Below are 576,716 nucleotides of genomic sequence, written 5' to 3'. Positions count from 1 at the left end.
GACACTGTTCTACCTCATTTTTTTTCATGTACCACATCTCTCTATATAGGATAACCATAGTTAATTCAACCATTCTATAGATGAATATTTAGGTTGTTAACAGTTTTTTTGCTATTATAGACAAGGCTACAATAAACATTCTCTGTTTATTTTTGCAAGTATTTCCTTGGGATGAATCTCTAGCAGGGAAATCTTGGGTCAAAGATGGTGTGTTTAAAGCTGATTGGCAGCTGGACTGGGACCGTAGCTTAGTGGTAGAACACTTGCTTAGCATGCAGGATGCTCTGGGTTTCATCCCTACACTGAGAAAACAACAACAGCAAACTTACTGACAGTCACAACTTGACTTCCAAAAAGATAACATCCATATTTGTTTCCACTATAAGTACACAGAAGTTCTGACAAATGTTTGCCAACATCATGTTTTACAAATGTTTCGCTTTGCCCGCCTGATAGATGAAAAAATATGGTATTGCCTTAATTTGATTTTAAGCTCATTTTGAGCAAGGTAGAATATATATGTGTGATAGGCGTTTATTTGCATTTGTTAATAATTTAAAATTAAGGCTCTGCACAGTACTCAATTCAGGGTTACTGGTGCTCAGAGAGAAAATATAGAAAAACATCCTCTCCCTTCTCTAAATTAGCATTCAGTGCTGATACCTACCACCTTTTCAGGTTTATTTTATAAGATTTACACCCTCCTACAACCTGTCTGTAGGCCCCTTTGTACCAATGACTTTGTATACCTCAAGTCTATGAAGATAGCTAAATTTTAATAAATAAATAAAACAGAACTAATAGTAACCTCACACAAGCAAGACTTAAATGCTTGCAATAAAATCCAAAATCCTTTCTAAAGCCTACAAGCCCTTTCATTTGGCCCTCACTAATCTGGCTATCAGGTGCCAATGTGTCCCTCCCTCACCAGGCCCTCTCCTGGTCTCTGTACTATCCCTCCAACACATTGAGACTTCCCTGTCCTGAGGCCTTTGCAGTTTCAGTTCCCTTTGTCAGGAACACAAGCCTCTGAGCTCTTCACTTATACCCCTTAGGCTCCACTTCATTCCCATCTGAACCAGTCTCTCCATCCCTTTCCATGCACACACTCGGTTGCTTAATAATCACTGTCTACTTCATTTAGAGCAATCTGAATGTCAAGGGTCCCCAAGAACACATGGACTCAGTGATTTGCTATAAAGAATCTCAAGTTCAGAAATGCTGTTATGCTCACAGTTGTGGATTATTACAGCAAAGGGATACAGATAAAGATCAGCAAAAGGAAAGGTCCAGGAGCCCCTCCCAGCACAGTCCCATGGCAATGCACTTCATTCTCCTAGTGACACTGTATGACAGTGCATGTCAACTACCGTCACAAGGAAGCTCACCCCAACCACGCTGCACAGTCTTCATGAAGGCGAGTCACAAGAGACCTGCAGTGCCCTGGAGAAAGACTTTTGCTACTCAGTCTCCACTGACCCCTAGAGGTCAAACTGATAACGCACAATGGGCATCTTGGGCATTCAAAGAGTGTTATCAGGAAGGATATTTCAAGAGCCCAGAGGTTAAGAGCTGGTCAAGAGCCAGTCCCCCTATGACAGGACTTTTGGTGCATGGTTTAAAGAAACTGAGCCTGCTAAGTTAACCCTTGACTGTGCAGAATGAAATTACTTTGTTTATTCATTGCTGTTGACTGTCTCTGTCCTTGGAAGATGGTTCCATGAAGGCAAAGACCTAGTGTGTGTCCTCCTGTGCTGCACACCCAGAAACTACCGCAGTGCTTGGCACAGATACATGTTTTATTTATTAACTGAATAAATAATAAGCAAATGGAACTTTGCTTAGGTATTTACCATAAGTCCCTATTGCCACTGCTGCTTATAGGAATTAATCATGCTCACACACCTTGAGAGCTTGGAAGAAAGTTTTAAAACATAAAATTTTAATACAGAAAAAATATTAAATTTTTTCTCCCAAGTTAAATCCTTATTAGCATAAAATTGCAGGCATTCCTTCAAGCAATTTTTAAATTTCATAATTATTTGGCTTGGCATGAAAATTCGATCTAAATATGTCAGAAGTTTGAAAAATAATTTTGGCATCGTAATGAATCTCACTTTATTGCAGAGCCTGCCTTTCTCAAATTATAGCCATAATTCTACTCTAATGTTTCCTAAAACATTTATGAATTCCTTTAACTTACATTTCAGTAGCATCTTAATCTTTTAAACTTCTTGATGTGGAAATATCTTTTTATCTATTGTCATAATTTCTTGCAACATATTCCACTGAGTAAAAAAGTTATTTGATAAATGAAATAAGTCTCCAGTGTAGAACAGTTTTCTCTTAGGGGGTTCAGGGAGTTTTTTATGATCATATTACCTAATTTTTACTTTGTACCATCTGTTCTGGCCACTAATTATAAGTGACGGGTGAACAACTCACAAATATATAACAGATAAAAATGATTTAAAATTCTGTATATGCTTCTTTCATTTAAAAAATGCTCCCAAGAAGACATTATTATACATGATTATAAAGGCACAAATTATAAAGCAAACTGGTCATACACAACAGAACAATTTGTTTCCTGGGCTAAAGATGTCCTAAAGCTACTGTGATGCCAGGTTATGATTGCATTGAAAAGTCAGTAGCATCTTCTGCCTTAGACATAATGGAAAGTGAATTATTTAAGGAATGATACTTATGGTAGGGTTGATAATAGTGGTAAATAGTTTCAAATACACTCATTTTGTGCAAATCCCTGTTTCAAGATGAAAGGGATAGTTAGGAAGAGAGTATGACAGTATGTATAAGCTCTGCAGCTTTGTATTCTCAGAATAATGATATGAAGGTAATGAGTAGTCAAATAAATCCTACTGTGGACAACGAATTTAAGCCCTAACTGAAGCCACAGTCTCATCATAATCATTGTTCCTGTTTAAGCAAGTGACTGTCCCCTAGTTTTGGACAAATCATTTGCCTGGGAACTCAAATTCTGATATAGTAGATTCTGTGCTAACCCTACATTTTGCTAATAATAATAATCACCAGGTTTCTTATTGAATGTAACTCTCTAAGCTCCATGACTGCAGAATGTTTCTGTAGTGGGAGCAGGATGGATAATGTTTAAATCCCACATGGTATGCTGGGACAACAGGAAATGTCTTGGGCAAACCAGGCTGTGTGTTTATTACTAGTAGATCTGGGTGTATATTTACCAAGAACTCCAGGTGCTTCTTGGAGTGAGTGAATGGGAATCTTCCTGAGAGAATTAATCTCTCTGTATCCCTCAGGATCTTCAGCACATCAAAGAAGGGTTTCTACTTGGAGGGAGCCATCTGGTAGGTAACAAGGAAGGACCTTCAGGTATAGTGACCAAATGTCCTAGTCACCTGGAACTGGAAGGATTCCCAGGACATAGGATTTTGGGTGCTGAAATGAAGACAAGTCAGTCACCCCTATCAAGAGAGTCAAGCAAGGTGGCTTCTCCAGAGATTTATGAAATGGAGAAGGTAATGAGAGAGAATTCAGAAAGAGAAATAGAAACTTTCACAGGAGTGGAACATTATTGTTATCCAGTAGCACAAAGCTACCTGGGAACTGTCTCAGGGATTTATCTTACTGAGAAGGGCAAAGTTTGATAAAACATAGGCATTGAAACATTTGATGGTCACGTTTCCCTGAATGGCCACAAAGTTGTCTTCTATTCATTGTTCAAATCACCACATTCTTTGCACAAGTCTCATTGGATCTATTGGTCCCCTGGAGCTGGGTCATCAGGAGTCTGTAAGCAAGACCCAAGTATGTTGGACACATGCTCTCCTTCCTGCTGCTCCTAGCAGAGTGGAACATAAATTATAATGTGAAGCCTCTTCCACACAGTGTGACTCCAAAGTCCCTGCTGTCTGGTACACAGTAGCAGAGGAAGGAAACCTGAGGTCCGAGAAGACTCACAAATATGGATTTGATATTGGGGAAGGGAGGACTAAGATTCTTATCCCCATCACTGTGATGGGGATTCTGAGGTCGGAGGCACAGAGCCTGTGAGCAGACAGGTGAGAATATAGGGTGTAAGGGCCCCAAATCAGACAGGTCACTGGAGGACACTGAGAGGGATATTTAGAACTCCATCAGTGCAAGTGCAGAGTTAGGCGCAGGTCCTCGCTGCATGCACTTGCTGTAGGAAGGTGCTGTCCACAGCTCAGAATTGAGGAGCCACAAAGCTCCTGTGGGTGACTCAGGGATGATGATCAAAATTCCTTTATAGATGGCAGGGAGTTCCACCCCTGATAGCTGTCGAGTAGCAGGAAGTGGTGGCATCACTATCTGAAATGCTAAATCAATGATCTTGACAGTCCTGAGCCTTTAGAGAACATTGCACTTCACATTGTACTGAATGAAGTAGTGTCTACTTTCAGCCTTCCCAGCAAATGGTTCATCAGCTCATTATCCTAGATTGCAAAATATTTTTGGGGGGGGAGGGTGGGTGGGGGACAGGGTCTTGCTAAGTCTCACTAAGTTGTTGAGGCAGGCCTGGAACTTGTGATCCTCCTGCCCGTCCCAGGTCAGTGGGATTAGATATATACCACCATGCCTGGCACACAAAAGATGCTTTTCATATGTATGGAATGAAAATGTTCACTAAATAATAGTAAATTTAATGTCTTATAAGAACATTTTAATAGCTGTCTCATAGGAGATAGATCATTTGAGGATTTTCTAATCTTTTTTCTACAACTAAACTAAGTTGTGGTTTTCAGAATGGAATTTATAAGGATAACTCCTTTCAAACACACATATACATATACATGTACTTTCATAAAGGCTTTACTTTTTTTATTATATGGGGCAATGACATTCCTCCCCAAGTAGTTTTATAAAGGAAGGACAAATAGAGGTAAATTTACATAAACTTTAGGTCCCAAATATATTAAATATTTGAGAGATGACAATAGTAGAGTTGCCCAGGATACCTGGATTTTTCATTCCCATTCTGTAGTAACTAACCATGTAAACTTGGAAACTTCTTTAACATCTTTCTGTCTCATTAATATTTTCTGTAAAACAAGTATATTCAGCTAAGACAGTCATTTTCACAGTGCACCTTCCTGTCCCCAAACAGCTGAATTTTCCTTGACTGTCCCTACTTATTCTTGCTGGAAACTGGAAGAGAGTAACAGCCCTGCTTTCCATCCCTTTTCAAGTTTGGAAATAATCAAGTTGTGGGTGGTGGAATAAGAAGGATCGTTATGGTTTGACATTGTTTTGTCCTCTCTGATACTGCTGGCGAAATTTGATTGTCATTATGGTGGTGCTGAGAGTTGGGACCTTGAAGGGGTGAATGGATTCTTAGGAGGAATTAATGCTTTTCTTTCTGCAGAGGATTTAGTCTTTTGAGAGTGGGTTGTTATAAAGCAAGGCTGCCCTCCTGGTCTCTCTTCCATATGAACCTACTTGTCCTTCCTCTTTTTTGCCCTAAATGGCAGCACTGGGCCCTTGCTGGTGCCTACTCTTGGACTTCCTAGGCTCAAGAACCATAAGCCAAGGAAAAAGTCTATCTTAATAAGTTACTCTGTTGGGAGCCATGTATGTACTATGGACATTGTTTGAGTCATTAAGGCAAGGAAATTGCTTTTTTAGGAACTCCTGGGTGAAATTCCCTGGTTCAAGAATTCTTACAACTCAATAAGAAAGCCCAAACATAGCCATCCGGAGGTGGGCATTACCTGCCAAGAACCAAACAACCTGTTTATCCCCACTCTTATCCTGTTTTCCCTGAAGGAGCTCCCCACAGATCCCTTTTGGTCTGTGCCTCTATAAATAAATCAAGCATGGGTTTTTCTGTTTGTTAGGAGTCAGATCTGTCAGGTCTGTTCGACCCATCACTACTCCTGCTTTTAAAATATATATATTTCTGGTCTTCTGTGTTTATTTTGTAATGCTACTTTCATAGCTTTTATTTTGTGGCCAGCACACACCGCCTACGGTTATCCACTCCCTCCCCGCACAGGGCAAGGGCAGAATTACTCAGTCTCAGGTATTTTGTTATAGCAACAGAAAACAGACTAAGGCATAGGTGGACAGCAAAACACCCATGTGATTACTGGCAGAGCTGGACTAGTGAAGTCACCTCATGTACTGCAGCAGTGGCTCTCTGGTGTCCTCTCAGTCACCGGCCCAGTTGGGCTACCTTGGGCCTCACCCTAAGTCCTTACTGTGTGGAAGAACAGAGAATGCATGTGGCCAGCAGACAGACTGACTTCAAAAGGGAAAAAAGGCCATAAAGGGCTGAGCAAAACACCCAGTCTCTTTTTCTAACTGGCAGCGGCTTAAATCATCCTCTTGATATCAAGAAAAGGGAGGAAGTAGAAAGAAGCTGGACAGGTTCCAGCCATGTTTCCTCCTCTTGGAAAGTGGAGTAAAAATTCCCACTCCTCTGGGGTAACACGAGGAAGTAAGAAGGTATGATTTACCCTTCATACAATTCATTCACTCTTTCATCCAACCAACATATATTTATAAAATACCTACTTTGTGCCAGGTACCAGGATAGACATCAAAAACACAATAGAATGCAAAACAAATACAGGCTGTTGCCTCAAGAAGCTTGTGGCTATTGGGGGGCAAGCATTAATTACGAAAGCAAGTAATTAATTGTAAATTGTAATATAGATCATAAAAGGAAAGCATAAGGGGCTTGAGAAAGAACAATATGAGAACATGACTTATATTGGGGGAGGCAGGTAAGACTTCTTTAGGAAGTGATATTTAGTCTTAAATGGGTGGAGTATTACAAGGACATGCATGTGAAAATCCTTAAGGCCGGGGAAAACTGTAAAGAAGACAGCATGGCCTGAGCAAAGAGAGTGAGAGTAATAAGCAGACCAACACGTAGGCAGGAGCCAGACCAAGAGGACATTAAGTCATACTGAATAATTGGAATTTCACCTGAGCTATCATGGGGAGCAATTTAAAGTTTTTAAGCAAGATATCAAAGGACAAGTGATGCACTCTATCCTGGTAGGAAAGTCCCATGTCCAGGGCAAACTGTGTTCCTCTCCATAAGCCTCCATCTCTGCTCCAGTATTGTCATGTAAATGGATCTGAGGGGACAGGTCAAATTTAGGGAATACCAGCTAGTGGGCAAAGTCATGAAGTTAGGACAATTATTTTAGTGCCTAAAGTCTTCAATTCATTAGTTTCTTGACTATTGACATTGATCTAGAGGAATATGTTTATGATATGTCACAAAGCTTTGTATTATTTACATTTTATTCAATAAATCATATGTAAATGAAGTGTCATTTAAGAAATCTCTGGCTGACATAAAGCTTAGAAAAAGCAAATGTATTGAATGACAAAATTCACTCAAAAGTATGTCAAAATAAAGATACTCTCAATTAAAATCTGTTACATATAATGCCAGAAGAAATTGAAAGTCTTATATTTATGATACAAATCAATTATAACACCAAAGAAAGTGAAAGGAGATCCATGGAATGGGAGAAAATATTTTCAACTCATATACTTGATAGGCAATTTGTATCTGGAATATATAAAGAATTCTTACAACTCAATAAGTAGACAAAGATCCAATATTAAAAATGGGCAGAGACTCTGGATAGACTTTTCTTGAAGATATACAAATGACCCAAACCATAATGAGATGCCATTCTGCAATACTGGGATGACTGTAATCAAGAAGACAGTAAGACATGGTGAGAATGTGGAAAAATTGGATCACACACACATTGTTAGTGGGAGAATGCAAAATGGTGTAGCCACTTTGAGAAACAGTCTGGCAGTTCCTCAAAAGGTTAAATATGGATTTACTGTATGACCCAGCAGTTCCACTATGTGTATACCTAGGTAAATACCCAAGAAAAAAGAAAACATGTATCTACACAAAAACTTGTACACTGTAGCAACATTTTCTAAAATAGCCAAAAGGTGGAAATAACCCAAATGTTCATCAATTGATGATGGGTACATGAAACATAGTGTATCTTTATACTGAAATATTATTTTTCCATAAAAAGCAATGTGGTCTGAGATGGCTACCATGTGAATAAATATTGAAAACCTTAGGCTAGTGAAAGAAATCATCCCAAAAGACCACATATTATAGGATTCCTCTACATGAGATTTCCATGAAAGGCAAATCTATGGAGACAGATTGGTGGGACCCGGAGTTTGTGGGGGGGGGGGGTGCATGGTGATTGCTAAAGCATGCAGGAAGTGCTTAAAAAATTTCTTTTTGAAGTAATAAAAATGCTCAAAATTTATTGCAGTGATGATCGCATAATATACTAAATATATACTGTTAATATACTAAAAACCAATAGATTTTACATTTTAAATAGACAAATTATGTAAATTATATCTCAATAAGGTTTTTATAAAAATTATATAAAGTGTATAAATTGATAAAGATAAAATTTACTCAAAGACAAGTTACCAAAGTTCACTCAAGAATAAATAATCTGGGCCTGAGGATGTGACTTAGTGGTAAAGTGCTTGCCTAGCATGCACAAAGTCCTGGGTTCAATCCCCAGCAACACACACACACACACACACACATACACACACACACAGAAATGATGATTTCAATAGACGCATAAAAAGCATTGGAAGAAATATAATGCCCATTATGAGAGAAAACAGAGGATATTGAAAAGGAAAATTCCTGAGCATGATAAAGGTCATCAGCAAAAATATTTCACTAACATTGTACTTAATGTTAAAAGACTAAACATGCTCCTTTTAAGATAAAGGCAAGCATGCCAGTTCACATTTAGCATTGCACAGAGCACCTCAGCTATTTCAATTATGATAAATAAATAAGTTGTATATAGCTGGAAAAGAAGGAGCAAATTGCCATCTTTAATTGTGAATGACATTTATATACAAAACTGTAAGTAATCTACAAATACTTTTAGAGTTAATAAATGAATGGTACAGAAAAGTAGGATATAAGATCAGTGTATGAAAACCAATTATATTTTTATAAACTAGCAACATACAACTGGAAATACAATTTACAGTAGCATTTAAACAACACGAAATACTTATGTATATGTAACAAATTCTGGACAAGCCCTATATATCGAAAATCACAAAGCATTATTGAAATTAAAGTAGACCAAAACAAAGGGAGAAATACACAATGCTAATGCATCAGAAGACTTAATATTGTTAATGTACTGATTTTCCAGAAATTTTTCTATAAATTCAACAAAAACAGAATCCCAAGAGAAATTTTTAAATTGAAATTGACAAACTGATTCTAAAATTTATGTGAAAATGTAAAGGTGTTAGAGTAGTTAAAATCAACACAGTGCAGTATTAGCGTAAGTAAAAAATGGAGATCAATGAGACACAGGAAAGAGTCTGCAAATAGACTATTTCCAGAGAAACACAACCAATTGTGTGTATGTATGATTATGTGTATGTGTGTGTGATATCTGTGTATTCCACAAACCTCATATATATGAATATAGAGATTTGTTATTAGGATTATTTAATGTAATTACCCAGAAGCCTCTGTCTGAAAATGTTCAAGAAACAGGAAAGCTGGTGGTATAGATAGTTCAGTTCAGGTCTAAAGGCTTAGAACCAGAAGAGCTAACTTACACTCTGAGGTCAAGGCCTGAGAACTCAGTGGGGATGGGGAACACTGGTATAAGTCTTAAAGAATAAACACCCAAGAAAGTGGAGCTCCAGTTTCCAAGAGCAGAAGATGGCCATCCCAGCTCGAGAACAGAGAGAATTCATCCCTCTGGGGTGGGCTGAGAATTCTACTGAGTTCTCACAGATTGGATGACACCCACTCATATTGGAGAAGGTGGATCTTCTACAGATTCAAATTCTGCTTTTTTAAAAACAGCATCAAAGACACAGCCAGAAATAATATTTTATCTGACCATTCATTTTCAAGTTGATACATAAAATTAACTACCACACAGTCTACCACGTATGTGATCATTTGATATCTGACAAAGGAACTAAGGTAATTCAAAAGGAAAAAGAGAATATTTTCAATAGATGATGTGGGACTCAAGGTGGGGAAAGCGGATTCACTTCCTATGAGCATGAGGAAACTTTGGGTGGTGGATCCATTCTGTGTTTTGATTGGGATAATGGCTACATGACTGTATATTCCACAATTTACAGTAATTCCATTATAATCTTTCCACTTTACTGTGGTATAAGAGCAAATTGATGCAGATTAACAGAAGTTATACTTAGAATTTTGAATTTTTATCTTTTTTTCAGGGCAAATGACATATGGTACCACCCCTTGGTGCTAGGCAGTAGCAGGCAGCATTAACTCCTAGTCATGAGGGGAAACAACTGATACTCTATAGCACACTGTGTGGCTTTGCCAAGATGTTGGTAAGTGTAGTAAATGCATTTTCAACTTATGATAGTTTCAACTTACAATGATGTGATCTGTAATAAATTGAGGAGTAACTGTATATACTTGCCAAAACTCATTGTACAATTAAATAGGTGAATTTTATTATATGCAAATTTTGCCTCAATGTAGTTGACCAATATTTTTAATCAGGTCACATGGAGGAAGTTTTACTTGGGAATGGTTTCTATGCAAAAGACTTCTGAATGAGTTTTAACTTACAGTATTTACGATGGGTTTATAATATGCCATGCTTATTTTATGGATCATCACACATCCATACCTGTAATCCCAGCTACTCAGAGAGAGGAGGATGCCGATTTCAAGGACAGCATGGCAATTTAGTGAGATCCTGAATCCATATAAAAATTTAAAAGGCTGGGGATGTAGCTCAAGGGCAAAGCACCCCAGGGCTCAATCCCTAATACTGAAGATGGTGATGATAACAACAGTGACAACAACAGGTAATATAAATTTGGGCAATATTAAATTTTTATGAAACAGTATAATAGCACTTTGCTTCTCTTTTCTAATCAGCTTTTATCTAGAGTACTGTGAGTCTTTCAAGAGGGGCATTAATGACTAGACAGCATGAGCAGGAAGAACTGGATGTGTCTTATTCTGGAAACCCCCAATGAATGAAGACAATTTAGGGAGTTGGGGAGCTTCATTCAATCATAGAGTGAACCTGTAGGGAAAAATTATAATTATCTTAAAGAGCTCATAATTCATTAAGCATTTAAGTCTCTGCTATGCCCCGGGCATTATACTACACATTAATAATGTTAAGGGTAGCAGAAGAATTTCTTGTCATTTTATAAAGATAGATTCTTGTTCCAAAAAAAGAACATTCTAACAGGTACAGTTGCCTACCCCCAAATGGGTCCTTTACAAAAGAAGTCAAACTTCTCAGTGTGTGTAGGTGAAGACTGCAGTCTCAGTTACCAGGAGTAAGAGTGCTTTATTTTGTGAAGGGAGGCAGGTTATCTTTGAGTTTGTTTTCTAAATATAGCTCTGCAGAGTTATATGGGCCAAAAAAAAACCATTTAATGTGCACCTGATAATGAGGAAAGATACATTTTAAAATATTTTTCATTGAAAATATGTATTTTTCTGATTATGAAGGCAAAACTTGAGCATTATATTACAGATAACTATGAAAATTTATTCATAATGTAAACACCTGGAAATTACTATCATTAACATTTTATTAATGTCGTTTCAGGGGTTGAACTCAGGGGCACCACTGAGCTATCCCCAACCCTATTTTGTATTTTATTTAGAGACAGGGTCTCACTGAATTGCTTAGTGCCTCACTTTTGCTGAGGCTGGCTTTGAACTTGGGATCCTCTTGCCTCAGCCTACTGAGCTGCTGGGATTATAGGCATGAGCCACCACACCTGGATTTTTTTTTTTTTTTTTTTTTTTTTGGTACTAAGAATTGAACTCAGGGACACTCAACCACTGAGCCACATTCCAGTCCTTCCTTTCAGATCTTTCCTAAGCATTTATACACCACAGAGAAAGGAACACACACACGCACGCACACACATACTTTTTTATCAAAATGTCATCTATCATCCTATATCTATTTGATTTTCTCACTTGAAGCCTATCATGGAGCTCACTATGTCAACATATATTGACATTTCTTAAATTGGATAGCATCATGCTGTGTGGAGTTACCATAATTTGTTTAACCAGATGTTTCTCTAATGATCTGCTTTAGCAATATTGCTAAAAATGGGATTATGTGTGTGTATAAAGCACAAACTGCCTTTCAGAAAGGAAAGTCGTTATCAGTTTTGCTAATGTTTAATAATCTGAAAGGGAAAAAAAGTTTATACTTTCATTGATTCTATATTCTATGCATATTTATTTGAATCTGGTGCTATTCATTCATCATTTATTGATTTATCCAAAAATATTTCTTATATAATGACAAGTGAAAACAGCTTTGGTCCTGGCCTCATGGAATTTACATTCTAGTTGACAGACTTTAATCAGAAGATCATGAGTAAATGTAAACGTACCACTGTGGTAAGTACTATAATGGTGAATCAGTGCAATGAGTACCTAAACAGAGAACATGATAATTAAGTGGGGATCCTAAGAAGCCAGGGAAAACTTCTCTGAAAGAATGTTGGCTGAGTGATCTACAAATTGCCTAATCAAGGGAGCAGAGATGAGGGCTAGGTTAGGAGTTAAAAGAACTCTATGTAGAGAAACAGTGTATGCAAAGGCACTGTTCATGTTCCAGGAACAGAAGAAATACCAACATGGATGGTATGCAGAAAGCCAGGTACAATTCAGTGCTATGATAGAGCTGGAAAGAAAGGAAGAGCCCAATCACACAGGGAGTTGTAGTTCATGTTAAGCTGGCATTTGAGAAAAATATCATTTATTCATATATTCCACTGGCAATACTTACTTATGGATTTTGGTCTTTATCCAGAAAAGAGTTGGAAGTCATTGAAATATTTTAAGCAAGAGATTCACTTAAGATTTATGTTTTGAAAATAAACAGTTTGGCTTCAGGTTGGAAAATGTTTGAGGGCGACCAGATGGATGTGGGTAGCCTCCTCCAGGAGCAAATACAGTGGTCAGGAAGAGAGATGGCTTAGACCAAGATGGTGTCAATGGAGCTAAAGAGAAGAGAATGGGTTAGGGAACCCTTGGGGATACAGGAGTTGGTGAAAAATTGGTCACTCGAGGCATAAAGACAACAAGATCCCTGGTTCCCGGGAGGCACTGGTGCCTTTCCAGGGATTTCTGCAAAATAACCACTTTTAGGAGGAATCCTACTGTGTTGGTCAGCTTTTAATTTCTATGACCAAAATAACTTTGGTCACGGACATGAACAATTTAGAGGAGGAAAAGGTTATTTGGGGCTTAGGTTTCAGAGATTCAGTCCATGGTCAGCCGACTCCATTTCTTTGGGGCTGAGGTAAGACAGAACATCTTAGTAGAGGACCTGGTGAAGGAAAGGTACTCAGCTTATTGCAGCTGGCAAGTGGAGAAAGAGCAAGGAGCAGAGGACAAGACAGTCCCCAAGGGCACACCTCCAGTGATCTACTTCTAGCCACTTCCCGCCATATGTAGATTAACCCACTCATAAGGTTACAGTTCCCATGATCTAATCATCTCACCTCTGAACATTCCTGCATTGTCTAACACAGAAGCTTCTCAGGGGACTCTTCCTATCCATACTGCAACACTTGTGTTCAGATTTGAATATGTAGTTTGAGCACTTTCCTATGGTATACTGATCATTTGTGTTTCTTCTAACACATACCTGCTATTGTGTGATTTTATCTGGTGTTGCTCTTTTTCTTATTCATGTGACACCTCGTTATTAGGGACATTAAACCTTTGTCATATGTATTGAAATGTTTCTCTCAACTTGTCATATTCGTTGGTTCATTTGCTTTTCATTTTGCTTATCATTGAAAATTTGAAAATTTTAAGAAGTCAATAAATACATCATGAATTTTTGTATTGCCCTTTACTTTTTGAAATCAAGCTGTTGACATCACAGAGGATTTAAATGTAGTTATCAATTATAACTTCCATCCTAGGAATCCATATCTTTTAAATCTTCTGAAGAAGCTGGGTGGTATACCTCCATGGGAGAGTACTTGCTTAGCACACGAGGCCCTGAGTTGGAGTCACCTCAATGAAGATATGGATAACCCTTTCTAAGAAAATAGAGAATTTGAATTTTCACAACAAATGTCAATTTGTCATGTTTTCATGTGGTTGTATATATATATACATACATACATATGTTTGTGTGTGTGTATAATGTGTGTGTGTATGTATGTGTATATATATATATATATATATACACATACATACATATAATTTGTCAATAAACAATTTAGGATATTTCCATTCCTTCAAATCAGGTACTTCCAGGTGATCTGATCCACAACCCCTGTCAACCACTGACATTTGAGAGAAGTGGCATGTATTCCAAAGATGACGCCAGAGTCATCCAGGTCTTCACATCTTTGCATCTCAAAGTCTTAGCACACTATGTGTAGAAAGAATTAACAAAAATACTTCCAATGAAAATACTTAGAACATGATATTTAGAAACTGTTAGTGAATGAACATCCCCTGATTTGTAAATTCTTGACTTAATAAGATTTATGAATAACTTGCCTGCAAAGTCCTCCCTGTCATTTACACCCTCATTTCCAGGAATCTTCTGTCATCAACAACGTGATCCACAAAGCCTTCTCTGTTACTGCTGTGAAGACCACCAGGGGTCAGTGTCTGGCCCCTCTTCACCTCCTTTTCCTGCCTTGTTTTGGGGCCTCTCCAGCCAGTACAACTCCACTTTATTCTTCCTATTGCCAAAAGCTTCAGGGTCCTCAGGCTCAAGAGTCTCAGAGCTTAAGACTTGAAGTGTGAGTGTAAGATTCTCAGGTATCTCTTCCTGGGAACACTAAGAACTACACTCAGGAATATGCAGCCCTATGATGGATTAAATTAGATTTTGTGTTTGCCTGAGAATATTATGACCACTTACAACACTCCCATACAGAGATTTAATAAAATGCTTTTTTTTTTTTTTTTGAGGTTGGGGGTTATCTGTAGAGTGAACATTAATAGCTATAATAATTTGATTTTTGCTTTTCATTTGATGAATATTCAATCAAATGAGCATTTTATCTTTAATATTAAAGGCCAGTTCAATTGTAAGGATGAAAAGGGAACCGTTTCTTTCTGGGCATGCCTGCAGCTAGCTCAAGGGAGCTCTACCATAAAGGCAAGCAGGATTGGTTTTCCCTTCAAACCCATGGACTGTGGATTCCCTTCTACTTTTACTTGTGTATCAAAACCTAAATTTCTGAGGGACATGGTCTTTGCTTGAAAACAATGTTCATATTTTTCTTCCTAAATCAAACTATAACTGAATTACAGAGGGAAACATTCAATCTTTCTCACTTCTAAATTTCCCTAAAAGTCTCTTTGGTGTTTGCTGGAACAATTTTTGCAGAATAAATTTCCATGTGTGACAAAAGTAGGTCAGAGGAGTGTTCCAGAGAAGATAATAGGATAATTTTATGTTTCAATAGAAATTTTCGTTTTCTTCCACTCCTGGGATCAAAAGTCTCTTCTCTGAAAAGCAGGCCCAGCATTAGAATTCTCCACTTTGGGCACCCATCAAAATGTGACTCTGTGTCTAAAAGTACATCCACCCTCAAGAACAGTTTAAATAGCTTATTTTCCCCACAGAAAATGAAAAAAAAATTCAGGGTTAAATACAATGTAGAATAACTAATAAGAATATAAAGATAGAAATATAATTGTTCACTTAATCATTCACATATAGTTTTCAATTGAATAATCACTATGTGCCATGTGGACATGTGGCAAAACATGTTTTCTTCCTTTTTGGCTCCTAAGCTAATTGCACCTGGAAGAGATGCCTGAGATGGAGAGTGATAAGCACAGTGACAATCTCAAAGGCTCTGAAAGTATGTGTGATCACCTATGTAGGTGGAAAGCTGAGACAAGGGTTGGGGGCCCAGGCTAGGATTGAGGTGTCAAGTTACATAATGTTTCAAGTTTGAGCAGAGAGAGTCAGACAACAAAGACTAATAAAGTACAGTTAAAAAAAGAAGAAGAAGAAGAAGAGGAGGAAGAGGAAGAAGAAACAAATAAGGCAAATGTGGTTTAGTAGAATCCAATAAAAGAGTGTGGTTTCAAGAAAACAGCAGTCAATGACATTCATGAATGGTGTGACTCCACTTTGTGGAGAACCAGAGACATGAAAAATGTGTTCTAGATGTATACTGTGAATTGAAATGTGTTCTGCTGTCATGTATAACAAATTAGAAGAAATAAACAAATTTTATAAAAAGAGTTAAAATGTAACATAACCTTTGTCTAATGTATTTGAAGATAAGAGACTTGACCTGAGGAGAAAGGCTGGGACCTAGTGATAAACCAAAGCACATGGCAGAAGAGGCATCATGAGAAGCATAACATAGAGAACCTAGACCTTGGCCTCCCCTCCCATCTCCTGCTCTTTTCCACTCATTCAAATCAAAGCCTGGATATCCCCACATATGGGAAGCTACCTGCACCTCGAGTCTTGGGTAGGGACCCTCCGGTATGCTTCCATTGAAAATATCCTGTTACTTCCCTTCACAGCAATGAGGAAAGGCATTTGTTGGTTCACACAATCTGAATAGAAAGACTGAAAAACTAGACTTGGGAAACTTGTCAAATCCAAAGGGGGTCAAGCAACACAGATACAATCACGGTCACTTCTCCAGGTGGGGCAATAGTTAACCAGGTGCCTCTGGCATCATATTACAGTAGGAATGAACTGCAAACCACCCGTGCTCCTTCACTTTATTAAATTGTGTCCCATAAAATTTATGTACAATTTAAAGATTAAAAAATTAACACCTCTATAGCTACTTCTGAGCCATTATTTTGAAGCCATTGAACACTCTTCTGATTATTTCTCCCTCGTTGCCCTCATCTTGGAGGAACTAAGCTCCTGGATTGAATTTTCCTTAGAGTTTTACCATGTTTGTGTTCCCAGACTACACAAAGCATGTTAATTTTGTCTGTGTTTGAACTTTATGGTAATGATATTACGCTGCATGTGTTCCTCTGTGACATGCTCTTTTCATTGACTCTGTCATTACCTACTGATGTGAAATAGCTCTAGTTTGTTCACTTACACTGATTTATTATATCAATATACTGGCCAGATTTATCTTACTGTTTATGTCTACTTTTGATGAAGTAAAGTGGTTCTTCTTTTTCTCCCCAGTCCACAATGTTGTTAATTGTATGTACATGCCTTCTGGAGCACCTATGAAAGAACTCATTGAAAGTCTGTATCAAAAGCAGAATCTTCTAAGCAAGAGAGAATGAGCATATACAACTTGATTAAGTAATGGAAATTTTTTCCAAAACGACTGTAATTGATATTCCCACCAGCAGGGATGAGCTTTCCCATGGCTCCAGCACTTGATAACAATTTTTGATTTCTAATAGAGCATGTCCCTGCGTAGCATCCAGCTTTATTATTTGGGTCAAGCTAGGGGGTACAACAGAGCAGCTCCGAGGGGCCCTCAGTTGGGTTTCCTTGATTGTTGATACATTTGAGTGTCTTCCTCTGTGTTTACAGGCCACACGTTCTGCTCTTCTGAGATGACCATCCATGCCTTTGACCCATTTTTCTATTGAGCTGTCTTTTCCTGGTTGATTTATAGGAGTTCTTCATGCACACAGGATGCGAGCCCTTGGTCAGGTTGTATTTCCAAATATCCTCTCCCAAGTTGGATTGCCTTTAAACTTCCCATGGTGAACTGAATTTCTTAATTTTAATGCAGCAAATTTCCATTGTGTTTTCTGATTTTTGTGTCTTGCTTAAGAAATCCTTCCTCTGAGATCATAGCAACATTTCATTTTCATTGAAAAGTTTTACAAAACCTTTATATATCTGAGGGTTTTATTTAATTTTATTTCTAGGTGTGAAGTAGGGAGATATATATATTTATATATATTTTGGTGTCATCATTGATTAAAAGATGAGCTGGCATCCTTCCCCCTGATCCACAATGCTAGCTCTGTCCTACATTAATTTCCATTTATGTCAAGGTCTGCCTATGGGTTCTAGATTCTGAGTCGTTGGTCTGCCAGTCTATCCTGTGCCAACCCAACATTGTCTTGACCACTATAGCTTGATAACAATTCTTGATTTCTAATAGGGCATGTCCCTGGCTTGCTATTTTTCCCTCAGGAATGGTCAAGTGCTCTTTGACCTTTGCTCACTCTCTTTTCTTTTCTTTCTTCCTTGCTTTCTTCCTCTGCTTCTTGCTTACTTGATTTCACAACTGGGGATTGAAACCAGGGTGTTCCACGTGCAAGGTAAGTGTTCCACCACTGAGCTACATCCCCAACTCCTTTTATTTTTTAGTTTTGAGGCAAGGTCTTGCTAAATTTCCCAGGCTGGCCTCAAGCCTGTGATCCTCCTGCCTCTGCCTCCTCAGTAGCTGGGATTACAGGTGTGTGACACCATATCCAACTGATCTTTGTTTTTGCAAATGAATTTTAAATTCAGCTTTTTGTGTTCTATGCCCCCCCAACCCCAACCTGTTGCAAAATTCACCAGATACGCTTTTTTTCCCCCACATTCATCTTTCTTTACACAAATGAGGTTATATATCTCCATATACTTAGATTTCCTTGAAGTTCTTCAATAAAGACTGGTAATATTCTGAACAAAGAACTTGCACATATTTTCTTGTATTTATTCTGAGTGATTATTTTACACTACTAATTTTTTTCTGTTAAATAGAAATCCAATTATCTTTTTATATTGATATTACATCTAGAAATCTTGCTAAACTCTTATTAACATTGACAATTTGTCTGTGGATTCTTTTGAATTTTCCATGTAGATAATTACATCATCTGCAAGTGATAATGCTTCATTTATTCCTTTTCTAATTCTTATCCTCTTATTTTTTTCTTGTATCATTGTGCTGAGTAGGATTTTTAGCCTATATGATGTTAAATAGAAGTGTTAATAGGAGTATTGTTGTCCTAGACCTATTTCCTCCCCCTTTGTCTGGCATTTGTTGTAGAATCAGAATCCCAAATGGACACATTTGATTGGCCAAGCTTACATCACAGATCCTTCTAACAGCCAGAGTGGAGGGAAAAAAACACAAAACATATGCACGGTGCTTAGCTTCTGTAACATGAACTCGAGCCCTTTCTCTAACTCTCCAAGGAAGGCCTCCCTACTCGTATGCATAGTCAGATGCTGGAAAATGGGAAGTAACTTATAATTGCCTGTGTATTTTTCTCTATGCACAGTAAGATTCTCCTTAATCAATCCAATCACACTTTTCCTTTCAAATTGAAACTCTGAGAACACATCGGGGATTCTCCAAGTTCCAAGTCATTGGTGGAAGCTCCTGTGGCTTGCTGCAGGGTCTTAAAGAGGTAAAACTTGGGGAAAAGATCAGAAGAAAATACAGAGCTTTCTAAAGAATGGAAATTTCTTGTCAGTATAAAACCCCAGAATTGTGTCCTCAGACTTTTCCTCCCTCTTCCAAGAGTTTCTCTACTTTTGCCCCCACCACTGTCACCCCTGTCTCTCCCCTATATTTTCCTCTTCCTTGCGTGGCTGAGCAGTTTCCCCACTCTCCCTATCCTCTCCAGCTGTGAAGAAGCTACCCAGCGAACACACTGTGTTAGCTTTCCATCATCCTAACACAATACTGGAAATAATCAATTTATAAAGATAAAAGATTTATTTTGGCTCATGGTTATAGAGGTTCCAGTCTGTGACTGGGGTTGACCCCAATTTGAGTGAGGGAACACATCAGGCTGGAGCATGCTGTAGAGCCAAACCACCCTCCATGGTTGAGAAGAAAAGAAAAAAATGAGTGGGAAGGGCAAAGGTTTCTACTATCACTCAAAGGACATGACCCTAATGACTTAGGACACCTCACAGGCCCCACCTCTGAAAGTCTCCACCACCTCCCAATAGCACCATCCCGGGAATCAAGACGTCTCTAGGGAACATCAAAAACCAAACTATAATGCACATGCATGCACACACACGTATTCACACTCACATGTACATACACGCAATTTAAAATTTCTACATAGTCCATCAAAAACAAATTAAAAAACAAATGGCAAACTTAAAAACATAATTGTCATATTTATGACATAAAATTATCATCCCAAATAAATATGAACAACTCTTATAAATTGATAAAAAGAATGTCTTCATTTTTTAAATGGACAACATAAGCAGGCAAGGAAACACTAAAAATAAGATATACAATTTCATTTGTTAAGTGTAATTATAAGCAAAAAGAAAAGTTGTATTAATTATTCCAGCTAAAATTTGGACAAATGAGGAAAAAATTTAATACACTATTATGCTGAAGGAGAAATAAGTTAAAAACCCAAAATAAACCAAAATGACCAGGATTATAAATAATATCTCAATAATAACCCTGAATGTTAATTGCCTAAACTCAGTAATCAAAAGACATAGACTGGCAGAGTGGATTTTAAAAAAAGACCCAACAATATGCCTTCTTCAAGAGACTTACCTCCTAGGAAAAGACATCCACAGACTGAAGGTGAAAGTTTGGGCAAAAATATATCACTCACATGGACTACGTAAAGAAGCAGGGGTTTCCATCTTCATATCAGACAAAGTGGAATTCAAACCAAAGTTAATCAGAAGGGATAAAGAAGGACATTTCATACTGCTTAAGGGAATCATACATCAACAAGACACAACAATTGTAAATATTTATGCCCCAAACAAGGGAGTGTCTATGTACATCAAGCACTTCTCAATTTCAAGAATCAAATAGACCACAAACACAGCTCTCTCACCACTGGATAGATCTTCCAAACAAAACTAAACAAAGAAACTACAGAACTCAATAATATAATCAGTGATTTAGACTTAATGAACATATATAGAATATTTCATCCATCATTGAGCAAATATGCCTTCTTAGCAGCACATGGATCCTTCCCTAAAATACACCACATGCTATGCCACAAAACAACTCTTAGCAAATAAAAAAAATAGAGATACTACCCTGCATTCTATCAGATCATAATGGGATGAAATTAAAAATCAATGATAAAATAAAAAATAGAAGCTACTCTAACACCTGGAGACTAAATAATATGCTACTTAATGAACAATGGATAGCAGAAGACCTCAAGGAGGAGATAAAAAAAATTCTTAGAGGTAAATGAGAGCACCGATATAACATATCAACATCTCTGGGACATTATGAAGGCAGTGCTAAGAGGAAAGTTCATTGCATTAAGCTCATTCATTAAAAGAATAAAATGTCAACAAATAAATGACCTACCATTACATCTCAAAGCCCTAGAAAAAGAAGAACAAATAAACACCAAAAGCAGTAGAAGACAGAAAATAATTAAAATAAACCTGCAATCAATAAAGTTGAAACAGTTAAAAAATTGGCAAAACAAAAAACCGCTTCTTTGAATAAATAAGTAAAATTGATAAACCTTTAGCCACACTAATGAAGAGAATGAGAGAGAAAACTCAAATTACTAAAATTAGTACTGAAAAAGGAAATATCACGACAGACACTATTGAAATACAGAAGATAATTAGAAACTATTTTGAAAATTTATTCTCCAATAAAATAGAAAAATCTCAAAGACATCAACAAATTTCTAGAGACATATGATCTTCCCAAACTGAATTAGGAGGACATACACAATTTAAACAGATCAGTATCAAGCAATGAAATAGAAGACGCCATCAAAAGCCTACCAACTCAAGAAAAGCCCAGGACCAGAGGGATTCTCAGCTGTGTTCTACAAGACCTTCATAGAAGAACTAGTACCAATACTCCTCAAATTATTCCATGAAATAGAAAAGGAGGGAACCCTTCCAAACTCACTCTATGAGGCTAGTATCACCCTGATACCAAAACCAAAGACACATCAAGGAAAGAAAACTTCAAGCCAATATCCCTGATGAAAATAGATACAAAGATTCTCAATAAAATTCTGTCAAATTGCATGCAAACATATCTTAAAAAGATAGTGCACCATGATCAACTCAGAGATGCAAGGTTGGTTCAACATATGAAAATCAATAAACACAGTTCATTATATCAAAAGACTTAAAGACGAGTCTTAAAGACAACTATATATGATCATCTCAATATATGTAGAGAAGTGAAGCATTTGACAAAATACAGCATCTCTTCATGTTCAAAACACTAGAAAAACTATGGATAGTAGGAATATACTCAACATTGAAAAGCTATCTGTGCTAAGCACAAGACCAACATAATTCTAAATGGAGAAAATTGAAAGCATTCCCTCTAAAAACTGGAACAAGACAGGGATGCCCTCTTTCACCACTGTATTCAACATAGTTCTTGAAATTCTAGCCAGAGCAATCAGATGAAAGAAATTAAAGAGATGAATAGGAAAAGAACTCAAACTATCACTATTTGCTGATGACAAGATTCTGTACTTAGAAGATCCAAAAAAATCCACCAGAAAACTTCTAGAACTAATACATGAATTCAGCAAAGTAGCAGACTATAAAATCAATACCCATAAATCAAATGTATTTTAATACATCAGTGATGAATCTTCTGAAATAGAAATTAGGAAAACTACCGCATTCACAATAGCCTCAAAAACAATAAAATACTTGAGAATCAATCTAACAAGAGGTGAAAGACCTCTACAATGAAAACTACAGAATACTAAAGAAAGAAACTGAAGAAGATCTTAGAAGATGAGAAGATCTCCCATGATCTTGGATAAGCAGAATTAATATTATCAAAATGGCCATACTACCAAAACGGCTATACAGATTTAATACAATTCCTATTTAAAAGCCCAATGACATTCTTCATAGAACTAGAAGAAACAATCATGAAATTCATTTGGAAAAATAAGAAACCCAGAATAGCCAAACCAATCCTTAGCAAGAAGAGTGAAGCAGGATGCATCACAATACTAGAGCTTAAACTATACTGCAGATCCATAGTAACAAAAACATTATAGTATTGACACAAATAGACACCTCGACCAGGGGTATAGAATAGAAGACACAGAGAAAAACCCATATAAATACAGTTATCTCACACCAGACAAAGGCACCAAGAACATACATTGGAGAAAAGATAGCCTTTTCAACAAACAGTGCTGGGAAAGCTGGAAATCCATATGTAGTAAAATTAACTAGATCAAAGATTTAGGCACTAGAACAAAGACCTTAGGCCTAATAGAAGAAAAAGTAGGCTCAAGTCTTCATCATGTCCCGTAGGACCTGGTTACCTTAACATGACTCCTAAAGCACGAAAAGTAAAATTAAGAACCAACAAATGGAATGGATTCAAAATAAAAAGTTTCTTCTCAGCAAAGGAAACAATCAATAATGCGAAGAAAGAGCCTACAGGATGGGAAAAAAATCTTTACACACACACTTCAGATAGAGCACTAATCTCCAGGATATATAAAGAACTCAAAAAACTTTAACACCAATAAATAAATAACCCAATCAATAAATGGGTTAAGGAACTGAACAGACACTTCACAAAAGAAAAAATAGAATCTATCAACAAACCTATGGAAAATGTTCATTATCTCTAGTAATAAGAGAAATGAAAATCAAAACTACTCTACTATTTCATTTCACTCCATGGCAATTATCAAGAATACAAGCAATAATAAGTGATGGTGAGGATGTGTAGGAAATGGTACACTCATTCATACATTACTGGTAGGACTGAAAATTGGTGCAATCACTTTGGAAAGCAGTATGAAGATTCCTCAGAAAACTTGTAATGGAACAACCATTTATTTGACCCAGCTATCCCACTCCTCAGTTTATACCCAAAGGACTTAAAATCAGCATACTACAGTGACACATCAATGTTATAGCAGCTCAATTCACAATAGCTAAACTATGAAATCAACCTAGATGCCCTTCAACAGATGAATGGATAAAGAAAATGTGCTACATATACACAATGGGATATTACACAGTCCTAAAGAAAAATGAAATTATGGAATTTGCAGGTAAATGGATGGAACTAGAGAATATCAAGCTAAGTGAAATAAGCCAATCTCAAAAAACCAAAGGCCAGATGTTTTCTCTGATAGGTGGATGCTGATCCATAGTGGAGTGTGGGGTGGGGTTAGGGAAGAATGAAGGAACTTAGGACTGTGCAGAGGGCAGTGAGGAGAGGGGTGGGGCTGTGGGGATGAGAAGGACAGCAGAATGAGACATTATTACCCTATATACAGGTATGGTTACACTATTGGTGTGACTCTGCACCATGTATAGCCAGAGGAATGAGAAGATGTGCTCCATTTGTATACATAATGTATCAAAATGCATTCTACTGTCATGTATAACTAATAGAATAAATTTAAAAAATAGAAGGGAGACCAGTGGAATATAGGAAGGGCATCAAGGGGAAGTACTTGGGAATGAAATTGATCAAATTATACTGTTTTATTCTATGCATATATGAATATATTTTAACAAATTCCACCATTATGTATAATTATAATATGCCAATAAAAAGGAAAACATTTTAAACTATCAAAAAAAATATACTCTTATGCTGAAGGATGTGTACTATGGTAGAAGAACATGCTGATATTCCTTTAGTAGAGACTGGCAATATGTGGTTAAACCCGGGAACTGCATCTGTTTGTTTGTTTGTTTGTTTGTTTTTTTCTTTTTTGGGTACTGGGGATTGAGCTCAAGGACACTCAACCACTGAGCCACATTTCTAACCCTATTTTTAGTATCTTATTTAGAGACAGGGTCTCACAGAGTTGCTTAGTGCCTTGCTTTTGCTGAGACTGGCTTTGAACTCTATATCCTCCTGCCTTAGCCTCCAAGCTGCTGGGATAAAGGCCTGTGCCATTGCACCTGACTTGCATCTGCTTTTTGACTCAGCACTTGTAGGAATGTATTCTAGAAAGATATTCTAATAGGGAAGTAATATAATAACCATTGCAATTCACTGAAGCCGTGCTTATAATAGTACAAACTGGAATCCAACAATATGGACAGATTGAATAGAGTTTGCTAGAGTCATCTGATGGAATGACAAGCAGCCTAACTAAAAAGGAAAAGTTGTCTGTAAAAACCCATTGAGTGAAAAGAAGCAGAATATATGAGAGAATAGTTCCTTAATTCTAATTACGTTAATAACTCTGATCTTCAAGTTTCCTCTTCAGACCTTGAGATTGACATCTCTAGGTGACAATGACATCACATAGGTGACCTCTATGCACTATGAGGCAAATGAGCAAATACTCCAAAAGAAAAAGGAAGTTAAGCGCCCCTGGGTTCTAGAATCTTGGTCCATCAAATACCTGCCACCCTGTTTGTTTGTTTTTCAATATTTATTTTTTAGTTGTAGTTGGGCACAATACCTTTATTTTATTTATTTATCTTTATGTGGTATTGAGGATCAAACCCAGGGCCTCGCATGTGCTAGGTGAGTGTTCTACCGCTGAGCCACTACCCCAGCCCTACCCTGTTTGTTTTGATGCCCTCAAAGCGTTGCTTTTAATTCTTAAGTTTGGTCTTACACTTGCTTTTAACAGTAAGGTTGTTCTGACACAAACTGTTGTACAATAGCCAGAAGCAAACACCAAATTGGATTATATTTAAGTGCATATTAATTATTACTAAAATAGAAAATTGCTTTTAAGTTTTATCTGTTTTGTGGATATTGTTTTTTTTTTAAGTAGGGTTTTATCACCTGAGTGTGTTGGTGCACACCTGTAATCCCAGCTACTCAGGAAGTTAGGTGCCCCTAGATTCAAGCCCTAGTACAAAACAAAGGTGGTGGTGGTGGTGGGGGGGTTGCATCATATTTTATATATTACTTAAAACATTATTTATAATCATTTACTTTTCTAAATGCTCAGTATCATTAATGATTTCATAAACAACCTTCAAGTTAAATGTTTTTTTTATTCTAAATTTAATACAAAACTGAATTTAATCCAAAAGTATGCTTATTGTATTTTCAGATTATACTGGTACATATTTGGGGAAAAAATCACTTCACATTACAAACAAGTTTCTTTAACACACTGTGAATTAGGCATAAAAGTAAGTGAAAAGATCTATTATTTGAGTATCAGGTAGGAAAAAAAAAAGAACTTAAAAGGGAGAGTTAATCTGGATGGACCAAGGTGGCCAATTTCCAAAGCACTAGCGAATCCACTAGTTGTCATCAGATTTAGAAATTCTGAATCAGGACTGCTTCCTAAGTGTTCATAAATAGGGAATTAGTCAAGTCCTCAACACTGAAGAGCAAACTTCTTTGCATCTTATGACACTCCTTTTTCCATTTCCAAATGTGGCAGTTGTCATCTATTCATTTCGTTTACACACAAGGCATGTCTTCATGTTCTATGAGAAAAACAAAAATCACCAGGTGCAGCTGCCACAAATTTCCATTCCCACATCAATAAGGTAAACCAAGTCACAAACCAGCCTTCTACTTTTCCCTCCTCTCTGTAGATTGGCCTTCATGCCTGCCTGGGCAATGACCATCTGTACCTAGATGCCATCTTCTCGTCTTCATAGGACACTTATTTCACCATTAGGCTGCTTCCTCCCACTTCTTCAGCCTCTGCTTTCTTGTCTCTCTCTCCCCTTTTTTTTTTCCTCGCTGGACATACTCCCCATCAAGAGACTCTTTAGACTCAAATCTCCCTGTAATCTGATGCTTTTCAAATTTCATGCCTCTATTAGTGTATTGTAAAATAATTGAATGTTCACCAAAATATATATTTAGATATAATAGTATGAAACCTACAAATACGTGCAACATATATATTCTAAACAAGAACTTTCTAGGTTGTGGAAAATACTCCAGACAATTAAGTTGAGTGACAGCTAGTGGCAAGGGTGTAATGAGGGTCTGTGTTGACTGGGAACTAGCCAGCCATTTACTCTCCTGCTCACTGGTGGCCCATCTGATGTTTAAGATGGGATCATAATTGTATCAGGAAAGTTCATATTTTATGGTTTAATTTTATGTCATTATACTTTACAGTTAATTGGGAAATGAAGTTTAAAAGAAATTTATCCTCTGTTGGCAAAGGCAGCAAGACTTTCCACCAAGATTTGGCTATGAGTTAACAACTTTCAATGTGGGTTTTGTTTTGTTTTGGATGAGGTACAATTTTTACAAGTGTTTAACTGTGATAATTGTACACATTAATCAAATTTATACAAAGTGTTCTTAAGAAGAATTCATTATTAGAAGAAATAAAGATGTAGAAATCACAGAAACCTGTTCTGTTTGAATTGCCAGATCTGGACGTGTATACAGTGACAACACAAGAAAAAAAATGTTTCTTCTAATATTCTTTCATATGAAAACTTGAGATCTCCCCAATTCCCCCCTGCCAAAAAAAAAAAAAAAATCTTGGAACTACAGCAAGCAAAACTTGTTGATAAGGCCCTCAAATATTTTCAAAGAAAGGAAAAAAAAAGATATAACTTCATCAAAACAAAATTTCATATTGGTTAATGAAAGCATCATTTCATATTCTAATTGCATATGTGTGTGTTGTGAAAGAGAAAATTGCTTAAGTACTTGCTGAAAAAATTATTCTCTGCACACATGGATGAGATGAATATGATTCTTGATAAATCAGCTATGAAATTTACAACTAGACTTCTAGTGATAACGTAGTCTTAACAGATTTATAGTTCTACAGGACATATAGAAGTGAATTAATACTTATTAGGCAGACAGATGGTGTGAGGCCACTTCAGAGCACTAATATTGTGCTTGCTTCAGCAGCACATGTACTAAAACTGGAACAATAAAGAGAAAATTAGCATGGCCCCTGCGCAAGGATGTCATGCAAATTTGTGAAACATTGCATATTAAAAAAGAGCACTAACATTTCAAGTGATTAACATGTTCACTTTATGCAAAATATATAGGACATGATGACTTTTATAAAGTGTTTTTGTGTTGTTCATATTTAATCTAGCACATAATTGGTTAAGTAATTTAATAGAATTGGAAAACACATTATATGAAAAACAGATTCAGCTGGAAAATTGTAATAGAATTGCAAATTTGTTAAGAAGTAAACATAACCATAAAACATAGTAGGGTAATTAAAAGTATTCTTAGAAACTACTATTGATATTATTATTCAGAACCCATATTTCATACGTTCTAAAGATTTTGGTGTTCTAAGGATTCTACCAATCCTCCTAAACTTGAAAATGAGAGTAATGATAATTAAACAATTTAAGGAAATTTTCACTTTTCTGTACGTCTTGTTCCAACATTGGAGCTATGGCTGCGATTGGTAGTGTCTGACCAAGCCCTCCTCCCTTTGCCATAGAAACAGAACTGTGGCTGGACTCTGGGAGACTGGGATAGATTGTCATACACAGGCAGATTTCTGCAACTCTGTCTTCAACAGAAGACGATGGAAGAAGGAATTTATGTGACTTGGGCTCTGAGGCATGGATTTCTCTATGTGCCTAGGGCCCATTCAGGTCACACAGATGAGAATAACTCCTTGTGGGATGGCGAAGCAGTAACATGCAAGCAGCACATTCCTGGAATGAGCTCCTGGACCTCTGCACCAACCTACACCACTTGGGCCTTAGTTTAAGTTAGAAATCAGTGTAACCCACTGTCTTGTTGGGTCTTTGTTAGAGCAGCTAAGCATTTCCATTTCACTAACTTACATATACATGATATCATAGTGAAGGTCGGGCTTCTACAAGCAAAGTACTAAGTTATATGAGCTCAGGAATGGGAGCCACACTTTTCTGTTGCAAAAGCAATCTCATTTGATTCACATTTGGAAGATATTTCAGCAAAAGTTAGCACAAGAACTCCTATTGTTGACATTGTTAATGAACTGAATTTGGATTTATAGGGATAAAATAATATATACTGCAAGGTATTAGATATATGTAAAAGTTACAAAATACATTTAAAATAATCACCACAGTCACTATGTATCATCAACATTTTGCAACACATGAAGAAAACAGTATTAAATAGTGGCGTATAATTAAAGAGAATAATCATACTACAAGTCTCTACTTCAAAGTTTAATCATTTCCAAAAAATAAAAATGAAATATTATATGTAAAAATGTGGATGTGTAACCGATGTGATTCTGCAATCTGTATACGGGGTAAAAATGGGAGTTCATAACCCACTTGAATCTAAAGTATGTCAAGAGCTATGTAATGTTTTGAACAACCAATAAAAAAAGAAATATTATGGAAGGCATTTTGATAAATGATCCATTTGTTTTCCAAAATCCTGAAAAATCTATAGTTGAGTTAAAGTCAACTTCCAGGCTGGGGATGTAGCTCAGGGGTAGAGCATTTGCCTAGCATGCACCAGGCCCTGTGTTCAAGCCCCAACATCACCCACACATACACACTGATGCCGAAAGAAGAAAGCTAATAACTGCTACTTTCTTTGAATACATTGAAATGTGATTATAAATTTATCATCATTTTGGATTAAGATTAGAGAATTCTTATTGATGAATAGTTTATTGTCATTAATAATATCCACAAAAATTTAAATGTGTTAGCCAGAATTTTTAAGCAACAAAACTAAAAACATGGAAAAGAATAGGCATTAAATATAAATCGCCGTGAATATACATGTAACATTGTCCTCATACCCCAGCCTGGAATGATTTTAGGAATAGGCAAATGTGACTGCTGTAATAGTAATCCTTATGATACATAGTAACTATTGCTTTATAAATAAAACTTTTATTTCAGTTTTTAACCTATATATGTACACATGTGTATACTGGATAGCAATACAAAGCATGTTTTCCGCTGTGAGTTGTAGGGAAAATGTTCGAAGGTGTTCACTTTCCTTTACAGTCAACTTTAGGAGTGGGATATTTATTCACGTGATTCCACCTGCTCTTTGTCCTCTGCAGCCGGGCTCTTGCCCCAGGAACCTAACCCATCTCTCAAATCCATTCCATCCTTCCTTGTGTCTACCTTTGTCCTTTCTGTGACCGTTCATGTGTTTGCTGACTTTGAATCTCATTTTTATACCACCTTTTAAAAAAGTAACATTTTTGTAATTATAAAAGTAAAACTTTTTAATGAAAAATAAACTTACCCATAGCTTCACTGGAGATCATCACTGTTAATATTTTTATGTATTTCAGCTTTATATAGATTATGTATTTTAAATTTGTGTGTATATCTATATCAAATATTTAAATATAAAATTGGGGTGGTTTAGTGTACAGAAGTACATAGCAATTCACAATTTGCTTATTACTGCATATAGTAGAAACTGTTTTTTATATCATTCAGTATCTCTCTGTCCCATTATCCTAAAGCTACATAGTATCCTGCTCAGTGGATACCTCACAAGTTATCTCTCCATTTCCCTGTTGATGGACATGCGGGTAGTTTTCATTTGTTTGTAATTAAAAGAAGCATTGAAATGCTTGTACAAAAATCTTCATTCATTTCAATAATCACTTCCTTAGGATGAATTCTCATACGAGGGAATAACTGGGCCAGCACCATCCAGAGTCCCTCTAGGAATGTGACTGACTACAGTCCCACCAGCACCCAAGACATGAGAGGACCTTATTGACAGCTCCTTACTAACAATGGCATGAAAAATAACAGTTTCAAAGCACCAATTAAAAATAAAGCAATAAGGGCTGGGGCTGTAGCTCAGTGGTAGAGCGCCTGCCTCATCCGTGTGAGGCACTGGGTTCAATCCTCAGCACCACATAAAAATAAATAAATAAAGATATTGGGTCCACTATAACTAAAAGAATATTTTTTAAAAGTTTTTTTTTTAAAAAAATAAAGCAATGAATGGAAGGAAGGACGAGTAGAGCAGAGGAAGGGAAGCTGGGAGAAGAAGAGGATGGCAAAGAGGAAGCACTGGGAACTGAGGTGGAACAAATTATATCCCATGCATGAATGATGATGCCAAAACGAACCCCATATTACACAGAACTATAATGTACTAATAAAATCATTTTAAAAATAAATCTAACTTTTTAATAGATTTGTAATATATTTTGATATATGATATAGTTGCGATGGATGTGTTTTTCTGAATAGTCAAATTGACTAATAAAAATAGCAGCTTACTTAAAAATTTGTGCTCTTGGGGCTGGGGCTCTAGCTTAGTGGTAAAGCACTTGCCTCACATGTATGAGGCACTGGGTTTGATCCTCTGCACCACATAAAAATAAAGACATTGTGTGTCCATCTACAACTAAAAATTTTTTTTAAGTTGGTGTTCTTTTGAGAAGCAGCTGCTTGTACAGTTTTTTTTTTTTGTAGGTTAATCATTTTATTTCTTCATTGATTTTTTTCCTTTCTTCCTTTTTTTTTTTTAAAGTCAGAGATTGAACCCAGGGGTACTTAATCACTGAGTCACATCCCAGCCTTTTTTATATATATTTTATTTTGTGACAGGGCCTTGCTAAGTTGCTGAGGCTGGTTTTAAACTTGCAGTCCTCCTGCCTCAGCCTCCTAAACCACTGGGATTACAGACATTAGCATGGTGTTCGGCATTTTTTTTTTTTTAATAGCAGTTTAGAAAAGTTATTTAAACCTTTATCTCTGACATTATCATAAATATTTCCTGGTTTGTAGGTTAAGTAAACTTGTGATTTTAATTATAAAAATAATAAATAATTTTAAATGGACTCAAAAATGTAAGTCTATATAAAATTAAAAGAATTTTCCTCTTTCTTCCTTTAATTTGTTTATTAATTTTGTATGAAACTTTTGGCTTAAAGTCTTTAACTTGCCAAATCTATTGAAATTTCTTTTTTCTTTTCTCTCCCTTTTCCTCCATACCCCTTCCCTGCTCCCCACCCCAACCCTCTTCAGTTTCTGCCCTAGCTGGTTTGATAGAAATCTTAATGCACTAAGATAAGTGTATTCACTTACATTTTCTTCTAAACCTTTTGTGGCTTAGCATTTAAATCTAACTTTTTAATAGATTTGTAATGTATTTTGATATATGATATAGTTGTGATGGATGTGTTTTTCTGAATAGTTAATATGCAATTTTTAAAAAATTTTTTTAGTTGTCAATGGACCTTTATCTTACTTATTTATATGCAGTGCTGAGAATCGAACCCAGTACCTCACACATCCTAGGCAAGAGCTCTACCACTGAGCCACACCCCAGTCCCCCAAAATGTGATTTAACATTAATATACTATGTGCTATAGTGTTTGACTTTTTATTTATTTATTTATTTTCACTGCAAACCTTTCTTCAAATGATGGCTTCATTGGCTGTGTGGGTGATAGTTAGAGGGATTTGGGGGAACTGTGAATTTGCAAGTTTTGCCTCCTCAGTTCCCAGGACTTACAGTATCCCCTGCCTGCTGGACACCCTGCTTTGGCACTTTGGCACTCCTTTCCCTGGCTACCCTCCCAGTCCTTGGATTTCTGACTTCCTTCTAGCCTCCTCAGGTATTTACTCCTCTGCCCGTCACTTGACGGCTAGGGCCCTCCTACTCACAGCAACCAAACCCTAGGCATCAACAATGCTATATGCTTAATGACTTTAAATTCCTCCTTTCCATCATAGACCCCCATCCTGAGTTCCTATCCATAAGTAAAATGAGATACCCAAGAGGTATCTCATTTTCATTTCAACCTGACCATGTTTAAAACTGAACTCAATAACTCCTCCATTCCAAACTCTTCTTTTCCTTCTCTCTTCTTTAACTAGAGAATGAGGCAACTGTGGCCCCAATGTCCTACACAAGGAAACTGGAAATTGTCTCTTATGCTACCACCACTCCTCCATTAAATGCTATCTATTGCTTCTATGCTCTAAATGTCTCTTATATTTTCTTCCCACTTATAAAAGGTCTTATTTTTTTTCCCCTAGATTGCTGCAAACGTTCCTTCTGTTCTCCCAGGTGCTAGTCTACCTCTTCTCTGCAGTCCATCATCCTCACTACCACTACAGTTACATTTCTTTCTTTTTTTAAAAAAAAAAAAAAAAAAAAAACTTTTTTAGTAGTTGATGGACCTTTACTTTATTTGCTCATTTATATGTGGTGCTGAGACTCCAACCCAGTGCCTCACATGTAGGAGGCAAGTGCTCTACCGCTGAGCTACAACTCCAGCCCCCACTACAGTTACATTTCTAAGGAAAATCATATCTCACTCCAGTCAGAATGGCAATTATCAAGAATACAAGTAACAATAAATGGTGGTGAGGAGGAGGGGGAAAGGTACACCCATACATTGCTGGTGGGACTGCAAATTGGTGCAACCACTCTGGAAAGCAGGATGGAAAACTTGGAATGGAACCACCACTCCTCATATATACTGGAAGAACTTAAAAATCAGCATCCTACAGTGACGAGGCCACATCAATGTTTGTAGCAGTTCAATTCACAATGGCTAAACTGTGGAATCAACCTAAGTGCCCTTCAACAGATGAATGGATAAAGAAGAATTACACAGGGTACTTTCAAAATTTGAGGCCCCGACTCATTCAAGCTAAATGGCTTCAATGAAAAGGTGCTGGTGCGCCCCCTTTCTCAGAGGAAAAAATTTCAGTGCAAGAGTGGTAGGGAAGAGGAGGAAAGAAATTTTTAAAAGGCCTTTGCATTCAGGACGTGTTTGGGTGCAGCTCTTGTTGGCTGGAAGTCACCTGCCTCCCTGGGCCTGGTTTCATGTCCACACACTGGGCATTAGACTGTAACACCACACACAGCCGCTCACGTCTTGGCCCTATGCTCCCTGAGGCAGGAGCACACAGCCTGTTCACGGTGGCATCCCCCAGCGTGACACAGGTAGTGGCCCAGAGGGCTGTTCACCACTGAGTGAATGCATATATTTTCTGGTGAGGACTCAGGGATGCAGCAGGCGCGGCGCCTGCACGGCGTTGCGGAGTCGGGGGTCGGGGCTGGGCCACCCCAGCTCAGCCCAAAGCAGCGGTCGGCGCGTGTGGGAGGCCAGGACCGAGGCCCCTCCCTGTCTGCTGCCCGCAGCCCACTAGGAGCTCCCAGGGGCTGAGCCCGGCTCCCGCCCGGCGGGCGAGCCAGCTCCGGACGTCCGCCTCCACCTTTCCGCGAAGCCTCGGTGTCCCTGCCCGCCTACACCGCAGGGTCAGCGGCCGCGGCCTCCAGCCTCCGGCCCCGGCCCCGGCCCGCCGCAGCCGCCACCATCGCCACCACCGCCACCGCCGCCGCGGCGCGGAGCCGAGCGCACCTGACCCTGGCGGGCGGGCGGGGCGCCGGGGCGGGGCGGTGGGACTGACGTGGCCCGCGGCATGGAGCGGGCGTGATTCATCAGCGGGCTGGGGACGAGCGCAGTGGCCGCCTAGGCGCCCAGGACCAGGCAGCGGCGGCTGCGTCCCCGGCCCGGCTGGCCAACGCTCTCTCCCTGTCGGCGGCCCGGCCCCGGGAAGGTCAAGATGGAAGAGATCCTGAGGAAGCTGCAGAGGGAAGCGTCCGGGAGCAAGTACAAAGCCATCAAGGAGAGCTGCACCTGGGCCCTGGGTAAGCGCGCCGAGCCGCGGGCAGGGAGAGCGCCCGGCACCTGCTCCCGCCGCGGGAGGGCCGCGCTAGCACTGCCCAAAGGGCCCCTGGGCTTGCGGGGCTGTTCGCCGTGCGTGGGTTATGGATGCTTGTCGCGCAATAGCGAGAGTTGCCTCGGTGAAATGATGTGGGATAGGAGAAGCTTGGCTGGGGCGTGGGCATCCCAGCTGCCTCCCATCTAGTCTTTATCTTCTCCCAAACCTTAACCGGGAGCCGCTGTCCTTCCCGGGTCCCCAGCACCCTGGACAACTGTCACCCCTTGCCGAGAGTTAGGACCCCAAGCCGGTGCGAATGTAAGGCCCTGATTTCGAAGCGCCTGTAGGGAAGAAGGAAGTTAAACCAACAACCCAGATCTCAAACATTGGCGTGTGGAACCAGGAAGGAAAGATTAAGCTTTAATTTGCTTTTCCTGAGAGACGCCAGCTTGCTAAGTATTAGCTTTCGTGGTTATGGTGGATGGAAAATTACATATGGGAAGAATTGCCCGTTACCTCTGCAATTCTGTTGTGATCTGCCTTTCAGACAGGTGGGATTTTAGATTTGTTAGCTGTGCTAGCATTGAAATAAGTTCCAGGTAGCAAATTGGCGTTTTCCATCTCTGGTTGCAGAACTCAGCAGCAGAAAGAAACGGAATGACATACCAGTTGTCAAGAATTTGGGTAATCAGAATGGTAATAGAGATCAGGAGCATAATTTGAGTGATACTGATGCTTCTTAAATAGAAAAGCCTGAGAAGAAACCAAGAACAGCTCTGTGGGCCCCTCGCCTTGCCTTGCCCATGCTTGTATGTGATGCTTCAGTAACCACTATATTAAAAAATAGAATTCCTTTCCTTGGGAATCAAGAGACAGTCCATGCTTGTCATGACACTGTGTTGTGTGATAGACCAAAAAGAGAAAAGAGAAGTGCCATCAGCCTTTCCACTAAACGTAGAATTCTGATAGCATTTCAGGGCACTCTGTTAGTGTTTAGAAGGTCTTAATTCACATTATGTTTGGGTGTGTGTACAATCATAGCAGCATCAGTTTTTGCTTAACCTGTGCATATTGTCACAGAATGGTCTGGAGTATTGTCTAGGAAGTTTATCTTGTACATAGAGCCAGCACTTGACCATTGTAGTTTACCATTAAAGAAAAATGGATTCAATATCTGAGAGCAGCAAGGCTCTTAAAGCCACAGGACTATTTTTTGCATTGCTATTGTCATTCAGCAGTGATTCAGAGCTAGATTCCCAAATGCCTCTAATGAAGGGTCACAGATGGCTGGGTAACATAATAAAGCAGGGCCTGACTGTGCACTAAACATGTCATTCCTAGTATTCATTATTATTTTGCTATAAATTAAGCAGATTTAGATAAACAAGGTAAAGAGAGTGATCTAGTATGTTTAATAAGTTTGACATTTGATGCTCAACATCTTGCTAAGTTAAATTACAATGTTGTAGCACTTAGGCCCTAAAAGTCACAGATGAAGCATAGAGCTAAGACAGGTATATTTCTGTGTCAACCCCAAATCCAGCCTGACTGTAAGGGTAGACATAGTTCCTTTCTCAGTGATTTTTCTGAAATAAACAACACAACAGGGAATTGCATGAAATAGTTAAGTAACAGTGCAGAGCACTCATATGTACCTTGGAATGAGCAAATCGGGAAAGCAGGCCAAAGAAGGGGGGATGAATATAAGGTCAGGATGTGAGGGGGATTGATGTGAGCTGGAGGGCTTTTGAAGTAGGTTTCACTTGAAGAATAGGTAGGCTGTTCTTTTTTCCTCGCTTATTTATTTAGCAAACATTATTGAGACCTCTACTGTATGAGCATGAGATATAAGGATGAATGAAATGCTTCCTGGAAAGAGTTAGTTAGAAGGGCCGGTGCAGGGAAAATGAAGCGTAAACAAAGGCAAGGGAGATGGTTTCCCACTCCAGTCCCTTTCTGTTGCCCCATCAATGTTTCCACCACAAAACGCTCATCACTACTCAACCCCATGATTTCTTTATAGATTCACATGTAAACATCTTAGAATGCATTTCAGAATCTATCCCCAGAGTCATTCCCTTTTAATCATTCCCTTGCCAAGAGCTCAAGGACCCAGGGGCAGTCAGCAGCGGCATTTGTTGGACACGCTGCAAAACATACTTCTCTACCTTTGCCTATGCTAGTCCTTCTGCCAAGAATTCCCTTCCCTGACTCTCCAAGGCCCAGCTCACACACAAAGCATTTCCTGTGCTCCTCAGTTGCTCTGCTGGGTTCAGAGTCCTGCCCTCACAATTCTCTTAGAGAACAGTTACGACTTTGGATCATAGAGTTGGTGTACGTACAAATACTCTGTTAGGGAAGAAGAATTGAGAAATATGCTGCGTGCAAGAAATCAAACAAATTAAAGTCAACTTAAGCTAAACACAGTTTACTTGTTCCATCCATTAAAGAACAGAAGAACAGCTGTGGGTTCAGTTTGATTCAGAAATTCTCAAGGTTTTGTCTTGCTCTTTATGGATTGATCAACATGCTCTGCATGGATATCCACTATTGTGCTCATGAGTCACCACGCTTAGATCATCTCATGAAAAAGGGTCATCATCCACTTAGGCCATTGTGGGAGATGATGGAGCTCCCTCCCTCACCTAGACCATCATGGGAGAGAGAGGTCCTCTCCTACCTAGGCCATCTTGGGAGAGAAAGATGCTCCCTTACCAAGGCCATCATGAGACAGACAGGCCCTCCCCTACCTAGAACATCATGAGACAGAGGGGCCCTCCCCCACGTAGGCCATCTCAAGATGGAGGGCCTCTTCCAGTCACTCCTGCCTGGTCCTTAGCGTTTTCTTATTCTCCCCTTGTCCTGATGGGTCACAGGCAGTCCTCCAGCCAAGGAATGCAGTGGCTGACTGGCTAAACCCACGCCGTGAGTCTGACTGAAATCCAGGGTCAGCGAAAGACGGTTTCCTCAAAGCAAAATTAGAGTGCTGCTGAGAGGCGGGAGAGTGGATGCTGGTCAGTCAGGCCAACACGTCCATGGGGCAGCCAACTCTGGGCACCAGCACTGTTGCTTCTGCTTTCCTGGTGGCTTCTGCATGTACAGCATGAGAGGCAGATGTTCAAAAAATTCTTTAGTGACTAGTTTGGACTTCAGTGGTATTCATCTTTATTTATTTATGAGAGCTCTATGTGTTCATTTCAGAATATTGGAAAATATTAGAATAATATAAAGAAAAAATAAAAATCACCTGTATTCTCAGCACCCAGAGATAATGCTGTAGACAGTTTAAGAGCTTTCCCTTTTGCAAAGGGTCAGGACACAGCTAGTGAATTGTCATTTGTTTTTCAACTCCAGCATTTTCTTTGTTATTTTTTTCTTTAATGCATTTTTAACTTGAGCATTTTCTTCTACTTTGTCATAACACTTCTCTGAAAATCAATGTTCTTAACGGTTGTGGAATAAGTAGCAAGGGATATGTGTGCAGCACCTCTTTATTTAGTGCCATCTGGATTCTCTCTTGTCAGTGGGGAATGGCCTAACCAGAGAGTTGCAAAGAATGAGTAGGTTGGGAGTAAGCTCCGGCAGAGCCTCAGAGAATGGTTTTTTCCTTCAGGAACCTGCAGTTCTAGAGGCCTATGCACTGGGACATAGTGGAGGAAATAGAATGGTAGAGAGTTGTTTCTGGAAGGGACTATGCCCTTGTTTTAGAAGTACTTCTAATATTTTACAGGTATCAGGAGACTTATGTGGAATGAATTTGGAAAATAAAGGAGAGGGGAGAGAAAATTAGAGGCAGGAACCCCAGCTAGGAGAAGGAGGATCATCTATCCAACCACTTCCATCCACCTACCCACCTCCTTTTCCTTCCCACCACAGGTTCTATTACCCTCACAGACAGACTCCTTAACAGGTGCCTCACTTTCTACTCACCCTTGGTCTTGCTCTGGTCAGCCTTTCCCCTCATTAATAAGACTGGATGCTGCTGGGTGCTCACATTACCTGAGGTTACCCAGATTATTACAGCCTCGAGCTGCTATTTCCACTGGTCGAACACTTCCATGCCCATGGCTTTGGCCCAGTCTCTGAGAATATGAAGCCTGCACTTCTACAATTAGTGCACACCTGTGCTTTGACATCCGGCCCCAGCGCAGCCACCTACTCAACATCTCTACTTGAGTGGCCAAAGGCACTTGAGCTTAACAAAGTTCAAAGGGGCATGTGCTCTTCCCCACTCCCACCCCCTCCCCAAATCCCATTTATTCCTGATTCTCCTAACTGCCTGCCCAGTTGTTTAAACCTAAAACTTAAAATCATCCTTGATCCATTTTTGTACCTTGCTATTACAGTTTAGATATGAGGTGTCCTCCCAAAACTCCTGTATTACTGTGGGAATACTCAGAGGTAAAATGATTGGGTTTTGAGGACAGCAACCTAATCAGTTCATCCTGTTTTGAAAGGGATGGGTAGTAACTATAGGCAGGTGGGCTGTGACAGAAGGAGGGGGTCACTGGGGGTGTGCCCTGGAAGGGCTATTTTCCCCTGCAGTCCTTTTCTCTTCCCCTCTTCTCTCTCTCTCTCTCTCTCTCTCTCTCTCTCTCTCTCTCTCTCTCTCTCTCTCTCTCTCTCTCCTTCCTGGCTACCATGAAAGGAACTGTACTCCTCCTCCACACCCTTGTGCCATGATATTCTGTCTCACTGTGGGCATAGAGCAATGAAGAGAGAGCCTCTCCCCCACCTAGGCCATCATGGGAGAGAGGGGCCCTCCCCCTTTTAAACCATCATGGGAGAGAGGGGCCAACCATGGACTAAACTGCTAAACCTGTGAGCCAAAATAATCTTTCCTTCCTTTAAGTTATTCTTGTCAGGTGTTTTGGTCACAGTGATACAAAGCTGACCAACACATTTGCCATCACACCTGCTCATTTTTAGCTCCTAACTACACCCCAAGCCCATCTACACTATTTCTAGCTCTTTACCTCTATTCTAGCTCTCCAATCCAAACTGCTTTCCTTCCTTCAAATTATATCAAGGTTTAAAAATAAAACAAGAAAATACACTGAGAATCCCAACCACCAGCTGGAGCTGCTACTCTGACCAAGCTGCCATCTTGTCTCACCTGGATGACTCCTCCGCCTCCTTCCTGGGCTGCCTCCCTGCACTTACAATCTCAGGAGCCTGAGAGATCTGTCAAGATCCAGTCTCTTAACTGTTCTTCCTCCTCTACCCTAGTCTTTTTCAGGCTATTTTCCAAACACTATCTACCTTAGAAACCTCCGTTCTATCATGACATGCCATGTGAAAATTCTGACTGGCTACCCATTAGGATAAAATCCTAAGTCCTTAATGTGTCAGTCAAGGCCTGCATGGTCTCCTTTCTACCTGCACCATTCTCCTCCTTACACTCTAACACACTGACCTTCTTTCAGTAACACACATACACTGTGCTGCTTCTTCTCAGCTCATTAATTCAGCAAGTATTTAATGAGCGCCTCCTATGTGCCTGCTGCTATTCTAGGTGCTGATGCCTCAGTGAGCAAAATAGGCAAAAAGATCCTGTCCTGCCTTCAGGGAGTTTGCAGACTCTTGGAGGGATGACAGCCAGTCATCAAGAGAAATAAAAACATAAACAGCTCAGATAGTGATACTACCTAAAGGAAACCATAAAGCAGTAGAGGGAGATGGGAGGTGCTTGGAGGGTAAAGGGAGTTGTCACTTAAATCGGGCATCTAGAGAACACCTTACAGAAAGAGAGGCTGTGAGGTGGCTTCCGGAAGGAGCAGAGAGGCCAGGTGGCTGGAGCAACTGAACAGGAGAAAAGGAGGAGGTGAGAGGCCAGATTGCCGAGGGCCTTGTGTGACTTTTATTTAAATGGCATGTGGGTCATCTGCTGTGGAAGAAGGAAGTGTCTCCAGTTGAGTCTTGACAGATCTCTCAGGCTCCTGAGATTGTAAGTGCAGGGAGGCAGCCCAGGAAGGAGGCGGAGGAGTCATCCAGGTAAGACAAGATGGCAGCTTGGTCAGAGTAGCAGCTCCAGCTGGTGGTTGGGATTCTCAGTGTATTTTCTTGTTTTGTTTTTAAACCTTGATATAATTTGAATTTATTATTCCCTCTGCCTGAAAATGCCCCCACCTCACCCAATTTGTAGTCATTTTTTTCAGTCTCGCCACTCCCTGCAGAAAGTCCTGGCTCCACGTCCATAATCCCATCCCACCTTTCCCTAATTCCCTGTATTTTCCTTCACGGCAATTAACCCAGTTCGAAACCAAAATGTTTACTCCACAAATCCCTCCACCATATTATTCCTCACTGTTGGGTCCCTACTCTGGCCCAGTATTTAGTCAGTGAATCAAGGAAGGGAGACAGAAACTGTCCCTGACATCTAAGGACAAAGTCAGGCACTCTGCCATCATTATTTCTATAGCTATTCACAAGAATCCCATGAGGTGGTGTTGTCCTCCTTTTGGAGATGGGAGAACTGAAGCTTGGAGAGGACAAGTGACTTGCCTCATCACAGTGCCACAGGCTGGTGTGGAGCCAGAAATAGAAGCTAGTTTTCTGCCATCTCTATTGGTGCATCCGTGGTGCTGTCTCCCCAAACTCTGTCTGTCCTGGGTGATGGAAGGCCAACCTGCAGGCCTTCCCCTTATTGCTCACTGGGCTCTCTGCCTTGGCTTCTACCCTTACCCCACATACCTGGAAGAAGGCTCTGAGACTACTTGGGCTCATCATGGCTGCCATGTGGCTGCCCTTTGCTCCTCTCCCTTTTTTCTGGCTTACTCAGCATTTGTAGAACTGGGCACTGTTACACATTCTGAGTTGGCTATCAACCCCTCTCTCTGCAGGGGAGAACCATGTTGATAGGGTGGTTCCATGTTATTCCCTCTCCTTAGAAAACAGCATCAACTTTCCCCGGGGCAGTGGTCCATGTTGTGCTAACTGCTGGACCATGCTTACTCACTCATGTGGCCTTTGAGCTACATTTCGGGTCTTTGCTTTCTTGTCCTGCTTCTCAGGGTTTTGCTTTCTTGTCCTTTCATCTCCTACCTCGCCTCATGGCACCACCGATCCTCCTGTTTTGCTGATTAGTTTTCTTTCTCAAATCCACTGTTTCATTGGCTAAATCAGGCCTAGATCCTCTTATACTTTGGCCTGTTAGTCCTGAGTCTCAAGGGTTCATCTGGTCTCTCTTTTCCCCTCTGATCTCTTAGCAACATGGGAAGAGTATTTATCCTTCTCCAAGGAAATAGGTCAAACAGATGGAGGTCGTTGACTCCAAGCAGAGAAGAGAAGAATTGACACAATTTGAACTGGTCACCTGGAGACATTGAAGGGATTAAACAGAACAGTTTCTGGGAGAAGAGAATAATGAGCTGCTCATTGTCTCTACCATAGGAGGCAGCAGTAGTGTCTAATAATCCACAAACAATGACAAAGTATTAAACATCCAGGTTGGATTAATAAGATTTGGGGATGAGTCTCCCAATCAGGGTCCCCCACTACAGTGGGATTTTTAAAAGGGTTTAATTTACCATGTCACAAGTGTGTGTGAGAATAATGTGATGCTGCCCCAAAGCGCTTTGTGAACTTGAAAGTCTTTCTCAAGTATGTGTTATTATTAAAGGATATTGAAATGGTATTCTCAAGGAAACAGCTTTAGTTTCTCTGTTTTGATTGCAAGATATACTATCTTGGTCAGTGACAAGCAGATGAAGTTGAAATTCTGGTTCAAGTTAGGAAGTTAACTATTCGTTCTTTGTCTCTAGAGGGAAATGTGTGCTGAATTTTAACCTCCCCCCACCCCCCACAATGGTGAGGCAAGGTCCAGGGAAGCCTCGGGGGCTATCAGGACTTTAAAATAAGGAAGACTTGCATGCAGATAATTAAAAATTGACTAATTTATAATTGTAGGAATATCCAAGGAAAAGAGAAGTGAACAATGATATTCATGTACAATATAGATTCTCAGTCTTTAAACACCTAGTTGTAACTGTGTAAATTTTTCTTTTGCAGAAACCTTGGGTGGTGTGGACACCATTGTCAAGATCCCTCCCCATTTGCTGAGGTAAGAGATGGAGACTGTATAATAAGCAGATGTGAATAATGCCCACCATGTTTTCCTGAAGGCCAGATAATGTTGTTAGTTTATAGCACTTTGTGGGCTCACTGGCGACTTTTTGCACCCCTGAACTAGAATATTTCATGAGGTCAGCACCTTAGAAATCTGACTGCATTAATCTCACTGGTAAAGAAGATCAAGTTTATTAAGAAGAAACATGATTCAAATTTAGGTGAGGGCTTGGTCAAAGAATACTATATTCCACTGCAAATGAGAAAATGGTGCCGACTCTGGGGATGTAGCCCTAAACCACATTGGGTGGATTTAAACTCTCACTCTCACTGGCATCCATGGCTGGATTCCATCTTGCTGGTGGCAACTGTACAGCCCCATGCAGCAGCCCTGAGCTGCAAACCTATTTCCCCACCTTCTTTATCTATGCTACAACTTTATCCTGCTCATCATGAGAGAAATACATGTCCATAATGAAAACTCTGGGAAGCACAGGAGGATAACGAAGCAGTTGTTTATAATTAACACTACTTTAGAATAAACAGTGAAGAGAGTTTAATAGGTTTTCACAAATCTTTTTCCATGCACATATAGTTTTACAAATTAATATGAAATTTTATTTACAACTTTGTTTTATGCCTGTTTTTATTTACTCATGACCATATAAAGAATGTTTTGTAATGCCAATGTGTGTTCTTCAAATTAAAGTATTAGATATACTTCCATCAACTGGCTATAGCATAATTTAAATTAGAACCTTTCCTACTATTAAGCATATATCCAACTTTTTCTTTAAGGTTATAAAAATATTGAATTTACAGCCTTTTTTGAGTATGGTGTCTATATTTTCAGAACAGGATGGTTTATTAAGTATTTCCTCTATTTTCAAGTAGATTAAACAAGAATTATGTTTCTTTCTTTTTTAAAAAATTCACTACTTCTCCTATAATATCTGAATCAAAGTGAGTGTAAGTTAATGTGTGTAAAACTTGCAAAGGGACAGAATGTGTGGCAACAACACATCTGTCTCAGAGCTGTTTCTGTCGGGGCATCCAAGAAGATTAAGAACTACGAAGGCGTCAGTAGTTTTAGGGAGTCAATTTTTTTTGATACCTCACTAGTATAAGTAGTACTTTTTTTTTTTTTTTAATCTGGATCCTTCTTTGAATTGGTGCATGTTCATTACATGGAATAGTGGGCTTCATTGTGACAATTCATATGTGCACATCAAGTACCACTTCTTAAGACTGATTTGCTTCAAACTGATTTTGTCACATTTCCCTTCCCATCTCACCTTTACTGTCCCTCTCTCTTGCTTGTCAAAGTTACCATCCAGGTTCTTCTGTGATGCATTGTCCTGGGGTGTAGCAATCCCATCCTACCAGCAAAGAACCATGAAAATACAGAGTCCACGTCAGGAAAGGGAATGATTATAAGAGCAGGGAACATCTTTTAGCATGTTCGGTAGTTTTCCTTGGCTTTCAGCAAAATTAAAGGAGGATCTAATTAGCTATGATAGACAAAAATATTTTTTGACAACGCCTCCTTCATTTTATGTAAGCATGTATAAACAAGGTTTCTTCATCAATAGCAGTGAAAAAGGAAAATATATGGAATTGATGCTAAGTCCTGTCTTATGAATTATTAATACTACTAATAATGAGTTATTATTGGCTTGTACTCATTTGTAGGAGATATGAACTCATTGAAGGAAAAAATAAATTCTGTCCATTTCTCTAAAAATGCATTTGTAAAAAAATGTATTTTCAATGTTAACTATATAAGCATTTAATAAATAATTGTTGGTTGGGGATGTGGCTCAAGTGGTGACGCGCTCTCCTTGCATGCGTGGGGCACTGGGTTCAATCTTCAGCACCATATAAAAATAAAGATATTGTGTCCACCTAAAAAAATAAAACTAAAAACAATAAATATTTAAAAAATAATAATTGTTAATGTTCTTTGGATCAATTGTGTGCATTAATAATGATGGCTCAAATTAAGAATAATCAAACACTTTGAAGCCTTAGGTTTATAGGAAATTTTCTAAAAATCACTATAAATATAATTTATTACAGAGAAATATCAAAAGAGATATTTAACAAAAGCCTTTCAAGCATTAAAATATATTGAGAGGACTGAGGCTATAGCTCAGTGATAGAGCACCTGCTTCGCATGTGTGAGGCACTGGGTTCAATCCTCAGCACCACATAAAAATAAATAAATATATTGTGTTCATCTACAACTAAAAAAATATTAAGAAAAATCATATTGAGAGAAAATTCTCTAGGGGAAGTGAAAAGGAAATATGAATTCAAAGAGAAAGAGAATAATGCAGTACTTTTTGCTGATAAGGATGAGTTTGTTCATTTATTTTTGATGGAAAAAAGTCATTTTCAAATTTCTGTGGTATTTAAATTTCATGAGATGCATTTATAGAGTGATATGTTTTAATTTAAAAATTTTAATAATCCCATAGGGCCATAATTACAGCATTGCAATTAAAACTATAAAGAAGAAAATCTAAATGTGAACTTAAAATATGTGAAAAATGGTGAAGCCTTCCTAATGATTCTGTGTGTAAAAAATTTAATGGCCACTGCTTTGAAGGTTGTTTCCCAGTCCAAAATGTGGATTAACCTGTCCATGAGGCTTTCTGTGGTCCTGGGTTTATGATAGAAAGTCTTTCTTCAGTGTGAGGGCTACAGATAATGATGGAACGAGAAAAGGATTCCTCAAGGGAATGTTCATCAAAAGGCAACGGGGAGGGGGGAAAATACAAAGGGATTTTTTCATTATGTGTTGGGGAGGAGGAGCAAGGGGAGATGGGTTGGGAGGAATGTAGTTTTAAAGGGACCAAGGATGTGTGTTGGGTCCTCCTCTTAACCATTTAGCTTTACATCATTCAGTGGTATGGACTTTACCTCAGAGCTAGATAACCATCTTGCATACTCAGAGGAGATGGTCACAAAATTGGTGTGAAGCTGATGAGGGATTATGGATATCATGACATGTTGTCACCATTATTGGTAATATAATTCAGAGTGCTTATTCTAATGACAAAGAGCTGGTGACGTCATCCTTGTCCACAGAAGTGTGCATTATTGGATTTCAGGTGCACAATGAGATCCGTCAAGCATACTCGTACAGGGAACTGAACCCTATGAATGAGACATAGCAGATGTCTCATCTCAAACCCCTTTTATTCTGAAGAAGGAGAATGAAGACATACAAAAATGGAAAATACTGATATGTAGCAGCAAGGGTTAATTTACCATAGACTTTTTTTTATGCATAAGGAGGTTTGGGTTTGAGTATAATCCACAATAGTAGAATTCTCTCAGAGCTCTTCTAGGATATAGGAAGAAGCCATAACTAGAGCGTAAAGGAGCTTGGGATCAATAATAGTGTGATTTTCTATTTCATGTCATTATTCAGGAGGTGACATAATGAGGAGATGTACAGTCATGGGCTTCCCCCCCTTTGTTGTGAGTCAGCCCTCCTCTAATCCATTGATTCATCTGCCAGGCTCTCAAGCCCAGAGAGCACTTACTCTATTAAGTCATTATGCTTAATGTGGCACCCTTCTCTAGGAGCATCTGCTCAAAAACATCTAGGCACTAAATATTGGTCTGCTCACAAGAGACAATTTGGACATGTTAATTATTTTTCTTTAATTATACTTATATTTAATATATGGGAAAGAAACCAAGTTCATAAAATCTCTCTTGCCTTATCCTAATTTTGTACTTAGATTCAGTTTCCATTTCTCTTGAATAAATTGCCTGGAAATGATTATTTGCAGGTGTTAAAAAATATTGTTTGTTTTGTAAAAGGATATAGGAAATCATTCAAAATCCTGAATACTTTTTCTGTGCTTTAATTTTTTTTCTTTTGCCATTGACTACTTTCAATATATGACCACTTTAATAAATAATTACTAGTGTTGCTTTTATCAGTGGTGTATGTTAGCAATGGTAGCTCAAATCCGAAGAATGTTGAACTCTTGAGAATACCTGTGTTGTATTGTCTTTCCTTTTTTCCTTTTGCTGTTGACTGTTTATAGTGCTTTTTGTACAAAACTAAGTTCAAATGTCATGTGAATGATTTAAGTGATTGGTGAATGCATAGTGGATTCTAGGGGAGAATTCCATCATAAAGCTTATTAGATGGAATTAAGGAGTGATAAAGAGATATTGATTGTTTGTGTACAAGACTCTTTCACTGGGTAAAGGCTCACCCTTATTGTTGATGTGGTGAGCAGTATTAGGGAATCTGTCCTATGGACTGTTTCCTAAATCTGGTAGCAGATAGTCATGTGAAAAATCTTTCCACCTGCCTTCCCTTGGTCTTGCCCTTGGGTGAGTTTTAAGAGTCCTTATCTTCCTCACTCTTTGCTCCTCATTTCTCTCTTCCTAAACTACAAGATCTCACATGCATCTTTGCAGGGTTAAATACAGTCTATCAATTAGGGAGCTATTGCAGTTTCCTTGCACTGGGGAGTTCATTAATAGCTCAGGCTGTGCCCTAGATTAGAGTCGCCATCTCTATGCTGTGCTTATTTTACAAGCAAAAGTCACTCAGGATGTTCCCTAAGAGTCACAGACTTGGTAAAATACTTTGGATCATGCCAAGTTGCTGCTCATAGTCATTGACACCATTGTGATTAGCCATTATTAATTATTATTATTATTATTATTATTTTACCAAGTCATTAAAAAGACCTGAAAGCTAATCCAAAACAATTAGCAGTTATCTTAGTCTGGCCAGGTTTCTTAACAAAATACCATAGACTGGATAGTTTTTAAACAATAGAAATTTATTTCTCCCCATTTGGGGGCCTGGAAATCCAAGACCTGGGGGCCAGCATGGTCACTTCTGGTGAGAGCCTTCTAGAGGGTTGCACACTGCCAACTTATCCCAGTGTCCTCACATAATAGAAGAGAAAGTGAGCTCCCTCAGGACTCTTTTAAGGGCACTAGTCCCATTCAAGACAGCCTCCCATTTGTGACCTAATCAATTCTCAAAGGCTCCACCTCTTAAAACCATCACCTTGGGGTTTAGGGTTTCAATGTAAGAATTTGGGGAGGACACAAACATTGGACCTTAGCAGTAGTTAACAGCATTCAATGTTTTCTGTCTTCTGACAGCTCTTTATTTTACCCTTTTACTTTCTATCCCTCCCTGATTTTTCTCTTTGGCTTTGGGAATCACCAAAATAACATGGTAATTTTATGGGATTTTCAGGACCATTGTGGCTTTGCATTTTTAGGGCTGATAGCTGTGTTCTGTGAGGCTGTCACCAGTCTTACCTGGCAGAGAGCACCTGGTTTAAGCCCTGTTGGAATATTACAATGTTTAGATTTTTGCAAGTTAGTACATTGCCCATTTCTTGCCCCCTGGTTCTTATTGCTGTGGGGCAAGTCACTCAGAAAACATACCAAGTCCCAGTTTTGTCCAAGTTAAGAGTCTTTATTTAGTTGTCTGGCCAGCGATTGCTCCCTACGGGACCCATAACTGTCTCTGCAAGGAACAGCCTTGAGCCTCAATATTTTAGGATGTTTAAAGGCAAGAACCACAAAAACCACATCTGGGTTGACATAGCTGTTAGCAAGCAGGTACAGAAGCTGAATTGGGCAGTTAGCGAGACAAGGCAATGGGTACATTGGTATTTCCCGTAGGACTTTCCAGGTTGGCATAGCAGCAAGCAGTCAGAAGGGAAGTGGGGTCAAAATGACCCTAGTTCAGTACAAGTTAGATCATGGTTACTAGTGTCTAGACAGTCTATCTCTGACAAGGTACACTGTCCAAGAAAAATGGAAACTAAAGAGAACAATTTTATATTGTATAAGAATTGCTATTTTGTGTTGCCAAGTATGTTATGCTAGATAAATATTAATGGGTACAGAGACGAGGCTTTCCCATGGGAGAAGCATTTCTTACGTGCTATGGAGTCTCAAGGTAAAATGGAGTCTCTTTGGTCATTGCCTATATAGCCTGCCCCATAACATTATGATGGCCTGGTTATGCTGATACCTAGATCCATCTGATCATTATTTCCTCTGAAAATTTGAAGAGCTGTGACTTTGTCCCTCGCTATTTGTTAAAAGGAAAAGGGCTTATGCTTCTAATGGGGACCTTTTAGCATCACTGTTATTTGTAATCATTGCTCCTTCTAGATCATTCTTGACTTGCTAGTCCATTCTCTAGAGTGCTCTTCTTTGTCCAGTGGAATCTTGCAATTTTCTCTGCCCCAGGAGTGCTCCGTCTCTCTGCTGGCCCAGCTCCGTCCTTTCCAATGGATTGGAAACTCCAAATTCAGGTAGCTCTAGGTCTGGACACCCTAACGTATTTTTGTGTAAATCTGCCAGAGGGGTCTTCTCCCTCCGTGCAAACAAAGCTGGGAGACCTCAGGCCTCCATCACCTGGGAAGCCATGGAGGTGCTGGCTAGCTCACTGATGTACAACCCTATCTTTTCTATCAGATTTCCAAAGAGGTCAGAACTCGAGTGAGGCGAATGAGGCTGAGCTATCCAATCAAAGAATTGGATCCTGTCTTTATTTAAATATTATATATTTTGTTTGTCATAGCTTATTTGCATTTTTAAATTTTTGAATGTGACATTAAATATTATTTATCTAGTTACTGAGTTTTTTAGTGCTTGCTTAGGCCACACTCAAGGCCAGTGACAAGGGGTTCACCCTGAGCTGTATTCCCAATCTGGCAAGAAGATCTCACAGCTGCTGAGGCCATCCACGTTCCCAGGCAAGCTTTGGCTTTGTTTAAAAAATCCCTCCTTATTCTTTCCCACTGGTAGGGTGTTACTGTGGGCACTTCCCAGTCCCCATCTCTCTTATGTCCTGGGCCCACCCCCTAAATTGAAATACAGCATATTTATCATGGTCCTCTTTCTTCCACAAGCCAAAACTGAGGCCAAAATGAAAGCTGTCCAAGGATTGGGTTAGTAATCCAATGCTTCCCCTTTACATGAGCTGCTCAGCTATTAGCAGTACATGTTATAGGCTGTCCTCTTCCCTGAGCCTGTCCACTGTGTGGCTTGGGCAGCATTTCTCACTTCCTAAACCTGCTGTCCTTATAGTCTCTCCTGAGGTCCTTCTCTCTGTGTCCTCAGTAGACTCTGTAATTCTGTCATGGATCTTATCTACTGGGTTGGCAGTTATTTAAGGGTTCAGTTCTCAGGTCCCACCCCTAGGGAGCTCATCTGCATACGTTATTCATCTTTGTGTCCCCATCCCAGCACCCTACACATATTTATGGGATGAAACCATCTCTTCAGACTTCACGTCATGCTTCCCAGGAACCCTGCGTTCTCATCTCCTAGATTCTTGGAAAACATAGTATTTGGGGGAAACTGTGCCAGAATGGAACCTCAGTGTTGGCAATAAAACTTCTAATATCTTACTGACTGAGGTTCCAAAGGTCCCAAAGAGTACACCCAGAAGCTCAATTCATTGACCTCAGCTAGTGTAGTATTAAATCCCTTGCCTTCCACTTGACCAAAGCCCAGACTTGCACAATGTGTATTAATCTTAGATCATGGGTGAGTGTGGTAGTTATCAGGACTCCCATCAATGTTCTGTACAAAGTGATGCTGATTATACAAAGACTCCAGTTCTCATTAATTTCCCGTGAAAAATCCTTGGCCCACCTGGAAGAGGCATGCTGCCTACCTTACCCCCATCCCCACCATCTGACTTGATGAATCTGACTTGAATTGTTTCTGTTCTAAAGAATAAAGAACATCCACTCCCATTCTGCTGAAATCTGGGATTCTTCCTTCCTTCTAACCTCGGTTCCTTACAGCAGGACTGGTCCAGAGGAGATAAAACTGTCAAGGGAATCCTCGGGTTATCTTGTTCAAAGACATCCACTGGCAGCCGGCCTTTGGTGACATTGTTCACTGAGCATCCCCTTGGGAACAGTCCTGCAGTTCCTAGGCAGTACTTCAGCTACCATTTTGCTTATCTTCTCCGTGATTTTTCAAAGCCAACCTCAGCTTCATTACTTTCTTCTGCCAGTTTTATTTCCAGAAAGATTCCAAAGCCCCCTTTCCCAGTTGTCCTGCGTGTATTCCCCATCAGCATGTCTCCTCCTTTCAGCCCACATTCTCAAGTTTCTCCTTGTCTTGGCTTGGGGACCTACTGGCCTTTCACACAAGTGACAGCACATTCATCAGCATTTGTACCTGGAAAGAACCATAGTAATAGTTTCCCGTTCCTCACATGGTTTCTATTTTCATTGCTTCTGTGCTGCATTGATCTATTTTAGTGCTTTAATTCTATACTTTGAACCCTGGAGCCACCTCTGCAGAAGATGGAAGTGTTTTCATTTTGTAAACACTTTTTTTCCCCCTCCTCCCACCTTCCTTCCCTGGCTACTACAGCTGACTTTTCTTTGCGGAGTCACACACGTGCTAATAAGTTTGGGCTGTGTGGAGCCAGCTCTCATGACTCTTGCTGGTTCTTCACAAAAAAAAGAAAACAAAAACAGGAGCTTTACGACACTTTGCTTGGTCTAAACCTGGATCACTTTCAATTTTAGAGAATTCTTGAGCAAGTATAAGCAGTAACATGGGGGAGACAAGGTCAGCTTTCTGGGGCTCTGGGAGAACCTTTTCCATGAGAAAGACTTGTCCTAGATGGGAACTATTCTAGCTTCCTGAGAGCAGTTGTCCCTAAACAGGTGAGTAGAAGGACATTCCAGGGTTGGCATGTCATTCATGCCAACACGAAACACCCACCTGTGAAGAGAAAGTGGCAGATGGCATGGCCACTGAAATCTATGTAAGAAATTGGGGTGCCCTGAAGATCTGGTTCTGTCTTCTCCCTCCCCTGCTGCTTTGGAAGAGAGTGTCCCTGTTACCTTTGAACATGGTGTTAAGTGACAATTCTACACTATTCCTAATGTACAGTTTCTTGTATGCGTTATCTGTCAGCCTGTAAACTAAGCCTAATGATTTTCCTCTTTCATTCCCTTTGATAAGGGAGACCTCCAATTAGCTCTTAATTATAAAACGTCTCTTGTTAATAGCCCCGACCTAAAAGCACTTTTTAAGTCCTCACTGAGAGAAGAAGCTAGGATGGAGGGGCATTTGCCTTGAGGGAGATTTCAGAATGGGAGGAGGGTAGATATTAATTCAGAACCCAGCCAAGGGTACTTTTCCTTCCTTTATGACAGTCTATGTCTTTGTAACACATAGCTTCATAGAAAAGTATTAGAAGGAAGCATAACTCCATTTTGAAGAAGTATAACATGCCCATCATGGGTTTTGTTTCTAGGCCTTTTCCTTCCTTTTGAAAGGAATAAGGATAGAATTTTTGCCTTGTGGGTTATTCTATATGTCATTCTCAGAATGTAACTGACTCCTTTAGGCAATGTAGGTCCAAATTCTTGCTTTAATTTGGAAGTACACCTCTGAGAAGTTGTTGACATTGAATGCTTATAGCAGTGGTTTCCAAACTACGGCTTCATTGATTTCAGTGATGTCAGTAGCCCAGTGGGTATTTGTATCTCTCTTTTTAAATTTTTTTTTTTTTTTTTGCAGGGGAGGTATGAGGGATTGAACTCAGGGGCACTTGGCCCCTGAGTCATATCCCCGATCCTAGTTTGTATTTTATTTAGATACAGGGTCTCACTGAGTTGCTTAGTGCCTCATTTTTGCTGAGGCTGGCTTTAAACTTGCAATCCTCCTGCCTCAGCCTCCCAAGCTGCTGGGCTTACAGGTGTGCACCACTGTGCTCTTCTTCACCCTCCAGAAATTTTCTTCTGCAGAAATCCTGGTGCAATGACTAGAATTATATTTATTTTCTCGGGAAGACTGTATTAAATATTGCATATTTTATTTTCTTGTATTTTTGTTGTACTGCATATTTAGGTCTAGCTGAACTCTGTGTGAATCAGTAGGATTATGTAATTACTCAGTGCCCCAATGCATCTTTTTCAAGTCCAATACATTTGCTACAGATCTCCCTTTACCTAGAGTCCAGAACTCTTAATATCATGGTCTTTAATATGCTTCATAGCCTTATGATTCACATTTTCCCATATAAAGTTGGGACACATCAGAACACAAGTTAACATTTTCCAAACCTTTTTTATGTGTCAGGTGCTGTATATGCTGGTTGTATGTAACCCTGACAGCTGCCCTCTGAGGAGGGGAGGTCCTGAGGCTTGAAGGGGCTCTGGAGCTGGCCTGGCTCCTTGAGCCAGCCTAGGGCACAACCAAGGGAGCTGGGATCCAAAATTCACCTTCTTAACCCTCTAGGGGACATTCCTTCTCCCATTATTTGATTTAACACACAGGTTTGTTTTTTCTCATTTGCAATTTATGAGAAGAGCTGAGATCTACTAAATTCATTTCATACAGTACATTATTTGATGAAGCATTGTTATTAAAAAAAACTCTTGGAAAATCTGCTCTATTTCTCTACTGCTCAAGAGCAACTTACTAACATAGAAATATGCATTATACTGTGTGACTCCTGAGGGGCCAGGACTTTTAAAAGAGGGGGTGTCCTACATTCAGACTGAGGGGCGAGTCATGAATTATTAGAGCTATTGAGATTAGTATGTATACAAGGCATTGCCAGGAAATGACCTAAATTGACTTTTCCTCTTTGTAAGGCAGAGGAAACCATAGGATAAAAGAGACTCTGGTATGGAATTAATGTGAATACCCACTGGGAAAGCCTGAGTAATTATGCAATTAAAGAACCAACCCTTACCTCTCCAAGCTTCTGCAGACTTGACTGAGGGAAGAGGCTAGGTAGCAATTAATATTGCTTCTTCAGGAGGGTCAAGATGAGCAACTCTGCAGATTTACAGGAGAAGATTTAAGGTCAGCTCATTTTTAGGCCACAGTTAAAGGAATGCATCTAGTATAGATTAGATTTTGAGCTGGAGCAGACTTCGTGTTTCAATTACGTGAAATTCAGAGGGAACTGGATTATTTAAAAGATTCTTTTTTTCAGCCAGGTATGGTGGCACACATCTGTAATTCCAGTGACTCAGGAGACTGAGGCAGGAGGATCACCAGCTTGGCCAATTAAGCAAGACCCTGTCTCAAAATAGAAAGGGATGGGGGTATATATAGCTCAGTAGTAGGGTGCTTGCCTAGCATATGTGAGGCCCTGAGTTCAATCCTCTGTACAAAAACAAACAAACAAAAAAAAAAAACTTTTTTAAAGAATTTTTTCCCTCCACAAAACTGTAACTTCAGAGGAAACAGTGGCATGGGGAATATAATCCCAGAGGCTCAGGAGGCTGAGGAAGGAGGATTGCAATTTTGAGGCCAGCCTCAGTAATTTAGCAAGGGCCTGTCTCAAATTAAAAAGGGCTGAGATGTAACTCAGTGGTTATGCACCCTCCATTGCTTGCTTTCTGATGTAAACCCCACTTTGTTTTTCTACTTACCAGATGGGAGAAAATGTTTCAAACACAAAAGGGGTTTTGTTTGCAGATTCCAGAGGCTGTTGATGGGGAAGAAGCCAGGAAGCTGTGTCCACTGTGCCTAGTTGTGGCAAGAGTGGAGCTGGGACAGGAAGGGGCAGAGGGAGGAGACTAAGCACAGAGAACCCCCTGGACTGAGCACATGAGGGAAGGCTTATAGATTTACCCTCCTCCAGCATTTTAACTCCAGCTCTAGAATAAAGCTTGGCATGCAAGACAAGGCCAATAACATGACATTTGCTGAAAATGGAGAGGGAAGGTTTTGTGTGTTTCAGAGATAGTAAAAATGTAGATGTGATTTAAAGCCAACAGGCTACTTGATTAAGAAAGCAAAGGATAGTTAGTATAAGGTAAGCATGCCCAGGATACTGGGTCGGTGTTTGTTCAAGATGATTGCCTGTCCTCTGTCTTTGTGGATGACTCTATTGAGGAGTCTGGAGAGTGGGGTTGGTAGTGGGAGGATGGGAGTAGGATCTAGTCTCTGATGGGACAGTCGGCAGGTAGGGATGGGTGTCCTGGGCTTGGAGTCAGAGCCCAACAAGCAATGACATTCTGTGTGCCAGGAGCACAATGAGGGACAGGACATAACCTGTCCCCTCAAGGAGCAAGCCACTTGCTGAAGAGAAAGTAAACAGGTCATTGTAGTACACCAAGTCCTGGGTGCAAGTCCTGGTTCTTCTGCGAAAGACCAAAGAGGCCTTATGTGAAGTCATTTTCCCTGTCAACTTCTATAAATAGAGATGGAAATTGAAAGGTCTGGGAGCTACCTGTTTCCCCATTGTGACCAGTCTGGAAAGGCCCATAGCAGGCCAAAGAGGTGGTCTCAGCCTCCCTGGGAAGGCTCAGAATACAGCCAGACCTTTGTATCTCCTCCATACTGGGGAGGGGAGCAGCTTCCACCTGCAGGGCCCACTCTCAGGCCTCCTTGTTGCTGCCAGTGATCAACAGGACACTTCTGAAAGCTTTTGTTCCCAAGACCCTGTACACTTTTTTACATTACTGAGACTCCAAAGAGCCTTTTTAAAAAAATGGATATGTAATACATTGTTTTAAATGTATATACCATTTAACATACTAGAAATTGTAAAAAAATTTACTCATTAAAAACATCAATGGGAAACCTATTACATTACGCGTTCATATAAATTATTTTTTAATGAAAAATAGCTACATTTATTCTGTTTGAGCCATTTTCATAGCTATGGAAGACTGTGAATATTACATAAACTGTTGGGCAAGACCGTGGATTTTGCAGAATGTGCAACCCAGAAGTGAATCCTGGTAAACAGGCTTGCTGTATCTGGCAGTTTACACTGTGATTAAACTTTTATTTTTTTCTCTTCCAGTGCTGAGTTTGAAAGAGTGATTTTAGATAAGAAAACATGGGTAATTAAAACAAAGGGGCAGATAAGAATCTGGATTTAAATTGTATTTGTTCCTGTTCCTAAGGATGCAAATTGGTCCTTGGGAATTTTAAACAAATGGCTTGAGCAGGCAAGGTCTGGCAAACTTGACTGTGGCAGTCTTAAATGTTTGTTAGAATAACTTCTGGTGGTTGAAATAAGGGAACTGCAAGCCTATAATCCCAGTGGTTCAGGAGGCTGAGACAGGAGGATCACAAGTTCAAAGCTAACCTCAGCAACTTAGCAAGACCCTGTCTCAAAATAAAAAATAAAAAGGGCAGAGGATATGGCTTAGTGGTTAAGCACTCCTGGGTTCGATCCCTAGTAGCAAAAGAAAAATAAATAAACAACCAAACAGGGATCTAAGGCTATTCTGGCTATTTCTATCAACGTGTTCTTCTTTCAGTTTTGCTTATAGATGCAGGAGATTTTGGGATGGTCTCTCATGGCAGTCTGTGATGAGGTTGCTGTTGATAGTCACTAGAGAGCACCCCACATTTCCACATACCTGTTGAAAGAGAGTTGTTCAACCAGGTGCAGTGGCACACACCTATAAACCCAGCGACTTGGCAGGGTGATACAGAGGGATCACAAATTCCAGGCCAGCCTTGGCAACTTAGTGATAAGAATAGACATATCTTCTGGGATGTTCTTCAGGGGTTTTCTTAAAACCCCTCTTATGAGACAGTTGTGGGCATTTGTAAGTTCTCTGGGCCTTCCATCATTTTCCTCTGAAATAGAAACCATTGCTTGCCTACTGGACATTCTACTGACCCTGTTCTCCAACAGAACCCCCCGGGGTATAAGGTCTCCCATTATTTTTATCCACCTGTGCTCTCAAGGATGCTGCCCTGCAGCTGGCCTGGTTATTTGGTCTGGCTACAGGTTTGGCCTGCTTCAGGAGGCAAAAGGGATGCTGTCTCAACCTTGATGAAGAATGACGGTCATTCTTTCTCTAAAAATTACCACATTCAAATGGGATGCTTGGAGTCACTGCAGCTGTTTTGCAGCTATGAGGGAGCCAACATGGAGATAAAACTGACATGTCTGGAGTGGCTTAGCAGAAAGATGGAAAAAGCTGGGTTCTTTGCTCTGTCATGAAGACACAGAAATACTTAAACCCAGAGCCAACTGCCTACTTGTTGGATTGGTGGGGGTTGGATTTCCTGTTATTTGCAGCCAAAGTTTCCCTCATTGATACACCTCCCCTCATGGAATCCATGTGATTCTGAGGCCCCAGAGAAGAGAGTCCAGGCCTGTGCAGCAGCTATCACCAGTCTGACCTGTCAAGACTGTAGGATCCTTTTTCTCTTATCTGGCTACCTTAGGCCATTTTATTGTGTTTATACCTTTTCTGTAGGATAAGGAGTTGAGATTCTAAATTAAATGTTTGATACCATTGGTAAAACAGGAAGGAGCGCTCAGATATCTGTGGCGTTTACGAAGTGTAGGGCTTAGAGATGGCAACTCGGCATCCTCTCCCACACCCTGTATGTGCAGCTACATCTGTATTATAGCCCTGTTCTGCCTCTATAAATGACTGACTTGTGTTCTCTCCCAGCTAGACCCTCAACTCCACCATCTTATACCTGTGGCCTCTGGAGCAATGTGCCTGACCCCCAATATTGAGGGCCTTTCGGGCTACAACTATTCTGGGAATTTTACCAGCAACTTCACATGCACTGTATTATTAAATTTTATAATTTCAATGAGTAGAATCTGTATTTTGATAAGAACAGTGAAGCTTGAGTGATAAAATCATTTGCTATGAGGCCCCACAATTAACACATGATTAACAGGGGGTCAAATACAAGTGTAACTAAAAAAGATTCTTTTAACTAATATGTTCTGGGTTTTCAATGCATATTCAATATCTATTGTTTAGCTATCTCAGTATAGGAATTATTGTTCCTTTTTCTGCATTTCATCTTTCACTCCTGGGAAATGTTTCATGACAGGCATATAAATGATTACCTGAATTTTGGATCTTATTAGAGTATATTAGTTATGAACACATTCAGTTGTAGGTGATGGAAAACCCAACAGTGGTTTCAATGAAATAGGGCTTATTTTCCTTGTATGACAAGCAGTCTTGAGGTAGGTAGGCTTTCAGGACGGGTATTTCCAGGATTCTCATGGGGTCCATTATATTTGATTTTGCATGCCACACATCACATTCCCATCCAAGAGAAGAAGAAAGCAAAAAGACAGAAAAGAAGTGTCAACAAAACAGATCTGGTCCTTTCAGGAAAACGAACACTTGCGGATGAGACATCTAAGACTTAAAGTGTGCGAGTCAGGACATGAGATGAGGACTCCTTCCAGAGCCTCTTCCCACTGTGTATTCCTTGTATTCTGTAAAGAATTTGCTTTCAGAGCTCTATCTCCTGCTCAGTAGAGAAGCTGAGCTCCAGGGAAAGCTGAGGAACCTGCCAGGATTAGGCTGCAGGTTTGTTGGCCAAAACCAAACCACCATCGTCTCCTGGAGTCGGGCAGTTCCTTAACAGACCCCGTTGCCTCTCATGGTACTAATGGCCTCCCTTAGTGCTGTCCTACTTAAACCAGAGCAGGGGGCTCCCTGCTCAGATACTCCTCTTTCAGTGGCACCAGCAGGGGAAGCTCTGGCTCTCTTCTGGGACCAACAGCTGGAATCCAGACTGCATAAGGCTGTGGGGTCCCTCTGGTCCCTGAGGAGAGGGAATGCCACCTGGTGTGGCTGTATAGAGTGGCAGTGAGTGAATGCCCCAAAACTTGAGCAGGAATGTTTATTTCCCAGCACATCCTGCTGGGTATGTTCTTGCTCTCTGAGGCTGGAGCAAAGTGTGCCTGCTCGGTGCCTCTGACACAGTGGGAAGAACACTGTGGACCAGCTCAGCTTACCCTGATGCCAGTCGTGTGTCAGGTTACCCTGGTAACAAGGCAGCTGCACGGCAGGCAGGATGATTCGGAGACAGAGCCATTTACTCTTAGTTTTCCTCCCATTAGTATTAGAAAAGAAAATGGGTAAGGATACGTTTTTTTTTTCCTCCTCTTGTGGAAGGAGATGCACCTTTCCTTAACTGGAAGTGTCTTCACTATAGGATTTGGTCAAGAAGACAATTATTACAGAATAATGTTTATGGTGTTCAACGTTCTTGAACACCACATAAATTTATTGGCAAATTCCACTTTTCTCCAGGTGAACATCTTCATCCCCTTCAGGATCTTGGCTTGTTTTTCTCTGATTTTGTGGGCACCCTGAGTGTACTTAGCAAACTCACTGAGTCTCTGGATGTAGGCTCTTCAGGCAAGCTTGTGTGAATGGCTGTGCTACATTTGCTCTTGTGAACTCTGGCAGGTCTGAATGGCCAGGTGACTTACATCCCCCACGATAAGGAGGGTCACACCCCATCAGCCTCTGCAGCTCCGTTTTCGAACCCTGGCTTGAGATTGTTGTCAGGCACCTCTCACTGTGTGTGTTTTACTGTCTTTGGTCTTTAATCGTTGCACTGAGAGAATAATCTGCTACTGTTTTTTTTTTTTCTTTTTCTCCAATGTGTAAAGAAAAAATACTGGACATATTTGTTTTCCTTGCAGCACATGTCTTATTTAGAGAGGTCACACAGCCCCACAGTAGGTTGGATACTACCCTAGGGGAGAAAAGCAGGCATCACTACCAATATGGTGGCCTTTGGGTGAGTGTGTGTGAGGCAGCTTCAAACAGGCAGAGGAGAAGTGTCCAAACAAGCCCTCCAACCCTTAGAACTAAGTTTGTCCTGAGAAATACAGTCTTGTCTTTGCATCAGACAGTGCCAGACCCGAGGCTACCTTTTTGGCAGGTGCATAGAGATCTTAGGTAGCTGATAGTGCAGGTTGGGGGTGGTGTGGAGTGTGTGATATGTTTAAAGTAGGAAGCTAATGAGGAAGCAAATCAACCTCTCTGTCTCTGGCTCTCGCCCAAGGCCTATTTTTGAAAAGTGCTTGCTGTGCAGAATCTGGGATAGTCAATAGCTGAAACACCACACATATACTTCTGCTGGGAAAAGTTGCCACTTATTGGAAAATAAAATTTTACAACGTTGTTCTCTGTCTGATGTTTCTTGCCAAGATGAATTACTTAGTGGGAGTTCTTTCTATAAGTAGATGGCTGAAAAGGACTTTTGAGGTCTATGGAGGAAGAACTGTAGACCTCGTCACAGATGACAGAAACTATAGCTCACCATGTAATGAGTTTCAGTTTGGCCTGTGGTATGAAGCACAATGGTTTAAAATTATTTAGATATTAAGACACGCCCCCCCACACACAAATGACATGCTTGTGAAAAGAATAATGTCAGGTTGTGTACTGAGAATGTTCTCACCACAGAAAGCCTAAAAAGCACAATGTCTTGTCACTTGAACTATGCCATAGGTCTCATTACCTCCCACATTATAGATGAGGAGATGTAGGCTTTGAGAAGATGGCTTGCCCCTGGCTAACTGGTACAATCTAACAACTCACCTTTGACTATTGAATACCAAAGTTACATCACCCAGACATAACGAATCTGACATTTGGTTTGTTTTCTTCTGTGTGTGTCTAATGGAAATTGGGACACATGCTAATATTTTTTAACTTGCTACTTTCCCTCAGTTTTATATTAAAAATGTTTTCTAAAGTTATCAAAGTTTTTTTTTCTTTTTTGTTTTTTGTTATCGAGGATCGAACCCCATAGGGCCACATTCCCAGCCCTTTTTAAAATTTTTATTTTAGAGACAGGATCTTGCTGAGTTGCTTAGGTCCTCACTAAGTTGCTGAGGCTGGCTTTAAATTTGTGATCCTCCTTCCTCAGCCTCCAGAGCCACTGGGATTACAGACATGCCCCACCACACCCAGCCTCATTAAGGATTCTTTAAGGACTATTAAAATTCAACCAATTAACTTGGGAAAAGTTATTTTAATTTTTTTTTTGTTTTAATTGTTTTGACAATGGGTCAAAAATTGGCTTAAAATATTAAAGAGCTCCTCCTCCTTGAAGATATGGCATAAGATTTTAAATTTAGTATACCATTGAGATATGAACTTGAAAGGCCATTCACTTGCTTAGTGGATTTCACAAGGATGTTTAGTCAATTAACCAAGGAGGGTTAATATGCCCCTCCACACACACATAGTAAGTTCACACTGTTGCTAACCCCCTGTATAACCAGCCACCATATCCGGTGCCATGGAGTTAGGGAGACACCAACTCTCCCAGGAGGGGCTCTGGGAATACCAGTAGGGATGAGCAGAAGGAAGAAGGATGTAGCATTTGTAAGGATGGACAGATGGGTGTGTAAATGAGAGAAGGTGAGGCTTAAAAGCACCAAGTGTGTGTTTGGTGAATGATTGACTGGTGCAGTTGATCCCAGCACCAGAGATGAAGCCTTGAGGTACTGCCCTTGGCTTTCCCACGTATTCAAACTGGCCTGATACTTAGCTTTGACATCTGAGGCTGAATTTAATGATTTGATGATGAGCATTTTATTGCTGTAGATGAAGGATCCAGATTCTTCTATGTTTTGGACACATGGGCCAGATATAGGTAGTTCCTAATTGTCCTGACCCTTGGAGAAAAATGGGGATTATTGCATTGGCTGTTATACATTAGCTGGTCTGGAGGGGAGAGCATAAATAATCTGAATGAGTAAAATTTTTTATTACATTGGTGAATGTCCAGGGATGCCTGTGCTTATTTCCACGTTGGGGATGCCTTTGCCTTTCAGGTTAGCCTTTGTTCTCTTGGGGGACAGGATGTGTTGCTAGGGAAACGGTGTAGGCTTTAGTGTCATATAGCTCTACATTTGAGTATGGATGCACCCCATTTACCTGCTCTGTCATGGGTACAAGACTCTGGGAGCTTCCATGTCTTGGGCTGTGAAATTGACATTGCAATGCCCACTGCCCCAGTGAGGATCAAATGAGATAACACAATGGGACAATTTCTGGCTCACAGCTGCCTCTGATGGAAAGGCATATCCCCTCTCTTCCACTCCACGCCTCTTCCCCCAGAGCAGTGACCAGAATGTTCTCAGTTTTTCCTGATTTTTAGCATCAGTGTTACAAATCTTCCAGCAGTACCTGATGCTTTCTCGTAGGTAGACAGTCAACTGTCTCTGAGCTGGTTAGCTCATTGGTAACATAGAAGGAGTCACCTATCATGTAGTGTTGTAAGGACTAAATTACATGAGATCATGTATGGGTAGTCCAAATGCCTGCACAGAGTGGGCACTCAATGACTGGTGAGTACCAGCACCAAGTGAGGGTATCTCAGGACAGCCTTCTTCCTGAGCACCACAACCTCCTCTCACTTCTTTGCTGACATCCTTTCCTCTGCACTCTCATTTGCACAGAGCTCCATCTTTTACCCTCTACCTTGTTCTTTCCCTTGGTAGTTTCATTCACTTTCTAGGCTTCAGCTACCATTTTTGGATGGACAACTTCCAAATCTATCCTGAGCTCCTGACCAATGCATCCAGTTGTTTACCCCTTATACTTGGATGCCTAAAGGAATTTAAACTCTAAATGTACAAAAATAGAGTCATTAATTGTCCCTGTTAACTTCCTCCAGTCTGTTCTTCCACGAGGTCATCTCTACCCTGTCTCATGTTGTCTCTGGGTTCTGTCTCCTCCTTTCCATTTTTGAATGCAGGCACCAAAATGTATCACACCTTCAGTGCTGTGTCCATCTAGCAGAATGGAGTCCTTCCTCCAGCTTCCCTGCCTTTGGTTAATAACAATGACAACAACAAAACTCTAATAGCAAGATAATTGTGACAGTATGTGAAAGTACTGCGGTGATCCTTTGTTGTGTATGTACAATGTGCTGAGTGTTAGTGCTACCTTAAGACCTAAGTGAGGTGGGGCCCTGCCCTGGGCCCATGTTGTGGGGTCATCATCCTCACTCTCCTGAAGGCCAAGGAAGTGTTTCCACCCAAGGTCTTCCCTACTCCCAGATCACACTGAGGTGCTTGAGACCTCAGAACTCCTTGTTCATGCTATGCAGGGTCTCTGACACTGCTTTTTCAGGAGGTAGATGGTACCACAGGTTTGTGGTTCACTGGGCCTGAGGTCTCGGCCTGAGCAGCTGTCTGCAGGGGTTATGACTGACATTGGCCTGCAGGCTGAGGTGTCCTTGTCTGTGCCCAGGAGACACCTGGTGGAGCAAGTGTGGTTAGAAAAGGGAGTGGGCCAGGGGCCTTCAGGAGTGCTATAAATATTATATTTAACTAATATAGTTGCTTATCTAGTCTTTGCAACACTTCCTGAGGTAGGTAATATTTGTTCCATATTTTTAGGTGGAGAAAATAAGGACTGAACAGGTGAAACACTTAGGGCATAGATTGTAAATGGCAGAGCCTAAATTTGAATTGGATTTCTTCCCAAATTTTTTTTCTGTCCTATTCTACTTTTCTGTTCATTCTCTACATTGTAGTAACAGGTACATTTTGTAAAAAAATGTCGGAGATCACCTTATTCCCTTGATTAAAAATCTCCCATTAGCTCCTAATTGTTAACTGGCTCCCAGCCAGTCTCTCTGGGGTGACACACAAGACCCTTCACACTCTGGCTCATGTCTACCTTGTCAAACTTGGTTCTCGTCAAGCTTCCCACCATGACTTCCCCATCTGGTCACAGTAGGACGTGGGCTGTTCCACAGACCCACTCTGTACCTTTCACTTGCAATCTCAGCCAGGAATGTCCTTTTTCTCTTCTCACAGCTGAGTGAATCTCATTCTGTCCCCTTTATCTCAAGGCCAAATGAATAACACCTTGTCTGTGAAGATACTTTCATTTTTCCAGGATCTGCCTCACCTTCATTCTACTCTTCTAGTTGGTTCTGTCTACCAACCACCCAAGTGCTCTTGACCTTGTTCTTGTGTTTGCACATTATATTTGCTGTCACCTCCCATAGGGTCCATGTGGACAGGAGCTGGGTGTCATATTCATTGTTATAGTCTAACATTACACTGCCCGGACAAATAGCAGGCAAAATAAATATTATTAAAGAATGAGCTATTTATTACTAAAATTCTTTCCACAGATGGATTTTTAGTCATTTAGGAATAGCATTTTGGTTTGGACAGTTGTGTTGATATGATAACAGATGGGACTGGATTATAAGGCATTTTGATACAACTTTAAATTTTTATGTTTTTGGTCCTACTGCTGGAGATGGAACCCACGGCCTAGGACATGCTAAGCATGAATTCTATCACTGACTTACACCCCAAACCTTGGCAATTTGAACTTCACAGAAAAATGTTCCTTTACATTTAGCCTACCATTTTGCTGTCATAATTTTTAATGCATAAGATACTCTAATAAATGTGTACATGTATTATTTGTGAGCTTTAGTAAGCTAGTCATGAATTGGACATGAAATCACATTTTTTAAAAATCAAAGCAGTTAGTATTATTCTTTGTTTTAAAGTTAAACCTGTCTTTGATTGCATAGACTTTTCTGAAAGATATGTATGCCACAGAGTTGCCGTTTTTCAAGAAGCAGCTCCACATTTTGTAGAAGGTTACCAGCACGTGAAAAAAGATGGTTGTTTGTGTCCAGTTGATTTGCTTTTCTTTGCTAAGATTGCAGTATGAGAGTGAGAAGTCTTGCTGTTTGTTTCTGCTTGCACTCCATAGCAGAGGTACTGCCCTCCTGCTGGAGATTCTGGGCAGAGCCTGACTCTCGCTTGCCAGCTGGAGTGTTTTCATCATGAACAATCATTAAGAAACAAAATGCATGTGGTTTCATGATCCACGGGCCGGGCAAAGCAATTTGCATAGGCGTGTGCCATGCTGCTATGATTTTCCCACCCGAGCCCGCAGGCCTGCTTGTAGGAAAACATGTCATAGAAATGGAAGCAAGGTTAAATTAAGCCTACTGACTTTAAATTATATATGTGACTAAGATAACTGTACTTTAGGATCATAAGCAAGCCCAGTTTGGGTGAGGAAGACTTTAGGGAAAAAAAAGAGAATTCAGTAAGTATCGGAAAGATGGTAAGGAAATTTTTCTAGAGGAAAGAGAGAGCGAAGATATTCCAGGAATGGGGCCCCTTTTTCAATAAAGTGGGAAGAGTGGTGACAACAGAAAAGATGAAGTGAGCCAGGAGGAAGTTCAGGAGGGTTTAGGGGAGACTAAGGCCAGAATGGGAAACTCAGCGCTTGGGGTTCCAGGCCGAGAGCCTTGAATGAGAGGTGGAGCGCGTGAATGCAGGATAGGGCTAACTTCCCTTTTCCCTCTTTCTTTCTTTTCTTTTCCTTTCCTTATTTCTTTTTTCTTCTACTAAACACTTTTTGGGTTTTTTTGCTTTGTGTTTTTTTTTTGTTTGTTTATTTGTTTTGTTTGTGGGGCACGCACTAAGCCTTTTCTTTTTTATTAGAGCATTCTAATTATGCATGGTAGTTAGATTAATTTTAACAAAATTATACATGCATGGAATTTGATTTTATTTCAATCCCTTTTCTTCCCTCACTTCCCTTCACTCCTCCCTCCTATTTTCCTTCTATTCTGATTTTCCTTTTACTTATTAATTTATTCTTGATTTCTAAAAAAAAAAAAAAATAGTCCTCTATGTGAATTCTGCATCTGTGGATCTAACCAATCTTTTTTTCTAATTTTTTTTTAGTTGTCCATAGGCATTTATTTAATTTATTTATTTATATGTGGTGCTGAGAATCAAACCCAGGGCCTCACACATGCTAGGCAAATGCTCCAGCACTGAGCCAAAACCCCATCCCAAACTCAAAATAGTTTTAAAAATTGCATCTGTACTTTACATGTACAACAGACTTTTTTCTCCTGTTATTATTCCCTAAGTGATGCAATTTTTATTGCGTATTATTCCATTCTACAAATGTACCATAATTTATCTAACCTTATGAATAAAACTGAAATAAAAATCTTTGTATAAAACTTTGCAGCCTCTCTATTTCCTTAGAGAATTTTCCTAGTTAAAAAAAAAAACTCATTTCAGAGCATATTAATGTTTTTAAGCTCTTGATAGATATTGATAAAGTGTTTTTTATAAAAATCTTAACAAAAATTTTCCATGGTGCCATGGGAGTTGATTCTCTGATGAATTGTTGGGTGTGTTGATGGAGGGGAGGAACAGGTTACTGTGCATCACAGTGGGAAATGGGAAAGTTGGTGAGAATATGACTAGTTTGGACCTTAGGTGAGGAAATGGAAGGATGGATGGAAAGAAAGGAGTTTATTGATCAAAGATCTTTCCCCTGCTTGCTATGTATAAACAGCTTAACCCATCTTTGGAACACCATTTAGACTGACAAATGGTGAGCATCATGGCTGCGTACTGGGGGAGTATGGCCTTGGGGCTCAGTGCACGCTCTGCTTCTTGTGCAGAGGTAAATCTTCTTCCTCTCAATTCCCTCATCAATAAATGCTGATAATATTTGTTCCTTTTCATTGGATTGTTGGGAGAGTTATTAAATGGGATTATATGACTAAGCCCTTAGTGTAACACCCACACACTGGAGGTTTTGATAAATGGTACTTCTATCACTACCTTCCCTTATACCAGGAATCCTTTGGTGGAAAGGGGCAGATTCTTGACCAAGAGGAAAAGGCCAATATGTGTCCAACACAAAGTGAATGTCCACTTGCTTTGAAATTTTTAATGCATTTGCTCCTCTTTACAAGCTCAGCCAACCTTTAAATGGTCTTACTGTTAATGCTTCTCAGGAATTTTTACCTTTTGTTTGTTTTTAAAAGGTGAATTTATATTTGTCTCTATCTTGGACAGGAATGGTACCTGGTTTTCCTTTGTTCTATACTCAGTGCTAAACTCAGTGTCTGGCACTTCATACGTGCTCAATATTTGTAAAAAAAATAAATTCTAGAACAACTTCTGTTAGGGTTAATAAAGATGTCATATCACCTTCTCCCTCTCAAGTTTAAAAAATTAGTTTTTTTCTCCATGATTATATAGAATGTATATCTTATGATAAAATATCAATATCGATAATACTAGATTGCAGATGAAAATACCAACCCTTAACCCATCATTAGATTTTTAAAAATGAACAGAAATTTGTTTTTCCTTTCAAATTATCTTGTTGACCTGTAGTGTTTTACATTTTTAAGTATTGTAAGAATATCAGATGAAAAAATTAAATCCATTGTCCTTTCATGACAATATAATAATATTTTGGTATTTATTCTGCAGATTTTTTGCAGCTATTTAAAAAATAGATATATCAAATAGTAGAGATAAAAATCTAGTATTGAAAATTCTTCAGATGATTGATAAGCATTCTTCTTGCAGCCGTCCTCTTATTACAAAACCAAATCAATTAGCATAGTGAGACCTGTAATGTGAACAGAACTTTCCAGACAGATCAACAGGTCTATTTGTTATAAAGAATATGTAAACTGTTGATGTAAGTTTCAGAAAGAAGTGGAAGAAAATGAGTTTTTACATAGTATTTTGTGTCTATAAAGGTGAATTCACTTACTTTTTTGAGCTGAGCAGGAAAAGGAAATGCTGTGGTGGTTTTGTGAGAAGTCCAGTCTTAGTGGCTTTAAGAAAATATTTTCTTCAGATTATGCAAGTATACTCTAGAGTTATTATGTAAAGCTTATACATATATATTCTATTTGTATCAAAGAAATATATATATATATATATATATATATATATATATATATATATATATATATATATATATAAAATATATAAAAGATTCCTATCTAGAAAAATCCACTGTCAACATTTAGCTAAGCTCCATCTGAGTAATACCCTAATGATTTCCATTGTTGTTATATCCTCTTGTACTCTTTGGATTTCTTTAAAGAATATTTCAGCCTTTTATAAGAAAATGGTAGATAATAAAAGTTTATTTCCTAAGCTACATAGGAACCTAACCATATTATATTTTTAGGTTTCTCTTTACTAGATTGAATCACTTAAAATTGCCAATGTTCCAACTTACAAAAATGATGCTCAACTTAATAACTGCAATAGGTTGGCTGAGGAATCTTGAAAGCTTGCAGGAGGAAACGGATTTTAGGTTGTTCCCAGCTATATCCCTAAGGCCTAAAATAGTTCCTTGTAGGTGAATCAAATCTTTGTTTTGAAATATGAAAGAAAAGGATTGACTCTGATAAAAATAATTTCATGAGAATAGAAATAAAATGGAAATATTTTAACTGCACTCTAGAGAAAATTAAAGAACAATTTAGTTCCAATTGGCTCAATGGAATCAAATTTTTAAAAGCTTAATCAATAAAGTTTACTAATGTTGGTACAAGCTGTTTACACCATCCATATTCGTAAACATGAATGATAGCATCCTGAGAGTCACAATGGCAGCAGGGGTGAAAACCCTTCTGTTCTCAAACTGGGAAAGGTCATGAGGACTGGGAATAGGATGGTTGAGGCTTGAACCCACCACAGCGAAAATTTTTCCACTCATCCAAATATCCTATAACTTCTCTTAATGCCACACTGTCAAATATAACACACATTGGTTCACGAATTTTCCCTCTAAATAAGATGATTTACATTACCTGTTTGATGCCTGTCTCCATTTCTGACCTAGCAGATGTTTATAGTAGTGTGATATACACCATCATTGATAGAGCCCTCTGTTGGCATAAGCATGTGATGTAGCCTTGAGGACACAAGTTTGATAAACGTAAGAGCTACATCTAGATCATGGCTTTGTCACTTACAGATATGTGACCTTGGGCAAGAAATCTAATTTCTCTTAGTTTCAGTTTTGTTGACAGTTAAACCTTGTCTTAGTCTGTTTTCTGTTTATACAACAGAATGCCTGAGACTAGGTAATTTATAAAGCAATGAGGTGTATTTCATCTCATGTCTCTAGTAGTAGGGAAGTCCATAAGGACAAGTGGGCACCTGCAGATGGAAGGGCATGAGGTTGAACTTGCTTTATCACTACCCTCTCTTACAGTAGCTCACCCAGTCCCTAGAGAGCAGAACTCACTCCTGAAAGATGGCATAAATCCATACAGGAGGGCCCCATCACCATGATCCACACACTTCTCACCAGGTCCCATCTCCCAATACCACTGCTTTGAAGACCAAACCTCAACATGAGTTTTGGTGAGAACAAAAAATGTTCAAACCACAGCAAATCTCTACCTTTAAAAGTTATAATCAGATAAAATGATAACTACAAATGTGTGTGGCTGGGTACATTTTACGTATAAGCCACTGATGTCAATCAGAACCATGGTTATGCGTTAGCATCAGACAGTGATTAATAAACGACTTAGCTCATAGAATCCTAGAATTATAGAGTGTAAGCAGCCCTTGCAAACGTGTGATACCTTCCAGCTCCTTCCTACCCCATGCATCAAAAAAGAATCAGACAAACATTCAGAAATATCTTTGGTTTTACTTGCAGTTTTTGTTTGTGCTCATATTAATAGGTAATAATTGGTAAATCCTAACTCTTCCTCTGTTCTCCTATTTTAATTTTCCTTTGTCCTTTGCTATTTTCCAATCTAATAAAGATGGTCCGTGAACTGTGACAGTGAAGCTAAGGAAACAGGTTCAGTCTCCTTGACACGATGAGACACAGTGTCACAGGATAATGTCTTTCTCGTGAATATGCAGCCTGCTAATTATTCTTCTTTAAGAGATAAAGGCATGTCAGAACACGAAACCCCGGGGCCACTGCCTTTATTTAATTAGGCAAGAGTGAATTTGCACATGCCTCTGCATAAAAAAATCACTAGATGTAATTGACTGTTGGTTTTCCGCGTGCCCTTTTCCCAATGAGGGAGCATCCAGAAAGATCAAAAGATGATTTATTCCATACAGTATGTGCAAGGGGGACTGAGGGCCTTGTTGCATCTTTATTATAAATCCCATCCTGAGACCCAATTAACAGGCCTGTTATTCTCCTTCATTAAAATCACTTTTAAGAAGTGAAGGCAGGAGGGCTTTTATGATATCACAGGGCAGATGAGGAGATCCGTTACGCCCTCGTGAGTTTTATTTATTTCTACATGTGTTACTTCCCAGTTGAAGTCCATATCTGAGGCTGATGACCCTACTTTGGGGGATGGGGAGGGATGAGAGGCCTTGGCTACTGAGGAGAGTCAGTCATTTCCCCTCCACTCTGTGCACTCACAAGAGGAATGCAGGAAGCTACCTTTCTGCCCAGGGCCCAGTATAAAACCACTTCAAAGGCCATCTTAGCAGAGTCCAGACAGGCCAAGGAACACAGCCCTCCACTCGCTACAGACCCTGCACTTTCCACCATGTTGGGCAAAGTCCTTTCCCCTAAGGATGGGGGGACTCTTAACTTGGGATCCATGTGGAATTGGTGTTTGGAGGCCCCTTAGTCCCCTGGAAATGATATATGCCCTCCTCTAGACAGAAGGTCTTTTGCCAGGTATTTTGGTGTCCATGATCTAAAGAAAGGTCAGACACGTTTATTTTAGTTGGGCTCTGAAATTTTGAGGTTCAGAGGAACTTGGTTTGGGATGTCAGATAGATTTAGATTTGAATTGCCGCTAATGCATGTTATCTGTGTGACCTTGGGCAGCCTCCAAAACTTCTCTGAACTCACACTTTTCTCAAATGTGAAACAAGGGTAGGAATGAATGCTTTGGGATTGTAGTGATAATAATACTAAACACAAAAAGTAATACATGCTAGTTTTCTCTTTCATTCCATGAATACAAATGAAAGCAAGTACCTGTTCTATCTTAATCTTATCTAGATCTTCCTCAGTACCCAATGTGGTGCTTGGTACTCAGTAAGCACTCAAAAGTTAGTTGAATGGATGGCCAATGGATGCAGTGCCTTTGTTTAGTACCCCAAAGAAATCTGTTTATAGTGATAATTCTTCAAAGCATTTGTTTTCTAAGAGAAATCTTGGAGCTCTAATTGGCTTTGCTAAACCCTCCAAAGACAGTTAACCCCATGTCCTGTGCAGAAGCTTTCTGCATACATGAAATGATTTGATCGGCTCATCCTATGCTGAAAATCATGATCTGTGTTGGGCATGTTGTCTGTGTGAGGGCTGGACAGCCTGTAGACCTTTGCCCATTTTCTAGTTATTTTGGAACATAGCCATGCTGTTGCTTTATTTATTGTCCATGACTGCTTCTGTGCCTCAGCAGAGCTGAGTAGTTGGGTCAGAGACCATATGAATTACCCAGTCTAAACATGTAGTCTAGAGCTATAACAGTCATTACCTGGCTTTTTACAGAAAAATTTGCCATCCCTGGGATGTGCTCTGTGCACTCCTCACTCTAAGGAATGAGGGTTGATCTTAAGATTCCTTTTCTAGGGTTAAGAAGGATTAAGACACACCAGCATTTTAAGTGTCTTGATGAGATTGCACACCCTCTAAATGGTTCAGATGATTCCAGGTCTGGATGATTCCACAGCCCATTGTCTTTCCACTGAACACAGATACCTTTCAACTTATCCAAAATCTAGTTGAACAAACTCCACCTGGCCTTCATGATGACCATTCCTGGAATGGTGAGCAGCTCGGTGGCATCCCCTGAAGGCATGGTGCAACTTGGCCGTCCTGGCATTTGTCAGCAACCTGGCCTCAGGTCAGCAACATCAATCACCTGATAACAAAGTGGAATGAGGGTCTCCAGGGCTACTAATGCCAATGGCAGGATAATATGGATGTTCAGTTGTTCCTATACAAACCCCGGGCTGCTTTCCAAGGGTCAAGAGGTTGCATATTTCCAACCGGATCCTGTTGCTGCCAAATGTGGCATCCACTCTTGCTGGGTACCCTTGGTGATTACTATGTAAAACTTGTATATTTTTAGCCTATAGCTACCTAATGGATTTCTCCTGCTCCAGGCTAATAAACTGTGAGAGTTTAGGGCCTCTGGGCCTCCTCCTTGTTACTCTTCTGTCATTGGCAGATCTGACTCCAAATTAAGGGTGAAAGTTCTTTCACAGTGGATTAATCCTGTTAGAAATTTGATTTCCCCCCCACCAGGGGTTTTCAGGTGAACCTCGATGCTGTTTCCGCTATGCCCATTATTCCTACTTCTCACTGAGCATTTAACCTCCCAGTTAACTTCTCCAGGCTAATAAATTGGTTACGATAGAACAAGAGACCAATTTGGAAAAATCATCTTTTCCTTCTCTAACTGGACAGCAGCATTTGCCTTGTAACTGTGACAAGTTGACAATACTAGCAGTGACAAAGTCATGGTCACCCAACTTGGAAGTAACAGAGTTGGGTGATTTATCCATCTGTCAGAGGACGTGTCCAATGAAAAGTAGCTGTGGTGTTGACCAGTTTCATATAAAAATGGACATTGTGACACTGAGCTGGGGAGGGGAGACGGGAGAAGGACTCGGAAGGGGAGTGTTCTTCTATGTGCTGTCAGGTCAGTCTTTGTGGCCGGCATCAGGGAGTGTCTGTCTCTCACTTCATCTGTTGGGAGCTACTGATGGAAGATTCCACAGAAAAGCAGCTGAGCAGCGGGGTGGACAGGGAGGAATCAGAGCTATAATTAACTTTCTGTCTCATTGTGTTCTGCAGCAATGACCCTTATTTCTCCAAAGATGAAATCTCACAGTCTAACTCTGTGGCTCTTACACTCCTGAAAGTCAATGAATTTTTTAAGTTTCTGCTGAAAATATAAACAGAAAAAAAAAATGGGTCCATAATAGTTTATTGTGGGTGGAAGGACTTGATAAACAGAAGTAACATTTCATTTGTTATGCCAGTGTAACTCCATGGAGAAATAAAGAGTTGATTAAAATTCTTAGTCTATTGTTTAATTATTTAGAGTGACTGCTTCTAAAAGATATTTTTGTATTTGCAGCACTTTTGGCTTACTCCTGATATTTTAATCCCTTTCTTCTTTTTTTAAGCTTTAAAGTAGCCAAGTAGCTCTCCATGTTTTGGTGTTTATTCGGTTTTTTGCTTATCAAATGTATTTCTGTCATGGAAATGTGTTGATTATGAACCTGTCACAAAATATATATCTACCTCTTGGTGGAGACTGCAGATAATATTTTTAAATGATTATACAGTTGAATACTTTGAGTTAGGGAGGAATTGACAAATTATCGTTGATGAGGCAGAGGGTTGGTGATGACGCAGATAGGAAGGGGTTATGAGCAAGTCACAGAAATCTATATATGTGATGCTCCTAGGGTTGTTCACCTTGGGTGTAGCAGGTGAGCAATTCAATTGTCTGGGGAAGACAGAGAAAAGCATGTTCATGGATGGTGTATTGATTAATGTTCCATATGCTAACTAGTGGAAGTAATTCTATTCACTCTTCCTGTAAGCCCTACTAAGAAGGCCAGCTGTAGATATGCTGTCCTTTCTACACAGCTTTTTTTTCCCCCTGGTATTTTAAAGTGCATGTGCATTTTCATTATTGGTTATACTTTTTGTGCATGTGTGTGGCAGTGTTTGGGGGCGGGGGTACATAAGGCTTATATCACTTGACTGCCAGCTTTACTAAGCTCACATGTTGTCCTTATCTCTGTGTTTGCCAGGGAGAAGTGCCTGCTGCCTCTCCAGCTGGCTTTGGAATCCAAGAATGTGAAACTGGCCCAACATGCTTTGGCAGGGATGCAGGTATGGCTTTGACAGAATGCAGTGGAGCAACAGAAAATGACAGGCCACTTTGACAAAGAAAGAGTAAATAGCTAACATTTTAAACACAGGTTGCTTAAAAATTTCTGTAAAAATTTGAAATAGCCCTGGAAAATAATTGGATTTTCTTCACCAGAATTTCTTAGTGCTCAGAATTATTCGGTTGAGTCTTTGTAGTCAAACATTGATTCATGGAAACCCAGCTAACCTACAAAGACATGAATTGGTTTTTGTGTGGTTCAACCTTTAGGAGACTAAGAGATCCCAAGAAAAAGAGACCCCAATTCATACCAACTCAAATCTCACGTACATTCAACATGTGGTTCTGTGTAATGAGAATTGATGGTAAACTGGAAAAATTTTGTTTTGTTCTTTATTCTACTGTAGATTGGTGAATGAATTAATTCATCTTGTTTCTAGACTAAGACTGGGAAGAAAAGAGAAATTTGGTTTAATAAGAAAAGTCAGATGGCTTAAACACATTGCTCCCTCTAAGCATTTGTTTTTACACCAAACGTGATGTGAGAAGGTGATGACTGTATAAACCCACTGAGTATTTAAAGTAGTTTGATTTCTAGAGACAAAGACTGTGACATCCAGGCCAGCAAGGATTCATGGCTATGTATTGGTGGCACTTGTCAATGTCTTTTCATGTCGGTAAGGACAATTTTGTAGTTAGCTTTCCAAGTTCACAGAGCCCCTTAATACCTCATAAGAGTTAATACATATGAAAGAGAGGACAGCTCTTTTTACTCCCAGTGGTTTGGAATTAGATGATGTATACTTTAACATGCAGCAGCAGTTGAGATTTTTGAATTGTCAATAAGATTATTAAAAATCTTTTGCTTTCCAGCAATGACTGGGCCATCTGTAAAAATAATGAGTTTGTTTTACCTGCTGATTTTTGTTCCCTTTTCTCTTGTATTTTATCAATTTGGGATTTTCCATTTTTTTTAATTTTTTTTTTTAACCCTGGAACATTGTTAGCTGCAGTACCATGCTTTCACAGGCTTGTGTTAACTTCGATGACTTGATGACTTAGTGGGTTGAGAATCTTCCTGTTACTATCTATGCCCTGCTCCCCACCACCTGGTAACTTTAGGCACATTTCAGAGCTCCCTAGTCTTTATTTTTTTATATAAAAACAACTTTGTATGTAAAATTTAACTCTGAGCTGCCCTAGGTATATGACATCATCCTTTTGAAAGAATTGGGCACAACATCAGGGAGTCTTGAGTAGGAAGCCAGGGTGCTTGCTGTCCCCCTCTGCAGTGGCATGAAGGTGAAAGGAAGAGTCTTCATGCTGGATTGATCTGAATTCCCAAAGTTCCTTACAAGCAGTGACTCTAAGCTGCATCAGGAAAGAATAAATTAGACAGGGATAAATATAAAGTTCTATATTGGGGTTTCAAGAAACCCACCATACCAGTTCAGAATGGGGGAGAACAGCTTAATTGCAACCTTGTGAGAATTAGGGGTTTCAGGGTGAGTCAGTGTGAAATATGCCATGACTACCAGCTAAACTCTTTTGACCTGAGAGTGTGACTCAAGTTATGAGTCACATTTAATATCAGGTCACCTAGAAGTACTGCAGTCACTCCTGGGGCCACATTCTGAGCAGGAGAGCACAGCGAGACCTTCTCATGTGGAGAACCCTTGAAGGAAGTTGAGGAAACATCCTGGAGAAGAAAAGGCCTTGGGAAACTTGATGGCTGACTTCACATGTCCTAGACACTTAATTCACATGCCTCTGGGGAAAGATAAAAAGTAGGGTGTTAGGTTGGTGGGCTACACACAGCCAAAGGAAGCATTTGATAAAAAAATGTAAGCTGTCCTGAAGTAGCAGAGGGCTGTCCTAGGAGCAGGACTCCTGGGAGTCCTCATTGCAAAAACTCCCTTCTCATTTAGGTCCTATGAGATCATTTTCTAATGGGATATATACTAAGATTTGTGCATCCTAGAGTAACTTCTAGACAAATGACAGCTTGCATTAGGGAATAAAAATTTAAATATCAGACAGATGAACTTGTGGTATATGAAACCTTTTCCTTTCGTGACAGAGCTACATTGAGAAAGGGTATATGTGTGAAAGACTACTGTGTGGCACTAGGTTGTCATGGCCAGGTTCATCCTTTATCCCCACCACTGGATAACCTAGATGGCCAGCACATTAGCATTTCACTTGCTGACATTTAGAGTGAATTATCTAGTGTCAGGAAAAAGTCTTTGCCAAAACCCATTTATCCCATGTTGGATGCATTTCTCTTTTTAATGGCATGTAGCATTTCTTTCCTTCCTAATGGCCTCCAGCTACGCACCTCCTGAGTAAGAAAAACGATCATCGATACATAATAAGATACAAAAGAATAGGCTGTCCCCTGCTGCCTTATCTGTGATCACTACCTTGTGCCTCTTTACAGAAGCTGCTGTCAGAAGAGAGGTTTGTATCCATGGAAACAGACTCTGATGAGAAGCAGCTGCTCAATCAGATCCTGAATGCCGTGAAAGTGACGCCTTCGCTTAATGAAGACCTGCAGGTGGAAGTGATGAAGGTTGGTTTGACGTGGCCACCAGTGTGCGTCACTGGGACAGGAACACATTCTGACCTAGCACTTGTTGCTACCTTGGAACTGCCTCCGCTTTGTGGTCATTTTTCATTTGGAATAGATGGTTATTATCCCTGCGTGTGGTCCTCCCAAATTACCTTGACTGTTGAATGGCAAAAAGGTGCAATTTCAACAAATCTGTAAGATATTTGACCTGATCCTGCATATCAAATGCGGTTTGGAGGTGTGTCACTTTTTAAGAGAATATATGTGAGCAGTTATTTTCAGCTTGAGGTCAGTCTAATTCTGGGTATTCTGCCTGCCTGTGTATGTCACAACAAAGCAAAGACTTAATCCAAGATGTGACATGTACTGAGATTGTAGCAATGGCTGGTTAGGGGGCCGAAGACCATCGTTCTGTGGAATATCAGAATCAAATCATTTTTTTCCCTCAACAATGTCAATCTTATCGCCTTCATTTCAACTACCAGTTCCGTTTTAGGAATGGAAAGAGTCCCTCTCCTCTCCCCTAACTTTCCCTTGAAAATCACCATGACTGGGACTCCCTCACTGCTGTTGGAAGTGGGTCATGTTCTGTGAGTAAATGCTGAGTTTGGCAGAAAAAGATGGAATGTTCCCCAGGACAGCACCTTGGTCACAGTAACACAGCAGGAAGATGGTTTTTCAAACTGTCATCTGTCCTCTTCCTCCCTAGAGAAACAGTACAGAGGAATATTCGAGAATAGTTGATATCATATAGTGGTTTATTTATTCCTAGAAATACACTGATGGATTTTGTCTTAGATGAAAGGCTCTGCTTCTTTGGATTTCAGTTTCCATTCAGAAGTGAAAAAGTTGAATTCTGTCACTTTGTTTCCCGAAGGCCTATGCTTACCCCTAGTGCAGTTGGAAGGTAGTTTGGGGTGGTGATGGAGGGCTCAGACTCTGAAGGTGGCCTGTCTGGTTTGAACCCTCTTTCCTCCATTCTTAGCAGGTTGTCCTTGGCAAATTTCTTAACTTTGTGTCTTGATTTCTTCACCCATAAAAATGGGGGGAAACAGGAGCACCTACACAATAGGGCTGTTTTGAGGATGAAGTGAGATGACATTCATAAAGACCTCAGCACAGTGTCTGGCACAAAGCAAGTGCTTTGGAAGTGTTTCAGCCGATACCAATGTGGCCTGATGCTCTGAGTCAGAGTCTCCGTGAGTCGGACTAGGAATATGCAGTTGTATATCTGGAGTCCTGAGTGAGTCTTAGACACATTGATTCCCTGAGCAAGCTGGTTTTCAAGATCTCACCTACCTTTCACTCTCCTTTGATGCTGAAATGTGCAGTTCCGCCTTGTCCTTTGCTGAAGGCCTCTGTGCCATGCACTCACAAAAAACCTCGAATAACTGCCTCCAGCTGTGGTTTCCTCATCCACTTCCTTCCTGACACTTGAGGAAAAGCAGGACCAGCTGCCTCACCAGTCTGTCTTCCTCTGTTAGGTCCCCACATACTGAAGGGTGGGCTTTGAAGTCATATAGAGAGCATACCTCACAGATTCTATATTATTCTGGAAATTCTCCTAGGAATGATTTTTGTTTGTTTGTGTGTAGAATACAGAAATTTATATTGAAAATGACAAAGTGTGGGGTTTTTTAGGAGCTACAAAGAGTTAGGATGTTGGATGACTCTGTCAGTAGGAACACCTGGGCTGAGACTTGAGCATGGTCTGTAACTCCTGTCCTGCAGTGCCTTCTGCTCGCCTTGCTGAGGGCAGGAGGTGCCACATGTTAACTCCACTGGAAATTGTGGGGAGCCCATTTTAATGGTCTTCCTAATGACCCCCTAATAGACCCTGGTGCTTATAATTAATGCCTGGAAGGAAAATCAGACATTGTCAGAAAAAAAAAAAAAGAAAAAGAAAAACAATAATGTGGACCATCATTCTTTACAATTAGATTTGCCAAGCCCAGTTCAAAGGCCCTTAAAATGATAAGGGCTTTGCTATGTGCTATTAGTTTTAACTATTTAAATATTGGAACTGGGAAAAAATAATTTACAACAAACCTAGAATTCAGCTATTTTTGGTAGTGTATTTTTAAATTTTGAACAAAAATTTAGTTAATGATGATGTAAGTATATTTTGGGTAATATTAGCATGAAATACAATTTTGGAGAAAGTCATTTATCTGTGATAGGTTACAGGGGAAGGCTTCCTCATCATTTCTTATATCTCAGACTTAAAATACTCATTTATGTGTAAATATTGACCTAAATTATAGACTCTCTGGCTTAGAATAAAAAATTTTATCTCCTTACTCTCTGCATAAGGAATTCTATATTTATAGTGATCTCCAGAGACTCACACCCCTTTATCTTGTAGTTCTGCAATCCTGGTAATGATCTGAGTAAAAACTCTTAAGTAAGTTCTTGTTTTATTAATACCATGTCTACATCAAAAATGTTCTTACTACCTATTCTATTATATTAAAAAGAGGAGAGGGAATTGGAAAAAAAAATGGATTCCCATCACATAGGAAGGATATGTTCCTTTAGTCTTGGTATTCACATAACTTATTCTGGTGATAAATTATTTAAAATTTCCTGTATAAATCCTCCAGTCATTTTATATGACTATTTTTAGGCACATAAAATCTTTTAAAATAAGATATGGTTGACATTTTCAAATATTAGTCTGGGAAAACAGTTCAGGAGGGATTAAGCCACATTATGCATTTTCTATTTGTGTATGTCTGACCACAGCTATGGTACATTTTTATAACAGATCCTAAGTGTTATTTTTAAAAACCTATATCATATATCTTATTTACATATTGCTATCTTCTAGTGTTTGTAAACATGAGAAATCCAAGCAGGTCACATTCTTGTGAGTATACTGCAATTGTATCTATTCCTGCAGAGAAATGGTTTCCTCTTTTAGAGATTTCTCCAAGATGAAACAGAAACTAGCTAACAATGAAACCCAAGATTCTAGCAGCACTGCTCTCATTTAGAAAGAAGGTCCTGGACTTTTAATCAGAGGGTTAAAAACAAATCAGTGACGCTTGCTTCTAACAAACTTAGTGGGAATGAGGTTTGAGCGCATGATCTAGAAACTATTTGATACATTTTACCAATAAACAGGAGGTGGGGAGAAAGGTAATTTTTGGTTTATCCAAATGGCTATGTAATCCAGATAAAAATTTTATAGCTTGGAGCAAACAATGTGTCAGAACTGTAGAGAAACAGAAGATTTGTCTGAAGATAGATTACCTATGAAATGGATTCATAGATGGCAGAGAGCTATTTAATATTTAGGTCAAATACTTATATGATTTGGTGACATTTCCCCTGCTATGTGCCATTTCCTTAAGGCCATGGAGACTTTATGGGAGCCATGGACATAATGGCATCTCTGACTGGAGTAATTAGGACTTGCTTTCCTTCTTTCTAATGGTAACCTTTTGTGAGGTTATTAACTGATACAGCTGGCTGAGTCTTCAAAACTGAGAGGAATTATGGCTGACCTTCTTCCTCTGTCAGCACGTGAGAGGGCTAAGCATCCTATCTCAGGAAGGCAGGCTTGCTTTGGTGATAAGGAAGGATATGATACTGGAGCCTGGGGAAGCATTTGGTGAGTGTTCTATTATGGGATATCTTATTTTATGTACATCTTTAGATAATAGAAGTGGATGTTGGTGGAATGTGTTATAATTTTCAAAGGAGAAATGATAGGGTCTGATTATTTAACATTTATATGCGTCAGACACTCTAGCAAGTACTTTATATTCATACCAAGGTCACATAGCTAGTGAAATGACAAGGCCAGTATTTGAACCATGATTCAGCCCAAGAGAAAACCTGTGCTCTTAAACAGTGGGTTCCCTTGCCTGTTAAGACTGTCTTGAAAGACCTGTTAGGAGGTAGACATTACTTACTATTCCTGTTGTATATAGATGGTCAATTGGAAAATGTAAGTGGTAGGCTAATGAGGGGCAAAGCTAGGTGGCTCAGAGTGCTGTGTTTTTTCTATGTCTTTCCAGGATAAAAATATCCCCTAATTCTATGAGCAAGATTAAACATGAAGTAAGAAGCAAATAGTCTCTGTCCCACAAAATCAGCTAATGGCTCTGGGTATGTGCCATAGAATTGGGAAAAGGGAAAGACGATGTCATCTGCTATTGAGGGCTTTTGTTGTTGTTGTTCTTTTTAGATATACATGACAGTAAAGTGCATTTTGACATACTATACATACATGGGGTATAACTTCCCATCCTTGTGGCGTCCATGATGTGGAGTTAACACTGATTGTGTATTCATATATGAATACAGGAAAGTGAGGTCTGATTCATTCTACTGCCCTTCCTATTCCCTGTTGAGGTTTTTGTTTTGTTTTGTTTTTAATATTACAAGACTCTAGCAAACATCTCCAGAAATACAAAGGAGAAAGAATTGTGGACAAGGAATTTACTATCCAGGTGTGACTGGCAGTCCTTAACCTCAGGGTGTCCACTTGGAACTCTGGTGTTGCAAATTGTAGAGCAGAGTGCTTCCAAACTGTGCACCAGCACTGCCAGTCTTTGGTCTTGAAGTAAGGAAGAGGCCACATGGAAGGATCATTTGTATTTTCTATTTTATTTTGTTCTTTGTAGCAGTGGGTATTGAACCCAGGGACTTGTGCATGCTGGGCAGGCACTCTATAACTGAACTATAACCCCCTAGCCCAGAAGGAACATTTTTAAGACTTTTTTCAGTAATGTTTTAATGGAAGTCTTACACTGGGAAATTTATCCAAATGGTTAGTTTTAGTGTTCTTAACTCTGGCCTTAAGGAAAAAATGATCATTAGTGAAGTTTGAGGGTGAAATGGCTAATTTGTCTTGCCTTCTCCTATAAGAGAAATGAAATCCCTCTTAGCCTAAAGCTGCTGAGACACTTTAGAAGATTTTCAGCAGTCTCTACCATTAAGGAAAAATCCAATGTTTGATGAAAAACGTATAACTCCTTAATGCACCATTGTTGGAAGTCAGTTGAACAACTTACAAACCTATTATTTGTGCAGTAAATTCAGTGATGTATCCAAATATGTGGCTCCCCTAAGTCATTTGTTCTTAGACAGCTCTCCTCCTTCCTGCTGCTGAGGTTGAATGAGATAATCATTTTCTGCTTTGCACACATATCAAAATAATTCTTACTAAGTTGTTCTCCCTTTGAATGACTGCCTAAAGTAGGTGAAAAGATGTACAAAAAAAAAAAAAAAAAAAAAAACGAGGAACAAACATTAAAAACTATTTTCTTTAAATAATCTATACATTATTTTCTAGGTAAGATTTTCATGTTATTTACTTTTTTTTTTTTAAAGCACCACTGTTTCCAGGTTTTTACCATTTGAACACATTTAGGAGTCACTCTGTCAACTGTTTTAAAACTTTCCTGCTGGGTGTGGTGAGATCCCAGCAGCTTAGGAGGCTGAAGCAGGAAGATGGCAAGTTCAAAGTTAGCCTCAGCAATTTAGCAAGACCCTAAGCAACTTAGTAAGACCCTGTCTCGAAATTTTTTTTAAAAGGGGTTGGGGATGTAGTTCATTGGTTAAGGACTGCTGGGTTCAATCCCTGGTACCAGAAAAACAAAACAAACAAAAACAAAAAAAATTTCTCCCCACAATCATGAGTTAATGAAGCATAAATGCAGAGGTATTTACTGTGAATGTTCTCGAGTTCCTAGAGTGGAAAGATCCTTTCTTCAATCATTTATGCAGCAAATATTTGATGGCTTCATGTGTGCCAGGCACTGTGCTGGACATAGATGATCCTGTAGTAAGGAAAATGAGAACCAAAACCAAACAAAAATGAAAGCTTTGTTTGGAGACTAGGATGAAGACAGAAATCAGTGAAATATGTAAATATACCTTAACTATAATAAATGCAATGTCAAAATAATCTAGAGACTAGAAGAGTATTTTCGATAGGGTCTGTTGGAGAGTAGTTTTAAGAGTAGGACAAATGAGGCTATTCTGAAGAAGTGATTCTTAAAGTGAAAAAGATCTAAATCATAAGTCAGAAGCAAAGAGGCAAGGAGGGTTGCCGCAGTCTGACTGGGCACAAATGCCGCAGTCTGGCTGGGCACACAATCACGAGCCACCACACAGCTTGTAGATTCAAACAGCAACTCTTTATTCCCGAACTCACACCAGTCGTCTACAATCACGTTCTGGGGAAATCCACATTCTCTGCCCAAATTCACGTTCTCTGCCCAAATCCACCTTCTCTGGGCTTCTATCTCCAAAATCTACTGTCTGAATCCCGTGAGAACTCAAGGGGAACTCAGGCAGCAGGATACGCCCTATTCCCAGCAGGAATAATCTTAAACCTTAAACCTGGAACCTAAACTGGGAACGCCCTAAACACGACTATCTTAAACCGGGAACACCCTAATCTGCCTTGGTCCTTGAGCAAGGTCACCTACATTCAATGTCGCTGCAACATGTCAGCAACATGGGGTACGCTGGCAAGGAAATTGTCATACCTACTTGGCTAATGGCTCCCAGCATCTCCCCCCTTCTGATTAATTAAACAACAAGCAATGTGGCTTAAGGACCGTGCCTGGTAGGTTGTCCAATTCAACATATGGTTCTTACCCGTCATCGGAAAACTGACCTTTAGGCGTCAGCCTCCTGTCTTAGGTTGATACCACTGCAATTGAATCATACCCGTCACTGACTACCGGTCCAGCATACAGCCATACTTGTGGATAGGTCTATGCACCAGTGGGGGGGTGAGGTTCTTTGCCTCACCTCTGTTGGCCCCCAAATTTGGCCTTGGTGCCAGTGGGGGAGTGAGGTTAATGTGGCTTATGGACCGTGCCTGGTAGGTTGTCCAATTCAACATATGGTTCTTACCCGTCATCGGAAAACTGACCTTTAGGCGTCAGCCTCCTGTCTTAGGTTGATACCACTGCAATTGGATCATACCCGTCACTGACTACCGGTCCAGCATAAGCCATTGGCCCCCAAATTTTAGACCATCACTAGCAGAAGGGAGGAGGATACAGAAATGCCACGACACCAAGCCAATTGACGGCTCTTTGGGAAAAAATTGCATCACTGGTGACACCATCAGCAAGGATATGTCAGCACTACCACAATTAACATGGGGTGTGCTGGCAAGGAAATAAAAATTGCATCACTAGTGACACCATCAGCAAAGATATGCCAGCATTACCACAATCGCTGCACCAAACGATAGTTACATAGTCCAGGCAAGTTCTGCAAGCAGTTCAAAGCAGAGGAATCTATCAATATGTCCATTTCCTCCCAAAATCCGTTTCCTCCCAAAGTAAGTTGACTCTTTGATTGAGCATTACTTGTTGAGTTCTTCACCGGCACTGGGATGGAGATAGGAATTCTGGCAATGATGCTAAAGAGACATTATCCTGAAAAGAATTATTAAATATAATGAAAAGGAAAGGTGAAAGTAAACAAACAGATCTGTTAACCTACTTTAAAAACAATCCTTAACAGCTGTTTACCTAATTTAAATTAAACCATTTAAATCACGTGAATAAAAAAAATAATAATAATTCGGATCCATTTTTTCATGAGCGCTCCTCATATAAGAAATATGGACATACGCACATACAGACATACAACACAAAACACAAGAGTGTACATAAACGTACAACACATAAGAAAATAGTAAAGGCCTTGTAGCTTTACCTAGGTGAAATCTCCATTGCAATGTTTAAAAACTCCACAGTCAAAAAATAAAACTGATCAGAAAAACATTAACCTAGGTTTGTATGAGCTCAAAAAATAAAAATAGAACCTTATGATGTGGAAAAATGCAATAATAAAATAGCTATTGAAAAAAGCATCCTGGTTAATCACTGTCGCAGATGTAAGAATGGCCAAGCTGGAGTTCTGGATATCAGCTGTTATGGATTTGAGTCAAATCATCTTCTTTTTGATCTGTAGAGACTGTTTTAGTTAATCTCTCTGGAATCCAAATGGGCTGCTGTTCTCCCTGTGGAAAAACACAAACAGACCCCCGACTCCAGACAATCACTGGGTCAGGACCTTTCCATTGTCCTGTTAGAATATCTTTCCAAAGTACTTTAGGCTTATGTACATTTTTTGGATACATATGTCTTTCTGCAGCACTAAGTCCTGATGAATCCAAATTTAAAAAGTTTAGAGTAAAAAGCGTTATTTTAAGTTTATCTTTGGGGGATATATACCCCTTTCCAATTCCCTCTTTTTGCTTTAATAAGTACGTTTTAATAGTTTGATGAGCTCTTTCAACTATGCCTTGTCCCTGTGGATTGTATGGGATTCCTGTTATATGAGTAATACCAAATGATGAGCAAAATTGTTTAAAAGAGGTAGAGGTATAGCCAGGACCATTATCGGTTTTTAACTGTTTAGGAACGCCCACAGTGGCAAAATTTTGTAAGCAATGAGCTATAACATCTTTAGTTTTTTCTCCGGCATGAAGGGAGCCCATCAAAAATCCAGAAGAAGTATCGACTGTAACGTGTAAATATTTTAATTTTCCAAATTCTGGCAAGTGTGTGACGTCCATCTGCCAAATATGGTTAGGTATCAGTCCTCTAGGATTGACTCCAAGATTAACTTGTGGTAAAAATGTCACACAATTTTGACATTGTTTTATTATATGTCTGGCTTGTTCCTTAGTTATTTTAAAACGCTTTTGTAAAGTATTAGCATTAACATGAAACCTTTTATGAAAATTTGTAGCTTCTTCAAATGTAGAGAAAATATGTATGTCATGTGTAGTTTTATCTGCTAAATCATTGCCTAAACTAAGGGCTCCAGGCAATCCTGTATGTGCCCTAATATGTCCTATGAAGAATGGATCTTTTCTGTCCCAGATTAGACTTTGTATAGTGGAAAACAAAGAGAAAACAGTAGAAGAAGGGGAAATCCTACCAGCATCTTCAAGAGATACTATAGCATTAACTACATACTGACTATCAGAAAATAAATTAAATACAGAATCTTTAAACATCAAAAAAGCTTCTAAAACTGCATTAAGCTCTACCTTTTGAGCTGATTGTTTGGGTACTAAAAATGTAAAAGTTTGATCAGGGGTAACTACTGCTGCTGTACCATTATTTGACCCATCAGTGAAAATATTTGGAGCATTCATGATAGGTGTTTTTCTTGTCATTTTAGGAAAAACTACAGGATGTTTAGACCAAAAAGACAACAAAGGATTAGATGGTAAATGATTATCAAATGTAACATTAGATTTACACATGATTATTGCCCAAGTATTTAACTCATTAGCTAACTCATCAATTTGATCCATAGTATATGGAGTAATAATTTTATTGGGAGAAATTCCAAACACTCCCTTCGCTGCTTTTATTCCTTTGAGTATTAATTGTCCTACAGCCTCAGGATACCTAGTAAGAATAGTGTTAGGAGAATAAGATAAATGTATCCACAATAATGGACCTTCTTGCCAAAATACTCCTGTAGGGATATTTTTTGTTGGTAGTACAATAAATAATAAAGGCAAACTTATATCAATTCTATCCAAATGCATATTTTCCATATATGTTTCAATAATTTTTAATGCCTTTCTTGCTTTAGGAGTTAACATGCGGGGTGAATTTGGATCTGATGGACCTTTTAGAATATCAAATAAAGGTCCCAACTCTCCTGTTGGTATACCTAGATAAGGCCTTATCCAATTTATGTCTCCCAATAACTTTTGAAAGTCGTTAAGTGATTTGAGTTGATCTACTCGTATTTGAATTTTTGGTGGACGGACCATGGTTGAGGATAATAGAACTCCTAAATAATTAATTGGAAAATTTAATTGTACTTTATCTATTGCTATCTCTAGATTATAATTTTTCAATAAGTTTGTAAGTGTGGCATAACATTCCAGCAATATGTTTTTATCTTTATGTGCCAATAATACATCATCCATATAGTGAAATATTTGTAGTTCAGGATTTTGATTTCTAAGTGGCTGGATTGCTTTGTTAACATATATTTGACACATAGTTGGACTGTTAGCCATCCCTTGAGGGAGTACTTTCCATTCATATCTCTGATCAGGACCTTCATGATTTAATGCAGGGATAGTAAATGCAAAACGTGGACTATCCTCGGGATGAATTGGAATTGAAAAAAAGCAATCTTTAATATCTATAGCTAAAACATGCCAGGTTTTTGGCAAAGCAGACAATTGAGGAATCCCTGATTGAGCAGGTCCCATAATAACCATCTCATTATTAATGGCTCTTAAATCTTGCAATAATCTCCATTTACCAGACTTCTTTTTGATGACAAAAATGGGAGTATTATGGGGAGATATGGAAGGTTGTATATGTCCTTCCGCTAATTGTTGTTTGACCAGATCATGGGCTACTTGTGTCTTTTCTTTAGTCAGGGGCCACTGAGGAACCCACACTGGTCTTTCTGATTTCCAAGTAATTTTGATTGTCTCAGTGGCCCTTTCTGAAAATCCAACCCATGTCTGTCTGTTCCTTGATCTATTTGTACTGGTGCTGCTATACCTTGCCCTTGTTTTCCTAATCTTTTTTCTTTCCTAAAGCCTTGTCTAGCCCTAGTAGTGGGCGAATTAGGATTGATGTTATTTGTTAATGTCAAACCTAATTGATCTAGGACATCTCGTCCCCATAAATTTATAGGAAGATGATCCAATACATATGGCTGTATAGTTCCTTCACATCCTTCAGGATCCTTCCAATCTAATATCATAGAACTTCTATGGGGATTAGTCGCCACTCCTAGGCCTCGAAGCGTTTGAGTGGCTTGTTGTAATGGCCAATGTTTTGGCCATTCTTGACGAGAGATAATGCTAAGGTCAGCTCCTGTGTCCAGTAGCCCATTAAACTCATGACCTTGAATATTTAGTTTTAGCATTGGGCGAGAATCTAAATTTAAAGACAACATAGCCCAATCTACACCTGTGGAGCCTAATCCCCTGGAACCTCTTTCTACACTATGACTAGGAAATTTATTATGTAGGCTGGGTATTATTAACAACTGTGCTATTCTATCTCCAGGTGAAATTACTGATATACCTCTTGGAGAACTAGCTATAATTTTTATTTCACCTACATAATCGGGATCAATTACCCCAGGACTTATCATAAGTCCTTTTAATGTAGATGAACTACGTCCCAGTAATAAGCCTACTGTTCCTTGGGGAAGAGGTCCTTTTACTCCTGTGGGAATGATTTGAACTCCCATCTCTGGAGTTAATACTGCTCTGGCAGAGGCGCAGATGTCCAACCCTGCGCTCCCTCGGGTTTGTCTGATGAGGGATTTAATGGACAATGTGTCCTGGGCACTACCCTGATGGTGTTGCTGGGATCCTCCACTGCCCCGTATATTTGTGGTTGTGGGCCCCGGAGCATTGGGCCCCCCTGTCCGTTTTTTGGCAATGGAGCCTGATGCCTTTCTCCATGATATCTTGGATAAATACCTGGTCTTTGTCCGTTTTTTGATAAGGGAGTACCTTCTATGGTGGTTTGAGAACGGCATTCATTAGCCCAATGTCTCCCTCTACGGCATCGTGGGCAAATACCCAGTATTCTATTCCTTTGATACCTACTTTTGTTAAACCCTCCTCCTATGGGGCAATTCCTTTTAAAATGTCCTGTTTGTTCACAATCATAGCATGTTTTTGGCCTGGCATCTAAAGCCTGTTGTACTGCAGCTGCCAAGACTTGCCCTTGTTCATTAATATCTCTACATAATTTAATATATGTGTTTAAATCTTCATGTCTCCATGGTCTAATAACGTCTCTGCAGCAACGATTTGCTTGGTCATAAGCCAGTTGTTTTATTAATGGCATTGCTTGTTCTGTATCCCCAAAAATTTTGGCAGCCGTTTGAATTAGCCTATCTACAAAGTCAGCGTAAGGTTCATTAGCTCTCTGTATTACCTTAGATAGCTGACCTTGTAAATCTCCATGTCCTTGTAAAGTCTTCCATGCCCTAACTGCGTCTGCAGCAATTTGTGCATATATAGCAGGATCATATTCAATTTGTTGCCGTTGACCCTCATAAGGTCCTTTTCCTAACAACATATCTAGATTTCTTTGAGGGTAACCGGCTGCTGCATTTCGCCTAGCTGTCTCCGTGCAAAATTCCTCATTGGCAACCTTCCATAACAAATATTGTCCTCCATTTAGTACAGATTTACACATGCTAGCCCAATCTGCTGGCGTCATGTCCAAGTTAGTAATGGACTCGACCATGCTTACCGTGAAGGGAGCTTGGGGGCCATAGGTTGTTACAGCCTCCTTTAACTGCTTCACTGTTTTAAAATCTAATGCACGGTGAATTCGCTGCCCTCCAGCCTGTTCAAGTACAGGGCATGCTAATCTTTGAGGTCCTGTCTCAGGATCCCATTTATCAACTACGGGGTTTGAGGGCCACTCAGCTGTCTCCATCGGTGGGGCTGTTGGTTGAATTACGCCCTCTTGTGATAAAACGGAGTTAGTAACAGCCTCCTGTTGTGGCCTTTTTCCTAACAACCCCTTTTCCTTTAAATTTTCTTCCTCTGTCTGACTAGCTCGAGAGACCTTCTCTTTTGCTTGATCTAAAATGTCTTTCTCCATGGTCTGAACCTCTAACAATTTACTTAACATCTTTTCGGTTTGTTTTTTACTAATTTCTAATCTACTATAAAGATAACGCAACCCAATAAGATAGCACAAAACAAAGCCGAAACTGAATGAAACAAAAACGGAATAAAAAATCGTTGTATCAATTTTCTCTTCCTCAGGGCCGACAAACTTCAAACCTTTAGTCAACCATTTTTTCCAGTTTGCCTGAGAAATTTCTAGCGATAGGCAGCTTGAAACAAAAACAAGATAAATCAAAACAATAACACATTGTTTTTTGAATTGGTCACCCATTCTTTCGCTCTTCCTCAGGGGCGAGCAATTTCACTTACCTCTAAACTTCAGAAGTTCCCCGTAGGGGCCACCAAATGCCGCAGTCTGACTGGGCACAAATGCCGCAGTCTGGCTGGGCACACAATCACGAGCCACCACACAGCTTGTAGATTCAAACAGCAACTCTTTATTCCCGAACTCACACCAGTCGTCTACAATCACGTTCTGGGGAAATCCACATTCTCTGCCCAAATTCACGTTCTCTGCCCAAATCCACCTTCTCTGGGCTTCTATCTCCAAAATCTACTGTCTGAATCCCGTGAGAACTCAAGGGGAACTCAGGCAGCAGGATACGCCCTATTCCCAGCAGGAATAATCTTAAACCTTAAACCTGGAACCTAAACTGGGAACGCCCTAAACACGACTATCTTAAACCGGGAACACCCTAATCTGCCTTGGTCCTTGAGCAAGGTCACCTACATTCAATGTCGCTGCAACATGTCAGCAACATGGGGTACGCTGGCAAGGAAATTGTCATACCTACTTGGCTAATGGCTCCCAGCAGAGGGTGATGGTTGGAGAGAGGGAGAGAGGATTGCAGTATTAGGATTCATCTTAGCAGAAACAAGGCAGAGTTTTATCTTTCTTTCATATCAATTTAGGTCAGTACTAGCTAAACCACATTATTAGACCTTCATTTTTTGGCTATTTTTCTTCCACCTGATAGTCCACAGTGGCTTCACATACTCAGCCAACACATCTGCCTTCTAGGCAACCAATAAAAGGAACAGGAAAGGGGAGGACATTTTTGCTTATCTTCAATTGGCAGAACTTGGTCACATGGCAAACTCAGTTGCAGGGAAGTCTGGGAAATGTAGTCTTTACTTTAGGCAACCATGTGCCCAGATTTCTGATCCTGAAACAGGAGGCAACAGTGATGAAAAGACAACTGGCTATCTGCCATGGCACTTATCACATGAGAATCATAGTCTGGCTTATTTCCCCGCAGCCAGAGGCAGCTGGCACATTATCCCTTCTGCCGCCTCCTGCTCTGTTCTCATTGTACTTTTCTCAGAGGGAAGCAATGAAGTTGTGTTCAGGTGGTTATGAGGTTAGCCCAGGCCTAATAGATTCCCTTGCAGTGGCCCATTCAGGGAAACCACACATTGTTATTCCTAAACCACAACTAGTTATTCCTAAACTTTTAACTCAGGCATGACTGGAAAATGTCAGTAGTTAGTAAGTAAAACTAATGATATACTATTACTGCTGTTTTTCTCCCTTTGGTGCCTAGCAGAGTAGTTGGCACATGGTGTACTAATTACTTGCTAATTTAGTTATTGACTAATGGAGAGGAGAAGGGAACACATGGTAGTTTTTAGTGGCCCACCAGGAAAAACAACAAACAACAGAAAATAAATTATGATTACAGATAATAACCTATATGAGTTCAGAAATGAGAAAGATCAATACAGATTTTATTTTAGAATTGAAATAACCTCCTAAATCCTTTTTGTAAGTAAATTGAAGTTGGGGTGGTTTAATTTGAGAACAGGCTTAAAATCTCTGGAGCAGAATTGCTTTTACAGCCACTTAGATTTTTCTGGAAAGGCTTTGTAGAGGGCTGGGAATTGATCTGGCCTTCAAATATGCAGTTTGGGATGAGAAGATAACTTTCCAGGCTTAGGGGTCTGAACTAGTGACAAGACCAGGGCAAGCTTTACAGCTTCTGAAGAATGACAAAACATACCGAGAGAATAGACATCTCCCCCAGTTGATCAGTATTCGTTGAGGAATTTCATAGGGCCAGCAGGTCTGCTAGAGAGGGAGAGGCCACAGTGTGCCTGTCCTGTGAGACAGTCCTTGAACTCCATCACCTTTTTAGATTTCTTGTTCCTTTTTCCTCTTTTCAAAATGTTTGGTAGCAAAGTGGTAGGAGCACAGCTTCTGCATCTAGAAGGCCTGGTGGTCTTGGGAACTTACTCTCTGTGTTGTAGCCTGAATGTTCTGATCTGCAAAATGTGAATAATATTGGTGCATACCTCTTGGGGTTGCCATGAGTCTTAAAGGAGCTAAAAATAAAAGAAGTGCTTAGAACTGTGCATGGTACAGGGTCATCACTAGCTTTCATTTTGGTTCTAGTTAATAGAAAATAGTATGTGTAGCTTAATGAGAAAATGAACACCTCTGAACTCACTCAAATTATGAACAAGAGCATTAGAGATATCATGAGTTTCTTCTAAATCTCTCTCTTTTTTTCCATTTATAGATCCTCTCTGTATAACTTAAGCTAGGATAATTGCTGTCTTTAGTAACAGAAGAGTGTATCATCATATATATTGCTGGTTTCTAAAGAAGGATCTCATATTTAATACTGTTGAATTACAGCTCTCTATCTTAACAGAAGATTTTTTAAAAATTATTACATATCAGTTATCCACTTAGTTATATTTAAGGCCCTAACCATTAGCTCTGATCCCACAGTCTATAGAAAGTACCTTACTATTTAGCTGAATTGATAAGTTATCTTCTGTCCTAATAGATGGAGTTTATGATTTGGATATTTTAGAAACCCATTATAATTATTAAATTTTTACATATAGAGAATCAAGTTGACTCTAGCTCTTTAAAAACTCTGTCTTTACAAACTTGATTGATCATGTTCATAAGCATCAATTCTAAAATCACCCAGAATTGCATGGTTATATGGATAGAGATTATTTGAGATGACACTCCCATTCTGGAAGGGAAAAGAAGAGGGAAGATTATGCATATTAATGCAATTTGATTTCTTAAAAGTCTGAGAGATTCCATGTAAAGGAGCTTGTTATATGTTAAATTAGGGGGAAGAAAATCCAACTCATTGAACATTTTTTTTTAGACTTTATTTTCATTAACTTGATTACTGCTAGTCAGCTTTCCATTGCTGTGACAAAATGCCTGAGAAAATCCACTTACAAAAAGAAGAGATTTATTTTGACTCTCAGTTTCAGAGGTTTCAGTCTGTGGTCAGCCAGATCTGTCACTTTTGGGCATGTGATGAGGTGGATGCCTATGGTATGTGATGGTGGGAGCCTATGGTAGAACAAAACTGTCATTCCATGGCTGCTGGGAAATAGGAAAAGGCCATGTCCTCAATATTCTTTTTTTTCAAGGACATGTCACCAGTGATTTAAGTTTCTTGCAACTAGGCCCTACCTCCTAAAGTTTCTACCATTTCCCAGTAGTTCCTAAGACTGGTGACCAAGCCTTCAACTCAAGAGCCTTTTGGGTGCGTTTAAGATTCAAGCCCTAATGCTCAGTAGATATATTTTTGTTACCAACAGTGTATCATAAACTATGTGTAGGATTAAAATAAAAACATTCAAAGACAAGGGTTTATAATTTAATAGGAAAGAGACAAAGAGGTGCACAATTACCATACTTCAACTTTAATATCTGCAGATTCAACCAGTTGAAAATGTTCAGAAAAAAAAATTGTATCTGTGCTTAACATGAACATATTTTTTTTCTTGTCATTGTTACCCAAACATCTATTTATATAGCTACATTGTATTAGGCATTGTAAGTCATCTAGAAATTATATGAAGTATTTGAGAGAATATGGATAGGTCATGTGCAAATACTACACCATCTTATATAGGGGATTTGAGCATCCAGTGATTTTGATGTCTGTTTGAGGTCCTGGAACTAATCCCCTTGGATACCAAGGGACAATTATATTAATTTGTGATGTTTATAAACTGAAGGATTGAAATGTGAGGACACATTGACTTAAAAAATGGATTTTCCATGCCTCTAGTTAGGAGTAAGAGCTATGACAGCTTGTTAAGGGAGAAGTGAGAAGAGAAGAAAATAGGATTAGAAACAGTTTAAGTAACAAAGCTACACTCTCAGCCAGAGCCAGGGCTGGGATTGGAAATGTGCACGGCATTATCATCTCCAAGCACAAGGAGAGTTCAAGGCTTTCTGTGGCCTGCACTCACATTCGTAGCTAATTTCCTTTGCTCTAGTAGTTTATTTTGTTTGGTTTAACTTACAAATGACGTCTGGTATTGTGAAAAATGAAACCACAATCACTCCAAGAAGCACTTGTGAATAAATTAAGATAATTTTAATAGTTCAAGAAAGAGGAGAAAAACTATTTTTTACTCCTTCAATATGCCTCTGTGTCCGTCATGTGCCTTAGGCATAGATTACGTCCCCAGAAGCTCATTTTTTGGCAGTACCTTTGCCTTCTTTCCTGGGTTTAATTAATTTATTTTATGTGTTACCACAGCGTTACAACTTGTGTATTACACGTTAGGCCCCAATATACCTTTTCAGAGTACATTGTGTTTTCCCAAGCAGTTGTTCATCACAACTTATTATAGTCACTTATTTTAAGACTATCTTCACACGAGATGTTTGCTCTGTAAGACTAGGAATTGTGTCTTTTGGCTCACCACTGTATGCCTATGTTAATTTTTCCTCACTATGACAAAACACCTGAGAAAAATAAATGATTTATTTGGGCTAACATTTTCAGAGGTTTTAGTCCATGGTCAAGTGTTTCCGTTGCTCAAGCCTGAGGTAAAGCAGAACATCATGGTGGAAGGGTGTGGTAGAGGAAAGATGCTCACCTCACGGCAGACAGGGAGCGGAGAAAAAGGGGCAAGGGACAAGAGATCCTTCCAAGACATGACCTCAATGCCGTACTTACTCCAACTGGGTCCCACCTCCTATAGTTTCTACTACTTCCCAATAATGCCATCACATTATGAATCCATCAATGGACTGATCTATTAATGATGTAGAGCCCTCACAACCCAGTCACCTTCCTGAGGGCCCCATCTCTGAACACTGTAGCACTGGGGACCAAGTCTTCAATACATGAGCCTTTGAGTGACATTCCAGATCCAAACCGTTAACAATGCCCAACACCTAGTACTGGATCTAACTTCTAGTCCCACCTCAATAAATACATGTTGAATGAATCAAGAATGCCTGAACAATGGAGACCACAGGTAGATGGTAAGTGGACATGCAGTTGCTACCTAGTAACTTCATGTATCACATCTTTACTCCTGAATATCGTGTAAATGGTCTTGTGGAGGATGCATTTGGAATCTTAACAGAGATTAGTTTTTTGACTCATCAATGTCATACAAGTTCCCCTTCATGATGGTGTGTGCAAAAGACAGATCTTCAGCAGATCTTAACAGGAAAAGTTAGGTGGGGAAATGTTCCATAGCCTTCATTGAAGATGTTCTGTGGCTCACCGCTGTATGCTTGTGTTAATTTTTCTCCCCATTCAGAATGAAGTCCTGCTAGCTTGCTGAGCATTCTGAATGGGGGGCTTACCAGATCAGAATTGCCCCAACCAGGTCACCTGAAACTCCCTTATTACAGGTTGAAGATCCCTTATCCAAAACATTTGGAACCAGAAGTATTTCAGATTTCCAAGTTTTTTCAGAGTTTGAAATATTTATGTGGACTTTACCAGTTGAGAATCCCTAATCTGAAATGCTCCGAAAACTTTTGAGTGCTGCACTCAAAAAGTTTTGGATTTGGGAGCATTTCAGATTTCTAGGCTATAGATGATCAACCTGTATTACCTTATATGATTGCAGGAACTGCCTTTAGCCAATCACACAACCTGTATCTGACATTCAGATTTCCAGAACAGTTTTCTTGATTCATGGAAAAACCCTGGTCATGACCATGACATGCCCTTGGGAGAGGATTAATCCAGGATGTTCCCACTCAGAAGAGCACAACTGTGATCTTACACTCCTCACCATTATCCTCATCCCTCTGTTCCTAAAATGACCATGTTTTCTAGATTCTTATCATTGCTCCCCGTTCTTGCAATAAGTCCAGTTCACTTTTTTCCTTTATAGTTTAATTCTAATCCTTTTTTGTTTTTACTCAGGGTTTCTAGACACATCTTTAATCAAAGGATGCTTCTTGCACATAATAACTATTCAATGATTGGGTTTTTAAAAATGATTTGGAACTTTTTGTAATCATAATAATCCTTCCCTTTTCGTGGAAAGCTTTGCCCCTGTTTTCTCTATTCTCCTCTAAGCTCATTTATGAAGGTGGTGCCAGTAAGCCCAGTTGCAAGATGCTGTCACTCAAGTTTCTGCTGCTCAGCAATAACTTTGTCAATATGCTTTAATGACCCTAGGAAACATATTTTTAATGGAATTTCCCTCAGTATTTAGGTGCATCAGTTTTCTTTGGAGCCAACATGCTCAGAATATTAATTTAAACTTTTTGCCCACACATTAGACAGTGAAAGTCAGATTTTAAATTAATTTTTTGTTATCCTATGTTTCCAACACCCCATCTGTGTTTTAATCCAGTGGATTAATGCTTGCTAGGCATTGGGAGCATTAACAGTATCTCTATTTATCATTTTTGATAAGTTGTTGCTATCTGCTGCATTATCCTGGCCAGACACTGTGCCTTTTATGTATCTTGTGAGTCATGGGGGGCCACAGACACCATCAGCTCTGTAATTAAAACATGCTGTGCTTTCCCCACCATAAACCACTCCAGCTTAAGACTTCATTAATGTGTTTCACTTCCTTTTGTTATTTTCTGGTTTTAGTTTTTTTCCACATAGCTCAGTGAGTCTTGGAATATTGGTAGTTGAACACTCAGAGTGCAAAATCTTTCTTCAACCTTGGTCACTGTTGGCTGGCGGGTAAATGAGGGACCTGCAGCTTCATGTGCACTGTGTCTGGAGCCCCTCCTTCTACACTCACTGGGCTTCCCTGCCACCCAAAGAGTAGGGCTTCCTATGTTCCTTTGAGGTTCTTTGATCCCTTGATTACTGAATACTGCCAACATGGCCTCCTCATGAAGACTTAAAACTATAGGCCCTGTTCCTATGTCTCTAGCCACCATTGCCAAAATGCAGCTCTTGATCACAGAAAACTGGGTCACACTTTGAAAATGTCTTTCTGAAATTACTTTCTGTACCCCTTGTATGAGCACATGGGAGATAAAAGGCAGAAAGCCCATCTGTGTCCCATAAGTGACGTTAATAATTAGCCAGTTCAGAAAAATATTTGCCGTCGTTGTCTTCTTATTGTAAAGTGTCTCCAGTTGCCAGGCTCTGTCACCAGCGCTTTACAAATCAAGAGACCAGATGGACCAAGTGACCTCCATAAACCACCACGGCCATTCTTTCATGCCTTCCCACCCCCTGGCATAAATATGGCATTCAAAGAATAAAAAAAGGGAAACTATGCAATGTAGCAAAAAAATTGAAATAAGAAAGCATCCGATGAGAGAATCCCGAGGGCCTTCCCCAGGCCCAGCAAATGTGCAAGTCCAACAGGAAGTTTGTGCTTAGTAAATGAACAAGCAATTTATGAGTCTGAGGCACACCCTGAAGCAAATGAAACAAGGAGGTGTGACAGGCCACTTTAGGAGGGTTGATCAGCGAAGGCTCTCTGAGGGGATGGCATCTGGGTTGAAGCCTGAAAGAAGCCATCACATGAGCCCCAGAGGAGCTAGCACAGGAAGAGACCAAGAGGGGGGTTTAAGCAAAGGCACTGTCCCTTCATACTACAGAGACATAGAAGGTGGAGCCTTCCTCCAAGCCTAGATTAGGTCTTGGTGACCCTTTGATCCCCACTTTCATCCCTCCTGTCTGCCAAATCCCAGCTCCCAAAGATTGTTACTGGACAAAAGAAATTCATTTCTCATGAGTCTAAAGGGCAGCTGTTCCCACAGTACCTGTCTCTTGGCCACTGAGCTGATTTTCATCTGGGCCAGCTCTTGAATATACAGCACCTTAAGAATCAAAAAAACTGAGGGATGGACCTACTATTAAGTTATCTATCCTAGGGACTCACACCAGCAAAAAATATCTTTTTTCCTTCTTTAGTTATATCTATTTGTGACTGTTCCCTAGGGCTGGCTAGCTTATGGCTAAGACTAAGAGATATTTTTTCTACATCAGACAGTTGCTTGCTGGCATACTGATTAAGTGTATATCTTGTATTAGGTAATTTGTGAGGCTTCTGTGCTCTTTCTTGAGTTAAACCAGAGGAAAAGAATCCTGGGAAGGCTGCCCACCCCCTCCCAGGGCTAAGCTGCAGGCAGGGCATGGTGTTGATGGAGGCGTGGTTCAGATGAAGGAGCAGACACCAGCATCCCATGTTGATTCCTTCAACAAGAGAAGTCAGGAGCCAAATGGAGGGTGGTAGGGGTGGGGAGAGTCTGGATTTGTACCTACAAAATCAGAAGCAATCCTTAAATGCCATGGGTTTTATTGATCTGTTCCTTAATAGCTCTGTAAGTTGAAGGCAATATTTTCAATGTTCTTTCAAGATCTTGCAAATATCATCAATTATTGTCTATGTATTCTGGGGACTAAGGAAAAACTGGACTGGGAAATCAGAAAACCCCATGCAGCGTTCTAGAGGTAATTATAGAAGAGAAGAGAGGCATAAAAGACGTACTAATCCCATGGAATTTGGAAAGGGGACAGAACGGAAAAATTATAGTAATATTTGAGTCTAGGGAAAGGTAGAGAGAGTGTTGCCTAGTGGCTCAGCACAGTCAGATGTTTTGAGTTCAAATCTCGGTTCCATGGTTTGTTACCTGTATGATCTTGGGCAAATTCTTTAATCATTTTGAGTTTCCATTTTCTTCTTAGTAAGATAGAAACAATCATAATAACATTTATTAAAAATGTCAATGAAGGTCTGAGGGTGTGGCTCAGTGGAAGAGCTCTCACCCAGCACTGGATTCAATCCTCAGCACCACATAAAAATAAATAAATAAAATAAAGATATCCACAATATATATATATATATATATCAATGGAGACAAGTCATGTGACAGCCTAGCAGTGGGCCTGGTTATTTTTTTCCTGATCGCTCTGATCTTTTTTTTTACTTTGATTGCTATTGGACAGACGCTTGGCTGCCTGTTTCTGGCCAGTCTTACAGGATTCATTCCTGGGGTGAGAGGCTTACAGCTTTTATGCTGGAAGTCTCATCTTTCTTTTATTAGACGCGAAGTGACCACTGGTTGGAGAGCAGTGGGTAGGTTAGAAAGAAGCATTAGACAGAGCAGACGAATCATCAAGCTGGGACTGCAAATGGCCTGTGAAACAACATTCCCTTCTCTGTTTTGACCCCATGTCTTCCTTCTTCCCTCACCTCCTGTGAGTTGCAGGTGTTACTGTGCATCACCTACACCCCGACCTTTGACCTGAATGGGAGCGCTGTGCTGAAGATCGCGGAGGTGAGTGCCACTTGTGTTTGTAATGCCTGCTCATGGCTGCTTTATCTCTCATTGGGCTAAACATTGGGATGGGGCTGAGCCCCAGAAATGGGGCGAGCCCTGCTCTGATCACTGTGGGGAATTTCTAGGAAGGAATTGCTCTGCAGACTGCATGCTCTGTGGCCCACTGTGCTTTCTCATAAACGTGCGCTTGAGTTTGCTTAACTTGAAGCTTTAACCATGGAAATAACACTACTGGGTCCTCCAAATCTGCTACAGCCAAGCTTATTGCTTTCTTGGTCTATTTTTCCTAAGATGAATTACAAAGCATTTGCTTTTTTTTTTTTAAAGACACTAAGTATGAGATTTATAGAGATGTTCATTGATTGAATCCCACTACTGTCTCCTAACCCCTGATGGATGCCTTTTGTAGCTGACATCAAAAAGCCTTCTTCTCAGTCCGCTGTAGAATAGGGTTGCACATGTCTTCCACCATGCCCAAGAACATGTCCAACAGGAAACTTGGCTTCTGGGATGTCTGGCAAATGCCTGTGGCTTTTGGAAACATCATCATTTCAAAGCTGAATTTTACTAGGCTTAGAATAATTTTCCTTCCACTTCTTGAAAAGATTGTCTTCGGGACTTGTTTTTTCTGGCGACAGTACATAGTCAGATCACAAAGAGGCAATCATTCTCTGAATTCTGAAATCATGGAGAAAAGGAAAGTCCAATGACCAACACACATGAGTAGTATTTTTATGAGCAGATATATGTGCTTTTTACGTTATCCTATCGTATTAAAAAGTGAAATTACATGAAAATTACTCTTGAGCATGTGGAAATTTATGTGTCTATCAAAAGAGAAGCAGCAGCCAATTGGCTGCTGGTTTCCAACTATATATATCTATAAAGACACATTTTCCTTAGCACATGTATATTTTACTCCATAAAAAGCAATGAATAAAATAGTTATCAGTAATTGTTTTCAGTTGAATTTTAAGAGATACTGAGAGTGTTCTTATTTGCTTGTCACAGGACAATGTAGTTTCCAAAAACAGCAAGAAGTAGGATTAGCATGAAAGAGGCTTATCCTGAAGTAAGATGGGGAAATGCCACGTGCTGCCCTGCCCTTGGTGACCAGGAGTGGGGACATCAAAGAGTCATGGGGCCTTCAGGAGGGGAGGGCTGCCAGGGAGCTTTGTGCCACTCCTGCAGAGCTGGAGAAGATTCTGTTGTCCTCACAGAAATCAGCTTCTGAATGGAATCTGAGGCAAAATGTGTAAATCTTGAGCAGTGGACACACAGAGCCAGGGCCAACACAAGTGAAATTTCCCTGAAGGTGTCAAGAAGCCACAAGAGGATTCAGCAGGATAGATCATCAAAACACAACGGTCTCTAACAAAACCAGAAAAGGAAAACAACCACCAAGAAAAACTCTTAGCCTAAGATGGAGATTACAGATAAAGGCACTCAACTGTGGTAGTAAAAAGAATGGGCTCTGGAGCCCTAGCCCTACAGTTTGGTGTGAACCCTGTTCTCCCTTACCCCTGTGTTGCCTGAACAACCTTGTGTTTGCTGTCTGTAAAAGAAAAGATAAATACACCTGTTTTGGTGGTGTGGGTGTTCCAATTAGACATGAAATCTACAATCCAAGTAAAAAGTTGTTCCTACAGGTCCAGACACATGGTATATGTTATATGTTTGCCTTTAAAAAAAAAACAACATAGTTGGGGAAAATTTTATAAAGACACCTTAAAACAAGCCATTGAAAACCCCTCTGGAAATTCAGGCAGAATCTAGCTGTTCCTTCTCACCTTGGTATACGTTGACAATTTACTCCAGCAGAGTGTTTACCCTGAAACCTGCTGATCGGGAAATGGAATGTGTACTTAAGTATGAAAAATGAGGCTATTTCCCCAAGGTCCTGCTAAAACTATAAAAGGATCATTAGGCTCTCAAAATGTAAATAAGAAGGCAGCTTCGTGAGTGTGTCTGACTTTAACTTGTTTAATTAAACTATACTTGGGAAACTTTTTCAGAAGAGCACCTTCTGTGCTGCAGGGAGAAAAAGAAATATCAAATTTTTAAGTGGACAATTATGAACTATCCAACAATATCCAAGTAGTGTCTGATCAATTTCCTGAACAATCATTATTAAGACTCCTTCTTTGCTGTCCACATTAGCAGTTGAGTTTTCCAGGGACAGATACCTAAAATAGGAAAAAGCTTTGGATATACAAAGTTCCAAGGTTTGGGGGTAAAGGAAAAGATGGAGTCATAGCCGAAAGCTCTCCCAAGCTAATTAGAAGATGGATTTGGGATGGCTTTGGGCCTACTAAAGATTCTTCTATGGGATTTCTGTAAAACAGAAAACCCAATCTATAAATGTGTATTTGCTGGTTTCATCTTACCAACTCCTAGAAACTCTCAGTCTTTGTTTCTATGGCATGCTGTCAGAGCCAGGCAGAACTGATTCGAAGAACATTGTTTTTTCTCTAAGATTTATATTTTTAGAGTCCTCCCTTTTTCCCTGCTTTCTTTCATCCATCTATCTTGTCAATTTCAAAACACTGATTAATAAGAATAGCTATTAGTCATAGAGTCCGTAGGGCATGGCAGTAAGTAGTACCCCACACACATACACACACACACACACCCCCCCACACACACACATATATTATATCTATTATATATTGAAGGTGTGTATGCATGATTTTTTTTAATCTCCACCACAACCCAGCTAAATAAAGAATCCTAAACAAAGTAAGGTTAATTTGCTTGCCCAAGACATTCAAATCCAGACTTTATATTGCAAACATATGCTGTTAAACCACTATGCTATACTGTCCTCTGGCTGCCCTCATTCTTACAAAATGCTAGTAGAATCTTGGAACAATAATATTGGCAACCAACTGGAGTTTTTAGGAGGCATATTCCCTATAGACCTTTCTGGAGGTACTTATGAGATAATGCTTATGTGGTGTTTTTACATATGAGGCTGAAGTGTAGATGCATTTTACTGTTTGGTTACCATAGATTTAAGTCTCTATTAGGAATATGCCACTTTTTAAGGCATTTTTGCACATTGATCATTTATCTTTTCTGAGCATTATCTTACCAGCAGAGGGTCTGGAGGTTACTAGTAGTTCTACTTGCAACTCTGGTGAGCTTAAAAACATTGCAGTTCAAGACCTACCACGAGGAGAAGAAAAGTTGCAATCAGAGTTTTCCATGTATGACTAGCATTTTAAGACATTTTCAGATTGAAATCCAAAAGGAATACAAACAAGCTTTCCTACCCAGATGGTAATCAGACTTACTTATACACACATTTCACAGGGATGATATAACTTCAGTTCCCTGTGTGTGTGTGTGTGTGTGTGTGTGTACCCATCTGATGAAGTACCTCTTGAATGTACCCACCTGTTATAGCTATTCACCTGTTAGGAAGGAGACCTTTTTCAGAGAAGATAAGAAATGGCCTGGCAACTGTGTTGTCACCATAATTCATCACAGAGTTTAGACTTACGGTGGTCACCAAAATTTTCTGTGGTTCTCATGTGATCAACCAGCCTATGTGGTCTTCTCTATATAGAAGGCATTTCTTTTGCTGTCTTGTTATCTTAATCTCTGATCCTTTCTCATCTTTGAAACCATAAGCTATTTTTCATCATTTTGTTTTACAATTGGAAATACCCTACCTCTTCTCTTTATGGAAACTAGGACTCAGTATTATGCACTATTTTAACACAGCAATGACACTGACCCCTGTTGAGTAGCAAAGAGAAGGTACATGTATAGTTCAACAAAGTGAAAGACATGTGTTTCCCAAAGCTCAGTAAATTCCTCTTGAGGCATTAGCCAATATATATTAAATATCAACTTTGTTTCATTTGCCACTTAATATTCAATAATATAGCAATCCACCATGGGTTTGACCCAGTACTCTTATTTATCAGTTCGCTTACCTGATGACTCTTGCTTATGTATGCCTGTGGACTGGGTCTTGTCTTTTTTTTTCCCCCTTCTGCTTTTGTGGTTGGTTTGGCTTCATTAACCATCTGTGTTTTTGCTCTCAGTTGTGTTTAGCATGTCGTAAAGCTGGACATCCACAAATGCATGAAATGATCAAAATGTACCTTATGACCCTGCTCACTGCCCTGTGTCACCGTGCATTCCCTGGCAATCAGGGGCCTGTGGCTTTTCACCAGGTATTTCCCTTGTTTCTTTGCACCTAGGCTCAGGCAGAGGTATAGGCCTGAAGCTTTTCAGTTGCTAAGTTTGCATTATGAAAGCAAAGGTAGGGGGAGGCAGAACAATTTGGGGGGACTAAAAAAAGAAACCCTGAGCTCCTTTTTAAAGAAACTAGTCTACCTTTGAACTGGGATCCTCTTGGTTTCTCTTATCCTATGTGCTCATCTTAGTCCTGCCCTTAGGGAAAACCCTCTTATAGTGAAAAACCTCTGATCTTAAATATAGCAGCGTTCAGGTTTCAAATGGAAGTTCTATTTCTGTGAGCCTTCCTAGTTGACCAATTTGTGATTACTGCAGCAAGTTTAAGAAACTGCTTCAGAAAATTCCAGGAAAGCTGATGAAGTGCTTCATCCTAAGTATCTACAGATAGGATATTATCAACAAGCGGTGATTTTTATTTAACAGAATATATCTTTATCATACTCAGTATGTATATTCCCAAGTTAGGCAGAATGAACCTCTAAGATAATTATATTTTTTCAAGCTAGTAAACATGCCTCCTACAAAGTCATGTTCAATGTTATCCCTGTAGTGGTGGCATTAAACCTCAAAAATATGCTTGGCATTTGCCAAGTTCTTGTTTCTTTATAACACTGTGTTATATAAAGTCTGAGTCCTCATGTGTGCTTTCTTACATGGGCTGAAGTGACTGATGTATTTTTTTAAGGAAGACTGTCTAGTGTGCATGGCTCAGTATTCAAGAGAATTTATATTAAGTATATAGTTGGGCTCTCAAAATAGTTGCTCTTTCATCTTCAATGCTTTTAAGGCTTAAAATTTCTCCTTAAATTTATGTCAGTGGTTAAAGATCAACAGTTACAAAGATTTCTTGGAAAATGTAAGCTATAAAGGAAACTGTTAAATTGGGAGGTACAAATGGTACTAGTGTTCCAGATTAGGTAGAATTTGGTTTCGTCTGAGTGCAAGTGCCCTCATTTAGAAGTATTTTCAAGGTTTTTAAATTATTCCCTCACATGCCAAAGCAGAAGCCCTTTGGGGATTAAAACACCATTTTTTTCTATGTTTGTATAAGTTAGCGTCCCTTCAGATCCAATATAATCATAATCATTTGAGAAAATAAATTTCACATGTCCCAAATAGTTTTATGAAAATAAATACTGAGTAACTTCTCTTTTTTAACTATAAAATGAATTCATCTAGATCAACTTCCAAATATAGTATTAAGTTTCAAATGCACCTTTGAAACATTAAACACTCTATAAGAGATAAACTTTTTTAAAAAACTTACTCTTTGGACCTGGGGGTGTAGCTCAGAGGAATAGCATTTGCCCAGCATGTGTAAGGCCCTAGGTTTGATCCCCAGCACCAAAAAGAAAAAGAAAATATTTTCTTTTACCTAGTTAATTTACAAAAAGATTTGTTATCATGAGCTTTCCAGAAAACTCCCATAACTCAAGCAGTAGCAGCAATAAAGATTAACACTTAGTCTCTCTCCTATCTCAGTGATCAATCATTAAATTTTCCATTTAGGTGAGAACCTCTACTTTTAATATAAATAATCTTGGAGTTATTCCTAGAAAAAATGATTTAGGTAAATTAAATCCTGAGCTATGTTTTGTGAAATTGCAAGGATGAATACCTTAGAGGAAAAAAAGTAGATGAATTTAAAGTATGCTTTGATTTTTATGCCCATTCCTATAGCTTCAAAAAAGAATTTAGAAGAAAAAACAAACAAACAAACAAACAGGAAAAGCCTGAAAAGTCATGACATTCAATATCATCATTATCAAATTAAGGTTTTTTTTTTTTTTAATTGGGATTTCTCCATTAGTAACCACTAGGGAATCTTCCTGGGCTTAGCTATACAGACTCACGAGGCCCAAAGAGGCCTTACCAGTTATTCTCATTCAGCAGATACAGGACAGGAAACAGAGGCAGGTGATATCAGGCACAGAGTTTCCACAGAGATCCTCATGCCACTCCAGAAGCTGGCCTCTGGCTTTCAAATGCCAGTGTAGGTGCAAGAGACTGAGAGCCACATAAAATGAAGGCAGAGTCACCTTGGCTTTGGAACCCCCATGTCCCAATTAAGAACCAGTGTTTCTAAAACAACTCTATGAACAGAGCCTGCAGAGCTCCCTCAGAGCATGGGATCAATTACAAGAGTCACCAAACTGAGGGAAGTCCTGTGGCTTCCCAGCAGGTATTTAGAGTTAACACAGTTATCTCCATTGAGACCCAGCATAGTAACTAGGAAACATTTTTACAGTGAGCTGTTCCACCTTTATAAAATATCCAGAAGAACACAGCTAGAGAGTCAATCCAAAGTCAAACTCATTCAGAGCAGAGAGAAAAGGTTTTAGTAGTTCTCTACCCACGCTTTATAATCCACGAGTTGATAAATTCTGTTCTGTTTGGCCATGAAGGGAGCTTTTCCTGATTAATTTACAGCCACCTGAGTTTGTTCTAAATAGAATTATTTAGCTCATGTAAAACTCACTAATTTGTAGCTCAAAAGAATAAGAATGTAAGAATGACAATCCTAGGGAAACATGACTTTTCTATTTGCTTAAAACAAATTTCCAGAGATTTTATATACATTTATTTTCATTGAAAACTAGTCTGAAATCAAGCTTTCTATTTAAAAAGGATTTGGTATTCTCTCTGGTTAAAGCCAAAAACAGTTGATAGTGAACAAATGCCTAGAGCTCATGTAGTGCTGTCTTATTTCTTTCCCAGGTGTGCATTGAGACATACACCTGCAGCTGTCACCAGCGTAGTATAAACACTGCTGTGCGAGCAACTCTCAGCCAAATGCTGAGTGACTTGACTTTGCAGTTACGGCAAAGGCAGGAGAACACGGTAAGCCTGAAGCACCCCACGTTCATCATGGTCTAGGTGGCATCTCAGTGCGTAACTGCAGGCTGGGTGTCCCAAACCTAGGGTTCCCCCTTGCACAGTTATTTTCCTTTGGAAACACTAGGAAGGGCCTGCTTGTTCTGAAAGAAAACTCATTAAATGAATTAAACTGTTTAGAAATTTTCCTACATGACCCTAAAGTCTTGAAAGCTGTTTTTCCCTATGGTTTCCATAATTGTTTAGTCAGTATTTTAAAAATTTATCTTTCTTTTAAAACTGTTACATTGAACATTTTTTAAAGTTTATTGTGATAGTAAATTTGAAACTATGGAAAATGAATAGCAGCCAGGCACAGTGGCCCACACCTGTAGTCCCACCAGCTGAGGAGGCCGAGGCAAGAGGATCGTGAGTTCAAAGCCAGCCTCAACAAAGGAAAGGCGGTAAGCCCATTAATTTAGATCTCAATTTTATCTCTTCGGCTTTATCTTTTAAAAACACTAAAATGAGGAATTAAAGAATTTGACAGGATAATCTCTAAATTTCCTCTTAACTCCATGGTCGCCTGACAACTAGAAAACTGAAATTAAAAATGAGAAATAATTAAAGTTAAGCACAAAATCTTAATTCCTATACAATTAATTTCTGAGCTATTTTGGATTGCAACTGAAATTTCCCTTTTTAAAAAGTAACTAATGTCATTTCAGAACACCTCTTGCAGATCTCAAAATAACTTTAATGTAAGTTATTACAGAGCCAGATTCTAAAAAAAACAAAAAAAAATCCTCTAAATAAAATACAAAAAAAGGACTAGGGATGTGGCTCAGTGGTCAAGTACCCCTGAGTTTCTGGTACCCAGGAAAAAAAAAAAGAGAAAGAATAACAAATAGATTTGGTCCTTTGTCAACTCAGAGATTATGACAGGAGGTTCCCCTCACTGCTGGGGCTGTCAGAGTAAAGTTGCTCTTGTATTCTCTGTCGTCAAAGCCTCTCTAATCTAGAACTCCTTGCTCTAAACTTGAACAGATTGTCTAAAATGAGTTTCTAGAGAAAAATGTAAATGTAATTGGCTTCTTGTATCTATTATTTTCTGAGAATGTCAGTGAGAGGATGGGAGGATGAGCATTTTGGTTTTAAAATCTGGCTCAGTGATAACTTAGATAAAAGTTATTTTGAGATCTGCAAGAGGTGTTCTGAAATGGTATTAGTTACTTTTTAAAATGGGAAATCTCAGTTGCAGTCCAAAATAGCTCAGAAATTAATTGTACAGAAATTAAGACTTTGTGCTTAACTTCAATTATTTCTCATTTTTAACTTCAGTTTTCTAGTTGTCAGATGATCATGGAGTTAAGGGGAAACTTAGGGATTATCAGGTTCAATTCTTTTATTCCTCATTTTACTGTTTTTAAAAGATAAAGCCCAGAGAGTTGAAATTGAAATCTAAAATTAGTGGGCTTTTCATTAAGAGAACCAGAACTAAAGCCCTGGTCCCCTGACGGGCTCCCAGTTCACGTTATCAGCTCACGAATACTCTGGCAGCCAATATTTGAAAAAAGGCATTAGTCTTAAAAAAATCAAATACTATTTTCTTTTATGTTTGCTATATCCAAAGCCCAAGTTCCTGTTAAAAATTGTTTTAACTTGAGATATTACTTTAGTTTTCCCCTTATTAAAAATGATTTAATTTACCAAAAGATTTTGAATATGGTGGTTGGGAATATTAGTGTTTTTTTAAAATCTATAAATAGAAAATATATTAGAAAAAGTGTTATTAATGAAAAGAAATCTAAGCTGTTGAGAATTCTTACGTTCATACACAACCACATCATGATAAAATACTCTAATATTAGCAATATCTTAATGATTTAAATGAAACATTTGAAAGAAACTTCATGGTTTCAAGATACTTTAAATCATTAGTTCATTTTAAAATCTTAATTTTAAATGTTTAGAAAGGACATTCACACCATGCAATGATATTTCAGTCAATGACAGGCTGGACGTGGAATGGAATTCACCATACTTCCTGGGGTGGAGTAGGCTATATCACACATGCATTTGGTGATGTTCTCACAGTAACAAGTGCTTAACAATGAGTTTCTCAGCAAATGACCTCATTGTTAAGAGACATGTGGCTGTATTGGGTTTCAAGCCAAATAATTCAATCTTTTAGCTCTTAGTGCTCTTCCAGAAGAATGGTAACAGGTGTGGTTATGGAAGTCTGGTTGATACCACAGAGGTTATATGTCTCTGTCCTAGGCATATAATTTGTGACTACTCAGCCATCTGGTTCTGCTTATCCTTGGCCATTTAGATTCATCCCAACCAGAGGCAAGATCCCAAATTAGGTAGAAATTTAGTATTTTTCATTATTTTCTTTCTATTACTCATACAATTCCTCAGAGATATAATTTCATATCCCAGAAAATGCAGTTCTCAGGATGCTAATGTTTGAAGCATTTGTGATGTCTAAGAGAGGGAAATATAAGTTTTGCCATCCAAGAACTGGGTATTTTTTTTTCAATGCTATTGAAGAGAAGTCTATGGAAATGGTGAGGTTTGCTCCGAGGAGGCTGTGTGTTTCTGGGGGGACACTTAACATTACCTGGGAACAATGTATATGCTTCCTATGATGACGCATCACTGATAAGACATCGAGGGGCACCTCAAATCTAGGAAGACCTACAAACAGTGGAAAGAAAACAAATAATGTAGAATGCAAAAGCATTAATATGAAGTCCATCTTCAACCTAATGTCTATCTCCACCCCCAGAATGGATTACAACTTTGTATTTTGATTTTGTATCCTCAGAAATCCTAATTTTTTATCTCTCTTTATTCTTGAATTATTTAGATGACCAAAATTCTCATTAAATTACAAATTATTGATTTTTAAAAAATCCCCAAAATTGCCACATATAAATATTTGTGGCTAGGGATTCTTCTATCCTTGAATGTAACTCGGATGTGCCTCCTCAGAAAACATTTTTCTAACCTTGTGTTTAGCCTTGTGCTGAGCTGTACAGTGGAAGCAGTGAGCTTCCTGCAAATTAATGAATGGAAAATAGTAAAAATATGTGCCTGTAACAAGTTAAACACACACACACACACATACACACAAACACAACAGTGCCATGGATTATTTACATTGGCTAGTGGTTAATTGGCATGAAAATAACTTCTTATATCTCCTGGTTCTCAGAGGTAGGGAGTGTGAAACATCTTCCTGTTCTTAGCTCAGTGGTCACTAGGTAATTTCTGTGTTGGGAAGGAAGTCTCATTCTATGTAAGCATCTTTCCCTTCCTGTTTATCCAAGGAGCTATCTCTGCCCTTAATAGCTCTGGATCCACCTAACAACAACCAAGAGTGGCAGTGTGATAACAGGAAGTTAAAATGCTCCCCATTAACCTGGGGAGGTATGTGGGAAGAATGAAGGAATTTTGATTGGGCAAAGGGGAGGAAGTGGAGGGGAGGGTCATGGGGGCAGGAAAGATGGTGGAATGAGATGGATATCATTACTCTAGGTACAAGAATGACTGCATATATGGTATAACTCTACATTGTGTACAACCGGAGAAATGAAAAGTTGTGCTCCATTTGTGTACAATGAATTGAAATGAATTCTGCTGTCATGAATAACTATTTAGAACAAATTAAAAAATGGAAAGGAAAAAATATGCTCCCCATTAAATAGGAAGATGGTGCTTTTGAGATGTGGTCATCTTTGGGCTGGTATTTTGATTTTTCTTATGACTATGTCACATGTCTATATCTGTGAGGGTGTAGGAGAGTGCAATCTGTGTCATTGCCCTGGGATAAATTATTATCTGGGCAAAGATGAACTCACCTCTTCAGGTAGGCAAAGCTTCAGATGATAGCCCAGCAACATGGGATCATAAAATGCTCCATGCACCTTAACTTCAGGGAAATGTGTGGACTCTTGAATGAATCTGGGAACTGATGAGTTCAGTTCTAAACATCCTACTCTCTCATAAATTCAGTGAGACATATGAAATGCCATTAAGAGCTGGATGGTGTACTAAGGTAAGGTAGCTGTGCCCAGAGCACTCAGGACGCCATTGTGTTTCCTAGTTTTCTCCATTGTCTAAGAGGATTTTTCTTGCTTAAATCTCATAATTGTGTGTTTCTCCCTCCCTAGATAATTGAAAATCCAGATGTCCCACAAGAATTCAGGAGTCAAGGTATCAAATTTAGTTTTTACTAGTTCAGCTTAAAAAGTGGATGTGAGAACACCTACTGTGTGCCTGGTGTTGGGGGTGTAAAGATGAGTGCCTCTCAGGTTACTTTACCATTCTCCCTGGAGGTTCTGCTTAGCTGTGCCTCATGAGGTATTATTTAATCAGCTGCTGTCTTCCTTCTGTTCCTGCACTCTATGCCAACTGCACCTATTCTGTTTCAACTGTATGAGGGAAATTAACTCTTTACAAACCTCCTACTTGAAGGCTGTTTTTTTGCCTATTTGTTTGTTTTGTTTTTTATTCTGCTCTCCATGAAGCCAGGCTTAATTGCTAAAATAAAATTTTGTTAGAGGATTATAAAAACCTGGTTGACATACATTGTTATGGCACTAGAATTATATTTGTCAAATACCAATTTATTGACATGAAAAATGAGTCATCATACAGGGAGTCTTGCAGACAGCCCAGTTTAAGTTACAGATGAAATCAAGTTAAGAAACTTTTATTCTGACTGAGCCACAGGAAAAGAAAGAAAAAAATTGGAGGTATACAGATAATTGACAAGTAATTCAACTGTTAAAAATGGCTTTGACATTCTGAGATGTGGAACACTTCAAACCATCTAATTAAAATTTTATAGGTTTTATTTTAGATTTTATTCAGTAATATTAAAAATGTTGGGAAAATATGCTGTTCTTTTATATTTTTTACCAGTTAATAATAGGGTGGGGGTGGGGAAAATGAGAAAGGGAGGGAATGAAAGGGAGAGAGAAAAACAGCTAAATGCCATAATTAGGAGAAAAAAATGGAAATGGGGGAAATGAGAATGAGAAATTCTTTAAGTCGTTTTCTCTGAAGCATCACAGAGGTGTAGTTTTTTCCCATCATGCCATGCTCTTGGACTGTGTTCCAGAAAATGTTTTAGCATCTTTTTTGCTTTTGAAGCTCTCAGTGTGATAGGCCACAAGATTCTCCACCTGTCCTTTCCTCTCTTTTTGGCTATTACATTCTCATGAAAGCTCACTTTAACATAGGACGATTTTATAAGCTGAAAAGGGATTTGGGTTGGGGATGTGGCTCGCCTGGCATGCAAGGGGCACTGGGTTCGATCCTCAGCACCACATATAAATGAAATAAAGATATTATGTCCACCGAAAACTAAAAAATAAATATTTTTTTAAAAAAAGAAAAGGGATTTAAAGTCCTTTTGTTGAGGGACACATCTCTAAAAATTCTTTTTGTAAGGAATTAATAGAGGGCCTTACTTGAAGTTTATCTAAAATTGAGCTTAAGAATCTTATTTATTTTAAATTGTTTTATCATTATACCTTATGATTTATTACTTTCTTTCCTACATTTGAGGTCTTAAATTTTGAAGATCAGCCGCTTGTTTCTCTTTCCCCTGCCCCCCTCCATCTCTTTCTTTCTCTCTTACACTCTTGACATTGTTCTCTCCATCATGTTGTTGACATCATGGTCCTTCATTCATATTTACGCCCACCAGATGCTTTGCCACCTTGGTATAGATCCTTACAGGCTGCTGTTGTTGTAAACAAATGCTTCCACTTATTATTTCACTTTGCCCAACCATTCTGTGCAATCTGTGTTATTTATCTCATTTGCCCTAAGGAAAACCAAAGCTTTCCAGGCTTATACAATCAGCAAGTTGTGAACCTGTGCTTGAACAGATTCCAAATTCCAGCCTTTTTTTCACTCAGTGCTTCTGTGGGAGTTTTAATTCTAGTTTCTGGAAATTAGAATATGTCTGGAGGGGAAAGTTATTTTTCTGATATTGCCGGTTACTCCATTACCAACAAAGACCATGTGCCCTCCAGATGCTGGACAAATAGTTACAGAAGGTGAAGGTGGTGATTGAATTATTTGCCCCCCCACACACACACACACCCATGCCTGGTTTCTAGTTCCAAATGCCTGTCTTTTTTCTCCATGCTTCCATATTTTGTCTCTCTGGGATGCAATTCAGCTCTGCCTCAAAGACCCAGAAATTCAAGAAATCAGAATGAGGGATTTGTAGATAGCCCAGTGGTCTAAATATTGAGAAAATCATTATCAGTTGTGTTGTTTCTCAAATTCACCAAACATCCTTTCATTAAGTGGGAATGAATTTTATTTATAACAAGAAACAGTTTATTATTTTCTTCCTGGACTATCTTTTGTTTGTTTCACTTTAAAAAGGGAGGACGACATTTCATTCTTTTTGTGATTGTCTTGGGAGCCTAAGGAAGGCTCCACATCTGCAAACCATCTTCTCAGTCCCCCCAAATCATCAAAGGCAGAGGATGGGAGGGAGCATTGATAGGGCTGCCAGTGGCCCCAGTGGTGACTAATGTCTGTAACCTCCTCTGTTTTGAAGGGTCAACAGTAGAGGCCCTCTGTGATGATGTGGTCTCTGTCCTCACTGTCCTGTGTGAGAAGTTACAAGCCTCCATAAAGTAAGTGCTTTTCTGCTGTCACTCTTATCCACCAATGGTCTATTTCTGAAATATTGTCTGTCTACAGCATCACTTAAAATTTCAGATTATAGGGACAGTAATTCCCTCCCACTGGGATACACCTGTCATTCCTGAGAAATGTATTCAGAGACCTCAGGCAATCCCAAAATGTCAAATACCATTACCAAAGGGTATAATTTTCTGAAGTGAAAATGGGAAAACAACATCTCGCAAAGAGGAGTTAATCCCTGGTGCGTGGAGCTGAGTGGAGCAGATATAGGGCTAAGAGCTGGCTGATGTGGGGGCTGCTGCTACCTCGGGCGTAGCCCTGCTGTGTGACTGTGAATGACTCTTCTCATTGAACTGTGCTGCACTTTCTTCCTCTGTTGAATAACAGGGTTGGATCATGTGGACTTTCTCTATTTCTTCTTTTAACTGTACCTAAGCCTGTGAGCTCATATGCCTAGCTTTAAAAAAGGGCATGTTACTCTGACTTTATATAATCTCAGTTAGTTACATACCAGTTTAATCAATGGTATTAATTCACTTAGGCCATGTCTCCTGCTAACTCTCCATGCAGTAAGTTAAGACAACTTCTGCATCCGGTTGTAGCCAAATTATAAAACAGCCAGACTTTCCAAGGTGGGTTGAAAAGACTCCACCAGCTACCTATATGGTGATTGCAAAATTTTACCACAAAAGATTCTGAAGTGCCCTTTGAATTACGAAAGACACATTAAACTATCATTTACTGGTAACTAGGACATTTGATAATTTTATTTATAGAATTTTGTAGAATTTTAAATATGGTAATGATTTGGAGACTGGATTAGTTGCAGACATGAATGAAGTCTTTCATTTTGCTAAAAATGTTGCAGAAATTTTTGTTTTTGTTTTTGTTTTTGTTTTGTTTTTCAGACTCAGGATTACTTTAAAGCTAAGCTTAGAAGTGCTCTTAAGAGTTGTTGTCAAATGGTTTCTGTATCGATTTATCCGTTGCTCCTCTAAGTTGCCTGCCTACTTTAACTAAATGAAACTCTCTTTACATCAGGCACTTAAAGGTCAAATACATAGAGACAGAAAAGAAAACGGTGGTTACAAGGTTTGGGGGTTGAGAAATGGAGAGAGTAGCAAATACGTAAGATGAATAATTCAAATGACCTGATGTGCAACATAAGGACTATAGTTGTCAACAGTGTATTTATTCAGGATCTTTGCTAAATGAGTAGATTAGAGATGCTCTTGCCATAGCAAGGGAAAATCTATAACTGAGGTGATAGATATGCTCATCTGTTTCATAGAAGAACCATCTCAATATACACAGGTATCATACAACACCATGTTGTATACGTTAAATATTCACACAAAATGGGAAGGCCTATTTAATTCATGGACAGTATAAACCAAAAAGAAATGGCATTTCACTTGTTTCCCACCCTCCCCCCTCAAGTTTCTCCCATCCCCAGACCCTACCCAGGAGGCAGGTCTGGACTGTCTCCCCTTCTGGAGGAATGAGTCTAACAGCAGATAGGATTTCAGAGGGTCCTGCAAGGATTTCAGAGGGTCCTGCTGTCCCCTGCTCAGTTCCCCACCTTTCCTGGCTGTAGAGAGTTGGAACAATAGAACTGACACTCAGACTACCGTCCTAATTTGAGGGCTCTGACACCAACTGCAGTGACCCACCAGTAGGATCCCCCTGCCACCAGATTTTCTGGGAACCATCTCAGGATGCACCTGCTCTATAAAAGTATAATCATCTTCCCTCACTCTCAACAGAGTCCTACTCCGATGGGTTAGATATTTACTCTACTCATCAGCAAGCAGGGTTTTGATCTCCTCTAGTCCTAACTTCTCCCCAGCCCTGTCCAGTTCTTACCCATCACAGAAGAATCAGCTGTTATATCAGAGCTGGGTTATGTTTCCATTTGTACGTTCACTCCTAAAACTCACTCAAGAGTGAGGTTTGGTCACTGGTGGCCCAACTGCATTATCTTTCTTGGGTTACCTGGGTTTAAATCACTGTTCTACTCCTTATTAGTTCTTAACTTGGGGCAAAGATCTCAACTACCCCAAGCTTATGTCTTCTATACAGTAATTAACATTATTCTTGGGATGACTGTATAATATTAGAAGTACAAAATATTTTAGGATTTTTATAAGATGGAATGAGGAAATTCACTTAACAGATGGATAGTCAGTATCCATCAGACAAAGATTACTAGGAACAGAAGTGAACAAAAGCTGGGCTTATTAACTCATTATAGTGAGAGGGTCTGTACGCTGTGGGAAACTAAGGAGCTTCAAGTAAAAGGATGTTCAGAGGAATCATGATAGGATTTGAGCTTGAATTAGGTGATGTTGGAGCAGGTAAAAAGAATTGAGAGTTATGTTCAAGGATTGAGTGATTTCAGAAAGTGAGGTCCATTCCAGCATTGGAAACCTGAGCTTCTATCTAATGAATGAGGGGAACAGGTTGGAGCTAGAGTTGTCACTGGAGAAGAGGTACACATCACTCACAGGGGTGGGGACACTTGGTCACTTTGTGGTTGTGTAGAACTCCCTCCTTTTTAACCCTGGTTCAGACGGGTTGTTGACAGGCTTCCACCCTGTGTGTTCTGTCACAGCTGTGCGGCGTCCTCATCTGATGTGGACATTCTTTAGCATGGTCTTTGTTCCTCAGGAGAGCTCCTCAGCCAACTGGCAGCAGCTAGGTAGTAGCCAGCCGTCAAGACCCCTCCCTAGGTCTTAGCATTGTCAGAAGATAAGACAGAGAGCAAAGGGAAACTAATAAGCTAAACATTTTTTTTTTCTGGGAAAAAACTGAAATTTTTAAGTTGTAGAAAATTAACACTTAGCCTTCAGAATAAGTCAGAATGAGCCTGTATCTCTATAAATGGTAGACTTAAGATATACCATTGCTCATTGGTTGGAAAAGAATCCTCACCTAGGTCCAGTAAGTGCTTGGCATTAAATTTGTGATTCTTTAAACCTGAATGGCTTCAGGGATACCTCCCCCAATCTGGGGGCAAGATCACCTGGTTTACCCAGGACAGTTCAACTAAGCCTGTTTTGTAATTGTTATAGGCATTTATATTTGATCTCTTTAAGGAAGTGTTCCACTTAACAAGTGGAATTTTTAAAATTATATAGTGTCTAGCATATAGCAAATATGCTAGACACTATATAAATATCAAAATATATTTGATATATTTTGTTTCTAAACTGGTTTGTTTGCTTTTAGAGCTGTTGGTTGCTAATTCTAGCTTTGGGTGCAGTTAGGAGCCTTGAGCTCTTTGGAATAAAAATTTGACTGTCATTTGTTAGGAAAATACATTGTGTGTGTGCACGTACATATGCACAAGAAATCAAAGTTCATGGATTTCTGTTGGTTACTGAAAACAGTTCTTAACCCCATGACTTGAGAATACGCATTAAGGGGCTGGGGATGTGGCTCAAGCGGTAGCGCGCTCACCTGGCATGCATGCGGCCCAGGTTTGATCCTCAGCACCACATACAAACAAAGATGTTGTGTCCGCCGAAAACTAAAAAATAAATATTAAAAAAACTCTCTCTCTCTCTCTCAAAAAAAAATCATTAAAAAATTATTTTTTTAAAAAAGAGAATAGGCATTAAATGAGAAAAATAATTCTTGTGATGCATATGTACTTTCTAGGGGTTCTCACTGAATACTGGGTCAAAGGTGACTTTATGCACACTGGAAAAGAGCCTGATGGTTTTGATAGGATTTTCATAGTCTTGACTGGTTATTTTGATGCAGTTCCCCTAGTCATAATTCTGCCTCCAGAACTCATTTGCTTTGTTTGATGTTGGTCTTTCTCATCATGAGTCCTCACTATTTGGGTGTGTAGGGGCATTGCTAAAGAAGCTCAACACAGTGTGCTTAGTATAGCTGAGACAGAAAGCCTATAAATCCACTGGCCTGGTCATGCCAGGCCCTTGTACCCGGTATTCTATTCTTTCTCCTTAAGTGCTCTTATCTGCATGGTTCCTTCTGATTTTACTACCTTAGTTCCTTTATTTCTATTATGAGAACTTGATGCCTCCTCTACCTTCTAAATAGGTTCCTTCTCTAATATCTCACAACCATCAGTACCTCCCAACAACCATTTCCAAAATCAGTGCCCATACATTTCATAGGGCTTTGCCTTGGTAGGGGAATATATCCTTGATATGCTCAATCTCTCAGCAATATTCAGAAAATATATTAAGGTACACGACACAACTCACCCGTGTGCCTTGGAGATGTGGTATTAATAGAGTTCTATATTAGGCAAGATGAGTTACATGATCCTGCTTAAATCCAATAATTTTTGGAAGGATAATTGGGCTTAGAGTAATATTTATTCATTCTCTGCCTGTCTGTCACTGCCACCCTGTCCCAGCCTCCCTCTCCTCCTGGCGCAGAGTGTCAGGCATGAGTCTATAGCAGAACAGTCTTGAAATCAATGAGGGCAGCCTAAGGGGTGTGTCAGTTTTTCAAACTCCATTCAACTCCTTACACAATTATTCGATGCCCTTTCTCCTTTATCAAACTAAAAACAAATCCCGATTTAAGGAGGGCAGAGTCAAATGGTTTTTAAAAAGAATTCTAAGAACTCCTGAGATCCCAAACATGTTGCCCTGCTGGACGCTAGATTATTTTTGATCTTGCACATGCCACATATTTGTCTACAGCTGTGCAAGTCTGAAAGGCACCCATCTTTTATCTGTCCGGTGAGGGTCATTGGTGGAAGGTGCTTACATTTTAAAGAGCTCTCTTAATGGCATGACTCATGCAAGGCCACGCCCATCCTCCAGACTGCTGCAGCCCACAGAAAAGCTGTCGTGTGCAGTCTCCAAGGAGACCTCTGGGCCAGTTACCTTGGTGATGCATTCCCTGTCAGCCCAGCTGATGCCTCGGGACTGAGATATTCACTGTGACACACTTTACACACTTTACTTACAGGAACCTTGACTATAGCTTTTCTCTAAACATTTCTGATGATTTCAGAAACTGAGAACTTATTTTTCTATAGTTATTTTAGTTTTCCAATGTTAGACTGACAGTTTGAGAAAGATTGCATCAGGGCATTTAATAACTATTTTTCCTAGTAATGGACTACAGCAAAGGCCATCTTTCCAGAACTGATTTTTTCCAGTGCAACGTGGGGTTGATATTGTGATCCTCCTGTTTTGCCCTCTCCAATCTGTTCATGCTAAAGCATCCAGAATGAACATTCTAAAACAAAAATCCCACTTGTCACTCTCCTATGCAGAATGAAGTCCATGCATCTTAGCATGATCTGTGTGACCCATCCCCTCTGGCCCCTGCCCACTTCTCCAGCCTGCCTCTTGACTACACCATCTTCATGTCCTGTGTTTCAGCCAAACACCTCTTAGTCCAAATTTCTTCCTCCTCCTTCCCCGCCTTCACACCCACCCACTCCCCAACTCATCCATGTGACAGGCTCCTCCTTGAACTTCAGGTCTCCATTTAAGATTCCATTTCTTGTGGAAGTTCTTTCTGGATTTTTCTAAGGAAGAGCCCCTCCTAGAGGGTCTCATAGTTGTATTAAATTACTCTTTTACAGCACTTCCCATTAGTACTTGATCTACTTATATGTCTGTCTTATTCCCTAAGAATAAAGAACATGCCGTTCCAGGGCAGGAACTATGTCTTGTTCAAAAGTATAGGAATACTTATAGGAAGAGGAACCTAGAAACAGGAGGCATTTACCTGGCCCACAAATGGCTAGTTATTTCTTGCCTTTCTTACTCTTCTCCACCTATAACCTTCCTCTTGACAAATAATAGTAATAATTTTTTATGGGGTCTCAGTCCTGACCCATTTCCCTTCCATCCGGTCTGGTAGAGTATATCCACATATAGGTGACATTCCAATTTCCAGATAATGGCATTATTTTAACCATTGTGCAGTTTTTTGGATGAAGGATATCTTTTTAAAATATGAGTCAGCAAACTTTTGTAAAGAACCACATACTATCTGTCTCCTGTTTGATTTTGTTTGGTTTTGTAACCCTTTTCAAATGTAAAAGCATTTTTTTTATTTCCAGGCCCTGGGCAGGATTTTTCCCCTGTGCTGTATCTTACCAACAAGTTTTAGAATGCAATGTCAATTTTAGGGAATTTAGTGTAGCATTCAAATGAGGGATCCTCCCCCCACCCCACCCAGCCTCTATCTTCCTGTCCTTCATCTTTCAATTGCAGGATCTTCCTCATCTTGGCAGGTATACGAATGTAAGTTTCTGGACTTTGGGATAGTCAGCTTTTCTTCTCTCCCTGCCTCCTTAAATTTCTAGTTGGCCTGCTGGGAGTCTTGACTTTCCCTTCTATCTACTTCTGCTGGGAGTTGTTTGAACTGTTGAAAACCCTAGGCTTCCTTTTAACATTTGCTTATTTTAAGTTAGGAAAAAAGAGGTAAACTAAAAATATTTTTTTCAACAGATGTCTCCTTTTTTGAATATTTTATTCCAAAAAGCCTCCTACATGGATCATCTTTAAAGGATATGTATGCGTAGTAAATGTGTCCTTGAAAATTAAAAAATTTCTCACCACTATCGGTCTCTCTTACCACCTACTGGGATTTTAATACTTTCTAGTGGGCTGGAGAGAAAAAAATATCTGCATATATAAGAGTATGCTTCCTTCCCATAAAGTTGTCTGATTTTTTTGTCTGCATCTACCGAGAAACCCTATAATAATAATTTGAGGGAAAATAATTTCTGCATGGAAAAACAATGTTTCCTCTATAAATAAGGAGGGTCAAATGTGAATAGGAAAGTGTAGACCAATTAAAGGATAATGTGGTAAAGGTTTTCTTGAAACATTTAGACAATTAAACAAAATTAACATATCTAGCATAAACTGTAGATTTTTATTAATATGATAATTTTGTTTATTAATTGTAGTAAATGTATTGTACTAATATAAGATCTAAGAGTAGGATAGACCATGTGTGAGGGGTGGGTAAAGTATAACTATGTTTCATGCTCAATTTTTACAAAAATCTACCAAAAACTATTCTATAATGTGAATCTTAATTTAAACAAATCAGCCTAACTGTATTACTTTGTTAGCACTGTCGTAATAAAGTACAAAAACTGGATCCTTTAAATAAGAGAAATTTGTTTTCTCACAGTTCTGGAGACTGCAAGTCCAAGATCAAGGTGTCACCAGGGTTGGTTTCTTCTGAGGGCTGTCGGGGATCTGTTCCCAGCTATCTCCTTGGCTTACTGAAGGTCATCTTCTCCCTGTGTCTCTTCATATTAACCTGCCTCTATGCACACCTCTGTGTCCAAATTCCTGTGTTTTTTCAGGACAATGGCATGTTGACTTAGGGACTATGCTAACAACCTCATTTTAACTTGCTTACCTCTATAAAGACTTTTTTTCTAAGTAGATCACATCCTGAAGTACTGGGGAGTGAGACTTCAGCCTGTGATTTTGGCAGAGAAAGGACACAATGCAACCCATAATATTAACCACTGCTCCCACCCCAAATTTGTGCTTCAGTGATACCTAACATTTTTAAAGTGTTTTTCTATAGCACCTGCACTTTAATTCTGCCTTGTATTGTGTCTACATTTGTGTGTTGGTCTTGCTCTTCCCCAGTGACAGCCAGCAGCTGCAGCTTCTGTACCTGGAGTGCATTCTATCCGTGCTCAGCAGCTCCTCCCCTTCCATGCACCTGCACAGGGGCTTCACGGATCTCATCTGGTAAGCACCTACTTCTATGTACCCCACGCCAGCCCAGGGGTGCCTTGCAGCTGCGTTCCCAGCCCCTTTCCACCGTGCCTGTGACCTACCAGGAGTTTCACAAAAGTCTTGTAAGGAAAGTGCAGGAATTGCACTTACATGCATCAGAACAAAATTCAGAGAGAAAATGATGATTATTATAACAAAATATGCTTCTGAGGCCCTCTTACATTTTGTTTACATAGTAGGGTCATGAAGAGAGGCCCCAAGAGATTTTTGTGGGTTCTCAGTTTGTTATAAAAGCCTATAAATGCACCAGAAACCAATGCAGGGAAGAGATTTTGAACTGTACTCTACTCTAGTACATTCTTCTCTCAACCTGAAAACCAGTCACCTACTTAAAATCGGAGATTTCTAGAAGTGACAGGCCCTACAGGCAGCCAACTGGTTGTTCTGGGTCTCTGGGCTTATTGACAGGGAGAGAGCTGCATGATAGATGTTAATATGGAATTTCAAATTAACTTCTTAAATCAAATAATTGTTATTTATAGTAAAAGTGAAACTTTACAGTTTTTTTAGCATTTTGAGCCTATTTCTTCACATAAGATAGTTTCTTAACGTTTTTCTGGATACTTTTATTTAGTTAACCTTAGCCCAAGAAATGAGGAAAAATATTATTGATACACTCAAAAGGGATGGGGAGACTTGGAAATCTAGGACAGAAGGTAGTCCAACAAAGGCGCAGTACAGAGCTCAGCGCATCCTGGGCACTTCTGTGGCGCCGGCGTTGTCCCAGTGTGGTGGGCACATTTTATTGTGTGGCTCCCAGTGAAATTTATCTTTCCTCCCAGGAAGAACCTCTGCCCCGCCCTCATCGTCATCCTGGGGAACCCCATTCATGACAAAACCATCACCTCTGCGCACAGCAGCAGCACCAGCGCCAGTGTTGAGCCGGACTCCGCCGCCCCGGCTGTTTCTGACCATGGCCGGGGCTCGGGCTGCTCCTGCACAGCGCCAGCCCTCAGCGGGCCAGTGGCTCGCACCATCTATTACCTCGCCGCTGAGCTGGTTCGGCTGGTGGGGTCGATGGACTCCATGAAGCCGGTGCTCCAGTCCCTCTACCACCGCGTGCTGCTGTATCCACCACCCCAGCACCGCGTGGAAGCCATCAAGATCATGAAAGAGGTAGGGGAGCGTGGGAGGGTGACACCCACTCTGCCCACGGGGCTCAACACGGAGTCCTGCACTCAGGATGCGCTCAAAATGTTTGCTAATCATTTAGTGGCACTTCTTTGCTGCCGGTTGGAATCCAGGAACAGACGGTAGCTCTAAAATCAGGGGGGTATGTGTGTGTTGGGATCCAGGGTAAGGAAGGGTTTGTAACACTCACGGAGGCAAAGCCATTTGATAATTAGCTACGTGTTTGTTAAAACTCCAATAAATGGCTGGGTGTGGTGGTGCACGCCTATAATCCCAGCAGCTTGGGAGGCTGAGGCAGGAGGATCAGGAGTTCAAAGCCAGCCTCAGCAAAAGCAAAGTGCTAAGCAACTCAGTGAGACCCTGTCTCTAAATAAAATACAAAATAGGGCTGAGGATGTGGCTCGGTGGTCCAGTGCCCCTGAGTTCAATCCTTGGTACCTGCCCCCCAAAAAAATCTCAAATGTGCACCTGAGTGAGCCCTAGGATGAGAGTTTATTCTTAGGTGCTGTTTGTGCAAATATGTGTTTACTTACCTTTGCCAAAATTGGATCTCAAAATGATTTTATACTCAGGTTGTAGATTATCCATAAAAAGAGCTTTACTGATCTCTTCCTGCTAAAAGGAATCCCTTTGCCCACCCCACATCCCCATGACTCATTTCTTCCAAATGTGGTGACCTCAGTGAGAATATAAAGGTTGTCTAGCTGGTTGTTGTCATCCCAATGTGCTACTTATAGTTTTGAGGAAGAATTAAGGTTATTTGGAAAGAACTTTGAAAAAGGATTCCCTACTTTTTCCCCAAAGGGGGGGGGAAAGTGATCAGAATTTTTGTTTTTATGGACTTGCTTATAAAAATCAAGTTACATTTTTCTTAGAGTAACTAACCACTCCCCTCTCCGAAATCAGAATAATGAAATCTCTTTGTTCATGATTCATTCATTTTTTAGCAATACTTGCTACCAAGTACTAAAACCTAAATTTAAAAAAAAATGTAAAACATTTCTTACATAACTGATTATTAAATTTTTTAAGATGAGCTGGCTGGGGCAACTGCTGCCCTCCTGGGCTTAGGTGGTGTTCACTCACAGAATCCCCAGGTGAATCTGTGGTTATTGTATTCCTAAGACCCTCATTCTGCCAGTGCAGGTGGTATGTCATCTTTCAGCCTTGGCACTCCAGTCATACTTTCTCTTGCAGGTGGCAGAACAGCAACATTGGCCACAGGTTGACTTCTGAGGTGGTAGAGCCTCAGACACACAGCAGTGGGGCCATGTATTTGTGAATTATTGCCATATTTTCAGTGATGGTTCTTTATCATCTCACTCTTGCAGCTGAGACCAAAGAGAAAAATTTGAGTTGTTTCTTTCTATTGTTTTAATGAAATCTGACTAACAAACAGTGGAAAGTTCTGACCCAACATTTCTAGAAATGAAGGAGTGATTTTGATTTATTTCTGGTTAGGAAAATTCGTGCACACAATAATAATTGTTGCGTTTTTTCCTTCTATTTGCCAGGCACTTCATATATATTGCCTTTAATGTCTGTAGTAACTTTGTAAGGTTGGATATCAGCTTCATTGTTACCAAAGAGTGTTGCTGGTTTTTTTCCTTCCAGAGCTTCAAGCAATATCAGTCAAAAGGGCAGCTTTAGGAACTGATCACCATTAGGCTAGTGAAGACATCACAGCTTTAGATGTCACCACCCAGATGGCAGGGACCCTCTCCCAGGGATCTGCCCTGCCTCTGTTAAACTTGTTACTTAGCAGAGAAGAAAGAGAGCCTGCTCAGCTCCTCCTCCTCAATCCACGAGTCAGGTCAGGGCTCCCCCTTCACCTGGAAGAAGTGCAACGAGGACGCAAGAGAGACTCCAATTCTTCCTCCACTGGATGCTCCACATAGAACATGAAGTCAGGGGAAAGGGATTTTCTGTCCCACAAAGAAACTAAGGCTTTAAAAGGTCAAATGACTTCCCAAGATTTAAAGAAAGAGAAAAAGTACAGTCCCTTGAGCTCCCTGACTTGAAGCCCATGGTCTTATTCTAACCCTTACTTATTTCTGGACTTGACAGTCATATGACAATACAAATTATTCCAGCAGACACTTTTCTGACCCCAGGCAGCTCCCCACTTCTGAAGCCCAAGGATGAGAGTCAGGATTCAAACCCACTTCCTGTCATTCACCAGTTAGGTGATAGTAGGTTAATTCTTTGACTCTGAATTTATAGTTTTCTCATCTGCACTTTATTAGGATATCCCAAAGTTTACAAGTTCAAAGTGCAACAGTTTGCTTAAGTACTTTATAAGTATAAAATCCCTGATATGTGGTGACTGATTATACTCATGAGGAAGAGGAAAATGAAACATATGGAGGTTGAAAATAGCTAATCCAGTCCTGACTCACCTCCCTTTCTCCTGTCTACCCTTTTCCTTTTGTCTTATACAACTTGTTCATAAATCACCACTGTTAACAATTTTGCCATTGCCAGGGCTCTTTAGTGGCTCCTTGTTGCCTCTCTTACCAAGTTTGAATTGCTCTGCTGTTTCCAGAGCCTTCTGCCAGCATTCTTATTTCTCGTCATTTCCCAGGATGCACCATTCTGTCTCTCTGACCCACTCTAATCCCCACTTTTCTGCTTCTATTCAGTCTCTTGCCCCTATTCTCATGGGCCATTGCCACTCCACAGAGTTGAGTGATTACAACAGGAGGGACCCTGTGATTCTTCTCTCCCTGGAGGCAATATGCCCATTTTACAGATGGTGAAGCCAAAGCTCTGAAAAGAGAAGTCACTTGTCCAGAATTCTACATCTTATGAACAGTAAGACTCAGATGTGAATCCAGGTGTTCTCAGTTCAACTGCCTCTTTGCTATCAAAATTCTCTTCCTTTGTGTCTGTCTTCTCAGATCACTGATCTTGCTCTTTTAAAAACTCTGTGCACCATTTAGCAATTGACTATATGTCCCAATAAGCCGATTGCTTCACAATATGTTTCCTCAACTATATTTTTGTATGTATTGCTTTTGTATTTCCCCCCAAATATTTAACACTACAGTGCTTGAATCGGAACATGTTTAATACATTTTGACTTAATGACAGATGGAACTGGAGATAAAGGAATACCTTGTAAAAGCAGCAGTAGCCTTTCCTTCTCCTCAGAATTGACAGACGTTGGAGCTTTTGTGACCCATGGTAGAGCCACTTGACATCTGCATGCTAAGGAAATACAGTCAGCCCTTCTTTTCCACTGGTTCTACATCAGAGGATTCAAACAACCATGATGCAAAAATACTGGGGGGAAAATTGTGTCTGTACCAAAAATTATATCCTGCCATTATTCTCTAAACAATACAGAAAAAAAACCATTAAATTGTATTAGACATTATAAGTAATCTAGGGATGATTTAAAGTATATTTAAAGTAAGGTGTAGGTTGTATGCAAATGCTATGACATTTTATATGAAAAACTTGAGCATCCTCAGATTTTACTGTCCACAGAGGGGACTGGAACGAGTCCCCTGAGAGGACTGAGAGAGGACTGTACCCTTCATGTGTTGAATGTATTTTACACAATTTCTTTACCGCAGAGGAAATTAGTTATCTTTTCCCCTGTTCACAGATTTTTCTAGTTTCCCAGGTCATTTTGCAGAGATAAGGTTAGAATTAGACAACTTAATCTGAGCAGTGTGTCCAGACAGGGAGTCCAGCAGATGAATGGGGCCCAGGCTGTTCTGAAAAGCAGTGCCTCTGCTTTATACAACAAAACCCATGATTTGGTAAATTTGGTAACCTAGATACCAAAATGTAAGGGGTTTATGCCCACAAAGAAAGCCACTCAGTACCCAGGATGTTTGTTTAGCCTTTTAGAATTTAAACGCTTGGTTTATTATTTCCCTGTTCTTATTCTCCAATGTCACTCTGCCATAGGCACTATGTACCTATTGTTCCAAAACATACAGGACATTGTGGTTCTCAAAGTACATTCTGTTTTCTTTTCCCCACAAAATTCAATTATGAAAAATTACACATTGCCACCTCTCGTCTCTGCTGTGTTGGACGTCAGAAGGAATTCCTATTCTTCACCAGACCCAGCTCACCCACTGATCCCACGCCCCTCACACCTACCTAAGAAGCCAAGCATGAAAGGGTCTTGCCTTTTGTTATTTGTCAAAGATCTTCAGAAGCCAAGTCCCTCCATCTCCTTCCCCTCCAGATTCTGAAGCAATTAACAAATAAAAACAAAATTAATGTAGGAAGTAAAAATAGAGTTTTTCTAATTTGTTGCTAGTAAAGGTACATTAGAGAATGTGGTAGATTCCGAGAGAAACGGAGATTTTGAATTCTTATGCCTGAAATAGAGCATTTCAGATTTCCTGCTGTAGGGAATTTCAAATTTCTATTCCTAAGCAATAGAACACTTTCTTAGCGTGCACAAGGCCCTGGGACCAATCCCCAGCACCAAACAAGCAAAACTCCTGTCCCTGGAAAGAGCACTTACCCTTTCAGTAGGAGAGGAGTAGATAGAGGCCCATAGGTCCAGCCACTGGAGTACAGGCCTGTGGGGAGAGGGAGGGAAAGAAACAGGAGGAGGTGGGGAGGGGGAGAGAAAGAGACACAGACCTGGATGACATTAGTCCCAGAACAATCATTTCTGTCTTGCTGTCAATGAAATGTGGGGAAAGGGTAGAAGTGTCATTCTGTACCTCCCAGATATCAAAAGTTTCTGAATTTTTTTTTGTATATGATTTACTTCATAACTTCCTTTGAGTAATCTCTTCTGTAATACTTCAAGAACCCATATTTAATACTCTAAAATAAGTATTTGAAAACCTATGATAAATATATTTTAAAATATTAAACTTATAACTTTTTATTGGTACATATTTATACAGATTAGTGAACCCACTAATTTGGGCATATTTATATATTCATAAAAGCAGATTTTAATTAATTACACTTCCCAAACCTCCCCCACTGTTCTTTCCTCCCTGCCCTGACACACTTCTGTTTTTAAAATTTATTTATTTATTTATTTGTTCTAATTTGTTATACATGAAGCAGAATGCATTCCATTTCATAGTACACATATGAAGCACAATTTTTCATTTCTCTGGTTGTACACAAAGTAGAGTCACACCATTCATGTGTTCATATATGTACCTAGGGTAATGATGTCCATCTCATTCCACCATCTTTCCTATCCCGGTGCCCCTTCCCTTTCTCTCCTTCCCCTTTACCCTAGCCAAAGTTCCTCCATTTCTCCCATGCTCCCCGCCCCCCATTATGTATCAGAGAAAACATTTGGCCTTTGGTTTTTGGGGATTGGCTCACTTCACTTAGCATGGTATTCTCCAACTCCATCCATTTACCTGCAAATGCCATGATTTTATTCTCTTTTGATACTGAGTAATGTTCCATTGTGTATACATACCACAGTTTCTTTATCCATTCATCTACTGAATGGCATCTAGGTTTGTTCCACAGTTTAGCTATTGTGAATTGAGCTGCTATAAACATTGATGTAGCTGTGTCCCTGTAGTGTTGTTTTTAAATCCTTTGGGTATAAATTGAAGAGAGGGATAGCTGGGTCAAATGGTGGTTCCATTCCAAGTTTTCTAAGGAATCTCCATACTGCTTTCCAGATTGGTTGCATCAATTTGTAGTCCCACCAGCAATTTAAGAGTGAGCCTTTTCCCCACATCCTCGCCAACACTTGTTGTTTGTATTCTTATGCCATTCTGACTGAAGTGAGATGAAATCTTAGTTTTGATTTGCATTTCTCTAATTGCTAGAGATGTTGAATATTTTTTTCATATATTTGTTAATTGATTGTATATCTTCTGAGAAGTGTCCATTCAGCTCCTTCACCCATTTATTGTTTGGGTTATTTGGGGTTTTTTGGTGTTCCATTTTTTGAGTTCTTTATAAATCCTCTTTGCTAAATTGGGTTTCTCATGCATATATATCTCATATATATAGATTAGTGCTCTATCTGATGTGCACATGGTAAAAATTTGCTCCCATTCTGTAGGTTCTCTCTTCACCTTACTGATTGTTTCTTTAGATGACAAAAAAGCTTTTCAGTTTGAATCCATCCCATTTATTGATTCTTAGTTTTGTTTTATTTCTGTGCTTTAGGAGTCTTGTTCAGGAAGTTGAAGATTTGGGCCTACTTTTTTTTCAATTGGGTGCAGGGCTTCTGATCTAATTCCTAGGTCCTTGACCTACTTAAAAGTTTCTGATTCTGTAGTAAAAAAAAAATATGGAAAAAAAATAAAGAATAGAACCCTTTAAAATATGGCTTTTTCTACTTATATACTTCATATACCTTTTCCTGTTTTGCTTGGAAAATGAACAGACATAATCATGGGATACCTGTTCCACAAACCCTTCATTAACCATTCTTTCCTTCAATAAGTTAACCTCAAATGACATTTTCTGTAAAGGTTTTACCATATGAAAACAAAAACTGATTGAAACTGAACAATTATGAAAATTCTGTACATGAGAACTTGTGGGAAGATGGCTAATGCTGTTGGTTGAAGGATACTTTTAGTTTTAACAGCTTATATTAGAGTAGAAAACTTAAAATAACATCCTAATTCTCCAATCTAAGGTATCTGGGGAAAAGACCAAAATAAATGTCAAAAAGTAGAAAAGAGGCAGAGTAAAGATAAAAGCAAGAAGTAATGTGATAAAAAGTGGATACAGATCCTGGGCCATCACAGTCACGGTGTGTTGTGGTCGCAGGTTGTTCAGAAAGAGTGGGAGTTTCATTGGTAACTGGAGACTCCTCATTTAGGTGGAAGAGGTGGTGACATCTGGATTGTGGCCCATAAAAAATGACTTGTAAGAAATTTAAAGACAAATTTCCTCAGCAACAGTTGTTGGGTAGAGGAAAAGCAGTCAGGTTAGCACCTAAAAGTCTCCAAAGGAGAAGACCATGAAATCCCAGTGCTCCCAGGTACCTCCATCGCCGGTAAGCAGAGAGATCTCGATGAAGAGAAAGACAGAATTTAGGTAGCTGAAAGTGAGCTTGGTGGTAAATTCCAAATGTCTTACCACTAAAAGGTCAGAAACAAGAGATGCACCTTGAAGTAATGCTTACAGCTGAAGAAGGTCTAGTAAGATCCTGAAATGCTGGAAAATCCTCTTTGCTAAATTGGGTTTCTCATGCAAAAATCTGCTATTGCAGATTATGCATTTACATCTGTAAAGCCTGAAATTGGAACAATTCTGTACAATGATTTCAAACAGATCTCAGGAGATGATCCTTCCAGATTTAACAGAGAAGCATTTATGAACAAAGGGATTGTCCACAAGTTCCCCAAGCATAGAGAAAGAACCAGACAACTAGGGGGTTTCCGCTTTCTTCCCAAACTCAATCAAAACTGCCTTTTAAACCATACTATTGCTTGCAAAGCAGTTAGAGTGGTACAAAGAGAAACCCTCGCTCCCATCAATGAATACAATGGACTTGTCAGATGCCCAAAATAAATTTCATGAACTGATAAGCCAACTCTAGAATCCTGAAGAAAGTTTCTTTTAAAGTATCTATGTCGTTTTACCTTATTTAGTGCACCCCCCTGCAAAAAAGTTATTATTTATATTTTCTACATTTATTTGAAAAATAGAAAAATGACTCCAGAGAGGACTTTGAAATCCCAACATTACATCCCTATCTCTACAGTTACCTGAGAAGGAACTGAAGAATTCAAGAAAACCACTGGATAATCAATCACACCAACCAGGAAGATGGTGTTTACCCTACCAGTGACTTAATTTACCAGGCTTCCAGTACAGCATTTTATACCAAGCCATCATAAAAACATGATGTTACTAGCTCCAGAAATGATAGAACTTAAATCTAATAAAAATAGTCCTAAGAAAGAAGGAAATCTTGTCATTGGTAACAACATGGATGAATCTGGAATCTATCAGGTTAAGAGAAATAAGCCAGGCATAGAAAGACAAATTCCACATGATCACATTTACATGTAGAATCTAAAAAACTTGAACTTATGAAGAGAAGAAGGGTGGTTACTAGGAGATGAAGGAATGGAGCTAGGGAGATGTTGGGTACAAAGGGTACAAAGTTTCAGTGTCAGTAAGTTATGAAGAGCTGTTATACAGCATAGTGACTGTATATAACATTCCAACATATCTTGAAAATTGGTAAGAAAGTAGGATTTAAGTATTCTCACCACACACACAAAAAAAATGTCTATGAGGTCATACGTGTTAATTAGCTCTGTTGAGCCATTCCATATGTTTACCTATTTCAAAACATCATGTTGTACATGATAAATATATAGTTTTATGTATCAATGAATAAAAATATTGAAATTATTTTTAAAGGGCAAATATATTACAGAGTGTCAATAAAGCAGAAAGTGTTAAGACTCTGAAAGGACAATAAAATTGGAAAACTTCTGTCTAGAGCAACATAAAAATTCCAGAACAGGTTCAAATGAACAGAAATAAGAATGAAAAAGATGCACCCAGCTGTAGACGTTAGGAATACTGATGCAGTGGGAGAGGGTGTCAAGGCAACTTTGAAAACTTAGCAAATTTGAAAACTTGGATAAAATGGATAAATCCCTAGGAAATAATGCAACTTTTAAAAAGTTGGCTTAAAAAAGAAATTGAGGGCCTGAGTACTCCCACTATCATTAAAGGAACTGAATCAGTAGCTTAAATATTCTCGTTAAAAATATATACCATCCCATATGGCGTTAGAAATAAGTTATCAAGCACCTAAGGAATAGATTATTCTGATATTTTATGAACTTTTCCAGACAACAGAAAGAGAAAATAGTTCTCAAACCAGTCACCCCGCTAGCTAAACTTGAAAGCAAAATAAGACAGAGTCCAGGAAAGTGACATGACAGCCACATCTCAGATCAGAAATGCAAATGCTTTCTGCTTCTGTGCTGCAGCCTTTCTGTTTGTTTTTTAAGCAATACCTTAGAATTTTCTTTGTCTGAGCCAGCCCTCACTAGGGAGCTGGGGTGCCTCATATGTACTATCTGACAAGAAGAATGCTTAAATCAGTTTTATTAAGATTTTGTAGTTACAATTAGTTTTATTAAAATTCGTAGTTAGCATCTCTAATCTAAAATCTAAAAACAAACAATAACAATCAAAAAAATATCATATAAATCAACTTCCTACTATGTGTCTAAGGCAAATAGGAAACACAAATGAATTTAGTGTTCAGATTTTTGTCCCCTCCCCAAGATATTTATACACACACACACACACACACACACACACGTATATATATATATGAAAATATATCAAAATCTGAAAAGAAAAAAAAAGTCTGAAAGCAGAAGCACTTTTGTGCTAAGCTTTTTAGCTAATGGGTGCACAAGCTATGGTTGTTTCTCCTTACACTGTATCACTCAGTAGAGTAAGAACAAGCTTATTTGTTCTCACAATTTTAAAACTTCGTGTTACTCACTTTTCTGTTATGTTTTTCCCCTTTTTCCTAAAGATCCTCGGGAGCCCACAGCGTCTCTGCGACTTGGCAGGTCCCAGTTCCACTGAGCCAGAACCAAGAAAAAGATCAATTTCCAAAAGAAAATCTCACTTGGATCTTCTCAAACTGTATGATACTTCCCCCACCCCTTTTCCTTTTTTTTTAGGGGGGCGGGTACCAGGGATTGAACCCAGAAGCACTTAACCACTGAGTCACATCCCCTTTTAATTTTTAAATTTTGAGACAGGGTCTTGCTAAGTTGTTTAGGGCTTCATTAAGTTGCTGAGGCTGGCCTTTAACTTGCAATCCTCCTGCCTCAGCCTCCCAAGTTGCTGGAATTAGAGGCGTGCACCACCATACCCAGGGATACTTTCCCCTTTTAGATCTATATTGCTTGGTGAAAACTGCTTCTCTGAATTCTATTCATCTTATTTCCAAATTCCTGAAATTTTCAATGAACCTACATTAAATGAAAGGTGCATATTTATTAATTACCATTTGCAAGTCATAGAAAAAGACATCATAGTTTATTATAATCATACTACTTTCCTTATTTTCATATTGACTTAACACCAGATATGTAAAATGAAATGTTAAAAAAATATTCATTGGAGTTGTTTTAGGAAAAACTTTTTGATCTTTAATACAGTAACTGTAGAATTTCTTCACCTATAGCCTCAATGGAAAACTGAATATTATATGATTTTAGTAGCTGTATTGACATGTATCTGTTCAGAAGTGTTTGTTTTATAGAGGAAGATCCACATTATCACAAAACATTGTATCAATTTTCTATTGGAAAAAAAATGAGCAAAATATAAAAGTGAGATTGTTCAGTGTCTGTCCTTAGGAAAATTACAAGTTTCCTTCAGGAATTTTCATTTGTACCTTGATAAACCAGCCAACTGAGAGGGAGTGTGATTCAAGGTGGGCCACTTTGCCTGGAGGTTTTCTTAAACTGAGAATGGTAGCTTCATTTCCTGTTCGGATCATTTTTAACTTACTGCAAATTAGACGACCTCTTTTGACTCCTGTTCACTTTGCCAGGCTAACAATTCTGGTTCATCTGGGGACATTTTTCTCTTTCACACACATGTGCTCTTTCTCTCTTGAATGCTGTCCAGCATCATGGACGGCATGACCGAAGCGTGCATCAAGGGCGGCATCGAAGCCTGCTACGCTGCGGTGTCCTGCGTCTGCACCCTGCTGGGGGCCCTGGACGAGCTCAGCCAGGGCAAGGGCTTGAGTGAGGGTCAAGTGCAGCTGCTGCTCCTGCGCCTCGAAGAGCTGAGGGACGGGGCCGAGTCCAGCCGAGACTCCATGGAGATCAACGAGGCTGACTTCCGCTGGCAGCGGCGAGTGCTGTCCTCAGAGCACACGCCGTGGGAGTCAGGGCACGAGAGGAGCCCTGACATCAGCATCAGTGTCACCACAGACACAGGCCAGACCACCTTGGAAGGAGAGTTGGGTCAGACGACCCCAGAGGACCACACAGAGAACCACAAGAATGGGCTCAAATCACCAGCCATCCGAGAGGACAAGGAGACGCTGGGCAAAGTGTCAGAACCAGAGCCAGTAGACCAGCCTGACGTGGTTCAGAGAAGCCACACGGTGGCTTACCCGGACATCACTAACTTCCTGTCTGTGGACTGCAGGATGAGGTCCTATGGATCTAGGTACAGTGAGAGCAACTTCAGTGTAGATGACCAAGACCTGTCGAGGACAGAATTTGATTCCTGTGATCAGTACTCAATGGCAGCAGAGAAGGACTCGGGCAGGTCTGATGTGTCTGACATCGGGTCGGACAACTGTTCACTGGCTGATGAAGAGCAGACCCCGAGGGACTGCCTGGGCCACCGGTCCTTTCGAACAGCAGCTCTGTCTCTCAAACTGCTGAAGAACCAGGAGGCAGACCAGCACAGCGCCAGGCTGTTCGTGCAATCCCTGGAAAGCCTCCTTCCTCGGCTCCTGGCTCTCCCCACTGTGGAAGAGGTAGACTCCGCCCTCCAGAATTTTGCCTCCACTTTCTGCTCAGGTTTGTAAACCATTTTTTACTAGGTGCTCAGAACCCTTTGCCTTCCTTAGCCATGAGCATCCTGCTTGCAGTTTGGAATCTCTGAGTGTGTTAGTGAATCTTGGGGTTTTCTCTATTTAAAGAGAGCACAGGAATGTAAGACTTAGTGGTCGAACCAGATTCCTGGACAGAGGAGCTCGACAGCCTGGGCTTCTGACCTGCTTGGTATCCCTTGTACCAAGGTGAGAGCCCAGCAAACATTGTTGGTCCCCCAGGACACCTGTGTGTCCAAGCACAGTGCTGCCACTGCTTGTGATAACCATGTTCTTGAGTCATCAAGAAATGGTAAAACTATACATAGAGTCTTCTGTTTGAAATTAATATTATCCATATAAAACCCCCATTGCATGTCTCAGTATTTCATATATAAAATTTAGGTCTCCCAGAACTTTGTGTTTATAAACACCATCCTCCAGTCATTTCAGATAAATGAGTTGTTCTCCACAGTGAATTCTGACTTCCAAAGCTCTCTTCATTTCTTAAAAGAATTAAGAAATATAATCCTAGCAAGGTCTTTTGTAAAATTTGAGGCTAAAGTAAGTCTTTGAGTTTTTGTTTTTGTACCTTTCAAATTTATGCTTATTTTTAGTACATGCAAAACAGAGCTTGCATTAATTATTTTTTAATGCGGCCATTATACCTGGTACTCCAAATGTTGCAAACTGACCAAAACTTTATAGGTTTATAAAATATCCCATCAGAGCCAATATGTTGTATGAAATTATTTTTTACATGTAGAAATCAATACCTTGAAAAATACTTCATAAATTTTTCATTGTTTCTAAATATGGTTTTTAGTGATTGTGATTAAGTTACTTGCTTGCCTTTTTAATTCTAATGACATCCACAGTGCTCTTACCATTTAGGAGTTGGTCTCTAAGTGCAAAGTGTAGACCTGTCAGTCTGTGGTCCTGTTACCAATAAGGTAAATCTCCTTGGTTACCCACTTTGGTTTGAGGATGGCACTGGCCATGGTTGTGGGTCAGCTGAAGCCACTGGATGCTGGCCTATGGCCATTTCTGAACCAAGGCCTTTGCTCTTGCTCCCCTTGCAAGGGCCAACTCCAAGATTATTAATTAACAAAAGAGAAACATTGGTGCTATACTGAGACAAGGGAGATGGCAGATTTCCCTTGTTACCCCAAGAGAAAGTTAATGAAAGTAAAAAAAGAAAGGAAAAACTTTGCTGAGCTATAAACCAGATCTTTGGCTTTTGAGGGCTGTGGGGGCACAGTATTGTACTGAAGATCAAAGAAGTGGCACTCTACCACTGAGCTATACCTCCAGCCTTTCTTATTTTATTTTTTTTGAGACAGGGCCTCACTAAGTTGCTGTGGATGACCTTGAACTTGCCATCCTCCTGCCTCAGCCTCCAAGGTAGCTGGGATTGCAGGTGTGCACCACCACACAGCTTCTTTTATCTATTTTGACATCAAAAGCCTCAAACCTTTTGCAAAAAACTTTCCTTGTGAGCTCACCCCTGCCCCAGTTAGTGGGGCTGCTTTCTTGGCTGAATCATGTCCTTTTGTCTTTCTCAATGATTCCTATCGTCAGACAGCTAATGTGCTGTTGAAATGAGCCTCCTCAATTCCACATGACTCAAGAGAGCCTTTCTTTTAAAACAAAGCTTCTTATGGTTAGGAATTTGTAATCGTTCAGACAAAAGATGGTTTTTATAAAGACGGTACTTGACCTGAGCCGAGGTTACTGCAGGAGTGCCTCTCTGATTCCATGTAGAGCAAGGTAGCATCTGTGTAAGGTGGCTCCTCAGGATGAAAAGAACGCTCCAGCCTTGTACAGCAATAGAGAAGGGGTCACTGGCACTTATTGTTCCTTGAGTGAGTGGTTTTCAGTGAGTCTTGAAACTTACTATGACCAAATTGAAGGCTGGCTGCCAGCAACAGGAGATTTATAATTTACCAAATCTCACAAACAATCAAAGAACACAAATGAATTTCAGTTGGGCAAGAAATCACTGTTTCCTTGCATTTAAGACAAATCTGATCAAGACCCCTAGCCTCCCCAGCTGGTAGGATATTTGGTTTCTGCCTCCCTTTAGGTTCCCATCCCAGAATCAAACTCAAAGCTTGAGCTTTGGGAAATCTGTAAAGGGAAACCTCTCACCTCTCACACACCAGTTAGCCCCCTTCCCAGTTCACAGCTCCTGGGGTTCCCGTGGTTTTGCTATCTCCCTGCCAGCCTGGGGCTGGGATGCTCTGGTAAGTCTGGAAGCCCCTGCTCTTTATTATCCATCCCCTTCCTGGTCCTGCTAGCTCTGCAGGTACAGAGGAGCTGCAGGAAGGGACAAGCACCATTATTATTGGTTTAATAAATAAGAAAGGAAGTATTCCAGAAACACAGTTGGAGAACAGATAATCTAACAAAAATCCTTCTCCAGCATCCTGCAATTTGTGGAATATAAAATTTGTAGAATATAATACTATAAAGACAAAATAAAAATAAACAATAATCATATCACCTTGAGGTTGTCCCTGAAATATTTTGGCTTTTTTTTTTTTTTTTGCAGGAATTTTTCAGCATATAAATGTGCTCATTTGCATGTATCTGCAATAATAATAATAATAGTTAACACTAACATAGCACTTCCTGTGTACTCTGTATTCTCTAGGTGTTTTAGGTATATTAATTCATGTAATACCCTATAAGGTAGCAGAGCTATTATCCCCACTTTATTAATTTTTTTGAGGGGGGTTACCTGGGATTGAACTCAGGAGCACTCGGCCACTGAGCCACATCCCCAGCCCTATTTTGTATTTTATTTAGAGACAGGGTCTCACTGAGTTGCTTAGCACCTCGCTTTTGCTGAGACTGGCTTTAAACTCGTGGTCCTCCTGCCTCAGCCTCTCGAGCTGCTGGGATTACAGGCGTGCACCACCACACCCAGCTGTTATCCCTACTTTATAGATGAGGAAATTGAGACATGGAGTAGTCAGTCACCCAAACTACCACAGCTAGGAAGAGCTGGACCCAGGATAGGAAGCTGAGCAGTGTGGCTGCAGATAGGAAGCTGAGTAGTGTGGCTGCAGAGAGCAAGCTCTAAATTGTCACACTCCCAGTGCCTGGGTGGGTAGAGAGAGAATACATACACGTAGACAGGGAAAGAATGTAGTGTATGTCATTGTTATGTTGCACTTAATATTTTGTTAGCATATTCCTGTTTCTTTGAATATTCTTTGAAAGTATGATTTACGATACCTCTATAACATTCATTTCTGTTAACTCACCACAAGATATTTAATGTCTCTTTTTGGTGGACCCCTACGTTTGTCTCTACATGCTTCTCTTGAAGGCTTTTTAATTATTTAGGAAATGCTGTGCTTTTCAAGAACACAAAAGTCCCCTGGAGTTGATCTGCCCTGAAAAGTCATAACACAGAAAACATGGAACAGCTGTCCAAGGCTCAAAAGTCAATGTTGGCTCCTGGGAATCCATACTATGGGGGCAGGGACTCAAAGATATATGTATCGAAATATATATGGTAGCATTATTTAACAGTAAAAATATCAGAAATAACCAAAATGCTCCAAAATATGGGAAAGATGAAAAGATTAAAGTTGGCACCATATAGCCATTAAAAATGATGATTTTGAGTAAAAATGAATGATATGGAAAATGGTCAAAATGTAATTTTTAAAAGAGATTCAAGATTAACATTAAAATATTAATATTACTTACACAGAATGGCATGATTATGGATTAATTTTATTTTCTTCTGTGTATCTTTTCCCAAATCTCTAAGCATAATTTCTTATAACTTTTACCAGGAAACAAAGCAGCAATATTATATAAAAATTGGAACTATAGACTCTAAGGGATACAAAGTCATATAACCTTATCATGGAGGCTTAGAAAGTTGATAAGGCCCATGCAGCATTGTTGAGAGTAGCTGTAAGAACATCATTGTGCACAGTTGGTGAGAGGAAAACATAGTATGTATAAAACATCATGGAAGATGTTTGGGCCATATCTATTAAACTGAATATATTTATTCTACTCTTGGAAAATTATCCCACCAATACACATGCTAAAAGTAGTTTCATCACCTCAGCTTTTTTTCGTAATTCAAACAACAGAAATGACCACCAGGTGAACGTTAATCATTCTGATCCCCAGGCAACCATGCAGGGCCCATGCACACGTGTTCAAGAGAGTAAGGCAGATCTGTAAGTGCTCATATGAAGAGAGGCCTAAGATATCTTCTTGGCAGATGTCACATTACAAAATGATGTGTACAGTATGATTTTATATGTGATTATATTTCCATACATACAAGGAAGTTTTGCTGGGAACATTATCACTGAGATTCCGGAGAAACAAGATTGTTCTTACTTTTTTCTACTCTACAGTCTTGTTAAATATTTTAAATGGGGGTATTTAATGTGAATTTAAAAAGAACTGTTATATTATCTTGACATGGAAGAGACTCTTAAGGGTCTTTTGTGCTTATTTTGTATCCATTTGTGTGCTGGTAACCAGTCAGGGAGGTGATCTATCCTCCTCTTCCTGACAATAAAGAGCATTTCAGTTGCAGAGGGACAGAATGAGCTTCAGTTATTGAAACTGGGAAACACAAATACAAAAGCCAGAATATGTTAAAGGTTCCTTTAGTTTGTCACTCCAGATCAGGTAGCACTGCAATGAGACCAATCAGAAGGATGCTTGGGAAATAAAAGATCAGAGAGTGACATGTAACAGCAGAATCTCCTCACAGCATTGGAAGCCAGTATAGCATGGCACAGTGCAAGAATCCTGAAGTTTGGGCCCAGAAGACCTTTGCCAATTTCTAGCTGTATAACTTTGAGCAAGTTAGTTAATATCGCTTAGGCACTTTCCTTGCTAGTAAACAATGTTTGGGAAGAATCAAATTAAATAATAGATGAGGAGAGATTGGTTTTAGGCAGTTGGAATTTAATTAATTATACCCACTGTGTTCTTTCCCTTATTATTAATATTACCAGTGAACTATATCTGGTATAGCAAGCAAATATCTGTTTTCCTTAACTGGATGGAATATCCCTCATTTTGTTTTATTCACACATTTGCTAGCTCTTTGTAACTGAAGAAATTAGTCTGCATGCAGATACAGGCCAATACCAACAGATTGCTGCCAACAAGTCGAACAAATTATTTAAGAATTGGGTACATCCACTAGCAGCGCATTCCAGGAGTATGCTGCATCTCTATCTGAATCTCCATGTGGATAGATACAAGAGGTGTGTTTTTCCCCTTTTTATCTTTGAGCAAGTGTTCCGTTTTCTGAAATATGTTGCAAGGGAAATAGTAGCTGATTTCAAAATCTTTAGAAGAGTTATGACTGGTGTCTAAAATCAGTACAGATTCTTCCCCCACCCCTTATTCACAGACTCAAATGTATCTTTCACTTATTATCTAAAGTACTTAAATTCCTATTCCTGAACACTGCTTTTTGGTTTACAATGCAAAGAGATGAATTTTAGGCCCTCTATCTCTCCTGGAGAACTGGAGGCAACCCCACCAGGACCTTCAGAGTGCTGGGGGTTCCCATAGACCACTGGGGCTGAGTCGTAATTTCATGTCCTGCTCTACATTTCAAGGACAATGTAATTTTCAGATCCTGCTCTCAACCTGACCCTCCTTTTAAAAATGCACCTTGGCTCATGATCATAAAGTACGCTCAGCAATCTCTTAGGGCAGCAGCAGAATTCTGTTAGCACTCTGTAAAGCCAGGTGGGGGTGATACCTCGTCTCAAACTGTCTGTGGTAGTTCTGCTGGAATTGCACACGCACATGCACACACATACACACACGCATGCACACGTGTACTCTCAGATGTGCTTACTCCCACCATAAAATGTTGGAAAGATCATCATTTTTTTTTTCAATTTCAAAAGCTTTTTCTGGCCCTTCTTGCTAGCATGTTCCCTAAGCCACAACCCCAGCCCCATAACTTTTTAAGAAAAAAAAAAATTGAAAAACAAACCAATAGCTATTACATGGTTGTGTGCCTCTCTATTCCCCCATTTTTATAAAAATTGCTTGAGATAAAATTTACACACCATAGTTTAACCATTTGGTGTGCACAATTGTTTTTGATATATTGCATTATTGTTTGTTTTAACAGTGGTAAAATGTATGTGACACTAATATTTCTATTTTAATCATTTTTGAGTGTATAATTTGGCACTAACTACATTCGCAATATTTTGAAACCATTGCCACTATTTCCAGAATTTTTTTAAAATTATACCAAATAGGAACTATCCTCTCCCCTCTGGTAACCTCTAATCTGTTTTCTGTCTCTATGAATTTATCTATTCTAGGTACTGCACATAAGTGAATCATACATATTTGCTTATTTCACTCAACATAATGTATTTTTTATTTATAACATAATACCTTTATTTTATTTATTTTTATGTGGTGCTGAGGATGGAACCCAGGGCCTCACATGTGCTAGGCAAGTGCTCTACCACTGAGCCCCAGCCCCAGCCCAGCTTAATGATTTGAAAGTTCATCTATGTCATAGCGGGCACCAGAGCTCTCATTCCTGTTTATGGCTGAATAATATTTCATTTACATACATGCCAGATTTTGTTTATCCAGTTGTCCTGGCTAGATTCTTGGATTATTGCCACCTTTTGCTTCTTGGTTGTTATGTGGTTCAAATCCTTGTTTTCAATTTTTTTTTTTTTGAAATATAACTAGAAATGGAATGGCTGGATCATAAGGTAGTTCTATATTAAGCATTTTGAAAAGTTTGTATTTGAGAGTAACTTCCATAATCATCTCACATGCATGATTGCATCTTGTTCTCATAGTAGTTTTGTTCATTCATTCTTATTCAGATATTCAACAAAAATTTGTAAGGGTCTATTATGTGTTGGGCACCATTCTGGACACTGGGGATTCTGTAACAAACAGAACTAGTAAAGTCATACCTTCTCATAGACCTTAAGTAATAGTGATACTGGCAGAAATTAAAGAAATAAATATTAGTATAATGTTGGCTAGAATAAATTCCATTGAGGCATAAAAAAATGCAGAGTGAGTTGGGCGCAGTAGCGCATGCCTGTAATCCCAGCAGCTCAGGAGGCTGAGGCACAAGGATCACAAATTCAAAGACAGATTCAGCAACTTAGTGAGATACTGTCTCTAAATAAAAGTTAAAAAAAAAAAAAAAAAAGTCTGGGGATGTGGCCTAGTGGTTGAGGGCCCTGGGTTCAATCTGGTACCAAAACAAAACAAAACAAAAAAGACAGCAGGGTGAGGAAATAGAGTATTCGGGGGGTGGTGGGATTCTATTTAGATGGAATTGAAAGGGAAGAGAGCTGAAAAACTGACACTTGAACTGAGAAATGAAAGAATCAAAGGAGCAAGTCATTAGGCGATCTTCAGGAAACCATTTTGGAGAGTGACAAAAGTGATGCAAAGATCCTGAAGCAGGCCCAGGTGGGTGTGGTGATGAGAGAGCCAGAAGATCAGAGGGCTGCAGAAGTGAGAAGGAGAGGGGAAGGGGAGGCTGGGGTTTTGTTATATTGTCATGGGAAGCCACTGGAGAGTTTGAGCAAGGAATAGAATGTAGTCAGTTATTCTCCCTATTCATAGGAAAACAAGGTGAGAGAGGACTTAAATGATTTACCAAAGTTGCAGCTGCTAAGTATCAGATCAAGGTACAGCTCAGGTAGATGTACATTCTTCCTCCTGTGTGTCTATCTGGTCCTATCAGCATCTGGCTGGCTGCTGTTGCTATACTATGCTGTAGAAAGGCTCTCCACCATGCACTATCCATCCCTAGGACCAATTCTCAGCTCCCCAGACGCGGGTCTCAGCAAGCATCTTGTTTGAAGCCCCACTGCTCTCTTAACTCCCCCCTCAGGCATGATGCACTCTCCCTGCTTTGACGGGAGCAGCAGCCTGTGCTTCCAGATGCTGATGAACGCGGACAGCCTGTACACAGCCGCACACTGCGCCCTGCTCCTGAACCTGAAGCTCTCCCACGGTGACTACTACAGGAAGCGGCCGACCCTGGCGCCTGGCATGATGGTGAGTGTGCGTCTCACTGTGGCTGCTCCAGCCTCCTGGCTACACAGCTGAGCATCGGTGCCTGGAGAGGATCAGCACAGCGTGTTCTAATCCACACCGCTCAGCCGTGGTCGTGCCCGTGGGCACAGATTGGCAATTTGCACCATGCTGTGAGCTACAGAGCTGCCCACAGGGAACAGTAGCCAGGCAAGAACTCTGAATCTTGCTGATGGCCCAGTAATTCGTCTGGTGGCTCTGTCAAACGTGTGTAAAACACGTTTAAAAAAAACACATCAACACATTGAGATCAGAAGATGTACAGGGAATTTCCTGAAAAATGAAGATGTACTGTTACAAACCTCTTGGTTGTATTCCAGAACATTCCCAGACCTAGCCAGAACTGAGGCTGCTGACTGCTGCTGATGAAGCAGCTCCTGTAGGGTGTTGATTGAGAAGGACACTGATTAGCTGTAGCTGGGCCCCTTAACTGAGCAAGCCACTCAGAGTTATCCTCTGATATCAGTGTGTGAGGCTGAATCCGTGGATCTTCAGAAGGGAATCAACAGCCATTTGTTTGCTTAATACATTATGCATTCCCAAGGGTGAGTGATTATTTCATGAGGATAGTCAGGTGGCTCTTAAGGTACACATGTTCCTTAGGGGAGCACATTCCATCTCTGTATTGTTGGAGCAGGGAGAAGAGGAAGCTGTCAAAGGTGGCTGTGCAGTCTGCGGCCCTCTCCCCAGTACAGTTAGAATATAAAGTGCAGCATCTTATCCTCCTACGGGGTACCTGTCAAATGACGGCAGAAGTGAAAAGGACTACATGAAGTTGGGGACTTCTCCATCTCAGCCGCTCCCCCCCTTGCAGCTTCCCACCCCCAAATAAAAAGCCCTGAATCAGTGGCAGGGGAGGGGGTTGACCTGAAGAGGTGGCTTGGGAACCTGTTCATTTGCAGAAGGTCACATGTGGGTTCCTTTTAATGTGCTCACTCTGCAGAAAGAGTTCATGAAACAGGTGCAGACCAGCGGGGTGCTGATGGTCTTCTCCCAAGCCTGGATCGAGGAGCTATACCACCAGGTGCTTGAGAGAAACATGCTTGGAGAAGCTGGCTACTGGGGCAGCCCTGAGGACAACAGCCTTCCCCTCATCACCATGCTGACCGGTGAGTGGCTCTTTCCACTCGGCAGGGTAGGAAGGCTCGTAATCAAAGTCTCTTTGAGGTAGAAGTTGTGCTTCAAGCAGACTTTTGAAACAGCACCTACAAAGCTTCTCTGGTAGTCGGTGACAGTTCCAGAGAAGTGTCATGAATGCAACCTCACAAGTATTTTCTGTCCTTTTTCCATGGGGAGCCGGTAGGGCTCTCTGTGTCCTAGTAGACAGGGACTAACTTAGCACCGTTGCCTATGGAGCAGGCTATAGGCCTCTTCAGTGGATACCTAGTACTTTCTGGGCACAAGGCCCAGAGTTACTCCAGGAAGCTCTCACATGCTAGGAGAGGCCCTCTACCATTTACTGCTCCTGGGATTTGACCAGCAATATAAAACCATTGACCTTAAACTTGGCCTTGTTCCCATTTCCTATCCATATCAGAGCTCCTCCCTTCCCCTCCCAGCTCTCCCAGAATTCACAATAATGCTAATAACACCTTCCCTGTCTAGTATCTTTCCCTTTCAGTGTCCAGAGTTTTTAATATCCTGTTCAGCTATTAGAAATTTCATATGATAGTAAGGAGAGCAGTCTTCAGTATCATGTTGGAGCACATTTGGATTTTTTGTTTGTTGTTGCTTTTGGCAGATCTTGTTGGTCTTTCCTGACTTGGCCAAGATGTCAGTTAAAGATCAGGAAGTATCCAAGCGTTTGCTCTGTTCATCAGAAGTGTTAATCAGTTAGATCTTCAGGTTTGCTCTGTATTTGTTCAGAGATTGCAAGCTGGTGTCTGATCTGAATTCTCATAGTTCCAGCTGATAGGACATGAAGGACAAGTGTTGCAGCCTTCACTATAGTGTCCTATATCCTCATTCAGCTAAATAGCTCTGTATTGGGCAGGAGCAATGTTGTGCTGAGCTGCACAGTCCTTCTGGGCAGCACAGTCCAGCTGGGAAGCTGATCTGTTGGCCAAATGGCATGTCATGTTGCCTGCAGCTGGTATTGGGGGCTCTTATAAGTTGACAGATTTGACTATTGGCAGATGGAATCCAACAGTGAGGAATTTGGGACATGGCACTATTGAGGAACCATGCAGGAAGTCAAGATATACATATATCTTGTCCCCGTGGGGCAGAGTTCTGGTCATTGTCTGGCATTTGTAGTCTTGCTTCCAGAACAAGGATGGAGCTGGGGAGGCAAGACTGGTTCTCAAGCATTGCAGATCAAAATCCCTGGACAGTTACCAATTTGTATTTTGTTGATTACAATAGCATTCACATTCATTTGAAAAAATAATAGTCTATATCTATGAGAGACATTTATTTAATGTATCTATAAGCAATACTTGGTTTTCATAAAACCCCTTCAGTAGGGATGGAGAATTCTGTCCAGAGCTTATAAATATCTTGGAATTTGGATCTCCAACACACCAACTCTAATTCTTCAATTTTCAAATACCACAGTTTCTGCCAAATAAGTCTGTAAAACTATTACCTGAGGCTTAATAAAAGGGGTCATTCAGTAAATGTAGAATGAGCAACAGACCATTCACAGTGGTCATATTCATCAAACACCATTAATGGAACAGTATGTTCAATTGCTACATCCAAAGAAAAGTTACTTAGCTTCAGTTTAATGGTAGAAAAATAGTCTTTTCACGGGAATTTAGCAAAACAAGATTTCATGAATCTTAGCAGTAAATTCCATATGTGAAGCAGCATCTTACTACATTTTGGAAGCTTCTGTCTGATTGCTTCATTGTGTACAAGAAGCATCAGCAGCAATATGATCACCAACATGGCACTGAGTGGACGTTCCTGGTGCCACGTCAAAGCCTTCTACAGCATTGTGAAGTTTAGTGCTTAAATAAACTTTGCATACTCCAATAGTCCTTTACCTAGCATATGGGAAATACTGTAACTTAAATTTATGGCAATTTTTGGCAAATGGCATTAGGCCATTTTATCAAAAGTCAAAATAATTTCAGAGGAACTGGCCTGTTCTCACTTCAGCAGCCATAGAGATTCCTTCCCCTACCTTTGTTTTTTTGGATTTTTAAAAAATTTTCCAACATGTTGCCAGGGAGCCTTCAGGATTCTTAAATTTTTTTAAGAATCAAAGATACAGTGAAGCAATTCTAAAACACCATGCAAAGAAGTCTCATCTTCTTGGACTGAAGCTGAAGTTTTAAACTCAGAATAAATATATGCCAGCTTCCTTCCCTTTTCCATCCCCTGCCTGCATTGCATTCAACTATATTGTCACACCCAGGTACATGGTTCCACTTCTCCAATGGCTACTCTCTTTATAGTGAGAAAATTGGTGCCCAGAGAACAGAGTGCTTAGCACAGCTACAAGGCTGCCTGATACAAAGCCAAGACTGAATCCCAGCTTTTCAACCCCAGGCTAATTTTCTTCCTGCCAGAATGTTAAGTAGGGGTTTGTTGAGCCAATGGTGTATGGGAGTTTGTTTTAACAAAAATTTATACAAAGTAGATCAGGATCCTGTATAGAACCGGAGTATGCTATCATGGAAAGAGGCTTTATTGGGAGTTAAAAGACATAAATACTAAGTCTGATTCCTTCCTTTACCAGCTTCATGGTCCTGGGCTGTTTAGCAACTTTAAGAATTAAAGTTGAATGGAAGAGATGGAATAGCAGGGAGATGGAATCACAGCGGCTGGAGTGTAGCTCAGACTTGCCCAGCATGCATGAGGTTTGATTCTCCAGTACTGCCAGAGGAAGAGTAATTATAATATGGGATGATACTTTTTTAAAAATGAAAACTATAATCCTAGCCCTGCTTACTTTCTTTGAGTTGTTTGGACAATGAAATGAAAAAAATGTTAGGTGAAAACAGTTTGAAAATTGGGAGGTATTATTATCTCTGCACTATTATTGTGCTTGACAATTAGAGTAAACAATCATCTGATCAAAGAGGCTGATTCTCCTATTAATTCTGATGAGGAGGTTCTGAAAGAAAAATCCACGTTAGGGTAATGTGTACACAAAAAAATTGGGGAATAATGCGCTGGTTTTGAATAAGAAGAGTATTCAAAGATCAAAATATTTAAATGAATAAATTTTCTAACAACAGATATGGCAGAATTTAGCTTTAGTTTTTCACATACAAAAGATGCAACAGCATAACAGAAGAATCCTTTGAAAATGAAAGAAACATGGAGTGACTGAATAAAACAAAATTTGCAATATTCTGATCAAAGTTGCTGTGTGCTGAGTACATAACAGATACAGTGGGTGCTTGTTGAAGAAAATGGAACATGGCACTGGCCATTTGTCTCTGACTGGAGTGCTTTATTTAGGGAAAACCTTGCTCTCTTTCTTGGACAGATATCGATGGCTTAGAGAGCAGTGCAATCGGTGGCCAGTTGATGGCCTCAGCTTCTTCAGAGTCTCCTTTCACCCAGAGCAGGAGAATTGACGACTCCACGGTGGCAGGTAAGGACTTGGGTCTTGAGTTTATGAACATTGATACAGGCTTATGTTACCAGCAATTATGTCATCATGTGGTGACACAAAGGAACTGAGATTGCACCTTGGTAGCAAAAGTGACTGATGGAAGTTACTTAGCATCATCCAGCTGATGATGTAACATTTATTATTTATAAGCACAAAGTGAAACATAATGCAACCTAACCCAGTGAATTATATTTCCTATCAGAGAATTGCATGCAACTCAGTATTGCAAATTGGATGGCCAGAGAACCTCAGGCTTTTTTTTTTTTTTTTTTTTTTTTTTTGCTAGGTGGTTGTTGTCTCTGGAAAATGACCCATACCCCTTCCTGTTCTAGGTGTGGCATTTGCTCGCTATATTCTGGTTGGCTGCTGGAAGAACTTGATTGATACACTATCAACCCCCCTGACTGGCCGCATGGCAGGGAGCTCCAAAGGGCTGGCCTTCATTCTGGGAGCTGAAGGCATCAAAGAGCAGAACCAAAAGGAACGTGACGCCATCTGCATGAGCCTGGATGGGCTGCGGAAGGCTGCCCGGCTGAGCTGTGCCCTAGGTACTGCGGGAGTGGTGTCCCTGACCAGGGGCCTGTGGGGGACCCTGCAGAACTCACCAGGGAAGAAGCATGTAGCAGGGGTTCGCCAGGTGAGTGGCTGGAGGACATAGTTAGTTAAGGGTAGTCGTTTGTTTCTTCTAAAGGGGTTGCTGCTAACTGCGCCTCAGCCCTTGCCCAGATGGCCGCTGCCTCCTGTGTCCAGGAAGAAAAAGAGGAAAAAGAAGTCCAAGAACCCAGTGATGCCATAGCACAAGGTAACAGCTGAAGGGCCAGAATCTGCCTGGTGCCTTGGGCGTGGTGTGTGCCCCTCTGCACATACCCATACACCTCAGCAAACACATACACTGCAGATCTACACCACAGTCACAAGTCCCACAGGTCACAGGCTTGGGATGTTTGAGGTGACGGGTGTACACAGTGCCTACAGAAGGTCCCTGTAGAGATGAGAGACACACTAGCCACTGGTAACCAGAAAAGTGCAGTTGGCCACTTACAGGAGCCCGTGGGTCCACCTGGCTGAGCTGTTTACATCTCATGCCACTGGCCCTGGTGACTCATGGAGGTACCCAGTGGAAGGCAGATCCTTCAATTTTCTGAAGGGCAAAATCGAACAGACAGAAGCAGTCCACAAGAGGGGACTCGGGGAGATTTCACTCCTGTCAGAGGAAAACCTGAGCTGTGTGGACTCAGAAAAGGGTTGAGTTTTGTCTCATTAAAATCAGTTTGTTAATGATGCTCTGACTGTCTAGACCTAAGGGGAGGGAATGACCTTCCCAGTAGCAGTGGAAGATAAAAGGCAGACAGCAAGCAGGAGAAAGGCAAATTGGGTCCAGACTGCACCAACATCATAACCAGATGCGTGAAAGTGCTAGTCGCAAGAACACTTGCACACTCTTGAGAAAAGCAATGTAGGTGAGTGTGCCTCAATCTCGAATAATATTTAGAGATCTACTTGAAAGCAAAGGAGTTCTCAAGGATCCCCAGTGTCCACTAAAACAAAGGTCTCACAATTTTACTTACGGATTATTCAAATCCTTACATTGACAGTTCTTTAAAAGGCCACAAAACCAAAGTCCAAAATATTCTAATTATAAATAAGAAAGAAATTAAATTTGTATTATATTTATGAGACAAGTGACGTTTTGCTAAAAATCACTTTGTTCTTTACAACAGAAATATGGTTCAGAGTCCTTTAAAGTCAACTAGCTATTTTCCTCAGTTTTGGATCATCACTGTTAACCCCCAATCTAGGGACTTGAAACCTTTATTCAAGGAAGACTGTGTTATTTGGTCATGCCCACATCCTTTCTCATTAGTCATTTATAATTATTATTTTTTTTTTTTGGTGGAGAGGGCACCAGGGATTGAACTGGGGGGCACTCAACCACTGAGCCACATCCACATCCCCAACCCTATTTTGTATTTTTTATTTACAGACAGGGTCTCACTGAGGTGCTTAGCAACTCCCTTTTGCTGAGGCTGGCTTTAAACTTGAGATCCTCCTGTCTCAGCTTCCTGAGCCACTGGGATTACAGGCATGCGCCACCGTGCCCGTCTAATCCTTTATAATTATAATAATTTGCTCTTATATATAATGTAAACTCAGGGAGTGAAATGATATGCTAATTTTCAGTTATAAGGAAGTCACCCTGGTGATCAGAATGTGCACACATAGTTGATTATGAGATGACCACTACAAAGAAAGTATAACATTAAACACTCTCAGAACTTCCAGACTTCCAGGAATTCCTCTACAATACCAATTTGAGTACAGGGGAGGGTAAAAGCTCTGGGCACAGATGGCTTTAGCTGGCATTGGCATATGAAGCCCATCCACACTGCTATGCCTGAATCAGAGTTATGGGGCCGGGAGGATATACACCTACCAGCTCAGGATCTGTCTGACTTCAGAGCCAGAGCTGGGGTCACCAGTTTGAATGGGGCCTGTCTGAGGGGTCATCGGCATGAACCGTGGGGATAGGCCAGAGAAACATTCGCTGCCAGTGACGTCTCGTTTCCCTTTCACCCTTGCATGACACATTCTTTCATTCCCATCTTTTCTCTCTCCCTTTCTGTCTCCCTCGTTCAGACTGTTATTTTAATAATGTCTTTCTGACACAGTGAAACTAAAAGTGGAGCAGAAACTGGAGCAGATGGGGAAGGTGCAGGGGGTGTGGCTGCACACAGCCCACATCTTGTGCATGGATGCCATCCTCAGCGTAGGCCTGGAAATGGGAAGCCACAACCCGGACTGCTGGCCACACGTGTTCAGGTGCATGACGGGATCCTCACCCCTGCCTATGGCACCAGCCCTGCCTCGGGAGGTCCCGGGGGTGGTGGGGAGCATAGACTCAAGGGGCTTCCGGCTCTTATATGGATTAGGATCATTCACAGAATTTGAGTACACTCCAGATGAGAGTCAAAAAGAGAAGGGAGATATAAAGGCCCCACTGAATGTGTGTTTTGGAGAACGGAGGGACAGAACTGGATTTAGGGAATTGTGATTTATCTATTGACATTGCCAGGAGAGGCAGGTGTGTTATACCAAGGAGGAAAAGTCAATTTCTTAAGTAAAGGATGGAGGAAGATCACGTAAGTTAAGTGAATAGTGTGCAAAGGTAAAAATGGTCTTGGCTGTAATACAACATGTTTACCTACGTCCTCTTTACTGAAAGAAGGATTTTGAATTGCAATGCATGTTTATATAAAATACCTAATTAAATATGCCTACTCTAATTCAAGTAAAGGAAAACTAGAATAGTACTTCTGTGCCAAAGACAGTTCAAAAACTTGCCTTTGAACTTTGTAGTGTCAAAGTGAAAATGAGCCCCCATTCAATTACATAGTGCAGAGTCCTGTAAGGTGAAAAGCACAGAGTCCAGGTCCTCCCATGACTAACACAAAAAGCACCTCTCCCCACACTGTGGCTTCACGGAAGACCCAGTTCAATTGCAGGAGTACCGTTCACCAAACAGGCAAAGGACAGGTGTCTGGCTGTGCCTTGTTTTCCCTGGAGCAGAGGCATTGAGACCTCACCAAGTGGGAAGTGAGGCAGGAACATCAAGGCAACAGCCCAGAGCACCAGCCAGATTTGGGTTCAGTTTGACATCACCAAAGAAAACATAGCCACAGGTGTTTATTGAATTTCAAAGGGGAAAGCACACGGAATAATCAAGGGTTGAAAAAAACAGCCAACTTGAGAGGAAAGTATGAAAGGACTAGGATAAATCAGCCTGAGGCAAGACAGGCTTCAGTATACAGGGTGGTGTTGACTGACAGGGAAAAAGTTCAGACGGCACCGAACAATATGTATAGAATCAAAAAAAATCTGATTGCTAACAATCCCATGGATTAACCAGGGTGCCCTTCCCCAGTAACTGGATTGTTCTGAGATGAGAGACCTCTTTCTTACAAAGCATCTGAGTCCCAAGTTCAACTGGAAACAGAAACTGGCAGTTGCACATATTGTTAGTCTGCTCTGTGTTTGGCATGTTCGGGGACTGTCCCAAGTCCCCATACCTCACACCCACATGAGTTATGTGGAGCTTATCAGGACCAGGCAGGACTTGACTGGGTGGAACCCCATTGTGGTAGGAGGGCCTGTCCATCATGTGCTAGTTGTAGGATCCCATAGTAAGGAAACACTTCCTAACTCCTAACCAGAACACTATACAGAGGGGGAAAGGGTCCCTTGGAGAAACTAACTCAAATGGCCAGAGTCTAGATACACCAGTGAGCCGGGAAGGATAAAGTGGGTGAGATGGGCTGCTTTGCCCTTCTTTCTCCCAGACAGGGTGATGACTGAGAGAATCTGAGGAACCCCTCACCCATTTGAAGCCTGTATGATCCAATTAAAAAAATGTATATGTGTGGGCATGGATAGATATTTATAGGTACATAGTAAGGAAATGGGAGAGAAGGAAGAAAGGGCAGACTATGAGTGGGGAGGAAGTGGGGTGGACTGCAGAGCTGGTTTAATTTCCTTTGTATTTCACTGTGGGGTGGACGTGTGATGGCTGGTTGGGCTGCGGCACCTAAATGCTGCTTGTCTTTGGCTCTCTCCAGGGTGTGTGAGTACGTGGGCACGTTGGAGCATACCCACTTCAGTGACGGCACCTCACAGCCCCCTCTGACCATCAGCCAGCCCCAGAAGGCATCGGGGGGCTCTGGACTCCTTGGGGACCTTGAGAGTGAGGGTCCCTCCCAGGAGCAGAGCTTGGAGCAGGGACCTTCCCTGAGCACGGCCCCTGTGGTCCAGCCCCTCTCCATCCAAGAGCTGGTCCGGGAAGGCAGCCGGGGCCGGGCCTCTGATTTCCGTGGTGGCAGCCTCATGAGTGGGAGCAGTGCAGCCAAGGTGGTCCTCAGCCTCTCCACCCAGGCTGACAGGTGTGTGCCCTCATCCCACATTCCCCCAGAAGGAAGCCTGCATCTATCTGATTGGTCTCATAATTGGCCCAGGAACAACTTGATTTGTTAGCCAGTCATTAAACCCCTTTCAATATTTTTCAAGCAGTTCTGTCTTACCACACCCCATCCTCAGAAGGACCCGATTTCTAAAGACTGTGTTCAGGGGGGAGGCAGGCTACCTGCGGTTCAGCTGGCATCTTGGGCAGCTTCACCTCCTGGGCCCTGGTTTCCTCATTAGTAAAGTAGGATGATTTTTAAGAGTAACTATCTCACAGGGTAATTGTAAGGTTAAGTTCATCACTACACCTAACAGCACCTAGAACAGAACTCAGCAAATAGTAAAAATCCATTGTTTTTGTGATTCTTATTATTCACAAAATCCCACACCCAGGAACACACATGTTATTGGTTGGTGCACAACAACTATGTTAAGGGAAAATCAACAATGGCCCCAACTGGTTGGTGACACTTCCTGATGCTGAAAGTGCTTTTGATCACACATAGAACACTTCACCTAACTCCTGGGCATGTGATCATCATGCCCCAGGCTTCCTAGAACTGGTACCATGAAGTTTATTTAGAGAGGACACACAGAAAGGGGCTTGGAAAGTGGACAGAGCATTCCCTGGTCTGGGGCTTAGACAGCCCTGACTTCCTGTCCTAGTTTTGACACTGACCAGCTGCCTGGTCACGCCTATAGAAATAGTTGCACTGAGACTTAGTTTCTTTACTGATTCATATAATATCCATATATACAACCAGTACATTCACTTCAACTCAACAAGTTGGCCATGAAAGTGTTTTGAGTCTGGGAAGTAATAAGCAGATGTCAGGTAGTGTTATAATGTACCCCTGTTTTCTTACTAGGACGGGAGACAAGAAATGGTTAATGGCACCCAGAAACCAATGGCATCAAAACTGGAATTACAAAACAGCCATCAAAATGTGTTAGTTTCAGTAATTTGTAAATATTTAATCTACCAGTTTCCATCTTAAACCTTATTTTACTCCTTGAAAAAGGCCCAGGACTCCATTTCTACTAATGATACTCCCCTCAAGAGCACATGGCATCCCACAGTGCCACCTGCCCTCTGGTATCCCCACAGCAGTGGGAGGGAGTGACCCAAGAGCAACAGCAGGCTGGCTTGCTCCCTCCACTCTGTGGCTGCATGAAACTAAGGTTTGATCTTTACACTCCTCATTCCAGGGACCCAGGGATCCTTCCCCAACTTTTGTGCTCCCCTCCTCCCTCCTAAGTCCTTCTGCTAGAAATGTCTGTCTCCAACTGAGTGGAAAACAAGAATAACTGGCTAGGAAGTTCATGACCAGGGAGCATTACTCAAGCCAAGCGCCCCCCTGAGCTCTACCGTTGAGTTCCACCCAGCCCTGGGGAACACTCTTTCTTCCAAAAGATACTTGAGCTCCCTTAAGGTGTATAGTCTTAATCATCAATTATAGGCAAACAGAAGCTTCTTGGTTAATTCACTGAGTTTTAAGCAATGGAATTGAAGCTAATACAGAGGATTCCACCCTCAATTACGTAATCACCTTTTTTTTAATGTGCTTTGTACCATTTGGATCCTCATCCCATGGTTAGCACAAATTTGTGCATAGTAGTAACAGATAAAATAATACCATACGTTTGTCTACAGTGTTTTCCAGCATTTTCATTAATCACTTAAAGAAAATTACCATAATCATTCTGTCATAAAGACCTTGATGAATTGTTCGCAAATTAACAGATGTCCTCTGTTTGCACCCAGGCTCTTTGAAGATGCTACAGATAAGCTGAACCTAATGGCTTTGGGAGGTTTCCTTTACCAGCTGAAGAAAGCATCCCAGTCCCAGCTTTTCCATTCTGTTACTGATACAGTCGATTACTCTCTGGCAATGCCAGGTAATTCTTTCCCAGAAGGAATTGTGCCGGGAAGTGAGCAGGAAACATCCCAGGTCTCTGATGCCAGCAGCACACCTAAGATTCAAATCCACATTCCCTTCTCACAGGGTCACACTAGGGAAGTTCAAGTGCAAGCTTCTCTTTCAGTTTTGAGGCACAACATGAAAAGGGTGATACATTCTGTCAATGCTGCTGCTCATGGGGGAGGCAGGCTGGGTTGTTCTGCTGAGGTTTGTGCTTGTGATGTTGAAACTGTGTAGCAGATTGCATCCCATGGGGGTGGGGTTCCCTTCTCCATATCACAAGCCCAGACTTGCCTGAGTCCAGCCAGCTTGCAGAAAGCCACTGATTTCAGAAGGGGTGGTAGAAGAGAAAAATGGAAGGGTTAGCAGAAGCTTAATCCTTCCCTTAGGAAACTGCTCTCAGGTTTATCCTACTAAAGATGGGTCAGTATCACTGCCTTCACAGATGAGGCCAGGTGAAGAGAAAAGGCTTCCTGAAGGGCATCCCCGTGAAAGGAATGGAGTTGTATCAAGTTGCCCGAGTTCCAAATGAGTGGCATGTTGCTCACATAATCTGTGTGCTGGGAACAGACCTTGGATGGCGGCAGGTTGCAAAGTATAATCACTGAGGTCCCTTCCATGTTAGGAATCTGAGGTTCTGAGATATTTGGCTTCATGATGCTTACTGTAGATTTTGATTTGAGAACCACAGTCCTTTCCCCACTAGTTTTTAATAGACTTACAAATTTTAGCTATATAAAGCCATTAAGCTTCCAGAGCATCTCTGAGTGCAGTGGTAACCCTCAAAGTCTTTTGCATTAGAGATAACAGGAAGCTCTGAGCTTACAGAGAAACAGTGAGCAGGATCACGAAGAGGTGGCAAATGGGTGGAAGGAGCTCTGGCTTTGGAGTCCATCAGATCTGAGTTAAAATATTACCTTTACTACTTTCCGACTGCGCCGTCTGAGCACATCATTTCATCTTTCAGGCATTCAATGTTTCACCCCATAAAGTGGCAATAGTTATATTTACTTCTTAAGGTTGCTTTAAAATTACAGTGATTAAAGATGTAGAGAACCAACACAATGTCTGGTTCAGTAAAGGTCTGTGGTTATTCTCAACTATTACCACTGTTCTGAAGTTTATTTGATGTGGCATGACCAATTAGAAAGGAGTCTAGTGGTTAGAAGAGCCAGATAAAGATCAGCTTTGGGGAAGATGCCTGGGGTAGCAATGGGACACAAGCAAGAAGCAAGTAGGGAAAACTAGAGTGACAGTGGCAAAGAAGAAGCAAGAAACCAGAGTAGGCAAGAATTATATTGGAGCCACACAGAGCAGGTTAAATGGATGCACTTTACTGGACCGCAAAAGAGCCTGGTCTGGTCTACTCTGAAAACATTGCTGAAATGCCATTAAGGACTGGCAGAGGATGACAGTAACAGTAATCACAATAGCTAAAAGCACTCATCAGTTAGTATGTACCAGGCGTGAAACTGAGCACTTAATGTGTATTATCACATTATGTAATCCTTAAAGCAACTTTAAGAAGTAGGCATGATTATCCAGTTTCACAGATTATTAGGGGCTGGAAAGAAATCTTTGGTCCATCAAGGCACAACTACTAAATGGTGGAACCAGGACTTTTGTCCAGGCCGTCCGACTCCCCAGCCACCTACCTAACTACTACTGCATTCCTCTTTTAACAAATATTTTTCACACCTGTCACATCCCAGGGACTGAAGACATGGTGGTGAACAAGAGAGAGGTGCCGTCCTTGCTGAGTGAACCACCTGGTTGGTCTCTTTTGAATGGAGGGTCATCCCCTTTTTTTGGTTAACCTATGCCAAAGAATCCTCTGGTCTGAGAACACTGCCTTGATTCTCAACTACTCTCTCTCCGATTCGAATAGGCCAGATGATTTTCAAGTTTGGGCTTTCTGGCTTCTATGTCTTGCCTTTCTGTAGGAGAAGTGAAATCTACCCAAGACAGAAAAAGCGCACTCCACCTCTTCCGCCTGGGGGATGCCATGCTGAGGATCGTGCGGAGCAGGGCGCGGCCCCTGCTGCATGTGATGCGCTGCTGGAGCCTCGTGGCCCCACACCTAGTGGAGGTGAGCCTGGGAGGTGGGAAGGGGCTGGGCTACTAATGCAGGGATGTCCTGCAGCAAAGCAGCGTAGCAGCAGCTGTCAGCACAGTGGCCATGGGGCAACAAGAGCTCTCCTCTCATCACCTGCTCACCATTGTTCCCCGATTGTACCTCAAGGTGTCCAAAGACTCACCCCATGAGGCAGTGCCACCCTGGTCCCACCATGGCCATCTCTCTTTACAATTCTTTATACCCCCAGGTCTTTATTATTCAGGATCTGCTGTCAGTCTGAGTCTGGAGCCAAAAAACGAGCAGAGCTGGGGCTGGATGTGGTGGCACATGCCTGTAATCCCAGTGACTCAGGACACTAAGGCCAGAGGATCACAAGTTCAAAGCCAGCCTTAGCAACTTAGTAAGGCACTAACCAACTTAGTGAGACCCTGTCTCAAAAAAGGACTGAGGATATAGCTCAGTGGTTAGGCACCCCTGGGTTCAATCCCTGGTAGCAAAAAAAAAAAAAAAAACAAGTAGAGAGTTCCTAATATCTTCACTTTTATACATTAATATAACAATGTCTTTGGTTCCTGCCACTCTCTTTTTTCTAATAACTTAATTACTTGGGAGAGTGTTCTTTCAGGGGAACTACATGTCCTGATTTTCCCAACAAAATTAACACAAAGACCCTTATGCTTTCCAAGAAAGCAGTTTATGGGAACTCTGTCTCTAAGCATCTTAATACAGGATGACTGACTACTTGTAAATGGGCAGGGGGAAGCATTGCCCCATTTTACAGTGGTAACTATTCTTAATAGCCCATTAAGAATAAAAGTGTTGTAGCCTCTTAAGAATAATGCTATTGTTTCAGCACTTACCCAGTAAGACAATGTTACACAATAAATATTTTTTTTGGAACTTAATTTCTACCTAAGAACATTCTAGTAGAATAAAGGAGTAGAAAATATCAATTTAGTCACAAGAGAGTGTATCAGCTATATACTATACAATACCCCCAAAATCTATTAGCTTCAGACAACAACCAGTTGTTTAGCTTGTGATTCTTTGGGTCAGAAACTTGAAGAAGGCTCATCTGGGTAGTTCCTGACTTGGCCCAGCTTGGCCAATTTGGTCAGCTGGTTCAAAGACCAGGGCCAACTGGTTCATGGTCTCTTGACTGGGAAGGCTGGGCAAATTGGTCCCTCTGTGCATGGTCTTCTTGTAGGCCTCCAGCAGACCAGTCTCTGCCTGTTCACATGACATTCAGAGAATTCCCAAGCACATCAAGAGAGCAAACCCCACATCACAACTACTTTTTAATTCTCTACTAACATAATGTTCACTATTGTGCTACTGGCCGAAGAAAGTCCCATGTCCAAATTCAGGTCAGTATGGGACAGGACTTCTAAAGAGTGCAGATATAAGGAGGTGTGAACCAATCAGAACTCTTGTTGCAACCAACCCACCTCACTGAGGGACAGATGGTTCACCTAATCTTCATGTTCAGGGCATGACTAAGAAGTTAGTCATGAGCAGTTCCATGACGAGGTTCTGGTGTCCTTCCAGTGAGCATGTTCTGTGTCATCCAGGAAAATTATCATGTTAAAGAAAAAGCACAAAAATTGCTAGAAAGTTACTACCTCAGTGTAATAAGGTGGACTGGGAAAACTGTCACAAACCACGTGCTTCCTACTGAAGTCCCCCTGGTGTTCCACTCTCCCGCACCCTGTAGGCTGCCTGCCATAAGGAGAGACACGTGTCCCAGAAGGCAGTTTCCTTCATCCATGACATCCTGACAGAGGTTCTCACCGACTGGAACGAGCTGCCTCATTTTCACTTCAATGAAGCACTCTTCCGACCTTTTGAGCGTATCATGCAGCTGGAGTTGTGTGATGAAGATGTCCAAGACCAGGTCAGTGTGACGCAGTGTTCCGCATCACCAGATCTAACAGCGAGTGTGGTGGCAGGCATCGTTCTAGGAGGTCTGCATACATAATCTTTCCAAGAACCCCACTTTGGGTCATTAGAAAACACAGGTTAAGCATTTGGCCAGGGATACCTAGTTAATGATTGCTGGAACTGGGATTGGAGCTAAACCACATGTCTCTACTGGTCCCCCCTCTTCTATCTAGGCTGAATTCTTAACTAATATGGTCCTCTCCACTGGGAGACAGACTGGAAAGAAAGCAGCAGCAGACCTCATATCTAAGAGGATGGAGGGCTGGGAATGCAAACAGAACCTTTCTCTAAAATCCACTTATAATGTTGAATAAAGGTTTTAAATTTCCTTTTAAATACAATGACATACTAGCAAGAAAATTAAATACAGCTAGAGAGACAAAAGGAATTTAAAAAAAGGAGCTCACAAAAATAGAAGGGAGAACAGTGGAGGAAGGGAGAAGAGGAGGTACTTAAATTGTGTTATGTGCATGTACGAAGATGTCACGATGAATCACACTAGTATATAGAATTGTAATGCATCAATAAAGACACTTTTTAAAAAGAAAGAAAGACTTAAATGCCATAAACTAAGCAGCAATAGGAAGCCACCAAGGAAGCAGAGCTCTGCAGCTGATTTTTCCTGGAAGGATCTGCCATCAGGTGAAGCAGGAGTTCTGCATATCACGTTTTTGAGGGCCCAGGGACAGAAGAAAATCCTCACTTTGTAAAGCAGCGGCTGAGGGGGATTGAAGTAGAAATGAGCCCAAGTGCCACCCTCACCAAGAATACTTGCAACCTGTTACTAACATTGGCTCTAAGTAGAGATTTTTTTTAAATAGATAAATAGCTCTCTAGGATTGAAAATTGCAAGCTGGCCTTTTCCTAGGATCCCTGTATGAAGTAGCACAGCCCCAGGAGTCCGAAAAGCTTCCCACAGGCACCACAGAGAAGCAACAGAATCTACCTGGAGGAACTCATGTCAACTCAGCCACAGAAGAATTCCACAAATAAAGTTTCAAGATGTGTGAGCTCATGGTATTTAAGGGAAAAAAAATCACCAGACACACAGGAAAAGAAAGCAGTAGTTCAAACTGCCAAAGCTACAGATGGTACCATTAGAGCTAAAAAGAACTGAATTGAAATATTGTTATCTTCCACACAGAGTATCAAATCAATATGGAAGTTTAAGGAGAGAAAAGAAATTAATGAAAATATGAATTGACACCTAACAAGTAAGTTGAGAGATTCCAATAATAATGAACTAAGTAATTCAAATTGACCTTCCAAAAGAGAAACAACTAGAAAAAGTTGGATTTAAAAAAATATATTTTTTCAATCACTTGAAGACATCAGAGTACAAGACAATGAAGAACTACAGGGCCAGAATTTGGGAGAAAAAGAATACCTAGAGTGGTGTGCCCGGGGCTTTAGGCTGCTTTTCCTGAAAGAAAACTGAAAGGCTAAGAAGCTTAGCAAAGTTGAGTCTAGGACATGCCATTCTGGTAACTTCTGAAGAGAAAAGGACATCCTAGGAAGAAGACTGAGCCTTAAATAGACTAGTCATGACAGAAAGGAATCCCATCTTCAATTGATCCCAATTATTGACATGAGATCGAGGTGATGTGAGATTTCTAGTGCCTACCATAAGCATGGGCACCTTGCTGACAGACACCACCATTACCCTGACCTTCAGACTATTTCTTGGTTTACAGGTGTGATGTCTACATTTAGTAAAAAAAAAAAAAAAAAAACAGACTCATTAGGAAATACTATGTCTTAGAAAACAAAAATAATAAAAATAGATACACACATAAGGACCCATATAGCTGAGTTATCAGGTAGGCTTTAAAATAACTATGCTAAATGTGTTCAGAAAGATTAAGGACAGGAGAAACATTGGCTATGGTGGAACAAAGAGGTTAGTAAATCTTGTCCCTCCAAAAAAAGAAGAAAAAAAAGCATAAAACTGGACAAAACTGTCAGATGACAGTTCCAAAATGTGATCCATGGTAGACACCAAATGGAATAGCATGTGTTCTTAAAAATGGTTCACACGAGAACTTCAGTTATGAACAGTGGAGGGTCTGCGCCCTTGCCAGAGACTTCTCGCATCACGTGTACTCTCAAGCTCTGTTGGCAGGAAGAGTAGTTTGACCAGTGTGAAGCTAACCGGGAAAGTCAGCTTTGCTTTGGAGAAGAGAGGAAACAACCATTGGCTTGTCAACAGAATGTGATAAATTTATTAGGAAATGAACCAGGGAGTCCTACAACTTGATAGCCTAAGGTGAGCTGTGAAGGAGTAAGAAAAGTAATATGAGAACAGAGTGAAGAGATGATCTACAGAATGGGAGAAAATATTGCAAACCATATGTTTCACAAAGGGTTAATACCCAAAATATATAGGGAGCAAAAAACTCAATAGCATAAAACAATCCAATTTTAAAATGGGCAGTAGACCTAAATAGACATTTCTTAAAAGGTGAAAAATGAATGAACAGTGTGTATATTAAATAAATTAAATAAAGCTCAACATCACTGATCTTCAAAGAAATGAAAACCCAAACCCAATGAGATAGTACCTTACTCTTTTTTTTTTAAGGATGTTATCAAAAAGACTAAAAGTAAGTGCTAACAAAAATGTGAAGAAAAGAGAACACTTCTACAACTGGTGGTGGGAATGTAAATTAGTACAGACATTGGCAAAAAACAGATGACAGTACCTCAAAGAATTAAAAATACAACTATCATAATCTAGTAATCCTACTATTAGGTATATACTAAAGGAAATGAACTTAGCATATGGAAGAGACATCAGCACTTCCAGGTCAATTGTAGCAATAAATATCATAATAATACCCAAGAAATGGAAACAACTTTTTAAGTATCCATCAACTGATAAATAGGAAAACCTACATATATCCAGTGGAATACTATTCAGCCATAAGAAAATGAAATCTAATTATTGGCCACAACACAGACAGAACTGGAGATCATGTTAAGTGAAACTAGCCTGATACAGAAATACAAGTACCATATAATCTCACTCATATGTGGAATATGGGAGGAAAAAAGTTTATCTCATAGAAGTTCAGAGTAGAATGGTAGTTACCAGAGGCTAGAGAGGGTAGGGAAAAGGGAGGGGTGGTAGAGGTCAATCAATGGATATTAAGTAATAAATAGGAGTAAGAAGTTCTGGTGTACGATTGCACAGTAGGATGATTATAGAGAACCATAATATACTATATATTTCAAAAAGCTTGAGGAAAGGATATTGAATGCACCAAAAGGTGATAAATTTGAGAAGACAAATAGACTCAACCTGATTAAACATTACATGATGTATACATGTATCAAAATATCACATGGTACCCCATATGTACTATTTTTATGTATCAGTTAAAAATTAAAGGTGAAAAATGGGGGTCGGGGAAATAGAATGTAAGATCCTGGAAACTAGAGATTCATGGACTAGATAAGCACCTCACTGGCTCACGGAAACGTGGACATAAGAGGGATAAACCACAAAGATCTCATCAGAAAGTCAAAGACCAGGGAGATGTAGGATATGGCTGAACCTCCCATATCCTCCCCAACCTACACTCATGGATTGGCAAAGAGTGGAAGCCTTAAAAGCTGGGGTTTGATTACAGTCTCTGCCCACATCATCAGCTGACCACACACAGGGATGAACACTAAGAAGTCAGACTAAAAGAAAAAGAAAAATTACTAAAAACAGAGCAGAGACATCATCACCTCTTACCGTGGGGGAAAACAGAGTCCACTGTTAGTTTCAAGTTAATTTGTTTAAAATAAACCCCACCTAAATTAAATCAGAATCCCGCATTGTTAAATATATTATCTAAAAGGTCTAATTTCAGACAGTAGGGGTGGTAAATGAGACATGCAAAGGAAAGAGTGGGGCAAACTTAGAGGGGAAAATAGTAAATAGAAACTGACTTAGAGTGATCCCAGTGTTAGGTGTGGGAGACGAGGCTTAAACAGCTTCTATAAATATGCTCAGGAAATTAAAATAAAATATTATTTCAAGGACTCAAAAATAGGGAATTAAACAGAGAAATGGAAATGGAAATTGTGACAGTGCAAATTCTGGAGAAGAAAAAGGCAATAACTAAAATGAAAATTTAGCTAGATGGGCTTGCCAGAAGGATTTGCCATGGCAAGAGAGAGAGAGAGAGAGAGAGAAGAAAAAGAAATCAGTGAACTAAAAAATAGAGATTAATAGGAACCATCCATCCTCAAGATCAGAGAAATAAGTTTGACTAGAAATAAAGCCTTGAAGACATCAGCATAGGAACACACATGTATTGAGAGTGCCAGGCAAATAAAGGGGTGGGGTACTATATTTGGAGAAAAAAATGGAATTCCAATTAGTTTCAACACAAAGACAGCTACAATAGACCGTGATACTCAAAACTGCTCAAAGACAGTGACAAAACCTTGAAAGTCACAAGGGAAAGACAGCTCATTACTACAGATGAATAGCATTAGAATTAATTGCTGACTTCTAAGAAAAAATGAAGGGCCTAGAAGACAATGTAATGACATATTTAATGTACCAAAAGTGAAAAAAGAAAAAAACTGTCAATGAATAATTCAATGAATAATTGAAGAAATTACCCTTCAAAAATGAACTAAATAAAAAACAGTCTTTGATAAATAAAAATTGAGAGAATTTCCTGCCAGTAGACCTACCCTACCAGAAACTAAACCTCATAGAGAAAAGAAATAGCACAAGGTAGTAACTCTATTCTAGAAGAAGAAAGGATACGTATGTGGATAGATAGTTAAAAATTGGATGTTTCTCATCTTTTATTTTAAAATATGTAATGTATAAAGCAATAACTCTGGCAACAATAATATAATTATTGTTGAACTGATTAAATATAAAAATGTAAATAAAGTTAGCAAAAAAGGACAGTCAGTGAAGATATGTAGAAGCAAAATTGCTGTTTTGCAGAAATTAAGTCTGCTAACTTGTTGTAATAATGTGATACATATTAAAACAATCAAGAGAGTAACATACACACACACACATGCACACACACACATGTACACCACAAAATAGATAAAAACTAAGCAGAGATGTAGGTGTAGTTCAGTGGTAGAATGTGTACTTAGTGCACCCAAAGCTCTGGGTTCAACCCTCAGCACCAAAAAATGATTTAAGTGATATTCAAAAGTGTGTTTAGCATGAAATAAAGCAGTAAATGGAGAACATAGGAACAAAAGGATGCATTTGAAAAACAAATACCAAAATCTCAGGTGTAGAGAGAACAATGCAAAAATAGCATGAAGTGCACAGTGGAAAAAAAGATGCTCAATATCATTAGTCATTAGAGAAATGCAACTCAAGCCCATCATGAGACAAACTTCACAACTGCTAGGATGACTTCAATCAAAAAGAAAGATGCTGGGGCTGGGGATGTGGCTCAAGCGGTAGCGCGCTCACCTGGCATGCGTGCGGCCTGGGTTTGATCCTCAGCACCACATACAAACAAAGATGTTGTGTCTGCCGAAAACTAAAAATAAATGAATAAATATTAAAAAAAAAAAACCTCTTTAACTAGGTGGGAAAATCTTTAAAAAAAAAAAAAAAAAGAAAGATGCTGGCAACTTTGGTGAACATGTAGAGAAATTGGAACCCTTATATACTGCTGGTGGAAGTGTAAACCATGTACCTTATTTGAGAAACAGTCTAATTCCTCCAGTAGTAGTCCCCAAAAGAAATGAAAACAAATATTCATGGAAATCTTATGCACACAGTTTTCAAGATGGTGGAATAGAGGAGGTTGCTTTCCTGGCTGCTCTGTGGCACGGAACCAAGAAAGCAGATAGGTAGCTTCTCAGCGGTGAGGTCGTGGAAACCTTCAGGGACACTCTAAGTCCATAGGGTAGAAACTCTACTGCCTCAGATCCAAACCATTAGATGGGTAGATACAAAAACATGAAAAAGCAATAGAATAAATCACCTCAAATCAAGATATTCCAGTAACAGAATCCATCAACACCACAGTGGAAGAAATGTCAGAGAAGGAGTTCAGAATGTTCATAATTAAATTGATCTGTGAAGTAAAGAACCGTATAAAGAGAAAGATCACTTCAATACAGAGAGATTCTGGGGGAAAAAAAAAAAAGCAGAGACCCTGCATCTAATAGAAGAAAAAGTAGGCCCAAATCTTCATCATGTTGGATTAGGCCCCAACTTCCATAAAAAGACTCCTATAGTGCAAGAATTAAAATTAAAAATCAATAAATGGGATGGATTCAAACTAAAAAGCTTCTTCTCAGCAAGAGAAACAGTGAGGTGAATAGAGAGCCTACAGAATGAGAGCAAAATTTTTACACTTGCACATCAGATAGAGCTCTAATCTCTGGGGTATATAAAGAACTCAAAAAGCTAAACACCAAATAAATAAATAACCCAATCAATACATGAGCCAAGGAACTGAACAGAAACTTCACAGAAGAAGAAATACTACCAGTCAACAATACATGAAAAAAATGTTCAACACCGCTAGCAATTAGAGAAATGCAAATCAAAACTACTCTAAGATTTCATCTCACTCCAGTCAGAATGGCAGCTATTAAGAATACAAACAACAGTAAGTGTTGGTGAGGATGTGGGGAAAAGGCACACTCATATATTGCTGGTGGGACTGCAAATTGGTACAACAACTCTGGAAAGTAGTATGGAAATTCCTCAGAAAATTTGGAATGGAACCACCATTTGACCCAGCTATCCCACTCCTCAGTCTATACCTAAAGGACTTTAAATCAGCATATTATAGCAATGCAGCCACATCAATGTTTATAGCAGCTCCATTCACAATAGCTAAGCTGTGTAACCAACCTAGGTACCCTTCAACAGATGAATGCATTAAAAAAATGTAGTTAATATACAATGGAATATTACTCAGCCGCAAAGAAGAATGAAATTATGGCATTTGCCAGTAAATGGATGGAACTGGAGAATATCATACTAAGTAAAATAAGACAATCCCCAAAAACTAAAGGCCAAATGTTCTCATTCTCTCTGATGTGCAGCTGCTTACTCACAATAGGTGGGGGGAGGAATGAGTGGAAGTTCATTGGATTGGACAGGGGAGAATGGGGGGATAAGAATGGGAAAGACAGTAGAATGAATCAGACATAACTTTCCTGTGTTCATATATGAATACACCACCAGTGTAACTCCATATCATGTATAACCACTAAAAAAGAATTTTAAAATGTAAAACAAAAGAAACTCTTGTACACAAGTGTTCATAGCAACATTACTTATAATAGCAAGAAAATTGAAAACAACCCAAATTTCATCAGTTGATAATGGATAAATAAAATGTGGTATATTCATTCAATAAAATGTGCTATCATTCGACTGTAGGGAAGGTTGTTCAAGTCCATAAATATCCTTTGAAAACTTTGAATCTATGCTTTAAATAGGTAGAATTTATGGGATGTTATTTATAACTCATTAAAGATGTTAAAAATGTATATTGACTAAACTTCAATCAAAAGGCAGAAATTACAAGAAAACAGCAAGATACAAAAATATACAGTCTTCTTTTGGATTAAAAGGCACCAATAGGTTGATAGGAAAGGCCTGAAAACAGTAAGTGATGCAGATTGAAACCATGAGAGTCAAGATGACTGTGTTAATGTCTGGCAGCACGGGGCGCTGGGTTCGATCCTTAGCACCACATACAAATAAAATAAAGATGTTGTGTCTGCCAAAAACTGAAAAATAAAAAAATTAAATAAATAAAAAAATTTTAAAAAGACATTAATAGAAGAAATATTACTAGAAACAAACATTTCATAATTATAAAGGAAGACATGTCAATAAAAATGTGTATGTACCTAACAATAAAGCCTTAAAGTACATAAAGCAAAAACAGAATTCGAAGAAGATATGGACAATGTAAGAATTATAGGGAAGGGAGTGGAATGGAGAGTTATTATTTAATGGGTGCAGAGTTCCAGTTTGGGAAGATGAACATATTCTAAGGACACATGGAGGGGGTGATAGTTGCATGATGGTACTTAATGCCATTGAACTTTATGAACTTTATACAATGGTTAAATGGTAAGTTTACATCATGCATATTTCACCATCATAATAATGAAAAATAGTGGAGCATTTTAACACTCCTTTCTTAGTTTTCTATCGATGGAAAATCAGGACATAGGAAATGAACACTATTAACCAGCGTGGCCAAACTGACACCTGGAATACTCTGCCCAACAAAAGAATACACGGAACATTATCCATGAATCTGTTAGACCATAAAACAAGTCTCAATACATTTAATAGAATTGAACTCATATCAAGTATGTTTTCCAGCCATATGGAATTAAATTCAAAATTTAAAAAATTAGAAAATGTCCAAATGTTTGGAAATCAAAAAGCCAAAATTCTAAATAGCCCATTTGGTCAAAGAGAAAATTATTTCCAGAAAATGGTACTAGAACATACTTCAGAAAAATGAACTTACACTCTTCTCTTACCACATACACCAATTAAAAAAATGCTCAAAAATAGGTCATTATTTACATATAAGAGCAAAAACTAAGTATTTCTAGAAAAAAGCATAGAAGGCAATTACTGAGAACCTGGATTAGGGAAAGATTTCTTAGAAATACTGAAAGCATGACTCATTAAAAAGAAAAACCGATAAATTAGAGTTTATTATTATTGAGAATTTTGTTCTTTAAAAGGGACCATTAAAAGGTAAAAAGACAAGTTCAAGTTGTGACAAATATTTGCAAACTATATATCTCAGGGAGGACCTGAATCTTCACATTATATACAGAGCACTAACAATGCAATAATAAAAAGAAAAGGAGACACACACCCAGTTTAAAAAATAGCAAACTATTGACAGATGACCTCATAATCTTGTGAAAATTTGCTCAGCAACATTAATTACTAGTGAAAGGCAAATTTATAGACTCTGGCCACATAGGAGATTCTTGAGTGAGCCTGTCTGACTTCTGGTTTTTCTCTTTCATTAAAACTAACTTGGAAATAGGGGGCAGAGGAGGATATTACCCTTCCCAGAAATTCTTGTGCCTCTGTTAAGTGCCACCTCCTTTGCCCGTGCCAGGTGGTCACATCCATTGGTGAGCTGGTTGAAGTGTGCTCCACGCAGATCCAGTCGGGATGGAGACCCTTGTTCAGTGCTCTGGAAACAGTACACAGTGGGGACAAGTCCGAGGTGAAAGAGTATCTGGTTGGTGACTACTCCATGGGTAAGAATGTGCCAGTGATTCTTGCAGCTGAGATTTCTTTTTTTTTAATTGATTTTTTTAAAAAATAAATGACAGCAGAATGCATTACAATTCTTATTACACATGTATAGCACAAATTTTCATATCTCTGGTTATAATATAAAGTATGTTGACAACATTTCATGTCTTCATACATGTACTTTGGATAATGATCTTTATGTCACAGTTCATGATATCAAGAGAAATTGAACAAGAGGGAAGACAGACATTCCACCATGTTTTATCAGTAGGGCATGATGTTTAGTATGAACTTCGGGTCTGAGTCCTACCAGCAGGCCAAGAGCCCTGTCCCTCATCAGGCCCTGCTCTTGCTGACAAGTGGACAGAAAGTTGAACGGCCTCTGTTGGTTCACTGAATGTTGCTGTGTAGATTTCTTTCCTAAGGCCAAAATAAAAATATTAAAGGTTGAGCATCTGAAAATTGGAAACCTGAAATGCTCCCAAATCTGAAACATTGTTGGCGTTCCACAACATTCCAGATTTTCAAATTAAGGATGCTCAACGCAGTAAAGTTTATGCAAATCTTCAAAAAGTGAAAAACTCTGAAATCTGAACCACATCTGGACCCCAGCGTTTAAGAAAAGACATATTCATCTTGTAGTCACTTGCTAATAAGAAACAGAAAAGTAGGCTGGGGAAATAGCTCAGTGATAGAGTGCGTGCCTCCCATGCACAAGCCCCCGGGTTTGATTTCCAGCACCATAAAACCTGCATATGCACGCGCGAGCGCGCGCACACACACACACACACACACACACACACATACACACATTTTAACAAAGGGAAGTCAGAATTAGGGAAACTGGTCTGGTTGAAATGAATGGGCATGCCCAGGGATGTTGTGTCAGGTCCCCAGGGACACCCCTACATTCAGAAACCAGAACAACTCATAGGAGTTAACATATAGTTTCACTAAGTTTTGTTGTGTAATTCTGATGTGTTATGGTAGTGTAGTAAGAACACAGCTGGGTTACAGGGGACAAAGACACAGGTAGGATCTGGAGGAATGTATGAACGGGCTTCCTTATGCTCTTATTGACCCCATCGGGGAATCACACAGCTCACTCTGCCCCTAGCAGTGAAAATACAGCAACCTGTTTGTGATGTTTCTGCCCAATGACATCAGTTAGGGACCTAGCTTGAACTGGTCAGGCAGGCATCCTCTGCCTAGCATATACCACAATTCCAGATAAAGGAAAACAGCGTAAACCACATAGCTCACACAGTGTAGGCATCGTGAACCACCTTATGAGTTAACTGTTGCTTGGGAATATTCTGGGAACTGAGTTCCTAGATACTGAGGGCAAGCAGGATTTTTGAGGTTAGCAGTCTTGGGCCTTCTATATGAACTCTTCTGCACAGGTATGAGTAAGTGCACATAAATCATACAGGAGCCTTCCAGAGGCCACATGTCTCACTGCTCTACAGATCTGCACATCACTTGAGCCCTGTATTCCTCCAGCATTGCCCTCACTTCTCCATCCAGGGTAATTTGCAGCCTTCCTGCAGTTCCCTGAAGGTGAAACTGAGCAGGACAGCACAGCCATCCAGTCCAAAGGCCCAGGCAGTTCCCCAGGAGATCTTTTCAGAGGCTCCTTGGATGGTGCAGGGAGTCTGAGCAACCTGAGCAGTGGAAACCTATCTATCTTAAACCTCTGATCTTCCTCCCTCAGGAAAAAGCCAAGCCCCAGTGTTTGATGTGTTTGAAGCTTTTCTCAATACCGACAACATCCAGGTCTTTGCTAACGCAGCCACTAGTTACATCATGTGCCTTATGAAGTTCGTCAAAGGACTGGGTAAGTGGAATCCTCCTTTCATGCCTCATAACCTCTGAAGACACTTTCTAGGATGACTTTGTGCCAAAGGCCCTGGAGACAGGGCCCACTGACCAGTAGGAGAAAACAAACATCATAGGATATAAACAAATGGGGTGTGTCATGTACTCGGGGGCAGAAAGCATATTGGGAAAGCAACTTGGGTTTGATATTTTTTTTAATTGCATTCATGGAATATCTTGTAAGATAATATATTTTCAATCTATATGTTGTTTTGCCAACTTATTTTCCAATCTTAAAATATTTTCAATATTATCTTCAAAAACTGCCTTTTGTAGGAAACTACCCTCCTCGGTGTCAAACAATTAGCAGTCTGAGTTTCATTTCCCAGCTCCTAAGAATTCAGAATGCCTCCCACCAGGCCTTATTAATCATAAAATGTATTTTGGACATGTAGACATCCCTCTTCTCTGAGGCCTAAAGTATTTCAAGAACTAGGTCATTTGATTTTATGCTTAATTTAGGAACATTTAATAGTGTAAAGTCTTGTTATACAACAAGACCTGCTGGAGCTGAGTTTTTTCTAAATTTTTTTTTTGTAGTTGTAGATGGACAGAATGCCTTTATTTTATTTGTTAATTTTTATGTGGTGCTGAGGATTGAACCCAGAGCCTCACGCATGCTAGGCAAGCGCTTTGCCACTGAGCTACAGTCCCAGCCCTCGAGCTGGTTTTTATATAGCACAGATTTCCCTGGGGTGAAATGGAAGGAAGGGACAGTTAGTTAACCCAAACATTAAAAGAAACTTGAACTTTTGAGAGTTTTGCCATGGAGTACATTTAGACTTGCAGGCTGAAACCCTTGGAAATAGTAATAGTATAAAGTCAATATTATTTTATATTCTTGCTATGTAATTGATGGTTCTTATGCAAAAGAAAATCAGACACAAAGAAACTGTGTGTCTCATGTCACCCTTATTTTTGGAATAGGAATAAAATGCAAGTTTCAGGATAGAACTCAGAGGCCCTAAGTCTGATCTATAGACCATTCTTGTTACAAGTGCATCACCCTCACTCTCTGATATACCATAGTCTCACCTTGTCCACAGAACCCCAGAGGATGCCTGGAACCATAGATAGGCCAAACCTTATATATGCTATGATTTAATATGCTATGATTTATAAATTAGGCAGAGTAAGACACTAACAATAACTAATTATAAAATAAGAACAATTCTAACAATATACTGATACTATGACGGTCTGATAACTCAGGCAACTACTAGAGGACAATAGACAGGTAACATATACCATGTGGATATGCTGGACAAAGGGATGATTCGCATCCCAGGTGGGATGGAGAGGGTGGTGTAAGATTTCATCTCACTACTCACAATAGCACACCATTTAAAACCTGTGAATTGTTTGTTTCTGGAATTTTCCACCTAATAATTTCATGATATAGTTGATCACAGGTCACTGAAACCTCTGATAGTGAAACCATTGATAATTCCAATTATCGTCCATATTATAGGGAGAGAAATATGAATAAAACAGATTTCTTGCTGCAAGATCTCATAGCCCCTTTGGAAGCAGATACATAAATCAGTAATTATAGTCCATAAAGACAAATGGTTTAATAGAGATGGCAGGGGGAGGGCGGCACTGATACTAAAATGAGTAGTAGTACCTGAGACAGGGTGTTTGTCAGTAGGGCCATACAGGTTTCAAAAAACAGGTAGCATCTGAATTTTATAAAGTGTGCAGGTTTGCCTTTCTAGAAATAGGGTTCATTGAGGGTACCCTGACAGGTCAAAAAGGAAGGGGCCAGGCTGTGTTGCTACATACCCTGTCAGGAAATGTAGAATGAGTAGGGAAGGTTTTTCTGCTCGACAGTCATGAAGATCCATGTGATATATGAAATTACACTGGCAGACACATGTCCCTTAGATAGGGACAAGAAGCTGTAGGCAGAAGCACCAGTTCTGGCACAGTTTGGAGAGGATAGCAATGAGAGAATAGGCTCCAGCAGTATTCTAGAGGTGATATCTAAAGAGCCTGTGTCTGCTTAAATGTGAAGCCTGAGACAGGGACAACTGAGGACCACTCCCTGTCCAACAAGTGTCTTGGAAGGACCAGTGTTACCCAGAATTAGGATATCCAAAAGGAGAGCAGCTTGGATATAGCGGAGAGTGTCTCAATGTGTTCAGATTGCTATAACAAAATACCTTAGGCCAGGTAATTTATAAACAATAAAAGGTATTTCTCACAAGTCTGGAAATTGGAAAGTCTAAGATCAAGGCACCGAGAGATTCAGTGTTTAGTGAGGGATCGTGTGCTTCACAGCACTGTCTGCTTGCTTCATCCTCATATGGCAGGAGAATAAGGTGACTCTCTGGAGCCTCTTTTTTAAGGGCACTAATTCCATCCACCTTCTAATACCATCACCTTGGTTATTAGGTGTAATATAAATTGTGTGGGTCGGGCGCAAATAATGATCATGGCAGATAGGAAAAGTATTTATTCTTTTTTGGCCAATGAGACACATTTTCTATGAAATAATAAGAAATGCCTAGCCACATATTAAAAATTTGAGATTTTGGTCTGAGGAGTTAGGAACTAAAAATAGAGATGCCAAATTATCTGAGTGCATGTGGAAGATATTTAAAACAGGTTCGATTTCTGTGTGTGAATTATAAGGTGGAGTGATTTGTCTGGAGTTTGGGGTTAGTGGGAGATGCAGAGTTCTCAACACAGCCACACTGCCCAAGTACTGTGCAGCTCCATGGAGTGCCATTCACAAATATTTGAGTGTGTGACATGGAAAAAGGTTGACATAGCTGCTGTAATCAATAGGATAGGAAATTATTTATGTATTTCCACCCATTTATTTCAATATGAATTTGACCTGGCTTCTGTTTTGATATCATGAAATATAGTCATGTCAACTAGGGGTTGGCAAAGTACTTGCAAGCCAAATCTGACTCAGTGAGAGTTTTTATAAATAAAATTTTATTGGAACACAGCCATGGTCATTTGTCCATGGCTGCCTTTGTGCTACAAAGAAGTTGAGAAGTTGCCATACAAACATATGACCTGCAAAGCCTTAGGTACTTACTGTCTGGCCCTTTACCCAGAGTAGGCCAACTCCTGATCATAGACATTTTTTTTTCCTTTTTCTTAAGAGAAGAAACATGCCTCATGGCTTCTGAGTTTTAACTAATGCCTAGTAATTATGTCTGTCTACTCACAGGGGAGGGTGCTAGTTGCTACAATAGTAGACAATTAGAAACAATTACAGTGTTGAGGAATGATTTTATTAAAAGTATTGAAATATATTCATTATATGAGAAAAATTATAATTCTCAATTATAATTATTGAAAATCTAGATGCCCTTCTATAGTGTTTCATCTGTACATATATACAAAAAAAATAGAATTCATTTAAATTCACTTAAGTAGACTCTGTCCCCAAACCCTCCATGTTTCTTCAGACTCTTCCCAGAGCCCTCGTTTATCATCATCATTTAGTACTGCGTACTGGCAGCACACAAGTTCCTTGTCCATTAGAGACTAAGTGTTTCGTTCCAGTCCAGCACAGGGCTTGTCCCTGGGGTCATCTTCTCCCAACAGAGCTTCAGAAGTAACACCGTCTGGCAGCAGGGCCTGGAGAAGTGAATCACAGTGTGTCCATGAACAAAAGAACCCAGTCTGGCTACTGAAAGTACTGGGGTAGAAAAGAGAAGAAATGTTCACTGTAGGGTTAAAAATGGCCAAGAGGGCTTTTCTCAGGGTTGTGCCTTGGGGTCATTTTTCTTTTCCCCCACTCTCTGCTTTGGTGACTATCTGATGAACTTGCATGATGTGAGAGAGCAGATCGGAAGGCAAGGGTGATTTGTCTGTCTGCCCTAGGGGAGGTGGACTGTAAAGAGATCGGAGACTGCGTCCCAGGAACAGGAGCCACATCCACAGACCTTTGCCTCCCTGCCCTGGAGTACCTCCGCCGCTGCTCTCAGGTACTGGGAGAAATTGTCCCTTAAACCTGCCTCACGGGTGTTCCCAAAATACGAGCAGATATCTTTTGCTGAAACCCAGGAGAGACACTGTCTTCTGTGTGAGAAGATGGGAGCTTAGCCTTGGAATATATATTTTTGTTCCTACCCTTTCCATGAAGAAAAACAAAAGATATACTGGGACACTCGATGAGATCCTCAGATGCCCGAAACTTCTCACCTCCGCTCAGACATCATAATCTACCATAATCTCTGCTTGCATCAGCCTGTAGAGAAGGGGTCACAGGACCATGGGAGGTCTTCCTGGTAGTACTAAAAAGTGGACCATGGAAAACACACACACACACACACACACACACACACGAGGGATATGTTCAGTTAAGATCTCATGAAGAGATCCAGTAAAACAATGCTTATCTAAATGCACCTTCATTGTGCATTTTCCTTGTCTTTGACAAGCAGGACAATGTTCCCTCCTCAAAACATTTTCTCCTCAGGCTCAGAGACAGCCCTCTCTGTGTGTGTGTTTTTTTTCCTGTTTTCTCAGGTTGTATACCAGGCCTCTTCTGGGGTCCACCTGCCTGTCTGTCTGTGATACCACTGAGTCCCATGAGTTGGAGAGGAGAGATGCTTCTGATTTCTTCCCCCAGCTGCCTTCCCCAGGCCCCATATGCTGCCCACCCCCCCAGCCTCCTTCCACCCCAGGTCCTTCCCTCTCACTCAGGGCTCCAGCCACATTTCCCTAGTTTCTAGAACTATGTGGACCCAGCAGGCATGATTCTAATTCATGAAACTGTTGGAGTCCTGGGGGACTGTGCTCCAGCAGCAGAGGAGAATAAGGAGCCCAGCCACCTGCTCTTCAGCCCTGCTTCTAAGACTTCACCTCTCCCTTGCTGCCCTCAGACACCTCCATTTCTCCTCTGCTCTTGCCCCTCTCTTTCCTGACAGGTTGGGTCAGGGATGGGGAAGCCAGAGGCTTGTATTTCATCTTCCTATAGACTCTTCTCAGGGATCCCCCACAGGCAAATTCTTGACATGTTCATGGTTCCTTTAGTAGGGTTATAAAACTCTTGTAATCAAGATACTGAAAAATCATCCACTAATTTTTATTAGCATTGCTACTGAGCTATTTCATCATCTTCATGGGATAAATGTCCCTTGTAAGCTCCCTTATAAATCATCACAAACTAACTTCAAAACGTTTCCTGTGTCCCCTTTGTCACTGCTGTATACTTTAATTGTTCTTTTACTCCCAGAGTACAGATTTTTTCAATATCTAATTATAGCATTTGGATTTTCTTTTTTTTATTGTTCAGTTACTGGCCAAAATCTACAAAATGCCCTTGAAGCCAATATTCCTTAGCGGGCGGCTTGCTAGTTTGCCTCGAAGACTTCAGGAGCAGTCAGCAAGCAGTGAGGATGGAATCGAGTCGGTCCTGTCTGATTTCGATGATGACACTGGTAAGTTGATTGATTGGCCTAAACCAGATTATTTGCTATGTGCATAGTCCCAGAAGTTTAAGTCAGATGTTAAGTAGCTTACAGTTATAAAAGTAGTCCTCCTTTTTTTATTTTTTATATCAAAATAAGTTTGCCTAAAGTTCATATGGTCTTTTCAAAAACAGCACTTTACAATCAGTGCTTCCAAACCTTGGTCTTGAAGATGCAGCTTTGCAGATTCCACTAAATTTAGTTTCAAACTCCAAATTCTCTTGAATTGAGCAAATTGGAAAGAAGTTGCACTAGTGCATTTCGTACTTAAATTGGCTAGTAATTGTCTTTAATAGCTTTTTGGAAACACAATCATTATATAATTACTTCCTGCAGGACTATTTGGTTAGAGACTGGGGAAATTAAGTCATTACTGAAGAGGGAAGCTATTTTGTGACTGGTGAAGCTGAAGGCTCAGGAAAAGAATCAAAAGAATCTGATTTAAATTAGGTCCCACGTACTCTCCTGTGAATCAGAGTTCAAGCTAGTAACTTGGAATAATTTTCAGGTAGGTTAACTCATGTTCACACCAACTGTCTTCTGTCTCAGAAGACCCTTCCTGTTCCACTGTAAGAAATGGAAAGTATAGGACTGGAGTTGTAGCTCAGCGGTAGAGCACTCACCTAGCACATGGGAGGTGCTGGGTTCAATCCTCAGCACCACATAAAAATAAATAAATAAAATAGACACATAAAAAATAAAACATAATTATTTAAAAAAAGAAATGGCAATTATACCTTAAATAAACCTATTTGGTGTGATATATTGTTTCAAGTCCTTACAAAAGAACTTTTGGGGAGAGGTTTTTCACCTGCTTTCATTTCACTGTCACAAATTTATGGAGGTGACAGGAAGATTTACAGTTTTGGATAGGGATTATCTTATAGTAAAACCTCACTAGTTCTGATTGGTTGAGAGGAAGCACTAAATGAAAAATAAATATCAAATATAGAGAACAAATACTGAATATTCACTAGATGTTAATGTAGTTTTTATTTTAATGATTAGATAAGAATAATTTTACCCACTTGAATCAAAGTGTGGAATATGATATGTCAAGAAATTTGTAATGTTTTGAACAACCAACAATAAAAAATTTTTTAAAAAAAGAATAATTTTTACTTAGCATTTGAAATCTCCAATCCATATAATTATAAGCAGAAGCTAATGTTATTAATTTATAATACAGTCTTTAAAACAATCATAAATGTTGATGTATTACCATGAGCATTCTTCTTCACATTTGTGCAAATAATTAATCCACTTTTTTCAAGGAGGCCCATCTTCTTATGGATAAAGCTCAGCCAAGAACCTATCTAAAGTTGGTTCCACATTATCAATTCTAGGATCTTCAAGTTATGTATGAAACTCAGATCAAAGAATAAAGTTAAAAGCTACAAGTCAGTTTTAAAACTGCACAATTCACAGCATTAATAGATCCTGAGGTACCATTTCTCTGGAACATAATTACTCCCCCACCTTGAAAATTCAAACATATCCAAAACTAGACAGAGGACAGAGTATACAAAAATATAGAGATAATATACAAAACTGGACATAATGGTATCACCCTCTTTCAACTCCTATCAATTTATGACTAATCTCAGGTGATGTCTATTTTCCTTTTCTTTCCCTCTGTTTTAATTTAAGGCAAAACCCAAATCATTTTAGTATTCCATCTGGAAATATTTCAGTACATGTGCTTTAAATATAATATAGGATACAGAGATATTTTCTGTATTTCCCCCTTAGTTCTTATATGGGCTCTTTGTCTGGAACTAGGAATCCAACTAATTTAAGATTGATTGATCAGAGAAAGCATAAAAATTTTATTAATTTTACATGAGCATGGAGATCTTCACAAAAGTAAAGTTCAAAGAAATGACCAAAGCATAATGCTTTTATAGTTTTTAGACAAAACACAATAAATTTGTGAAAAAAATAACAATATAAATGGATCTCTAGGCTAAGGTAGTAAACTCTAGGGATGTTCCTAAGAGATGCATTGGGGAGAGAAGGTAGAAGATATGGATTATTTCAATAGTTTGTTCATTCAGGTTCATTATGTACCAGTTACCAGTCTATGGTGATCAAAGCTGTTATCCATCCTTGGCATGGGAAGGTCATCCCTCTAAAAGAATCTCTGTCTTGTTGCATGTAGGAAAAGATAGGCCAGATGGCCCTTTCTAAAATTATGGTTTTTCAAGTGATTTGAGCTAGAAATAACCAATATGCCATCTCAGCACATTTTGAGATGGTATGTCCTTCAATAACAGGCATTAATTACCACAATGTCATTATCATACCTGAACATAAACAATGGTGGATTAGAGGTTGCCTGGGCTGCAATGAGGAGCTAGTGCTTGATGGTTACAGGGTTCTGTGTGAGATGATGAAATAGCTGTAGTGCACAACATTGTGCATCTAATTAATGCCACTCAATTGTACCTATAAAAATGGCTAACTTGCTATTTTTTGTTGTATTTATTTGCCACAATAAAATCATTTTCACCAGGTGTGGTGGTGCACACCTGTAATCCCAGAGACCTGGGAGTCTGAGGCAATAGGATCACAAGTTCAAAGCCAGCCTCAGCAACAGTGAGGCACTAAGTAATTCATTGAGACCCTGTCTCTAAATAAAATACAAAATAGGGCTGGGGATGTGGTTCAGTGGCCAAGTTCCCCTGAGTTCAATTCCCAGTATCCCCCCCCCATAAAAAAGAAAAAAGTCATTTTTCAAAAAAGACTAAGATGATTAAACTAAAAAGAAAACTTAATTCTTTTGCTAATATTAGCTCCCAAGAAATCCAACAATCATTTCAATATAGAATTTACAGACCATATCACCCTTTTTTCACAATTTTTATTGGTGCGTTTTATTGTACATCGCGCATGCATAATACATACTGTACATTCGTGCATGTGCACAATGTAATGGTATAATTTGGACACTTTCACTCCTCAACACTTTCCTCTTCCCTCTGTCCCTTTCCTCTCCTGAATCCCCTTGATTTCATGACATCTTCCCCCACTTTTCCTTTTTCCTCTCTAGCTTGCACATGAGAGAAAACTTCTGACCCTTGACCTTGTGACTTATTTTGCTTAATATGATGGTTTCTAGTTCCATTCATTTTCCTGTAAATGACAATTTCATTTTTCCTTATGGCTGAATAAAACTTCATTTTATAAGTGTGTGTGTGTGTGTGTGTGTGTATATTAGAGAGAGAGAGAGAGGGAGAGAAAGAAAATAAATATATATGTAATATATATTTCTTTTCTTTATCCTTTATACATTGATGTATACCTAGACTGGTTCAATATTTGGCTATTGTGAATTGTGCTGCTATAAATATGGATATGCATGTATCACTGAAGTGTGATAACTTTAATTCTTTAGGATAAATACTGAGGAGTTGTATATAGCATATGGTGGTTCCATGCCTAGGCTTTTGAGAAGCCTCCATATTGATATCCATGGTTGTTCTAATTTACAATCCCACTAACAGTGTAAAAGAATTCCTTTTTCTCCATATCCTTTCCAGCATTTATTATTGTTTATATTCTTAATGACTGCCATTCTGACTGGTGTACAATGAAATCTCAGTGTAATTTTGATTGGCATTTCCCTAATTGCTAATTATGTTGACCATTTTTTCATGTATTTGTTGCTGGCCATTTGTATTCTTTTGAGAAGTATCTGTTTAATTAATTTGCCCATTTATTAATTGGGTTGATTTTTTTGGAGTAAAGTTTGAGTTCTTTATAAATTATAGGTATTAATCCTCAGAAGAATAGCTAGCAAGGATTTTCTACCATTTTGTGGGTTCTCTGTTCACATTCCTGTTTCCTTTGCTGTGTAGAAGCTTTTTAATTTAATGCCATCCAATTTATTAATTCTTATAATCATTTCCTGAGCTTTAGGGGTTCTATTGAGAAAGTTGTTGCCTGTGACTATAAGTTGGGGTGTTGAACCTACATAGTTTCTAGGAGTTGCATAGTTTCTGTCTAATTCCAAGGCCTTTGATCTATTTTGAGTTGATCTGTGCAGGGTGAGAGATAAGGATCGAGTCGCATTCTTCTACATATGGGTAACCAGTTTTCCCAATACCATTTGTTAAAAGAGGCTATCTTTTCTCCAATGTATGTTTTTTGGCACTTTTGTCAGATGACTGTAGATGTGTGAGTTTGTGCCTTCAATTCTGTACCACTGATTTACGTTTCTGTTTTTATGCCAGTACCATGCAGTTTTTGTTACTTTATCTCTGTAGTATAATTTGAAGCCAGGTATTATGATGCTTCCAGTATTACTTTTTTGGCTTAAAATTGCTTTTTGCTATTCTTGGTAGTTCTAAAATTTATTTGGAAGAATAAACTATTTTTACTAGTTCTGTCATTGGTATTTTGAAGGGGATTGCAGTGAATCTGTATATTGCTTTTGATAGTAAGGCATAATTAATATCATTAAAATGGCCAATCTGTGAACACGGGAGGTCTTTCTATCTTCTGAGGTCTTCACTTTATTTCTTCAGGGCTACAGTTTTCATTTTAGAGGTCTTTCACCTCCTTGGTTAGATTTATTCCTAGGTATTTTTTTATGAATAGGATTGTTTACCTGATTTCTTTCTCAGAAGCTTCATTATTATTATATAGGAAAACTATTGACTTTTGTATATTGATTTAGGAACCTGCTACTTTGCCAAATTTGTTTATTGGCTCTAACAGTCTTGGTGAAATTTTTTAGATCTAGATATAGGATCATATTATCTGCAAACAGTGATAATTTGACTTCTTTCTTTTCTATTTTTAGCCTTTTTATTTCCTCCTCTTGCCTAATTGCTCTGGCTAGAATTTCTAGCATTATATTAAATAGGAGTAGTAAGAATGCTTATCCTTTTCTTCTCCCAGATTTTCAAGGAAATGCCTTTAGTTTTTCCCCATTTACTATGAGGTTGGCTTTGAGTTTTTCATATATAGCCTCTATAATGTTGAGATAGGTTCCTTTTATCCCTAGTTTATTCAGTGGTTTTTATCACAAATGCTAAAATTTTGTTAAAGGCCTTCTCTGCAACTATTTAGTGATTTTTGTCCTTGGTACTATTTGTGTAATAAATTATTAATTTTTATTAAGCCATCCTTGCATCTTTGTATGCCACAACCAAGTTGGTTTTATTCCAATCTTAATAAAAATAAATTGTGTTCAACAACATTTTTTTGCATCTAAGTTCATCAGGGATATGTAGTTTTCTTTCCTTGATGTGTCCTTATTTGATAAGAGTGTGATACTGGATTTATAGAATGCATTTAGAAGTGTTCCATCTCTTTCTATTTCATGGAATAATTTGAGGAGCATTGGCATCAGTTTTACTTTAAAGATTTGGTAGAATTTAGTTGAGAATACATTCAGTCCTATGCTTTTCTTTGTTGGAAGGCTTTTAATTATTGCTTGTATCTCATTACAAGTTATTGGTCTATTTAGGTTTTCTATGTCCTCTTGATTCAGTTTTGACAGATAATATTTATCTAGACATATATTCTATATATGCTACGTTTTCCAATTTATTAGAGTATAAGTTTTCAAAATATTCCCTAATGGATTTCTGTTATGTCTGTGGTGATTTCTCCTTTCCCATCTCTAATTTTATTAATTTGGTCTTCTTTTTCTTTTGATTAGTTTGAAAAATGGCTATATCACCTTTTTATTAAAGGGCAGTTTAGTTCTCCCTTTGCTTTGTCAGAACATGTAAATAATAATCTGTCCCTGTATATGTAGGCAGTGAACACTAACACCCCCAGGTAGTGTCTCACATCTGATGTGCTTGACTGCTTAGAGAAATTTTTAATCGAATCTTGCCATGATTCTTCATGATGTTTAACTGGATTGCACAGAGATCTGCTTTTTTGGTCTCCAGGTCTAATAGAAGTTTGGATTATCCTGTTAGAGCAGCTCACAGCAGCTGTGTCCAACTGTCCACGTCAGCACCAACCACCAACCTTGGATTTACTCTTTGAGCTGTTGAGAGATGTTACCAAAACACCTGGTAAATATGTCTATGTCTGATTTTGGAGGGAGGGATGTTATCCAGAAAAACCATCCTGAAAAAAACCATATGTCTACCTGTTTTCACTGTTTCCTACACTTAATGCAAAGCTTCACTCATAATAGGTGTTCAGTAGGTATTTAATGCATCATAGCCATTCAATAATATGTAAGATATAATATTGGGGACATATGTTCATACTTTTTCCTTCCAGTCCATTTATAAAGGTCCCATGGTGGTCATTTAGGTGTGTTGGAGTCCCACATTAATTGGGCCTAGGCTGTTGTATCCATGTCTCCATGAGCCAATGGGCTCTGCCATGGTTCTGTGATCCCAGTCTTCTTCCTTGGACAGATCATTCAGTGCATGTTCTGGGCCCAGGGTCATCAGGAGGGCTCACCAGGTCTACTGCTTGCATCCACAAACCACTCACAAATATATGCAGTAGTCAGACAGCCACATCTTATTTGTATAAAGGTCATACGTCATTAAATTTGGAAAAAGACATTTAATACATAGTGCAGTCCTCTGCCTGTATAAGGGGATAGGGACCTTAGAAATCTTTTTCTGAATTAATCCAGTTTAGCACACACAGTTCTTCACCCCAGTTTCTTCAAGTTCAAAGAAACTTGTTATAGGAATTTGAGTTTTTAGTAAGAGTCAGAACTCTAAATGAAACCACTAATTTGCTGAGAAGAAGAGACCTATTGTCACCATTTTGAGTACTTGATACTATTTAGAATTCATAGCAATTTTTAAACGAATTTTTTTCAGAAAAAAAAACTCATGTCAAAAAGCTAAAAGCCTTCCATCAAAGAAAAAGCAAGTATCTTATAGAACTAATTATATGATACTCTTTCTAAATCTGTCTTACTGCTAAGTACCATTTTCTATTTTCACATTAATTGCCACTAAATGTATATGAAAGCATTTAACCCAATAATTCTCTTAGGACTCTCTCATATAAGGAAATAAATAGTAATGAAGACAAAATTGTATGAGTGCCAAAACATCCTAATGCAAAAAACTTAGGAACACCTTAAATGGAAAACAGATTATTTATATTCTTTACCATAATTAACTGAAGGATTTAATATCCACAAATAATATTTAATGACATAATTGTTTATAAGTCATTATGTTAAAATTTATATACTATGGAGTATAATTACTACAATATAAAATTTTAGGCATTTATGAAAGTACATATGCATTAAAAACCTAATAGAAATATATGAAATGTTATATCTCAGGGGGGTTTTTTCCTTCTTTTTATTATCATATTTTTCATATAAAAAAGGTATCTCGCTTTTAAAGTCAGAATTTTAGTAATTTATTCTATAAGGAAGCACAAAAATTGTACTTATAGCATTATCTATAAAAGCAAAATGTTAGAAACATCTTAAACGTCCATCAGTAAAGGAATGAAAAAGTAAACCGTTTCATATATATACAATGGGAATACTATATGTGGCCCTAAAAATAAGGAATATCTCAATTTGCATATCAAATATGAAGATCAAGGTTTACATTTTTCTCCTTTATGTAAAAGTATCTTTAAAAACTTCAAAGCAGCATGGTGGTTAACACCTGTAGTTCCAGCTACTTGGGAGGCTGAAGCAGGAGGATGGCTTGAGCCCAGAAGTTCAGGGACACCCTATGAAAAGAAATAAATAAAACTCAATATTTCTTTATATTCTACATAAAAATGCATATATATTTTAAGGGTGTTTTCTTACATGCATATACGTATCTAAGTGTTTACATCTAAGGACCCAGGGACTAGGATTTGATTAAATATTTTAGCATCATTGATATTTGAAATTTTTATAAGAGTTTATTCATATATTACTTAATATAACTATAGTCATGCAGAAATAAAAGAAGAAAATTTACATTGACTAAGGAATACTAATGGTAATTCTTTTCCCCTGTACCTTCTCAGATAATGGAGAGATCTTTCAAGTTTCATTTCTGATCCTGACCTTTCTTTTTCAGGACCGGGGTTTGGAATCTATGCAGTTGTTCACCTTCTTCTTCCCGTGATGTCCCTATGGCTCCGTCGTAGCCATAAAGACCATTCCTACTGGGACGTGGCTTCTGCGAACTTCAAGCACGCCATTGGTCTGTCCTGCGAGCTGGTGGTGGAGCACATTCAAAGCTTTCTACACTCAGGTAGTAATGGCACCACAGCAGGTCATTCTGGGCATTGCTTTAGCAGGCAGCATCATTGTCCAAAAGTGCTTAGTGGATACCTAGCACAAATACTTTTGTCCTGGGAATAATTAAAATAGAATTACATGGTCAATGCCAGCCTTATAAGAGTATATCATCCTCCAACAGAATAAATATATGTGTAATTGAAAATAAAACACCCAATAACAGCTCTAGCCTAACTCCAAGTACATAATATACTACAAAGAAAAAGAAAAGAAAGAAGGAAGAAATATTGCTGTAGCTGGGAGTGAGGAGGGTGTATCCTGCTTCATCCAGGAATATTAAATGAAGGAAATAGCCCTTCAGAAAAGGCTTTAATTATGGACAAGACATTGACAGTTTAGAGATAGAAGTTTCTTACTATCTGGCACTTTGAAAAAGATATGGAGCTGGGCATAATGCAGCATGCCTGTAATCTCAGCAACCGGGAAGGCTGAGGCTGGAAAACTGTAAGTTCAAGGCCAGTCTCAGCAAGATCTTGTCTCAAAAAGCATACAGGGCTGTTGCTCAGTGGTTAAGCACTCCTGGGTTCAATCCCCAGTACCACCCCCCCACCACCACCAAAATGTGGAAGTGTGGGATGAAGAGCATGTCGAAGTTAGCAGAGGCAGGAGAAATATATTAGTTTGGAACCCATGGAACCACAGTTGTGAAATGTAGAGTCTTGTTCATGACCTGTCACAAAAATATCTGGAGGTTTGGGAGAAGAAACATGGCTGCTAACAGAGATAGAGGAAGAGAGATAGAAAGAGGAAGAAGAAGAGAGAGGGAGGGAGAGATAGATATATACAGGAGGGGGGGGAGGGCGAGAGAGAGTCTGCTTGCTGGGAAGATATACTAAGGAGAACTTGACCCTGAAGGAGAATTTCAAAGTATAGGAAAGAAAACAAGTAGGTTTTTCCACATGAGATGGCAACTGTGTCCCTAGGGGTCAACGTTCTTGACCAGAGCATTGTTTAGCATGGCACAGGACCTGGAGGATTCTACTGCAAATTCCTCCTATGGCATCATAAGGACCTCAAGGGGAAAAAAAGTAGATGTATTCCTTGAATTGAGCATTTGAATGTGATTTCCAGGATTCTTATATCCTCTCATCTGAGAATAGTATGCAGACAGAGCCAAGAAGTGGTAGGACTAGGACATTTAGTTCAATTTAATTTGGCTGTCAGCAGTAAGGAAGGTGAATTCTAATTGTCCATTTAAGTTTAAATTTTTAATCAATATTCAGGCTATCTCATATTTTCTGTTCCATTTAAGCATATGAATTATTATATAGTTAACTTTGAAAGTTTAGATCAACACATAAACATGAACCATATGGATGAAACAAGCTAAAACTGGGTAACAATCCAAGAGAAGAATTTTGTTAGGGGGTGTTCTTTTCCCCACATATGTATGTGTCTCTATCAGACTCTCCTCTCTTGCTAGCTATTTCAATGTATCCCTTTATACTGGAGTTGTACAAATCTTAGATTTTCTTCTTCCTATAGACATCAGGTACGAGAGCATGATCAACACCATGCTAAAAGACCTCTTTGAGTTGCTGGTGGCGTGTGTGGCCAAGCCTACAGAAACCATCTCCAGAGTGGGCTGTTCTTGCATTAGGTGAGACAAAGCTTCCCTGGCTCCCCACAAAGTTGTAGGTTTCATTACAAAATCCAAGGAATTTATCTTTTGTAGTAGCAATCCACTTTGGGGATTGATTTTTCTAAGTAAAACTGAGCAAGTACTAATAAGTTTTCAAATATCTGTTGTATCAGGCATCCTTACAAGGTACTCTGGTGCACAGGAAGTAACCTAAGTCAAGATTCCTACCATCAGGGAACTCAATGTGTATTCAAAATGACATGAAAGAGATGGTCACATGACAAAGGATGATCATATGGAATAATCGAATGCCAAGGCAGGGTAGGAGGTGTAGGGAGAAGGATAAGCAGGAAGAATTTTGGTGGGTAGTGACACTTGGTCAGATCCTCCAAACCAAGTAAGGTTTCCAGAGGTGGGAACATCCTGAGCAGGAGAGTAAAGTAAACAGATGCATAGAGATAAGCATGATAAGTGACAATAAGGGGTTTGTTTCCTATGAATGTAGAAGAGTGGTAGAAATGTCCTAGAAAGAAAAAAATAAATGCAGAATACATACAGTCCTGCATATGAGCCTAAGCCGAAACTCTGGCCTGTTTGTAATGGGGATCTGTTGATAATTCTGTATTAAAGTGGTTTAGGAAATAGTATTTTGAGAGTGGAATGGCAGGTGGAGGGACAGCAAGAGTGATTGGAAACAGGAAGCCCTTCACATAAGGCCCTAAATTTTGTGGTAACAGGATGAATGGATTCAAGACTTTTTTCCTTGTTTCTTTTGGCAGATACGTCCTGGTGACAGCGGGCCCAGTGTTCACTGAGGAGATGTGGCGGCTGGCTTGCTGTGCCTTGCAAGACGCCTTCTCCGCCACCCTCAAGCCAGTGAAGGTAAGCTGTTTGAAGGAAAGCACCCAAGTGGTCTCTTCCACAGCCCACCAAGCACAGGGCCACATCAGATCCCAGGCTGGGCCTGGCATTGAGAACCAGGAAACACCCAGTAAACACATGCTCTTTCTCCCTAGGACCTGCTTGGCTGCTTCCACAGTGGCACTGAGAGCTTCAGCGGGGAAGGCTGCCAGGTGCGGGTGGCAGCCCCCTCCTCCTCCCCCAGTGCCGAGGCCGAGTACTGGCGTATCCGAGCCATGGCCCAACAGGTAAGGGCTGGGCTTTGGCTCTCGGGGCCTCAGAAGCTTCACGTGTATGCCAGGATTCCTTCCTGAAGGTCTCGCATCACCAAACTGCCTTTCATTCCCTTAGGACCATATACATCCTGGCCCTGACCTCTGGTCAGCACCACTCTTCCCAGGAATGACATTAGCCTAGGCACCTGCATCACCCCCTCTCCACCTTCCCTCGCTTGATGCACCATCAAGTACCCAGATCAAACAGAGGCCTTCCTGCAGCCTGACCTCTTTATGCATAAAAAACCTGCTTAGGCTACTTATAAGTGTTTGCTTAACTATTGTTACTGCTAAACTATGAGTGCCTAATGATAGCAGATTTATTTGATTTTTTTTTAAATCTCCTGTGCAGAACACAGATCTTAACATTTAAAAGTGGCTTAAAATTTGAATTCAATGTAACTGGTCAGTAAAATATATCCCCCCATACAAGAATCATTGCATATCAATGGCTTTTCCCTTAAAAGTTGCAAATGTTAGTTGTGAGCTCCAGAGGAGCAGAGAATATATCCTAGACATTTGCCTTTGGTGATCCTAGAGCAAAGCAAAGAGGAGGTGCTTAGGATATGTTTGTTGAATCGATGAATTACTGAATCACAGAAGGCCTCATGGCATTACACAACATGGAAATCTCCCTCTAAGAAACTCAGCAGTACAACTAAGTGCTGTCCGTAAGTTCACATATATTCTTAACAGTGCTGTTCACGAGAGTAAAAGAAGTGAAAATGGACTAATTCCCAACAACTGACTAGCCCAACACCCCATCACAAGTTTGAAGTGTGTTCATAACATGCAGCTATTTTGACTATATATGTGTAAAATGTGAAAGTTTTACACATGTATAGGAACTGTCACATTTGAATTACATTTGAAGAAAGACTTGGATGCTATATTCAGAAAGCTCCATTTCTCTACTAGATCTGCTTGGATTCTTAATAAAAAATTTCCCCCAGCACACAGACAATCTCGGATCCCCTGATTATCAATGGAAGGGACTCAGTTACCTCCACACGGTCAGTTGAGAAGTTTCCTGGCAGGCCTGGCTTCTGAAGAGCTTTCCCCAGCAACACTGAGATAGTGGGACAAGAGTCTTCTTCCATCAGCCTCTCACACCTTCTGCTGAGCACCTTCATAACATCCTGGGACCTGATGATTCTGCTGGTTCTGAAGGGAGAGAACTAGTCCCTCTGAAGCATCCTTAGTCAGTCTGAGAGAAGAAATAGTAAAACTGTTACAAAGAGGTACTTCCAGCAGTATGGCAACTGTGGATGGCGTGGAAAGAAGACTGGCTCAAACCAAGAGGGGTCCTCCAAAGAGTTTGCAGGCCTGAACAGGAAGCTGTGACACTTGGCTAATTGTCACATGTGCATACATACAGTGGTCTTTGCAGCCATACTGCAGGAATATGAAAATGTCAGTGGCATCTTCTGAAATAAATTGTTAGTAAAGAAGAACAGAGAAGCAATTTAGGCACCTAGAGTTCGTTCTTCCTTCCTTAATCCAAACCTTCCTTTTATATTCACTCTTAAAATAACCCAATATTCAATAATCTGACAATTCTTACGATACTTGGAAAGAAGTGGTTTCCTTAAAAATAGTTAACTACTTCCAATGGTAATTTAAGTCAGGAGAAACGAAATCATTTGGATCAGAGCGCTGACATTTTTTAGTTCCTTCTGTCACTGTGTAATGGAGTAGGCTTAGCCACATCAGTAATCCTGACATAAGTCCTAATTAATTATTCCTGCACTGGATATAAAATGATACCAAACAGATGTCAAATTCAGAGATAATCCTTTATAAATATAGTCCCTTTTTATTTACTTTTAATATTAAATGTCAGTGCTGGCTATTTGGAATATCCTCTACTGTCAGATGATACAAGTGGTAGCATCGTTAGCATCAACAACAGCCATCGTCCATTATTTACTCTAATGCTTTGCATGTATAATACACATAAATTTGTTTAATTAAACATATGTACTAAATGGGAAACCATTATCCTCATTTTATAATAGAGAAACTAGGTAGAAAACAAACAACTCACCAGGTCTACCCAGCTAGTCCCTGGTGGGGTCAGATACAGGATGTTGGGTCCTGAACTGTGTCCCTGTACCCTTGCAGGTATTTATGTTGGACACTCAGTGCTCACCCAAGACTCCCAACAACTTTGATCATGCCCAGTCCTGCCAGCTCATCATTGAGCTGCCTCCTGACGAGAAGCCAAATGGCCACACCAAGAAAAGGTAAGCAGCTAACCTTAAATGCAAAGGGCACCTGTGCCCAAGGAAGTTCATTGATGCCAGTTGTTGCTAATCCAAGCTTTGTCCAAGAATACTGAAAATGTGAAGTCCTTCAGCAGGTTTTCTTAAATATGGTTAGCCTTGTAACCAAAGCTCCCATTTCATTGTTCAAGTTGCCACAACCAAGTAACATAGGGTAGGTGACAAATGGCAGTGTTCTCTCACAGGTCTCTAAGTTAGAGATCAAGGTGTTGGCAGAACTCCTTCTCTCATTTTGGCTTACAGATGGCCATCTTCTGTGTCCCCTCACAAATCCTATCTATGTTTCTGTATCCAATTTCCTCCTCTCATGGAGACCATAGTCATATGGAGTTAGTACCCACCCTAATGACCTCATTTGGACTTCATTACCCTCTTAAAGAACCTTTCTCCAAATACAGCCACATTCTGAAGTACTAGGGGTTAGGACTTCAACATATTAATTTAGAGTAGACACAACCAACTACATGTTATAATCTTTCATAAAACAATTATTGGCCAGGCACCGTGGCTTGCACCTGTGGTCCCAGCCACTAAGGAGGCTGAGGCAATATTTGCACCCAGGAGGTCAAGGCTAGCCCAGACAACAATTATTGTAATTTGAGGCATTGTTCAGATTGTTTCAGTGAGAAATACATAAAATTCTCCATGGGTAATACCACTGTCAGGAAGCCAAAAGAAACATGCTCATTTAAAATACTATCACCCTGCCTAAAAGAGTTGGAGATGAACTTCTGACCATCTAGTGGTAGGCATTTGAGCACTAACTGTAAAATATGAGGGACCGATATTTTCACTAGCATTTTACTCACAAGACACATTCAGAGAGGCTGAGTCACTTACCCAAGGACTCACAAACTTCAAAGTATAAAGCTAGCATCAAAACCAGGTCTGGCTGGGTCCTTTGCCATTGTGGGAGAGAAAGTTGGTGCTGAATGCTTACAACCCTCCACATCCCTAGAGTTTACACCCTAGCCACCAATGTGATGGTATTAGGAGGTGGGACCTCTGGGCAGAAATTAGGTCATGAGGGTGGTCCTCATGAATGGGATTAGTACCATTAAAACAGACATGAGAACTCCCTTGCTGCCACACGAGGACACAGCAAGAAGTCAGCTTTCTGCAAGCTCCAGAGAGCCTCCCCAGAATTGAACCAGGCCAGCACCCTACTCTCCAACTTCCAGAACTGTGAAAAATCAATTTGTTGATTAGATAGCCAATCAATGGTATTTAGTTACAGCAACCTAAGCTTAGACAGATATCACTCATAGACTCTGGGTAATTTGTTCAATAGTTAGTTGGTTAGATTTAGTCAAATGCTTGATACGTACAAAAGGATACATGGAATATTCAAAAGTTTTGAAGCATAAATAAAAACTAGAATAACTATGTACCTGCCACCCAACTTCAGAAATAGAACTTTCCCAATACCCTCTATTCTTTCCCAGTTCCAGTCTCTGCCTCCCTTAACTGCCAGCCACTAGTTTTTAAGTGTCATTTTTGTGTGGGTTATATACCAAAAATTGTGTAATCCTTTCACATTTTAAACATCAATCCGTTTGCAATTTTCATTCTTTTTCTCCTCTTGTCCTTTTTTTTAAATATATATTTCTGGTTCCAATGCAGCCAATTATTCTTCCTGAAAGATTGTTGAAGTAAAAGTAGGAAAAACAACAAAGGAATAGTAACGGGCTGAGTTCAAATTATAAATAAAACATAGAAAAAGTAACATAACCTATTATTATGTCATTGGCTTAAAAGATTCTTAAAATTTGGGGATTGTAAAATATATCAACATGGTTTCATAAATCTATTCATACTCATTGTAGTTAAGTATAACAGGAAAACCATATTAAATTCCTTAGCCAATCCCACTAGAGAACTCAGCCAAACTATATTCTTGGATTTGGCTTTTATATTTAAAAAAAAAAAAGATACAGTGGAAGATGAGTGAGACCAAGAAAAGTTGTTATGTGATGCTCAATTGCATCCATGTCAAAATCACCCATGGGGCTGGGCACAGTAGTGCATGCCTATTATCCCAGCAGCTCTAGAGGCTAATGAAGGAAGATCTCGAGTTCAAAGCCAGCCTCAGAAAAAGTGAGACTCTAAGCAACTCAGTGAGACCCTGTCTCTAAATAAATATGAAACAGGGCTGGGGATATGGCTCAGGAGTGGTTGAGTGCCCCTGAGTTCAGTCCCCAGTACCAAAAAAAAAAAAAAAATACCCATAGGAAAAATAAATTACCTAGAACCAGATTATAGCATTTAAATAAAGAGCTATTTCAGTTAAAAAAAATAAAAATAAAAGAGCTTTGACATCGATAGCCCAAGCATTACACAATTCACATAATCTTAGAGTTTTAAGAAGTTCTTTTACTGTGGATCTGTTTCTCTGAAACTGACATTAGCATGTTTTCAGTGAACCATTTGTTATGCAATCAACTTTCGATTATCCAGTTGTGGGGTTGGCTTTACTTTGCACTTCACATCATAAGCAGGTATGCAATCTTCTTAAAAGAATACTGAGAAAATGGTTCAAAGATTTGGGTACAACAAAAATTGGAAAATACGTTGAAATTCTTGGGTATGCCAGGCACATGCATGGCTGTCTGTAATCCCAGCAGCACAGGAGGCTGAGGCAGGAGGATCACAAGTTCAAAGCCAGCCTCAGCAAGTTGGTAAGACCTTTCACAAATTGAAAAAAGAAAAAAGAGCTGGGGACATAGCTCAGTGGCAAAGCACTTCTAGGTTCGATCTTAGTACCCCCTCCCAAAAAAAATATCTTGGGTACAAGAAATTGGAAAATTATTTGATTTTGTTTGAGATCCTTATCTCCTATCAGCATAGATAAATACAAGTTGCATATTCATAGATATTTCTCTTTTTTCATACGTGTCTAAAATGTTGATCCCTTCATTATCCGCTTCTTTTTCTCTTATTTGTTTTATCATTTAGCCAAACCTAAAATAAAGGGGATTTTCTGTCTTTTCTATATGCACAGTTAGCAATTAAAGCATCAAAGATCTTGGTTGATAAAGATACTGCAATTTGGGCTGGGGTTGTGGCTCAGTGGTAAAGTGCTAGCATGTGTGCGGCCCTGGGTTTAATCCTCGCACCACATATAAATAAGTAAAAATAAACATATTGTGTCTAACTACAATTTAAAAAACATTTTTTAAAGATACTGCAATTTAAAGATACTAGAATTTGCATCAGCCCTCTCTTTGGGTGTTTGTCGGAATAGGCTTTCCATTTCTCAGGGAGGGAATAGGAAACATCCTAGTGGGCTGAGGGTTTTATTCCTTCAGAAGACTGATCAAACTCACCCCTGCAGTTGAACTTCCTTGTTTGGGGAGCCCGCTTCCAGGGAAGGTGGGGATCAGGTGTCAGAGCCATTTCTCAAGGAGAACATTTCCTCCAGGCAGTCTTGCCCCAGACAGATCTGTTCTTGTTTTTCAGTTGGTTATAGAGACCTACTGGGTGCTGCTCTTACCAGACAGTTTCTCAGGATGATGAATAAGACATTCTCAGGATGGGAACAGAAGACTAGTGAATAGACTTGTGTGGTTCCTGAAGGATTTCAGAAGAATGCATATTCAGGTTTCCTAAACCTTAAGTAACCTGCCAGAAGTTTCTTAAGTAGGAGCTGGAGGGAGGAGAGAATGATACGTCTTTTTGTAATGGGAACATAGTTTCTATTTGGGATAATGAAAAAGTTCTAGAAATGGTGGTGGTTGTGTAACACTGTGAATATACTTAACACCACTGAGTTGTACACCTAAAATAGTTAAAATAGTAATGTTATGCTATATGTATTTTACCACAAAACTTAAGTGGTTTATTTTAAAAAGTTACTGGTTTTGAATGACAGCCCTTTAACAGCTTATTCCATCTTTGTTGAGATTAATGTCTTTTCCTCAGTGACAGCTGCCTAAAAGTCAAAGTCAGAATTTAGGTTAAAAAGTTACTGCTTTTGAATGTCAGACCTTTATAGCTCATTTAGATTTATTCAAGGATTTTTATTTTCTGCTAGGTAAAATACTGTCTGCTACTTATAAAAAATAATCTTTAAATATAAGGGCATAATTAGACAGAATAAAGTAAAAAGTTATTAACATAATGGTTGGACCTTTTAAATCAATATAGTTAATATGAGTTGTCATAATTTTATAATTATCCTGTTATGGGAATTAGTTGGCAACATAAAAGCATAAACTATTTTCACAAAATTCTACAAGCAATGAAAAGAACAGGAAACCACAAACCCAAAACCCAAAACCATTGGTGAACTAAAGTATTTGATAAATGTGGTATCTGGGATTGATTCTTGCACTAAGAAAACAATTTCAATCAATCAAAAGGGGCTAAATCAGCAAGCATTTAAGCACCCACATCTAAAGCTGTATGGCAACTATTCCTCAACCTGTACCTGTTCTTCAACCAGGTGCCCTGGCCTAACAGGGAGAATTTGCCTCCCTTACCTCCCAACCAGGTAGGCACCTCAGGGAAACCATATGGCCACTCAGGGCCCATGAAGAAATCACATCACTATTTCCTAATGTTTGCCCAATAATATCAATAGCATTTAAACTTTTCAGCATTTGACTCTCTTCTCTTCGTATGCTGGAGACATGGAAGTTTGATAAAACTGGTCTGGGTATTAAAGCCAAACTTCAATCAGATTTCCAAAAAAAAAAAAAAGATAAAACATCAAACCAAGATATTTTGAATTCTATTACTATGAAAGAAACTGTCATGTCCTATAATTGTACCCACTTTTAAAATTTTTTAGAAAAATGTTGTTGTTTCCTAAGACTTGTTAGTTCAGTATCATAACTTATATTCTAGAGCTCCTGGATTTTAAGAAGTGTTGGGAATTCCACTAGTTAACATTAAAATCCCACTAGTTAAGATTATAATAGAAGTTTGCCCTTTTTTAAGGAAGGCATTGGAACACAGATAGTTTGGTTGGTAAATTTACAGATGTCATTCTGAAACTGGTGATGTCTACATTGCCTTGAAATAACCAAGAAGGCGCTAATCTGCCCTTTATTTTCATTTGAAGCGTTTCTTTCAGGGAAATTGTAGTGAGCTTGCTGTCGCATCAAGTGTTACTCCAGAATCTGTACGATATCCTGTTAGAAGAGTTCGTCAAAGGGCCCTCTCCAGGAGAGGAGAAGACGGTCCAAGCGCCAGACACCAAGCTGGCCGGCTTCCTCAGATATATCTCCATGCAGAACCTGGCAGTCATATTCGACCTGCTGCTGGACTCCTACAGGACAGCGCGGGAGTTTGACACCAGCCCGGGGCTCAAGTGCCTGCTGAAGAAAGTGTCGGGCATCGGGGGCGCGGCCAACCTCTACCGCCAGTCTGCTATGAGCTTCAACATCTATTTCCACGCCCTGGTTTGCGCTGTTCTCACCAATCAGGAAACCATCACTGCCGAGCAAGTGAAGAAGGTCCTGTTTGAGGACGACGAGAGAAGCACAGATTCTTCCCAGCAGTGTTCATCTGAAGACGAAGACATCTTTGAGGAGACCGCCCAGGTCAGCCCCCCGAGGGGCAAGGAGAAGAGGCAGTGGCGGGCACGGATGCCCTCGCTCAGCGTCCAGCCGGTCAGCAACGCCGACTGGGTGTGGCTGGTCAAGCGGCTGCACAAGCTGTGCATGGAGCTGTGCAATAACTACATCCAGATGCACCTGGACCTGGAGAGCAGCATGGAGGAGGCTCCGGTCTGCAGGAGCGACCCCTTCTTCATCCTGCCCTCCTTCCAGTCCGAGTCCTCCACGCCCTCGACGGGCGGGTTCTCGGGGAAAGACACGCCTTCCGAGGATGACCGAAGCCAGTCGCGGGAACACCTGGGCGACACTCTGAGCCTGCGGGGGGCCAGTGGGGACGTGCTGATGCTGCCGCCCAGCCCCAAGGTGGAGAAGAAGGATCCCGGCCGCAAGAAGGAGTGGTGGGAGAACGCGGGGAACAAGATCTACACCATGGCGGCCGACAAAACCATCTCGAAGCTGATGACCGAGTACAAAAAGAGGAAGCAGCAGCACAACCTGCCCCCCTTCCCCAAGGAGGTCAAGGTGGACAAGAAGGGGGAGCCACTGGGTCCCAGGGGCCAAGACTCCCCGCTGCTGCAGCGCCCCCAGCACCTGATGGACCAAGGGCAAATGCGCCATTCCTTCAGTGCTGGCCCGGAGCTGCTGCGACAGGAGAAAAGGCCTCGTTCGGGCTCCACTGGGAGCTCACTAAGTGTCTCCGTGAGAGATGCAGAAGCACAGATCCAGGTACAATCCCCCAGGCAGAGAGTGTGGGAGGGGGCTGACCTTCAAACACCAGATGGGTCCCCCTTGGAGGGCATGCATACAAGGTGAGATTTGATAGAAACAATAGGAGATATAAACCCATTTGCCTCAAAGTGAGACGACCACGAGAGACTAAGATGGAGAATCTGCCAGTATCAATACATCAGTGTGAAACCGAAATTTTATTCTCAGATAATTTCAGAAACTGTTTTTCCATGTTGTAACACACATTATTGAGAATTAGCAACAGACTTGCATAAATAAGATGAAGCTAAAGCTTATAAAACTGATGGACTTTAAGTGGCATTGAGTCCTTTGTCATTTGAAGATAGAACTAGAATTTCTTTAGTGCTAAGGCATTATGTAAAATTTTTTAAAAAGCAAAGTAGATCTTATTATATACCAATGACCTGTTTTCATTTCCAGTGTTCCATCCTTTCTAAGCACATAAAAAAATTTCATTCTTAGGGCTGAGGTTGTGGTAGAGCACTTGCCTGGCATGTCTGAGACCCTGGGTTCGGTCCTCAGCACTGCATATAAATAAATAAATAAAATAAAAGATCTATTTACAACTAATATGTATGTGTGTGTGTATATACACACACAGACACAGACACACACACACACATACACAATTCTCATTCTTCAGGGGGCTTTGAAAAAATCATCCTGGTTTTTGTTTGTTCAATACTGGGAATTGAACCCAGGGTACTCTACCAGTGAGTTTCATCCCCAGACCTTTAATTTTGAGACAGGGTCTCACTAAGTTGCTGAGGCTCAAACTTGAGATCCTCCTGCCTCAGCCCCCTTAATCTGGTCATGTGTCCCCACACCTCGCCAAGAAAAGAGATTTTAAAGTATCCAGTTACACTGAGATGTATGTTCTTGAGCAGATGCCTTTCTTGGCAAATCATATCTTAATAGAGTTTTCATATTTGGGATTTTGCTTAATTTTAAAAGTTATCTTAAATCAAGGCAGAACTATCCCAAGTCGTGTTGTTACACAAGACTGCTGATTAAAAATATCATATGACCTATAGAAATTTCATTATGAGAAGGCAAGGTATTTATTTATTCCTTAGATTAAAAGAAAAACTAAGATTTTAGAAGTTTGTAAAAACTGAAAATAATTTTTGTGTGTGTGTGTGTGTGTGGTACACAGGGCCTTGTGCATGTGAGGCAAGCACTCTACCAACTGAGCTATATCCCCAGCCCAAAATTTTCTTAATAGTATGAGTTTCTGCTTTTTCCTTCAGATGTGTAGTTAAAAACCACAATTTATTATAGGTACATTAAATTATTAGCGACTACTTTATTATAGCTAAATCCTGATGAAACCCATCTATAGATTGACAGGGCATAACCACATGTCAAATGAAACTTTAAGACAGCCAATAATTCTCTTCAATCCTTTCTCTTAGGCATGGACCAATATGGTGCTAACAGTTCTCAATCAGATACAGATCCTTCCAGACCAGACCTTCACTGCTCTCCAGCCAGCAGTGTTCCCGTGCATCAGCCAGCTGACCTGTCACGTGACTGACATCAGAGTTCGTCAAGCTGTGAGGGAATGGCTGGGCAGAGTGGGCCGGGTCTATGACATCATTGTGTAGAAGACTCAAATTCCATCCCCAAGGACATAAATATCAGAGAGGTTCACAGTCGGCGTGCCAATCCAGCTGATAGCATTTGCCACACTTAAACTAGGTCTCAAAGAACAATGTTCCCTAATGTAAAAAAAGAAAAAAGCCTTTCCAACCACTCCCTAATCTGGACTATTCTGGATAATTTGGTGGTATCCAAGTGACACAGTGATCCTCTGATTTTGCACATTATTACAGAAGAGTCTACATTCAATACATTTCTAAACCTTAGTTTATTTCCGAGAGTTTGTGCTTGCGATTTTGTCCCCAAATGGGTCTTTTTCAAGGGCCACTCCTTAGATCCATCATTTTTAAAATAAATACAATTCCTAAGAAAATATCTGCTGGTAAGTCAAGCTGACGTATAAACCCTCAGATATCTAGTACCAGACATTAGTAATTGGAAGAAAATCTGTACTATGACTGAGGGTTTGGCTGGGAAGAAAACAGCTACACACAATGTATTTTTCAATGTCATAATCAAGAGAGAGATGACTTCTGCTGTAAAATATTCCAGAACATTTCAACATTATTACCAAGTGGTTAAGATTTTCAGGTTAATATTCACCAACTTCCCCATGTAAGGTACTATTGTGCCTTTCTCTATTTCTAAAGGAAGAAAACTTTCCGAGCAGGGCTTGAAGTCTGTGGATTGGCAGCCTCTAACATGAAGCACCCAGTGGTATTAGCCAATGCATTTATTGTCAAGAGATATAAGACTGACCAGCTACCCTGCCTGTCCCATTAGTCTTTGCTTTTGCTCCCAAGGCAGGAAAGGAAAGAAAAAAAAAAATGGTGCCTTAGTCTTTTGTTGCACAGACATTTCTACACCCCACAATTATCTGAATGCAAGGTACAATACTTGGTTTTTAAGAGAACAGTATACTAAAATGCAACTCATTTTATATCAATACCTTTGGAGGAAAGGAACTCAGAGTCCTCCATTCAGTGAGCAGATTTCTCAGGGAAAGGGGCAGGAAGTATGAAGTAGGGAGACAGCCGGCAGGGGTGGGAAAGGGGATTATGACGAAATCATTTTCAATCTTAAAATGACAACAATCATGAAATCATGGGTTCAGTTATACAAACTGTAACCTCAGAAGAAAATAAAACGAAATTGGAAGGGGATGTTATGAAGTTTAGAAGATAAATTTTTTTTCTATTTAAATTTTCTCTAGCAAGTAGATTTAAAGTCTTGTTATTCATATCAATTTTTAAGTGGATAATTCTTTTCCTAAGTATTATAAAATGAATGTGAAACCCTCATTATGATTTTTTTCTCTGCACCTCCCCCACCCCTTGTGCTGGGGATTAAGCCCAGGACCTTCCTCATGCTAAGCACACATTCTACCACTGAGTCACACCCCAACTCTTACTCTATTTTATATGTCTTACATTATAATGATTGAACCTTTTCAATCAAGCCCACTTATATACATTCTAGACAACAGAATTAGTTACCACATACATGAATACATTTTTAGACACTGGGAAAAAGTCATGTATCAATTCTTCAGTATTGAAGTACACATTTTAAATGGATTGAACTTTATCCAGTGATGGTATTCATAAGTTTTGCCCTTCTTGAGAATTATGTAGTTATCTACAACGTTAAGAGCAAAGCAAGGTTCTCCAACTTATTTAAGTGATCAAAAAGAATTTTCATTATCCAGTATGCTATCTAGAAATAATCACCGAATCTTCTAGTTCCACAAAACATTCTTTGCCTTCAATTTTTACTCATTAACCAACAATTCAAGTTTAGGAACAGATCGACTAGTATTGCTATTTAATAGGCATTAAATTACAAGGAGAGCAAAGAGCTGTGTTCTATCCATAACTTTTAATTTTTATACTTGGTAAGTGGAATTGAAAGTTGGGTAAGACTCCCCTCCTAAACAAAAAACAGTTCACCATGGTTGTTTTGTTTCTTTTTTTGTGACTCCTTTAGGGTTCAGTTCTCCTTTATGAGCTTTTGAGTACTCTGCAATTTACTGGGGGGAAAAGTTTCAGTAAAGCAGAATATAAAATTAGAGCGCTTACAAAATGTTTATACATAGCAACTTTTCATAAAGTATAAAAATTTATCCAAGCACGGTGGCACACACCTGTAATCCCAGCTACTTGATAGGCTGAAGCAGAAGGATCACAAGTTGGAGGCCAGCTCAGCAATTTAGCAAGACCCTGTCTCAAAAAATAAAAAGGACAGGGGATGCAACTCAGTGATACAGCTCCCCGGGCTTAAAAAATTAAAACAAAAATTCAAAGGAGGCCAGTGTCTCATGTGACAGAAGTATGTTTGAAATCAGAATTCATACTCCCACAGATTTCTATTACGAGATCAAAGTCTAGTTCATGAAAATAAGTTTCCCCGATACTGAGTCTAAATGCTGTTCTGTACCAACCTGATTATGGGCCCTAAGAATTAAAAGACGAGAAAGTACAACAGTTTTGTAAGAGGTTTTTGGTCCTTCCCATCGTCTTGTTGATACCCCATACCAAGTCCCATGTTGCTCATAAGCCCGCCTCCATGCCTAATGTACTGTGAGCTCCAGCACTACATAAACCACGTCAGATTTCAACCAGCAGAAAAGTGTGAAGTCCCAGCAGCAATACTTCAGGGCACGGTGCAGTTTTCGAGGAGGACATTGTCTGATGCAAAGAAGTCCTTTTGAGTAGGACTTGAGGAGATGGAGAAGAATGAGAGGGAATTAGGAACACATGGTAGACAATGGCCTCTCCCAGGCCAGTCGGACCCTCACACCTTTCCTGGTGTCTCCATTCCCACATTGACCCCTCTCTTCCTTCACTCGCTCCCACAGTCACTTTTTAGGCAGCTGTAAGATCAAGATTAAGGTCAAGGCAGCCTTCTGAAGTTAAATATGGGCGTTAGCATTGTATGTACAGATCTAAGCAGAATAAGACTTAATACATTGCTTCTAGTTACCTGTATTTACTGCCAAAATGTATTACTTGAGGCCGAGACACCTCTCTCCTTATAGTTTGGTAAAGTGTGCCACATGAAACAGGAATTTGGAAAACGCCAACTATGAGAGAATCACTGATTGACAGCCCAGCCAAATACTCCCACTCTTTGCCAGAGTTCTCCCAGCCGTTTTGGTGATGGGCAGCTAATAAATTGTTCATAGACCCTTGCCTAGCTCTATGAACACAGGTCTTGGTTTTTTGCTGCAGTGCTGGGGATCAAGCCCTGGGCCTCGAACATGCTTCATAGATACTGAAATGGAAAGTCTTTTTCAATTTTTAGGCTCTTTAATGACCAATCAATAAGGACCCAGGCAGATACTATCTATCTACTAAATAATTTAATAGCTTAAATTATTTTAAATCGAACATGACGAAATGTTAATTCAAAAGCACCTGTGATTTTTTTTTTTTTTTAGTTATACGTGACAGTAGAATGTATTAGTACCTCTGATTTGAGATATGCTGGTACAATGTCACTAGGCTTCTTGTTCTTGGTTTCAGGAGGCTTATACAGTCCATGGAGAGTCTCCCCCAAATACACCATAGCTGTGCTTATGTAGGCACTCTTTCTTTCCCAGGAGGGAAACTCCATCAGTGTCAGTCCCATCAAACTGAACAAGATGAAGACCTTTGTTTAGAACTGATAATAGCAGGAGGTAACAAACATCAGAGAGGAAGTGACTAAGTGTCACTGTGAATATAAACCTTCACCTTATCATATTTAGTTTTTACAGTAGCCTTATAAAATAGGTATTGTTTTTCTCATTTTTTCAGATGAGAACACAGACCTTGAGAGGTTCATAAATTTTCCCTACAAGTGAAATGCAAAGTTGACTTCAAAAGAAGTATTGCTGAACTCAAAGGCTTCCCCCAGCACCATGCTCTAAGTGTCTGGAGGAAACTCTAGTGGGAAAGAGATAATCTCAAGGAACTAAGCAGTTCAACCGAGAATATTTGCTTGAGATCCCAGCCCTGTCTAGGATGTTATGGAGATATTTTTAAGTAAGATTTTTTAAATTGTGTTTCTGTATAGAAGATCATATACATTTCAAACATATCAGCGTTTGAAAATAAGGAAAATTGAAATCTAAACTTTAATCTTAAAGCAAAACACTTAGTGTTAGAAAACCCACTAAGTTAGAAATGATGAAACACTATTCATGGCCAGCTATTAATGCAGGAAAACCATGGCAGGCTATGTCTGGAATGGCATGCATAATTCATAAACCTTTTAAATATCATTTAACCAACTAAGAATAAAGTGCCCTGTAGCCAGCAGTGCCTCTCTACTTGCTTCTCTGGGAAGTGCTAAATTTGTAAGTCATCAAAGTTTGGGAATATGCAAGCAACCGTTTTTTAAAATGTACACTCTCTGAAGAAGCAACTGGAAATAATATTATTTAAAGATCTAGGTACTGAGGGCATCAGGATAGTATTCATAGCAACCATGTGCCATATGACCTCAATATTGTACTTGCTCTACAGACAAGGAAGCAGGCAAAAACCACAGGGTCCTGCAGTAAGCCGAGGAGAAAACGTAAACGTGTTTGGGTACTACTTCAGTGATCCCAGCGAGATCTGGTGTGGCCTTAGAGAAGCAAAAGAGCTTTTTTGAGTACCTTTTTCTTTTAAATATGAGCTTGATATTGGGAAAGATTTATGAAGTTGGTAAAGAACTTGATCTATAATTATGCCTTCTCAAAAAAAAAATGTTCTCTTTATTCACTGGTAGAACAATCTAGAAAACTTACATTTGTTTATTTGTTGACAGATTCCCTTCCTCTAGCTGAATCGAAGTGTTTGTATTTGATGTAGAAGTAATAAGACTTTGGAATGTAATACCATTTTTATTTCCAAAACCACAAAAATACTCCTTTAGGGAAGACAGACAAAAGAACATTCCCACTTCCTTATTAACAGTGGCACCATTTATTGATTGGAGAAAAAACATTACTATACCACTGGCACCCCATGAAACCTTCTCTCTCTCTCTCTTTGTAAAACACCACACAGGGGTTCCAGGGAGGAAGGACTGACCGACCATCTTAGTGACAGAAGTACACTCAACTGCTGGAAGGTTCATCCAGTTATGGTCCTTCCTTCCTTTTCAACCAAGAGAATTATTTGTCCTGTTAATTCCTGTCCTGGCAGCTTAATCCATGCTTTTCTAGTTTCTTATGTCTTAAGAACAGTGGTTCTCAAACTTTAGCACATAAGAATCATGGGGTGGTGGGGTGGTGGGGTGGGGAGGTGTTGATGAAATACACATTGCTGGGCCCACACCTAAGAGTTTCTGATTCAGTCAATCTGGAAATGAATATTCCTAACAAGTTCCTAGGTGAGGCCAATGCTGCTTCTCTGGAGACCACTCTTGGAGAATCACTGCCATGAAAAATATCCAACTCCTAACTTTAAGATCAGCCTGACTTATCAAGCACTAGAGAAAACCTGAACTTACCCTTGGGCAGACAACTCTGGGTTGGATTACCTGCAACATTCCTGTTCAGTCTCCCCAGTTTCCAGTTTTCTTATACCAACCATTGGTTTTTTTACATGCTAGAAGACAATGAATGTATAAGTTCTATGGAACAGTGATACGTCTAAGCTTCTCGTCTTTGTATTTAGAAACACTGATTTTATGAATGATTGTTTGTTTCATGTTGACCCTTTGACTTGTACTGAAAGTGGTTTAAGGATGTAGTGTTTACATTTATTCCTGTGTGGTTTTAATGAGATGTTTCCATGTTGGCTCCATTCCAACTTTGGCTCCTGGCTTACAGAGGTTTCTGAGTAATTACTCCCTTGCCAGTTGTTTTACATCTTGCATTTGTCATTGGAACATCAGTGTTTCAAAAAGACATGGCACTACTTGCTGTGCCTTCATCTTTCACTTAACTGTCTGCTGTAAATTAGTATTTTAATTTTGTATATATCTGTAAAGAGTCTACCAAATGGCTTCATGGAAATTTGCAAAATGAACCAACTCCCTTTTGAGCAGTAGATGCGCCTGTTGTGACTTTTCAGTAAATGTGTGCTTGTGCGCGTGACCTGCATCATGGAGATGTTGTTCATTATCTTACCTTTCAAATTCTGGGAAAATGCAAAAGTGAATCAATGTACTTTCGAAATACAATGAAATTATGTTAGCTCAAATATAGATGGGGCCTTAGTTTACCTTTTAACTCTTTCTTCAATTAATGAGCTTTAGAAATTATTTTTCCATTAAAAAGTAAGGAGCAGAGTGAATGATTCAAGAAGAAAAAATTAAGGACCTTAAAATCATCACTCACTTATAAACTATATTGATTACATTTAATTCTTACCAATTCAATAAAGTTCCTCTAAAGACTTCTGCTTAATAAATACCCTGACATAATTTAACTTAGATGATTGTATGAATAGAAAGTAGTAATTGTAGGTATAGAATTAATGAGATCAAAAACCATATCGGTGTTAATAAGATCAGGTATTGCCTCTGTGGATGGAAATAATTGGAGAGTTTATTTCCCTTTTATTTATGCATTATTTTAACAACCAATTTTAATTTTAATTTAAAATCAATCTCTAGAAATAATTTATATTCAAACTATTTTATCAACTGGTGCCAAAAACAGAAGAGTAGAATCTGAAAGCCAGTCTATTGAACTAGAATATAAAATACTAGGTTTTAAGTTTAAGGAGGCGTAAGCCCCTGATAACTACAAGCCACCAGTGATCATCCATGGCTACCTCATGATGATGCACAAGCTGCTTGCTATGGCTCCCTCTGCGGTTCTTTAATTTTAATGTGTTGGAAGTGCTTATCTTTAAATAAATAAATAATTGGTTTGTTTTCCCACTAAGTAGGCAAAGCTGAACAAAGATGAGTGCTTTCGATATTTTGGGTTTCACTTTGGTTGAAACCACATGGCAGAATACCCAGGTATGGCATGATGGGGCAGGAGGAGGTGCCTATAGAGAAAGGTTATTTTTGTTTCTTGGTTTGTATTGGGTTTTTTGGGGGGTGGGTGGGGGGGAGTTAAAAACAAAATGTTTATTGCCCTAATCATGCCAAAAGACTACTATCAAGATGCTTTTCTAAGAGGAATCAATTTAAATAAATTACATTATAAACAGTTACCCTACTCCCATCTATCATTTGATAAAGCCAGTGGGTAGTATGGGTCCTTTTATCCCTTCTTGCATTATACCAAAGAATCAACTTATTTTCACTACAAATTATAAGTAAATGAAGCTTGGTATAGCCATAATGATTTGAGTCAGTATGCCATTTTACCTGTAAAATGCAAAATTTATCCTTGCAACCCCACTCACCAGGAGCCTTGAAGCTTTTTGTTCACTCCAAAGGCCTTGTCAAAGAAGTAGTTTGTTTTGCTTTTTTATTTAGTCATTTTGATCACATTTACATTTTTAAAAACTTGAGAACCAACCTCATTTATATGTTGCTATACCTATTTCATTTGATATCTTTTCATTGTTTACCAGGTCTCTGTAAGCAAGCCTGCAAGTGTATTTTGTGTACATTTTATCTGAGGTGAAAAATGAAAATTCTAAAGAGAAAATATTTTAAAAGATATTGTATTTATGTTGCTTGTGTTGTAGAATAAAGACTCAAATGCATTAAAAATTGATATGTGAAACAATTTCCTTTACTAAATAAATTTACCAAAATAACTTATGTAAAAAGCATGTCTAACAGAATTCTGCCAAAATAACTATTACATTTTATAACTGTGAATAGAAAAGAACTGTTCCAAGTTTAGAAGATAGAGATAATCACTATTAACCACTTGCTATGTGCCTAGAAAACAAATTTGCAGAAATATATACCATTGTTCCTCTTGCCTCCATTTTTTAAAGAAAAATATAAAAAGAATATGGTAAAAATCTCTTTATCAGAAGATATTGTGGCTCATTCATTTTTAAAAAGCTGGAGTATTACTATTTGTTCTTGAAAAATCATCTCTCTCAATAATAGAAATATCATTTTTCATTAATTTCAATTGGGTATATATAACAGCAGAATGCATTTTGATTCATTGTACATACTTGCTGCAAAACTTCATTTCTCTGGCTGTACATGATGTAGCGTCACACCATATGTGCAGTCAAACATGCACCTAGGGTAATGATGTCCATCTCATTCCACTATCTTTCCTGCCCCCATGCACCCTCCCTACTAGAAATATTATTTTAAAGGAGCATTGAAAAGAAAAACAGTCATTTTTTGAGATCTTATTGGATTGTGGCTTTTAGACTTGAGAAGTCTGTAATGGTATAAGCCTAGGAATCACCATGCCCATGTCATGGAAAAGTGTCCATAGAGGAATAAAAGACATTCAATATGCTGTAGAAATGGAATCTGTGTATGTGACTTCAGCTTAAGGGTCTATCATTCTGTCACACACTATGGTAATCTCACAAATGCACCACCAAGACTCAGTTGCTTCTAGTTCAATCCCCAAACCATCCCCCCACAAAAATCACTTCTATCATAAGGATGAAATAAAACTAAAATAGGTACTAATATACCTTGCAACACTATGTCATAAACATACAGGACCAACCATGTTCATGGATGGTGAAAGCTCTGCTATGTCAAAGCAAAGGCCTTTGGCCTCAGCCAGAAATGCAAAGATCACAGCCCAAGTTTTTCCTCTTCCCAGGAATGGGGAGCCTGGACAACACTTGGCTACTCAATTGTTGAGTGGCACTTGGATGCTATGAGCATCCTAGTCTGCCAGTCTGTCTGCTCTGTAAAAGAAAAATAAACCTTTATTTACCTCAAAGGGTGATTGTAAGATAAAATGAAAGCTCAACCAACAACACAAATGCCCAATAAGTGCTAAATACTATTGTGTAGGATAATAACTATTTCATAAATAGCCCTACTGTTTTGCAAGTTGATATATATTTGAGATCTACTACATACATATCCTTGACATTCTCACCCATGAATGTGCTCCAACATAAAAAGCTTAACATTTTGTGCCTGCCTGATATGAGGCGGTCAGAAGCCCAGGTGCAGACCTCTTTAATCAACACTTTAGAAATAAATTCTAGGTCAATGGCCAATTCTTCAATTATTAATATCCAGCAATGAATACATCTTATGCATAAATCCAGCTGTATTCCTTTAAAGCAGAGACTTGATATGCTTCAACTATTTGGCTTATGATCAAACTTGTATTACAATTTAGCTTTGATAAATATTTCACATCACTCATTAGAAAATTCACTTCCCCATCTGGCTCCAAGGTAAGTTCAATAAGCAAGTGAAAATAAAATTGAAGCCTAATGCAATATTATGGTTTTCACATATTGATCAACATTCTTGTTATCTCAAGCCTTGGAAAGAGCACTTCTTATATCTTCCTCTTGTTTGTTTTTATTTAGAGAGTCTTGGTTACAACATCAAGTCATTGGTGCCCTGAGTCTGCCCTGCCAATTTCATCTGCTCACCGAAAATATTTTATTGTCACAGAAACAAACCATACAGTTTAATGATCACATTCAAACTCAGAGGTTATAAATTCCAGAAAAATTTATAAGCATATTCTTAATCTTTTTTTAAGTACTAGAAATTAAGTACTAAAATTTCTATTGCAACATAAAATAATCAAATGCACAACAGTTTAGAGATAAGACCTGAAACATGGAACTTTGATTTGTTTTAATATGGTTTCCTGGTCTTCTTTATATCTACCAGCATGTTGTTTTCTATACTGAGCTATTGTTGTAACCAATACAAAGAATACAAGGAAGTAAAGCTTCATTCTCTAGCAGAAAATGAATTACCTTTAATGAAATTAATTAGATGTTTAATGTTGTGATGCAAAGACTCCATTTATAACTCAACTTGAAAACATGAAAATTGAAACTAATTTACCAGTTCCAAAAGAAAGATATTATTAGCTACATTATAGTTGAAATTTTAATATTTCAAGATTTGTTTCACTCTACTCCTCTGACAGCCATGAAGACAGTATGCACTCCATGGACTTTCCTAACATAACAATGGGTTACAAAAAATAATGTTCTTCTCAAGCCTAAAATAGAAGCAACAGAAAAAAAATACAGATTACTTACCTTCTTAAAACCATTCAGAGCTGGGGATATACTTCACTGATAAAGCACTTGTAGCATTTAAGGCCCTGATTCTATCCCTGATACCACAAAAAGAAAAAATAATTTAGAAATGTCCTTCTTAGAAAATTAATAATTCTACGCACAATCAGGGTTAAAATTTAGATCGTTAAATTGGTCGTGAAATTGGTAAATTTAACTAGCTCTTATTCCTAAGGAAAAGAAAAATCTGTAAACCTTTGGGGATTGGGGATTGGAGCATAATCTGGAGACAAAAATACCATCTCCTGCCCACGAGGAGTCTCTCAGCCCCACTCTGCTTTCGCTGTCCAACTACACTCAGCTGCACACACCAGCACACTGACTCTAGCCTGCTCCCATGATTCCCAGGAGACAAGGGAAAGTACGTGAGCACAATCAGAGTTGTTTCAAAGGCTATTCCTGAAAGGATGCACAGGGTTCAGTAATTATCATAATAACCTGGATAGTATCTTTCATGAAATTGTAAACTGGCCAAAATTCAGGCATGGATACAGATGTGGACTTAAACCAGGTGCAGTGGCGCACATCTGTAATCCCAACAACCCAGGAAGCTGAGACAGGAGAATAGCAAGTTCAAGGCCTGCCTGGGCAAGCTAGTGAGACCCTGTCTCAGGAAAAAAAAATAAAATAAAAAAAGGACTGGGGATGTAGTTCAGTATTCAATGGTAAAGCAGCCCTGGTTTCAATCCCTAGTAGAAATAAAAACAATAATTAAATTTGACCAAAGGACCAGATCTCAAACGGTCGGATGAAGCTGACAAGCCATCTTTCTTCAATGCATATTTGACTGCAAAAGTGCATTTGGGATATTAATTTATGCTCTCTTCTTTTCTCCCCTCTCTATAGTCCCCTCATTCCTTTCTCTCTATTTAAGCAAATAATTGGCTCTGGAGTTCATTCCCAAAATGCCTGGGAAGTTCTGCAGGTCTTGTATTATAAAAATCTAAGACACATAAAGACACATACTCTCTCTAGGGTAGAAACATGAGGGAAAATAAATTTTATTTTTCAGATAAGAATTTAATTCCCTGGGAAGTTTTTCAACAGCAAGAAGGCTAAAGATCAGGGAGGACTTTTTCATTGAGAAGACTGTCAGACCCCAAAGATGGAAGGCCTGGGCCATGTTCCTTCATTGCAGGCTAGCTAGACTATAGGGGGAAATTCCCAATCCCCGGTTATGGCACCAAATAACAGAAAGATCCCCAAACCCCACACACGGCACACCACCAGCAAAGTCAGGAGCTGGCCCTGAAGGACTGTGCTTGCCCAGCTATGGGATAGCTCGTTGTAACTTCCTTGGATGGGGGAATCAAGGACCCAGGTACCCCAGCAGAACAGAAGGCGCTCAGAACTCTGCTTCAACCCCATGATGTAGAAGTCTGCCAAAAACTGACAAAAGTGATGCCCCCTTGGCAGAAGAGAGGCCCCAAGCACTTCTTAGTTGGTAGTGTAAAATAAAACTAAAATTACATACATGAGATTGTGGGCTGACATTTATATTTGCTTTTATCGTGAATAATAAAAAAAAAATCACTGCAAAACCTTATGTTAGGTTTTTTTTTTAAGGAAATTGGAATAGCAAACAGAGAAAAGAAAGAACAATAACAGAACACAGCAATTCTTATAAATGCAGTTATTTCCAAGCAAGTACCATCAGAGTGCCACTCAGCTGACCTCCTAAGTCCAGTGTCAATGGTCCTTGGTCTCAGAAAGCAATCTGCCCTCTCAGGAAAAGAAGTGTCTCATGAGGCCATCCCTTTCCACTGGAATTCCCAACTCTTCAATCTTAAACCATTTTGACAGCATACATTGTGGACTCCACCACTGGGCAAGGCCCCATTTGGGCTAGATAAATCAAATGTATTTGTTCAGCAGATCCCATAGCCTCCATTAGGTTTGCTTCCAGGCAAACTTAGACACCCATTTCCCCACCTCACAGTTTAGCTATCAGCAAGAGACACCTCCCAATACATGTGGATTATAGCCAAACTCAGCCTTGGAACTTCAACTAGATTCTTAATGCAATCTTCTTAAGGACAATTGACAAGGCAATATAACCAGCTTATGGAATGACTCAGCCCCTGTCATAGTCACACACACCCTCTGCTTACAGCTCCCTCCCACTGTGGTTGGCTTATGTACCTGAACTAGCTCAACTGCTCAAATTTTAATCTTCTCAAAACGTAATGTTCATAAGACTCAACAGTTGTTGGTTGTTGAACTTGTGTCCAGACCCACTTCCCATTTTTTAAATGGAAAAGTTTAATGCTTCTGTGACAGGAATGACCCCTTAAGTTTTTGTTATTTGTTTTTTTTTTTGACAGGTCTTTTTTATTTTTATTTAGTTATTACTTAGTTATAGATGGACACATTATTGTTTATTTATTTTTAGGTGGTACTGAGGATGGAACCCAGGGCCTCACATGTGTGAGGCAAGTGCTCTACCGATGAGCCACAACCCCAGGCCTGACCCCTTAAGTTTAAAAATTTAAAAAAAAAAAAAAGACTCATGCAAGTAGAATAAAATGCTTCAAATTACATTAAAATAGAGCTGACAACATTTAAAGATAAATTAATTTTCTATTAAGGTCAGCTCCCTATTAATAAAAATACCAATACTTTACATGTCTAGAATTAGTTTGGCTGATAATTACTAAGCTAATGTTCATTCTAAAACATTCAGTAACTAATATTAGCAATGATTTTACAAAAGAAATATATAAATGATGTATAAATGGTCAGACTCATTTATCATCACAATGTTTCAGGCAATAGATCAATAAATCAAGGTAAATTTTATTTATAACACTGACAATGGGTGGACCACAGTAGGCTACTTAATAATTGCTTTTTCATTCATGCTCTTCATTTCAGGGATGAATTTATACACCATTAAAGTGATAACTTTCTTAATAAAGGCGTGAGTCATTTGGCAGAATTTTCAAAAGGAACAAGAATCTGCTATTCCATGTAGAACCTGTCTTAAAAGAATAGCCTTGTGTTCATATTTCACCACTGAATAGAGCATCAGATAGTAAAAGAACCAAGAGAAGCTTCCAAATCTACATTCTCACTATCTCAATACTCAGAACTATGCTAGGCATATATCTGATTTATTTTAAATATTTTTTTTTCATTCTCACCAAATTCTGCAAGGTAAGTTTTCCACATTTTGCAGGTAAAGAAAGGGAAAGAATTAAGCTGAAAGTCTCAGGGCTAGAAATTGGTAGAGGCAGAAATTCAAACCTTGTCCCATTTGGCCACAAACCCATCCTCTTCTGCTATGATGTGAGTACAAATTGAAATGAAATGAGCAGCCTGGTTGAAGCCTTGCCAAGTGCAGCGTATCCAACATCAATTGTAGAAAATCACCCACAGATCTAAATTTATATCTTTTTAAAATTTATACCTTCAAAATAATTGTGCTATACTAGTCCACACAATAAGAGACTAAGTCTGGACTCAGAGCCACTGAATTCAGAATAAATCCATCTGCTAAAGGAATAGGTAGCATATGATTTACCTGGGGGTTGTAATCAACCTTATAATCAAGGATTTGCCAAACGATACCTTGAGAAAGCTAGTACTCAACAAACTTAAAGGTCACTTCAAGTATCCACAACTTTCAGAATTTCTAATTCTATTCCTGGACTCGATTGTGCTGTTGAAAAGTAATGTTTTCAGACCAAATCATCTTAGCTTCCTTTAGAAATGCCTTCACTAAATTAAGATTTAATGTTTATGCCTCAGCTTTTAAAGAGGGTCGATACAAGAAATCACCAAATGTGTCTTCCATAAATCCATATTAATGTAAGTGTCCATTGCATTACACATTTTTTTTTCTTATATAAGGAAGCATGAGGACAATTTTTCAAGAATTCTAAGCCATAGCCTTTGATGACAATTATTTAATTTTCTACTCTATACTGACTTTTTAAAGGGTGGAGGGGTTCCTTATTTGACTTTGCCTCTTCTGCCAGGAATCACAGAACTAAATTCAGGCTTGAGTAAGCAAAGCTTAGGAGCGAGGGGAGAGGAGAGCTGGGGCCAGCTTGCTGCTGAATTCTTAGTTCACCTAACTCACTCTGTAACAATTTGACAAGGGAGTGTTCAATTTCTTCCATTTATGACAAGGAAAGTGTACCGAGATAGTTTTCCTAAGGCTGCTGAGCTGGACAACAGAATTCAAGCCCAGGTATAAATTAAAATTCAACTTTTTCATACACATTGAGAAAAATGGTTTCATCCTAATGCCCTGGTAGCACCCATCCCCAGCTTGTTAGTTTTAACTTATGACCAACCTCAACCGTAAAGTCTTTTGTAACTTGTAAATCACGTATAATTAAAACAGTCCCTCGGGGAATGTGTGATCCAGCTAACTCTGTGAGCTAATCAACATTAGGTACCTACAGATTCTCTTAACAAAACAGGGGCCTCTCCAGAGACCTCAGAGCTTCAGATCAACACTAGCCACACATTGTTCCATGGCAAAAATCCAGGCCACAACCCAGAGAGTCTAAGAGGTGCCCCTCAATCCCACATGGGTCCCTTCAACAGGGCAAAAAGGACTGGGGCTTTCCAGTCTCTCTTTAGAACTCATCCTTGTCAAAAAAGTTGGGACCGACAAGAAGGAAAAGATTGTGACGCAGGAGTTCTCAGAGTTAAATTTCTGTTCAATGCGCCAATTGTCCTTTACTTTAGGAAACAGTATTTCCTACCGCCACAGCAAGTAACCCTGAGCATTCACTGTGTACAAAGAACTTTATGTGCATTATGGCATATAATCCTCAGAGCACTTCTGAGATAGGCATTATTTCTATTTGACAGAGGGACAACTTCAGGTCTAAGGAAATTGCCCAATTCACCCAAAGGGCATTTGTGTTTAAATGGAGGAGGTAGGATTCAAACCAAACAACCTCGCTCCATAACCTGTACCTTTTTCTACTAGCCTATAGGTCTCTCCATAAACCTATCAGAACAAAATAATCTTACAAATTACAAAACTTGTTTATCAATGGCATCTAAGTAACATCTATATTTGAATTTTCTCAGTCTCTATTAGTCCAGAATAGGTGAAATTCAGTAGAGCTGAGTGATTAGGAGCAAGGAAAGACAGAGCACAGGTACCATGCTGCCTCCTGCGTTGATCAAATATATAATCTCATTATGGTACTAGAGATCTAAGTAATTCTCAAAATAGCAACAAATTAAGGTTTTTATTAAATAATCTATTTTGTGATTATATTCCAAGTCTATTAAAAAGAACTTGACTCCCAGCAACTTGGGAGGCCAATGCAGGAGGATCACAAGTTCAAAGCCAGCCTCAGAAACTTAGTGAGGCCCTAAGCAACTTGGCAAGAGCCTGTTTCAAAATAAAACATAAAAAAGGCTGGGGATGTGGCTCAGTGGTTAATTTTAGTTCAATTTCTGGTTAAAAAAGAAGAAGAAGAATTGGAGTTACCCTCTAAAATTGTACATACATTACTTTGATTCAATTGCAGTGGTCTATAACTATGCTATTATCAACAAAATACCCTTGACAATTTTTTTTTTCTTTAGACAGCTCCTTCTACTCCCTCATCATGAAAACCAGTTTCTCCTTGATGATTCCACATTTCATGAACTCACTTAGGAGTAATGCTACAAGAAATAAAGCAGTCTCCAGACTCCCCACCATGTTTCCAGACTACTGCTCCAACTCTTTATCAGCCCTCTCCCTTCAAACCTGGGTTCCACTTTGGTCTCCAAGTGTATTTCATCTTTCTCTTTCCTCATTAAATGTTTTCCTCATTTTCTGTCCCAGGTAAGCAATAACTAGATGGTGATCTAATCCTCACAATCCAGTTCATTACCATTAAAAGAATTCAAAGAAGATCCCCCCAAGGTTGTGCTTCACAGTCCAGGTCACACAGATTTATGGACAATCCAGGTCGTTTTCACCCATCATTCTTCCTGAAAGTTACCACTTGGACAGATGCCCAGGCCTATGCCCAAATGTGGATCCCCTAATTACATAAGGAACCAGAAACTTAAATTTCTAATTGTCTGTAGAAAAATCTCTTCAAGTCTAAAGGGGCAAATCACATACCACCAGCATCCCAGTTTTCACTGAAGAGAGCATAACATCTCAATCTGAAGTCTCTGCAGATTTCAGATTAATTCCTCGCGGTGTCAAGACTTTAACCAGAATGAAGATCACCTCCTAGCACAAACTGAGGTGCTATCTATAAAGCAGAAACTACTTTCAACCCCCAAAACTTCAGTTTTCCAACTTTTAAAATCTAACATTCATAGTTGCTTTAAACACACACACACAAAATTGCACACAGAAAAACACAAACCAGAGTTCATTGAACCAGAGTTTGCAAGAATTACGAGTCATTAATTTTCTCCTGTTTTATTTTCTAATTCTTCTGCACTGTTTACCCTGATGAGAAAGAAAATTGCAGTTTAAGAGTAAAGACTTTCCATGCACAAATTACAAGTTTGTGAAGAGGTGTCCATCATAAGTTTATTTTCACCACTCTCAAATGGTTTTTCCTAATTCTAGAATTTCCTCTCTCAATCTGTTCTCCACATTGATGCCAGAGGGATTTTTTTGTGTTTCTTGCTCCTTTGAAGATTTAAAATTATTTGTCTATTTTGGGGGAAAAGTTAACTCAAATCCCTATAGCTCTAAAAGCCAGTGCCATTGATCCCATGCTCCTTTTCTGACCTCATCCTTTCAAGCTCTGGACATTAGTACTCGATCTTCATTGCATAACACTTGGGAAGACTTTATGCAATCAACAAGTTTTTACTGAGCATATTCATGCGCTGGCCACCATGATACAGCCTGGACATAGAGTGATCCATAAGACAGACACCATCCTATCCTTACGGAGCTATAACTTCTGCTTTTCAAAATCCAAGAGATCCTTTAAGCCTGGTGACCTGTCAACATTACTCCAGGTACAGCTCAGGTATTCTCACTGTATTTTTTTAAAATAAGTGTTATAGATACAGTTTATCTCTCCATTTTTTTAAGCCTTTAATTTTTCCTCAGCAATGTTGTATAGTTTGTCTACAACTCTTGCACATATTTGATTTGGAAGGACAAAATTCAGTCCATAATAATCATGAATAGCATATATATCTTTGATATATTTGCTGGATTAAATTTGCTAAAATTTTGCTAGGGGTTTTTGCATCTTCATGAGCAAAAATGACATAGCTTTCTTTGTTGTATGCCTATAACTTTGGTTTCAATACGAGAGGGAATGTTGTAATCTCCAACTACACTTGTGGGTTTGCCAATTTTTTATTTTAGGTTCTTCTGTTTTACTTTCCTATATTGAAGTTCTGTTATTAGATGTATACATATTTAAGATTATTATGTTATCTCACAAATTGACCCCCTCATGGGCTGGGGACATAAATTAGTAGTAGAGTGCTTGCTTAGCATGCAGGAGGCCCTGGGTTCAATCCCCAGCACTGAAAAAATAATAAGCAAATTGACTCCCTTATTAATAATTTTTATTTTATTTATTTAATTTAGTACTGGGGACTAAACTCAGGGACACTCAATCACTCAGCCACATCCTCAGCCCTATTTTGTATTTTTATTTAGAGACAGGGTCTCACTGAGTTGCTTAGTGTCTTGCCATTGCTGAAGCTGCCTTTGAACTCACAATCCTCCTGCCTCAGCCTCCTGAGCCACAGGGATTATAGGTGTGTGTCATCACGCCTGGCTATAAAACTTTTAAGCCCTGTTAATATTCATGTTAATAAATTTATTTTATATTAATGATATTAATCATTAAGTTAATGATTACATGGTACACTTTTTCTATTCTTTTTCTTTTAACCAATTTAACTTCTGTATTTATAGTTGATTTTTCGAGGGCTGGGAATGCAGCTCAGTGGTACAGTGCTCACCTAGCATGTGCAAGGGCCTGATTTGATCCTTAGCTCTGGGGGAAAAAAAAGAAGGAGAGAGAGATCCAACATGGCGGCGGGTGCGGAGAGATCAAGTCTCTGACCTCTTCAGCTGCACGGGCATAGGGAGTCTTAAACCATCTAAATGCTGTTTTCTCAGGATCACTAGGCAATGCTGAGCTAACGTGGATCTGGGGCGAACAGTCTGCGCCTCTCAGAACACACACCGAGCCCGGATCGGCTGAATTCAGGCTACCGTTCACCTGTGTCTCGCAGACAAACCGCTGTGCCTCAGCACTAAACGATCCCGCTGAAACAACTGGTCGGCCCTTCGGAACCTGCGGAGGTTAATACCAACCGAGCCTTCATAGGCAGTGGCCACAGGATTGAGACGGGGCTTGGGAGAGCCGGTCAGGACCCACCCGTTGCATCGGTCACCCGGCAAAGGGAACGAACTGTCGCCATTTGCTTGGGATACCACAATGGCAGAGAACTGACATCACCAGAATGCAGCAGAGGAGATAACTTCATTGAAACCAGCGGCGGCAGGTGTGTAACCCCCTAGCCTTCCCTCTCCACACAGTGGGGAAACCTCAAGGGCCCTTCCCAGCTCTCCTGTGAGTGCAATAGTCAGACCGAGGGAATCAGGAGCAGCGGGCGCGGGACCCCCGGCTACCGCTCCCACCAGCACTGAAAACTGAGGTCTCTTGCACCAGCTCCCGGGGGCGTGGCTACCGGAGGACAGGCAAAATACACTGAGGGATCTCGGCCCCAAGCTCCACAACCTTAGGGTCTGAGGGAATGGCAAGCAGGGAGAGTGTGCCCTGTCATTCAAGAAAATAGGGCTCCTGGGAGCAGCAGACCTGGCATGTAGCCAGTATTGTGGTGAGCATCACCGGTGAGCAGGGCCTGGCTGGAGGGAAAGTGGGGAAGTGACTAGACACAAGACGAGGCCCTAAGCACTCAGGATTGGAGACCCGCCCAGTCGGGGAGGAGGAGCTGCTGCACAGTGATTGGTTCCCGCATATTGAGAGGAGAAGCTTGGCTGGGTGGGCACAGCTCCACCTACTAGAAGTTAATCGAACTAAGACTGCATTTTTCAAATTTTTTTTTAATTATTTGGGGTTTTTTTCATTTTTATTTTTTTATTTATTTTATTTTTTTATTTTTAATTTTTATTTATTTTATTTTTTTCTTTTTTTATTTTCTATTTTTTGTCTTTTCATTTCTTTTCAATTTCCTTATTCTACTTAACTTGAATTCTACCTCTTTACTCTCATTCTCTTTAGTGACTTCTTCCCTTCCCTTCTAATACCTTTCCTCCCAAGTATCACGACGCTGTTTATGTGTAATTTACTAAATATGGATAGGTCAATGTTCTGAGGAGTTATATAGTGCTACCAAGTCCCTAGCTACCCCCAAATACTCCAGACCATTCTCCTGTTAATATCCCTCGTCAGTAGAGCAAGCCTCCAAGGTTGCCAAGAGATACCAACATCAATACCATCACATCATTCGACCTAAATATAAGTCCCAGACCAAACCGCAGACCTCTATATGCCATCAGAATCTGTACACAGTTTAGGAAACGAATGAATCTGCATTAAAGTGCAACAAAACTCATCATCTCTAGTCATAGTCTCCCATCACAAAAGAGAGACCCCAGAGACACACAAAACCAAATAAATTTATAGGAGTAAACAGTAACTCAGCAGTCAAACAGAACAAGAAGTAACATGAGCAGCATGAAAAAGCAAGGAAGAAAAGGAGTTCAAACAATGCAGAACAGCCTAAATACTCAGGAAGACCTAGAGGCATCAGAAAAATGGTCAAATAAAGAACTCAAGGAATACCTTAGACAGATGGAATGGAATCTTAAAGAGGATATGAGACATAAAATTCAAACAATGAAAGAACACATTGAAAATGAATTACATAAACAGATAAAAGAAGCAAATAAGCATCTTTATCAGGAGATAGAGACTATAAAAAAAATCAAACAATAATTCTAGAAATGAAGGAAACTATAAACCAAATTAAAAACTCAAATGAGAGTATCACTAACAGAGTGGAGCAAGTAGAAGCCAGAACGTCAGATAATGAAGACAAAATATATCAACTTGAAAAGAGTCTAGCCAACTCAGAAAGGCTGGTAAAAAAAAATCACGAGAAAAGCATCCAAGAGATATGGCATAACATAAAAAAACCAAACTTAAGAGTCATCGGGATAGAGGAAGGTATAGAGGTTCAAACCAAGGGAATGAGCAACCTGCTGAATGAAATAATTATAGAAAACTTTCCAGAAATAAAATCGGAAACGGATGTACAAATTGTAGATGCATACAGGACACCGAGCATACAAAATCACAGTAGACCAATGCCAAGACACATTGTTATGAAGATATCCAATATACAGAACAAAGAGAAGATATTAAAAGCTACAAGAGAAAGGAGGCAGATTACATTCAGGGGTAGACCAATAAGGTTAACAACGGATTTTTCATCACAGACGCTGAAAGCGAGAAGATTCTGGAACAACGTATTTCAAACACTGAAAGACAATGGATGCCAACCAAGAATTTTGTATCCAGCAAAATTAAGCTTCAGGTATGACAACGAAATAAAAATCTTTCATGATAAACAAAAGTTAAAAAGAATTTGCAGCCAGAAAACCAGCATTGCAAAGCATCTTGAGCAAAACACTACACGAGGAAGAAATGAAAAACAATAACCAAAACCAACAGTGGGAAGTACCTCAGTAAAGCCAGAGGGTGGGGGGAAAGCTAATCATGAAGAAACAAACCAAATTTAAAAAAAAAAAAGATAAATAATCAAACATGGCTGGAACTACAAACCATATATCAATAGTAACTCTAAACGTTAATGGCTTAAATAAACCAATAAAGTGACATAGGCTGGTAACATGGATTACAAAAACAAATCCAACAATATGCTGCCTCCAGGACACATCTGATTGGAAAAGACATACACAGGCTGAAGGTGAAATGTTGGGAAAAAATATACCACACACACGGTCCTCGTAAGCAAGCAGGGGTAGCCATCCTCATATCAAATAAAATCGACTTCAAGACTAAGTTAATCAAAAGAGATAAGGAAGAACATTATATACGCTTAAAAGGAACCATTCACCAAAAAGACATAACAATTATCAATATTTATGCACCAAATAAGGGTTCTGCGACGTTCATAAAACAAACACTCCTCAAGTTCAAGAATCAAATAGACCACAACACAATAATTATGGGTGACTTCAACACACCTCTCTCACCATTGGACTGATCCTCCAAACAAAAGTTGAATAAAGAAACTATAGAACTCAATATCACAATCAACAACCTAGACTTAACTGACATATATAGAATATATCAACCATCATCAAGTGGATATACTTTTTTCTCAGCAGCACATGGATCCTTCTCAAAAATAGACCATATATTATGCCATAGGGCAACTCTCAGTAAATATACAGGGGTGGAGATTATACCATGCATTTTATCTGATCATAATGGAATGAAACTGGAAATCAATGATAAAAGAAGGAAGGAAAAATCCTACATCACATGGAAAATGAACAATATGTTACTGAATGATCAATGGGTTACAGAAGACATAAAGGAGGAAATCAAAAAATTCTTAGAGATAAATGAAAATACAGACACAACATATCGGAATCTATGGGACACAATGAAAGCCGTTTTAAGAGGGAAATTCATCGCCTGGAGGTCATTCCTCAAAAAAAGAAAAAAACAACAAATAAATGAGCTCACACTTCATCTCAAAGCCCTAGAAAAGGAAGAGCAAAACAACAGCAAATGTAGCAGAAGGCAAGAAATAATTAAAATCAGACCGGAAATCAACAAAATTGAAACAAAAGAAACTATTGAAAAAATTGACAAAACTAAAAGTTGGTTCTTCGAAAAAATAAATAAGATCGACAGACCCTTAGCCATGCTAATGAAGAGAAGAAGAGAGAGAACTCAAATTACTAACATATGGGATGAAAAAGGCAATATCACAACAGATGCTACAGAAATACAGAAGACAATTAGAAATTATTTTGAAAACCTACATTCTAATAAAATAGAAGATAGTGAAGACATCGATAAATTTCTTTTTTTTTGTAGTTTTCTGCTTTTCTTTTTTTTTTTTTAATTTTTTATTGTTGGTTGTTCAAAACATTACAAATTTCTTGACATATCATATTCCACACTTTGATTCAAGTGGGTTATGAACTCCCACCTTCACCCCATACACAGATTGCAGAATCACATCAGTTACACATCCATTGATTTACATATTGCCATACTAGTGTCTGTTGTGCTCTGCTGCCTTTCCCATCCTCCACCCTCCCCCCTCCCCACGTCTCCCCTCCCCTCCCCTCCTCTCTCTCTACCCCCTCCACTGTATAACCCTGAGGGTCTCCTTCCATTTCCATGCAATTTCCCTTCTCTCCCCCTTTCCCTCCCACCTCTCATCCCTGTTAAATGTTAATCTTCTTCTCCTGCTCTTCGTCCCTACTCTGATCTTAGTTACTCTCCTTATATCAAAGAAGACATTTGGCATTTGTTTTTTAGGGATTGGCTAGCTTCACTTAGCATAATCTGCTCTAATGCCATCCATTTCCCTGTAAATTCTATGATTTTGTCATTTTTTAATGCAGAGTAATACTCCATTGTGTATAAATGCCACATTTTTTTTATCCATTCGTCTATTGAAGGGCATCTAGGTTGGTTCCACAGTCTTGCTATTGTGAACTGTGCTGCTATGAACATCGATGTAGCAGTGTCCCTGTAGCATGCTCTTTTTAGGTCTTTAGGGAATAGACCAAGAGGGGAATAGCTGGGTCAAATGGTGGCTCCATTCCCAGCTTTCCAAGAAATCTCCATACTGCTTTCCAAATTGGCTGCACCAATCTGCAGTCCCACCAGCAATGTACAAGTGTACCCTTTTCCCCACATCCTCACCAGCACTTGTTGTTGTTTGACTTCATAATGGCTGCCAATCTTACTGGAGTGAGATGGTATCTTAGGGTGGTTTTGATTTGCATTTCTCTGACAGCTAGAGATGGTGAGCATTTTTTCATGTACTTGTTGATTGACTGTATGTCCTCCTCTGAGAAGTGTCTGTTCAGGTCCTTGGCCCATTTGTTGATTGGGTTGTTTGTTCTCTTATTGTCTAATTTTTTGAGTTCTTTGTAAACTCTGGATATTAGGGCTCTAACTGAAGTGTGAGGAGTAAAGATTTGTTCCCAGGGTGTAGGCTCCCTATTTACCTCTCTTATTGTTTCTTTTGCTGAGAAAAAACTTTTTAGTTTGAGTAAGTCCCATTGTTGATTCTAGTTATTAACTTTTGTGCTATGGGTGTCCTATTGAGGAATTTGGAGCCCGATCCCACCGAATGTAGATCGTAGCCAACTTTTTCTTCTATCAGACGGCGTGTCTCTGATTTGCTATCAAGCTCCTTGATCCATTTTGAATTCACTTTTGTGCATGGCGAGAGAAAGGGATTCAGTTTCATTTTGTTGCATATGGATTTCCAGTTTTCCCAGCACCACTGGCCAGAGCAATTAGACAGACAAAAGAAATTGAAGGCATAAAAATAGGAAAAGAAGAACTTAAATTATTGCTATTTGCGGATGACATGATAATATATTTAACAGACCCAAAAGGGTCTACAAAGAAACTACTAGAACTAATAAATGAATTCAGCAAAGTGGCAGGATATAAAATCAACACGCATAAATCAAAGGCATTTCTGTATATCAGCGACAAAACTTCTGAAATGGAAATGAGGAAAAACACCCCATTCACAATATCCTAAAAAAAAAATAAAATACTTGGGAATCAACCTAACAAAAGAGGTGAAAGATTTATACAATGAAAACTACAGAACCCTAAAGAGAGAAATAGAAGAAGATCTTAGAAAATGGAAAAATATACCCTGTTCGTGGATAGAACTAACATCATCAAAATGGCGATATTACCAAAAGTTCTCTATAGGTTTAATGCAATGCCAATCAAAATCCTGCCGCAGTCCGGCTGCAGCAAAATAACCGGGGGGTGACGAGCAACTTGTGTACCTTGATACAGCAGGAGTGGGAACTGTTTATTGTAGGACAGGACGGGTATATATACATTCCACACAGGTTAATTAACATAAACTAGATACAGCAGTCAACCAATAAGGAATCTCCACACTTAGTGGCTCGCTGGCGTTACTTCACAAACCACTCCCTCTGGCAAAATGCCAGGCACCATCCAGACTTGTTTACAGACTCTAACAAAATCCCAATGGCATTTCTTGTAGAAATAGATAAAGCAATTATGAAATTCATATGGAAAAATAAAAGACCCAGAATAGCAAAAGCAACTCTAAGCAGGAAGTGTGAATCAGGCGGCATAGCGATACCAGATTTCAAACTATACTACAGAGCAATAGTAACAAAAACAGCATGGTACTGGTACCAAAACAGGCGGGTGGACCAATGGTACAGAATAGAGGACACAGAGACTAATCCACAAAGTTACAACTATCTTATATTTAATAAAGGGGCTAAAAGCATGCAATGGAGGAAGGATAGCATCTTCAACAAATGGTGCTGGGAAAACTGGAAATCCATATGCAACAAAATGAAACTGAATCCCCTTCTCTCGCCATGCACAAAAGTTAACTCAAAATGGATCAAGGAGCTTGATATCAAATCAGAGACTCTGCGTCTGATAGAAGAAAAAGTTGGCTCTGATCTACATATTGTGGGGTCGGGCTCCGAATTCCTTAGTAGGACACCCATAGCACAAGAGTTAAAAACAGGAATCAACAAATGGGACTTACTCAAACTAAAAAGTTTTTTCTCAGCAAGAGAAACAATAAGAGAGGTAAATATGGAGCCTACAACCTGGGAACAAATTTTTACTTCTCACACTTCAGATAGAGCCCTAATATCCAGAGTATACAAAGAACTCAAAAAATTAAACAATAAGATAACAAATAACCCAATCAACAAATGGGCCAAGGACCTGAACAGACACTTCTCAGAGGAGGACATACAATCAGTCAACAAGTACATGAAAAAATGCTCACCATCTCTAGCACTCAGAGAAATGCAAATCAAAACCACCCTAAGATACCATCTCACTCCAGTAAGATTGGCAGCCATTATGAACTCAGACAACAACAAGTGCTGACGAGGATGTGGGGAAAAGGGTACACTTGTACATTGCTGGTGGGACTGCAAATTGGTGCGGCCAATTTGGAAAGCAGTGTGAAGATTCCTTGGAAAGCTGGGAATGGAACCACCATTTGACCCAGCTATTCCCCTTCTTGGACTATTCCCTAAAGACCTTGAAAGAGGGTACTATAGGGATACTGCTACAATGATGTTCATAGCAGCACAATTCACAATAGCTAGACTGTGGAACCAACCTAGATACCCTTCAATAGATGAATGGATAAAAAAAATGTGGCATTTGTACACAATGGAGTATTACTCTGCACTAAAAAATGACCAAATCATGGAATTTGCAGGGAAATGGATGGCACTAGAGCAGATTATGCTAAGTGAAGCTAGCCAATCCCTAAAAAACAAATGCCAAATGTCATCTTTGATATAAGGAGAGCAACTAAGAACAGAATAGGGGGGAAGAGCATGAGAAGAAGATCACTATTAAACAGGGATCGGGGGGAGGGAAAGAGAGATAAAAGGGAAATTGCATGGTAAAGGAAGGAGACCCTCATTGTTATACAAAATTACATGTAAGAGGAAGTGAGGGGAAAGGGGAAAAAAAACAAGAGAGAAATGATGGGGTGGAGAGAGAAGATGGGAGGGGAGGGGAGGGGGGGGAGGGGGGATAGTAGAGGATAGGAAAGGCAGCAGAATACAACAGACACTAGTATGGCAATATGTAAAAAAGTGGATGTGTAACCGATGTGAATCTGCAATATGTATACGGGGTAAAAATGGGAGTTCATAATCTGCTTGAATCAAATGTATGAAATATGATATGTCAAGAGCTTTGTAATGTTTTGAACAACTAATAATAAAAAAATAAAGAAAATAAATAAATAAATAAATAAAGGGGAAAAAAAAGAAGAAGAAGAAGAGGAGGAGAGAAGTTGAACTTTTAAGAGAGAGCTTCCCATCAGGTCTAATGACTGGAGCAAAGACTTGCTCTCAGAGGAGATTGAGAAAGAACAACCAGTTAAATTGGAGAACAGCCAGGTGTTACCAAAGTCAAATCAGTAAGCACTTTGAGAAGCAGGAATTCAGTGGGGACCAATGTACAGGGACATCCAGTGAGATGATAACTACAAATAGTCCACAATCCATCTGAAGGTTATGATAACTCTCATCAGCCCCATTTCAGAGCAAGGCTGAAGACAAAGGTCAAACTGAGGAAAGAGGAGCTACTGGGAGGAAAGAAAGCAGGAATGATAACTGCTTTTAAATTGTGGGGTACGGAGGGCAAGAAGGCAGCCCATGGAAGGAATGGGGGCCAATGAGGAAGGGTTAAGGTTCCTGCTTTATTTTAAGGTGGGAGATAGTCTAAAGTTTATGGACCGGGAGGAAATAAGTTGAAAGAAGGAGGATAAATAATTATTATTCCCTAGGAATGGGGGGTGGCACTCTAAAAAGTTCATGAAGGGGATGGGGAGGGGATCTTGGAGTGGAATTGGAGGTGAGCAGACATACACAGGTGCACTGGAGAAAGGATGGTGGGGCTGGGCTGGGTGGTTGTCTGGAGGGGATCGGGGTGGGCAGATCTTGCTTTGGACAAAATGGACAACTCTTCTCCAGCACAGCTGCCACTCTGGGGGATGAGAAAAGAAAGGTGACAAAAGGGAGGACAGTGAAGTATTTTTGCTTAATAGCATTTCTTAATGGAAAATTGAGTCCAAGAGAAAAGATAAGGGGTTGGCAGAGGATTTAAAGAAACTGGTGGATGTTTAAAAAGAGTTGGAGAAGCCAAGACCATTCTCTCATCCCTATCTGACCCAGAGGCCCATGTTGGAGGTTCAGCTGTTCTTTGAGCAGATCACTGCCCAAAAGGTTTCACATTGACTTTGTAATTTACTGGTCTGTCCCCCACATGACTCTAATCTTCTTTGGTAAGGGACTATTTTATATGCACACATCATAATGCCTAGAACTTACTGGCTACCCAATAAAAATGTTTGATCAGTAATTGAGGTAAAAATATTGCCAAGTAGTAGAGGCTCTGTATTTACTTGCTTTGTAGTTAATTCAGAATTTGAGGCCTTGAACTTGAACTCTATAACATAAGAATCCTCTAAATTCTAGTATTCTATAATTCAGCGAGTAGGGTTAAGGGGTCTTCAAAGTTCAATGCAATATTGACACTCATGGCATTATAATAACAAATATCTGAGAGAGAACTACCAACAGGACCCTTAGAAATATCTGCAAAGTATATCAAATGATACAAAAGCAAGAAATAGAAATGTAAAATTCAAAAAATTTAATTTTACATATTGCTTTTTAAAGAAATGAGTCTTAAAGTGGGAGTGTGGACCAAAATTGACATTTTAAATCCAATGTTCTCAAATTAAATCACCAGGATCCCAACTGTATGTCAAAGAATAGGACTGTTAAATAATGCACATTTCAATCCAAAGCCTTTCATCTGGATAAATTGGACCATGAACTTACTATTGATGTCATGCCCCTCTGTATTTCAGCAGTGATTCCCTAGAGTATACAAATATATTTCTAAATCACCTAAATGTTGGAAACTATACAGCATATACCTCTAACTAAACAATACTTAAACCTTTCATTTTTTTAAATAAAAATCAACTTACTGCCATTCCCATATAGACATATCTCAAATCTCAGATTTTACTTATATATTTTAACAAAAACTATAAATATGCCCCAGAATGGTCAGTTCTTAGGATCATATCTACTAGTGAGAAATGTCACATATGGGAACATTTTTACCAGGGAAGAAATAAGTGTTCCACTTACAGAATTTTCAGTGTTACGAAATTCACTCTGCCTCTAACAACAGTCACATAGTTTTAGTTTCCTCAAGTACAAATGGAAGGAATTTAACCAGAATTGTTCAGAAATTTTTGATGAAAAAAGTAGAACTGAAAATTTATAGTCAAAAAAATATTTAAAAAACAAAAGTACTGGGGGTGTTTTCAAGATGGCAGAATAGAGAAGGTGGCTATCCTGGCTGCTCCATGGTGGGGGAAACCAAAAAAGCAGATAGGCAGCTACTCACCAAGGTGGGTGAACCAACAAAAGGCAGTGCGGGGGTCAGGGGGGGGCTCTACTGGAATTTAATACTGCATATTCAAGGAATATTAGGAATTCAGGGAGGTTGGATATAATATGGAAGAAATTCCCATTGCCACAGCCACTGCCACAACCAAAGGTGCCATCCAGAGTGGTCACTCTGTGAGCAAAGCAGAGGAATAAGGGAATTAAACGAACACACATTTTTAAGAGGCCTCTGGGTACGGCAAATTTAGAGAACATAGACTCTGCCCAACTAAACTGAAAGACACACTGCACAATATCCTTGTGGGGGAAAGAAACCCCATCTCTCCCAGCTACATTCACAGGACAGAGGAAGGAACCATTTTGCAGCCAAGGTGTGGGGTTGGCAGCTAGGGAATCCGATTCCTGGCAAACCCAAGTCTGGCCTGAAATACAGGCCGGGAACAAATGGTCAAGGAAACCCATTTGGCTTTTCCTCTCCCCTGCCAAATGGGCTGTTGCCCGACTAGCTGGGAGACACATCTGGCTGGGAATTCAAAAGGTGGGTTTGGGGAGATTGAGTTTGGAGAATGAGCCCAAGACCAGGAAACATGTGGTCTGCAGGTAATGAAGTAGACTAAGAATTGAGTCCTCCACCACCCAAGGGGAAGTAGGGGGAATCCCTGGAGTGCAGTCTTCCAGCGTGGACTGGGGATTGCTAGGTCATAGAGGTGCACTGATTTTAAAATCACCAGACCAATTTGCATTGAGTAAAGAACCTGGAGCATACCTAGGCCTAAAACCCACCTCCAGGAGTTCCGCCTACAGGATTTCCTCTCATTCCAACAACCCCACCTCGAGGGTGAAGTAAGCATCACACTCCAGATGACCCCACCTAACCCAGCTGAGAAGGGAAGGTGAGACTCTATTGAACTCTGACAGAAATAATTAACTTTTCATCAAGATCTTTTTTTTTTTAATTGTGACCTTAATGGTTCAAGGACATTTATACATACTCACATTTGTTTTTTCTCATTTCTAGCGTTTGTGAAACTAATTATTTTTCATGGATCAGTATTTTGAGGACTGGGATGTTGATTAGTATATTTTTTGTTTTCTATTCTTTTATTTTAATTTTTAAAATTTTTACTATATATATATTTTTTTCTCTCACTTATCTGTTTCTTTTGACTCTCTCTATTCTTCTACTGACTGCCAATTCTTATAGTTCTCTTTCACTCTTCCTTTTATTTTTTACTTCCAACTTCTCTCTTCCTCCCTCACAGTCATCACATACTGCATCACTACTATTCTCTCCCTGTCTATCATTCAAAATTATAAACCCTTTTGCAAACTTCCTGTTTTTATTGTAGGCTATAACTGATCATATTATTTCCGTATATTGTGACAATAAACATTGTAGACATCACATCATGAACTATTTGGTTTAATGCTATATATTTTTGCAATGATTATTGTTATTAAGTATCTCCCACTAAACAGTGAGGTACTGGAAACATTCGGGGACACTATAAATACACAGTTTAGAAAGTATACTATCTCAGATCCCTACTGTTAAATACACAGACACACAAATAACCTGAAAAAGCAAGAGAGCAAATCACCCAAACAAACCAAGATACTTCAATAACAAAATCCACTGACACTACAGTGGAAGAAATGTCAGAGAAGGAATTTAGAATACATAGTTAAATTGATCTGTGAGGTAAAGGACAAAGTAAGGAATAAAATCAGTGAGAAAATATGGGAAGTGAAAGATCACTTCAATAAAGAGATCCGAGAGTCTGAAAAAAATAAAGCAGAAATCCTTAAAATGAAGAATCAATAAACCAACTTTAAAATTTAATGGAAGACATCAACAAAAAACTGCTTAGAATATAGAGTTTCAGGGAATATAAAATCTTGAAAATAAAGTTGACGATGGAGAAAAGATGTTAAGAGACCATGAACAGAGCTTCCAAGAAATATGGGATAATCCGAAAATACCAAATTTAAGATTTATCAGGATAGATGAAGGCTCAGATACACAAACCAATGGAATGCACAATCTTTTCAATGAAATAATATCAGAAAATTTCCCAAACCTAAAGTATGGAATGGAAAATCAAATCCAGGAGGCTTATAGGATGCCAAATATACAAAATTACAACAGACCCTCACCAAGGCACATTATCATGAAAATGCCTAACATAGAATAAGGATAGTATTTAAAGGCTACCAGAGAAAAATGACCAGATAACATGTAGGGGAAAACCAATCTGGACCTCAGCTGATTTCTCAGCCTGGACATTCAAAGCCAAAAGACTTGGGATAATATATACCAAGCTCTGAAAGAAAATGGATATCAGTCAAGAATACTGTATCCATCAAAATTAATCCTCAGAGTTGGAGATGAAATTAAAAGCTTTCATGATAAACAAAAATTAAAAGAATTTACAACTAGAAAGCCTGTACTACAAAACATACTCTTTAAAATATTTAATGAAAAATAAAAGTGAAAACCATCAAAGAAACAAAGTACATTAGAGAATAGTCAGCCAAAGGAAAAACTAATGAAAAGTAAAAATCAGAACTAAATCAAAATGATAGAGAATAAAAATCATTTATCAATAATAATACTGAATGTAAATGGCCTAAACTTATCAAACAAAAGAAATAGACCCACAGATTGGGTTAAAAAACAAGACCCAACAATATGCTGTCTCCAACATACTTACCTTATAGACAAAGACATCCATCTACAGACTAAACATAAAAAGAGGGGAAAAAAAACATATCATACACACGAATCTCATAACCAAGCAGACGTTCATATCCTCATATCAGACTTTGAGCCAAAGTTAATCAGAAGGGACAAAGAAGGACATTCATACTGCTTAAGGGAATTATACATCAACAAGACATAACAAACATAAATATTTATTCCCCAAACAATAAAGCATCTATGTAAATCAAACAAACCTTCTCAAGTTCAAGAATCAAACAGACCACAACACACTAATACTGGGTGACTTCAACATACTTCTCTCACAACTGGATAGATCCTCATCACCAAAAACAAACAAACAAACAAAAAACCTATGGAACTAAACTAAAAAATATAATTAATAATTTAGACTTAGCAGACATATGTAGAATATTTCATCCATCAAGTCATCTCTATTTTATATAAGGATCCATGTGTTGCTGAGAGGAAAGTGTATCAATAACCTAACATTACATCTCACAGTCCTAAAAAAATAAGAATAAACCAACCCCAAAAGCAGTAGAAGACAGAAAATAATTAAAATCAGAGCTGAAATCAATGAAATTGGAAAAAAATCCCCCCCAAAAAATAAAAAGTTGGTTCTTTGAGAAAAAGCAACACAATTGATAAACACATAGCCAAGCTAGTGAAGAGAGAGAAAACTCAAATTACTAACATTTGTGATGAAAAAGGAAATATCATGACAGACACTACTGAAATATAGCCAATAATCAAACTATTTTGAAAATTTACACTCTAATAAAATAGAAAATCTTGAAGCATTGACATATTTCTAGAAACATGACCTACCCAAATTGAATCAGGAGGGCATAGAAACTTTAAACACATCAATTTCAAGCAATAAAATTGAAGATGCAATCAAAAGCCTACCAACAAAGAAAAGCCCAGATTCTCAGCTGAGTTTTACCAGACCTTCAGAGAACTAACACCAACCCTCCTCAAATTTTTCCATCAAAGAGAAAAGGAGGGAACCCTTCCAAACTCATTCTATAAAGCTAATTCATTTGGAAAAATAACAGGACCAGAATAGCCAAAGCAGTCCTCCACAAGAAAAGTGAAGCAGGTGGCATCACAATACTAGACCTTAAATTATACTGCAGAGCTATAGTAACAAAAACAGCATGGTATCAGCACCAAAGCAGATACATAGACCAGTGGTATGGAATAGAAGACAGAGACAAACCCACATAAATACAGTTATCTCATACTAGACTAAGGCGCCATAAACAAACACTGGATAAAAGATAGCTTCTTTAACAAATGGTGCTGGGAAAACTGGAAATCCATATGTAGTAGAATGAAATTTAATCCCTATCTCTCATCCTGCACAAAATTCAACTCAAAGTAAATCAAGCATTATACCAGAGACCTTGTGCCTTCTGGAAGAAAATATAGGCTTAGGAACAAAATTCCTCAACAAGACTTCTAAAGCACAAAAAATAAAATCAAGAATCAATAAATTGGATGGTATCAAACTAACTAGCTTCTTCACAGCAAAGGAAACAATCAAGACATGAAGACAGAGCCACAGAATGGGAGAAAATCTTTGTCACCTGCACTTCAGATAGAGCACTAATCTCCAGGATATATAAGAACTCAAAAAATTTACCACCAAAACAAAAAAAAAAAAAAAACAGCCCAATCTATAAATGGGCTAAGGAATTTAACAGGCACTTCACAAATGAATTATGATTGGTCAACAAATATATGAAAAAAAGTGTTTAACATCTTTAACAATTAGAGACATGCAAATAAAAACTACACTGAGATTTCATCTCACTCCAGTCAGAATGGCAATTATCAAGAATACAAGTAACAATAAATGTTAGTGAGGATGCGGGGAAAAACACTCACTTATACAATACTGGTGGGACTGCAAATTGATGCAATCACTCTGGAAAGCAGTATGGAGATTCCTCAGAAAACTTGAAATGGAACAACCATTTGATCCAGTTATCCCATTCCTCAGCACATTTCCAAAGGAATTAAAATCGGCATACTACAGTGACTTGGCCACATCAATGTTTACAGCAGCTCAATTCACAATAGCTAAGCCATGAAGCCAACTTAGGTGCCCTTCAACAGATGAATGGATAAGAAAATGTGGTATAGATACAAAATGGAATATTACTCAGCCATAAGGAAAAAATGAAATTATGGCATTTGCCAGTAAATGGATAAACTGGATACTAACATGCTAAGTGAAATAAGCCAATCTCAAAAATCAAAGGCTGAATGTTCTCTTTGATATGTGGATGCCAATACACCTTAGGTGTTATGGGGACAGAAGAATAGAAGTTTATTGGATTAGACTAAGGGAAATGAAGGGAAGAGAGGATGGGACTAGGAAGACAGTAGAAATAATCCGACAACAAATTCATGTTCAACATGTTCATATATGAATACATGACCAGTGTAACTGTAAATCATGGACAACCACAAGAATGGGAAATTATACTTCATGTGTGTATAATATGTCAAAATACATTCTACTGTCATGTATAACTAAAAAGAATTTTTAAAATTATAAAAAGCATGGTGGTCAAATATGAAATGTTCTATACCATAGCAGTACATAGGATATTTGAGAATCTGACAGGTCCTTCAGTGAAAGAAGTTTTCTAATTACAATCTCATTTCTCACAGTTACTTGGTTATATAACGTTTGTCCTCCTCTTTCACTTATTAAAATCCCAAAGTACTAGCAACATGTGGGAAACCATAAAAAAAAACATGATTTTAAAAATATTTTTAATTGTATTTATTTATGTGCAGTATTGAGAATCAAACTCAGTGCTTCACACATGCTAGGCAAGCACTCTGCCACTGAGCCACAACCCCAGCCCAGAAAACCATGATTTTGATAAGTACTAATATTTTCAGAAGTATGCTATGTTAAATGAGTAAATCTGAAGCTAAAATATACAATAAACTAGACAGATACTGATTACAGACAACTAGTCAAATGGCAATATGGTACAGTTTGAATAGTACTCCACTTGGCACTTGGTTATATGCTAAACATATTGTAACAACATTTTTGATACTTTTCAGAGCTCACTAACAAGAAAGGCTACTCTCTCCAGGCCAGCGAGGTGATCCTGAAATCCAGAACAGAGCACAGCAAGATAGAGACACTACCATCACCATGGAATTATCTGACTATGCTGAGGTTTTCGACAAGGTGTACGAGCTGAATCTGCCACTCCACAGGGTCCTGTGTTGGTGTTTGCTCCCAAAATATTGAATACAAATCATCCCTAGGGGAAGAATCTTTAATTGAGTTTCTCCAGTTTCCCAAAGATCAGGTTCAATAAAATATGGACTCCCGGTTTGAAAAGTTACCAAACACATTGGAGGTAGTTTAAGTTTAAGGAAAAATAGACTTTGGTCAGGATCCTCCAGAGGCTAGAAAAGCAAAGATGGATTCTTCCTCCATCTTCAGAGAAAGCATGGCCCTACTAACACCTTAATTTTGGACATCTAGCCTTTAGAACTGAATCATTAATGCATGACCTTCATCTTTAGTGCATCACATTGGAGAGCACATGATTGTCATTTTTTCCCATTATTGATAACATTAAGTTTGCTCATTTGATTCAAGTGTTCTGCACCACACCCATTTACCTTTATCTACTTGCTGTGTGCCTCAACAACAGACTAAATCAAGTGGAAGAAAGAACATCTAAACTTGAAAACTGGTCTTTTGAAATACCCCAGACAAAAGGCAGGGGTGTATAAGAATGAATGAAGACAGCACTCAAAACCTTTGGAAGGTCATTAAATAAACAAATATCTACATTTTCAGAATATCTATAACCAAGGAGACAAGATATGACATGTGCAGAAAAGACCTTCACCATGATATATCATATTCAAACTGTCAAAAGTATACGACAAAGAAGGAATTCTTAAATCTGCAGGAAGAAAAGCATCAAATCATTTCTAACGGTATTCCCAATAGACTAACAGCAGATTTCTTAGAAGAAACCCTACATGCCAGGAGGATATGAAATAATGTATTCTAAGTCCTAAAACAAAAGAAGAGCTAACCAAAAATAGTATATCCAGCAAAGCTCTCCTTTAGAAAGAAAGAAAAAAAGTCCTTCCAAGATAAGCAAAAGCTGAGAATTCATGTCCACCAGCCCAGTCCTTAAAGAAATTCTCCCAGAAATGAAAGGTAATTACCATCATAAAAGCATTTGAGAGTATAAATTCCACTAGAAGAGTAGATACACAAAAGAGAAATATAAAAGAATAAACATTACTAATACAGATCAAAACACAATGATGAGAAAAGAAGGAATGTTCAAAACAACTGAAAGAAAAATCAACAAAATCATAGGAGTAAGTCCTTATCTATCAATAATAACCTTGACTATAAACAGAAAATTGAAAGATACAGACTGGCTGAATGATTAAAAAAAAAAAAAAAAAAAAAAAGACCCAACAATATGCTGCCTGCAAGAAACTCATTCATCAGTAAAAACATGTAAAGACTAAAAGTAAAAGGAGAGAAAATGATATCCCAAACAAATGAAAACCTGAAGTTAGCAGGAGTAGATATATCTTCATCTGAAAAAATAGATGTTAAGACAAAAATTGTAGGAAGACACAAGATCAGTAAATAATGATCAAGGGGTCAGTTCAACAAGAAGATACAATAATTGTAAATCTATGTGCAACTACTGTCAGAGCACACAATTTTATGAAACAAACACTACTAGAATTAAAAAGAGAGACTTCAATGCAACAATCATGGGGGACTCCAATGCCCCTCTTTCAACAATGGATATACAATACAGACAAAAATATCAACAAAGTAACAGAGTTAAGCTATTCTGTAGATAAAATGGACTAGACATTTACAGAACATTCTAACAGCTACAGAATATACATGTTTTTGCATCAGCACATGGAATTTTTCTAGAGTAGACCATATATTAGGCGACAAAACAAATCTTAACAAATTAAAAAATATTAAAATAATATCCTTTCCAATCACTATAGAATAAAACTAGAATTCAACAACAATAGAAATTATACTAAAACATGGAGATAGCAACACAATTCTGAATAAACTCTGGGTCAAGCAAAAAGGAAAGTTAAAAAGTTGTTCTAAAACAAATGAAAATGGAAACAATATACCAAAGCTTATGGGGTACAGCAAAAGCAGTACTGAGAGGAAAGTTTGGAGCAATACCTGCCTATATCAAAAATAATTGAAAGATTTCAAATTATCTAATGACCTAGATATGTCAGAATAAACAAAAGAAAAAAAAAATAGTGGAAGGAAAGAAATAAAAAACATCAGAGCACAAATAAAAAAGAATAAAAACAACACAAAATATCAGTGAAACAAAGCAGGGTTTTTGAAAAGATAAACAAAATCAATGAACCTTTACCTAGACCAACCAAGGATAAAAAGAGAGAAGACCCAAATAAATAAAACCAGAGATGAAAAGGGAGACAATTATAACTTGTCTTGATACCACAGAAATATAAAAGATTATTGGGGTAAAACTAGACACTAACAAATTTGAAAACCTAGAATAAGTGGACAAATTTCTGGTCACATGTGACCAAACAAAATTAAACCATGAGAACATAAGAAAAAAAACCTAAATAGACCAGTAACAAACAATGAGATTGAGTCAAGAATAAAATATTGCATGCCTATAATCCCATCCTTTCTGAACAATAAGTCAGAAGAACCACAAGTTCAAGGCCAGCTTGTATAGTTTAGAGAGACAGTATCTCAAAATAAAATTATAAAGGGGCCTGAGGATATATCTCAGTGGTAGAGCACTTGGATAGCTTGCATGAGATCCTGAGTTCAATCCCCACCGTTGGAGATTGGGTTCCCCAAAAAGAAAAGCCCAGGACTGAGTGATTTCATTGAAAACTATTGACCAATATCCCTGATGAACAATAGATGCAAAATTGCTCAGCGAAACAGTAGAAAACCAGTTTAAAATATTTTTTAAAAGATCATTCACTATTATCAAGTTGTTTTTCACCCCAAGGAAGAAAGGATGGCTCAACATACATGGATCATCAATAAACTGAATATATCACATCAACAGAATGAAGGATGAAATTCACATTATTGTCTAAATAGATGCACAAAAAGCCTTTGATAAAATTCAACATTCCTTCATGATAAAAATGCTGAATAATTAGGTATAGAAGGATTACACCTCAATATAATAAAGACTACCTATGACAAATCTACAACCAACATCATATTGAATGGAGAAAAGCAGAAATCATTTCCTCTAATATCAGGAACAAGGCAAGGATGTCCACTCTCAACACTTATTCAATATCTCAACTTATTCAATATAGCATAGCAAGTTTTCACCTCTGTTTGCAGATGATATGTTTCTATATATTAAAAACCTAAAGACCCCACCAAAAGACTTTTAGAACAAATAAATTCAGTAAAGTAGCAGGATACAAAAATCAGTGTGCAGGGCTGTAGCTTTTCTATACACCAATAACAAATTTACTGGCACTTGGCTATATGCTAAATATAAGAAAAATAAATCATAAAAGTAATCCCATTCACAATAGCTACAAAAAATAAAGTACCTAGGAATAAACTTAACCAAGGAACTGAAAATTCTAAGATTCTGATAAAAGAACTTGAAGAACACATAAAAAAGATAGAAAGACCTCCTATTTTCATGGACTGGGAAAGTTAATATTGTTAAAATGATCATGCAACCCACCATGATCCATGGGTTCATTAAAATATAAATGTTGTTCTTTTTTTTTTTTTTTTTTTTTTTTTAAAGATAGAGTGAGAGAGGGAGGGAGGGGGAGAGAGAGAGAGAGAGAGAAGTTTTAATATTTATTTTTTTTTAGTTTTCGGCAGACACAACATCTTTGTTTGTATGTGGTGCTGAGGATCGAACCCGGGCCGCACGCATGCCAGGCGAGCGCGCTACCGCTTGAGCCACATCCCCAGCCCTAAATGTTGTTCTTCACAAAGAAAAAAATCCTAAAATATGGAAGCACAAAATACCCCAAATAGCCAAGCAATTGATTAAAAAAAAAACCAAAGGTAGCAGCATCAAAATACCTTATTTCAAGACATACTACAGAACCATAATAATGAAAACAAAACATAAACCAATAGATTAGAACAGAGATCCCAGAAACAAACCCTCACATCTACAGTCAACAAATCACAAAGATGCCAAAAACACACACTGGAGAAAGGACAGCCTCTTCAATAAATAGTGCTGGGAAAACCGGACACCCACAGGCAGAAGACTGAGAGTTGAACAGCTATATATCTCACCTTGTACAAAAGCAGTTGAAAACGGATCAAGGACCTAAAAGTAAGACCTGAAAGCTCTGAAACTTTTAGAAGAAACTATAGGGGAAACACTTTAAGACATTGGTACAGGCCATGATTTTCTGAAAAAGACCAAAAGTACAGGAAACAAAGCTAAGAACTTACAAATGGGTTATACCAAACTAAAAGGATTCTGCACAGCAAAGAAACAATCTATGGAATGGGAGAAGATAATTACCAACCATTTACCTGACAAAGGGTTCAGATCCAGAATATTATAAGGATTGTGAGATTGTTTAAAAAAGCAAGTAATCCATTTTTTTAAAAAATGGGCCAAATACTTGAATAGACACTTCTCAAAAGAGGAAATGCAAATGCCCAACAAATTTATGAAAAAAAAAATGCTCACTATCACTAGCCATTCAAGAAAAGCAAATTGAAACTACAATGAGAGCATATTCCATGATTATATAATTTTATCAAAATGGATAGCTAAGAAGAACCAATTAAAAAAAACAAACTATAATGAGGTTTCATCTCACCCCAGTTAGAAAACTATTATTTAAAAAAAAAAGAAGAAGAAATGCTGGTGAGGATGTGAGGGGATAAAGGAATCCAGGAATCCTTACACACTGTTGAGTATAAATTAGTACAGACATTATGGAGGTTCCGCAAAAGACTAAAAATAGATCTGCCATATGATTCAGCCATCCTATTTCTGGTTATCTATCTAAAGGAAATGCAATCAGCATACCAAAGAAGAAACCTGCTCACCCATGTTTATTAGAACATTATCCACAATAATAAGATATGGAATTAGCCTGATTGTTCATCAACAGATGAACATATAAAGAAAATGAGGTATATATACACGATAGAGTATTATGCATCCATAATGATGAATGAGATCCTGTCATCTCTAGCAAAATGGATGGAACTGGAGGATATTTTATCAAATGAAATAAGGCAGATACATAAATGTAAGGACTACATGTTCTTTCTTATATGTGGATGCTTAAAAAAATGTCAACCTGAAAGCAGAATAGAGAGAATAGACCTGGCAAGGGATAGCGGATGGTTTTGATCAGTATACACTATGTGTGTGTGTGTGTGTATACACATATATATACACACACACCATATATATATATATATATATATATACATATACATATACACATCATATACACATACACACATATCATACACTATATCACACTGAACCCCATTAATATGTATAGTATATGTTAAAATTTTTTCAAATAATAATGCAGATTACATCAAAATGACACTAGCACTTCATTCTTCCAAAAGCATTTGTGTACATATTATATGTAGGCCCTGATGAGCCTTTGGTAGAACATGACTAAAGGACAACTGTTTGCCTTCTATTAGTGGAGAACAGCTTTCAGACAGTTCTGATGTGGGATATGACATGAGGTAAAGAGAAGCATGCATTTGCTGCGGGAGCCATCCAGGGAGGTGGCAGTTGATTGTGTATGGCTAGTGATGATAGAGACTAATCAGGAGAGGCGTCTCCCCTGCAGAATCATACTAAACCAAGTCTTAAAGAGTGAATAGGAGAACTCCTAGTCATAGCTGTATGACATTTGCCATTTCTAGATTTTTGTACAAAGTAGTGAAGCTGCTACAGCAAATAAGGGAGAAACAGGCCTCTTCATCACTGACAGTCCCTTTATTTCACAGACGGTGAAGTATAGTTACACCCTGATCTGATTCCTGAAATTGTGTAATCTTGCAAAACCTGGATAATTTTCTCCCCAAGATGTGTAATGCAAGCCTCAACTTACTAATCTGTGAAATAAGAATAATCCTTTTAGCCTAGAGTTGTTTTTTTAAAAGGGGTAAGTAGATAACACAATAATACATGACAATTTAGATATTAAGTAATAATGTTCCTCCACCCACTAATTCACCCCTGTCATATACATGAATAAAGAAAATATGGGAGGTGATACTTGTTCTTCTGTGCCTGGTTTATCTCACTTAGCATGTTGTCCTCTGAGTTGTTGCAAATGACGGGATTTCCTTTTTTAAGGTGAACAGTATTCAGTTGTGCATATACACCACATTTGCTTCATCCATTCAGGCATTGATGGATAAAGACTGATTCCTGTATTGACTGTTGTGAATAGGGCCACAGTGAACACAGGAGTATAAATGTCTCTTTGACAAACTGATTTTATTTCCTTTGGAGATACATACATACATATGTTTGTATGTATATACACATACATACATACACACACACACACACACACACACACACACACCCATATTAATTGTTCCTCCATATAATTTTAAATTTCCTATTCAACTCCCAGTTCCATAAGGGCTTATATTTTCCCCAAAGTAAACTTCATATCAGTAGTTTGGGGTATTTTTGTTTGTCTGTTTTTGTCTTTTTTTTTGGTTTGGTTTTTAAAAAGCTGCTTTGGGGTAGCTTCCTCTTTCGGTTCATACTGTTAGTGGATCTAGTCAAACTGCTTCTTTCCTTCCAGATTATCAGGTCCAACATCAACAAAAACAAGACCAGATCTGTGACCCTTAGGTGAACCCCCGGTTGCCCACGAGTCTCTGAGGCAGGGTGATCCATCGCAGGGCTGTCTATAGGCCACTGATTCATCTTTCTGTCACCCTAATCAAATACAAGCTTATTTAATTATTATAATGGCATCTTGAAACAGTGCACTGACCAGTTTACTGAAAGTTAAATGTATTTACTTGTTTAGTAATTAAATGTAGGAAAAAAGCTATCATTTTATAGTTATCTTCGGTTCATTTGGATCTTCTCTGACCATTAGTTTAAGGCTTTTTCTCTATTACTGAGCCAGAAAATAAAATGTGTAATATAACAAACTCCCCTACCCAACTCATCCACAACCAATAAAACCAGAAAATCTGGAAATATCAGTTCTTGAAATTCTAATAGCAAATCATCTGTGTTGAGTTCAAAGAATTTTTTTTAAAAAATCGCCAAATGAATGAAGACTTCAACTAATTTCAAAAAAGAGAGAAGTAAAATAATTAAATTGAAAATGTAAGAAATTTTATTCTGAAACTCCTATAGAAGTTTTAGAGGTATTTCACATAATTTTTGATTAATCATAGTCAGAGTTTTTAATATCAAACTATAAAAATTCAGAATAAAAGAATGTGAGACCATTAGAAAAGCTGATGGAAATAGAATATATTCTTCCTTTTAATGTGAAAAAAATAATAAGCACATGCTTTGGAGATAAATTCAGAAAGACTTTGATAATTAAAATCCACACATATTTTAGAGTTGAAATACAATACCATATCTATAAGAGGTTATAATAAATCTAGATTATTGGCTGGCTCTGTAGGCCAAGAATGTTTCACCAAGTTGCAATTGATAGCAGAGACCATTGAGGCAACTCCTCAGTAAGCCCCTCTCTAAATGAATAATCCTGTAATTTATTTTTATTTTTGATATTAGGAGCAAACCCAGGGACCCTTTACCACTGAACTATGTCTCCAGCCCTTTATTTTGAGACAGGGTCTTGCTAAATTGTTGAGGGTCTGACCAATTTGCCCAGGCTGGCCTCAAACTTGCAATCCTCCTGCCTCAGCCTCCTGAGTCACTGGGATTATATATAGATGTATACCACTGTGCCTGGCTGTAGTTTACTTTTGAAATAATACAAAGCTGACTCAAATAAGTGCAATAATATTAGATTAATCAGCACATTATGAGAATGCAGAGGAAATAATGATTGATTCTAATTCAGGTACAAAACAAGAAATTATAGAATGTTACCCCATCGTGGCTTTATGTGGACCTTCAAGGATGGTACATCGTGAAATTATTCTGTCTTATTTATATTAGCATAGTCATGGAAAAATTACAAGCTGTGGATCAGCAAAGAGAATCATACTCCTATTTTTTAAAATCCACCTATAATTCTACCTTAGGAAAAACAACATTGTTAACATTGGCTCTTTGTTTTCTTTCGTGTTTTTTTTTGTTTTGTTTTGTTTTGTTTTTTGCAGTCTTGGGGATTGAACCCAGAGCCTCACACATGCTAAGCACATACTCCACAACCAAGCTACACTCCCAGTCAACACTGACTTTTTTTTTTCTATATGCAGAGACATGAACATTTTTGTAGTTTTCTGGCAAGTGCCTGATATGTTATGAACATGTTTATATCTATCTTATCATTTTATGGACATTTTAAAAATTTTTAGTTGTTTATTATTATGGACTTTTAAAATATCTTTAAACAATCTTACAACAATATACATCCTCCATTCCTTGAAGATTCAGTCTTTAAACACTCAGATTCCATCTTTCAGTACTCAGCAGATTATTTCATTAGGAAGAATTTCTAGAAGTGGAATTGCTGAGGGTTTTCCCTATAGTCTATTAACTTGATCTGAGAATAAAACCCTTTTGAGGGCTGGCGTGTGGCTCAGTGGTGGAGTGCTTGTCTAGCATGGACATGGCCCTGGGTTTGATTCCCAGCACCACAAAAAAAAAAAAAAAAGAAAGAAAGAAATATATGGGCCGGAGTTGTGGCTCAGTGGTACAGCACTCACCTCACACAGGTGAGGTACTGGGTTTGATCCTCAGCACCACATAAAAATAAATAAAATAAAGGTATTGTGTCTATCTACAAAATTTTGTGTGTGTGTGTGTGTGTGTGTGTGTGTGTATAGTAACTCTGCTGACTATTTCTCTGTCCAGCTACTGCACTATTTCTCTGCTGCCCTTTTAAGCAGATTAATTCAAGAGTTGTTTATTTTCACTATCTCCAATTCTTCTCCTCTCTTTTTCTCTTAAACCATTCCAATCAGTTTGTTCCCAATCATTCCTTCAAAACTGCTCTTGTCCAAATAACCCGTGATCTCCACCCCAACACATTTTGTTAAAATCAACATTAAATTTCATTCATCGTCTTACATGACCATATGTTGACTTCTGAGGTAGACAATCATTCCCTCCTCTGGAAACATCGTCTTCACTTGGCTTCCAGTGCACGCTCACTGCCAATTCACTGTCTCCTCATCCCGTTGACATTTATTCCCTTGAGGACCTCGTTATGTCTCTCAGGTTTAAATACCATCTCCTGGACAATGAGTTCCAGTTAGTGTCTCCTCTTTAGTGCTTTCCTTTCAACTCAAACACAACGCAAACTTCCTCCCTTCAGAACTCAAATCCTGATCTTTACTCTTCCTGCCTTAAAAGCAAAACCCTACCCTACCCTCAATTCTCTCTGTAAATGACAGTAGTCATCCTAGTTGCTCAAACCAAAACCCTTGGAATCCTTCTAAATCTTTCTTACCTTGCACCATCTTCAGTTCTTTAAGAAATCCTATTGTCTATACCCCCTAAAATATAGCTAGAATCCAGAATCTCTACTCCAAAGCTCTTCCTCCTGTCCATTATTTCTCCTTTGAATATTAAAACTAAAACTAAACAAAAAGAAAACCTCCTATCTGATCTGCTTTTGCCTTTGATCTTATTCATAAAACCGAGACCTGTGTGGTCCTTTTAAAATAGTCGCTAGATCTTGTCACTCTGCTCAAAATTTTATATGGCTCCTCCGTTTCACTTAGAGTAAAAGCCAAAATACTTATAAAGCTCTATAAACTCAGAACCCTTTGCTGCCTTCCCTCCCTCCTTATATCCTCTCTGACCTCATCTCCTCCATTTCTCCAAGCTCACTGCTCCAGCCACCCTGGGCTGCTGGTCACTGAGTGAAGTCACCAGGCATGTGCCTGCCTTGGGCCCCTCACCGGCATTCCCCTTGGTGCGTGATGACTTTCCATGCAGTAGCTTCGTGGTTAAGTACCTTCCTCCCTCTTTGCTCAAATACTACTTCCCCTGTGAGATCCTAATTAACTGCCCACTTTCACAGTGTCCCCTCCCTTCAGCGTTGTCTCTGCCCCTTCTCTGCTTTTTCTTCACATATTTATCATCTTCTGATATATATTTTGTTTGCTTCTCTTGGCAAACAAATAGATCCACAAAAGCAGGAAACATGTCTGAATTGTTCTCTGCAGGAGGAAGATCAATGTTACAGATGCATAGTTAATGCTTTTAATCCAGACTTCCAATTTCCTTCTCAAGGAATGAGGGTATCTCAATAAGTAGATAAAGTAGAGAAGGATGGTCCATGTTGAGTCCACAGTATTGGAAAGCTATTGGCATGGAAGAAAGCAAAATATTGTAGTGATTGCCAGGTATTTGTGTGGTCTCAGAGGTGAGAATTCAGGATTTACTAAAAAGAAACACATCAAAGAAAGGCAATATTTGAACTGAAATCACAAAACCAGCTCACTCCACCAAAAGTAAGAAAAGATGAAATGAAAAGGGATTCTATGCTGGGATACTGATTGGGGCATACTTATCATTGGAAACCTAGCAAAAACTTTTACCACAAACAAGTTGGACAAATCATCAAATTCTATCAAATGTCTTTGAAAAGGTATGAACACTATATATACTCTTGAGAAATTTGTGCCTATCTACAAAATTTAGCATTGACCACCCCCTGAGATCATCCACTATTGGACAGTAGATGATAGTCTTGGGTGAGAGAAGAAGAAAGGGGATCCCAGTTAAGAAATTTCATTTCAGCATTATGGCAATCACTTGGGTGGAAATGGTGCTTAATGAGGATGTGTGTAGCTGCAACTTTGAGTTCTAACACTTTGAGTAAATCTTTGAAGCTGAGGTTTACTTCACTAAAGAAGGATTTCAGCATTATGTCTGCTATGATTTGAATGCATCCCCTTCAAAATGTAGGTGTTGCCAACATGATAATCTTAAGAGGTGTGGCCTTTAGGAGATAGGGAGAATCCCCTAGGGTTTCACTATTACAATTTAGGCCCTCCTGAAAGAGGCTTCACTCAGCTTTCCTCTAGTTCCCAGATGGTGAAAAAGGAAATTCTATTATTTATAAATTACCCATCTTGGGTATTCCACTCTAGTAGCACAAAATGAACTAACACATTGTCTTAAATGTTAAATAACACATATGTTGAATATCCCCAAGTTAATTCAGTGAACATGCAAATCAAGTTCAAATCAAAGCTTTTAGGTGTGATAGCAATAATAGTATAAAGTTCACAAGAAAATCCGTAGGGAGACTGTTTAGGGTACTGGTAATTTGATTTAAAAAAATTGAAATCAGCAAACTTTCCATCTAACAGTCTAAGCTATTGTCCGTCTGGCTTGTGTACAACTTTATCATTAGGCAACTTTCATCTAAATAATTCAGTAAAATATTATTAATGGGTCTTTGCTTCTCTACCAAGTACCCCTTCATTTTGTACTATAAAACCCAGAAATAATTAAAGAGAATTCAGCCTAGGTAGCTTTTCTTGATCAGATGTCCCCAGAGAGGGGTTTGGTAAGGGAAGGGAGAGGGTCTTAATTACATCTAAATATAGCAGCTCTGTATTCTCCGCGACTTTGTTTGCACTGTAATAATGCTAATGTAGAAAACTCTCCCACCTGGAATCTATTCCATAGCTGATATTTGATGCCAAACCTTCTAGTGATAAAGGCCACAAACACAAACCCAGAGGCACTGAATATAAATGCAGTCAGTCCTGAAAGGTATCTCTGGTTGGTTTCTTTTCCCTGTTGCCACTCATCAGAAGACGAGTTTACCAAAAGCCATCGGCCACACACATCTATCCTGGATCCAGGCCAAGAGCAAGCAGCACTGTAGAAATCCAAGCAGCAGGGTGGAAAGGAGACCGGGTCATCAGCTGGGTGACACCATGAGGGGATTGCTGAGCAGCAGCTGGAGGAAGTTTGGACACGCTGGCCGGGGGACATACGAGTGGCTAACCAGCGAACCAAGCCTGCCTCTTCTGGAAACCCAGCTGCAGGTCTGTAACCTATGGCTTCAGCCTCTTCTCCCAAAGCTTCTTGGATAGTTTCTAAATTAACAATGCCTATATTTTTTAGGTTCTTATAACTTAGTGGCAACACTTTGCATTATGGATATAATAAAAAAATATGAGTTTGCTGACTGGCATGGTCTGAAGGCAGTAACTTGAAAGTTGTCTTTTTTTTTTTTAACAATGATAAGTAAAACTTGGCACAAATGTGTCTAACACTATTTGATACATCAAATATGTCAGAGCTCCTGAGGGTAGGGGTTTTTGACAAGTTTTTATGCCTTCAATTATAACTATGTTCTTTGCTCAGTAAGCAATGTCTATATACAGAAATAAGAGGCTTCCTTTCATTCTTGACTAGAGAACAATCCCCGTTTTTAAGAGTTTGCAGAAACCAAGCATCTTTCTGCAGGAAGGCGAGCAGGGGGTTAAGGAAGTTAGTCACTAAGAAATGCACCAGCTATTCTGACTTGTGGGCCAGATCACCAAAGGAGCCTCCTTGTAAGGCAGCATTAAAGAAAAATATTCATAGCAACTAAAATCAAAGAACTTTTATAACCAGAGGAGAAATGGGTGACCCTGCTGATCACACAAAAAGAGGAAAATAAACCTATTCTCTTGTTTTCTAGAAAATCAACTTGTAAGATTGGTATTTAAAATTGCCAAAACCAACTTTTACAGAAAAAAAAAAGTCCTTTAGCAGTTACACCTTTTATTGAATATTTCTCTAAAATATTGCCTGAATGATAAAGCCCTTGAGTAATACACACATCAGAAAAACATTAAAACTTAAAAAACAACTTTGAGGCTAGTGAACACATTAGAACATTTGACTAGAAAAGATATCACTTCTGAATTTAAAAAATTCCAGCCATTTTAACTAATATGAGGAATAATTAAATAAACAAATGAAGTATACTAAAATAAATGTGTTCTATAGCTCTGTGAAATTTCTTTACCAGGAAAAAAGAAGAGTTCTTTTTCTCAAGAAATTGTCCCAGTTGTCTGTATTAGATAAAAAGACTTGGTATTTGGACAAATTTAACTCAACCAATGGAAGTATGGTTTAGCAGGCTCTGTGGTATTTCTTCTTCCCCAATTTTTTTCAACTAATATTGATCATACCATAGTAGTACAATTGTAAATAACAGAGTCTACTTGTACATAAATCCTTTTAAATAGAATATTAAGTAGCTTAATGATCTATGCATAATGAACTTAGGGAATTTTAAATTTGATGGCAATACTGATAAGAAGTTTTTATTACCTGTATTATTGATATAAAGGAAAAAAATAAATTGTGAAAATAATCTATTGTTTACTGGATTTGAAGAGCTATTGCTTTAAAAGGGAATGGTTTTAACAGAGTTAATGATTCATCCAGAGGGAGAAAATAAATTATTTTATCTCTTGACTTCAATTTAATTTTTTATTATAATAAATTTGTTTTTAGTTTTATCTACTCTTATGCTTTTCTAATCAAAGTCCCTTATTATGTCACAATAGATTTTAAGTAAATTATTCTGATATTAAACTAAACTTGTGGAAAAACAGTAAAAAACTCTAGTCTAGAAATATAACTTAATTACACACAAAATATATCACAAAATATTTTTGAAAATATATTTACTAAAATATAAATTTAGTAATGTCAGATTTTATACTCACTCCAATATTCTAGTCTTATCAAAACATTTCTAGATTTCTTCCGATTTAGTATTTTACTTTTAGAAATCTGAAAATTTGAGTCACTGAGACATGGACATAAAAATACATGTTATTTACGAGGCATTTTACATGCATTAATTCACTGAATTCTCATCTAATCCTAAAAAACAGATGTTATTATTTTCATTTAATAAAGAGGAAAACCCAAGCCCAGAGTTGACAGGTGACCTCCATGTCACAGAGGTGTCAGAAAGTCTTCAGAATTCAAAGCCAGAGCTGCCAAACCCCAAAGATCACAGGTGCTCTGCTTCTCGGGAAAACCTTTAATTTTGATGTTGTTTTTAAGCTAGAATACCTTAACTCATATCTCACCAAGAACAAAATATCTGGCAGAATACATTTTTTAAAGCATCTAATTTTGAGCGAAAACAATATAGTTGTAAAGTCTATAGGAATTTAAAAAAGATCATACTTAGGTAGATAAATCATTTCCTTAAGGAGTTGTGACCAGCAAAACATTTGTCTTTTCCACCAAAATCAAGACAAAAGAATCCCAGCTCTTATACACATTATTATATATTATTTAGAATAAGAAGATAAAGAGCTTAATATTTTGTTTTCTTATTTTAAATACAATTATGGGCCTTTAAACTGATTTCCTTTTCTTTATAGTAGTGAATATTAACATCTACATTTGTTACTATATGCTTCATATAATAGAAAAACTTTTTAAAACTTCATTATTTCTTAATGCTGAATTAATGTTGTCAAAGCAATACATAAGCCAGGTACTGTGGCACATGCCTGTAATCCCAGTGGCTCAGGAGGCTGAGGCAGGAGGATTACAAGTTCAAAGCCAGCCTCAGCAATTTGGTGAGGCCCTAAGCAACTTAATGAGACCTGTCTCAAAATAAAATATTTTTTAAATGGCTGGGGATTATGGCTCGGTAGTTAAGTGCACCTGGATTCAATCCCTGATGCCAAGAAACAAAAAAACAAAACAAAACAAACAAAAAACACAATTAGAACGATTTTTTTTCCGCATTGCTTTCCTACCCTGTAATTGAAGCATCAATTCATGCCTATATTATTACTCCATGAAGAACCACTGTTACTTTGTGAGCTAATACTACAAAACAAATACCTTTTAGGTTGCCTAAGAATCACCTGTAATTCTTTTTCCTTAAAATTTCAAAGCTTTCTGAATCTACCTCGTAAATATTACAACATCAAATTTAAAGGATTTAACAATCTCATTCATAAGTGCCACCATCAAACGAGAATTCAAACATTATTTGTGGGAGGATCATATAACCACATGACATTTTGTTTCAGAATCAAAAATTTTTAAGTTTCATGTGATCCTTTTGTGGCAATAAAACATTGGTCTAATTCTAAATAAAATGAGTACAGAAATGGTAAGGAGTTCCCATTCAAAGAAGGAGTAGGAGATTTGCCAACTAAATTTTATTCTAGTTATTTTTTCTTTGGTGGAAACACTGTATGCCGTCACGGGTACGCAGCGCTTGACATTCTGAGTTCACACCTTCTCTTGTAAATTTGCTTTATATTTCACATGGGATCAAGCTCAATGAATGACTGTAGTGATTTTGAGACTATGCAGCGACATTAACAGGAGAAGACCTTAAAAGGGGTGTCAGGGCCAGAGCCTGCCCTCCCCCATCTGCTGACCCAGTTTCCTTCCCTACCTCCAGGGCACCCAGAAGGCCAGCTCCGCCCAAGCCGACGTGGAGCCCTTCCTGTGCATCCTTCTCCCCGCCACCGTCCTGCTCTTCCTGGCCTTTCTGCTGCTGTTCCTGTACCGCCGCTGCCAGGCCCCTCGGGCCCAGGGCCAGGTGTTCAGTATCGACCTCCCCGAGCGCCCTCCTGCGGGAGCCGGCCCCGACTTCCTGCCCGGCTTGCCCTGGGGCAGCGAGCAGGAGATTCCCTACTCGCCCCTGCGTCCAGGAGGGACCCTCCTCTCCGTGTGCTTGCCGCCCTCCTACGAAGAGGCCACCAGGAATCCTCCTGGGGAAGAGGCCCTGGACACGGACCTTCGGTGTTAAGAAGGGTCACCTGGACTGGATGAGCAAAAGTAGAGGACCTAGAGGGAAGGGCAGTCAGACCCAAGAAGCTGCGGTTCATAGTCTCACTCCTTAGGCTAAGGGGCAAGCTTGATAAGAGTCCATCAGTTAACCTGCGTTCAAGTTCCTTAGGGAAAAGTTCCCCCAGATGAATAAAGATGACTGGGCTCCCCACAAAATGCAGAACACCCGCCCCTGGGATGGAAGTGGGGGGAGGAGTTCCAATTACTAGTGAGCATAGGAAGCAGCTCTGAAAGGCAAGAAAAAAGAATACTGGACCAGCCAAGGAAAACTGCTTTTGCCACCAAATACACCTTTTTATCCTGCATCAGTTTTTCAGGATCTCATGGTTTCACTTCTGTGTGAATGTTTCAGGATGCATAGAGGGTTCTAAAAGGAGTAAAAGACATCTCTAGAGCTGTGGGGGTAGTGTTGTAAATAATGAAATATATTTCAATATTAGCAATGAAAGTACAGACGTTTACAAATATTTTAGTTAAAATAAAACAAAGCTCTCTAAAGTTATCTCCTTTGTAGTATGACTCTTCTGATTAGCTTCTTAGAATGGGCGAAGGATTTGGCTTACTCACTCAGGAAGGTCTCACACTAGAACACTGTGGGCTGTCTGAAAGTGCTCTGGCAGCTTAGACAGTTGCTGCTCCAGCACATTATCTTACATGACTTCTTATCATTATCTTAGTATAGAGCACCACTATATTTGCAGCCTTCACTAAGCAGCAGCAACACTATAGATTAGTTTAACATTGAAAATAAAGGTCAAAATTTGGGGTCACATGGTAAAGAAAAACAGAGACCTTACAAACCACATTATTCAAACTCTGGCTTTATACACACCAGTATGAGTGTGTAACATCGCACAATGTTAAAAGGCAGATCAAGGAGCAGAAGCCTGACCTGTCTGTCCTAAGCAGAAGCAGTTGCCACTGTGCTTGATGTTTGTTTCCCTCAAGAACATCAAGCAGGTGGAATTTCAGCCATACTGGTGGTGGGGGTCAGGCTTTCCTCCTGGCAGGGTCAGATGAGCTTGGAATTGATAGAAATCTCCCTCAGTGATTTTCACATGGGGAGGTTGAGGTGGGTATTACCACTTGAGACAATGTATCAAAATAATCATGATAGTCATTGGGCACACCCGAGATTCCAGCTACTCAGGAGGCTGAGGCGGGAGGATCCCAAATTCAGCAACTTAGTAGGGACTTGTCTCAAAAATTTTATTAAAGTGGCTAGGGATGTGGCTCAGTGGTAAAGCACTTGCACAGCATGTGTAAGGCCCTAGGTTTAATGCCTAGCACTTCAACAACAAAAGCAACAACCCAGAGAGGTGGCAGGGAAGGGAGGCTAGGGATGTCATGTATAATTCTTATTTAATACCACAATTTTTTAACACGATATTTGTTTTTACAATATAAAATGCATACTAGACAACACTGATGATTTCAGATGATGAAAAAAATAGTGGTTTCTAACTTTTTCACATGAACTTTTTTTAGGCTAGATATGCAACATTTATAAACTTAGGAAAACAACAAAGTAAGCAAAAATGGGATATATTTCTTTTTAAGTGTAATCTGATAGAAATAATTGTTGTATCTTTGAGCAAAATATAACCTATTTAGTGAAAAAAAATCAATAAAATTTCTTTTAGGGAAATTGTACTGAACAATTCTCTACGTTCTTTAAGGGAAATAAACAAATGGAAATGAGAAGCTCAGACACAGCCTTTAGGTTTTGTTTGTCTGTTTATTTTGTTTTGGGACTGGAGATTAAACCCAGAGGCGTTCAACCACTGAGCCACAACCCCAGTCTTTTTTTAAATTATTTTTATTTTGAGATAGGGTCTTGCTCAGAGCCTTCCTAAATTGCTGAGGCTGGCTTTGAACTTGTGATCCTCTTGTCTCAACCTCCCAAGCATGCACCACTTCACCTGGCTAGATTTTTTTTTCTATCTAAGAATCTAGTTCTGTGTGAGATTATTGATTCTCAATTGCCATTTCTTCTTCTTCCTTGCTTTTAGAACCCTGACTTGGTTATAGGATTCTAAAATTTTCTACCTAAGACAGGGTAGGTCTGTCCAAACATCAGGGGTGCGGCATGATTGTTAATATGATTTCAAACTCTTCAACTGGGACCAATATAGACTTGGGACCTAAGGGAAGATATTCAAAGGAGGAGGATTTTTCTAGAAAAGTTTTCTTTACTATTAAAAATAAACACATAGAAGAACATCCTCTTCCTTTTTGCTGAATGTTAAGTGTCTGCATGTGATGCCTGGGGCTACTATAGTCATTTTGCAACACGAGAAGTATCAGTCGTAACTGGTAATGAAAATAATACAATATAAAGACAAAAAGCATGTGCAATGATAACACTGTAGAGCAGTTGCATTAACCACGCAACTGTCTGTATTTTAATGAAAATTTCATACTGTTTTAAGCCATTTGAGCCAGGCTTGCTACATATAGAGAAAAGCATTCCAGATACTACAACATCTACAACTACCAGGGACATGCATTGACATGTTTTAAAATGTCCTGATAAGATTTATTTACCATAAGGAATCAACGGTAGGACTTAAATGTTATCAGTCACTGGGCTGAGATTGTAGCTCAGTGGTAGAGTGCTTGCCTTGCACTCATGAGGTCCTGGGTTCAATCCTCAGCACCACATAAAAATAAATAAATAAAAATAAAGATATTATATCCACCTACAACTAAAAAGAATTTTTTTTAAATGTTATCAGTGACCATGGAAGGAATCATTTTATCGTATGGAACCAAATTGAAGCAAGAAAGCAGATAAACTATAAACCAGCACATAAAAACTATTGCCCACCTGCCAAATTCCACTTCCAATCTGTTTTTGTACACCAGCAAGAATGGTTTCACATTTTTAAGTAATTGAAAAAACATACAAATAATATTTTCTGATACTGAAATTTGAATTCATATAATTTAATGTATCTAGAAATGAAGGTTTATTGAAACACCACTGTGCTCACTTGCTTATCTTCAAAGCCTAACACAATTATTGTCTGACCCTTCACACACACAAAAAAAAAGTTTGCTAGCCCTTGTAAAAGACAGGTTTCAACTTTGGTTGCACAGAAGAAACATTTGGGGAACTTTCAGAACCATAGAATACCAGAATCTACCAAGACCAATTAAACAGAATACAGCCAATGATTGTAAAAAAAAAAAAAGTAATTATAAAAGTAATATGAATGGACCATAAAATATACAAAACATAGGTAAATTTCAACGTGGGTAACAAGTGTAGGGAGAACTAAATCTGTAAATGCAGCTCGGAGTTGTCACTTACTGACCAATGTTCTCTGTAAGCTGTTTTCCTGATACCATCAGAATAAAGTGCAGCTGTAACTCACAAAGAGACCAGCAGGCAAGACATCAGGAGCAACAGATCACTTAAACAGCACGTCTTTGTTTAAACGTTGACAAACTAGCAAACACAAAACATGGGCAGCACCTGTGATTAGCACTCTGAGAAAGACAGTGGAGTTGATGAAAGTCCCCAAAGAGAAGAATTAAATTGTTAACAACTAAGGAGTATTTGGGGAAGAAATAATTCTAGCCAAAAAAGATCAAGACGGGAAAGGAATATAACCATCAGTAACTAGGAAATAGACATTTTCACTAAATTCCACGCTGGACCAAAAAATATCTTTATCATTTTAGACAAAGGAAAAGGCGTCTGTTCTCCGGCATGCAAAAGAGCTTGGAAGGAATGCTAATAAACTGAACAAACTGGAAAATCGACAGCTGTTCTATTAGAGAATCGTGGTCACAGGGCAAATTGCTGCCACTGAAAGTGGAAAGAGTCAGGTGGACACAAAATGACAACATACCTGAGTGGAAGCACAGGAGCCAGCACTGGGGAGGAAGCTGGGATTGATGAACTGCTCGAGGCTCTGAGAGGACATGTAGGAGGGTTAAAAACTCCAGGGGGGGACATCCGTGGGGGCCCTCACACTTCTGTGAGTTTTACCTCCAGGAGCCCTAGTAGGTCTCATAGTGAAGATGGAGACAAATCCCCTGTGCTTCTTTCTGGCAGGCAGAAGTGACCATTTTGAAAAACACCAGATGCTGCTACTCCTTTTAATAAGACCTGCCCTTAGTCTAGCCACCTGGCATTTGATTAGAGTCTCAGTAACCTGAGGGAGGGGAATTCCCAGCTTCAATTTTCTTGAGCCTTCCAGAGGTGAAGAAAAATAGTCAACTCCAGCCCCCTTTGGCCCTCTTGTCCTGCCTGGCAGAGAGAAGAAACCTGAGAAGCACTATTGAAATTTACAGCCCAGGCAGAGGCTCCCAAAAGATGGAGAGCTCATCATAGGACTAGAAAACTCTTTCTGACATCTGATTACCATATCACTAAAGCCCTACATACCAGAATTCCTTTCATTCAGTATGGCATGCCCACCACTAAAAAATAAATGAATAAATAATAATGTATACTAAGTAGCAAAACTCCACAGTTTGTAGAGACTTAACAAGCCTCAGAACCAGACTCAGAAATGATAGGGATGTTGGATTGTCAGAGCAGAAATGTAAAACAAATAATTAAGATGCACAGGGCTCTTACGGGGAGGAAGAAGTATACATCATGCAAGAAAAGATGAGTAATGTAAATATGGAAAAATTGGAAGAAAAAAGTATAATAAATGCTGGAAATCAAAAACCTACAACCCAAATGTAAGAATGCCTTTGATGGCCTCATTAATAAACTAGACACAGATGAAGTATCTGCCGACTTGAGAGTTGTCAACAGAAGCTGCTAAAACAGAAAAGCAAAGAGAAAAAGAAACTGAAAAAAAGAAAAAGAAAAAAGAAACAACATCCAAGAACTGTGGGACAACTACAAATGAATTAACATAAACACTAATGAGATGCTATAAGGAGAAAGGAGGAAGGAACAGAAGAAATATTTTCCCAGATTAATGCCAGACACCAAACCACAGATCCAGGAGGCTCAGAACATCACACAAGATAACTACCCCAAAGACAGAGCAAGTCACATCATATTCAACTGCAGAAGATCAAAATTAAATAAAAATTCTTAAAAGAAGCCAGAGGAAAAAAACGTCCTACCTGCAGAAGAACAAAGAGTTACATCTGACTTCTTAGGAATATGGAAGCAGGTGGAAGGAATGAAATATTTGAAGTGTTAAGAGGAAAAAAAGCCCATCAATCTGGGCACAATGGCACACACCTGTAATCCCAGTGACTCGGGAGACCGAGGCAGGAGGATCTGAGGCCTCAGCAATTTAGCTAGGCCCTCAGCTACTTAGCAAGACCCTGTCTCAAAATAAAAAATAAATAAATAAATAAAAAGTGGTTCAGTGGTTAAGTGCCCCCGGGTTTAATCCCTGATACCAAAAAACATTTTTTAATTAAAAATTGAAAATGAGATAAAAAAAATCAAAGCCCACCAACCTTGAATTCTATATCCTGCACAATTATTCTTTAAAGGTGAAGGAAAAAAATAAAGACATTTCAGACACAATTTTTTAAGGATATTTGTTGTCAATCAACCTGCCTGGCAAGAAATGTTAAAAGAAGTTCTTCAGAAAAAGAAAGAGGATTAGAGAAGCAAAAATGAAGTCCAAATAAAATCTGTTATTTTTTTATTCTTAATTTATCTAGCAGATACATTTCTGTCTAAAATAACAACAGCTACAATGTCATGCTTTTATTTGTTTGTTTGTTTGCAGTGCTGGGGAATGAACCCAGGGCTTCACCCATGCTAGGCAAGCACTCTGCCACAGAGCTACATTCTCAGCTCTGAACTATAAAATCCTATGAAAGAAATCAAAGAAGATCTAAAGAAATGAAGAAATGTTTCAGGTTCAAGAATAGGAAAACTCAACAGCGTTTACATGTCGGTTCTTCCTAACTTGATCTACAAAAGGACTTAACCTCATCAAAATTCAGCCAACTTATTTTGTGAATATCAAGAAGCTGTAAAATTTATATGGAGATGCAAAAGACCCCAAATAGCCAACACAATATCGAAGGAGAAGAGCAAAGTCAGAGTGCTGATTCAGGAACAGAATAGAAATTCCAGAAATAGACTCACATAAACAGAGTCCATTGATATTTTACAAAAAATCAGAGGCAATACAATGGAAAAAAATATTTTCAACATATAGTGTTGGAACTACTAGATTTCCACATGCAAAATTAAAATAAAATAAATCTAGATACAGACCTTACATCCTTCACAAAAATTAATCCAAAATAGATCACACCTAAAGGTAAAATGCAAAACCAGAAAACTTTCTCAAAGGTACATAGAAAATCCAGATGACCTTGAGTGTGACTTTTTAGATATAACACCAAAAGCACAATCCATGAAAAAAACAATTGATACACTGGATTTTGTTCAAATAAAAACTTGTGCGCTGAGAAAGATGCTGCCAAAAGAATGATAAGACAAGCCATGGACTGGGAGAAAATACTTCAAAGGACACAAAGGAGTGTCGTATACAAAGCACTCTTAACATCCTTCAATAAGGGGTAGAGAGCTTACCTAGCACCGCAAGGCCCTGGTTCCATCCTCAGCACCACATATAAATAAATAAATAAAATAAAAGTATTGTGTCCAACAAAACTAAAACAATAAATATTCAAAAAAATGCTAAATAAGAAGATGAATAACCAACCCAATTCAAAAATGGGCAAAAAGTCTGAATGCACTATGCGCACCCATAATCTCAGTGACTCTGGAAGACTGAGACTCAGCAACTTAGACTCTGTCTTAAAAACAAACGGTATTAGGGATGTGGCTCAGTGGTAAAACACCCCTGGATTCAATGCCCAGTACCCCCCCCCCAAAAAAAAAAGGGGGGAGGGGGAGGGAGAAAACCTGAATAGACACTTCCTAAGAAGAAATTCACAGAAATTGAAAACTTATGTCATGCATACACATATTTTATTCATAATTGCCAAAACTTAGAAGCAATCAAGATAGGTGAATGGATAAACTGTAATACATCCAGATAATAAAATGTATTATTGAGCATGCAACACAAAAGGGCAGTCAAACCATGTAAAGTCATAGAAGAAATTTTATTGTGTAATATCAAGAAAAAAAAAAAAAGCAATCCCAAACCATACTGTATGATTCCAACTATCTGACATTCTAGAAAAGGTCAAACTATGGAGATAATAAAAAGATCAGCAGTTGTCAAAGTTTGAGGAAAAGAGAGGATGAATATGCTGAATACAAAGGTTTTTAAGGCAGTGAAACTATTAGGTGGATACATGTCACTAATACAATTTGTCTAAACCCATAAAGTATGTAACACCCAGAGTGAACACTAAGGTCAACTATATACTTTGGGTGATGGTGATGTGTTGACACAGGTTCATCTGTTGTAACAAAGAGTCCACTGTGGTATGAGCTGCTGCTGGGGACAGGTGCCAGATGTGTGGACACAGGTGGTATATGGAGACTCTATACCTGCCACTCAATTTTGCTCTGAGCTTAAAACAGGTCTAAAAAACAAAATCTTTAAAAAGGCAGGGGCGTGGATAATAGGTTATTTAAAAAGAAATTACTTTCTAATCATTTCTATAGCAATAAGTCATGTATTCATTTTATTTGTGTGTGCATACACACTCATCTATGTGTATAGACACACATGGAATACATTCATTATACATATAATGCACTAAGATATTGTTTTTAAAAAGCAATACTACATATACCTTTAAATATTATGTGTATCAAGAGCTAAATTTCTTTTTTAAAAAATATTTTTAGTTGTAGATGGACACATGCTTTATTTTGTTTATTTATTTTATGTGGTGCTGAGGATCGAACCCAGGGCCTCACACATACTAGACAAGTGCTCTACCACTGAGCTACAATCCCAGCCCCAAGAGCTAAATTTCTTCTCAAATTATTTCTAGATAACTCACATACAGTATTTTTCACTCCTTCAATATTAGACTCAGGAGACATAAGTATCAAAAACCAGTCGAGCCCTCCAGTGTCCTCACCAGCATTACAGACTCTGCAGTACACCGTTAAAAAAGATCCCCTTGTTCTCTAATTCTTCAAAGTTCCTGGAAGTTTTGAAGGACCAATATTAGTATCTCCTTCAACTGAATTCTGAGCAAGGTGAGAAAAAATTAAATAGTCTGATTACAAGCATTGAATCTCCTTGGTCCTAAACTATTCATTATTTATTTATTCCTTTGTCATATTAATAGGACTTGCCTCGGAGGGTTATTGGGAGGATTTAATATTAAAACACATGTCTGTTGAAGGGCATCTGGGTTGGTTCCACAGTCTTGCATTTATACACAATGGAGTATTACTCTGCATTAAAAAATGACAAAATCATAGAATTTGCAGGGAAATGGATGGCATTAGAGCAGATTATGCTAAGTGAAGCTAGCCAATCCCTAAAAAACAAATGCCAAATGTCTTCTTTGATATAAGGAGAGTAACTAAGAACAGAGTAGGGACGAAGAGCATGAGAAGAAGATTAACATTAAACAGAGATGAGAGGTGGGAGGGAAAGGGAGAGAAAAGGGAAATTGCATGGAAATGGAAGGAGACCCTCAGGGTTATACAAAAGAACATACAAGAGGAAATGAGGGGAAAGGGAAAAATAATACAAGGGGAAGAAATGAATGACAGTAGAGGGGGTAGAGAGAGAAGAGGGGAGGGGAGGGGAGGGGAGGGGGGATAGTAGAGGATAGGAAAGGCAGCAGAACACAACAGACACTAGTATGGCAATATGTAAATCAATGGATGTGTAATTGATGTGATTCTGCAATCTGTATATGGGCTAAAAATGGGAGTTCATAACCCACTTAAAGCAAAGTCTGAAATATGATATATCAAGAACTATGTAATGTTTTGAACAACCAACAATTAAAAAAAAAAAAACAAAACACATGTCTGCCCTAAGGGCACACAAAGTGTTACTTCCTCTCTGTATTTATCATTACACGTCTTTTCTCTCTCTCTCTCAACCAGGACATCTAAATTGCTTGTGGTAGGATGGGGTCAATAAGGCATACCAGATACCACACGCCAGAGCTCTCCTTACTTTTCTGGAACCATGAAAATGTTTTAATTTCTTTTAAAATTAGAAGGAAAACAATGCACTTTTCAGGCTAAAAATTACATTCATCTTTGTATCAACACAGTCACAAAGTATAATCTGCACATTTTATAATTTTAGTATGGAGGGAGGGAGCCACCAACACAAAGTGGACCCGCAACAGTCATGATATAGCCCTGGGAGGGAGACTATTCTGATCTAAAGCAGGCAAACTTCAGGCAAGGAATTGCTTTCAGAGGAAATAAGAATACATTTCTCTCCCCTACACTTGAACAATCGTTCTCCCCACATCTTTGCTCCCTCCCTTGCTCCCATTTTGATCATGTCACCATAACAAAAAGTGAATAAGAGATAAGTTTTCTTCCATTGGCAGAATGTATAAGGAATATGACACTTGTGTGTTCAGTGGCCAGGGGACAAGGCAAGTTCAGTAAACTGATGTCGGATCTTAATGAAATTGCCCTGACTTCTTATTCCAAAAGGACTGTACTGGGGCTGGAGTGTAGCTCATGGGTAGAGCATTGCCTAACAAAATGGCAACATACAGAGGCATTGCTTTGATTGTCCTATCCTTCAAGGGACAGTCTAAAGAAACTTCAGCTATGAAAGCAACAAAAATGGATTCCCATCTGTCTATACTCATCCCTCAAGTTCTCATACCTGGAGAAGCTAATGTCAACTTACCATGAGACAATCAATTTGAAAATAAATTATGAACCTGAAGGGGGGCAAAGCTCATCTTCCTGATTCTTAAATAAATAAGCATCACAACCAAACTATTTACATAATGCATTTAAATGACTTTATGTGCATATTAATTAATGAGTAGAGAATGTAAATGTTAAAAAATAATATATACTATATGTTAATTAAATCATCTTTCTTAAGTGTAAATACAAGTATCTAGAGAGTCAATCCCAAAGGTCATTAAAGACATAATACTTGGAGACCCTTAATCAGATCCAACTGGACAGGGACAGTCATCTAAATCAGTGTTTTTCAAAGCATGGTCCATGAGCCAGTACTGACTCACAAACTCCTCACTATTTGTTACCAGTCTAAGATAAGATAATTAGAGCAATGGAGAATGTTTAGAGACATTTATAGCAACTTAACCTTTTTACAAAATCAATGCTTGTGATCAGAAGACACATATTGCTGCTTTTTGGTCTACACCAATTAAATTGCTATAAAACTTGTGGATGAAGAAGCACATAGCATGAGCTGCAAATAGCTTTGTGTGTAACTAGATTCACTAGTTGGTTTATGAGGAACTAGAAAAAATTTTAAAGTTATTAAATGGTCTTTTATTGAAGATAGTTTGAGAAGCACTCACACAGAAGAGGAAAGGTCCAAGGCATTACGGCCAAACATTTTCTCCATCTTGGAGTCAATTTTAATCACTGGTTATCTCTTTCGTGCCTGGATCTCATTCTGTTCATATAAATCCAAACAAATTCAGGCATTGAATTACCTGGGGAGACCATAATGCAGGCTGAGAATGGGCTGGTTCACAAGTATCTTCAAGACTGGTGCTCATCTTCCAGGAAGTGGGGACAAGGCACAGCTGTAACAACTCTGTTCTAAAACAGTCATCAGGGAATCAAGCCCAGTTCCTGCCAATTATCTTTTTTACATGATTTTTCTTGTTTATTGAAGTCTGTTTATTCTCAACAGATACTTTTTTTTCCTCCCAGCAAACACAGCAGGCAGAAATATGCAGAACAAATCAATTTATTGTCTAAATAATGGTCCAGAGTATGGGAACACAAGCCAATTCTTTAATTTGTCCTAATTAAGAAGTAGCAATAATAACTCAACAGCAACAATGAGAAACTCTGGGTAAAGAGTTTAAGAGAACACCTTTGCTACTCTAAGATTTTAGAAAATGATCTTTAATCAAATGATATATTAGAAACATGTTCCTTTAGATGCATCAAAGGTTTTGTTTTCTTTTTAAAGTGCTTTTGCAAATGTGCACTGTCTGGCTGTGATATATTTGGTCATCTACTTTTACTCCAAAGTGTGAGCCCTTTAAAATCAATATGGATGTCTTCTTTTTACATAAACACCTACCACAGTCTCAGAAGTTGTATCAAGTTTCGTTCTGATTAAAATTGGTGCTTTAATTTTTAAAGGCATTTCCAGTTTTAGACTTTAGCTTTTTTATCTAGCTCTCCACAATTCCATAAATGTCTCTTCATTTTCCGTGGCACATTAGGAAGGTGGTTTGTTCACAGGTGCTCCTAAAAACACTCAATCACTATCCACGTGTCTGGTAAATCTATGATGGGCATTCATTCAACATTTATCAAGCAATTACGGATCTATCAGGCACTGAGCAAAGTGCTCAGTGTAAAAAGGGGCTTCCTGGGTTGTTTGGGGTCTAAATAATAGATGAGAATTATAGTTCTCATCAAAACTAAAGGAGAAGCTAACCAAAAGAAACTATTATATTTCATGTTAGAATAGCAGGTTGCTACCCAATCTACAGTTATCATATTTGAGACAGCTGAAACCATAAAACAGGTAATTATAATGTGGGTGCAAGAATGGCCCCAGAATAAAAGATGACTTGACAATAAGAAATGTAAAGGTCAAGACCAAATTTTTATATATATATATATATATATATATATATATATATATATATATATATTGTTGTTGTTCTAATTCAGGATCAAATTTTATTAATTGCTATAATAATCCCCCAACACCTAGTACAGTCCTTGCCAGAGTAAATACTCTTTGAGTTACTATTTCTAAAAAACAAATCACCCTAAACTTTGTGTCATTAAAAAAAAATGATTATCTATCTTACCTTCACAGATTGCATGGGTACTGCAGGGACAGCTTGTATCTGCTCATGATCTCTGAGCCTCAGCTAAGAAGACTCAGGAGGTCTGGAGGTGACTCAATGGCAGGAGGCTGGAGTCATTTGAAACGGTGCTCACTCACAGGTGTGACGGCTGATGCCAGCTGTGCTTGGGGACCACAGCGAGGAACCCACACGTGTCTTCCATGGAGCTACATGTCTTCCCTTTAGCAGGCTCTTGGATTCCAAAGAGACCTGGTGAAAGCCTTTAATAATCTAGCCTCAGAAAGAAGTCACCCAATATTACTTCCACCATCACCGTGAGCCAGTTATAAAGAAACAGAACACAGACCTCCACCTGTTAGCAGGAGACATGTCAAAGTCCTGTTTTAAAAATAATGCACTGGATGGGAAATAACACTGCAGTCGTCTTTGGGAAATAAAATCTGCCACAAGTATGGAAAAAAAGAATCAATGAGTGACTAATGATATTATAAACTGCTTTCTCAAGTATTTTGAATTCTCCTTTGAGAACTTCCACATTCCCTTGAGGCTAGTCAGGGCTGGGGGATTTGCCTTTGCCAATAAAATATGGATGGGAGCAACTTACAGAACTTATTGCAAGAGCATTTTATAGTTGATCCTCATTATTCACAGATTCTGTATCTGCAAACTTGCGTACTTACTAAATATATTTGTAGCTCTACAATCAATACTCAGAGAACTTTCTGTCACTCAAAGACACACACACAGCAGCAAAACAAAGCTTTCTTGCACTTTAGGAACACTGGGCAACACTTTGGCACTGCACCTGGGGATGATGTTAAGCAGTGAGATCACCAACAAAAAGCACAAGAATGAGAAAAATGTGGCACTAATTTGCCTGTGAAAATGGACATTGTTTAGAGTATGAGAGCCAAATAAGGAGACAGGCCTCTGCGTCTTGTGACTCTACCTGGAAATCCATGCACTGGCCAACACAAATGTTTTGTGTTAGATAAGCTTCATTCAGGCACGAGTTACAACGTTGGATATGGGTTCAATGGCAGTGAATCAACAACATATGTTAAATAAGACATCTTTGTACAGAAACACACATAAATTGTGTCTATATTAGTTGATAAAAATATCACGACCAGAGGTTCACAGGACTCTTAAATCTATATCTCCCTTAAAAGCAACATTTCTGGATTCACTGATTCAGTGCTTTCAGTGTGGAATAAGGAGCATCGGTAATGGCTGCTGAAAGATACCTGGGTGCTCTTTTTCCAGCTGCAGCGACCACAGGGACTCCATTGTCATAAAGTGCCATGTTGCATCACCTGAAAAGGGCTGTCCTGTAGAATCCATCAGACCCTCTGAGGACTCTGAAGACTTAAAGGATAAAGGACAAAACGGATTTTTTTGCAGGAGTTGTTGCTTACAGCCAATGAGATTTCAGGTTGGTTCCATAGTATAACTTGGTCTTTTCTGACTAACACAGCCATTTTTAAAAAAACTTTTTGAAGTTGTAGATGGATAGCATGACTTTATTTGTTTATTTTTATGTGGTGCTGAGGATCAAACCCAGTACCTCACATGTGCTAGGCTAGTGCTCTGTCACTGAGCTACAATCCCAGCCCTTAACACAGCCATTTAATATCTATTCCTAAAATGTTGTCTATTAATTGTCCATGTGAATTACTGAAAAAAAAAAAGTAAAAAAGAAGTATTTAGGTAACTGGGCAACTCCCCACCCTCAGCCTCTACTTGATGAACTTTGAAAATAGAACTCGTCTCTAAAGTTTTTGTAAAGCATAAGTATAATATCAGCTTCATAGTGTCACGTAAACATGAGTTATGTATGAGCTAAAAGAACAATTTAACCATAATCTAGCCACAAGAAACCTAACTCAATTATTTGAAATAGGGATATGAAACTTGAACCTTCTGTATTTTGTTTAATTTATTCTAAAAAACCCCCATTAATTTGAAATAAATTCCTTTCTTTCCTTCTTCTGTTCTTTTTAGGTGACTAATTACCACCTTTAGATATTTAATCAGATATTTGCTGTTATCTTCATTAATTGTATATCCCACATCTATTTTTAAAAATGTCTCCAAAATTAGCCTGTTTTTCTACAAATACAATGTTCTTGCCTAAAAAAAGATACAAATAACTATAAAAGATAGTCTTCAGATTATAAGAAAATCAAACTTCTTAACCAATAATTATAAATTACTTCCTTTTTCTCTTAAAAAATCCTGCAATAAAGTATAATTACATTCTCAATTTCTCAACATTGCAAAGTCACCTAAGCAATGGATCACATCTGTTACATAATTAAAAATAGACAGACTATTTTTAAAATAAGTCAAAATTTATTATTGAGGCTTCACTAAATAATTCAAGCTTGGCTCTGTATAATGATAGATTTGATATAACCACTAGAAAGTGTCATGTGTTCCTAGGCCACCAGACAGTTGTTTGGGCAGGGAAGGGCAAGGAAAAGAGAGGAAGGACATCAATTGTTTTAATAGCACTCTTCCAAGACTAGGGCTGTAGCTTTGTGGTACAGAACTTGCCTAACAAGTGTGAGGTCCTGGGTTCAACCCCAGTACCCCTCCCCGCCACATACACACATGGCCCACATAATGGGACATTTTCCAGCACTAAGAAGGACTAAAGTAGTGGTACAGGTATAGTATGTGTCAATCTTGAAAACACTACTTTTTTCACTAAGAAGTTGGTCACAAAATATTACATATTATATGATTCCATTTATATGAAATGTACAGATTAGTCAGAACTATAGAGACAGAAAGTAGAGTGGTGGATGCTGGAGTTTGGGGCAGGGATGGGAAGAGAGATGGAGAGCAACTGCCCAGCTGTATGGGATTTTTTTGTTTTAATGAATATTCTAGATTCATTGCAGGGGCATGATGGGTAAGGAGGAACTGGTTACATACCTGAGTAAAATACCCTCCACATAGGAATTTTGGCTGCCTGATAGTGGTGATGGTTGTACAACATAGTGAGTCTGCTGAAAACTGAATTGCCTATTTTTAAATAGTGAATTTTATGTCATATAAATTATTATTAGTGGTGGTGGTCCTGGGGATTAAACCCAGGGATGCTCTACCTTTGAGCTACAACCCCAGGCCTTTTTATTTTATTTTGAGACAGGGTTTTGCTAAGTTGCTGAAACTGGCCTGGAACTTTTCATCCTTCTGCTTCATCCTCCCAGTGATGTGCCTGGGATTATAGGCATGCACCATCTAGCCCATCTTGTAAGGTAAATTATATCTCAAAAATTTAAAAAAAGAAAAAATTTTAAAGCAATAGGCACACCTACAGAATGATTATAATCAAAAAACCAAAATAATAATAAGTGTTAAAGAGGATCTGGGGAAACAAGGCTCATACCCTACTGGTGAGAATGTAAAATGATGAAAAACCAGTCTGGCAGTGTCCAAAAGGGTTAAATACAAAGTAACCATTTGACTCAGCAATTCAAATCCTGGGTGTGCACCCAAGAGAAATGAAAACATGTCCACAGAGAAACCTCTACAGAAAAGTTTATAGCAGCATTATTCATAATAGCCAAAAGCTTGAAATAACCCGAATGTTACCAACTAAAGAATAAACAAAATGTTTATACAGTGTCATATTATTCAATCATAAAAAGGGTGAGGCATGTTACAACATGGATGAAATTTGATAACATTTTAGGTGAAGAAAGTTAGTCACAAAGACCACATATTGCTATAATTCCATTCATACAAAATGTCCTATAAGACAGAGCAAATTAATAGTTGCCTGGGGCTGGAGCCTGGGGAATAGAGGTGGCTAAAGATATGGGCTGTCGCCAAGGGGGTTGATGGAAATGTTCTAACACTGTGATCGTTGCATAGCCCTGCGAATAATACTAAAAACCATTTATTAATACACTTTAAAGAAGTGAATTGTATAACATGTGAATTAGCTCAATAAATCTCTTGGAAAAAATAAGACTTCTAACCAAAATTTCTCAAAAAACTAGAGTCTGCCCTCCCGGAATCCCTGATCCTGGCGAGATGACTCGGATAGTTTGGGGTCCTTTCTTAGAAAGGGCAAGGGACCCGGAAAGTTCAAGATCCACCCAGAGTCGCTGGATCCCCACCCATTTCCTCCCACGAGGGGTACTTAGAAAGGAACCTAGGCGGTCCTCTAGGTGGGAGTAGGGCTGCTCGCCCCTGGCTGGGCCGCGGGATCCAGCCCAAGGGTGGGGCGCTCGTCGGCCGGACTGCGGGCGGGGCAGCGAGGTCAAGAGTCTGCAGAAGTTCCAGGTCCCTTTCTCCGTGCGCGGGCGGCGCAGTGGAACCCAGAGTCAGGCGGCCGCCAGCGCGGGCTGGCGACGTGGGAAGTGACCCGACCGGTCACACAGAAGGCGCGCCAGCAGCAGCTCGGTCCTCCACCCTCGGCTGCTCACAGCGCACAGCCTCTCTCCAAAACAAGGGCGGTGACCAGAGGGGGCCCCCAGAGGAGGCCGGGAGAAGCGGGCCCTGCCGTCCAGTCTCCGGGCTCGGCTCCCTGCCCACTGGGCACGGAACCGGGCAGGGGGCGTGGCCCGGGCCGGAGCTGTCCGGGTCTACACCGGGGACCCCTGGCGGTCGCGGCGCCCCCTCGCGGCCCAGACCAGAGCGTGTCCAGCGGGCTCCCGCTTCCGCATTGCGGGCAGGAGGCCGCGCGTCTGCAGCACGGGGATAGGGGCCCTGGGGAGCAGCTGGACCTGCTCTCTCCCAGTATCGGCGCCGCCCATGGCCGAGGTTCTCGAGCCAGACCTGGGGACAGCCGAGGTCGCGGAGGAGCAGGCGGTGGAGACGCCGGACTGGAAGGCCCCGGACGACGCGGGCTCGCAGGTAGGTGCCTTTCGGGGAGGGAATCCCGGCCAGTCGGGTTGCCCTCGGGCTGGTTTGCAGTGAGACCTGAAGGTCCCTGGGGTTAAGTAAAAAATACCCTTTCTAGGGATGGTCCTAGTCCCAACTTGCGACCCTGTTCCTAAAACAGGAGAACTTCAGTCATTTAGCTGTGTCCCTGGGTGCAGGCCACACCTTCGCTTCTTGTCTGGGGCCTGGGAGTAGGGGGCAACTGCTTAGGACCCAAAGCCGTCTGTGGGACCTTCAGGCTCATGGATGCCTGTTTCTTTGAACTTGAATTGAGGTTCGGAGCCTGTGGAGCTGGGGCTGTCGCCAACCCTAACACAAAAGAGGGACACCTCCGGGTGAGGCTAGGCCTGGCCCTAAAGAGCCAGGACCTTAGGGCCCAGCAACACCTAGGCAAGACGGCTCCAGGAAGACTAAAGACCAAGATACCTGAATTGTGGCATCTCATGTCCTACTGTCTTGGAATTGCTTTGGAAGTTTCCTCTTCCCTTAGGCCGGAAGTTATGAGACCCGACACTATGGGCCAGCCAAGTGGGTCAGCACTAGTGTTGAATCTAAGGACTGGGATTCAGCCATCCAGACTGGCTTCACAAAGCTGAACAGCTACATTCAAGGCAAAAACGAGAAAGGTAAGAGCAATTGTAACTTAGTGTGCATGTGATGATTGAGACCTGGGGTTAAGTAAGAGTTTTAGCTTTTTACAGAAATATCCTTTATAATAGAAATACTCACACCATCAAAGACTTGATCTTTTCACAGAGGATGCTCCTGGAGTACCTTTGCATGGGCTAGAGGAGGGTACCTCTGGGTAGTACTTTTCAACCTTTCTCCTTGTCTTTTTGGGTGAACTGTTTGTGGCTCTGCATAACTAGTGAGAAGTCCTTTCCCAGGGCTAATGCTTCAGGATAATTTGGTGACTGATACAGAAAAATATATATCAGGGGACAGGAAGATGGTGGATTAAGAGGCTCAAGTCTCAAGTCATAACTTTTGTCTCTGGCCAAAATAAATATGTATATTTTTAGGCAGGTCTCTTAGCTTATCGGATCTCATTTTCTGAACTGTAAAGAAAACAGGATTAACTAGACCATGTTATCTCCACATTCCCCTTATATCTCTGAAAGTACAGAATTTATTAACCAAAATTATCAATAGTACAGAAAGGTTTAATGTGAACCCTGAATAATTGAGTCTTTTTGGCCTTTTTTAAAAAGAGGCAAATTATCTTGAAGGTAAATATTTATATCAGAATTATAAAGTAAATTAAGAAACTCAGTTAAAGAATAGGTTAAATTTTAAAAGCAGTCACATGTCCACTAGATTTAATTTTCATTTTTATGGCACAGAGATGAAAATAAAGATGACAGCTCCAGTGACAAGCTTCATAGAGCCTGGCTCCGGTCCTTTTAGTGAATCTACCATTACCATCTCCCTATACATCCCCTCGGAACAGCAATCTGATCCACCGCGGCCTTCAGAGTCAGATGTCTTCATTGAAGACAGAGCTGAAATGACTGTGTTTGTGCGGTAAGTGGTAGATAATTTACAGCCCTACTGTCTGCTAATTTTACTTGCACACTCTAGCTGTTTAGCTCCTGCGCAATTCCAACAAGCTTTTCACTCTTTCATAAAAACAAGCCTAATGTGCTTCATGAAGTTTTCCAACTAGCCCCGTTTTAAATATTAATAAAGTCTGTTGCAAGATATATCAATTCATTTAATGAGAAGTCTACTGCAGACTTCCACATATAAAACACAGTATAAACTATATCACCCCAAACATAAGGCTGCTCTTACCTGCAATCCAGGTAAACCTGAACAAAAATACCTTAGAAAACAGTACATGATACCTATCTTAGTAATTAGGGGTGCTATGACAAAATACCATATACTGGGTAACTTATAAGAAACAGAAATTTCCCAGCTCTGGAGGCTGGGAAGTTCAAGTTTATGGCACTGCTAGTTCCGGTGACTGGTGAGGGATTATTTGTTGGTTCATACATGGGACCTCTTGCTTCGTTCTCACATGGTAGAAGGAGTAAATAAACTCCTTTAGGACCCTATTTTAAGGGCACTAATCCCATTCATGACTTAATCATCTTCCAAAGTCCTGCCGCCTAATGTCATCACATTGGTGGTTAAAATTTCAACATGTGAATTTTGGAAGGACACAAACATTCAGGCCACAGCTTTCCAACTCTGGTCACACAAAGTTCATGTCCTCCTCTCATACGAAATGCATTGATTTCAGCTGGGTGTGGTGGCACATGCCTGTAATCCCAGCAGCTCAGGAGGCTGAAACAGGAGGATCGAAAGTTCAAAGCCAGCTTCAGAAAATTAATGAGGCCCTAAGCAAGTCAGCAAGACCCTGTCTCAAAACATTAAATAAAAAAAAAAAAAAAAAATTAAGGGGCTATCAGTGTTGTTCACTGGTTAAATACCCTGGTACAAAAAAAAAAAAAAAAAAAAAATAGTATAAATTCCATCCCAGTAATGCCCAGAGTCTTAACTCATTTCAACATCAACTCAAAAGACTAATCTAAATATCCTTTAAATCAAATCTGGGTGAGACTCAAGTATGATTCATCCTGAGGCAAATTCTCTCCATTTGTGAGCCTGTGAAATCAAACGTTCTCTGCTTCCAAAATACAGCAGTGGGGCAGTCATAAGATAGACACTCACATTCCAAAAGGGAAAAATAGGGAAGAAGAAATGAATAAGAGGTCTCAACAGAGACCCAAATCTTAAGGTGTAGGATTAATCTTCTTTTAATTCAAGACTCTGCCCTCCAGGCCTCCGGGAGTGGAGGTCATGCCTCTGAAGCTTTGCTGGACATGAGTGGGTTCCCAGTGCTTCAAGTAGCCCTACACTATAACTTTGGGTGACCCTACCCCCCGATGCCACTCTCATGGGTTGTGGTCAGCTACCTGCAGCTCTTCCAGGCTGGAATTGCACAGTAGTAGCTCTACCAATCTGGTGTGCCCTGCTCCTACAGTTCCATTAGGAATTGCCCTATAGGTGACTCTCTGTGGTGGCCCTATCCTTGCTGTGGCCCTCTGTCTGGTTCATGTACCTGAGGCTCTGGGTAGTTCCATCCTTCAGGATCTAAGTGGAAGTGGCCATACTCCCTTGGCCTGTGTACTCCATACATTAGCAGAGATGGCACTGTTTGGATGCTGCTAAGATCTATCACCTGTGCCCTCCCGAGGGCCAGACATCCTGGCCTGTGTCACACGTTGGCCCATTGAGCTGAACCTGGAGTGGTCAAGGAGTGTCACTTTGGAAAGCAGGGAGTAGAACCTTGAGGTGGTGCTAGGCGTTGAGCTCCAAGGTCCTAAAGGGTCGGAAGCCCCTCCTTTGAAATGGGTCTTCTCCCATGTGTTGATATTCTGAGCCTGGGATAGGAGAGGAAACCCCCCTGGTTAACCTCTGAAATGCCTTTGGAGCCACTCTTAGAGAATATGTCCTGGCTTCAGTATGGATGACAGTGCCAAAATAATTTCCTTTTCAAAGCATTGCTTGGCTTTATTCTTCTCTCCTGTGCAAGCTTTTTCATTTCTTTCAATATGGATAGGCTAACAATTATCTGAAAATTTAGATTCTGAGCACAGTGGTTTATGTCTGTAATCCCAGCAGCTTGAGAGGTTGAAGTAGGAGGATCAAGAGTTCAAAGCCAGCCTCAGTAACTTAGTGAGGCCCTAAGCAACTCAGTGAGACCCTGTCTTTAATAAAATACAAAAAAGATCTGGGGATGTGGCTCCGTGTGATTAAGTGCCCCTGGGTTCAATCTCCAGTACCAAAGGAAAAAGAAAATTCTGTCTTTAAATTGTTTCTCCTTTCTGGTATTGTGCCGTAGGAATTCAATAGAGACCAAGCCACATCTTCATTTGCTCAGAAAAACTTTCACCCAATGATCCTATTTCATCGCTTCTAAGCTCTTTCATATAACATTAGGATATGAACAGAGTTCAGCTGAGCTCTTTGCTACATTATAACAAGGTTCAGTTCTCTTTCAGGTTCCAAAAACATGTTCCTTATTTCCATCTGGGGCTTCATCAGAACCATCACAGTCTGATGCAGCTCCCACTGTCTCCTTGGAAACTGCTCTTGCCATCTTCAGCAATACATTTGTCACACGATTATGTCCTCTTCCCTGTGACCCCCATAGCGTCCATGTATTGACCAGGTTGTTTCCTGAATATTTGTTTATCCTTTAACAATGTGCTCTCTAACCATTCCTTTCCTGTTTCTTTGCTTCAATGGGCTCCTCCTTGGTCCCCCATCTCTGAGTCACTGCTGATGCCCATTGTTGATCTTCATAGCACACTTGCTGTGGGTGGTCCTCTCACATTGCTTCAATTCCCAGTGTCTAAGGACTCTCATATCTAGTGACTGTCTCCAGTTCTGGCTTCCCTACCTGTTACATCTCTATTTGGGGATGGAAGTTGAGGGATCAAACCAAGCAGCTCTAAAAATAAGCATTCCCTAATCCCCTTCTCTGGCCTGCAGTGCCTATCTCTACAAAGGGCTGTGTCCTTTGGCCCATTGAGCTGAACCTGGAATTCACCCTGTGAATGCCCTTCCTCCTATTGTTATTCTTCTCCGTTATAATGACTTACTTATAAACTCCTTAAGAGTATGACAGCTTGTCTCCATGTCCATATGCTCCAGCTCCTAGTAGGATTGGTGTTTGGGGCTGGGGGTACAAGGTATGTGTACAGAATAAAGAAGCAGATAGATTGTTGTAGAACAAGTGTTCAGAAAACACAAGACGACTTCTAATTAGTGTCTTCAAGATTCCTATTTAAGGAAAAAGTGGAATATGAAAACAAATTTCCTGTAGGCTGAACATAGTATTGACTGTTCATTAAAAAAATAAATAATATTGGATCCAAAATGTTACTTAACACAAGGCTCAGAATTGTATTCTGTGTACAAAGCAGAGTTGAATCAGCTCTCCTGCGGCAGCTCACTTTGTCTTCACATGAATACAGAGATGCTTACATTTATTCAATGTGGATTTAAAAGGAATGATTTCAGGCACAGGAAAGAAACTGTTGAATAAAATCAACATAGTTTGTGTTCTTTGGATCCTGAATCTTGTATGATTCATGTTAGGACTGATTTTTTTCATTGGCCCATTGATTATGAAACTTATACCAAAAAAAAAAATTAGGAATAGTTTTGTGTTTCTTATTCTTAACCTTCAAAGTCAAATTCATTGTACTCATAAGTGAGCAGCTCAGCCAGGTCATGATATAATCTCAGAATGTTTTTGTTTACATACTTTAAAATTTATATTTCAACTTTTACTCTTTTCCTCATCTTATTTAAATCTTTTCTTTCCTGTTTTTATAGCAGTCTCCTAGCTCTTCCCCTCCAATCTATGTTCATCTCTCTGCTTGTTATCCTTACCCCGATCTGACCAGGTTATTGTCTGCTCAACATCTTTTTCAGTAACCTCAAAAGGCCTTAGACTAAGGTTCTTCCTTCTGGCTTCGACTCACCTTTCAGATTTTATTTTATGCCTCACTATGAAAATGTGTTGTACTCTTTATATCCCTCATTTATCCCTTCCCTTTCTTTATTCATCCTCCATTTCTGGTCTTAGATGAGACCCCTTACCCTGAATTTAATCATATCTTCAGTGCTCCTGTAGAACTTTGATTCTGCCACTGTTACCTCTACTTGGGGTACATAGAGCTGCCCAAATAAATGTTGGTCTCTTTCATTAGAGTATAAATGTGTAGAGATCTAAACTAATTATATTCATCTGTAACCCAGTGCCTACTTTTTGCCCAAAGGAGAAAAACAGGGAAATTGTTCAATGGAAAACTGACATTCTGATCTGGGCATAGTGACATGTGCCTCTTGTCCCAGGTACTTGGGAGTCTGAGGCAGGAGAATCATTTGAATCCTAGAATTTGAGAACAGCCGGGATAACATAGTAAGACCCTGGGGGTAGAGGGGAGAGAAGGGAGGAAAGGAAAAGAGTAAGAGAAAAGAGAAAGGAAGGAAGGGAGGGAGGGAGGAAGGGAGGGAAGAAGGGAAGGAGGGAGGGAGGGAGGGAGGAAGAGAGGGGAAGGATGAAAGAAAAAAAAGGGGAAAGAAACGGAAAGAGGGTATCTAAAGGGATTTCAGTGTGGTTCTGTATCCAGGAGCATCAGCACATATCTGGGAAATTGCTAGACATACATTCTAAAGCCCTTCCGCAGATCTCCTAAATGTATTTCTAATAGATCCCAGAATAATTCTTATGCCCAGTGAAGTTTGAGGAGCACAGGTTTGAGAATATGAGATCTTGTAAGTTCCAAATCTGCCTGTCAGCAAATGGGACCTAGGTGTCCTCCTGGTTCTCCTCAGTGGGTTCGAGGTCACATGGGACTGGGAGCTGTGGGACCAGAAGGGTCAGTATAGTGGTTAGAAGCTGCACTGAATCCAGTGTTAGGGTACCAGCTCCTGCTCTTCTAGTGTCAGTAAGGAAATCACTCATGCTTATTTATTTTCTCCTTTGTAGGTCTTTCGATGGATTCTCTAGTGCCCAGAAGAATCAAGAACAGCTTTTGACATTAGCAAGCATTTTGAGGGAAGAAGGGAAAGTTTTTGACGAAAAGGTTTTCTATACCGCGGGCTACAACAGTCCTTTCAAATTGCTCAACAGAAACAATGAAGTGTGGTTGATACAGAAGAGTGAACCCTCCAAAGAACTTGAATGAGAAAGTGAAAGGAAGTTCATTGCCTGGGGCACGCCTTTGCTCTAATTGCAGACATCAACCCCTCCTAGAAGTAAAGCTATGTGCGGTATCTTCTAACTTGAGAGTACCACTATGAATTGAGCTTATTTCCAATGTGCCTTCTTAATGCTTGAAGCTTTGTTTAGATATTCAGATAACAGGGGACAAAGTCTGTAAATGTAAATGAGTCACAAACTTCTGTCTTGTTCACAATATCACAATTATGTTGCCTTCTTCTGCTTGGATTTGAGTCCATGGATGTTCTTCCTTCCAGATAATATCAGTAAAGACATTCAAGATTTATCCTGTGTGGAGCTATGAGGCCAGCAGGCCTGGCGAGAGTCAGTTGGACACAAAAATAAATTGTCTTTTGCGGCTGCCATTGTACAATCTCTGTTGAGCCTCTGCCAATGCCCCCTGCACAAGAAAGCTCTTACCCAAAAGTGTTGATTATATTCAGTGACAGAGAATACGTTTATGAAGCTAGGGACTTCCTGTCTTGTATGACATCCCATAAAGGCATGTTTTGTGCTGGATATGTAGCTCAGTGTTAGAGAGCTCACCTAGCAACCATGAGGCCCTGGGTTCAATCCTTAGCATTGTCAAATAAATAAATACTTATTAAAGAAATAAACACAGACATATAATTTAAGAATTCACTTGAGTTCTTAGATTGTTTCATGTCATATTTCCACAGTTACAAAATGATTTGTAAAATGCAGATAGAGGTCCTTGTCTAATGGTGCTGGAAAACGCTTGTCCTAGGGAAGATAAAGTCACATTTGGTCCCTGGAAGCCAGTTGTGGAAAGGGCTGTAGCTCTGCTGTGGGCTCCTGGGGATGGTGGCTTTAGGAGTGGGGGAGAAAAGCAGGCTGGAGCTCAGTATTTTCCAACAATCACAGCTGCCCACGGGTGGTACTGCTTCTGTCATTGCCTGCTTAAGCACAGGACGGACACACAGTCACTTCTCAGGAGACGATTGTTTACATAGGAGATGTGAGTATCCAGAGGGTTGAATGGGCCTGGTGATGCCTGAGGTCCTTTCAACCCTAACATTATCTTTTAAAATTAGTCTCCCTAATCCAGATGCAGTAGACCAACATCCTTATAGTTAATGATTTCCATAGCCAGTGTTTATACATTGCCTTCTAGATGTGCTATTCTTAGTGTAGCACCTGAATTATCACATTCGACCCTCAGAACAACCCACATTTGATCATCCCCATTTGATCAGATGAGGAACTGAGACACAGAGCTGTTAGGTAACTTGCCGTAGACTACACTGTAAGGGCAGAGGCTGATATGAGCCCAGGCAGTCTGGCTTCTAACTCCATGCTGTTGCCTTCTAAGCCCCACAGGAAAACTGTGTGGTAGTGTTCTTCCTGCATAGAAATAATTCATGTGATTATGATCTCAGCGATACCTTTGAGATTGTAATATTTGATAGAAAAAAAAACAAGCTAGATTTCTGGCTTGGAAATTATTATGGATATAAATTTTAAAATTCTAGGCAATTATTTTCTGAATATATTTCCTTGAGTTGCATATTAAATTTATTGATTCCTTGCACATTTATGCTTGCCAGAAATAAATTAAGATTCTTTTATAGCACATTTACCATCACTTACTAGAAGATGTCTGTTAGCTCTTCTACTGATGAATGTCCACAGTACTAACCTCTACTGTTATGAGGCAAATATTTCTAAAGTTCAACCTATAGTCCTATACAAAACATGTGTCACACATGCAATAAATTTCACTTAAATGAGAGAAGCATATTTCTGATAACCAATATTCAGTTGTAATCTAAAACATGTTCAAGAAAAACTTGATTTTATACCATTTGAGTTCAAAGTATCCCATTTTCCCCCTCTTCCTCCTTAAAACTAAGACTTTTTTTCAGCCATAAATTAATCAGCCTAGAAAGTATTTCTCATAGCAATGAATTGTTATTTTAATCATGTGGCTGGTCATGAAATAGCCCTTATGTTAACATTTCTTTTGCATCTTTTTCCTTATCTTACCTATGGGAAATATATGTCTAGACCCTTTTCTAAGGCTCAGCCTTCCATTTGAGCTGTTGATCTAATTTTTGCTTCACCAATGAGCTCTCCCCTCTCCTCTGCAGTGCCTCTCTCCCAAATGCTCCCATCACTCTGCTCAAAATAGGCACAGATTCTGACAAGTAATGGCTTCCTTGAAACTCACGGCATTTATCCACTCTTTCCTAGGCATTACTTGTCTTCCTGAAATTCTGGCTGTTCTCCTTAAACATTTCCCTGAAATGACATTTACTCATTCTTTAGGTTTTTATGGAGCCTGCATTGTGGGCACCCCATGAGGGGCTGGGATATAGTGCAGAGGAAACATGCTGCCCCATCCTTTGTCAGTGACTTGTTTCCCAGCTCCAGCGACCACCTTTCACTCTTCGCTTTAGCTCAGCTTCCTACTGAGGAGACAACTGTGCACACGACAGAAGTGGCCTGTTCTCATGGACCTCGTGTTCCAGAGGATGGGGCAGTTCTACACAAAGAAGGTGATCTGAAGTTGTGGCACTTGCCATCAAGAAGTGAACTGGGGCTGGTTGTGGTGGTACATGCCTGTAATCCTAGCTGACTCAGGAGGCTGAGGCATGAGGATCACGAGTTCAAAGCCAGTCTCAGCAACTGAGCGAGGCCCTAAGCAACTCAGCAAGACCCTGTCTCTACATAAAAGTACAAAAAAGAGGGCTGGGGATATAGCTCAGTTGGTAGAATGCTTGCACAAGGCCATGGGTTTAATCCCCAGCACCACAAAAATGGTACAAAAAAGGCCTGAGGGTGTGGTGTAGTGGTTAGTGCCCCTGGGTCAATCCACTGTACCAAAAAGAAAAAGAAAGAAGTGAACTAGGGCAGTAGGATGCTGCAGTAGGGCTCGGTAGGGTGTGGTGGATGTCACATGGGATGGTCAGGAAAGGCCTCTCTGAAGAGACCCTGGAGATGTGAAAGATAGAAGCTCGGTGCAGAGGTGGGAGCATACTGGGTAGAGGGGTCAGCACCCAAGAGGCGGGATTCAGTGCCCATGCTGAAAAGCTCCACAGACAGGTTGCTGAGCAGGACATCTGTGCTTGTTGGGCACCATCTCTCTGGATAAAGAAAGCTGCTGACTTTACACAGGGTTTTAGGAAACAGAGAGTCCAGGGATTAACAGACTTTCAAAAGCATCCAGGGATTGACTGAGCTGTCGTTGTGGAGGTGCGGTTACCAGAGCGAGGCGTCTGCTGATTAGCAGGATTCGGAAGCCTGGTTTAGAAGTGAGGTTACTGATGCCACGCTGTCACTGACTATTCCTGGTACTTATTTGTTATTGTGACCAAAGAACGGTCATTTCTTTTCTGGGATTTGGAGCAGTGGCAGACAACCCCATGGAGTGAGCTGGTCAAGATTTACCTTCAAGAAAACAGCTTGCTATATATTCCAGCTAAATAAATTGTGTTTTCTTGAGTGGTTTAAAAAAAAAAAAAAAAAAAAAAAACTACTAGCTGCCCAGCAATGAGGACTGTGGTTCAGATACAGCCTTCAGCTTTTTTTTTTTTTTTTTTTTTGAAGTTGCAGATGAACACAACACACAATATCTTTATTTTATTTATTTTTATGTGGTGCTGAGGATCGAACCCAGTGCCTCACATTTGCTAGGCAAGCGCTCTACCACTGAGCCACAACCCCAGCCCCAGCTTTCAGCTTTTATGATCTTCAGGGTCACCTCAGATTTCAAGTTAAGGACACAGTATCTCCAGGGGAGCACCTAGCCTATCACTGGGAGAAGCAGTGGGTGTCAACAGCATACCATTTTCTACCAACTTCCAGCCAGTGACCAACCAAGGTGGAGATACAAGACATAGTTGTTTCTGTCCAAGTCAGGGCTCCTCTAATAAATAGTTTCCTCTAGAGCTTCCTGGCAGGGTGGTAGAAATTATGTCAATCTGTATTGCAATTCAACAAAAAGCTCAAGTGCTCCATCCAACAATTCCTTGTCCTTTCAGAGGTGCAATTTCAATATACATCTTTATACTTCATCTCAGTCTCAGATTGGCTCAGTTGGTATCAGTGGTTCATTCACATATACAGAAAGACAACATTTTGAGACTGGCTGGTTATGAGTCTCCATCCCTAGTGAAGGTGAGCACAGAGAGCCCCAGGCATGAAGAAGCTGTCTAGTTAGTAAAATTCTAGATGGAGTGGTGAAAGGGAGTGCCATGACTGGTGGGTAAATCTGTTGTCTCAAATATGGGGGGAAGTATGGATACTAAATACAAGAGCAATAGAGTAGAATGGTTATTACCCAGTTGGATGGATGTTCTACAGATAGTATTGAAAAGCTTAGGTCAATTAACAAACAACTTAAAAACAACTAAGATCCCCTCTCTTTGTGGTCAAGTCCTCATCTCTTACAGCAACTGAACAGAAAATTCTGAAGGTCAAGCACAGATTTTGGTGATAAAACTAGCTCACTACCAGTGTCCAACCAAGCCCAATCTGTGACATCGAGGTCAGAGTCAAACCTCGGGACCTGAATCCCATCATGGGGACAATTTGGGGGGATGCCCCCAACAATTTTGACTCCTAAGAGTCAGAATGTTTCTCAACATGCTGAGCATGAAGAAGAGACCCACCCTTCCTCACTAAGCTAGAACTACTCCCGCCCCCTTCTGCTATCCTACCATAAGGAAAGACTGTGTTCTTTCCACCATAAGGCAACAGGTGTCCTACAGGAGCTTTCCCCATCCCTTGTCATGACTTCTAGGCTTAAAATCAGAGCTAAGTCACAACTAACCTGCTGGGGCTGTGTTGCTCTGGTGAGGGAAGAAATGGACTGCACTGGGAAGGGCACAGGAGTAGCCTTGGGACTAGATTCTGGGGGTGCTTGACTAAAGATATGGGGTTTACAACACTAGATAAGGGAGAATTTCTTGAGCTGGGAACAACTCTAAAGATACAGCATTTAACACCTTGAGAAAAACACCAGAAGACAGTGTGAACTCACTGCTCTGGGCTGGCTCACAGAAGCCTAGAAAAATGAGAGAAGTGTTGAAAAGCCTGAATTTGCTGGTCAGATAACAGGAAGGAGTGAAAGATCCCAGAGAAGGGGGCATGCTGGGATGGATATGTGAGGCAAAATGGCCCATCAGAGGAATGTTTCTCTGGGGAAGGTCACAATGAGCCGTTACTTACCAAGGCTATTGGGGGTGACCCGGAGAAGGTCATGAGTACTTCTCAGGAGCTCAGTGGTGACTCTCCTATACAGTCTATATTGGCTGGAAATGCTGTGATGGAACTTGGTTTGCTGAGTCAATGTAGATGATGTTGAGACCCAGAAGAGCCCAGGGGGGCAATGCTAACCACAGAAGCCAGGGCGACACCATTATCATGTTGAACACCAAGCTCAAAATGGCAGATACAAACAGGGGTCCTGACTTGTAAAATCTTATGGAGATGCTTAATAGGACATGGTATCCCTAGCAACCAAACAGAAAATCAACAGAGGGCAAGGTGAATGAGTAGGGGCTGAGAGAGAACACAGAAAAAAATAAAATAAAATAAAACAAACACCAGGAATCCTTGCCCAGTTTCCAGAGCTGAGCCAGTTTTCCAAAACTCATGATGGAAGAGATGACTGGGCCCCAGCGGAAAGGTTTCTACAACATTTCCACCATTTCTGTGAGTGTACACAGTTAAGATTACTCCAGCCTTCCTCTAAAGGGACATATGACCATTTACTTAGGTGGCTACACACTGGGGAAAGAGGAATACCTGGGAATATGGGGGTTAAATTAGCATTTAAGCCAGGTGCAGTGGCACACACCTGTAATTCAAGCAACTTGGGAGGCTGAGGCAGGAGGATCGCATGTTTGAAACCAGCCTCAGCAACTTACCAAGGCCCTAAGCAACTTAGTGAGGCCCTGCTCAAAACAAACAAACAAACAAAAACAAAAAAAACAAGGGCTGAGGATGTGATTCAATAGTTAAGTATTTGAGTTTAATACCCTGTACCTAAGCTAATAAATACATAACTAACAAAATAAAATTTGAAACCCAGAAACCCAAAGTTTTATTATGGTTCCTCATTCCCCATAAAACTAGGAACACATGGAAATTGGAAAATAAACACAGTTCTAGTCTAAGTTTAGCCTACATCAGGTCCCTTGAATTTATAGACTTACCACTGGTTATTTCCCTAATCCCTAAGAGTATAATTGGCAGGTAGAATAACCACATTGGTTCTCTGACCTGGTGGGGAAAGAGCATAAGCCTCTCAGTCTCCTCTGCCTTGATCAGGGCAGTAAATCAAGATTAGTGCAGCCTTCAGCAATGTTCTTAAAGACCCCCTCATGGGAACATCTGCTTCTGGCCATGATGGTGAAATAGGGACTCAATTTACCTTCCATCTTAAACAACCAAAACCTTTAGAAAATACACATAGCAATGTTTTACTGACATTGAAAGGTCACAGCGTAAGAGTATGGACTCAGAGAAGAAGTAGGGGATCGAAGTGAGTTGAATGATCACTCAAGCTAATAACGGCTTGAAGGCAGTTTCTAGGCAGCAGCTGAGGAGCTTGAAGCCAAACACAGACCAGTGGTCTCCTGAGTCGAGGAAACAGAGAACAGGGTTATAGGAGACCAAGTGGGCAGACTTTGTGCAGCACAGTAAATGAGAAGAGGAACAAGCATACAGAAAGAGAGATCTGCTCTGTAGATCTGCAGTGGGTCCCTTTGAGTATTTGGTTGAATGAAAGTATAAGGAAAATTACCTAAACCAAGAAACAAATAATTCACGGATCATGCGTGAAACTGGAATAGTTTATGTTCCCAGTGACAAGAGGAGAAATAATTCAAAATGTGTGCGGCATCAAGTAGAATCTTTTTGGGAAAAGAATGGTCTCTTAAATTGTCCCTAGATCAAAAGCTTCTCTGGACTTCCTCTAGCAAAGCTCAAAAGCAGACTTTGAAAGGATCAATTTAATTACAAGAAATTTAGCAGTCCATCAGAATAAAGCCCAATAGTATTTAAAGGAATAAAACAAAATCTATCAACAAACAATATAATATTCAAAATACCCAACATCCATTTAAAAAATCAGTAAAATCAGAATAACAGAAAAATATGATTCATAATTAGAAGTGAACCTAGAAGTGACAGATGTAAAGGAATTACCAGGTTGGATCATGTGATATGGGTAGTCCCTATGGTGCTAAGGTGTCACTGGTGGAAAAAAAAATGAGTGTGGAATATATGACAAGACCCAATGGGAGAATCACAGTGCAGATTCCTGGGTTCCAGAAACAAGGGTGTGCTAACCACAGGAGAGAACTGAGTGGTCACAAAGATGAAAACGTGAGATACCAAATGATGCTGGTGTCCGTGCTACCCATCTTATCTAAGTCCTATCAGAACCACCAACTTATAAAGTTAATAGGACTAGCTTCAGTCCATCATAAGGCAGAAAACCATACAGGAATGGTCACAAGCAGGGCCAGAGGACATCTGCAAGACATTGGAGCAGGTAGCCCAACCACCATGTCCCCATGGTTGCATCTGTATCCCTCCCTTCCTGTGGTTATTTGGAGGGCCCGTATGGTTCACCAAAAGAAAAAGCTTGGCTTGGTTTATCCATGAATTAGCTTACTGTGTTGTTGCAAGCTGAAAGGGACCCTCTTTCAAGAGTGACATTGAAAGACAACTGCAAAACAAAACAAAAACTTTTGCAATCTTTCTTCAAAAGGCCAGAATACTTGGTGGTGCACGTGGTCATTCGATCTGGGGAAGGAGAGAGAATACATATGGATTCACTCTATTGGCATGGATGCAGAATCTGTAGCTATGGAGGGCCAACTGTATACTCTCATTCCCACATGAGAAATAACAGATTCCAATCAAGATTCTGCAGAAATAGCAGGGCAGAAATTAGACCAAAGTTGAAACTGTTAACAACTGACAGATTGAATGCCCATTTATTTCCAACTCACAGAAAAAATAAAGTGGAAGTAATTTAGTTCTGGGGCTTCTATTGACTACCTCATCTAAGCAGGGCTTTCTAGTTTACCCTCATGCTTCTGAGTACGATTCAGTTCACTAACATAAGCCCCACAGAAGAATAAAGTAGCAAAACATCCTGAGGACACAGGATGTTTCAAGGATGAGTCTAGATTCTTGTTTACCTATATATCCTCCACGCCAGTAAGATGCTCTCTTTTCTCTGCACATGTTGCATCATATTCAAACGACCAGTCAATTCATTATTCATATTTTATTCAAAAGTCCATGGGACATTGAGTTGCTTTTCCATTTACCCTTTTGGTTGGCACCATTCAGTTCTGCAAATTTCTATTTCCTTTTTGTTGAGTCCCCATCTTCCACAGCCAGCTTCTGGTCTTCACTGACATTCTGTGGGTACCCAGGAAAGACCTCAACCTTTCTATAAAAGATGCCCTATCTCTTTATTCAAAAAATACACATATAAACAAAAAGGAGTAAGTTTCAAATATTGACTTCACAATGATTTTTATTCAAAACAAATTCAAAACCTAATATGTATCTTGTAAAATGGGGATTTTAAGTGGTTTTTTAATTAGTTTTGATGTTGCTTACTTTGCCTTCAAATAAATGATTTATATATTAAGCTCAAGATTTTTTTGTCCATGTACATTCTAATCCTTTTCAGGGAGCTATGGGAAGACTTCATATTCAAAAGTCAACACTTCTTTTCTAAAATTTACAAGAAAAGATCCATGTGCCCCATGTAGTAGACAATTACCCAAAAGGATAAAAATCCCTTTTACTCAGGCCCAAATGCCATATCTGGTTGTGTGAAAGGAAGGTGTTAATTCCTCAGAGAAGAAAAGGAGCCTTTAATTCATTAGGTTTGTTTTTGCCCCAAAGACATGTGTAAGATGGGTATCAAAGGTTTTATTTTGTAAACCTTAGAATGATTTGATGTGTGCAGTCCAACTTTTAGATGTGAGATTTTCATACCATAAAAGAAAAAAGAAAAAGAAATTGACAGTTGCACTGGATTTAGAACAAAAATCTCAGTATTGTCGTCCTATATAAGAAGGCAAAACTGTTGTATGTTGCATTTTAAGTATGTGGAAGTCAGGAGGGAAGGAGAGTCGCAAGAACATTACATTAAAATAAATACTTCACACACCTTTCTCCCATATCTAAAAGTGTTGAAATTCTAATTGGAGAAAATTAGAAGGTAGTTAGCAACTCAATTATTTATAAACAAATATAAAAACACACAAACCAAATGATGCAAAAAATCTTTTTAATCTAAAAACTCATTTCCCAGGGCTAATTAATAGCCAAACCCTACCAATTTTTATCAATTTATTTGACTAACAAGAGCTATCCAGCATTTTCTTCAAAGTAAGATAATATATAATAAATTTTGGTAAATTTTTCTAAATTAGGACATAATGCTGCAGGCATTCAAGGAAAAAAAAATAGCAATATTTTTTTCTTTGGTGTAACCAAAAGGATATATCCAAAAGTTAGCAAATGTTGACATTTCAAGTGATAGAAATGGCCAAATGGAAGTTTAAACTCTGGTTACAAAACTCTTGTAAAAGGAACAGCTTCACCCACAGTTCTGTAGTGCAAGTTTTCAACTTTAATTCTGAAAAATAACTTTATTTAATAAGCAGGAAATAGATTCCATCAGTGTATCACTTACTCCTCTCCTCTGCCCTCACTTCTCCTCTCTCCCTCCCTCTAAGTCTCCACTATCACTTCAGTTCTCCAAGAAGGACTCAGCTGCTACTCAAGGAGGGAATTCACTTAAAAACTGCCCACGCTTCTAAACCTCAGGCTCTAAAAGTTGTGTGTATGTGGCTGCACAGCAGCGGGCACCAAGTTTCAGCATTGCCACTTTCCATGTTTTTGCCATTTTTACAAAAAAGAAACAAAGCCTTCTTCCCCCCCCAGAGAAAAGTACCTGAACCAGTTAGTTGCTTAGCCTTTACCAGCTCCTGGCTAGCCCTGCCTCCCCTTGGTGAGCATAAATATCCATGTGTTCTGCATTAAGAACCAACCAACTACCACCTCTTTCTTAGAAGTAATGACTTCTCCCTTCCTAGGGAACTCACTCATTTCCATAAGCATAATGCTTTGAAAGCAGTCACCACCTAGTCCAGAAGACTCCATTACTCTACCTATTAACTCTGACTTACTTTCTATTTCTGTACAGTATTGTGTGTGAGTGTGTATTTGTTAAAAAGTGTTCAAAATGCACACACACACACACCCAGCATTTTTTGGGGGGAAAAAAATCAAATCTTCCCCAGGAAGCACTTTCAGAAGTTTAAGCTTCTACTTGCTTTGAAGCCACAACAGCAAGTGGCCAGTGAATCCTAAGGGACCCGCAGCTTTGGGGCCCACAGCACCCACTCTGAGTGGGAAGCAGTAAGCCAGGGAAGGGCCCCTCAGGCTCCCTAGAGCGGTGCATGGCTCTCTCCCCCATCACCCGGGAGCGGCCCAATCTGGTCCTAACTCTCCTCCCTCCCAGTGCCCCCACATTGCTCTGGGGGATCCCTGTCCTCTGTCCTGGCTACCCCGTTGGTGCGCCCGGGAGCCCGTGGTTGCATGGAGGTGACAGGCCCCTCGTCGCACAGCAGGCTGCCCTCGTCCATCTCTTCGCCGGCCAGTCTGTCCAGGGAACATGCCTTCGTGCTGTCCAGAGCCTGGTGAGCCCTGTTGTCCGCAGGCTCCACGGGCTCCCCTTCACCCTCAGAGATGACGGTCATGGGGCTGCTCTGGATGCGGTTCCGCACCCCGTACCTGCTGCTGGCCGCAGAGGGGGGCGTGCGGCTGCGGCCGTACCTGGGCCCGGAAAAGGACAGACTCCGCGGCATCAAGCCTTCGTTCTTGGCCCACTCCTCCTGGGCCCTTCTGTTCTTGCTGGGGGAGCAGCTTGATGGGCTCTCGGGGGTGTCTGGCGCAGGCTCGGACCTGGACCTCTGGAACCGCGGGTCTGTGTTCTTGAGCATCTCTGCCGCCGACATGCGGGCGCTGGTGTCGGAGCGACTTCCCTTTTTCAGCAGCAGAGCTTTGAAGTTGTCGCTGCTGGTGCTGCTCTTCCGCACGCTTCTCTGAATCGACCCCACTTGCTTCGGAGAGGCCAGGCTGGGGGTAGCGCCCGTGGGTGTCACTGGCGGGGAGGGAGAATGGTTTCGGGAGTGATCGTCCTCCGAATCTTTACGGCCAAGGACTTTCCTTTTGGATCTGAGATAACATTGAGATAAAGGTCATTTCTCAGTACTCTCTGCCACAGTCACCCTGACGCTCTAAGCACACCTTCAGTTACTTAAGATTTGCTTTAAAAAAAAAAAAAAAAGTATTTTAACTATGGGAAATTTCAACACCCTGGGGTGGGGGGGAAGTTTGCTGCATTCCTATGAGAATTATTATTATTCCTATGAGAATTATTCCATAATGGCCCATGATGATCATCAACTGTGGCCACTCTCCACTCTCGTGGGAAACAGAACTCAGGTATCCAATTACCTAACACGCATAGGTCCATTTCCAATTTTCAGTAATTGCCATTTTTCAGCCAACGCCCCTAGACTGGGCTGATCCCAAGTGAACTTCTGCTTACCCTGCTCTCTACTCCTGCTTGTCTTGGTGGGTGCTTGTGCCTGAACAGGCCTAACAGATGAGTGGTCCCCATAATATCCTCTAAACTAAGACATGACCCACATTTTAGAACAACTCTAGGGGGTAAAAAAATGATACTTTCTGTCATTCTAGAGTTTGACATAAAATTCATTTCCCTCTGCTCTTACAGGATTGTGTGTCAACCTCTAGAAATCTAGTTTTCCAGAAAACAAAAAAGCCAACTGTGCCACAGACTTTCATGACTTTAGAAAACCTCACACTGATCAGATAGAAAATAAGAGGGATGGGGCAATGTGTGCAAGAGGAGAGGCTGATCAAAGGAAGTATAAGGTTTTCTGTGTGAAGGTCTTGCTTTGGGTCTCTAAAAATCTTCCATTCAATGTGCACAGTAGTGCTGGGAAACAGAATGCGGCAGATGGGCCAAGTGCCCCTTGATGGTTCTTCATAGATAGTTACTCAGTGTGTGACGTCTCTTCAGCTAACTGTGGGTAAACTTGCTATAAGGAATCTTGACACAGTTAATAAAATAAAGACATGGGTATTTATTTTCTCCTGCTACTAAATTCTAGCTCAGGTAGCAGGTAAAGTTTGAGAATATGGTAATGGCACACATAGATTAAGAGGTGAATCAAAAAACTACCAATCTTCTAGCTTGTAAGCTGGGGCAAGATACCCATTCCTGCTGCACCTCAGTCCCTGTACTTAGGGGATGTTTGCTGGATGAGATGAGGTAAAGAACCTCTGGGGTCACACAGCCAAGGTTAAATCCCACCTCTAAAGATTTTCTTGTTGTGTGACCTTGGTCAAGTTAGATTTTCTATTTTGTTATCTATCTGAAAAGAGGAAATAATAGTGTATAGCTCATTTTTCCTTAATAAAGATCAATGCTATAATAGCCATCAGTGAGAGATGTGCTTAACAAAGCTTTGAGTGCCATATAGGAAAATGAGTTCTTCTTTCCTGCCATCAGTCCAGCTTTATTTTTTATATGGCCTATGTAGTAAGGCAGAGGGAAGGTTGGGCCCCTGTTGGCTACTTAGGACACTTTGGTGTTCCAAGGGTTGTCTCCCACTTTGGGCTGAAAAGAAGCTACCAAAATGGAGGACAGGAAGTGATAAAGACCCAAGACAAGGGTATGAGGGTGGCCAGAACTGATAGAACACGAGTGCCTATGGTACCTTGGTTCAATGGTCCTGCTCAGCAATCAACAAGAATAGTGGCCTGGTCTAAGTGAATGACCCATGACAGCACAGAAATAAGCACATCTCAGAATTGTAGAAGAAGAGAAGAATTTAGATAGTCCAACCACTTTGGGTTGTAGAGAAGGTAGCTGAGGTCTAGAGGGTGAAAGCTCACAGCTGCTTGGGACAGCTGGGACTTGAAGGAGTTTCGTTCCACTTATAGCACATGGCCCCACAACCAACACTGCTTGTCCCCTGAAGCAGCTTTGCTCATCTCAGTCCTTTAGGTATTGGTCTGTGGTGTAATTTCTTGTTTGGCTTTCAGATGGTGAAGGTGTCCTGAGGTACATAAAATAAGCTACAACTATGCTTGATAAAAGATATGGCCGTTAAGTGTAGATTTAGAATTTAAAAAGAAGATGGGATTTTAGAAAAGCTTTGTTGGTCCTCAAGAGCAGTTGCCCCTTAAAATCAGAATTCAATTTGAACAAATGGATTATTTGCGTATATACACATACTTATGTATACCTAGGTAGGTATGAATTTTAAAGATGTCTGTAAGAAGTACTCAAACAGTTAACACTGTCTTAAAAGCTAATTACTTCAATAAATATAAAAACTTCACACCTCAACTGGCATTCTACACTTTCCATCTGGCTTTAAATCTGAAATGAATTAATTTGCATTATAACATTTGAAAGCTGTGTTTCAATTTAGATAGCCTTTATTTTAAATTATGAATTTAGGTGCTGAAGGACATGAAAAAAAAAAAAAGCCCTAAATATCACAGACTTCAGATAACATCTGCTAACACAGTATTAATACTACAACAGAAATCCATGTGTGTCCTTGCTTTCTTTTCAGAATTCATTCCTAAGGCTACTTGGACTTTACTTCTCTCATGTGTACAGAGAATGATACAGACTGGCCAATTTCTACATCTGTAGTAGATGTAACTGTCTAGTAAGAGAAACCACAAAATTTTCAGTTCCTTCTGAAGGTTGCCAAAATAAAATGTAGAAGAGACCTTTGGCATATTTTTAGGAAAAGCATGCAGTCATTTGGCTCCACAACAGTTGGGTTTCCTTGAGACTAAGTATTTAGTACACAGAGCAACCAGGCAACACACATCCTTGAGGCTTGCTATTATAAATATATATTACTATATATTTAGCAACTCAATACATTCCATACTAAATGAAAGACTTTGAGTCTTGGAAGAATTTCCTGACAGTTAAATTCCAATTGGTCTCGTTTAATTCAGAAAATATTTATTGAGTGCTTATTATGTGTCTAGCATGGTTAAAGTTAGAAACATCTGTGTAAACTTCTAGAAATGCCACTAAATTTGGCTTAAAAAGATGCAACATTTTTCATTTCCCTGTTTTGAGAAGTAGTTGGATAACTACCTACTTTTTCATTTCTAATGAGATCAAGAAGCCAGTTGGAAAATGTTGCAGGGGGCAGTCTTCAGGGTCTATTACACCAATATTTAGGCTGGGAGGCAAAAACCATAATCTTCACATATTCCTCAATTTGCCAGCTTGGCTTCTCCCAGGTTACATGTTTATATTTGAATAAGGAGTTCCAGGTAAGGACAGCACCATTCTTTGCATGTCATGTAACAGTTTTTTTTTTGTTTTTTTTTTTTCAGCTAAATTCCAAGAATTCAAGGACAGTGCTGACATGGTTGTTTATGTACAGAATCAAAGGATTTTCTGCATGCTTTATTTCAGGAGGAAAAAAAGGACCTTGGATCAGGGGGAAAAAGAGGTCTTGACAGCATAAGGGCATTCATAATGGTTACCCAAAAAATCTGAAAGTCTCTGATAACGAAGTCTAGAAGGAAGCAAAAGCTTTATGTATCATTATGGCCTAAAATACTTGCACATGGATAATCTTATCAATTTTTATAATGACATTATTATGGGACCACTCAGCTATAACCAGAAAAATGATGCAGCAAATGAAATGTTAGTGCTCAATCGCATTTACTCTTAAGGTGACCGCATATGAAAAACTAATAGTTTTGGCAGTTTATTTTGAAAAAATGAACCTATACTTTTTTAACTCAACAATTTCCAATGCCAGTAGATGGCACTAGTGGCATATGGTAACAAGCAAATTTACTTCCTTTGCTCCTGCTTAAAAAGAGATGTACTCTTATTGAAACATTTAAGGACCAAAGAAACTATACCATAAAATTATGGTTTTTCTGTAAAATGGAAAAACATAATAATAAACTAAACACCCTTACGAAGGGAGCTCTGTAGAGCTCGTCTGTGCCTCCTAAGTCCAATGCCACAGCGTTTCTCACCTGACCTGGATCACCAGCTGCTTTAATCTGATTCTTGTAAATACACTGTCATATGACTGACACATTGTCTCTTGTCACAGAGCAGTGTCTACCAGAAATCATCATATTAAGACTCTGTTCCCAATATCATTGTCAGAATCAGTGAACAGAGTAAAACAGAAATTGGAGTCAGAGGAAATAAAGGCACAGAAAGAAACACACTAAAAAATCAATAATAAAGTCAATGAGCTGAGACTGGATGGCGGGAGAAGCATCAAGAAAACAAAGTAGAGGAACCATTTGGAAAGAAGGAATTATAAAGAGAATTAAGGAAGGAGTTGTGATACCTGTGAATAGCTGCAAAAAGGTCTTCTGTGGTCCTGGGTCTGGTGGGGGTCATCACCTCGTCACTCCCATCCCCCTTAAGGAGGAAGTCGCAGGCTTCTGAGGAGGAGCCGGCAGCATTGGTCTCCAGTGCCCCAGCTGAGAGAAACACACACGCAGGCGACACAAGATGCACAATGACTAGAATTTCAGTCCTTCGCCAAGCTCTGAAATATGCTGCTTCCCTGCCACTCCTGACAATCTAAGAACCACAGGGAATGCAGCGGGCTCTATAGTTTGTGATTTTACAAAGATGGGGGAAATGACACCAGCCTGACAGCCAGAACTCATTCTTTTCTGTTACAGAACTTGTACTCAATTGCTCTTAAATTTTGTTAGAACATTTCTTTGCAGCTCTTCAGAAGGGAGATTACTCAGTGTTATTTCATACCTAGCCTGCTGCAGACCACCCCCACCTCCCTATTTTATATCATTCTGCAAGCTCTTACATTAGACCTGAGTTTTAAAAATATTTCATAAAATGAAAAGTTGGTAATTTAATGTTGAAGAAGCCCACCCACTGCTTTACCATAAATCTTATCTGGTCTACCCGGGTTCCACATGAGAGCATTCAGTAGCCCTATTTGGCTTAGCTGCAGATAGATGATCAGAGGTGCACAGCAAGGGAAGCCAGACTTACCTTCTCCCTCCTGTTCAGAGAGGCAGCTCTCCGCATTGCCCCCACCATCCACACTGTTCACGGCTGGCTCTTCCTGCGTGGGGGCTGGTAAGGCATCAGGCTGTACCATGGGGACATTGGCTTCCACTCTGCTGGGATACAGGGATCCTGCAGCTCCTCCCTCCAGAACTGAGCTGCTGGGGTCCGTAGCATGAGAACCGGCTGGGGCTGCAGAACTCTCTTTTGCCTCTCTGCTGTGCACAGAAACCTCCTCTGCCCGGATGGAGTTTCGGAAGACTTCCCTCCTGTTCTCAGAGGGTTCTGCAGCAAAATCTCTCTGTGGAGGTGGCACCACCAGGAACAGTTTGGGTTTCTTGGAGATGGGAGGTGGCTTCCTGCTGGGTGAAGAGTCTGGGAGAGGGGCAGTGCTGGGGCCAGGCGGAACCTCTGCTTCCTCAGTGCCCAGCCCAGGACTTGGAGCCCCATGCCTAAGGCTCAGAGGGCTGCCATGCTCCGCTGCACTGTCATGGTCACCCTGACTTGGGTTCTTGGCAGGCGTTGGAAGCAAGCTTGTCACAGAGGCAGGCTGGCTTTCACTCTCCATTTCATTTATGCTATTTCGGGATTTCAGGAAAGCAGATGGCTTTAAGTGATACTGTGGAGCAGTCGGAGCTCGTTGTTCCTGAGCCACTGGTTCAGACAACAGAGCTACCTCGGTGCCCGAGTTCTTTCTCACGGGCCTCAACTGCACCATCTGTAGTGCTTCCGTGGTGATCAGGGGCAGCGGTGGTCTGCTGTTCTCCTCCTTGTTTGAAGGCCGCCTCAAGGACTCCTGGGAGGACCCCAGCTGGCCAGAGCTTTTGAAAGAAGGCCTCGTGTCTTTCATGAATTTGGGGTCAAGCGGTGGAGCAGGTGGGGGGTCTGAGCTGGATATGAAAGGTGGAGGCAATGGCAAGGAAGCCAAAGAGTCTTGAGGGAAGGGGGGAGGGGGGAGGCACCCGTCAGGGGGGCAGCCGAAGGGGGTGAGAGCTTCTGGGGGTGGAGGGGGGAACTGAGGAGAGTGAGGCAGAGGAGAGCCCTGGGAGCAATCTGCTGAAGGAGGAGGGGGAGGAAGAACAGGGGACTTGTCAGCAGGATATGGAGCTGGAAGAGGAGGAGGAGGAGGAGGAGGAGGAGCAAGGGCCGAGGACCCTGCTGAGTCTGACTTCTTCACAGTGCCACTTCCTTCAGTAGAAGTATTAGAGGAGAGAGAAGTGGACGATGAGGACACGGACACAGAAGAAATCAGCGAGGATTTTCTTTCTGGTACCTTGGGCTTGGCCTTCACCTTCCCATTTGCTGGTGACGCTGATTTTAAAAACACAGGCACAGGGGTGAGTGCTGTGGGTGTATTCGACTGGCTGGAATACCCACTGGACGGAGAAGTGACTCTCTGTGACTTCTCCGGTGATGTGATCTTTGGTTTGACTGGAACACCAGGCACTTGGGGCATTGTGGCCCTGGACCCCTCTTGGATGTGGCGGACTGGCCCGTTTCCAGTTGGTGCCCCGCTGCTGGCTGAACAGCCCCCTGCTGGGTTCCCCGGGTCTTCTTGCATGCCTGTGTAGTCGATGTAGTAGCCCCAAGGGTCTGTGTACTCTGACTTGACACTGCTTGTGTCGCTCTGTGAGGGTGTGACCCCGCACAGGGAGTAGACATTGGGGTTGGTGGCAGAGGTCATGCTGCTGCCAGCGCTGACTGTGCTCTGGCTCCGGGAACGAGGCAGCCAGGGCTCCTCAAAGTCACTGCAGGGGCTCTGTGAGGGTGAGCTGCTGCCCTTGCCTGGGAGGCTCAGCTGCAGCGAGTGCTGAAGTGTGGCAATGAGGCTCTCGTTGAGCACCTGCCCATTAGTCTGGGTCTTCTTCGGGATCCTGCGGAGAGAGTCCGTCCTGGAGGGTGGCAGGGGAGGTTTCTTTGCTTTCTTCAAAGAGATGTTTCTAGAAAATGTTTTGTCATGGTAATGTGGCCGGTCCCCTTGGCTTTTCTGAGACTTTCCATCGAAAACATTGACCACGCTGTGCCTGGGATTCCCAAAGCCATGGCTGCTACTGCACAGATTCCCAGACCCACGTCCAGGGTCACCGTGTATGGATGTGGAGTAGCCGTCGTGATCTTCTGAATACAAGGACCTGGCATCCTCTTTGATGGATGTTTGGTCTAAACTGCAGCTACTCATGTTACTTGTGGGGGTGGAGTAACCAGGAGTGGCCAAATGTGGCTTCAGTGGAGATGCCCGCCCGTTGTCAGAGGTTTTGTATTCCCAAGGCTCTGAGCTGCCATGCCCTCTCTCCCCTGAATAACTAGATTCACTCTTCCCATCCACATCCTGGGGGTGACCCGGGAAGCTCAGGCTGTTTCTATAATTATAGGGCATGGCTCGGGACCCATTCTCCCTATCTGCTGGGGCATTTAGTGAAACCTCCGAATCACAGAGGGACAACATAGTGGTAGCACCAGGAGAATGATTATCTAAGGCCATGGAAGGATGTCCCTCACCCCAGTGGTGACTAGGGGCCTGATGATCCTCTTTCACAGCGTGTCTAGAGACGAGGTGGTCTCTGGATTTCATCTTGGAGTATGAAGATGAGCCGGTCATTTTACTGTCCAGCTGCCCTGCACTCTGAGCAGTGTGAATAACAATGACCTCTGAAGAGGACAAGAGCGTGGCATTTGGGATGATGCTGGTAGAGTAGGTCGCATGAGGAGAAACCACACATGCTGGGCTGGTTATGTTTTCACTCTCAAAGTGCCTCAGCTCCTGGGATTTGGGCCTCAAAAGTGGCCCTGTCCTGGAGGCACCTCCTAAATGTCCTAAGTTTTCATCTCCTTGTGAGTGAGCCCTCTGGTAGCGGAAAGTGCCCTCCATGTCTTCTGTAGGGCCCAGGGCACCCAGTCTTGACTCCAGGAAGTGAGCGTTCACTCTGGCTGCAGAACGTGGAAGACTGTGGAAGCCAGCATCGTTGTTGAGACGGGAAGGGCCCACAATACCCGCCGAGTCACTCAGCACAGACATGTTGCCCGAGGAGCCTGAGAAGTGGCTCATCTGGGCAGCAATGCCAAGCCCCTTATACGCCCTGATTCTTCTCATGGAAGGAGGTACAACTTTCATGTCCTCAGTCTGACAGCTGGAGTCCCTGGTTTCTGAGCGCGGCCCAGCAGACCGGCAGCTATCAAGCCTTCCTAGCGTGGAGTAGTGGTCTGGGGTGTACACTGAGTGGCCACCAACATCATCTTGGCCAGTGCCCAATGCTGGAGAGAAAGCAGAAAGAGGCTCGTTACCTGAAAATAGGAATCTACAGGTTGTCATCTGTACCCTCAGCCCCTTCTGACTCTGTTGTAATTAGAAAAGGTCCCCCCCACCCCAATTTAGTTCTTTTTTTTTTTTTTCCTCCTGTAGGGACCTAACTGAATTTAAATAGTTCCGGATATCTTCTAAAATAAAAACCCTTATTATCAACTTCATACATTTATTTTCTCTTTAACTTGTACTTCAAGTCCTCCCCTTAGAGTTGGAGAGCTGCATGTGGAATTCTCAGACACTCCCTTTGAGACCAAGGCTGCTTGCTGAGTGCTCTGTGGAGTCTGTACTTTTCAAATAACCATCTTTCAGTAAAGACTTCAATGCGCCCTTTCCCCCACCAGGGGATGGCCCAGCAGTGACCCAGAACTATCTAGTCATGACCCTCTTTCCCCCCAATAGATGAGTGTACTCGTGGAACAACAGGGCCACAGACACACCATTTATGAGGGATATTGGTATAAAATTGTGTTAATTACATCTGATTCTTTATGTCAGGAGGAAATCCTAAGAAAATGAAAATTGATGTACAGGCCCATCTGTGTTTCAAACATTTCATTATCCATCTTAAGCCATTATCATCTGTCTGTTGGTGACATTCAAAATTCAATAGCAATCTGTTGTGTTTTGGTGCAGAGAGAGCAGCAGGAACTGATCCAGTGAGCATTTCCTCAAATCAGGATTATTCATTTCTTGGAGTCTTACAACCAGAGAGTAGTATGTTAAATAGAAGGAAATAATCATGCAGAAAGAGAAGGAAGCGGACATGAAAAATTGTTCAGTGTAGATGCACAGATGTCAAGCCACCCAGAAAAGAACAGAGCTTAAAAAAAAAAAAAAAATTGTGAAGCCAAGAACTTACTCGAAGTGTACTGAGAAAATGAAATCAATTCTTAGAACAAATTAAATCTTTAAAAATAGTAGCAAAACCATGGCTCTGTGTTGTTTGTCTTCATTCAGTAAGAAATATATGTGGGGACATAGCCAAACATAATTATATACGAACAAAATGATCCTCTCTGATTCTAGAAAATCAAACCTTGTAGCACAATATTCAGATTGATTTCTGTGTAGTTTTAAGAGTCAGGAAAAAAATTCAAAATTTTGTCTGATTCATTTAAATGAAAGGCAACAAATTAATCCTCAGATAAAACTTGGAAGTAAATATTCAAGATCATACTTGGATTTTTAAAGTGCTGTATGCTGGCTACTATCCAGAGTCCAGTATTTATGGATTCTGAAGTAAAAACTACATATTTCTAAGCAAATAAATCACTGTAATTCAAGGAAGCATCCTTGTATGGTTATTTATTTTATTATTATTATTATTATTATTATTATTATTATTATTATTATTTAATCCAATCCCTGATACCTGGGCAGTGTGGAGAGCAAGGTATCTTTCCCAATTGAATGCTTTTCCTTTAGAGAATCATTTTGTTTTTTGTCTGATTTATCTAGCCATACTTTCTGGTGTTTTCTATCTAGATGAAGACCAATTTAAAAGAAACAATAAAGTGTCTGTTTCTGATAATCATTAGGTAAGTAGTACAGACTTGCAAACCACAGTTCTCATAAGTCCAGAACGCTGGGAGACATGGCAAGGTAAACTAGAGGTCTCAAAAAGATGGGGCAAAAATATAAACCAATATTTTTGCTTAATTAAACTCTATTCAAATGTTACTTTCCCTCATTCCATCTATCAGTCCTTCAATTAATCTATCTATTAGAAATTAGAGTCACTAATTGTCTATTAAAAAAAAAAAACTAGCTCTAGCTTAGATAGAGTTCTCTCAGTGGCTCCAACTGTCATTCAGGCCATGTCATTGGCTGTGCAATGACTCTGTCTCATGTCTAGCAACAGTCACAACCCAAATGATGCAGGGAAAGCTATTTTCTTTCCTCCACCATTAGTGGTGGTTCCTTGTCACATGCAGAAGAGAAATGAACATAGGTTTCAGGGACCCGATCATCAATTTAAGAAATATTAAAATTATAGAAGCTAAGATTTCCCTAGCTGGACAGGTCACTGTAGTAAGATCCAAGTGGCAACTGAGTTACTGACTCACACTGTGAGTTCAAAGTGATGAAAGTTTGTAACTGTTAGGTTCCAGGCTTCATATCACATGTCATAGCCACGGTACATACATCATATGTACTTATGTGTATGCACATCTTATTCTTCCACTTTTTACACAAAGTCATCCAGCACCTACTTATCCCAAATGGAAATCCACTTAAAAAACAGCTTACCTCAAAACATTAACCTTGTTATCTTATAAAAGTCCTGTTTGTCCTTAAAGTCACTCCTTTGGGTTAAGGCACATCTCCTAAAAAGACCAGCTAAAGTACATTACCTGAGTATGATGAGGAATTAGCCTATTAAACACCTGCTGAGCATACCAGTACAGATCTCAAATGTGTTAGCTGTCTCAAGAAGAAAGAGTCTGAAAGAATAATCCACAGCTAAGTGTTGAGAAGGAGAAATCGCAGGTGACATTGAGGCATAAGTTTGGAGAAGGTGCCTGGAGGACTCAGGTAGCACAGGAGCAGCATGCTGCACGAACCAAAGACAGACTTCTCAAATTCCTTGGGCTCAGTCACAGCCCTGCCTTCGTTTCTACCAAACCCTTCTGTTATGGAACGGGACAAGCTCCTGCACACCAAGTGCACCTCAGGAGCTACCTATAGCAGAGGCAAAACATTGCTATTCTTGTCCTAATGTTGCTATACTCTAGAAGGCGCAGAATAGGTATTGCAGTCAATGGAAGTAAAAGAGAAAATGACAGGTAAAGAGGAGCATGCTCTCCCCACTCCCAGGCATTAAGCAGGGGTGATGGGGGAAAACGTTTGTGGCACTGGAAGCCAAATGTGACCTCAAAGTACTGCAATAGAAATATCACTATTGTTCAGATAAGCTCATTTTGACCAAAAGACTAGTAAGCAATTTCAGAAACCATGATTCTGAGTTTCCAGAGTATAATCTTTAATAGTAAATCAAAGTAAATAATATAAGGCAAAGGAACTATGAGGTCATAACCCACAGATTGGAGAAAGAGGAAGAGGCAAATTTCAAGATAGGTAGCATTATGTTCTCCATAACGACAACAGTGGCTACTACATTAATAGTAATCCCAGGAACCAAGTGCCATCACATGGAGAATTTTACTTAGTCATCAACTAACCGCATAAAGTACACCCAGTCATATCACTACCCCATTTGTGGGATGAGGAAGTAGACTCAGAGGGGTGACGTAATCTCACCCAGAGAACAAGTGGCAGAGTCAAAATTCCAACTGAAGAAGTCTAGTGCTGGAGTCCTGCTCCTGACCTAGGAGCTAAGCTAAACTGCCCCTGCGGACATTCCTGCAGGGCCTTGTTAAAGGACAGGGAGAGGAATCTATTACAGAGAAGAGAATGAAAGGATTATCCAAAGGGCATAAAAAGACAAGCACAAGGACATCAGGTAAGCCAACAGTGAATGAAACGACTTTTTCTACCAGCCCCCATTGGTTTGATCACAGGTTGCAAAATACTGAATAAAAGAGCTATGAGTTCCATTGATAGTAACAAAGGTACCTGACACCCAACAACTATTTTCTGTCATAATGACATTTACGACTATCTCATATTGCTGCCTCTCGTGAAAAAAATGCCACCAGCACGTCAGTGAAAGTACTGAAATCCACCCTCGTAAGGTGAAGTCCAAGAATGAGGTTTTGGTTCTTAAGAACTTAAGATCTACATGAACAATCAGTGTAAATATGGAAATAATCAGTGTTCAAGATGCCTAGAGATGACGGCAAACCCAATTTCTATCATCCTACTTACGTTTACACAAAAGCTCTTCCCTGCTATCTTGTCCCCAAAATGCAGTAAATCATCTGTAAGATTTGCACCTGGTGCCTCACGAGGGAAGAATCTGGCCATTAGAACATATGGATTTGACCAGCACCACACAAGGTTAGCTGAGTAACGCCGAGCAGCGAGGAGGGCAATGGAATGCAGTTCTACGAGCCATACCTAGCTCCTTCTGAATGTTGTCTGGGACTCCTGTAATAGTCTTTCTCCTTTTGACTTTCTTCGGTCGTCTTACCAGAGTGTCTGTGTAAATTAGAGACCGCCGAAGGCTGGCCTGGCGATCGAAATTCTCCCCTAATGCAGAGCAGTAGAACAAGCAAAGCAATGTTATTTTCAAGCAAGCTGACACCATGCACTTTCTTTCCAGAAGCTGGTTGTAAAATGATAAGAAGGGATTAATAATGATGTTAGCCAGTCATACGATGATGAATGCTGAAGGGCGAAAAAGGAGGGGAAGCACATTATCATCATAAGGCTGTTTTCCAATTTCTGGGTGTATGTCCTTCCCAAAGGACACACGTTGATCTCATCTTCAAATGAGCCAGAGTAGCAAATATGAGTTCGTTAGAACACACTGAAAGAGTGATTCTGTGTCACTTTAAAAAAAATGAATATTTTGGATTCCTCTGGCCACCCACATCACTCTTTTTTTTTTTTTATGGGAGGCAGGGTACTGGGGATTGAACTCAGGGGCACTCAACCACTGAGCCATATCCCCAGTCCATTTTTATATTTTATTTAGAGACAGGGTCTCACTGAGTTGCTTAGCATCGTGCTGTTGCTGAGGCTAGCTTTGAAACCACAATCCTCCTGCCTTAGCCTCCTGAGCCATTGGGATTATAGGCATGGGCCACTGTGCCTGGCTACCAACATCACTCTCTACATCAGCATGTATGTGGTAATGGCAATAAATATGCTTTATTCATCTGGTCATCCAGCAGAGACCAATATAATGTCTCATCTTTTGTGATGACACAAATAATCAAGAGTCAGAGCTTTTTTCTTGGATCAAGGAGGCTGACAATTTGGAGAGGCTGTAGGAATGCTCCGGTGTGAGATACAATTGTAATAAAAAGTGAAAAGCCTTATAATGATAAAGTACTGAGACCCAGTAGCACCGCTGTTGTCAAAGCTGAACTGCTTATGATCACTGTTGAAGGTTAACCTTAACTTAGACAATCAAACCTGGAATGCCACATCCACAGGACTCCTTTCTGTATAAGCTGGTGTAATTAACACACCACAGGAAACCATCAAGTAATAAAATTTGTAAAAGTTCGGTTACTGACTGGTCTATTTTAAACTACTTGCCAGTTTATAGCACTGACCTTTTTACATGGTTATTCTCCTCAAAAGGAGATTTTTAAAAAATACATATTTACACACAATCACATATTTCTATCATTCTTATGCACAAGTATAAAAAGAGTCACTCTTTTTAGCAATACTGAAACACATTCGTAATGGTATGCTGTGGACGACATAACTTCTGTCTGGATAGTAATAAATTGTGCACTATGTAATCAAAACAGAATAAAAGATCTGAACGATCAAAACATATTTCAACAGACTTAAACAAACGCTGGCAAACTTGCAAATTCTTGCAACTTTGTTCTGAATGGAGAAAAACAGAAATGATTGAGAGAAGAGCCTGAAACACCAGAAGGTACCACCGTTGTGATAAATGGGTCATTTATATGCAATAGCACAAATGAGGCTTAAAAGGAGCCAGTCATGACTTCAGTGGTTCATTAGTTCTCTGCGGCAGAAGAAGAAATCCCTTGTACCCAGACATTAAGAATGGACAAAACATTAACAGAAAGTTGCAGTTAGTCTCCGGTTTTACTTCTAAGACAAAAACAAAAGGTAAAACCACCCAAGCTTCAAGGAAATGAAGAAACCATATGAGGATAATCATCTACAACATACACCATTAAAGGCATTTACTCTCCACCTTGAATGGTGACCTAAAAAGATGATCTCACCTGCTGGACTACACATTTCTTGAGAGTAGAGACCATGAGTCATACTTTACCAGCCCCTATGACCTAATGCCTGGCACAAAGTAGTTATTCAATAAACATCTATTGAATTGAATCACTCCCTTTCATTGAAAAATGGCATTTGATTATTCATGGTTTGTATTTAGAAATAAACTTAGGCAGCATTAGGAACCAAGGCAGTTTGTAAATCATTTAAGTATATTCACTCACTCTACTTATCTTCCATGTAGAAGAGTTGTTATCCCACATGGCAGATTATGGAATGAATATATATATGTTATTTTAAATTACTTGCCAGTATGTATGCATGTGTGTGTGTGATACACACACACACATACATATATATATATTCTTTTTAATCTTAAATATTTTTTTCTCTTCAATTTTTAGAACAGGTCAGGTCCCCATAGGATAGAAACTAAAAGGGATTAAATCACATTTCAAGCCAGCATTCCACTGTGCTGATGTTCTATACCTCTAGGTCTGGTGGGCTTAGCTCTGGATTTGAAACAATATATTTATGTTGTTTATGCCATTTTTTTTCCTGCTGAGTCTTACTGAAAATCAGACTAGAGATCAATCCTCACTCAAATTAATGAGCACATGATTCCTTTCAAGAAGCTTCATATTTACCTCAGAAATCTTCTAGGACTTTAGAAATATATAATTTACACAGCAGGGAACTGTATAAACTGTATCAGTTCAACCAAAGTGAAATTTTGAAATTTTATTGCTTTTTAGACCAGAAACAAGTCCTTTCAGAAATATAGGTGTGTATGCGAACACACAGATACAGAAACTAGATCAGTAAGTATGTAATTATTATATTTAATTTTATCATTTCTGTAAATGTCCATGACTCAGTTAAAAACAAATTATATTTTGACATAACTTATATTGCTCTTTTTTTTTTGAACTATCATTCACCTTTCCTAGGTGGCACTTAAAGGTCTTCTTTTAAATGCAATGTAATTCATGTACATTTAGTCATCAAGCAGGAGAGAATTAAAACTCAAAGATGTGACACCATCTTCTGTTGTGAAAATTTATTTCATTGCAAATAATTCTTTATTCCTGGAATGCTAGTTACTCTATTTTAAAATCCCCTAATCTCAATATAATGCATTTCATCCTAATTCTATTAAGAATTATCATATTTCATTGAACAGTCTTCTTATCTCATAATATTATTTGAGACATTTAATCATCTATAATTGCATTTCTGCTGCATTTAATCAATCAAATAATGTCATTCTTTTTCTAATAGAAATATGTGTCCCTGTATTTCATCAAGCAGTGAACACTATCCATTGTTATTTCATTCTGCAACAAAACTACTTATAAAAATAATCTTTGAAAGGTATGAGCTAGGTGAAGGAGAAACACATCATGAAGATCAACAATGCTGTTTACACAGAAAATGGAGTAAGACATGCTGTTTCTTTAAGGTACAAGTGTGAAAAATGGATATGGAATCAAAAATCATTCATGCGTTTTAATTAAATTTCCATGGAATTCAAAATAAGAGTTTTGAATGTAATTTTGGAATATCCTGCAATGGTTTTTTTTAAAGCTTCAAAAATTATCAAAACGTTATCAGTCCCTATAAGCTCACCAAGCCATGGCAAAAGGCTTCCTAAAAGTAGTAGCCTCAGAAAATATCAAAGAGTTATGGGTTTTCAAATTCCTTTTTAATGAAAAATTATCCATTTATCACCTAATTTTTTTAGGGTCTATAGGCCATGCTTTGTGTGGACTGATTACCAATGACTCCTGCTAGGACTGCTGTTCATCTATTTCTACAGAACACACTTCGGGTGGGGGTTGGTGCTAGGAATTATACCCAGGGCCTGTGTAAGTTAAGCATGCTCCATTCCTATTAACTCTTACCATTCCTCTTTTGGATTTTATATCTTCCCCAAACCACTGACCAATTCCCCCTGTAGCTACAGAAAATTTGTGAAAGATTATCTTTAAGTTTGATGTCCCTCATTATTTATCACCTTAATTATCAGAAATGATTAATGGCTCAGTACAATATTCCATAGTTTCTGATTTAGCAATTAATATTCACATCCCAAGCTAATGTAACATACTATAAAAACCGTTTATTCAGAAGCAATGCATTTTTACTTGAAGATTGTGTAATTCAAATTATAAAAATTAGAATATAATTTTATCACCACAGTGAAATCTTTTAGAATATGTTATAGTTACTGATTCATTTGATATTTTTATTTCAAGAATTTTTGCCCTTTTTTACTTAAGGAAACAAGAAGGTAACAAGAAAATCTACCAGAAACATCACAAAATAATTATTTCTTCACTTCTACAAATATTACTTAAAGTAACCCTTCAGAAGGGAGTAGGAGGGAATATCTATTTTCTTTCTCAACCAGGACCACATTGAGAAGATGTTCCTATGTAACCGAAATCTTAATAAAAAGCCATACAATTTAAAAAGCCATGTTTTAGATGAAAGGTTGAACCATCGACTTCTTTGACACCAACCTCTGGTGACAAAGTCATCTGATCTAACAGACAACAGATATTTTGCATGCACACACATATGTAGTTTTAGTATTCCCTTCATCTGATGAAGAGCTGAAGTTAGACCACAGCTATTCCCTTTGGTGTAAAAGTGAAATGCTAAGAAGCACATAACCAACAAAAATCCACAGACATTCTCCCAAGGACTTTCTCAATCTGTCTACCAGGCAAGGCGTACCAGTTATGTTAATAGGCACCACGTCAGCCTGGACCGTTTGGGCTTGCTGGCGCATCTTCTCTTCTGGTGTTGGCAGTGGCAGTGACTTGGTCCAGTTGGTCTGAGTGTTAAGGTCAGAGTAGTCACCTGAGGTTGGCGTTTTAGGTCTTCTGATGCCAATAAGTCTTTCTTCTGATGAAGAAAGAGAACACTGCAGAGAAAACAAGAAATCACAACGTGTAAAAAGCTGGCAGGAATTTTTTTTTAAATAATATGTTTTATTTTGAAAAATTAGACTGATTTAAAGAAAGCCAAAGAACTGAGCACATTTCACAGAAGCAATGATTTGCAAGAAAACTGCATCCTCTTGAACAAGACCCATAATGTATATGATTCACCCTGGCCCTGGCCTGTAAATTGTGAGGACTGCAGAGGGTATTGCTGATCCACAAAATCCTTTATGTTCTTCCAGTTTCCCCGGTTTTTGCTGTGGACAGAAAGCTCAGAAGCCTAGAGAACATCAGGGCTGCAGTCATTAGTGTCCATTTGCATGAAAATTTAGATTTGCTCAGAGTAATTTCTAGCCTCAATCTTATTTCCTTTACGCTCTGACCTCAAAGAACATTTAAAAAATGATAGAGCTATTGTTGTTCAACTCTATGAGCTCTTCTGAAACCATTTTTTTTTTTCCCTGGGGGAAAAAAATCAGTGTGAAATTGTTGAATTAGAAGAAGCTGACGAAAGCCCTCCTTCTGAGCCTTATCAGAATTCCACAAAAGCATTTCTAGCAGTGTCTGTTTTGATACAGATTAACATCCTCACTCAAGAGCCCTTCTTCCCACAGCACCTTAGAAAGTGTAAGCAAGAGAGTTGTGTTGGCAAGCATTTTATGAAGGACTTTGACGTGGCTCCTGGGCAGCTGATTCTGTGACAAGATGAACTCAGAATAAATGCAAAGTGCTTAGAAACAACAAAAAAGGTAATTGACTTTCGTGGGGAAATGGCAGTTTATGATATACAATAAATGTATACGAACTGTTCTTCAATTTTAGACACTCAAACTGAACTACCACTTATGAAAATACGGTATTTAAATACAATTTTACTGAAGAATAAAAAGCCAGAGAAGCTTCCCAAAGGGAACTTCAATGTAACCAGCACACAGATCAGTCTACACCACTCCCAGCCACCCACTCCAGATGAGGGTAGTTGCTCTCAGCCTTCTAACACCACAGCTGTGTTCGGCCTGTACTTGAACTTTCTATAAGAGGAATATGCTGTTTTCTTTTGTGATTCAGGTTTGTGAAGATTTATTGACCTTTAAAAGGCACATTTTGATGTCTTCTGGATTTAATGTAGGTTTCTAAGAAGATATAGGAAATAAATATGCAAAAATGCATCAATCAGAATTCTCAAACACAAATGTCATCACTACCTATTGTTTCTGAATTTATCTTGATGCAAAATATCTGCATTTACTTTACTACTAATAGAGCACCACAAATTTGACAAATATTACAGGGGTAGGGCCCTAGACCAAGAATCCAAAAAATCCTGTTCCAAAACTGTTTCCTTTGCTGTAAACTGGGGTGACACTATTTATCTTCTTCATCCACAGAGGTATTCTGATGAGCTGATGAAGGTTGAAGTGTTATCACTTTGAAATATAATGGACATAAGGGTGGTGGTCATATAAATGACTTTAGAAAAGCAAAATCCAGACATTGACAAGTACCCCTTCTAGAACAGAGAGGGTAACAATGATAAAGCACTGTGGAAATAAAAACATCTGATAGCTCAATCTATTTTTTGCTTGATATTTTTAATATATAAAGCACATAAAATGATTATGTAGTTTCTTTTCCACCTAGGGAAATTGTGAAATTATGTTTGTAATTAAAGTGATAAATATACTCAATTTATAAACTGTGCATATGTCACTGATGTCTTTTTTTTTTTTTTGGTACCGGGGATTGAACTCAGGGGCACTCGACCACCGAATTACATCCCCAGCCATATTTTGTATTTTATTTAGAGACAGGATCTCACTGAGTTGCGTAGTACCTCACTTTTGCTGAGGCTGGCTTTGAACTCCCCATTCTCCTGCCTCAGTCTCCTGAGCCACTGGAATTATAGGTATGTGCCACTGTGTCCAGCCACTGATGTCTTTTTATGACATTAAATTGCACCCTATCCATGCATGCCTGATCAGATTCTGGTTAAAATGGTAATAACTCACACAACTTGTAAGATAATCAAAGAGAATTTTGAGGCACCAGTTAAGCTCTCTGATAGAAATCGATAACTTCAACCTTTTTATAGTTCTGACTCTTATTAAGTTTGACTAATAATACATATTCTCTACCTGTAAAATACACACACACACAAATTAAGATTATTTTATTTGAGAATTTTATGGCAGTTTATAAAGTCACATATCTCTGAGGTTGACTCTCAATCTAGTAAGAATTTTCAATCTAGTCAGTCTCTAATTTTCTAATAAATGTACATAGAAATGACTTTAAAGGCAACCTTGAAAAATAGCATAAATTCTGAAGGCAGTAGGAAGCAAGTCCCAACCAAAAAATTCTAGAAGGAAAAGCAAAGCTCCAGGCTGGTGAACAGAGTAGCAACGGCCTGCAGCAAGGGCTCCTTTTCCAAGTGACGCCATTCACCCAGGAGGGGCGGGGAACACTGCTGTTTGGTGCTCAGCAGCCCTACTAACCTACTTTCCTTTCTGTTGGCTGATAATGTGTCAGAATTGATAACTTTCACAATGAAACAGCACTTTCCTGTAGTATGGGTTGCCAGGGGACAATCACCAGGGATTGCTTCACTATGACAACTGACAGAGAGAATCCATTTTAAAAAGTACTCCCTTCTCTTGCAAGAAAACTTATCAGAGAAGCAGGACTCAAATGCGGTTGTTCTATAGTACCACCATCTGCCCAGGATGAAGCCAGGGTGGGTGGCTGTCAGAACGATACTGCTCCCATTCCTCCTGCAGTTTACAAATATGAGAGGGGCGCAGGGGAAACCTGCTGTGTCTTAATGGCAGAATGTAACACACTAACTCCAGTAAGATGGACACCGCTATGATTCACATCCTGAGTGGCCTCCAAAGGCCCAATGCTGGAGGCTCGCTCTCCAGCCTCGTGCAATGGGGAGCTGGCGGGACGTTTAGGAGGAAGGGTCTTGTGGGGGGTTTTAGGTCACTGGGAGGCAGGTGTCCTCAAAGGGCATTCCAGCCCCTTCCTGTTTTCTTTATTTTTCGCTCACTGCCTATGAAGTAAGTGGCTTTACCTACCACTGGCTTCTGCATCAACACAGGCCCAAAAGCAATGGGGCCAACCAGCCATGAACTAAAACCTCCAAAACTATGAGCTAAAAAAAAAAAAAAACCAACCCACTTTCTTTTATAAGACATGTGATACATATGATAGATCATATCATATATTGTTATAGTGATGGAAAGATGACTAGTACAACGTGGGAGTGCTCTGGAATACTGGCCTCTTATCTGGTCTCCATACTCTGCTGTGTTGACCACCCTCTCTCATTCCTTCCCTTCCAAACATCTAGTCTCAACATAGCACTTAGAGTCTTTCAGCAATGTAAGTCAGATGTAAGATCATTTTGCTCCTCTGTTCAAACCCTCCAAAGTCTTTTCTATGATCTACGAGACCATACCTAATCTACCAACTGACCCACTGTTATCTCTCTGACCACATCTCCTACTATGCCTCCTACTCGACCCCCACCACCCTCCTTGTTGTTCCTTGTATATCCCATGTACATTCCTGCCTCAGGGCCTTTCACTTGCCTCCCGCCACACACTAACCTGAAATGTTATTCCCTTAGATATCTACCCAGGTAGCATGCTACTTCTTTTTCTTCAGGTGTTTACTCAAAAGCCCGTTCTTGTTGAGGGGGACTTGTGTATTCAATTTCAATTTCTTCCCAATATCTTATGTTCCCCTTCCCTATTTTTTTTCTCTTCAATACATATCATTAGCACACATTTATTTTATTTATCCTATTTGTATCTCCCAAGAGACTCTTAGTTTCATGAGGCTTTAAATCAGAATTTCATAGAAATGTGCTTCAGAATTTTAGCTTTGAAAATTCAGTAACTGCTCTAAGCCCTGTCCTGAATTGTAGTTATTGGCCTTGTCTGATCAAGAAAGAAGCAGGAGCTCAGAGAAGGAAAGGTCACTTCACGTGTGGAAAGTTCACAAGTGGGAAGCTAACATTAGAACCCAGATCTGGCCCCCAAATCTCTGCTGTGAGACAGTGTCCAACAACTACCTGGCCATATTTAAAATAAATGACCAGGTACTCTGGTCTATAAAGAAAACCTCCTTTTACAGTTCCAAATAGGAACAGAACCTTAAAAAAAAATCTATAAAGGGCAGCAGTGTGGCAGAGCAGATGGAGTAAACAGCAGTAGTGCCATTCTCCCGACCCCATCTACCAGCTGCATATTTTGAGCAACTCCATCTCCTGGCGTAGAGAACAGAATGACCCAAGCAGTGTTCATGTGCTTCATGCTAATGAATCCCTCGACACAGGGTGACTCCATTTTTTTCTTATTCTTTTTAAAAATATATTAAGTTTGACACTGCCTTGCTTTCCGAATTTAAATGCAGTTTTTAGATCTAAAAATGGGTCAATAATGCTTATCAATGTGCCATACCCTGGTCTTGGAAGGAATGGACAGTCACAAATGGAACCCAAGAAACCACAATTCCTTGTGTCAAATTTACAAAGGGCTGCACTGGCAACACCAGCAGTACTCTTCTGGCTTTTGGATGCCACAAGACCTGTATTTCAGAGACCACGAGGTTCTGCCTGGAAATCAGACAAGCTCCCACCAGATGGCCAGTGGGGCCTGAAATGTGGCTTCTTTGGCAGAACAACCAACTGACACAAAAGTAGGCTTAATTGTGAAGCACAGATTAGCCAGATTTTTTTTTTTTAAAACTTGCTCTGCTTTTAAAAATTAGAAAACCAAAACATAATCAGAGCTAAAACTAGCATTTATTTAGCAGTTATTACATGAAAGTAAATGAAGAACAGAAGAAATTATATTGCACATTATTTAAGACGCCAAACTATATTCTAGTTCTTTTTGGAAGACACCTAGTCTTTGTTGTTTTTATTCCCAGTATTAAATTTCTCTTGTGTTGACTGTTGATTTTCAAGATCCTAGAGAGTTTCATAATTTGCCAAAACTTCTACAATGTTTTTTGGTTTCTACTCTCAGTATATTTAGGCATGAGACCCTAACTTAATTCTGTTCTTCTTGTGTTCATTATTCCCCTTACTGCCAATAACAACAGAACAAGTGTGGGTGGCAGAAATGGGATCCACAAAGAAGGACAGACACAGCACAGCCAGCAACTCCAGGATGGTCAATGGGGGACTTCCACATGCACATTATCAAAGAACTTCAACTAATCCTTTATTAGTTGAAGTTCTTTGATTATATATATATAATCTTACTTATGTAAATTACATCATAATAAAACTGTTGTAAAAGAGAAGACTTCTTTTAATATTTTAAAAACCATACGATATTAAGCAAGGGATCTATTCTCCAACATGCAATTTTCTTCTTTCCCCATCTACAAACCTAGATGCTTTGTCAAGAGCTCTAAACTCTCTTGGTGTATACTGAATATAAACATTTTAGATTTTGAACTATCCCGTATTAGTGACTTTTCCTCACAATAACAATAATACTTAATCGGAATATGATTGTTCATACAATATAGAAACTTAGGCAAATTATATGTATAATAGACACACATATATATAATAATAAATATTCAAGAACTCACTATCCAACCCACAGCCTGAAATATTGCTAATACCTGTGTTAACCTGCATGCCCCTCCCAGATCCTGTGTCTTCGATTCTCCAGAGATGATCACTAGCTCAAATTTTGTGTTCATGACTTCTTTACCACTTGTTACATATGTATGTGTGTTTGAGTGTATGAATGTCTCAATGATAGACATTTGTTTTTAGATTTAAAAAATTAGTAGCATTCTCTCTGAGGTGTTTTTGATGTTGTGAGAGTCAATAATTCATTCACTTCACTGGGTGTACGTTCTGTCTTGTACCACGTTTGTTTATCCATTCTTTTCCTTCGTGTTTTCTCAACAATTCAAATTTCCCATTAGACTGTCAGGAGGAGAGGGCTGGAGAAAAGGGCTCTATTCCCCTATATATCTATAACAGGATGGAAACCATGGGCTCTGGAGTCATAGATCTGGATTTGAATCCTCTTTTTGCTTTGGGGGTGATGGATGGTTCACTACCTTAATTGTGGTGACAGTCTCATGTCAAAATTTATTAAGTTGTACACTTTAGATATGTATAGCTTACTTATGTAAATTACATCATAATAAAGCTGTTGTAAAAGAGAATACTTCTTTTAATATTTTAAAAACCATACGATCTTAAGCAAGGGATCTAATCTCCAACATGCCATTTCCTCATCCATGTTATGGGCATAATCAAAGCTCCCCTGCACGGCAGCTGGGCACTGAGCATATTCTCTGGCACCTGAGTCTTCCCATGTGCCAGGTGTTCAGTTCAATATTAGAAGCACAGAGCTCAAAAGATCTCCCAGCCAGAAGAGAAGGCAGATATGAAGAGTCTGTTTACAGCATACTGGCACGTGTCCAAGAGAAACCACATGAAGTCATTGGAGATACCCTCCTTGGTGTGTGTGCACAAAGGCCCCGGAGTGAAAAACCCCAATTTTCTCATCCTCACCTGCAATGGTACAGAGTAATAAGGTGCCATAAATTGTAGAGCAGTGAGCACAACAGCCAGCGTTGATACCTGTGTCCTGAAACTATTCACTTAGACTCAGTAACAAATGATGATTTTAGAACCAGCATTTCTAGACTATAAACTACCCAGGCCAGGACTGTGTCTGTATCCTGAGACTCAGCAGCACCCATCTTTTTTTTTTTTTGTGGGGGGAAGTCATAGATAAAAAATGAATGAATGCCAGCTAGATCAAAGATGGAATGAGACATGACAAAAGCAGGTATAATAAATGAGAAGCACTTGAGTAGTTCATTAATCTTGCCTTTGATTTAATTAACATGGTGCAATGGAAAGAAATACAAATCCAAGAGGCCCCACATGCTACCCTCCCTTCCTGCCGCTACCACCAATGTGATTTTGCAAAAGTGATTTCATATTTCTGAGCCTCATTGTTCAGTTCATTAAAACAATAGTAACAACCACTACCATAGCTATCTCACAGGGGATTCTTGTGCAACAGGAAATGTGATTTGTGAAAAGCTTTGAAAATGTTCTAAAGTGTTCTGCTACTATTAGAAAGTTAGTAACAGTCTGACCACTGAGTAGAGTTCTATTAGATGACCTGTGAAGCCATAACAATCAGAGAGTTTTTAGTAGCTGCTGAAATCACTCAAATTCATTGCTTTAGGCAGGAAACCCTTTGTGGGTGGAATAAAAGGCAGGATGACTGGAAGAGTGGCCAAATTTTCATCAAAACAGACATTGTGTATTGATGTCTGATTTGAAAAGTCAAGTGGTTTAATAACTGATCATTGTCATTTGAGCACAGACCATGTGCCAGGCAGTGGGCTACGGGGTTTTACAGACATTAATTCACTTCAACCTCTTAATTCCCTGCCAAGGTAGGAGAGGTGGCCATGTAATTTATTATCAAGACCCAACACCTTTGAGAGGGAAAGGGGGTGCTATTAATAATTACACAGGATGGCAGCTGCAAACCCGGGCTGTCCTGAGTCAACCACAACATGTGGTTTCTGTCTCTTCACAGGTGAGGAACCTGAAGCTCCCATGGGGGACAAAGCCACCAGCAGCTCCAACAGTTGGGAAGCTGCCCCAACCTGTGCTCTCAGCAACATAAACCTTCCCTGCTTATAGTTACGGCAGCAAGGCTACTGCCCTCTTCTTCAAATTCTGCCTTCAGATAAAATAATTTCCTTCAACGAAGCCTAAAACAGACCCTGAGGTGCCAGTTCAAAGAATAACAGGAAATAGAAAAGAAAAAAATTCAGTTTTCTGTCACTACCATCAAAGCCAACCATTTATTTGCCAAAATTCCATCTCTTTAGGGGTGAATTTTTCACAAAGGTTGAGTAACTCATGACTGACATCCTTTCCCTAAGACAATGGGGCCTCTGTGACTGTTTCCCAGAATCGGTGAGCACACCGTCAACTGTCACCCCACAAGGGCCGCTGGAGAAATTCCCTATCGTCTCACAGCAAGCACTTTGGCACCTATAAACAGACTCCCTTCAAATACCTGAAAAACCTCTTTGGAAGGACCTGGTATATACTGAAACCCCAAGTGGGGGTAAAAACGTCAAGACAAGAACAAAAAATACAATGACTTACTCTTTCATTTCACAGGTAAATTAAAAGTCATCTTCTGGGATTTCTAAATTCCTTTGCCAACAGCATTTTATCAAACTGCATGTTTACTATTTAGATGACACACATTGGGAATAATTTGAACAATTAAAAAATTTTAGTGCATTATAGTTGTACATAATAGTGAGGTTCATTTTGACATATTCATATATACTTCAATCCCCAGTACTGTTCCCTTCTCTCCTCTCCTCCCTTTCCTGGTCTCTTCCCTATATTCTATTGGTCTTCCTTCCATTTATTATCTATTTATATATTTATTTATTTTTAATTAATACAGTTTAAGCAAATTTTTTCTTGCTAAATTACATTAATGTCAAGGACACAAGTGGATGTTATTACCAAAATACCTTTCTTTATACCATATACAGATTGTATAGTCCCAGTTGGGAGGGGTTCTGCATTAGAATAATTAGGACAATTATTCTAAAATAATCAACCAGGGTAAATAACTAGAGAGGTAGTCCCCCAGGTCCCTTTTCTAATGCGCATGTCCTCAACCTTTGCCCTATTAGCAACTCTCCTAGTTGGAGAGTCCTCACTATCTGTCAAGTGCATGATATTTCTCATCACACGCACACCTCTTGTGACATCTAGTCATTTCTAGATTCAGCACTTGTAAACTCCTGTGTCCTCTCTACAGACCACTGTTCTCACCATACCCCTACCCCAAGGCCTATCTAGGAAATAGAAAGAATAGAATTTTCTCTTCCAAGTGATTTCTATACACTCTATTTAAAATGATCTCAACTGTTAGAGTGATGTTAATTTGCATCCCAGTTGGGGTTTAGGGCTTAACATGAAAAGACCCATACAATGCTGCTTTGGAGACCCTTTTGCATTTATGGGATCCCCACCTGACTTCAAGTGCCAGCCCGAAGGCACACTAAATGTCCTGACCACCAGGTCTGTTTCTAGATGTGCTCTTCTGTTCTGTCCGCACTGGAGGACTGCTGGCTTTTACCCGTGGCTAAGGCAGTTTTCCTATCCTGGTCTTCTGCTCTCCAGCTGTTCTAGCTATGAACTTTCATATCAACTTCTCTGGTCCTCTTCCTCCCCCCAAAGTAACCCCAAAACAAAATAAAATGGAACAAACAATAAGTGCCTTTTTATTGGTTTTGTGTTAATTTGATAAATTAGCTTGGGCAGAATCAACAGCTTTTTACGGACTCCCCTGATCTCAGCACACGTGTGCTTTTTCATTATTTGAAATGTATTTGTTTTCTTCCATAGTAAAGTTTATTTCATATAAATCTCATATTTTCTTAATAAATTTACCCCATTCTTTTGTCTGTCATAGCAATTTTAAATACATTTTTCTAGTATGTCTTCTATTTTGACTTTGTAGTATGAGTTTTTCTTTTCTATGAATTAATTTTATACCTTAGTATATCATTGAATTCTATTTTTTTTTTTTCCTTTTGGAGTTTCAGGCTTTTGTTTTCCTGGATTTACCAAACTTACAAACCTACAATGTATAAACTGACTCTTCCTCATTTTTGTACTTGTGACTCTGCAGCTTTTCAAGTCATGCTGTCAAGTTTCACAGTGTTAAGCAGTAATGACAGTGACTGTCCTTGTCTTATATCTCATTTGAATGAACTTGACCCATTTCAAATTTTGTTGGGATTGGGGACAAGGCAGATAAACTTTAAGTTATGGAAATATCCACTTGTTCCTATATTACTGGATTTTTTAAAAATCAAGAATGGCTGTTAAGCCAGGCATGGTGGTGCATGCCTGTAATCCCAGCGGCTCGGGGGGCTGAGGCAGGAAGATCTTCAGTTCAAAGCCAGCCTCAGCAAAAGCAAGGTAGTAAGCAACTCAGTGAGACCCTGTCTCTAAATAAAATAGAGATGTGGGGATGTGGCTCAGTGGTAGAGTGCCCTGAGTTCACTTGCCAGTACTCCTCCCCCCAAAAAAGAATGGCTGATAAATAATACCAGATACTTTGTCAATATCTAAAGTTTTAATTATATGAGTTTCTCCTCAGACCTATTAATATGATTAATAGATGACAACATTTCCTAATACTGAACATCCTTGCATTACTATTATAATAAACTCAGGTTGAACTAGTAGTATCTTTCTTTTAGTGAGATGCTAGATTATATTTCTTAATGTTTTATTTATGATTTATAATTCCAATATTCATGGATAAGACCAAGCAGTTAATTTTCTGCAGTCTCTCTCAGGTTTTGGCTTCAGTGTTTAACAAATTTATTAAAAAGAACTGTCTCTCTAGGGCTGGGGTTGTGGCTCAAGTGGTAGCGCGCTCTTCTGGCATGGGTGCGGCCCGGGTTGGATCCTCAGCACCACATACAAAGATGTTGTGTCTGCCGAAAACTAAAATGTAAATAAAATATATATATATAAAAAAAGAACTGTCTCTCAAATGGACTTTCTTATGTTCATTTATGAATACAAGGCCAGTGGAACTCCACATCATGTACAACCACAAGAATAAGAAGTTATGCTCCATATATGTATGATATATCAAAACACAATCTACTGTCATGTATAACCAAAAAGAACAAGTTAAAAATTTTTTAAAAAGAGAACTGTCTTTCTCCTTCTTCTTCTCTCCCTTGCCCCTGGAACAGTTTTAAGCACTGAACTTACCTACTTTTTAAAAATCTTTGGTAGGACCACTGCCCACCCACAACCCTGTAAAACAATTTTGCCCTTTTTAAAAAAATAGATACAAATTTTTTAATGATCAGTGTTTTTTAAAAATATTTTTTAGTTGTCAATGGGCCTTTATTTTATTTATTTATATGTTGTGCTGAGAATAGAACCCAGTACATCACGCATGCTAGGTAAGCGCTCTACCTCTGAGCCACAACCCTGGCCCTAATGATTGGTCTTATAAAATATTCTTTCTCCTCTTGGGTCAGATTTGATACATTATGTAAATTATAACATCTCCTTCAAATTTTAAAGGATGACATATACAAGGTTTGCTCTGAATCACAAAATTCTGTGCTAAGATGTGTGCTAATGATGTCCTAATAGCCATATCACATATCAGACTCCTTGATTTACCATTGCCCCTCTGTGATTGTCCTGTAGTCACCTTTGGCCACTACTCCTGTTATCACTGCTGGTGAACTTGGTGTCCACGGAGGTTCTCCACTTGCAACATGCTCTGATCCCTCCCAACCTCACTCCCAACTTGCCTCAGTCAGCTGCTCTCTTAGACATACCCTTGACCTCAGCATTGCAGAATGCTTAAATTAAGGTTTGAAGGTGACTCAGAAAAGTGGGAATTCTAGAGTTTGCTGAAGGTATGAGACAAAGAAAAGAATCAAGAAGGTGGCCAATGTTTTGTCCTTCAGCAACAGGTAGGATGGTGTGGTTTACTGAGGTGGAGAAAACTATGATGAGTGGGGTTTCTGGTTTGTTTGCAAGCATGATATGAGAATTGTGTATCTGGAGTTGGACAAGTTTGAGATACCTGCAGGATACTTAAGTAGAGATGGACAATAAACTGGAATATACATGTGTCTGGATGAGAGATAGACATTTAGAAGACTTCAATGTGTGGAATTTAAAACCGCTGAACTCAATGAATCCGTTACTAAGGAGCAGAGTACAAGATTTGAGCCCAGAGTTAAAAACCAACATTTAGATATTTGGAAGAAAAAGAACATCTAATAAGGGATTGAGAGACCATGCCTAGTTGGGAGGTGGAAAACCAGGAGTGTGAGGATGCCATAGATACCAAGAGAAGAAAGTGTCCTTAGAAGAGGCCGGGTACAGTGGCACACGCCTGTTATACCAGCAGCTCAGGAGGCTGACACAAGAGGATTACAAGTTCAAAGCCAGCTTCAGCAAAAGCGAGGCACTAAGCAACTCAGTGAGATCCTGTCTCTAAATAAAATATAAAATAGGGCTGAGGATGTGGCTCAGTGTTCGAGTGGCCCTGAGTACAATCCCTGGTATCAAAAAAAAAAGGGGGGGGGGGGACAGTATCTTTAGAAGAATAGGAGAATACATGCTGTCAAAGGGAGCTGAGAGGTGGGTCCTGAGACCTAACCATGATTTGGCAACATGGAGGTGACTGGTGGACCTAAGAATAACTTCAGTACTATATTGAGGATAAAAAAAGTTTGTTTGGAGGGGCTTCAAAAGAGATTGTAAGGAAAAGCAGCAGAGTCGGCAAGTCTAGACAGTTCTTTGGAGACATTTTATTATAAAGAGGAAATGAAAAATGTGGTAGAAATTGGAGGGGAATGAAAGGTCAAAAAAGGATTTCTTCAAGATGAAAGAAAGTACAGCATGTTTGTATAATGATGGTAATGATGCCATCTCGAGAGAAAATTGATTAGGCCGATTTAAGAGGGGAAAACTACAAGTCTGAAGTCCTTAAGAGGTTAACCTTATTCATTTCACGGGAAAAATACTGAGTGCCTACTGTATGCCAGGCAGTGATCTGGGCACTTGGGATGCAACAGGGAAGAAAAGAAGCGTGTTCTGTTCAGCCACTGCCCTCGCAGGAAAGGGTGAGTACATACGGGAACAGATGCAAGCAAGCAGTGTGATTGGTTTGGCTGTGAAATGATATGCCTTCTGGATTGCCTGTGTTTTCCTGATGCAGTAAGTGTCAAGGAGTGTACTGAGAGAGAAGCGGTAAACAGTGATTGGAGATTTGAGAAGGTGTGAAATAGAATTTGAGAGAGAGTAGAAGAATGAACTGAGTTGGTGTACTAGAGGTGCCGGGCAGCACTCTAGGTTTTGGGCTATTCATTAATATCAAGATTAGCTAACATAACTTGGCGCTTTCTTTTCTTCAGCCTTGTTTACTAATCAGGCTGTAGCACAGAATAGGAAGAAACCAGGGTCAAACTGGGAGGGGATTTTGCCAGGCAAGTGGCAGAAGGCCTTCAGGGGGCTTGAATGTGAATATGATATTGGGTGACACGACAGAAATTGAGGAAGGAAGACTGAGGGTATTGAAAGGGTAAGATCAGTAGATGGGAATTTCTTGTAGGTGGAGGAGTCAAATAATTTTCAAAATAAGATTCTAGAGGAATCAAGCTGGAAAAAGTAGATGGAGTCATCCTTGACTTTTTCTCATAACTTCATCAAATCCTGTAGGATGTACTTTCAAGAAAAACCTAGAATCTCTCCCACGGCCACCTGGTCCCAGCCACCAAGGGCTTTCTCTTGCCTGGATGCCTGCAACAGCCTATTGTTTTGTCGTTTTGCTATCTTCAACTCCTTAATGTCCAATCTTCATATAGTAGCCAAATTGCATTAAATAGCAAATCAGATTGTGTCACGTCTCTGCTCAACTGTTCCAATGACTTCTCATCCCACCCAGAACCAATATACCCAAAGTCTTTACCGTAGCCAATTAGGTGCTACATAGTCTGCCTCTCGGTTCTCTCCCCTACAGTCTTCATTACCTCTATTGTGCTTGCTCACTGTCTGGCTGCTCAGGTCTCTGGCTGTTCCTCTTGCAGGATAACCACGTTGTAGTCTCCAGGTCTTTGCATTTATTAAACTCTTTTCTTCCTAGAATGGTCTCCCAGGGTATTCATGTGGGGTGTCTTATACTTCACCGCATGCTTTGTTCTAACAATACTATCAGAAAGTCCCTCTTGGACCCCTCGATCTAAAAATGGCAGCCCTGTCACTGACCACTGTTTCCTGGCCATTGTTTCATTCATTTATCATCGCCTTGCATTTATTGTATGATATGGTTTGTTCACCACTGCTATCTCTTTGATGGCAGGGACTGTGTTTTGTTCACTTGATGGGTCCTTTGGATCTAGAATAAGCCTGGCATACTGGAAGTGCTAAATAAATATTTACTGAGTAAATGAATCGTCTGTTCAGGGAACAATCTTATTTCACTTTGAACCTTTTAGACAAAAACTAATGCCTTGAACTATTTGTGATACAACCATGGAAACACAGCAAGCAGCAGAGTTGAAATTTGAAATTGATCTCCCACCTGCTAGCAAGCCACCAACTCACCCCCTCCATGCCATTCACTCTTGGGATCTAAGTCGTCACTTATCTCTTGGCTATTACAACAGCCTAAAGTCAGAAAACATTTCCCTTTCACCTATTACTGAATGCCAAACACTTATTGTGCATGTTATACATAAAAACATTTATCCTACTTGGTTCCCCCTATCCCTGTGGGCTGTAAGTTCCTTGAAAAAAAAGCACAGATATCTTCTTAATCTTTGCATTTCACAATATAGGGCAGAGAGCCTTCAGTGCACTGGCTATTTCTTCTTCCTGAAAGGTTCTTCTCCAAGATTTCAGGATGGCTCATTCTTTTAAACTCAATCACCTCTTTGGGCTGAGTAATGCTCTTCTTTTAATTTAAAGTCGCACCTCTTCTCCATCTGATTTATTTTACTACAGAGCACATGTCACTTTCCAATACAACTAAATCGCTTCTATATGCTCAGTGCCTCTCCATGCCATCATCAAAGCTCCATCAAGGACAGGGATTTCTGCTGTTCAGTTCACTGTTAATCTCCCATACCTGGATTAGTCCCTGGCCAAGAGGTGCCAAATAAATTCTTGTTTTCAAATGAATTCTAATTCTACTTCTTAAGAAACTCTTTCATTGAGGAGGATGAAGAATGTCCCACTGATGGTTACACAGCCTAGAGGTATCGGTGCATCATGTGACCTAGTGAATGGTGGTTGGGATCACGAAGATTAATAAAGACTTCTGATACAAGGTAAATACTTGGTTAGGAGTAATTCCTCAATAAACGACTACTGAATGTATGAACCAGCTAAATAGTCAATCATGTACAAAGTAAGGTAAAGGGACTCTCGGGGTGAAACCTTCCAAGTTAAGAAGAAAAGCCTGTTGAAGTGGCAGTAAAGCACAAGAGTTCCAGTGTTTCATTTCCAGACCAGTTTCAAGGCCTGTTATGGTTTAGATGTGGTATCCCCCCCCAAAAAAAAGTCCTGTGTGAGACAATGCAAGAAAATTTGAAGGAGAAATGATTGGGTTATAGCCTTAACTAACCAGTGAAGTAATCCTCTGATAGGGATTAACTGAGTGGTAACTGAAGTAGTAGTGTGCGGCTGGAGGAGAGGGAATTGGGAGCATGGCTTTTGGGTATATATTTGTATCTGGCAAGTAGAGCTTCTCTCTCTGCTTCCGGATCACCATGGGAGCTGCTTCCCTCTGTCACATACTCTTGCCATTATGTTCTGCCTCACCTCAAGCCCTGAGGAATGGAGCCGGCCTTCTATGGAGTAAGACATCTGAAACCGTGAGCCCTCAAATAAATCTTCCTCCTCTAAGTTGTTCTGGTCAGATCTTTTAGTCACAATAGTGAAAAAGCTGACTAAAACAAGGCCTTTGTCACCGAAAGCAGCACTAAGCCTTGGTAATTTCATACAGTTAAGGGGAAAAAAGCATATTCTCTGGTAGAGAACATTTTAATTAACCCAATAAAGAAGAGAAAAAAAAAAAGATGAAGAATATCCTCTAAGAGCATCAAAATGGGTATGTAATAGTGGGATGGCAAGTTTTTTGTTTTTTTAAAAATATTTTGCTTCAATTGTAGTTGGACACAATACCTTTATTTTTATGTGGTGCTGAGGATGGAACCCAGCGCCCAGTGCGTGCTGGCGAGCTCTCTACCACTGAGCCACAACCCCAGCCAGCAAGTGGGTTTTTGATGCCCCATGGCATAAAGAAATTGAAGTAGTTAGTACAAGAAGCTAATAGAAGTTAATATATGATAACACATGTTAAATTGATATTTATTTGATTCTGAAGCAATTTTTTAACAGAAATTGCCTTGGGAAAGCATTTATTGAAACCTAATCTTTAAAAAAAAAAAAAAATCTAAATGCTTCAGTTTGGTTCTATGTACTCAAGGAAAAAAAAAATGTTCCACTTAAATATCACTAGCAACATATTCCAACGATTTCAAAATTCTTTGAACCAAGAATAAGTATCAGCCTGAGTTTTGAAAATCACAAAACTAACAGAAATTGAAGCTTCGGTTTGAAAGTGGCTCTGTGCTTTCATGAAAGCCCAAATATAGGAGGAGAGTGCAGAAGCTGCACACCAGCCTGTGACTCAGGGGCCCCCTGCAGGGAGCCCAGAACACAACCCTCCTCCCACACACGCCAGGACACTCTACCACTGCTCTGACTTCAGTCCACCAAAAGAAGGACAGTGGGCCCAAGGAGATCGGTTGAGGTTCTCACTTTCTGGTTTCTGGCCTAATGATGCCTGTGCTACCAAATTGCACTAAGGCACGTGTGTTTACTGGAATGTGCCACGTCATATATTTCTTTACATGGTATCATTATCTAGCAACTCATTTTCAACATGATGGGAACTTTGTTTTCTCTGGAGTGTTGGCTCATCCACATTCCATCCATGCATCTGGAGGAGGACTGCTTGAAGTTAGGAGTCCACAGCAAAGGCCCACAGAAATAGAAGTTTCCCACAAAAGCTAAATTTCCATCAGGATCAGCACCAGGTTGAGGAAGTAGCTATGTGTGAATTTAGCAACTAAGTTTCTAACTTTTTTTTGGCAGAAGGTCTTAGGATGTTGCCATATTAATGCAAGTTTGCCTCCAGGGGAGCCCATACTCTTAAATGCTCACAATTTGTGCGACCATCTGCTCCCAGACATGACCTCTGACTCAATGGGCATCCACCAAAAACGTTTCCTCCCCCTCTGAGCAGCAGTGTAAGGCTAGGTCTATCTGGAAAAACATAAATTTCACTATACAATTCACCTTCTGGTTTTCATTTCCCTTACTCTTTCCAAGAAGTGAAAAATAAGTTTTTAAAATTAAAGATCAGATCGATTTTGAAATGGCTGTTTGTCCCACCAAAGTAAATGACCATCTTTGTACATTTTAGCAAAAGGACTAAGCTAATATGTGAAAATACCTTTAAATAGGCAGGAAAAATATTCTGTGATAAAATCTGTGTGGGGCCAGGTATATTAGTGCATGCCTGTAATCAGGCATGGTGGTACATGCTGAGGCACCAGGATCCAAAGTTTGAGGCCAGCTTTAGCAACTTAGTGAGACCTTAAGTAATTTAGCAAGACCTTGTCTGAAAATAAAAAATAAAAAGGGCTGGTTATGTAGCCCAGTGGAAAGTGCCCCTGGGTTCAATCCATGCTACCAAAAAAAAAAAAAAAAAAAAAAAAAGAAAAAAAAAATCTGGGTTGGGAAGGAGGAAATGGAAAGCTAGTGATCTAAGGGTACAAAGTTTTAGGTACAGAGGAGAAATAAGTTTTGAGATCTATTGCATAGCCAGGTGACCACAGTCAATAAAATGCACGTTTCAAAATAACTAAGAGAGTAAATTCCAAATGCTTTACTAGAAAAGTGATAGCTAAGGGAAGTGATGAATATGCTAACTAGCTTGTTCAATCATTCCACGCTGTATACCTGTATCAAAAGATCGCATTGTACCACATTTATGCATTCAGTTATGAATTCTCAGTTAAAAATAATATTAATTTTAAAAATGCAACTCTAAAAAATTAATCTGGGTTCAATATCCATATGAAAACCAAAAACTTTGGGTAGTAATTTCCCATTTTTTGATCAACTCTGATGGTACTTTGTCCTCAGAAGTTGCCTATTTAACAACAACAACAAAAACCCCTGAAGAATGCTCTTGAAGAATGTTCTCCAACCAATACAGTGTTTCTGTATTGACCTAACCACTGAAAATATTTATATTAGTTAAATGTGGTTTCATGGTACAGGCCTAAAATCCCAGTTGCTTGGGAGGCTGAGGCAGGAGGATCATGAGTTCAAAGGTAGCCTCAGGTGCTAAGCAACTCAGTGAAACCCTGTCTCTAAATAGGGCTGGGGATGTGCCTCAGTGGTCGAGTGCACTTGAGTTCATCCCGGTACCAAAAAAGGTTTCAAAACCAAACCTATCAAATCTTATTTTGTTTAGCTTATTCCAGTATGTATTCATCTATAATATTCAATATAATGAAAATAAAATTATATAAATAAAAATGTCCATAAATTCCATTTCATGTGCATTTAGTACTGAGAAAATATACATCTCGGAAGTAATTTGAACACATCCTAAGAAAGGTATGAGAACAAGGAACTCAAATGTAAAACAGAATCATTAAGTAAACTGGCCAGTGCAATAACATCAAGTAAAAGTAGTGCATATATTTCATGCATGTTCAAAACCCTGACAGTGGTGAAATAGTAGCTTTTGCTATATACTCAGTTGGCTATGGTTTGGATGTAGTTTGTCCCCCTAGGGTCCACGTGTTGGGAGCTTGGACCTCAGTGTAGCATTGTTGGAATGTGAAATCTTTGAGAGGTGGCAACTGTTCTGAGATGCTCAGGTCACTGAAGGAGTGCTCTCAAAAGAGATCAAGGTGTTTCTTGTGGGACACCGGTTAGTCCAGAGAGGTGTTATGTAAATAGCCCAAGATGGCCCCATCCAGCCTCTCTCCAGCTTCCTTTTGACTGGTGATTGCTTGACACCATAATGGGACACAGGGCCTCACCAGAGCTGAGTCAATGCTGGTGTCAGGTCCCTGAGCTTCCCAAATGATGAGCTAAGTAAAACTCCTTCACTTCATTAATAACTGGCCTTGGGCTATCATTAATAACAGAGTTCTTCTTTGTAATATAACTGGGTACTTGGTAATATGAAAAAGAAAGAAAATCTTCATTTTTTCCTCCTAACCAATACAGAATATTCAAAAGGCACAAATATACTGATTTTCTGTTGCTTCAATGAATCACTTGGATCCTAACTTCTTTATTTATTGGAATAACTGTGTATTGACAGAGAAACTATGAAGATTATGTACCCTTCACTGGTTCTCCCTTAGATTACTGTTTTTTGTAATCATGGTACTTTTGTCAAAACCGAAAAATTAACTTGCTGCAATACTATTAACTAAAATATAGACTTGATTCTAATTTTGTCCGATTTCCCACTTATGTCCACTCTGTCCTGGGGTCAATCCAGGATGCCATGTTGAACTTAACAGCCTTACCTTTGGATCTGTTTCTGCATCCTCATCTTGATAATCTTCGCAGAGTGGGCTAGAATTGGCTGCAAAAGTGGGTCCCTGAGAGTAGTACTGAGAACTTCGGTAGCCATCCCGCCTCAGTTTATCACATTCTGCAGAGGGAACAGGCAGAGAGTCAAGGGAGGGCATTAAAAATAATATTTTGTTGACTTCTTTGTATCTACCTTTTCTAATAATATTTTTATAGGGCATAATATAATTTAATAATAATAATAATAATGAAAATAATGATGACAAGAAATTAAGAATGATTAAGCACCTACATACATGCTTTTTTTTTTTCCAGGTTGGGGAGGGAGGGGACAGGTACATTCCCAGCCTAACTTCGTGTATTTTTTAAATCTTGAGACAAGATCTTGCCTCAAACTTGCAATTTTCCTGTCTCAGCCTAGGAGTCACTGGTATTCTAGCCATATGCTTCCACACCCATCCTGAATTTAATTTCAATACCAATAGCAAATGCTGTGTGGAAGCTGGCTGCCAGCCTGTAACATCATCCAGTTCACAGAGGGATGCCTACATGTGCTCTGGATGGCAGGAGGCTAGGGCCATGGGTTGTGTTCAATGAAAAAACACTACACAAGACTTTTCTCATCAGTGGGCTAGTGGCTTAGAAGGTTTTAATGGCTTTTAAAGCACCAGGAGCTTCCCTATTACCCAGGCACATTAAAGGAGCCTTTGCCTGGCCAAAGGATTTGCCCCAGGGTTCCTGTAAATGTCCAGTTTTCTAGAGGAGAAGAAATTGTGTTTGGTTTTGGAAAAGTTTTCTCTTTACCCAGCTTCACAAAACCATGTCCCTAAAGGCACAAAACTAAATTAGACCTCTTCAGAGCTCCCGTGTAACAGAGAACCCATGATTCTGTCTCAAAGAGGAGACAGGCAGCCACTTCAGTGGAGAGATAAAAATATAGACCTTTTTTTAAAAAAACAGGGAACAAAAATTTTTCATTTTTTTCTGTTATCTTTCTCACAGTGGGGAGTGGAGAGAGAAAGTTTCTAATTCAGAACTGCAAAGCAGATTTTAAAAATTCCTATGAAAATAGCCATGAGGATCTATGACAATACCAAACTAACAGAAAATGCACAGGTCACCATAAGTCAGCTAAATTACACCACCTCTGTTACTTAGGGGTTAAACAGCTAGTGGTCTGGGCTGGCAGTTATATTTGTAATATTGATTAAAATGAAACTTCAAAAACATTTCGGGAAACAGTATTTTTTAATGAGGATTCACTCAGATTAGTCTAACCCTTTATAAAGGGAAATATTTTCACATCTTCTCCAACATCAATCAATTTCTCTAAAAGAAACACAGTCAGAATCTACACTCTAGTTCTCTAGATATGTTATCAAAAAAAGCTAGTAGTTGTCTAATGTTGTTTTCCATAGAGTTTTGGAATTCTGTTAAGTATTTAATATAATTTTCTTTAAATGTTTAATTTAAGCAAGATAAATAAACTTAATAGTTTTTTAAAATATATTTTTAGTTGTGATGAACACAATAAGTTTACTTTGTTTATATATTTTTATGTGGTGCTGAGAATCGAACCCAGTGTCTCATACATGTGAGGCAAGGGCTCTACCACTGAGCCACAACCCCAGACAAAGTTTAATAGTTTTACATACCAAATTTTAACACAATACAGGGAATTAATTCATTAACTTGTGCTGCTAAATCAATTTTTCCTTTGTTCCTAAAAGTTAGGTATTCCTGCTATACTTATAAATATGAAGTCTCTGAGAACCTTGCAAAATAAACCAATATAAATTGAATATAAATTGTTACCACTTGCAGTTACTTATCTATATAATTCAAGGTTTTCAAGTACTTGACAAATGAAATACAAAGTGGAGGCCAAGGCTTTCTAAGTCCTTTTGTTGTTCAAATTCTTTTTTCCCCTCAGTAATTAACCCTAAAAGAAGTTTAATTATGAAATTTAATGTCCTTCCAACATTAGAAAAAATTGTGCTATGTATTAGATACCACATAGGATTGTGTTTGAAATAAAGATTTCCTCTCCCAGGAAATAAAGAGACTGCTGGGCTAGACCATTTGTGTAAGGGTGATATTAGTTTTGACATTCTTGGCAATAAAACTGAAAACAGCCAAAGTGAATTGACACATGTTAAATCTTAAAAGACCAAAACACCGCAAAGTTTTCCACACATTAAAAGTCTGAAAGGCTGGCAATTAGTACTGTACTTCCAGTGTGTCTCCTTTTTGTACCCAGCTTAAAACAATATATCTTTTTTCTATCATGAAGTTCACATCATACAAATGTTTAAACAGTAGTATAATAAATGGTACTACAACAGATGAAATATGAAACTAGGCAGTACAAGTTTAAGGCAAATGACTAATTTTCTTACTCTTATCAAATCTGTAAAATCTAGTTAACTGGTCAGATTCCATTGTCATATATTCCAACTGGGGGGGGGCGGTGGGTCAAGGGGATAGAAATCGAGGAAAATTTCCTCTTGTCAAGTTGCAACAGGTCTCAGTTTGTAATACCCTGGCTTTGTTCATTAAAAAATGAGTTTATAGTCTCTAGAATGAGACATAAGAGCAAGTCACCATGATTGATCAAAGGCTTTACAAACACAATGCTGAGGGAGTAACTGCAAGGCAGAACCCAATTTAAAGCCGGGTTGGGCCAGTGACTATAGCTAGAAAGAAGGTCCTAAAGGTAATAGAAGAGCTATGTTTAACACATACTCTATCAACAGAAATTCAGAGGAAAACTGTTATTGTTCTTACAATGCTGCTCAGATAAGAATATCACTGTTTGTTGAGGTCTCTAGTTTCCCAAACATAAATTTTACCTTAGTTTCTTTCATGAAACACACACACACACATACACACACACACACACCCAACATTCTTTAACATAAGGACAAAGGACAAGCATTTCTTTGTAGACCAAAGTTTTAAATATAGAAGAGAAAAGTAAGGTCACAGAACTAGATGGTCATCTAACCATCTTGTGAATTTAATTTAGAAATGCTAATGACTGCAAGAAGCTTTAAAGAACTGTTTTCAAAATAAGTTAATAAGTTTCTCTGGGGGAAATCCTTACTGAATTTTCTCTATGTTATCATTCCTAAGTGTACTTAATCAATCACAATGAGCTAAATATGCCACAGTTAGAAATAGTTCCAAAACCTCAGTGGCTTTTCATAACTAGAAATTTCTTGCACATTTCTCTTGTCCAGACAGAGTGGCAGGGGTTTTGCTCCCCACAATCACCTAAAGACAAGGCAGACGGAGTTCACCCTCCACTTGTGCACATGTGAACACACGATAGTGCCATGATGCTTCCAACTCAGACACTTCTGGAACTTCTCCCCAGAAGTTACGAGGGTTTTATCTGCTTCCATTTTGTTAGCTGAAACAAGCTACATGGCTATACCTAACTTCAGTAGGGACAGGAAGTGTAATCCTACCTCTTGCCCAAGGAGGAAAATTCCAGAATAGCTCTAATGACTCATTTTCTGTATTCTTTTTTTTTAAGAATTTTTTTAAATATTTATTTTTAGTTCTTGGCGGACACAACATCTTTATTTGTATGTGGTGCTGAGGATCGAACCCAGGACGCATGCATGCCAGGCGAGCGCGCTACCGCTTGAGCCACATCCCCAGCCCCTTTTTTCTGTATTCTTGTTACCTCTTCTCTCAACACTTATTGTTGATTTCCAAACCTTTTTGAATAAGGCTATGACAAATTTGCAAAGACAATGAAAAAAACATCCTTTATGTGTTTGTAACAGGAGGTTAATTATCAAGAGAGGCTCTAAGTCAAGAAGTAGTCAAATAGCTTCTTGGAATCCAGACAGACTTGGCACTACTAATTATGCCTGAGACCCAGGGGTCAGCATTTTAATCTCCTAGAAACTTATAAGCCACCTCTGTAAGACTAGGATGTTACCCTTTCTGGGAAGCTGGAGGGAGGTTCATTCACCAAATACTTCCAAGTGTGCTGCCTGCAAGGCACTAGGTTAGATCCCCAAGGAGCCAAAACTTTGCACACTGCCCTCCAAAAGGTAGACAAAAAAACACCCACTGCTAGAGTGATGAAAAAGCATCCTTAGGCTTGGTTGCAGACATCTTGGTCACCTGTGTGCCAATGGCCAATGCAAGGTCTGGTCGTAGTTAAACTGACAGACTTGGAAATTATGTCTTTCCTGGTATCACTGGATTAAAATGAGGTCATTCTAATTGGCTTGAATATGACTGATGTTCTTGTAAGAAGGCAAAACAGAGATACTGGAGGATTGTGAATACAGAAAGAAAACAGCCACCTGAAGAGAGAGGCAGAGATTAGAGTTACACAAGCCAGCAAATGCCTGGGACCACCAGAAGCTACAAGAGGCCACAAAGATCCTCCTCCAGAAGTTTGAGGATGCATGGCTCTGTCACCACCTTGATTTGGGACTTTTAGTCTCTGGGTCGAAAAGACAGTAAGTTTCTGCTGTTTTAAGCCACAAGTTTTATAGTCTTCTGTGATGGTGGCACTAGAATATTAACATAGTATGAAGCTAAGAATACACCAGGATATGGAAGAAATTCATGAAGATCCTCACAAAAAAAAAAGGGGGACAGGGATTATTGGTTTCTTATATTGAACCTTGCTGCACCTGGGAAAGCAACTTCAACAAGAATTGGGCATGCAAAACCCTGACTCTGATGCCTTCTCAATACCTGGTCCTCCGATGCCTAGGTACAGACAGACCAGTGGCCAACTGGGGCCTGACAGCCTAGAGCTGATGGGCAGGGAGTTGAACAGACATGCAAACTGACCCAGAAGGGTGCAGGCTTCCCCTCCGCAGCTCTGGTCCAAGGGGTTGCAGTGCAGGAGTGACCCAAGGCCACTCTGACCTCTCAAATCCCTGCTGACATCCCAACTCTATAGCTGTCTTCCTCCCCCTGGTGCCAGGAAAAGGCCACGGAGAACCCACGGTCCCGCCCACCACGGCCCAGCCTACATCCCCGCACTGTGTGAAGCTGTTGTACTTGGCATCGCCCTCAGAGCCCCAGCACACAGCAGCGTGGAGGGCAGCAGGCTCTTAAATCATGTGGAAAACAAAAGTACCATTAGCCTTTATAATTGTTACAAATATGCCTTTACCAGAGATCTGTCTTCATTAGGCTCTGAGTTCCTCTTGTCCTTCAGTTCAACCTGAAGGACTTACCTTGTGCAGGGACTATCTAGGGGTGTCCAACTCCCTTGGCTTTTCTTTATCTGGGGCTGTGTTTTAAATATGCATGCGTGTTCTTCCAAATTTCTGCTGCAATTTCCACCCCAATGCCACAGTACTGAGAGGTGTGGGGTGTTCTGGATGTGACTAGGCCAGGGGGCTTCAACCTCATGAATGGGAGGTGTAGCTTTAAAAAAAGCATGCACAAGGCCCTGGTTTGATCGCCAGCACTGTACACTCACAAAAGTACATTTATTAAGCTGAGTGCAGTGGTGTACGCCTGAAATCCTAGCCACTTGGGACACTGAGGCAGGAGAATCTTGCCAGCTTAGTGAGACCCTGTTTCAAAAATAAAAGACTGAGGATGTAGTTCAGTGGTAGAATGCTTGTCTGACATGTGTGAGCCCAGGGTTCAATTGCAAAAAAAAAGGCAGGGGAGCCGGGTGTGGTGGCACACGACAATAATACCAGGAGCTTGGGAGGCTGAGACAAGAGGATGACGAGTTCAAAGCCAGTCTCAGCAACGGAAAGGTGCTAAACAACTCAGTGAGACCCTGTCTCTAAATAAAATACAAAATAGGGCCATGGATGTAGCTCAGTGGTCGAGTGCCCGTGAGTTCAATCCCCAGTACCCCCCTATCTCCCCAAAAGAGGCAGGGGAGCTGAGGGAGTCAGTTCAAACCTCTGCCCCTCCACCATGTGCAAACCCAGCACCTAGGTACCACAATAGAAGGAGAAAGTCAGCCCTCTCCACACACTGAGTCTCCTGGTGCCTTGACCTTGGACTTGCCAGACTCAAGAACTGCAAGAAATCAATTTCTGTTATTAATAAATTACTCAGTCTAAGGCAATTTGTTACAATAGCACAAAGGGACTGAGGCATCTGGGGACACCTCCATTTTCTCCTCCTACGGGAAAGACACTTTTTGTGACTATAGGATTCTGGGTCGAAAGGTTTTGAATATATCAATCCCACTGCCTTCTGGGTTTCTGGGTTTCTGATGAGAAGTCTGATTAGAACTTTATGGGAGAAATTGTGACAAAAGCTCTGTTTCTCTCGGCCCCACGGGGGTCAATAACACCCCTATGGTATCTCAGGGAACAGAGCATTTTGTTACAGTATCATCACAATGTGAATGAATTGCTACCATTTTTTTTGCCACCAATCATTCCAAGTTGAAAGAAAAGGGAATTGAGTAACCTTTGAGTATAGATATGATGAGGCTTTTAAAAGCCAAAAGTCATTATAGATTTTCAGACTTGAAATGAACAGGCCATTGAAGACTCCTATAGGTTTTTCTTTCTAAACAAGTAAATATCAGGCTACATAATCCACGGAGTCCTTCTGAAGTCCTTTCTTAGTCTTAATATTGAAGTGGAAGGATCCTGGAGGACAAAAAGTAAGACGACCATTTTTTGAGTTACACCCAGCGATGACTTGGGCCACCACTGGCCCTGGACCTCACAAGGAGCCAGCATAGGGAAATTTCAAACACCACCTATATAGTAAGCCCCTGGCTGTGGCTGTTTGTTGGTCTTGAAGCGCAGGCGGCTCTTGGTTGGTGATCTGTCAGAATCAAAGATAGTTGGGTTGTTTGATTTTTTGATTTTGTTTTTTAGGTTTGGCTATTTTAGGGGTTCCCCCACCTTTTTCTTTTTCTTCTCCTTCTCCTTCCTTCTCTGTTGCGGCTGCTGCTGCTTCTTTTTCCTCTTCCTCTTCTTTCTAGAATCTTTGTGTAGCAAGAGTAGTAAGGATGGGACCATGTGGCTGGGACTCTGGCCAACTCCTCCTAAGAGAAGACCCTTGCAAACCATTATAGGTCCTGGGGAACTCTGGCCAGAACAGCTTTGCCCAAGTGAAACAGGCCTGCCATCTCCTCACCAGAATAGAAGTGACCGTGAAAGTCCTGCCAAAGGTAGAGCAGAGCTTCCCCTTCCTTATAGATGAGTAGGATATAATGAAGATGGTAGAACACCCAAAGGTAACTAAGTAATTTCACATTATTGAAAACATCTGGTTGGTGATGGAGCATGCAGGTGGAGGACTGAAGGCCAACGATGTGCAGAAGGAGGAGGCCCAGTGAGTGTGCACACAGATCATGTGCACCAGGTGCTACTGCCTCAAGAAGGGCATTGTGCACAGAGATGAAGACGGAGAGCATCCTGGTGGATGCCGAAGGAAACATTAAACTCTGCAACTGTTACCCAGGCAACAGGTTCAGAGCTTGGCAGAAGCTGGACATGATTGGCAGCAATCTTTGGTACTGTGCCCAAGAACTGTACTGGTGGGAAGGACATGATGCCCCCATCATGGACATCTGGAGCCTCACAGGGTGTCTCCCATTTAATGGGACCGCTTTTTTTGCTGCTGAAAGAGCAGATCCTCCTTCCAAGTGCAACATTCCTGCTCACATTTCTGCTGGAGTGCAAAGTGTCATCGGTCAATTATTGAATGTGGATCCCACCACCCAGAGGTCTGTGGTAGAGTCAATCATGGTGCACAGTGGCTGAGCCAGGGTGAGGAACATTGACCGATTCATTCTAGTGAGCCACTCCCCAACCACTTGAACCCCACAATAATGATGATCATGTGTGGCATGGGTTGTGACCCACATGATACCTATCTTTGGTAAACAGAAAATTCCATGAGGCGATGGCTATATATTTATGCTCCAGCATCAGATAACCCAGAGGCAAGCTGTACATTTCAGGATAAGCCTGTACATCCAGAGACTGGACCTTGCCAATGTCCCACAGACCCTTCCATCTTCACTCCCCCTTCCGCCAAGGATGAGTGCACATGCCCTTTGTGCCTTCCCCTTCCTGCCCACTGAGCATCAGCTACATGAGAACAAGCAGCAAAGGCAGAGGGTAGTAGAAGAGCAAGTCTACCTGCCGTTCCTCTCTGCAGCCTGCAGGTGAGGACACCCACACTCCTAGCATAGCCTCCTGGCATGTTCCTGAGGCCCTCCCGCCCAGCCCCTGCCTGAGCTGCAAAGAGTGGGAGAGAGCAGCAAGTTCTCCCAGGGTACACTGTCAGAAGAAAACTCTCTCACCAGGGGGCAGCCCCATGGTGTAACTGCAGCAGGGTGAGAAGCGGGTGGCTAGGAGGGCGGCCACCTGTATTCCATTCCACAACATGTTGCTCTATGCCATGTTACGGTCTGCTGGCCTGAAAGACAAGCCCAAGATTTAGAAATAAAGTAGCTCCAATGAACAGAAGGCAGATACACCCTGGAATCAGAAACGTGGCTCCAGTGAAAGCAGACAGCTGAGACAGACAAAAACAACCTCCAGAGGACCCCGAGTTCTGTGGATGCTGACATCATGGCATGGCTATGGGTCAGGCGAGGGCTCAAACAGTTGTGGGAGGAAGTTGTGCAACATGGACTTCAGTCACAAGGGCATCTGGAACTCCCTGGAAATAGGTGGGCCCCTCTACTCCCTGGGAGGGACATCAGACTGTTTTTTCTGTGATACTTCCCCCTGCCCTGCTCCTCTCTGTCCTTTCTCCCATGTTTCTGGGATAGCAGAGATGTTTTCTAATAAATGTCTGCTTCTCAAAAATGTTATAACAAAACAGATGCTCCTGAAATATGGGGACGGGGAGAATAATTGGGTATGAGAGATGCCCATCTGAATACTCAACAGCTATGTAACTCTGGGCAAGAAACATTTACTGTTGGTCTCAGGAATTCATCTCTAAGGTCCCAAGCAAAATTATCTTTTGTCAGGGGAAAAGGACAGTGTGATAACAAATCTCATCAGGTATAACAGTATCTACCACATTCTAGTAATACTAACTTTGATTGAGGGCTCACTATTGTAGGTGCTTTATATATAGCTCATCATTTACTCTTTGTATTGCCCCAAGAGATGGGGATTATAATTATCCACATTTTATGTATGAAGACTTTGAGAAACAAACAAACAAAAAAAAAAAACTTGTATATGGTGGAACTAACATTAGAATTCAGGCCTTCTGGCCTCATAGCTAGTTCTGCCTGAGAGTGGCACATGAAGATAATTATTTTGCTTATGGTGGGAAACTACCATTTTCCATTTCTCTTTGTACTACTGCTATGGTTTAAATGTTTCCTTCCTCCAAAACTCATGTTGAATTTTAGCAGCCACTGTGATGGTGTTGGGAAGTGGGCCCTTTAAGAGGTATTCAGGTCACAAAGGCTCCACCCTCCTAATGAATTAACATGATTATTGCAGGACAGGGTTCTCCTCCTTTTGCCCTCCCTTGGTCCTTCCATCATATGATGATGCAACAAGAAGGTCCTTGCCAGATGCCAGGCCCTTGATTTTGGATTTCTTAGCCTCCAGAACTATGAGTCAATAGATTTCTGTTCATTATAAATTATCCACACTTCTGGGCACAGTGGCTCAGGCCTCTAATCTACAGCACGGAGGCTGAAGCAGAAGGATCGCAAGTTCAAAGCAAGACTTAGCAACTTAGCAAGGCCCTAAGCAACTTAGTGAAACCCTGTCTCAAAAAAAATTTTTAAAAGGGGGCGGAGCTGGTGATGTGGCTCAATGGTTAAGCACCCCTGGGCTTAATCCCTGGTTACCCCCACCTCCTGCAAATTACCCGCACTGTGGTACTCTATTATGTCAGCACAAAATGAACTAAGACAGCCACACTTAACAATGCTTAAAATAACACTAGCCTTCATCTAGCACGTCAGTAAATCCATTTAAGGTTTTAGCACCCTTAAACTCTTTCCTAGAAAGATTTTAAGCCAATTTCAATATAACATTTTTCTGCACCTACATCTTCTTCCACAATAACAACAACAAAAAAAGTTACAGGCCCAAAATGAAATTACCCAAACCAATGTTCACCTTAAAGAATATTTGAGGGATGGGGGTGTAGTTCAATAGTAGATTTCCTGCCTAGCATGCAAGAAGCCCTGGGTTCTAGATCAAGCACCTCACCCCGCCCCCCAAAAAAAGTAATCTGAAATTAAGAGGATTCTTGTATCTCCCTCAAAGGGAAAGCAAGTCTGTAGGTGAAAACCCTACATATCTCATAGGGGTGGGCTTGGGGATTTTCCTTGATCCCTCATTCTGGAAATTATTTTATAGATTCTTCAATTTATATTATTTACACATATTAGCATACAATGTATATTATTACTACTGCTTTCTAAACACTCTTACAGACAACGATGGCCCAGCCTCTCCTGGCCTGTGGTGGCAGCCACCACGCTTGTAGACAACAAAACTCGGTGCATTACTTCAAGACAGCTTGAGCAAAATGCTACCAGCCCATTGAGGTTGACCTCAAATCCTCTCTTCCACAGGCCCTCCCTCATTCTCCAGTCTTTCCTGCTGAATTCTTTAGTATCACAGTGATGACATCATAGCTCTAAAAACTGATTTCCTGTGGTATTTTGCTTCTATCACCAGAACACTGTTGTCTCCATTATTTTCATTCTATATACATCTTTCTTCCTTTTCTAAGATAGATATAAGCTCTTTGAAGGAAAAAGCCATGAGTCATTCTTCCTTACCTCCTCTATGGTGCCTCACATAATACAGAGGTTCTGCTGATATTTTAGGTAAGAGAAAAGGAATAAAAAGGAATAGCTATTGCCAAAGAGGTAGAATCACAGTTCTAAGAAATCATTACCCTCTAAGACGATTCTCTCTCCCAAATCCCAAAGTCTCCCCCACGTTTACCTATTAATTCCACAAATAGTTCTTAAGCATCTATCACCTGCCAAGTACTGTCATAGGAAGAGGAGATTCCACAGTGAACAAAACAAAGATTCCTGTCTGCTCAGACCTTCTGCTCTAATGAGGGTATAGATAACCAAAAAGTCAGGGAGCTGGATAGCATGTTAAAAGACTCTACATGGTAAGAGGGAAAGAAGGCGAGAAAGATGAGCAAGTGGTGGAGTTGGTAGTATCAGGGCAGACAGAGCCTCAAGGAGTCGTGACATTTGAATAAGGAAGGAAGGAACTATCTTCCTGGGGAAAGAGCTAGAGGAAGAGTGAAATGAACTGAGTGAAGGAGAAATAGTAGGAGAGAAGGCGGGGGTGGGGGTGGGGGTGGTGGCAGACAGTGTAGGGCCTCCTGGGATACTGTGAGAACTCTGACTTTTAACAGGAGGTGGAAGAGTACCTCTGGTGGCTGAGCAAAGTCACATGACTGTACTTGGATTCAACACTCTCTATTTCTACCTGCCCCAAGATGCTGGGATTCAGCTCAAAACTATGCAAATATATGAATCCCAAATAAACCACAATAAGAGTTACTGAATGAAAGTAAGTCAGTACTGCGGCTAGTAAATACATGTGACTACTTTAACACTGAGTTGTATAAATTATCATAGTGATTTTTCATATATATTTCACTGACCAGTATATTATACATTGAAATGCTCTTGAGCTTATTATAAAGATTTTGAAATATAATCTGAGGAAGGGAAAAGTTCTTAAATGGATGGTTAGTAAATATGACTTGTTTAACTAAGAGAGAGAGGGAGAAGAAGAAACAAAAACTGAATTCACAGTGGGAATTTAAAAAAAATCCATCAAGGAAACAATACAATAAGATGAGTGTATACTTAAAGAAAAATGTAAGGAGCTTGCTGACTTGTGAGAAAGAATAGTAGGAATGATGAAAGAAGAATTTGAAACAAACACTCTACTGCATTAAAAGCAGAAAGATTAGGTAAATAGGCTATCCTTTTTCAGGTCATGAAAGACAGAAAAGTTTGGAAACACTCAGGTCAAAAGCACAGTTTTGGTATTACTCTACAGCCCAGTATTCTAGACTTACCATATTTTAAAATATGAATGTGATTTGTTCTTAACAGTATGAAATCTTTCCTAATCCTCCTGCTATATAATTCAAGGTCATTAAGCATTGGGAGGACTCCAGTTCCAAAGTTAATTATAAAAATAATGGTCATGATGTGCTGCTTCAGTGAGAATGTCCTACAATGAACCAGGGTTTAAAAATCTTTTTTTCAGATCACTGATTTTTAAAGTCAATGCTATGGACACTTTTCTAAACAGAAAGCCCTTTGCCATCCTGATGTGATTTGTGTTTAAAATAATTATGTGGGAATTGAAGGAAAGCAGATACTTTATTGGTCTTATGGGTTATGAAACACAGGTATAAAGTTTCTAGTAGATGGAAGCTTCTAAACTTCCATCTCAGTTATTTTCCATCAGATTAAGAACAATGGGTGAAAGGCCAGTGCTGCATATATCTTTATCTCAGTCCAGAAGGGCATAGAATACATCAGACTACAAGCATTCATGTTTAGAAGAAAATCAATTCTAGTCTAGCAGCTGTAGCAGGTATTATATAGCTAAAGAATCTAGTTTGAGCTTCCAAGTAAGCACATAGGAAAAACTGACTGCACTTAAATATTATGCTTTGGAAACAGTACAGAACTCACTTTCTTAATGAAAATCAAACTCAGGTATATTTAAAAATAGAGGGGATTTACCTCCCATGTCATTAATTTATTGGGTTTGACTATACTGGAAAAGAGAAAGCAACCTTACTGAATATTTTCTTAAGATTCTGCCTTGCCCTTAAGGCTCAATGAATTTTCTAAAAATACTTTTGGATTTTCCATCGTTCTTCAAAGCAATTTAACTTCAATTTATTTAAATTGTCTTCAAGAATCAACAAACTTGAGCATAATTAAGACACTAGAGATATGCAAACATTTTCAAGTTACTCAGTTATTTGTAGCATACTGAGGGGGTTGAAAAGTTGTGTTAAATCTCAAAGACACTTAATGCAGATCTTTTCCATGGACATTTTCCTAGATAATTTGACAGCAATTTTAAACAATAAGATTTCAAATAAATATGCCTTTTTGTGTATTATTAGAAAAATTATGCCTCCTTTCTCCCTTCCCTGCTTTTAAAGTTGTTATGCAATTATACAGGATTCCTCACAATGCATGAAAGTGTATTATTACATATCAACTACTACATTCAAATCTATCTTGCAGTAAATGCATATTTGAGCCCATAAGACCAGTTCTTTACCAATTATCACTTCAATGACACTCAGCATCCAAAGCAACATAAAACATAAAAGGACAAAGCAAAAATAGTGAAGCCCAAGCCTCTCTAAAAGGTCTAAAAGTAAATAACTTTTAGGGCTGGGGTTATGGCTCAGTGGTAGAGCCCTTGCCTAGCATGTATGAGGCACTGGGTTTGATCCTTAGTACCAAATAAATAAATAAATAAATAAAGTATTGTGTCCAAGTAAAATAAATAAATATATATTAATAAAAAGGTAAATAACTTTTAAAGACAAAATGTCCCAGGTGCTAGAGCATAATGTTTTTAACAGCAGGTAAAGAAAGAAAGAAGGCATATTGGTAAGATGCCAACTATGACCCAAAGTCAAGGAAGAAGGAAGTCTGAAGGGATTGAGGCTCGCTTTGCCTGAAGAATGGGAATGAATGTCATCCACTGTTAATCCAGCAGAAAGCTGGAAAAAGGCAGTCACATTGGTGATAACTGTGTTTTTGTTCTGACCTACAGGTTCTGGGATTCTCCTGGCAAGTGCTTTGACCAGACATTTCTTTCTAAATTTCTGAATACTTTTCTCCCACATGAAGAAGGCAGTGCTAACTTGGAGAAAACACAGAAGGACAAGGCAGGGACATGGAAGCACTGTTTCTCAAGTCTTCATCCGACTAACAACACAGACAAGAGCAGCAGGCAGGGGCTCAGACTCTGAAACTGAAGAGTTGAATGCTTGAATCCCAGCTTGTGACAGGCTATCAGGGCCCGCGGGTTTTGTTCCAACCCTCAGGGTGCCCACAATTCAGCTGCCTAATTAAACAAGTTCACCGGACAACCTGCAGAGCAGTGGTTCTCCAGAGCAAGGTACCCGAGAATCCCCAGGCAGGCTCCTTGAGGGCATGGCCAGCCCACCCCCATATCTCCTTGCTCAGCAGGTCTGGACCAGAGCTCCAGGACTTGCATTTCTAACAAGCTCCTGGGCAATGCTGAGGCTCCTGGCCTGTGAGACACTAGGGGAAAACCAGTTCAGAGTAAGGTGGACACCCACAAAAAAGTAAACACAAAATTAAAAGTGGTCAATGTGCTGCCCATTTATGGAGGTGAAGGTGAGAGAAGTCTTCCCTACTCAGAGGAGGTGATGGATGGGCCCCTGAAGAAAGGGATACAATTTTGAGATTTCCTAGTTCATGCAAGAAATGATAAAAGGTCCAAATGGAAAAAGAGTACCCTGCTTCTTTGATTATGTTCCTCGTGATCCCCACTTGCCAAGACAATAATTTAACAGGGAAGACAGGAAAAAGAATTTAGATGATGTGGTGCAGGTCAGTGGGGGAGGGAGAATACTGTCTGGGATCTATTTTAGTCCCTAAACTGTTTTGTTTCAGGAAAAAGCTCTAACTGTTAGAAGTGCCTTACATGCCCAGATTTCCCTGAAAAGTCTGGAGGGCTCTAACTCATTGTAACATCCCACTTCAGCTCCAACTGCAGGGAAGCTTCCTGATTCAGGCCACTCCCATGAGGTCACCTGATCACTGCAGCAACCTTGACCCAGCCTCCTGCTTCCACACCCCTGTTCCCCTTATTCTAAATTTGTAACACAGGGCCTAATTCATCCTTTTAACAACTATGAGTCAGATTATGTGACTATCAAGTTGCAATCCATCCAATGGCTTCCCATGCCCTGAAAGTAAAAGCAAAGTCCTCCTACTGGTTTCCAAGCTTTATGTGATCTGACATAGGTGCTCAGTGAGTTCATTAAATAAATGGTCACTGAATCCATTCGGCAGTGTACCTAAAAGGGTACCATGACCACCAAGAGAGGTGCTGGGTCCAGTGCTCACGTAGTGTCTTTTATCCTTGGCCACACTTTCCACCTTAATTAACGCAGGTATATTGAGCTGGTAGTCCAAGTTATCAGTGTTAAATACACTTTGGGGGGTATGGCTAGGACCAGCATCAATGCAGAGTGAAATGATCTCACATTAAAGGGACCCCCACATACATACAACTCAAATATTCAAGAAATGAGAAGATGAAGAGAGAGTAGGTAGAATCAATGAGAAACCGAAGATGACATTCCAAGGCTCAATCAGGATTATCTATCCAAGGAAATTCAGTCTCGGTAGAAGTTCAGGGAAGTAGACCACATCCAGAATTAAAAAGCTAACCACATCACAGGCAACTCCAGAAGCTTTCTGATCAGGCAGAACAGATGTCACAGAAAAGCTATATTTCCATTTCCCACACAAGAATGCCTCGTTTGAAATTGGTGGGTTTCCTTGCTAGGGGAGGAATAAAAATGAGGATACTGCCTAATAATTATTTTAACATAATTCTAGGTGACTTCTCATTTCCTTCAACACAGCATATTCAGTAGAATAAAGGGATTAGTATGGGGAAAGTGGAGAGTCACAGAGAGAAAAACACTACTCATTGTGGTACTACTCATTGACTCAACAGTCAAGTTGGAAATGAATTTGCTGACTAATGTATTAACACATACTGGCAAGAAGAGTTTTTTCCCATGTCCTGATATTAAATACCAAAGACAATCTCATTTATGTAAAAGGGTTTTGGTTTTTTTAAGGCCATTTTGATTAACATTTACTTCTATGGTTAATTCCTATTAAAGAGGAGAAAATCTCCAAAAAGTCTTGGGAATTAAATATTAATACTTAAGCCACTGGATCAACTATTAGCTTTGGTTTTCATTGCATGCCATGGAAAATTTACTATTAAAATGTCATGAATCATGGCAGAAAGCTTGTTTTTAGCATTTCTTCTCTTCACACATCCAAATTAATGCAAGAAGACTTAGAGAACTAAATCTGACTTAAATGAAGGTGGAAGCTTTCTGGGGCCCATGATTAATGTGAGTGTGCTAACAGTTTGCAAGTTCCAGCTGAGCGCTACCACAGCATAGCCAAATTGCAGGCGATCTCATTTCACATTAGAATTGAAAAGCCCCATCACAGGCAGTGGAAGAGATTACCAAGGTCACTCAATATCAAATAGCCTGTGGATTCTATGCCAACACCAGAGACCTCAGCTGTATGGAGGGTGATAACAACCCTTATCCACAGGACCTTCAGTGTAGCATTTTTATGCTGCATTGAGTGAAACGCAGAGGCCACTCAAGTTACTTTATCAGGAGTTAAAATAGAATTGCTGAGACAGCAGACTGGCTATAGACACAAAAACAAAACAAAAAGCCTTTGTTTAAACAATCCACAGTGCTTTGTTAAGACCTGGCTCATTTGGATGACTGTCTTTGCTATTCTATCTTTTGTGTGTTGGTTACCATTTAAAAAAAAAAAAAAAAAGGCAAAAAGTCTCTTTACCTATCTAAGAAAGCAATAATTGTTCGTTTTCCTGTTGCTCCTGCACCTGACTTCCCTCTATGGCTTAACTACACAGGAGGAGAGCACTTCTTTCAAAACTTGGAGAAGTTTTGGTAAACCATCAAATACAACAGAAGTTAAATAGCCCTTTTGTTTATAATTTCCATTCTGTTAATCTCGTATTTTAGTCATTGCTCGTCTCTTTATTTCAACAGGGGATTTAATCTCTTGTTTCACTGGCTTGGGCAACCCTCCCTAGGGACAAAAATTCCAAGTCTAATGAATACCAAACATACAAAAAATAAAACCTTCAGTTATATTATCATTCATCTTTGAAAAGTCAGACTCATTAAATTCACAAGTCCTGCTCCAGAACCACACTAAATGAAGTCATGCTTTTTACCAAAGAACTAACAATAGAGTGGAGGCCACATTTCTCCAAATTCCCTAAGACGACAGAAGTATCAATCTCTGATCTTCTACGTTGCCCCCAATTTAGTGAACCGTCTTTCAACCACCCTTTCAAAGGTCACCAATGGCTGGCCACCTGAGGACAAATTCAACAACCTCTTTTACTGACTCTTCCCATCCTTAAGCATCAGGATGGCTGCTTTGTCCCAGATGACTTTCTTCTTCCCCAACGGCTCTCTTACCAACATCTCCTTCCCAGCCCCTAGGATAAAGGCCTCCGGGCTCAGTCCTCACTGCTCCGCCTCCTGCTCTCCCCATCCTCACTCTGTCCCTCCCACATTCCCACTGGCTACTTCTTAGCTTTGACTAAGATCTTTCTCCTGAGTTCTGGATGGCTTTTCCAAATGTCTTCAAAACTTCCACCAACACTAACACCTACATTCCTAGGCACTGGACTGTGCTGGGGCCACACAAGTGAAAAGGCAAGGTCCTTGCTCCCAAGGGCCTTGCTGTCACTCAGGGAGATAAGTCTGGAAATGCAATGCGTGGAGGATCACAGGCTGTTTAATAGAGGGCATGAGGTTCTGTAGGGCTGCGTATAGTAGGGCTGTGAGGGGAGCCCAGGAGCTTTGCAGGGATTCAGGCACCCACCCATAGGATAACCTGCAGAGCATGAGTTGGAGTTGACCAGGTCGGAAAGGCAGTGGTTCCGAAGGGAGAGGGAATGGTCTGGGACATACTATGGAGAGAAAAGGACAAGGCAAGCCAGCATTCCAGTTGAAGGACATCATTCTTACATGTGAAGGCACAAGGCAAGGAACACAAAGGGGGATTCCACAGGCAAGGCAAGACAAAGCAGGGGCCAGTTCACGAAGGTTCTCAGATGCTAAAAATCTTAGGTTTTAACCTGCTGGTGAAGGGGAGCTAGGAAAAAAATTTTAAACTAAGGCGAAGCATGATTAAGTTTATGTTTTCAAGACAACACCCAGGGGTGGGGTGAGGCTCAATAATATCACCCTCATCAACCTTGTACATAAGCTATTCATACATACATCTTATCTCTCTGCTAGCTCTGTGCTGCTGGAGGAAAGCTTCAAAATCATTGTCTTTGACTCCAGTGCAATATTCAGCCCAATGACTCACTTGCAATATATGCTCAGAAAATTTTTATGTCAACACAAACTTGATTTTAGACAACTCAGACTATCAGGCAGTCTATCTTTGTGTCAATAAACTTGATATACGTCACCCTTAAACAGTAAAGCATCAAGAGACCAATCAGAATTTTAGAGCTTAGAAGGGAACATGGAGTTCGTAAATTGTTTTCCAGAGAAGGAAGCCAAGTGTGAAGATGAGACGTAATCCTCAATGTCCCACAGCTGTCTATGAACAACAATGCGTTCCAAATTCTGGTCTCCTGCCCCAGCTTCTGAATACTTAATGACAACAGAATATAAGGCTGCTGTGGTTTAAGAAAATGAGACTATTATATTTCCTACCTCTGTTTGTTAGCTTTTCGAAATAATTTCCACTCTCCCCTCCTCAATGCTATGCCTACTTTTGTTTCAAATACAAAATGATTTAAAACAATAAACAAATGAGTGTAAGTAATTTAATGTTTCTTGCTTGTAAAAAAATTCACATAATGTTTCTTTAGCAAGTCATATATCACTCTCTCCTTTTATCTATGAATCCTATTGAAGTCTTCTTCAGGAAGTAATAAACTAGGTAAAGTGCAAACTCAGGGTAGATCATTGGTATATTATCTCCAATGCTTTTTATCTTTCTTTCCCTTGTAACCTGTGCCTCTTTTATTGTTTTAAAGTCCATTGAGGTACTAATGGCCCATTATAACCCTACAAATAAGCACCAAATGCCATTAAGATGAAACAATCACATAGGACATCACAAATGTTTCCTTTCCTTATTTCTTTTAGACTAATCTGAATGTTAATGAAATCAGGGATGAGTGAAGAGAAGATTTCAGGAGCAACTTTGAGGCTACTACCTCTAGGCAACAGTGAGCTAATCTGAATTTCCTAAATGAACCAGCTAAAGAAACCAGATCTGCCATGGACCATTAAATTCCCAGGGTGAGCTCTGTCTCAAGTGAATGTTCAGAAACTTGAGGGCAGCAGAAGCGGCACTAAAGAGACATGTGCCCTGAGGTCTGAGATGACAGTGGGCCAGCCAGGTACACACATCAGGAGTACTCACCTTCACTGGGCCCTGGTTTGCTTGTGAACAGAATGCAAAGGGAGACTGAGCAGAGTACTGACAGGGTCCTTCAAGCTCTCACATTCTAGGTGTCTTTGAGAGGCTGCTGGGAGCAGGGAAGGAGGCATCTTGCTCATGTGGGGAACTGAGAGTCAAATCTGCGACGGTCACAGTCTTCTCTGGTTATTCCTGTTCTGTTTCTTTCTCCCTCCTCCCCACAGTGAATAATGGGAAAATACCAACTCAATTATGATGGACATTTGGAAAAGAGAGCTGAGGTCTAACAACTACCTCTGCCTGTCATCATACTTAAATTAAGACGTACCTATCTTTCCATGTGGAAAAATAAGGGGATACTTTACATATGGAAACTCATTTTATTCCCATGAATAGAAATATTATGATCTTTATAGATATAGATAAAAAATAAATTCCTATTGTTGAAGAAATAATCTGAAAATTAACTAAAACTGAAATAATATACACCAAGTCTGTAACAGAAGCAGAATTGGAATCTTAACATGATCCAAGCACTTTTTTTGTGAAATTGGACTTTTCCTATTAGAAACAAGAACAGGAAGGTCCTAGTGTTTGGATCATGTTCTATTTTTTTTTTTTTTAATCTAGGAAAGAGTTATATAGAAGTTTGTATTACAATTATTTGTCAAGTTGTATATGTTTTATGTACTTATCTATGATAATGTCATGCTTTTTTTTTTTTAAACTCACAGAAAAGAAAAATATAAAGAATTCCATGTGATGGGCACAGGTGGACAGATGCTCACCTCGAGCCCATTGGAGGTGGTGGGCAGAGGCACCATTCTAGGAGAGGGAGAGCTCTCAATCAATGTCCACAAGCCATATCTGTAAAGGAAGCTAGCTGTTGGACAGCCCTTGAAAAGTACCACAGGACCTCTGGAGTGAGAATCTAGTGAAAGACTTTGCTATATCAGGGGCCATGTGGACAAGGCAGAAAGATACCCACAACTCCTCACCAAATCCAGAGAGAAGCCCACCAGCTCTCCCAAGGAGAACTTATTTGTCTAGGTCAATGGGAAGAGACACCTTTGTAACAATGCAAAGTCAATGCAGTCACCCCCTCAAGGAAGGTGTCAGGAACTGTCAGAAACTTGGTTGAACTGGAAACCCAGGCCAGGATTTTAAGAAAGGTCTTTGGTTCTTTAACATTGAACTGGTTGGCACGTGTACACACACAGCGGCTTGAATCATTGGCATAAGCAATCACTTTTCACGCTGTAAATCTTCAATTCCTTTCCTTCTGGATATGATAAACATAACCCCCTGACTTTAAATGAACACAGTCCAAATTCACACTCCTCCCCACATTTTCACTTCTAATTCTAGAGTCTCAGAGCATGCTGACCTGCTAAAATGTGTTTCTTCAGGAAAGAGCTGTGAGAAGAGAACATTTCTGCTACCAACAACAGATGTTCTGTGAACGAATTCAGGCAGGAGTGTATACAGACACAGTGCCTAAACTGTCTGTTAAGCACACTGTGAGAAATTGTTTCTCTCTCTTTCTCTCTCAAGTTGGGCTTTTTGAGGATGGAGACTTAAAAATGATGTCTTTATCTCAGCCTTTACTATGCTTAGAATTGTCAAATGAGGCCCAGAAACTATAACGAAACAATCACCAAATCTTTCATTGAGCCCATACCTAGTTCTTGATTCTCTTTTCCACTTAATTGGGGTTATCTCAGTAAAGCTAAAAGGTGTACAAATAAATACCTAGATAGAAAAGATTATTTATCATCATTAGTATCTCCAAGAAAGTTCAGGAAGAGTTCAATTATGGAGATAATAGGATAGATTTCCTCAGGAAATTTATTAAGATGCTGAATTAATTCTTCATGGATGATAGGATCCATCTCCAGAAATAAACTCTTCATTAAGAGCCAGATGTCTTGTTGAACCAAATAGCAAAATACTGTTTTTAATCAACACTCCTCCCCACACTTAAATTCTAATTCTTCATTAGAAGTAAATCATTACCTAAAATCTCTAACAAATCAACAAAGCCAAGACACTGCATCTAAGAGCATGACCTTCAAATTTTATCAAGTTCTCCAGAAACGTTCAACAACAAACACAAAAGATCACTGTTACATTTGGAGGATGGTGAAGGAGAGAACCACCTCATGCCATATTACACATCTGTGAAGACCATCATCTCTGCGTATGTGGGTGGGTGAATAAGGAGGGGAGTAGGGTCTCCCAGTGCTTTTCCAGTTCTCCCTCTATCCCCATGTTTCAGGCATACCTCCTTACATCACTGCTGTTTATGCAAGATAGCAGGCTCAGCCCTTTAAAGCTGAGAAACTTTATCAGTCCATTTTAAAACTCCTTATAGAGCACAAAATTGATACTCAAATACCGATTAAATTGTTGTGTCTATTATCTGCCTACAGGTATTAACTTAGTTTTTTTCAAAAAACATTTTCCAGCAAATCTGTGCCTTCTTCAGTCACTCAATTGACTACTATGACTACTATGTATTTCCATATTACTTTAAGAAGTATATCTTACTTAAAAAAAAAAAAAAAGAGAGAAGTGTATGCTTACATTTAGTTATTAATTAGTACTCACTGTACCGTTTCCCTGTGCATTTTGTGGTCCTTAAGATTAGAGCCTGGTTTCCCATAAAAACTGACAGAATAATTTACATAACAAACATTTAATGAAAAAGTCCCCAGCTGTTCAACATTAAAGAATGCTATTCCTTCCTTAAAATTATGGGCAAGGGCTGGACATGGTGGCTCATGCCTGTAATCACAGTGGCTCTGGAGGCTGAGGCAGGAGGTTTACAAGTTCAAAGCCAACCTCAGCAACTTAGCGAGGCCCTAAACAACTTAGTATGACCTTGTCTCAAAATAAAAAATAAAAACAGAATAGGGATGCATGACTCAGTTGGTTAAATGTCTCTGAGTTCAATCCTTGGTATCCCCCAACCCCCTAAAAAAAATTATGGGAAAGATAACAGTGATGAATAAATAGATTATATACAGGGCATACTTAGCTACGTTCTATATTTTTAAGTAAAGAACACTGAGGTTGAATTAACTTAGACTGATAACCTATATAACATCAAGCTTTAACATTACACATATTCAAGAATGTTCAGGAACTGTTTTTTGAGGTTTTTTTCCCCTTCACTGGTAACGGGGCAACAGACACTCTGAACTCTCATTGTGTTTATTTCAGGTTGTTAGGATAATACTGGGGAAGTGGTCCATGGAGTTCTGCACATGTGATTGAACATATTTAAAAATAAATAATGAAGAACAAAAGAACTCAGAGGTTCTTTCTCATTTCATCTGTCCCAATTACTGTTGGTAAAATTATTTAACCTCCAAGGAGGTTCCAATTCAGACTTTAAAAGTTGAATTCCAAAAAGCAACTCAGGAGGTTGAGGTAGGAGAATCATGAGTTCAAGCCCAGCATGACAACTTAGTGAGACCATGTCTCAAAAAAATAAAAATAAAAAGGGCTGGGGATGTAGCTTAGAGGTAGAGTGCTATTGAATTTCATCCCTGAGAGAGAGAGAGAGAGAGAGAGAGAGAGAGAGAGAGAGAAATTGAGTTAAGAATTTTCTAAAGTTATTTAATTAATAGAATATCTCTTTGATGAACACTTTTAGGACACTAAAACAATTACATAAGCATTTATCTTTTCAAAAGAAAATTCAAGGGCTGGGATTTTGGCTCAGTGGTAGAGTGCTTGTCTCTCATGTGTAAGGGAGGCCCTGGGTTCTATTCTCAGCAATACATAAAAAATAAAACAAAATAAAGGTATTGTGTCATCTACAACTAAAAAAAAATTTTAAATAAAATTCAAGTTTAGGTAAAACCAGTAGTGATATTTCACATGGAAACACACTTAAAAGAACACTAAAGCAGAAAAATTTCTGTATACAGATGTTTAATCTTCTAAGGGGAAAAAAAAAGAATCTTGATCTGGAAATTGAAAATGCATGAACCAAGCAGTGAAGCACAATTTCCTGGAGAGTGATCAAAAAGCAGTTGAGTCTGAATATTCAAACTCACACATACCTTCACGCATGCGTTTTCTACAAGCCAGTCCATGCAGTGCTCTGCTGCTCAGGATCTGGGCAGAGAATTATCAACAAGGCATTGCCTCGGGGGTTTGTCCTGGGAACAGTGCCATTTAACATTCTTATTAATTATTTGGTGGGGGAAGGTGAGCTGTAAATAGAGAAGTTTCTTGCTGATATTTATAAAGGATAAATAGTTGGGAACTGAAGGGATCTTGAACAAATTTTGGTTAGATTTAGGTACATAAGGCAATTGATACCATGAAGGCAAAGAAGTTCTATGTACCACTCCAAGGTCATACAAGTGGGCTGAACTGATGCCACTGTTTTCATGTAAGCTCAACACACAGATTACTCGGCTTAAATGAAAAGGGGATGCCAATAATGCCCTCACTTCTGCATCGACCAATGCTAAAACTGCAGGCTGCAAGCTATTATTGGAAGATACGTGAGACAAGCTGTCATAAAATACTAATGGAAGAAAAACAGGTGTGGTCCAAAATGTTTGTTTAGTTCTGCTCAGAACACCAAATCCATGGTGACTCTTGATAACTGTTTCACTTTTATCCAAGCAGATATGATCTGTTTTCTTCAATTTCCATTTAGCAAAATTTGGCACATATCCTGTGTCTTTCACTGTAGATACAAATATACAGTCCTTGAGAGCTGGAATTGCAACTTTGCATTCTACATTTCTGCCAGAAAAACAGATTTCCAACCCAGAGTTGTTAAAGGTGGTTTAGTGTATCAGCAATAAATATGAATGACTTCTATAGCCTCAGACTGTCCTAAGTTTAAATCCTGGTTCTACAGCTAACTTCAAGGACTTGGGGAAGTTTCTAATCTTTGTGTCTCTGTTTCATCTGGGTGTAGTAAAAAAAAGTAGTAGGATTAATGAGAGGATTAAGTGGGATAATAAATGCAATGAGCATAGAACAATACCTGGCATTATAATTGTTTAATAACAGTGGTAGTTATTAAAGAATGAATAATTTGCTGGGTGCAGTGGTGCATGCCTGTAATCCCAGCAACTTGGAGGCTGAGGCAAGAGGATCAGGATCACAAATTCAAGGCCAGTCTGGGTAATTCAAATAGAAAATCAAAAAGGCTACATATGTAGCTTGGTATTAAAGCCTCCCAGTACTACATTCAATCCCTAGAACCACAAAAAGAAAAAAAAATATCATTTAGTAAATGACTGATATACCAAACTGATAACGTCTGCACTTCGCTTCATTTGTTCAAATTCTTTCTTTTTTTTTTAAATTGATAAATAAAATGTGTGTACATGTTAAAAAAAATAAAATAAAATAAATGACTGATATATAAGTAAATATTCTTGAGTCGTCCGTGTGCTACATTTTCCCTGAAACAATAACAAAGTTTCTCCCAGATTTAAGTCTTTCACCTTGGATAGAATTCAAGATGCCCTGTTTAATTAAATTTCAGACAAATGAATACTTCTTTTTTATACTTATGTCCCAAATATTGCATGGTAGAACAAATCTGTAGGAGAACCCGGTAGGATAAGAACTTTGGCCTGTTATTTTATAGAGTCTCTCAAGTTTATAAGAAGTTCCTTTCCTCTTTGAAGAACTACCTCCCTTCCTCATCTCTGGAATTCCCTCCTGACCACCATAGCAACACTTTTCAACATCAACAATAAGTTAAAGTAAAAGTGAGTTTTATACTAGCTATAAGTATGTACTTTCCTCATCTCCTGACCACAGTGTATCTTGCCCATCTGCTTTTGCTCTAAGGCCTAGAATCAGAGACAAGGCTTAGTTAGAGAAGCCCAGTTGGTATCACCCAAGTTCTAATAAATCAAACAATTAGCCCTGCTTAGAGTCTATGGAAAGATCTCCTTTCTAACTAACTTGAACTAAACAAAACAAACCATTAAAATGTGCTGCTTAAACACATATTTGCTAAAATTTGTTGATGGTTTTTTAAAGGCAGTGGCAAAATTTCCCAAGTCAGTAGGGGTTTATTTGGATTAGATTAGTGCTGGTAGTTTAAACATGATAAACAGTTTTTTAAGCAGGAGTGGGTCCTTTGAAGATAGATTTGCATATCTATAAACAGGCAAGTTTCTCCAGGTACCAGAACATATTTTTGGCATGTATTGGATTGTATTCATGAAGATAAGGCATATTATTACACATTCGGTGTAAACAGATCTTATTTCACAGATAAATAGTAATTAAATTCATACTCTCAATTCTAACAGTAATTCAAGAATAACAAGCTCAGAAAAATGCTATCTTACCCCTCAATACTGATTTGAGGTTGAGCTTGGCTTGGCGGTGTAGGTCTTCAACACAAGGGGGTCTTGTGGTGGGAAGGAACACATTCTCCTGCTGGTGCCATGGAGCAGTGTAGTGGACTGTCCATCGACTCTCCTCATCTAGGTTGGAAACCGCTACATAAAGGAAGACAGAAAAAGTCAGGTGTTAAGTTAAGCTTCATTGGTCCCAAACTTATTACACTAAGATAAGCTTTTGCCAGGCATGGTGGCACATGCCTGTAATCCCAGTGGCTTGGGAGGCTGAGGCAAGAGGATTTCAAGTTCAAGGCCAGCCTCAGCAACTTAGTGAGGCCCTAGGCAACTTAGTGACCCCATCTCTAAATAAAATATAAAAAGGGCTGGAGTCATGGCTCAGTGGTTAAGCACCCCTAGGTTCAATCCCTGGAACCAGAAAAAGAGAGGAGGAAGGGAGAGCAGGTGGTTTTGGTTTCTACTATACAGCTAAGGAACAGCAAGGAGAAACAGAGCAAAATGTGACTGAGATCGAGACTGCAGAAGTCTTGCCCCTGTGCTCTGCTGGTAAAGAAAAGACTGACACCGCCCATCCTGCACACAATGCTTTCATAGAATAATTGTGTGCACAGTTGATTGTTCCCTAGCAATTCAGGTCCTCCTTTTACTCCATGTTAGACCAAAATGAATGACAACATTGTCAGAGGTCTCAATTTCCTACTTAACTCCACCACAACAAACATGAGTTATTCAATTGTATAATGCTACTGCATCATTAAATTAGATTGTCCTGACAGAAACAAATTTCATACCAGGAGGTTAAGACCAAATCTTTCCCATCCATAGCATTATTTTAAAACATCACTGTTATAAACTCAATTCTCTTAAAGATTTGCATAAACATTCAATTTAATACATTTAAGTGGCATATCTAATAGACATGGGAATCCATTTGTGCTATAAATTTTTCCTCTTATTTCTTGCTTTCACGGAATGCTTTCATATTAAAAATTTTTTAAAAATTACAGTGCAGTTGACTTTTTCCAACACAATTCAATTTAATATTCCCAACACAAAAAAAGTCCAAAACACTAGAGGAGAAAATAACAGGTATCCAGAGACCAGGATAAATCTCTAAAATAATTTTCCTTTAATTCCCCTAGGGCTTGGGACTTCCTTGTTTCAATATAACCTAAGCTGGAGTACAAGTAAAGCCCTAAATGAAGCTAACAGCACACAAACAAATTTATTAGCAGACAGGCATATTGTTTTAACTTGATGTTAAATACTTTCTGTATATCCACCACATGACTCAGGCACAGGAGAAAATAGAGGAAAAAAAATAGAGAAAGCCCCTGTACTGCAGCATTTGCTGATGGTGATAGGTCGAACTCCTGTAAAGCCAGCAGACACTGGACTTATGAGTCAGAGACAAGTCTTCCCTGACTCTTGCCTGCGGTTCCCACTGCAAATACCCTTTTCTACTACATAACATGTACCAGAAACTAGATCAAGTAACAGATTCTCACAGTAAAGTGAAAAGGCATGCATGGACTATTACATCTATTTGAACATATAAAATTTTCCACAAACCATAATATATAAACTTAATATAACATATAATAATATAAACATAATATATAAATAAGCACAATTATTCTGGACTATAATAAAACTCAAATGAATTAATTATGTAAAGATCTTACTTCACAAAACAACTCATGTAAAGAATGGTTGCGACCGGAACAATGAATGTCATTCTGAAGTAGCCCTTAACTTCAGTGTCACCACCAAGAAGGAATTGTGCCTTCCTCAGACCCAGGAAACTTCAGCCACAGTTCAGGTGGGACCCCATACACCATCTTTCCTATAGCTACTAAATAATAAAATCAGGTGGGTCTGAAAAGAATGATTCATTCTTTCTTTCTTTTTGGGGGGTACTGGGGAATGACTCAGAGGCACTCGACCACTGAGCCACATCCTCAGTTCTATTTTGTATTTTATTAGAGACAGGGTCTCTCTGAGTTGCTTATAGCCTTGCTAAATTGCTGAGGTGCCTCTGCCACCTGAGCTGCTGGGATTACTGGTGTTTGCCACCACACCCAGCCATTATTCTTCTTTTATAGGATTCTACTTTCTTCATAAATTGCAAAGTAGGTGATTGACATTGAGAACTAGACATCAAGTTAAAACAATATGCCTGTCTGCTTTCTGCTTATACAGTTTGATGAAAATAGTATATAAATTAGTAAATATTTCATGAAATCTGATTGAACAATGTTTTGCATGGTCCATATAACCATCAGTCTTTTTTTTTTTTTTTAAAGAGAGAGTGAGAGAGATAGAGGTAGAGAGAGAGAGAATTTTTTAATATTTATTTTTTAGTATTTGGCGGACACAACATCTTTGTTTGTATGTGGTGCTGAGGATCGAACCCGGGCCGCACGCATGCCAGGCGAGCGCGCTACCGCTTGAGCCACATCCCAGCCCCTAACCATCAGTCTTAATACCCAAAACCCACAAAGACCTGACTTCATTCTCATGTACATTACAGAAAGTTTAGCACAATGCCAAACTGGTTGTAGGTCCCCCAAATTATATCCAGAGTCCATTACAATGTTTTGTGCTAATGTCCACTTATTTTTTTAAAGGTTTAACTGCAATACTTCATAGCTGGAAGACATGGAAATTTTGCCAATTATAAATCAAATCCAAATAATGGCATCTGAGTCCGTGTAATCGCACCATCAGCCCTAATGCACAGCTACCAACTGGCTCCTCTGAAAGAGCAGTTGTCTCTTGGCTGGTGCACCTCCCTCTTGCCAGAGCAGATTGTTATCAGTCCTTCCAAAGACAGCCTTGGGGCAAGACACACAGAAAATGAGCCCAGTGTGCTGTTCTTTGTTGCTTTCTCCAGAGCTTCTCTTACCAGTTCCCGGACCCATGCACATTTATCTAGTTTCCAAAAACTATATTAAATTGAAATAAACCCATAACCAGGTAAAAACAAGACTGTGTGGTTGTAAAATTTACATTTTCAAAAGGCACCTGGCTTAACGAAATTTAAACAAAAAGCAAGGACAAAAGCTCTGTACTTTACACAAGCACTCATCAGTCTAGACAGTTTGTTCTTGAGCTTGTAAATGCATAATAGAGAGTGACAGGGAGCTTTAGAGGATCATTCCCACCAAAAGTATGTGACACATTACACAGAGGATCCCTTACGTCAGCTGCTCATCCAGCCACAGAATCAAAAATCAGACACCGAATACCAAAGAAAGTAAATACAAAGATTTTTCCCTTTTTTAAAGGAATGCTTTTGAGAAGTACAAAAGAAATGGAGTCACTTAAAATTCCAATCATAAATGCAATCCTAGAGTTACAACAGTCTGAGCTATTTGAACAACTTGGTATGGAGTAACTTATACCAGTTACACTGTTTCCCATTCTGATTCCTGTCACTCAAAAGGACGAAGGAGCACACAAAACACAAAAGCACACACACACAATAGATAGTGGCGAAAAAGAATTACTTACTTTTTTTCTTAAAAAGTTTAATGAAAGACTTAATCTTTGCATTAATGAACACCACCATTTCCAGGCGCCTACATAAGGTTTAGAAATTTAAGTCACATTAAAAGCTCAGTCCGGCAGGCAGGTGGCAAGCTGCACTCTTCTGCTCTAGATTCTAACTTTCTTCCTCCAAGGTCTCTCATCCAACTGCCCGGGGTGTTGTAACTCTGAGGTTGAGTTTATTGTTAAGCAGTTACAAACCATTAATAGTCCTTGAACCTGAAAAACTCCCAGTGAAACCTAATCTTTAAGGCTGGGAGCAGCCAGTGACAACAGGCTGGGAAAGAGAAAGCCAATCACGGATCTTATTTGCATGATAGCCACATCAGGCTTTCTGCCTGGGCGCTCATTCATTCCATTTCCTCTCCACACATCAGAAGTTTCTCCTCCCTGGAGTCCACAAAAACACTACAGATTTTCCTCTACGGAAGTCAAGATGAAACAAATCATGTCCCCAATTTTACTAGGCCACTACGAACAACCCAGATCTTTCTACAGGAGTGATTCCACGACGATGATTCTTTGACTCTCCAGTTAATTCTGGGTGTATAGGATTTAAACAGATACAGGGAAATAAAAGAACCAAACTATTGTTTCCTTACCACGCCCCTAGGCTCTGTCCCTCTTACCAAAGGAACATTCAGAAGCAGAAAAACTTTAGAATCACCAAGGAGCTACAAAAGACAGCTTGGTTGCATTTTTATGCAAATGAAGATGCCCCTTCTTCTCACCCTTCTTGGCCAGGGATTGAGAATCAGTATAGCCTTTCCAAAGTGCAATCTTATTTGCAGCTAGTTGAAACAACTCTAAGAGGGTGGAGGGTGGGGCTTATAACCTTCTAACTCCAAGGGAGAAATTAGATGAAGTATCTTAAAAATGTCCAGCTCTTCTTTAAGTATAATTATCACCTAAGCACCTAGTTTTCACAGTTCTATAACCACTCCTCCTCTTGGTAGCAGTTGCAAACAAGCCTGGTGGTTTGGGTTACTCTTTAACCTGAATATATTGAATTCTGGTTCTTCTGCCCATTTGCTGTCAATCACAGAGAACTAGGGAAACAAACAGGGGGAGGAATCGGAATTGGGAGATAGGTAGGCGTTTGAGAAATATTCCAAGAGGAAAGGGATAGCAACAAAAAGGAGAACGATATTGATTATGAAATAAGAAACAATGGAAAAAATCCTCCTCATATACCCCAGCAAAAGTTTTGAAACAATTTAGCTCACTTATTTTATAGCTTTGGGCCAGACTTGTAACTGAATGGAAAAATGTAATAATCCACTAATTCAAAACATTTAGTTTATAACAAAGGCTCTTAGTCAAAGAATAAAATTTATATAAGGGGTTTCCTCCGGGGAAAGCTTTGGAATGATGCCACTTTGAGTCTTTTTATGCCCTTAACCTTACTTTTTTAACAATAAAAGCAAACCAAACATAGGAAATACACTTATTAATATTACCATACATAGTTATCATAGACTTCCAACTTTTGTTCTTTATCCTTTACGTAGCTTTAATTAAAGGTAATTAAATTGCCAGATGGCAACTGAGTAACAACTAAGACTGTAAATCAGATTATATAGTTCCTTAAATTAGTGAGCAAAGTTCCCCTTTAGAAAACAAATGTATCAGCAAGAGTGACCTCACTCTGCTCACCTGCATTAGAGACAGTAGAGTTCTGAGCAGAAATGCTTCTATTTACCATCTGCAAAGTTTTGAGGTTAAGTGTCACCATGCATTCTTCCAATTGAAAACAGAAACTGTTCCTATTAAAAACGAACCCTGAATCTCAATCCTGCAGGTTTTCATGTATACAATAATGACATATGAAATAAATCCACTCATTAAAATGATAAATTTTGTGCTTCCACTAAGTGCCATGCTTTCATTCAGTTGGGATACATACCTGAACAAAATAGGCAGGATTCCTGCCTTCATGGAGCTTACATTATTTGACATGGAACTATAATTGCATGGTAGATTAGAAGGTGCAATGGTCAGAAGAGAAAGTTGAGCAGGATAAAAGGACTGAAGGTGAGAGGTGGTCTGGTGTTGCTGAATTAAATATCACTGAAATGGTAAGATTTGAATAAAAATTTGAAGGAGGTAATGGCAATAAAACAAAACTCTACAATGAGTCCCACTGGCTCTCATTTCAAAGAGGCAGGATATTTATCAGGCTGGGAGACCCATTTTAAATCCCCCAGGACTACTTAGGGAAGTGCTCTTTCCCCCTTAGAAAATGAATAAGAGTCATGCACAGAGCGGAGCAATTTACTTTCTTGCTCAAGATTAAGCCTGATGGTAAGTGGCCATGGTTGTGAAAAGATAATGCCACTATGTGTTTACACACCAATCAGTGGTAAACTTGGGGGCAGGAAGCAAGCTTCCATTCCAGCACCCTAGGGCACCGCATCCTTCACACATCATTCCAACCTGCCCCTGTAACTCCAGGTGTTCAGGTAATAAACAAAATAACTAATTATATTCACTAGTACTATTATGTATTAAGTTGTATTTGGGGAAAGCTTACTAATTATAAGGTTTTTCCCAATAATACAGTCATCTCTTAATTTATATCCTGTGTATAGGCATAAGAACAGGGAAATGTCTTTACCATATAATTTGCATGCCTTAGTGTCTAGTACTTATTAAGTTGTTCAGTTTACATATTTAATAGGAAAAATATAATTTCATGAACACTTTCTAATAAGCTTTAGCCAGACATGTAGCAGGAGTAGAAGCCCCCCACCCCTCCAAAAAAAAAAAATCAGAAACAAAAAGTAAACAAAAAAAGTTCTAATATCCTAGACCTTGGAAACTTGACAGCATAGCATAATAGCAAACAATCCAACTCTGTAACTGTTCCACCCAAGTTACTAGCTACTCCTACAGGAGGAACCTCTTCATGCCTTGGTTTGCTCAGCTATAAAATGGAAGTAATAACAGTATTTATATCACAAAGTTATTATGAGAACTTAATATGTTGTTATTATTACAACATCTTTGGAACAGTATCTGGATTTGGTATAGATGTACTTGTTAAAGTGATAAGTAAAATCTCAAGCAACCTTGAGTCAGGCTTTGGTGGAGGGAAATCAGCTTTCTGAACACTGAAATGGCTTCTCCACTGTCTCAGAGTTCAACTGCTAGACCCTTGAATGATTGCTCCAAACCTGATGCTTCCAGTTTATATACACATATCATCTCTCCTACCTCCTAGAAGTTAAATTCTAATTGTTCTTTTAAAAATATTCTCAGCAGTTATCAGTGGACTTCTGGTTAGTACCCATGATCTTTCTCTCTTCATTTTTCCATCTACTTTTTCAATCATATACTGCTAACAACACCGCTCTCAAACCCTTACTCACTGACATAATAGCATGCTAATTCCTTTCCTACAGATGATGTTCTTTCTAGAACTGGAAAACTCTTATCAACGTTCAAAGATCTAGTCCTTAAACTTCTGTTTTATGCTTTTTATTTATTTCCCTTGAAATTTGAATGATTTTGTTAGTATAAGGCAGAAGTTAGCAAATAATGGCCCTGGGGTGAAATCTAGCCAGCTTGTTTTTGATTGGTCAAAAAAAAATTAAAATAATAATGAATTTTATGACATGAAAATTACATAAAATCCAAATTTCATTGTCTAATAATAAAGTTGCAATGGAACATGTATTTTCTAAGGCTGCTCTTTGAGCTGCAACAGACAGACTGGCTGACTGGATTAAAGTAACAAGACCCAACAATAGGCTGTCTGAAAGAAAACTCTTCTCATTGGCAAAGGAATACACAGAGTGAAAATAAAAGAATGATGTTTTAGTCACCTTTTTCACCAGTGTGACCATAAGACCCGACAATATCATTTTTAGATAAGGAAAAGTTCATTTGGGGAGTTCTCAGTTTTAGAGGTCTCAGTCTACAGATGGCTGACTCCATTCCTCAGGGCTCAAGGTGAGGCAGAGAACCATGGCAGAAGAGTGTGGCAGAGGAAAGTGGACCAGGACATGATGTCAGGAAGCAGAAAGACTCCACTTTCTGGTTACAAAATATATACCCCAAAGCTACTCCCCCAGAGACCCACCTCCTCCAAACACACCCTACCTGCCTTCATTTATCACTCAGTTAATTCCTACCAGGGGGTTAATTCTCTCATAATCCAGTCATTTCAACTCTAAGCCTTCTTACATTGCCTCACACATGAGCTTTTGGAGGACACCTAATATTTAAACCATAACAAAGGGGAAAGAATATTTCAAGCAAATGGAATCCTAAAGCAAGCAGGAGTAGCTGTATTCAAACCTGACAAAACAGGCTTCAAGGTAACATCAGCCAAGAGGAAAGGAAGGAAACTACATATTGACACTCTGTGATTGTAAATAAATAGCACAGATGTCAGAGCACAAATTTAAAAAAAAAAAAAACAAATGCTACTAGACATAAACAGAGAGATAGACCCCACATAATAATAGAGGGTAACTTTAATATCCCACTTACCAAGAGATAGATCATCCAGACCAAAAAGAAAAAGAAAACAACAAAGAAACAGCAGAATTAAATTATACTAAAGATAAAATAAACTGAACAGATATTTGCAGAATATTTCAGCTAACAGCTGCAGAATATACATTCTTTCTGTCATCACATGGAACTTTTTCCAAAAATAGATCATATATATTAGGTCATAAAGCAAGTCTTAACAAACACAAGAGAAATGAAATAATTTATTGCATTTTATCAGATCCCAATGGAATGAATAGAAATCAACAATAAGAGAAACTATAAAAATTATACAAGCACATGAAGATTGAATAATATGTTTCTGAAGGTCACTGAAAAAAATAAATGTGGAATTAAAAAATTCCTAGAATCAAATGAAAACAGAAACATAGCATACCAGAACCTGTGGGATACAGCAAAGCATATGAATAAGGACGTTTATAGCTACAAATAACTACATGAAAAACATATAGATCACAAGTAAATAACCTAATGATGCAGTTCAAGGTCTTTGAAAAAAACAAGAACAAACTGTATTCAAAATTAGTTGAAAGAAAGAAAGAATACAGATCAAAGCAGAACTAAATGAAATAGAGACTAATATAAAGTATCAAAGAAACAAACTGGTTCTTTGATAAGAGAAACAAAATTGACAAGCCATTAGTTAACTAATCAAAAGAAAATGACCATCCAGGGGCTGGGGTTATGGCTCAGTGGTAGAGTCCTCACCTAGCACAGGTAAGGCACTTGGTTCGATCCCCAGCACCACATAAAAATAAGTAAATAAAAATAAAGGCATTGTGTCCACCTACAACTAAAAAATATTCTTTTATAATGAAAAGATCCAAATAAATAAAATTAGAGATGAAAAAGGGGACTACTATCATTAAAATCCACAGATTATTAATGAATACTTTCAAAAACTATATGACAATAAGTTGGAAAATTTAAAACTCAAATTCCAGACATATATAAGTTACCAAAATTAAATCAAGAGGAAATAAAAAACATAAATGGATCATTAGCAAGTGATGAGATTGAAGCAGTAACAAAGTCTCCCAGCAAAGAAAAGCCCCGGACTAGATAGATTCAAGTTGACTTTTCACCAGACTTTTAAAGAACTAATATCAATGCTTCTTAAACTATTCCACATAGCTGGGCACAGGGGGACATGCAATTTAGGAGGCTGAGGCAGGAAGAAGATCACAAGTTTGAGGCCAACCTCAGCAACTTAGCAAGCCCCTAAGCAAGATCCTGTCTAGAAATAAATAATAAAAGGGCTGGGGTGTAATTCAGTGGTAGAACACTTGCCTCCCATGCACAAGGCCTTGGGTTCCATCCCCACTAAAAAAAGGATAAAACAGAGGCATCACAATACCTGACCTCAAGATCTACTTCAGAGTAACAGTAACAAAAACACCATGATGTTGGCATAAAAATAGAGACCATGAAATAGAATAGAGGACCCAGAAATAAATTGAGAATGAAATATGTAATCAACAAAGATTACAAGGTTTGTCTAAGTTGGAAGCAGAAGGAAGGAAAAGAAAAATCAGATATGACAAAGTTCTGGTCAAGGCTGGGTACTAAATGATGATTTTAAGCACTGCTCAGAGGAGCTTTAAGAGCTAAAGCTCTTAAATAGAAAATTCCCTAGCCCATCCTTCTTTGTAAATGGTGCCTTTACTTCTTGTTGTTTTAGACTATTTTTCAAAATCAAGTTTAATGTCTAAAATAGAAGACTATCCATGACTAATTTAGATTTACTTGTTATCTTTATGCATGGTTAACATACTTGAAATACAATTTGTAAATCCTTAGACACACATTCATTCATTCTTGGGCTTTTCAAGCTCATTGGGAGCATCTGAAAACATCACATGATATAAGCATTCTGGGTTATAAAATGAAATGTACACGTGGTAGAGATTATAGAAACTGCATTTACTTCACACACACAGAGTATTTTTTAAAGGTAATGTTGTAATGTTGTAGAGGTATTCATTTTTCAAGTAATAGTTCAAATATTAACCTTCTTTAAGAAGCATTCCTTGAAAAAGTCTTAGTAACTCTTTATTTTTAAAATATGTCACAGAATGAAAACTTGTGCCAGATGACAGATGTTCATAAAGAATTATTTTAATTGTCCCACAAATCATGTTAGTCCACAAAAGTACATTTAAAATTATCGATTTTCAAAACTTCATTGATACAATGACCTGTTCTTTCTTCTGCTTCTGAATTAATTTTTATGATGAATCATACGACATATTGAAAAAGACAAGTGGAACTCTCTCTCTTCCTCACTGTGGGGTGGGGGATGGTTAGAAGTAGGAAGGGAAACCTTCAGAGATGATAATGTATCAATTCTTCAGAAGAAATTTAATCTGGCATCCACTCTGCCAGTTAATTTTGACGCTAAAAAACACCCTTCACTCTGCATGTATTTGAAACTAAAGGCTTCTGCTGGGATCCTAGTTAATAATTTAATCCAATACCACTGCTACCATCTGCTCGGTCCATTTCAAAACGTCTGCTATCACTGCGGCTAGTTTAGCCAAGCCACAATATTCATGTGACAAATGTTGAACAAATGAAAGGCGAGGCAGACAGAAAACATGCTGCAAAAGAGAGAGAGAGAGAGAGAGAGAGAGAGAGAGAGAGAGAGAGAGAGAGAGAGAGAATAAAAAATCCAAATCACAAAGAGCCCTGCTGACACAGCATTACAAAGTTCAACCTCGCCTGCAGGGATGGAAGGGTACAAAGTCTCCCTCTGGCAGGGGTGGGATCATCTAGAGACTGTCCTGCCATGATATAAATGGGATGGGGAAATAGAGAGCTCTGGGTAGGAGATGGGCCTTGAGGTTGGAATTAATAGTGACCAACAACAAATAGCACTAGGAAATCATAAAAAGGGAGCTTTCGTGGGCTCCTAGAGTGTTCAAGCTGAAGAGATCCCTAAGCAACGTCCAATGTACTCCCTCTGTATTACAAATAAGTATCCTGAAGTAGATCTCAGAGCTACTCAGCATCTGAACTAATTCTCCAGCTAGTGGTCCGGTTGTCAATATACCAGCCGACCTGCTGCTGCCAAGTTGGTGGGGTCCATACCCACTTCCGCCTCAATGTCCTTCCACATGCTATCCATCCACCTGCATGCTGGATTTCTGACTCACTTGTTTGGCATGCCTCATGTTCATTTTTCAAGTAATATTTCAAATATTAACTTTCTTTAAGAAGCATTCCTTAAATAAGTCTTAGTAACTATTTTTAAATATGTCATTTCATTTCAAGGATAACTTCCTCAAAAGTGAGCTGTGTCTTTCTTGCAGAAAGAATGAATAATTTCATTAACAACACGCCTCTTATACTTGAATCAATCATTCTTCATGAGGTTGTACAGCTCTGATCCATCCACCCAAGTAGTTCTGATTCACCTAATTCATTCTACAAAGCCTACATTTGGCTCATTCCAGGAGAGAAATAATGTATGTGAATAGAACTACAGACCAATGATTTCACTTAGAAAGTTCACTCTTCTTACTTTCAGACTACATATTAAGTAAGAGTCTGGTACAGCTTAGATAAGAGAATAATTTTCAATTGCTTGAAAATTAAACTATGTCTTCTTTCCTATTTAAATCTAACATAATTATATACTCTCAAAGTAAAAGTAACAAGGGAAATTAATCTTAAAATTTGAAAGGAAAAAATTGATGCAACTTTTCTTCCAGAACCTTTGGGGGGGGGGGGGACAAAATTTCATTGTGGAATGAAAAGACAAAATATAATGTGATAATCTTAGAGAGTAGTTTAAAAGAGTCATGTGATTAGTTAAAGTGCTCAGAGCTCTCTCATATTTAAAAAACTGGATAATATTTAAGGCCTGCTTGATTGACAGTGGTACAAACTTACAAAGAATCTATACTTGAGAATTTTCTATGTAGAAAAAAATTGGGAGTAAGGACTTCCTAATAAATACTAACAAGGAAATTGATAAAATAAAACAGAGTTGTCACCTACGGGAGACACCATGACACTCAATGGAGTACTGGTACAGGAAAATGATATCTAAAGCTGTCACAAGTCTTATAAAAAAAAGTCCTCTAAACTGGGCAAGGTGGCACACGCCTATAATCCCAGTGGCACAGTTGGCTGAGATGGGAGAACAGCAACTTCAAAGCCAGCCTCAGCCTCAGCGGGGCACTAAACAACTCAACGAGACCCTGTCTCTATTTTTTTTTTAATTTTTTAATACTTATTTATTAGTTTTCGGCGGACACAACATCTTTGTTTGTATGTGGTGCTGAGGATCGAACCCGGGCCGAAAGCATGCCAGGCGAGTGCGCTACTGCTTGAGCCACATCCCAGCCCCAAGAGACCCTGTCTCTAAATAAAATGTAAAATAGGGCTGGGTATATGGCTCAGTGGTTAAGTGCCCCCGAGTTCAATCCCCAGTACTATCCCCCACCACCACCAAAAAAAGAAAGGCCTCTAGTTTCACACATTCTCATTCATAATCATGTCTCAAAACAATATCCTCATCTTCCACTGGGTGCAGCTCAGATTCTATGATCTTTGTGTCCATTTGAGCTTCAACATGGACAAAGTTGGTATTATTCCTCCAGAAAGATTTGTGAATATTCATAAACTACCTAGTATCTGCAATCAAGTTCTGATGAAGGTAGCACCCCTGACCTATAAGAAACATTTTCTGAATCAATAGGGAGCAGCTACATTTCATAACAAGGACCAAGAAATAAAAGAGGTCCACATCAATTTAAAACCAAAAAGTAAAACTTTTCAATAATGGAATCCTAAAGGAGAGAAATTTCACTTGGAGAGAAGATAATTCTGAAATCACACTGTCCAAGAATAGGAAATAAAAATCAATTTAAAATGAACCAAAGAATATCAGATTTGTCATTGACTAATTTCTTCGAAATTAAAGATCAGTAAGTATTAAAGATTTAGAGCACAAAATAACTAGAGCTAATTATTTAGTAAGCAAAGGAACAATCTTTGTGAACTTGGTTTCTGAAGATTTCAATAGCTCTTGATGTTCTCTTTATTTCTTATAATTTTTTATATTGCTTTATATTTGGTTAAGATGAATGCCGCAATTAATAAGCTGGTGTGATCAACTGCTTCTATTAAGAGGACAGCTGGTTCACATATAAAAATGATAATGAAATAAATTAAAATAGACTATTTTGCTTTGCTGATGAACTGCAAACAGTATTTATAATTAAAAGTATCCAACTATGTTTGGTTTTCTAGTAATGATGAAGGGTAAATCTAGGCAATTTTCATGTTTATCTGATTAGTTTTGGGTTTAAAAAACTTATTAAAAATATATTTTGAAATTAGTGAATAACAGCAGTAGAATTCTTCAGACAGCAAAGCCTTAATTCCTTATGAAGCCTGAGACTTATGAAGGCTTTGCAATGACTCTGGAGCTGAGGCGGCGGGGCAAAGGAGATCAGGCTGATGTAAAGTGATAGATATTTGGAATTCATCTGGACAAAAAAGAACTTTCATCAACATCAGCCTGACAAAGATTTTCTAAGTAATGAAAGTCTTCCTCTAAATTCAGTTCTTCATATTATTTTGCTGATTTTTCTTTGCAACTCAGACTATTTTTAATATACAAATAACAAATGAGAGCAGTGGACAAGAATAAAAACACCAATTATTGTCCCAGGAACCTAATATTTCCAAAGCAACTATTTCACAACATAGATTTCTGAACCGACAGCATGGAAGGACCTCCACACTTGCTGGTTGGTGTTCCCTGTTACTAGATGGCGACACAATTAGGGCACAGCTGGAAGGGAAAGGAGGCGTGTTGATTGCAGGGGCATATAATTAGATCCTCATAGAATCTGAGGAAAATCAAATGGCAATCAAAACAATAATGCTAATAATGCTAATACTGCAATAAAGCCTCTGACTTTGGGAAAATTACATGCCTGGACCCTCCCCACCAGCATCACACAGGCGCAAAATGGAAAGCAGGGGAAAAAATTGACTTTTGATTTTTTGCATCTTAGCAAATAAAGTAATATTATGAAAGATTAAGATCAGCAGTATTCCTCATGCACCTAGCAATATTTTTAACTTATAGCCAAAAATATGAGAAGCTTGGAATTGGAAAGACAGGTGTAGATATTTTATAATTTGGGCCTCTGTTTTGTGAAATGATAATGAAAAAGGATGGGAGAGGTGTAAAAAAAATCTAACGATTTGACCAACACTGAAGACATAAGCAATCAGTATTTCCTTGAACCAGAATAAAAATAAAGTGAGGTATTTGGGAAGAAAATAAAAGAGGATCTTATAATGCCAAGCAGTTCTTCCAAACCTTTCTGATACTGTATAACAGCTCCCAGAAGAGTCAGATACATCCGGTTTTATCAGCTTATCTGAAACACTTATCTGTAGCCATCCATATAAATCGTTACATGATAAAACAAGTTTTGGGGCTGCGGGGATATAGCTCAGTGGAAGAGCTCTTGCCTATCATGTACAAGGTCCTGGGTTTGATGCCTGCACTGCCAACAAAACAAAAAACAAACAAACAAAAATTTATACAAGGTTACCATGATCGATTCTCATTTGCAAACCATATTTAATCAAGCATCCATTTAGGCTATTGAAGGTGATTTAAAATACTCGCACTTTCCCATACTTACTTGATGTCTATGCACAATCATCTGTAATCTGATTGGAATTTAATTATTCTAGCTGCTTTCTGAAAAGAAATACTCACCAATTGCACCCCACTGGATAGAGGAATCAGCCACAGACTCCAGACAATATATTATATTCATTATCAGAATGAATCCCCAAGCATCTCTGCAGAGTTCATGCAGTCAGGAGGCCCCATATGGAAACAGAATAAATTCACTTCCTCTCTCAGTAGCTTCCCTCTTCCTCTTTGTCAATACAATCGCAACTCCCCACTGACAGGATAATTCTATATTCTGAACTTTTCGAGCTTTACTTAAATTGTGTCTAACAGCACCCACCCCAGCCCCTCCCCACAAAAAAACACGGGCCTCTTCTTTTTGCAGCTGCTGAATGTCACAAATAGCTTCTTGTATAATCTGACTTAGAATGCACCCCAAACTAGACATGTTGAATGGCAATGTGAATGCTTCATTCAGAGAGAACTCAAACGTGTAGAATGTCCTGAAAACATCACAGAGGCAAAGGGGATCATTAGGAAGTCTTGGGGCAGAAGATTGCTTTCAGCAGTTGCCTGCAAATTCTCCTCAGGTCTATGCAAATGACGAGAGAGAGGTTTCAGAAGATTCCCACAGCGATCAAAGGAGGACTTGAGAATTCCCCTGAGCAGGCTGTCTGGATGGGGTTTTTTCTAATGTGGCCTCCATTCTCCACAACAAATGTGTGTCCCTCCAGCTTTCCTAAGGAAATGTGCTTGCCCTCAATCTATTCATGCTGTAGCATCAATTACCCATTCCTAAATGGAAACATTTCTTAAGAACTTTATTTTCATGTGCTGTGCACTCCACCCAGGGCAGTTCCCCTGTGGATATTTCTGTAAACCCCTGGAGGATGAGGGCCAAATCCATGCCCCTGTGTTTTGAAGTGCCAACCCGAGCAACCTTTGGTGAGAGGAAAAACTGATGTAAGTAACTTTTTGAAAAGCTTTCCCCTGTGCAGAAGCTGGAGTTTATTTTCTTGAATAACAGGTATATTGGCAATCAAATGATTACAGGGCTGGAGGGAAAAGGGGGAAGTGAGAGTTAATGGTAAGATGTTTCCTGTTGCTACAGAGAGAGGAAGCAGAGGACTTGACTTTTCACCAACTCTCTCTCCAGTTCTTTGATCAGATGAATTTGCCATTTCTTCTGGACAGCAAATCTCTCCTGATCCCCGATTCTGCTCAGACCTCCTGTGGTACTCGTTCATGGAAATTTGTACTTTTTTTTTTCATAGAGCTACACTTATTTTTGTGTAGTGATTTGTTCAGTGACTAAATAGCTCAGTAGACACAGGATCTGGACCATACCCCGATGGCCAGCTTGCTGAATCTGCAGGGTCCAGGGCACCAAACCAGGTCTACTACACATTAGGCTTGTAATTAACATGATTTCATTAAATGAATAAATTGCAGCAAGAAAATAAACAGTTGAAACAAAATAATCGACTCCAGAGGATTCATTCTTATAGTATTAAAAAAAAAAAAAGTAGCCATGCCCTCTCAGATTGGTAGAGCTTGGATCTGCAAAGTCTCTTGAAGGATTTTCATTTCATTTGTTTGCAGCCTTATTTCATACATGAAAGACTCACCAAGCCAAGTACTACCCCCTAGGCCCCTAGGCTCTGCAGATAACAAGATGAAGACAACCCTTGGCTATGAAGCCTTTCCTAACTTTTCCATCTCCAGGCCTTCTTCCCAGGAGTGTGGGCTGTCCACTCATTTGGGGTTTATCTACTCCATATCTGTGTCCATCTGACTCCTCTATTACAACCTGTGTTTCTGGAAGACTGGAACTGGGCCTACACAGCCTTTGGAAATGTCAGTAAAGTTTGTTTATCAAATAACACAATGAACAATAAGGAATCTAAGAGGCCATCTACTCTATCTGTGAGACATTTTACTGGATGGAAGAAGATGGACACAATGAAATGGTATTAAGGCACATTTCAAATTGGAGAGTGCTTACCTTGAATAGAGGATAGGAGGAAAGACTGTCAAGGAACACATGATATGACAAGTGATCTGTGAACTAGATCCTGATGGGTTAATAGAATTTGCTAGGGTATGAAACACATTCTGAATAGACCAAAAAAAAAAAAAAAAAAGAAGAAGAAGAAGAAGAATCAAAGGCATAAAGAAGAAAGAGAGTCATCAGAGTGCTGGGAAAATCCCAGGTATAAGGATGGTGGCAGCTGCCTGTAGAGCACACTGCCATTCCCAAACTCTCTTGCACCTACCTGGGCCTCAGTTCCTGGCTTAGCATTTGCAAAGGAGGTTCACAGGGTGGAGCTGGCTGAGGACTTGAGTTCTCACTTCCATACTCCTCCTGCTCCATATTTTTCTGCTGATAAGTCTGACTGTTGAGATAACTGAAGTCTGTTTCTAGTCTCTACTTTCATGGAGGTGGGAGACAGGGCATGGGGCACTCATTTAGCTGGTAACATACACAGCTGAGGCACTGGAGTCTTGGAGTCGAATGCTGAGTACCGGGTTTGACTGCAGCCAAGATAATGACTCCCTTGGCCAACCAGTTCTCAGGGAGCCATTCCTGGGAGTCTGGCTTGGCCTGCTCTCCCAGCTTTTCCATCGACCTGTTATAGCCTATTTAAACCCTTCTGCTTACACTATTGTCTGCATCTGAACCTGCCTGAATCAATCTGCTGGCCTGATGGGGTGGTAAAGCAGGGCATGTGGGGATGGCCATCGGAGAGAAGGCTATTAAAGTTAAATCAGCAGTGCAGAGCTTTGCCTATCAAGCCAGAGATGTTAGACTTCATTCAGTTGGCAGCAGTTGAACATCACAGTTTCTGTGCGAGATAGGGATTTATGTTGTAGAAAGAGCTATGGAAAAAACAGACCAATTGTGTAATGTCAAGATAAATGAATGTTGATGGCAAAGGAACGGAGGTAAAACATCTGCCCACCACACAAGTGACCCTCCCACCCACTACCTTCCGCAGGCACAATCTCCACTTGTATCATAATGTTCTCTTCCTCTCTGAATGCTTTGTCTGTTTCAGACAGGACACCAGCAGTCAGTGACTCCCATCAACTCTGGCCTCACCAGTGTCTCTTTCCATTTCATATTGTTGGGAAATTTTGAATGATTATTTTGTTCCTGCTTTATGTGATATTTTTTTTAGGAGGGTTTTGCTGAAACTATACACTCACAATCAAAACCCATAAATGAAAAATAACAAGAACACAAAAGGTTTTCTCTGTATTCACTTGTAAAATGCTGACTTATCCATATCTTAATTACATATGACTCTCAAGTACTACATAAATTCTGATGGAGAACATAAAAAATCTAACCACTACCAGTATTTTAGGAAAGAACATCAGAACACTGAACTCAGGCAGGCAGTGCCTTTTTGAAATAGATATGAAGGCAAATGCCAGAGTACTTAGAGGCAAACAACAGAATCCACTCTAGTACTATTAATATTTTTAAAAAGATTCGTTAAAGGATATTAAAGAGCTTGCGCAATCTCCATGAGGGCCAGAGGTTAAAAGTTTACTTGCCACCCAGCCAGAATTGTTACAAACACTGCCACTGCTGCCACCTACTGGCCATTATAGATCATGCGCATGACAGGATGCCATGGGTCTCTGGGAGACCTTTCAGGAAGAGAAGAAACCTAGTGCTGTAGGGTTTGCAAATAAATCCAAACAACTCCCTCAGCTACTGCTCAACATTCCTCAGGGTGGCATCTAAATTCATGGAATGAGTCTGTTAGCAGAGCTTAGGTCACTCACTCAACTCTGATTGCAAGGGAGTTTGGGGAACTGACAGGTTAGTCTAGGTAGAAGAGGAAGTCAAGCCAGATAGGATGGGATTAGAGTTGAGTGATACAATTATGGAGCCTGCTGCAGACCAAGTTCTTCATGAAGAGTAATTACTAATAAGCTCCAAAGTCAATCCGGACTTGCGTTTTCTTACCTCAACTTTGATTCAGATTCTGAAATAGTTATTTACATCAGAAATTACTGAATTAGAAGCTGAGAAAGTCAGAGAAATATTTTACTCAGACTGTATCAATGGCCTGCAGAATTCACCAAGTAGTGCCTACCACTGTCTGCTGACTGTATCAATTCCACAGTGCTGATTGGTCTCTTTCCAAGGACTCCTTTTCTAGAGAACTAAAAAAAACATTACAGCAGATTCTTTTTAAAAGACACGCTCCAATTCACATTATGTAAGAAAAACAATGGCAATAGAGCCATAGAATATTCACAGGAATGATTTCCAGAAAACCAGATCACTTCATGGATTGTTACAATCTCACTTCATAACAAAAATGGCAAGTTCCGTAAACTCATGTTTACAGCCACCCCATATAATTAAAGTTGGAAAAACAAAACTAGAAAAGTTAACTCCCCACCATATACTACAATCTCATGCAGAAAAGAGTCAACAATCTAAGCAATGACTCAGTAACTTTAAACCTCACATACCCTAAAAATGCCACTGAAAAACAAAATACTCCATAGCTAAGCATCTAGAGAGAATATAATTTTTCTGGGTACCAGAAACAAATCTGCATAAACAACTCTTTTCCAAATAAGGTTAAAATGTTTTACCATGTATGTAGTTAACACCTTCAACAGTATTTTTTCAAAATATAATTTAGTAGTAATTTAATGGAAAGTGAATCTTCAAAAAAAAAACAAAACCAACCTTAATCTGCTCCCCAATTTTCCCTTCAGTAAAGTTAGGCCCTAAAAGGAGTATTATCAAAAAACTAAAGAAAATTTTATGTATTTCATAATTCAAAAATATTAATTTCTTCAGAAATACCCAAATATTATAATAAAAGCATTAAATATTAATATTCCTTTCCAGGTTTTTTTTTTTTAATTAGAGAAATACGATCTTGGCAAAGAAAGTAATTTGCTGCCATTGCAATCCATGAATAATTTAATTTTGCAAGGCTAGAATGACATTTACACAAGATGCCACTTCAATAGTCCATGAAACATAGACTCACCCGAAGATCAGCAGGGGAACCAGGAAATTCTAGTAAACAACCTTTGCAAACAAGCACAAGATAGGGTTGTCTAGTACTAGTTTCTTCTTGCACTTCAAAAGACACTTCTCCACACCCAGTGAGGAGCCTCTCTAGCAGGATAGCTGGAAAAAGATCCAGAATACCTGTACTGGTAGTATTTTTATACCCTCTATTTTAGTATTCATATAGTTGGTGGTAATTATCTGCTTCACATTTATATTACTGCAGTACTTCATCACTTAAAAAGTTAGTACGGAGCTGGGTTCAGTGGCACATGCCTTTAATCCCAGAGACTGGTGGAGGGGAGGGGAGGTAGGAGGATCACAAGTTTGAGACCAATCTCAGCATCAGTGGTACTTTCAGCAAGTTAGTGAAACCCTGTCTCAAAATAAAAAACAAAAAATGACTGGGAATGTAGCTTAGCAGTAAAGCACCCCTGGATTCAATCCTCAGTACCCTACTTACCCCCCAAAAAAAATTAATGAGGAGGAAAACCAGTCAGTCAATCAAACTCTACCCTACTACATCTGAACGTTGTCACATTTAATTTTTCCTGGGGTCCTAAATCCCCTCTAGAACAAGAGGAATACCTAAAGATTTTTTTTTTCTAAAAACTTTGACACTCGGTATACAATTAATTATAGTCCCAAATTCAATTATGTTGTATTAAGGTTAACAACAAAGCATAATGAAAATAATCACAAAGCATAATAACTTGTTTTAAAAGAAGAAAATAAATAAAATATAAACCTGCAGAATCTTGTCATATAAAACCATGCCAAATAAATAAACAAAAATCTTGAGAATTAAGCAATAAAATTTCAAAATTAGGCATTGCTCTACCAACACTGAGTGCTGGAGAAGGCTCCTTAGTTTAATTCTAGCTCTGCACCTATATGTAGCCTTGATCAATTTATTTAATCTCTTCCTGCTGGTAAAAACGAGGATGATAATACTGGAAAAGCTTTCCCCAATTTGTATATTGTCTGTCATGCCCAAGACAGGCTGAATGAACAGTTGGCCATTTCCACCTTGACCTCTACTTTTTGCAACAATACACAGGCTTCAACCGGATCTCTTTGTACACTGAGTAGAGAATAGATTGTATACCAGCAAGTAGAGTAGGAAGCTACTGTCATAAACTAGAGGAGAAACAATAATGACTTGGACAAGTGATGAAAATGAGACAAATGGGTGGACTGAAGATTTATTTTGGAGGCACATTAGAAAAGACTAGATGTGGGACAGAAAGGCAGAGGGAATCAGGCTTGCAAGGTGGCTCAATAGTAGAACACTTGCCTAGCATGTGCAAGGCCCTGGGTGCAATGTGTGTGTGTGTGTGTGTGTGTGTGTGTCTGTGTGTGTACGGGGGCAAACTGAAGGGAAGATTTTAGGATTCTTTAAATTATTTATTTATTATAATTTGTTATACACGACGGCAGAATGCAATTCATTTCATATCACACATATAGAGCACAATTTCTCAATCACTGATTGTACACAAAGTATTTTCACAACATTCGTGTATTCATACATGTACTTAGGGTAACGATGTCTGACTCATTCCACCATCATTCCTACCCCTTTGCTTCCTCCCTTCCCCTCTCTCCCCTTTGCCCTATCTAAAGTTCCTCCATTCCTCCCATGGCTCCAGGAATTGAAGGGGGTATTCTTGATGGGTTTTACTGATATAAAATCATCATGAATTCGAAATTCAGAGCAGATGAGTAACATAGGGTGTGAAATCTCCTCTGAGGATTTAAGAACGGGAAAGCCCAAACCTTATGGGTCTATGCTGTAGATCAGTCCTGCAGCCAAATGGCAAGATTGCTTCATATTTTAAAAGATCTGAATAGTCCTTCAGGGAAACAAAATAAATGTGCATCATTTCATTTAACTCACATCACAGCTCTGCGATGTGTGAGCTGTTATTACTCTCATTTTTTTGAGTTGAGGAAATGGAGACTAAGTAGGATACCAAGTAATGTTCAAAGTTTCTAAATTTGCCAAGAGGATGAGAATTCAAACCAGGTCTGAGACTCTGGAGGTTGCAGGGCAGAATGAGCACTCACCTTGAGTACACAGAGAGCCTCACTTATACAAAGCAGGAGCAGTGAAAGCTAAAATGAAGCCTGGATTTTAAGTAAACTTTTTATTGGGTACAGAAAATTAGTCAGATTATGTCTACAGCTCCATGAATTGCTACAAAGTGAATGCCAATGCACATATCAAGACAAAGGTCATTACCAGCTCCCAGGACACTCTGCTCAGGCTCTTGCAGTCCTGACCTGGAACATAACCACTACCCTGACAGAGTCATCACAGATGAGCCTGGCCTGGTTTTGAACTTTTTGTGACTGACTGACTCATACTCTTCTGGGTTTGTGACATTCATCTACGTGGCCTCATGGAGCAGGATGATGTTTATTATTTTTGATATGTGGTAAGAGAATTACTTATCCATTGTATTATTAGTGTAAATTTGTGTCTTGCTAACTTTGAGTACTGGGAAATAATTCATCTATGAACATTCCCATGCACATCCTTTGGTGAACATAGGGATACCCTATGATGGACACATTCCAAGAAGGAGAATTTGCTAGCTCACAGAGTATGCACATATTCAGCTTTAAGAAATGCTGCCACATAGTTTTCCAAAGAGGAAACAAACACTAGTAGTGTAATGTAAAGTTTTGATTCCTAGTAAATGGGCACACACATGAAAACAGAATTTTAAAATATTGAAGGAGAATGTAAAAATCATCAGAGGGTCATTCTTCAATATCAAAAATTAATTTAAAAGAAAAACAAACAGAAAACACTAAAAAGTCATCTGAAGGATGGAAGTCCTGCTTGTCAAAGCTTCATGTAATAAAAACTAAGGAGGAATCTAGTCAGATGGGCATGGAAAGGGCTTATGGAAAGTAGAAATTGGACTGGCTATTAACTTTGGTAGAAACAGAGCAGTCTTTAGCTAAGATGGAAATTTCTAGACCTTACCCAGCTTTGTGAGACCTGGAATCTTAATGCCTCTGGGCCTTGGCTTTTCACTTCTGCAATGACAGGTTTCCACTAACTGAGCTCTAAGTTCTATTTTGGGCACCATATTGTGTGATATAGATAAAATGGAGAATGCTTCTGGCCTGTCAGAAATAGCTATTGAGTTCTACACCTTCGATATGCAACATACTCAAAGCAAGAATACATAAAACCAGATGTGTACTCTACACAAAATTAAAAAAAAAATAGAAAGGAAGATTAGCTAGGCTGATACAACAGGGAATAGAGGGAAGTTTTAAAACCAATTAAGTGTAAAATATTTGGGGATCTGATAAGAAAGTTTTTAGAGGAACAGTAATTTGAAAATATCTGGCCAAAATGATTAGAATAAAAATAAAATTTTAAATGTGCTCTCAAGTTCAAATTATTATGCTGATAGTGCATTTATACACCCCTACTTTTCTTCTTTTTGTTTCATCATTTCCCTGCCCTTTCTTTCATCCAGAACAGTTAAAAATACAGGGGAAAATTCCATGTTTTTCTATTTTTACCATAAGCATTTTTTCAATAACTGTTCCTTTAAATTCCCTCAATTTGAAAGTTTATTTTTTATCCATTTTGTTTGAAAATAAAAACATGTAAGTTTACTAATTTTCCTGCATATAGTTGGAAATTTGTTTTGAAATTTAACTTTCTCTATGTCACATCATTTTCTGAAGTGTCTGCTTTTGTATTTAAGTAGCCCCCTTTCCTTCCATTTTTAACTGCTATACTAATAGATTTTAAAATAAACTGACATATGATCTTACGTTGAACAAAATCCATCTTGATATTATTGACAAAATGTTTGCCATTCTTGGTAGTTTTTGAAATTCCACCAGCATCTATCCTGCTTCTTTATACTTGAAGATACGCTTGCAAAGGGGACTACGCCCTATCATGTGTCTCACATTAGCTTTCTTTGTCTTTGCTTTGCAGTGTTTAAACAAGAAAGCAAATCCAGCCAGCTGTATAAGCAGCAGACAAATCCCTGTCCTGGCTCTCCAGCCTCCTCCTCCTTAACCTGTTGACATAGAAGGTGAAGACCAGCACTGTGAGGCTGCGCTGGATTCTGTACGGATAAGGATTTACTTTGTGGTTACATACATTGGAAACTGAGATTAAATACAGAAGGGGTGGGGAGGCAAAATGACTATTAAACACCAAAATTTGTAAGACATTTAAATGATAGTTCTGAGTGTGTTCAGAATAGCAGCCTGGGAATCTGACAGAGAGAAAGAAAAAGTTGGGGACTGGGGAGGGTAAATTTCTTTTCTTTTTTAATCTAAAGTGACAAAAGAGTAATAAGACTTCTAAGGCTTGCAGCATCATGAAAACAAATCCCCTCATTTGCATCTTTGAATAGCAGCTGAATTTATAGCTCAAGATAAATGGCAAGTCAGAGAGTGGCAGGATTACCAGTATCCAGGCATTTGCTGGAAGCATTTACATATGAACAGTAGAAAGAAGTGGGTATACACTATGACCTTTACCAATCCACTTAGGCAAATGAAAACCCCAAGTGAAAAGATCCTCTTTGGCACTGCACTGTGACAAACACCAGTCTGATTTTCAGAGGCCACATAGCATTTAACACACACACATATGACAGCAAGAAAAGTAGTAGTTAACAGTATTGGGTCTTGCCAAGTTCCAGGCAAGCTTTGCATGCATTATCCCATTTAAAGTTCATAAAGCTCTTAGGAGTTACAGAATGCCCTGTTTTATAGAAGAAAGAACTGCAACTGGGGAAGTTAAGTGACTTGCCTCACTGTCATGTACTTCCCTGGCTAAGCCAAAGTCATTAGTGATTAGAAAGCTCCAGACAAGAGCCTGTGAACTGGATGCCAGGCCTCACTCCTTACTTGCTCATTACCTCCTACGTGCCTCCTCTATAGCACATGGGCCAAATTCCAATCTGTTTTATAAACTACTAGAAACTGGTAAGTTACACATATAGGACTCAGATGGGATGACTATGTAGAGAAGGCAAGTATGACATAACTGTAAGTCCGTATGAGTAATTCCAGATGATTACATGATAAGCCTAAAACACTGAGATTTTATGTCTTGTACTACTTTTTAAAATACATTCCTAATAGAGAATAGTTGTAATGATTATTAGAGAAGTAAAAAAGAATGGTAGAATAGAGAGAAAGAACCAAGTTTCCATCTGAAAGGAAGATATGAGATGGGTTTTAGGAGAAAATAAAGGAACAGATCTGTGTTACCAACTGTGCCAACTCAGGGTCAAGGAAGAAAGGAAATGGAGTGACAGTTTACCTTCTCTCCAAACACCCTGTGCAGTAGGTGTGCTCTCATACTAAATAAATGTTTCTTTGAGAAAAAATAAACATGCTGAGATAAAGAAGAAGATGGGCTTTAAAAAGTACAAAAATGTAAATCACATCTAACTGGTGAAATTAATGTGTACCATATCAACTAAAACTCTCATTTAGGGCAGGGGGCTGGGATGGGGTGAACCACACGCTTAGTGTGTACAAGGCCCTGGGTTCAATCTCCAGCTTAAAAGAAAAGAAACACTTAACACTTATTTCCAAAGTAAAGAAGAGCTCTCAAATTCATTAAATATTTTAAATAATCAAAGCAAGCAAAAAATATTTGCAAGTTTTTGTAATCTCTAGGCTGTGACAGCCCAACAAGTCAGTAGTCTTTTAAATTCTCCTTCTTTGACTAGTCATTCACAGAATTATCTGTGATCATGATCTGGTATTTTAGATATATAATTCATGATTTGTTTTGTAGGCAAATGTAGGTAGGAGTCACTTTATGTGAACAAAGATTCCAAAGGTGAGTGATTTGGTAGGATTATCAACTTCATTAATTTCTTATTCTATAAAAAATTAATAGTTAATACTTTTGATACTAAGTCAACTGATTTGATATTTAATATGTGCAAATTCACCACACTGACAAGGACCAGACTTAAGTCTTTGCCTGTCCTGCACATGACAACTAAAATGAATGCCTTTTAATGTTGAATTACATGACCAACACTTAAATTGAATGCCCTTTCGTACACCTGTATGGGGTCTTTATTTCTGGCTGATCAAGATCTTTCTCTGAGCCAGGCACAGTGGCTCTGGAGACGGAGGCAGGAGGAGGATCATGAGTTCAAAGCCAGCCTTAGCAAGTTAGCACTGCCCTTAAGCAAGTCAGCATGACCCTGTCTCTAAATAAAATATAAAAAAGGGTTGGGTATGTAGTTCAATCCCTGAATTCGATCCCCACCACCAAACAACAACAACAAAAGATTTTCTGAACTCTGGACATCATAGTCAACCCAAGGTGTGCTCATGAATATGTTTCAGACTTCTGAGGACTTGGGATAGGGTGAGGTGGGGTATCAACCAAAGGGATCTAGAATTTTTAAAGTGAAGTCAAAATCAAATCCTCTCTTTCGATTAACAAAAGATTAGTATGTTTCAAGTATTTGAGTTTGAGGAGGCCTTTGACTAAGAGCCTGGCTCTGGCTCTGATATGGAAACATTAGAAAAACATTGTGAAGAAGAAGTAAACATCTCAAATGTCCTACTTCAACAAAACACTTGGAAAAATTGAGAATGAGCCTTTGATATTCTACTACCAAAAACAATCTTCAATCCTTTGATTTATTATTGTTAACTTTTTCTGTGCAAAGTCAACATATAATAGTGTAAGATCCTTTTAGTTGATTTTTCCACTGAAACCCTTAGAAGTCTGAGACACTCAGGAGCACACCTTGGATCGACTATAATATCCAGAGTTCAGAGAAAGATCTCGGATCAGCCAGAAATAAAGGCCCTATATACAGATGTATAATTCAATATTAAAACTTTAACTTTTATTTCTAATGAAGTCAAGTCTTTTTAATATAAAGTTTCCCAAACCGATTTATTACCATCCCTCAACCCCACTTTTTTTGTTTTATTGGTATATTAGTTAGCAACATTCTTTCTAAAAGCTCATTCTCAATTAATTTTGCCTTTATGAGAGCCATATCAAATGCTATTGTAGCAAATTACCATGAATTTAACACTGTAAAATAATACCCACTTATTATCTCGCAGTTCTGTAGGTTGATAGTCCTATGGGCTTAGCTAGGACCTTAGCACAGGGGCATACAGGCCTAAATCAAGGTGTGGGCTATCCAACACTTTGACCTGGACTCTTTGAGGTAGAATCCGATTCCAATTTGATTCAGGCTGTCGGCACAATTCGGGTGCTTTGTATGACTGGCTCCCTAATGCCCTTCTCCATCACCAGCTGCTGACTCCCTCCCAGCTCAAAATCTCTGGACATCCCCTTCTACCATCAGCTGGGAGACAGCCCTGTTATAAAGGCTCCTATGACAACATGAGACCCACCTTGTTAATCCTGACACATCACCCCTTTGAAGGTCATGAGAACCTTGATTACATCTTCAAAGTCTCTTCTTATCCTACAGGTGTGGCACCCAGGACAAAGGATGTGGTGGCCCCAATTTCTGCCCACTGTAGTTAGTATAGTGGGGAAGGAATTTCTCATTATTTAGATTTCTCCATTCCGGAAGACTCAAATAGACCATTTTATTTTAATAATCAATTATGGGTCACAATGAACTGAATGTTTGTGTCTCCCCCTAAATTCACATGTTGAAATCCTAGCCTTCAGTGGGATCATATTAGGATGTAAGGTTTTTGGAATTATGTCATGAGGGTGGAGCCTTTATAAATGGGACTTGTGTGTTTCTGTCAGACAATACAGATAGCAGGTGGTAGTTCACATTCCAAACGAGGAACCTCACTGAACCCAAACTGGCACCCTGATTTCAGACTTCCAGCATCCAGAAATGTGGAGTAAACTTTTTATTGTTTAAAAACTACCCAATCTAAGAAACTTTGTTACCGCAGCCTGAATTGTTACAAATGAATTGTTAAATTATTTATCTGTACTTTTCTTGAATAAGCTCATATTTTCAGTTGGCCCCATCATTCCAAGTAATAAATGTTACAGACCTAACCTTGAGCACCTGGCTTTCATTGACAAGATCTATGTCAATTTTCTCATAGAACATTGTGGTATTGCATGTATCCCAATGACCGTTTTACAGGTAAACCCCTAATTGTTACAGGATGTCTTAAAATGGATATTTCTCTTTCCCAGATAAATAATCTTACTTGAAATTCTGTGTGCATTTCAATTCCCTATTAATTATTTACAGAGAATAGCTGATCAGTGGCATTCCTGGTGTAAGTCCTTTATAACTCTCTACAAAGGGAGCTGGTTATCATGTTCTATTTTGCTTCTAATACCTACCAGATGATACATCAGAATTTTCCTTCCTACTTTTAAAGATTTTCAATTAATGGATTGATTCAGCCAATATTCATGTGAGTCATGACACTGAGTCCTTCCAGGCAGAGTCCTGAAATGTTCAAATAAAGGTGAACAAAAATAGGGGAAAGGAGTGGGAAAAAACCAGTTAGAGAAAACAGAGACTGAAGAGGAAATAGGGATGCAGCTCTCATGAAGAGCCCCTCTATGTCATGTTAAGGAAATTATGCTGTATCCTGAAGGCAAAGGGATGGTGGTGGCTGGGGACTGAGTAATTTTTAACCAGCAGAGAAACACACAGTGGTCTGCTAGTCCCATTCTGGATAGATTTTAGAGAAGGGAGCCTAGACAATTAACCGAGACTCAAAAGATAGGAGTCTCTGCTAATAATGATACCAGCTGCTACTAGTCACTCCCCTATGTCAGTGGTGACACAGGAAAGGAGAAGAGAGATTTGTTCTGGAACACACCCATTATGACATGTCCTACATATAGGATGATGGACATAACAAGTTAACGAGGTGGAATTGATAGTAAGTGTAAGAGAAGACAAATAGGATTCCCAGTTTTCCCATCATTCTAGGCACTGTATTTTGTTTGATCCCCCACAAGATCACCCTTTCCAATATGCAGGGCAGTCACTTCCACTTATTAGATGGTAGAAGTGGCTCTGAGTGGCTTCCTCAGAGTCAGTAGCTGACCACTCCAGTGTCTGAAACACCCTATACCTAGCTGAAGGGTCTTCTACTTCACATGCAAAAGTTTTACTCACAGTTAAAAACATCTTGGATGCGTTCAGGCTCATCCTGAGTGTGTCATTTACTAAGATTTCTGATGGGCATTGAAATGTTGGGTCTTCTTTAGAAGACAGAAGCTGAAAGGAGAAGCTAAGAGAGGTCAGAAGTTCCTACAACTTTTAATATTCACTAACAATTCAGAGATAAAGGGCAAGGAAAAAAAGCCCCTAATGCAGTAAAGCACTTAGTCACCCCACAGATGTTACCAGAGCACTTCTAGGAGGACACTTACCAGACTGTAAACATATTTATAGAGAAAATGGAGAACAAATGTTCTAATGAAAAAAGAGAGTGGTCCAGTAGAACTCTATAAAACAATCCAGTGGATCTAAAAACTTTAGAACTGGGGTAGGAAAACCAAATGAAATAAAAGTACAATGACTAGTCAAATATATATTATATGAAAAAAAAATCACATACTAAATAGCTCTAAGAGAAAAGTATTCTTCCATGGTTCTAAAAAGTATTTGTTTTTTCTTTTGTTCGATTGCCCACTGATGAGACTATAAATTGGAGTATTTTTTCAAATACTGAAAACCCAGGGGGGAGGATAGGGCATGGACAAAGGGCGTGTCTCCCCTGAGTGGGAAAATCCTCAAACTTTCACTGGAGAAGTGGGATCACCTCAGGGCTGTACTTGAGAGAAGCCAGCAGGGAACTGGTCATTTTCCAGAGGATGACCTCCCACCTCAAGGACCATGAAGGTACCTGGGCCATGCTGCCTCCTCCCAATTACCACAGAGCCCAAATTCATTTGTTCTGTTTCAATTTCTAGAAATACATTCTTTTCTCCTTATGGCCAGTTCCCTTCTTATAAGCCATTAGTGATTAAAATGTTCCACTAGCTCTTTCTATTGGGTTGCTCTAGAAAATAAGAGTCAGAAAGTTAAAATCTTCCTTGCTCTGCTTTACTTATTGCTTGCATGTTTTCAGTACCACTGAAAGTAGTAAAATCTACTTTTCTATCCCAAGCTATGCAAAACAAAACAAAACAAAAAATTTGTTTTCATAAAAAGCCCTTTTCACCCAAACTACACTAATGTGTCACTCATTTAATTGACAATTACCTATTAGGATCCCTCAGGGGGCTTAGAATCTAGTAGAAAGCCAAAACACTCCAGTACATCCCTATCACTCAACAAGTGGTTTGTGTTCCAAAGAACATGCAAATTATGCTCATTGAGCTTAAATAATGCTATGAAAGGAAAAACCAGGGTGCTTTGAAAGGGTGATACCCTTTACACTTCTCATCAGAGGACTTTTTGGTATGTTATCACACACCAACCTCAGCACAACAGATGCAGATAAAATTGAACTTGCTTTTGAGACACTGAGATTAGCTCTCTAGCTTGAACAGGCGCCCTGTCTAGTTCTAACTCGATCTCTATCAATAAAGCCATAGGAATCCATTTTTCAAAATTCCAAAAGACACTCTATCAAATGTATTAAAATAAAGCCCAAAGGTAAATCTCCATAACTGCATTTAGTACACAGATTGCTACTTTTAATGAGATGGGTGGAATGATCTTCACTCACACCGTGAGAAACAAGGAATCTTGATAAAGAGGATACCTTCTACCAACACCAAACAAGAACTCAGCTCACCGGGGACTGCGTTGTAGCAGGGAAAACTGTCCATTCTCTGCCAGACTAAAGGATCAGATGCAAGTTCTGTAGCTTAGAAAAGCACCTGTGCTTTAGTTCAGGTGTATGATTGATACTTTCTAAGAGAAATTGCCAACATGAGCTTTTACTCTGAGAGAAATGAGGTTTTAAGCAACAGAGCGGCACGATCTCACTTGTCTTAAGAGATTTACTCTGGCCACTAGGTTGAAAATGGGTGTCAAGGAAACGATTATCATAGACTCAGGTGAGACTCAGGCCAGGTAGGCAGCAGTGAAAAAGATAAGAGGCAGTGAGATTACAGGAAAATTTTTAAAGATGGCATGAACAGGACTTTATGACAATTGAATGTGGTGTAATCAGAAAAGGGAGCCAAACATGACTTCAAGGTTTGGGGCCTAAACAAATGGCGAGATGGGTTTACTGCTGCAATGAGGAAAGTTACAGTGGAAGAGAAGTGTGTGGGAGTGGTGGGGAAGTTGATCACGAGTCTTGATGTGTTCATGTCAATATCCAGGCTACAATGTGGAGTGGTCAGCTGAATATATTTCAAGTTTAGGGGAGGGGTCTAGGTCAGGGATAAAAAATTTGGAGTTACCAATATATACCAAATACTAGATTTCCTTACAGGAAAACAGCAAAGGACTCTTGACCCTGACTGGAGAATTATCTTAAAGTTAGATTCTCATTCAGTGAGGACAACTCTGCTCTGGTAGGCAGTGTGTTTCTCGTTTCTCTACAGGACATCCAGAGTTTGACCCAATTTTAGACATCACACTGAGTTGCTGGGGGTCAGTGTCAAACACGAAGTACAGAAAGGCAGTTGCTCTTCAGGCACAGGGCTGGAAGCTCACTTTCCAAAGGTGAAAAGAGGGAAAGAGAAAATGAAGGGAAACCTCATCAAACTTGGTCCAAAAGCGCTGTCTGGAAGAACCCTTCCTGATGTCATGTGCCAAAGGAGTCCCATCTATTTTAGGAGCTCCAGTCTGCTCCCAGCTCTCAGACTCTATGTTTTGCAGATAACACACCAACAATGGATCCATTTTGCAGTTTCATGAAGGGGAGTGAGGGCCAGGGAACAACTAAGACAAACTCATTTTCAGCCAAATTTGTTATCATAAGTGAAAATGCACAGATAACCATTTATAATATTTGTCTACCACTGTAGCTCAGTGGTAGAGTGCCCCTGGGTTCATTTACCAATACAAAAAAAAAAAAAAAGAAGAAGAAGAAGAAGAAGACATTTCACTTATGAACAGATGAAACTGTTCACCTATATATTTTTCTCTTTTAGCTCTGGAAATATTTTATAAAAATGAAGTACTTTTATAAAAACCACCAACTGAGCAGTCCAAATGTTGCTTTAAATTTTTATCAAACATTTATTCTGCCAGGAAACATTTCTACAATGTAAAGGTTTTACCTTGATCACAGTGGCAGCAATCACTTCCATTGAGGCAGTAAGAACAGTGTTGGGACACTCTTACTGGTTCACATACCTTTGAAAATATTTGATGCTATAATGTCATTTGCCATTATATCAGACTTATAATACCTTGTATTCATCTGGATGTATTTCTACAACTCCAAGTTCAGAAAACTTTTCAAAGGTGGATGTAACTATGCTGTGATGAGAAATACATCTGCCTTTCTCACTATGCAGAAATACCATAATTGCAAATTGTGGCACAAACCAGTCTTTCAAAAGCCCAAGTTAAACCTAATCAGCAACTTTTTTTAAACCTAGGTCAAATTTAAATAACATTAATTTATGCTTCTGAGAAAATGCCTAGCATCTTATGTAAATTACTGAAACTTCAGTATTTTGTTAGGTAGATTCTATTCTCATAGTTGAGGGTATCTTTACTCAAAGGATGAGTTTATTTGGTTAATTGATAGAGCTGGAATTTGTGAATCTTCCTCACTAACCTAAGTTAACTATTTTTGATATTTAGGTCATGATTAGCAGAAAAACCCTTATAAAGTCTCTGGCATTCAGGCATGGTGGCACACACCTGTAATCCCAGTGACTGGGGAGGCTGAGGCAGGAGGATTACAAGTTCAAGGGCAGCCTCAGCAATTTAGCAAGACCCTAAGGAACTTAGCAAGACCCTGTCTCAAAATAAAAAGTAAAAAGGGCCAGGGATGTGTCTCAGTGGTTCAGTGCCCCTGGGTTCAATCCCCAGTACCAAAAAAAAAAAAAAAAAGTCTCTGCCTTAGCTTTCTTCCCAAAGTCAATCTTGAAGGAAGAAGAACCCCCAAAGCTGGTACAAGCAACACCTTTAGAGTGGACAGGAAAGCCACCAGAAGTCTTGGGAAGCAAAGACACTAGGGCCAGGGAGAGAACTTCAGAGCATCAGGGATGAGATGGAGGCTCTCCTGGTGGTAGGGTTGTACCTGCCACAAAGTAAGTGCCCATCAAGATCCTGTGAGTTAACATGTACACTCAAAAATCTCATTAATATATTTTAGTCAGATCTGATTAATTTCAGGAGCATTTAGAAATATCAGCAAATTCTGGATAAATTTAGAAATATAAATTAGCCTTCAGGATAATATTGGCTGAAGGGGAGTATAAAATACTGGACCAGAGCTTTCTCAGTCCTGTTAAAATTAGGAAAGGGTCTGGATGAAGCAGAACTGCAAATTTGTAAGAGCTGGCTTAGGAAGGAGAGTGAGTACCTGCACCCCTCCCCTTGGTAGCAGGTGCCTCTACATACTTTTTTTTTTGGTACCAGGTATTGATTGAACCCAGGAACACTTAACCACTAAACCACATCCCCAGACCTTTTCTATGTTTTATTTAGAGACAGGTCTCACTGAGTTGCTTAGGGCCTCGCTAAATTGCTGAGGCTGGCTTTGAACTTGCAATCCTCCTGCCTCAGCCTCCCCAGCCACTGGGATTACAGGCATGCACACCACCTTGCTTGGCTCCACATACTTCTTTTTCTTCTGTCATGCCTTCTTACCAAGCTAATTTTCTAGGCATTTTCTAAGGTTCCTTTTCCATTTACTGAGAATGACAGGATGATAGAAAAGTCAACCCTGTCAACAGGTAGAATCCAGTTTGCCATTCGGTCTTCTATCTTCACAGGAATCTCCTGGGCACCCGCCTTGCTCACTGGGTGGGATTCTCTGAATCCTCTGCCTTCCCTACCCAGGATGACCTCTCACCAAATCCCAGTTCACCCTTCCATCATTTGTGTCCCCAACATCTGTTCCCTCAGGAAGGCACAGCATTTGTGACAACTTTATTCTGAAGGCTTCAGTAGCAATGAAGTATGTGCCCTTCACTCAGTGAAACAAAGCAATAAAGAACATAAATGGCCTCCTGTGGTCATCAAAGGAGAGCCTGTCTTTTTTTCAAATGCTGTCTTGCAGAATTTCCTGAGAACAAACATGTAATACATAATCCAACCTTTTGAAAACTGTTATCTGTATAAATATAAATTCATGTAAATCATGTTTCAACTCATGGTTCCTAAAGCTCGCTTTTATGCTATTTATATCTATTTGTTATAAAAAGGCATTCCAAAGAAAAAGTGGGAACGAGTGCTTCTCTAATGCATCCTCCCTAAATTAAAACACAGTCAAGTCAGCATGGTCTGTTGTTCAATGGCTCTCAAGATTGACCACAATTGAATGGTACCTGGAGGTGGTGGTGATGAAGAAGAAGAACCTAAATCCAACCTAAGTTAACAAAAACTGATAAATGTCACATAATCACCAGACAAAAGATGAACACTGGTGGCATTATACCAGAGACTGTTGCCATACTTCCTGTCGAATTAAAACCTCTTGATTTTAAATTTAATTGCTAGGTGTGATTTTATAAAGTAATTTATTTTCTAATTTAAGAATAGCCATTCTCTACCAGCACCACCTCCCCATACCACATCTTACCAAGCTGTTTAATCATGCAAAAAAACATCCTTTGATGGTTTTCAGCAGTATTTTCTTCTGATGTTTAAAATAGACAATTATATGTCCTGTATTGTTTTGTGCCTGGATGTTGGTGGCACATCATGATGTCCTGAGTGGTAATTTAAAGTGCCTTTATACTGATCCGTGTGCCTCAGCCTATTAACTATCACCTTTACTACTGCATGTGGGCTACTATCACATCTTCGTCCTGAGGGAATTCAATATGGCTTGGGTACAATACAACTTTCCCAAACAGCAATCACTGAGGAAGACAGCTAAGAGGGGGGGAGAAAAAACTAACAAAGACAGGCATGAAAATCAGCAAACAGAGGAAAGAAAAATAAGAATGGGACCAGAGTATCAAGAATGGGGCCAGTGCCTTCACTAATCCAAGTCATCTGATTCAGTTCTACCAAATTACTCAGAGATTTATCCTTATACAGAGCAGCCCCAGAAACAGGGAATCCCAAGTTTAATGCTCTAGACAGAAAAACTTGTGTCAAATACTCTTTGCTCTTTCAGCCCTTAAGAACAGCATCTCCTAGTTTATAATTATTACATGATCTATTCAGCATGCTGATTTGTTTTCTACTTCAACATTCATATTTTAATACCAGAATTTTACTATTTGTGAAAGAAGAATGGGAGCTAGAAAGTATGGTAAAGTTTTCAAAAGAAAGACTAAAGAAAGGGCTAGCTTTGCTTGGGTTATTACATTTCAATGTCTCTCCCCTCCAGTTTGAGAACTGCAAGTTATCATCAGTGTGTTTACTAAAAGCACTACTTTAAATTGCAGATTGAGCAAATGTGAATTCCTGTTGGTAGTTATAGATCACTGGCTAATAATTACATGCAATGTTTAAATGAGTACAGGTTGCAAGAATAGGGAAGACTTGCGGAATGATGGTTCCAAAATATGCTAATTTATTTAAAAAAAAAAAACTCAAATTCTGAATGTATGATAATAAAATATCCAGAGTCACACAGATGTGATATTCACAGGGTCCCTTTGCATTTTGGTTTTTAAAAGTCTGCTTCAAAATGAGGCTCAGAATCAAAGAGTAAAATAGCACATGCTTTGCTCAGTGCTTACTTGACAGGTTATTAGCAGCTTTAAGAAGGAGCCAGGGACCCTCCAGAACAAATGTGGCTTTCTAGCTCACTTGAAAAATACACTTGTTTCAGCACAGAAATAACAAATCTGTTTCTGATTCCTGACATTATTTCCCAAATGCTGCCAAGAAAAGAATCTAAGGAATTCTTTTACATACACAACATACACGAGACAACTGGAAAGAGGCCTGCACTGTCTGCATGGTGCACACCGAGGAAGGGGGGCAGAGTGTCCACCATGAACTGCCCTTGTGGGAGCAGAAGCACATGCCTAAGATTGTTCCTAGCTGTAATCTCCAACATAACTCTTTGCTATTATTAGACAACCCAAAGGCTTTCCTAAATCTGTAACTTGTGAAGCAGAAAAGGGTATAGACAGGACCCTATCATGCAAAGCACGCAGGCAGCTGCGACACACCCAACTCCACAGAATTCAACACGTTCCTGCTCCATGAAACTACATTTCTAGATCTTAGAAGACACACTGAAGCTGAGAAAGGAAAAGAACCTTTAAAACACCAAACCAGTTTTAAAAATGAAGGGTTGAAGATGTGGTTCAGTGGTAGAGCACTTGCCTAGCATCTGTGGGGGCTCTGAGTGCAACCCCAGCATCAAAAAAGAAAAAAGGGGGCGGGGGGAAACCCAGAGAAAATGCAGAAGCAGGGCAGGGAAAAGTCAATATTAAATTCAACTTAAGGTCCATGAAGCTCATAAAACAGAGCACAAAAATATGTATGTATTAATCCTTTCCATATTAATAGGAGCATCATTTTTAAAAATACTACCTTATTTTTAAAACTCAGAAGGAGAATAAGCAGGAGAATTCTGAAAGCCTGAGTCATCCAACAGCCTGAGTTGTCTAATGCAACCATTGAAAGTTTTGGCTCATACTGAGTTGACTGCAGTGAGCTGAGTTCAATTTTGTTTTTGTTTTCCCCCCTCTCAGCAGGATAAGAGTTCATAAAGGAAACTGGATCATTTAAAGGAAATAAGAGGCAACATTTTCTTTTGCATGATGGGTCATAAGGGGTAGATTTCAACCCATCTCCATACAAACTTGTCTTAAGCTTGTATTGCTATTGGTTCCAAATTTATTGTAAAGCAGCATGGTGGAAGGTCATTCTTTCAGTTCCTCACTAGACATACCTCCTATAAAATGACCCTTGGTCCATGTTACTTTGTGCATACTGAGTTTTATGTAAGGTGTCCCCCCAGAATCCATGTCCACCTGGCACTTCAGAATAGGACCGTACATGGAAATAGGTCTTTGTAAATATAATCAGGCAAAGTGAGGTGAGACACTGGATTAGGGTGGGCCCTAAATTCAATAACCAGTATGCTTATAAAAAAAGCCATTTGACTCACAGACCCAGAGACATAGTGAAACACAAGAAAGAAGGTCATGTGAAGACAGAGGTAGAGATTGGTGTGATGTTGCCCCAAGCCTTGGAATACCTGGAGCCACCAGAAACTGGAAGAGCCAGGTAAAGACTCCCCTAGAACCCACACCTTGATTTCAGACTTCTAGTCTCTAGAATTGTGAGGAAAGAAATTTCCATCATCAGCAACTCACTTAGTATGGATTTGTTATGACAGCTCTAGAAAATTACTACAGATTTGTCTACTAACCAGAACCAGTAATCTTTGCTACCATTCTACAAGAAAATTAGTAGAAAATGAGATGAATATATAAGGGCTCTCTAAGCTTTATGACATTGTGGTGATATCACTCAAGCGCATGATTTTAAGTTTTATGAAGTATAAGTCTGTGGTGGATTAGAAATTTTTAAAAATGTCTTTACCTCAGTTAGAAAAGCACTGCAAAGGTAATATTTATGAAGACAAAGATGATGTACTATAATTAAGGAATTTATATTCAGCTGGCTCTGGCAACAGCTGTCTGGAGTCCCAGCTATTCAGGAGGTGAAAGGATCACTTGGGTCTACAAGTTCAAATTCAGCTTCAGTGACACAGTGAGACTTCTGCCCCCACCAAGAAAAGAAAAACAAGAAAAAGAAACAAAAAATGAAACTTACATTCTGAACCATCTTAGAAATAATTATGTTCCATGTATTTTTTGTGGTAAAAACATTGTATATTAATGTGTGAATAATCTGAAGATATGTATTAACTATATACACATGGTAGTTTGTTATTAATCAGATTACTTGATTAGCCAAAAACCCTTTTCTCAGACCACAATGGATCATTGATTATACTTTGAAGGGACAGTACACCATGCCTCTGTTAACCATAGGGACCTTGGCAGGACTTTAGAGAACATCTTCCCAAGGACGGGGGGCTCAGATGTTGCTCCAACAAAATACATTTGGATGGAGAAAATGTTTCTGAGATACTTCAATGGCAACAGCAAAGAGTGACTGCAGCTGTAGCAGATATTAGAGCAACAGTAAAGACAAAGATGACCCTCCTCCTCCCCCCCCTCCCTCTCCCCCTCCTCCTTTTTAATGAATGAGGGATTGAACCCCAGGGCACCCAACTAAGCCACATCCCCAATGCCACCCCCACCTACCTTTTTTTTTTTGGAGACAGGGTATAAATAAATTGCTTAGAGCTTCGCTAAATTGCTGGGCTAGCTTTGAAATTTCAGTCCTTCTGCCTCAAACTCCCAAACTGCTGGGATTCCAGGTGTGTGCCACCATGTCCAGTGTCATCTATAAAGACACTTCACTAAGCACCAAATTGGCAAAACGCTGACTTGAGAAAAAATTGTCTCATGAAGAAAAGGAAAACCTGAATCAATGTAAGAAGCTATCTTGATTAGAATGTTTTGTTTCAGAACCACAAGAAACTTGCAGGAACTTGATTTAAGCCAAAAGAAGGGCAACCTGTTTCCTTTAAGGCCAATGCTAACCACAATCACAAGCTCAATAGCCCCCAGGACCTGGGGTAGCAATAGAAACAGGCCAACAACTGAAAGCCTCTTTTCCAAAGTAAGAACACCAGCCATCAACAAGTGTTAACTCTTAATATCTGTGTTCAATTATTAGGGTTTGCCTCAGTCGGTAGTACAAAGGATGACCTAAAAATTATAATTGTAATCCAAGAGGATCCTAAATCATAGGTAGACAATAAAATGTCCACAGTCTGTCCTAACTGCTGGGAGATCAGAAAGTGGGCTTTGAGCAGTATGTAGATTCCAGGTTAGAAAACACATCAGCATGGAAGTACTCTGTTGTCATCACATGCCATGCACTTAATTTTCCAAAATTTCCTAAGTTACTATGGAAACCAAGAGTCCACGAAATTGATAGATTCTTTCATAAAGTGAAATTGCTGTTAAGGGAATGGGTGGAGAAAATATGTGGATGCTACAGAAGTCATACCCAATAACCACTCCACACCTGCATTCAATTAAAAGTCCAAAACCTTGAGCTATCATTGGATCATAATGATTTCAACTGCACCGTGGAAATTACACTGTTACCATTCACTTTTATCCAATAATACTGTTGACTCTTCATAGTTAAACTTTTATTATTGTTGTTGAGGGGTTAAAAAAAAAGTTTAAGAACATTTCAAGAGAACTCATAACCCCCTTCATCTAAAATTATTTTTCAGATATATCCAAGGTTATTTCCCTAGAGTAAGAATTAATTTAATGTTTAGGGAGAAAAAAAAATGTGATTTCCTTTTTGCTCTTACCCCCTTGATTTTATCAACTTGTACCTACTCTGTAAATAAATATCCCCAGCTCAAAGTATAACATTAATGACTCAGGAGAGTATTAAGATATCAAATTAGGGTTAAAACCATAAAGGCTAAGACAACAGAATCCATGTCAATTCCTCATTAACAAACTTTGAGAACAAAGGAGCAATCGACAGTGCAAACATGACAGGACCACTTTATCTCCAAAAATTGCAACGCTATCAAGAGATTCCCTTCAACACAATGACATACACTGAAAGATATGAGCAAAATAATCTACTTAAGTTCCAGGGAAATTCATCCTAAGCCCCTCACTTCAACAATCTCATAGAAAACCACTCTCACATGCCTAAATTAATCACATTGTGACAAACGTTAAAAAAAAATAAAGTTGGAAGGAAAAATGATCGCCTAAAAGGAGAGCATACTCCTCAGGGAATCACTAAACATACTCATTATACATCATCTTACTGTACTCAGGAAGTACTATAATTCATATGTAGCTAGAACAAGAAGCATATTCTACAGTAAAATTACTTTAATTTCTGAATTCACATATTAAAGCTTAAAGCAATGGACTCCTTCATTCCCTTCTACTCATTCAAACTTTGTACACAAACAACTCATGACATGAAAACTTCTCTAACAGGGCTCATCCTACAGCTGTAAACTACTCCTACATTTATCAGTCTTACCTAAAAGCCCTCTGTTATCCTAAACTTTTAACAACTGTTGTCTATGTCAGAACACATACACACCACACTCAAACAGAGAAATATCCTTTCTAAAAGAAAATTCCATCTCCCCAGCAGGAGGTCTTTCTTCCTGTTTGCAACAACAACAAAAAAGAACAATGACTTTTTTACTTCCATACTTACAAAAAAAAAAAAAAGTCCCTCAAACTTTGTACTGGGAGGAACGCTGAGATTTAGACTCTGATGGTCTGTGACAATTTTCCCCAATGGACCCAAAGCCCCCTCACCTTTCAGGCAGAACATTCTGCAGCAGTTCCATGGAGGGGCTGGTGCTCTGCAGTCGATGGAGCCTGCAGGGCTAGGCACAGCTGTCTCCCAGCCCACCTCCGCAGTCACCGCCAGAGAGCGGGCGGCCGGCCAGCGCCTGTTACTACAGGAAGCCACTGCCCAATCCCCAGCTTTCTGGGCTGGGCTGCTGACACCTCCCTATCTCTCCTCCGTTATTTCACACCATGGAATCAGTCCGGGAGCCTCTTGGAATGGGAGGGGAGCTGGGCATCCGCAGTCACTCTTCATACTGTCCAACCCAGACCAGCACCAGGACAAGCCCATTTGTTTGTGCTTATCTCTCAGCATTTTCCATTGCAGCAGATGTAGCTCTTCATGTGATCAACAATACAAAAAAGAAATCACTCGATGCAGTTCAACTGTTTGCTGTTAATTAGGGCTTATTATTCTTTGACCCCCATTATTCTTTTTTTGTGGCATGCTGGCTCTCTTTTTCTTATATACAACCTCCCAGATACTGGTACATAGCGAATACTAAACATTAGAATATGAAACTGCAAACTTATCTGAGTGTACCCAAATGAGTGAATATATGTGCAATACTCACATAGTTTTAGGCAAACAGTAAGAGCTATATAATAAGTGCTTTCATCATTATGGCTATTACTACAGTTTATAAACTAGAGGGTTAGGATAAAAAAGTGAGGCATGTCATACCTCTAGGGCATTGCCATTTTTACAAATGAGGAAAAAGAATCAGTGTTAGAATATATGAATTTCTAACTCTATTGTAGCCATAATAGACAATTAAATCCCTCCTCCATCCTCTCTACCTCTGGAGAGCTAAATTCACTCAAGGCTACTAGACTGTAAACTCTTTCACATGGGTTAAATGTGAAAGAAGAGAGTTAGTCTGCCAATATTATTTCAGGGGTACCAGGTTTGAAAGTGCCATCTGAACCCAGAAGGGCCTGTGGTCCTTCCCCACACAGACTTGAAAGTCTCCTGGCTGCAGGAAGTGGCCATTGTTCACAAGACCCATTGCTGCTGTAGGTCTTCCTCTGGACTCCACAGGATGCAGGAAACTGACTCAGAACCAACCTGTCTGTCTGTGTGCTGGGGTGTGGCTGTCATCCTTGCTTCCACAGTACAGATGCTCTATGCTCTTTTGGCTTTTGACATCTGGTTCAGCCTATCCTATCTGGGTCTCTGCTCCCCATCATCCTGCATCACCAACAGCAGTTGGTTAATAAGTTGCCCACCATGAGGAAGTCATTGCACTAGTTGCTATGACCACAAGGAAACATAAGAAGTCCCTGGCTGGAAGCAAGTAAGGATGAAAGAAAGTTAAAATGTGCATTCATCAACTGTGATAGTAACTCTTAGAACAGAACTGGGAAGAACTTCACAGCTCATGTCACCATGAGGTGATTTACCCACCTAAGTAGGGGGGCATCAAGATCAAAACCCAGGTACCTGACTGGCCTGCTTCCAGCTCACTATGTGACCTTCTCCACGGTCATTCTCTGTCCTCTCCTATCTTGAGTGGTCTTCCATGTAATGTTTAAACTGCAAAGATATTCCTGTAAATATTCTTGTGAGTTATGCTCAACTTTTTAAATTGCACACAGAGAAAAAGAAACTACCTTGGAGATAAGATTTTCAACACAGGCTTATACACAGAGTCTGGGGTGGCTGTATGTATTTAATAGGACTCTATGAATACTCATAGTTTAAACCTTTTCTAGTAAAGTAACTATATGCTGGAAAGAACACTTGACTGGGAAATAAAGAGAATCTGATTTTAGTCACATGCATATCATATCTAGCTGGTCTCTATAGCAGCTCATTATAGTAAATGTGAAAATTATTCTGCTCCATTAATTTTTTTTTTTTGGTGTGAACAGACATAAACACACTATATACACACTACACTCTGTTGGGTGCATTATGTCAGATCTCAGAAAAAGACAGAGTCTGGCTGGGCACAGTGGTACACCCTGTAACACCAGGGAGATTTGGAGGTGGAGGCAGGAGGATAGCAAGTTCAATCCAGCCTCAGCAACTTGGAGACCCTGTCTCAAAATTTACAAAACAAAAAGACTGGAGATGTGGCTCAGTGGTTAAGCAATCCCCTGTACAAAAAAAGACAAGAAAGAAAAGAAAAGAAAAAAAGAGAGAGAGAGAGAGAGAGTCTGCTTTTTCATGGTTTAGTGCAAGAGCTGAGTGAGAGAGCTCAGTGGCAGAGAACTTGCCTAGCATGCATGAGGTCCCGGGTTCCATCCCCAGCACCAAAAGGAAAAGAAAAAGATGAGTGGAATAATCATCATAATTCAATGTGATACAAAGGAAGAAAACACAAAACTAATAATGGTCAATGATGACTTCTTGCTTATTACCATCTCATTAAGTTCCTCTTGTTAACCAGGTTAAAGCATCTATAATTTAATGTAGTGAACTGAACAGTGTACACCCAAAATTCATGTCTACCCTCAGAATGTGACCTTATTTGGAAACAGGTTTTTGCAGATATAATTAAGGTAAGGGTCAAGATGAGATGATACTAATTAGGGTAGGCCCTAAATCTAGTTTCCTAATAAGAGGGCAAAGGACACACAGAAACATAGACAGATCCTGGGAAACTGGGCAGAGACTGCAATGATCCTGCCACAGGCAAGGAACACATGGAGCCACTGCAAGCTGGGCAGGCAACCAAGTGTCTCCTCTAGACCATGGGAGGAATGAGACCGGGCCGACTCCTTGCTTTCAGTTCTCCAGAACCATGAGAGATAAACGTCTCTTGTTTTAAGGCACCATGCTTTGGGTCATTTGTTACAACAGCCCTAGAAACCAGCCATTTACGTTTAGCAAGACAAGAATTATGAGACAAGGGGAATAACTTTTTTCTTTTTAAATTACATTCAATTTATGTTTACATGGTTTAAAATATTTTTTCCATAACCCTGTACTTTCTGTTCTAAAGTTTTTATTTGAGAGGAAAACAAACTTCCTATAATGTAGCACTCCTAAGCAACACAAACAGCATTTTCCATTAAATTAGTAAAATTATAGGTATCACCAACTGTAAAGTTTAATAGTATTCACCTCAACCAACAGAAATAGAATGGGTTTTTATTAGTGTCACAGTGAAGACTAGCATGTTTAAAAATCCCTCATCTTTGTCCAGTGAACAACTGTGAATACATCTGAGAAATAAAACATGAAACGTTGCGGTGTTCAAATTCTGGGGAAAAAAGAACTATCCACTAAGATTTTATCCATCACTGTCATTGCTATTGAGATTAGAAAATAAATACATGGACATTGGCATAGAGGGAGCAGGACAGGGATGATGGATAAGCACAGAATTTATAGCTCATTGCACAGGACAAAGGTCTTGCCTTTGCCAACCATGATCCGAGGGCGGCAACCACTTTTCCCCCCTTGTGAGATTACAACATCCAGCATCATGTTAAAGTTTAACATTATTATCTCTACAAGAGGGAGTGTCACCCACGCACACAGCCAAAAATTTCCAGAGAATTATGTCTCCTAAACCACGCCAGTGCTATTTCACTTGTGTACTAGAATTTTATTTATTTTGATTTCAGTAAAACAATGGAGATGAGGATAAATTAGGAATTAATTTGCATACACATAGAATTAGTAAGGAGTGTAAATCAGCTCAAAATTCTACATTGTTTCTGGCAAAACATAAAACAAAATTATATAAGAAAAAAATAGGCAAACCCTATCTTCTCCCCAAGTATCTTTGCTCTTCCTCTTACCGAAAAAGCCAGACAAAAAGAGAAAAGTCTTCTCCATGCCCATCCACAGGTTTGTACACATCAAGGAAAGTAGGCCTGTATCTCTAGGCAGGTTTTTGAAGCACAAGAAGGCTTTGAGCGTAAGAGTCATGTTTCCAGCCACCAGTGCCTTCATTTTCCTCTGTATGGCAAGAGACTGAAGATGCTGCAAAACCACTGATAGCTTAAAGATGAGAATGACTAGCCAAGTGCTACGGCATGCACCTGTTGTCCCAGCAACTTGGGAGGCTGAGACAGGAGGATCTCAAATTCAAAGCCAGCCTCAGCATCTTAGCATCTTAGCAAGACACTGTCTCGAAATTAAAAATAAAAAGGACTGGAGATGTAGATGCAAAACACCCCTGAGTTCAATCCCTAGTACCAAGGAGGGAAAAAAAGTAAATGACCAAGTTTAGCCAGTTCTCTGAGAACGGATCCACTCTGGAGAGCTTCTGATCTTTTAAACTAATATTATCTTTCCCAACTTTTAGTTATTTCCAGTCCTCTACTGTTCGACAATACCTCTGGCTTTATCCAAACTCTGAATTTCTCAGAGAAAAGAGGACTCAGTCTGTTTTTCTAATATTTATAACTACCACCACAGGCCCAAGAAAAAGAAGGGAAAGAATTGCACACTGTAACTTTAAATTGGTTAACTACTTTTTCCCAGGCTGGTTGGTTAGTTTATTTATTTACTGGTGCTAGGAACTGAACCCAGGGCCTCATGCATGCTAAGCACATACTCTACCACAGAGCTACACCTCTGGCCCCTCCCAGGTAAGTTTAAATCTAGCTGCCTCACTTCTCTCCCCATTCTGGCCACTGTTTTAGGCAGAAAAGTCTGGAAATCAGTTCTTTGTTTTACTTCCTCTTCCTAAAATGACCTAAAGCTGTGTCCTCTTTGAATTTTCTGCACTTTGGAGTCAGGCCTGACCTATTTAAACCCAAGAGCAACATACATACTCTTTGCTCTCTCCTTTCTCTCAGCAAATACCTGGATCCTGGGTTATATTGTGTTGGACACAAGCCAACTATGGAGCTCCAAGGAGACCAGTTAATACTTCACTGAGATTCTTCTATGGTATCTGGCCTCAGGTGGACTCACTCATGTCACTGCATTTCCTCCCTGAGTCCTGAGAGTTCTGCCCTCCTGAACAGGCTTTTAAAGTAATTTTGACTTTGTTTTTTCCTTCACAACCAAGTCTGGACTTCTTGACACCACGACCAACAAAGTAATCCTCATTTGATTCCTTTCCGTAAAATTTTTGTCTAATTTCATTCATGGAATCCTAGCTCTCGGAACACCCCAAAATTAGTTTTTGTTTTGTTTTGATTTGTTTTCTTTACTTTTACTTTTCTCTTGTTTTTCCTTAAATAACCATTGGGGTTTTCTGGTTCCATCTTCCCAGGGAAAGTGACTATGAATTTACAAGTTGAGCTGGCTTCCTAGTTGAGGTGATCCTTCAGCATCTTCTGAGCACTCTTACCTGGAGCAGGCTGCCTGGTCTGCAATCCCCCACCCACCACCTCCATCACCTTTAGGCAGAAGCATGGAACACTCATAGGCAGCAGAGGCACAAAGAGTTTTTGCCATTTGTGCCCTTCACCCAGCCCTGAGCAGCTTCCACACCTAGTGCTTTAAGGTGAGATGTTTCTTCAAGCTGGAAAGTTGCTACCTTGGTAGCCATTTGTTTTCTTTCCTTTCTAAATCTGACCTGCTGATCCATTTTCACACCTACTACATCTTTTACATAACTCTGATTGCACCTTCCCTCCAATGGGGGGAAGTTGCCTGTGTAAAAGACACAAGAAAAATATAAATACCAAATTTTGCACCTAGCAGCCCCTGTGGCAGACCTGTGCCATATTCCACATGGTCTCGGGCCCTGCTGTCTTGGATCAGGCTCTGATTCCCTCTGTCTGAAATGCAGTCCTCCCACCCCCACCTTATTCCTCCAAAGCCTCCAGGGACCAGGCCCCTCTAGAGCAGTATAATCAATCTCAACCTTGCATGACATTGCACAGTGCTCTACCCACATGGCGGTCACAGTGACACAGCTGCCCACCCAGATTGAGAGTCCCTCAGCACAGGGCTTTCTTATTACACTTCACTGTTGATGCTTTGAGGGGTACCTGGAACATGATACCGGATTAATGTCTGTAGCATAAACACATACAATTATTATTTCACTACTGTATCCCAAAACATATTGATTATAATTGCATATTGATTATTAGTAGTTAACATATTACATAAATTAAAATCACTATTTTCCATACACACACATACATATATATATATATATATCTATACTAAAACCCATTAAGTCACTGACAGTATTTACATGTGTCAAATTATCACAATGTACTTTATAAATTTGTACAATTTTAAAATCATTAATAAAGAATAAAAATAAGGCTGGGTACAGTGGTGAACACCGGTAATCCCAGTTACTCAGGAGGGTGAGGCAGGAGGATAGCAAATTTGAGATCAGCCTGGGCAACTTTAGCTAAGACCCTGTCTCAAAAAAAAATCTCATTTAATGTGGAAGATGGGTGGGTAGGGTACTGGGGATGTAGCTCAGTGGTAAAACATCCCTGGGTTCAATTCCTACTACTGCAAATAAATAAGTAAAAACACAAATAAACAAGTTGCTGATCATTAACAGCTAAACTCCATGGTGGAAGTTTTATAAATCATTTCTTTAAAGATTAAAAGTCTAAGGAGGCTCATTTTTTAAATATAAACACAGACGGCATTCTCTCACCAGGCAAGCTGACTAGAGTAAGCTCAGAAAACAGTTTTGCTCATTCTGCCTGAATTAAATATTTGAAGGATGATGGAAGTGGAAAAGAAAGAAAAAAAATTTCTGGAAATATCTATTACAAGAATATTGAAGTTGGTGTGTCCAGCTGGAGGGAGGATACCAAAAGATGTCATAATCATGACCTCAAGTCCCCTTTCTTAGTGAACTTATAATGAAATGCATTATAGGAGAGAAAAACCAAAATCATTGGTCTAGGTATCATTCTTACAAGCTTTGCAATTGTCACTGTGCCTAATATATACGTGTCTATTTTGGAGGGTCTACGTTAAAGAACATTAAAATAACCTCAACAGCACTTTCATGCTTTCATGTGCTCCTTGAAGGACTGACTCCCATAAACACAGATCAAAGGCAGCACCCTCCACCAAAAAACAAACAAACAAACAAACAAAAAAAACTAACCTTAAAAAAAGAGGTCATTTGTATCATTTTCTCCTATGCATCTGAATAATCTGAGGAAACTAACCTTGAACTACAGAAACAGGTGCAACTCTTCCGCTCACAAAATCACCATCCATCCTAAATCATTCTTAAGAGAAATCATTCTACAGATCAGAATTATTCAAGTTCATATACCAGTCAAGCAGGAGGACCCTCGAGCCCTTATATGAATAGGAAGATACACTGTCCCAATTAGAATGTCCAGACTCCTGATGATGTCTGCATAGATAACTGAGTACTCTAACATTTAAATTACTTAAGACTTATAAATTTAAAATATCTTGTTTTGAAGCCAACTATATACTTGAAAAACTCAAAGCTCTGAAAAGAAGTATAGAATTTCTGTAAAGAGGTGGTTTATTACTGAAATCACCACATTCACCGACGTTTGACCTACTTTAACCGTGATGCCAACACGTCAAGGAAGAGCTAATCATTTCCCTTTCAACTGCCAAATCTCCTGAGCAGTCAGGCAGCTTGAAACTTCGGGCATAGGGAAGTTATTTCAGGACCCATAGGATTTATGATGATAATGGTCTGAGGAAACCACAGCAGTTAGGTCTTTCCAGTCTTTTCCCCTGTCCTTAGGAGTTTAAAAATAAGCAAGAAAATCATTCTTTAAATTGGTAGACCAATTTCAGGGGGTGGAGTGCATGCCGCAGCGCATGATAATCACAGAGTCACAAGGTCCACAGAGAACCACATCTGCCACAAACACAGTTCCTCCTGATCCTGCTCTTTGATTATGCCAAGCATGATCTGAGCCCTTGCCCTTTTAATTTCTGTTTTACCTCTTTCCTCTCTCTCTAACCTACTGGCAGTGAACTTAAATTCCAATAAAAGTAAACTAAAAATGTGCTTATGGTAATGGCTGAGATTTACTTGTGTTCTATTTTTATCCAGTGTATCTCTGCAAAGTCAGCTATTAACTACAATAAATCTAGAAGCCACTGGGTGTGTGTGTGTGTGTGTGTGGTGGGGGGTTATATGTCAAAAACAAAATACTGATTTTGAAGTTTAAAGATGCATTTATTTCTTCTTTTGAGGCAGGTGTGCTTCTGACAGCTCTATTAAGTTCTTAGACTATCTCTAGGGACTTCATTCAATTCATTAAAAAAAAAAAAGTGCAGCCTGGGGCCCAGCAGCTCCTTCTCCTGGTCCCTTTCATTATTTGAAAGCAGAATGAATTCTGGCTTCCAATGGCGGTTATTAGTAAGTCGCCTGTCTCCTGTGCATCTGCTTAGGAAACCCTTGGTGTGATTCAGAGTAAGCAAATGCTTCTGAAATCTGCTGTCAGGTCAGCCAAGGAATCTGTCACTTGACCTTCATAGAGCAGTCAGGAATGTCAAAATTAAAGAAACTAATAGAAAAGAACATACTTTCAATGCCACGTAGGAGGGGAGGGAGGAATGTAAGGACAGAGCCTTAGTGGGCGCCCCTGGTCCTGAGGTCTGAGCAGCCTACCTCATCTGTCCAGATCCTCACTTCTGATCTGTCCAATGAGGGATCTGGCCAGGTTTTCTCTGAGGCTTCTTCCAGCCCTAACACTTTGGACTTGTACTAAGGTGACTCTATTGGGATTCCTTTGCACATCAATTTAGAGACTATACACAAATATCTACTAAAATGCTCTCAATCGCACTGACAGAAGAAAATATATGGTCATTGCTTCAATAAGATCTCTCTAAATAATTATTTAAGTTGATTTCTCTAATTATATAAATAAATAAACTGGAATTTTTTGAATATTCATTTCATCAGAAAAGAAAGACATCTCTGAAATTGCTGTAGCCTCTGAGATTTTATAACCAAAACAGAGTAATTTTGTCGGGCACCAAAAGCTTTTCCTATTAGGAGTGAGCATCTTGGATCAATTCTCCAGTTTGGGGGCAATGTGAGAAAGGATGACAATGTTTTTAGAAGTTGTATTTTTCTCTGAGCTTCATTTCTTGAGTCACAGAGATTTTAATTTCTGTTTTCAATTAATTTAAATTGCATTCAAACATTTTTTGAAGCTCTCTGATGTATAAATCAAAGTACTCATTGAGCAACTACTGTGGGCCTACGATGCAAAATGGAGATCACAGCATTTTGAGACAGACTATTAAAAGGTCACATGAATTTTGTGTATGGGGATATTAGGGGTTTATTAAGAAATTCATGGAAAACCGGAGGCTCAGTTCAGATTTCTCTGTCATGTTTTTTATAATTCCCATTTGTATTAATGAGGAACAAATGTTGTCTGAAGCTGAAGGCCAAAAGTATTTAGTGGGGCAGAATTGGTTTTAAATAATAGAAACAGGTCTTAATTTCATCATTTCTTGACTTCTTTAAGGTAGATGATATGAAGAAAGATATGACGTAGAAAACTTGGGGAGGAATGTAAATTGTGTAAAAACTAAGTCAATTTTTTGATGTCCAAATAGCAGAGGAGAAAGGAGAAGCAACAGAAGGAGAACTCAGGGGTTATCAGAGAATGTGGGTGAAGCCAAACTTAGAAAGCTATGCTGGTTTCTGAAGGGCAAGGAAGCCGTAGATGGTCATCCTCTTTGCAAAGCCAGAGTGATTACAGGAGTGTTTAAAACATAATGCTTATAAAAAGAACTGGGATGGGGCGGGGCCTGGGGCACAGTGGTAGAGCACATGCCAAGCATGGCACTGGGTTCGATTCTCAGCACCGCATACAAATAAATAAAATAAAGGTCCATCAACAACTAAAAAATATTAAAAAAGAAGAAGAAGAGGAGGAGGAGGAGGAGGAGGAAGAAGAAGAACAACAACAACAACTGGGATGCCCAAATACAGCCACAGGTCAGAAACACCAATGCGTACTTTATTAAATGGTGCTGAAAAGAAAATGGAAGAGAAGATAAACATGTAAAAAAAAATATTGACATAAAATATTTTAGTAACATCTACTCAAGAGATCACTGTTCTGACAAACTCAACCACTCAAAATAAGATCACGAAGCAGGAGGTCATAATGGCCTCCAACCAAAGGGCATGACGCTGGGGATTGTGCCTCAGGATCTCATTAGTCTTCGGGTCAATATGGCTGCAATAAACTGGATTGCTCAGACCCTCCCCGCAAGTCTCAATTAGAAACACCAAACCAGAAAGCGGTGGGACTGGAAGAGGCAGCACAAGTACAGAGGTAAAAAGAGAAAACCTTTCTGCACAAGGACAATATGAAGCAGTCCCTGTGAGCTCAAGGACACGAGGTGGAGATCCACTTCATGCCAAAATAAGGATCTTTACAACTTCAGCAGCCATTAGGTCATCACCAGATTATTATGAGGTTCAATGACTTTTCAAGGACACCTAGACATCAAAATAAAATTAAAATTATATCCTGCAGATGGAGCAGAGTTATTTCAGGGTCAAGGAAAGAGAATGTGACTAAGTCACAAGAAATGGATGCAGATCCATTCTTGAACCACATATTATTCACATGGCTCCAGACAAGTCATTTAATCTTTCAGGGCCTGACTTCTCCCAGTAAAAGGAGATGATGCCACCTGTCCTGCCCATCTCACAGGATTGTCATCATGATAAAATGAGATCAAATGGTTGTGAACACTAAGTAAACCATGACCTGAAAGTTAGCTCCACAGGTGTACTACAGTTAGCTCCACAGGTGTACTACGTTCACAACAAAATATTCCAGATTATTGTAGACTTCGGAAAAATAAATGAGGCATCCATTATTACGTACAATTATAATACACCAATATAAAATGGAAAAGAAGAAAAAATAAATAAATGAGGCAAGCTTCTGTTACATGGAAAAAACCAATAAGTGAAAGGCATATTTTGCTAACATTTTATGCAAGCTAACACATAGTCCACAGGCTCATCATCTAGGAAGGCCTCTCTAGTCAACCACCAGTCTTTTACAACAACAACTTTATGTTTCAAAGAAAATGCTTTTTTTTTTTTTATTTAGTTCAAACATAGAATCTCCAACACATACAGTCCAGAGCCCAAAGATTCAAAAGCAGTTAAATGGACCAAGCATCTCAACTCATTTTCTCCTGTGTGAAAGGGACAGCAGGCCAAAAAACACAGTGACAGAGAAATCTATAGGAATGAGGCAGACACTGGCCAGATAGTGGTATTCATGTGCTTCCCCCAGGGTTGGCCCCCAGATGTGAGGAAACAAACACTGTGCTAGGGCAGGCATATTGCAAATTACTCCATCCTGCTGTGACTGCTCCTTTCACATGGACATGGTCCCAGGCGAGGGGTTCAGAGGGAAACTTAGGAAAATACCCACTATGGTGGATAAATGGTTAGAAGCTCACAGTCACGAATTGGTTTTTAGACCAGGCAGTTTTCTGAGATGCAGTCCCAATCACACTGTATCACAAGGCACCTGGAGTGTGCCAGGCCTTTCTACAGAAAACAGGGGACCCTGCACAAACTTCACCCTGCTTACAACTTGCATGTCTCTGGAAGGAGCTCTCTAGCGCATAAGCATCACAAAACCCTGCTGAAAGAACTGAAGTCCACAGACAGCAATATTTTGCAAAATCAAAGTTATGACCTAATAGGGAGTCACAAAATCAAGTTGTTAGGCCAAGACTGATATTTTCTATTTAATAAAGTAGAAATAAAACAAGAGAGACTAGAGAGCACATGTGTCAACACACGGTAAAGGGACGTCGTTTCACAAAGCTTTTAAGTATGTGTACATACACAGACAATGTGCAGACTTGGAGCCAAAGAGAAGTATACTCATTACTCCAGACACAAGCAGAACTTTTGAAAGTCTCTGTCATAAATAACCGTAATGATGCTTTTGGGGCACAGGAAAAAAATAAATGTTCACACCACAGTTCCACTGCAGAAGATTCTTCCCTCCATTTGAAATGAAATTTATTGTAGAAAAAAAACTAGCTCAACTTTTTCAGAAACCAGATAAAAAAAAATCACTGCTTGAACTTTTGTTGAATTTTACGAGTTGGAGTTTGTACACGACTTTCAAGATTTCTCGAGTTGGTGGCACCACCTCTCCCTGGTTACAATGACACATGAATGAACACACACCAACTGAACAAACTAACACATCCCAGAGGGTGGGACGTAAGTAGAGTCTGATGATCCAAAGGAATGGAGGAAGACAGAGTCCCCCACCCTTCATGAAACAGCCAAAGCACACCCAGGAGACCAGCCACCTGAGGCCTGCTTATAAATCAAATCAAACTGGAACCCTTAAGGCAAAAGAACATCCAGGCATTCATATTTAAGGGCAAAGAACTGGGCTTGCAAAGCTAAAAGGGAGGGGGGGGGGAAGCATTTAAATCATCTCTTTATAGTAGGAATAGAGTGTGCTGACTAACTCAGTAATAAAATCACTTTAAGGTAGAAATCAAAGTTATTTTTCCAGGAAGTCAATGTACTCTGTGTACTTTCTATTGTTGGGGGGGAAGAAAAAAGATTATGTAAATAGAAAACTCCTAGGCAAGGAAATCCCAGCAACCACACCAAGCACCAGCCACAACCACCCACAAAGGTAAATTCACAAATTGTCTTTTGAATGCTTTGTAAAAGAATCCTTGACCAATCAGGACTAAAGCCACGCCTATACACCTGTGCTCAGGTAAGAATTCCAGTTGATTTCAAGATGTAATACAGGAACACCAGACACTGTTTCTGCCTTCGTTTCCAATTACCAAGTGAAAGAGAACCTTAGGGAACGGAGACGAGAATACCAACCGCAAGATAGATTTATTCTCATTTTCTCTTTTAAAGTTTATGATAAGAAAAAAAAAATTAAGTCATGCAGTTCACCGAAATCTCAGCTGCTTGTAACTTTTACTTTTCCTTCAAGAAAGACAAACAGACATTGAACCCAAACTTGACAATCAGCTCATGCCACTAGAATGAGTTCAACCATCGAAGAGATTAGCCTCCAGTCTTGTTTCACACTTTGTTCAACCATGTACACAAAGTTTATTAAGCTGTGCCTTAAAAACACACCTAAAATACTTGAAGTGCGCAAGCAGCACTTTCAGAAATTTAGGAGATGGCTCCAAACACTCTTAGCAAAGAAGCAGAACAGACACAGGGAGACTCTCCTCTCCTTATCTAGCTTATTCCCTCCAGTTCATGACCACCTTCTTCCACTATCCATTCATTACCACTCCCAACATAGTCTTTTTCAAAAATAAGAGAGCATGAAAATGGCAGGGTAGAGTCCCTCCCTCTTCATTCACCATCCCTAACAAGTACCTGCTCGAGGATCAGCCCTGCGGGCCAGGTCTCTCCAGGTAATCTTACAATCCCAGCTATTTTGGTCTTGAACCCAGGGAAGGCTCATGCCACAGTGAGTTTCTTTCCTTCCAGGTTGCTTTATACTGAGTCTGCTGAGCAATAGGAGCTCTCAGAACATAATGTGGCACATGGGAAATGTGCCAAAATCTGAACTCGAGGAATGAGTCCACTAGGCAGTGGTAGAAGGGAAGCAGCAGCTAGGAGACCCAGCTCACAAATCTACCCCACTTCCCCTGGGGAGATGGTCTCCCACAACTGCTGGGTCAGGCAAGTGCTCACCATTTATTATGGTGTTTAAATGGCCAAAGTGTGGGGGAGGCCAGCACAGTAATGGGCTTTAGTAAAGAACTGAATAAATAATGGCTGGTTTAATATCCATGATAATCAGTCAGGCATCAAATATCAGCCACAAAATGACAGGGAATGTCCTGAGACCCTCAATCAGAAGGCCCAGAAAAGAGGCGGAGTGCAGGCTGGGGAGGAGGGGAATTAGTCCCAAACACCCTGCCACCTATCTCAGGCTCCTCCAGCCTCACACCAGGCACATTAGTGTCCACAAAAGTAGGGATGTTGATTATGCATAGGTTTTCCAATCACCTTTATTAAGACAGTGATCACCAAAAATATCCTCTTTAATTAAGATAAAAAATCCATCTGTGCACAGTGACACACACCTGTAATCCCTGCAACATGGAAGGCTGAGGCAGGAGGATCACAAATTCCAGCCTCAGCAATGTAGGGAGACCCTGTCTCAGAATAGAAAATAAAAAGGGCTGAGGATACAGCTCAGTGGTAAATTGCCCCTGGATTAAATTCCTAGCACCCACCCCCCAACCAAATCTAAAGTAATGGCCACTTGCATCTCGTAAAGCTAAAGCAAGTTTAACTGTATCTTTGAAAATCACAGAGGCTATTGCTACAGGAACAAGGAATTATTAAAACCTGTGACATCCTTTTATAAAGACAGCCGAACATAACAATCTGTAGGCTCATGACTGCCTTTCCTAATGTGCCTATGAAATCGCTCCAACCAGACCTTTATCTCTTTTCAGCAACAGCAGCCCTAGATGACCTGAGTCTACCCTCAACCTCCAAGCCACTCTACGGGCCAGGCCTAGAGCAGTCTCCTTCAATGCAGCTTTGACCAGGTAATCACACAACAAATACTTACCACCTGCAGAGTCAGACACTGGATAAGACACAGGCTAGATGTCAAAGAGCTTCAAACTCAGGAGAGGTAAGAAGCACACCCCAAACATTCTCATTTTTGCCTCAAACCAAAAATCATAGAGTCCATGACCCTAAATACCCTAGGTATTTTGATATTATTTCTCTCTGAAGAATTATACTTGGCCTCTGTCTCATCACATGAAAGTTTTCAGTTCTTTCTAAATGATATGAAACTATCTTGCTCATCAAACCAATTAATATTTTTATCAAACACACATGGTATTCAGACACATTAAACAGATCAATTCATTCAAGGTATCACTATGTGTCTGGCTATAGTAAGCACTCACTAAATATCAGTGATTGTTAATATTTATGGGTGGTCTGGCTGATTTAGACATGACGTTCAGTTTAGTATTTTATTCATTTCAGGATTTGACATATACAATGAAGTATGAATTCCCTGGAGGATTACATTCCTCCGGAGTTGCCTGGGTTGTACAAGTACTTCAAAACCACCTCTTTCTATACTGAAAATCAAAGATACATTTTGACTCAATTGTCTACTGTAATGAAGAGATTGCCAACCCAGTGTCCTCATCTAGTACATACAACCAGATCCACTTTATAAGTTGACACAGTATCTAAAAAACATAGCCTGACTTAGTACATTGTACCTGCTACCAATCTGAACGATAAATAGGCATTACTCCCATTTACAGAGATGAAAACTAGAGCTTAAAGAGATTTTGTGACTCACACCAGGTCACACAATTAGCAAGTGACAGAAATGAAACATCAAGAGGCATGAGCAAGGGAGGCAGACGGCGTAGGTCCTAAACAATACTATTAAGACATTGTCACTGAAGAGTCCAAGGATGAAGGCCACTGAAGGGTTCCAAGCAGGCAAGTCACACCACGCAACTTATGTGTGATGCTTAGTGGGATCACAGATGCTGCTGCATTAAGATCGGCCTGGATGGGGATGGGAGTAGGGTGCCAGCACACAGGTAAAAATGGGGAAACCAGCTAAAAACACACAGCATACTGTCAGGCTGTCTCTCCTTATCTGTCTGGGCATCCTCCACTCCATACCTCATATCTACTCACTACAGTCAACCTTACTATTTGGTCAAAACAGCTATGATCCAAGTTTCTGCAGAGTGCTGATGCATGTGTTATTTGGGTATAATGGTAAACAGCAGGCTGTCCCAAAATTATATTCCTAAAAAGTGAATCTTCTCTTTGGCTACACTCAAAGATGTCCAGATATTAAGCACACAGCATTACTAGAACCCACATTCAGCCTGTGTAAACAGCACCATCAACAGCCCTGGGTGAGTTGTGCTGCCGTGTTCATCAGCCATTTACTGAGCACTTTGCCTTGGGGGCAAAAAAAGATGAATTCGTTTGTTTGGCTGTCTGCCATAAAAGAGTTCACAGTCTAATCAAGCCACGGGCAAGTAAACAAATAAGTACAACCCAGCCTATGACAAATGCAGTTCCAGAGGGAAGAAGACAGAGAAACAACACAGAGGAGGGAGAAAGCAGCTCTGCCCTAGAGGATCAGGGAAGACTTCCCAGGCTGCTACGTGTGTTTGGAAGGTTAAGAAGGAAATCCTATGGTCTGGAGCTGGAATGTCCCCCAAAGGCCCATGTGCTGAGGTCCTGATCCCCAATTCAGCACTGTACAGAGGTACAGGTTTGGGGAAGTGATTATATCATGAGGGCTCAGACCTCATCTGCGGATTAATCCACTAATAGCTGAATGGACTACTGGGAAGTGGTGAAATGTGTAGGTTGGAGGAAGGTCACTGGGGATATGCACTGGGAGGCTATTTCTTATCCCAGGGGTCCCTCCCCGCCTTTCTCCTTCAAGTTGTTCATGTCAGGTTCTTGGTCACAGTGATAGAAAGTTGACTAACACAGAAGTCAACAGGCAGAGAAGGGGGCTGGAGCATCCCAGCACAGGGAACAGGAACTGGAGGAAATGGACCATGCAGAGTGCTGAGCTGTCAAAACTCCGGAGTCTGCATGCACCTTCAAAGGAGGGGGAAGAGGCAGATCACACAGGTTTCACTCCATGTGAAGAGATATGAGCTTCATTCTATAGGCAACACAAGCCCCATTGAGTAACCCAATTACATTTGTATTTTAGAAAGAAAACTCTGGGAACAGGGTAGACTCAAGGATAGATCAAAGTGGGACAATAGTAGAAAAAGCAAGAGAAGAAAGAAGACCATTCAGCAGTCCAGAAAAGAGCTGATAAAGACCAGAACCATGAAGGCAGCCAAACAGGTGGGTACAAACACAACAGATCTTAAGGAGATAAAATTAATTAAGATTAAAGTTAACTGAAGTACTTGATAGGAAATATTGGACTTTCAAAAGAACCCTGATTTGATAGAAAATATTATGGTCAAAAATCTATAAAAACACTGAAATTATATGGAAACATAACATATAATAATTACCCAAAAAACTGAATTATGAATCCTAGTTAATGTACAGGGTCTTCTGAAATTATTTTAGAAATCACTATTTGTAAAGAACAATTTCGAAAAAGTTTTCATAACTCAGAAAAGACATTTCAAGAGAAAAGAACACAAATTACCTCCAAACCCAAGCTCTGACAAGTTACTTCTTTTACCACTCTATTTTTAGAATTTTCTAAGTGTCTAATTCTCAAAACAAGTTCACAATCTTTTTTAAAATTAATTAAAGAGGGGTATTAAATAAAACATAATCTCAATAGAACTTCAACAATTTAATTACCAAATACAGATGTTTTTGTAACAAAAAAGAGGCAGTGTGGCAACAGAGTGGCAACTTCAAAAGAACAAATAATCAAAGGTCAATCAAGGGCAGTTTCAGTGGACCAGATAAAATATTAAGTGGCACTCATTCTTTGTCTCTTTCACAGAACATCAACTTCAGGAAGAAATTAAGAAGGAAAACATTACATTTGCTGCACTGAGAGTATTGTTCATATCTCTTTTGTTAAACTACATTTAGCTATTTTTCTGATGTACAGAAAGGTCCTCAAAAATAAATAAAAAATATTTAGTTTTACTTACATATTTGGAATGCTACTTTGACAACATTTATCAATGTTTCTAAGGTTTCCTTAACTCCACAAAGAAATTATTCTTAAGTCCCATAATTTTAATGATTTCACTACTGAAAAATAAAGCATAGCTATTTACATGGAAACAGGATCTTGAACTTGCTGCTTTTGGTCTTCAAAGCCATTTTTCTCCATTATAATATCTAAAGTCATTACTAATATAATTATGCACAAGTATACTGTTCTTCTGCAACTATTTTATGGGGGGGGGACTGGGGTGAAATTACTTTATATATAGCCAACTATCACCCTCAAAAATTAATGATCTGGTGTATGGATTATTCATTGACTTTACAAGGGCCATCTCTGGACTTGGTTCCCCCTCTTGGGGGGCAGTGCTCAGGATCAAACCCAGCACCTTCAAATACTAGTCACTGGCTCTGACACTAATCTACTTTCCCAGCCCAACCTCTGGCCATTTTTGAAATTATTGGGAAGGGAGGTCACTAAAATTCAAATGAGGCAAATTTGGTAATGTTATTAAGTACATATGATGCAGTCCAGGAGAAAATGAAAATGCTGTTTAAAACAAGGCTTTGCATGTCAATTGCCCTCTCTGTCTGCCAACCTGCCAATTTCCAGATCGTCAATCACGCCTCTGCACAGCTAAACAGAGAGCTGGGGATACAACAAAACATGCTCTGCTCAGTGACAGTATACCCCATGATTATTCCACTGTTTTTGATTTTATACGTGAGCAAGGAAAGGCAAGCACAGAATAAATACTACTAATCATTAGTTTTTCTCAGGAACCTTCTACAGTGCTGGCAAAAAAAAAAAAAAGTGCTCATTAATATTGTTTAATTTCATGCTAACATTCAGGAGAACATGAAAGTAAATAAAGTACTTTAACCTGGACCTTCTCATCCAAGCCATTCAAGGTAAAATTTTTCACAATTATCCTGCATTCTCTATTTAATTTCCCATTAGATGTCTTCTATGCTTCTCCATTTACATATGAACTCTACTTCAGGACCTATGTGCTAGATGTCTTTGTATTCTGCACATAGTATTCAGTTCCTATTACTCCAATGAATGTCCTCACAGCTCCATATGGAAAATACACATTGTCTCACCTACAACTACACTCCCCTTCTCACAGGCATCTAATAAAATAGCTCATGATCCACTTAGTATAATACTTAAGACACTGATTCCCAATCTTGATTTGTGTGGTTAAGTCAAAACATCATTTGCTATTGTAAGGGATCACATCACTAAGATTTTACCCAATTCATTATTACCTTTCTGAGTACAAACGTTGACACAAGAGAGTTCTGAAACTTGTTATGAGTTGTAACAAAATAAAAGTGTAAGTACTTACTGGTAGTTGCTATAGACATACCACTATGTATCTTCTAGAAACTTTTTAAATTCAGAAAAAGCAGTGTATTTGAAAGATGCATATTAGTCACTTCTAATCTTAAGGAAAGTCATTATAAGAAGACTTTCTGTTTCATAAAATAAATATGTATCTTATACAACTGTCTATCCACCCTGATAGCAGGGATTCATTCAGTGGGATTCCTTGTGCAAACCGGTGTCACTTACAGACAATGGGCAGGGAACAGACAAGCAGACAGGCCTTGCAGCAGCTCCTGGAGGTGGGGGAGAAATCACCAGGAAGCTGAAGAACCAGCCTTTCTGCCATCCAGAACCCACAGGTGCAGGCCTGACTTGTCAGCCTACAGCTGCCCCACTTCTCGCCATGCCTGATGGTAGTGTTTGAATGTGTGAGAAGGAAATGTGCAGCAGATTTTTGGAAAACTGTAAATCAAAGAATATTTAAGTAAGGTTGGGGGTTTGGGGAGTAAAACTAAAAGGAAAGTGGATTAGGTTGCATGTGGTCTGGGCAGTCCAATATAAAAGATGTGCTTTCCATTCCCATCAGACCAATATGTCTTCAAAGCATATTTATTGGAAACCAAATCCTAATATGGCCATTAGGTATTCATAGCACCAATCAATAATCCCTGTTAGAGTTTCAACGTATTTGATGCTCTCAAAAAGAAAAGAAAACAAAACAAAACAAAAAACACTCAAACCTGCATAATTTTTCTTAAAGACTTTTTCTCTTTTGATCTACTAGTGTAAACAAATGTCATTTGTACATTTTTTCAGAAGAAAGAATCATATGGAATAAAGACCAACTGTTATAACATGCCCCTGAGACAAAGTTGAGGGCCAATTTTCTTTTGTAAGTGAAATGCAAAACAGAATATAATATTGTGAATTTTGATATACAGATAGGTTTTTAAGTATTCCCCATAACTCCACATGTCAAAAATAATATTTATTTGCACCTCATCATTTTCTAAGAACCATATAAATTTACACATTGTATCATATCTCCATTTATCTTCATGAGGCTACTATATCCCATTACATGAAAGGATCAATGGCACAATCTTTCATACTGTTACATAAACAAGTTCTCCCTTCATTTTACAAGTTGCCTCTGTTTCTTATAATGACTTCTTTATTTTCTCCAAGTCAAGTGTGCAGTACTTTCTTCATTTTCCAACTAAAACTAACATATGTAAATTCATTCTCTTTCCCTTTAATGTTAATATAGATGAACCTTCTATAATGAAAGTCCTAAAGGTACTAGCTCGCATGTACACAATCTTTAACAGAAACTTGACAGCAGCTGACTTAAAACAAAACAAGTCCTAAGAAGCAACCTTCAGCAGAAGCCAAAGGAATCAAAACTACACCCTCCTGCAACCACAGCACTACTGTATCCACCCTTGCTCCAAACATTACAACCCAACGATTTCCCCAAACCACAGCTTATTCCTGATTTAGAAAAGTCAAGTTCATTGACTTACTAAACTATACAGCTCCAGCCAGAAAACACAAATGTCTCTTCTAATCAGGCAATTATGCAGCATCTGAACTAAAAAGCCATGTTTTCAAGCTCAGTATCAGTGGACAACTTTTGACCACCTTCTTGACATAATAAACAACTGACATGTTCAAAGAGTATTAACTGGTCCCTCCTGTTCCACAGTTTAATAGACAAACAGAAATGGTTTAACACACGTTACCCAAAGGAGACTGCACTCAATTCTCAGTCTGCACAGTGTAATTACTGCACCCATAAGCACATATTTAGCTTAGTTGATTCTCTCACATTTCAGCAGTTTTGTTTCCCCAAAGAGGGGGAAGAACAGGTCTGTGAGAGATTCTCCCGAAGTTTCTCTTGGCATGGGAAGAATGTGATGAACAGGGGAAACACAATCACTCTGTCTAGCTTGGGCTCCTTTGTGATACTTAAATAGTGCTTCCCCACCAGGTTTTGCATCCAATAGAGAAACAGTTTTAGAGTTGAACAATTCAGTCCTTATAGCAAACATGCTAAGAGGAAGAACTCAGAAATTCTAAACACAAAGTAGGGGAGTGGTGAGAAATACGGAAAGTTTCCTTGTCTCTCAGCAGACCTGGTATCTTTCCTTACCTTTGAAGAGGGGGAAAAAGCATGCTAATCCTGAGAACAGAAAACAACACTTTGGTCTGAAAAGGAACTTGATAGAAATCCAAAAACTCTTTTGGGCCAAGATATCAAAGGTAAGTTCCTGTATGTTTATTCCCCTCCCTGTCATATCCCAACACCTGTCTAATTCATGCATTCATGTAACTCATTAGTCTTTTTAGAAGAAAAAAAAGAAAGAAAAAACTATCAATGATTCCCAAAGTTTTCTCAGTGCAGTTTCTCCATGTTCTAACCCCAGATGGTAAGATCAGAAGATTCCCGACCTGATGGTGGTGGTTTTCCATTGAACTTCACAAAAGTCACATGAGGGTGTGGATCTGGAGAAGGGATGGGGGGTATTGGAGCAAAGAATAGCTACTTTATCCTCTTGGAAGGGTACAATCTCAAGGCAAATCTAATGGAGAAGCATCTGCATTTTAGACATGTAAATAAATGAATGATGCTGCATTCCAGTACAAAATAATAAAAAACACCACCTACCAATGGGGCAAATCAGTGATCGAAATAAATAATTCTACGTAACAAACTTTTAAATGCTTAAATTAAGAAAAAAAAAAAATCAAGTCACCTTTTGTGAGCTGGGTTCTGTATGTCCAGTTTTCGTCATCTGCTTCCACCTGCTGCCCATAGACCGACAGCTCTCCATCACTGCGAAACAGCCTCTTTGTCTGCCTGGACAAGGAGGAGAAATTTATCCAACTCACAGCACGTGAGAGAGACCCTGAGTTTGGTTTGAGTCTGAAGGAAGCTGAAGAGCCTTCCTTTTTCATCTTCTTTCACATCAAACTCGACTAGAGACAAAGGACAGCCAGATAAACAAAAAGCTTGGTTTTTTTAAATTGGCCCAGGTCCTCCAAATTGCCTGCTGCTTCCCACTTATTCAGACAATGTCGAGAGTCAGGCATGGAATTATGCAAAAGGCTGCTTCTGACAACCGATTAAAAAGAAAAATAAAGGATTAAGAAATTAAAAAAAAATTTTTTTTTTTACCCTGGCCACATACTGGTACTCAGTTCTAGGTCAGGGATGTCCACAGTCAAAAAATAAAAATAAAAAATAAATATCGGCACAATTTCTTTTAAAATGAAGCAGGCTGTTCATTTCAGGCACACTTGTCAGGACTTTGTAAAGAACAGAACCAAGGCACTCCGACACTTTGGTGTGTCCCTAGCATCCCAAACTGTAATCCTACGCCTCTCCTAGGCATCTTTACCCACAAGGGCAGAGAGCCAGCTGTCTGGTGCGCAAGGACGTAACTTCTCACCCTGGAGAAAAAGATCCAGCGTCCAGCAGGCCCCCAGCTCAAAGTTCACGCACACAGGTTACTCGCGAAAAACCAAAGGGCTCAGCTCTCCTGTCCCGGCAGAGCGCAGAATCATAAACCGCCCACTTGCCCTCCTTCCCGTCTGTGAAGCGCTCGGAGCCGCAGGACTCCACAAACAATAAAACAGGCTGCGTGGCTATTGCTTGGATTACAGAGGGAGCGCTCCCCTGGAAGACGATAGGCTTGCCCGCCACTGAAGGCACCTCATTGGAGACAGAAAGCCCCGCCTCTCCACAGTCAGTACTCCAGAGGCAGCTCAAACTTCTCAACTCTGGCAGAGCTTTGGAAATGCAAATGGATGCAGATGTCTGATGATTTTTTTAAAGAATTTGCTAATTAATTATCAGATCATACTTCTGAAAGTGCAATTTTCAGAAAGTTTTAATACAGTATATAGTTACATACAAATCCAGCATTCCTGGTGGACTGAGAATTGTCATCACCTAAGGAAATACACTAACCAAGAAAATGAAATGACGCAACTCTTCCTTCACTCCTGGCTTTCAGCAAGGTGAAATGCAGCACACTTGTACCTGTCACCACTTCCTTCCCTGCTGCTACCAGAAGAAGAGTGTGGGGTCCAGGACCACCTCTGCCTCCCCCACTGGTAACACCTCCAGCTGGATTATTCCTCTCTACCTTTGAATAATCCTCCTATCCCAGAGGATCATCCTCTGAGAGCTATGTTAGAGTAATTAGTTGCAGGCTCTAACCTCTAGCATTCTATACAAAATATCTAGAGTCCCATATAATACAGTCTCCGAATCTGTCCATCATAGAGACTTGGGTCAGCATTCCCTTCTCTAATGTATAAATCAGAATAAGCAACAATTAGAGAACTAGAGCCTTCAACTTTTCTTTGCATCAAACAAATGTGTTAAAAACCAACAAATACAGTGGAAAATAAACTTTGATTAAATGTCATAACAGCAGACCTCTGTAACATATATCTAATCCAAGCTTGTAAGAAAAGCTTACAAGTTTACAAGGAACAGAACATTTGTAGAAGAAGAAATCACAGAAACCAATTGTTTCTAGGATGGGCAGCTCATACAACACTGTGAACTCAACAGAAAACAGACACAGAACCAAAGGGTGAAGGGATGAAATAGTCCAGGTGGCACCAATACTGATCCCATTAAAAGCTAAAAGCGACCTCAAGAGACCATCTGGTTTAAACCCTTCAAGTTATAGAAAGGGAGACTCAGGCCCAGTATGTGCATACCCACTGCCATGCAGACAGTAAAGGGGAAAGGAACAAAGTTGCATCAGATACGACGGGGGTCAGAGCTTCACCACTTACCCATCACCAAGTGCTCTGAACATGCTTCAGCTCTTAAATTGGAATGATATATCTACTTATCCACCATGATATGATATAGTTATGTATAATACCAGTGGCTAATGTCAAAGTTCAAACATCCAGTGCATTCTGTCCCATGGAAGGACACTTTTGAGAATCTAAAAATACAAAAAGTTTTTAAAACACTCACCAGAAAGTACATAAATACCTCCAATGCTGTTGCCATTTTAGAGGTTAATGGGACCTCCTGACACAGGACCTCTGCTCTCTAAAGATTCATGCACCCTCAACAACGAACATCATTCTCTCTTCCCTGTTGTTCATATCCTGCAGCTATATTTTTTAATTTAGAGATATCTAAGCCTAAACCCTGTGCTGTTATTGATAGACCAGAAAAAAAAGTTGGCTGCTGCTCTCCTCAAGTGTATGTATACATACAAAAGCACAAGGGCACTGGTGTGATTGGTAGCCAGTGAGTTATCCTCAGGTACCTCCCAGTCCTTGCATACACAGGGGAAAGGGCTGATGAGAGTAACTAGAAGAAAGTTCACTGCCAAGCAACTAAGAACCAATAATAACTGTTCCATTCAAGGACTAGACTCAAGATTTTCCCTAAATAAGCTGGATTTATTTATTTACTACTTTGAAGATTATAGCTGAAATTATTTGAAGGGGAAAAAAAAACAAGCAATTATCCCTAAAATTAGACAAAATTCTAGATTTCCAGAAACCATGTTTTCATGAATCACAAGACCTAGTGATATATTTGCACAATAACCAATCCTTTGCTTACTGACTAATCCGTGGTTCTGTTATGTTGGGCCTTGATTATTAAATATTCACTCATGTAAAAGAAAGTCAAATAAATCAGAGTTGCTAGCAGCCATGAGAGAATGTAATGGCTTAAGTCAGTTTTGGAGGACATATTTAAATTTTAACTATTCAAGTTAACATTCCATTTTGCTTAGAAGGTCCTACATGGGCTGCTTGAGAATGTTTTACATCGATTCACACTGTATTTACCTAGCCACTATAATAAACCACCCATTGTAATTATCTAAACTATCAAGGCAACAACCACAGCCCTCCACAGAGGTGCTATGTGCCATGTACTTTACATATACTATGCTAATCTTCACAATAATTCTACCAAAGACTATCTCTACTTTTAAGGGATAATTTGTTTCCAAAAAACTTCAGCTGTAATCATCAAAGTAACAACACATTTTAATTTAACCATTTTTTCCCCATGAAAATCTACAGCAGAACACACTCCACCTAGACCTTTCAAACAGACATGCCGAACAGATTTTTATCAGTGTTCCAACTGTGTTGGGCTTTCCCATCTCCCCTCTCACCGTCAGGCTGTCAAACTGCAACTTCTGCTGTCATCACATGTGCCAATAACCGCTCCCTCCCACCAATTTTCAACTGCTCAGCTCCAGGCACCAAGAAATCAGATAAACAAGCTTGCTTAAATTATAGGTTTTGCAGGATTCTGGAAGAATGAAATGTGTAGCTTTAGAAGGGCTTTGTTGCTGCTGCTGCCTGCCCAGTACCCTTGTCCCTCGCTTGTGTGATGGAAGCCCAAAGCTTCCAGTGGCTGGATAAATGACCCCAGAAAGACCTGATGATTGACTGTCTGCCTCTTTCATATTAACTTCTTAGCATTTGAGAGTTACCTTCCCATCATGAGAAATTATATTATTCCAGGAATAATTGAAGTAATTCATTCAAGAAAAAGTCTCTAGAAAAACTGGGAGTTACCAGAATATATTACAAGGGAAAATTCTAGAATCATCTTCCTGCATCAATTTGGAAAGATTTGAGTTTTTACCAAGAGTCAAAGGGATATATATAGTGGATAAGTTTGGGAAGGCCTTGCCAAAAGACACAATAATTCGTGTTTCGATGCATACCAGCATCCTTTAAAAAGGCATTTGGCTCTAATGAAAGTTTTTGATTTAATAAAAATTGTTAGACATGAGAGGGTATGGGATCAGAAAAACCCCTCCACCGATCAGGCATGTAATTGCTCTAGTTGCCATCTGTGTAAAATGCCAGCCAAGAGCAGGAACTCATTTCAAGTACCATCAGTTTGTGCCCTCAAAGGCCTCAAATGAGCAGTGACTTTTAAATTCTATGTGCGCCTTGTCTGCCCTGTCTAACCTAGAAGGGGGGAGCCTAGCAGAGCCCTGATGCTGGAACTCAATGGGGTACAGTGCTGGGTTATTAGAGTTGGTGGCGTGGGTGAGTCTGGCTGGGAATGGAGTGTACAACCAGAAGGCTTATGAACAGAGACAAGGTAGGGGAAACATAGAAGGCAGCAGTGAGAGTCACTTAACACTGTCATGTTCTAAACAGCCCTGATGGGGTGGTGGGGGGGGAGCAGTGAAGTGTGGGCCTTATCAGATTACCACTGAATCTGCCAGACAACCCTCAGGGACCTTTAGCCTCTAGCACAGGGTCCAATAGGTAGGTTTTCCGACTGTCATCTCCTGTGAATAATTTAAGAGTTGATGTAAATGAGATAATTTGTAAGCACTAATAATAAAAGCTTATCTCAGTATCTAAAAGTAAATAGCTTGAGCCAGATATTTATTAAAAAAAAAAAAAAATTACCATCAGAATCCTAACAAACTCTCCCCAGTACACCATCTCCAACTTCCTTTACCCATCTCCCATCCTCTCCCCACTGTCCTGCCCAATTAAACAACTGAGCTCCAGAAAGAGGTCTTGGAAGAAAACACGTTATTCTTTTCATGACTGGTCCTATTTTTAGGTTGTCCTCACCAACCACCACATCAGTGTCTGAAAGGAAGAAAAGCTCTGCCTGTTCATTAATGCCTGGCTCTAGAAGCCATCATCCCTTTCCATAGAATTACAAGCGTTGTGCTCTTAGATGGAGAGACTGATGTTCGTGTGTAAACCCACCTTTCAGTGCTTTCATGAGAGGCCTCTGCACAGAAGTGACATTCTGAGCCCGAGCCGTACTGTTCCCATGGGATCCCTTGGTACAGGAGCAAAATGGCAGCACATTACTACCCTTGATCCCCTGAGGCAGAGCACACTGCCAGGGATAATGGCTGTCACTAGTGCAGGAGCTGCAGCTGAAGACAATGGGACTGTCAGAGTCTTGGTGAGCAGTTGACAGCCATGAAGGCACACTGTTCCAAGCTTGACCAAGAAAACATCCAGGAACCAAAAGGTTCAGATGACAAGGTCTTCTGAAACCGAGCATCCACTGTCACATTTTTCTAATGAGACAACCAAGGACAAGCTTGTTCTGAGATCAAAATAAAACTCCCAATAAATAAATTTTTTTAAAATCATGATTTCCATTGTTCCTGATATCCTTCCCATGGCCTCTCCAGTGATCATTGTACTCCTAATTTTTTCTATCTTCTCATCCAGGTTTCTTTGCAAACCTTAATGAGTTCACAAATCACAAGAGATCTTATTAAAATACAGAGTCTGATTCAGACCTGGGGAAGGGCCTAAAATTCTGAACTCCAAAAAGCACCCAGGTGATACAGTACAGGGGACCACCTTTGAGTTGGCACAGCACTAGACTCCAATGCCCCCGAGGGCCGGGGCCGGGCTGTCAGCTCCCTGCAGTACCTCACTCACTGCCAGCATTTAACAGGTGGTGTTGGCTGTTAAATGGAACCCATCCCTTCATTTCCATGGTTCCTTTTCCCTTTGATCTTATGGTTCAAGGCAAGGAGAGAAGTAGATCTTTATAGTGATCATTTCTTTATCCCCAAAAGCAAAAGTAAAAATTAAGCTGGCCACAAGAACATAACCTGAATTATAGGATTAATAATAAAATTTCATTATTCATAGAGTTAGACTGCTTCACTTTGAGAAGGGTTATTAACTTATAGGTTCTATGCATCTTTCTTAATTTAACAGGACATCTTAGTTTCTTAGATCATCCATGCACCAAAACTCCAGAACCCAATGATCCAACCCAGAACCTGGGACAGTCTAATGTGAGCCAAAGCCTGCACTCGTCTTGGTAAATCTGCAGGTAGGCTGGGAGCTCCCTGGTTCCACCAGATGACTTTAGTTATTCTGTAGCTGTATCAGTTTCTCCTAGTAGATGTTTAAGGCAGAGAAGCTTCAGTCAACCTTAAGTGATTCCCAAAAAGTTTATTCTATTTAGCTCAAGAGGATGTGGCTTAGTGGTAGAGCTGCTTGCTTTGCAGGCACGCACAGGCCATAAGTTTCAATCCCTCAGACTGTGTGTATGTGTGTGTGTGTGGGGGGGGGGAATAAAACAAAAATGCCTTCCCCATTTAGCTTTATCTTTAAAACTATATTCACTTTTGCTCTACAGAGCACCCAGAACATATCTGGTTTTTTAACAGGTATTTTATCAATTCGGCAAACCTCTACTATACTTCACTACATGTCAGAGACTCATATTTAATCCTGCTGATACCAGCAGTGATTCCAATGAACCAGATAAAAATCTTACTTCTAACATACCTGTTATCAGAATTGAGAATAAAGAACTCAAAATTCTTTAATCAGTGTCACTCAGAACCCAAATTCTAGTATATCTTCAAGGAAAGAAAGAGAAACCAAATATATATGTACAAGTTTATTCAACCCTTAGGCATCAGTCTACATCACTCTGTGAGTCACCTCCAGACATGGAAAGAGCCCAGAGAGGGATCAGTTCAAATGCGTATTGATCCCCGCTAGGAAATCAGCCAGGCAGGCTGAGCATATAGCACAAAAGATAAGGTCCTACCCCAGAGGAATTTAACATTACTGTAGGAGACAGATAAAGCCCACAGCTACTTTTAACAAAACACAACATCACACACACACACACACACACACACACACACACACAGGAAACAAGCAGGGCCTTGAGTCAAGCCTCCAGGGGTCTGAGTGGGTTCTTCAGGATGAAAAACACTCTCTGAGCTAAGTTTCCAGTGGTCAGGGGTAGGGGATGTGCCTGACCAGTGGTTGGTAAACCCTCTCTCAAGTGTGGTAGGGGTTCACAGGAAACCCAGATTTCTAGTATTTGCCAGTTTCCGTGGTGTAAAGACTCCCACCATGGCCAATTTCAAACTACCAACAATTTACAACCAGTCTACAAAAATGCTGAAAATTCAAGAGAGGGCTCTCGCAGTCAGTGTATTCTAGCTCTACTATACCATTGAATTTGGTCAGCTGCTTATGGTAAAATCAGTGATTGGGAGAAAACTAAGAGCACCATGATCACTAAGTTTTGTAGCATAGGTAAGAGGAGTGATGCCTATGAATGTCACCTTATGTAGAAAAAAAAAGGTATGCAGCTGTGATTGGCATGAGACTCTTGAGATTAGGATACTGTCCCGTGTTTCTGGGTGAGCCTTAAAAGCAATCACACCTGTCCTTTGTAAGTAAAAATCAGAGGGAGATTTCAGAGAGAAGAGGAAGGAAGAGGCAGTATGAGCACAGAGGACAAGACTGAAGTGATCTGACAGAAAAGCTAGAAGCAGTGAGGAACGGGAGCTCCCTGGAGCCTCCAGAGAGAGTGCAGCCTTCTGGCCTCCAGAACTCAGGAGAATAAATTTTCATTGTTTAAAGCTACCAAGTTGGAGGGGGGTTTTCACAGCAGGTACAGAGAATGCAAGGATATACCAAGGGAAGTTTTCAATCTGATATATTTTTTAGCATCTCTGTTCTCTTTTTTTTGTAAGAGTTCTAGATTTTTTGATTTTGCATTCTTATACATTTCAAAATTCCTAATTTCCTTTTAGCTATTTATTTTGTGCCATTTGTAAAAGCACAAATTGGGAAAACATAGTCCAATAGGAAGTACTTGAAATAGCAATAATTACCAACAATGACATTTATGGAGACTTTTGACAGAAAAACTCTAATAAGAATCTGGAGTATATATGCCAAGTGTTCTAACTGAGTAGCTGACACTAGACTGGTGACTTACAGTGTGATCTGAGCCCTTCCTTTGAGTTGTTTCTGTTCTACAAGCATGCGTTGAACAAGAAAATTACAACAATCATAAAAGAAAGGAAGTTTTGAAGTTTCTACCTTGAGGTTTGTGTTAGCCAGGGTCCCAGTGCTGTGACAAAATATCTGATATAAACCAAAGAGGAAAGAGATATTTTGGCTCATGGTTTCAAAGGTTTTGGGCCACGGTGGGCTGCTCCATTGCTCTGGCCTGAGGCAAGGCAGAAGATCATGGCAGAAGGGTGTAGCAGAGAAAGCTGCTCCTTCATGGCCACCAGGAAGCAGAGCAAGAGGAAGAGGCTGGGGACAAGAAATACCCTTGGGGAACACCCCCAGGGACCTACTTCCTCTAATCATGCCCCATCTCCCAGTAGTCCAGTTAGCTACCAATGGATTAACCCGCTGTTGAAGTCAGAGCCCCCCATGACCCAGTCACATCCCAAATCCCCACATCTAAACAGTACCCCACTGGGGAGTCTCTTCACAGGTGAGTCTCTTCAGGACACATAATATACATACCATAACAAGGTCCCACTAAAATCAATTTTAAGGCAATAATGCCTGCTTGGGTTGTTTGAAAATACTTTCTGATTTTTGTGTGAGGTAGGTCATGAATATAATGAAAACTGGTACTTTTTTTAGTCAAAGTGGTCCTAACTTGAAGAGTAATTTTTTAATTATTCAGAATGTTATATAGATGGATGTAACCTTCAGTTACTTCAGATTATTATACTTCATCAATTCCCCAGAGCCCTTTTACCCTAGAGGAATAACCAAGTGAAAACAGATGAGAATTTTTTAAAAAAAAATTTTTTTAAATGTTGGCCAAAGAAAACAGAAAATCCTGAAACCAGTCAGCAAATAAACACAATGACTAACTTACCTCTAGTCACACTACTCTAGACAGATCCTTGCTGCCATCCTGCTACAGGTAGAGTCAGAACTACTAAAGAAACCACAAATGTTCCTGTTTTTCAAAGATCCATTCATGAACAGTGCTGAAATTATGCTCCAAAAGTCACATGCAACCTTCTCTGAAAAAGTGTGATAGTAATCAAATAGACATGGGTTTTATGCCATTTTAAATTAACCATACTGCTATGTCTCTGTATTAATGTAACTTATTTAAAACACTTGTAACAACAAAAATCCCTCAGTGTCACAAAAAAAAAAAAAAAAAAAAAAAAAATGTGCATACACACTCTTATCCTGAACTTACATGAAGCCAAATAAAAAGTTAAGGTCTTATTCAGAACACCTGAGTCAAATCACCTGGGACGGTGGAGGGGGAAGGCCAGGAAAGGTTATTAAAATCCATATTCTGGATCCTATTTAGTACATACCCCTGTAAAGGAGCCTGGAACTTAAGCTTCCAAGAGGAATCTTTGTTATGGTAAAGTCTGAAAATCACTAGTTTCAAACTGTTAAATTACAATTCAAGTAAATATGCAGAGTTGAAGTCTTTACTTACAATTTTCACTGAAAATGCACAAACATTACAAGTATAGACTTAGTACTAAATGAATTAAAAAAAATAGAGAAGAATGGCTGGTGCAGTGGTGCACGCCTGTAATCCCAGTAACTCAAGAGGCTGAGGCAAGAGGACTACAAGTTTGAGGCCAGCCTCAGCAACTTAGCAAGGTCCTAAGCAATTTAGCAAGACCCTGTTTCAAAATAAAAGGAGCTGAAGATGTGGCTAGTAAACTGCTGGACCACCAAAAAAAAAAGACTAGTATACCCCCCACCCAAAATGCTAGGATGATATAACTAACCACTAGTTACTACAAGCAAGATATAGCATAATGGTTAATTTTAAGAGTTTTACATTTTAAACTTTTATATTTTTTTCTACAGTTAGTATGCTAAACAGTCACTATAAATTTTGACTTAATAATTAACAGTTTGCCATGTTCATTTGTTTGCTTGGGGTCTTTTTTTTTTTTTTTTTTTTGCTTCAGTTTTTAAAATATAATATGTTATGGATAAAAAATACCCCTACTTTCCCCATTGCCCTGGAGAAACCAGGTTTCTAAATTCGTTGTGCTTCATTCCCAGACCTATTTTTCCACTTTTTCTACATGCCTGTGTGTTCATCAACAAGACATAGTACTGTGCTATGTTTGCATTTCATCGATGAAATTATTCCACCCAAGTGATTTTTAAAGTTATTTTTATAAAATGATATTTAAAACTTTCCACTCACTCTGCAACTAAGGGAGCTACGAACTTGACACCCCTCATAAACCAATATACCTGATCCTTTCCCCACACCCTTGTTTGGCTAAAGGAACACTTCGGAGTTGGATATATTTTAAAAATTTGCTGAAGGACATGGCCTTTTCTGTCTCTCCCACATATTGTGTCTAATAAAATTGTGCAGGTTGCAGAAGAGCATTTTCTTTAAAAATGTAACAAATTTAGATTTCTGGGGATCATGGGAACATTGGGGCTCAGGATAGCCACTCCAAAGTATGACTGTGGGAGACTAGAATGTGAGACCCTAAAATATACTTCTGGGGCATATTTTGAGATGGGTGTTCTGAGACATTGCTGACTCAGAGGTCTGTATCTGTAGAGGAAATCTACATTCTTGGTACGTGAATCAGGATGAGGGCTGCTGCAGACAGCTTATTACCTAAGAGACTTTATCTGCACAAGACAGCCTGATTCACTGTACATCTCCTCCCTACACCCCATAATTTGTGTCATCATCCCCTTCAAAAGCCCCAAGCCCCTACTGCTTTCGGTAGCTCAGATGCCATGTAAGTTTCAACCGTCTGACCTTCCTATTTGTGGAATTCTTGTATTCAGATAATTGAATATAAGTTTTCTCCTATTAATCTGTCTTTCATCAACTGAATTGTAGCCCAGACAAAGCACCAGGGAAGGTGGAGGAAGCCATCTTCCTCTGCATAAACAACTTGGTAGAACAAAAAGACAGCTTTATGTTTTTCTCTTCGCCTTAACAATTTTTGCAGCCACCTGCACTGCCGACTCTCCCAACAGTTTTCAAAATCTCCAAATAAAAAGCTCTTTAGAGAAGGGGAATCCTATTCGAAAGTGACTACTTTAGTTGTCCCTGTGAAATCACATTTGTCAGAGACTTCAATCAACTCGTTTCGTAAGGAGAAACTTAGAAAAACGAAAGATTTAAAGAGCACTTAAGACACTCAGAAATTTGGGGTTGAAATACCTGTTTCCCCAGGGTCAAAACTGGATAGTTACATCAAGAGAACTTCCATTATCATAATACACTACTCAAGCTCCCCAAATGAACCTTAAAGAGGATGAAGTACTTCTACAAGTGAATGCCAGGCACTTCCCACTGATGGCAGAGAGGAGGGGCAGAGATTGGCAGGACAAAGGAAGGAAGGCAGTAGCTTTTGACTTTCCCTCCTCCCCGCCAAGGCCACAGGCACCTCCAGAAGACATTAAGAGCTGTGACAGTGCTGTCTCAGAAGGCACCCAAATGAGCAAGGTCCCATAGACATTTGACTGTACCACCCTGGGTCCTCTTGCCTATGCCCAAACCCTGCATGGCAGATACCAGGGACTGAGGTGGCAGGTGACCTCACAGTCCGTGAAATAGACGTGACTAGTGGACACATCTAGATGATGACTGGTCTAGCCAGAGGCAGGTGATTACAACTATTTTTGATACATTTGGGGTGGGGGGTCTGGAAGGGACAGTGAGACTCCCATATGGAGGGAGGGTTCCCCACCTGGAGCACCCAATTCTCAACATAAAACCAAAAGTCTCAACTGTATTTTTATCATTTTGCCTAGTTGTTGGACACAGTTTTCTTCCCACAATGTTGTGAGGCAGTTAAAAGTGTGAAATCCAGGCAAATAAAAGAAATTACTACAAAAATAGCACAGATGTAGCTACCTTACCTCAGGTGTAATGTCACTTATTTAAAATAGCTTTAAAAAAAGAAAATTTAGTCAAATTACATACACACACACACACACACAATGTGTCTAAACATTTGCTCAAGTTTGCTTTACTAATAATTTTTTCAATAATCACAGAAGAAAATTGCCAGTCACTGTACAGCTCTATAACACTATTCCTGGTTATAAGAACACACTTAAAAGTATGTTTTTCTCATTCAAAATAAAGGGGGAAAAAAAGTTAAAGATATCAAATAACCTTTAGTTGATAACAGTACAATACTGCTTAGTCAGCACACAAAAAATTATAACCAATATTGGAGCATGTATTGAAGATCAGGTCAGATATCACTAACAAAAGTGACATTAAGTAAGAATCAATTGTCACTTAATTAACATGTACGCATATACTTGGCTATTTTCAGACAAGACATCCACTACAAAAAAAAAAAAAAAAGATTATAATGAACTCTGAGGCGAGATCAAAATCTGATTTACATCTACTGGATAGAGTCTTTATGAAATTAATAGTCCAGTCTAATGTTTTAACAGTAGCCTAATAAAGGTAAGTGAGGGGTGCAGACAAACAGGTGATCAGTTATATGCTGGAGGGTGACTGGGATCCAGAGGTGAGCACAGTGCCTAGGGTACTGGAAGGCCCCCTTGCGATGGCTGGCCACTACTCAGAGCCTAGACACAGGATGAGACAGGTCCACCTCACACTGTGTGGGTACTTTGATTCTTAACCGTAGCTGAACACCATCAGTCACCTTCATGGTAGATTCTTATTCAGTAGGTCATAGATAGATTAGTTTGGCATTTTGTCTGTGTTCTTGTTGTTGGGCACTTATATTTTGAAGAGTCTTCATGGTCTGTCTAAGGTACCTCCCTCCTCCCCGAACACCATCAGTCACCTTCATAGTAGATTCTTATTCAGTAGGTCATAGATAGATTAGTTTGGTGTTTTGTCTGTGTTCTTGTTGTTGGGCACTTATATTTTGAAGAGTCTTCATGGTCTGTCTAAGGTACCTCCCTCCTCCCCATTTAAGAACCATGAATCTGCCAGGTGTGATGGCGCAAACCCATAATTTATAAGAGGAAAGCAAGTTCAAGGTCAGTCTGGGCAATACAGGGGAACCCATCTCAAAACAAAAGTAAAAATGTCTGGAGGATGTAGCTCAAAGGTAGAGCACCTCTGGGTTCAATCCCCACCACTCCCCACTACCACCAAAAATCCCCTGAAGAAGAACCACTAATCTTTGAGAAAGGTTACTTTTTGTTTATCAATAGAGTTGCCAAGTTAAATGCTACTTTCTATTCCAGGCAGTAGTGTTCAAAACTGAAAATGAAGACATTTGCCCTTTTTTAAATTCTAATAAGTACAATGTTTCAAAGTACATCAAATGCAGACCCTAAAATCCACTTTCTCAGAAACCCCAGACACAACCCTATGAGGGTCAGCTGGTCTCAGTCTGAACACCTGGTACCATTTGGAAGGACATAACATACACTGCCTCTCACAGTCACTAGGAAAACTAAGCCATGCACTTTAATATTTGTTTTAAGTTACAGAAATGTGGGACTGAAGGAGCTCTCAGAGATGTGCCAGGCACCATGTTCGTCTGACAGGTGAGGGAACAGCTTCTGTGAGGTCATCTGTTGCTCCATGTTGCTAAATGCTCCCTGGCATCGAGAATCACACCTAAACAGTTCACCACTATGTGCCCAGCACCTAGCAGCTACTCCATAACATTTTTAGAAATTGTCAGAGCTAGGACCCGAGGCCAAACACAGTTAAAAATAATAACAATGATATCTGGCTGCAACTACCCTAAAAACAAATAGAGCTTAAGAGACTAAGAAATTTTCCAAGATCACACCTCTCCAACAGTGTGCAGGTTGAACCCCAATCTAGCCTCACCAGTACCTTGAATTACCAGAATCATTTGTCCCTAAAATGGACACGCAGCATATAAAAACATTCTTTCTGAGATTAACGCAGAAAAGTGACCTCTTAAAATGTATTGTTGTTATTGAATGTACCTGGACTGGAAAAAAAGCTCAGAGAAAAGTAAACTACTCCTCTCAACTTTGCATATGCAGTGTTAAGGTCTAACTTGGAGCACATGGCCCTGTTAGAAAAGAGAATTTCTATGCACTATTGAAAAATCATGTGTGAAATCCTGTTTTACACATGGCTTGCCTGTAATCCCAGCGGCTCAGGTGGCTGAGGCAGGAGGATTGTACCCTCAAAGCCAGCCTCAGCAACTTAGTGAGGCCCTAAGTAACTTAGCAAGACCTTGTCTCAAAAGGGTCTCTGGTTTCAATCCAAAAAAAACCCCCAGATATCCTTTGCCAGTAGATGACCAGTAGGTGGCAGAACAGAACAATTTGTCCTCAAGTCTTGGGGAACTGGGCGGAGTCACAGGAAAGGAGTATTTGTACTTATAAACTGCCAAACCAGAGACAGGAATAGGCAAAGGATACTGCATCCAACTAAACCCTGAAGGCATCTCAAAATAAAAAGCAAGTTATCCATTCACTCATCAACCGGCAAGTTAATGTCAATGTGTCTTTTGTGCTTTCCGGACAGCATGAGCGAGGAGAGGAGGAGGAGCAGTACAGAGGGAGGTGATCTAGGTTTCACTGAATCCTCTGGAGGAGTGCTTCTCAATCTGGCTGACTCCACCCTGGATGCACAGAATCTCTGGGGAAAGGGCCCAGAGAACCACCTGGGTGAGGAGGGGAGTTTGCTCCTTCTTCTCGTGGCTTAGGCACTGCCAGGAGAGCAACTAATGCCACAGTGTGGTCAGGTGTTTTACTGATAACCTGCCCACAGGTGAGGAGTTCCATCGCAGGACCTGCTGGGGTGAGGAACAAGTGGCTTGGCAGGGACTAACCAACCCCTCCCTGCTCAGCACACATAAGAGGCCCCTGGTTCAGCCAAAGTACCCGTGAGAATTTCTCTACCTACACCCTTCGTCGCCCTCCTTGGGAAACCTCCAAACCTCACTGATGCCCTCTCTTCCCTCTCCTTGTTCATTCCCTCCTCCAGTTTGCAGCATGAGTGAATTGTTCTCTAATTTGCACTCTTCTTCTAGACAATGAATTCTTTTCCCTCCACCCACAACACTCTGGTTCCTGCACTTCAACCAACAAATTGCTTCCCCCAGCTGCCTGCCCATCAGTCCATCAGCGCAAATTCTGCTTCAGTAGAGACAGGCCCTGCTTTCACTTCCTCGGTCCTTCGCAGTGAGTTAGTACTTCACTTAGTCCCCAACCACTTCATAAATGGAGAGGAGAGGCTAACTGTGCAGACCAGCCTACTCCAAGTTGGGTTGCGTGGCCCCCGTTTTTCGACAGCATTTCTACTCTTACCTTTCATGTTGCCTTGGCTGTCCAAACTTGTAGGTTTCCTTCATACCCAAACTCAAAGAGAACCTTCTTGTGGGCAAAACCAAGTAGAGTCATGAGCTACCACCCTGATGGGGTCAAATGCTGCTCCAAGCCGATCAAACCCTAACTTCTCTGATTTCCATTTAAGTCCCAACAACAGAGCCTTCTAGACTCTTCTCTAGATTCTTCTAGACTCTTCTCTCTGCTCCTTCCTCTGGAGCACCATTTCAACCCTCCCAAGTGACTACTGATCCTCTCCATTCTGAGAACTTTCACAGCACCATGAAGCCTCGTCATATAGGATCTCCTTTGTTTCCCTCTGGCCTCCTTCATTATTCCTTCTCTGTCCAGCGATGATGAGCAATTCCTTGTGAAGAAAATTTGAACATTATGGATATTGAATGAAATTTATTAACGTAAGAAATAAGGTCTTGGTATTTCCTTTTCCCCTTTCAAAAACATGCTGGCACAACACAGAATGGCAGATAGCGCAAATATTTGAATCAGTATCTTGATTTCAACATTTACATTTATGGACAATTTCATCCTGGGCAAGCCTCTCTTGAACCAGTTTTCCAAGAGGAAAAAGAATGGTCATACCGCCACCTAGTGGCATTATGAGGCCAGCGCGTAGCACTAGAGGAAGCATGGAGAAATCTTATTAATAGACACATCTTTTCAACTTGAGAATTTGCAGAATATAAATAACAAAGAATAGGTAAGAGTCTATTGGTACCAGTTATTCAAGGAGTAAAAAATAATATACTATGGCTTAAGCTGTGGGGTAAAAGAGATAAAATTATGGACTTTCAAATACTATTTAACTTTGAAGGTTACCATTCAAAAACGCTTCTAGCTTTTTTCCCCCATAATTATTCCATGACAATGGATCCTCAAAGCTATAAAAAAATGAAGGAGAACTTAATCATGACCCTTCAGAAAACTGTATTACCCCCTGCTCCCCAGAACAGAAAACTAAATAAACCAGATTACCGTTTTAAAGAACACATCAGTTCTATAACACACAGCAATGACACTTCTAAGTACCTGTCAATCTAACCTGCAGGAAAGAAAGTAACTGAAGGACAACAGTAGAACACAAGGTTCCTCTTATCTAAAAGCACCTGTGTAAAAAAGATTGAGAGATTTAAAAACTGGAAGGTAGCAGGTATGCAGGTAACTCTTCTTACGGGGAAAAAATATCGTAGAAGGTCAATATAAATGTTTTATGAACATGGTAAGGCATATCAAACAAAGTAGCCAGAAGTTCTTTAAAAGAAATTCTAGTGGAGAAAAACCTTTGCCTGTAGACAATAATAAACCTTTCTCTAAAGGCGTCTCCTATGCATCCCTTACGCATACCATATGCCACTGCCCCCTAAGCTCTTTTTCTGTTGGAGATTCTCCCAGCCAAACTCCCTCAAAGCAGCTCACTTCCAATTTAAAAGGTAAAGTTTCATTGTATGGAGCCTTATTAAACCCAATCTAAAGACCATTAAAATACACACTCACAAAACAAAAAACAAACAAACCAAAAAAACGCTAGAAGAATTCAAGCACTCATTGAGTTTTGAAGCTGAAAAGTATCCTAGTGGCCAATAATTCACACCTGCTGATATGCACAGACGGTGATTCAGCTACTGTCACCAAGGAGGTCAGTAGCACCATCAGGTCTAGAAACCCTCTCCTTACTCTAATCCCAGCTCTGTGACACTACCACACTTCAGGTCTGATTCTGGAGTTAGCGAATCTCCCTTGATAACCTTCAAGAACAAAAGTGAGTCATGTGGTTGTTTCCTCTCACTGTTCCAAGTAGCCTTTGGAAGCACAGAGTTCATTCATTCAGAGTAATGCTCTGTACTCCTGTACTTGGGAATTACAATTTACCACGCAAACCTCAAATCAGTGAAGCCAATGGCTAACTCAATCTAAAAATAACAAGAAATCTAACTCTTAGCCCTTAAAGGACTTCCTTTCAACCTCCTGTAAAGCAACTGCCTCACTTTCATTAGCAGAGGAAGAGTCACTTTCCTTATGCAGGAGACACCTCCCCTAGCACAAACTCAAGCATGTTATATTGCATGGGGCCTTTGAATATTGACGTGTTAGCAGTATTCTTCCTTTCAGGTCAGATTTTAGTACTTAGCAACACAAAGAAAGCAGAGGGATATAGTTTTGAATTAGTAAACTGCTTTGCCAAACTTTCCATTTGTTAATTAAGCCCAACTTCAAATGGAAGAGAAATTTGGCTATCAGAAATTAATCCTAAGAAAATTACTGAATCAAAAGGGACTTGGCCAGTTCCCCCACCACCACCAAGACTAGGGTTAAGGAAAAAATTGCTCAGCTGTAGGTACAGAGCAAAAAGTCCCTTCCTATGCAAATAAGTTTGTTTATCTCAAACAAAGTTTTTTAAAGGATTTTTTTGTCTTGTTAACCACAGGACTTTCCCCTTCTTTGATATGCTAATGTATGCTGTAAATTTCCACATGAGGGTGTGGTTTATTTGATCGAATTAACTAGAGGGAGGTGGGGAAGCAGGAGAAATGATCAACACTGTTTTGGTAGCTTCCAAGCAACAAAGGAGAAAGGGCTTCTCTAAAATCCCAGTATTGAGGGGCTTTCATAGCAGAGAACAGTTAGATTCCTATTCACAATTATTTCAGGACTAGTGGGAGTCTAGAAGGCATTTGAGAGAATGAACCTGAAGAGCTAAATCCTTGAAAGCTTAACTTCTTGTTGCCAACAGGATTGCCAGTTTTCCTGGGCTTCTGCAAGGGCTCCCTGACTCCAAACAGAAACAGCCCCTTTACGAACTGTTCCTAAGGAGTGAAGCACGGCTGTTGCGTACTTTCCCTGAACTCTTTGATCTGCATGCACTAGTCTATTCCAGTGTTTTTTAAGCCATGGTCCTGCATCAGAATCACCTAGGGAGCTTTTAACCCTACAGATGCATGGGCCCAGTGCCAGATCCACAGAATCCATCACGATTCTCAATGAGCAGCAGCCAGAGCTGAAAGCCATTTCTGCTTCCTAGGAAGATCATAACAATAGACAAATAATTGATAGTGTGAGTCCCATAAATCGAGTAGCACACTGACACTTCTGAGGAAAGGCTGCACAGGAAAATTTTAACAAGTCTCCAAGTTGTCAGGCAAATCTATATCACTCACACGTGGTCTTTTTCTTTTCTGGGCCATTTTCACAGAGAAAGAAAAATGAGACAAAAGTACTTAAAACAAGGAGAGTGCCACAAAATCTGATCCCTGCCACTAGGTGGCTGCTGGTTCATACCTAAAGTAAGTCCAGGTTACACCACACAAGCCCCCAGAAGATACAACATTTCAGCACAAGTCTTGGCCTTACAAGAAGGTCACCTTAGAATGTCAAAACCAGGAATGTTCACTGAGCCAAAGCCAAGACTTATATATGATACACAACATGGAAAGAGATTTTTGAAAACGAATCTTTGTAAATAATTACTTGGTCCACATTATAGTCTCAAAGTGGCTCATATCAGAAAAAGGGATCAGCACAGGAAGGAGAGAGTTAAAATTTAAAATGTGTTAAAAATGTTTAAAGGAACTTCAATATATAGGAGCCCTGGAATACATTATAAAAGAAATTTCTCTCACTCTCTCTGAATTTTTTAATCTTCGGAAAAGATTATCTATGCACATTGAAAAGGTATAAGTAATCCAGCATAAAGACAGTCAATGCTGGGTACAGAGGCGTACCCTGGAGGCTGAGGCAAGAGGATTGCAAATTCAAAGTCAGCCTCAGCAACTTAGGGAGAACCGTGTCTCAAAATTTTAAAAAAATCAAAAAGGTAGTTAAGCACCCCAGGGTAGAGAGATTGTTTGGGGGTGGGGGGTGGGGGGGCACCAGATATGAGTCCTAAAGGAGATAATGATTTAAGAAAAAGTAGAAAATGAGGGGTCTGGAGTCTGCCAAGGCTCCTGGTTGCCATACCATACCTTTGCACATGTGTGTGCTACAGGATCTGTATACATTGTATATAGTAGTCCCTGTTATCCTCGGGGGATAGGTTGCAAAATGGTATGTTGACACCTGAAACCTCAGACCCTGCTGAACCCTATTTGTACTGTTTTTTCCTATGCATATCTATGATAAAGTTTAACTTATAAATTAAGCAAAGTAAGTAACCAACAACAGTAATAAAACAGAACAATTACAATAATATACAATAACAAGTTTGTGAATGTGTTCTTCCTCTCTCTCAGAAGGTATTTCTGTATTTCCTCACCTTTTTGCTTTAAAGTAAGCACTTTACAGTATGTCATATCCAAATTGCCAACATTGCTAGTCTTGTGCTTTGGAGCCATTATTAAGTAAAATAAGGGTTACTTGAATGTGAGGACTGCAATACCAGGACAGTCCATCTGATAACCAAAGTGGCTGCTAAGTTACTACCAGGCAGGTAGTGTATACATTGTAAATACACTGGACAAAAGGAAGATTCCTGTCCTAGGCAGGATGGAGTAGGACAACATGCAATTACATCACAATTACTCAAAGCAACATGCAATTTAAAACTTAAGAATTATTAATTTCTGAAATTTCCATTTATATCTCAAGACTGCAGTTGTCCTCAGGTAACTGAAATTGTGGAAAGCAAAACTCCAGGTAAGAGGGGGCTGCTATCATTGAAAACTGCTATCATTGACAGAAGTAGCACCAACATGCCCTGACTTTCTCCTTCTTGTTGATAACACAGTGGTGTTTCTGGGTTTCTTTCTTTTTAAAACTACCCTTCTTCCTAACCCTCAAAGAAGGGGAGGTGGGTCCATAAATCTGCCTTTGAAAGCTAAGACCAAAACCAGGCAGGACAAAAGTGTTTACCTTTGCAGGTCTCATGTAACTCGACTAGAGAGGCATTTCTTTGGTAATGACCTGAATGCTGTTTGGTAGTCAGATATTCAATGTAACGAAAGCAAAAGAAGAGGCCTAGGAGTCAGCATTCACCCCTGTCTGCTTAGTGGAGTAAGCCTGGCTAGCCGCAGAAACTCTGGGTATCTGTAAAATAAAGAAGGTAAATTACCATTCGTAAGGCTGTCCCAGCTCACATCTAGGGTTCCCTGACCAGCTGCCAGCATGGACTCTACTAGGCAGTTTTGAATAAACAATGCAACATCTCTGCTATTGTTAAATTACAATGGGGGAGGCCTCCAGGATGATGAGAAAATAGTTTTGGTTTTTTTTTTTCAAATGAAACCTCTCATCGATTACATGAGACACTTAATAAGTCTAAAAGTAGACTAAAAGGATTACGTATACAAGTCAAAATATGATTTCCGTGGACTAAGTGAATTGCTAAAATATCATGACATATCTAAAGTCAAGTGAAGAAGCTGAACAGCATTTCATTTATTAAGATGCTTAAGATTTATAAAGGGGGTGATACATTTGGCAAGATCCCCAGGTTCTTGGAAAGAATCAGCAGCACCACAAAGACATCCCAAGGAGTTTGCTGCAATTAATTTAGCAGAACTGCTCCTAAGAGGTTAACAAAGCTGTGTAACTTTTTAATTCACATCCGTTTCTCACCCACATTCAGTGAGGGGAGGGGTGGAAAGCTCTCAAAGCTTCAAATGAGATAATCCTTTAAAGTTGTCTCTAGAGCCAGCAGGCAGCAGCAGCAGCAAAGTATTTCAATGGAGCTCTACTGAAAAAGACTGTCAAGTGAACTTTCAAGTGCTCAGGATTCCCACCTTGCAATCAAGAAGTTCAAGCTTCTAAATACTGAATAGAATACAAAAGTCCAAAGAAGTGCTGGCATATGAGGCATCTAAGCCATAAAAATTTTTGATTAATTTCTTACATTTTTAATCAGGTATCATCACAGAGCACAAGGAACAAAGAATTTACAGGAAATTATTTGGGGTGGCCTGAATTTTTTTATTTAATCTCAAACACTGTTATGTCCTCTCAGTATCAAAATCAATATAATTATTGATTAGACAATATCTCCTTTAGTTGTCTATGCTATTGATTGATGCAGAACTTTAATCCAAAAATCAAATTGTTATTTTAGACTGGACACTGACTTTCTTGCTTCCTTTAGCAGCTGCTGATCAGGAAGCCCCACAAAGGCATATTATAATCTGTTAAAGTGTAAGAAACAGGACAAACCATCAACTCCACTGTAAAAGTAGACAGATGTAGTGTAAAAACCAACTAAGTGTGTGCACTTCCTTGTGTGTATGTTATCTTTCAATTGCAAGTTCAAAAACACCAAGAAAACAGAACATTGTTCTCATATGTAACATATTGCCTTATATCAATTTGACAATATTATACTTACATATGAAAATTCCTACTAGTTCTGCCAACAGGTTATAAACAAGAATAATGAAAAGAAATGCAGATGTGAAGTCAGAAGCAAGGGAAAATAGACATCATTACTAAAAATGAAAAAAATGTACACTTAAGATTCCCCGTTTCTTAGTTTCAACTCCAGATAAAGAAAATAAAACAATAAAATCTTTTATTGAGCTAGTGAATCGGGATCACAACCCTAAAACCTCTAATGAAACTTAATCTCTTAATTTCCCTGCATTAAATGGAACCAAAAGAACAGTGGGGATGAACATGTGTTTATGGAGGGCCATAATATATCTGGTAGAGTGGGAAACGCTAAGGATACAGGGCTGAAGTTAAGACAACACCTGGTCTGATCTAGTGGGTTTAGCAGTCAGGAAAACAGAAGAATGCAAGTTAGCCAGCACTACTACAACAAAAGGCATGCAGATTTGTAAAATGCATGGTTTTATTTTACAATAAAACAATAAAAGATGAGATATGTACCCAATGGAGAACTAATAAATGAAATTCACCAACTAATGGAGTTCTGACCTTTCATCTCAATTAACAGTCATCTTTTTCTTATGGGTGTCTTTCATTCTACTTTTTCTGTTTAATTTTCTTACATTAATCTTTGACTTTCTCATCTTCCAGACTTGTTTCAAAGTCAGGCCTTTCTTGCTTTCTGACACTCATATCTAGGCAGGTTAATTGTTCCCCTTGTAGCACCGAACAAATATAAGTGACCTTTATAGAAAGGGTTTACCTGGCTTCCTATTACCTGATCTTCCCCGACAACTGTCACTCAGTGAGTCTGAATTGCTATTCATGCTATTTCATTTACATGTCTCACCCTAGATTCAATTACTTTTCACACTCTGTCCCTCTTATTGTCATTTACAAATTTATTTTTTTTAACTGTTAGCATTCATTTAATTCAATAAAGCAGAATGCCTGGCAAATTCCACCTTGAAAACCTCTGGACATGGCCTGAATTCCATTCCTGTATTTAGTTGATCCTCTGAATTCATTTTGTTACACAGAGACTTTTCAAGGGGGTGAATGTGAAGGATGGGGTGGCTTTGTATTCAGACAGACCAAGGCCCCTTTATTTTCCTGACCTTGTACAAGCTGTATGGGATTTGAGGTACCGAGAAGAATTGGTAACTTGCCTAACTTTGTTGGTCTTAAGCTCACAGGTGTGGTGGGGTAAATTAGACAATGCATTTGGCCTGCTGACTACTAGTTATCTCAAAGGGCATATTTTGGGATGAATGCAAACTTCCCACTTCTGTGGGAATATTCCTTCTACCTGGGCTTTCTCTTAAGCAATCATTCTCTTCCCCCCTTGTAATCTTGAAAAACCATCCCCACTGTAGCCAGTTTTTCTGACCCACGGTTCTTACCTCTGCTCACAGCAACCCAACTTTACAGCTTCTGTCCTTGCTGTGCTGATAAATATCTGTTGGGTTTGTTTAACTCTCACTGCTACATAAAATGCTGCTTTTCTGCCTTGGTCTTGTTTGCTGACCCTCCTTGTCTAGTTGCCCTTTAGAGGGTGACATTCATAAAGGGCCTGCCTTGGGTTCCCTCATCTCCTTGGTGGCAATTGAGGCAACATAGTTCCCACCACTTCAAAAGACAGTGGTGCTTCCAGCACCTGTGCCCCAGTCACTACACCCAACTTTCCTGGCAATCCACCCACTCAAGACCCTCAAACTCGGCACCACCAAGTCAGAATGTGTATCTTTCCTCCAACACGGACAGACCATGCCTGTAACACCAAACCCAAGCCGCTCTGCCTAAAACAAAGTTCAGAGTCAACATGGGTCCCTCACTCTTTCTTTGAATCCCTTTAATCCATGTCCTTGATTCAGGCCCTAATTAAAGGAAAGAGGTTGTCCAGGTCCTCTCGAAAGAATCTATTGGTTCCAGCCCACCATCCCTCTATCAACCCCAATTCTACTTTTGAGAGGTTTTTAGTGGTTCTTTTGCTTCTCTTTTCCAGGCCGTCTAACCACAAACAGCTTCACAAAACCTGGAAGGCAACATCTAGTTCTTTGGAGGTGCATCCCACAAGGCCTGTGCCATTTAATTCTCTATTAGTTATCATTCCTTGGCTAAAAATAATAGAAATAAGCTTAAACAAGCATAAGCCTGGAGAACACACAAGAAGGCCACAATGGTAGCCCACAGAAGCCAGGATTTGGCACACGACTGACCTCTAGGAAAATCTGTGTCAAGAATCTATGAAGTCATTTCTCTCTATATTGTGTTTGTGTCTTATTTTCTCTCTCTTCAAGTCATTTTTCTGTGTTTTCTAGTCCATATGGCAGGACGTGGTTTAGAGTATTTCTTATGAGTTGAGATGTATCCCCCCCCCCACACACACACACAAAAGAAAAAATATATTCATACTAGAATCTTAAACCCTAACACATTATTTAGAGAGAGGGTCTTTACAGAAGTAATTTAAAATAAGATCATCAGGATGGGCCCTAACCAAGTGTGACTGGTATCACAAAAAGGGGAAATTTGCACAGAGATAGAACTATACTGGGAAGACAACGTGAAGAGACACAGGAGAAAATGACCACCTACAAGCCAAGGAAAGGGGTCTAGAACAGATCACTCCCTCTCAGCCCTCAGACGGAATCTACTGGACCAACACTTTGATTTCAGCCCAAGCACCCAAGTCTGCTACTCAGAGAAACAGGGTCTCTCATTTGTTCATTTCTCCCCCCTCCCCACCTCTTTCTCCTTTCCTTCCTCCTCCCTCTCAACACCAGTTCCTAGGAAGAGATTCTGTCAGTTTGGGATTGGTGTTCAAGCTAGTCCAATCCACTGAAGCTGGGGATCAGGCTCCCTGAGCCATGGCTGTGGGGATAAGGAATTGGGATAGGGCGTGCAGAGAAGTGCATCCTCAGGAGGTGTAAAATCTCATGATTTTTGGACACTATTCCAACAAATTACTGTTGTTGTGTTATGGCAAAGACTGTTTTGCTGTCAGTTTAATTGCTGGTCCACATTTATGCAGAAACACTTCTAAGAAGTTCTAGAGTCACCCCCACTGTCAGTGACTGATTCTCCTATGATGACCATAACTAGGTGGTGGCTAGGCTTTAAAATTTTATGAAATTTTACAGTCAATAATATTGAATAGTTGAGTGTTCCTAAGAAAAATTCCAAAAACAACTTTTTCACAAAAGTCTTTAACATAGTCCCCAGATGAACTACGGAGAAAATGAGGTCAAACAAATGATTTGAAGAAAAAAGAATACAAGTGAATGTTTACTTGGAGGGCCAAAGCACTATTAAAGATAAAATCCCATCTTCCCTTTATGAATTTAATATAAAAAATTCTTTCACATATTCTCTCTCACGGAGCACAGTGGTGCAGCATGTCTGGAATCCCAGTGATTCAGGAGACTGAAGCAGGAGGACAGCAAGCTCAAGGCCAGTCTCAAAATAAAAAAAATAGAAAGGGCTGGGGATGTTGCTGGGTGGCAGAATGCCCTGGGTTCAGTCCCCAGGACCAAAACAACAACTCTCCAGAGACACTTCCCCAAAGTACAAAGATTTTTGTCTTCCCACCCACTCCACCTATGAAAGCAGATAAAATGAAAAGGTATGACAGAGTATGCCTGCTTCTGAAAAACAAAGTAGCAGGAAATGAATAGTGCTCAGTAGCAGAGGTATTTCTCCCTAGCAGGCAGCTTGGAAATGAATAGGGCATCCTAGTTGCAGCAATGACCAAGAGACACCAGGCACTAGGTGGACAGACAGCTGGGATACTGGACACCCTGCAAGTGTGTGACAGTACACTGCCCTACATCCTGAGAGATTACTGATTTAAAAAATTTTTAAACCTTTTTCACGTAATTTTTTTCCACCGAAAAAATACAACATTCATGCTTGACTTTAATGTGCATCAAAATATCCAGGAATAGGGCTGAAATCGAAATCCAAAGACCACTCTAATCTTGGTTTAGACCATTATCGGGAATTGTTCACCATTTCTGAAAGTCACATTACTGCCCACACCACCCCTCACAGAATTTGAGTCAGTAGGCTTCTTGTCCTGGTAACTCCACATACACATAGCACCTGCTAGGAAGTAAAGTTTTGCCTGAGCAGTGAATATGAAGAGTTATAAAATCCCTTTGTTTTTCTTGATCTTACAGTTAGGGTGTTATCTTACAGTTAGATATGTTGTCTATGAAATTCCCATTTCAGAATAGAAAGGGCTATTACTAAATATTTGTGACGAGTGAGAAGCCCGGATGAAAGGCTGTGATGATTTCAGCTGAGCCATCTGCCCGCCTCAACTCGTCCAATTGCTAAGAATTCCCAGCACACCAGTATACATGAAATTGCCTTCCGCCTTCCTGGAAACCCCTGTTTACCTTTCTTCTAAGTACTACTAAAAACCATGCCTAAACATGGACCCCCCACCATGTTTCAGATGTAGATTTGCCAACTAGATTAAAACAACATCCCACTTTTCCTCATCCCTGTAGCAGGGTAGCTAAATCCTGCCTGCGATCCCTCCAGGACAGCAGCCTCACACCCTAAGGACCACAGTGAAGATGAAATTACAGCCAATGACCCTCTACACATTTCTTTTTAATTCAGGTCACCCCTGGGTTTTCAATCATTGGACTGTAAAAAGAGCAGGAGTTAAAAAGCCAGAGCTTAGAGTCTAACTCTCCATCAAATTCCCCATTGGGATCAAGATCACCTACTCTATGTGTGCCCAAGTTTATCCAGCAATAAAACTGAGATCTGATGTATCTCTTACCTCTCCACACGGGGACACATTGTCAAAAACATTTTGATCTACAATTCTGTTATATATTTTTGTTGAACACAAATTCTATACAATGTAGTCTTTTATGTTTACCTTTACCATATAAAAAATATTTGAAGCTTTATAGCCTTTTCTTTCTTATATGATAAATGCAGGAATGATGGTGCTAGTAAAATTAGAATTGTCTTATCTAACCAAGTATGTAACCTAGATACTTGAGAAACCTCTAGTTTCTCGTTGAGAGCTTGAGATACCTGGAGATTATCAAATGACAGATGCTCATTTGGGTCCAATCTGATCTCAAGGTAGGGCCTCCTATTGGGTCAGGTTAGTGCCTGTAGAAGGGACCAGAAAGTAACTTTCCAGAGCCACCTGCATGTGTTGATTGGCACTGAGAGAACTCAGGAGACCCAGAAAACAGGAATTTAAAATGAAGCAATACTGAGTGTTCTGAAGTTCTCTGCTGCCTGCCTTCTTTCAATCCAAATTAACAACCAAAAAAAAAAAAAAAAATGAAGGAGTTTCTTTCCAAGTGCTTTTTAACTGACTTTTAAATTCAAGAGAATATTGCAAAGCAGAATCAATTCAGTCCATCTTTGTTTGGTCTAAACCATTTGTTTCTTAAAATTACTGTAACATTCAATGGAAAAACAATTTTGGTACTTCTTAAAAATTCAGAGTTTTACTTTTGTTATTTAATAAACAGAGAATGCAGACACTTTGATCTTAATATCATTATCAGAATTCACTATTTGGCAATTATAAGTATAGAAAGCTTTAATCTATGAGAGGGGATATTATTATTTAAAATAACCCTAAGTTCCAAGGTTTCAAATGATCTTTTGAAAATTTAATCCATAAAATTTGCCACATCATCCTCCAAAACAACATGTCTGCATATATCACTATGTCTAAATACAATATCTACTTGGAAAGAGCTACCTCAGCTTCTAAATCATTTGTCAATCATCTGAAAGTATTTTCTCATAATGATCACGAAAGCATTAAATTCAACAGAAGACAAAGGATCCTGTACTAACGTCACATGCCTTTATTTACTTCCTGTTGCCACCATGTTGGGGTTCAGTCCAGAGGCTCAGGTACACCAGATAAGAGCTCCACTCGGAGCTCCAGCTCAAACCCTTTGTTAACTTCCTAAGGGACTAAATGTCAAAATGGAATTTAGATTAATTGGTAAGGAACAAATATAAAACCTGGTTTTCAAATCAAAAATCACTAATCTCAGAACTTCTTTCAAAAGTAAAACTACCAGGATGGTTGGGCATCTTTTGATTACACTCCTTGGCCTGACTTCATTTAAGTAATTCTTTCATTTGAACATTAGCCACCACATCCATTGTTATTTTAAAAATCTGTTCAGCTAAATTCTCCAGTTTTATGTGCTCAATCCCAGGGCAAACCCACCCAGATCACACAGGATATTCAAAACATTCCTGGCAATCTGCTGGAAGCCCTTTAACCTCTTGTTAAGCATCAGCTCCATCCCCTGCATTTGTGCTGCTCTCTTGACTGCACCTGTCACGCAGGAAAACACATAAGAGGAACGCTGTTTTTAAAAATTACCCCTAGGCAACTCTAAAATAATGACCTGCTGACTGTGGGGGGTTTTCTTAAATCAGGCAATAATAGTACAAAAACTAAGGAATTCATGGACTTTTTTTTTTTTTTTTGTACTGGGGATTGATCCCAGAGGCACTTAACCAATAAGCCACATTCCCAGCCTTTTTTATATTTTATTTTGATACAGGGTTTCACTAAGATACTGAGGCTGGCTTTGAACTTGTGATCCTCCTGACTTAGCTTTCCAAACTGCTGGGATTACACAGCACCTGGCAGAATTCATGGATTTTAGCAGCAAAAACAAAAACCAAGGTTGAAAAAAGTAAAATTAAAGCATGTGCTTTTTACTTTTTTGTTGGTGGTGGTGGTGGTGCTGCTGCTGCTGGGAATTGAACCAAGGGCCTTGTACATACAAGGCAAGCTCTCTATCAACTGAGTTATATCCCCAGCCCTGTGCTTACTTTTTTAGCAAAAGAGCTATAACAAAACTGGGCTACAGCACAAATAGTGTGTCATGATTTCTTAGAACTACAGCAAGACAGCACGGTGCATGTATTGAAAAATAATAACCAAGAAATAAGTTGGAATTTTTCAAATGTGAAGATGAAATATCAGGTTTGTTTAAAATTTGAAGTCATTATTGATTTTCAAGAAGATACAGAGAACTGTACAGGTAGTTCCCATTCACCTTCAGCCTCTCCCAAAGTTAACAACTTATAAAACTATAGTAAAATAAAACCAGGAAAAAGACAATGGCACACTCTGCACACATGTTTCACCAGTTACATATGAATTTGTGTCACTCTGGAACCAGCCCCCAATCAATATAAACTCACCACAAGACTTTTGCAGGCTACATTTATAAGGAAATGCCTACCTGGTCCTCAACTTCTGACAACCACTAATCTGATCTCTAGCTCTAGAACTGTTTTTTCATGAATTTTCTATAAATGGAATCATGTAGCATGCTTCCTTTTGACCTCAGTTTTTCCCTTCATGCAGCATACTTTGAGACTGTTCCAAGTTGTTCTGTCCATCAGTCATTTGTTTCTTTTTATTACAGAATATTGTTTATTCAATGGTATGGATGTGTCCTAGTTTGTTCAACCACCAGAGGAAGGACATCTGGGTGCTTTCCAGTTTAGGGACTACTAAAAATGACACTATGAACACATATACAAGTTTTCATCTCTCTGGGATTATATGTCTGAGAGTTCTGGGTCATATGGCAATTCCACTTTTAGTTTTAGATAAAAGCACCAAACTGTTTACCAACAATAGAGACATAATTTAGCTTTTCAATATCCTCACCAGCATTTGGTGTTGTCGTTATCTGTTTCAGCCACTCTGAGCAGTATGTGGTAATATCTCATTATGATTTTAATTTGCATTTCTCTGGTGGCAGAATGATGTTAGACATCTTCATATGCTCATCGGCCATCTGCGTGTCCTCTCCAGTGAGATGTCTGTGAATACCTTTTGCCTGTCTTTTAGATGAATTGTGTTTTGACATCAAGTCTAAGAACTTTTTTGCCTGGTCCCGGATCCTAAACATTTTCTCCTTAATTTTTTTCCTTTAAGTTTTAAGGCATTGTGTTTTATATTTAAGTCCACGATCCATTTGAGCTAATTTCTGCATATGGTATGAGGCTAAGGTTACATTCATCTTCTACCTATGGATATTTTAATTGCTACAGCATCATTTATTGAAAAGGTTTCCCCCTCTCCCTCCTCTTTAGCCCCCTCCTCCTCTATCTCCACCCCTAAATTGTTTTTGTTCCTTTGTCAAAACTGAGAATATTTTAGACAGTCTAATTCTAATTGTTCCATTTTGTTCCACGGGTCTATTTCTACCCATCCCCTAGTACCACAATGTTGGGATTATTTGTAGCAAAATCTGATCAGCCTTAACATTGGGAAGAGTAAGCAATTACTTACATTTCATTTTTATTTTTCCATATTTTGGGGAAGTACTGGGGATTGAATTCAGGGGCAATCAATCACTGAGACACACTTAGAGACAGGGTCTCACTGAGTTGCTTAGCGCCTTGCTTTTGCTGAGGCTAGCTTTGAACTCGTGATCCTCCTGATTCAGCCTCGTGAGCTGCTAGGTGTGTGCCACCATGCCTGGCCTCCATGTTGTTTTTATTGATTATATGACCTTTCTCCTTTCACAGTTTTAATTAATTAATTAATTAATTAATTTTGGTGCCCGGATTGAACCCAGGAGTGCTTAACTACTAAGCAACATCTCCAACCCTTTTTATTTTGAGATAGAGTATTGCTAAGTTGCTTATAAGGAGTCTCACTAAGTTGCTGAGGCTGGCTTTGAATTTGTGATCCTCCTGCCTCAACCTCCCAAGCCACTATGATTACAGGTATACATCACCACACCCACTTTCACATAAATTTTAGAATAAGCTACCCTGCAAAAACATTGCTGTACTTATCAATCAGTGCACAAGGTAACTGGCATATTTATTATGGTTAAGTCTTAAAATCCACAAACATGGGGGCTGGGGTTATGGCTCAGCGGTTGAATGCTCGCCTAGCACATGCAAGGCGCTGGGTTCAAGCCTCAGCACCACATATAGATAGATAGATAGATAGATAAGGGTTTAATTTTAAAAATCCACAAACATGGAATTTCTCTCCAACTAGTTAGATGATCTTTTATTTCTTTTACTAGAATTTATAATATTCAGCATACAGATACTATACATATTTTATTAGAATTCTACCAAGTACTTCATCTTCTTTAAACAATGGTATTACATTATATATTTGCATTTCCATAGAAAGCCAAATGATTCCTGCATGTTGATAAAATTATTTTAAAATGTGCATTTCGTCTGATTTTAGATTTTTTCCAACAATATAGGATATTTATTATGTCCCCTAAATAATACAGTAAAGAGGATCCATTTGAAACTGAATATGGCATGCCTTCTGGGTTTTTTTTTAAATCATCACTATGTATGAATGTTTAGAATTACATTCTTACCATCAGATGCATTAGAAATCCATGCATTCAAGAGACCCTTGGGCTGTAAGAAATTAAAACAAAATTCCTTTCTAGAGAAGGTTCATGAAACTAAAATGGACATCTTTATGATTAAACATAGGAAGCATCCACAGAGAAAGCCCTCCAAACTGGCAGAAATTACAGTACGAACAAAAATTAACTCAGCTCACATTGTTATTTGCTGGTCTCAGTTTCCTTTTATGGAAAGACATCTCCAGTTTCCAAAATTAGCTACTTAAGCAACTGGCCAAAGCATAACTGTTAGTTTTACTCTTTTAAGATGAAATAATTTGCTGGGAGATGAATAATATTTTTCATACATAAAGGAGACAATTTGAGGATTGTTTTTTTCCTTTCTTATTTTGTGTTGCTGAGAATTGAACCCAGGGCCTCCAGCATGTCAAACAAGCACTCTACCACTGAGTGAGGCACCATCCCCATTTTAGGATTTTGAACATGTTAAAACAAAGCAAATCCCAGTAACTCAGAAGGTTGAGGCAGAAAGATCCCAAGAACAATGCCAGCCTCAGCATCGTATGGGAGACCCTGTGTCAAAATAAAGGGCTAGGGATGTAGCTTAGTGATAGAGCACCCTTGGGTTTAATCCCCAGTACCCCTCCACCCACACACACCCTCAGTGCTCTAACCACCAGTGTCTTTGATTGGTGCAAATATTTACCACATATTCCCGGGTAAGTGCTGGGTGCACTATGAACACATGTACAGTATAAATAGTGCTTCAAGAAGAAGGGCTTCTACAAACAATTGTTGGACACCTACAAGGTGCCAGACCCCACACTGGGTGCCTAGTGAATGAGCTTGACCCTCCGCTCAAAGATCTCATGGTCTAGTGACAAGAGGCAAACTTGAAAATTATCATTGCAAATTGCACAGGTATAATCAGGCCTATTTTAGTCCAAAATATCCTTCTCTCACTTTGCGGCTCTTATTCTAAGATCATCTCACCCCTTTAAAATGGAAATATGGCAAACATGTTAGACATAACCAAGAAGCTTATCTATAGTTGCAGATTGATATAAGTGCTAGATTGATTTTAATTTTTCTTCAAAAGGAAAATCACACACCTATACCAAACACATATAGAGAAGAGAACATATGAATTTTAAGTTTACCTGAAATTCATTGAAAAGACCACATGGACTTTTTGAATAATGGAGCTAGCTCAGGTCAGCTGGCCACTTGGGATCAATGGGCTTACAAGAACTTGACAAAACAGTACAGAGATCACATGCCCCTCACCCAGCTTCTCCCAATGATGACATCCTATATGACCTACAGTGCTTTAACCCAAGCAGGAAACTGACTGGCGTGCAGGGTACAATTTTTAGTGAGACAATAGACCCAACTTGAATTTCACCATTCTTTGCATGCCTCATTTAATTCCTTTCTTATGGAAGCAAATACAACTATAAATTCTCACATTCTCACCTCAAAACAGGGGGTTTAGCAGAATTAAAATACTGCAGCAGTCAAAACAGAAAAACAGCTGGGCACAGCAGCGCAGGCCAACAGTCTCGGTCGGCTACCAGGGAGGGTGAGACGGAGAACCAGGAGTTCCAGGCCAGCCTGTGCAACACAGCCAGAACCCACCTCCAAAAAGAAAGGAAGGAAGGAAGAAAAACCGATTCTCATAGCGGGATGTATGTGACTGTAACTACCACACAGAAACTAAGGCAGAGGTGTACAGCTCTTAGGACTGTTCACTCCCACCCGCCTCACACGATGCCCCCGCAGTGTGACTTCATCATGATGTGAAGGTCATATCGAAGACGTTAGGCACAAAAGTAAAGGCAAAAATCCATCAAGAGTGAGACATTCCTTAATCAAAATAACTATTTCCAGAGAATAGACCCTACAGTCTATTCTGCCAACTCTGGTACAGATCTGTGCAGAGTCCCTCTGCTAACAGAAGCCTGCGACACGGGGTGGGAAAGGGCCAGTCTCTTGAACTGCCATCAGGCAGGGCACAGGTGCAGTAAAACAGAAGGCACATGAGTTCTGGAGTCACACATTTAGGGGTTATGCCATATCTTCCATTCTGAGTTGCATATTCTTCAATATCTCACTTAACCTCTCTAAATTTCAACTGCAACAATACCCAGACAGATTTACTGTTGTGCTTTTTAAGCAGAGATTTTGGGGAGTCCAAAACTAATAACACAGACAAAAGAACTTCACAAGGCAGCCAAGAGCTTTGTCACAGCCCCCCACGTGCCCACCACCCACAGGATCAGCGACCTACCTACACAACCCAGGCACTCCTCTGGCTTCGAGAGGCCGCGGAGGAAGAAGCCTGCAATCTCCGCCTCCTCCTCTTACCACCAAAACACTTCATCCCCACCCAACAGGGAGCTGTTGCCACTGTCTCATGTCCATCTGCTACAGCTATGATTCATTAATTTCATCAAACATCGTAAAATTTCAAAACAACACAATGATGCTAAGTCCCACAGCATCCATTATGAGGCATTTTTTTAAAGTCTACTCATTTAACAAGCTTACAGATTCATCAACTAATTCAATACACTGGACACGTCATTCCTGGTCAACTCCATGGGCTGGGACCAAATCTCGGTTACTATGCAAGGCCCTCCATAAGGGCCTGCCCCCTTCACAGGTCTCTTGACACCAGCCCCCTAGCCTGGTATTCCCAGTGCCTATATTCCTCAGCACACATAGTGAAATGTACTGCCTCCCTGCTTTTCGTGACAGGCAGTGTCTCCACCCTCCCTTCATCTAACTTGTCTGTGCTACCACTTTAATTAGCCAGGATAGGACAACCTCAAAGAGGAAGTAAAAACATCCAGGTGCTACAATATAACCCATGCATCTGCATGCCATGTGCTACACTGTTTAAGAATTATCGCTTCTTCTTTATCTCTTTCTCTCTCTCCTAGTTCATTCAGCTTTGAATCTCCAGAAATTGATACCATGCTTAACACTCAGAAGTGCTCCAGTAACAAAGTCATCCATTTGTGGAATGCAAGCCAAGGCATTAATGCTATAAACAGAACAATGAATCAGCCTAATCTGTCTCTCATAAGTATCTGATACCATTGCTGCAGATATTATTTCTAAATATACTATCATCTAATATAATGAACCAAAAGAAAAAGAAAGTGTTCATACAGATCAGCCCTGAAACAATTCAGGGGAAACCACTTCATCTGGCCCATAAGCAAAGAATCTCATAGCAATATGATTTTTTAAGTAGCACACTACACCCTTAAAATTATGCACATTTCTCTGAGGTAGGGTTAGAGGTGAGATGGAATATATCAGGATTAAAATGTTGATGCTCTTGATTTTTTTCCTGCAGTGCACAGAAATTTGGGGAACTCAAGAAGCCAAGTTGGTTGGCATAAAACATAAACAAGAAGAAAAGCAGTGGCTAATGCTCACAGAAGTGAGGACTGACTCGGGCTCTTTGCTACAGAGAGGAAATTCTTGTGGGTGCCCTCCATCCCACAGGGTTTTAAAGTGAAATGCTGAGGTCCCTTTCAGAAGGACAACTATTTGGGAGATCCAACAGATGCTGTGCAGTGTCTTTAATTCACACCTCTTATGAAGGAGAATCAAGTCACTCTATCTAGGTTCCAACAATAAGACAGCAAGAGGAGGCAGATTCTTGCTCTGGACCTTAGAGGCACAGCCCCTTTTGAGGTCCTCCTGGGAGATGCTGTGGTGTCCCCTGGGCATGCCAACAGAAGGACAGCTGCTTCCCCAGGTCTCTGAGATGCCAGTCTTCAACTCTGTCAGCCTCGCTCTCTATCCAGCCCCAGGACCAACCCCAACTGCCCAGCGGAGCACACTGTTCTGCAACAGTGAACCCCAACAAAAGAACTAGAGACTGGGAAACTGCTTTGTCAAAGCACATATTTTAGCTCATGAGAGAAGGAATCTTATTAAATGGGGGTTGTAGTTTGTTTGAAAGGCGCTAACATGTCTGTCCATCAGAAAATCATGAAAATGACTTTGAATGACATGTTTTTTCTACTGAGTAATTTCTGAGATAAAGGAATCCAACTCCAACAACAAAACTGTCTCAGGACTAAATCTCAGCACCAACAAGCCAAACACAAAACCTGTAATTCATACATGAAACAGAATTTTAACAGTTGGCCTTTAAAAAATATAAAGCTCATTTTCAAGTTCCATATGTATGAGTCAACTTAAATTGATAAAAAAAAGAGTTTAAAACTTTATACAGGTTTCAATGCAGTACAAATCCAACAATCCCTGCTTTCTCTGTAAGACGGGCATTATTATACTGTGGTAGGTCTGTAGCACAAAATCATTTCTTGGGCCTTTTAAGCTTGATAATTTTTATTACCCATACTAGAAACTTTATTTCTACTTTGTCCAATTAACTTCCCATAAGAAAAAGAGGATTTTTTTCCATAGGATTTAAAGAGCAGGCAGGGTTTATAGGCCAAGGTATAACAGAAATGGTGGGCAAGATGGTTAGAAGGTGAGCTGGGACCCCTGGGAGTGAATGACACCAGGGAAGAATGCAGGGCACAGGAGAGAGCCTGCTTGAGCTGGCAGGAAATACATCACTGTGGTTGCTCAGAGTTCAGGAATCAGCCTGCTGAAGTCCTGCTTCTGCCACTGGCCCTGTGACCATGACCCAACTGCTTAACCTCCTTTTCCTCTGTAAACTGAGGATATCCATGCCACCTCTCTCAGACCATTGTTATGAAGACTAAGTGAGATAATGGATATAATACACTTAGCTCTGCACCTGGCATGCCCCCAACGCTCCACAGAGACTGCCATCACTGTACTGCCACGTTGCAGTATTCCTCCACCCACCCAGAAATGTGCCTGTCAGGGGTGAGATACGCCCAGCTGCAGGAAGCCTCTGGGAGCCCCTGGTGCTCCACCATGCTTTATAAAGAAGCTGGGCTTTCCTCCCCAGACCACCTCCACCTGCTTCCCCTTGGACAAGAGCCAGATTAGCTGTCCAAGACTCAAGAAGAAAGGAAAGCTAGTCTGTAAGCTGTGTGTCAGGCACTCAGATACTAGAAACAGAGACACATGCAAAACATGAACAGCCAGGACAGCCCTCTCACAGAGGTGATCGCAAAACTCTCAGCTGGGTTCTTCTGTGTCCCCGGCATTCTGTCTCCATAGTTCCAGCCAAAGACAGCTGACTCTTCCTGTCTCTGGGAGCCTGAGATAACTGGCTCAGCTGCCAGAGCCAAGGGTGAGACAGGTAGTCTCCGAAAAGAAAATAAAGACTGCTAACCGAAAATGCAGAGAAAGTCACAAATAGGCTAGAAAGTCACAAATAGCAAATAAGGATCCAAGGAACATATGACTAGATCCATGCCCTAAGGAAGAAGCACGGTAATTATTGGCATTATGTTCCCATTTGTTTAATTACATGTTAGAACTATTTTGGCTACAAGTGGCACACACACACACAAAATGGCTCAAGTAGCAAGATAATTTTTTATGTAACCTCAAGATTTTGGGTAAGATTGTACCAGGAAGTAAATCATGGCTGGTCTAAAATTGCTTTCTTTGGCTTGCTACATGATTCTCAGTCACCCTTGGGGTAAAAATGGCCATGCGACCATGCAATAAGATAAAAGAGCAAGTCCACTGAGAGGCCTTTGCTTTCTGCTAAACTAGAACTGCTTCTCCTTAGAGCTGTGGCAGCCATATTGTGACCAGGAGGTAACAAACAACGGCAAAGAAGGTCAAATAATCTGAACCTTGATGACAGTGCTGAGAAGTTGAGCCAAGAAAAACAAGGGAAAGAACTCCCTCATTAAGCCACTTGAGTTAATTTTTTGTTTCCTACAGCTAAAAGCAATCCCAACTGATAAAGCAGATGGAGGACCAACTGGCAGACCAGACAGGGGACCCAGTTTCTTTTCATCTTCCCATTCTGGGCATGTTGTTCCTATCATAAGGTGGTGGCCACTGCTGTGCCACTATGAGGAAGACAAAAAGGAAGCACCCTCCAACCTATATTTTCTTAAGAGGGACTCCTTAGAAGCTCCTCTGCAGGTGTCTTGCCATAGTTTGTGGCTCAGAGCGGCATTACATGCTTATTCCTGAATTCAAGTGGCAAAGAAAATGGAATTTCCATGATTTACCCTTGAACTGGGGTCACTTTTCTGAAGACGAAAAGAGGAGGGGGAACCTAGTTTGGTGCCAAATGTCACCTAAATGTCATGTATTAAAAGCTTGGTCCCCAGAGTGACTCTATTGGACGATGGTTGAATCTTCAGGGAGTGGGGCTTAGTGGGAGATCCTCAAGTCACTGGGGCTACGCTCTGAGACTGTGGGACCCCTCACTCTTCCTCTTTGTTTCCTGGCCAAAAGGTGAGCATATCTGCTCTGCCCCACGCTCCATGCCCCTGCTGCCTGGCATCGCTAGCAGAGGCCTGGAAGTGATGGGACCACCTGATCGTGGACTGGAACCTCTACAGCTGTGAGACAAAATCCACCTTACTTTTATAAGTTAGTTGTCAAGTATTTTGTTGTAGTGACAAAAGCTGACTAACACAGAGAGGCTTGTGTGCTACCAAGAAAAGGACTCGGAGGATGGACACCTGGAAGGAAACCAACTAAGTCAACAAAAAATAGCAACAGAATTCTAACAGCATCATCATCTATTCAGAGCTCACTCGAGGAGGGCCCCAGGGGTGACACCACGACTCAGTGTACTGCGGTTATTTTAGTGTGATAAAGAGTGATGTTGTATTTGTCACTATTTCAAATTAAAATCATTATGAATACACACATACTAAAAACAGCCCCAAAACATGCTATATAATACAAATATAGAGAAGAGCTTAACATTAAAAACTGCCTAAAAGCACAGAAAGAAATATCAAATAAAATAATATATTGAGCCAGGCATGGTAGTGCAAGCCTGTGATCACAGGAATTCGGGAGGCTAAGGAAGGAGGATAGTGAATTCAAAGCCAGCCTCAGCAACTTAGCAAGGCCCTAAAGCAATTCAGTGAGACCCTATCTTTAACAAAAATACAAAAAGGGCTGGGGATGTGGCTCAGTGGTTAAGCACCCCTGGGTTCAATCCCAAGTACAAAAAAAAAAAAAAAAAAGTATATTGAAACTGTCATATACTGCTGCTAGAAGAGTACATTAGTACACCCACTTTAGAGGGCAGTTTGGGAGTATCTATTAAAATTCTAGCTGGGCACAATGATACATTCTTGTAATTCCAGCAGCTCAAAAGGATGAAATAGGGGGATGGCAAGTTCAAGGCCAGCCTCAGCAACTTATTGAGGCCCTAAGCATGCAACTTAGTGAGACCCTGTTTCAAAATAAAAACCAAAAAGAGCTAGGGATATAGCTCAGTGATAAAATGCCCTGGGTTAAATCCCCAGCACCCCTCACCCCCCAAAAAAGTAAATGTGTGTACCTAATGCCTAAAATATTTTACTTCTTAGTATCTAGCCTGGAGAAAGACAAATATAAGAACGGCATAATTATAATAACAAAAAACAAAGCCTAAAACAAAAGCATTGGTAACAACCTAAATGCCCAACAATAGGGGAAGGACTAAACCTATGTATATACATGATACAATATAGAATACTATGCAGCAAACAAAAAGAGTAAGTATAAATGTACTGATATATAATGATCTTCGAGATACGCTGTTCTGTAAAAAGCACAAAGTTGCATACTGCACAGCATAACACTATATACAGTATCAAGGATAATTTTCATAGGTAAATAGAAATTCATAGAAAAAAATCAGAAAAGATATATGACAGTAAAAATATTAGCTACCTTTGAGGAGGAGACTATGCAGGGAGTAGGCCGATCAAGGAGAGTTTGGGAGGGTGGGATAGTATGTGTTAAAAATTGAACCCAAAGTTTGGAGCAGGCCAAGCACATACTCTACCACTGAGCCACATCCCCAGTTAAGAATTAAGCTATTTGAATGTTTTCTGTGTGAAGGTTTCTATTTACAAACCTATGGATGCACATAGGTATCTAATCTTTTAATGACAATCATCTTTCAACAATTATCCCTTTAAACCAGTCTAACACAGTAGTATTTGCTTTTACTTGTGAACTTTGAAACTATAAAAAAGATGGTTTGAGAAGTTTAAATAGTCTAAATAAATTAAATGTAGATTTCTAAAAAAAAAACTAGCATGGCTTGCTGAGACACTGCATTTACAAGTCACTTGACAGAGAAAGAGAGTCCCCTTTTCACAGGAGAGGCCAGAGGTGCCACTTTCGGTCCTCACAGGACCCCAGGCACGTAGGCCTTCGTCATGAGCTGGCCTTAGCCACCTGCACTGGTTCTACACTGAGGGCCTCTGAAGTCAGACACAGACTCTCAGCACATCCTGAGGTGCCACCGGCCCCCTTCTTAACGGGAGTCTGCTGCTTCTGGAAGGGAAGTGAGACTACAGCCAACAGGAGTGGCTGGCTGGTCCTGGGCTCCTCACCACAGGGGCTCACAGACAGGTGCCCGGTAAGGCCTGTCGCGAAGGCCAAGCGCGTGTTAAGTAGCTGTTCCCACACTGAGAAAGCGCCAGGTTTCTGGTGGGGGAGGAGTTTCAGATGATGCCACCTGGCCTCCTGCCCTTCCCCACAGCCAGCAGCCCTGACTGCTGAGCACCATGATGAGCACGTCACTCCCCTGACTGCCACAGCGGATGGGAAACACCGCGCCTGGGTCCAAGAGCAGAGCCAAGTTCTCTCCTGCTGACAAATTCAGACAAAGGCCCTTTTCCATCTCATCAGCACTCAGATGGGAATGGAATGCCAATAAAACCAGGGGAGTGCGTAGGCCCAGATGTGAGGAGGAGAGGGGAAAGGGCAGCCAGGGGAGAGCAGGACACTGACAGACCCCCAAAGGCATGTCACCCCGCCTGTTGGACAGCCGAGCAGTCCTGCAGCCTGGCTTCAAGGCTGGCGGGGCCAACAGGCTGCTGCTGCCCCCAGGTGCTCCCCAAGCACCCTGGAAGGGAGGGGAGAGCAGGTGAGCAGGGGGAGAAGGATACAGACTGTGTCAGCGTAGGTCCAGATCTACTCGGGGAAGACCTGGAAATGAAGGCTGCTTCTTCCTCTAGGAATCGGTCCCCACCAAGGCTGCTTGTTCTCTGCTTCCTAATCAGGATCCCAAAGCCTTCTTCCTCCAAGGTCCCTATGTCTTCGGACAAGCCCCATTCAAGGACAATTTCTACAGAAATAATATTGAGTGCAGTGGCAGGCACTGCTGGTTAGCCCATCCAATATCCCTTTCCTAATTCTTCCTACCAATAACAACCCTGATATTTTGGAGGGCCGTAATATACCCGTTTTAAAAACTGCATTTAATTTCACCTCTAATAAGTCATGGCATCTAATTTTAGGCAACAGGATTCCATTGGAAGTGGATGAATGGGGCTTTGGAGAAAAGCTGGTGCTCTCTGACCTTTCTCTTCTTCCTGCCTTGAACCTAAGAATGATGCTGGAGATGAGGCAGCCACCTTGTGTCTGTGAGGTGGCAAAGACACACAAAGGAGAGAAGAGTGGAAATACCAGAGTCTGCTGATGGCCTCTGAAACTACCCACCAGCCCTGAGCTGCCTACTCTGAACTTTCCATTGTGTGAAAAAAATAAACGGCTGCATGTGTTAATCACTGGTGCTTGGGATCTGTTTATTGCTTGTAGCTGAATAATAACTAAATCAACAAGTGCTTAGTATGTGACAGGCATTATTCTAAGTAAGTTACCCTCTGAATCCTCTCAATAACTCTACCAGGTAGCTATGACTCATGTCTTCATTTCCAATTGAGGTAACAGACACAGCAAATTTAAAATATTATACCCTAGATCATAAAGCCAGCAAATGGTTGAAGCTGGGATTTGTGGCTAGACTTCAGTGCTCTGGGAAAGTGAGAAATCCCAGCCCTCCTCAGGCTTCAGCATGAAACCTTAAGCCCTCAGCTGCAGGGCTGGGCTAGATCCCCACCATCCATTCAAGATTTTTTGTTGTTGTTTTTTTCTCCCCCGAGTCAAGAGAACCTGACAATCTACTCTCTCCAGAGAGCAGCCTGACAAAAATTTTATACTTGCATAATCCAAGGCCCTCTTGTCATGTTTAAAATGTTGCTTTTCAGCACCTTCTTATTAGTGTGTGTGTGTGTGTGTGTGTGTGTGTGTGTAAGAGAGAGAGAGAGAGCAGTGGTGCTGGGCATTGAATCCAAAGGTACTTTGCTACTGAGGTACATCCTCAGCCTTTTTATTTGTTATTTCGATATTGGAGTCTTGCCAAATTGCTAAATCTGTCTTGGGATCCTCCTACCTCAACCTCCAGAGTCACTGGGATTACAGGTGTGTGCCAACTGCAGCCAGCAATGTAACTATTTTTCTTGATTAAAATGACAATTGCTATTCATAAGTACACTCCCAATCTTCTTTAGCTGCAAAAAGTCTTCATACTATATACAAACAAAGATGGACAATTTAAGAAACCATTCTCTGACATGGAAATCATCAGGTAAACAAACTAATCAGGTTTTTAAGAATAAGAAGAGGAGGAAGGTGCAAATGTGATGCCCAAGTTCACACCTACCTAGGACTCCTGGTCCCAGCTCCACTGACTAGAAGGAGGCTTCACAATATCTGCTCTAAAAATCCAAGTCCCAGAAGTAACACACTTAAAGTCTACTTTTTTAAAACAGAGCCAAAAATAAATGGTATCTCTTTATAAGTGTTGTTTCTGAAACAGGAGCTGAAGAGACCACGCAGGCCACATACATAGGAGCACAACTATAATAATATGGTCATAAAATTGCAAGCTAAAAAATGGCAAGCATGGCTTCCCAAATATTAGATATCGATCTGTAACATGGTATTTCTCGGACACCAAAACACTAGCCAATGAACCACAGTTGAATCAAGAAAAATTCTCATTCTGCTGAGTAGCAAAAATCATAGCAGGGACGGTACAGGCTAGTTTGTGATACTAAAAATTCCCTAGTGGGAGAGACTGGGGGAATAGAGTGGGCAGGGAGTGGGGGAGGGAGGGGAGAAAGCTGCTGGGTGCACTTTCCCACCCTCAGTACATTGTTCGGCAAGGGCAGGCACTCCAGCTGGTCTGGATAAACCAGACCTTAAGTCCACTGAACAACCCCTGAATCCAAGGGGAGAGGCCCCCAAACAAGTCTTGCTAGATCTTTGGAATTTTTGAAACCAGCCTATGTCCCCCACCCTCCTCCCACCAGACCATTAGCAAACCCTCTAGGAAAACAGTCTAATCAGCTAGAACCAGGTCAAAGAAACAATGGGCTGGCCCCTGTGCTGAGCAGCCGGGGGCAGAGGTTAATCTGCCAGTGGTCCATGAAGCCACTGGCTGAAAGGCAGAGCTCCTTCACAGGCTCCAGGTGCTGTCCTCCTAGGTGCTGGAGTGACAGGGAGAACACAGGGCAGCCATCTCCTGGGGAAGATAAACGACCTTACAAAAAGCAATAGCAAACCACGCCAGGCTGTAATTAAATGGAAAAGTGGGTAGGGCAAGTCAAGATCCTCAGCGAAGGGGGACAGAAGGACCTGCAGGCTGGTGTAGAAGAGTGGCCCCATGGCCGTGGCCAGGCCAATGAGCCATGGGGAATACGGGCCACTCCGAGAGGGAAAGGGATCCTTCCTGCAGCAGGAAGGCGCATGGGTATGTGAGGTCCTGAGGCTCTTGTTTGCCACAAGAGGAACCATAACATAAATTCCCTAACACCCTATAGAAACCTGTTTCGCCTCCCATACTCTCCTCCCTTCCAAGACATATTCATTCACTCACCCATCTGTTACCTCTTCCATCCTCCCTCCCACCAGTGTTTGTTTATAGAGCAAACACTGTGCTCTAAAACAGGACTCCTCCATGTGGAGAGGAGCTGGGAGAGGAAGGCAAGTTTACGAAACAAACAGTTATGAACAACCCACACCAAAGACGACTCCAGGCAGGTCTGCCTACGCTTGACAGCTTCTGAGCGACTGCACGTTCTACCTTCACCTTTCTCCTGGAGGACAGCGAGTGACACGGGGAGGGGTGTGGCCCTGGCCATCAGCTCCACACCATCCCAACTGACTTGTGCACAGCGGGGTGTGAACTACCAAGTGATGGTGCCCCACTCTCATGACTGTCACACGCTATACAAGTTTTGACTCTGACTACCAGCATTTAATGTCTAAGGAAACATTGTGCCCATTCTAGGGTTTGACTAAGATGGTTGGAGATACACAGAGGCATCAAAGGGAAATGAAGCTGGGCGAGATGGCACACGCCCCTAGTCCCAGCTACTTGGGAGGCTGCTATGGGAGGATCACTTGAGCCCAAGAATTTGGAACCAGCCTGGGCAGCACAGTGAGCCCCACCTCTTAAAAAGAGTGAGAGACAGACAGAGAGAGAGAGAGAGAGAGAGAGAGAGAGAGAGAGAATTCATTAATTAGGACCATTTTGATATTCTTATATGGATATTATTTATGCAGTACTATTTAATGAGCATTAAATTATAGAAACATAACGGCGGTTTCTTGCTCCAGGGGAAAACTCTGCAGACATTCCTGGATGCTAGAGGAAGGGCACCTGACAGATCATTCCTTCCTGATCAGGGCTGTACATCAGCCACCCAAGGAGATCTGCGAAGAGCTACATGCCCGGCCCCGGGACCTGGGGATTCTGACTCAAGAGATGCAAGGGTGAAGCTCCCACAGCAGATTTGGAAAAAGCTCCTCCTACTGGTTCTGGCACAGTTCAAACCTGGTTTAAAAACCACAGTCTTGTATGACGTCAAACACTGAGAGTAATCTGTGGGCCACTCACCAGAGTCGGGTATAGGTCCTGTCGAATTCAGAAGACGAGGCCCTTTTCACATAACAAGAACACCAAGCAGGGAGCAAAGGGTGAACTGAAATATCATTTTCTGACTAGCTGTTTAAATTACTCTTCTGCTTGATATGACCAGAGAGATCTGGGCTACCTAAGCAACAAATCAGGTTTTCTTTTTGTTTTTTTAAATAATACATTTCACTATAATATTCAGAAGAGGAAAGTAAATGGAAAATAAAGAAATGCCCTAATGGTAGGAAAGAATTTTTTTACTTTTACCTACAGAGAAATTTATGCCCCTCTAAAATATTTTTTACTAGTATGGTACAGTTATAACTTTTTGCATAAAGTTTTTTGTTTGTTTGTTTTGAGAAAGGAGCTCATTGGCCTCCAACTCCTGACTTATGTGGTCTTCCTGCCTCAGTTTCCCAAGTAGCAGGGGCAACAGCTGTGCACCACCATGCCTGGCTCTAAAACAGGTCCATATAAAGAAAAGATGACCTGCAGTAAGGAGGTCCCACTTCAAATCATATACATCCAAACCAAACAGGAGGCCTGACACCCGGCACAAAGTTGAGCAATAAATGTTTGCCAAATCTAATGGTTGACATTAAAATATATATGCAAATCATGGCCAGAGAAGCAGATGTCCGTGCATCATGATCCTCTCATCCCTGAGTCAATCTGCCTCAGCCCCATGTCACTGTACTTGCCACAGGACTCCTACAACTTCCTCTGCACTGTCCAACTTTTATGAAGGTGAGAGAGAGGAGGACAAAGGTTATTGAAAATAACAAAATGAAAAAATTTCTACCAACTAGTCCACCAAAATTTCCCCAAGACCAATGCCTATTTTTAAATGCAGCATATAATACTTTATGTGATTATTAAAAGCCAGTTAAGCTGGTACGGTAGTGACACACCTGTAAACCCAGCAGTGCAAGAAGCTGAGGTAGGAGGATTCCCAAGTTCAAGAGACCCTGTTTCAAAATTAAAAATAAAAAGGGATGGAGAAGTACCTCTGGATTCACTGCTCAATAACCCACCCTATATACACACACATACACAAAAGCCAGTTATTTGAGAAGAGCAAGGGGCAATGACTGAATTTCACAAAGGAATTCCATTACTATAAGGGTGGAATATGACTAAATTCCACTCTACTTCACTTGAAAAGAGGTCAAAATGATGGTTGTTACTATAAATGTTAAGAATTAAACAATTTTACTACAAATGTTAGTAGTAAAAATGGAAATACAAGTATCTGCTTTCAGTGCTATTCTAAAAGAATATGACAAGTGTCTAACATCAGAACAAATATACTTTCAATTCTGCAGGAAGAGGATTCTAGAATTTATTTATATATAATATTCCTTATTGTTCCAGAAAAGTCCCAGCAACACACAACAGAGTTCACCAGAGTCACGTCACCAGGTGGGAAACAGCAACAAAGCCCTGAAATTGAAGGAGGAGGATCTCCCAAGAACCTCCCCTCCACCATTTTTTTTTTTAAAGACACCTGGAGAAGACTGAATTTTAAATAAAAAGACTGCTATGAAAGCTTAATTATATCACAAATGGTAGGTATTCAACTCAAATACTGTATAGGAGAGTTCAAAGCTGCCTATTTAATAAGTGCATTTCACCATCTTCCAATTTAGTTACAAAAGTTTAACTTCATCATCCCAGAAAGGCAAGAAAAATGCAAAAGCTGAAAGGATCATGAGAAATAACACATCTCAAATGTAAAAGAAAATGTACACAGAATTTGCTAAAGTATCATTTGATCTTCAAAACCCCAATTGATAACTTTACCCCACCACCACCCAAAAAAATGCATGTACACTAAAAGTAAGGGAATAGACCCAAATGTACCCATCTGTGCAAAAACCCAGAATAAAGAAAGAGTATCATTGTCCCTGTCGTAGCAAGGCCACACTTCAGAGCCAGCCCTAGCAAGCAGCCACCCTAACTCTGGATCCCTCTACAACTAGGCATGGGACTCAGGAAAATGTATCCAGCCTCTGAGTGCCTCAGCTTCTTTCTATGGGAAGTGAGAGTCATGCCACCTAACCTGCAGGAATCTTGTGAGGATTAAATGAGACAAGGCACATAAAAGTGATTCCTCGGTACATAGTGAGTACTCAAAAACCACTAGCTATTATGGAATCAAGGAACTTCAAAGTGTTTTAAAGTGAACTTATTTAAATGTTTCATTTAAGAACAAACAAGTAAATACACACACACACACACACACACACACACACACACACACATATATATATATATATATATATATATATATATATATATATATAATGAAAAGCTACAGCAATGTCAACGGGTGTGACTAAAGTGATTTTGCAAGTAAGAGAACTGAAACCAGAATTTAGGGTTTCAAAATGTTCTGTGACAATTTGACAGCTCAAACAAACAATGAAATCAGCCTTGAATAACCTAATTGCCACATAGGTACAAAAGAGTAAGATAGGGAGCACATTTAACTTTCAATGCTAATCAAATCATTTACAAAAATCGATTTGCTCATGTACTAAGTCAAATATTAGCCAATGTGTAGTTATTATTACAAAATTGGAGGGAAAAAGAAAAAAAGAATAATGAACCAATCCTCTTGATAAAAGAATTTAGAAAAGGAACAAAGTAACAAACTAAAGTAAAATTAGCAAAAGTAACCTCAATAAAGAAACAAACATGATAGAGAAAGAAAATGCAAAAAAAATTTGATAAATGTAGATAATTCTAACACTAATAATTGACAACATAGTTAATGGATTTTTTAACTAAAGAGAATGGAAGAAATAATAAAATTAGAAAAAGAAAAGAAATGAAACTAAAATTAAAGATAAGTAAGTGAAGACTAGATTAATAAATTTGATAAATAGAAATTTATATTAAAAATGGAATTTCAAAATGTCCATTCCCCAAGAAAGATTTGAATGGAAAAAATTTCAAGTGGAAAAATCTTAAGTGTTTTAAAATAACAAATCATCTATATATGACCCCAAAGCATGATTTTCTTTGTCTTTTTCTTTTTTTTTCTTTTGAAAAGGGGGCTCACCCTATGCCCAGGCAGGCCTCAAACTCATTCCAAAGGATTCTCCCTCACTGAATCTTCCCAAAAGGTGCACAGCACCATCCCCTATACACAGTACATATTTGACAATTTTAATTTCATACTCATCTCTAGTATTGTACCAGTATATTCGTGTGTGTGTGTGTGTGTATGTGTGTGTGTGTGTGTGTGATGCTGGGGATTGAACTCAGGGTCTCGTGCATGCGAGCCTACCAGTATACTTTTTAGTCACACCCAGTTATAAATATAATTCATAAAATGTGCTCCCTCTGTAATAAACAATCACAAAATACAGATAAAACTGAAATGCTTATTTAAGAGAATATTTTGTTTTGATCCTAATACTGCAAGGGAAAAGTATGTAATATTCACTTGTAAATATAGAGTTAGAAATGGAATGGGGCTTTCACAAAAGGAAAACCCCATGAATCTGTCACAAACCAAGGATTCCTTCTGGAACTCCAGGAAAAAAAGGACTTGCTTTTTTACACTGGTGCATTATAATTATACACAATAGTGGGATTTGTTGTTACACTCTGCTAAATCCAATAGAAGAATATAATTCAGTCAGTTTAGCTCGCCTGTACCTCCCCAAGGTGAACTGCCTTTTCCATAATTCCAAGGAAACCAGTAAAACTTCCCAGTCAGTTTAACCAACTTAAGTTGACAAACATCTATTGAACACTCCCTGTAATTATCAGACTCTGAGTTTGGTACATCAGCTATCAGAGATCACAAATATAGTCCCTGCTCCCGAGAGACTCACGTTCTAGTGTGGGAGACACAGCCACACCATGAGCATTCCTTTGGGTGGGTGTCCAGGACAGGGAGCTGGTCAAGGGGAGACAGAGTGGGCTGCGCTTGAGCAAAGTCTAAAGGAAGAAAAAGAAAGAGAAAAAGAGAGATGGGGAAAGGGATAGCATGTGCGCAGTGTGGGGTCCAGCCACAGCCAGGTGGGCTCAGGGATGCCACTGAGGATTTACAGTAGGTGTATAATCTGGATTGATAAAACAACACCCCATTTGCTAGGTGAATCTGAGAGCACAGAGGAGAATACAGGCAAAAGGCCAGGTGGAGAGGGCAAGGTGCTCAGAGGGCCTCGGAGGCAGCAGACAGGTACTCAAGGAGATGCAGAGACAACAGCGAGGGTTGGACCCTGTAGCGCAAAAGAGCAGCCGGGAGCTTTATTCTTCTATAGCATCTGCCTAGTTTTTGGTTTTTGCTTATTGAACTGACAAAAATTGTACATATTTATAGTGTGCAATATGAAGTTCTGATATACATACGCCTTATGGGATGACAAAAATCAAGCTAATTTCCATACCCATTACTTTAGCCCACGGCCAGCACAGGCTTCATAAATGAAGGTTCAGCTACATGAGAAATCTGAGGGGAGTTTTGAATTAAAGAGACAGGCTCTAATTACCTTTAAACCAGCTCCAGGACGGCTTCTCCTAGCTCCAGCCTCCAGCTACCTATTAGAGTAGCGACAAGCCCTCAGACCTGAGAAGGGTGGGAGAAAGCTCTGGACATAAGGATATGTCTGAGCGCCTCTCACCCAGCCAGGGAGGTAACTCAAATCACATGCGAGGATGGCCTCCCACACATTACCTTCTTGGTTTGTTGTTTTGTGTATTTGGTGGTGAGAGCATTTAAAATCTACTATTAGTAATTTTCAAGTACATAATACATTGTTATTAGCTAAATTCACCCTTACGCTGGATTTCCTAAACTTTTTCCTCTTGTCTACATGAAATTTTGTATCCTTTGACCAGCATCTCCTAGGAACATTCCTGCTATTTGTTTTTTAATAGTTTAAAAGCCAAACTCATTCTCCTGATTAGAAGATTATCAAAGACACGCAACCTTTAGTTATTGCTGGTTGGGTACATATGAGAAGGTGTGGGAGATAGAAAGGGGCGGGGGAGTCTGAGGGCATCTCCAACTTCATTATGCACAGAATTATCTGGAGAACTTGTTCAAAGGCAGATTCTAAGTCAGTAGTTTTGGGTCCACTTGAGCCTCTGCATTTCTGACAAGCACAGGTGACAGTGATATCTCATGGACCTCACTTTGAGAAGTGAGGGCCCCAAACAGCTGGAAATCAAGGAAGAGAAAACAGGAGGAGGCACAAGTGTAAGAGGACATTGTGTGACATGATACAACTCTGGTCACTTAAAGTTGGATGTGAGTCTGTGCTCTGTGCTCTGCTTGGAGTGACAAAGTTGAGAGTAAGCAGCCTCTGCCTGCTAGGAATAGCCTCTTCCTCCCATTTCTCCCACCTGGACTAGATAAAATCAAACCCTAACATTTCCTCCTTGTATTAATAAACTGATGAAGTCATATATTTGGGGGTTTGAAATTGCAGAAGATGGGGAATCTGCAAAAACTTTGGCAGGTCCTTGGAAGAACTCTTCATCTGAACCAATTTTCTGAACTAGCTGTACCTGTCTCTACTGTTTTGATTACAGGTTTCCCCAGGGTTGTGTCAGGAGAACATGGAAAAAAATAGCCTGAAGAGTGAACTGTTAATTTTCTCTGTATCTTGATAATGGCTGGGCAGTTCTTTCCCAGAGGTCTGGTCTTCACACCTTTAACCCAGAACTTATCCACTCCTTATGATGTAACTGCTCTGTCACCCTTTAGACAGTAAACTCTCTGAGAGTTTCTTTCTCTACATATTCTTGGAGAATAGGAAACTCTATGAATACAGTGTAAGCTCAATGGTATCTGTTGAATGAACATTGTATCTCAGTGGGAAAGCACTGTTTATGAAGGCTTCTGCCTTCAGTGTTAGTCCTACTTCTCGTCCTGCACTGCAACATCAGTGGCTGCATCAAGAATAGACAGAAGGCTGTCCTCTCTGATTCTGATTGATCAAGCAATCCTCTGACACTGAGGAGTTCAAATTATCCCACCTGACTTCTTAGGCTACAAGTCAGTGCTGATCGGGGAAATAAACAACTAGAACTAACCATCCAGTCCTGCTTGATCAATCTGTTTTATGTAATTCCAAATTTTTTACTCAGTTTTTAGAATTGCACTCTCTTAAGGAGAATGTCAATGCAAGAATCTCTTCCCTCTTAAGACAAAGGTCTTAAAAGGACAACTGTCATTTTTTCATAGTTGACATTGGTAGGTTTATTAAGTAGTCTATAAATTTTGCTAGGTTGCCAGACATACCTGACTTTTTTCTGTGAAGGTAGGGCTTTTAATAAATGTTAAAAATAACATGGAAGATGAGTGGATAAACAAAATGTGGTACACACAATGGAATATTATTCAGCATTAAAAGAGAATAAAATCATGGCACTTGCAAGTAAATGGATAGAGTTGGAGAAGACAATGCTAAGTGAACTTAGCCAATCCCAAAAAAACAAATGCCAAATGTTTCTTCTGATTTAAGGAGGCTGATTGGGATTGTAGGGGAGGGAGGGCACGTGGGAGGATTAGATGAACACTAGATAGGGCAAAGGATAGGAGGGGAAGAGGGGTCATGGGGGTAGGAAAGACAGTGGAATGAGATGGACATCAATACGTGCATGAAGACATGAATGGTGTGACTCTACTTTGTGTACAACCAGAAATATGAAAACCTGTGCTCTATATGTGTAGTATGAATTGAAATACATTCTGCTGCCATATATAACATATTAGAATGAATTTTTTAAAATGTTAAAAAAATAACATAGAGTGAGTGGCTCAGTGGAAAAGCATTTGCCTACCATGTGCAAAGCCCTGGGTTTAATCCCCAGCATTGAAAAATAAAAACAAATTAAAAACATTTTCCCAAATTCTTTGAGATTAAAGGCTCAACTTCATCTGTAAAAGACACCATGTTTACAAAATTTTCAGCATTAGTGAATAATCAAAGTAACAGTTTTTTCTTTATGTTTATTACTAGTAATAATCCATGAAAAACCATTATTGGCCAGGTATGGTGGCATATGCCCGTAATCCAAGCTTCTCAGGAGACTGAGGTAAGAAGATTGCAAGTTCAAGTCCAGCCTAGGCAATTTAGCACTGTTTAGGGGTGTTTGGCTTCTGCCTTCAGTGTCAGTCCCACTTCTTGTCTGTATCAAAATGAAAATATAAAAAGAGTTGAGGATGTAGCTCAGAATAGAATGCCCCTGGGTTTAATCCCTAGTGGAAAAAAAAATATTGTATATTATAGGCATTCTTACTGAAAGTCCAAAATTCTGCTGCATGAAAACCTAAAGCAATGTGGGTTTCCTTTTTCTTTCCCCCAAAGAGAAATTGTGAGCACTTACTACTTCTTTCCACTCTAAGGGCAATATTAAGATGCATGAGATGTTGATGAGAACTTCTCTGCGTGACATTGTTCAGTGCAAAATTAATCAAACCTTCCCAAGAGGACTAGGATTAAAATTTTACACCTAGAAAATTCAGTTCTCAAACTACCCCCATGAAATATGTTGATTTCTGTAGTTTAGATAATCAAGAAAACTATCTTTCTTCTGGCCTATATTTTAGGGATGAATACTTAATATTCATCAGGTTTTTTGATGCATTCCAATGATATTAAAAAACAGAATTGTTCCTCCTTTGTAAACGAAGACTGATCTACATTAGCAATTCACTACCACCACCACCACAACCACCACACTACCATTTGCCTCCTACACAAAAAATAATACTGATAATAACAGTAAGTTATGTCAACACAGCCTACTGTAGAACATCTTAGATTCTAGATGTGTGCTAGATTTAAGAAATTTAGGCTGGTGATATAATTCAGTGGTAAAGCATTTGCCTAGCACGTACATATCTATGGTCAATCCTCAACCTTGCAAACAAAACAAAAACCAAAAAGAAATTAATTTATATGAGTTCTGTAAAACACTTTTGTCAACATATTTTATCTGTAAAAGCTCAAAGTTGCATTAAGTTTTCAATCACTTACACATGTATAACACATATAGCTACAAGTCACTCATCATGCTCCCTATTAATTTCCTACACTCCATCCTTAATAAGTTTATCTTGCAGAGCAATTTGATGTCTGGCATTAAAGGGAAACTCTGAGGTGATATGGAGCTGGGGACTGACAGTCTAACATGTATACTTTGTATCACATCCCACCTCAGTGAAACAAATGCCTGCTTCAATATTTTAATTTATCCTGAGTAACTCTGAAAAGAATTATTCAATTAGGTAACAAGCAATACTAATTTTGAACTATTTATTTGTTTGTTTAATGAATGCCCCTCCATTCTTTCTCCACAGTAGCCACTGTCCAAAACTAGAAGCCATTTGAACCCACACTGGTGAGCAGAAACTTTTGTCTCTAGCACCTAATTGGGCACTCAATAAATATTTATAGAGTGAATCAATGGTGACTAAACCCAACACTTGTATCAAAACACTGATGAGAGTAAGAAGAAAACATTAGACATATCTTTATGGAGCCCAAGTACTTTCAATTAGTCCACGTCAGCTTCTGAAACTCAAGGGTAGAATCCCAAAGCTAAAGCACAGTTGTGCTCCATGGCAGCAACTTTATAACAAAGTGTTCAAACTCAAGTAGGACGACCTCCACTGCCTGTACATATAGAATATGAATAGAATCAGCCTTCCTGGGGCAGACAGCAAGACCCACCATCAGCCCTACCCAGAAGCCACCACAGTGTTGAACAACTGTGCATAAAGGGAAGTAACAAGGAATCTTCCTCCCTAATTGTTAAAGTGCATTTCAAATCCCTGAAAGTACCAAATGTACTTGTTGCCCCCGACTTTTTACATCAATATTACTTAAAGAGAAGCAACTGCCAGATGTTTCTTTTTTTTATGCACAGATTTAGTGGTGGTGGCAATTGTTAAAATATCATTCACAATAACAGGATTTCTTTCTAACCATCCATGGAGCCTTCATAAGCAGACAGTAAAGAGAAACTGATTTCTATAAAACCACGCTTCATAAAGTAGTACAGAAAAGAGAAATAACAAATACACTGTTTAATCATGTATTTTTAAGATTTTCTTTGGCAGAACACAGTAACTTTCTCCCAAAATAAGCAAAACAATGTTTCCCCCATATTAAGATTCTATACCACATACAATGATTACTCTTTCCAGAGCCATCTTTGAAAGAAAGCTCTGCTAAAGGAGAGAGCCTCTTCCTCTCTCCTCTATCTTCAACCTCTATAAAGATTTCAATGTTTATTCCACATAAAGTTTTTTAAATGGAGTAACTGGTAAGTTTCTTAATTAACTATGGTAGCTGTCCCTGTCCCCCACCAATCCCTTGTCACCAGAGGGGAATCCTACATGACAATCTACATATGCTTTTTTTGATACAATAAAAGGAAAAGCACTTATTCTGAAGTTATAAGTTTCCATTTTTGTAATCCATTTCCCTGCAGCCACAGTGCTGACAGCAATTCTTAAAGCAATTTAATATTTGTCAATCTGTGTAAATATGCTCCAGCTAAGAAATGTACAATGCTTATCTTAACTTGATTAATCATTTTATACTCAATAAGAAAAGCATACTTACTGACAAAGAGGCAGAAAAGTTAAGCCCTAACTGAACCTACATCAAAAGAAAAAAAGAGAAAAAAAATAAAAACTCTATTTAAGTCAGTTGAAAGCCTTAAGTATTCAACTGATTAGAGAAAATGAAACTTGGTGACACCATTCTTGGGGTCATTTGCATCTTTCCTGAGAAGACTCGGGGACTCTTTCACTGTACCAACTTCCACCCCTTTGCTGCCTTCTCAGCCACTCTGGATCAGCCTGAATATTAATGAGTCAAAGCAGCCGGAATATAAGGAACTCAGCCAAGACTACGGACAGACAAGAAAAGAACTCACTATTTTCAAGAAAACATCTTTTAAAAGTTCTGGGCTCCCAGAAGTCAGGCCAAAACAGAGAGAAACTGCCTTGGATGAGGATAAATAAGTTTGGGCTTTGCCCACAGGGACGGAAAAAGACTTTTTTCCTTCTTTTGTACCATCTGTTTTCAAAAAGTTAAATCTGGGTTACAGCACAGTGGTACTTACATCTGAATTACTTGATTTGTCTGGAGATACAACAAAATTCATAGTTAGTAATCGAGAACTTGAAGGAAATTTATTGATGGTTTTTTTCAGTGGCCATCTGGAAACTGTCAAATGACTTCTTTTCTCCACCTACTCCTGGAAGCAATTATGGATCTTCCCTGAAAGATCTTAAAGATAACAGGCTTTATCTCAAAACTTGAGAATTTAGCATAAAGTATATTTCATTCACCACAAAGTAAAAAATTCCCATAACTTGTTTTACTCATTCACTGATTAAAACATTGATGTAGATGTTATATACAAATTTACAGTTTTATAAACAAACTTACATACATGGGGGGGGGGGGGGGGGTGTACTAGAGATTGAACTCGGGGATGCTTAACCACTCAGCCACATCCCTAATCTTTTTATATTTTATTTAGAGACAGGGTCTTGCTAAGTTGCTTAGGGCCTCACTGAGTTGCTAAAGCTGACTTTGAATTCATGATACTCCTGCCTCAGCCTACAGAGCCACTGGGATTACAGGCATATGCCGACACACCCAGTTTACATACAATTTTTTACAACTTTATATACAAAATAATATATTTTTTACCTACTTTCTTGAAGACATTCAGTTATTGTCTGGAATGCTATATTTTGTCGTAAATACCTGATAGACCTCTATCAGCATTTCAAAATTCTCATCAGTGAGACTCAAGGTGCTGCACAGACAGTAATCTCCTGGAGAACTGCCAACAACCCTATCTTTGAACTTATTGTGCCACATTTTTGTAACATCTCCCCCTTCAGAATGACCTACAGGTCTTATCATCTATTCCCAAGATCTGTTGGTTTTCCACTATCTCATACACAGCTCCTTGGTTCTCATCCTGTCTGTACCCTACATTGTGGTTATAGAAATCCTGATGCCAAAAGTTCTTTTACTGGATGGAATGGTTCATGTATGAAAGGAAACTCGCATTTTCGCTTTTAGACTAGGGGGACTAATTCTTCTATAAGGTCTTAGTATTTTCATCACTCGTGTGAACATGCCTTCTGTGAGTTCATGGAGAGCCCAGGAAACTGAGCAACATCCAATCTCATAGGGAAAAAAAAAAGCCACAGAACTGCTGGCTTTGTTGACATCAACAGACAATGTTTTTCCAACAGGTAAATCATGTTTCCAAAATATTGTCATGAGTAGAATTTAAAAGCTAAGGGAAAATAAAACAGTTTTTCCACCCCAAAGCCAATCTCAGCTGATGACCATTCTTACCCTTTCTACTTAAAACAAAATAATGGCCGTCAGAGGGACCTTCCAGCAATATGAAAACCATTCGTCAGTGCCTGTTCACAAACACTGGGCCCATCCTTTTCTCTACTCTTAAGGATAATTTGCCCTTTATTTGTTGCTATATTCCTCTGCATTGTGAAGATAGGAAACTCTTTCTTACTATCCAAAAAGAGACTCCCTCACTCTATCCCAGCCTCTCCCTCTCTCCTGTATCTTCAACCTCTGTGAAGATTAAAAAGATTTCAATGCTTCCTCCACATAAGTTTTTCCAAATGGAGTAAAAAATAAATTTCTAAATCAAGAATAGTAGCTGCCCCAGCTTCCCACCAATCCAGAGGGGAAACACTGCAAGACACCCAACAGACACCTGAAACCATGGATATTATCAGACCCGACATACACTATGGTTTGCCCATACACACACAGTATGATAAAGTCTAATTTATAGGTTAGACAGTAAGAAACTGATAACAACTAATAACAAACTAGAACACTATAACATTATAATAAAAATTAAATGAATGCGTGTGCGCTCTTTTTTTTTTTTTTTTTTAATGAAATGGGGTTGTACTATGTAACCCTGGCTGGTCCCAAGCTCCCCAGTTAGCTGGGACTACAGCTTCGGGACACAGCATCTGGCATTCAAAACATCCTATTGTACTCTACTCACCCTTCTTCTTGATGTGAAATGATATAAGACCTACAAGATAAAATAAACTGAGATTAATAATAAAAGCTTTGTGACATGGTTAGGCTACTACCTAAGGGATATCTAAAAATAAGAACTCTGATGACAACAGTCGATCTAACGACCCAGACATCTACTAAGTGAGTGACTAATAGGTTGGTAGCATATACTGCAATAGATACACTGGTCAAAGGAATGACTCACATCTGTGGGGTGGCATGCAATTTCACCACTCAGAACAGTTTGCGATTTAAAACTTAGGAATTATACACTTCTAATATTTTCCACTAGTATTTTCAGACCATGATTGACTGTTAGTAATTAAAATCACAGAAAGCAAAATCATGAGTAAGGAGGAACTACCGTATTTTGAGCCTACGTTTCCCCTCAGTTGACAACAATTTGGCTTAAACTCCTTCCACTCCAAATAACTGCTTCTGGAAATACCTATATCTGTCCAACTGCCTAATCCAAATGTCTATCTATAACACCTTAGCAATGGCTTCCAGGGACTCGACTCAAATGTTCACATTCTCCTTCCTGAAACTCCTTCCATAGCTACCTAAACACTATTTCTGCTCTTTGGTGGTTGTAAGTTCTCTATTTTGAGGATCAATTTCCTCTGCATATTTCTGAAAGTAAGTTCCCCCAGAGCCCAAATTCTGCCTTCTTCTCATATAAAAATCTTACTGAGCATTCTCAGCATTATTGAAAATAGTTTCTAGTACTATCTGTTCACTAAGTGCTTCCAAATCAAGCTTCTAGCTTAGACATTCTAGCAATAAATTCAGTGTTTGAGGAGAAAAAAAAAAATCAGTTTGATAAGTATTTGATGAGTACGTTCAGAGAGTTGCAAAGGTCCTTCCAGCAATAAATTCATTTTTCCTCTCAAAAAGGCACAAGTTTCCTGGGTAGGCTATGCTCGTACACCTAAGAGTTTAGCATATTTCTTTTTCTCAGACAATGTGCCCTTGTAGCCATGGGTCAGCTGCACACAGTCTTAACTCCATCATCACTCATCCACCTACAACCACAGAGAGTTTTAAAAAAAAAAAAAAAAAAAAGAATAGAAATAATTTTTCAGCCTCCCTTGAAGCTAGGAATTATCAGGTAACCCAGTGCTTGCTGATAAGACAACAGAGGGAGATGTCTTGGGGTAGAGGATGGGGAGATGGAGACGCAAGAGTGTTCTGGAAAAGAGAAAAATATATTTCTTAGGAGCTAAAAGAAGAGAACAAATGACATGCATTCTTACTCCCTAGCTTCAACTTCTCACCAATTTCCCGCCTTTACACAGCACTCTAAAGATGCATCTGAAATAGCAACTCTGGCTCTTTCAGTTTTTAATTTATACTTCAGTAAACGTAATTTTTAAAATCAAAACACAAAACAAGGTGCTTCCGGATCCAGGGGCTTAAACATGGACATGCGCCTGAGGAACTTCCGGATGCTCTGCCCTAAACATGGACACCTGAGGCACTTCCGGATCTGAGGGCCGAAAGATGGTCATGTACCTGAGGAACTTCCGAATCCTAGAGTCTCAACATGGACATGCACCAAAGGAACTTCCGGATCCTAGAGCCTAAACATGGACGTGCACCTGAGGATCTTCTGGATGCTATGGCCTAAATTTGGAACTTCCAGATCCGAGAGCCCAAAGATGGATGTGCACTTGAGGAACTTCTGGATCTGGGGGCCTAAAAACGGACATGCAAGTGAGAAACTTCCGGATCCTGGGGCGTAAACATGGACGCCTGAGGCACTTCTGGATCCCAGAGCCTAAACATGGATGCCTGAGGAACTTCCTGACCTGGGGACCTGCACCCAAAGAACTTCCGGATCCGGGGGCTTAAACATGGACGTGCACCCGAGGAACTTCCGGATTCTGGGGCCCAAACATGGACGTGCACCTGAGGAACCTCCGGATCCGTGGGCCTAAATATGGACATCTGAGGAACTTCCAGATCCTAGAGCCTAAATGTGGACGTGCACCTGAGGCACTTCCAGATGCTAAGGCCTAAACATGGGCGTGCGCCCAAGGAACTTCCGGATCCTGGGGCCTAAACATGGACATGCACCTGAGAAACTTCCAGACCCAGGGGCTTAAACATAGACGTGCACCTAAGGAACTTCCGGATCCGGGGCCTTAAACATGGAAATGCACCTGAGGAACCTCCGGATCGGTGGGTCTAAATATGACATACACCTGAGGAACTTCTGGATCTGAGGGCCTAAACATGGACATGCACCTGAGGAACTTCTGGGTCCTTGTGCCTATAGAGGGCAGGGCGTGACTCTCAGAAGGGACGTGGCCCATGAAGGGGAGCCGAGTATGGGGCCTGTTGGGGGGCAGACTGAGCTGTCGCACCCTGAACTTGATGACGGTGGCCTCACTTCCCAGCCTTTCCCTGGGTGTCATATCCTCCCCTTCCCGGCAGTGCCGGGGAGGAAGTGAGACCAGGCGCAGGGGCCAGGCCCTGAGGAGGGACATTGCCTTTATCCTCACTTAGCCAGGCGCCCAGCCTGGCTGGGGACGGGGAAGTCTTGTGACACTGGCTGCCTCCTGTATCCCTGCCCCAGGACCTCAGGGACCACAGGTGGGGACAGTTGTTGATTTTCTCCTGGTCTCTGACTCTCAGCCCCGGGGTCTGCCCAGGGAGATCTCTGTCTCCCAGAGGGTCAGGGGGCCCCTGTGACCTGCTGCTCCTTACCCACCGTTATTCTGGGCGAGCATAGGTCAGGACACCAGACACTACTGAGAGTGACATCTCCTAGATGGGCAGCTGGGGACTTTGCCTCTGTCCCCAGGCCTCGGACACCGGATGATCCCCCCAGAGACAGAAAATAACCCCACACTGCCCAAGACTTATTTTTAAGCTTTGGATTCTGAAATTTTCCTGCTGCCACCTTCTTTGTGAAGCCAGTTTTTCAACAGAGACAGTATTCCAGGGGAAAAACAAAACAAAACATGGAGTCAGTCAAACCAAGGTGACACATCTGGTCCTCCAAGAGAAATCTGGATTGGAGGGAGAACAGCCATTCTCAAGTGGCAAAATAATGAAGTTCCCTTGTCCTTATTTTGTGTAAGCAAAATAAATAATCTAATGTTAACTCATCAAATTATTTTTGATGAGTGCTTGGCTCATAGGAAAACTGATTCTGTTTTATGGAATGAAGTGTTTCCTGATTTTAAAATTAAAAATGAAGCCAATTAGGATTGTTAAATTACACTGTTATAATTCTGTTCTTTGATAGCTGAAATAAATAAACCTTTAAAAAAAAAAAAAAAAACACACAAAACAAGATACACTGGGCAAATAGAAAGCACCAGGTGCCAAGCAGTAACAATAGAGTCCTGAACATCAATGTAAAGAAATCATACCAGCTGAGTTAGGCTGTATGTTTCCATTTTATACCTGCCTTTTTCATTTTTGTATCAGAGAAATCTAAATTATTTGCAAAATATTTGATAAATATCCCTTTTTCCCCTATCAACTTCCAAAACCCAAAGTAGTATAAATTCTATGTCCTCTAACAGTGATCAATTTTAAAGGGTAGGACTTCAGAGAATCACCTGGCTAGACTCTTACAGAATAACTTATTCTACAAGAATTTGTATTTCTTTCAAGAATTTATATATATAGTTCCCCTCAAATGTGAGACAAAGAGAGCACTTAGTACTTTATAAATACATTCTCTAATTTAACTTACTATTTTATACATGGAAAACATAAAAACACTGACAGATGAGTGAGTCGGGAGAAGACTTGGAAGAGAATGTAGAACTTAGATACAAAATGGAACTGACAGAGAAGACGAGGTACAGCAATCTAAGTGGAAAGAACAGCTCACACAAGTGAGAAACACAAGTGAAATGTACAGGGTCAGTGGTAGTCTTGGTGAGTGGCTTAGGAATAAGGTATAACAAACAGAATCAAAAAGAAATAATAAGGTTCCAGATTGTTGTGAACCTTGGAGTTTAGGCAAAGAAATTCAGACTTGGAACACTAAGCTGATGTAAATTTTTAAAACATAAAAAGGGTACAGTGGTATTTTAGAAAATTAAGTTGGGAGGGGCTGGGGTTATAGCTCAGTGGTAGAGCGCTTGCCTCACACATGTGAGACACTGGGTTCGACCTCAGCACCACAAAAAATAAATACAATAAATAAAGAGATTGTGTCCATCTTAAAAAAAAAAAAAAAAAAGTCTTTAAAGAAAAAGAAAATTAAGTTGGCAACAGGGCAGCCAGTGGACCAGAAGTGTGCAGGGAGAAAGGAGGAAGGAGATGGTAACCACCGGGGAGAGTCGCAGGCTAAGACAGCAATCCTGGAACAAGGCTAAGACAGCAATCCTGGAACAAGGAGATAAGGGCTGTGGGTCACTGAGGGGAAAAGATAAGGAGGAAACTCCAGAATTCACAGGAAAAATACTATAATTAAAGGGCCATCACTCCCAAAGTATTTCACTCCAAGATTCCTTTAAATATTGGATCTGCTTCATAAACGTGCTCATCAAACACGTAAGTGGTTATTTTCAAAAGGCAGAAGTAAAGGGTAGGGCTCTGTAAGCTGAAAATATCAGGTGGAGGTAGTCTCAAAGATGGAAGCAACTCAGGCCAAAACAAGAGTCCAGATGACTGCTCTTTTTCAAGAGCAGGGCCAGTACTTAGGGTCTACCATGTGTCAAGCACTGTGCAAAGCCACCTACCAGCATCATCTTTATCCTCACAGTTCTGCAGATGGAGATACCACTAGTTCCATTTTTCTAAAAGACTTTTTTTAGAGCAGTTTTAGGTTCACAGCAAAATTGAGAGGAAAGTACAGAGATTTCTCATAGGCCCTTGTTCCCTGGTCCCCACATTCACAGTCCCCCCAATATCAACCTGTTACACATGATGAACCTTCACTGCCCAGCATTACCCCCAGAGGCTACGGCTGACATCAGGTTCACTCGTGGTGCTATTCCTTCTAGAGGTTTTGACTAATATATGGTGAGGTATATCTACCTTTTTTTTTTTTTAATGTGGAAGCTGAGTCTCACAGATTCAAGTAATTAACCTGAATATGCATACGTTGTAGTTTAAAATTCTTATTCTAAACTCAATATTTATACATGAACAGTGCCATGAACAGGCACAGTCTTAGGCAGGAATTTTAGATGTTCCCACATCTTATATGAATTAACTGATGGATATGGCCTCTTGTCTTTAAATTCAAAGGCAGTAGTCTTGAGACCTAAACATCTAATGGGCCCCTTCGACATGGTCAGGAATTAATTCTTAAAACAACTGTTACCTGTCACAATGATTTGCATACATTCTTAAAATCAGAAAGACCAAAAGAAATGCTTTATTATGTGGCCCCTTATAATAGTTTCTCTTCTTTAGTGTCATTTTATGATTTGATGGAATGATGTCCAATAATAATTTCCAATAAGGTTCACAATGGGAGTGTGGCTGGGTGAGTGTGGACCATGCTCAACCAGGAAGGAAATCCTGAGGTTTGGCAGGCGGCTGGCCCTGGACACTCTTGCCCTCTGGCCCTTTCCAGGCCTGGAAGGCTCTCTCACCGCCCCCCCACCACCTTCACTGAAAAACTGCCCACTGAGCATAGGGGGCTGGGGTGTGCTAGGTGGCAGAACCCTCGCCTTGCGTGCAAAGGGCCCTGGACTCCATCTCCAGGACCACAAAAAGTTAAAATTAAAACCCATTCCTCTCCTTAATCTTCATCATCTTCTTTATTTTTTCCTAGCACCTCATCAACCTACTTTAATAGCCACTTTTTAAATCATGTTTATTGTATGTTTGCTAAAATGTAAACTTCCCCAGAATAGGGATTTCAGTTATTTTGTACACTGAGGCATCTCAAGAATTATGAGGAATCTGACATAAAACAAGTGCTCGATATGTATCTGTTAAATTCTTAAAAATGAGGCTGGGGATGTGGCTCAAGTGGTAACACGCTCGACTGGCATGCACGGGGCCGGGCGCTGGGTTCGATCCTCAGCACCACATAAAATAAAATAAAGATGTTGTGTCTGCTGAAAACTGAAAAATAAATATTAAAAAATTCTCTCTCTCTCTCTGTTTAAAAAAAATTCTTAAAAATGAATTAGATAGATAGGGGCTGGGATGTGGCTCAAGCGGTAGCGCGCTCGCCTGGCATGCGTGCGGCCCGGGTTCGATCCTCAGCACCACATACAAACGAAGATGTTGTGTCCGCCAAATACTAAAAAATAAATATTAAAAAATTCTCTCTCTCTCTACCTCTATCTCTCTCACTCTCTCTTAAAAAAAAAAAAAAAAAAAAAAAAAAAAAAAAATGAATTAGATAGATAGGAGTATGTGTAACTAAAGAAAATATAAACCTACAACCAAAATTTCTTTAAATTCTTTCATATGGGGGGAAATTTAAGTTCAAGTAGTTACTGGAATATCTCAGTACAAGTTCCCAAGACCCTAAAATTTTTCTCTTGCCATATAATTAAAGGAATACAAAAGCTTTTCAATATAGCTTTTATTAGAGTATCTTCCAACTCAGTAATTCCAGAAACATTTTATCATTCTTAACACCACATAAATCTCTCAGTATAGGTTTTCAATTAAAGAATTGCAAGGATCTGGGCATGATGGTGCATGCCTGTAATCCCAACAATTTTGGAGGCTGAGGCAAGAGGATCCCAATACAAGGCTAGCCTCAGCAACTTAGGGAGGCCCTGTCTCAAAAATTAAAATGGGTTGGGGATGTGGCTCTGAGGTAGAGCACCCCTGAGTTCAATCCCTAGCACCAAAATAATAATAACAACAACACTCATGAAAATTAAGTATATCAGTATTTTAATTCCTAATTCCAAATGACCTGTTAAAAGTATAAGAAATAACATATTGAAAAGACTGAGCATATATACATACTTGAATTAGAAATTCCTTTTTTATTTTTGTACCAGGGATTGAACCTAGGAGCGCTTAATCACTGAGCCAAATCCTCAGCCCTTTTTTTTTTGAGACAGGGTCTCACTAAGTTGTTGAGGCTGGCGTCGAACTTATGATCCTCCTGCTTCAGCCTCCCAAACCACTGGAATTACAGGCGTGTTCCACCATGCCCAGCTGACTTAGATATTCTTATCCCTACTTTACAGAATTGGTGTAGAATAAATCCGGGACTGTTATTAAGGAAGAAGTAGGGCTAGGCACTGTGGCACTCACCTGTAATGCTGGCAGCTGGGGAAGGAGGACCACAAGTTTGAAACCAGCCTCATCGACTTAGCAAGGCCCCAAGCAACTTAGCAAGACCCTATCTCAAAATAAAAAATTAAAAGGGCTGAGGATGTTGCTAGTTGTTGCGCATACCTGGATTCAATCCCTGGTACCAAAAACAAAAAAACAAACACAAAGAAGACGTAGGAGAAGAAGCAGAAAAACATGACTCCCTCTACCAACCTGGAATTGAAGTTCTACCTAACTAAACCAGCGATTTCTGGTGTGGATGCAGTGGGCTATGGGAGTGGAGGGTTGCTGATTCAAAAGCGAAATCAGAAATCAAAAGATATCTGTGTAGACTGGCAAATGCTAGAAAGATGGGTCCCAGATTCTGAGCAAGTAAAATATGACACTGCCCTCTTGGAGCTTACCCTCTAATAAGAAAACATTTATCTGTAAAATTACGTTTTTGACTCGGGAGGCTAAGAGGATCATGAGTTCAAGGCCAGCCTCAGCAAAAAGTGAGGTGATAAGCAATTTAGTGAGACCCTGTCACTAATAAAATACAAAATAGGACTGGGAATGTGGCTCAATGGTTCAGTGCCCCTGAGTTCAATCCTGGTACTCAAAAAAAAAACATTTCCAGGATCACAGATTAATACCTGGAAGGAGGAAGCACAGTCATATTCAAACGTATACTGTCTGAGCCCTTTAAGAATTTTAATTAAAATGGAGTGTATCACAGCATGAAAGAAACGAATTAGAAGGCAGTGTTTTGTTGTGAGTGTTCTTCTGATGTCAAAATAGTGATTCCCAGTTTTACAAACTTGGCTCAAGATGGGAATCCTCTAGGGTGCCCCCTCCAAGCGTTAGCCTCTCCTTTCTGTAATAATCATTTAAAAATAGTGAGTCACTGCAGGACCTGCACCGGTTACCAAGATGAATATATTTTGTTCTGTAGTTTCCTGTCCCAGGGGCAAAAACACAAAACAAAAAATGGAGCAACGTACAGCACAAAATATTCAACTGGAGGCCTCATGCCAAGAAAGCAAAAGAAAGTTTTATGCTTGAGCCAACGGTTCCTGGGTTTCTTTTAAATCTTAAATCGTGACAATTATCTTGATGTTTCTGGATGAATCAGATCTGTCTACAGAACAAAAGCTTGCTTGGGAGTTTAGTGTACTTTGAGGAATAATTATTTCCTAAGCTTATTCACTTTTTTAAGAAAGCAGTTTACAGACAGATTTGGAAGCTGGTGTGTGCTTGAGGGAAAACATTTGTCCTCCAGAGGCATTTTGCTTACAACATCAAATGACAACGGAAATGTAAGGAAGCGGAACTTAGAAACTCGTCCAATCAAAAATTAATACTTTTAATTTTCTTACATACATTTCTCTCCCAACTTTGTGGTTGAAACTGTTGCCAAAATTTTCAAAGTCATTACTACTATACAGAATTATGATGGGAAAGCTTGTATTTCATTATAAAAACACTGAGTGACATTCAAATCTCTTCAATGGCTGTTACATTTTTTCCTTTCTTCTTCATGTAATTGCATTAGTAAAGGGCACATAGTTCACGGATCAATCCATTTTAATAGCTGATTAACAATAATTTATCGTATTTTGTTTTTCTAATATGTAAACCCAACTCATTACTAAGTAGCTATTAAAATGCATCTATCAATGAACATCAATTCTGGGAGTGTTTTCATTTATTCATTGCTACACAATAAAACACCCTAAAACTTAATGGATTAAAAAAATTGTCTTATTTGCACATGGTTTTGTAAACTAAGTTAGGCTCCACTGGGCAGTTTTCTTCTGCCCATCTTCCTGGTCATCATTTGAGGCTGACTTCTGACTAGCGTCATCTAGGGTACCCAGATGGCCAGGCTTCTCTCTCCCTGAGGTGGCTGAAACTAAGGCATCTCTACATCCATGTAACTTCTTCCTTTGGTAAGTGACTTCTTAGATATAATTGATGGAATTTCTCAAAGCACAGGTCTGGAATGTGCACAGTATCAGCGGTGCTGATAGGATCAGAAAAAGCCTAATCCCATTCCACATTCAGAAGGACTGTCCTGAAGAGTGCTGTAAATACTGGGATGAGTAGTTTATTGGAGCACCCAATGTGACAGACCATAAGGGTAATTTACATTGAAGAATACAGTCAACCACAAAATAGCCTATCTGGGCAAAATTAATATAAAAATCTAGATCTTAATATAATTTTTTTTTAACACAACTTACTTATTGGTAAAATTAAGATGGAATTGCTTGGGCTAGGGATGTAGCTTAATGGTGGAATGCTTGGCTAACAGATATATGCAAGGCCCTGGGTTCTATCCTAGCACCACAAAAACATGAAGGAATTGCAGGTAGAGACTTAGCCATTATTTATCATGTACTGCATAATCAAAAAGCCAGCTGAGCATGGTAGCGCGCTCTTGTGATCTCAGCTACTGTGGAGACTGAGGCAGGAAGAACAAAGTCCCAGGCCAGCCTGGGCAATTTTGCAAGACCTTGTCTCAAAATAAAAATAAAAGGGGCTGAGGACATAGCTCAGTGATAGAGCTATGCCATGGTTGAGGTTCTTGTTTAATCCTCAGTGCAAAAAAGGAGAAGGAGGTAGCTGTGGGGCAAACAAGAAGAAAGGTACACAGGTCATTACAGGAAACTGCACATATACCACCTCATTGACCATTAGGGTGACTATGACACTAACAAGGAGAACCAGTGGAAAGACACTAGCAAGCAATGGTTCAACCTTTACATCCAGAATTCCTTATAGAACCTCTAGCCTAGGAAAATGTGGGTTCTACAAGTTTCCTCTAGCCTTTCACTGAGAAGGACAGAGAATATTCTCATTATATCCACACTTTGTAAACAGTGGATTTACTTCTTCAAGTCAATAAGACCATTCTGAAATCTGATACTCTATGGGTCTTACATAAATTGGACCTATATATAATACAGATCTTTATTTTGTTCTATAACAAAATATAAGGCCTTTAGAAGGAATCATGGACATTCTCTTTTGGACAGGCCTTGTATAGGTCTTCCTCAATTAGAGCAAGTTAGACCTATTCATAACAAATTGTTTTAAATTAACTTATATTTAAATAACATGCCATAAAACTTATATGTTAAGCCTTAGTGACTGTGTCTGCCAATCAACTTGATGCAATATCTAATGTTTTTCAAAGAAACTCATAAATGACAACTGATTTTTATTGGCATTTTTTCAGTTTTATCCACATGTTGACAAGTCTTCTTTCCCTTCATTTTTTATTTAAATTTGGGGGAAGGCAAATCCTAGAAAAAGAAGAGAAACAGCAAAAGAGTTGAGGAATACAAAGAATCCTATTCAAAGAAACTTAACAAAATATATTTTGGTGCATAAATTGTGTTATAACATTAGCTTTCCTTTTTATTTCCAAACTCTTTGTAATATGCAAGAAGGCTCTCTCATCAAACCAACTGTTGCTAATATTTGCATCATTTTAAATTATGACACAAGTTAACAAAATAAAGCAGTTAAGTAGAAACAATGAAACTTCAGCACTCAGAAATTACCAAATCCTAACCTTGCCTTTCCTTTCCAGATCCAGTAACTTCTTAGATGAAAGATTAATGGAGGGGAGAAAAATGTTTTCCAAGAGAAGCAGGAATATCATAGATCCAAAGGCTATATACTATCTATATTCTCATCTGAATGATCTACTGTCCAGCTAACAAACTTCCAGAAGCCACCTGATGGAAATGTCAGTCATCATTCTCTCCACTTGCAAAGAGCTCAAAGCTCTTACCTAAGCCATTTTTTTTTTCTTAAAATGACAAGCTGACTGGAAATCACAAGTTATCAGATATCTTAGTACCACCAACCAGACCTTGAGATGAGAGGATATCACTTCATAGATATGATTAGAATGAGCATGTTTTAAATTATTTTACACTTTTTAGAGTTAAAAGATTTTACCTAAATATAATGTAACATAATAAGTTTACTAAACATCAGCAATGCCTATTTCTGTTTCACATTAAAAATATAGAACTATATTAGAACATTAGTGTTAGGAAATTATATATAGTGGTTGACAGTCTTTAAAGAAGTTAACTTTCAGGGCTAGGCATGGTGGTGCATGCCTGTAATCCCAGCAACTCAGGAGGCTAAGGCAGGAGAATCGCAGGTTCAAAGCTAGCCTCAACAATTATGTGAGGCCCTGAACAACTATGCGAGGCCCTGAGCAACTAAGTGAGAACTTGTCTTAAAACTTTAAAAAATAAATAAAAAGGGCTGGGGATATGGCTCAGTGGTGAATTGCCCCTGGGTTCAATCCCTGGTACCAAAAATAAGGAATAACTTTCAGGATGGGGTATAGTTCAGTGGCAGAGCACCTGCCTAACAGGTGCAAAGCCCTGAGTTCCATACCCAAGCACCACAAAAAGAGAAGTTAACTTTCACTTTCATCTTCTTCATTCAATAAGAATATTTATTATCTTGGTCTACCTTTGTCAAAACTGTATCTGAACTGGAAATGGGCATGATGGTGCATGCCTGAATCCCAGTGACTCGGGAGGCTGGAGCAGAAGAATCCCAAGTTCAAGGCCAACCTGGGCAACTTAGTGAGACCCTGTCTCAAAATAAAAACTAAAAAGGACTGTGGATGTAGCTCAGTGATAGACCAACCCTGGGTTCAATCCCCAGTACCACCAAAAAAAAAAAAAAAAAAAAGTATACCAATATTACCATATAAATTTTCTTTAAATTCAATTGTTATATCAGAACTTAATTTGATTTTATTATTTATTTTTTGTTACTTACTTATTATTTTGGTACTAGGGATTTTACCCAGATGCACTTTACCACTAAGCTATATCCCCTTCCCTTTTTATTTTGAGACATGGTCTCACTAAATTGCTTAGGACCTTGCTAAATTGCTAGGCTGGCCTCCAACTTGCAATCCTCCAGACTTAGCCTCCCAAGGCTCTAGGTATATCAGAATATTAAAAGCACAATTTTTCTAACATTATTTTCTAGAAAATAAAATTATGTGTCCATTCATAACATTTTTTATGAAGATGCTATTAATGAGTAAGAATAATTGAAGTAAGGAAGTTAGAACTGACTGAGGTTAAACAAACAAACAAAACCACTTGGGAAATACAAAGTACAACACAAATTAGTCAGCTCATCACTACTACTCTGTAAGTGACGGAAAATACCCACCTATAAATGAGAGGAGACACAAAAGTGTGGGCAGAATTTCTAACAGAAAAGCCATTGTTTACCCATAAGTTTCACACTCTAGAAACATGAACACCTGCCAGATAATTAAATACACCCACACATAGAATGTTCCACCACTTTTAAAAATTTTAATTACCACCATTTATTATAATCACCAACAGGTAATTTTCTAAGCAACCTGAGATCAGTGTTGGAATCCTCAGAAGCTAAACATTCTAAATTGACTCAAGCACCTCCTCTTAGAGAATTAATCAGTTGCACTCCTGTCCATTTGGAAGAAGAAGCTAGAAATTCAAGGATCTGCCACATTCTCTCACCTATGCAGCAACTCAGCTACTACAAAGTGCGGCAACTGGGCAACTGTACTCAAGCACAGAAAAAATTAACTTGCTCAGTGAAATTAAATTTGGTGGGGTGTAACTCTTCATTTCTTCCTTCTGCATGCAGAACAATCTGGCTTTCCTCATTGGCTATATCTCCAAGTGCAACTAGGGGATATCTACCATTAAGCATGTAAACTTGGGGGCTGGGGTTGTGGCTCAGCAGTAGAGCACTCGAGTAGCATGTGCAGGACCCTGGGTTCTATCCTCAGCACCATATAAAACTAAATGTTTGGAATAAATGTATTGAGTTAAACTACAACTAAAAAAATGATTTTTTTTTTAAAAAAAGCATGTAAACTCTTCTTTAAAACAAAAACAAAATCTTTGTTTTTAGCCTTTTGCAAAGTATTAATACTATTGTCAATTTAATTTTTTAAAATACTCTAATCAAGTAAGGTGTAGTGATGCACACCTCTTATCCCAGTGACTTGGGAGGCTGATACAGGAGGATCACAAGTTCAAGGCTAGCCTTAGCAACTTAGTGATACTGTCTCAAAATTTTTTTTTAATTTTTAAAAATAAAAAATAAGAGCTAGGAGTATAGCTCAGTGATAGAGCTCCACTGGGGTTCAATCCCTAGTACTATAAAAATAAAAATAAATGCCAAAATCTAGTATTAAATTGTTGCTTCAGGTCAGGGAGAAAAAAACAAAACTGTGCTTTGAATAAATTTTTAAAGCTAAGATTTTTGCATAGCACATTCCTCAACCCACAGAGATATTTTACATCACAATATAGTACTCAGATATACCATACACACATACATACAAACCCATAAACACTCATTCAAAGCACAAATATACATACAAAATAAGTGTCATGAGACATGTCTTGCTTTTGTTATATATGATACTCTTCAATATTTTCTATTTCTTTTCTCTTTCCTTTTTCTTTTCTGGTACCAGGACTTAAGCCCAGGGGCACTTAACCACTGAACCACATCTCCAGCCCTCTATTTTACATTTTTAAATTTTGAGACAGGGTCCGGCTCAGTTGCTGAGACTGGCTTTGAACTCGAGATCCTCCTGCCTCAGCCTCCTGAGTTCCTGGGATTACAGATGTGTGCCACTGTGCCCAGGTCTAATCATTTTTAATACTGCTTAGGATCCCTAGTTTGTCTTCATCAACCCACTGATTAGGTAGTAATCGATTTGGAAAATAAGGTTCTTTCTAAACATATTTCAATTTATACTTTTTCAAAAAAGTCATACCTTCCAATCAGGATTAATATGACACTCCCTGCAGATGAAACGGAAAAGGCACTCCAAAGAGGTGAGTGGCTTGTAATAAGTCTGTTTTGCAACATGAATGAGACAGGTGGCAGAATATCCAAAGCAGATGAGCGCTGACTCCAAGAATAAATTAGTCATTTTATCACTGTATTAAAAGTACTCCACAACAGACTGTTTTGGTCAGGAAAACTGAAATTTAAATAAGACTTTATTTTCCCTTCATATTTTGGCAAAATAAAGTTTATTGATAATATGTGTTGAAAGGGATGTAGGGAAGTATATGGACCTGTTACTAAAATGGTAATTTTGTACAATCTTTTTGGAGAGGGATTTGAGAACACCACTAAATTGGATGTGCATACTTTGACCCAGCAGTTCTAGTAATTTATTCTACGTTCTTGCACATGCAGAGATTGTATATTTACAAACACTGGCCACAGGTAAGAAAATACTTATATGGTAAAATCACACGTTTTATAATTATGTTTAAAAGACCAGGTATTTCCATATAGTTGTTTCTGAATGGATGCTAAAGGTATTCTGAGCAGGAAATATCTTCACAAAATGCTCTCAGATTTTTTAAAATCCTTGGGGGAGGGTGATACCACTCTTGATTGAAAAACTATTCTATGTATACTAAGGAGAAAAACAATCAGAAAAAGATGTTATAAGTGGAGAGAGCCAGTTGCAGAACAATACAGATAATATGATTCCAATTATCTAGAAAGAAAGCGACCACACTCTGGGTGTGTGCATTCATGAATGTAATGATCTAGGGGATATGTGGAAAGAAGGGAGTTTCAATTACTGCTCTGTGAGCTCTAATACTGCTTGATTTTTGCTTTTTGGTTTTTTGTTTTGTTTTGTTTATACTAGACACTGAACCCGGGGTCTTGTGCATGCTAAGCACATGCTCTTCCTGGGTGCTATGCTTCCAGACTGCCTGATTTTTTTCTGAAGAATTTCTTCCTGTAATAGTGACTTAATTTTAGTAGGCTAACAGTAATATTATTTGAATGAAACTAAAATTTGTGATATATTCACAAACCCTAAGTGCTATTTTGAGAATGAGGAGTTAGGGAGTCTATGATACAACTAGGAAACAAGGAGGGGATGGGAGGCAGAGCTCAAGGGTAGATGGTGGGCTTAGCAGGCACCAGGTCCTATGTGCAATACTCGATGCTGAGGGTAGGGGGCAGCGGACGGTGGGGGGCTTGAGTCTTAAAGCCCTTTTTCCTCTCCCACTAACATGACAAGATCTTTTGTGAGTATACTAATTAAACATCATAAAAATACAGTTATACACATGGAAACTGAACCCTAACACTACTTACATCTTGTGTCCCCATTGTTACCCTCTTCCCATAATACTTGTGAACATCTCTGACATTCCATATCTGGTTAGTATTTCATGCTACCTTTTGTCACACACAGATCAGAAGCTCTGGGGGTCAGGGGACGCTCCCTCCAAGCTCATCATGGATCACTTTCCACTCAAACAGAGAAGCTGCTCCTCTGTAAGAGGCTGCCAAATGATACTTAAAAAAAAAAACAAAAAAAAAAAAACTGTGAAACAAATACCTAATTTAGTGTGACTTTTAACTGATTTGTTACATTGAGATGAATCAGAGAAAAATAGATCATGTTCAATAGGAATCATTGAAAACAAAATTACAATTGATTTTCCTTTCCGATATAATGAATCCTGGTTTTTTTCTATTTGAATAACTTTGAAACCAAAAAAAAAAAAAAATTTAAGCAAAGCCATATGAAGTAGTACTATTTAATGTGACCAATTACAAAAGGATCATATCCAAATAAAATCAGCAGAAAAATGTTAGCATTCTGTGACATATACTGTGTTGCCAATGCAGTACCCATTCCCCTCTTTCTTATTAATACAACACCAACTGCTTCCCAATGCACCCATGTGCTTTGGTTAATAAAAAAGACCCTCTGGGCTGGGCTTGTGGCTCATATGATAGAGCTCTTACCTTTGTGTGAGGCCCTGGTTCGATTCTCAGGACCACATATAAGTAAATAAATAAAGGTCAATCAACAACTTAAAAAAAAAAAAAATACAAGATCCCTGCTATAGCTAGTGGCAGTCTTTCACTGTGATGTGGGCAGAAGTCACCAGAAAGAGCTTACCTCCCCTAAGAAAAGCCTCATCAGGAGAAAGCCCACCCCTCCTTCCTCCTCCTTCTGCCTGAATACACTCTGGAAATGCAGAAGCCAACTTGTGACTGAGAGGGAACCCATGAAACAAAGATTTTGCCCACCCCACCCCCATTAGGAGTAGCCTAATGATAGTAAGCAGCTGCACTAACCACAGACTACCTGCTGTGACAAGAGGAAAAAGAAAAGTCACTCTGCTTACCCCAAAGCAGGGGTTTTCTGTAGCAGCTGAAAACATTCCCAAAGATGTGTTGGGGGGGGGGGGGCGGGGGGGGGGGGGTTAGAATCACAGCACCAACCCTGTCATAGAGAATATAAGAGGATCATGAATAATGTAGAGAAATGGAAGGTCTGATCTAGGTAAGAAAGCCACATGGGAATGAGAAGGGAAAGTGCAGAGTGAGAGATTTACACAGCACACCAGTGATCAAATTTAGCTGCTCACCCCTAAATACAATCAGCATCCCACTCCAGGCTTGCCCTCCTTTGGCAACTTCATTTGGAGCTGAACACTTTTTGGATCATATCAGTAGCACATTCTAATTAACCAGCTTAAAAAAAAAAAAAAAACATTATTAAGAAATCTGAGGAAGGTTCTCAAATTTACATTTCATTTTAATTACCCATTACTACATCTATCAGATGCAATAATCTACCATGTCATTTACAGAGGATTTAAACCTGATACACTGTTGCTTTGTCTTTACCGTCTTTCATTCACCCTGTGTTTGTGTGTGTGTGTGTGTGTGTGTGTGCATGTGTGCATGAGTCGCACGCACACAAACTTCAACTCACAGGTGATGATCTTCTGCTATTTGGAATGAATCTCCCTGCTGACGATGCTCATGCATAAGTGGGCAATCACACACAATGTGTCCTTCAGAGAAGGATGCATGATTGACAGGTGAAGCAACATCTTTGACAGGAAGATGCCTATACCAAATCACAACCCCCCCCAAAAAAAAAGAAAGAAAGAAAGCAGAGGTTTTGTTCTGTTATACAACCAAGATTTCATAGAATTGGAGTTTGGGGGTAGGATTGGTTATTTGCAATTTAATTATTCTTTCTAGCTTATTTTTAAAGAAACTCATATATTTTCTGAAAAGATTTAAAGTTTTATAAGCAAAGTATCAGGGGTGTCAGATGATGTTTGAAACCCAGGATCAAAATTCTTTTTTGTAAAGATACCAGAAGAAATTATCCCACACAATAAGAACCAATACTCAGCATTTGAGAAGATAACCAGTTCCTCACTGATGGCCATCACTAAAACTAATGTTAATTTTTTTAAATAATACAAATGACCAAGGGGCTGGGGCTGGGGCTGGGGCTCAGTGGTAGAGCACTCGCCTGGCATATTCGAGGCCCTGGGTTCAAACCTCAGAACCACATAAAAATAAATAAATTAATCAATAGATAGATAGATAGATAGCTAAAATAAAGGTATTGTGTCCAACTACAACTAAAAACAAAATATTTTTTAAAAAAGATCAAATGAGAAAATTTAAATTTTCTCATATTATAAATTTTCTCATATTACAATCTACTTTTATTATACTTACTAATAGCAGTAGAGATAAACTGTAGGGCTAATCTACCTATCTCTGTGAAAGTATGTCTTCAATTTGTGTAGAATGCTTATAAAATGTTCCTAAACTATATGAAAAGTAAATATAAGGGGAAAAGCCTAATAATAATTTCAATGAATAAATGACTGTAAATTTTTTAAAAGGAATTTTAAGATATAATATTTGAAAATATTAAAAGAAAAAAATAAAGAACATGTGTTCCTCGTGTAAGAGAATATCTAAGGAGGAAACCTTTAAACTTATCTTGGCAAAAAATCATCTGCTATCTATATCATTATCTACAAGTGAAGCCTCTAGCTATCACTGAGTTTTACCAAAGTCCATGAGTATGATCACAAGAGCCTGGCACAGTGGCACCCACCTGTGATCATGGCAATTCGGGTAAACAAGACAGGAGGATGGCAGGTTCAAAACCAGCCTCAACAAGATCCTCAACAGGATCCTGACTCAAAGAAATAAGGGCTGAGAATGTAGCTCTGTGATCAAGCACCCCTGGGTTCAATCTCCAGTGCCAGAAGAGAGAGAGAGAAAAGGTTCATTTTGGCTCACAGTGTGAGGTTTCAGTCCAGGATGGGTTGGCCCCACTGCTTTGTGGCCAGTGATGAGGCAGCGCATCAGAGCAGGGAGCACAAGGCAGAGCAAAGCCACTCATCTCGTGGTGGGAAAGCAAACAAGAGAAGAGGAAAGGGCTAGGCTCCTACTGTCCCTCAAGAGCACAGCCTCAGTCACCTAAGACCTCCCAACAGGCTCCACCTCTTTTTCTTTTTCTTTTTTCTTTTTTTTTTTTTTTTTTTAATAATGGGGATTGAACCCAAGGCCCTCATCCCCAGCCCTTTTTATATTTTTACTTAGAGACAGCATCTCTGTGAATTGCTTACAGCCTCACTAAATTGCTAAGGCAGGCTTTGAATGTAGGATCCTCCTGCCTCAGCCACTGGAGTGATTAGGCTCCACCTCTTACAGGTTTGACACCTCCCAATAGCACCAAGCTTAGGATCGGGTTTTTAATATGTAGGCCATCGGGGAATGATCCAAATCCAAACTCCAGAAAGTGTACAACAATGTATATGTATCACTGTAAAATAACTGCCACAATCAACCTAATTAATACCCATCACCTCATAGTTACCAATGAGTGTATGTACAGTGTGGTGAAAAGAATATCTATTCTCATAGCAAATTTCGTACGTTATTAATATTATCTATGATCTCCCTGTTGAACTTACACTGCATAAGTGAATCTGTTACCCTTTGACCAATATCTCCCCCTATTTCCCCTACCCTCCAGTCCTTGATAGCCACCATTGCATTCTTGTTCCGGTAATTTGACTTGTAGAATTTTCATATAATAGCTTTCAGTAGTTATCTTTCTATGTCTGCCTGATTTCACTTAGCATATATCCTCCAGGTTAATCCATGTTGTCGCAAATAGCAGGACTTCCTTCTCTGAAAGTCTGAATAGTAGTCCATTTTTTTTTCTTTTTTTTTTTTGTGTGTGTGTACATCCATTTTTATATCCATTAAGTTGTCTCCATAACCTCGCTATAATGTTGCAATAAACACAGGATGTAAATATTTCTTTGAGATAGTGATTTCATTTCCTCTAACTCTATACCTAGTGGAGTGATTATTGGGTCCATAAATAAGACTGTCAAACACCTCTAATTTTAAATTATTTTGACAAAATCCACATAAATGGTGAAAGAAATTTCTTGAAACTAGCAGGAAGGAGGAGGACTTTGAAAATATTTGCTTCTTTTAAATTTGTAATTCTACCCTTGTAGACATTTACACATACTGGCAAAGGGTTAGAGAACTAGAAAAGAGCAAAGCATAATATTCGAGATACTGACTGTAATTCTTAACTTTTATAAAATCACCCTCATGCTTCTTTTGGTGGCTAGCAAAGGCATAAATAAGTTTAAGTTATTTCTGAATGGTGGGTGTAAATAAGAATTAACATTTTTCCACAGCCAAAGAAAAGCCAAGTTACTGCGGGGCATGACACCTAACAATTGGCTTATTGGGGACTGAAAAGTATAGGGATTATAAAAAATACTCAATGATAAAACACTTCTTGACATTTTTAGTTATTACATTAATTGCACATAATCTTAAGTCAGGCAACTAACATAATAGGGCAATTAAGAGGAGGAGAGTTATTTTCTCCACCACACCCTTTCTAAAACACACAACTTGTATGATGTAGTTTCTTCCCATAATGCCTCACACCCTCTTGCTCCTTGGGGGATCCAAAACACTGCATCTCTACAGAAGGTCTGCACACCTGAAGACCCATGAGCTCAGTGGTGTTTATCTGAGCAGCTTTTATTCCAACTAACAATATGAAATATACCCACACAATTACTTTTCTACATAGCATATCTAGTACTGTGGTTTTAAATTATTCATTTTTATTTATAGTTCTTCTATCTCTTAATTAAGCTGGGCCGTACCATTAAGTTTCAGTGATCTATAACTTAAGTCCAAGCATAGAAAATTTCAGGTTAACATGTGTTCTCATACTTCTCTACAGGGATATTTAAAGAACTAAACAAAAACTTCACTATATAAACATTTTTACTAAAACAAAACAAAAAACACTTCTCCCTTGAAATCTTTGAGAGAAAAACACAGAATTCTGCCCAAAGACCCAGAAAGCAAAATTTACCCAGTACCCCAAGTCTTATTAACTTATAGGTGCCATAGGAACTACTTTAATTAATCCACATATTTTTAAATTTACAGTATGGTTCAATGATGTTTAATCCAAATAAAAACTGCTGGACATAAGAAATTTAAGCCTTATTTCTCATTCTACGGATTTACCTTTTCTTACATTTTGTTAAATATGTATTTTTTAAAACTTTTTTTAGTTGAAGATGGACACAATACCTTTATTTTACTTATTTATTAATTTTTATGTGGTGCTAAGGATCAAACTCAGTGCCTCACACAGACGTGTACACTACCCCTGAGCCACAACTTCAGCCCCTTTTCTTACATTTATTAACAGCAGTAAACAGAGATAAGATAAATACCAAGAGTGATTCTGTCAATGCTCATCTTCACTTTTGGGTTAGAAATGTGAAGTTTCTTGAATACCCTGAGCTACATGGAGAATGAATAAGTCAGGTAGAAAAAAAGTATACTGAGAATTTCAATGAGAAACAAATTACTCCTGGAATATGCCTATTTTTCTTTAAAAAAAAATACTTTAGAATAAATGATAGTTTTTTAAGTAAATTTACCTTTATAAACCATACAAAATCCTCTCCTACAAAGAATAAGAAAAAGCACTAGAGCTTTTATAGATTTCTCTCTGTTATAAAACATTCTTGGAGTATCAAGAAAAACATGACAATTGTGGCTTCATTATAATCCATGCAGAAAAATTCAACTGGAGGCTACAATATTAATATTTTCATATTCCTTCTCAAGACACAGTAAGGTAAAAACTAGGGTTGTGATCCTGGTCCTTGGGAAACCATTATCTCTAAATGATACTTGTAACATTTGTCATAGTTCAGAATTTTAAGATAAGAAACATAATGCAACTTAATATAATATCCAATATCCCCCAAAGTTAGGACTGGGGCTAATCTTTTGATCTTACATTCTATATTATGTATTTTGGTTCCTTTAAAGAAAATTGCCTCCTCCCATGTTTTCTCATTTCAAACAAACAAGTGAGTCATCCATGAATGCTGCAAAACTGGCTACTCATGTGTTGGATGCATGACTATTTTGTTCAAACAAGCATGGATATATGATGACTATTAATTTATCCTAGTAGAATCAGTAATAGCTTAACAGGTTGAACAAGATCTTATGCAGAATATTCAAGACTTAAAAAAGCAAACTGTATTAGAAAAAAATAGTCATTCATGTACTAGTACTTGTTTTAAGAAAGCATTTCAATTCTTACACACTGCTGGAATCAATGGGTATTGGTGAACGATTTCTGGAGGACACTCAGGTAATATAGAAATTCTCCTTCTGCCAATTCATTTTCACAAAATAATAACCAAGAGCACAAAAAAGACATGTGGATATGTTCACAATGAGCCCATATTTAGAATAGTAGAGAGGGAAAAACTGAATGTCCAATAATAAGAAGACTGGTAAATAATGTGCATTTCCCTTTAGTGAAGTCCTAGGCATGTATTGAAAATAAAGCTTTGTCAATAACAGCAGATGTTATAATAAGGATCTATACCTACGGAAAGTGTTCATAGTCAATCCTGGGTAATGAGGTTACAAGCATTTCTTTTCCCTTTTTGATGCTTCTGTGGTTTTTTCTAATATGTCTCCAAGGAATATTTTTAAATCCAGTTTTATCTGGGTAAAGTCATGTCATAAATATTTGACAAACTGAAAAACAAACAAATTCTGATTAGATCATGGTTCACTGGTATGTTTAGGTCACCACAAGATGTTTCACTCCCACACGCAGCACAAGGCTGTGGTCCAGAAGATGCTGACCGCGTGCTGCCAACCTCTCCTGAGGCTCTTGGTCACTGTTTCTTTGCAATGCTTCTCCTTTAGTGCTTCTCCATTTAATTTCTTTCCTTGAAAAATACTTAAGAATCAGGTCAGACCCAAACTCTTTCACTCAACAGACACTTGGGAACAAATCCTCCCATGCCAAATAGGCTGGGAACCTGTGCTACACAAACTACTGGAAGCTGCACAAACTACTGGAAGCAGGAAGCTTCAGAGATCAGTGTAGGAAAATGCGTACACATGCCAACAATTACAATATAACGACATAAAAGAGATATAAAGAGGGTACCTTCTGGGTAAAAACAGAATTGGGTACCTTCCTGGAAAGAAGAGAATTATCTGTCAAAGGACTCAAAGAATCAGGGATGGAGCTAAAGTTCAGTGAACAGAAAACACAACTTTTACTCTAGTTGTGTATGGAAATCAGAATTTGTTGGGAGTTCTCTAGAGAAACAGAAACAACACAATGTATAATATCAATGTATAGCATCACATTGATTGATAGATCTTTTTCCAGAGAAAACTGATCTAGAGAAAGGGATGTATTTTAAGGAACTGATTCACGCACTTGTTGGAGCTGTCAAGTCAGAAATCTGCAGGGCATACCATCAGACTAGAGACCCTGAGAAGAGCTCATATTGCTGGTCAAGTCCAAAGGCAGTTTGAAGATAGAATTTCCTCTCCCTTGAGGGAAGCTGGTCTTTATCTTAGGACATTTAAATGATTGGGTGAGGCCCACCCAGCTTTATTAAAAAACAACACATTTAAATGTCAGTCACATGGTGGTGGAGGAGAGGGTGTTTGACCAACCTGGATACCACAACCCAGGAAGCTGACACATAAAAGAAGCCTACTCAAATAGTGGATAAGTTGTAGCTCAGTGCTTAGCATGTGCAAGGCCTTGGGTTTGATCCCCAGCACGAAAGAAGGAAGGAAGGGAGGGAGGGAGGGGAAAGAAAAAGAAAGAAAAGAAATAACAAGTATGTGAAATATTAGGAATTTCTGAGATTTCCATCTTCATTCATCTGTTTTGCACCCTCCCTTTTCTCTCACCAAATTCAGTGTTCATTTCCAGTCCTATCTATTGACCTTTCGGAGAGGAGGACTTCCAGAAATTCTTATCTTCTGTGCCATGCCATAATGCAGGTCATCTTAACATTCCAATGGCTCAGAATCTAATTCTTTGCAATCCTTCACTTCTGTGGCTTCAACTATCACTTCCAAACAGGTTAAACGCAAAAAAAAAAAAAAAAAAAAAAAAAAAAATCTTATATTGCCAATATCCAGATAAACGTCCCCTGGCACCTAAAAGCTGAGTCTAAAAGCCAACAAAACTGTCCTACAAAACCAGTTCCTCCTTCTGACTTGACATTTCTGTAACCACAATTATCATTCTGGAGGTCACCTCCCTCCAAACCTGTCTGGCACTGCTGGCCCCTCACTGCCAAGGTCTATCACAGTGCCTGGTTCACAATGCTGCTCAGCAGGTTAGCTGAATGCATGGATGAATAAATGAAGGAATGTTGAACCCAATCCTTTTCAATCATGGTGACTTTCACTCCAAAATAGGGTCTCCTTTCTTCTTCCATTATCACTACACAAATATAAGCTAGACTACTTTTACCTTACCCTGATTTGTTTTTGAACTCTTGCTCAGTTTTCTATTTCATCCTATGTGTTATTAACACTTAATCTTCTTTATTCAGCTGTACAATCCTATCACCTCTCTAATCAAAAACTTTTATTTCTCCATTGTTTTGTTTTGTTGTTTTTTTTTAGAGTCAGGAATGGAACCCATGGCACATGCTAGGGCTCTACCAGTAAGCTACATGCCTAGTCCTCACCCCTTAAATTAAGCCTAAGTTTTTCTCCCCAGTGACCTAAATCTGCCCCAATCAAAGCCCCTGGCTCTTTCTGCAGTTAGTCTACTAGTACTTTAGTGTCATGTATTTAGCATATACTGTGTGTCTGACTACGAATGAAATGACCCATGAGAATGTCAGCTCTCGTGGCTGACATGCAATGAAGGAAGGTAGGTACAAGGTGCTAACAGACCATGGAAGAGAAGGATGAGGGATGAAGGAACCTGAGCAGAGTTCTCAACATGGCTCAAATGCCTCTTCCTTTAAAGTGGATATAAGGTTAGCCAGATGGACAAACTGGAAAGTCAGAAACAATTGATTTGGGAGTGGGTAATCCAGTGAAGAACCAAAATGTGCTTATTTAACTAAAAGTTCAGAAACATAATCTATTATAACTAAATACAATTTAAAAGTTACATCTCCCTGGGCACAGCAGTGCACACTTGTAATCCCAGAGGCTCAGGAGACTAAAGCAGGAGGATCGCGAGTTCAAAGTCAGCCTTGGCTACTTAGCAAGTCTCTAAGCAACTTAGTGAGACTATCTCAAAATTTTAAAAAATAAAATAAAAAAGACTGGGAATGTGGCTCAGTGGTTGAAGACCCCTGGGTTCAATCTCAGGTATATACATACATACATAAATACTAAAAAGAAAAAAAAAAGTTACATCTATGGGCTAGAAATACAGGTCTGTGTTAGAGGATGTGCTTAGCATGCACAAGGCCTTGGGATCAATTCCTAGTATCACCAAAAAAAGGAACATCTAATATAGTTTTATGATGATAAAAATAAGGAGATAAACTAATCTCTTTCTCTCTCTCTCTCTCTCTCTCTCTCTCTCTCTCTCTCACACACACACACACACACACACACACACACACCCCTTAGGGACTAATATATCCAGGTAAATAATCTTCAAAGTAATGATACTCTTCCCTCCCAAGTGTCAGGAATCAATCTAGGGTACCTACCACTATGCTATATACCCAACCATTTTTAATTCAAGATCTCATTAAGTTGCTGAGGATCTTGTTAAATTTCTGAGGCTGGCTTCATACTTGCAATGCTCCTACCTCAGCCTCCTGAGTCACTGGGATTACAGGCATGCACCAGTGTACCTGACCAAATTAATGATCTTGAGACATTTATTACAGCAATAAATCTGAAAATTCTTATCCTATGTGTTAATCAGCTTTCCATCTCTGTGACAAAATACCTGAGAAAAGCCACCTAAGAGGAGGAAATATTTATTTTCATCATGGTTTTAAAGGTTTCAGTCCCGAGTTGCTTGGCCCATCACTTTGGGCATGGCAAGGCAAAACATCATGGCAGGCATAGCATAGTGGAGGAAACCACTCACTTCATGGTGATCGGAAAGCAAAGTGAGAGAAAAGTAGAGGCTGGTGGAAAATACAACCTTTCAAAGTCATATCCCCAGTAATCTACTTTCTCCAACTAAGCCCCACTTCCTAAGTTTCCACCACCTCCCAATAGCCCATTAAATCATGAACCTATAAAAGGATTAATCCATTCATAAGATCAGATAACTTTCATGATTCAGTCACCTCCTACCTCTGAACACTGCTGCACTGAGGATCAAGCTTTCAACAGGAGGTTTGGGGAACATTGCAGATCCAGACCATAACCCAATAGTATGCCAAAAAAATAGGACTAAAGAGTCTGACCACCGGATTTGTTGCCATATAACTTTTGGCTGCTCCCATATTAAATCCACCCTCTTCAAAGTACTTTAAAGTACTGTCAGACACTATAGAGAGTGTGCTAGACAATGAGGTGCACTATACCAGGATGTTCGCTGCAACGTGAGGAGAATTGGTCAAAATTGAAAAGCAACCCAATGTTTACCCATAGGAGAATGACTAAGCAAATCATGACCCTCCTGCAATGGCAAACCAGTAATCACGAAAGAAAGTGTGGTAAATTTATATGGACATGGAAACTGCAAAACATATTGTTAGAAAAAGAAAAAATTCAAATTGCAATTTGTACATAAACTGAAACACTTTGTGTGTGTGTGTGTGTGGTGGGGTGAGACAGGGATTGAACCCAGGGGTATTCTAGTCTATCACCGAATTCCATCCCTAGCCCTTTTTATTTATTTTGTCTGTTTGTTTTTAAAAGGGTCTTGCTAAGTTGCTTAGGGCCTTACTAACTTGCTGAGGTTGACCTGGTACTTGCATCCTCCTGCATCAGCCTCCTGAGCCACTGGGACTTCAGGTATGTGTCACAGCTAATACCATCACTTTTACAAGAAAAGAAATGAAATGTGTGTGTGTTGATATGCAGAAGGCAGATGATACCCAGAATGTGAGGATGGATACCAAATTAATAAACTCTGAAGAGAAGAGTGAGACTCAGGAGTGTGGGAAATAGAGCTCTGTGACACTGGAATATTCTCAATGGGAATTTAATCATACAACTAAAATGAACACAAACCAAAAATATGGTTTTTATACATACTAACAGATTCCAGATTCAATTTTTTAAAAAATCAAGCATGTTTTTCACAACACCAGCAACACTGGATTAAACACATACTCTCTCAATGTGATTATTATGAAAAGAATGCTTCCACTGAGTTGTACAGAATAATATTCTTATCAGGTTTTTAAATGTCAAATTGCATCTTTCCGTTTGTAACCATTAGTGTTCCAAACCTGTGTGCTAGAGTATAATCTGGGATCCTTGATACTACTGCTGTCAACATCCCTTTAGTATGGCAATTCCTTAGCAAAGGTAAAGAAATAGAACTGCACCCCATAACTGGAGTTCTAAATGCAGGATCAGGCAAGAGAATTCACTGCTAAATTTAATGAACAACACAAGCATAAAAAGAAAATCCAAAGTATAATTCTAAAATGCTTATTCCAGGCCTGTTTCAGAAACCAAAGTCCAATAATAATTCATATCAATTCTTATTTTTGTTGTTGTTTGCTGTAATGGGAGTTGAACCCAGAAGTGCTCTAACCACTAAGCTATATCCCCAGCCCTTTTGATTATTCCAAGCTTGTCTCGCTAAGTTGGCTTCAAACTTTTGATCCTCCTGCCTCAGCCTCCCAAATCCCAGGGATTACTACACCAATTCTTTAGTTAAAGGCTTTTCCTACAACAGAAAAGGGTATATTATACCATATAATTTTTTTAACAAAATTATAGAATTTTTTCTACAATTGGGCAATAGGAGGCAAAAATAAAGAATAATTTTTTAAATGAAGAAACTCTGGGTATTGTTCAAGGACAACTTGAAATAAGAGACAGTTTCAACATTAGGAATCACTTTGTAGTCTACAACAAAATTTTAGATTTTAAAATGATACGTGGTAATCTAAGGAAGTGCAAAAATCATGTAAGTATATAAAAAATTAAGGAGGACAGCATGATCATCACTCAACAACACAGATTCTTCTAGGAAGGACTCAATGAAATGCATATACTTGAGACATTATTCTAAAGAGGGGAGGAAAGGAAGATAAAATGTCAGTGTTTGTTCAACCACAATGTTTTCAGTTCTCTTCTAAAATTACATTCACTCAAATTCTAAATGAAGAACAGCTAACAGAATTTCAGACCCTTTAATTTCCTTGATTTTGTTCATTATCTGTCCGCCCTATATATTCTGCCCACAGTCTCATCAACATTAATTTAGAAGAGAATTATCAAATGAAGTACTGAAAATTAGAAAATATCCTTGATTTTTATGCCAATAATTAATAGCAGTTCTATCTGGGAATTAGGGCCACAAAGGAAGCCCATTACTTACCCCATAAGTTCTATATTTTAACAGTTAATATTTCACTCTTCATTTGAAGCCAGAAAAAAAAATTCTAGCATCTTTGCGATAAACATTGGATGATTTAATATATTTTAATGAATATGGACATGCATTCCAAATTTCAAAGCAGCAAGCAACAGCCTTGACTTTGAGCCCAACTCTTAGGAAAAAATAACTCTCTTTCACTACCCAAAAGGAGAAATGTCAGCCAGGCACAGGGGTGCATGTCTGTAATCCCAGCAGCTCAGGAGGCTGAAGATCGTAAGTTCAAAGCCAGCCTTAGTGATGCGGAGGCACTAAGCAACTCAGTGAGACCCTGTCTCTAAATAAAACACAAAATAAGGCTGGGGATGTGGCTCAGTTGTTGAGTGCCCCTGAGGTCAATCCCCAGTACCAATAAATAAATAAATAGACAAACAAACAAATAAGAAATGTCAGCTGAGTGGACAAAGCCATGCTATTTAAGCAAACTGCCAGAAATTCAATTCCTACTTTATTCTTTCATTCTATCTGTTGTTCATAACTATCACAGTTTGTGCAACTGATGGGAATTTTTCAAATTTTATTTTACTTTGGATTCTAGAGATGATGTAATCTCACTCACCTATATGTCAAATGAGGAAAAAGCCTAGCAAGGTGACAGCTTGCTCAAGTGCCATAATACCAAGCAGTAGAACCCCAAATCATCAAAATTTCAACACTCAACTGTGCCCAGGGACATTATGTGTGGAGTTCTCTGTGTATGACCATTTGTGAGTATGTGTATTATATGTACTCATTCAGTACTGGTATTCAGAGCTGGTATTTTAGCTGGACTTAAAATATGGATGGATGGATGACTGAGAAAACTATTTTATTCAAGTAGATAATGAGCATCCAAGTACTGGAGGCTATTGCCATCCAGAAACACATATGAGAAGAAATGAGTTTTGATCTAAGCCTAGAAATATGGGTACCATTTTAAATACATAAAAAGGAAAACATGATCATCCTAGTACAGAATATAACTTGTGTTACAAAACATTCAACAATCCACTTGGCACACATAGCAAGACTCAGAATGGGGCCCAACCACAGCAGATGTCCATCCTAAACAACCCATCACTAATCTAGTTGTTTATCAGTTCTAAAAATGGCATAAACAAAATGCAGAGGCAACAATGAGCAAGTTGCATTCAGACAACAATAACAAACTAGACAGCTAGAAAAGGGAGGGCACTCATGCCACAGAGGGAAAAAAGAGAGAGAAACTTGGACATCTATTACCATGAATAAAAATAACTTAGTTCTAAGACTTTAAGGGCATAAACATTTTTTCATTACACTTATCTCCTTCAATCAGCACACAGTCCTGGAAGCTGAGCATTACAATCCTCCCAGGTAGCAGAAGAAGAAACCAGGGATAGGGAGGGGACTTGGCCCAGGTCACAGTCAGCAAAGGAACTGAGCTAAGACAAGAGCCATCTATAGATCATGGTGAGTCACAGAAAGTGCCTTGTGTGGCAAAACTTCAGACTTTTACAGGTAATGAGTTTTCAACGTGGAAGCCACATAAGGAAGGCTATTTTAGGAACATTCCCTCTGAAAGCAAAGTGAAAGATAATTGAATGAACCAAGGAATGACTGAACAGGGAAAGACTTTTCAAAGATAACTGACAAAGTGTGACCCCCAAATTCCAGGCCTAGGCAAATCTGGTATTTGGAGCCCATATCTGGTATTCCAATCCTGGTGGTAAACTTGACAAATTCGCCCTGCATCGTCCAGGGATTTTCTCTCTTCTATCAGTCCTTGAGATAGTCGTCATTCTATACAGAAAACAAAACACAGCCTAGAAAGAATGAATTAGAAGGGCTGGGAGTGTAGCTCAGCAATGGAGTGCTTGGCTAGCTTGTGCAAGGCCCTGGGTTCAAGCCCTAATACAGAAGGGGGTGGGGGGAAGTTAGAGAATCCAAAGTCCAGCTTCCTTCTCTCCACCTGGTGCAAATTACGTATCTAGTTTAAGAATGGATCTAGACTCCTTAGGACAGGACTATCAAATCCAGTCCTTGTTCATTCTGCAACTTGTATGGCCATTCCAAGAATATGGGGGCCCTGAGACTTGTGAGACCAAGTGAGAGAGATCTTGTTAAAAAAATATTTTGCCCCAAGCCACTTTATTGGCAGAGGTGAGGGGGGATCCAGATATAGCCACCTGGCCACAGTCAGCCAAGATGAACACAATACAACACATGAAACTACTGTGAAGATTAAATATGATAACACAGTCAAAAAAAACTCTCAGCCCAATGTTGATTAAAAAAGTATATATGTTCCTTAAGTGCTGGCTGCTCATTTTCATCTTTGGGGTCAAAATCTGAAGGGGGATTAGGTGACTACAGAGTAAGTAAGAAAGAAAGAAATGAACGGATTTTTTTTAAAAGTAGTTTGCTAATTAATCAACCTGATTTGATCATTCCACAGTGTATGCATATATCAAAATATCACACTGTCCCCCACATTGTATATAATAGAATTATGCACAATAAAAATAAAATAAAAAGTTAAATAATTTAAAGAAGAGGGGAAAAAAATGTTTAAAGAAAAAAATAAATAAACTGTTGACTGCTTGGATATGTAGGGGAAGCAAGGGAAATGGAAAAGCCAGGCTGGCCTTCAGATGGCTAGAAGAGCTGTATTCTAACAGAATGGGAAGGCCAGGAAAGCACAAGGCCCTGGGTTCACTCTCTACTACCTAATAAGTGAAGTGGAGAGAATGGGAAAGAGATGACAAGAAAATTTTTGAAAACTGGAAAACCAAAGTTTGAGCAATAACTAGCAGCAGATTTGCCAATCTTAAACCAGCTTGGGAAAAGCTATGAACCCACATAATATATATTTCAAAGTTCATTGCAAAGCTCAGGTACTGATGGCAGCAAGTATTTCTTCTGTTAAGTCAAGGTGGAATTTGATTTTCTTGGGGAGGGAGGAAGAGCTAAAATAAGGATTCGCTTAAAAAACACTGAAGCAGTTTGAACTCTACAAACTGTAGTTGAGAACCTACCAAGCAGAAGGATTAAGTGAATATGCATTGAGTGTTAGACCTTAACCTTCTTTCCACACAGATAGTGGGAAGCTAACAGGTAGGCCTCACCCTTCAGCTAAGAGAGTAGAAGAGTCTTCTCTGGAAACTTGGACAGCCTAGGATGACCTCAAGTTAATAATAGGAGGGCTTCTCCAACCATCTGCAATCCCAACTTTCAGACCTTCCTCCCACTTGAGTGAATAGAGAGCTCAAGACTCCTAGGGGAATCTCAGGAAAATCACCCTCAGGAAAAACAGAGACACATGGGGCAGGGGGTTGGAAGAAACACTATTAAAAGTAAGGAAACTTTAAAAACTCATTAATATCCTCAAAGAGATAATAAGAGACAATGAAGTAAAATCAGGATGTTATATAAAGGAATACTCAGAACAACAACAACAACAAAAAATTCTTGTAAATTAAAACACTGACAGTAGAATGAAAAGTTCAATAGAGGGGCTGGGGATACAGCTCAGTTGGTATAGTGCTTGCCTAGCATGCACAAGGCCCTGGGTTCAATTCCAAGCACCACCAAAAAAAAAAAAAAAAAAAAAAAAAAAGTTCAATAGAAGGATTGGAAGAAAAAAAATGTGGCAGAAGCCCAGTGCAGTAGAGCACACCTGTAACCTCAATGACTTGGGAGGCTGAGGCAGGAGGATTTCAAGTTCCAGGCCAGCCTCAGCAATTTAGCAAAACCTTGTCTCAAAATATACTTTTTAAAAGGTACTGGAGGTGTAGCCCAGTGGTAGAGTGTCCATGGGTTCAATCCCCGTACCACCAAAAAATAAATGAATAAATAAAAGGCAATACTCTAGAAAGTAAAGCAAAAAGACAATGAGATGCAAAAACATGGAGAAAAATAAGTAAGTCTAAGGACTGACCTACAAGATCTGGCATATGAAAATATGGAGAAAAAATTAACAAGAAATTAAGGAATAATGAAGAAACTTTTTTCAGAAACTAAAGGAGTTTCTAGATTCAAAGAACTCATTAAACACCCAACAAATGTTAATCAAAACACTCACAGGAATACCGCAGAACATGCCTAAAGATTTTCAAAACAATTAAAGAGTGGACCACAAAAGCTTTTAGATTGAAAAGGAAGTTACATGAAAGGATCAGAAATCAAAAAGGCTTGCGTTTCTCAACAGCAACACTGGGAACTAAAAGTCTAAAGAGGCAGAGAGCCAAGACTTCAAAATAAAAAGGACAAGGAGTTCTTAACTAGAACTCCTTACCCAGCAAAACTACCAAAGGTGAGGCAGGGTACACATGCCAAAAATACACCTCTTCCAATCTTTCTCAGGAAGTTCCAAGGACGGGGCTCTACCAAAACGAAGGAGTAGACCAGAAGATTCTGGAGGAGGGGCAATCTCTAGGATGGTGAAGGGGATCCCAGAATGCACACAAAAATGGCTCTGGGTTCAATGAGATCAGAAAGGCAGAACCCCAAACGCCCCTCACAAGGATAAACTGACTGAATTCTTAAAGTAGGAACAAGAGACTTTGGGGACAGAGTTTAAAGTTGAAATAATAACATACACATAAGCACACACATGTTACTCCTGCCTAGGAAGACAAACTTTGTGTAAGAAAGGAAAAGTAGTCAAGTTTGATGATATAGCTCTGCTCTGAGTAGCATATGTTGTCACCACGCTTCAGAGACTGAATGAATGCTGAACTGAACAACAGAGGCGCACAGGGGAGGTGTGGGGTGGGAAGCACCCCTATGCGAGTGGACTGAGAAAGAGGTGGATCCTCATCCTGGGAAGTCAAGATAACAGACAATACGCAAAACTAAAAAAACATGAACTGGCAAACAAGCATGATGTGCGCAGATGTGCAAGTAAATTTCATAAAACTTTTAAGTGACTACCATGACAATAGAGCCTATCCCAGCTGCTTGTTGCCAGGGTCATGAAATCAGCTCATTCATGGAGAGATATTACACAGCCTGAAATGAGTCACCAACAGTCTTCTATAGCCACTGGGGAAAAGGTCAAAGGGGAAAGATATTTTAACAACCCCATCTTTGTCTGCTAAGAAGGATACATTACCTTTTAAAGTATTGCAATAACTATTAGTCAAAAAAGGATTTGATCACTATCTCCTCCTTATGACTTTCTTTCCCCATCACAGCTATCCCTCTGACCACTCACCACACAAAAATAGGAGTTTAAAAACATGGAATTATTTAATATTATTGATAATGAAGGAAAATTAAAAACCACAGTATTTTTTGTTTTGTTTTGTTTTGTGTGTGTGTGTGTGTGTGTGTGTGTGTGTGTTTGTTTGTTTTTTGTGTACCAGGGATTGAACTCAGGGGTAACTCAGCCACTGAGCGACATTGGATTTTATTTAGAGACCCAGTCTCGTTGAGTTGCTAAGTACCTCACCCTTGCTGAGGCTGAAAAACCACAGCATATCTTTAAAACAATACTTCAGCCTGGTCTATATCTTAAAAGTTATCGAGGAGTAAGATGGTCTAGTTTTAATATGTAATAGGATATAATGGGGAATAATGTTGGCCAAAATATATTGTTATGCTGCGTGCATATATGTAAAAACAAATCTCACCATTATATACAACTATAATATACCAATCTAAAAATATGGAGGAAAATGTAATGGTATAGAAGAAAAATACCTGAGGAAAAGAAATATAATAAGTAATTCAAAATGCTTTCCAATTCTTTCTGAAGCATACATCATGGCTCAATTTAAAGCACTACATTAAACTCAAAACTTAAGATATATTCCTTTTCCAAGGACTCACTATATAGTAAAAATTTTTGGTGAAAATGTTTCTAGATTATTCTATTATCTCCCTCCTCCCATTAACCCAAATAACCAATTAATTAGGATTCCAGTAACTTGAAATCCCAGTTACTTGGAATACAATAACTTGATTGGAATGTCACTGTAAAAAATTATGTGATATTTCCTAATTCTTCTAAATATTAATTTTTAGCTAGTCATATGTTTTCAATGAAAAAGTTGAGGAATTTGCAAAGTGATATCCCACGGGAGGAATATTTAACTTGGAAAAAAAAAAAAAAACCTCTTCTTATTTAGTCCTGCCCCATTAACATAAACAGACATTTATGTAGCTAAGATTTAAGTGAACAGAACAGTTTCCCAGACTCAGCATTTTTTTTACCTCTTCTTCCCTTTCTCTCTTCATATTTATAGTTACAAAAAAAATTTTTTTTGAACTGTCAAGTATCATTTCTGACTGCAGAGATGGAGAAACCCAGTTCCATACAATGAAATCATTGCCCAGTTCTAAAAGCTTTTCGTTGATTTTTTTTTTTCAAGTTCAAGTTAAAAAACAGAAGTTCATTTTCACTTTGGAAATTAAACTTGAAAGAAAAATGTGACCTCCCAGAATGTAATTCCTTCCAAGGAACTCCCTAAAGAACATAAATTGTTAAGACATGGTCACTTGGGGAAAACATTTTCAAGTCATAGTTGACATGGAAACTACATGGGACTTGACAGGAATATTTTTTAACAAGTTCAACATGATTTTTAAAACATGAACTTTACCAAAAGCTTGTTGGATTCTATAAACAGTTCAGATCTTTTTACAAAGAATGCACAGTGGAAGTGGAAAAGATCTCTAATGCTTTGTTTACTGCTTGTTCACACACACACACACACACACACACACACCAATCTTTGAACAGAAATCAAACATAAATGCATGCTCATATAAAACTGAATGAATGTTCTATCAGTGGATAGAAGGGGTTTATAGATATTAAGCTACAGACTATAAGGTATGGTTTTCAAGATAAAGATAAAACTATATACACATGAAAATAACCATTTCTAGCACCAGAGATAAGTAAAACAAAGAAACAAAATTTAAGTGGGCTTTTTAAAAGTGATAAAACTCAGCTAGTCCCCTAGGAAAAAATTAAGAGGCACTTCAAGCAGCTTTCTGCTTATAAACATCAGATATAAATGTAGTGCAGAGAGCTGCCAACTGTCCCATAACAAGCCTACAAAGCTGCTGCCAGTGGCTCACCTTCCCTCACCTGACCTGGAGCGCTCACCTATAATGAACACCATAGTCAAGATTCAGCTGAGCACAAGGTCTACAGTCCCCAGTCCCATGTACCCAAACATCTGGAGACTATCCCATCCAGCTTCCAAAGCTACAAAGCTACCCACACCTCTTGCTATCTTGTTATGACAAAGCTTTTCCTTTCATGCCCCTGTTCCAAAAAAGACTTCTAGAGTCCAGATCAAAATCACGCATGTTACAGATGAAGCACTGGTCACTCGGCTTAGGAAAAGGGTTAGGAGGAGCAGAAAAATGTCATCTTTGTATTCAGATTGTCATTTATGGTCCATTTTTCCCCAGAAAATTCTTACATGATGATTTGGCTTTATTTCAGGTTGAAAGGCTTTTTAGGGCTACCCTCTGCCTGATTATGTTTTGGAAACATGGTTAATAAGAAAAAAATGTATTATGAGCCCAGAACAACTTACCAATCAACTTTTGTAACTTGACAGGTTTCTGAATTAGAGAAAACCCAACTCATTGGAATTCAACAAACGAAAACCCCTAACCAATTTAATTTTACCAGCTCTCCTTCTGAAAAGAGAAAAATGATATCAAAACAAAATATCAAGCTGGGCATGGGTGATGGCAGATTCCTGTATTCCCAGTGGCTCAGGAGGCTGAGACAGGAGGATCTCAAGTTCAAAGGCAGCCTCAGCAAAAGCAAGGTGTTAAGCAACTCAGTGAAACTGTGTCTCTAAATAAAAATACAAAATAGGCCTGGGGAGCTGGGGTTGTAGCTCAGTGGTAGAGTGCTTGCCTAGCATATGTTGAGGCACTGAATTTGATTCTCAATACCACAAATAAATAAATAACCATCAACAACTAATAAAATATTTAAAAAAAAAAAAAAAAAAAGAAGCCTGGGGGATGTGGCTCAGTGGTCGAGTGCCCCTGAGTTCAATCCTCAGTACCAAAATAAAATAAAATATCAGAGATGTACTCAAAACAATTTTTAGAGAACATGCTAAGTCATTTTCATCCAATATGCTATAACTGCACAATTGAATTGCCACATTATCCAAAACAATGATCCAAAAGTTCAGAAATAGTCAATTACAAACCTAACCATCAGTTCTCTAGAAAATTCAACCAGAATATAAACATACTCATTGAAAAACTTGATGATATTAAAGTCCTCCAAAATAATTAATTCCAATCCTTTATTCCAACACTTTATTTATACTTAGATTTTAAAGTGCATTCAGAAAAGGTAAAAATATTAGCTAACTTATAGTAAGATTCAGTCGAAAGTCTCACCTAGTGTTTACTGTTATTGTATCCATATAACAACCATCTGGAGTATTAGTGAAATGCCCATTTTGTAGAGGAGAAGTTTAAGCACAGAGAGGTTGAGTGACTTATTCAGGTCACCAGCAAGTAAATGCTGTTTCTTAACCACTATGCTCTGATGCTTTTTATCAAACTATTTCAATTACCTTTTTTTTTAAAGGAAAGTTATTTTATTATATCACATGGCTCAATACATGAATAGTATTTACATAGTCATAATTATTTAAGCCTCTAAAAATTGTAGTGGATTTTCCCATACTAACAGGTAACTTATGGCTGGATTACATAAATAAGAATAAATTGAAAAACTGAATTCTATTGGGCTAAAGTAAAACAGGATTCCACTCCAAGCAAGAAAGCAACAGCTACTCAGTAAAATCATGCTCATGAATTTTCTTATGTTTATTCAAATATTTGTCTCATGCACAAGTAAAATTTCCCATGTATGCCTCAAGTTTTCCTACTTAGCATTTTTTAGAATGCACTCTAAGTATGGAAACAGGGGCTTTATTTAATCAGTATTTGGAAAGAATAATCCTTTCTCCTCGACTTTGTTTAGAAGTATGTCCCTACCCTGTGATTGTGTTGAGTCATCTCTCACTCTCTGGATGCTGTTTCAAATTCTCTATTCTCCTGGGGAGAAGGAGAATAGAGAAGCTGCCCTCAGCCCCTGGGATGAGGAACAACCCTGGGGCCAGGATCCTAATCTCCAAACAGTGAAGGCCTGCTACCAAGTGTGCTTCTCAAGGATAAGCTGGCTCTTAAACCAAGACTCTGATTGTTGGAAGATAATGAAGAATTCCTTCCTAAACCCTTATTGTCCTGACCAGAGGCAGAAGCTCTTTAAAGGTCCCGCTGGGAATTTAGTTTTGGTAGCTCCAGTCACTGCCCTGAGCAGGGCACAGGTGCTAAGGTCTCCAAACAGACTCACTCCTCTGGCCCTGGGCCAGCAGAAGTCCCGCCCTGCAGACAGTGGTTCTCAAACCCCAGTGTGCATTACCCTGTGAAGCCCACCCTGGGGATTCAGATTTAGTAGGTCTGGGATGAGGCCAAGATTTTGCCTTTCTAACAAGTTCCCAGCAGATGCTGAGGATGCTGGTTCCAGGACCAATCTTTGAGAAACAATGATTTAAGGTAATGGCTATGGGTCACAATTCTCTTGGTGGATTGGTGTCACCACGAAGTACCATACATTTAGGATTATCTGCCAGTAAGACAGAACAGGTAACTGCTTGCTAGTCTTACCATCCTCCACTCACTTCTCATCCTCTACTCACAAGCAAGTAAGTAAAACTAAGCAATTCCCTTGAGGTTCAGGTTTGAGATAGCCTTCTGCAGTATCACAGTATTTAAATTAAATAGCAAGTCTGGGGCTGGGAATGTAACTTAATGATAGACCCCTTGCCCAGGGTGCACAAGGCCCTGGGTTGGGTCCCCAGCACAGAGGGAAGGGTGTGAGGGGGCTGGAGAGAAAGGGGAAAGGGAAGAGAATATTTTACCGCTAACATAGCACTAAATAAAAATAAGCCAGAAATCCAATTTGTTCCTATAGCACCTGCCTTCTGACGCTAATCGTGAATGTCTGGCAAAGGAAAAGAGGCCAGAAGGATGAGAAGCACTAACAAAAAGACTTTGTATTTGAGATGAGAGTATCTTTCATCAGTGCAGCTCAAAGAACCATATTTTATTAATTCTCTACAGATTCAGAACTGCATTGTCACATGAGCCATTAATTTGCTTCCCGTGGGTCATATGCCATTGAGCTAGCCGCACAACAATCTAACTTTATTTTTGCAGTACTAAGAACTGAACCCAGAGCCTCATACACACAAGCAAAGTGCTCTACCACTGAGCTATATCCCCAGTCCTTTTTTATTTTGAGACAAGGCTCGCCTTGAACCTGTGATCCTCCTGCCTTGGTTTCCTAAGTAGCTAGGATTACAGACATGTGTCACTGTGCCCAGCAACACAGTTTTAATTAACCAGAATAAAATAGAAAAACTACCTATTAAACCCTAGCCAAACTTGAATTTTTTTCAATATTAAAATGAGTTCAGAAAAAAGCCAGGCATGGTGGCACACACCATAATCTCAGCCATACAGAGGGCTGACACAGGAGTATTTCAAGTTCATGGCCAGTCTCAACAAATTTTCAAGACACTGTCTCAAAATTAAAAGGACTGGAGATGTAGCACAGTAGTAAAATGTTCCTAGGTTTAATCCCCACTGCCAAAAAAATAATAATAAAGTTCTGAAAACATTTAAACACGAATTTATAGTTGACCCTCTAAATCCATGAGTTCCAAATCTATGGATGCAACCAATCACACCGAAAAATATTTGGGGGAGGGGGAAGAATGTGCCATTTTATACACTTGAGTATCTATAAACTTTGGTATCCACAGAGATTCCAGAACCAGTCTCCCACAGATACCAACAGGCAACTCTATTCATATAAAGTACTGAAACATATTATAGAGATAGTAAGAAATCACACGTACCATAATTTGGCTCTTTTACTCACCAGTTGTGTGACCTTGGACAATTATTTTATCTCTCTGAGCCACAGTTTCCTCATCAATAAAATAGAGCAGGGTGGATAATATGCCTTTCTGATACAATTTTTACTAGGATTATACTAGAAAAACACATATGAAGTATACTATAAATGCTATCCAATATATATTAATTATTAATAATATTATTATTCATCAGGTCTTCCAATTTGCAAAAAAATAAGTTTAGATTATGGAAAACATACTAATGGCGCTCAAAGACATCTCTCCCACCCTATGACACACCTCCATCCCCTGCCACCTTTGTCAAGAGTTAACCAGCCAATAGGACCCCTACTCTTCATAGCCTGTGTATTTTTCAATTCAACTATCCAACATTTAAAATAAGAGATCTGAGCTTAATATTCATCTTGGCTCACATTGCCACAAAACATGAAACAAAGTTGCAGAAAGAGATAATCGTTAAAAGTGTTGAACAACATCTAAACAAATCCTATATGTTGCCAAAGCAGGCACCTACCAAGGTGACAAAACTAGAGATAGATGTCTGATTGCCACTTGGTGAAGGTGGAGGGGAAAATCTGGTTGGTTGCTCTTGCTGTTTTGCTGGGTTGGGGACGGAACCCAGGGACTCACACATGCTAGAGTACTCATTGAGCTACATAACCAGTCCAGTTTATTTGCTTTTGAAGGGAAAAAGGAAACATAACTTTAATGACAAAGTATCATTATAATTTACTAGTACAATGGGTATAGCGCTCATTTCCAGAAGATGGTGGGTTAATTGTAAGACTTAGTAGTATGACTCACTTATTAATAGAACTTCAATATACCTACTCCTGGTCTCTACTCCTGAGTGCAATTTAAAGGTCCGCAAAGAACTAAACACTTGGAAAAGAAACCCAAGGAAATGTCATAAGAATAACGAACTTTTGCCAGTTGATAACTCCTATCTGAATACATAGCCACCCCCCTCCTGCCCCAACATCAAAAGACAAGATAAAGAGATTATCAGAGAGATGTACCCCAGTGACTCTCCTATTTCAGTCTCTGGGAAAATTGTCACAATTTAAGCTAAGGTTAAAAAAAAAAAAAATCAGACTAAAAAAATGATGCCCCCAGTTAGTTAAAAATGCTATCAATTGGGCTCAATAGTAGAGCACTTGCCTAGCAATCATGAGATCCTAAATTCAATCCCCAGCACAGGAAGAAGAAGAAAAAGAAAAACTATCCTAAATATAGACAGATCCAAACGTACAGCTACATTAGCAAAAAGAAGAACTGAAGTAATATTCTCTAGGTTGTGATTTTTTTCTTCTTTGTATTTTCTGCATTTTACATGTTTAGAATCTGGGACAAATATATCTTAATTTTAGAATCAGAACTATTTTATGTCACACTTTGTAAGACTGAAAAAATTTTAATTTACTTTTTATCTACACAAAAATGACAAGGTAGGCTATGTAATTCAGCTATTATGTTTCTGGGTCTACAGAGATAAAGCTTTAATCAGTCACTTCTGCACTAATTCAGCACAAATCTTTGATCTTAGGTTTGGCCTGGGGATAACAACTAGGGAAAAATAATTCCAATAACCACAGTTGCTTCATTCAAATGGCTACCTTTCTTTAGCCAGGAAGTTATAACCAACCCTGTAAAATTAAATACACTGAATAGTCCTCATGATCAAATGTATTTATTCAGCAAACTCTATTTCATCATCTAAGAAAAAAAACATTTCACACTGAAATTAAATGAAGTCCTAGATCATAATTATCCCCTCCCAAATCAGGAAGTAATTCACATTCAACATTTCTGATATTCAAGAAAAAAAGACAGATACTGCCTGTTTTTAAATAAACTCAATTTGCTGTTTTATTACAGATATTCAATACAAGTCCCTCCTCCCTTTTCCTTTCTGAATACAGGGAAAGCTTAATCATCTCTTGGGAGGTTCATATATACCTAAAATTCAAAGCATTTGCATTAATAAAAATTAATAAACAGGATTGGGGCTGTAGCTCATTGATAGAGCACTTGCCTAGCATGTGTGAGGCACTTGGTTTGGTCCTTAGCACCACATAAAAATAAATAAAATAAAGGCATTCCATCCATCTACAACTACAAAAAAAAATGTTTTTAAATAAAAAAAAATAAATTAATTTTTAAAAAAGAGTTTAACACTGGCATATGCTTATAATCCCAGCAACTCAGGAGGCTGAGGCAGGAGGATCATGAATTCAAAGATAGCCTCAGCAGCTTAGTGACACCCTGTCTCAAAATTTTAAATAAATAAATAAATAATTTTAAAAGGGGGCTGGGAATGTGGCTCAGTGGTGAAGTGCTCCTGGGTTCAATTCCTGGTATCAAAAAAAAAAGTTTCACAGGGGATGAAGGAAGGGCCCTGGGAGACCCATTTTATGACCCTCACAACTTAGTACTAGAGGAATAACTCAAAATATGCAGTAGTCAGTGGTCAAGTGCTTGCCTAGCACACATGAGACCCTGGGTTCAGTCTCTAGTACCATTAAAAGAGAGAGAAACTCTCACACAGTTATCTCAGTGATATTAATCTTATTTTTCCAAAATCAGTTGCTTTCTCAAGCAACAGCAAATGCAAATGGGATTTAACAAATAAAAAAGAAATCAGCTAAAAAAATTAATAGTTTTGATCACATATGAATGGAGAAGAACAACAGCATAATCCAGAAATTATGTGCATGAAAAATGGAGGGAATACAACATCAAATAATATTTTTTATATTTGTATAAAGAAACCTTGAAAGAATTCAGACAAACTAATAGAAGTAGTCACCTGGTAGGGGAGGGAGGGACAAGGCAGAGGACGACAACAAGAGTGACTCTTTTTACTGCATAGCCTCTGCTATAACTATTTTTGAACAATATAAATGTGTTGCCTATTCAATAAAAGAGATGAAAACTTACACTAATATTATTTGAGCTGCATCATGATTTTTCCACCAGCCTAAACCCTCATGTAGAGGTAAAGAACATGAGATGCCTGGAGCTGAGAGTTCACCAGCTAGTTAATTAGTACAACTGGGATATCCTGAAAAATATAGGCTGGTTTCCTTGTCTAGACGTGTTCCCTGTGGCCAGCCCATCAGTTGGGAAACAGCAGCCCACTCAGCACCTCAACAGCCCTTCCAGAGGCCAACATAATCAGGCCCAATCTGATTAGGCACAGCAAAGCCCTGCTTAATTCAATTGCCTTTGCTACATACACATTGTAGCCTCAGCCCTCAGAACATTGTATCAAGTGGCTGATGTTGTCAGAAAGCCCTCACATTCTTCTGAGTATTTTTGCAAATTAAATCTGCTAGTTACTACACAATTCTCCGCATATTACTGACAATGACCACCAATTTTTAATCAGAAGGGGGCAAAAGGTGAGGAAAGTATAATAAAGGATTCCTTGCAGGAATAATCTGCAACAGTCATGTGTCCCTTCAAAGTGAGATATTGCTTTTCTACATGGGTAGAGAATTATTATGAAAGAAATCAGAAGAGTAAGTGAAAATAAAAGGGTGCCAACAGAAGAAAATTGCCACCATTTCACAGGGAAGAAAAAATCTTATCCCCAAAGGATTTCTACTTGTTTTTTAGAATTTTTTTTTTAGAACAAAATATGCTATAAACATTAAAATCATTACTTTATATGTATGGGGGTGCCACCATTCCACTTACAGGTAAGCCTTTTAAGTTAGATATCATCAAAAGTGGCAATTTGGAATTAAGACTTACTTCTAGAAATGTTATAAAGAAAGGCTCATTCTGGTTCCTTATTATTTAATTATATAAAATCATCCACATAAATATGCCATATACCTGAAGGAAGGGCCCTGGGAGACCCATTTTATGACCTTCACAACTTAGTACTAGAGGAATAACTCAAAATATGCATCATGAATGGATGAATGTCCTGCTACCTCATGGACAAGATTCCAAACACAGAACAACAGAGACCAGTGTTTCCACAGCTCAGTTTATCAGAAACACCTAGGGGCACGTGTTAGTGAGGCCAAGACAGGCCTCACCCCAGCCATGCTGATTCAGAATCTCCAGGGGCGGGTCTGGGAATCTGTTTTTAGCCAGGCCCCTGCTAAATGTGATGACTCAGAATGTGTGGGAAACTGGGAGATGAATGAAGTGTGCTAATAGCTGCCTGCACTCCAAGAGGAGCAAGGAAAGCAGGAGGTCTGAGTCCACAAAACCCGTCAGGTGCTGAGAAACTGGGTTTGGGTGGAGGTTCTATTATCTCCTCTCCTGCCACCCTGCCACCCTGCCACCTCCCAGGCAAGAGAGGAAGAAAGGACAGCTCTTCCACAGTGAGGAAGCTGAATGGGACCTGAGCCTGCTCTCCAGTTCCCACAATAGGAGGAAATGGAGGCGAAAGGACATTCTGCTAGGACAGAAAGAGGACATCCACATGAGGCTCTCCAGCCAACAAGCTGAATCCCTGTGAGGCAGAGAGAAAGCCCCCGCCCTTCACATGTTCTTGTCAGGAACCACTGACACTTTCAGATGCCTGTGCAGGACACTTTGGTTTTCCAATCAGAACTATTTTTATGTTTATCTCTGAGACCATCTCTCCTCTGGACCTGGTCAGCTCTCATCTTCCAGGCTTCGGTAGTCCAGCATCCCTGGGGGGCACCCATGGCAATACAGGGCCATGTGCAAGTGGGGCTACCTCAGCCTTTGCTACCACTGAGACAAAAGCAGCAAGTGTTAAATAAATGTTAGCTGTGTGCCCAGCACTGAGCTCAGTAAGTCCTGCCGTCTGCTCATAGTTGGAGAGGTTTCAAAACAGAGAAGGAAAAGGGAAAAGCCCAAAAGACTTTGTGTGTTTTTCCCTCAGATATTTGACAGGCTTTCACCATATTTCTTGGCATTGGTTTACCCCATCTGAGTCTCTGATCGTCATGATTTGAAGTTGGTGCAGATAGTCCAGAGACAGTACCACACAATGTCAAAGCAGGCTAACGCTATAGGCAGCCCTGTCTGTGTTCAAAGCTCATTGCTTAGAGCTGTGGATGTGTGCAAACAAATTACTTGTGCCTTAGTGCTATCAGCTGTCACACTGAAATAATGGAGCAGAATCCACCTCAGAGAGCTGCTGTACACTTTACTCTGCCCGTGACAAACATGCCAATGTTTGCCATCAGCATCAGAAGACAATACAAAATCATGCAAAACACAGTTCCCCTTGGATGTCAGATGCCGCCTAGATCCTAATACCAGTAACAACATTTTTTGGAGTCTGATGCCAAAGACATTCACAGATGTGTCATTTATCCACAAAGAAAGGACTGATGAGACTAATGGTACAGAACAGAAGACACAGAGACCAACCCACATAAATACTAGACATTATCTCATACTAGACAAAGGTACCAAAAATATAACATTGGAGAAAAGATAGCTTCTTCAACAAATGGTGCTGGGAAAACTGGAAATCCATATGCAGCAAAATGAAACTAAACTCCTATCTCTCACCATGCACAAAACTCAACTCAAAGTGGATCAAGGACCTAGGAATTAGACCAGAGATCCTACATCTAACAGAAGAAAAAAAAGGCCTAAATCTCCATCATGTCGTATTAGGCCCTGACTTCCTTAACAAGACTCTTAAAGCGCAAGAAATAAAATCAAGAATCAATAAATGGGATGGATTCAAACTAAAAAGCTTCTTCTCAGCAAAAGAAACAATCAATGAGGTGAACAGAGAGCCTAGACTTGGGGAGCAAATTTTTGCCACACACATATCTCATAGAGCACAATCTCCAGGATACATCAAAAACTCAAAAAACTTGACATCAGGGGCTGTGGCTGAGGCTCAGTGGTAGAGTGCTTGCCTGTCACACATGAGGCACAGGGTTCAATCCTCAGCACCACATAAAAATAAAAGTATTGTGTGTGTCCACCTACAACTAAAAAAATACACTTAAAAAAAAAAAACTTGACACCAAAAATAAAAACAATACAACCCAATCAATAAATGGGCCAAGGAACTGAACAAACACTTCTCAGAAGAGGATCAACAAACATATGAAAAAATGTTCAACAGCTCTAGCATTTAGAGAAATGCAAATCAAAACTACTCTAAGATTTCACCTCAATTCAGTCAGAATAGCAGCTATTAAGAATACAAACAACAAAAAGTGTTGGCGAGGATGTGGGGAAAAGGGCACACTCTTACATTACTGGTGGGACTGCAAATTGGTATAACCAATCTGGAAAGCAGTATGGAGATTCCTTGGAAAACTGGGAATGGAACCACCATTTGACCCAGCTATCCTACTCCTTGTTTTATATCCAAAGGACTTAAAAACAGCATACCACAAGGACACAGCCACATCAATGTTTATGGCAGCACAATTCACAATAGCTAAATTATGGAACCAACTTAGATGCCCTTCAATAGATGAATGCATAAAGAAACTGTGGTACATATATACAATGGAATATAATTCATCATTAAAAGAGAATAAAATTATGGCATTTGCAGGTAAATGGATGGAATTGGGAGAATATCATGCTAAGCGAAATAAGCCAATCTCAAAAAAAAACAGGTCCCAGGGCTGGGGATGTAGCTCAATTAGTAGAGTGCTTGCCTTGCATATATAAGGCCCTGGGTTCAATCCCCAGCACCACAAAGAAAGAAAAAAAAAAAAAAAAAAACAGAGGCTGAATGTTTTCTCTGATAAGTGGATGCTATTCCATATTGGGGGGCAGGGGGTGCATGGGATAAGTGGAGAAACTTTGAATGGGTCAAAATGGAGGGGAGGAGGGGGCAAAAGGGTAGGAAAGACAGTAGAATGAGACAGACATCATTACCCTGGGTACATGTATGATTGCACGAAAGGCATGACTCTACTTCATGCACAACCAGAGAAGTGAAAAATTCTGCTTCATAGTATACAATGAATCAAAGAGCTTTCTACTGTCATGTATAACTGATTATAACTAACAAATAAATAAATTTAAAAGAAAGGATGGAAGGAAGGAAGGGAGGGAAGGACTGATGACTGGGATCTCCAGACCCTTTCCTTAGAGTTCCCCAAAGAGAAGTTCTAGCTCCTCTACTGCATTTCTCTGAAGTACTGCTGAAGGGTACACTTAGAGAAAGACATGCAAAAGCACAACACAGCCAACACCACCATCATGTTGATTCTGAACTTCAATTTCTACAGAATTTGTTCATCTTAGGATATAAACCAATTTGAGGAGAAATTGAATTTAATAATTAAATAAGTTACTAGGTGCCTAGTTAGGTTCAAGCCATTTCATATTATTCTTAAAACTTGATTTTGGGGGCTGGGGATATAGATCAGTTGGTAGAGTGCTTGCCTAGCATACACAAGGCTCTGGGTTCAATCCCTAGCACCACAAAAAAAAAAAAAAAAAAAAACTTTATTTTTGCTGAGTATGCCTGTGATCCCAACAACTTGGGAAGCTAAAATAGCAAGTTCAAAGCTAGCCTCAGCAACTAAGCAAGACCCTAAGCAAATTAGCCAGATCCTGTCTCAAATTTAAAGAAACAAAAAGGGCTGAGGATGTGGCTCAGTGGTGAAGTACCCCTGGGTTCCATCTCTGGCACCAAAAAAGAAACTTGATTTTTTTTTTTTTTTGGTGTGTGTATGGGGACAGGGTACCAGGGGTTGAACTCAGGGGTACTCTACCACTGAGCCACATCCCCAGCCCTATTTTGCATTTTATTTAGAGACAGGGTCTCACTGAGTTGCTCAGTGCCTCACTTTTGCTGAAGCTGACTTTGAACTTGCGATCCTCCTCCCTCAGCCTCCTGAGCCGCTGGAATTATAGGCATGCGCCACCACATCCAGTCTCAAAACAAAACACTGCATTATTTTTCTGCTTCCAAATATTCTTTCCAGATATTAACAAACCAAATGGTTCTTTATTTAAATTTCTTTGTTAGTCCTAACCCTAAAACAATACAGTTGAAATTTTAATATGAGGTTTTGCTCTAACATAAGAAAACCAGATTATTGCTCAATAAAGAATTTCAACCTAAATGTAGGTAGTGTTTTATGCCAGGTAATTGCTGGGAGCCATTAGCCAAGTAGGTATGACAATTTCCTTGCCAGCGTACCCCATGTTGCTGACATGTTGCAGCGACATTGAATGTAGGTGACCTTGCTCAAGGACCAAGGCAGTTTAGGGTGTTCCCGGTTTAAGATAGTCGTGTTTAGGGCGTTCCCAGTTTAGGTTCCAGGTTTAAGGTTTAAGATTATTCCTGCTGGGAATAGGGCGTATCCTGCTGCCTGAGTTCCCCTTGAGTTCTCACAGGATTCAGACAGTTTTTTGGGAGAGAGAAGCCCAGTGGAGGTGAATTTGGGCAGAGAACGTGGATTTTGGGCAGAGGACGTGATTGTAGACGGCTGGTGTGAGTTCGGGAATAAAGAGTTGCTGTTTGAATCTACAAGCTGTGTGGTGGCTCGTGATTGTGTGCCCAGCCAGACTGCGGCATTTGTGCCCAGCCAGACTGTGGCATTTGGTGGCCCGTACGGGGACGTCTAAAGCTTGGAGGTAAGTGAAATTGCTCGCCCCTGAGGAAGAGCGAAAGAATGGGTGACCAATTCAAAAAACAATGTGTTATTGTTTTGATTTATCTTGTTTTTGTTTCAAGCTGCCTATCCCTAGAAATTTCTCAGGCAAACTGGGAAAAATGGTTGGCTAAAGGTTTGAAGTTTGTCAGCCCTGAGGAAGAGAAAATTGATACAACGATTTTTTATTCCGTTTTTGTTTCATTCAGTTTCGGCTTTGTTTTGTGCTATCTTATTGGGTTGCGTTATCTTTATAGTAGATTAGAAATTAGTAAAAAACAAACCGAAAAGATGTTAAGTAAATTGTTAGAGGTTCAGACCATGGAGAAAGACATTTTAGATCAAGCAAAAGAGAAGGTCTCTCGAGCTAGTCAGACAGAGGAAGAAAATTTAAAGGAAAAGGGGTTGTTAGGAAAAAGGCCACAACAGGAGGCTGTTACTAACTCCGTTTTATCACAAGAGGGCGTAATTCAACCAACAGCCCCACCGATGGAGACAGCTGAGTGGCCCTCAAACCCCGTAGTTGATAAATGGGATCCTGAGACAGGACCTCAAAGATTAGCATGCCCTGTACTTGAACAGGCAGGAGGGCAGCGAATTCACCGTGCATTAGATTTTAAAACAGTGAAGCAGTTAAAGGAGGCTGTAACAACCTATGGTCCCCAAGCTCCCTTCACGGTAAGCATGGTTGAGTCCATTACTAACTTGGACATGACGCCAGCAGATTGGGCTAGCATGTGTAAATCTGTACTAAATGGAGGACAATATTTGTTATGGAAGGTTGCCAATGAGGAATTTTGCACGGAGACAGCTAGGCGAAATGCAGCAGCCAGTTACCCTCAAAGAAATCTAGATATGTTGTTAGGAAAAGGACCTTATGAGGGTCAACGGCAACAAATTGAATATGATCCTGCTATATATGCACAAATTGCTGCAGATGCAGTTAGGGCATGGAAGACTTTACAAGGACATGGAGATTTACAAGGTCAGCTATCTAAGGTAATACAGAGAGCTAATGAACCTTACGCTGACTTTGTAGATAGGCTAATTCAAACGGCTGCCAAAATTTTTGGGGATACAGAACAAGCAATGCCATTAATAAAACAACTGGCTTATGACCAAGCAAATCGTTGCTGCAGAGAGGTTATTAGACCATGGAGACATGAAGATTTAAACACATATATTAAATTATGTAGAGATATTAATGAACAAGGGCAAGTCTTGGCAGCTGCAGTACAACAGGCTTTAGATGCCAGGCCAAAAACATGCTATGATTGTGAACAAACAGGACATTTTAAAAGGAATTGCCCCATAGGAGGAGGGTTTAACAAAAGTAGGTATCAAAGGAATAGAATACCGGGTATTTGCCCACGATGCCGTAGAGGGAGACATTGGGCTAATGAATGCCGTTCTCAAACCACCATAGAAGGTACTCCCTTATCAAAAAACGGACAAAGACCAGGTATTTATCCAAGATATCGTGGAGAAAGGCATCAGGCTCCATTGCCAAAAAATGGACAGGGGGGCCCAATGCTCCGGGGCCCACAACCACAAATATACGGGGCAGTGGAGGATCCCAGCAACACCATCAGGGTAGTGCCCAGGACACATTGTCCATTAAATCCCTCATCAGACAAACCCGAGGGAGCGCAGGGTTGGACATCTGCGCCTCTGCCAGAGCAGTATTAACTCCAGAGATGGGAGTTCAAATCATTCCCACAGGAGTAAAAGGACCTCTTCCCCAAGGAACAGTAGGCTTATTACTGGGACGTAGTTCATCTACATTAAAAGGACTTATGATAAGTCCTGGGGTAATTGATCCCGATTATGTAGGTGAAATAAAAATTATAGCTAGTTCTCCAAGAGGTATATCAGTAATTTCACCAGGAGATAGAATAGCACAGTTGTTAATAATACCCAGCCTACATAATAAATTTCCTAGTCATAGTGTAGAAAGAGGTTCCAGGGGATTAGGCTCCACAGGTGTAGATTGGGCTATGTTGTCTTTAAATTTAGATTCTCGCCCAATGCTAAAACTAAATATTCAAGGTCATGAGTTTAATGGGCTACTGGACACAGGAGCTGACCGTAGCATCATATCTAGTCAAGAATGGCCAAAACATTGGCCATTACAACAAGCCACTCAAACGCTTCGAGGCCTAGGAGTGGCGACTAATCCCCATAGAAGTTCTATGATATTAGATTGGAAGGATCCTGAAGGATGTGAAGGAACTATACAGCCATATGTATTGGATCATCTTCCTATAAATTTATGGGGACGAGATGTCCTAGATCAATTAGGTTTGACGTTAACAAATAACATCAATCCTAATGCGCCCACTACTAGGGCTAGACAAGGCTTTAGGAAAGAAAAAAGATTAGGAAAACAAGGGCAAGGTATAGCAGCACCAGTACAAATAGATCAAGGAACAGACAGACATGGGTTGGATTTTCAGAAAGGGCCACTGAGACAATCAAAATTACTTGGAAATCAGAAAGACCAGTGTGGGTTCCTCAGTGGCCCCTGACTAAAGAAAAGACACAAGTAGCCCATGATCTGGTCAAAAAACAATTAGCGGAAGGACATATACAACCTTCCATATCTCCCCATAATACTCCCATTTTTGTCATCAAAAAGAAATCTGGTAAATGGAGATTATTGCAAGATTTAAGAGCCATTAATAATGAGATGGTTATTATGGGACCTGCTCAATCAGGGATTCCTCAATTGTCTGCTTTGCCAAAAACCTGGCATGTTTTAGCTATAGATATTAAAGATTGTTTTTTTTCAATTCCAATTCATCCCGAGGATAGTCCACGTTTTGCATTTACTATCCCTGCATTAAATCATGAAGGTCCTGATCAGAGATATGAATGGAAAGTACTCCCTCAAGGGATGGCTAACAGTCCAACTATGTGCCAAATATATGTTAACAAAGCAATCCAGCCACTTAGAAATCAAAATCCTGAACTACAAATATTTCACTATATGGATGATGTATTATTGGCACATAAAGATAAAAACATATTGCTGGAATGTTATGCCACACTTACAAACTTATTAAAAAATTATAATCTAGAGATAGCAATAGATAAAGTACAATTAAATTTTCCAATTAATTATTTAGGAGTTCTATTATCCTCAACCATGGTCCGTCCACCAAAAATTCAAATACGAGTAGATCAACTCAAATCACTTAACGACTTTCAAAAGTTATTGGGAGACATAAATTGGATAAGGCCTTATCTAGGTATACCAACAGGAGAGTTGGGACCTTTATTTGATATTCTAAAAGGTCCATCAGATCCAAATTCACCCCGCATGTTAACTCCTAAAGCAAGAAAGGCATTAAAAATTATTGAAACATATATGGAAAATATGCATTTGGATAGATTTGATATAAGTTTGCCTTTATTATTTATTGTACTACCAACAAAAAATATTCCTACAGGAGTATTTTGGCAAGACGGTCCATTATTGTGGATACATTTATCTTATTCTCCTAACACTATTCTTACTAGGTATCCTGAGGCTGTAGGACAATTAATACTCAAAGGAATAAAAGCAGCGAAGGGAGTGTTTGGAATTTCTCCCAATAAAATTATTACTCCATATACTATGGATCAAATTGATGAGTTAGCTAATGAGTTAAATACTTGGGCAATAATCATGTGTAAATCTAATGTTTCATTTGATAATCATTTACCATCTAATCCTTTGTTGTCTTTTTGGTCTAAGCATCCTGTAGTTTTTCCTAAAATGACAAGAAAAACACCTATCATGAATGCTCCAAATATATTCACTGATGGGTCAAATAATGGTACAGCAGCAGTAGTTACCCCTGATCAAACTTTTACATTTTTAGTACCCAAACAATCAGCTCAAAAGGTAGAGCTTAATGCAGTTTTACAAGCTTTTTTGATGTTTAAAGATTCTGTATTTAATTTATTTTCTGATAGTCAGTATGTAGTTAATGCTATAGTATCTCTTGAAGATGCTGGTAGGATTTCCCCTTCTTCTACTGTTTTCTCTTTGTTTTCCACTATACAAAGTCTAATCTGGGACAGAAAAGATCCATTCTTCATAGGACATATTAGGGCACATACAGGATTGCCTGGAGCCCTTAGTTTAGGCAATGATTTAGCAGATAAAACTACACATGACATACATATTTTCTCTACATTTGAAGAAGCTACAAATTTTCATAAAAGGTTTCATGTTAATGCTAATACTTTACAAAAGCGTTTTAAAATAACTAAGGATCAAGCCAGACATATAATAAAACAATGTCAAAATTGTGTGACATTTTTACCACAAGTTAATCTTGGAGTCAATCCTAGAGGACTGATACCTAACCATATTTGGCAGATGGACGTCACACACTTGCCAGAATTTGGAAAATTAAAATATTTACACGTTACAGTTGATACTTCTTCCGGATTTTTGATGGGCTCCCTTCATGCCGGAGAAAAAACTAAAGATGTTATAGCTCATTGCTTACAAAATTTTGCCACTGTGGGCGTTCCTAAACAGTTAAAAACCGATAATGGTCCTGGCTATACCTCTACCTCTTTTAAACAATTTTGCTCATCATTTGGTATTACTCATATAACAGGAATCCCATACAATCCACAGGGACAAGGCATAGTTGAAAGAGCTCATCAAACTATTAAAACATACTTATTAAAGCAAAAAGAGGGAATTGGAAAGGGGTATATATCCCCCAAAGATAAACTTAAAATAACGCTTTTTACTCTAAACTTTTTAAATTTGGATTCATCAGGACTTAGTGCTGCGGAAAGACATATGTATCCAAAAAATGTACATAAGCCTAAAGTACTTTGGAAAGATATTCTAACAGGACAATGGAAAGGTCCTGACCCAGTGATTGTCTGGAGTCGGGGGTCTGTTTGTGTTTTTCCACAGGGAGAACAGCAGCCCATTTGGATTCCAGAGAGATTAACTAAAACAGTCTCTACAGATTGAAAAGAAGATGATTTGACTCAAATCCATAACAGCTGATATCCAGAACTCCAGCTTGGCCATTCCTACATCTGCGACAGTGATTAACCAGGATGCTTTTTTTCAATAGCTATTTTATTATTGCATTTTTCCACATCATAAGGTTCTATTTTTATTTTTTGAGCTCATACAAACCTAGGTTAATGTTTTTCTGATCAGTTTTATTTTTTGACTGTGGAGTTTTTAAACATTGCAATGGAGATTTCACCCAGGTAAAGCTACAAGGCCTTTACTATTTTCTTATGTGTTGTACGTTTGTGTACACTCTTGTGTTTTGTGTTGTATGTCTGTATGTGCGTATGTCCATATTTCTTATATGAGGAGCGCTCATGAAAAAATGGATCCGAATTATTATTATTTTTATTCACGTGATTTAAATGGTTTAATTTAAATTAGGTAAACAGCTGTTAAAGATTGTTTTTAAAGGAGGTTAACAGATCTGTTTGTTTACTAATTTAAATTAGGTAAACAGCTGTTAAGGATCGTTTTTAAAGTAGGTTAACAGATCTGTTTGTTTACTTTCACCTTTCCTTTTCATTATATTTGATAATTCTTTTCAGGATAATGTCTTTTTAGCATCATTGCCAGAATTCCCATCTCCATCCCAGTGCCGGTGAAGAACTCAACAAGTAATGCTCAATCAAAGAGTCAACTTACTTTGGGAGGAAACGGATTTTGGGAGGAAATGGACATATTGATAGATTCCTCTGCTTTGAACTGCTTGCAGAACTTGCCTGGACTATGTAACTATCGTTTGGTGCAGCGAATTGTGGTAATGCTGGCATATCTTTGCTGATGGTGTCACTAGTGATGCAATTTTTATTTCCTTGCCAGCGCACCCCATGTTAATTGTGGTAGTGCTGACATATCTTTGCTGATGGTGTCACCAGTGATGCAATTTTTTCCCAAGGAGCCGTCAATTGGCTTGGTGTCGTGGCATTTCTGTATCCTCCTCCCTTCTGCTAGTGATGGTCTAAAATTTGGGGGCCAATGGCTTATGCTGGACCGGTAGTCAGTGATGGGTATGATCCAATTGCAGTGGTATCAACCTAAGACAGGAGGCTGACGCCTAAAGGTCAGTTTTCCGATGACGGGTAAGAACCATATGTTGAATTGGACAACCTACCAGGCACGGTCCATAAGCCACATTAACCTCACTCCCCCACTGGCACCAAGGCCAAATTTGGGGGCCAACAGAGGTGAGGCAAAGAACCTCACCCCCCCACTGGTGCATACACCTATCCACAAGTATGGCTGTATGCTGGACCGGTAGTCAGTGACGGGTATGATTCAATTGCAGTGGTATCAACCTAAGACAGGAGGCTGACGCCTAAAGGTCAGTTTTCCGATGACGGGTAAGAACCATATGTTGAATTGGACAACCTACCAGGCACGGTCCTTAAGCCACATTGCTTGTTGTTTAATTAATCAGAAGGGGGGAGATGCTGGGAGCCATTAGCCAAGTAGGTATGACAATTTCCTTGCCAGCGTACCCCATGTTGCTGACATGTTGCAGCGACATTGAATGTAGGTGACCTTGCTCAAGGACCAAGGCAGTTTAGGGTGTTCCCGGTTTAAGATAGTCGTGTTTAGGGCGTTCCCAGTTTAGGTTCCAGGTTTAAGGTTTAAGATTATTCCTGCTGGGAATAGGGCGTATCCTGCTGCCTGAGTTCCCCTTGAGTTCTCACAGGATTCAGACAGTTTTTTGGGAGAGAGAAGCCCAGTGGAGGTGAATTTGGGCAGAGAACGTGGATTTTGGGCAGAGGACGTGATTGTAGACGGCTGGTGTGAGTTCGGGAATAAAGAGTTGCTGTTTGAATCTACAAGCTGTGTGGTGGCTCGTGATTGTGTGCCCAGCCAGACTGCGGCATTTGTGCCCAGCCAGACTGTGGCAGGTAATTATATTCCAAAGAATCATGAGTAGACTGATGTTTGGACCTAAAAGACACACTCTCATAATTCAAAAATTAACACTTTTTTTTTTTAGAACTCTGAACATATGGCAAATGCATTTAAATGCAATTCTCTTTCCCTGATGCTATTAGCATTTTTAAAGATGAGGAGGAATCTAGTTTACTGTAGGCAGAATATACACAAATTTGAACAAATGGCTGACTGATCTATTGGGAAGATGTAAATAACCCTCCAACATGTAAAAATCCACACGATCTCTCTGTTTTAAAATATTACTTGAGGGTGCAGCTCAGTGGTCAAGCACTTGCCTAGAATGCATGAGGCCCTGAGCTCAATCCTTAGCACTGCAACCAATAAATAAATGTGATTTTACTTGATAGAGTCCTTCTGGCCATAGACTTTATTTCAGACACAAAGATTTTATTTAAATTCCCCTTCCTAAGAATCTGAGAGAGATTATTTATCAAAATTGTATTCACAAGTTTATCTTTTCAAATAGTAAAACTTCTGATTATCAAACAGTAAAATCTAACTCATAAAAGCAGAGAGAATGGTTGGTTCCTGGGGCTGGAAGAGGTGGGTGGGTAGAGTAAGATATCGGGAAAAGGATACAAAATTTGTGCTGAGAAATAAAGGTGTGCTGGTGCACGCCTATAATCCTATCAGCTCTGACTGAGACTGAGACAGGAGGATTGCAAGTTCAGGGCCAACCTCAGTAACTTATCAAGGCTCTAAGTAACTTAGCAAGACCTTGTCTCAAAATAAAAATAAATAAACAAAAAGGGCTGGGAATGTGGCTCAGTGGTTAAGCAGCTCTGGCTTCAATCTCTAGTACAAAAAAAAAAGAAGAATTTCAAAAGGTGCAGAAAGGTGACTATAGTTAGTAACAATGTATTATATATGTGAAAATCTTCAAAGAGCAAATTTTATGTTTTCTCACCACAAAAAAAGTGAGGTAAGACATGTTACTTAGCTGTAGTTAGCCATTCCACAATGTATACAGCATAAATGTTATTTGACCTTCATTTGTTGATTTTAAAATAAGTAAATGAATTTTTAATTTATCGATTGAATCACAAAATGCCAAAAATTGTAAAAGCCTGCAGTAATTATTTTAGTTGAAATGTCTATTTTATAGATAAGGAAATCAAGGGTTAGAAACATTGAATAAACTGGTCCAAATCCGCATACTAGCACAAACTGGGCACAGTGATGTACACCTATAATCCCAGATGTTTGGGAGGCTAAGGCAAAAACATCACAAGTTTGAGGTCAGCCAGGCCAAGACCTTTTTTCAAAATAATACTTGAAAAAAGGACTAGAGACATAGCTCAGTGATAGAGTGCCACTGAATTGAATCAACAGTACAGAAAAAAAAAAAAAGAAGAAAAGAACAGAACATGGCAGAGGTGAAGCCAGACTCAAGTTTCTCAATTCCCAATATACAAAGCTCTCCTGTCCATCTGCCCATTGCAGTGGTCCTCAATTTGCCTGCTCAGAGAACACTGTGGCATTTGTTAAACATGCTAGAGACAGGCTCAACAGGGTTTTGAAAGGGTCTGGGAATTTTGTTTTGTTTTGTTTACAGTACTAGGAATGAAACCCAGGATCTTGCAATTACTAGGTAAACACTCCACCACTGAAGTACTTCCCCAAACCTTTTTAAATTTTATTTGAAGATAGGGTCCCAATGAACTGCCTAGGATGGTCTCAATTGCAATTATCCTTTCTCAGCATGGGATTACAGATGTGCACTACCATGCCCTGCTAAGGAATCTCTATTTTTAACATAAGTTCTAGGCAAGTAGGAAACACTGCTTGATCTCACACAGCCTCTTTAACTGAATGGTACAACTGCCCACTTAGCTACCATCAGTTTTTGTTAATAAATTTAAGGACTATTCAGGGATTAGAGGTGGGTGGAAGCCACATCCTCACAAACATTCTCTATAGTATGTGGTGTTTCTTTTCTTTTTTTTTTGGTACTGAGGATTGAACCCAGGGGCACATTTCACCACTAAGCCACAACCCTATCCCATTCTATTTTTTATTTTGAGACAAGATCTCACTAAATTGCTCAGGGTCTCACTAAATTACTGAGGCTGACTTTGAACTTGCAATCCTTCTGTCTCACCCCCCCCCCCCACTCCCAGCCCTGAGTGGCTGGTGTTATAGGCACGCATCCAGATGCAATGTTTCAATGAAATCAAGTCTTATGCCAATTTCACTGGAGAGGAACATATATAAGCAGGCACAAAATTAGCCACATAACTTGTTCTTAGAAGTGCAGAGAAGTGGCAGGCCTGGTGGTGCATGCCTGTAATCCCAGCAACTCAGGAGGCTAAGGCAGGAGAATTGTAAATTCAAAGCCAGCCTCAGCAATTTAGTGAGGCCCTATTTAGCAAGATCCTATTTTTTAAAAAAAAGAACAAGAAAAAAGAAAAGATAAAAAGTGCCCCTGGGTTCAATCCTTAGTACCAAAAAAAGAAGAAGAACAACAACAACAGAGAAGTCTCTATGCTATCTTTAGAACTCTGAGAAATATTTTGCAGAAAAGTTTTGTTCTGAGGAAGCAAAGACATTCTGACATCAGGACTAGCCAAACTTCTAGTTAGGTCAGAGGACAGTCTGTTGTGACTTAGGACAATGCACTTAACACCTAAAACACTACTCAGAAGTATGAGCCTACTCTGTCAAATTCTTATACCTGTTTATGTAAAGACAGGGCCTATAGGATCTTTCTGCCAACCAGCTATCTTTTTTTGGTGGGGTGGGTTCTGGGTATTGAATCCAGAACCTCACACATACTAAACACATGTCTGCCACTAAGCTACACCCCCAGGTAACCAGTTATCTTGAACAACATATAGCTCACCTCTAAAAACTATACAGTGTTCCAAGGCCATCATGTACAGGTGCACAGGCTGAGCACATAATATGATGTGAAGAGGTCCCCACGGTTGTGCAGTACAGCCAACCTCTCTCAACTTGGAACATTTCTGGAATCCGTTTTTTGTTGTTTGTTTGGCAGGGGGCACTGAACTCAGGGCACTCTATCATCGAGCTACATCCCATCTTTTTATTTATTTTATTTTGAGATAGGGTTTCTCTAAGTTGCTAAGGCTGGTCTATAACTTGCCTCAGCCTCCCAAGTCACTGGGATTACAGGCATGAGCCACCATTTGTGGCTCACTAATGGACTCCAACAGGAAAAAAAAAAAAAAAAAAATCTGGTTTTCTAAAAACTTTTATTTTTAAGGCAAACAAACCATCTTTTCCTAATCTTTTTCAACAATTACATTTCATTCATCCAGGGAAGCGCTTCAAAGGCTTACAAGGGCTAAGCACAAGCTCTACCACTGAGCTAACCCCCAAATCCCAGATAGTACATTTAAGGTGAAAAGAGTTTTTGATTCAAAATCAGAAGACTCAAGTCTGTCTTGTATAGACCTCTTACCAACTCTAGAACTTCCATTTTTTCCTCTGTAAAGCCTCACTTTTTGTTTGTTTGTTTGTTTTTCCCTCTATTATTGAACCCAGGGGCATTCTACTACTGAACCTCTGCCATTTTAACTTTTCTATTTTGAGACAAGTTCTTTCTAAATAGCTGAGACTGGCCTCAAACTTGCATTCCTCCTGCCTCAGCTTCTAGAGTAGCTGGAATTACAAGGGTGTGCCACCATGCTTTTTTAATCATGAAAGAATTGCATGAGAAGTGTTAGTATTAATTATAAAAAGAAATAAATCATGGGGCTAAGAATCTAGGCTCAGTGGTAGAGCACTTGCTTAACATGAAGCCCTGGATTCAATCCCCAGCCCCATGAGAAGGAAAGAAAAAAAAATAAGGGGACCAGCGGGGACTTAAAACTGTAAAACACTGTACAAAGTGCAGAAAGTCAGTACCACATATTGTATGATTCCACTTGTATGAAATATCCAGACTAGTCAAATCTATAGGGGCAGAAAGTAGATTCACCGTTTGTCTAGGGGTGGAAATGTTTTTTTGTTTGTTTGTTTGTTTGTTTTTTAATATTTATTGTTTAGTTATTCGCAGGCACAACATCTTTGTTTGTATGTGGTGCTGAGGATCGAACCCAGGCCGCACGCATGCCAGTCGAGCGCCCTACCGCTTGAGCCACATCCCCAGCCCAGGGGTGGAAATATTAAAAGGAAATGGAGAATAACTGCTAATGAACATGAGACTTTCTTTTGGAATGATGGAAATGTTCTAAAATTGACTGCGGTTACATTGCACAACTCTGAGCATACTAAAAACCACCAAACTGTACACTTTAAGTGGGTGAATTATATAGTGTAATAATTTTATCTCAGGAAAGCTATTTATCTCACACACACATACACACAGATTAAAAATATACATATAAAACAGAAGCCAGGCATGGTGATGCATGCCTGTAATTCTAGCATCTCCAGAGGATGAGGCAGGAGGACTGCAAGTTCAAAGACAGTCTCGGCAACTTAGTAAGGCCCTTCTCAAAATAAAAAATATTTTTATAAAGGGCCGGGGATGTGGCTCAGTGGTTAAATGTCCCTGGGTTCAATCCTGGCATCAAAATAAATAAATAGTTTTCAAATAAATATATAAATAAATAAACAAACAAGGCCCTTGGGTTCAGTTTGCATTGATTTCTGCATAGCAAAGTCTCTTTTGACTGTTCACAGAGCCCAGACATAACTATTCACATTTCTAGGGGTTGCTACTTTTTTTTTTTCTTTTGGGTACCAAGGATTGAACTCAGGAGTGCTTAACTACTGAGGCACATCCCTAACCCTCTGCTGCAGTCTGGCTGGGCACAAATCAGGAGCCACTCAAGCAGGAACAAACTTTATTTCCGAATTCTGGCCAACGCCACCCACCGGCCCTTCCAGGAACACCCCACAACAACTGGAACTCCCTCCACCAGAACTCCACCAACCATGTGAACTCTCCAGGAATCCCCGCTCAAGGGGAACTCAAGGGGACCTCCGAGAGAACTCAAAAGTAGCAGCCGGCATCCGAGGCTGCAGGAGCCGCCCTATTGCCGGACAGCAGGGGTCCAATACACAACTGAATACACAGCCCGCCTCAATCCAGCACCATCCAGCCACAGCAATCCCACACAGCCCAACCTAACCATCATCATCCCAATGGCTGGCTGGTGCCAACCCCCCACCACCACCACCCCGGCAAAATGCCAGGGGCCATTCCAACTCGGCTGCGGGCCCCCAACACCCTCCTTTATATTTTATTTAGAGACAGGGTCTTGCTAAATTGCTTAGGGCCTCACTCAATTGCTTTGAACTTGTTATCCTCCAGCCTCAGCCTCCCAAGCTATGGGGATTACAAGCATACACCATCACACTTATTTTCAATGAGGCCTTATTTTGTCAGCAAAATTAATGAAGTCTGACTTTTACAGAAAGGAGATTTTGGCAGCTGAGTTCAAAACTTTTAAAAGATAGGAAATTAAAGTTTTGTTTTTTTTTTTTAAGTAACTGTCTTGCTCACTTAGATTTGCAACAGAAAAATAATAGTATTTTTCCCCAAGGCTTTTGTAGTTATTCTTCCTGACAAAAAGCACTAAGAAACATTTGTATTAGTTCAGAACAAACATTTATTAAGGTATTACATTCCAGGCACCATTCTATGCTCAAGAAAAACAAAACTGTGGCAATCCTTAGCTTCAAGGAGCTTGCTATCTGGCAGAGAGAAGCTGTTATGGATATACCATTTCAGTGCCCCTGGCAAATGGATGATGAAGACACATACTGATGCTCATCCTGGGGCCAGGCGAGTGCCATAGGAACACTTTTCCCAGCCTGGAGATGTCAAAGAAATCATAAGGGGAGCCTTCAATGACTAGGAGAATAGTAATGTGTGTCTTTGCCAATTTGTGACAACAACAAAAATCTATTTTGGATGACTTGTTATCCATAACATTTAATAATAAGCTTGATAAAATATTCCTAATAATCATTGAGGCCATGGGCTGGGGATGTGGCTCAAGTGGTAATGTGCTCGCCTGGCATGCGCAGGGCGCTGGGTTCAATCCTCAGCACCACATAAAAATAAAATAAAGATGTTGTGTCCGCCGAAAACTGAAAAATAAATATTAAAAAAAAATCATTGAGGCCAGCAGGACTGACCCATAGGACCAAAATGTTGTTTGTATACAGCAAAGATAGTCTACACATTTAAAAATCATTTCAATGACATCTTATATTACAGAAGAGCCCCATCAACCAATGATTGTGCTGTCCTGCCCCCTGGCTTTTGGGAAGCTAGCTGGAACATCACTTGCTCCGAGGGAGATCTTTTATGAAATATATCTACACTTTGTTCTCTATTTGGACACAGACCTAAAGGGAAGCTTCATAAGCAGTGGGACAGCAGGCAGGTCAATCTGAAGGTTGGGGTCTAGAAGGGATGTACTATTCATCATCTCTTAATCCAGGGTGAAACACTCCAACTCTTTTGGCCTGGATTTCCTCTCTGGTTAGGTGTTCGTGAAACAGATGAATGGCCTTCAGAGTCAATTCCAAGTCTAAGAATCTAGATGTCCACACATACTAATGGAGTATATTATTCTGAAGACCTGCCTAAAACAAGACTAAAATAACTTCAAATTGTAACTTTTACGTAGGAATAGGTTTGAAGCATTGTTTTTAAAGAATTCTAACAGATGCTAAATAGAAAGAATGAATAGGCAGTTCTTTGCTTTCTGGCATATAAAAAAGCATGCAAAGGTAGAAAAAAAAAAACCACAAAAACTAATAATGTCTTTATAGTTCAGCTTTCTTCTGTATATGCACTTATACTCTTAGGCATAATTATATTCAATAAAAGCCTTCTTTTGTGATCATAAAAAAAATGATTAGCCAGGGTTTCTGGTATAAAATCAAAGCCATTTAAGATTCAAACTTATTAAAAGTTTTGAAATGAATTATTTCAGTCATTATAATAAGAACAACCTTAGTTAACTTAGAGAATTTAGGTAATTTCTGGTTATGGACATGTAGCCCACTAAGACTTATGCACATAAAGGAGAGAAAAGTCATATATTTAGATGCAAAACAAAACTAACAAAGCAGTTCTTGACTTTCAGGAATTTTTCTTGGTTCTGCTTTCCTTCCCACCTTGGCCCACCCACCCCACCCTCTTCTTAGAGATACTAGGGATTAAATCCAGGGCCTGGGTTTGCACCAGCTAGTTGAGCACTCTGCCACTGAGTTAAACCCACAGCCCACTGCTTTTTTGTTTGTTTTTGGTTTTATTTTGTTTAAAGATATTAACTGGCAGAGCACAGTGGCACAGGCCTGTAATCCCTGCTATTGGGGAGACTGAGACAGGAGGATCTCAAGTCCTCCTGCCTCAGCAAACTGGCCAGCCTCAGCAAACTGGAGGCCAGACTGGACAACAGTAAGACTGTCTCAAAATACAAAACTAAAAAATGTTTTTAAAAAACCACTAGGGATTTAGCTCTGTGGTAAAGTGTCCCTGAGTTCAATCCTCAGTACCAAAGAAAACAAAAAAAGGGCTGGGGAGCTGGGTACAGTGATACTCGCCTATAATCTCAGTGACTCAGGAGGCAGAGGCAGAAGGATCACAAATTCAATGCCAGCATGGGCAATTCAGCAAGACCCTGTTTCCAACTTTTTAAAAGTGGGCAAAGGGGTGAGGGGGTGGCTGGGAGGTAGCTCAGTGGTAGAGAACACCTGGGTTCAATTCTTAGTACTGCCAAAAATAAAAATAAAAAATAAAGATCTTAATTGGCTTTCTTTTCTGATTCTAGAATCAGGCAACACTTCATTCCATTAAATAGAATGTGCTTCCTCTTGTTTTTAATTCCCACAATAGATTAGTTCATCCAGTAGTCAGATTTGCTTCATCACATTGTTGGTCAAGGGTGAAATTCTCATTCACCCATGTACACATATCCTACAGAAAAGACATAGAAGCAACTAGTGATCGCCATGTTGACTATGACATTCCTCTAGGACAATACATCCTTATGCACAGATCATTATTCACATTAGATAGATATATTCCGATTGCGTCCAACTTCATGAGATCACTGATTCCCATCCTCATCCCCTCCCACTCACCTAGGTTAGGAGCTGTCCACAATTTATAAGAATGTGTTGACAGCACAATCAAAGAGGTGAACTATAAAAATGTAAGACCATCACATAACTGGACAACTTGGAGAAAGATGGTATTATAGCAAGCAATCTTACCGGAATTATTGAAAGTTTGAACTCTTAGGCTGTAGAGTAGTTAAAATATAGGGCTGGGGCTGTAGCTCAGTTGCAGAGCACTTGCCTAGCATGCATGAGACACTGGGTTCAATCCTCAGTACTACATAAAAATAAACAAATATAATAAAGGTATTCTGTCCATCTACAACTACAAAATGTATTTTTAAAATAATATATATATATATATATATATATATACACACACACACATATACATACACACATCTAAGTTTTTCTAGCAAGTTGGAAAACAAGCTATTCAAGATTGCTTATGAAGTGATTCTAAGTGAGGCAATATTTCATCCTGAGCTGCTGAAATCTAGGCGTTACACCAATATCTCCCCTCCACCCTACAATCCATCAACCATCTCCAGTTTACACTCAGGATTATGACCAAGTCCACGAACATAAAAGGGAGAAACCAAATAGACATCACACAAAGTTTCTCTGCTTTGAGACAGCAGGAAATTCCAGTTGCTTCATTCACCAGAGCCAGTTAAGCTGCTGAGATGAAATGGGTGTTTAGGGAGATCACTGTGTCAGGACATAGACTTGATTTTCAGGGTTGGAGGAGGCCAGACAAAGATGAATGAATAGAGTCTCAGCTCAAGGTCAAGATCCTCTGAATCACAAAGAGCTGATGGGTCAGTCTGGGAGAGGAAACAAAATTCAGGGCCAATAGGAAAAAAACCTGAACTAAAAAATCTACAGTTTCGTTTGTAGGTAAGAACACAGGTACAACACGCGGCTAGGCAGAAAGGTAACAAGCAGACTCAATGCTTGCTGAGATCCCCCGACTTTTCCAAAAAGATCCTCCAGAAATCTAAAGAATGTATATCCATGTCAGTGTTCTACCCTTGCTTCTCAAATAGGCTACCTTCTTCCCCTGCCACTTTCCCATGGTTGCTCCTCTGTATACAGCACCCGCGGCTCTTCTCTCACTGAGAGAGAGGACAGAACAGCCCAATTGTCACACTCCGCGCCCATTCCACCAAGGTAGCCAAGAATCTCCCAGAAGCCGAGAAACCACGCGCCTGCTACCTGCGTTGCCTCCCTCCCGCGTCAGGCAGCCCCCACCCGAGAACCCTACACTCGAGGGGCTCCTGGCTCACACAGCGGCCCCAGAGCCGAACCCGCGCCGCCAGGGGGCAGCAGGGAGCATCTGGCCGCGCCTCCCGCCGCGTTCCCCTCCCCCGACCCGCCGGCCACTCACGGATTTTCACTCGGCGGTGGTCCAGGCGCGCGGCGGCGGCGTGCAGGGCGTCGAGGCGGCGGTGCAACTCAGCTGTGCGGTGGCCCAGCGCGACTGCCTGGCCCTCGAGCTCGCCGAAGATGTCTCCGGCGCAGCGCGACAGGTCGGCCAGCTGCGCCAGCAGGCAGACTAGGGCATGCGAGCTGACTTGCTCCAGCGAGCGGAAGAGTGGCGCGCCCGCGGCCCCGGCCTCCGCCAACTCGGGCCGGCGCAACCGCGCGGGCTCCACGGTCCTCTGGTGGAAGGGCATGGCGCGAGGCGGGGGGCGGCTCCGGCCGGCGGCGCCGCGGGCCGCCCCGGGCGAGCGCAGCCCTTAATCCGCCCCCCGTCGGCGCGGGGCGCGAGTCTGCATGCAACACAAAGAAAGGTCCCCGGCAGCGGCTGGGCGCCGAGGGGAAGCTCCGCGGCTCCTGCCGGCGGGGGAGAGGCCGGGCAGGAAGGACGCACCGACAGACTAGCGGACTCGCGGGCGGGCAGTAGCCCAGGAAAGGGATCGGGGGTCCAAGCCGCCCGGCGCCTGGTGGCGTCCTCCCACCAGCCGGGATTGCCCTGCCGCGCAGCGAAAGGAAGTTCCCGGAGCAGCTCCCGAGCGGGCGGCAGTGGCCGCGGCGGCGAGTGGAGCCGGGAGTCCCGCTGAAGTTTGCAGGCAGGCAGGAAAGAGCCGGTGGCTCCTTCCCTCCCTCCCGATTGGAGAGGGAGGAGGAAGCGGGGGAAGTGCCGCCGACACCGGGCGAGAGGGAGGGGAGGCAAAAGAAAGGAAAGGGGGAGGAGAAAAGGGCCGGCCCGGGGAACCACCTGCGGCTCCCGCGGCCGCCGCGCCCAGCGCCCAGCGCCTGCGGGCGGTGGCAGCCCGGGTGCCTCAGCGCACCCTGCCGGGGCCCGCACGGCCACACAGTCCCGGAGCTCCCACGTCGCCGCCCACTCCTCTTCGAAGCCCAAGGGCGGTGGGCCAGAGCCTCCGCCCGTCCCCCAGGCTGGGGTGGAGCGCTGCGCGGGCGCCGGGGAGGCGGAGGCGCTGGGACCGCTCCGGCTGCTCACCTGCGCTCCTGCCCTCTGGTAGCAGTGAGTCAGGCGCGCCCCGCCCCACGGGGAACGCCCCAGGCCCTGTCTGACTCCCACTGGTCTCTCCCCTGGAAAGCGACCAAGGTTTCTGGGCCATTTCGGTGGGCTTGAGAGAAGACGTCGTTAAATCATCCTGTGGCCAGGGTTTCTGTAGCCAACCAGGAGTCCTACCTAGTCCCAGTTGGAAAAAGCATCGAAGTCCTCTTCAGAGAGCTTGAGGCTTCCTACCCCTCCAACTGGAAAAGTCCTGGCTGATGTGTGCCTAATCTGTTTCTTTACCCAAGCATGAGAGTTGGCCAGCGGGGTACCAAAACCTAGATTGCTGAATTCGGGGCCTGGAAGACTGTTAAACTAAATGCTGTTGAGGATGGTGGTCATGGGACACCCAGCTAACTCAAACCTTCTGGTAAGAAGTATTTGAGGAGACTGGGTCCAATATCCCGAAGCGAAAATCCCACTGGCCTCATCGCTATGTTTGCTCAGAAAAGGAATCTCAGTTCTTTGGTTTCTTGCCCCGCAACTGACCCTCATTGCTGTACTGTTACATGGCCCTTTGGGAATCAGTCTCCCAGAGTGGTGCTGATTGTAAAATATGTAAGTGTATTCCTTCTCTCGGGCGCAGGAGCAATGCAAGGCAGATGCACTTGAGGAGAGCTCCACTGAATAAAATTGAGCAGACAGAATGTATTTTTATTTATTTATCATTTGTTTGTTTTTGCACTTTTCCTCTTGCATGGTTGCTTTTACAATATGCATTAGTAATAATCTAATACCACCTACTGGGATCATCTTCAGGGTTGTTAATGAAGCACAAAGGAACTGCTGCAGTGGGTGAAAAAAAATGCTTTGAAATTTGCAGAGTGCTTTGAAACATTGTATGAACATCAGCAACAGTATGAAAGTGTGCTTATTCCTCAAGAAATGTGTTGAGTGTCTGTGTAACTGGTCCTTGTGGCCTATGCAGGTAATTCCAGTGACTCCGGAGGCTGAAGCAGGAAGATCCCAAGTTTTCTGGGTGACTGAGGGACACCCTGTATCAAAAATTAAAAATAAAAACGGCTGGGGATGTAGCTCAGTGGTAAACTGCCCCTGGTTCTGTCCCCACTACCAAAAAATCATCCCTGCCATCAGGACACTCCCAGTCTAGTAGCAGACCTGCATAATATTTTACAGTTACGTACAATATAACTTGCAGATTTAAAGTGTGCAATTCAGTGTTTTTAGTATATTCACATTTTATGCAAACATCAATAGAATCTATTTTGAAACATTTCACCCCCCCCTCCAAAAAAATTTAATTCTCCCCTTACCTTCTACTTCCCTTCACTAGCCATATACAAACCACTTTAGGTTATCTTTATATATCTACCTGTTCTAGCTATATCAATGAAATCAAACAATCTTGTGACTTCTTTCACAGTGTAATGTTTTCAACATTTATTCCTGGTATAGCTCTTCAGTTCCATTTTATGACTAAATAATAAATATCTTTTTGTATGGATATCAAATTTTGTTGATCCACTCAGTTGATGGCCAGTTTGGTTTTTACTTACTAGACATTATGAGTAATGCTGCTGTGAATATTCATGTACAGGATATTGTGGACATGTTTTCATTTCTCTTGGTTATATACCTAGGAGTAGAATCATGGGATCATATGGCAATTCTATGATTAAGCTTATAAAGAAGTACCAGACTATTTTCTAAAGCAATGGCCCAGTTTACATTCCTACAAGCAATGACTGAGGGCTCCAGTTTTTCTACTTCCTTACCAACACTTGTTATTATTTCTCTTTTTTTATTACAGCCATTCTCCTGGGTGTGATTGTTTTGATTTGCATTTCCTTGATCACTTAAGATACTGAGCATCTTTTTTGTGTGTACCTATTGGCCACTTGTTTCTCTTTAAAAAAAAAAAAAGTCTGCTCAGATTTTTTACTCATTTTCAAAATCATATCACTGTCTTTTTATCATTAAGATGTAATCAATTTTTTATATATTCCAGATACATGTCCCTTGCCATGTATAATATTTGCTTGATAAATTACTTTCTTGTAGTTAAATTAAGCATTTTTTCTTTAGTTTATTCATTCTGAACTGGAGGTGCAGCTCAGTGGTACAGTGCTTGCCTAGCATGTTCAAGGTCCTGGTTTCATCCCCAGGCACAGCCAAAAAAAGGAAAAAAGACCTGTTCAGTAAGGATAGGTCTTCCTCTTCCACCTGCATGACAACTTGAGCAGACCCATCAGTTTCTTCTCTCTCAAGTAATAGAACATCCTACTTTTAGTTTAAGAAATAAAACCTGCTTTCTATAAATAAAATCTTTCCCACCTCCCAGCAGGGCCCTTCTGTGGGCAGAATTACAGGCAAGGAGCTTGTCCCCACTCCCTCTCATGTTTTCCCAGCCAGTATGCTACCACAGTATGGGAAAGGAGGAAAGTTTATACTGGACTGGAGTACTGGAATGGTACTCCGATAAAATGGTATCATACCTGTTGGGTTTACGGGCATGATGTTTCAAACAGACACTTTTAAATCCCTCATGGGAATGTTTGGCCACAGGCAATGAATTTTCTCTATTTCTTCTACCCCAACCTTGGTTTTCCTTCCATCCACTCCACATGGCTGCTTGCTATTGGAATCCTATCAATCCTCCAGTAAGACTTTTTAGGAAGGATCTCTTTTTAAATGATTTCAGGTGTCTGGTAGGGGTACAATTGTAATCCCAGCTACTCAGGAGGCTGAGGCAAGAGACCATAAGTTCAAGGCCCATCTCAGTATCTTAATGAGACCCTACCTCAAAATTCCAAAAACAAACCCACCTGTTTTAAAAGCACTGAAGATGTAGCTGAGTGGTAAAGTACCCCTGTGTTCAATTCTGTATGTGTATATATATATAGTGTATGTATATGTGCATATATATATATATATATATATATATAAATATATATATATATATATTCTATACATCATATATATAGCATATATATAAAATCTCAGGCCAAACTTCTTAGTGTGGATTCCACATATATTCTCTGAGGGTCATGTAACTTAGAAAAACTGGTTGAAAGACAAGACACCACCTTGCAAGCATAGCCCTCCTCTCTGCTGCCATGGAGTGCTTTCCTCAAGTGGAAGTTGCTACCAATCCAGTGGTGGTCAGGAGCATCCAACAAGCTCTCAGAGGCCTAGAGAAACCTCTGCCATGATTCGGATATGACTTGAATATACTCCACCCCAAGTCTTCATGTGTAGAAATTTAATCTATGATGTTTAGAGGTGAGGCCTTTGAAAGATGATTGGGGTAAGATATGGGCATTTGGATAAAGCCCCCATTATTGAATCCAAGTGGCTTTATGAGAGTGAGACCTAAAGAGACACACATATACTCCCTGTCTCTTGCCATGTGATGCCTTGTGCCACCTCAGGACTCTGCTAGCAAAAAGTGTTCAATAGGGCTAGACTAGTCATGGAACGATCTGTGGGAAGAACATCCTTGAACAAAACACATGCAGTTTGCAGGCAGGATTCAGTGTAGCTCTGTATAAACAAATCCTCAAAAAGCCCTCCTTGATCTTTAGCCACTTAACTTCTTTGTACTTTTTGGAATGAGTGTCTACCCAATCCTCAACAATTTACTTTGAAATTTTTATACTGCAGTCTTCATAATTGATTTTGGTATCAGTTATGTGTCTTGTCTTATATACCAATCACAACTTTTTATTCAATATCCCTTCAAGTAATATGTAAAACAGAACTAAAATATACCAACCTATTTCAAGAAAATTTTTCCATTTATTGTTAATGGGCTCTGTCCAATGACATGATCTCAGCTCAAAAGCCATTGGAGCCCTGAGATCCTAAGCACCAAGCAGATGTGAGATGTGACCAATAATCTGCATTCTAAGTTCTCCATTCACATACTTGAAGAGAGCATAAGAAAATCTATGAAATCAATTCCAAGACCAAAGTTCTGGAGGGGGGGGGGGGGAGAGAGAGAGAGAGAGAAGATTCCAAAAACAATTACAAAGTACAGACAGAGTATATGTTATGGTTTAGAAATCAGGTGCCCCCAAAAAAAACTCACATGTGAGACAACTGCAAGAACATTTAGAGGTGAAATAATTGGGTTATGAGAACCTTAACCCAATCAGTGTTAATTCCCTGACAGGGATTAACTGAGTGGGTGAGTAGGGTATGGATGCAGGAAGTGGGTCATTGGGGATGTGCCTTTGGGGTGTATATTTTATATCTGGCAAGTGGTTTCTCTGCTCTCTGATCATCATGTGAGCTACTTCCCTCCACCAAACTTCTGTCATGATATTCTGCCTCACCTTGAGTCCCAAGGAATGGAGCTGGTGTCTATGGACTGAGACCCCTAAAACCATGAGCCCCCCAAATAAATTTTTCCTCTTCTAAAGTTGATCTTGTTGGGTTTTTTCATCATAGCAGCAAAAAGGCTCACTAAAACAGTATACATCTTCCAAATTTTTGATATATAGTAAAAACTGGTACTATACTTTTTTAAAAAGTCTAATGGTCCCACTATTATGTATAATTATAATGCACCAATTTAAAAAAGGTTAAAAGTCTAAGTATCATCTAACCTACTAGGGGATAAAAGCTATAAGTTATCATGATGTGAAAACTTGCAATAGGCCCAGTGGAGAGTGTCATGTAACATCCTTCTGCCCAGAAAGTAGTGTGGCCTGTGAACCGGATTGGCCAAGGGACAGAAACCTCTGTCCAGTCTAGAAACTTTGATAAACCAGAGTCTTTTCTGTTTTTTAGACACTTACAGGCAAGTACTAATTTTTCCCCAGATTAATAATAGCTCTGGTCCTTGATAGAGAGATCTTCTTAAAATGCAAATCTGATTGTGTCCCTCCCCAGCTCAAAAACCTCCAAAGCTTTTCAGCTTTAAGTTTTTTATTTGTTTTTGTTTTTTAAATTGCCTTTACGATTAGTCCTAAATCGCTGAGTGGCCACAAAGCTGAGGCCAGGAGGATGTGGTCCCTGTCGCCCGATTTCCTGTCTCCCCTCTTCTTCCTCTAACTGCCTCATCTGCCTCCTTATGTTCCAGGTCATACAGATTCCATGTTTTCTTCACTGAGAACATTCTCTCTTCTGTTTTCTCCATTCAGTTGATTCTTCATGTTTTGGCTCAAATCTCACTTCCTTGACATTTCCATCACCTCCCAGGACAGAACAGGTCTCCTTATCATAGAACACTGAACTGCTAAACATATGAGAGTTTGTATTTACATGTTTGTATGATTTTGTATTAATATTAATCAGGGTCCTGAAAAGAAATAGATCAACTCAGATGGTTCAACTATGAGAATTGAGTGAAGAGACACCAAACCTAGATTCTGAGTGCCCAGGAACTAGCAACAACAGCAAGCTATTAACACCCCTGGGTTGAAGAGGCGTGAGGGAGCACCATTAGATGCCCTTCTGTGACTGGAATACTCATCTAATAACAGCTGAGTATACTAGGCCAACAGTTCTCAGCCAAATTGTTTTCTGGAACCTGTCCTCCACTAAAGGGAACTTCAGCACTCAAGGGCACACTTCCTTCCCTAAGGGTAACAGCCAGCATGCAAGACTGGTAGAGGTATAAGGGTCCAGCTCATTTGCCCCAAGTCAGAACAACCAACTACAGAGCCATCCCAGCCATCTGCCCAGTAAGATCTTCCCCTCACTCCCCTACCTCAGGAGGTCATCCCAAGAGCACTTCCCTGCAAACCTTGGACAGGAGAAGACTCAGAGACTGCTTCCCAGGGAGACTGATCTAGAGAAGGGGCTAGGGGTGCCAAAGTCCTGCTGGGCTGCCTAAGTCCGGCTGGGCAAAATAACCAAGAGGTGACAAGCAACTTGAAGGTTGAAGCAGCAACTACTTTATTGCGAGTGAACTCAGCAGGAACTGAGAACTCAAAGTAGCGGGCACCCAAGGTAGCAGGAGCCGCTTCTCTGCCGGACTGCAGAGGTACATATACCCAACTAATTACACACAGCTTAACTTAATTGACATCTTCTAGACACAGCAGTCAGTCATTAAGGAATCCTCATCATCTTAATGGCTCATTGGCGTTGGCTCAGAAACCACTCCTCCTAGCATACTGCCAGGCGCCATCTTAACTTGGTTGTGGCCCTCATCATAGGGGAAAAATGTATCATTACCTAAGTCCAGTAAGAGAAGCACTTTGAGCATGGAGGGAGTCGGGGAGAAATACAGAAAGAAGCCTCCCCTCTCTACCTTTCCACCTCCAGCTATTAGAGGAAGCCACTGGGTAACATAAATTCAAAGGAAAATCCTCCTGGAGTAGAATCAAAATAATTCAAAGGTAACTTCTCCTGGATTGTTGTGAAACTGGGGATTTAACCTAGGGAAACTCTACCACTGAGCTACACCCCTAGGTCCCATCCCTACATTCTTTTTCTTTTTTTTTATTTTAATTTTTTATTGTTGGTTGTTCAAAACATTACAAATTTCTTGACATATCATATTCCACACTTTGATTCAAGTGGGTTATGAACGCCCACCTTCACCCCATACACAGATTGCAGAATCACATCAGTTACACATCCATTGATTTACATATTGCCATACTAGTGTCTGTTGTGCTCTGCTGCCTTTCCCATCCTCCACCATCCCCCCTCCCCTCCTCTCCCCTCCCCTCCCCTCCTCTCTCTCTACCCGCTCCACTGTATAACCCTGAGGGTCTCCTTCCATTTCCATGCAATTTCCCTTCTCTCTCCCCTTCCCTCCCACCTCTCATCCCTGTTAAATGTTAATCTTCTTCTCATGCTCTTCGTCCCTACTCTGTTCTTAGTTACTCTCCTTATATCAAAGAAGACATTTGGCATTTGTTTTTTAGGGATTGGCTAGCTTCACTTAGCATAATCTGCTCTAATGCCATCCATTTCCCTGCAAATTCTATGATTTTGTCATTTTTTAATGCAGAGTAATACTCCATTGTGTATAAATGCCACATTTTTTTTATCCATTCGTCTATTGAAGGGCATCTAGGTTGGTTCCACAGTCTTGCTATTGTGAATTGTGCTGCTATGAACATCGATGTAGCAGTGTCCCTGTAGCATGCTCTTTTTAGGTCTTTAGGGAATAGACCAAGAAGGGGAATAGCTGGGTCAAATGGTGGCTCCATTCCCAGCTTTCCAAGAAATCTCCATACTGCTTTCCAAATTGGCTGCACCAATTTGCAGTCCCACCAGCAATGTACAAGTGTACCCTTTTCCCCACATCCTCGCCAGCACTTGTTGTTGTTTGATTTCATAATGGCTGCCAATCTTACTGGAGTGAGATGGTATCTTAGGGTGGTTTTGATTTGCATTTCTCTGACAGCTAGAGATGGTGAGCATTTTTTCATGTACTTGTTGATTGACTGTATGTCCTACATTCTTTTTCCTCTAGACAGAGGATCTTGCTAAATTGTCCACATGAATTTATAATCCTTTTGTCTCAGCCTCCCAAGTCACTGAGATTATCGGCGTGCACTACTGCATCTGGCCTCAGTATCTATTTTTGCTATTCCCTCCAACCTTTGTTAGACACGGGAAACATCCTTGGCACATCATGACATGATGTCATATTCTGAGAACAACCAAAATCATCATGTTCAATACCTTCGGTACTTCATATTGAATACCAGGAAATGAAGAAGTATGAAAAAAAAATCACTTAGCATAAGTTATATTTTGGGGATCAAAGCCAATCATGAGAATTCCTTTCTTCATCACCAGTTGAAGAAATCCATGTTCTCTTTTCCACCCACCCCATCAGCACCTATTGAGACAAACTAAACCTTTATTCCTACAAGATATGAGTCTGAGGACAATTTTTCATCATCTTTTGGAGAAATGACCAAATTTTTCGTAAGTAATCTACCAGTGCATACAGTGGCAAAAGCTCCCCAACAACTAGTCAATGGGACCATGCCATATTCTCTAGCGAAAGGCTCTTGCCTTTCTTGTTAACAAAAATCTTTCAATCAAAAGCCAGAAAACTGAGTGATGTTACATAAATCAATCTTCTCAGGCATGAAGTATTAGGTAGGTGGAAAAAGCAGCAAGCTGTAGATAACCAGCTGCCATGGGGGAGAGTGGGCCCAGGAGGAAGGGTTTGCCAAGTATCTACAATATGGAAAAGATCATAAATGAGTTGTGACTATAGTAAGTTAGCACTTGCCTAGCATGTGTGAAGCACTGGGTTCGATTCTCAGTACCACATATAAATAAATAAAATAAAGATCAACAACTAAAAAATATTTTTAAAAAATAAAATAAAAAATAAAGGTATTGTGTTCATCTACAGAATTCCCCTAATTATCCATGAAACTTACAAAGAACAAGGACAGAGAGCAAAGTAGAACAAAATCAAAAAACATTTCTTCCAGTCAATTTCACCAACACCTTATTAAGAAGAAATTGGAAGTACCAGGATTATAGTTCATATTTTTTTTAGCATGCTTCTTTCACATTTAGGCTTTGGTTAATTGGTTGGTAAATGGCTTCTGGTTCATTCCATTCTATGAATTACTCCCTGCAGAGCTGTTTCTACCCAGTAGCCATTTAAAAATTCAGCTGACTTTGTCAACTGACAATACTCAAAACAACTTATAAACCCATTATTTCTGTGAATAATGTTTAGAGAACTTTCTTTTAAAAGTGATGTTAGGGCCAAGCAGGGTGGCACATGCCTATAATACCAGCAGCTTGGGAGGCTGAGGTGGGAAGATCACGAGTTCAAAGCCAGCCTCAGAAAAAGTGAGGCACTAAGCAATTCAGTGAGACCCTGTCTCTAACTAAAATACAAAATAGGACTGGAGATGTGGCTCAGTGGTTGGCGCCCCTGAGTTCAATCCCTGGTACCAAAATTTACAAAAGTAGTGTTAGGGAGGGACAGCCTGCCCGCCACATGCCACTGTGGCCCAGAGTTTGGGGGAGAGCCACCCCCAGCCCATGAGGAGAGCCACCCATGCTGGGGTTCCTTATTCACCAAAGCGTGGCTCTACAGCCCAACATCAGGAAACATACAGGCTTGAGGCTGACACACCATGAAACTGGGATAGCACCGCTTATATCAAGGGACAATAATAAGGACCTGGTAAGATGTCACCAAGGTCCCTGTGGGCCTGGTGGCACCAGAGGTTTCTCTACTGGGGTGCGACAGTTATCCTGTTGCTGAGGTAACAGGGAGTCTTGCATACCTACTCTTGTTTCTCTTACTAACAGCCAACTTCTTAGGATTACCCTTCTCACTAGTCATATAATCTAATACCTCCATATTCTCACATCCTACCTCATAAACATCTCAGCCAACCCCCCAGTACCCCCTTCCACCATCAGAAACTGTAAACCATTATGCAAACCTATTGACTATATGGTAGAAGATAACCAAACTCCTCATTTCTGATTATAGTAACAAAACTGTAAATGTAAAAATAGATGCTAACTGCTTCTACCTGGTTGCATGTTGGGTACATTGAATGCTGTAATATTGATCTCTCCCTTAAAAGTGAGGTATTGGTAACCTGTAGGGACACTATAAGACAATAGGACAGAAGCTGTAATACCTCATATCTACACTGCAAGACAGAGAAACACATAGACATCATGAAAAAAAAAAAGGGAGAAAAGGCCCCAAACAAACCAAGATACAACAACAATAAAATCCATAGATAGCACAGTAGGTGAAATGTCAGAGAAGGAGTTTAGAATATACATAACTAAAATGATTTGGGAATTAAAGAATGACCTAAGTGAGCAGATACAGGCAAAAATTGATTACTCCAACAAAGAGATAAGAGAACAAATTCAGGTGACCATTGATCACACCAACAAAGGGATAAGAGAGCAAATACAGGTTGCAAGAGATTACTTCAAGAAAGAGATAGAGATATTGGAGAAAAAAAAACCAGAAATCCTCAAAATAAAAGAAACAATAAGCCAATTAAAAAACTCGATAGCACAACCAACAGACTAGATCACTTGGAAGACAGGACTTCAGACAATGAAGACAAAATATACAGTCTTGAAAATAAAATTGATCTCACAATAAAGATGACCATAACAGAACATCCAAGAATTATGGGATATCATCAAAAGATCAAATTTAAGATTTATTGGGATAGAGGAAGGTTCATAGATTCAAACCAAAGGAATGCACAATCTCTTCAATGAAATAATATCAGAAAATTTCCCAAGGATGAAGAATGAATCGGAAAATCAAGTACTAGAGGCCTATAGGACACCAAATGCACAAAATTACAACAGATCTACACCAAGACACACTATAATGAAAATGTCTAACATAGAGAATAAGGATAGAATTTTAAAGGCCGCAAGAGAGAAAAATCAGATTACCTATGAGGAAAAATCAATTCAAATCTCAGCAGATTTTTCAACCCAGACTCTGAAAGCCAGGAGGATCCTGGAACAACATATACCAAGCTCAAAAAGATAATGAATGCCAACCAAGAATCTTAAATCCAGCAAAATTAAGCTTCAAATTTGACAATGAAATAAAAATCTTCCATGGTAAACAAAAGCTAAAAGGATTTACAGAAAGAAAGCCTGCACTACAGAACATTCTTGGCAAAATATTCCAGGAGGAGGAAATGAAAACCAACAATAAAAATCTGCAAAGGGAAGAACTACAATAAAGGGAAAGCTGGCCAAAGAAGAAACCAAATCAAGCTAAATACCACAAATAAACAAATCATGCCTCAATAATAACCCTAAATGTTAATGGCCTAAACTCACAAATGAAAAGACATAGGCTGGTAGATTGGATTTTTAAAAATACCCAACAATATGCTGTCTCCAAGAGATTCATCTCATAGGAAAAGATGCCCACAGACTGAAGGTGAAAGGTTGGGATAAAATATACAATTCACATGGTCTACATAGGCAAGCAGGGGTTTCCATCCTCATATCAAATAAACTAGACTTCAAGCCAAAGTTAGTCAAAAGTGATAAAGATGGACATCTCATACTGCTTAAGGGAACCATACATCAACAAGACATAACAGTTATGAATATATATGCCCCAAACAATGGAGCATCTACATTCATCAATCAAACTCTTCTCAAGTTCGAGTCAAATACAGCACAACACAATAATTCTGGGTAACTTTAACACACCTCTCTCACCACTAGATAGATCTTCCAAACAAAGCTAAACAAAGAAACTATAGAACTCAATAATACAACAAATAACTTAGACTTAACTGACATATATAGAGTATATTATCCATCAGCAAACAAACACACTTTCTTCTCAGCAACACTTGGATCCTTCTCTAAAATAGACCATATATTATGCCACAAAGCAAACAGTAGTAAATACGAAAAAGTAGAGGTACTACCCTGCATTCTGGCAGACCACAATAGAATGAAATTAGAAATCAATGAAAAATAAAAGCTACTCCAACACCTGCAGACTAAATAATATGCTATTGAATGAACAATGGGTTGCAAAAGATTCCAAGGAAGAGATTTAAAAATTCTTAGAGGTAAATGAGAACACCGATACAACATACCAAAATCTCTGGGACACTATAAAGGCAGTTCTAAGAGGAAAGTTCATGCATTCATTCCTTCAAAGAAGAAAAAGTCAACAAACAAATGACCTATCTCAAAGCCCTTGAAAAAGAAGAACAAATCAACACCAAAAGCAGTAGGAGACAGGAAATAATTAAAATCAGAGCTGAAATCAATAAAATTGAAACAAAAGAAACAACTGAAAAAACTGACAAAACAAAAAGTTGGTTCTTTGAAAAAATAAATAAAATTGATAAGCCATTAGCCATGCTAATGAAGAGAAGGAAAGAAAAACTCAAATTACTAACATCCATGATGAAAAAGAAAATATTACAACGGACACTACCAAAATACAAAGATAATTAGAAATTATTTTGAAAATTTGTATTCCAATAAAATAGAAAACATCAAAGTTATCAAAAAATGTCTAGAGGCATATGATATGCCCAAGCTAAATCAGGATGATATACACAATTTAAACAGATCAATTTCAAGCAAGGAAATAGAGGATGCCATCAGAAGCCTACCAAACAAGAAAAGCCCAGGACCGAATGGATACACAACTGAGTTCTACCAGACTTTAAAGAAGAACTAACACCAATACTTCTCAAACTATTTAATGAAATAGAAAAAGAGGGAACACTTCCAAACATATTCTATGAGGCCAATATCACCCTGATTCCAAAACCAGACAAAGACACAACAAAGAAAGAAAACTTCTGACCAATATCTCTAATGAATATAGATGCAAAAATCCTCAATAAAATTCTGGCAAATCAAATACAAAAACATATCAAAAAGATAGTGCACCATGATCAAGTAGGGTTCATCCCAGGGATGCAAGGTTGGTTCAACATATGGAAATCAATAAATGTAATTCATCACATCAATAGACTCAAAGATAAAAACCATATGATCATCTCAATAGATGCTGAGAAAGCATTTGATAAAATACAGCATCATGTCTTGTTCGGAACACTAGAAAAACTAGGGATAACAGGAACATACCTCAACATTGTAAAGAATATCTATGCTAAGCCCCTAGCCAATATCATTCTAAATGGAGAAAGATTTAAAACATTCTCTTTCAATTTCAAAGTTTCAAAACTGGAACATCCCTTTCCAGTTTCAAAACTGGAATAAGACAGGGATGCCCTTTTTCACCATTTCTATTTAACATAGTTCTTGAAACTCTAGCTAGTGCAATCAGATGAAAGAAATTAAAGGGATATAAATAGGAAAAGAAGAACTCAAATTATCACTACTTGCATATGATATGATTCTATACCTAGAAGACACAAAACATTCCACCAGAAATCTCCTAGAACTAATAAACGAATTCAGCAAAGTAGTTGGATATAAAATCAACACCCATAAATCAAAGGCATTTCTGTACATCAGTGACAAATCCACTGAAAGAGAAACTAGGAAAACCATCCCATTTACAATAGCCCCCCCAAAAAAAATACAACTTGGGAATAAACTTAATGAAAGAGGTGAAAGACCTCTACAGTGAAAACTACAACATGCTAAAGAAATAAACTAAAGAAGACCTTAGAAGATGAAAAGATCTACCTTGTTCTTGGACAGGCAGAATTAATATTGTCAAAATGACCATACTACCAAAAGCACTATACAGATTCAATGCAATCCCAATCAAAATCCCAATAACATTCCTTATAGAAATAGAAAAAGCAATCATGAAATTCTTCTGGAAAAATAAGAGACCCAGAATAGTCAAAGCAATCCTTAGCAAGAAGAGTGAAGCTGGTGGCATTATTATTCCAGACCTTAAACTATACTACAGAGCAATAGTTTAAAAAAAAAAAAAAAAAAAAAACCAGCATGGTATTGGCACCAAAATAGACATGTAGACCAATGGTACAGAGTAAAGGACACAGAGTCTAACCCACATAACTACAGTTATCCCATACTACCAAAGGCACCAAAAACATACAGTGGAGAAAAGGTAGCCTCTTCAACAAATGGTGCTGGGAGAACATACGCAACAAAATGAAACTAAACCCCTATCTCTCACCATGCACAAAACTCAACTCAAAGTAGGTCAAGGACCTAGGAATTAGTCCAGAGACCCTGTGCCTAACTGAGGAAAAAGTAAGTCCAAATCTTTATCATGTCAGATTAGGCCCGAACTTCCTTAACAAGACTCCTAAAGCGCAAAAATTAAAACCAAGAATCAATAAATGGAGTGGATACAAACTAAAAAGCTTCTTCTCAGCAAAAGAAGCAACCAGTGAGGTGAAGAGACAGCCTACAGATGGGAGCAAATCTTTACCACAAGCACATCAGATAGAGCACTAACCTCTCTAGGACATATAAAGCACTCAAAAACATTAACACCAAAACAAACAAACAAAACAAAACAAATAACCCAGTCAATAAATGGGCCAAGGAACTGAATAGACACTTCTCAGAAGAAGATATACAGTCAATCAACAAACATATTAAAAAATGTTCAACATCTAGCAATTAGAGAAATGCAAATCAAAACTACTCTAAGATTTCATCTCACTCCAGTCAGAATGGCGCTATCAAGAATACAAACAACAATAAGTGTTGGTGAGGATGTGGGGGAAAAGGTACACTTATACTTTGCTGGTGGGACTGCAAATTGGTGCAGCCAACATGGAAAGTAGTATGGAGATTCCTTGGAAAACTTGGAATAGAATCACCATTTGACCCAGCTATCCCACTCCTCAGGTTTATTATACCCCAAAGACTTAAAAACAGCATACTACAGGGACACAGCCAAATCAATGTTTATAGCAACACAATTCACAATAGCTAAATCGTGGAACCAATCCAGATGCCCTTCAGTAGATGAATGGTTAGGGAAACTTTGGTATATATTATACACAATGGAACATTACTCAGCATTAAAAGAGAGTAAAATCATGGCATTTGCAGGTAAATGAATGGAATTGGAGAATATAATGCTAAGTGATCTTTACCACAAGCTAACCCAAAACACCAAAAGCTAAATGTTTTCTTTGATATGAGGCTGCTGACTCATAATGGCAATGGTGGGGCAGGCCTGGGAGGAATGGAGGAACTTTAGATAGGGCAAAGGGAAGGAAGGGGAAGGGAGGGGGCAAAGGGGTAGGAATGATGGTGATATGAGTTAGACATTATTATTGTAAGTACATGTATGATGACATGAATGGTGTGAAAATACTTTGTGTACAATCAGTGACTTGAAGGATTGTGCTCTATATGTGGGATATGAAGTGAATTGCATTATGTGTACAAATTAGAATAAATAAATAATTTAATTTTTTAAAAGTAGTTTTAGAAACAGTGTTGCCTTCCAGAGAAACAAATATTTTTTTTCTCTCATGATTAAAAAAAAAATTTTTTTCTGGTGTTGGGATCAAACCCAGGGACTTATACATGCTAGGAAGACACTCTACCACTGAGCAACATCCTCACTCCTAAAAATTCATAACTATCCCTAGTTCTCTTTACACTTTGATTTCTATGACAAATTAGTCTCTGAGACAAATTCATTTTATTTTTCATGAAAGTGGCTAATTACAATTTTGGCAATTTCTTCTGAAAATGCATATGCTAAATTGATAATTATCATATCTGAAAAAATAAAACTTGAAAAGGAAAACTGTCAGAATAATTCATCATTTGGTGCAGGTAAACGATTGTTGGCAAGACTGGCCATCCCCAAGGATCAAACTCAAAGAGATTTTTCATTAATTTGGAAACCAGAGCACTCAGAAATTTCCATGGTAATATATCTTAATCAGAGGTGCTATTACTGTAAAGATGATGAGGGTGAAGCCTTGGGGTCCCTCCCTTTGTTTTTCTTAGATAATACAAGAGACTTTACTATATGTTCACAGGGTCATTTTCTTTCTTTCTTTCTTTCTTTTTATTTATAAATGTCAATTGTTTGGGTATTCTCTTTTTCTGGAAGAAGTACTCCAAAACTATATAAGCTTTATGTTTCATAAAACCTGGATCTATGAATAATCTCAATGAAAAGCAATGCAGCATGATGTTTTTCTCCAAAGACTATAACTACAGTAAACCAGCTCTCTTCTATAGAATCCTGTTTTATTGCATAAGACTAAAGAAAAACTGTGTTTATTCAGGTCATTTATACAAGACTATTATAAAAGTAATATGGAAATATAATCTGGAGAGAATTTTTTAAAAATCCAATAAGCCACACTATAATTTCAATAATTAGCTTTTAACTTCTATTAATAATTTAGCCATAATTCACATTAGCTAATAAACTAGGGAAACCTGGCAGTAATTCAATATACTATTAAGATGTCATAGACATGACCAGATTTTTAAAACTTTGTGCCTCTAAAAAGTTGAAAAAATACCTTTTACATTTCCCCTTTCAGAACAATCTATGCATTTTTTAAACTAACCAATATGTTAAGACCATAGAAAGTTATACATCTATTGCTACCTTTTAGTAATGATACTATAGTTTTATCAAATCAGAACATGTATGATAAATGAGCATTTTTCATCAGAAATCAGTCTTTCTGTAGTTTACATCCAGCAATTCTAATCTCAATTATGCTTGCTAATTTTAGTGAGCAGGAATTCAAAAGAGAGAAAGGTACTTCCCAAGATGGCTTGGTATCTAAAACCACTTAGATTTTTGTGGTCCGTTGTCAACACCTCAAATTATACTGAGAAAAAAATCAGAAGCCAAAGGGAAATATAGAGTACAATTCTAAGCAAGCTATAATTTTATTCCTTGTAGTTTGTTCCTCTCCACTGAAAGTGGCTCTAGTTTGTATGGTCCATAGCTCAGTCAGCCCCTTAGAGTGTGTTACAGACATTAGCCCAGGATTCACCAGGACCATCAGCACAGAAGCTGTCATAGAGTTGTACACACAGTAGGTTTTCACCCCCAAAATATCTGTGGATTATGAACCCATGAAGATTATGGGAAGTCATACAGACTATACATTACCTGGATAACTTTACCCATAATCCCACCTGGGTCATAAACTTCTGTGCCCCTTCCATAAATTGCTTTTAATTGAATTATTCTCCTAATTCCATAGTTGAAATAAAAATTTCAGGGAAGTACTTTTGCACCTGGAAAGTGAAGAGATGATGTCAAAGCCAAGGATCTTAAAGTTGAGGTTAGGGAGGTAAAGTAGGAAGCTAATAATTCCAGAAAGTATCCTGATGCTGGAGTTACGACTGTGACTTCCTGCTTTAAAATGACTGACATTTTCAAGGCACATACCACTGGGCATGATGCCAAGAGTTGTGCATGCCTTATCTCATTTAATATCGACAAATAGGCCTGTAAAGTAGGATTTATTCTTACTTCTATTTTACAGGTAAGAAAACAGATTCAGGGAAGTAGTGTAACAGTGAACAACTATATGCAAGGAGATGTTCTGGGTTTCAACTCAGCCTGTCAGACACAGGAGTTTGGACTTGGAAACATTATGCCAATGTTCCCCAAAGTTTGAAACATAATCTCTGGCAATGTGTGACAGGATTTTATTTAGTACACATTAAATATTTTAAAAAGTCATTTATTTTATATATGTTTGGTGTTGGGGGATTAAACCCAGGGCCTTGAATGAAAAAAAAAATTAACTTCTTTGTTGTTTTGGCATTGGGGATTGAGCCCAGGGCACTTTACCACTGAGTTACAGCCCCAGCCCTGTTTTATTTTTTTAATGTTGAAACAGGATCCTGCTAAATTGGTGAGGCTGGCCTTGAAGCAGCAATCCTCTGCCTCAGCCTCCAGAGTCTCTGGAATTACAAGGGTGCATCATCATACCGGGAAAAAGCCATTTCTTTTGAAATCTTTCCATCCTTTTTTTCCTATTGAGGAGAAAGGCTCAGTTTGGTGCTAACTCATTAATCTCTCCCTGAGATGGAGCTATGACTTAGCCTTTGGCAGGCAGTGTGGTATGTAACTAGAATTTAACAAGTATTTTCATGGTATTAGTTTTTCATAGACTTCATGTTTATAGAAAGTGACATGGGTTTTTATTACATTGTGAAACAAATTTTTCTTTTTCAGCAAATATATTTAAATACTGAGCTTATTTAAAGAAAATTATTATGTATAATCACCTTTATGGTTAGACTATCATCCCTAGTTATCCAATCAAACACTAATCTTGGTGTTGCAATGAAGATACTTTGTAAATGTCATTAAAGTCCCTAAATACTTGACTTTGGAGGAGGGGTGGCAGCAAGACCACAAGTTCTTAGGTTGCTGCCTAAGCACTCCTGGCCATCAGCAACCCTCCTGCCTCAGCCTCCCAAGTACCTGAGACTATAAGTACATGTCTCTGTGACTGGCTCACTTGAGTTTAATTAAGGGAGATGGTCTTGGATTATCAGGGTACCTACAAAGGAAAAGAGGGAGGCAAGAGACAATGGGGGGGGGGGAAGGTGATAAACAAAGCAGAGGACAGAGTGACAAAGATGCAAACCAAGCAAGGGAGTTAGCCATCAGAAACCAAAAACACAAGGGAACGGACCCTGCACTGGAGCATCCTGAAAGAACAGCACCTCATCAACACCCTAACTTCAGCTCAGCAAAACTGATTTTGGATTTCTAACCTCTAAAATTGTAAAAGAATCCATTTGTGTAGTTTTGAGCCACTTGACTTTTTGATAAATTATTATAACAGCTTCTTTTTTTATTGCTGCTTCTAATCAAACTTCCTGGCAAATATCAACTGCCAGGCCTCTGATGCTCCGCCCCTTTGTTGCCAGGGAATTTCCTAAACATCTTTTGGTTCAACTATTAGTGGCTGAAACTCTTTGATACTGTAGTTTCCCAGAAATTGTACTTCTCTCTGATTAATAACTTATTATTTTCTCCTAATCTCTGTTTCATTGTCTGATTGATGGGTTTATTCTAAAGAGGATTCTACAGAGACCTAGCAGCTGTCTGCTGATGATTTGGATGAGCATAAACTATATAATCACAACAATGTATTGTGAAAACTGACATTATTCTCTGCTGTTCTGATGTTTGTGTATAAGAACTTTTAAATGAACACTGAAATACAGCACTTTAATAATTCCAAATTTTGAGAAGGGAATAGAGAGAAGTTAAAATATAATTTAATAAATGCAGGTTTTTCCAGAATTTAAAAGGAAAATATTATCTTTGGGCATTATAGGCACAATTATCATAAAATGGAGCTGATGCAAAAGATCTATCCTATGACTGAATTACAAACTCCAGGAGGGCAGGAAGAGTCTGTGTCCCCTGTACTTTGAGACTGTCCTTTTGTCCAGAACACAGTGCTCACTGCAGGCATTAAAACTAACAACAACAAAATACTTCAATTAAGTTGGGCACCGTGGCACATACCTGTAATCCCAGCGGCTGGGGAGGCTGAGACAGGAGGATTGCAAGTTCAAAGCCAGCCTCAGCAATTTAGTGAGGCCCTAAGCAACTCAGTGAGACCCTGTTTTTAAATAAAATATAAAAAAGGGCTGACTCAGTGGTCGAGTACCCTTGAGTTCAATCCCTGTACCCCACCCCCAAAAAAAGGGTCAATAAAAAAGAGACCTTATTATGCTAAAATGTACGACTACAAACATATGAATAAATATACACTGTATATACAAATCCACAATAAGTTGCTAATTAATCTGGAGACCAAACAGTAATCATTTTTACCACAAACTTCATATTTTGAAATATAACAAAGCTGAAAGAATTCATCCACCAGCAATCACCTCTTTAAGAAATATTTAAAGAAGTTCTTCAGAGAGAAGAAAAATAATAACTGACAGAAATATGGATCTATGTAAAGGAATAAAGACACTGGAAATAGTGACTACATGGATAAATTATAAGTTTTTGGCCTCTCATTACTTAAATGATAATTGAATGTTTAAATAAATATAATAGTAATGTATTATAGAGTTAATAACATATGCATAAATAAATTGTATGATACCAATCACATAAATGCTGAAAGGGGAGGAATGGAAGTTCACTGTTCTAACTTACTAAAAAAAAAAAAAGTAATATAATGTCACTTAAGGTAGACTGGGATAAATTAAAGATGCATTATAAATTCAAAAGCAACCATGAAAATAACAATTATAACTAATAAACTAATAATGGGAATAAAATAAAATCATAAAATCATTTAACTGTACTTAAAAATGACAAAAAAAGAAGGAAAAGGGAAAAAAAACAGACGAAACAAATGGAAAACAAGGTAATATAATTAAAACTAAGCATGCCAATAATCACATTAAATGTAAATGACCCAATATCCCTAATAAAAGGCAGAGATCATGAGGATGGAATTTAAAACAACAAGAATCATCAACTCTCTGCTACTTACAAGAAACATAACTTAAATATTACTGCGAAAAGAAGGTCAATTCATAATGATAAAAAGTCAGTTCCTGCAGAGGAGATAAAAATCGTAAGCATGCTTATTTTTGTGTGTGTTGTAGGTGAGATTGGGGATTGAACCTAGGGGCACTCTACTACTGAGCAACATATCCAGTCTTTAAAAAAAAAAACAAAAAAACACTTTTTTTTTTTGTTTGTTTTAATTTTGAGACAGGAACTCTCTAAGTTTCCCAAGCTGGCCTCAAACCCACAATCCTCTTGCCTCAGCCTCCAGAGTAACAAGGATTATAGTCATGTGTCACTGAACCTGGCAAAGGTCTTAACTATGATCCAGCTACTAATTTAAGGAATTATAAAAATAAAGCAAATTAAAACCAGATAAGCAGAAAAGGGAAATAATTAAGATCACAGAGGAAATAAAAGAAATAGAAAATAATAGAGAAAATCAGGAAAATCGATATATAAAAATCAATTGTATTTTTCTATATTAGAATGAACATTTGACTATTGTCATATTTATTTATTTGTCTATTTATTTATTTATTTTTGTAGCACTTGGGATTGAACCCACAGGTACTCTACCTCTGAGCTACATCACCAGCCTTTTTTTTTTTTTTTTTTTTGAGATAGGGTCTGGCTAAGTTGCCAAAGCTGGGCTCAAATGTGCTATCTTCTTTCCTCCCAACTTCCTGGGATTACAGACTTGTACCATCATGCCCAGCTTCTAATTTTTTAAAAAATGTAATTTATAGTAGCATCAAAAATTTATAAAAATACTTTGAAATAAATCTGAAAAAAAATGTGCAAGTCCTCTACACTAAAAAACTCTACAACACTGCTGAAAGAAGATAAAGAAGACCTAAATAAATGGAGAGATACTTTATTTGTAGGTCAGAATATTTAACATTATTCAGATACCAATTCTCCTCAAATTAATCTATGAATTCAATGCATTCTTAATTAAAATCCTAATAGGTAATACCAGCTATAACATAGATGAACCGTGGAAACATTATGTTAAATCAAAGAAAATGCAAAAGGGCACAGGGCTAGCAATGTAGTTCAGTGGCAGAGTGCCTGCCTTGCATGTATAAGATATATCCCCAGTACTGCCCCCCCCCAAAAAAGCACATATTTATGATTTTATTTATAAAAGACATCCAAAAAAGTCAAATCCATAGAAGTAGAATTTGGTTTCCTAGAAACTGGTGGGAAGCTAATGGTTACAAGTTTTCTTTTTGGGGTGATGAAAATGTTCTGAAAATAAACAGTGGTAATGGTGTACAACCTTGTGAATACATTAAAACCCACTGCATTATATATTTTTAAATAGATAAAATGGTGAATTTTTTGTCATGTGAATTTTATCTCAATTTTTAAAAATCTACTTAAGAGAATGAAAACCAGCAGGCACTTTGGTAGTAATTGATAAAACACTGCTGAAGGGCTGGATCTACCTGATTACAATGCTTACTATAATGGTATAGTGTTCAAGGTCTGGGAGTGTGGTCTCAGTGGTAGAGTGCATGCCTAACATGTGTGAGGTCCTACAGTATTCAAGACAGTGTTCTATTTAAGTAAAGATAGACAATACATCAATGGAATAGAACACAGTAAAGATCAATATATAACTGGGTAACTGATTTTCAACAAAGACAATTCAGCAGAGAAAAGATCATCCTTTCAACACAATGAGCTAGAATAATTGGATATCCATATGCAAATAATAATAATAATAGCAATGATAATAATAATGATATTTTTTTAAAGTTCCATCCATACCTTATAGGATGGTAGGATTTAAATATGATCATCCTTACCAATACTTATGTTAAAATTTGATTCCTATTGCAGTGGTATTGGGAAGTGGGTTCTTTAGGTCATGGGGGGTTTGCCCTCATGAGGGCATTAATTAGTACTTGGAAGATTAGTTCTCTAGACAGAAGACTGTTATAAAGCAAGCATTTTCTTGCATGTATGCTTCTCTTCCACAGATGCCAGGTTGTCCTTTCACTTTTCACCATGAGTTGGAGCTGTACTAGGTTCTGCCCAAAGCTGAGCAAATCTGTGCCATGCTCTTGGACTTCCAGAACTATGAGCTAAATAAACATCTTTTCTTTATAAATTACTCAGTCTCTGATGTTTTGGTATAGCAACAGAAAAATAGACTAAGACATTTAAGTACAAAAATTAGCTCAAAACTGATCACTGATCAAATCTAAGTAAACCCTCAAACTTATACAAATTTTAAACATGATAACATAGGAGAAAAAAATCTTTGGAGCTGAGCGCAGTGACACACACCTGTAATGCCAATGACTTAGGAGGCTGCGCCTGAGGATCTCAAGTACAAGATCAACCTGGACAACTTAGTGAGACACTCTCAAAAAATAAAAAGGGCTGGGGTGCTGAGAGCCACAGCCAAGTAGGAATGAAGCATGGCATTTTTGGTTGAAAGGTGACCCCAGCAAGCCACTGAGATGATAATGATTATGTTAAGATGTGCATTCAATTGGAGATTAGACCCCTGCTGTCTGCCTAGGCCTGCTACTTTGGAGCTGGGGGGGGGGGGGGGGGGACTCCCGGAGAGTTCCCATTGGTTGGGGAAGTGCCGTAGGAGGGAGTTCCGGAGGAGGGATTTCCTGTTGGTGTAATGTGTCCCGGGAGAATGCCGCATGCGTGGCATTTTTCGCAGGAGTTTTCGAAATAAAGTTTGTTCCTGCTTGAGTGGCTGGTGATTTTGTGCCCAGCCAGCCTGCGGCACTGGGGATGAAGCTCAGTGATAGAGCATCACTGGGTTCAATACCACATTTGGGGGAAAAGTCTTTGGGACTTTAATTATCCAATTTTTTTTTTTATTATTAAAACATGACAATCATGATCAGTTAAAAAAAAACTAATAAATTAAATTTCATCAAAATTAAAAACTGCTCTTTGAAGTATAGTGTTAAGAGAATTACAGACAAAACTTCAATGAGGAGAAAACATTTGCAAACCTTATATCTAATAAAGGATTTGTATCAGGAGATGAAGAACTGTCAAAGAAAGTGCCCTTCAGTAAAAGAGAAAGCTGAGAAGCAAAATAGGTTCTGGAAGCGCTCTGTCCCTAAGTGCTGGTTGCCTTGAGATGCGGCTAAACTGGGGCCTTCCCCAGAGCTTGGTTACATGAACCAATAAATTGCTATTTTTATCTAATTTGGTTCAAGTAACTTTTCTATTATTTGCAACTAAAAATACATCTTTAGTATAGTCATTTAATTCAAAATTGATCACTGACCTAAAAGTAAGATCTAAAACTTAGGGTGTAGAGAAAATGAGAGATGGAACGTAAGAATGATTTTCTGTAGGAATATCTGTGAAGAAACAAAACTGTGGTGTGATCACAAGGAAACAGTGGCATAAACTGATATGTACTTGGCTATGAGTCCTTTTTATTGTATCTATTAAAGTTTTTAAGTTGTATATATTCAACCTGAGAAAATGGCTGCTAGATATCTACCCTACAGAAATGCTGGCACAAGTGTAGAAAGAGAAATGTCTAAGGATGTTCCCTACAGCTTCCTAAGTACAAACAACTAAATCGTCCATCAAAACAGGACTAGCTATGTATTCCATTGTAGATCCATATCGTGTAATATCTGGCAGCCATTAGAAAGAATAAGATAGACCATTTGTACTGACGTGGAAAGAGCTCCAAGACATATGATTATGAGAAACAAGCAAATCACATTAATTAGCATGTTTGAATTTTTAAATAACACATACCAGAAAACTTTCTATATTTCTGTATGTGGACATACTTATGTAGGTAAGTATACAGAAAAAGAACTGGAAGATTCTACCTCAAGCTGATCATTTCTTTTTAAATTTTATTATTATTTTTGTATTTTTGACCAGGGACTGAACCCAGGAGTGCTTTACCACTGAACCATATCCCCAGCACACCACCCCCTCATTTTTTTTTTTTTTTCTCATTTTGAGACAAGGTCTTACTAAATTGCTTAGGGCCTCACAAAACTGCTGAAGCTGGCTTTAAACTTATGGTCCTCTTGCCTCTCCCTCCCGAGTTGCTGGGATTACAACTATGCACTATTATGTCTGGCTCTTTTTATACTTTTACTGTAGAGAAGATTGAACCCAGGGCCTTGCTAGACAAGCACTCTACCACTGAGTTACGTTGCCAAACCTTCTAACTGATCACTGAATTTACCTCTGGGAGGGAATGGGAATTGGAAACAGTTTAAGGGGGCTTTTACTTCATTTTTTTTTTGTTTGATTTTTTTGCACAACTATAACTTCCTTAAACAAAACAGTATGAATATTTTTTACTGAACCTAAATGGTATAACAGCTAGAATATAAAACAGGTAAGGTGCCTGCCAAGTGGTAATGGCTAAATTTGAGTTAGCAAATTATTAGGGACCTATGTACATAACTTTAATTAATAAAGTGATCAAATGGAACTAAGAAAGAGATTTTTTATAAAGGGTCAATCAGGACAGGACACAAGAAACATACAATATAACTACATTTAATGAAATTTCTGACTAATCAACTGTTTTTAAAAAGTTCATCTATAGGTTCCTTGTTGGAAATCTATCTTTCCCATGGAAAGACCATTGAGATTTTTAAGTAAAAAAAAAAAAAAAATCTATTGTATTTTTCATGGTGATAGATACCTGTAATCCCAGAAACTCAGGTGACCGAGGCAGGAGGATCGCAAGCTCCAAAGCAGTTTCTAACAATTTAGAAAGACCCTATCTCAAAAGAAAAAAAAAAATAGCTGGGTGCAGTAGCACACACCTGTAATCCCAGCAGTTTGGGAGGCTGAGACAGGAGGACCTCAAGTTCAAGACCAGTCTAAGCAATAAATTAATAAATAAATAATAGCAAGGGCCTAAGCAACTTGGCAAGACCCTGTCTCAAAATGAAAAAATAAATAAAAAGGGCTGGAGATGTGGCTCAGTGGTTAAGTGCTGCCCTGGGTTTAATTCCTGGTATCCAAAAAAAAGGGAATGTGGCTTGGTGTGGTGGGACACACCTGTAATCCCAGTGACTCTGGTGGTAAGGTAGGGGGATTGCAAGGTGAAGCCTAGCCTGGACACTTAGTAAGACTCTGTCTCCAAAAAAAAAAAAAAGGTCTGAATAATATAGCTCAGGAGTAGAAAGAACACTCCTGGGTTCAATCCCCAATAACACAAAAATAGACAGATAGATAGATAGACAAACAGACAGACAGACGGGATACAGCTCAATGCAGAACAGCTGCCTAGCATGGGCATAGTCCTAGGTTCACTTTCCAGCACAGGGAAATAACAAACTACTATACATCATTGTTCTTTGATAGGGTGCATTGGAAATGGTCTGGAAATTAAGGCCAAAGGAAATGCATTGAACATGGTGGAGGAGCTAGGAGCTCACCAAATCTAAAGAGATACAAAATTTTATCCCTCAGGAAGAGTGAGAATCAATATAGCTCTCAGATATAGACTACTTATGGACAGCTTGGTCATCAGTCTTTCTGGACTGTCAGAATCTTGAATCAAATAATACATGGAAAAATAAGTATTAGAAAAACTTTGAGACCATCTACTTTACTTTTTATTCTCCTAGAGCCCCAATACTACCTTGTCATTTCTGAGAATATGGAAGTTTTGAAGATTTTTTGAGTTCCCATCTAGCTGTGCTCCTTACCATGTGACTTTGAGCAACTAATTTAGCATAACCATCTTCATCTGTAAATAAGGGGATAAGGCCAGGTGTGGTGACACACATCTATAATCCAGCGATTCAGGAAGCTGAGGCAGGATGCCAGCTTAATCCAGCAGCTGGGCGTTTTAGTGAGTTGCTGACTCAGAATTTTAAAAAACAGCTGGGGATGCAGCTCAGGGGTAGATTATCCCTCCACCCCTGCGTTGTATCCCCAGTACTACAGAATTAATGAAAGAAAGAAAGAAGGAAAAAAGAAAGGGAGGGAAAAAAGAAAGAAAGAGAGAGAGAGAGAAATTGTACCCAACTCTGTGTGTGTGTGTGTGTGTTTGGTAATAGGGAATTAACCCAGGGGTGCTCAACCACTGAGCCACATCTCCGGCACTTTTTATTTTTTATTTTGAGACAAGGTCCTGTTAAGTTGCTTGGGGCCTTGCTAAATTTCTGAGGCTGTCTTTGAATATGCAATCCTCCTGCCTTGGCTTCCGGAAGCATTGGGATTACAGGGCATGCACCACCAGACCCAGCTTTGTAGAGTTTTTGAGATCATTAAATCATACATAAAATTATTTGCATAGAAAAATTCACTCAATAAATAGTGGCCATCAGTATTTTCTGTTCATAAACCGAAATACATCACAATGTTAACTATTACATTAGTGGATGCCTGAGGACTCTTCTCTCATCATTTACAAAGTTTCTCTAATAAGAGTATTTTATTCTAATTATAAAGAGTATTTTATTCTAATTATAAAGAATATTTTAGAGCTATGAATTACAATAATCTATACTAAAATTAGAGTAGGATCTGCTACTCAAGTTAGATATTTTTATGATCAACATGTCATTAGTAGCAGATGTCTTTCCATGGGAAAGATAGATTTCCAACAGATGTCATTAATAGCATTTAAGAACTACAATGTGAAATTTTACCCATATATCAATAAAATTTTTCTCTCTAAAGTTAATATAGTTCTTTGATTGAAATTGTCTTAGTTTAATATACTTACATAATTTCAAAAATGTATATCCCATTATTCGGCTCTTTTTTCATTATATTCTATATATCTACATTCATTATTCATGGTGGTTCTGTCTTGGTCTTGAACAAATAAACACCAGAATATTTCAAAATACTGAACTGTCTGTCCTGGCAAGAAATACATCCCAAATGACCAAAACCAAAAAGGTCACAAGATGTTTCCCTTCATTTTGTCATTTGATCTTAGATATGCTGCTCTCAAAACACAAGCTACAATAAGTAGCTATTTAGAGACAAGACAGCCCAAATCTATCATTTGAAAGAGGAAATAAGTGGTGAGGACACTGCATTCTTAAACTGGAACTTCTGAACTGAAAACTTTTTGTTTGTTTAAAGTAATTCCACATGACAAGGACTCAGTAGAAGTCCCCCATCAATGGTGATAGATTAAAAGCTGGCTCCCTCAACAGCCATTTTATCACTTTTCTAACCAGCCGCCTCTACTCATACACAGGCTGGAAAGTGAGACGCTTGCTTAGAAGTAGGGCAGCCATAGACCCAGTTCTGGCCAAGGAAATATTAACAGAAATCTCTCTGCTTGAGAAAAGTTTCCAGAAAATCTCTTTTAAGGACAGGGCTGGCAATTTCCTTTCCACTTAGTAACTTAGTACTTCCTTCTTTCTTTTTCTTCCTACTTAGAACACTAAGGGGATACCTGAAGCAAAGCTATCTTTTTTTTTTTTTTTTTTTTGGTATTGGGGAGGTTGAACCCAGGGGTGCTTTACCACTGAACTACATCCCTAGCCTTTTGTTTTATTTTTGCAATTTTTGCTACTGGGGATTGAACCAGGCAGGGGGTGCTTTACAACTGAGCCACATCCTCAGTTCTTCTTAGTTTTTATTTTGAGACAAGGTCTCATTAATATTCGCTTAGAGCCTCATTAAGTCACTGAGGCTGGCTTTGAACTTGCTATCCTACTGCCTCAGCCTCCAGAGTTGCTGGGATTACAGATGTAGGCCACTGCACCCAGTTTAAAATTACCTTTTGACCATGAAAATGAGAGCCATACAAAAAAATGGTCGTGTCACCATCTCAGCACTGGAAGTGTGCCCCCAGATATCATGTTGCTTGAAGCAGATAAGCCCTTGTATAAGCCTCTTTTTCTTGGGTCTACAGTTTTTTGCAGACAAATACATTTACAACCAAGATGAGTAATACATCAGGGAAGACAGATTGCTCTCTGACAATAGTAATTCCAGAAAGTATAAAGCACCTAATAAAAGATAGTTTATCAAATTGCACATGAAATGCCTGAAAAATCTGAATTGCATGATGTGCAATGTGAATAGTTCTTTCCTACCCATATTAACAGAATCAGTTCTAACAAAAACATGAAGCTATCATTTAAACATATTTTGTTTTCATGGAGAAAAAATATATTCTCAAAAGAATTATCAATGAAATGGTAATGTGGCTATATAATAGAGTTAGTCTTTTCTGTTCTCTTTTCCTAAAAATTTAAAAATAGGTTTCTGATTCTCAAGATAGTCCACATTCTCCCTTGAGTGTGTATCTGCTTTCCTAAATAAATCTTTGTCTCTGGAAAAAAAAAAAACTTAAAAACATCCTTCACTACTAAATTGAAATATCACAGTATAACAATTATATAATGCTTTTCATTCCAGAGGTAGGGTGGGGTAGATGGTATGTTAATGTGTACATCTCTTACAACCAAATATAGAAATTTTCCAAGCTCTACACTCCCTTCCCTGATCCTTTACTCGTGAGGCAATATAGATTTTGGAGAAAGCTCTGGGTTATTTCTATTTTTTGTATTAGGGATTGAACCCAAGGGCACTTTGCCATGGAGCTACATACCCAAACCTTTTTATTTTTTGAGAAGTGTCTCACTAAGTTGCTAAGGTTTGCCTCGAACCTGTGATCCTCCTGCCTCAGCCTCTCAAATTGCTGGGATTATAGATGCATGCTGCTATACTCAGTTTATGTATAATTTTTATAATCAAATTATTTAATTGGATCTTAAGCTGAAAAAATAATCCCTACTATCTCGAGTAAGTTGATTATCTCAAGAAGAAAATCTTGGAGCTGGGCCCAGTGATACACATCTATAATCCCAGCAGCTAGGGAAAATGAGGCAGAAGAATCACGAGTATAAAGCCAGCCTCAGCAAAAGTAAGGTGCTAAGCAACTCAGTGAGACCTTGTCTCTACATAAAATACAAAATAGGGCTGGGGATGTGGCTCAGTGGTCAAGTGCCCCCGAGTTTATTCCCTGGTACCCCCCCCAAAAAGGAAGTAAATTCTGGCAAAGCCTATCATGAAAGAACTCTACATCCACTTTAAAATCTCTGTAGATCTTCAGAACAAAGTTCTCACTCTCTTGGGACTATTTTAGTGGTTGGTTATCACAGGTTCAATTTAGGACACAGGGCTCCTCTGGGATTACTCATTTCTCCAGAAATAGAGAAAGAAAAGACCTTGAAAGACTACCACCTCTCCTGACCTCATCCCATACCACCACATTTGAACTTGAGCTTCTGAGCTTTAAAGGGCTTTGGGTAAGATTTCATTTGCAACAAGTTTACACTGCTTTGAAGAAAAAAAAAAAAAAAACAATAACTTAAGATATATCCTGATGCCAGTTATAAATGCAAATACATAACTGAGGGGGGAGGGTAATATATGAATTAACCAATATTCCCATACACATTATAATTTACTTGGGTTGCTGGGGGTAGTAGCACACACCTGTCATCCCATCCTGCTGAGGCAGGAAGAGCACAAGTTTGAGGCCAGCCTCAGCAACTTAGGGAGATCCTGTCTCAAAATTAAAACCAAAAAGGGCTGGAGTCTTAACACAGTGATAAAGCACCCCTGGGTTCAATCCGTTCAATCCCCAGTACCAAAATTTTTTTTTTTAACCTGGGTTAGTAAATTAGGGCAGTAGAGTGGTCTGGAACTATTCATTTGACCCTTTGGTCACTAATTTCCCCCCAGGATTGAGGGTTGAACCCAGGGGTATTCAGCCACTGAGCTACACTCCCAGGCTTTTTCACTAGTTTTTGGTAGCTGCTGGCAATCTTTGGTACTCCTTCGCTTTTGGTTGCCCTCCATCTTTACACGGCCTTTTCCCCTGTGTCTCTGTATCTTCTTGTCTGTCTCTTATAAGGACACTCATTACTGGAGTTAGGGTCCACTCTATTCCAGAATGATCTCATTTCAAGATGCTTGCCATATTATATTTATTATTTATTTATTTATTATTAATATTACTTCACAGTCTATCAATTAATAGATTCGTAAATGTGGTCACTTGCTTGGTTCATATAAATGGGGTTACTACTTTACCAGGTGATGTTCCCATGAATGCACATGAAGCCCCTTTTAGCACAGAAAGTGTCTGACCCCAGGTATCCTGAGCACTGAGTCCCATAAACTTACCTAGGATAATGGCACAATCCTCTAGAACTTTCCCAAATTCTGCTACCAGCCCTGTTGATGTCTGCTGGGGCTCTCTCAACTCTTCCTATTATACTTAGAGCAACCATCTAAGGAACTGTTAGAAGGTCTGTTTACTTCCAAACCCTTAGCCATTCACTATTGCTATACTGTAAGTGTCTCTGGAGAGAGATAACAGAGAGCCATTTCTAGTGAAGCGTACATTCATTACTCTTCTGGTCAGAGCTTCTGCCTGATAGTCACTTCTTACTCTCCAAGCTGGGGGTAGAACCACAAGAACATCTCTGCATTAGGCCCAAAGCAAGGCCAAGGTGTCTTTTTCTCATAAGCTCAGGGCTGAAAGTGAAGGCATGGTCCAAGAAGAAAGAAAACCCTCTTAGAGTTCTATAGGGAAGAGGAAAGGTGACTCAGAACAGTGTTGATGCCTTTGTTCTAACCGAATGACAGCCCCATTGTGCTCCTTACATCTTTGACGCCTCCTCTAACACCTGCCTAGAGAATGATGTTAGGTTGATCTGTAGTCAGCGCGTGCTTCAAGGCTGGCTCCACTTTCCACTGCCTCAGAACCATAGGAATCTGTTTATCCTTCTCTCCTATAAAGTCTCCTAGCACGTAACTTATTCTAATCTGTGCCTCTTGTTATTTTTATGGCAATAAAATAGGTTTTCTTCTTACATTGATTATAAACAAGGACAGATTAAAAAAAAAAGGACATATTGAAGCAGATTGCCAGGCTGGGATGTAACTCAGTGATAAAGTGTGTGTGTGTGTGTATGAGACAGAGAGAGAGAGAGAGAGAGAGAGAGAGAGAGAGAGAGTGAATGAGTTGTATTAGAGATTGAACCCAGCCTCAACAATTTAGTGAGGCCTTAAGCAACTTATTGAGACCCTGTCTCAAAATAAAAAGGGTTAGGGGGCTGGGGATGTGGCTCAAGCAGTAGCCCGCTCATCTGGCATGCGCAGAGAGCTGGGTTCGATCCTCAGCACCACATAAAAATAAAATAAAGATGTTGTGTCCACCGAAAACTTAAAAATAAATATTAAACAACTCTCTCTCTCTCTTTAAAAAAAATTAAAAATAAAAAGGGTTAGGGATATAGCTCAGTGGTAAAGCACTCCTGGGTTCAATCCCTGTACCAATGAAATAAAATAAAAAGGGCTGGGGATGGAGTTCACTGGGACAGTGGCCCTGGGTTCAATCTCTGATACAACTCACTCCCCGTCCGCCCACCCCCATACACACAAAGAATAAAGTGTTAAGGCTCCACTAGTCTAGGAAAGCAGGTCTAGAAGCATGAGAAAAACAAAACAACACCAGAAGAGGAAGTGGACTTTGAGGCCAAGAGTAAGGTCACTGCTGCAGACCCTGTGGGAATAACCACAGGAGGAATTCCAGCCAGGAGAAACCCACATCAACTCAGCCCACGCCTGGGGAGCACTTAGAAAGTGGATGTGAATTCGATCTTTTTCTTGAGGCCTCTCATGTGGTGTTGGGGAATACCCACTGTAGGACTTTGCACCACTGTGATTTGTCTATTGCAAAACATATGTACTTAGTTGTTTATCTCTAAATAAAGCTTTGTTTTACTACACTGCAATTATTTACAGAGGAGTTCATACCAGCCAGTCAGTATACTACCCAATGGACAGTTTTCTTAGGTTTTGGCTCATGTAAAAGAACATGATTCCAGTGTCAAAAAACTCAGCCACAAATTTCTGAGCCTAGTTTTCTCTTTTTTCTGAAACGGGAATATTTCTCATCTTAAAAAGACTTTGCTTTTAGCACAGGCATCTAGTAGATACTTCATGAATATTAGTTTCCTTCCTTTTTTATTGTCATTAATATATCTGGCAAGATGATTATAATGTAAGACGTTAGTGCACGTTTAAGCTATAATAAAATGTTTCCTGTAAGAAAGCAGAGGAAGTAGCCCAAACTTTCAGAATCATTGAAGAAAGCCCTAGAAGGCACTGGTCTTGCTCTTCCCAAAATAGATGACCTATGATAACATGCAAAATGTCTTTCAATTAAGTTCTTTGTTTTATAATGTGTTCAGTTTTCATAAAATCAACCCCAGGAATTAATTCACTTCCTTTTCAAAAGGAAATCTTTTGAGAAGCACTTTTTCATTTTACATTTACTTCTCATGTATCAGGACACTATTATGTTTACATCATACATAATTCAATATTAAATGTTTTTTAAAAGTAATTAAATGATGTTTCACTGACATTTATAATCTTGAAAATTTGTAGATTTTGTTTATATTGATACATATTTCTGTCCATTTAGATGCTCTAAGGACTCTAATCACATCAAAAGGATTTTGTAAATAGCAAGGTCTATACCTGTAGTCCCAGCTACTTGGGAGTCTGAGGCAGGAAGATTGCTTGAGCTAAGGAATTTGAGACTGTCTTGGCTAACATGGCAAAACTGCTGTCTCCTAAGTTAAAAATTATGTAAACAAATGATTTTTCAAAAACAAGAGAGATAAAAGTCATCTAATAATTTTTCTAAGTTCTGAAAAGAGCAAATGCAATTATCATTTTTCAATGTGTGACATTATAAATACCATTTCAGTGTAGTTAACAGACACTAAGAAATCAGAGGATACTGATTATATATACCTCACTATTATTCACTTATGAGTAATAATCATTGGTAAATAAGCATACAATATATTTCAATCAACAAATATTTATTGAGCATCTGTTATATGCTTAGCACTATTTTAGGCCCTCTAAATCTGGCAGTAAAAAGGACTACTTATCTCTTAGTAACTTCATTGTATATTTACACTCATGTGTACACTGCATCAAAACACGAAATTTGGTCTGGGAGTATATCTCAGTGGTAGATAGCTTGCCTAGCATGTGCAAAGCCATGGATCTCACCCCACACTGAAGGAAAAGAAAATCTTAAAAACATCTTAAAATATTAATTTTTATTTTAAAATAAATCAAGAAAGAAGCCAGAGGTTGTGCCAAAATAGAAAATCAGCCTGGTACAGTTACACACACCTGTAATCCCAGTGGCTCAGGAGGCTGAGGCAGGAGAATCTTGAGTTCAAGGCCAGCCTCAGCAACTTAGCAAGGCCCTGAGCAACTTGCTAAGTTGAGAAACAGTGAGTTTGAAACAGTGAGACCTGTTTCAAAATGAAAAATAAAAAGAACAGGGATGTGACTCAGTGGTAAAGCCCCCCTGGGTTCAATCTCTGATACTAAAAAAATAAAAATTAAAAAAAAAAACAGAACAGAAAAAAGAATATCAGCTATAAGAGCTTCTAGATTTATGGCCATTAAGCAATCTGGAAGCTATTCTCTTCCTTTAAAATTCAAAACTAGTTATAGAAAGCCCTCTCACTCCCACAGGATATATTAGCAATAAAATTGAGATGGGAGGGTGAAGGGGCAAAGACAGAGTTCATACAAAGTGAAGCCATATGCACTAGATTTGATTATTGTCCACAATTATTCTCTCCATCCCTCATCTCTCCATAGCACATACACCTACAAAACTCTAGAGTGGGTGTGGTGTATTCCTCCATTCTATTGATGTTGAGCCATGTAACTTGCTCTAGCCAAGGACAATGTGACATGTCCAAAGGATTTAAAGGTTCTTTTGTCCTTTGGCTTACAGCTCATACCCCTGTGATTACCATGAAGACAGCATAACGCTAGCCAGCTGCAGCCTTTTCAATCTTGGCCCTGAGCGAGATATATAATAGTCCTACATTTCACCAAAAGTCTACAAAGTCTAGAGGTAAGCCAAGATGAGCTGGAGCTTGAAGAAGAGCTACCCAAGCTGACAAGCATACCTATGTGCAAAAAAAAAAAATAGATGCTTCATTTATTTATAAATACTACTCCGTGTTCTTGGGATCTGAACGCAGGATTTGAGGGGATCAATAGGTGACTAACACACTATTCCAATTTAAACACACAGCATGTATTTGTTCATATTGACAAGTCCAGCTTATGATATACCAGCTAATAATATTATGAGGACTTTGTGCAATTGTAGACAGTCTCTAACAAGTTATGCAATTAGTTTAAAAATCCTTAACAGAAGTAATGAACCAAGCCAATGTAAAGAATTATGGGACAAAGGTGGGAGTCAGTAGAAAGCCAGTAGAAGCAAGGCTATGAATGAATAAAACCGGTCTAATACATCACAGGCTTGTCTATTAAATTACCAGGAGTTTGTATGTCCCACTGGCAAATTGACAACAATCATTACACTTGAATTCTTTTCCTGTGAAAAATACAAAGGTTCTTTTTTCCATTCATAAATGAAACATGTTTTCATAGATCAAAGACTGGCTTAAGAAACTGAATAAAATGAGACCTTAATTTGATATCAGTATAACTTGAAAAGCAAGCCAATGATGTCTTTCTTTGTTTTAGCTACTGAAGAAAGTACAGAAGCACACTTATTATGCAAATTACACATGCATACAAAGAGAATGCTGAGCTCTTTGAATGAAAGTTTTGCAACAGTTCAAACCAAGAGAAATGATGTGGAAATGATTCCTTACATGGCACACACCTTATGTGTGGGACACAAAGGCAAGCAGAATTCAAAAACAACCCATGACACATTAGTTACATTCATACTGGGAGAAGAAATCTAGTTTCAGGAAAACATTGCCCATAATATTATTGTTTTGAATTTTCAGATTATTAATTGTGTTAGGACGTAAATTTAAATTTTGTTTTCTTTTACAGGTGTAATAAACTTAGATGGCTGGCGGTGACACATACCTGTAATTCCAGTTTCTTGGGAGGCTAAGGCAGGGGGATCATGAGTTCAAAGCCAACCTCAGCAACTTAGGAAGGCCCTAAGCAACTCAGTGAGCCCTGTCTCAATATAAAAATATAAAGGGCTGGGGATGTGGCTCAGTGGTAAAGTGTCCCTGGATTTAATACCCAGTACCAATAATAATAATTTTCAAAAATTTAAGTGGTTGGAGGTTTTCCCTTAGCTACCAGCCTATTGTTGTGATTGAAAGAGAACCCAACTCAAACTCACTTCAATGGGAAAGAAAAAATGTTAACATATATTATATAATTTTTCTTTCCCTATATTATAGAACCCTTATAAATATATATAAATTATATATATGTATATATAAATATATATAAGTTATATATATGTATATATAAATATATATTATATAACATATACAACATATATAATATATAACATATAACATGTGTACACATTTGTAAGGGTCTTGCTTATGTATTTATAAGGGTCTTACTATGTAGACCTGGAACTCCTGGGCTGAAACAATCCTTCTGCCTCAGCTTCCTGAGAAGCTGGGCTAGGTGCATGCCACTATGCCTGGCTAAGAAAAATTATTTATCCGTGTAGTAGTGGAAAAGCCTCAGGGTTTTTAGTGTTATGAACATCTTGATCCAGGAGCTCCAAAAATGTAATCAAAATTCCGTTTCCCTTTGTTTCTTGGTTCTGCCTTCTGCTGTGTCAGCTTCACTCTAGAGATTCATGTGGGAGCCTTTGGCAACTCCAGACTCACATCTTCCTATTGCTACAAGTTCCTGTGGAAAGAGAAAAAGCAGACCCCACACAACTACAATATTCACTTCAATCAAACCAATTACCATTACCCAGGAGTCCCCACCCCTGAAGCACTGTGTGATCATTTTCAAAAGGATCATTGTCTGGGAAGACTTCCAGAAGGAAAATAGGGTCATAATAGCAAAACAAGGGGTGATTTGGGGTGGACAAGGACCAGCAAGTATATCCTAGCAAGAGTTGGCAAATGATGGCCCATGGGCCAAACCTGTCCTGCTGCCTTTATATTGTTGTTGTTGCTGTTGTTATTGTTTGTTCGTTCATTTTGTTTTTGGTACCAGGAATTGAACCCAGAGGTGCTTTACCACTGAGCCACATCTCAGCCCTTTTTGTTTTTTCATTTTGATAGAGGATTTTCACTAAGCTGCTTAGGACCTTGCTAAGTTGCTGAGGCTGGCTTCAAACTCCCTATCCTCCTGCTTCAGCCTCCCAAATTGCTGGGCTTATAGGTGTGCACCACTGTGCCCAGCCTGCTGCCTGTTTCTATAGAACCTACAAGAATGGTTTTTACATTTTTAAATGATTAGGGGAGAAACTCAAAAGAATCATAAGGGGATGAGGGTACAGTCCAGTGATAGTGTACATTGTCAGCATGTGTGAGGACCTGGGTTCAATCTCCTCCCACCTGACTCCTCCCAAAAAGAATATTCTGTGACATGTGAAAATTATATGAGATTCAAATTCATTGTCCATAGATAAAATTTTGTTGGAACACAGCCACATTCATCAATATTTACATATTGTCTGTGACTCCGTTGCCACTGCAATGCACCATTGAGATGTCACAACAGACTCTGCCCATGAAGCTGAAAATGTCGATTATCTCACTCTTAAGAAAAATTTTCCCTACTTTGTAGGTTTCGACTTGTTTTATTTTAGTATAAATAAGGTAGCATCATTGTTAAACTGCTTTAAGTCCTCAGCAGTATTTTTCCTTTTAAAGTACAGCACCTCAGTTTCATCAATAGGATGCTGAATAGCAAAAAGTAACACAAGGGTTCAATAAGTTGTACATTTCTCAGAAAATAAGGATTCTAGTAATAGAAAGTAAATTTCAGAATGCTCCTGTGCCATCAGTTTCACATGTCCACAATGGATATAATCACATCAGGTGAGACATTTTTGCCCCTAATGAAAGAATATGGATGTGTGTCATTAAGCATTAAAACATTGTAGACATGTCAGTCACTTGTCTCTCATGTCCAATTCTCCCTGTACGCGCAGCCATGCTGATGATCTATGCTCTAAGCACCTCATCCAGGAATGACTAAACCATTGCCTAATCAATGGCCTATGAATATGAAAACCCTCAGAGATTAGCTGATCTATTAACTTCTATGATGTTCACTTTTGTGTTAACTTGACTAGGTCAATGTGTGCCCAGATATTTAGTCAAACATTCTGGATGTTTCTGTAAGGGTGTATTGAATGAGATTAACATTGGAAATAGATGACTATGTAAAGAAGTGTGTCATAATACAGATGGGCCTCATCTAATCAGTTGAGGCCTGAATAGAACAGAAAGGCTACCCTTCCTCTGAGTAAGAGGGAGTTTTCCAGAAGCCCACCTTTGAATTTATCAGTACCAATTGTTCTTTCCGTCTCCAGTTTACATGCCCATACTTGCAGATTTTGACTTGCAAACATCCATAATTGCATAAGACAATCCCTTATAAAAATATTATATATGTATGTACATATTATATATATTTTATACTTAAATATATTTCATATACATACACATATCCTACTTGTTCTATTTCTCCAGAGAATCCTAAAAGAATTTACTCCAGCTGCCATAACAATTTAGTACAAGCTGGGTGATTTAAAACAATAGAAATTTATTCTCTCATAGTTCTGCAGCCCTAAAATCTAAAAACAAGGTGTTGGCAGGGTTGGTTCCTACTAGAAACTCTGAAAGGGAATTCTTCCACACTGCTCACCTAGTTTTTGGTAGCTACTGGCAAACTGGCACTCCTTGGCTTTTGGTTGTCCTCCATCTTCATGTGGCCTTTTCCTCCTCTGTGTCTCTATGTCTTTTTGTCTCTTAAGAGGATGCTCATCATTGGAGTTAGAGTCCACTCTACTCCGCATGATCTCATCTCAAGATGCTTGCCTTAGTTACATTTACAGAATCTCCTATTTCAGAAGGTCACATTCTGAAGTTCTAGGTAGATATGAAGTTTGGAGGAACACTATTCAACCCACTATGGTTGGGATAAACAAAAATCACACTCTCAGAAATTTGTAATAGAAGAGCTTCCATGAGGGAACTGGGAGCTGAAGTTTAAATGATGTCCTAGAAGGAAGGAACAGGCAGAAGGACCTAGAATGTTCCAACTTAAAAGCAAGCTGAAGGTATGAACAAGCAGAAAGGAGAGATACAGTAGAAGATTTTAGGAAGAGAAAAGATACAAAATAGACTCTAAGGAAATCAGCTGGTAGCAAAAAGACAGTAAGAAAAGCAGAAATCAAAAGTATCAGAGCCATACTAGTAATGACAGATGCTCAAGTGACAATGATAAAGAACACTCTTATAGCTGCCTTGGATGTGTTCCAGATTCTGAAGATATCTATTAATCCTAAGTTTCTTTGAGATTCTCTCTTTTTTTGCCAAATATATATTTGTTTCTTTTTTATTTCTTTATGCTAGGGATGGGACCCAGGGCCTCAGGCTTGCTAAGCAAGCACAATGTAAAGAAGTGTGTCATAATACACTGAGCTACATCTCTAGCCCCCCAAATATTATTTATAATAATCACCATTACTAGACCTTGTTGAAGAATGTCTCTATTACTTATAACCTGGAGAGCTTAGCAGCTTGACTGTATTTAAGATAATTGTTGAATAAAATTTATGCAGTTTATCTCCAATGAGGTCACATATATTCTAACTATTGTTAGCTATATTTGTAAAAACTCTGTGTTAAAGACATTCATTAGGCTATAATTAAAAATAAGAAAACAAACAAATAAAAAATTTAAAACCCTACCTGAGCTAGATGCAGTGGTGCAAACCTGTAATCCCAGTAACTCGGGAGGCTGAAGCAAGAGAATCCCAAGATCAAGGCCAACCTGGGCAACTTAGTGAGACACTGTCTCAAAATAAAATAAAATTAAAAGGACTGGGGATGTGGTTCAATACTAGAGCAATTACTTAGCATGAGCTATTCTTATATCAGAGGGAAAGAAAGAGTTGCAAAAATGTATAATTAGTATTTTTATTTAGAAATAACATGACATCCATTAATTTGCTGATGGCTAAAACAAGCTATGTGAGTAAAGACTGATGTTAATAGAGTGGGATGTGTACTCCTTCCATGTAAGGCATTGTGAGTTCAGTGGGCAGGGATATATAATCCTCTCACAGGAGGCAAAATTACTCATAGAACGATAATAAAACCTACAGGTTTCTATGGCATCAAAGAGAAAAATGTATTAGTAAATCAATATGATCTTTTCCTGATGATGTGTGATTTATGAAAGCACACTAAAAACTGTAAGATAATGTATATTTTTATTTACTCATGCATATATATTCTTATATATAAACTGTGATCGTTATTATCCATGCACAAGAAACTATGCTAGACAATATGGACATATGTGTGTGGGTATGTGTGTGTATATATATGCATACACACATATGTAATTGGTTGTTTCATTAAAGGAACTTAAAGCCAATTTGAGTACATATTTTTATAGCCAGCATACTAATTCAGCAGCCTTTATACATGTATAATTTAAAATTTTGATAGACAAACTAACGAGTAGAAAAGTTCAGAAACATGGGGCAGGGGATGTGGCACAGTGGTAGAGCACTTGCCTCGCATATGTGAGGCACTGAGTTCAATCCTCTGCATCACATATAAATAAAATAAACGGGGCTGGGGTTGTGGCTTAGTGGTAGAGCACTTGCCATAAATAAATAAAATAAAGGTATTGTGTCAAACTACAACTAGAACAATAAATTTAAAATAAAGGCATTGTGTTCACGTACAACTATTTTATTTATGTAATCATATGTATATATATATACATATATACACACACACACACACACACATATATATATGAAGTTCAGAATATATATATAATATATATACATAATATATAATATATATAATATATAATATATATAATATATATATTATACACACACGTGGATCTGTAGCATTGTTTTTGAACTTCATATATATATATGAAGTTCAGAAATATACATATATATATATATATATATATATATATACACATATATATATGAAATTCATAAACAATACTACAGATCCACGTGTGTGTGTGTGTATAAATATTTGGTATGTGAAAAAATCAACATTTATAAGTAATCTATCCTTTCTAATGATAAATGATTTATCATTTTTTAAAAAAGCTTAGTTCTTATATAACTTTTACCTAAATAGATACCAAGTGGATTAAATATTTAAATAAAAATGATATAAATATTTGGAGAAAATGTAAAATGCATATTTACATAATCATGGAATAGAGAAAGACTTTTCTAGCATTACACCAGAGATAAAAACATGAGGTTTTTTTGTTTTCTTTGTTTGGTACAAGGGATAGAACCCAGGGGTGCTTAGACACTCAGCCCCACCCCAGCTCTTTTTTATTTTTTGAGACAGGATCTCACTAAGTTGCTTATGGTCTCACTAAATTGCTGAGGCTGGTTTTGAACTTGTGATCCTCCTGCCTCAGTCTCTGGAGCCCCTGGGATTACAGGCAAGTGCCACTGCAACCAGCTAGAACCATAAGGTTTTGACAGATTTATGTAGTGGACACTTCAAAAGGTAGTCCCTACACTCAATCCATAGAATTGGATTCTCAACAACAATGTTGGGACCATATGACCTGTTCCTTGACTCTCCTTAACTGACTTGAACTAAACCAATCAGATTTCCTTTACAGAGAATTAGGATTTGGGATAAAGAGTTTCAGGGGGCTGGGGGTGTGGCCAAGTGGTACAGTGCATAAGACCCTTTAATACCCAGCACTAGAAAAGAAAAGAAAATCAGGATCAGTCTGGATGCTACATTCAATGGAAATATGTAAACATGGAAGAGATGGAATGGTCATTTCCCATTCATGCTGCTCTTGTGAAACAAAGAAAGCTACACAGCCATGAGATAAAAGTGAAGCAGATGCACAAAGAAAAGCAAATATGGTTTGAGGCAGGAGGATCCTGAGTTCAAAGCCAGCCTCCGCAACTTAGTGAGGCCCTAAGCAACTCAGCAAGACCCTGTCTCAAAATAAAATATAAAAATAGCTGGGGATGTGACTCAGTGGTTAAGTGCCCCTGGGTTCAATCCCCAATACCAAATTAAAAAAAAAATCACAACAAATGACACATTTGAAAAACTCACAATGATTCTGAAAATTAATGAACTGCCTGGTATAACTGTGTGATACTTTTTTTCCTATGTATTTTGGGTTTATATTCTGATTTCTTTTTTTAATATTTATTTTTTTTTAGTTTTTCAGCGGACACAACATCCTTGTTTGTATGCGGTGCTGAGGATCGAACCCGGGCCGCATGCATGCTAGGCGAGTGCACTACTGCTTGAGCCACATTCCCAGCTCCTGATTTCTTGTTTTACCTGAAAATGGTTTTGTCACATTATGTTCTATAGAATTAAAAGATATTTTGATCTTTCCATTAAAAAAAAGCAAAGCAAATATGGAGAGAGTACCTACTGGGATTTCAATTACTTGATTATTTATTTATTTATTTTATTTTTGGTACCAGATATTGAACCCAGAAGCGTTAAACCACTGAGCCACATCCTCAGCCCTTTTTAAGTATTTTATTTAGAGACAGGGTCTCACTGAGTTGCTTAGGGCCTCACTAAATTGCTGAGGCTGCCTTTGAACTTGAGATCCTCCTGCCTCAGTCTCCCAGGCCACTGGGATTACAGGCACATGCCACCATGCATGGCTTCATTTTTGGGTGTGGGGTGGGGGCTACTGAGGATTGAACTCGGGGGCACTCTACCACTGAGCCTCATCCCCAGACCTATTTTGTATTTTATTTAGAGACAGGGTCTCACTGAGTTGCTTAGTATCTCGCAGTTGCTGAGGCTGGCTTTGAACTCGTGATCCTCCTACCTCAGCCTCCTGAGCCACTGGGATTACAGGAGTGCCCCACCACACCTGGCTCAGCTTGATTTTTGATACTTCAGATATCCATGTGCATTGTTACCCTTGGGTCCCATGAGCTATATCAATATATACACTGGAAACCTTTGTGTACTTCTCCTTTTATCACTGGAAACCTTTTGAGTACATTTTATTGTGATACACATGATGCCACACAAGCTTCAATTCCTTTTCTTTCACTCTTACTCCCTAGAAACACATCCCAAAGAAACTACCTGCATGCAATCCCAGGTCCAAGTTCTGCTCTGGAAGAAACCAGAATGAGAAGATTGATATAAAAAATGACCATGGAAAGGGCTGGGGTTGTGGCCCAGCGGTAGAGCACTCACCTAGCATGTGCGAGGCCCTGGGTTCAATCCTCAGCAACATATAAAAATAAATAAAATAAAGGTATTTTGTCCAACTACAACTAAAATATATATATATATATAAAGAAAGAAATGACCACGGAAAGAAAACTCGCAAGATGAGATTCTAAACTAGTCAGGCAGCTTAGAGAACCCCACTACTGCCTGTCCCTGAGATTGCTACAATTTCTATTAGTTTTACAAAATGGCTTCACAAATTGCAGTCACCTACAATTTTAGACTGGAATATAGTGCAAGTGAAAGGCAAGCATGAGTTATGTGGTAGTTCAGCACTGAAAGAGGTGGTAGGAGCAATTGTAAGAATTACAGAATGGTTTGGCTTTGTTTAACTACTTTTTAAGTCTTAAATGACATCTTTATAGCATTCAACTATCAACTCAAGTCCCTCTATAAAATAAGAAGTCCTCCATGATAGTGTAAAGAGACTTCCCAATAAAAGATGGTCTTTTTCATAATTGGTGCTGGATCCATTGAATATCCATATGGGAAAAACAAACTTTCATTTCTACTTCATATCAAATACTGAATTAATTCCAGATGAATCATTCACCTAAATGTAAAAGGTAAAACAATAAACCTCCTAGAAGAAAATACTAGGAGAACATATTGATGACTTTAGACTTAAAAAGAACATTAAGAGAAAATTGATAAATTGAATATCATTAAAATTAAGCACTTGGGGCTGGGGATGTGGCTCAAGCGGTAGCGCATTCTCCTGGCATGCGTGAGGCCCGGGTTCGATCCTCAGCACCACATACAAACAAAGATGTTGTGTCCGCCAAAAACTAAAAAATAAATATTTTTTAAAATTAAAAAAAAAAATTAAGCACTTTTGTTTATCAAAAGACACTATTAAAAGCCAGGAGTAGCAATGCACAGCTGTAAACCCAGTGACTCCAGGAGGCTGAGGCAGGAGGATTACAAGTTCAAGGCCAGCTTGGGCAACTTAGTGAGATATTATCTCAAAAAATAATAGGGGTGGAGATGTAGCTCAGTAGTAGAACATGTACTTAGCATGAACAAAGCCTTTTGTTTAATCCCCCAACACGCGCGCACACACACACACACACACCAACGCAAAGATTTGAAGCACAATTCAACAAAGTACTTAGATCCAGAATAGATAAGGAATTCCTATAAATCAGCAAGTAAATAAAACACATATAGCCAAATTTTTAAAAACTGTCCCAAGCTGGGCACAGTACAACCACCTGTAATCCCAGTGACTCAGGAGGCTGAGGCGAGAGGACACAATTTCCAGGCCAGCCTCAGCAACTTAGCAAGACCCTCTCTCAAAATAAAAAATACAGTTTGATTCCATCCCATTTATTGATTTTTTATTTTACTTCTTGCACTTTAGGAGTCTTGTTAAAGAAGTCAGTTCCTAAGCCAACATGATGGAGATTTGGGCCTACTACAGGGTCTGTGTTCTAGTGCCTAAGTCCTTGATTCATTTTGAGTTCAGTTTTATACATGGTGAGAGATGTGGGTTTGATTTCATTTTACTACATAGGGATTTCCAGTTTAACCAGCACATTTGTTGAAAAGGCTATCTTTTCTCCAATGTATGTTTTTGGTGCATTTGTCTAGTATTAGATAACTGTATTTATGTGTTATAATGTGTCTTCTATTCTGAACCATTGGTCTACCTGTCTGTTTTGGTGCCAATACCATGCTGTTTTTGTTACTATAGCTCTGTAATATAATTTAAGGTCTGGTATTATTGTGATGTCTCCTGCTTCACTTTTCTTGCCAAGGATTGCTTTGTCTATTCTGAGTCTCTTATTTTTTTTTAAATATTTTAAATTGTAGATGGACACAATACCTTTATTTTATTAATTTGTTTTTATGTGGTGCTGAGGATCAAACCCAGTGAGTGCCTCACATGTGCTAGGCAAGCAGTCTACCACTGAGCTACAAATCTAGCCTCTGGGTCTCTTGATTTTACAAATGAATTTCATGATTGCTTTTTCTATGTCATTGGGATTTTAATAGGAATTGCAGTAAATCTGTATATCTGTATAACACTTTTGGTAGTATGGCCATTTTGACAATGTTAGTTCTGCCTATCCAAGATCATGGGAGATCTTTCCATTTTCTAAGATCTTCTTCAATTTCTTTCTTTAGTATTCTGTAGTTTTCATTGTAGAGGTGTTTCACCTCTTTTTTTTAGATTGAGTCCCAAATGTCTTTTTTTTTTTTTTTAGGTTATTGTGAATGTGGTAGTTTACCTAATTTCTCTTTCAGTGGATTCATCACTGATGTATAGGGACACATTTGATTTATGAGTGTTAATTTTATATCCTGCTACTTTGCTGAATTCATTTACTAGTTCTAGAAGTTTTCTGGTGTCATTTGTTGGGTCTTCTAAATATAGAGTTATGTCATCAGCAAATTGTGATAGTTTTTGAGTTCTTATTTTCCTATTCACATTCCATTAATTTCTTTCTTCTAAAATCAAGAATCAATAAAAGGGATGAAATCAAACAAAAAGCTTCTTCACAGCAAAGGAAACAATCAATAATGTGAAGAGAGAGCATAGAAAATGGGAGAAAATCTTTACCACCTGGACCTCAGATAGAGCATTACTTTCCAGGATATATAAAGAACTAAAAAAAACTTAACATCAAAAAAATAATAATAATAATCCAATAAAAAACTGGGCTAAGGAAATGACCAGATGCTTCACAGAAGAAGAAATACAATTGATCAACAAATACAGGAAAAAATAGTTCAACATCTCTAGCAACCAGAGAAATGCAAATTAAAACTACACTGAGATTTCACCTCACTCCAGTCAGAATGGCAATTATCAAGAATACATGCAACAATAAATGTTGGTGAGGATGTGGAGAAAAAGGTACTCGTTGCTGGTGGGACTACAAATTGGAGCAACCACTCTGGAAAGCAGTATGGAGATTTCTCAGAAAACTTGGTATGGAACCATCATTTGACTCAGTTATCCCACTTTTCGGTTTATACCCAAAGGACTTAAAATCAGCATACTATGGTGACACAGCACAGTTTATAGCAGCTCAATTCACAATAACTAAAATATGGAAACAACCTAGATGCCCTTCAACAGATGAATGGATAAAGAAAATATAGTGTGTGTATATATATATACACACACACACACACACACACACACAATAGACTATTACTCAGCCTTAAAGAAGAATGAAATTATAGCATTTTCTGGTAAATGGATGGAGCTGGAGAATTTCATGCTAAGAAAAATAAGCCAATCCCAAAAACAAAGGCCAAATGTTTTCTCTGATATATGGATGTTAATTCACAATAAGGAGGCGGGGCTAGGGAAGAATAGAGGTACTTTGGATTAGACAGGGGAATGAAGTGGCAGGCGGGAGGAGGTAGGAAGGATAGTAAAATAAATCAGACATTTTTATCCTACGTGCACATATGATAACTCTACTTCATGTACAATCAGAAGAATGAGAAGTTATACTCCATTTATGTATGATGTATCAAAATGCATTCTACTGTCATGTTTAATTAATTAGAACAAATATAAACAAAAATAAAAAATATAAAAGGGGCTGGGTGTCGCTCAGGGGTTAAGTGCTCCCTGAGTTCAATCCCCAGTGTCATCAAAACAAACAAACAAACAAAAAACTGCCTCCCAAACTCTTTTCACTGGATAAAAAAATGGCAAAATGCATATTAAGAAGCAGTTATTGTTAATATTTATCAAAGAAATATATGTTAAAACTATAATTTGGGCTGGGTTTTTGGCTCAGTGATAGCACATGTGAGGCACTGAGTTTGAACCTCAACACCACATAAAAATAAATAAACAAAATAAAGGTATTGTGTTCATCTACAACTAAAAAAAAGTTTTAAAAACTATAATTTGGTACTGTTTACATAACCATAAAAAGATTCAAATTAAAAGGCCTGCCAAAGAAAGTATGTCGTAAGGATGTGGAGTACTGGAACATTATATATGCTGGTGGAAGAATTTAAGTCAGTACAACCACATTGGAAAACTGCTTGGAAATTTTTATCTAAAGTTGTTTTTTTTAATATTTATTTTTTAGCTTTAGGTGGACACAATATCTTTATTTTTATGTGGTGCTGAGGATCGAACCCAGTACCTCACGCATGCCAGGAGAGCGCGCTACTACTTGAGCCATATCCCCAGTCCCTAAATATTTCAGTGATGCTTTTTTTTTTAAATATCTTTATTTTATTTACTTATTTTTATGTGGTGTTGAGGATCGAACTAAAGTTATATGTACATATAGCCAATGACTAAGTGAATTCTATTCCTGGAAAAATGTACTCCTAAAAGATAAGAATATTTATCCTCCAAAGGTATGTGTAAGAATGTTCACAGCAGTCTTTATCTTAATATCACAAACAGGAAATAACCCAGATATCCAGCAATAGGAAAATGATAAATTAATTATATCATACCACACAGCAATGAACAAGGAACAAACACACAACAGTCACAAATATGAGCAAGACTACAAACTATGGATTCATTTATATGAAAATGAAGAACATGCTATGCTCAGTGCCATATGCCTATAATCCCAGCAACTTGGGAGACTGAGGAGGATGATTACAAATTCAAGAGCATCCTCAGTAATTGAGGAGGCCTATAGCAATTTGGTGAGACCTGGGTTAAATACCTGGTAAGCTCCACCCCCCGCCAAAAAAAAATTAACTTAAGGTGAAGGAGGTCAAATAATGATAATATTATGGTAAAAATGTTGATTGGGTTAGTCATGAAGAAGCCTTCTGGAAAGACAGAGGTTGTCTGTATCTTGACTAAGTAGTAATTCTAGAGGTGTATATACACATTAAGCATGCACTGAGCTCTGTGTTTAGATGTTTGAACTTCTGTGCATGTAACTCATACTTTGGGGAAAAAAAAGTAAACAAAAGCCTCTAAAAATCTTTCATGGCAGCCAGGCCCAGTGGTGCATGGCTAGAATCCCAGCTACCTGGAAGGCTTAGGAAGGACAATCGTAAATTCCAGGCCATCCTGGGCAACTGAGTAAGACCCTGTCTCAAAATAGAAATAAAATGGGCTGGGGACATAGCTTAGTGGTAGAGCACCCGTGTTCATTTCCCAGTCCCACAGATAAAACAAACAAAAACCCCCAATGGTACTTACCTGTATTCACACTTACAAAATATGAGGCTGCTGTTCACATTTTTGACAGAACTATTTTCTAGCAAAAGTGCAGAACAGGAGGCTTTAGAGCAAGGTAGCGATATAATGGAAACAGCATACAGGGACAGGGAGTACTTCTGATCTTTTATTGTTTTATTTTTTTATTGTCTAACATTAAAGTTATTCAAAATCTTGACTGATTTACACATGGATGAATTTATAATTCCATTTTGAGTTCTTATTTGATAAAAATATTTGAGTAGGCTTAAATCATTCTGAATGCTATTCCACCAAAGAGCTCAATAGGGCCTGGAAAACCTCTTTTTCAGAAATACTTTTTTGGGGAACTCTGTATGCCTAACTTCATATATGAAAGGGTTTTTTTTTTTTTGGGGGGGGGCGGGGCAGGTAACCAGGGATTGAACTCAGAGGCACTCAACCACTGAGCCAAATCTTCAGCCCTATTTTGTATTTTTATTTTAGACAGGATCTGAGTTGCTTAGTGAGTTCAAAGCCTTCCTTTTGCTGAAGCTGGCTTTGAACTCATGATTCTCCTGTTTCAGCCTCCTGAGTTGCTGGGATTATAGGCATATGCCACCACACCCAGCATGACAGGTTTAATGTAGCTATAAAACCTCTGTTATTCTAAAGAATTTAACATTCTGAAATGAAGTAATGGTATTCAGTCAATATGTTCATTTCACTTTGCCTAAATGCCTGATGATTAGCAACTGATATTCCAAGCTCAAGCATGACAGAGGAAGCTACAAACCCAAAGCTCCTTTCTCAGATTATCAAGGAAACCCTCTAGATTGCTTATCAAGTTGATCCTTTAAAGATAGTAATGGTAAGAGGCTGCTTCTTGAAATTCAATTCAGATCTTCTTCCTTCCTTCTCAATTTACAGTCTCAGGTGGATAAAGTTGATAATTTAAATAATGTTTAATTGGCTCATTGATTCCCATCTCCTATTTCATTTGATTTTGATTCATTTTAACACAATACTAGATTCTAGATTCTTGGAGTTAATAAGATTATTGTTTAATAATATTGTTTAAACATTATTAGCAAAACAATAAATATAACTAATTCATAACAACAAAAATGTGTTAATAAAGCATAAACTAATTTGTCATCTTCAATAGAAACTATCACCTTTTTAAGTACCATGATTTTTTATTTTATTTATTTATCCTGAGGACTGAACCCAGTGTCTCACACGTATTATTAATAATCTTTTTTTAAAAAAATTTTTGTACCAGGGTTTGAACTGAGAAGAGCTTAACAACTGAGCCACATCTTAGCCATCTTTTCTTTTTTAAATTTTTTTTTTGGTTGTAGATTGATACATAATATCTTTATTTATTTTTTTAATGTGGTTCTGAGCACCCAGTGCCTCATACATGAGAGGCAAGTGCTTTACCACTGAGCTACAGCCCCAATCCTTTATTTTATTTGTATTTTTTTTTTTATTTTGAGGCAGGGTCTTGCTAAGTTGCTGACGCTGGTATTGAAGTTGTGATTCTCCTGCCTCTGTCTCCTAAATTGTTAGGATTACAGGCAAGTGCCACTGTGCCCAGCTTGATAATGCTTTAATAAAAGGAATAACTTAATTTCTAAGTAATCAAACTAAGAAAATAGGAGAAATTACTAAAAACAAAAATTGAAGGCATAATTTAATTTTTTTATTTAAAAAATCTTTTTGGTACTAGAGATTGAACCCAGTTGAGCTACATCCCCAGTCCTTTTTATTTTGAGACAGGATCTAGCTAAGTTACTTAGGGCCTTGCTAAGTTGCTGAGGCTGGCCTGGAACTTGTGATTTTCCTGCCTCGGCCTCCAGAGTCACTGGGCTAACAGCCATATGCCATAACACCCAGCTGAAGACCTAATTTTAAAGCATTAAACTTATGTCTATAGCTCATAAGTGTATAAAGGAAAAATAACATCATGATAAATTAACTGATAAATAATAATAAGGAGCAATTGTTTCATTACAAAATACTTTATTTAAATATTTTATTACCATACTGTAAAACTTCTTTTTAAGATAATAAAATAGCATCAATTATTTCCTTCTGCTGATAGATTTAGCTATTAGGAGATTCATTAGGATCATAAAAAATACAAATTGTGAAATTGATTTTGATACTTCTAATTCTAGAAACACGACTAGCTCTGAGTTCTCCTTCATCATGTCCTAACTTATGATGTGATCTCTCTTTATTTATTATATTGTTATGTTTGTAGGAAAGGTTGTTTCACTTGGCAGAAAATAAACCCCATCTTACAACTTGGGGCCTAATCTTTGTCAGGCTAGATTGGAAGAACTGTAAGGGCACTCCCACACCCCAGGGAGAGGTTAAGGAATAACTGGCAGAAACTCTGTGAAGCACATATGGAAATTCTTATGTGAGGTATACTCTACATAGCATCACCTCAAGAACATGTCCCACTGCAAATTGAAAAATTCAACAAATATAGAAATCTACTAAATTGACATCAGGCCTCCAAGAACATTTTTTTTTTTTTGTTCAGACGCTGCTAAATGAGTCAACCTTGCTGCACTGAAAAACAAAACTAAAAATGTCGTATTATAAAAACACATATTCCTTTTTCTATAGTGTCCTCACCCAGTGATCAATTGAAACAGTAACATTTATTACTAGGCTTATATAATAAAATTAACATCAATATTTAGGTAGAGCAAAGTATGGTCAAGGCTCTATACAGAGTGGGGCGCACAGGTGCTGTGATGCACACCTACAATCCCAGCAGCTCAGGAGGCTGAGGCAGGAGGATTGTGAATTCAAAGCCAGCCTCAGCAATTCAGCGAGGCCCTCAGCAACTCAGTGAGACCCTATATCTACTTAGGGCCTTGCTAAGTTGCTGAGGCTGGCCTGGAACTAAATAAAATAAATATATGGATATATGTCTAAATATAAGGTTCTATACAGAAGGCTATAAATATTGAAGTATGCAGATAAACATTAAAAATTTGGCAGCAATTTACAAATATAAAATGGTATTGACTGAAAGGAAAAGATCTGAAAATCACAAACATACCTGATTATTTCTAAAAGCTGTTATTGGAACTACATGAATGGTATTATAGCTTAAAGGAATTATAAGGCAATCCTCTTTTTCAGAGTTGGTAAACTAAATCCCAGTAATTGTTCTTGTTATTTAAGAGAAATGGCAAGATCCTGCTTACTACTCTTTCAGTCTGGTGTAGATTTCTCTCCTGCTTGGTCTAAAGCTCACATTAGTAGAGCCATAACTTCAGATTACCTAATACATATGGGGCATTGGCCCTGAAGGATAGGATTGCACCCAGTGATCCCGAAAACCCTTGCTCTCCAAGGCACAGACACAATCACATTTGGATCAGGCCTTTCCTCCTACCTGAATCCTTTCTGCTGAATGCTCACTACTATTTTGTTGAGGGGGGCAGCAATTAAGACTGAATATCTGGAAAATATGATAAAGTCTTTTTTTTTTTTTTCAGGAGCTCACTGTCTGGTAGAAGATACCAATAGGGAAACAAGGACAATGCAACATGATTTTTTTTTCTACTCCAATTGAGAAAGGTTGAAAAGAATAATAATATCCAGTATTAGTTAAACTGTAAGCATCAGAATGCTGAAACACTATTGCTAATGCTCAAACTGGTAAAAAGTTTTCTGGAGGGCAATATGATACTATGGTACTTTGTATCAAAAGCCTTAAAAAGGAAATCTTTTGTATCAAAAGCCTTAAAAAAAAAAAAAAAAAAAAAACAGGGCATGGTGACCTACACCTCTAATCCCAGTGACTCAGAAGGCTGAGACAGAGCATTCTGCTCAATTGCAATTCAGCAATTTGGCAAGACCCTGTCTCAAAATAAAAAAAATAAAGAGTACTAGGGATGTGGCTCAGTGGTAAAGCATCCCCAGGTATAATCCCTGACCATAAATAAATAAATAAATCCTTTAAAAAAAATTTAGAGGCAGTGGTCTGTGCTTGTAATCCCAGCAACTCAGGAGGCTGAGGCAGGAGGATCACAGATTTGACCCCAGCCTGAACAATTTAGTAAGACCCTGCCTCAAAATGAAATTAAAAAGGTTGGGGGTGGAGCTCAATGGTAGAGTGATTGTCTAGTGTCTGCAAGACTCTGGGTTCAATCCCCATCATGGGTGGGGCAAGGAATAAAATGAATGTAGTTTGCTTCAACAGCTCTATAACTGACTATTATCCTAAACACTCACAGTTGAAAACATGTTTGCACAAATATATATATATATATATATATATATATATATATATATATATATATATACTATGCCATTTGTCATAATAGTTAAAGCACTACGATGAATACCTAAATGGCCAATAGGCAATGATTAAACTAATTTTACTACATCCATAAAGCAGAATACTAATACCACCATTGAGAAGAATTTAGATTTAATATGTATATTTGGACACATTTTTGAGTGAAAAAGTACCTTGTAAAACATTACATATAGTCAGGTGCACCTATAGCCACAGGGACTCAAGAGACTCTATATCCTCAGCAAAGGCTGAGGATATAGCTCAGTTGGTAGAGTGCTTGCCTCGCATGCACAAATCCCCAGCACCACAAAAAAAAAAAGAAAGAAAGAAAGAAAAAGAAAAAAGGAGAGAGAGAGAGAGAAAGAGAGAAAGAGAGAGAGAGAGAGAGAGAGAGAGAGAGAGAGAGACCCACACTGAGGCAAGAGCTCAAATTTCAAGACAAGCCTGGGCAACATTGCAAGAAAAATCTATCTATATCAGTCTAACCATAGGGAAAACAGACAAATTTCTTTCTTTAAAAAAAAATCTTATTTTTTAGTTGTGTTGGACGCAATACCTTTTGCTTATTTATTTTTATGTGGTGCTGAGGATTGAACTCAGGGCCCCGCACTTGCTAGGCGAGCACTCTACCGCTGAGCCACAACCCCAGCCCACAAATTTCAATAACAGGTTATCCTACATTTTTTCTGACCGGTACTCCGCAAAACTATCAAGTTGATTCAAGCAAGGAAAGTCTGAGACACTGTCACAATCAAGCAAAGCCCAAATATGATGACTAAGAATAATGGGATGTCCTAGATGGGATTCCGAAACAGAAAAAGGACATTTAGTAAAAACTTAAAAAGGAAATCTGGATAAATCATGGACTTTAGTTAATATATCAATATTGGCCCATTAATTGTAACAAATGTGTTATATTAACCAGATGTTGATAATGTTGGGGGATGGTCTGGGCACGTAGTTCAGTGGTACACTACTTGCTCAGTATGCATGAAAGCCTGGGTTTGATCTCCAGTGTGCATGCACGTGTTTTTTAATGTGCATGCAGAAATGTTTTTTAAAATAGAGCATATTTACTAAAAGCCATATAAAATATTTTTAAAAGTCATTAACAATATGTTTGCACAGGAAAAAGTATGAAAGGATACATAGGAAGGCATTCATTTTTTAAAGTCAGATTTATTGAGGTAAAATTTATATATGGTAAAATGTACTATGAAGAGTTCTATTAGTTTTGATAAGTATATATGATTGTGTGGTAGAGTACATCCTTAGCAGGCATGAGGCCCTGGCTTTAATCCCCAATACCAATATGTATAAGTATTACCACACACATACATAGATACATATATAAACACACACACAGCTGTGTAACTACCTTCACAGTCAAGGGTATTTCATCAGCCCTTATGCCCTTTGTAGTACAGCTCCTAGCAAACCCTGTTTGTTTCCCTCTAGCTTTTGCCTTTTCCAGAATGTCATATAAGTAGAATTATAACAGGATCTATTGTATTGATTAAAATTGTTTTTTTTCCACAGAATATGGGATTATGGGCAATAATTTCCTGATTCTTGTTATCTTGATTATAATTCCTAATTTTCTACAATAAGCATTACTTTTGCTATTTATAAAAATAAAAGTCAAAACAAATTGTAAGGAGTATTATAATAAATAAGGAAATAAAACTAATAGAGTACATATGAGGAAAATTTTGTCTTAAGATATTTAAATTGTAGAATTACTTCACTAAGGAGTTAATTTTGACAGACAACTGAGCTGGGCTCTGGGATAGGCCACAACTAGGAAAAATCACAAGTTGTGTGACTTTGGGAGGGTTATTTCAGTATCTTCTACCCTCAATTTCCTCATTAAAAAAAAATGGTTGTTCCAAGATTCAGATGAAACATGCACATAAGTCACTGGCATTCATTAAATTTAAGCTGTTGAAATTTTTGTATTTATTTGACTATTCTCATTCTCATGATGATATCAGCAGTATCACTGTGGAGCTCCAGAGAGATGTTTAGATATGGGAAAGGCATTCTAGGTCAAGGAACA

At 39.4% G+C, this 576,716-nt stretch overlaps 4 protein-coding genes, 2 non-coding genes and 1 pseudogene across 8 annotated transcripts; 6 read left to right on the top strand and 1 right to left on the bottom strand.

Moving 5' to 3' along the window:
- The first annotated feature begins 27,782 nt into the window (after positions 1–27,782).
- On the top strand, positions 27,783–27,889 carry LOC114095351 (U6 spliceosomal RNA). Its single transcript, XR_003583239.1, has one exon. It is a non-coding gene; the product is annotated as a U6 spliceosomal RNA (small nuclear RNA).
- A 6,547-nt stretch (positions 27,890–34,436) lies between these two features.
- Positions 34,437–194,268, top strand: Arfgef3 (ARFGEF family member 3). Its single transcript, XM_027938466.2, has 34 exons — positions 34,437–34,521; positions 42,546–42,597; positions 72,973–73,054; positions 75,493–75,624; positions 97,695–97,763; positions 104,697–104,819; positions 108,974–109,016; positions 111,388–111,466; positions 119,099–119,203; positions 120,034–120,367; positions 129,876–129,988; positions 130,985–131,895; positions 139,810–139,976; positions 140,956–141,121; positions 144,457–144,564; positions 144,918–145,133; positions 145,277–145,387; positions 147,255–147,405; positions 149,199–149,519; positions 151,304–151,437; positions 153,404–153,549; positions 155,252–155,431; positions 164,589–164,733; positions 166,446–166,568; positions 170,459–170,562; positions 171,876–172,020; positions 177,960–178,088; positions 180,087–180,263; positions 181,796–181,910; positions 182,672–182,774; positions 182,909–183,040; positions 185,192–185,313; positions 190,418–191,639; positions 193,079–194,268. Exons 1-34 carry the CDS (start codon positions 34,437–34,439, stop codon positions 193,268–193,270), a joined length of 6,537 nt encoding a protein of 2,178 aa, XP_027794267.2. The 3' UTR covers positions 193,271–194,268.
- On the top strand, positions 123,469–128,110 carry LOC114095256 (GTP-binding protein 10-like; annotated as a pseudogene).
- A 45,187-nt stretch (positions 194,269–239,455) lies between the features above and the next one.
- Positions 239,456–243,312, top strand: Smim28 (small integral membrane protein 28). Its single transcript, XM_027938438.2, has 2 exons — positions 239,456–239,566; positions 242,962–243,312. Exons 1-2 carry the CDS (start codon positions 239,456–239,458, stop codon positions 243,310–243,312), a joined length of 462 nt encoding a protein of 153 aa, XP_027794239.1.
- Positions 243,313–259,627: 16,315 nt separating this feature from the next.
- Hebp2 (heme binding protein 2) lies at positions 259,628–267,558 on the top strand. Its single transcript, XM_027938506.2, has 4 exons — positions 259,628–260,141; positions 260,659–260,794; positions 261,512–261,692; positions 266,683–267,558. Exons 1-4 carry the CDS (start codon positions 260,040–260,042, stop codon positions 266,879–266,881), a joined length of 618 nt encoding a protein of 205 aa, XP_027794307.2. The 5' UTR covers positions 259,628–260,039; the 3' UTR covers positions 266,882–267,558.
- Positions 267,559–276,188: 8,630 nt separating this feature from the next.
- Nhsl1 (NHS like 1) lies at positions 276,189–522,141 on the bottom strand. 3 transcript variants are annotated; one of them, XM_071612992.1, is made up of 7 exons: positions 521,853–522,141; positions 339,957–340,109; positions 314,399–314,526; positions 294,966–295,155; positions 283,058–286,324; positions 282,381–282,516; positions 276,189–278,160 (listed from the first exon to the last, which is right to left on the bottom strand). In XM_071612992.1, exons 1-7 carry the CDS (start codon positions 522,139–522,141, stop codon positions 277,425–277,427), a joined length of 4,899 nt encoding a protein of 1,632 aa, XP_071469093.1. In that variant the 3' UTR covers positions 276,189–277,424. The 3 variants fall into 3 exon arrangements, with proteins under 3 accessions (XP_071469093.1, XP_027794309.2, XP_071469094.1); XM_027938508.2 differs by lacking the exon at positions 521,853–522,141 and adding an exon at positions 401,942–402,143; XM_071612993.1 differs by lacking the exon at positions 521,853–522,141 and adding an exon at positions 380,229–380,314.
- Positions 318,496–318,599, top strand: LOC114095342 (small nucleolar RNA SNORD46). The gene has a single exon (XR_003583232.2). It is a non-coding gene; the product is annotated as a small nucleolar RNA SNORD46 (small nucleolar RNA).
- Positions 522,142–576,716: the final 54,575 nt, after the last annotated feature.

This window comes from Marmota flaviventris, chromosome 6 (assembly GCF_047511675.1).
Source record: "Marmota flaviventris isolate mMarFla1 chromosome 6, mMarFla1.hap1, whole genome shotgun sequence".
NCBI lineage: Eukaryota > Metazoa > Chordata > Mammalia > Rodentia > Sciuridae > Marmota > Marmota flaviventris.
Note: the sequence above shows the minus strand (reverse complement) of the source record. Positions and strands in the feature narration are given on the sequence as shown.

Coding starts and splice junctions, on each gene's coding strand:
- Arfgef3 (XM_027938466.2), top strand. CDS start 34,437: ATGGAAGAGATCCTGAGGAAGCTGCAGAGGGAAGCGTCCGGGAGCAAG. Junction 104,820..108,973: donor GGCAAAGGCAGGAGAACACG/GTAAGCCTGAAG, acceptor CTCCCTCCCTAG/ATAATTGAAAATCCAGATGT. Junction 153,550..155,251: donor TGGCCCCACACCTAGTGGAG/GTGAGCCTGGGA, acceptor CGCACCCTGTAG/GCTGCCTGCCATAAGGAGAG.
- Smim28 (XM_027938438.2), top strand. CDS start 239,456: ATGAGGGGATTGCTGAGCAGCAGCTGGAGGAAGTTTGGACACGCTGGC. Junction 239,567..242,961: donor TTCTGGAAACCCAGCTGCAG/GTCTGTAACCTA, acceptor CCCTACCTCCAG/GGCACCCAGAAGGCCAGCTC.
- Hebp2 (XM_027938506.2), top strand. CDS start 260,040: ATGGCCGAGGTTCTCGAGCCAGACCTGGGGACAGCCGAGGTCGCGGAG. Junction 260,142..260,658: donor CGGACGACGCGGGCTCGCAG/GTAGGTGCCTTT, acceptor CTCTTCCCTTAG/GCCGGAAGTTATGAGACCCG. Junction 261,693..266,682: donor GAAATGACTGTGTTTGTGCG/GTAAGTGGTAGA, acceptor TCTCCTTTGTAG/GTCTTTCGATGGATTCTCTA.
- Nhsl1 (XM_071612992.1), bottom strand. CDS start 522,141: ATGCCCTTCCACCAGAGGACCGTGGAGCCCGCGCGGTTGCGCCGGCCC. Junction 340,110..521,852: donor CCACCGCCGAGTGAAAATCC/GTGAGTGGCCGG, acceptor TCCTTTATGTAG/CGGTTTCCAACCTAGATGAG. Junction 295,156..314,398: donor ATGCAGAAACAGATCCAAAG/GTAAGGCTGTTA, acceptor TTTTCTCTGCAG/TGTTCTCTTTCTTCATCAGA.